This window comes from Chiloscyllium plagiosum, unplaced genomic scaffold, assembly GCF_037043375.1.
Source record: "Chiloscyllium plagiosum isolate Xiang-an unplaced genomic scaffold, Cpla_swu_hap1 HiC_scaffold_50, whole genome shotgun sequence".
Taxonomy (NCBI): Eukaryota; Metazoa; Chordata; class Chondrichthyes; order Orectolobiformes; family Hemiscylliidae; genus Chiloscyllium; species Chiloscyllium plagiosum.
In genome coordinates this window covers 27967579-28544294 of record NW_028270188.1, presented here as the reverse complement: position 1 = coordinate 28544294, position 576716 = coordinate 27967579, and the positions used below count along the sequence as shown (strand labels likewise).

The 576716-nt window shown below is 46.0% G+C and overlaps 1 pseudogene; it reads left to right on the top strand.

Annotated features, from left to right (window-relative positions):
- The first annotated feature begins 481487 nt into the window (after positions 1-481487).
- LOC148135261 (uncharacterized) lies at positions 481488-493669 on the top strand (annotated as a pseudogene).
- The last annotated feature ends 83047 nt before the right edge of the window (positions 493670-576716 follow it).

The window sequence follows — 576716 nt, the reverse complement described above, 5'->3', positions numbered from 1 at the left end:
GACAATGCTGCAACCCCCCCGTACTGAATCTCTGACAATGCTGCACTCCCTCCACACTGAACCTCTGTCAATGCTGCACTCCCTCGATACTGATCTTCTGAAATAGCTGCAGTCCCTCCATACTGATCCTCTGACAATGCTGCACTCCCTCCACACGTGACCCTCTGACAATGCTGCCCTCCATCCACATTGACCCTCTCACAATGCTGCACTCACTCCACACTGACACTCTGACAATGCGGCACACCGACCACACTGACCCTCCGACAATACTGCACTCCCTTCATACTGATCCTCTGACAATTCTGCACTCCCTCCACACTGATGCACTGACAATGCTTCACTCCCTCCACACCGGCCGTCTGACAATGCTGCACTCCCTCAATACTGATCCTCTGACAATGCTGCACTCCCTCCACACTGATCCTCTGATAATGCTGCACTCCCTCCACACTGCCACTCTGACAATGCTGCACTCCCTCCATATTGAACTTCTGACATTGCTGCACTACCTCCACACTGACCCTCTGACAATGCTGCAATCCCCCCGTCCTGACTATCTGACAATGCTGCACTCCCTCCACACAGATCCTCTGACAATGCTGCACTCCCTCCACACGTGACCCACTGACAATGTTGCACACCCTTCACACTCATCCTCTGACAATGCTGCACTCTCTCCACTCTGACCCTCTGACAATGCTGCACTCCCTCCACACTGATCTTCTGACAATGCTGCACTCCCTCCACACTAATCCTGTGACAATGCTGCACTCCCTCCAAACTGACCCTCTGACAATGCTGCAATCCCCCCGTCTTGACTCTCTGACAATGCTGCACTCCCTTCACACTGGGCGTCTGACAATGCTGCACACCCTCCAGACTGAACCTCTGATTATGCTGCAATCCCTCCACACTGACCCTCTGACAATGCTGCATCCCCTTCACACTGACACACTGACAATGCTGCACTCCCTCCACACTGACCCTCTGACAATGCTGCACTCCCTACACACTGACCCTCTGACAATGCTGCACTTTCTGCATACTGACAATGAGACAATGCTGCACTCCCTACACACGGATCCTCTGACAATGCTGCACTCCCTCCAAACTGACCCTCTGATAATGCTGCATTCCACCCGTTCTGACTCTCTGACAATGCTGCACTTCCTTCACACTGGGCGTCTGACAATGCTGCACACCCTCCATACTGAACCTCTGACAATGCTGCAATCCCTCCACACTGACCCTCTGACAATGCTGCATCCCCTCACACTGATACACTGACAATGCTGCACTCCCTCCACAATGACTCTCTGACAATGCTGATATCCCTCCACACTGTTCCTCTGACAATGCTGCACTCCCTCCACACTGACCCTCTGACAATGCTGCACTCCCTCCACACTGATCCTCTGACAATGCTGCACACCCTGCGCACTGACCCTCTTACAATGCAGCACTCCCTCCATACTGAGCCTGTGACAATGCTGCTCTTCCTACATACTGACCCTCTGACAATGCTGCAATCCCCCCATCCTGACTCTCTGACAATGCAGCACTCCATCCACACTGACCCTCTGACAATGCTGCACTCCCTACATACTGACCCTCTGACAATGCCTCAATCCCCCCATCTTGATTCTCTGACAATGCTGCACTCCCTCCACACTGACTCTCTGACAATGCTGCACTCCCTCCACACTGGTCGTCTGATAGTTATAGACTCCCTCTGTACTGACTCTCTGACAGTGTGGAAATGGCCGTATACTGACCCTTCTGCAGTGTGGCCCAATCTCAGGACAAAACCTGACAGTACAGCACTCCATCATAACTGACACTCTGACAGTACAGCACTGACTCAGTAATGACTCATTGACAGTGTAGCACTCCCTCAGTACTGACCCATTGACAGTAAATCACGCCCTCAGTGCTGACCCTCTGTCTCCTCCTGCACCTCTGAAAGTCCAGCAGTGCCTCCGAATTGTCTATCTGACAGTGTAGCACTCTCTCTGTACTAACCCTCTGACAGTGCAGCACTCCCTCAGTACTGACCCTCTGACATTGCAGCACTCCCTCAGTACTGAACCTCTGACAGTGCAGCACTCCCTCTGTACTGACCCTCTGACAGTGCAGCACTCCCTCAGTACTGACCATCTGACAGTGCAACACTCTCTCATTACTGACCCCCTGACAGTGCAGCACTCCCTCAGTGTTGACCCTCTGACAGTGCAGCACTCCCTCAGTGTTGATCCTCCGACAGTGCAGCACTCCGTCAGTACTGACCATCTGACAGTGCAGCACTCCCTCAATGTTGACCCTCTGACAGTGCAGTACTCCCTCAGTGTTGACCCTCTGACATTGCAGCACTCCCTCAGTGTTGATCCTCCGACAGTGCAGCACTCCCTCAGTACTGACCCTCTGACAGTGCAGCACTCCCTCAGCACTGACCCTCTTTTTTTCTATTTCATAGAGTCTTGTGGAGATTTGGAGATATAGGGTTTGCAGATTCTGAAGAAGCATGAGAGAGACACACAAACCAAACCCTGTCTGAAACTCTCTGCAATAGACTATTTAGAGGCACAGAGTCAGAGCGGTGCACAGCTTCGAAATGGACCCTCCTGTCCAACTCGTCCATACCAACCAGATATTCTCATCTCATTTCGTACCATTTGCTAGCACTTGGCTGATATCCCTCTAAACTCTTCCTATTCACATACTCATCCTGATGCCTTTTAAATGTCGCAATTGTACCAGCCCCCATCACTTCCTTTGGCAACTACCTGCATGCCCTTGAATAAGTGCTCAAGCATTCATACTGTCGATGCAAACTCTAATAAACACTAACCTACGAAAGGCTATCATTGTCATTTTCAACCGACCCTTAGCTTCTTCATTACGCTGATTTCAACACAGGTAAAGAAACAGAGTTATTGACCGTCCACCGTGACCCTGTTATAAAACTTATTTTCAAATGTGGCTTGCATGTAATTCCCACACCCTCTAATAGTTGCCTGGAAGGTGGGGGTGGGGTGTACTCTCCTGCTGCTGTCCTTGGGTGTCCCAAAGTGATGTTAAGGAGGGAGCTCCAGGATTTTGACCTGAACCGTGTAAAGAGCTCTCTTACTGGTGTGCCATTTTAAAGTTGGGAAGTTATTACAGACCAGGAGGACACGAGAGCTGCTGTCTTGTCAGAGAGTGAGGTCTGGTGGGTAACACACCTCAGGTGAGGGGCGAGGTTGAGTAGCTGGGGGCTTCATGGTAATTTCAGACATGATAGAGATTGAACCAACAATGTTGGCATCACGAACCTGTTCGCAGTGGTAACTGACCCCCCTTTGTAGCAGAGGGATTCCATCCCTTGAACAGAGCAAGCTTGAGAATTCAACACTAACATCAATCTGTACGGACCCGCTAGCGACCTGAAACATCAATACAGAGATTGCTGAAGAAGCTAAGCATGTCCGGCAGCATCTCTGAAGGGAGAGGGAGAAAGAGACAGACAGAGTTCACCTTTCAATCCAGTGATTTCTGCGGGAAAGTTCCTTCAGACCAGACCGTTTTGAGGAATGGTCACTTGAAATGTGAATTGTTCCTCTCTCTCTTCACCATTGCTACTGAATATCCCCAGCCATCTGTTTGCTTGAGAATTTGATCTGACCTGATCCAAGCGTCACTGAGTAATTGAGTCTGTGTTCAATGCCCTAGGGCTGCTTCTGCTGAAAGTCAACAAACAGGTTTAAGGCTGTGTAAGGTATTGTATTTGGAGGGTGGGGTACATGGGAGAACAGATACAGAACACAGGCACTTCACAAAGATCCTTATCAATTTAACTTAGTGATGTTTAATCAGAAGGAACAGCTCAGACCTAACATTTCAGTTAATTAGCCAAGGGGAGTATATATGTCATGACAAAGACTTGTTGTAAAGACTGTACAGAACCGAACTTTATTGACTATGTTTGTACATAAAGTTTTTTTGTGAATAAAGTCTCTTTTTGATATTGATATAAATATTTTTTCGAGGGTGACCAAGCATCTTGAGCTTGTGGAGGCATTGCCCTTTTCCCTAATCTTTCTTAAATAAACGCTAGACAAGTTATATACTCACCGGGTATAGACATCAAACGGTCATCAACGGAGAGGAGATGGTGGGATTGTCACGGGGGCTCAGTGTTGCCTCACCCCACCCGGGTTCAATTCCAGCCTCGGGCGACTGTATGTGTGGAGTTGGCACAATCTCCCCGTGTCAGCCTCCGGGTGCTCCAGTTCCCTCCCACTGTCCAAAGATGTGCAGGCTAGGTGGATTAGCCAGAGGAATTGAAGGGATCCACTGATAGAGTCGGGGGGGGGGGGGGTGGTGTGGGCTGCTCTGCCGAAGGTCAGTGTGAAACTGATAGGCCGAATGACTTGCTTCTTCATCTTAGGGATTCTATGATTAATCCAGAAACTCAAATAATGTTCTGGGCCCTGGCCCCCAATCTTGGGGGTGGCTGTGGGTCATCACAGTGAGAACAGGTTTGGGGATGAACACGGTCCAAGGGAGCAACAGATTTGTCTTCTGAGGTGTTGAGGGCATGAATGTTCTGTCGAGGTGCTTTGGGGATAAACATACTGAGGTGATGGTTTCTAAGGTATTGAGGGAGCACTATCTGTCAGTATAGGGTGCAGATGGTCGAAGGGTACAGATACACTTCATAGAATATAGAACAATACAGCAGAGGACAGGCCCTTCAGCCCACGATGTTGTGCCGACCATTGATCCTCATGTGAGGTAAACCGAATGAAAGATGCATCAGATTTCTGTGACCATATGCATGTCCAGCAGTCTCTTAAATATCCCCAATGATCTCGCTTCCACAACTGCTGCTGGCAACGCATTCCATGCTCTCACAACTCTTTGCGTAAAGAACCCGCCTCTGACATCCCCTCAATACTTTCCACCCAACAGCTTCAAACTCAGATCCCTCGTGTTAACAATTTCTGCCCTGGCTATCAACTGTCTCTATGCCTCTCATTATCTTGCACACCTCAATTAGGTCCCCTCTCTTTCTTCTTTTTTCCAATGAAAAAAAGTCCGAGCTCAGTCAACCTCTCTTCGTTAGATGAGCCCTCCAGTCCAGGCGGCCTCCTGGTAAACCTCCTCTGAACCCTCTCCAAAGCATCCACATCTTTCCTATAATAGGGCGAGCAGAACTGGACACAGTATTCCAAGTGCGGTCTAACCAAAATTTTATAGAGCTGCAACAAGATCTCACGACTCGTAAACTCAATCCCCCTGTTAATGAAAGCCAAAACACCATATGCTTTCTTAACAAACCTGTCCACTTGGGTGGCCATTTTAAGGGATCTATGTAACTGCACACCAAGATCCCTCTGTTCCTCCACACTGCCGAGAATCCTGGCTTTAATATTGTACTCAACTTTCAAGTTCGACCTTCCAAAATGCATCACTTCGCATTTATCCAGGGTGAACTCCATCTGCTACCTCTCAGCCCATCTTTGCATCCTGTAAATGTCACGCTGCAGACTACAACATTCCTCTACACTATCAACGACACCTCCAACCTTTATGTCGTCTGCAAACTTGCAAAAACATCCTTCAAACTCATCTTCAAAGTCATTAATGAAAATAACGAAGAGTTGAGACCCAAGGACAGAGCCCTGTGGAACACCACTCACCACTGACTTCCCGGCAGAATACTTTCCTTCCACTAACACTCGCTGTCTTCTGTCGTCCAGCCAATTCTGTATCCATACAGCTAAATTTTCCTGTATCCCATTCTTCCTGACGTTTTGAACGAGCCTACCACGGTGAACCTTATCAAATGACTTACTGAAGTGCAGATACACAACATCCATCGCTCAACCCTTATTAACTTGCCTTGTAACATCCTCAAAGAAATCAATAAGATTGTGCCTATCCCTCATAAACCCGTGCTGACTGCATTTAATCAAGCCATGCTCTTCCACTTGGTCATAAATCCTATCCCTCAGAATCCTTTCTAACACCTTGCAGACGACAGACGTGAGGCTGACTGGTCTGTAATTGCCGGGTATTTCCCTATTTCCTTTCTTGAAGAGAGGAATTACATTTGCCTCCCTCCAGTCCTCAGGTACGACTTCAGTGGAGAGCGAGGATGCATAGATCTTCGCAAGTGGCGAAGCAATCACATTTCTCGCTTCCCAAAGCAGCCGAGGACAAATCTGGTCTGGCCCTGGCGACTTGTCAATATTAATGTCTGTCAAAATGTTCAGCACATAAGCTTCCTCAATCTCTATCGGTTCCAACATGCTTACCTGCTCCTCAATGGTTTCAAGCACTACAAAGTCCTTTTCCTTTGTGAAGACAGAAGGAAAAAACTCATTTAGGGCTTCCCCTACCTCCTCAGACTCTATACACAAGTTCCCTATGCTATCCATGTTCACCCCTACTCTTTCTTTGATCATTCCCTTATTCCTCACATACGTGTAAAATGCCTTTGGATTCTCCCTAATCCTTCCTGCCAAGCCTTTTTCGTGCCCTCTCCTGGCTCGCCTCAGATCATTTTTGAGCTCCTTCCTCACCTGCCTGCAATCCTCTCGAGCTGAGCAAGACCCTTGCTTCCTCCGCCTTACGTAAGCTGCCTTCTTTCTTTTGACGAGAAGCTCTTCCGCTCTCGTCATCCAAGGTTCTTTTATCTTACCCCTTCTTGTCTGTCTCAGAGGGACACATTTATGCATCACTCGCAACAACTGTTCCTTAAACAGTCTCCACATATCTATAGTGCCCTTTCCATGGAAGAATTGCTCCCAGTCCATGCTTCCCAACTCATGTCTGATAGCATCATAGCTTCCTTTACCACAATTAAACATTGTGCCTGCTTCTCCCCTTCTCCATAGCGATGTAGAATGTGAGGCAGTTGTGGTCACTATCACCAAAATGCTCTCCCACCGCAAGATCTGACGCTTGCCCTGGCTCATTGCCGAGCACCAAATCCAAAACGATCTCTCCCCTTGTCGGCCTGTCAACGTACTGATTTAGGAAACCCTCCTCAACACACCTTACGAAAACAGGTCCTTTCAAACCATCTGCTTGAAGGAGGTTCCAATCAATATTTCGAAAGTTAAAGTCACCCATTACCACAACCCTACTGCATTCACACTTTTCCAAAATCTGCTGACCTGTGCTTTCTTCCATCTCCCTGCTGCTATTGGGGTGTCTGTAGTAAACCCCTAATGAGGTGACTGCTCCCTTACTGTTCCTAATTTCCACCCATACTGACTCAGTAGGCAGACACTCCTCGACAATGGTGACTTCTGTAGCTGTGATACCCTCTCAGATTTCCTTTCTCAAATCCTTGTATGTGGTGTCCCTCAAGGGTTGGCCAGCACGGTGGCTCAGTGGTGAGCTCTGCTGCCACACAGCACCAGCTACCTAGGTTCGATTCCAGCCTCGGGCGACTGTCTGTGTGGAGTTTGCACATGCTCCCAGTGTCTGCGTGCGTTTCCTCCGGGTGCTCCGGTTTCTTCCCACAGTCCAAAGATGTGCAGGTTCGGTGAAATGGCCATGCTAAATTGCCCGTAGTGTGAGGTGCATTAATCAAGGGTAAATGTAGGGGAATGGGTCTGGGTGCGTTCATCTTCGGAGGGTCGGAGTGGACTTGTTGTGCCAAAAGACCTGTTTCCACACTGTAGGGAATCTAATGATCTATCCTTGTTCCCTCCTGTATCTCACGTCCATACTGCCAGGAGGTGACATTGTCCAAAGGCACTGTGTTAGGTCTCACATGTACACTGACAATGCCCAGCTATCCCTCCCCATCATCACTCCACTGTTACTCAGTTATAAAACCATGCTCCCACTACTCGATTGGCTGCAATTTCCTCCAACGAAACATTGTAATGTTTAAACCTGTTGCCATCAGTTGCTATTACAAATACCTTTTCCTTACTGCTGAGCCCCTGCCTCCCATGGGGAACTATCTGAGGAAGAACTGCACTCTTCACAATATTGCTGTTATATGTGACCCCAAGGTGACCTTCTGATCAGACATCTACACAATCACAAACACCAGGAATTCCAATGTGTAAAACGTTGCTTGTCTCTCCCTCACCCCAGCTCCATTGCTATTGAAACCCCTTACCCATGTTAATGTTGTCTTAAACTTGACGAATCTGAAATAGAACATTTGGTGCCGTGACTGACCCAGAATCTGCTAGCTTTCTGTGTTTCCTGCACAATTACCTCCTGGTCCCTTTGTGGTGCGGCTTTCTACAGTTTCCACCATTTAAATAGCGCTGATCTTTTATTATCCCCTCCAAAATGACCAACCGCCCATTTTCCCAAATTATACTCCATCTGGCAACTTGTTGCCCCCTTCTCCTGTGCATCTCTCTCTCTCTTCACAATCCTCTTAGAACATTACAGTTATGCCTCTTCTGACAGATTACACCTCCCCCCACCCCCCAATCCTTCTAAATGTTTACTGGGAGTCCTGGGCAGTGGAAAGCATGGACAGTTGCTATCCTTTTAGGGATACTCTATGGGATGACTGGGGGAGTTTGTTGCGCGTTGGTCAGAGTGGAGACAACTTGCCCATCGCGCTGCATGAGCCTTTCACTCCCCATGTCTGATTGATGAGGCACACCTGCAGCACGGATGGAAAGAAAAGGAAGCGAATCCTGTTCTCCACATCTCACTGACACTTGGAGCATTCTGTCCCATGTGTCAAAGATCTGCCCTGTTTAGTCAAATGAAGTCTCAAGGTGGAAACTCCTAGAAACCCACATAGATTTCCCCCTGAACTGACTGCTGACCTCTACAATGGGTAATGTGTACAGTCAGGTAAAAACAATGACTGCAGACGCTGGATACCAGATTCTGGATTAGTGCTGCTAGAAGAGCACAGCAGTTCGGGCAGCATCCAAGGAGCTTCGAAATCGACGTTTCGGACAAAAGCCCTTCATCCTGATGAAGGGCTTTTGCCCGAAACGTCAATTTCGAAGCTCCTTGGATGCTGCCTGAACTGCTGTGCTCTTCCAGCACCACTAATCCAGAATGTGTACAGTCATCCTGGGCCAAGAGGAGGGGATAGTGTGAGTTTCTAACCTGAACTGACAGTGACGGAATTTATAAACTTGTATTACAGGATATTAAGGTGGGCATTCAGATGGTAATCTCAGTAACTGTAACACCAAACTCTGACAGAATTACTCACTTCATCAGGACTTGGATATTCACATTGTGTGTGAGTATTGTGTTCCAGCTCAATCCCATTTGCTGCATAAAAGTTCTCCCTTGAATCACCCCATTCTCTCAATCGCGCTCCCCAAAGCTTCAATGTGTCCTGTAATCCTTGTATAATGAGCTGATGGCTGTAAGGTTTATTATTGTCACGGGTACCGTTTGTTAAACCCCTCTATCATAGCTCGCATCAATTTCCTTTGCTACAAGGAGAACAATCTCAGTTTCTCCAAACCCCTGATTCCCCAATGTCTGTTTGCTGTCTATAAGGTACACATCAGGATTGTGTTGGAACAGTTTCCACTTGCCTGCATCGGTGCAGCCCCCAACAATATTAATGAACGTGAACATCCTCAAGCACAAGGCACTGTGTTGACAGGTGGCCCATCCACCACCTTCAGCACTCCCTCTCTCCACCCCCGAGGCACAGTAGCATCACTGTGTAAAAGGTAAAATCAGCATTGTCCTACAAGACCATAGGACTGCCCTCTCATTAGGGAGAGATGTCTGGTGGTGGCTTAACCTGAGTGTAACCACAGCCCAGGCAAGGGTAGAGGTTGGGAAGGAGAGTCCATCTATTGTAGATCGATATTCTGTATGTATCAGCAACAACTATATTATACCAATGAATAATGTAAAAGAATATCCAAAATACGCTACTAAAATCCCCCATTCCTTGAAACATCCTGGTAAATCTCCTGTGCCCCCCTCTCAGTGATACTGCCATCCTTCCCAATGTGTGGGCGATCTCTGGTTTGCACAAACCAGCTGCTCTGTCTTCCTGTGAGTGATATCGTCATCGAGCAACAGTTGCACTAAACCTCACTCTCTGTGAGGGCGGGAGACACAGAATTCCCAATAGCATTTAAGATATATTTAGGTGCACACTTGCGATGCCAAGACAGATAACGCGATGGACCAAGTATTGGAAAATGGATTCGGATAGTTTAGTGGTAGCTTTCTTTACTGTCACAGACTCAATGGACCTCAGAGCCATTTTTCTGTGCTGTAAACTTCTCGACACTTAATATAAGGATATGACAGGCCACATTTGAAACCAGGTCAGAAAAGGCGATATTAGAATAAATTACACATGCTTTGTGAATGTGTTTGGGAGGAAAGTGAGACGGAGAGGTTAAGGAGGAAACTCTGGAGCTCGGTGCAGTAATCTTAAAGGACCTTCATCAAGTGAGAAATAAAAATGGGGTATTCTGAAGGCTGAAATCAAAGAAAGGCACACATAGCAGAGCTTTGAGAGACTGGATGGGATTAGCATTAGGGAGGGTTCTGAGGCTGGAGAGGAATTATTAGAGAGAAGGAAGAGTTGTGAGGCTGGATAAGGTGACAGTAATGGGGAGAGTTGTGAAGAGTGTGGAATGTAGAGATAGCAAGAATTAGAGTCGTGATGTTATGTAGCAAGGAAACAGACCCTGTGATCCAAACAATCTATGTCAACCATAATTCCAAACTGAGCTAATCTCACCTGCCTCCCCTTGGTATACATTGATCCAAACATTTCCTATTAGATACCTGTCCAAATGACCTTCTCGTAGAATCCCTACAGTGTGGAAACTGGCCATTTGTCCAACAAATCCATCCAGACCCATTCCCCTATGTTTACCCCACACTAATGCACCCAACATACACATCTCTGAACAGTATGGGCAATTTAGCATGGCCAGTTTACTAGTGGGAGGAAACGGACAAGACACGGGGAGAGTGTGCAAAGGTCCACACAGACAGTCGCTGGAGCCTGGAAGTGTGCCCGAATCCCTGGTGCTAAGAGCCACCGTGTTCCCCAGCAGTTGTAATTGTATTCATTTACTACTCCTCTGGAAGGTCATTCAACACATTAACCAACTCAGTGCAATAAAAAATAAAAACCTCTAATGTCTTTTTAAAGCCTTTTCTCCACTCACCTGTAAAATTATGCAGCCCACTCTTGAATTGTACCCCCTCCTGGAAAGGGCACCTGCTATTCACATTACCTGGACGCTTCATGATTTTATCAACCTCTTACAAGGTAACGCCTCAACCTCCTACACTCCAGTGAAAGTAAGTCCCAGCCTCTCCTTATAACTGAAACCATCCATTACCATTACCAACTTGGTAAATCTCTTCTGAACCCGCTCCAATTTAATAATATCCTTCCTATAACAGCACAACCAGAACTGAGCACAGTACTCCAGAAGAGGCCTCCCCAACATCCTGTACAGCCTCAACATAACGTCCCAACTCCGATACTCAAAGGTCTGAGCAATGAAGGCAAATGTGCTAGCACCTTCTTAACCACCCTGTTTACATGTGATACAAATATCAAAGACATGAACCTCTCGGTGTCTTTGTTCTATATCAGTTCTCAAGGCCTGACTTTTAATGAGTGTAAGTCCTGCTCTTGTTTGTTCTATGAAAATGTAATATATTGCATTTATTCAGATAAAACTCCATCTGCCACTCTTCAGCCATTCACCCAATTGATCAAGATCTCTTTGGAATCGTGCATAACCTTTGTTGTTTTCCACTTTAACACCATTTTCCTTGTCACCCACTAATTTACAAACCAAACTTTCCATTTTCTCATCTAAATCATTCATGTGAATGGCAAATAAAAGTGGATCCAGCACTGATCCCTGGGGAACACCGCTGGTCACAGGCCTTCAGTCTGAAAAACAACCCTGCACGATTACTCACTCGCCTACTGTTTCAATGCTGACGATCACTAATCATCCCATATCCCTCCAAATACATGTAAATCCTATCCTTCAGAATCAACTGCAGCAACTTACCCATCACTGAAGTCAGACTCACAGGCCTGTCATTCCCAGACTTCTCCTTCACAGACAAAAGTACAACTTTAGCCACTCTCCAGTCATCAAATACCTCACATGTCATTACTGATTATACAAATATTTCCACAAGGAGCCGACAATTTCGTCCCACTCAAAGTGTTCCCCCGCTATCACTTCAGTTGCTTGCCCTGTCTTATTAACCGAGAAAAAAACAGGTTTTGTTCCTTCTCATAGGAACATTTACATATGGATAAAGAAAATGTTCTTGAATTCATTTAACAAATCCGTCACCAACTAAATCTTTCACACTATAGTCGTCCCCGTCAATGTTCGGAAAATTTGCTTCCTTACTATTACAACCTTCTTATTTTGCCATATACCTGGGATCTCTCTGTACATTGTTTCTCAAGTTCTCTCTGACTATTGCAGCGTCCATAGTGCTATCGAACAAGGTGACCTTTTTGTTTATTTGAAAACCTCTGTCAGCACAACTTTTCAAAAAAAAAGCTGTTCTCCCCGATTTCAGTTTTCCTTGTTTGTATTCATCCAGAGGATGTGGGTATCACTGACTCGGCCAGCATTCATTGCCCATCCTAATTACCCAGAGGGCAGTGAGAGTCAATCACATTGCTATGGGTCTGGAGTCATGTGTAGGCCAGACCAGGTAAGGATGGTAGTTTTCTGGCCTAAAGGACATTAGTGAACCAGATGGGTTTTTCCTAGCAATCGACAATGATTTCATGGCCATCATTAGAGTTTTCATTCCAGATTTTATTGAATTCAATTGCAACCTTTGCCTTGGTGGGATTTAAGTCCAGGTCCCCAGAACATTACCTGGGTCTCCAGATTACTACTGCAGTGACAATACTTCATCGGTGATCACTCCCCTTACAGTGATGTTAAAAAATGAAAGCTTTCCTTCTGTGCTGAAAAGTTGAGGAAATGAACTGAGACATCAAGACTTGTTGAAAATAAACCAGACAAAGATTTATCTTTTAAGAGACTGAAACCCACTGAACTGTTCCCCAGCTGTGAGTCATTCGAGAGTGACTTCTTCAAAAGCCTAGCTGGCAGAAATCTATTTGGGGGAAAGAAATCATGTTTTTGAGAGTTTTTTTAAGACCTCAAAATGAATGAACAACAAATGACTTATATAAAAATTCTTATACCATGGACATGTAATGTCTGAGGCTGGAGCGGGATTACCGAGACAGCTTTGTCCGGAGGCTTACTCAAGATGTTACCTAGTAGGGTGACGACATGTCTGAACATGAACCTTCCAGCTCAGCGAGCAAACCTACATCCAGAACCTCAACTTCAGCTACCAATCTTCTCAAAACTCGCCAGAGAGGTTTGTGAGGCTGAAGGCAAATCCCAGTGAATTACACGGAGCAGTGAACTCTCCCAGCTGACTGGCTGTCAAGTTATAAACCTCCCTGGAAATCGAGCGGGTAGTAAAGAGAAACAAACAGTGACATTTCACAGCTGCCCTTACAGACACCTCACTTTCGAATGTCTCACAGCTGGGGATCAGCTCAGTGGGTTTCAGTCCCTTAAAAGATAAATCGTTGTCTGTTTTATTTTCATAAATCTACAATAGTGAGTAAGGTGAGGGCGTCATGTTAATATGTCTTCCGGTCTCTTTATTAATATTTGAAAATATAAAATTTTGGTATTAAGTTATTCTAGGACAGTATTTTGTAGAGCAGTAAGATTGTACCTTTTTCAGTGTCTATAAAATGTTAAGTTGCAGAGATAGCCATTCTTTGATTAATGTGCCCTTCCTGTCACGTGTGGGACATTAGGAAAGATTTCAATGATCCTGATGATGATGTCTGCACTAAATGTAGTTGCAAATCCTATCGATCGCATAGATGTGTTGGAGCGACAGTTAAAGGCAGTGAGGGATTCACAGGAGCGAGGAAGAGTGATCCGTGGCAGTTTCAGGCAGAAAAACTGCAGATAGAGTCAGCTAGATGGGTTACCTCCAGGAAAGATAGGAGAGGGAGGCAGGTAATGCAGGAGTCTCCTCTGTCTATCCCACTCTCAAACAAGTATACTGCTTTGGAAAATATAGGGGGGTCACAGACACTCAGGGGAATGTAGCAGTTGCAGCCAAGTTACTGTTGCTGAGACTGGCTCTAACGTAATGTGAGGTATATCCAGTTCCACGCGATCAATGGTGATAGGGGACTCTCTCGTCAGGGGCAAAGACTACAGTTTCTGCAGCTGACAGTGAGACATCAGAATGGGGTGAAACCTCCCTGGTGCCAGGGTCAAGGATGTCGCAGAGGGTGAAGAATATTCTGAGAGGGGTTAGAATAACCCTGTGAAGGGACGCCGTTGTACATTGGTACCAATGACATAGAAATAGACAAGGATAAGGTCCTAATGAGAGAATACGGGAAATTAGGCTGGAGGGTAAAAAGTAGGTCCTCGAGGATAGTAATATCTGGATTACTCTCGGTGCCACATGCTAGTGAGAGTAGGAATAGCAGAATAGAGCAGATAAATGCGCGGCGAAGGATCTGATGTAGGGGAGAAGGATTCACCTTTTGAGTCATTAGATCTCTTGTTGGGTAGTATTGATCTACATAAGAAGGATGGATCGTACCTGCACTGGAAGGAAAGATTTGCTAGTGCTACTCGGGAGGCATGAAGCCGGTGAGCGAGTGGGGGGTAAACCCAAAGTGAGTGTGAGAAAAGAGCTAAGTCTGTGGTTGGAACAGTTCAGAAGTCAAACAGTCAAAACAGGCAAGGCACAGAATGAGGTCGGACTGAGCAATTACATTGCATTGACTTCAAGGCAAACGTCCCGACAGGTCAGGCAGATGAGCTCAGGGTATGGTTTCGAACACGGCACTGGGATGTTGTAGCAATTACAGAAGCATTACTCAGGGACGGATACTTTAGCAGCTTAATGTTCCAGGGTATAGATGCTATAACAAGGATAGAAAGGGGGCAACAGAGCAGGGAGATGGTGTTTTTGATTAGGGATAACATTATGGCTGGGCTTCAGGAGGGTATTCCTGGGAGTATATCCAGGGAACTGAGAAATTAGACATTAATGATCAACTTATTAGGATGGTACTATCGACACCCACCCCCACCCCACCACCCCCACCCCCGCCTTCCCCAATAAACAGAGGGGAATTGAGAAGTAGATTTCCTAGGAGATCACTCTTCTCTGTAAGAATAGTATGGTTGACCTTATTTCCTTTGTTCATTCACAAGATGAGGGTGTCACTGGCTGGGCCCAGAGGGCAGGTAACAGTCAACCACATTCCTGTGGGTCTGGAGTCAGGTAAGGATGGCAGATTCCTTCCCTAAAGGGCATTTGTGATCCAGGTGTTTTTTTCCCAACAATTGACAGTGGATTCATTGTCGTCACTAGATTCCTAATTCCAGATTTTTATTGAATTCACATTGCACTATCTGACGTGACTGAATTCAATCCCAGGTCCCCCGATGGTTATCTGGGTCTCTGGATTAGCTGGCTAGTCATAATATCACGAGGCCATCACTGCCTCTTCTCTTGGGAAATGAGGCAGGGTGAGTGACTGAGATATCAGTCGGGCAGCACATCAACACCAAATATCCCACAGTATTGTGGCTCAGTGGTTAGCACTGCTGCCTCAGCTCCAGGGACCTTGGTTTGATTCCAGCCTCAGGCGTCTAGTTGAGGGGAATTTGAACATTCTCCCAGTTGGTTTCCACCCACAATCCAAAGATGTGCAAATTCACTGCCTTACCCAGGTTAATTTGCCCATGGTATACAGATACAGTCGTGAGGTGTTTGGATGTGCAGGAAAATCTCTGTCTGGTTTGAAAAGATCCTTTGGGGCATTGGACAGAGGTGAGGTGGGGAGGTGTGAGTGCATATTTTACATCTCCTCTGGCAGAAAGGGATGGTTGGTTGTTGTGGTGCGTAGACCTAACGAGGGCATCACGGCAGGAAATGGTCTCTGCAAAACACAGATAGGTCTGGGGAGGGAAATATATCCCGGGTGGAGGAGTCTGACTGTCGGAAGTGGAAATGGCAGAGATTCATGTGCTGTATTTTGAGATTAGTGGGCTGGCAGGCGAGGACCTGGGGATTATATTCTTATTGTAGTTGGGAGGGATGATATAAAGGCGGAGGTGCTGGAAGTGGAAGATATGCGTTGGAGGGCATTGTTGATCAAGTGTGAGGGAAATTGCGGTTCTTGAAATAAGAAAATTTTCTGGGATCTCCTGGAGTGCAATTGCATCTCCTGGAAGCAGGTATGGCAGAGGCGGAGGAATTGTGAGTACAGGATCACGTTTGTACAGGAGTATACTCGAGGGAAATCAGGAGAGCAGAAAGGGCACATGAAACAGCTTCAGGAAATGTTTTAAGGAGAATCCAAAAATTTTTTACAAATACATCATGAATAAAAGAATAATTAGACAGAGAATAGGACCCCTTAAAGATCAACAAGGCTGTCTATGGGACAACAGGAGGTGGTAGAGATACTATACTATTCTAGTATTTCATGTCGGTTTTTACTAGAGAAGGATATGGAATCGAGAGAGTTTGGAGAAATAAACAGTGATAACTTGAAAAGTGTCCATGTTACAGCGGAGGTAGTACTAGATGGCTCAAATCGCATCAAGGTGGATAAATCCCTGGCTCCTGATTCGGTGTATTCCAGCAATTTGTGGAAAGCTCGGGAAGTAATCGCAGTGCCCCTCCCTGAGGTATTTATGTCATCGTTTGTGACAGATGAAGTACTGGAAGACGGGTGCCATTATTTAAAAAGGTGGTAAGGAAAGGTCAGGGAACAAGATAACAGTCAGTATGAAGTCAGTGGCAGGCAAGTTGTTGGAAGGAATTCTGAGGGATAGGATACACATGTATTTGGAAAGGCAAAGAATGATTCGGGATAGTCAACATGGCTTTATGCATGGGAAATTTTCTCTCTCTAACTTGGTTGAGTTTTTTGAAGCAGTGATAGGAAGATTGATGAAGACAGACTGTGGACGTTGTGTATATGGGAACTGAACAAGATTCGACAAAGCAGACTGGTTAGCAAAGTTAGTGAACATGGAATGCAGGGAGAGCTAGCCATTTTGATAAGGGGAGGGAAGGGGGATGGAGGAGGGAGGGGGGAGGTTGGGAGGAGACCTCAGTGAGTGGGAGAGAGGCTGCTCGACCTGAATTACAAACTCTTGGTAAATTAAAACCAAAAGAACTTCGGATGCTGTGAATCAGAAACAACAACCGGGAGGCTCGTGAAACAACATCTGTGAAGAGAAATCAGAATTAAAGTTTCAGATCCGGTGACTCTTCCTCAGAACTGATGTTACCGAGAAAAAAAAGTCAGTTTATATGCAGAAGGTAGGGTGGAGGGAGAATGTAAGGAGCTGAAAATGTGTTGCTGGAAAAGCGCAGCAGGTCAGGCAGCATCCAGGGAACAGGAGAAACGATGTTTCGGGCATAAACCCTTCCTGAAGAAGACCTCACTTTCTCCTCGGAGAATGTAAGGAGTAAAGGATGGGTGGGGATAGAGCAAGAAGAACAGTTGGATAAAGGAGTAGATATCTATCTGGCTGGGAGGATGAATAGCTCCAATTCGGACTGTTATTGGCTAATCATAGGTAGTGTGTGAGAAACAGGCTGTGAGAAACAAGTGAGAAACAAGGCTTGGTGTGCGGGCTAGGAGGGCTAGGACATGAGGTTGTTAACCCATGGTAGCCACGAACTGTCTCCATTGTAAGCTGTTCCCCACATACATCACTCCACGATTGGAGCTGCCGAGGACTCAAGCCTCTGGAATATCCTCGCTAACAGTCTGTCGCCTTCTTCAATTTGTATCTTAAAATAGATATGTTTAATCTACCTTTCCATTATTCGTGAAGCACTTTAGGAGATGTTTCAATGTGAAAGGCTCCATACAATGGAGGTAGTTGTTGTTATTGTCTGACATTGGGAGAAGCAGAAATGAACCCTCTTTCTCGTACCTGATGAACAGCAGCAAAAGCAGAGAATGGCTCTCGGCTGATTGATGTCAGCGCAGATCAATAGGGGGCAGAGGGTGGGACGGAGAACCAGGCAATGCCAGGTTGTCCTCCAACCAATCAGAGTGAATGAAGGTATCCTCAAGGCTGGAATTAAGCAGATATTTGAGAAACTGGAGGAGATTAGAAATAGAGAGCATTCTGAGGCTGGAGAGGAATTATAGAGATAAAGAAGAGTTGTGTGGCTGGATGAGGTGACAGTGATTGGGAGAGTTGTGAGGATGGAGGCATTCACAGAGACAGCAATAGTTAGAGTCATCAAGTGATACAGCGAGGAAACAGACCCTGTGGTCTAACCAATCCATATCGACCATAATTCCAAACTAAACTAATCGCACCTGCCTCTGCTTGGCCCACATCCATCCAAGTATTTCGTATTTATGTACTTATCCAAATGTCTTTGAAATATTGTAATTGTATTCACAGCTACCATTTCCTCTGGAAGTTCATTCCACATGGATAAAAATGAAAACATCCGTAATGTCTTTTTTCAAACCTTCCTCATCTCTTCTCAAAATGTACGGACCCGAGTCTTGAATTCCCCTTTCCCACAACCATTCACCTTATCTACACTCTTCATGAATTTATAAACCTCTAATAAGGTCACCCCTCAACCTCCTAAGCTGTTGTGAAAAATTTCCCAGCCTATCCAGCCTCTCCTTATTACACTATCCTTCCATTCCCATCACCATCCTGGTAAATCTCTTCTGATCCTGCTCTAATTTAATGCTATTCTTCCTGTAACAGCACAACCAGAACTTGGGACAGTATTCCAGAAGAGTCCTCCCCAACATCCTGTACAACCTCAACAAAGCATCACCCTCTACTCAAAGGTCTGAACAATGAAGGTAAGCTAACCACCTTCTTAACCATCCTGTCTACATGTGACACAGCCTTCAAAAAACTGAGCCCCTCAGTCTCTTTGTTCCATATCACTACTCGAGGCCCTACCTTTGATTAGAGTAAGTCCTGCCCTCGTTTGCTTTATCATGATGTAATATTTTGCATTTATTCCAATCCAAAAATCCTATAAAGCCTTTGAGAATAAAGGCAGAAGATGTATATTTAATAGGGAAATCAGGAGGGCAAAAGGGGGACAGGAGATAGCTTTGGCAAGTAAGGTTAAGGATAGTCCAAAGGGCTTTCATAAATACATTCAGAACAAAAGGCTATCCAGAGAGATAATAGGGCAACTAAAAGATCGGCAAGGCAGCCTATGTGTGGAGCTGCAGGCGATGGGGGAGATACTAAACGATTATTTTACAACAGTGTTTACTGTGGAGAAGGATATGGGAGATATAGAATTTGGGGATACATGGTGACATCTTGAAAAATGTCGGTATTACAGAAGAGGTGGTGCTGGATGAGTGACGAAGGAGCTGGTGCAGGGGAGAATGATTTAAGTTTTTGTATCATTGTAATCTCCTGTGGGATTGAGTTGACCGGCGTAAGGATGGATTGTCCCTGAATTGGAAGATGTCTAATATCTAGGCAGGGAGATTTGGTAGTGATACTCGGGAGGCATTAAACCAGTGAGGGAGTGGGGGTAAACCCAAGTAGATAGTGAGAGAAGAGGTAAGTCTGACGCTGGTACAGTTCAGAAGTCAAGCAGTCAAGGCAGGCAAGAGCAATGCACAGAAGGAGGTGGGACTGAGCAGTTATACTGCATTTACTTCAATGCAAGAGGCCTGACAGGGATGGCAGATCAGCTCAGAATATGGTTTTGAACATGGCACTGGGAAATCATAGGTATTACAGAAACGTGGCTCAGGTATGGATAGGACTGGCAGCTTAATGTTCCAGGGTATAGATGATGTAGGAAGGATAGAAAGCATGACAAGAGAGGAGGAGGAGTGGAGTTTTTGATTAGGGATAGCATTATGTTTGTGCTTAGGGAGGATATTCCTGGGAGTACACCCAGTGAAGTTATTTTGGGTGGAACGGAGGTACGAGAGGGATGATCACCTAGTTGGGGCTTTCTGCGTGGGGTATGTCCCGGTGCTCTGGTTTCCTCCCATTGTTCAAAGACGTGCAGTTTGGGTGGATTATCCAGGCTGATTTGCCCATAGTGTTCAGGGATGTGCAGGTTGGGTGGATTATCCAGGCTGAATTGTCCATAGTGTTCAGGGATGTGCAGGTTGGGTGGATTATCCAGGCTGAATTGCCCATTGTGTTCAGGGATGTGCAGGTTGGGTGGATTATCCAGGCTGAATTGTCCACAGTGTTCAGGGATGTGCAGTTTGGGTGGATTATCCAGGATGAATTGCCCATAGTCTTCAGGGATGTGCAGGTTGGGTGGATTATCCTAGCTGAATTGTCCATAGTGTTCAGGGATGTGCAGGTTGGGTGGATTATCCAGGCTGAATTGCCCCATAGTGTTCAGGGATGTGCAGGTTGGCTGGATTACCCAGGCTGACTTGCCCACAGTGTTCAGGGATTTGCAGGTTGGGTAGATTGACCATGGGAAATGCAATGTTACATGGGGAGTGTAGGAGGCTCTGAGGGTCAGTGTGGATGTGATGGACCAATTGGATTATCTGATAATTCTACTAGTTTTAAAATAGTTCTAGAAAAGATTAGACCAGATGTAAACGTTGATGTTCTAAATTGGACAAAGGCCAATTTTAATGGCACATGGCAAGAACTTTCACAATTTGTTTGCGAGAGGCTATTTCCAGGTAAAGGGACGGCTGGGAAGTGGAAATGTAAGGAAGAGGAGTAGTCCATCTGGCCCCTCAAGCCTGATCTGCCATTCAATAAGGTCAAGGCTGATCTTTTCATGGCCTCAGCTCCACTTTCCTGCTGTCTCACCATAGCCCTTAAGTCCTTTCCAGTTCACAAATCTACCTTTTTACTTAAAGACATTCAAGATGAAAGCCCAACTGCTTCACTCAGCAAGCAATTCCACAGATTCACAAACCTTTAGCTGAAGAAGCTCCTCCTGAACCCAGCCCTAAATCTGCTCCCCCCTTGTTTTGTTGCTATACTCTCTAGTTTCACCTGTCCCCAGTGGAAATTATCTCCCTGCTTCTATCTTATCTATTCCTTTTATAATCATATTTTTCCTATCCAACCTCACATTCTTCTAAATTACAATGAGTATAGTCCCAGTCTACTCAATCTCTCCACATACGCCAACCCTCTCAACTCCAGTCTCCAACTAGTGACCCTCCTCTGCAACCCCTCCAGTGCCAGTACATCATTGCTAAAGTAAAGAGACCAAACCTGTACACAGTACTCCAGGTATGACCTCATCAGCACCCTGTACAGCTGCAGCATAACCATCCCTCCAGCAATGAAGCACAATATTCCCTTCACTGTCTTATTTACCTTCTGCACCTGCAAACCAACTTCCTGTGATTCATGTACAAGGACAGCCAGCTCCATCTGTAGAGCAGCATGCTGCAAGTTTTAAACGTTTCATCATCTAGTTTGCTGTTAGTCCGGCTAAAACGGATGACCTCACATTTCTCAACATTGTCCTCCATCTGCCAGACCCTTACCCACTCTATTAACCTATCTGTTTCCCTGTGCAGACTCACAGTGGTCTCTGCACACATTGCTCTACCACTCATCTTAGTGTTAAATGTGAACTCTGACACGGTATACTTGGTCCTCAACTTAAAAACATTTGTATGAATTGTAAGCAGTTGTGGTGCTAACATTAATCCAAACACCCATTTATCTCCATTCTTTACTTTTTGTTCATTAACCAATCCTTATTCCATGCTAATATATTACCCATAATGCCGTGCATCTTTACCTTATACAACAGCCGTTTGTATGTTAGCTTGTCGATTAGCTTCTGGAAATCCAGATACACCACATCCACGTATCCAATGTGCTCGTCATGTCCTCAAATAATTCCAGTAAATGTGTTAAACACGACCTGCCTTTCATGAATCTATGCTCAATGGGACAGTTTCTACCTAGATATCTCGCTACTTCGCCCTTGAGAGATTCAAGCATTTTCCCCACGACAGAAGTTAAGCTAACGGGTATATTTTAAAACTATGTTTGCAGCTTTCCAATCTCTCAGAACCATCCCAGAGTCCAGCAGGTTTTAATAAATTACCCCGAGCACGTTTACTATTTCCTCTGGTCATCTCTTCTCGTCCCCTGGGAAACATTCTATCAGGGCCATCTACCTTTCGGCTGTTAGCTTTCCCTCTTTACTGAGAATGATTGATTCTCTGTCCTCATCTACCATTGCCTCCAGAGGCCTGCAACAATGAGCGTACAGAGACCGTATGTTCCTGTTAAGGGTATGGAGTGCTGCATGACCCGAGAAATTGAGTGTATGGTCAAGAAAATTAAGGATGGATATGGCAGATACAGACAGCTGGGTTTGAGTGAATCGTTCTTGGATTGCGAGGGTAGTAGGAGTATACTAGCGGGAAACAAGAAAGGCCAAAAGGGCACATGAGATAGCTTTGGGAAAATTTTTCAAGTGGAATACTGAGATTCTACACATATGCTAAGGACAAAAGAGTAACCAGGCAGACAATAGCGAACCTCAACGTTCAACAAGATGTCTCTGGAACAGCAGGAGGTGAGAGAGATTCTGCAAGTATTTCACATCAGTTTTTACTCGCATTTGCTCGCATTTCCAGTGCGAGCAGCAGCGAATTTCCAGTGCGAGCAGCAGCGAAGGTAAGACCGTTTGGTTTTAAAAGTGCTTACCGGTAGCGGGCAGCGGTGTTTTTTTTTTTCTCTTTCACTCTCTCTTCACAGAAAGAGCGGGAGCACCAGGGGGAAGTGACGACGACCAGAGGGGCAGCCGGGAAGGAAAGCGGTGAGTATTTATACTCACCCTTCGAAGCCGTCGGTCATTTCCAGTGCGAGCAGCAGCGAAGGTAAGACCGTTTGGTTTTAAAAGTGCTTACCGGTAGCGGGCAGCGGTGTTTTTTTTTTCTCTTTCACTCTCTCTTCACAGAAAGAGCGGGAGCACCAGGGGGAAGTGACGACGACCAGAGGGGCAGCCGGGAAGGAAAGCGGTGAGTATTTATACTCACCCTTCGAAGCCGTCGGTCATTTCCAGTGCGAGCAGCAGCGAAGGTAAGACCGTTTGGTTTTAAAAGTGCTTACCGGTAGCGGGCAGCGGTGTTTTTTTTTTCTCTTTCACTCTCTCTTCACAGAAAGAGCGGGAGCACCAGGGGGAAGTGACGACGACCAGAGGGGCAGCCGGGAAGGAAAGCGGTGAGTATTTATACTCACCCTTCGAAGCCGTCGGTCATTTCCAGTGCGAGCAGCAGCGAAGGTAAGACCGTTTGGTTTTAAAAGTGCTTACCGGTAGCGGGCAGCGGTGTTTTTTTTTTCTCTTTCACTCTCTCTTCACAGAAAGAGCGGGAGCACCAGGGGGAAGTGACGACGACCAGAGGGGCAGCCGGGAAGGAAAGCGGTGAGTATTTATACTCACCCTTCGAAGCCGTCGGTCATTTCCAGTGCGAGCAGCAGCGAAGGTAAGACCGTTTGGTTTTAAAAGTGCTTACCGGTAGCGGGCAGCGGTGTTTTTTTTTTCTCTTTCACTCTCTCTTCACAGAAAGAGCGGGAGCACCAGGGGGAAGTGACGACGACCAGAGGGGCAGCCGGGAAGGAAAGCGGTGAGTATTTATACTCACCCTTCGAAGCCGTCGGTCATTTCCAGTGCGAGCAGCAGCGAAGGTAAGACCGTTTGGTTTTAAAAGTGCTTACCGGTAGCGGGCAGCGGTGTTTTTTTTTTCTCTTTCACTCTCTCTTCACAGAAAGAGCGGGAGCACCAGGGGGAAGTGACGACGACCAGAGGGGCAGCCGGGAAGGAAAGCGGTGAGTATTTATACTCACCCTTCGAAGCCGTCGGTCATTTCCAGTGCGAGCAGCAGCGAAGGTAAGACCGTTTGGTTTTAAAAGTGCTTACCGGTAGCGGGCAGCGGTGTTTTTTTTTTCTCTTTCACTCTCTCTTCACAGAAAGAGCGGGAGCACCAGGGGGAAGTGACGACGACCAGAGGGGCAGCCGGGAAGGAAAGCGGTGAGTATTTATACTCACCCTTCGAAGCCGTCGGTCATTTCCAGTGCGAGCAGCAGCGAAGGTAAGACCGTTTGGTTTTAAAAGTGCTTACCGGTAGCGGGCAGCGGTGTTTTTTTTTTCTCTTTCACTCTCTCTTCACAGAAAGAGCGGGAGCACCAGGGGGAAGTGACGACGACCAGAGGGGCAGCCGAGACCCGGAAGCAGTTAGTGTAAGCTTACCTGGGTAGGTTTTTTCCCCCTTTAAAAGCGCGAAGGAGAGGAACCCGAGGCACTACACGGGTAGTGCCTCCCACCCGCCCTCCTCCTCTAACCTAATAATAACACCTGTTGTGGTAAGTAGGTAAGTGCTGAATTTTGCTTTTTGTATTCTTTGGACCCAGTTTTTTTTTTTAAATAAAAGTTAGCTTTAGAGGGATGGCAGTGAAGGCAGTGCAATGTTCCTCCCGCAACATGTATGAGGTGAGGGATGCCATCGACATCCCTGCCGATTACACTTGCAGGAAGTGCACCCATCTCCAGCTCCTCCAAGACCGTGTTAGGGAACTGGAGCTGGAGTTGGATGAACTTCGGATCATTCGGGAGGCAGAGGGGGCCATAGATCAGAGTTATAGGGAAGTAGTAACTCCAAAGATGGCAGATAGATGGGTGACAGTGAGGGGGACTGGGAGGAAGCAGCCAGTGCAGGGACCCCCTGCGGCCGTTCCCCTCAAGAACAAGTATACCATTTTGGATACTTGTGGGGGGGATGACTTACCAGGGGTAAGTAACGGGGCTCAGGTCTCTGGCACGGAGCCTGTCCCCGTTACTCAGAAGGGAAAGGTTAAGAAGAGCAGAGCAGTAGTAATTGGGGACTCGATAGTTAGGGGCACAGATAGGCGGTTTTGTGGGAACGAGAGAGACTCACGTTTGGTATGTTGCCTCCCAGGTGCAAGGGTACGTGATGTCTCTGATCGTGTTTTCCGGGTCCTGGAGGGGGAGGGGGAGCAGCCCGAAGTCGTGGTCCATATTGGCACCAACGACATAGGTAGGAGGAGTGCCGAGGATGTTAGACAGGCTTTCAGGGAGCTAGGTTGGAAGCTCAGAATTAGAACGAACAGAGTTGTTGTCTCTGGTTTGTTACCCGTGCCACGTGACAGAGATTCGAGGAATAGGGAAAGAGAACACTTAAATGCGTGGCTACAGGGATGGTGCAGGAGGGAGGGATTCCGGTTTTTGGATAACTGGGGTTCTTTCTGGGGACGGTGGGACCTCTATAAACAGGATGGTCTACACCTGAACCTGAGGGGCACCAGGATCCTTGGGGGGAGGTTTGCTAGTGCTCTTGGGGGGGGGCGGGTTTAAACTAACTCTGCAGGGGCATGGGAACCCAGATTGTAGCTTCAGGGTGGAGGGCCTGGAGTGTAGGGAGGTTAGGAACATGGCATCAATTTCCAAGGAGGGTGTCTGTAAACAGGAAAGTGGCTTGAAGTGTGTATACTTCAATGCAAGAAGTATACGAAATAAGGTAGGTGAACTTGCAGCGTGGGTTGGTACCTGGGACTTCGATGTTGTGGCTATTACGGAGACATGGCTAGAACAGGGACAGGATTGGCTGTTGCAGGTTCCAGGATTTAAATGTTTTAGTAGGGTCAGAGGTGGGGGTAAAAGAGGGGGAGGTGTGGCATTGCTTGTCAAAGATAGTATTACAGTGGTGGAAAGGACGATGGATGAGGACTTGCCATCTGAGGTAGTTTGGGCTGAGGTTAGGAATAGGAAAGGTGAGGTCACCCTGTTAGGAGTCTTTTACAGGCCTCCTAATAGTCCTAGAATCATTGAAGAAAGGATAGGGAAGGTGATTCAGGAGATGAGTGACAGTAATAGGGTGGTTGTTATGGGGGACTTTAACTTTCCTGATATTGATTGGGAAAGCTATAGCTCAAGTTCGTTAGATGGGTCAGTGTTTGTTCAATGTGTGCAGGAGAGTTTCCTGACACAATATGTAGACAGGCCAACAAGAGGTGAGGCCATACTGGATTTGGTTCTGGGTAACGAACCTGGCCAGGTGTTAGAATTAGAGGTAGGTGAGCACTTTGGGGATAGTGACCATAATTCGGTGATTTTTACTCTCGTGATGGAGAGGGATAAGTGTGTACTACAGGGCAAGAGTTGTAGCTGGGGTCAGGGAAATTATGATGCGGTGAGGCATGACTTAGGATGTGTGGCTTGGAAAAGTAGACTCCAAGGCAAGAGTGTAAATGATATGTGGAGCTTGTTCAAGGAGCAACTATTGAGTGTCCTTGATAATTATGTACCTGTCAGGCAGGGAGGAAAGGGTCGTGCGAGGGAGCCGTGGTTTAATAAGGAATTGGAATCCCTTGTTAAATGGAAGAGGCCGGCCTATCTCAAGATGAGACGTGAAGGTTCAATTGGGGCGATTGAGAGTTATAGGGTAGCCAGGAAGGACCTGAAGAGAGAGCTAAGAGCAGCAAGGAGGGGACATGAAAGGTCCTTAGTCGGTAGGATTAGGGAAAACCCTAAGGCTTTCTATAGGTATGTTAGGAATAAAAGAATGCCTAGGGTAGGAATAGGTCCAGTCAAGGATAGTAGTGGGAAGTTGCGTGTGGAGGCGGAAGAGATTGGGGAGACACTGAATGAATACTTTTCTTCAGTATTTACTCAGGAACAGGGCATTGTCGTCGATGTGAATACTGAGTCACAAATAAGTAGAATGGATGGCTTTGAGGTATGTAGAGAAGAGGTGTTGGAAATCCTGGAAAAGGTGAAAATAGATAAGTCCCCTGGGCCTGATGGCATTTATCCTAGGATTCTCTGGGAAGCAAGGGAGGAGATTGCGGAGCCATTGGCCTTGATTTTTATGTCCTCTTTGTCTACAGGAGTAGTGCCAGAAGACTGGAGGATAGCAAATGTGGTTCCCTTGTTCAAAAAGGGGAGTAGGGATAACCCTAGTAACTATAGGCCGGTGAGTCTCACTTCTGTTGTGGGCAAAGTCTTAGAGAATTGTAAGGGATAGGATTTATGCACATCTGGATAGGAATAATGTGATCAAGGATAGTCAGCATGGTTTTGTGAAGGGCAGGTCGTGCCTCACAAATCTTATTGAATTCTTTGAAAAGGTGACGAAGGAGGTTGATGAGGGGAAAGCGGTAGATGTGGTATATATGGATTTTAGTAAGGCGTTTGATAAGGTTCCCCATGGTAGGCTACTGCAGAAAATACGGAGATATCGCATTGAGGGTGAGTTGGAGGTTTGGATTAGGAATTGGCTGGATGGAAGAAGACAGAGGGTAGTAGTTGATGGCAAAGTTTCTTCATGGAGTGCCGTCACGAGCGGTGTTCCGCAAGGATCTGTTTTGGGACCATTGCTGTTTGTCATTTTTATAAATGACCTGGAAGAGGGGCTAGAAGGTTGGGTGAGCAAGTTTGCGGATGATACGAAAGTCGGAGGAGTTGTTGACAGTGAGGAAGGATGTGGCAGGTTACAGCAGGATATAGAGAAGCTGCAGAGCTGGGCAGAAAGGTGGCAAATGGAATTCAATGTAGCTAAGTGTGAGGTGATTCACTTTGGGAAGAATAACAAAAAGATGGGGTACTGGGCTAATGGTCGGATACTTGGTAGTGTGGATGAGCAGAGGGATCTTGGTGTCCATGTACACAGATCTCTGAAAGTTGCCACCCAGGTAAATAGTGCGGTGAGGAAGGCATATGGCGTATTGGCTTTTATTGGTAGAGGAATTGAGTTCCGGAGTCCTGAGGTCATGATGCAGTTATATAAGACTCTGGTGCGGCCGCATCTGGAATATTGTGTGCAGTTTTGGTCGCCATACTATAGGAAGGATGTGGAGGCACTGGAACGGGTGCAGAGGAGGTTTACCAGGATGTTGCCTGGTATGGAAGGAAGATCGTATGAGGAAAGACTGAGACACTTGGGGCTGTTTTCATTAGAGAAAAGAAGGTTTAGGGGTGACTTGATTGAGGTGTACAAGATGATTAGGGGGTTAGATAGGGTTGACAGTGTGAACCTTTTCCCGCGTATGGAGTCGGGTATTACAAGGGGGCATAGCTTTAAATTAAGGGGGGGTAGATATAGGACTGAAGTTAGGGGTAGGTTCTTCACTCAGCGAGTCGTAAGTTCATGGAATGCCCTGCCAGTAGCAGTGGTGGACTCTCCCTCTTTATGGGCATTTAAGCGGGCATTGGATAGGTATATGGAGGATAGTGGGTTAGTATAGGTTAGGTGGGCTTGGATCGGCGCAACATCGAGGGCCAAAGGGCCTGTACTGCGCTGTATTCTTCTATGTTCTATGTTCTATGTTCTAAAAGAGGATATGGAAGCTAGACACTTTGGAGAAATAAATAGTGATAACGTGACAAGTGTTCATATGACAGAGGAGGGAGTACTGGATGGCTTAAAATGCATAAAGGCGGATAAATCCCTGGAAGCTGATCAGGTGTATACCCAAGACTTTGTGGGTAGCTAGGGAAGTGATTGCTGGTCCCCTCGTTGAGATATTTGTACCATCGATAGCCGCAGGTGAGGTGCTGGAAGATGGGTGCCATTATTTGAGAACGGTGGAAAGGAAAAGCCAGGGAACTATAGACCGGTGAGCCTGAAGTCAGTCGCAGGCAAGTTGTTGGAAGGGATCATAAGGAGCAGAATTTACATGTAATTGGAAAGACAAGAATAATTAGGGATAGTCAGCATGGCTTTGTGCATGGAAATCAATAACTTGGATTTCAGAAAGACGTTCAGCACGGTTCCACATAACAGATTGGTTAGCAAGTTCAACACCAGAGAACCCAAGGAGATCTAGCGATTTGGATACAAAATTTGCTGGACGGCGGGGTGTGTCAGGCTGGACGCGATGTGTGGACGGCAGTGAGGGTCAGGCTGGGGATGGTGTGTCGAGATGGTGAGGGTCAGGCTGGGGGATCGCTCTCTCTCTCTTTCTTTCTCGCCCTTTCTCTCTCTCTCTCTCTCTCTCTCTCTCTCTCTCTCTCTCGCCCCACCCCCCGTCTTGTCCCACCTTTCTCCCGGCCTCCCGCTCTCTCGGTCTCTCACTCTGTCTGTTTCTCTCTATTCTCTATCGCCCCTGTTATCTCTCCTCCCTCTCTCTTTCTCACGTTCTCACTCGTCCCTCCCTCTCTCTTTCATCTCCACTCTCTCGCTGACCTCCATTCCTTCTCTTTCTCTCTCTCGTCACCTCTCCTTCTCTCTGTCTCTCCCTCTCCCACACTCTGTCTCTTCTTTCAAGTCTCACGCCCCCTCTTGTTCTCTCAACACCCGTCTCCTTCTCCATCACCTATCTCTCACCTGCTCTCTCTCTCTCGATCCCTCTCTCTCTTGCTCTTTCTCTCTTTCTTCCTCTTGTCCCTTCTATCTCTCTCTCGCCCCCGCTCTCTCACTCTCATCCCCTCCACCGCTTGCCCCTCCTTGCCGCTCCTTCTCTCTCTTGCTCTCATACTCTTTCTTGCCGTCACGCTTCTGTCACTAGCCCCTCTCTCACTCTTGCCTCCTTTCTCTCACTCCTTCTCTCTCTTGCTCCCATCTCCCTCACACACTCCTCTCACTCTCTCACCTCCCTCTCTCTTGAAAAACTTCTCTGCCTCTCCCCCCTCTCTCTCTTAGCACCGCCCTCTCTCTTGCTCCCTCTCTCTCTCGCCCTTCATCTCTCTCTCTCTCTCTCTTTCTCCCTCTCTCTCGCCACCCCACTTTCTGTCATCCCCCTCTCTCTTGCACCCCCTCTCTTTCTCGACCCTTTCTCTCTCTCCACCCTCTCTCTCTCGCGATACCCTCTCTCCCACTTTCGACCCTCTCTGTTTTATTCCACTCTTGGACTCTCTCTCTTGCCTCCATCTCTCATCCAGTGTCTCCGTCTCATCCCCTCAATCTCTCTCTCTCTCTCCACCCCTATCTCACCCCCCCCCCCTTTATCTCTCTCCTGGCCCCTCTCTCTCTTGGTCTTTCTCTCTCTCGCGCTCGTTCTTGCGTGCTCGCGCTCGCTCCCGCTCTGTCTCATTTCCTCCCTCCATCTCTCTCTCGCCCCTCATCTCCTCCTGTCCCTCTCGCCCTCACCCTATCTCTCCCTTGCTCATCTTTCTCTCCACCTTCACTCACTCTCGGTCCCTTTCCCTCTATGTCTCTCTCTCTCTCCCGCCCCACCACTCTCCGTTTCTCTTTGCCTGAATCCCTCTGCCCCCTCCATCCTTTCTTCTCTGTCTGACACATTCTGTCTCCCTGGTTCTTCCCTTTCCCCCGAGGTGGTGAGAAAGAATGAGTGTGCAGAAAGAGAGAGGGAGAGAAATCAGGAGAAAAAGTAGGGGAGAGGGAATGGGGAGGCCAGGTTGGAGTCGGGGGGCAGAGGGAGTTAAACCCAGTTCCTGAGCTCAGGGCGCGGTGCTCTCCCTTTCCCTGAGTATCAGGACTTGGGGCTGAGTCTGTCTCTCTTCAGCTTGGCTTCTCCAACACAAAGACACACAACAACTCTGCTGCTCGCATGCTTTAATGAACATTTTTATTGTTTACAAATGGAAGTGATGGATGCAATCAGTAGGATGGTGCCTTTTCTCACTGGCCCCTGAGTTGTCAGAAACATTGAAATGTATCCCTGTAACCCCCGGACAAATCCGTGCTACCCTCTGTTACCATAGCGACAGGCTGCTCCATCACTGAAACACTGAATTGAGAGGAGAAAATCCCGGATTGATTGATTAATGAGGGAATTTGATGATGGATGGATTTGGGTGAAGGGATGTTTCAGCACATTCTTCAGCTGCTGCCTGAACTTAGTCTGGATCACAGCATAAATCACGGATGGAGATACACACAGGTATACACAATATACCACATCCGGTTCCATATAGAATAGAGCATGAACGTTGACCATAACAGGATGAAATTGGCCGAGATCACAAACAGTAAAATGATGGATTTTTTTCGGTTCCTCATTTCTGTGTCAGACGGAGCGTCCCCATTGGTGTGAGCGCGAAATCTCCTGCGGGCTCTGCTGGTCACTAAAATGTGTCTGACGGTGAGAACATTGAGCAGCAGAATCAGGAGAAATGGGACACACGGTGTTAGAATGTGGTGGAGGGACTCGACTGTGACCCAGACACTGGAGTAACGAACAGCGTCTGTTACATCACAAAACCAGGGGCGTTCCCCAGCCGATACCGAGCCGTGAGCATAAAACACCAGGAAATGTTCTTTAAACAGCTCAGCACAGTCACTGCTCCCAGAACCACAGCCGCCGTTTTCTCACTGCAATATTTACTTTTCAGCTTCTGGCAACAATTGGCCACAAACCGATCAAAGGTGAAAGTGACGGTGAACCAGACAGAGCAGTCAATGGCTGCATAAAGCAGGACGGCGTGGATATTACATACGGGGACGGAGTATATCAGGAAATAAAACCGTTGCCAATAAACAATGGGAATGTGTCTCAGGATCAGGTCGAGGATAAGGACCAGGAGATCCGCCGCTGCCATGGCCCCCAAGAACGTCTGACACATGAAGACAATCCACAATCTTTATAAAGCAGGACGTAGATTGTCACTACGTTAACTGTGAGGAAGGAAAACAAACCCATTGTCCATCAGCCTGGAACAAAAAGGACCCGTTTGATCGTGGAACCAGTGAGAGGTTCAAATATGTCCCTCTATTCAGGGATCTATTAAAATAATTGGATTTAGAATAACAAATGGGAAGTTCGGAATTACTGATAAAAAAGTGACATAAACCACAAGAAACCCTCCCTCCCCAAACACACAGAGACACATCCATAAGGACAGATGGTTTCTAGAACATTCCCACACACTCGATCACTCGAGAGCAAACACAGGTCACTCCTTCCCAGTTCCTAATATGGAGGGTGGAAACGTTGCTGTCCTGAAGGATTCTCTCCCAGTTTATTGAAGATAAACGGAGTTTGGGAATTTCTGTATTTTGGTGAAAATTGTGGTTGATCCTGTGTCGGGAAGAAATGTAAACGCAGTGAAAACATATTCATCCCTTTTACTGCCTGAGGGGCCTTCGGAGCAGTGTCTCCTTCTCCCTGGAACGGGATCTCTTCCCTCGGGATCTTATCGTTTGTTCAATTCACTGACGTCGGCCGTTCACAAACAATGTCAGGGACATAACGTTGGGGGAATGGCAGTTATAGAATGTTGGGGACAGAACATTCCAGGGAATGTCAGCTATAGAATGTTGGGGACAGAACGTTCCGGGGATGGCAGTTATTGAATGTTGGGGACAGAACATTCCGGGGAATGGCAGTTTAGAATGTTGGGGACAGAACGTTCCGGGGAATGGCAGTTATAGAATGTTGGGGACAGAACATTCCGGGGAATGTCCATTATAGAATGTTGGGGACAGAACGTTCCGGGGAACTCCTTGACTTGTCCATCACCTTTCCGCCCTGTCCACCCCACCATCATAATGTACTGTGCACAGGCTACGTTTCTGTCCAGCACGGGGAGGTGTGCAGATCACAGCAGGTCACGAATGTGTGAACCTGAAACAAATATGAATCCAGCATAGGGAGCTGCACTGACCACATCATTGCATTATCTATAAACCTCAACAAGATAGTCCGACCAGCACAGCAAACTGTGCAGTGATCACCCGTGAATTAATGTGGGCGGCATGGTGGCAAAGTGGTTAGCACTGCTGCCTCACAGCGCCAGAATCCCGTGTTCAATTCCCGCCTCAGGCAACTGACTGTGTGGAGTTTGCACGTTCTCCCCGTGTCTGCGTGGGTTTCCTCCGGGTGCTCCGGTTTCCTCCCAAAGTCCAAAGATGTGCAAGTCAGGTGAATTGGCCATGCTAAATTGCCCGTAGAGTTAGGTAAGGGGTAAATGTAGGGGTATGGATGGGTTGCGATTCGGCGGGTCGGTGTGGACTTGTTGGGCTGAAGGGCCTGTTTCCACACTGTAATGTAATCTAATCTAAAATCTAAAATCTAATCTGTAAACCAGGAGCAGTTAACCTCCCAGCACGTAAGACTGTTGACACCACCCTAGTGCATTGATCTGTAAACCAGGAGCAGTTACCTTCCCACCATGTAGAGCTGTGTACACCAATCCAGTGCATTCATCTGTAAACCAGGCGCAGTTACACCCCTCCCCGCATGTAGGACTGTGTACACCACCCAGTGCATTGATCTGTCAACCAGGAGCAGTTATCCTCCCAGCATGCAGTACTCTGTACACCATCCCAGTGCATTGATCTGTAAACCAGGAGCAGTTACCCTCCCACCATGTAGGGCTGTGTATCCCTCTCCAGTGCATTGATTTGTCAACCAGGAGCAGTTACCCTCCCGGCATGTAGAGCTGTGTAGCCTACCCCCAGTGCATTACTGTATAACACTGCGTTAGATCACTGCCCAGTGTGGGGAAACTTGCAGCCCATGCTGGAAGTGACAGGATGTGCAGCTCCCATTCATTTACAGCTCCATCTCTCCATTGTGCCATGACAAGGGCGTGCTGTTGGCGTGAAACCCACTTCCAGAGAGAGATGGCGGGGGGAATCAGTTTAAATATCACCACATGGGAGGGGTTTGGGGTATAGACAGAGAGAGGGAGACTGGGAGACAGTGTCATGGAAGGATGTGTTCCCAGGATTCTGAATGCTGAAATGTAGACACTTCGATAGCATCCTGTAACATGAGCCAGTCTTCCCAGGAAAGATGGATAAAAGGGATATTGGTGTGAGGTCAGATGAGCATTTGTTCTGCATCTTTGCAACTGGAATTGGCTTCAACAGAATCTATGACTCATTGGGCAGATTCGAACAGTAATTTGTCTCAGTGACGTTTTCATTGAGTGTTTCAGAGGGATTGTCTGTACGAGGCTGAGCTAGTTTCCAGAGGTTATCTTATTGAACTCACCGTATTAACTATCCACCCACCCCATGGTGTCCCTCTCATTCAATGCCAGCCCGATTCTCCCACCCATCATGGCTGGAGGTACTCACAATAGCTCGGATGCCCCTGGATATTCCGTGATCCCTGGCATTGGTGCCATCTTTAAAAGGCCAATGGGCACACGGTTGAACTATCTCAGGTTGGAACTGCCCTGCACAATTTACCCCGAGCATCGCAGACAAGGGGCAATTACACCACGGTTTGTCGAAAGGGGCATGGAGGTCCGGGGGATGGGCTCGTGCAGAGGGGGACCATTCTCTTCCCAGAGGGGGCCACACCACCAGACACACCGAGCATGAACTGAGCTCACCATCCAGTTTAGTGCAGTATCTGCGGTTTGAAGAATTGTCCAACAATACAGGCCAAGCACCAATAACCTTCCCCGCTCTGTCAGGATAAGGGTCACTGTATTCTCTCTGCTCCCTCACATTCACGGTATGTCTTTTATATCACCGACCCCCGAACAAGGCTCATGCTCCATCACTCTCACTGCCACATGCAACACCTTCTCTCTCCACTCTCTCTCTACCTCTCTCTCCCTCTCTCTACCTCCCCCTCCCACCCTCTCCTTCCCTCCGCTGCATCCCCCACACTAATAACGCTGCATGGGTACAACTGTGGACTGATTCCCTCCCCAACTTTCCTCTCTCTCTCTCTCCACCCTCTCTCTGTCTCTCTCTGTCTCTCTCTCTCTGTATCTCTCTCTCTCTCTCTCTCTGTCACCCCGTCAACTTTATCCCTCATATTAATAACACTGCATGGATACAACACTGTCGACAGACTCCCTCTGAAAACCTCACCATTTGCCATTATTCCCACCTAAACCTGCACCAACAGCAGGGCCATCTACTCCCTCCCTCCCTCCCTCCCTCCCTTTCACCCATTCCAAGAGAAACAGCCTAGAATAGCACAGAAAGGGCCACGCCGGGTGGTGGAGTGCCCGATATCCGTTCCTTCGCCCCCATCCCTCCCCCCGCCATGTGGGGAGGACCATGGTACGAGCCGGAGAGGACCGGGACCCCTCGTGTGGAGATTCTGAAACATCCACGTCCCACCGACCGAGTAAGGAGCAATGTTCAGTGAAGGACAATTCTCACTTTAAACCCACTGGCAGTTTCTTTTCCCCCTGGCACAACTTTGAAGCCGTGGCCCTGATGCCATCTCCCTTTTGTGTCGAGCTGGTACAGATGGAATCCCCACGGTCTCGGTGGGCAGGAGGATGGACTCACAACACATCGTCACCACCTCCTCCCAGGAAGGGAGCACGGAGACTCCCTCCTACACCTCCTCCTGTAAACAGCTCAGATACTGAAACTAACCTGTTATCTTTACTGCTCTCCCCACCTGTCTTGATATCTTCAATAATCTGTGCTTATATACACGCAAAGCTCCTTCACCCCCTTTATAACTGTACAGCCTGTTTTATTTTGTGTTTCAATGTCCTTCCTACCAAAATGCATCACCTCACACTGCTCTGCATTGATCCGCCCATCTGCCCAAAAACTGCACCAACGCTTGATTGTCCTGTTAGAGTTCCACACTGTCCTCCATAGATATCACAGTTCTTCCAGGTTTGATGCCATTTACAAACATTGAGATTATCATAGCGTCACAGTCCCCATGAAACAACTGAAATCCTTCCACACGCACAAGTGTGGGCAAGTGAAATACTGATACATTCCCACGGACGGAGTCGAATAATGAAATGTCGTCAACAGACCAACAAAACTCCTGATACACACCAGACACAGTGAATGAAATATTGACAAACCATGAAGCAAGCGAAATCCGGATAGGCTCTGCTTATTTTCATTGACATCATGGTATTAATGTTATGAAGTTGAAAGTGTGTACTGGACCTTTTAAGAGAGACAGAATGCCGTTCTGAAGTGAGAACTTACAAGCACCTGTGATACGAGAGGATTGCAGATCCAGACTGTCAAGGACAACTGAAAATATGTAACATTTGTCTGTGAAATAGATCCCTGAGTTGGTTGCTCTTTGGACAACAATTCGAATTTTACCAATCAGTTTAAACTATGCCCCAGGATACTAAAACCAAATCAAGTTTGAATTTATTGGTTTTCGAAAATTGAATCAATGAGATGATCTGATGTTGTGGATATTAATAATGTAGGCATTTTGAAAATTGCAGACACAGCAAGTGCCATCAACACAGATCCAAGATATTAGGAAACACTCTCTATCAAAGGTACCTTTTCATATGAAACATATCTGCAGTATACAGAAAGAAGATGACCCAGGAAGATCCAAAGCCGGAAGAAGACACAAAAACAACAGCTGCTATGCGGTTTTGAAATTACGTTGATGTGATTTTAATAAGTATCTTATTGAAGGTTTATATCGTTATAGACCTGGAGTCGGGGAATGAGCAGTTAAGACAAAGTGGGGTCTCAGAGTTGTGAATAATTGATGTAAAATGTTCACTTTCAGAGTTATAAAATAACTTCACTCAGGAAGAGGCCTAAGCGGCACCATTTCACGTAGAGGAATGAGCTATCAGAGGAAGTGGTGGAGTCTAGTCCAATTACAACATTTGAAAGGCATCTGGATGCTGTCAGATCTGCTGAGTTTTTGCAGCAATTTCTGCATTTTTTAAAAATTAAGATGCCTTCATTTTAACACAGGTACTCTGAATGCATAAACACTTAAACAGTTTTAAATGATGCAAGCACATATAAATACATTTCAACTTGACTATTTTCTGCTAAGGAAAAAGCAGCAACGTTGTACCTACATGGAGCAAGGAATGTGATGTAGACATAGTTTAGACAATGTTCAAGGAAACTTCATTTGGTCCAGTTTGGGCGAGGATAATATTATTGTGTTACTCAACTCAGAGAGGAAGAACATGTCATCTGCCCGAGAGAGAGTGGCCAATGCTGCACTCTCTCTGCCTCATTGTTTCTCATCACTTCAATGTGTTCAAGCTAAAAAAAAGTGTGCATGAATAGTCTGAATAGTCACAGTCTGTTTCCCAGGATAAGGAGTCCAAAACAAGAGGGCGTAGGTTGAAGGCGAGAGGGGAATAATTTATAAGGAACCTTAGGGGCAAATGTTTCACGCAGAGAGTGATGTGTGTACAGAAGGTGCAGTCAGTGGAAGTAGTGAAGGCGGTACAATTGCACATTTGAAAAGTGTCTTAAAGACGAAGGACACTGGCCACATGCTGGCAAATGGGAGTAGATCAGATTTGGTCATCTGGTCTGAGTGGACACATTGGACTAACGGGTCTGTGTCTGTGTTGCATGACTCTCTTATTCTATAACAGAGATGAGAAGAAATTCTGAAACGATCTTTTAAGTCAGAATTCTCTTCAATGGAAGTTTATCATGCCTTTATGTTCACACTGATTCAAGGCTGAGTTAGTTAAACACTTGACAGGGAATTGTGTAACGGATAATAGAATACAGACAAGAAAGTGGGGCTGAGACCACAACTACAATCTTAGTGCCTAGTGGAGAAGGGTCAAAGTCTCTCATGACCAACTCCTGCTCCTCAGTCCCATGTTCCTATGTTCCATTCAGCCACTCAAACCTGCGAGATAGGAGCAGTTGGAGACGACTTACTGCTGTAAACTGGTGCACAGAAAAAGAGGAAACCATTCAGCCCCTCAGTACTGTCACACACGGTTTGAGGTAATTTGGGAAATGTAATTGGAAAACCCAGGTTGGGTATAAAAGAGGCCCCTCGTCTCTCTTTACACAGATTCCCCTCTCTGTAAACTGTGCATCATTTGTTGGTCATGTTGTTGACCCAGATTTACTGTGAATACAGCCCCCATATCTCACCAAGAGATGGCTCACATCGCTGACTGCAATATTGAATAACCGACCTTCCAAGAGAATAAAACTCATCAACCTTCCAATAACAGAATGTGAGAACATCATAAACAGGGGCAGGACTTCCATCCCCCTCAAGCCTGCCTTGCTCTTCACTAAGATCATGGCTGATCTGCGGTAGTCCTGAAAATCTCTTCAATGTTTAAATCTTCATAGCCCTGAACTCTCTTTCAGGTCAAATCTTCTTTAAAAACTTTGTCATCTAGCTCTCCTAACATAATGGAAAAGCAAATTGATGGCATTCAATAACCTATGTTTGAAATAAGCACTCCCTGCTCCTAAACCATGACCTGTTGCTATGAATATATGATATGAACACAAAAATTTAGATAACAGTGACTGGCCCTGATATCAAGGCAGTGCTTGGCTGAGGATGACGTCAAGGAGCTAAACACAATTGGATTAGTTTGGGAATCAACATTGACTCCAACCAGTGGGGAGTTTATCTCGGGAAAATGGAAGGCGTTTGTGGTGTGGATGTCTCTGTCCCGGGAGATCTCTGTGGGAGATCCTCAGGTTAGCTAACTCTTCACAAACATCTTCAGCTACTTCATCAATGACATTCTCCCAGCATAAGATCAGGAGTGGGAAAGTTTCTTGAAGACTTTTCACTGTTCCCAACAATGTGTACCCCCGTCCGCTCCTGAAGCAGTCTGTGTCCATGTGCATCAAGATCTGGACAACATTCAGGCTTGTGCTGTGAAAGTATATGTAGCAAACATGTAACTGTACTGTGAGATTCTGCTTAATTCCGCAGGGAACAGAGGAACTCATTCAGCATCACAAGCTGACTTCACAGGAATATGAGGAAGCCATTCAGCCCATTGAAAGTACTGAACAAGAAGAGGGATTGCCCATTCAGACCCTCCTGCCAATTGCACAGGAAGCAAGGATTCCAGTGTTAGGGACCAGGTTAGAGCTCCTTAAAATATTTTGACGTGGTATTTTAAATCCAACCATTATGTTATTCTAAACAACTGGTTCAGAAGTAGCGTGATTGGTGAAACTACTCGATGTTAAGCAAAACAGTTTATTTGAGCACTATCATGAAAATATAATCAAAGAAAGAGGAATTTAGAATAACAACACGATTTGAAAACCTTTAGAATAGTAGATACAGTCCTATTACTAAGTAACTGTACCAATATAGGCAGATCCCATAAACACAACCATTTGGCAAAAAAGCAAATTCTCACATACAGTTCTCCGAGAGGGAAAATAAAACAGCATCCAGAGAAAAAAAAAACGGTCAGAGAGAGTAACATCCAGGAGTTAGTCACCGAAGCTTATAACTCTCTGGAGACGCCAATAGTTTCTGATGTTACTGAGAAACCAAAACCCAGAGATCCTCATCTGTGAGAGCTGGCCACACCCATCCAGGCTGCTTTAAAATAAACGCAAGGCCTCCCTAGCTGTTTACTCAGTGGCTTTAACTAACCATCTTGGTAACGATCGTTCAATCTCTCAATTAAAAGAAACCAGGACAAAATAATGTCTTAAAGCTGCAGCATCGTCACACTTGTCAGTACATCGAGCTGTTAATCAGGAACCAGGGGTAACCCAATCAGGCCCTTAGCCCTGTCCAATCCGACCAGGAAGAAGCCATTCAGCCCCTTGAACCACTTACACAGGAACAGGAGGACGCCATTCAACCCCTTGAGTCACTTACACGGGAACAGAAAGAGGCCATTCAGCCCCTTGAGTCACTTACACTGGGACAGGGGTTGGCCATTCAGCCCCTTGAGTCACTTACACTGGGACAGGAGGAGGCCATTCAGCCCCTTGAGTCACTTACACAGGGACAGGGGTTGGCCATTCATCCCCTTGAGTCACTTACACAGGGACAGGAGGAGACCATTCAGCCCCTTGAGTCACTGACACAGGGACAGCAGGAGGAGACCATTCAGCCGTTCAATGCTCTTACACAGAGTCAAAATGAGGTAATCACTGCTGATTCCTGATGAAAAACCTATGCCCAAAACATCAACTCTGCTGCCGCTCGGATGCTGCCTGACCTGCTGTGCTTTTCCAGCACCAAACCCCCGACTCTGATTTCCAGCATCTGCATTCCTTACTGTCTACTAATTGATGCTCTGGCATGATGAACAAGTGGAGCAGAGGCTATACAGACAGACTGCTTCATGTTGTTCTTCATAGCTCTGTTGCTCCTGATACACCCGTGACTTTAACGTGGTTTTCTCGCGGTGAGCAGGGAAGCAAAATGCTTTATGTGAAATCTCAAGGAGACACCTTCCATCTCCGAGAAGACAGTATGATATTCTCTATGGAGTGCAGAAGCTGGTGGGAATGAAAAATAACAATTTTGTTTCTTAACTTTAATAGTGATCACTAACAGCAACTATTCACAAATACAATACCCCTTTTCTTAACTGCTGACTATCTGACTCTAACTCGAAAACAAACACTGTTTTTATAACCCACGTATGAAACATTACATTCAATTAATCTGAAGACCACACAGTCTCTGTCTCCTCCGCTGTCCTCACTCTTCCAGCTGCTGATATCCATGCGTCACCTGCCTTGTTTTTAACTGCGACTAGGCTTTACATGAAAATGTATCTTTGATAGAGAGTGTTTTAGATGGCCAATTACCTCTCCGGCTCTTCAGCAGTCCCTCTCTGTCTAGTGTTCAAAGTGCCAGGTGTATATACTCCCCATTACACAAACACTTTTCATAATTTGATTGGTTTCCACACATCAAAACAATAATCTTCAAATTCCATTATCTTCTGGTATCCTGGGCATTATTTAAACTAACTGTTATCAAAACAGTAACCAAAACTCTAGTATCCATTTACCAGCCAATTGTCACATTTGGAAATACCTTACCATTAGCAAGAAGGAGAAAGTGAGAAATGCAGATGTTGGAGATCAGAGCTGAAAATGTGTTGCTGGAAAAGCGCAGCAGGTCAGGCAGCATCCAAGGAACAGAAGAAGAGCTCATGCCTGAAACGTCGATTCTCCTGGTCCATGGATGCTTCCTGACGTGCTGCGCTTTTCCAGCAACACATTTTCAGCATTAGCTGGCAGCTCTGGCTGTACATTATATTCAGCAAAACTCATTCTGTCTTAAAGTGACCATACATGCTTTGTGCTGCATAACACCTCCACCCCCTCGCCGCAGGAAAAATAAATGATGCATCAGAATGGAAAGATGCCTTCATTTCTTTTCCTGTAATTCTGAATCCCAAAACTAAGAAATGCAAAATTAATTAATCTAACTTACACCTTTCATATTAATTCTGCACACATATGTAACATTTGAATATGTCAAATCTTATCTGCACGTTTTCCTTTAAATCTGCGATAACACATCTGCCTGCACTATTTTACGGCCCACGACATGTATATTTTGGCACTTAAACGATGGTAACATCAGACTCCAATGAAATATTCTCATATTTTAGTCTTTAAATCTTTCAAAAAATGCAAAAGAATTGTAATTTTTATGCATTCATCTCCGACAACACTTTTGACACATAAACAATAAAATATTGTCAGGTCAGTACCAAACTCAATAATCTTTTTTCAATAGTGGAGCACTTTCTTTCCGGTGGGTGATTGGTTTTGTTTACAGGTAACCAATTCCATTCCATTCTCATGTTCCTGCATCAAACATCTCCAACTCCTATATCACGAGCGACAATCGCAATGTTGATGGTTTTCAAAATATTTGGTGTAGCTAAAATTGGTGCGGTAGTTAATACTGCTTTTGAATCCTCAAATGCCTGCGGGAATTGTTCTTTACACCAAAATGCTGTCTCCTTTTTTTAGTGAAGCCATCAAAGGTTCCACCACGCTGCTAAAGTTTAGAACAAACTTCCAATGGAATCTACTCAGTCCCAAAAAATCGAAACTCTTCTTTCATTGAGGACGGTTGTGGAAATATCTCAAAGCCCTTCGACTTTGTGTTCCATGAGGTCAACCTTCCATGTCCATTGTAATTCCCCAAGAACGTCACATCTGCCTTCACAAATTCTTTTTTTTGTTTTTGTTTAATATCACTTTTCCTTCTTGTAATCGTTCAATGAGCTCTGCCAACTGTAACACGTGATCTTTCCATGACTTGCTAAAGATGACTGCATCTAACAGATAACCTGCGCACTTTGTTAATCTGGCCACAACTCGGTTCATGAGTTTTTGGAATGTGGCTGGTGCATTATTCATTCCAAAGAGCATCACTTTGATTTGATGTAGCCCTTTTAATGTTACAAACTTTCTCTGATAAAGTTGCCTGCCAATAACCATGCAGTAAGTCTAACTTTGTGGCTTGTCAAACTTTACGTATGTCGTCTTTGAATCTTGGCATTGGATAGGAGTCTGATTTTGTTTCAGAGTTGACCTTCTGATAGTCCACACAGAACCGCTGAGCCCCATCAGGGTTGGCAACGAACAGAATCGGCATACTCCACTTGCTCTTACTTGGTTCAATGATATCTTCTTTGAGCATCGCATTCACTTCCTTCTGGGCCTCGGTGACTTTGTGAGGTTTAAGCCTGCAGGAGTGTTTTTTTAAAATCAGAACAGCGTTCCCTACTTCCACCCCAAACACAAAAGCGTAAGTCCTCCCATCATGGTTCTGCAAATGTCCTCATACTGCTGCAATGAACAAACAACTTGTTTCATTGCTCCTGTAGGAGATAGCTCGCTATCCTAGCCCACTCTTCAACGACTTCCTTGTTATTTAAAGGATTTTGCGTCACATCAAGCCTCATGACATCTGTATTTGATTCCTCAGTCTGCGGGGCAGTAACTAACACCTGTTTCCCCAGTTCCTTATCTCGATATTAGTAAGATTACAACGTATTCACATGACATACCTGTTACTTTTTTTATATCCAGCATCTTTATCAGATAATTTACCTGACTCTACTTTTTTCTCCATTTTGAAGGGGGCACTAAACCTGGCTTTGAAGGGATTTCCTACCGCTGATGGCATTACCACAGAACAAAAACATCAAATTTCATAGTTTTTACCTGCCACTTGCCTCATTCAATGCTCTGCCCTCTTTAGGTGCTGTTTGGCTAACTCATATACATACTCTATTTAATCTCTCCCTCACCTCAGATACATAATCCAAGTGTGAGATATCCGACTTTGGTCCTGTTAATTTCTTTTGAATTAATTTCAAAAGACCTCTCACTTCATGTCCGAATATTAACTCAAAGGGAGTAAACTGAGTAGATTTATGGGGGCATCTCTAATGGCAAACAATTTAATGGGACACCTTTATCCCAATCATTTGGCCAATCCTGACAGTACACCTTTAACATGGTCTTTAGCGTCTGATGCCCACTTTCCAAGGCTCCCTGCGATTCAGTATGGGACGCACTTGATTTGAAGTGCTGTATGCCTAAGCTATCCATGATTTACTTAAACAACCGAGCGGTAAAATGACTCTCTCGAACTGACGGAAATTCTCTGGGTAGCCTATACTGTGCAAAGAAAGCTACCAACCCCTCCACCACCTTTTTGCCTTAATACTCCATAATGGAATTGCTTCTGGTAATCTGGCAGACACATCCATTATGGTTAGCAAATATTTGTTTCACTTGTAGTTCAGAAAGAGAGCCTACGCAATAAATCATAACCCGCGTGAAAGGTCCATTGAACGCAAGAATTGGCAACAAAGGTTCTGGTTTTAGTCCTGCCTGTGGCTTACCTACCATTCGGCACGGATGACACATAATGCAAAACAAAACCACGTCGCTATGCATTCTGGGCCAGTAGAAATGCTTTTGTACCTTAGCCTGAATCTTCCAGGTGACCTCCTGCAGGTAGTTCATGTGATACCCGTAACACTTCCTGTCTGTATGCGACCGCCAACACAATCTGGGCAACTTTGGCCCATTTCCTCTCTGTACTAACCTGTCATGGTCTCCATTATCATTTCGGATTCTATTTTTAAGTTGCTAACACTTGACAATATATTTTGATTCCTTTTCTGTTTATGCATCAATTTGTGTAAATTTCTATTGTAAGGCCATTAGCCTTTCAGGACTAAACACCTCTGTCTGACACTCTGCTAATTCATGTTTTTTCTGCACTATTACACGAAACAACGGGCCAGCAAATTAAACTTCCGCTCCTTTGTGTTTCTCTTTAATTTTTGCTTCTTGCTGTAACTTATGACAGTGAGATCTTGTTATGACGCAGTCTGGAAAATTTCCTGGGTGTTTCTCTCTTAACTCTTCAATTTCCTGGTCTTCCTTTGACTTCTCCTCCATAAAAGGTGTCACTTCCACCTTGGATCCTGCTAACTGGTTTTCAAGAGTAAAACGTTATTTCTGAAACTGACGGTCTGATACGTTACGTCCCCAATCTTGATTTGGATCTCCAACCTGATTTTACACAGGGGAGCACTAAAGTTCTGTTCCTATTCCACAAATTATCACTCTCTCTCAGGTAACATGTCAAAAGAGTGCAAATACTTTTATCACTTACTTTTAGAGGCTGAGAGAATGTGAGGATTACAGACTCTGGAGATCACAGGTGAAAGGTGTGGCACTGGAAAAGCACAGCAGGTCAGGCAGCAGTCGAGGAGCAGGAGAGTACACATTTTGGCATAACCCCTTCATAAGGAAACTGGGGGATGGGTAGAAAGGGTTCTGAGAGATACATAGGTGGGTGGGAATGGAGCTGGGTAGAGGGAAGTTTGGAAGGCGCTAAGTAGACGCAGGTGTGGGGGGAGATGGTGAAAGGTCAGTGGGCAGGGAGAAGTGGATAGGTGGACGGACAGATGAGACCCTCTAACCACACAGCATCAACATCAACTTCACCAGTTTCCAATTCTTCCCTCTCCCAACCTCATCCCAGATCCAACAGCACCAGAAAAACCGGGCATGATATGAGCTCACCACCAGATCAATGCAGTATCTGCGGTCTGAAGAAATATCCAGCAATACCGGACAAGCATCAATAACCTACCCCGCTCTGTCAGGGTAAGGGTCACTGTATTCTCTCTGCTCCCTCGCAGCCATTGTATATCTGTTATATCACGGATCCACGAACACGACTCATGTTCGACACACTCACTACTGCATGCAGCAACATCCCGCCTTCCCTCCATTTTAACCCACCCAAGATTCCACAATGTTCAAAATGTTTTTCCCCCGTCAGCTCCTGAACCAGCCTGTGTCCATGAGCAGCAAGATTCAGACTCCATTGAGACTTGTCTCAATGTTAAATTGTCCGTAACACTCATGTAACAGTACTGCCTGACACTGCACATTGCCACAGTAAAATAAGAATTCAGTCAGCACCTCACGCTGGTTTCACAGGAATATGAGGAGGTCATTCAGCCCATTGACACTATTGGGGAAGAACAAGGACAGCCTGTTCAGTGCCTCCAGCCTATTACTCAGGAAGAGAGGGAGTCTAGTGTGATGGAACACTCCAGAGGCCCTCGAAAATATTTCAAGGTGGTAGCCTAGACTCTAATGTTTTCTTATTTTAAAGGAAATGTAAAGTGCCTGTTCCAGATGCAATGTGAATGGTCAAGCTACGCGGTGTGAAGCAAAACACCATTGATTTAAACACGGAAGATAAAATGAAACCAAGGAAAGAGAAATTTAGTATAACGTATTTCTATTGGAAAAGTTAACAGAATAATAGATCTAGGAACTGTTACTAATGAACTGTTCCAATATAGGAAACTCCCATAAACACAGCCTTTGGCAAAAAGGAATATTCAGACACAGATTGTCACAAACATTTCTCCAATCCAGGAATTAAAACCAGCATCAAGAGAAAATTCAGAGAGAGTAGCCGCCAGGAGATAGTCACTGAAGCTTCCAACTCTGTGGAGACCCCAATAACTTCTGTTGTTACTGAGAAAGCAAAACCCAGAGATCCTAATCTGTGAGAGCTGGCCACACCCATTCAGACTGCATTAAAATAAACCTAAGGCCTCCATCGCTGTTTACTCAAGTGGTCTTATCTAGCCAGCTTGGTAACGATCATTCAATCTCTTTCTTAAAAGAAACCAGGACAAAATAACTTCTCAGTGCTGCAACATCGTCATACTACTTAGCATACCGAGCTGTTAAACAGGAACCAGGGGTAACTCAATCAAGCCCTTGGCTCTATCCAATCGGACGAGGAAGAAGCCATTCAGTCCCTGAGTCACTTACACCGCAACAGTCGGGGGCCATTCCCCGTCAACATACTAACACAGGGATAGAATGAAGGAATTGATGTTGATTCCTGATGAATGGTATATGCCTGAAACGATGAATCCCCTGCTTCTCGGATGCTGCCTGACCGGCTGTGCCTTTCCAGCACCACACTCCCGACTCTGATCTCAAGCATCGGCCGTCCTCACTGTCTCCTAATTGATGCTCTAATATGATGAACAAATGGAGCAGAGGCTGCACAGACAGACTGTTCCACGTTGTTCCTCGTGGCTCCGTTGCTTATGATACACACGTGTGACTTTAACGTGGTTTTCTAGTGGTGAGGAGGGAAGCCATATGTCTTGTGTGAAATCTCAAGCAGACACCTTCCATCTCTGAGAAGATAGCCTGGTGTTATCTATGTAGGGCGGAAGCTGGTGGGAATGGCTACCTGTTTCAGATGGAAGGTATTGTGGCTGCTGTTGAGGATTGTGAACAACATGACGTTCAGACTGCATTAAAACGATTGCACAATAACGTGGTTAGAATTAATTAAGGCATATAAAGTATTAGAAAAGCCGTATTAGTCTGATGAATGGATTCTCTATGTTCAAATAATGTTGACCTTGTCCATGTTGATCTTGTCTAGTGCAGTGCAATCTGTATGCCTTACTCTGTCCAAGTCTATTTCCACACCTATAATCTGCCTGGCCATGCTTACTATGATTTGCTTCCACTGCTCATTAATAAAGATTTTTCCCTGTACTGAGATGCACGTGACAATAAATCAAACCAATCAATCCTGGTACAGTATGAAACTTCTCACCTTATCAATGTCTTTTTTTTTTGGAAATAAGCCACTCCTCGTGTTTCAGCGTCACCATTTCTACGCCTCTCACAGCTCGACAGATTAAAATCTCAGCTTCTTCACTCTGTCCTCATGATACCATCACCCGTGACTGAGGTAAGGAGATCATTCCTTACAAAGAAGATGAAATCTGTACAGAGTGCCCCAAATACTCTTTCATCAAGGCTCTACAAAAACAGGAAGATGGCTTTACTTATGTACTCGAATCATCTTACAATGAAGCACAGCATACCATTGACTGCACCCATTCCTTACACAGGGTTTGATTCGGAGCAGTCAGCACAGACTTGTGAGTGGGAGATCATGCTTTCCAAATTTGTTAGAGTTCTTTGATGAAGTGATCAGGAAGGTTGTTGAGGGCAGAGCGGTAAACATAGCCTCCATGAATTTCAGTAAGGCCTTTCATAAGGTTCCACATGGTAGGCTGCATTGACGGTTACACCACGTGTAATGCTGGGGGGACTGGCTAATTGGATACACAGCTGGCTTGATGGTAGGAAGCAGAGGGTTTTGTGGAAGGATGCTTGTCAGACTGGAGGCTAGGTGCATAGCTGTTTGTTATCCATGATTTGGTTGAGAATGTACAAGGCATTAGTAAGTTTGCAGATGACAGTAAAATATGTGGTAGCGTGATCAGTGAGGAAGATTATTAGAAATTTCAGTAGTACCTTAATCAGGTGGGCATGTGGGCCGAGAAATGGCAAATGGAATTGAATATGTATGTGTGAGGTCTTGCATTTTGGAATCTCAAATCAAGGTAGGAGTTCCATGGTGAATGGAAGGTCCTTAAGGGGTGTAATGGGCAGAGAGACCTTGGTGTTCAGGTGCACGGTTCCCTGAGAATGGAGTCACAGGTAGGCAGGGCAGTGAAAAAGGCATTTGGGACACTGGCCTTCATCAGGCAGGACATTGAGTGGAGAAGTTGGGAATTAATGTTGTAGTTACACAGGACTTTGTTAAGGCCGCACTTGGAGTATTGTGTTCATTTCTGTCACCTTGGTACAGGGATGGATGTTATGAAATTAGAAAGAGTGCAGAAGAAATTTACAAGGACGTTGCCAGGACCCAATTGTCTGGGTTATAGGTAGAAGTTGGACAAGCTAGGACCTTTTCTTTAGTGTCTACGAGACTGAGGTTGGACCTTATAGAGCTGCATAAGATCATGAGAGGTATGGATAGGGTGATTGCTCTCAGTGTTTTCCAAGGTTTAGAGAATCGAGGACTAGATGGGATTAGTTTAAGGTTAAAGGGGAAGGAATAAAATTGAACCTGAGGGACCATTTCTTTATATAAAGGGCTGGTACGTGGATGAGCTGCCAGCAGATGTGGTTGAGGGGGGTACATTAACAACATTTCAAAAGCATTTGGATAAATATTTGGATAGGAAAGGACTGGGAGGATATGTGGCAACTGCAGGGAAACGTGGTTAGCGTGGATGGACATTTACAAGGTAGAGTCGAACCCCTCTGTTTCTTAAAACGAAACACCTAGAAAAGCTCGCCTCACCTCGTAATCTGTTAAAATATGAGCGACACAGATCTCCTACATTCCACTATTTAAACAAAAACTGACAAATTAGTTTCTTAACTTTAATAGTGAACACTAAACAACAACTAAGATCAAATCTAAGCCCCGCTTGTCTTAGCTACTTACTATCTGACTCCAACTTTGTAAAAATACGTTGTTCCAACAACCCACATATTAAACATTACAATCTCAAGACAACACAGTCTCTATCTTCTCGCTGTGTTCACTCTTCCAGCTGCTGATCTCCCTGGGTCATTTTGTTTTACTGCAAGTAGGTTTTACATGAACGTGTATCTTTCATAGAATGTATTTGAGATGGTCAGTTAGCATTCCTGCTCTACAGCAGTTACTTTGCTGTTGGAGGGCAGTGACTCTCCCTCGAGTGTTCAAAATACTGGGTTTATGTACTCCCCATGATACAATAATTCTCAGAATTTGATGGATTTCCAGGTGTACAAACAATAATATTCAAATTCTATTGGCTTCTGATATCCTGAGCATTATTTAAAGTCTTTGATTGCATTTGAATTGCTGTCAAAACAGCAACCAAAACTCAGATTTCAATTTCCCAGCTAATTGTTACATTTGGAACAGTCTGACCTTTAGCTGGCACCTGTGGCTTTACTTTCTATTCAGCAAAGCCTGTTCTGTCTTAAAGTGAACAGATATGCTTTCGGCTTCATAACACCTCCCCCATTCAGAAATAAAATGAACCATCAGAATGAAAAGATGGCTTCATTTCTTTTCCTCTAATTCTTTATCCCATTATTATGAAATACAAAAGTATTAATCTCAGTTATACCATTCTGTACATATATATAACACTGGAATAAGTCAAATCTTATCTACACTACTTCCTTCAAATCCACAATAACACAACTGCCATCACATTTTTCGGGCCCACGGCATGTACATTTTGTAAGTTTAAAGTCGGTGACATAAGACTCCAATGAAATGGTGTCATATTTAGGTCTTAAATATCCCAAAAAGTCCAACGGGATTGTCGTTGTTTTCCACAACCGTCTCCGACAATTTGTCATACAAACATTAAAATATAGTCAGGCCAGTACGAAACTCAATCATTCTTTTTCAATAATGGAGATTTTGTATTTTCTCTGGTGGATATTACAATTTTGTCGACAAGTAGCCAATTTGCCATTCAATTCCATCGTCATCTTTTTGTATCAATACATTTCCGACCCCTATATCCCTAGCATCAGACACAATTTTCAAGAGATTTCAAAATATTTGCTGCAGTTAAAACTGGTGCGGAGATTAATCCTTCTTTAAAATTCTTAAATGCCTCCTTGCATTGTTCTGTCCACCACAATTCTGTGTTCTTCTTTAATACATCCATCAGTGGTGCCAATACGCTGCTGACATTTTGATCAAACTTATGATAGAATCCACTCAGTTCCAAAAATTAACGGACTTCCTTCTTCGAGGATCGTCGTGGAAATTTCTCAATGTCCTTCGTCTTTGTTTTCCATGGGATCAACCTTCCATGTCCAATGTAATGTCCCAAGAACATCACATCTAACTCCGTGAATTCTGTTTTCTTTAAGTTTTTTTTTTACCAGGTTTGCATCTTGTAAACGTTCAACATGCTGTGCCAACTGTAACATGGGAGATAAATAAGCTGCATAATTTGTTTATCTGGCCACAACTTTGTTCCTGAGTCTAAAATGTGGCTGGAGCATGATTCATTCACATGACATACTCGATAACTGTCTAGATAACGTAGCTGTCTGGATACCGAATTAGCTGGCCAACAGAAGACAGCGAGTGGTAGTAGAAGGAAAATATTCTGCCTGGAAGTCTGTGGTGAGTGGTGTTCCACAGTGCCCTGTCCGTTGGCCTCTACTGTTTTGTAAATTTTATTAATGATTTGGCTGAGGGGACTGAAGGATGGGTCAGCAAGTTTGCAGACGACACAAAGGATGGAGGGATCGTTGACAGTATAAAGGGCTGTTGTAGGCTGCAGTGGGACATTGACAGGATGCAGAGATGGGCTAAGAGGTGGCAGATGGAGTTCAACCTGGATAAATGCGTAGTGATGCATTTTGGAAGGTCGAATTTGAAAGCTGAGTATAGGATTGGGCGGCACGGTGGTACAGTGGTTAGCACTGCTGCCTCGCAGCGTCAGAGACCCGGGTTCAATTCCCGGGTCCACAGGCGACTGACTGTGTGGAGTTTGCACGTTCTCCCCGTGTCTGCGTGGGTTTCCTCCGGGTGCTCCGGTTTCCTCCCACAGTCCAAAGATGTGCAGGTCAGGTGAATTGGCCATGCTAAATTGCCCGTAGTGTTAGGTAAGGGGTAAATGTAGGGGTATGGGTGGGTTGCGCTTCGGCGGGTCGGTGTGGACTTGTTGGGCCGAAGGGCCTGTTTCCACACTGTAAGTAATCTAAAATCTAAAATAGGATTAAGGATAGGATTCTTGGCAGTGTGGAGGAACAGAGGGATCTTGGTATGTAAGTACATGGATCCCTTAGAAATGGCCAGCCAAGTGGACAGGGTTGTTAAGAAAGCATATGGTGTTTTGGCTTTCATTAACAGGGGGATTGAGTTTAAGATTCGTGAGATCTTGCTGCAGGTCTGTAAAACTTTGGTTAGACCGCACTTGGAATACTGCACCCAGTTTGGTCGCCCTATTTTTGGAAAGATGTGGATGCTTTGGAGAAGGTTCAGAGGAGATTTACCAGGATGCAGCCTGGACTGGAGTGCTTATCTTATGAAGGAGTTTGACAGACCTCGGACTTTTTTCATTGTAGAAAAGGAGGGGGAGAGGTGACCTAATTGAGGTATACAAGTTAATGGGTGGCATAGATAGAGTCGATAGCCAGAGACTAGTTCACAGGGCCGAAATGGCTAAAACGAGGGGTCATAGTTTTAAGCTGGTTGGAGGAAAGTATAGAGGGGATGTCAGAGGCGGGTTCTTTACCCAGAGAGTTGTGAGAGCATGGAATGCGTTGCCAGCAATAGTTATCGATACAAGGACATTGGGGACATTTAAGAGACTGCTGGACATGCATACGGTCACAGAAATTTGAGGGGGCATACATGAGGATCAGTGCTCAGCACAATATCGTGGGCTGAAGGGCCTGTTCTGTGCTGTATTGTTCTATGTCCTATGTTCTATGATAATATTTTTATCATATCCGGTGTCTTTACCAGATAGTTTAACTGACTCAATTTTTTTTTAATTTCAAAGGGGCCACTAAACCTGGCTTTGAAGGGATTTCCTACCATTGGTGGCAACATTAATACGACATCCCCACGGGAAATCGTCAACGATTTAGAGTTTTTGTCTGCCACCTGTTTTCTTCTCCAGGTGCTGTTTAGCTCACTCACCTACTCAGTCTGACCTCTCCTTTACATCACGTACATAACCCAAGTGTGAGATCTCCAACTTCGGTCCTGTCAATCTATATTTAATTAATTCAAAGGACCTCACACTTCATGTACGAATATTAACTGAAAGGAAGTTAACTGAGTAGATTTATTTAGGACATCTCCAATGTAAAACAATTTAAAGGGACACCTTTATCCTAATCATTCAGGCAATCTTGACAGTATGCTGTTAACATGGTCTTCGGCGTCTGATGTTAACTTTCCAAGGCTCCCTGGGATTCAAAAAGGGACACACTTGATTTGAAGTGCTGTATGCCGAAGCTATCCATGAATTACTTAAGCATTTGAGCTGTAAAATGAGACCCTTTGTCTGGCTAAATCTCTACGGGCAGCCCACAGCGAGTAAAGAAAGCTACCAACTCTTTCACCTGCCTCTTTGTCTTAACAGTCCGTATTGGAATTGCCTTTAGAAATCTGGTAGACACATCTCTTCTGGTCTGCAAATATTAGTTTCCACGTTTATTTTAGAAAGGGGAGCTACACATTTAACCATAACCCATGTGAAAGGTTCTTTGAATACAGGAATTGGCTATAAAGGGGCTGATTTTATTAATGCCTGTGACTTACCTACCATTTGGCATGTATGATGTACAACAAAAATGAACCATATCCTTGTGCATTCCAGGCCACAACAAATGCTTTTGTACCTTAGCCTGAGTCTACCGTACACCTAGTCGACTGCCTGCAGTTAGTTCATGTGCTACCCGTAACACTGTCTGCTACCAGTAACACAATCTGATGCACTTCGGCCCATTTCCCTTCTGCACTAACCTGTCGTGGTCTCCATTTTAATTTTAGGATTCTGTCTATAAATTAATAACGTTTGACAATATGTTCTGATTCCTTTACTTTGTGTGAATATGATTGTAATTCCATTAGCCTTTCAGGACTAAACACCTCTTCCTGACCCTCTGCCTGTTCAGGTTTTCTTTCCTGAACCGTGACATCAAACAGGATGTCACTTAACTGAACATCCTCTCCTTAGTCTTTTTCTTTCGTTTTTCCTTCCTGCTGTAGCTTATGACAGTGGGATCTTGTTACTACACAGTCTGGAAAAATTGCTCGGTATTTTTCTTTTAACTCCCCAGTTCCCTCGTCTGCCATTGGCTTCTCCACCATAAGGGGTGCCTCTCCCAACTTGAATCCTGCTATATCGTTCCCAAGAACAAACTGTATTCTTGGAACTGACACTCTTGTTACTCACTCTCACTGGTACTTCCCCAATCTTGATTTGGCACTCCAACCTGATGTTACAAAAGGGAATGCTTAATTTCTGTCCCCACTCCACAAATTATCACCCTCTTGATTAGCATGTCAGAAAGAGTGAAAATGCTTCCATCTCTTACTATTCGAGGTTGAGAGAAAGTGGGGACTGCAGATGAAGGAGATCTGAGTTGGAAAGTGTGGGGCTGGAAAAGCACAGCAGGTCAGGCAGTATCCGGGAGGCAGGAGAGCTGACGTTTCAGGCACAAGTCCTTCATCAGGAAAGTGATGGCAAGGGCGAGGAAAGGGGCTAAGAAATAAATAGGAGGGTGGGGGTGGAGCTGGGTGAAAGGTAGCTTGGAAGATGATAGGTAGATGCAGGTGGGGAGGTGATTGTGATAGGTCGGAGAGGAGGGTGAAGTGGATAGGTGGTAGGACAGCTGGAACCCTCAAAATATACAGCATCAACATCGACTTCACCAATTTCCAAATCTCCCCTCCCCCAACTTCATCCCAGATGCAACCTTTCAAATAGGCCCCGCCCTCTTGAAATATCTTAATTGTCCATCTTCCCACCTATCCATTCCATCCTCCACACCGACATATCACAATTACTCCCACCTACAACTTCCCAGTCATCTTCCCGCCAGCCCAGCTCCTACCCTCTTATTTATCTTTCAGCCCCCTTGTCCCCCCACCACATTCCTGACGATGGATTTATGCCTGATATGTCGATTGCCCTGCTCTTCGGATGCTGTGCTTTTGTGCTTTTCCTGCACTTCACTTCTAATCTATTTGTTAATTTTAAAAGTATGGCCTTCCTCTGTCTTTCTAAACTTACTTGGCAAAAGTGGGAATCATCTTCAAACCCCAGAACCTCTTTAGTAATGTTAAAAGTTATTTCTTTTAATTTAACCAACCACAAAGGATCAAAATTAAATGAATTTTCTCACCTGTTTTACTTGAAGATCTAGGTCATTAACTGCCATTTGATGGAATCTGCTCGGACCTTTTGTACCCCAAATCTGTTCAAATCCCATACGACAAACCCTTAAGCTGTTATGATGTCGATGTCGAACCCATCTGTTAATTAAAACCAGACACCGAGAAAAGCTCACCTCGCCTCGTAATCTGTTAAAACATGAGTGACAGAGAAGTCCCAAATTCCATTATTAAAAGAAAAATAACAATTTATAAGTATGTAAGTGAGCTCGCTGAGCTTGAAGGTTTGTTTTCAGATGTTTCAGCACCATTACTAGATAACATCAACAGTTAGAGTCTTTGGTGGCACACTGGTGGTATGTCCCGCCTCTGTATATATAGGTTTTGGTTTCTTAAGTTGGGTGATGTCATTTCCAGTTCTTTTTTCAAGGGAAGGTAGATAGAATTCAAAATAATGTTTTGTTAATGTACTTCTGGTTAGAATGCTATGCCTCTAAGAATTTTCGTGGGTATCTTTATTTCGCCTGTCATAGGATGTGTGTACTCCCAGTCAAAGTGCTGGCCTTCTTTGTATGTATGGAAACTAGTGATAGTAGGTCATGTCTTTTGCTGGCCAGTTGGTGTTAATATATCCTGGTAGTACGATAACAGGGCAGTTTGAAATGGAGGAAAAATGATTTTATATACACTGTTTAACCAGTGTGTGTTCAGATAAGGAAGATTGTTCACATGTGTACAACACAATCTGAATGAACAACGGAGACACAGTTAACGAAAAATGGTGCACATGATGTATAAAATTCAAAAAGCATTAAGACATTATTTGATCCTCATCTCAAGTGATATGTTACCCTTCTCCCAACGATCCCTCTTTTCTGGAATTCCTAACTCTTGTCTCTCATTCTGATCAGAATGTGTGTCATAAATCTTGATTATGGTATCCCAACTCATTTCAGTTTATCTCCTTTCTACAGGGAATTAAATATGTTGGCCTGCTGGATTCTTTCCAAAGTTCGTGTCTGTGATATTATTGGAGACAAAAATTCTGGCATCAGACCCAGAATTTGAACATATTAATCCGGTGTACATGTCCTGTGCATGGACCACAGGACACAGGAATTGCCAAAACATTGAGGGATGTACATCTACTTCTTTCGATAATCTGATTTTCTCATTTTTCTTATGTCCGCATCTATATCCTCTCTCTCGTTCTCTCTTTATATCTAGTTAAGAAATACACCAATTATTCTTCGTGTCCCTTCTCTCAAAACTCCTTCTTTCGGTTTATATATATTGCTCTCTTCTTGATGTAATGTGATTATAATTGAGCAATGTAACAACAAAGACATGTGGGAGGAGCTGGCCAGAGTTAATTGGAAGGGGAGCTGAGCAGGAAAGATCATGGAGCAGCAATGGGAGGAGTCTGGGGATAATTCGGAAGATAATACCAGAAATGCAACTCCAAGAACTTGAAACATACTCATGGGAGGACAAGGCAGCCATGAGTGATAAGGCATCAAACCAAATGAGGAAACATACAATGTGGTGAAGATGATTGGGAATCCAGAGAATTCATTCGCTCAGAAACTGCATAAGACTGGCATCACTGACACTATAGAGCTCTTAATCATGGTCAGGGAGAGAAACAGAGGGATATACATTCACCTCAAACGCAGAAGATGGCATTACTGAAGGAAAACTGCAGATGAATTAAGCAATTGAATTAAAATCAGTTAAATGCTTTTGCGGAATGTGTGAGATTGCAAGCATGACCCGGGGAGAGATCCTCAGAAGAATGAGAATTTAAAATGAAAGTGTTACCACATCAGAAACTAGAGTAGGTCACTGAGTACAGGGCTGATGGATGAATGGTTCTCAATGTGAACGAAGGGACAGACAGCAGAACCGCATTTCAGATATTGCAGCTCGAAGCTGTGTATTCATGCAGTTCTGTAGACCACAGCAGCAGGAGAAGCAGAGCAGCATTCTACCACAACCTGCAGCTTTTTGCCCGGGATAATCTCCTCAGTCTGCCATTACCATCAAAACGATTTATGTTTCAGTAATGACTGTGGGTGAACGTGTCAGGGTCAGAACCATGTGAACCTAAACCTCATGCTAACCCATTAAAGCTACCACACTGGACCAAAAGATCTGTTTGAAACTCCGCAGTTCTGCCACATTCAGTCATAAATGGTGATGGATGATTAAACAAATGATGGAGGTAGGGGATCCACAAACATCCCCATTCTAAATAATGGAACAGACCTGCACATCAGTGTAAAAGACTAGGATGTGGTGTCTGCTCCATCCTCAGCCAGAAGTGTTGAGTCAATGATTCGTTCACCCTTGTCATGATGCCCAAAAAATCACAGATACCAACCTTCAATCAATTTGATTCACTGCACTTGACAGGAAGAAACAGATGAACACAATAGATACGATAAAGGCAGTGGGCCCTGACACCATTCCTGCAATAGGACGGAAGAGTTGTGCTGCACAGCAAGCTGTATCCCTGGGGAAGCTGTTTCGTTCCAGCACCATCTCCCTGGAAATGTGGAAAATTACTCAGCTATGTCCAGTCCCCTAAATGGAGAATAATTACAATCTGACCAATTACCTCCCCCTCAGTCCCATCACGACAGTCAAATTGGTGAGAGTTCTTTTTGACAGAGCTGTCAAGCAGCAAAACAAATACCCTGCGCAGTGTGGTTTCAGATAGGTCCCCATGTAGAGATGGTGCTGCTGTGGAAATGTCATTGGATTACTAATCCAGACCAGGCTAATGCTCTGGCAGCTGGTGTAAGTTAAAAACAATTAATATAATATCGAGATTTAAAATCAGGTACCTGTAATACTTACCCTGAAGCCAATGTCGATTGTAAACAGCTGTTTGCTTCCCCAATGTACTTTCAAGAAGTGAATCTCCAGTGGTTTCCTGGTCTGGACTAAAAGTGACTCCAGACGCACAGACATGTGATAAACTGTTGAATGGTCTCGGAAATGGCTCCAAAATTATCATCCCTGCTTCTAATCTGTCTCGCCCTGTCAGAGTTTTGTATATTTCACTGAGATCTCCACTCATTTTCCTCAAGCCCATGAAATACAGGCCCAGTCGCCCCAAACTCTGCTCCCACAACAAGCCTCTCATCCCAGAGATCCGTCTAGTCATCCTTCGCTGCTCTCCCTCAATGTCAGGTTTGTCCTTTATTAGGTAAGGAGACCAAAACTGCATACAATACAACACAATGTTCGAGATGGGGTCTCACGAAGGCCGTGTGCAGCTGCATTAAGACACCCTTACGCCTGGACTCAAATCCCCCTGAAATGAATGTCAAGACACCATTTATCTTCCTCACTGCTTTCTGTTCCTGCAAAAAGTTACTTTCAGTGACTAGTGTACAGGGATATCGAGATCCTTTTCAATGTTACAGGTGCCTAACTGGTGGGTCTATGTACACTAGGAAGTGTCCCAATGCCATTCCCTGTATTTTCTTCGGGCTTCAGAACTCACTGCCCTGTATGGACGGCGGGGATCGGTGAAGAATGAAACAAAAAGAAGCATAAGTCCCTTTTCGAGTAATATTTTCAACTTTTTCAAATGGTAGGCTGCCGTTCTCTTTTCCCATCAAAGAGCACAACGTCACGTCTACCCACATTGTTCTTCATTGCCCCGTATTTGCACAGACACTCCACTTGCCTCAGTCACCCTGGAGTTTTTTTACATCCTCCTCACCCACTCACAATCCGACATTGGTTAGTGCCATCAGCAGGATTGGAAATATTGCATTTGATTCCCTCTAACAAAAGTTTGGTGTGTATTTGAAATAGCAAGTCCCAAGCACTGAATCCCCGAGTCCTCTGCTATAAAACATTGATTTATTCCTACTCACTGCTTCCTGTTAGCTCTCCCGTTCTAAAACCATGCCCCTCTGTTAGCCCCAGTCCCATACGTATCAAATTTGCATAGTAGGCTTGGGGATTTATCAAAAATCTTTCTGAAAATCTAATCGTATTGCATTGATTGCTTCTCCATAGTTTTGCTGAAAGCTAGTTTCTCAAATATGATTCCCATTTGATAAATCTGTGTTGCCTTTTTCGCAGTCCATTACTCTCAGTTAAAGAACTTTCTCCATAACGTTTATTTGCTAATTTTATTCTATTCCCCTTTTCTCTCTCACCAGATTAAACCTTCCTAGTATTGCGAGGAAGATTGATTTTTTGTTTTGTTTTCTTCTGTGAGAACATTACTTAAATATTTGCTGCATAGTTCTGCCATTTCCCTCTTCTCCCTTTTCCATTCTCTGGATTCAGACTGTAAATAACCTGCACGTTTTTTCCCCTTAATTTTGCCATTGACGTACTTTGTGAAGCTGTTACAAGTTCACTCTTATTACCCTTGAGCGTGTAAAGTGTTCTGACACCCATCGATTCCTGTCTTAAGCTTTTCAACGATTGACCTTGCACAACCATGCACTCACAGAAGCATAGACTCTGCGCCGTCAGAAAAACAGCACGGTCTACATTAGCCCCACGAGCGCCATAGCTGGGAAAGTGATGAAATGTTAAGAGGTCGTCCAAGTACTTTGTAACAGCTGTGAGGTTACCCGTGACAACACCCTCTCCGGTCGTACATTCCAGACCCCAAAACCCTCTCGGTAAAAAACGATCCTCAAGTCCTCTCGAAATCTCAAACACTTCACTTTAAGAATGTGCTCCCACTTGTTCTCTCTCTGACTAAAATGAACAACTGCTGTCTATCCATCCTGTCCATGTACCTCATAATCGTTTCCTTCTGAGTCACATCCTCCTCAGCCTTCTCTGCTCCAAACTAAACAACCCAAGCTTATCCAGCCTCCCTCCATAGCTGATATGCTCCATCCCAGGGAACATCTTGGTGAATCCCATCTGAACCCCCTCCATTGCAATCACATACGTCCTGTAATGTGCCTCCCAGAACTACCCACAATATTCCATCTTGGCCTAAACAAAGTTCCGTATAGTACTTGTAATCTGTGCATCAATGAATAAAGGTTATGCTTACGCTACCCTTTGCTTTCTCAACTTGTGTATTAACCTGTCCAGTCACATTCAGGGATGTGTGGAGAAGCTCCCTCTGAGCTCCCTAGTGTGCTGGCATTCACTGAGCACTCCGCTGTCTGCTTCCTTCTTCAAAAGTGCATCACCTATTATTTATCAGGGTTGCGTTCCATCTGCTATTGATCTGTCCATCTGTATCTCCCTGTAACATAAGACCTGCCTCATCACTGTCAACCACCCGGTCAATCGTTGTATCAAACACAAACTTAGTTATTACACTCTCCCCACCTCTCGTCCATATTCACAGATACACCATTTATTAATGCCACAAATACTAAGATTAAAGATCACACAACACCAGGTTATAGTCCAACAGATTTATTCGGAGGCATTAGCTTTCAAAGCGCTGCTTCTTCATCAGGTAGTTGTGAGGTTTGAAAGCTCGTGCCTCGGAATAAACCTGGTGTTATGTGATTTTTACCTTTGTCCAACCCAGTCCAATACTGGCATCTGGGAATCACAAATAATCAGGGACACAACATTGATCCCTATGGTGCACCATTAGACACCGGCCTCCAGTCACACCAACAGGCTTCTACCACTACCCTCTGACTCCTATCACTAATGTTGATTTAGATGCAACTTGGCAAGTCACTAATGACTCTTATCTATTCCCTGGTTATTCTGTTACACTTGACGCACTTGTTGAATACCTGGGGATTCTCCCTAAACTTGCCTGCCAGCAGATTTCCATGCCACTGTGTTCGTCAGTCCTCTCCGAGTGAAGAATTTACACCTTATTTCAGTCTTAAATGACCTGTCCCTTATCCTGCCATTTTTTGCCTTAAATGTAGAGTAGACAGCCAGAGAAACATCCTGTTTATTTCCACCTTGTCATATGTTTTGTGAATGTTCACGATTTCACTGCGATCACCTCTCATTCTTTGAAACCTTAGAACAGCCGAGTTGCTGCATCAGATAATCTCGCCATCTGAGGGTCGAATCTGTAGAACGACAATTACATAGTCCAGGTACAATCTCACCAATACACTATGAAACTACTTCAACATTTTGTTGCATCAAAAATCTGACTCCTTTAATTGAAGGTGAAAACAACTTTAACTTTCCACTTACATAATTCCGAAGTTATTAAGTATGATTTCCTCTCAAACATGCATACTGATTCTCTCCAATGTTGCTGTTAATTTCTAAATATCTAATATCACATCATGTCTCATAGATTCCAAAAGTGTCTCCACAGATGTCAAGTTAATTGGTCTGCATTTCTTCGCACTATCACTTTTTGACAGTCTAGATGCCTGAATCCATTCCATTCATCTACCTACCATGCTTGGATCACGTTTATAACTTTCCATTTATCTACACTGGCTTTCCATCCTGTTTGGAATGCACATCAAAATAAAACACAGTCATCGACAGTGCAATTAATATTTCTATTGGTGATATATTTCTGACATTTTGATTGGAAGTACATCCGTTTCGTCAGACTTAGCAATGCTCAATCCAGCTACATGTTCAAGTACGATCTTGTTACTGATATGAATTGAATTTATGCCTTGAGCTCCAGGAGGCCGATATGATCACTTGGTATTTCGGGGTGATGTTTTGGCACTTCCTCCATGAAGACAGATGCAAAGTAACTGGTAATTTCTCGGCCATTTCCCTGTTCTCCACAATAAAATCTCATCTCCCGATTACAAATTTCCACATTTGACCATGCTTTTATTTTGTTTCCATTGAAATATACATCGTAGATTAATGCAGTCTTTGTGTTCCTGTTTGTTCCTGCATGTTTGCTGTTTGATTTCCTTATCAGTTTCATGTCCCTCCTTTTCTGGATTGTAAATTTCTGACATTTCTCAGGTTACCACAATGTCTGGATTTCCTCTGAAGTCACTTCTTATGATTAATATAATCTTTAATTTGCTATGTTAACCATCATTAAGTCACTTTCTCACTCTTGGGTGTTTCTACCTTAAATAAATTGACTTTTGTTTCTGACTTTGCAGTATTTGTACAAACCAGATATATCCATGAACATTGTAAGAGGATAGAGAAGAAATTGTGCGGGCCTGACAGATGTTTTTACATCATCGCTGGCCATGGGTGAGGACACAAATAACTGGAGGACAAGGAATGCTGTACCCGTATTCAAGAAGGGTACAAAGAAAAACCTGGGAACTATAGACCAGTAAACCGGGCATCTGTAGTGGATAATGTAGTTCAGAAGATTCTGAGATAAGATAAATATATATTTGGAAAGGCAGGGTGTGATTATAAGCAGTCAGCACGCCTTTGTGTATGGTAGATGATGGCTGACAAATTTATTAGCTTTCTTTGATGAAGTGACCAGCAACATTGACGAAGGCAGGGTGGTACACGTAGTCCAAGTGATTTTAATAAGACCTTCAATAAGGGTTCACGTGGTACGCTGCTCTGGAAGGGTAGATTGCATGGAATGGAGTGGTAACATGGCAAATTAGATAAAAAATGTCTTGATTGTAGAAAACAGAGAGTAATAGTGGAAAGGATTCTTGTCGGACTGGAGGCCTGTCACTAGTGGTGTGCCTCAGTGTTCGGTACTGGGACCATTACTGTTTGTTTTATGTATAATGATTTAGTTTAGAATGTACAAGGCATGATTAGTAAGATTGTAGATGACACTAAATAATATGGTCTCGTGGATATTGAGGAAAGTTATAAGAAATTGCAGCAGGACCTTGATCAGTTGGGACATGCGCCAATAAATGGCAAATTGAGTTGAGTATGTGATAAATGTGAGATCCTGCATTTTGCAAAGTCAATTCAAGGTCGGGGTTTCATGGTGAATGGTTGGGCCTTAAGGGTTGTAGTGGAACAGACGGTCCCTGGAATTCAGGTGCATGGTTTGCTGAAAGTTGATTCAGAGATAGATAGAGCAGTGAAGAAGGCTTTTGTCACACTGTCCTTCATCAGTCTGGGCATTGAATACCGAAGTTGGGGAGCTCTGTTGCAGTTATACAGGATGGTGGTGAGGCCATACTTGTAGCGTTATGTTCAGGTTTGTTCACTTTGCTCTCGCAAGGATGTGATTAAACTGGAAAGAGTGCACAAGAAATTTACACGGATGTTGCCAAGGACTCTATGGTCTGGATTTTAAGGAGAGGTTGGACAAGCTAGAAATCTTTAACTTTAGGGTGTGTGAGACTGATGGGGATCTGATGGAGTGTATAAGAGGCATGAAAAGAGTGAATGGACTCAGTCTTTTTTCCCCAGTATTGGGAAATCCCGGACTAGAGGGCATCAGCTTAAGGTCAGAGGAGAAAGAATAAAAGGGAACCCAAGGAACAATTTTTTTTTACACACGGAGTGGTACGCATATCGAATTAGCTGCCAGTGGAAGTGGTTGAGGTGCGTACATTAACAATATTTAACAGGAATTTGGACAAATACATGGGTAGGAAATGGTTGGAAGGATACCGGGCAATATCAGGGAAATGGGATTAGTGTGAATGAACATTTTGTTCCGAATGGACCACTTTGGGCCGATAGGGATGTCTTTGTGCTGTAGGACTCTATGACTCAAACAATCATTGCTTGTCTCTCACTGAATATGACATTTTACTTTTCCAGTTCACTGGAACTAACTTTACTCTCTAGCCTCCAGGCTTCCTCGTTCTTTGACTATAGCGGCCAAAATTTCTATATTGCGTCACAATTACTCAAAGCTGCTTCAGCGCACGGTTAGTAATCTGAAATAACCTGCTCTGTAGTTTGGTTCACAACATACACTCCAACTACTTGATATACACTTACGAAATTTATTTTTCACAACAGTCACTTAGTTTACGCAGTTTCGATGCAACTTTACACCATCCAGCAGCATCCACGATTATTTATTACTCATTCACAGGATGAGGGGGTCCAATTTATAACCAGCATTTATTGCCCATGGCAGAGGGCAGTTAAGAGTCAACAGTGTTGCTTTGGGTCTGGAGTGAAATGCAGGCCAGACCAGGGAAGGACAGTAGTTTCCTTCCCTAAAGGACATTAGTGAACCAGATGGGTTTTTCCAACAACTGACAATGGATTCCTGGTCATCATAAACCCTTGATTCCAGATACTTTTTGAATTCAAATTGCGTCATCTGCCATGACAGGATTCGAACTCGGGTACTTAGAACATTACCTGGGTCTCTGGGCTAAGATACCAACGATAATATCACTATGTCATTGCTTCCCCTTGCATATACTTGCATATCCAATTTCCAGAGCATATGATGCAAAGTATTTGTGCGACAGTTTTGGCCTCGATAGAAACACACTAATGTTTACTTCGTCTTGATATTTCTAAGATCCACCCAAACTGAATTTGTGGAATCTGAGGGACAGGGTCTGAGAAGTTATTAGTGATAGACTTGGACAAGGCGTTTGGGAGGTTCACCTCGATGCTTAGATGATCTGAAAGATTGGTCAGCAATACAGAACAAGCATCAACATCCTCCCCGCTCTGCCACGATAAGAGTGATCTTATTCCATCTGCTCACTGTATATCTGTTATAACACCTACCCCCGAACAAGGCTCACACTCTATCTCCAAATAAGGCTCAAGCACGACCATTCTCACAATTGCATTCAGCACCTTCCCTCCCCCACTTTTTCTGTCACTGAGACAGTAGCCCCGCATACTAATAACACTGCATGGATACAACACTGTGGTCAGACTCCCTCCGGACACCTCACCATTACCCTCTCCAGCACTAATAGCAGGGTCACCCACTTCCACCATCATTGTTTCCCTCCTCTTCTCCCATTCCAGGAGAAACAGCCTGGAATTGGACAGCAAGTGCCACGCCGGGTGGTGGAGTGCGCGACATCCGTTCCCTCAGCAACCTATCCTGAACATGTGGGGAGCATCCTGGAAAGAGCTAGAGAGGACCAGGAGGCCTTGTGTGGAGATTCTGAAACATCCACGTACCACAAACTGAGTAAAGATCAATATTCAATAAAGAACAATTCTCAATTTAAACCCACTGTCAGTTCCAACCTCATCTCTCTCATTCGCAAAAGAACCTCATCTCTCTCATTCGCACACGATCCGCAGAAATACCATTGCACAGAGATGCAGGCATTGAAATACACAGAAATATTGGTAAACACCACAATATACTAACATGCACAATGCATACAAGGAGATAGGCATGCACACACATAGAGACACACAGAGACATATACAGTCACACACAAATAGACAGAAACACAGATGGAAACACACAGTCTGATACACATACAGGCAGACGTAGTCACAAAAATACACAGACACCAAGCACATGGACACACGCACACACACACACATACATATATATATATATATATATATACGCACACACAAAGACACAGACACTAGTGTCATTAAGGCATAAATAAATACGTTTTTGATTTATGAAGAGATCAAGGATTCTCTGGAGAAGGTAGGGTAGTGATGTTGAGGAACATATAAGAAATGATTGAATGGCATGTCAAAAATGATGGGCCAAATGGCCTAATTCGTGTGGTGTTATGCTATCAGTAATTCTCTTCCTGAGACAGCAGCAGAGGCTGTGTTTGATACATATTTGACTGGAAAGAGTCAGTGGTAATGTGGGACAGAGTGGGAGGGCGGAATGGTTTATGTCTATTCCTAGTTATTGTATCCTTATATACGAAAAGGGGCAGTGAGTTTATATGAGGTTAATACAGTTTTAATATAATTCGTCCCATAATGAAATAAGAATCTCCCTTTCCCTTTAATTTTGTGCTACGTGTGGTGTCTTCATCCTCAGGGAGCAATGAAGACTTGGTTATTGAAGATATTCAAAGCTGAGCTCGACTGATCTTTGCTGGACAAAAGAGTCAATGTTTATTGGGGACAGACAGGAGTCGAACAGTCAGGCACAATCGGATCAGACATAAGCACTCTGAATGGTGCAGCCGAATGGTCATCTGCCACCCCTATTCAATGTGTTGTTCCTTCAATCCAGCCCTCGATGCTGGTACAGAGAGAGACTGTTGTCCCTACCCTAAGTGCTGTTTCCTCAATCCACCACTCGAGTTTGTAACGGGGTAGGGGACCACCCCATTCAGCCACACACGATCGTTACAATGATTTGGGAGGAGACCATTCTGCCCCGCGAAGGAGTTACACAGGAACATAGAAAGAAGCAATTCAGCTCGTTGAGTATATCACGCAGCCCAGGAGGAGGCGATTCAACCCGCCTGAAATGCTGCAGAGGAACAGGGTTGCTGTCGCAGTAGAGATAAATGCATATATTTACAAAACTGTAACTAGTTTGGAATCAGAGATCACTGTGGGCTCATCAATGATCAATAATCTATGTCAAATATCTGGATGAAGGGACTGAATGGATCAAAGCTGAATTACCTTGTACACGAAGACTACCATTCAATATGTCATCAAGTGGAGGTAGTGAACCTGCATTGTTATATAGACAGGGAAAGTTAGTGAGCAAACCTTCACACCCCCGGAACCACTGGCGCACCCCCCCCCCCCTCCATCATAAGATTAGAAGTAGGCTGATCATTGAGGATCACACAATGTTCAGAACATTTTGTCCCTTCTCAGCTCCTGAACCAGTCTCTGTGTCCATGTGCAGCAAGACCTGGACAGCAGTCAGGTTTGTGCTGTTAAAGTGTCGGTAACATTCATGTAACAGCACGGCCCGACACTGCATATTTCCACAGTTAATAGAGGAGATCATTCAGCACTTCAAACTGGTTACATGGCTATATGGATGCCATTCAGCCCATCGAAACGACTGAACAAGAAGAGGTGCTGCCAAGTTCCCATGAAAAGGTGGGCTCTGGTCAGTGCATTGAGCTGTTAAACAGGAACAGACAGAGGCCAATCAGACACTTGATATTGTCCCATGGGAGCAGGAGGAGGCCATTCAGCCCGTCAAGACACTTATACAGAAAGAGGAGGGTGTCATTGATGCTTCAACCTGAAAAACCAATGGAGCCGAGAATGCTCTCATAGACGGCTCTATAAAGTTCCTCGTGGCTCCATTGCCTGTGGGACTCATGACACTTTAACATGTTTCACCAGTAGTGAGGAAGGAAGCCAAATCTTTTGTATGAAGTCTTAAAGAGGCATTCTATCTCTGAAGACAGATCCGTGTTCTCCATGGAGGTCAGAAGCTGATGCGAATTGTTAACTGTTTTAGCATGAAGGTATTGAGCCTCCTGTCGGGAGTATGGATTACATGACGTTCATAATGTGGGGAGAGATTAGTCAAAGACTGACCCTCTCTCACTCAATAGAAAAGGGGAGTGGCGTGGGGTGAGAGGGACGTTCCCAGAGGCTTTTAAACTATCGACAATCATGTAAACCTAGTAATAAACAAGCCACGGAATTTATCATCGTATCACTGTCTGTTTGGAATATAATGAGTGACTGTCCATCCCCTTAAGGTTCCATGCAATCACCACTTATTCCCTCAAAGCGTTACAGATTAATCCTCATGCACTCCCGATGGTACAATCATCCCAACAATTAGTCTGGTGAAACTCCTTTACACTCTTTCTGCAAAGAGGATTATTCCTTATAAAAGAGAGAAAATCTTCCCACAATACCCCAAATACTATCTCAACAACACTCTCAGGGTTGATCACAACAATTCTGTTCCCTTACTTAGCTGTCCCAGCTTGTTTTCTGTGCTGTAAAAAGCCATTACAACTCTCTACACTGCGAATGCTGTGGAATTTAGAAGTTCCTTACATCTGTACGTCAGCATCAATAATGTCACCACCAGAGGTGCCGATGGAGATGAATATCACTCTCGGAGGGAGACTCAATGAGAAAGACTTCACTCGAAACAGGGAATGGTCACCTACCTGAATGGAAATGACTTGCAGGGACATGGAAATCAAGCAGAGGAAGGTGCGATCTTTTCTTATGTTCTGCTCTCACGGGATGTGTGCAGCCCTGGTCAGACTAGTATGTTATGCTGATCGTGAACTGAGGTGCTAGTTCAGCTATTCCACAGGACAGTAGAGAGTAAAACACACCACAGTGGTGTTGCAGTCACACAGAGACCTGACCAGGGAAGGATGACCCATCGACTTCTCTACAAGACATGAGGCAAACAGATAGGCTTTGTTCAAAACAAGTGGTGATGATTTCATTTGTATTCCATCAACTTCCTTCATGAGACACCAAAAGATTATTATTCTGTGCCTCTCAATTATGAGTCAATGACTTGACCACCATGTACTGTCTGTCCATCTGACAGATTCTGTGGAGAGGACAAATTAACCATCTTAAGTACAAATATTGTGTGACGTAAGCATGTTCAGAAGAGACTTGAAACGGTTATATCTGGATTTACCAAAGGCACAAATGATGAATTATTCAGCAGTTGCACTGAGGCTGAGAAGGAGACTGAAATTTCCTGATAGTGGTCTTGGGCAGGATTGGTGAGTGGAGAGAATATGTAGAAATGCAAATCTGAATGGAGTAAAAAGATCATTGAGTTTAAAAACAGTGTGGTTTCTCCTCGCATATTGTTGAGTAAGTTGTGAATGGTAATTTGCTAGTTACAATTTGTAAGGAATAAAAATTTTGACTGTATCCGAAAATAATGACTTCCAAATTCTCAAATTTGAACGTGAACAGCAAATTAGTTCAACTCAGCTTAATGGTCAGATGGAATGACTTACCAGGAACATCAACTGTAGCGAGGATGGGATAACAACCACCTTGAATAATCCACAGGATATCTTCGACCCGTGATGCTAATGATATCCAAGGCTGAGAAAGGTAGTAAAGACCCCAGGATAAACTCCTGTCTGCTATTGTAATATTCCAGTCTAATGTTCTCAGATTCTGATCCATTAATGGAACATCCCAGTCTAATGTTCTCAGATTCTGATCTCTCCTCCCCGTCTCTCGAGCTAATGATCCCTATTAGTCCAGTCATTGATGCTGCCGCCCATACTGGGATAACACATTGAACTGAGTCCTTAATTAATAGAAGAGGCAAACCTTCCAGTGACACATCTCGGATCCACGGAGACTGACATCGATCACAGTCACTGAACAAATAGCTCCAGCCAACGCCTTTCAATTTAATATTGTTTTATTAAATTTTAAAAAATATAAACTTTCGCATTCTGGATGGGATTTGTGTGGGTGACTGACGGAACAAATCTTGAGGCTGGTAGATCAATTGAGTGTAACCATTCAATCTGCGTTGGATGTAGGAGAAATGCCATACGTTTGTAAGTACGTAAACATGCATCTCTGTTTATAAATGGAAACTTACATCCTGGAACTACTGACCAAGCATTATAATTTCAATATACATTGAGGCAATGTTTACAGTTCATGACCTGTGGGGAATGTGTGCCTGAGAAACATGGGGTTATAACAGACAAATGCCATGGATATGTTCACAGAGAATTGAACGTGACAAATGCAATTCAGATTGTTCTTCCAGTTTTGGAGAGAGGCGGATGAAGCCTGTGCTATTGATGTTATCGATGTTAGTGAACTGTGATGAAGTGTCATTTACTGGACTTCAATTACAGTGTGATTATGGCATTGTTGAGGAGACAGAAAACAGAGAGAATTGGGGGACATGGCAGTTCAGACTGGAGGGAGGGACAATAATATTCCCCAGTCATCAGAATTGGAATGTAACCCTTTATAACTCATATGAAGAACAGATTCAAGGATACATTTAAAGTGAGGAATGAGGAGTAAAATCCGTTTATTAAACACAAAATACAGGACAAAATGATTTTCTGTCCATACTAAACTATGGAAAGTACAAGGAGATAAGATACACTCATGATATTGAGCTACATAAATTGAAATGTGTATTACAAAACCACGGAAGTGGATGTACAATCTTTCTCAATCATTATTTCGGCCACAACTGAGATGATGATTTCCCCTCTGTCAGTGATCCACCTCATTGAGATTCTCTGGGGCAGTATCTCAGTATCAAGCAGGATTCTCAGTTCCTGCTGCTGTTCACCCAGTCTGTTTAAATTTAACCACGTTCTCACTGTAAAAAAAAAACTTGGCCTTTCGAACTCTGTTTAACTGTCAGCAACTCAGCTCTGTGATATTATTGAAGATAAATGCTCTGGGACCACAGTCAGTATCTGCACAGTGCTCACAAGGTATGGCACTAAATAAAGGCCTTGCAGACCGTGAGAATTTCTAAATAAAACTTCCATTTTCTGTCTGTGCCTGTCCATCTCCTCTGATGCTGTCTTCTAATCTGTCCAAATCACCCTCGTTTTGCATGCCTCCAATCACTCCCTGTTTCCCAATTGTGCAGTTGTACAGCTTGATGTTCGACTGGGACAAGACAACTATTATAAGACAAGCCAAACAGAGAACAGCCAGTGAATTCCTTGAGGCATGGCACTCATCCACAGATTTTATCAATAAACACATCGACCTGGACCCAAGGTATCGGCCACAGCAACGGACACCTGGAACTGACGACCGGAAGCAGCAGAGACAAACCACTACAAATGCCGGAGGAAACAACACAGACGGGCTTCACAGGAGGCTCACAAGCATCGAGGATGTCACTTGGACAGGGTACGAAACGTCTGCAACACAAATTCCCAGCTCGGCGAACAGAACCACAACAATGATCACCCGAGCAAGAAATATTTTCACAAACGTTGTGGCCACTTTGGAGAAATGGATAGAGCAGGGACAGGACTGATCTTTGGAGGGTCCGGGGTTGAGATGCTTCATTAAGAACAAGGAAGGTACTAAACGTGGCGGGGGGTGGTGTTATTAGACTAGATGGGATTGAGGTTCGTAAGGTGGAGATGTGAGCAAATCTAGAGTTTGTGAAAATAGATAAGTCCCCTTGGCCAGATGGGATGACTCCTAGGATTCTCTGAGAAGTTAGGGAGGAGGTTACACTACAATTGGTTCGAATCTTTACATCGCCATTGTTAACAGGAATAGTGCCAGAAGACTGGACTATAGCAAATGTTGTACCTTTGTGCAAGAAATGGAGAAGAGACAACCTTGGTAATTACATATCAGGCTTACTTTGGTTAAGGGTAAAGTGCTGGAAAGGATTATAAGAGATAGGATTTATTATCATCCAGAAAGAAATCATTTGATTAGGGATAGTCAACAAGTATTTGTGAAGGGTATGTTATGCTTCACAAATCTTACTGAGTTCATTAAGAAGGTGACCAAACAGGTGGATGAGGGTAAGGTGGGGTATAAGGATTTCAGTAAAACAATTGATAAGTCCCCTGTGTTAGGCTATTGCAGAAAATATGGAGAGTATTGTGTTGGAAAAGCAGAACAGATGAGGCAGCGTCCAAGGAGTACGAGAGTCGATGTTTCATTTGAAGCCATTCATCAGGAATCAGTGTTCTGGTCTCCAGCATCTGCAGTCTTCACTTTCTCCCAGCTCCTCGGATGCTGCCTGACCTGCTGTGCTTTTCCAGCACAACACTTTCGACTCTGATCTCAAACATCTGTAGTCCTTAATTTCTCCCAGAAAATACGGAGACGTGGAATTGAGGGCGATTTAGCGGTTTGGATCAGAAATTGGCTAGCTGAAAGAAGACAGAGGGTGGTAGTTGATGGGGAATGTTCATCCTCGAGTTCAGTCGCTAGTGGTATTCTGCGAGGATCTGCTTTGGGGCGACTGTTGTTTGTCCTTTTGAAAATGACCTTAATGAGGGAATGGAAGAATGAGTTAGTAAATTTACAGTTCACAGTAAGGTCGGTGGAAATATGGGTAGTGCTGAAGAATGTTTCAGGTACTGAGCTGTAATGTTCTGTGTTCATGGGCCTACATTGGGCTGAAAAGCTTCCTTCTGTGATGTAACAATTGTGAGGTACTCTGACCCACAATAAAAGTTTTAGGTGCCTGGAGAGACAAGCTGGTCCAGTAAAGGATACACATTGCACTGGCATTCATCATCTCTTCCTGTTCTCTGATACGCAGCGGCCTCAAAATATCTGCCCAAACAAAATAGATTGATTCAATTTCACGCAGTCAAGAGGACGTTCACCCGATTGCCATCAGAGATTTAATGAATAATAAGATTTCAGAATAACACAAATAAAAAAAAATATCACAGCAGCATAACCATTGGCAGCAGAGCAAAACTTACAGTTTTAAAGAATTTCAAGTTCAACATTTTGTCCAATTTTGGTCACCTTGCCATGGGAAGGATGGTCTTAAACTGGAACCTTATAAGGATGTTGCCAGGACTCAAGGGTCTGAGTCATAAGGAGAGGTTGGATAAGCTGGGACATTTCTCTTTAGAGCGCAGGAGACTGAGGGGCGGCATGAAATGCTTCGAGAGGCTAGTCATGGCCTACATCAGTTCCATTCTCCAAGCCTGCCACGATCCCCTACAATTTTCCTACCAGTGGAATGGGTCCAGAATGTGTGCTATATCCCTGGAACATCTGGACAACAAGGATACCTACGTCAGATTCCTGCTCATTGAGAATAGGTTCTCCTTCAACACAATTATTCCTTTCAGACTGATCACCAAACTCCCTGACCTTAGTCTTGGCTCCGCCCGCTGAAGTTGGATCCTCAGCTTTCTGACCCACAGTACACAATCAGTGAAAATAGGTAAGTGTTTCTCTTCCATGATAACATTCAACACTGAAATCCCAAAGGATGTGTCCTCAGCCCCCTATTATACTCCCTGTACACCCACGACTGTATTGCCAAATTTTGAATGAACTACATCTACATGTTCACTGATGACACAATCATAGTAGGACAGATATGTCATGATGACAAGTCAAAATAAAGAATGGAAATAGAGGACTTTGTGTTGTGCTGCACTGAGACCAATTTCTCTTTCAACATCGGCAGAATTAACCAACTGATCAATGACTGCAGAAAGAAAGGAGGAGAACATGCCCCCATCTACATCAATGGAACTGAAGTCGAAATAGTGGACTGCATGAAGTTCCTCGGAGTTACGATAACCGACATCCTGTCCTGGACTTCCCAGTTAGATGTGACAGTCGAGATGGCACAACAACGCCTCTTCGTTCTCCCGCAGCTCAGAACATTTGGCATGCACACAAGGATCCAGACCAATTACTACAAATGCACCCCTGAGAGCAAACCATCTGAGTGCATAATGGCCTGGTGTGGCAACAGCCCAGCCCAGAACACTTGGAGAAATGACAGAAGGTTGTGTGCACAGCCCATGACATGAAGGGAGCCAACCTCCCATCCATTGACTCCATTTACATGGCTCTCTGCCGTGGAAAGACTGGCAACCAAGGACACATCGCACAGGATCACCTACAATCTCTTCCATCAGGCAGACTGTTCAGAAGCTTAAACACACAAACCAGCGGCTCATGAACAGTATCTTCCCAACCATTGGCAAACTGAGGAATGGAATCTCTGACTTCAAATAGTGCTGATCTTAATCACGTTGATCTTGCCGATTGCATGCGATTTGTGGTGTAGCCTGTATACAACAGTCTGTTTTTAGTTTACCCTCTGATCTGTATTTCCTTGCTTATTGTCGGAGCGAGATTCCCCAGCTAGGGACAAAGACTCTGGAGGCAGACAGGGCACAGGCAGGGAGTGGACATTAATTCAAGCAAAAACTGTTTATTGCAGGGAGAGTACCAAAGGATCTTCCACAAATCTGGCTTTGACATGAGAAGGCAATGGTTTCCTTAATCCTCAGCTCAGATCAGAAGAGGGTCGCTGCTCCCAGTTACCTGGAGCTATGGGGTGGTGAGTATCTCCTGGTTTTCAACTGGTGGAAGGCGGTCTTTACCAGTCACCTCAGAGGGTTCGTCGTTTCCTGTTTGGGAGGTTCTGCCCTCCTTTCTCCCGGCAGCGCTCTATCTCTTCTTCTGATGATGACCCTCCCCAGCCCATATTTGATTGTCTTAGATTACTTACAGTGTGGAAACAGGCCCTTCAGCCCAACAAGTCCACAACGACCCGCCGAAGCGCAACCCAACCAGACCCATCCCCCTACATGTTACCCCTTCAACTAACACAACGGGCAATTTAGCATGGCCAATTCACCTAACCTGCAAATTTTTAGATTGTGGGAGGAAACCGGAGCACCCGGAGGAAACCCACGCAGACACGGGGAGAATGTGCAAATTCCACACAGAGAGTCGCTGAGGCGGGAATTGAACACTGGTCGCTGGCGCTGTGAGGCAGCAGTGCATCTCCACTGTGCCATCGTGCTGCCCATCTTCACCATACGAAGAGCTGCCTGTATCCAAACGTGCAGCTACCGTTTACCCCTTTGCTAGGAGGTTTTGGTGGCCTGGCGCGTTTTCCTCCTCCTGTTTTTTTATAGGAATCCGATTCTCTGCCTCCTTGGTTCCCTCCTCCTCCATTGCCTCCGTCTGTCCTATTGGAGCTTGGATCAGCTGCTGTACCTGCCTGATGGCTGCTGTCTGCTCCGCTCCAGCCTGTCCTTCCTTCTGGGTGTCACCAAACACCGTTCCCTTGCTGGTTTTTGGTGCCTTGCTTATCTTTTGCCGTCCATCTCTGGCCATCTATGCATAGGTGGCAGACGCTCTTCTTGGGCAGGGGCCTTGTACACGTGATTTGCCTCTCTACACAAATTACAGTTCTTGGCCACTTTGCATTCCTTGGTAAGCTGACCTTCCTGCTTACAGTTCTGACAGGTAGTGACCTTACAGTCAGCCACAATGTGGCCTGACCTCCCGCAGGTTTGGCAGTTTTGGCTGCACTCCGTATGTCAGGTACCCTCTGCACCCTCCGATTGCAAAGCTGGAGGGTGGGTAGAGGATGTTCCCATGGCATCGACCCTCAGGGTTACCCTGACCTGCCGCATGCTGGTCCAGATTCTGAAAGGGTCCACCACATCAGTGCTTTCTGCCTCAACCTGGATGTATCTACTCAGGAAGGCGAGGACATCAACTGGTGGAACGTGGGGCCTGTATATTTGAATCGCATTAACATGACTGCTCTTTGGAGGACGCACACACAACAGCTGACGAGATGGAGAACAGAGGCTCCCCTTCCTTCACCTTGAAGACCTTCAGGAGCTGCTCGCACTGCTTCACGCTGCTCAAGGTCACATCGAAATAGCCTGCTCCAGGAAAATCCTACATCCAGCACACATTTTTTTTAATTTCAAAAATATACTTTTTTCATAACATAATTTAATGATCTGTACAGTTTGCCATGCCATACATGCGTTAACATTTACATACAGTTATCAGAGATTTATCATTTTTATACACAGGTCTGTACATTTAACAAACATATGTCCATATATTTAGCTGAGGCGTCACCAGAGCCCAAATGACTGTGTGGGCCCCCTGTTGTTCTGAGGCAGGCAAATGTGACACGGTGGTCTTTCCCCACCGCACCTTGGCGGCAGCTGCCCCAAGCTTCAGCGCATCCCTCAACACGTAGTCCTGGACTTTGGAATGTGCCAGTCCGAAACACTCAGTCGGGGTCAACTCCTTCAGCTGGAAGATCAACAGGTTTCGGACCACCCAGAGAGCGTCCTTCACCGAGTTGATGATCCTTCAGGCACAGTTGATGTTTGTCTCGGTGTCCGTCCCGAGGAACAGCCCATAGTGCACAGAGTTCCCGTGTTACGGCGCTGCTCGGGACGAAGCTCGACAAACACCACTGAGACTTCTCAAGACTTTTTCTGCGTAGGTACATTCCAGAAGGTGCGTGACAGTCTCGTTCCCTCCCCCCGCGGCTTCTTCAAACCCACAGCAGAACAAAGTCTTCTTCACAAATGCCATCCGATCGGCATGTGTATGATCCTCCACCTTCTTCACAGTCACCTTGACTGTGTTGCGAATGCCCTGGCCTGGGCTGCGGCCTGCTGCTGAGGCCATAGCTCCTAGCTTGGCTGGTTCCTGAATTGGCGTTAAGCCGAAGCCAGCATGAAGATCCACCAAGAGCAGGACAGCACAACCAAACCTCCACCGTCCAATCACGATCCAGCGATGATCTCGACGAGCTCTGATGACTCGCAACTCGACACCCGTCCTGATCTGAACAGACACTTGATCTTGACCAAAGGGACTCTAATAAAAATCTTTCTGATAATCCAAGTTTAGTTCCTCTATTGCTTTCCCTTATTTAATCTACCAGTCAGTTTCTCTAATATGTTTCGCATTTCATCAATGTGTGTTGAATTTTTTTTATGCTCATATATTTCAGTTCCAATAATTTTCCCAAATTAGTTTATTTACTAATTTCATACTATATACATTTCTCCTCAGTCTCAGGTTTTCTCCTGTGGTTGGGAAGGCTTTGTTTATGCTTTTTTCTGTGAAGACAGAAGTGAAGTAGTTGATTCATGTTTTTCTGTTCTCCATTCACCATTCCCTGGTTTCGGACTGTAAGGAAGCTGACACTTTGGCTGGAAAGAGCAGCTGTTGTCTAATCACCCTGTCCATGTCTCTTGTAATCTTAAACCTGAATTACTTACCCACTCAACATTCTCTGCTCCAAGGGAAACAACTCGAGCTTATCCAGCCCCTCTCCACAGCTCATATGTCCCATCCCAGGTATCATCCCAGTGAATCTCCTCTTCAGCTCATCCATTACAATCACATCTTTCCTGTAATATGGCTACGAGAACTGCACACAGTATTTAATTTGGCCTTACCAAAGTGCTATATACCTCTTATAATCTGTTAGTCAATGAACAAAGGCTATATCGACGGTCCTGCTTAGCTCATCAATGATCATATCCAGTCACGTTTGGGGTCTTCTCACAGCAGAGAGCGGCGCGAGCTGGGTGGAAGTAAGGTTGGAGCGCAGAGCTGGTCGGGAAGGTAAGTGACTGATATATAAAGAACTTACCTCGACGCCAACAGTCTTCTCACAGCAGAGAGCGGCGCGAGCTGGGCGGAAGTGAGGTTGGAGCGCAGAGCTGGTCGGGAAGGTAAGTGACTGATATTTGAGTGGGTGTGTTCTAGATCCCAGGCCCTACATAGTAGGGACTCCCTCCCATCTTCCTCCTCTAACCTAATTTTAAAGTCCACAGGTAAGCTCCTCAGTGTTCTTGTTTTCGGAGACGAGGTGTAGAGTAATGGCAGCGCAGGCAGTGGAATGTTCCTCCTGCAGGATGTTCGAGGTAGGGGTGACCAACGATACTCCTGCCGACTTCATCTGCAGGAAATGCAGTCAGATCCTGCTCCTCACAGAACGGGTTAGGGAACTGGAACTGGAGTTGGATGAACTGAGGATTATTCGAGAGGCTGAGAGGGTGATAGATAGAAGTTACAGGGACAGAGCTACGCCAGAGAACAGAGGTAGCTGGGTAACAGTGAGAGGTGGGAAGGGGCGGAAGCAGGCGGTGCAGGGATCCCCTGTGGTCGTTCCCCTAAACAATAGGTATACCGCTTTGGATACTGTTGGGGTAGCAGGGGTAAGCTGCTGTGACCGGGTCTGTGGCGCGAGGTCTGGCTCTGAGACTCAGAAGGGAAAGGGGAAGAGGAGGAGAGCGCTAGTTATAGGAGACTCTCTAGTTAGAGGGACGGACAGGGGGGTTCTGTGGACATGGGCGAGACTCTCGGATGGTTTGTTGCCTCCCGGGTGCTAGGGTCCGAGACGTCTCGGACCGTGTCTTCAGAATCCTTAAGGGGGAGGGTGTGCAGCCAGAAGTCGTGGTGCACGTTGGCACCAACGACATCGGTAGGAAGAGGTGGGGAGGTCATTCAAGAGCTCAGGGAGTTAGGCTGGAAGCTAAAAGCTAGGACAGACAGAGTCGTCATCTCTGGGTTGTTGCCGGTGCCACGTGACAGTGAGGCAAGGAATAGGGAGAGAGTGCAGTTGAACACGTGGCTGCAAGAATGATGTCGGAGGGAGGGCTTCAGGTATTTGGACAATTGGACTGCATTCTGGGGAAGGTGGGACCTGTACAAGCAGGACGGGTTGCACCTGAACCAGAAGGGCACCAATATCCTGGGGGGTAGGTTTGCTAGCACTCTTCATGGGGGGAATACTTGCGGGCACAGAGATGGGTTCAAGTGCGTATACTTCAACGCAAGGAGTATCAGAAATAAGGTGGGTGAACTTAAGGCGTGGATTGGTACCTGGGACTACGAGATTGTGGTCGTCACAGAAACGTGGATAGAAGAGGGACAGGAATGGTTGTTGGAGGTTCCTGGTTGCAGATGTTTCAGTAAGATTAGGGAGGGTGGTAAAAAAGGAGGAGGGGTGGCATTGCTAATTAGAAATGGTATAACGGCTGCAGAAAGGCAGTTCGAGGGGGATCTGCCTTTGGAGGTAGTATGGGCTGAAGTCAGAAATAGGAAAGGTGCAGTCACCTTGTTGGGTGTTTACTATAGACCCCCCAATAGCAGCAGAGATGTGGAGAAACAGATTGGGAAACAGATTTTGGAAAGGAGCAGAAGCCACAGGGAAGTAGTCATGGGCGATTTCAACTTCCCAAATATTGATTGGAAGCTCTTTAGATCAAGTAGATTGGATGGGGCGGTGTTTGTGCAGTGTGTCCAGGAAGCTTTTCTAACTCAGTATGTCGATTGTCCGACCAGAGGGGAGGCCATATTGGATTTGGCACTCGGTAATGAACAGGGACAAGTGATGGGCTTGTTAGTGGGTGAACATTTTGGTGATGGTGACCACAAATCTGTGACTTTCACCTTGGTTATGGAGAGAGGTAGGTGCGTGCAACAGGGTAGGTTTTACAATTGGGGGATGGGTAATTACGATGCTGTAAGACAGGATCTGAGGAGCATAAGTTGGGAGCATAGGCTGTCGGGGAAGAATGTCCTGGAAACGTGGAACTTTTTCAAGGAACAGATACGACGTGTCCTTGATATGTATGTACCTGTCTGGCAGAAAAGAAATGGACGTGTGAGGGAACCTTGGTTGACGAGGGAGGTTGCATGCCTCATTCCTGAAGAAGGGCCTGTGCCCGAAACGTCGAATCTCCTGTTCCCTGGATGCTGCCTGACCTGCTGTGCTGTTCCAGCAATAAAGTTTCAACTTTGCTCTCCAGCATCTGCAGACCTCACTTTCTCCTCCAGGTTGAATGTCTTGTAAAGATGAAGAAGGAGGCTTAGATAAGGTTGAGGAAACAGGATTCAGACAGAGCTGGGGAGGGATACAGGATAGCCAGAAGGGACCTGAAGAAAGGGATTAGGAGAGTTAACAGAGGGCTTGAAAAATCTTTGGCGGATAGGATTAAGGATAACCCAAAGGTATTTTATGCGTATGTGAGAAACATGAGAATGACGAGAACGAGGGTATGTCCAATCAAGGACAGTAGTGGGAGACTGTGTATTGAGTCGGAAGAGATAGGAGAGGTCTTGAATGAATACTTTTCTTCAGTATTTGCGAACGAGAGGGAATGTATTGTTGAAGAGGAGAGTGTGAAACGGACTGGTAAGCTACAGGAGATACTTGTTAGAAAGGAAGATGTGTTGGACATTCTGAACAACTTGAGGATAGACAAGTCCCCCGGGCCTGACGGGATATATCCTAGGATTATGTGGGAAGCAAGAGAGGAAATTGCAGTACCGTTGGCAATGATTTTTTCGTCTTCACTGTCAAAGGGGGTGGTACCAGGGGACTGGAGAGTGGCGAATGTTGTGCCCCTGTTCAAAAAACGGAATAGGGATAACCCCGGAAATTATAGGCCAGTTAGTCTTACTTCGGTGGTAGGCAAAGTAATGGAAAGGGTACTGAGGGATAGGATTTATGAGTATCTGGAAAGACACTGCTTGATTAGGGACAGCCAGCACGGATTTGTGAAGGGTAGGTCTTGCCTTACAAGTCTTCTTGAATTCTTTGAGGAGGTGACCAAGCATGTGGATGAAGGTAGAGCAGTGGATGTAGTATACATGGATTTTAGTCAGGCATTTGATAAGGTTCCCCATGGTAGGCTTATGCGGAAAGTCAGGAGGCATGGGATAGAAGAAAATTTGGCCAATTGGATAGAAAACCGCCTAACCGGTCGAAGTCAGAGAGTGGTGGTAGATGGCAAATATTCAACCTGGAGCCCAGTTACAAGTGGAGTTCCGCAGGGATCAGTTCTGGGTCCTCTGCTGTTTGTAATTTTTATTAATGACTTGGATGAGGGAGTCGAAGGGTGGGTCAGTAACTTTGCAGATGATACAAAGATTGGTGGAATTGTGGATAGTCAGGAGGGCTGTTGTCGGCTGCAAAGAGACTTAGATATGATGCAGAGCTGGTCTGAGGAGTGGCAAATGGAGTTCAATCCTGCCAAGTGTGAGGTCGTCCATTTTGCAAAGACAATTAAGAATGTAGAATACAGGGTTAACGGTAGGGTTCTTAGTGAGGTGGAGGAGCAGAGGGATCTTGGGGTCTATATTCATAGATCTTTGAAAGTTGCCACTCAGGTGGATAGAGCTTGTAAGAAGGCCTATTGTGTATTAACGTTCATTAGCAGAGGGATTGAATTTAAGAGTCGTGAAGTGATGTAGCAACTGTACAGGACTTTGGTTAGGCCACGAGTACTGTGTTGCAGTTCTGGTCGCCTCACTTTAGGAAAGATGTGGAAGCTTGGGAGAGGGTGCAAAGAAGATTTAACAGGATGTTGCCTGGAATGGAGAATAGGTCGTACGAGGATCGGTTGAGAGTGCTAGGCCTTTTCTCGTTGGAACGGCGAAGGATGAGGGGTGACTTGATAGAGGTTTATAAGATGATCAGAGGAATAGATAGAGTAGACAGTCAGAAACTTTTTCCCCGGGTACAGCAGAGTGTTACAAGGGGACATAAATTTAAGGTGAAGGGTGGAAGGTATAGGGGAGATGTCAGGGGTGGGTTCATTACCCAGAGAGTCGTGGAGGCATGGAATGCGCTGCCTGTGGGAGTGGTCGAGTCAGAATCTTTGGTGACGTTTAAGCGGCAATTGGATAGGTACATGGATGGGTGCTTAAGCTAGGACAAATGTTCGGCACAACATCGTGGGCCCAAGGGCCTGTGCTGTATTGTTCTATGTTCTATCTCTCTGTCCCCCCTCTCTGTCCCCCTCTTTCTCTGTGTCACCCTTCTCTCTGTCGCCCCTCTCTGACCACCTCTCTCTCTGTCCCCCTCCCTTCCCCATCTCACTCCCCATCTCTCTCCCAACTCTCTCTGTTTCCTCTCTAGCTGTCCCTCTCCTTCTGTCCCTTCTCTCTCTCCACCTCTCTCTCCCCACTTTGTCTTTCAACCCTCTCTCTCCCACTCTCTCTCTCACTCTCACTCTCCCTCTCACTGTCCCCTCTCTCTGTCCCACCTCTCTCTGTTCCCACTCTCTCTGTCCCCCGCTCTCTGTCCCCCTCATTCTGTCCCCCTCGCTCTGACCCTCTCTCTGTCCCTAACTCTGTCCCCAACTCTCTGACCTCCTCTCTCTCTGACCCCTCTCTCTCTGTCCCTCTCCCTATGTCCCTACTCGGTCTCCCCTCCCTCTTCCTGTTCCCCTCACTGTGCCACCATCACTGTCCACCCACTCTCTGTCCCCCTTTCTCTGTCGCCTCTCCCTCTGTCCCCCACCCTCTCTGTCCTCCCTCTCTCTGGCCCCCTTCTCAATGTCCCCATCACTCTGTCCCCCTCTCTCTCTTTTTACCCTCTCTCTGTCGCTCCTCTCTGTCTCGCCTCTCTCTGTCCCCTCTCTCTGTCCCCCCGCTCTCTGTCCCCCTATCTCTGTCTGCCCTCTCTCTCACGCCCCACTCTCTCTCCACCTCTCTCTGGCCCCCTCTCTGTCCGCCCTCTCTCTCATGCCCCACTCTCTCTCCCCCTCTCTCTGCCCCCCGTTCTCTCCCCATCTCTCTCCCCCATCTCTCTGTTCATCCCCTCTCTCTGTCCCTTCTCTCTCCCCCTCACTCTCCCCCTCTGTCTTTCAACCCTCTCTCTCCACCCTCTTTCCCCTCTCACTCCACCTCTATCTGTCCTCCTATTCTCTGTCCCCCGCTCTCTGTCCCCCTCGCTTAGTCCCACTCGCTGTGACCCTCTTTCTCTGTTCCCCACTCTCTGTCCCCAATCTCTGACCCCCCTCTGTCCCTCTCTCTCTCTGTCCCTCTCTCTCTGTGCCCCTCTTTGTGTCATTGTCTTTGTTCCCCGACTCTCTGTCCCCCCTCATTCTGACGCCCCGTCTCTGTCTCCCCTCTCTCTGTCCCCATCTCTTTCCCCCTCTCTCTGACCCCCACACTCTCTGTCCTCTCTCTCTCTATCACCCCTCTTTATGTCCCCATCTCTCTGTCCGGCTCTCTCTTCCCCACCCCCCGTCCACCTCTCTCTGCCCACCCTCTCTGCCCCCCTCTCTCTGTCTTCCCTCTCTCTGTCTCCCCTCTCTCTGTCCCTCTCTCTCTTTCCCCCCTCTCTGCCCCCCGCTCTCTGTCCCCCCTCTCTCTGTACTCTGCTCTCTGTTCCCCTCCCTCTGTCACCCACTCTTTGTCCCCCTCACTCTCCCCGTACTCTCTGCACCCCTCTCTCTGTCTCCTCTCTCTGTACCTCTCTCGCTGCCCCCCTCAGTCCCCAATCTGTCCCCAATCTGTCCGCCCTCTCTCCCTTCCCGCTCTCTCTTCCCGCGCTCTCTCTCCGCCTCTCACTGTCCCCCTCTCTCTGTCCCCCTCTCTCTGTCAACCCGCTCTGTCCTCCCCTCTCTGTCGCCCTCTCACTGTCACCTTCTCTCGGTCCACCTCTCTCTGTCCCCCACTATCTGTCCACCCTCTCTGTGTTCCCCCTCTCTGGGCCCCCCTCTCACTGTCCGCCCTATCACTGCTCCCCCCATTTTTTCCATCCACTCTCTGTCCCACACTCTTTGATGCCACTCCCTCGGTTTCCGCTCTCTATGTCTCTCTCTCTCTCTGTCCCCCCTCTCTCTGACCCACGACACTCTGTTCCCCTGCTCTCTGTCCCCCTCTCTCTGTCCCCATCGCCCTGTCCGACTCTCTCTGCCCCCTCTCTGTCCACCTCTCTCTGCCCACCCTCTCTGTCCCCATCTCTCTGTCCGCACTCCCTCTGTCCCCCCTCTCTGTCCCCCTCTCTCTGTGCCCCACTGTCTGTCCGACCTTTCTCGCACCCCCCACTCTCTGGACCCCTCTCTCTCTGTCCCTTCTCTCTCTCTCCCCCTCTGTCTTTCACTTCTCTCTGTCCTCCTCTCCTACCCTTTCACTCCTCCTCTCTCTGGCTCCCCCTCTCTGTCCCTCTCTCTCTGTCCCCCTCTCTCTGTCACCCTCTCTGTGCCCCCGTCTCTGCCCCCACCGGCTCTCTCTCTCTCCCCTCTCTCTGCTCCCCTCTCTCTGTCTCCCTCTCTCTGTCCCCTCTCTCTCTATCACCCCTCTCTATGTCCCCATCTTTCTTTCTGGCTCTCTTTGCTCCACCCCCCTGTCCACCTCTCTCTTCCCACCCTCTCTGTTCCCCTCGCTCTGTCTCCCCTCTGTCCCCAATTCTCTGTTCCCCCCTGTCTGTACCCCTCTCTCTGTCCCCCACCCTCTCTGTCCTCCCTCTCTCTCGCCCCTTCTCTATGTCCCCATCTCTCTGACCACCTCTCTCTGCCCACTCTCCCTGTCCACCTCTATCTGTCCCCCCACCCCCGTCCCTTCTCTCTGTCCCCATCTCTCTGTCCCCCTCTCTGTCCCCTCTCTCTCTCTATCCACGCTCTCTCTGTCGCCCCTCTCTGTCCGTCCTCTCTCTCAACACCACTCTCTGTTCCCCTCTCTCTGTCCCCCTCTCTCTGTCCCCCTCTCTCTGTCCCGCCTCTCTCTGTCCCCTTCTCTCTGTCCTCCTATGTCTGACTCCCTTTCTCTGTCCCTCCTCTCTCTCTGCCCCCTCTATCTCGCCATCTCACTCCCCATCTCTCTCCCCATCTCTGTTACCCACTCTCTGTCCCTCTCTCTCTGTCCCTTCTCGCTCTCCCACTCACTCTCCCCCTCTGTCTTTCACCCCTCTCTCTCCCCCTCTTTCCCCCTCCCTCTGTCCCCCTCCCTCTGTCCCCTTCTCTCTGTCCCCCTCTCTCTCTGTCCCCCTCTCTCTCTGTCCCCCCTTTCTCTGTCCCTCGCTCTCTGTCCCCGTCGCTATGTCCCTCTCGCTGTGACCCTCTCTCTCTGTCACCCACTCTCTGTCCCCAATCTCTGACCACCGCTCTCTCTGTCCATCTCTCTCTCTGACGCCCCTCTCTCTGTGTCCCTGTCTCTGTCCCCCACCCTCTCTGTCCTCTCTCTCTCTATCACCCCTCTTTATGTCCCTCTCTCTCTGTCCGACTGTCTCTGCCCCACCCCCCGTCCACCTCTCTCTGCACACCCTCTTTATCCCCCTCTCTCTGCCCCCCTCTCTCTGTCCCACCACTCTCTGTTCCCCCGCTCTCTGTCCCCCTCTCTCTGGCCCCCATCCTCTCTGTCCTCCCACTCTCTGTCCCCCCTCTCTATGTCCCCATCGCTCTGTCCTGCTCTTTCTGCCCCCCCTCTGTCCACCTCTCTCTGCCCACTCTCTCTGTCCCCCTCTCTCTGTCAGCACTCACTCTGTCGCCCCTCTGTCTGTCCCCCTCTCTCCGTACGCTTTCCTCTGTCCCCCTCTCTCTGTCCCCCCCCCCCCGTCCTCAATTCTCTGTCCCCATCTTTCAGTCCCCATCTCTCTGTCCATTTTCTCTGTCCTCCTCTCTCTCTGTGTCCCCTTCTCTCTGTCGCCCCTCTCTGTCCACCCCTCTCTCTGTGCCCACTCTCTCTGTCCCACTGTTTCTGTCTCCCTTTCTATGTGCCCCACTCTCTGTCCGCCCTCTCTCGCACGCCCAAGTCTCTGGACCCCTCTCTGTCCCCCTCTCTCTGTCCCCCTCTAGCTGTCGGTCCTATCTCTGTCCCCTATCTCTGTTCCCCCTTTCTCTGACTCTATTCTCTCTCTGCCCCCTCTCTCTCCCCATCTCACTCCCCACTTTCTCTGTTTCCCCTCTGTCTGTCCCTTTCCCTCTGTCCCTACTCTCTCTCCCCTCAATCTCCCCACTCTGTCTCTCGCCTCTCTCTCTCCCACTGTCTCTCCCCCCTCACTCTCCCTCTCACTGTCCCCTCTCTCTGTCCCCACTCGCTCTCTGTCTCCGCTCTCTGTCCCACTCTCTCTGTCCCCCGCGCTCTGACCCTCTCTCTGTCCCACGCTCTCTGTCCCCAACTCTCTGACCCCTCTCTCTGTTCCCTCCCTTTCTCGGTTCCGCTCACTATGCTGCCGTCCCTGTCCACCCACTCTCTGTCCCCCCTCTCTCTGCCGCCCCTCTCTCACTGTAGCCCCCTCTCTGTCCCCCTGTCTCTGTTCCCCACCCTCTCTGCCCTCCCTTTCTCTGGCCCCCTTCTATATCTCCCCATCTCTCTGTCCGGCTCTCTCTGCCCCCCTCTCTATCCAACTTGCTCTGCCCCCTCTTTCTGTCCCTCTCTCGTTCCCCCATCTCTCTCTGTCCCCCTTTCTCTGCGCCTCGTCTCTCTGTCCCTATCTCTCTGTCCCCACTCGCTGTCCCCTCCCTCTCTCTGTTCTCCTCACTGTGCCACCGTCACTGTCCACCCACATTCTGTCCGCACTCTCTCTGTACCCCCCTCTCTGTCGGCCTCTCTCTCTCCCCCACCCTCTCTGTCATTCCTCTCTCTGGCCCCGTTCTCTATATCCCCATCTCTCTGTCCGGCTCTCTCTGCCCCCCGAATCCACCTCTCCCTGCCCCCTCTCCCTGCCCCCTCTCTCTGCCCCCCTCTCTCTGCCCCCCTCTCTCTGTCCCCCTCTCTCTGTCCCCCTCTCTCTGTCACCCTCTCTCTGTCACCCTCTCTTTTTCACCCTCTCTTTGTCACCCTCTCTCTGACGACCCTCTCTCTGTACACCCCGTCCACCTCTCACTGTCCCGCCTCGCTCTGTCCCCTTCTCTCTGTCCCCCCATGTCGGATCCACTTTCGCTGTCCCTCCTCTCTCTCTGCCCCCTCTCTCCCCATTTCACTCCAAATCTCTCTCCCCCCTCTCTCTGTTCCCCACTCCCTGTCTCCCTCTCTCTGTCCCTTTCCCTCTCTGTCCTCTCTCCCTCTATCATCCCTCTCTATGTCCCCATCTCTCTTTCTGACTCTCTCTGCCCCACACCCCCCGTCCACCTCTCTCTGCCCACCCTCTCTGTCCCCCTCTCTCTGTCTCCCATTTCTCTTGCCCCCGTCCCCATCTCTCTGTCTCCCTCTCTTTCCCCCTCTCTCTGTCACCCACTCTCTGGCCCCCTCACTGGCCCCCACTCTCTGTACCCCATCTCTCTTGTTTCCTCTCTCTATACACCTCTCACTGCCCCTCTCATTCCACCATCTGTCCCCACAATCTGTCCGCCCCCTCTCTCTTCCCGCGCTCTCTTCCCGTGCTCTCTGTTCGCCTCTCTCTGTCCCCCTCTCTCTGTCCCCCTCTCTCTGTACCCCTCTCTCTCTGTCACCCCTCACTCAGTCCCCCGCTCTCTGTCGCCCTCTATCTGTCCGCCTCCCTGGCACCCCTCTCTGTCCCCCTCTCTCTCTGTCCCCCACTCTGTCCCCCTCTCTCTGTCCCCCGTACTCTGTCCGCCCTCTCTCTGTCCCCCTCTCTCTGTCCCCACTCTCTTTGTCCCCCTCTCACTGTCCCCCACTCTCTGACCCCGATCTCTGTCCCCCTCTCACTGTCCACCTCTCTCTGTCCCCCTTTCAAACTCCCCTGTCTCTCCGCACCCCCCCTCTCTCTGTACCTACTCTCTCTGTTCCCCCCTCTCTGTGTTCTTCACTCTCTATCCCCCTCTCTCTGTCCAACTCTCTCGGTCCCCCACACTCAGACTACCCACTCTCTGTACCCCCCCCCCCTCTGTCCCCCTCACTCTGTCCACTCACTCTTTGGCCCCCACTCTCTGACGCCGCTCTCTCTGTCTCACTCTCTCTTTCCCCCACTCTCTGACCCCCTCTGACTGTCCCACTCTCTCTGTCCCCTTCCCTCTGCCCCTTCTCTCTATCCCCCTCTCTCTGTCTCCCCTGTCTCTGTCCTCCCTCTCTCTCTGTCCCCCCTTTCTCTGTCCCCCACTCTCTGTCCCCCACTCTCTGTCCCGCTCGCTGTGACCCTCTCTCTCCGTCCCCCACTCTCTGTCCCCAACTCTCTGACCCACCTCTCTCTGTCCCTCTCTCTCTGCCCCGCTCTCTCTTGCCCCCTCTCTGTGCCCCCGACTCTGTCCCCCAACTCTCTGTCCCTGCTCTCTCTGTCCCCCCTCTCTCTGTCCCCCCTTCTCTGTCCTCTCTCTCTCGGTGCCCCCTCTCTATGTCCCCATCTCTCTGCCCGACTCTCTCTGCACCCCCTTCTGTCCACATCTCTCTACCCACCATCACTGACCTCCCACTCTCTGTAGCCCCCTCTTTGTCTCCTCTCTCTGTACCCCTCTCACTGTCTTCCCCTTAGCCCCCCCTCAGTCCCCCTTCAGTCCTCCTCTCTCTCTGACCCCGCTCTCTCTGTCCCTTTCTCTCTGTCCTCTTACTCTCTGTCCCCTCTCTCTGACCCCCTCTCTCTGTGCCCCATCTCTCCGTACACCCTCTCTGATCCCCCACTCTCTGTTCCCATCTCTCTGTCTCCCGCTCTCTGTCCCCTCTCTCTGTCCCCCTCTCTCTGACCCCCATCTCTCTGCCTCCCTCTGTCCTCCCCTCTCTGACCCCCTCTCTCTGCCCCTTTCTCTGTCCCCTTTCTCTCTGTCCCCCTCTCTCTGTTCCCCCTCTCTCTGTTTCCCTCCCTCTGTCCCCCTCTGTCTGTCCCCCCTCTCTCTGTCCTCCTCTCATTGTCCGCCACACTCTGTCACGACTCTCTCTCTCCCACACTCTCAGTCCCCCTCTCTCTGTCCAACCTCTCTCTGTCATCCTATCTCTGCCCCCAACACTCTGTCTCCCCTCTCTGTGTCCACCCTCTCACTGTCTGCTCTCTCTCTGTTCCCAATCTCTCTGTCCCCCTCTCTCTGTCACCCCTCTATACTCTTTCTCTCTCTCCCCTCTCTCTGTCCCCCTCTCAATGTCCCACCACTCTCTGTACCCCACTCTCTGTCCACATCTCTCTGTCCGCCGTCTCTCTCTTCCCGCTCTCTCTGTTCCCTCTCTCTGTCCCCTCTCTCTGTCCCCCTCTCTCTGATCTCCCTCTCTGTCCATCTGTCTCTGTCCCCTTTTACTCTGTCCCCTTCTCTCTGTCTCCCATCTACCTGTACCCTCACTCTTTGTCCCCCCTCTGTCCCTTTCTCCTCTCTCTAACCCTCTCTTTGTCCCCCTCTCTCTGTCCCTCTTTCTGTGTGCCCCACTCTCTGTCCCCCGCTCTCTGAGCGTCTTCTCTCTGTCCCCATCTCTCTGACCCCCACTCTCTGAGATCCATCTCTTTACCCCCTCTCTCTGTCCACCTCTGTCTGTCACCCCACTATCTGTCTCCCCTCTCTCTGTGCCCCTCTCTGTCCTCCTCTCTCTGTGTCCCGTGTTTCTATGCGCCTCTCTCCCTGACCCCCTGCTCTGTCCCACCCCTCTCTCTCCCCCTCACTCTGTCCCCCGTCTCTGTCCCCCTCTCTCTCTGTCCACCCCTCTCTGTCCCCTCGCTCTGTTCCTCTCCTCTCTGCCCCCCCGTCCCTCCCGCTCTCTGCACCCCCTCTGTGACCCCGTCTCTGTCCCCCTTTCTTTGTCCCCACTCTCCCTGAAGCCCTTTATTGGCACCCCACGTTCCCCTCTCCCTGTCCCCCCTCTGTTCCCCTCTCACTGTCCACCTCCATCTGTCCCCCTCTCTGTCTGTCCCCTACAATCTGTCCCCTCTCTCTGTCCCCCCATCTGTCCTCCCTCTCTCTGTACCCCGTCTCTCTGTACCCCTCTCTCTGTCCCCTCTCTCTGTCCTCCTCTCACAGTGCTCCCACTCTCTGTCCCCCTTTCTCTGTCCCCTATCTCTATACCTGCTCTCTCTGTCCCCTCTCTCTGTCCTGCTCTCAATGTCCCCCACTCTCTGTCCACCAACACTCTGTGCCCCCTCTCTGTCCCCCCCACTCTGTACTCCTCTCTCTGTCCCCCGTGTCTTTTTATCGCCCTCTTTGTTCCCATCTCTGTTTCCCCCTCTCTCCGTCCCCCTCGACCTGACACCCTCTCTGTTCCCCCGCTCTGTCCACCCTCTGTCCCACCACGGTCCCCCCATCTCTGCATCCTCTCTCTGTCCCCTACTCTTTTGACCCCCCACTCTCTGTCTCCACACTCTTGGTTCCTCTCTCTTTGTCCCTCTTTCTCTGCCCCCTTCTCTTTGTCCCTTCTCTCTGTCCCCCCCCTCTCTGCCCCCTCTCTCTGTCCACCTCTCTCGGTCCCCCACACTCCGACTTCCCACTCTCTGTCCCCTCTCTCTGTCCCCCACTCTCTGAACCCCATCTGTCTATCCTTCTCTCTCTGTCCGCTTTCTCTCTGTCCACTTCTCTCTGCCTCTCCTCTGTCTCTTCCCCCTCTGGCTCTCACACCCCCGCCCCCCGTCTCTCCCCACTCTCCATGTCCCTCTCTCACTGTTCACACTCTCACTGTCTCCGTCTTTCTGTTCACACTCTCTCTGTACCATTCTCTCTACCCCCTTTTCTCTGTCCCCTTCTCTCTGTTCACGCTCTCTCTGTACACTTCTCGCTGCCCCCTCTTCTCTGTCACCCTCTCTCTATTCCCGCTCTCTCTGTACCCCACTCCCTGTCAACCCCGTCTCTCCCCCCTGTCTCTCCCCCTCAGTCTCTCCACCATTTCAGTCCCCCTCTCTCTGTTCACGCTCTCTCTGTTCCCCTCTCTATGTCCACCTCCCTTTGTCCCTCTCTCTCTGAGACCCTCTCTCTCCGTCCCCCATCTCTCAGTACCTTTCACTCTGTGCCCCCCCAATCTCTGTGCCACAATCGCTGTTTCCCCGTCCTTCTTTCTCTGTCCCCTGTGTCTCTGTACCCCCGTCTTTTTCGCCCACCCTGTGACCCCTCTCTTGTCCCCCTCTCTCTGGTCCAATCTCTCCGCCCTCCTCTCTGTCATTCTCTCTCTGTCACCCTCTTTCTGTCCCCCTCTCTCTGTCACCTCTCTCTGTCCCCCTCTCTCTGTCCCCCTCTCTCTGACCTCATCTCTCTGCCCCCTCTCTGTCCTCCTCTCTCTGACCCCCCTCTCTCTGTCCCTCTCTCTCTGTCCTCTTCCTCTCTGTCCCCTCTCTCTGACCCCCCTTCTCTGTGCCCCATCTCTCCGTCCCTCCTCTGATCCCCCACTCTCTGTTACCCTCTCTCTGTCCCCCTCTCTCTGTCCCTCTCTCTCTGTTCTCTTTCTCTCTGTCCCCCTCCCTCTGTTTCCCTGCCTCTGTCCCTCTCTGTCTGTCCCCACTCTCTCTGTCCGCCCTCTCTATCCCTCTCTGTCTGCCCCCTCTCTCTGACCCTCCCTCTCTATCCCGCCACACTCTGTCCCGCCTCTCTCTCTCCCCCTCTCTCTGTCCCCCTCTCTCTGTCCGACCTCTCTCTGTCCCCCTCTCTCTGCCCCCACTCTCTGACCCCCCTCACTGTGGCACCCCTCTCACTGTTTGCTCTCTCTCTGTTCCCAATCTCTCTGTCCCCCTCTCTCTGTCTCCCCTCTATATCCCCTTTACTCTCCGCGCTCTCTGTCCTCCTCTCACTGTCCCCTCACTCTCTGTACCCCGACTCTCTGTCTCCCCACTCTGTCCAACCTCTCTCTCTTCCCGCTCTCTCTGTCCCCCTCTCTCTGTCCCTCTTCTCTCTGTCTCCCCTCTTTCTGTCCCCCCACTCTTTGTCCCCTTCTGTCTCTTCCCCCTCTCTCTCCCTCTCTTTGTCCACCTCTCTCTGTCCCTTTCTCTCTGTGCCCCACCCTCTGTTCCCCTGTCTGAGCGTCCTCTCTCTGTCCCCCATCTCTCTGACCCCTACTCTCTGAAACCCCCTCTCTTTACCCTCTCTCTCTGTCCGCCTCTGCCTGTCCCCCCACGATCTGTCCCCCTCTCTCTGTGCGGCTCTCTGTCCTCCTCTTTCTGTACCCCGAGCTTCTGTAGCCTCCTCTTTGTCCCCACCTCTGTGCACCTCTCTCTCTGTCCCTCTCGCTCTGTCCCACCACTCTCTGTACCTCCTCACTCTGTCTGCCTTCTCTGTCCCCCTCTCTCTCTGACCCCCCTCTTTCTGTCCCGATCGTCTCTGTCCCCCCTCTCTCTATCGCCCCCTCTCTCTGTCCCCTCGCTCTGTTCCCCTCCTCTCTGTTCCCCCTCTCTCTGTCCCTCCCGCTCTCTGCACCCCCATTCTGTGTCCTCCATCTCGGTACACCTCTATCTGGCCGCACTCACTCTGTCCTCCTCTCTCTGTCCCCCCTCTCTGTCCCCCCTCTCTGTCCCCTCTCTCTGTCCCCCTCTCACTGTCCCCCCTCTCTCTCTGCCCCACTACAGTCTGTCCTCTCTCTCTGTCCCCCTATCTGTCCTCCCTCTCTCTGTCCCCCGTCTCTGTACCCCATCTCTCTGTCCTCTCTCTCTGTCCTCCTCTCACTGTGCCCCCACTCTCTGTCCCCCTCTCTCTCTCTGACCCCTTCGCACCGCTCCCCCTCTCTCTCTCCCCCCTCTCTCTACCCCCTCTCTCCCCCCTCTCTGTCCCCTCTCTCTGTTCCTCTCTCCCAGCCCCACACTCTCTGCCCCCCCTCACTGTGTTCCCCTCTCACTGTCGGCTCTCTCTCTGACCTTCCTGTTGTGCCCCATTCTCTCTCCCCTAACTCTCTGTGCCCCCTCTCTGTCCCCCTCACTCTATCCTCCTCTCTCTGTCCCCGTGGCTTTGTACCGCCCCCTTTGTCTCCACCTCTGTATCTCCCTCTGTCCGTCCCCCTCTCTCCGTCCCCCTCTCCCTGACATCCTCTCTGTTTCCCCGCTCTGTCCCCTCTCTGTACCGCACAAGGTGCCCGCATCTCTGCCCCCCTCTCTGTCCCCTATTCTCTGACCCCCCACTCTCTGTCCCCCACACTCTGTTCCTCTCTTTTTTCCCTCTGTCTCTGTCCCCTTCTCTCTGTCCCCCTCTCCCTGTCCCCCTCTCTCTCTGTTCTCCACTCTCTGTCCCTTTCTCTGTCCCCCTCTGTGTCCCCCTTCCTCTGTCCCTCTCTATCTGTCCACCTGTCTCTGTCCCCCACACTCTGACTACCCACTCTCTGTCCTCCATCTCTTTGTTCCCTTTCTCTCTGTCCCCCACTCTCTGAACTACATCTGTCTGTCCTTCTCTCTCTGTTCCCTTTCTCTCTGTCTCCCTTCTCTCTGTCTCTTCCCCCTCTGTCTCTCCCCCCGTCTCTCCCCACTCTCTCTGTCCCCATCTCTCTGTTCTCGCTCTCTCTGTACCATTCTCTCTACCCCCTCTTCTCTGTCCCCCTTTATTTGTTCACGCTCTCTCTGTACACTTCTCTCTGCTCCCTCTTCTCTGTCCCCCTCTCTCTGTTCCCGCTCTCTCTGTACCCCACTCTCTGTCAACCCCGTCTCTCCCCCTCTGTCTCTCTCTCTCTGTCCCCCCACACTCGGACCTGCCTCTCTCTGTCCCCCGCTCTCTGTCCCCCTCTCTCTGTCCCACCTATCTCTGCCCCCCTCTCTCTGCCCCCCTCTCTCTGCCCCCCTCTCTCTGCCCCACACTCTCTGTCCCCCCTCTCTGTGTCCCCCTCTCACGGTCCCCTCTTTCTCTGTTCCCAATCTCTCGGTCCCCCTCTCTCTGTCACCTCTCTCTGTCTCCTTCTCTCTGATCTCCCTCTCTGTCCCTCTCTCTCTGTCCCCTTTCACTCTGCCCCCTTCTCTCTGTCCCCTTTCACTCTGCCCCCTTCTCTCTGTCTCCCCTCCTTCTGTCCCCCCACTCTTTGTCGCCCCTCTGTCTCTTCCCCCTCTGTCTGTCCCCCTCTCTCTGTCCCTCTCTCTCTGTGCCCCACTCTCTGTTCCCCACTCACTGACCCTTCTGTCTCTGTCCCCCATCTCTCTGAACACCGTTTCAAAGTACCCCCTTCTTTGTCGCACACTCAGGGCCCCCTCTCTCTGTCCCCCTCTCTCTGAACCCTCTCTGTCTGTCCCCCATCTCGCTGTCCCCCCTCTCTCTGACCCCACTCTCTCTGTCCCCCTCTCTTTCCCCCCTTTCCGTGACCCTCACTGTGACCCACTCTGTCCCTCGCCGTCTATCCCCTTTCGCTCTGTTCCCTTCTCTCTGACACACTCTGTCTCTTCCCCCTCTCTCTCCCCCTGTGCTTACCTCCTCTCTCTGTCCTCCTCTCACTGTGCCCCCTATCTGTGTCCACCCACTCTCTGTCCCCCCACTCTCTGTCCCCCTCTCTCTGTCCCCCTCTCTCTGTCCCCTCTCTCTGTCCCCCTCTCTCTGTCCCCTCTCTCTGTCCCCCTTTCTCTGATCTCCCTCTCTGTCCCCTTTCACTCTCTGTACCCCGACTCTCTGTCTCCCCTCTTTCTGTCCCCCACTCTTTGTCCCCCTCTATCTCTTCCCTCACTTTCTCCCCTCTCTCCGTCCCCCTCCTCTGTCCCTCTCTCTCTGTGCCCTACTCTCTGTTCTCCACTCTCTGAGCCTCCTCTCTCTGTCCCCATCTCTCTGACCCCCACTCTCTGCCCCCCCCACACTCTGCGCCACCGTCTCTATTCCCCCTGTCCTCCTCTCGCTGCCCCCCGTGTCTCTGTACCACCCTCTTTGTCGCTCACTCAGTATCCCCCTCTGTCTGCCCCCCCTCTCTGTCCCACTCTCTCTGTACCCCTCAATCTGAACGCTCTCTCTCTGTCCCCCATCTCGCTGCCCCCCCGACCCCACTCTCTCAGTCCCCATCTGTCTGGCCCCCATCTCTGTTCACCCTCTCTCTGATCCCCCCCCCCCATCTGTCTCCCTCTGTCTGTGCACCTCACTTTATCCCCCTCTCTCTGTCCCCTTTCTCTCTGTCCCCTTCTCTTTGACCCCCTCTTTCTGTTCCTCACTCTCTGTCCCCCCTTCTCTCCCCATCTCTCTGTCCCCCTCTCTCTGTCCCCCTCTCTCTGTCCCCCTCTCTCTGTCCCCTCTCTCTGTCCCTCTCATTCTATCCCCTTTCTCTCTGTCCCCTTCTGTCTGTCCCACCTCTTTCTGTCCCCCCACTCTCTGTCCTCCCTCTGTCTCTTCCTCCTCTTTCTCTCCCTCTCTCTCTGCCCCCTCTCTCTGTTCACACTCTCTGAGCCCCTCCCTCTCTGTCCCTGTCTCTCTCTGACCCACCTCTCTCTATCCCCCACTCTCTGTCCCCGCTCTCTGACCCCCATCTCTCTGCCACACCTCTCTGTACGCCTTTCTCTGACACCCCTCTCACTGTACCCCCACTCTCAGTACCCCTCTCATGTCCACCATCTCTCTGTCCACTCCTGTCTCAGTTCCCCCTCTCTCTGTCCACTCTCCCCGTCTCACATCTCTCTCTGTCCCCTATCGCTCTCCCCCTCTGTACCCCCTTCTCTGTTCCCCTCTCTCTGTCTCCCCTCTCTTTGCCTCCTCTCTCTGTCTCCCTCTCCTTCCATCCCGCTGTCCCCCTGTTCCTTATCTCTCTGTCCTCCTCTCTCTCTCTGCCCTCTCTCTGTCCCCCTCTCTGTCTGTCACCATCTCTCTGTCGCCCTTCTCTCTCTGTCCCCCCTCTCTCTGTCCCCCTCTCTCTGTCCCCTCTCTCTGTCCCCCTCACTCTGTCGCCCGTCTGTCTGTCGCCCTTCTCTCCCTGTCCCACTCTCTCTGTCCCGCACTCTCTCTGTACCCCTTCTCTCTCTGTACCGTCACTCTCTCTGACCCTCTCTCTATGCCCTCTCTTTCTATACCATCATTCTCTCTCTGTCACCCCCTCTCTACCCACCCTCGCTCTGTCCCCCCTCTCTCTGTACACCCCTCTCTCTGATCCCCTATCTCTGTCCCCCTGCTACCTGTCCCCCTCTCTCTCTCTTCCTCTCTCTCTTCCCCCCTATCCACCCCTCTCTCTGTCCCTCTCTCTCAGTCCCCCTTTTCTCTGTCTCCCCATACCTCTGCCCCCTCTCTCAGTCCCACTCTCTCTCTCCCCCTCTCTCTGTCCACCTCTCTCTGTACCCAACTCTCTGTCCCCCTCTCTCTGTCTCCCTTCTCTCTGTCACCCCCTCTCTCGATCCTCACTCTCTCTGTCCCCGTCTCTCTATCCCACCTCTCTCTCTACCGCTCTCTCTGTGCCCCCACTCTCTGTTCCCTCTCTCTGTCCACCCCCCTCTCTCAGTACCCCTCTCTCAGTACCCCTCTCTCTGTCCCCCGCTCTGTCCCCTTCTCTCTTTCCCCCTACTCTGTCCCTCCACTCTGTCCACCGAATCTCAATCGCCCCACTCTCTGACCCCTTCTATCTCCCCCTCTCTGTTTCCCCCTCTCTCTATCCTTCTCCCTTTCTCCCCACTCAGCCCCTGCTCTCTGTCACCCTCTTTCTGACCCCTGTCTCTGTCCCCCACTCTCTCTGTGCCCCGCTCTCTGTCCACACCTCTCTGTACCCATCTCAGTAGCGCCTCTCTCTCTCTCCCCCTCCCTCTGACCCACTCTCTCTGTTCCCCCCTCTCTCTCCCTCTCTCTCTGTTCAACTATGTCTGTCCTCCTCTCTCTGTCGCCCCATTTCTGTACCCCTCTATTTGGCCCCTCACTCTCTGTCCCCCTCTCAGTCCCCATTCTCTGCTCCCGCTCTCTGCCCCCACTCTTTCCTCCCTCTCTGCCCACTCTCTCTGTCTCTCTCTCTCTGCCCCACTCTCTCTCTCCCCTCTCTCTGATCCCTCTCTCTGTCCCCACTCTCTCCGTCCTCCCTCTGCCCCCTCTGTCTGTACCCCTCTCTCTCTGTGCCCCCGCTCACTGTACCCCTCTCTCTGTGCACAGCCTGTCTTTCCCCCTCTGTCCCCCTCACTCTGTCTCCCCTTTCGCTGTCCCCTCTCTATGTCCCCACCTGTATCTGTTTCCCCTTTCTCTGTACCCCTCTCTCACTGTCCACACACTCTCTGTACCCCTCTCACTGTCCACCGTCTCTCTGTCCACCCCTGTCTCATTTCCCCCCTTTCTCTGTCCACTCTCCCCGTCTCACATCTCTCTCTGTCCCCTATCCCTCTCCTCGCCTCTGCCCAACCATCTCTCTGCACCCCCTCTCTATCCCCCTACTCTCTGTCCCCCCTCTGTTTGCCTCCTCTCTCTGTCTCCCCCTCCTTCCATCCCGCTGTCCTCATGTTCCTTATCTCTCTGTCCCCCTCTCTCTCCCTCTCTTTGACGCCCTCTCTCTCTGTCCCCATCTCACTGTCGCCCTTCTCTACCTCTCCCCCTCTCTCTGCCCCCCTCTCTCTGCCCCTCTCTTTCTGTCACCCCGTCTCTCGGTACCCCTCTCTCTGTCCCCCCTCTCTTTGGCCCACCTCCCTCTGTCCCCCTTTCTCGGTCCTCCCTCTCTCTGTCCCTCTTCACTCTGTCCCTTTTCTCTCTGTCCTCCTCTCTCTTTCACCCTCTCTCTGTACCACTCTCTCTGTCCACCCGCTCATTGTTCCCCCCTCTCGCTCTTTCCTCGCTCTGCCCCACTCTCTCTGTCCACCCCTCTTTCTCTGATCGCCCTCTCTCTGTCCCCTACGCTACCTGTCCCCCTCTCTCTCTGTTCCCCTCTCTCCTCGCCCCCCTCTATCCACCCCTCTCTCTGTCCCCCTCTCTCTCAGACCCCCTTCTCTCTATCTCCGCAAACCTGTGTCCCCCTCTCTCAGTCCCACTCTCTCTCTCCCCCTCTCTCTGTCCACCTCTCTCTCTGTTCCCTTCTCTCTGTCGCCCTCCTCTCTCTATCGCTCTCTCTCTGTCCACCTCTCTCTGTACCCAACTCTCTGCCCCCCTCTCTCTGTCTCCCCTCTCTCTGTCACCCCCTCTCTCGGTCCTCACTCCCACTGTCCCCCCTCTCTCTATCCCACCTCTCTCTCTGTATCCCTCTCTCTCTACCGCTGTCTCTGTCCCCTCACTCTCTGTTCCCTCTCTCTGTCCACCCCCCTCTCTCAGTACCCCTCTCTCTGTACCCCGCTCTGTCCCCTTCTCTCTTTCCCCCTACTCTGTCCCTCCACTCTGTCCACCCAATCTCATTCCCCCTCTCTCTGACCCCTTCTATCTCTCCCTCTCTGTCTCCCCCTCTCTCTATCCTTCTCTCTTTCTCCCCGCTCAGCCCCCCTCGCTGTCCCCCTCTTTCTGACACCTGCCTCTGTCCCCCACTCTCTCTGTGCCCCGCTCTCTGTCCACACTTCTCTGTCCCCTTCTCATTAGCGCCTCTCTCTCTCCCCCTCCCTCTGTCCCCCTCTCTCTGTACCCCTCTCTCTGTGCACCGCCTGTCTTTCCCCCTCTGTCCCCTCTCTCTGTCCCCATCTGTATCTGTCCCCCTTTCTCTCGATCCCAGTCTCTCTGACGGCCCCCTCTGTTCACCGCGCTCTCTGTTCCCCCTTTCTCTGTACCCCTCTCTCACTGTCCCCACACTCTCTGTACCCCTCTCACTGTCCACCGTCTCTCTGTCCACCCCGTCTCATTTTCCCCCTCTCTCTGTCCACTCTCCCCGTCTCACATCTCTCTCTGTCCCCTATCCCTCTCCCCGCCTCTGTCCAACCATCTCTCTGTCCCCCCCTCTGTTTGCCTCCTCTCTCTGTCTGCCCTCCTTCCATCCCGCTGTCCTCCTATTCCTTATCTCTCTGTCCCCCACTCTCTCTCCCCCTCTCTGTGACCCTCTCTCTCTCTGTCCCCATCTCTCTGTCGCCCTTCTCTCCCTGTCCCCCTCTCTCAGTCCCCCTCTCTCAGTCCCCCTCTCTCTGTCCCCCTCTCTCTGTCAGCCCGTCTCTCAGTCCCCCTCTCTCTGTCCCCCCTCTCTTTGGCTCACCTCTCTCTGTCCCACCTCTCTCTGTCCCCCTCTCTCTGTCACCCCGTCTCTCAGTCCCCCTCTCTCTGTCCCCCCTCTCTTTGGCCCACCTCTCTCTGTCCCCCTTTCTCGGTCCTACCTCTCTCTGTCCCTCTTCACTCTGTCCCTTTTCTCTCTGTCCCCATCGCTCTTTCCCCCTCTCTCTGTCCCACTCTCTCTGCCCATTCGCTCATTGTTCCCCCCCTCTCTCTTCCCTCGCTCTGTCCCCCCTCTCTCTGTCCACCCCTCTTTCTCTGATCGCCTCTCTCTGTCCCCCCCGCTTCCTGTCACCCTCTCTCTCTGTCCCCCCTGTGCCCCACGCTCTCTGTACCCCTCTCTCTGGGCACCATCTCTCTCCCCCCCCTCTGTTCCCCTCACTCTGTCTCCCCCCTCTCTCTGTTCCCCGCGCTCTCTGTCCCCCCTTTCTCTGTACCCATCTCTCACTGTCCCCCCACTCTCTGTACCCCTCTCATGTCCACCGTCTCTCTGTCCACTCTCCCCGTCTCACATCTCTCTCTGTCCCCTATCGCTCTCCCCCTCTGTCCCACTCTCTGTTCCCCCCTCTCTATCCTCCACTCTCTGTCTCCCCTCTCTTTGCCTCCTCTCTCTGTCTCCCTCTCCTTCCATCCCGCTGTCCCCCTGTTCCTTATCTATCTGTCTCCCTCTCTCTCCGCGCTCTCTGTCCCCCTCTCTGTCTATCCCCATCTCTCTGTCGCCCTTCTCTCCCTATCCCCCTCTCTCTGTCCCCCTCTCTCTCTGTCCCCCTCTCTCTGTCACCCCGTCTCTCAGTCCCCCTCTCTCTGTCCCCCCTCTCTTTGGCCCAACTCTCTCTGTCCCCCTTTCTCGGTCCTACCTCTCTCTGTCCCTCTTCACTCTGTCCCTTTTCTCTCTGTCCCCATCTCTCTTTCCCCCTCTCTCTGTCCCACTCTCTCTGCCCATTCGCTCATTGTTCCCCCCCTCTCTCTTCCCTCGCTCTGTCCCCCCTCTCTCTGTCCACCCCTCTTTCTCTGTTCGCCTCTCTCTGTCCCCCCCGCTTCCTGTCACCCTCTCTCTCTGTCCCCCCTGTGCCCCACGCTCTCTGTACCCCTCTCTCTGGGCACCATCTCTCTCCCCCCCCTCTGTTCCCCTCACTCTGTCTCCCCCCTCTCTCTGTTCCCCGCGCTCTCTGTCCCCCCTTTCTCTGTACCCATCTCTCACTGTCCCCCCACTCTCTGTACCCCTCTCATGTCCACCGTCTCTCTGTCCACTCTCCCCGTCTCACATCTCTCTCTGTCCCCTATCGCTCTCCCCCTCTGTCCCCCTCTCTGTTCCCCCCTCTCTATCCTCCACTCTCTGTCTCCCCTCTCTTTGCCTCCTCTCTCTGTCTCCCTCTCCTTCCATCCCGCTGTCCCCCTGTTCCTTATCTATCTGTCTCCCTCTCTCTCCGCTCTCTCTGTCCCCCTCTCTGTCTATTCCCATCTCTCTGTCGCCCTTCTCTCCCTATCCCCCTCTCTCTGTCCCCCTCTCTCTCTCTCCCCCTCTCTCTGTCCCCCTCTCTCTGTCGCCCGTTCCTCTGTCGCCCTTCTCTCCCTGCCCCCCTCTCTCTGCCCCCTCTCTCTGTCACCCCGTCTCTTGGTCCCCCTCTCTCAGTCCCCTCTCTCTGTCCCGCACTCTCTGTGCACCCCCTCTCTCTGTACCGTTTCTCTCTCTGTATCGTCACTCACTCTGACCCTCTCTCTTTCCCCCCTCTCTCTATGCCGTCTCTCTCTCTCCCCCCTTTCTGTCCACCCTCGCTCTGTCTCCCCCTCTCTCTGTCCACCCCTCTCTCTCTCTGATCCCCCTCTCTCAGTCCCCCCGCTACCTCTCCCCATCTCTCTCTGTTCCCCTCTCTCTTCCACGCCCACTATCCACCCCTCTCTCTGTCCCTCTCTCTCAGTCCCCCTTCTCTCTGTCCCCCATACCTCTGTCCCCCCCTCTCAGTCCCACTCTCTCTCTCCCTCTCTCTCTGTCCACCTCTCTCTCTGTTCCCCTCTCTCTGTCGCCCTCCTCTCTCTATCGCCATCTCTCTCTCTGTCCACCTCTCTCTCTGTACCCAACTCTCTGCCCCCTCTCTCTGTCTCCCCTCTCTCTGTCACCCCATCTCTCGGTGCTCACTCTCTCTGTCCCCCTCTCTCTGTCCCACCTCTCTCTCTGTACCCCTCTATCTCTACCCCTCTCTCTGTCCCCCCACATTCTGTTCCCTCTCTCTGCCCACCCCCCTCTCTCAGTACCCCTCTCTTTGTCCCACGCTCTGTCCCCTTCTCTCTTCCCCCTACTCTGTCCCTCCACTCTGTCCACCCAATCTCATTCCCCCCACTCTCTGACACCTTCTATCTCCCCCTCTGTTTCCCCCTCTCTCTATCCTCCACTCTTTCTCCCCTCTCTCAGCCCCCCTCGATGTCCCCCTCTTTCTGACCCCTCTCTCTGTCCCCCACTCTCTCTGTACCCCGTTCTCTGTCCACACCTCTCTGTCCCCTTCTCAGTAGCGCCTCTCTCTCTCTCCCTCCCTCTGACCCCCTCACTCTGTACCCCCTCTCTCTCTCCCTCTCTCTGTCCCACTCTGTCTGTCCTCCTCTCTCTGTCGCCCCATTTCTGTACCCCTCTCTCTGCTCCCATACTCTCTGTCCCCCTCTCAGTCCCCATTCTCTGCCCCCCGCTCTCAGTTCCCCCTCTCTCTGTCCACCTCTCTCTGTCCCCCTCTCTCTGTCCCCCTCTCCCTGTCCCCCTCTCCAAGTCCCCCTCTCTCTGTCCCCCTCTCTCTGCCCCACTCTCTCTCTCCCCTCTCTCTGTCTCCCCTCTCTCTGTCCCCACTCTCTCTGCCACCCCTCTGTTTCCCTCTCTCTGTACCCCTCTCTCTCTGTGCCCCCGCTCTCTTCCCCTCTTTTTGTGCACCGCCTGCCTTTCCCCCTCTGTCCCCCTCACTTTGTCTCCCCCCTAGCTGTCCCCTCTCTCTGTCCCCACCTCTATCCGTCCCCCCTTTCTCTCGATCCCACTCTCTCTGACGGCCCCCTCTGTTCACCGCTCTCTCTGTCCCCATTTCTCTGTCCACCGCTCTCTCTGTTCCCCCTTTCTCTGTACCCCTCTCTCACTGTCCCCACACTCTCTGTACCGCACTCACTGTCCACCGTCTCTCTGTCCACCCCTGTCTCATCTCCCCCTCTCTCTGTCCACTCTCCCCGTCTCACATCTCTCTCTGTCCCCCTGCTCTCTGTCCCCCTCTCTCTGTCCCCACTCTCTCTGTCCCCCCTCTGTCCCCCTCTCTCTGTACCCCTCTTTCTCTGTGCCCCCGCTCTCTGTTCCCCTCTTTTTGTGCACCGCCTGCCTTTCCCCCCCTGTCCCCCTCACTTTGTCTCCCCCCTCGCTGTCCCCTCTCTCTGTCCCCACCTCTATCTGTCCCCCCTTTCTCTCGATCCCACTCTCTCTGCCGGCCCCCTCTGTTCACCACTCTCTCTGTCCCCCTTTCTCTGTCCACCGCTCTCTCTGTTCCCCCTTTCTCTGTACCCCTCTCTCACTGTCTCCACATTCTCTGGACCCCTCTCACTGTCCACCGTCTCTCTGTCCACTCCTGTCTCATTTCCCCCCTCTCTCTGTCTACTCTCCCCATCTCACATCTCTCTCTGTCCACTATCCCTCTGCCGCCTCTGTCCAACCATCTCTCTGTCCACCCTCTCTATCCTCCTACTCTCTGTACCCCCCTCTGTTTGCCTCCTCTCTCTGTCTCCCCCTCCTTCCATCCCGCTGTCCCCCTGTTCCTTATCTCTCTGTCCCCCTCTCTCTCTCCCTCTCTCTGCCCCCCTCTCTCTGTCCCACCTATCTCTGCCCCCCTCTCTCTGCCCCCCTCTCTCTGCCCCCCTCTCTCTGCCCCACACTCTCTGTCCCCCCTCTCTGTGTCCCCCTCTCACGGTCCCCTCTTTCTCTGTTCCCAAACTCTCGGTCCCCCTCTCTCTGTCACACCCCTCTATACCCCCTCTCTCTGTCACCTCTCTCTGTCTCCTTCTCTCTGATCTCCCTCTCTGTCCCTCTCTCTCTGTCCCCTTTCACTCTGCCCCCTTCTCTCTGTCCCCTTTCACTCTGCCCCCTTCTCTCTGTCTCCCCTCCTTCTGTCCCCCCACTCTTTGTCGCCCCTCTGTCTCTTCCCCCTCTGTCTGTCCCCCTCTCTCTGTCCCTCTCTCTCTGTGCCCCACTCTCTGTTCCCCACTCACTGACCCTTCTGTCTCTGTCCCCCATCTCTCTGAACACCGTTTCAAAGTACCCCCTTCTTTGTCGCACACTCAGGGCCCCCTCTCTCTGTCCCCATCTCTCTGAACCCTCTCTGTCTGTCCCCCATCTCGCTGTCCCCCCTCTCTCTGACCCCACTCTCTCTGTCCCCCTCTCTTTCCCCCCTTTCCGTGACCCTCACTGTGACCCACTCTGTCCCTCGCCGTCTATCCCCTTTCGCTCTGTTCCCTTCTCTCTGACACACTCTGTCTCTTCCCCCTCTCTCTCCCCCTGTGCTTACCTCCTCTCTCTGTCCTCATCTCACTGTGCCCCCTATCTGTGTCCACCCACTCTCTGTCCCCCCACTCTCTGTCCCCCTCTCTCTGTCCCCCTCTCTCTGTCCCCTCTCTCTGTCCCCCTCTCTCTGTCCCCTCTCTCTGTCCCCCTTTCTCTGATCTCCCTCTCTGTCCCCTTTCACTCTCTGTACCCCGACTCTCTGTCTCCCCTCTTTCTGTCCCCCACTCTTTGTCCCCCTCTATCTCTTCCCTCACTTTCTCCCCTCTCTCCGTCCCCCTCCTCTGTCCCTCTCTCTCTGTGCCCTACTCTCTGTTCTCCACTCTCTGAGCCTCCTCTCTCTGTCCCCATCTCTCTGACCCCCACTCTCTGCCCCCCCACACTCTGCGCCACCGTCTCTATTCCCCCTGTCCTCCTCTCGCTGCCCCCCGTGTCTCTGTACCACCCTCTTTGTCGCTCACTCAGTATCCCCCTCTGTCTGCCCCCCCTCTCTGTCCCACTCTCTCTGTACCCCTCAATCTGAACGCTCTCTCTCTGTCCCCCATCTCGCTGCCCCCCCGACCCCACTCTCTCAGTCCCCATCTGTCTGGCCCCCATCTCTGTTCACCCTCTCTCTGATCCCCCCCCCCATCTGTCTCCCTCTGTCTGTGCACCTCACTTTATCCCCCTCTCTCTGTCCCCTTTCTCTCTGTCCCCTTCTCTTTGACCCCCTCTTTCTGTTCCTCACTCTCTGTCCCCCCTTCTCTCCCCATCTCTCTGTCCCCCTCTCTCTGTCCCCCTCTCTCTGTCCCCCTCTCTCTGTCCCCTCTCTCTGTCCCTCTCATTCTATCCCCTTTCTCTCTGTCCCCTTCTGTCTGTCCCACCTCTTTCTGTCCCCCCACTCTCTGTCCTCCCTCTGTCTCTTCCTCCTCTTTCTCTCCCTCTCTCTCTGCCCCCTCTCTCTGTTCACACTCTCTGAGCCCCTCCCTCTCTGTCCCTGTCTCTCTCTGACCCACCTCTCTCTATCCCCCACTCTCTGTCCCCGCTCTCTGACCCCCATCTCTCTGCCACACCTCTCTGTACGCCTTTCTCTGACACCCCTCTCTCTGTCCCTCTCACTGTACCCCCACTCTCAGTACCCCTCTCATGTCCACCATCTCTCTGTCCACTCCTGTCTCAGTTCCCCCTCTCTCTGTCCACTCTCCCCGTCTCACATCTCTCTCTGTCCCCTATCGCTCTCCCCCTCTGTACCCCCTTCTCTGTTCCCCTCTCTCTGTCTCCCCTCTCTTTGCCTCCTCTCTCTGTCTCCCTCTCCTTCCATCCCGCTGTCCCCCTGTTCCTTATCTCTCTGTCCTCCTCTCTCTCTCTGCCCTCTCTCTGTCCCCCTCTCTGTCTGTCACCATCTCTCTGTCGCCCTTCTCTCTCTGTCCCCCCTCTCTCTGTCCCCCTCTCTCTGTCCCCTCTCTCTGTCCCCCTCACTCTGTCGCCCGTCTGTCTGTCGCCCTTCTCTCCCTGTCCCACTCTCTCTGTCCCGCACTCTCTCTGTACCCCTTCTCTCTCTGTACCGTCACTCTCTCTGACCCTCTCTCTATGCCCTCTCTTTCTATACCATCATTCTCTCTCTGTCACCCCCTCTCTACCCACCCTCGCTCTGTCCCCCCTCTCTCTGTACACCCCTCTCTCTGATCCCCTATCTCTGTCCCCCTGCTACCTGTCCCCCTCTCTCTCTCTTCCCCTCTCTCTTCCCCCCTATCCACCCCTCTCTCTGTCCCTCTCTCTCAGTCCCCCTTTTCTCTGTCTCCCCATACCTCTGCCCCCTCTCTCAGTCCCACTCTCTCTCTCCCCCTCTCTCTGTCCACCTCTCTCTGTACCCAACTCTCTGTCCCCCTCTCTCTGTCTCCCTTCTCTCTGTCACCCCCTCTCTCGATCCTCACTCTCTCTGTCCCCGTCTCTCTATCCCACCTCTCTCTCTACCGCTCTCTCTGTGCCCCCACTCTCTGTTCCCTCTCTCTGTCCACCCCCCTCTCTCAGTACCCCTCTCTCAGTACCCCTCTCTCTGTCCCCCGCTCTGTCCCCTTCTCTCTTTCCCCCTACTCTGTCCCTCCACTCTGTCCACCGAATCTCAATCGCCCCACTCTCTGACCCCTTCTATCTCCCCCTCTCTGTTTCCCCCTCTCTCTATCCTTCTCCCTTTCTCCCCACTCAGCCCCTGCTCTCTGTCACCCTCTTTCTGACCCCTGTCTCTGTCCCCCACTCTCTCTGTGCCCCGCTCTCTGTCCACACCTCTCTGTACCCTTCTCAGTAGCGCCTCTCTCTCTCTCCCCCTCCCTCTGACCCACTCTCTCTGTTCCCCCCTCTCTCTCCCTCTCTCTCTGTTCAACTATGTCTGTCCTCCTCTCTCTGTCGCCCCATTTCTGTACCCCTCTATTTGGCCCCTCACTCTCTGTCCCCCTCTCAGTCCCCATTCTCTGCTCCCGCTCTCTGCCCCCACTCTTTCCTCCCTCTCTGCCCACTCTCTCTGTCTCTCTCTCTCTGCCCCACTCTCTCTCTCCCCTCTCTCTGATCCCTCTCTCTGTCCCCACTCTCTCCGTCCTCCCTCTGCCCCCTCTGTCTGTACCCCTCTCTCTCTGTGCCCCCGCTCTCTGTACCCCTCTCTCTGTGCACAGCCTGTCTTTCCCCCTCTGTCCCCCTCACTCTGTCTCCCCTTTCGCTGTCCCCTCTCTATGTCCCCACCTGTATCTGTTTCCCCTTTCTCTGTACCCCTCTCTCACTGTCCACACACTCTCTGTACCCCTCTCACTGTCCACCGTCTCTCTGTCCACCCCGTCTCATTTCCCCCCTTTCTCTGTCCACTCTCCCCGTCTCACATCTCTCTCTGTCCCCTATCCCTCTCCTCGCCTCTGCCCAACCATCTCTCTGCACCCCCTCTCTATCCCCCTACTCTCTGTCCCCCCTCTGTTTGCCTCCTCTCTCTGTCTCCCCCTCCTTCCATCCCGCTGTCCTCATGTTCCTTATCTCTCTGTCCCCCTCTCTCTCCCTCTCTTTGACGCCCTCTCTCTCTGTCCCCATCTCACTGTCGCCCTTCTCTACCTCTCCCCCTCTCTCTGCCCCCCTCTCTCTGCCCCTCTCTTTCTGTCACCCCGTCTCTCGGTACCCCTCTCTCTGTCCCCCCTCTCTTTGGCCCACCTCCCTCTGTCCCCCTTTCTCGGTCCTCCCTCTCTCTGTCCCTCTTCACTCTGTCCCTTTTCTCTCTGTCCTCCTCTCTCTTTCACCCTCTCTCTGTACCACTCTCTCTGTCCACCCGCTCATTGTTCCCCCCTCTCGCTCTTTCCTCGCTCTGCCCCACTCTCTCTGTCCACCCCTCTTTCTCTGATCGCCCTCTCTCTGTCCCCTACGCTACCTGTCCCCCTCTCTCTCTGTTCCCCTCTCTCCTCGCCCCCCTCTATCCACCCCTCTCTCTGTCCCCCTCTCTCTCAGACCCCCTTCTCTCTATCTCCGCAAACCTGTGTCCCCCTCTCTCAGTCCCACTCTCTCTCTCCCCCTCTCTCTGTCCACCTCTCTCTCTGTTCCCTTCTCTCTGTCGCCCTCCTCTCTCTATCGCTCTCTCTCTGTCCACCTCTCTCTGTACCCAACTCTCTGCCCCCCTCTCTCTGTCTCCCCTCTCTCTGTCACCCCCTCTCTCGGTCCTCACTCCCACTGTCCCCCCTCTCTCTATCCCACCTCTCTGTCTGTATCCCTCTCTCTCTACCGCTGTCTCTGTCCCCTCACTCTCTGTTCCCTCTCTCTGTCCACCCCCCTCTCTCAGTACCCCTCTCTCTGTACCCCGCTCTGTCCCCTTCTCTCTTTCCCCCTACTCTGTCCCTCCACTCTGTCCACCCAATCTCATTCCCCCTCTCTCTGACCCCTTCTATCTCTCCCTCTCTGTCTCCCCCTCTCTCTATCCTTCTCTCTTTCTCCCCGCTCAGCCCCCCTCGCTGTCCCCCTCTTTCTGACACCTGCCTCTGTCCCCCACTCTCTCTGTGCCCCGCTCTCTGTCCACACTTCTCTGTCCCCTTCTCATTAGCGCCTCTCTCTCTCCCCCTCCCTCTGTCCCCCTCTCTCTGTACCCCTCTCTCTGTGCACCGCCTGTCTTTCCCCCTCTGTCCCCTCTCTCTGTCCCCATCTGTATCTGTCCCCCTTTCTCTCGATCCCAGTCTCTCTGACGGCCCCCTCTGTTCACCGCGCTCTCTGTTCCCCCTTTCTCTGTACCCCTCTCTCACTGTCCCCACACTCTCTGTACCCCTCTCACTGTCCACCGTCTCTCTGTCCACCCCGTCTCATTTTCCCCCTCTCTCTGTCCACTCTCCCCGTCTCACATCTCTCTCTGTCCCCTATCCCTCTCCCCGCCTCTGTCCAACCATCTCTCTGTCCCCCCCTCTGTTTGCCTCCTCTCTCTGTCTGCCCTCCTTCCATCCCGCTGTCCTCCTATTCCTTATCTCTCTGTCCCCCACTCTCTCTCCCCCTCTCTGTGACCCTCTCTCTCTCTGTCCCCATCTCTCTGTCGCCCTTCTCTCCCTGTCCCCCTCTCTCAGTCCCCCTCTCTCAGTCCCCCTCTCTCTGTCCCCCTCTCTCTGTCAGCCCGTCTCTCAGTCCCCCTCTCTCTGTCCCCCCTCTCTTTGGCTCACCTCTCTCTGTCCCACCTCTCTCTGTCCCCCTCTCTCTGTCACCCCGTCTCTCAGTCCCCCTCTCTCTGTCCCCCCTCTCTTTGGCCCACCTCTCTCTGTCCCCCTTTCTCGGTCCTACCTCTCTCTGTCCCTCTTCACTCTGTCCCTTTTCTCTCTGTCCCCATCGCTCTTTCCCCCTCTCTCTGTCCCACTCTCTCTGCCCATTCGCTCATTGTTCCCCCCTCTCTCTTCCCTCGCTCTGTCCCCCCTCTCTCTGTCCACCCCTCTTTCTCTGATCGCCTCTCTCTGTCCCCCCCGCTTCCTGTCACCCTCTCTCTCTGTCCCCCCTGTGCCCCACGCTCTCTGTACCCCTCTCTCTGGGCACCATCTCTCTCCACCCCCTCTGTTCCTCTCACTCTGTCTCCCCCCTCTCTCTGTTCCCCGCGCTCTCTGTCACCCCTTTCTCTGTACCCATCTCTCACTGTCCCCCCACTCTCTGTACCCCTCTCATGTCCACCGTCTCTCTGTCCACTCTCCCCGTCTCACATCTCTCTCTGTCCCCTATCGCTCTCCCCCTCTGTCCCCCTCTCTGTTCCCCCCTCTCTATCCTCCACTCTCTGTCTCCCCTCTCTATGCCTCCTCTCTCTGTCGCCCTCTCCTTCCATCCCGCTGTCCCCCTGTTCCTTATCTATCTGTCTCCCTCTCTCTCCGCTCTCTCTGTCCCCCTCTCTGTCTATCCCCATCTCTCTGTCGCCCTTCTCTCCCTATCCCCCTCTCTCTGTCCCCCTCTCTCTCTGTCCCCCTCTCTCTGTCACCCCGTCTCTCAGTCCCCCTCTCTCTGTCCCCCCTCTCTTTGGCCCACCTCTCTCTGTCCCCCTTTCTCGGTCCTACCTCTCTCTGTCCCTCTTCACTCTGTCCCTTTTCTCTCTGTCCCCATCTCTCTTTCCCCCTCTCTCTGTCCCACTCTCTCTGCCCATTCGCTCATTGTTCCCCCCCTCTCTCTTCCCTCGCTCTGTCCCCTCTCTCTCTGTCCACCCCTCTTTCTCTGATCGCCTCTCTCTGTCCCCCCCGCTTCCTGTCACCCTCTCTCTCTGTCCCCCCTGTGCCCCACGCTCTCTGTACCCCTCTCTCTGGGCACCATCTCTCTCCCCCCCCCTCTGTTCCCCTCACTCTGTCTCCCCCCTCTCTCTGTTCCCCGCGCTCTCTGTCCCCCCTTTCTCTGTACCCATCTCTCACTGTCCCCCCACTCTCTGTACCCCTCTCATGTCCACCGTCTCTCTGTCCACTCTCCCCGTCTCACATCTCTCTCTGTCCCCTATCGCTCTCCCCCTCTGTCCCCCTCTCTGTTCCCCCCTCTCTATCCTCCACTCTCTGTCTCCCCTCTCTTTGCCTCCTCTCTCTGTCTCCCTCTCCTTCCATCCCGCTGTCCCCCTGTTCCTTATCTATCTGTCTCCCTCTCTCTCCGCTCTCTCTGTCCCCCTCTCTGTCTATCCCCATCTCTCTGTCGCCCTTCTCTCCCTATCCCCCTCTCTCTGTCCCCCTCTCTCTCTATCCCCCTCTCTCTGTCCCCCTCTCTCTGTCGCCCGTTCCTCTGTCGCCCTTCTCTCCCTGCCCCCCTCTCTCTGCCCCCTCTCTCTGTCACCCCGTCTCTTGGTCCCCCTCTCTCAGTCCCCTCTCTCTGTCCCGCACTCTCTGTGCACCCCCTCTCTCTGTACCGTTTCTCTCTCTGTATCGTCACTCACTCTGACCCTCTCTCTTTCCCCCCTCTCTCTATGCCGTCTCTCTCTCTCCCCCCTTTCTGTCCACCCTCGCTCTGTCTCCCCCTCTCTCTGTCCACCCCTCTCTCTCTCTGATCCCCCTCTCTCAGTCCCCCCGCTACCTCTCCCCATCTCTCTCTGTTCCCCTCTCTCTTCCACGCCCACTATCCACCCCTCTCTCTGTCCCTCTCTCTCAGTCCCCCTTCTCTCTGTCCCCCATACCTCTGTCCCCCCCTCTCAGTCCCACTCTCTCTCTCCCTCTCTCTCTGTCCACCTCTCTCTCTGTTCCCCTCTCTCTGTCGCCCTCCTCTCTCTATCGCCCTCTCTCTCTCTGTCCACCTCTCTCTCTGTACCCAACTCTCTGCCCCCTCTCTCTGTCTCCCCTCTCTCTGTCACCCCATCTCTCGGTGCTCACTCTCTCTGTCCCCCTCTCTCTGTCCCACCTCTCTCTCTGTACCCCTCTATCTCTACCCCTCTCTCTGTCCCCCCACATTCTGTTCCCTCTCTCTGCCCACCCCCCTCTCTCAGTACCCCTCTCTTTGTCCCACGCTCTGTCCCCTTCTCTCTTCCCCCTACTCTGTCCCTCCACTCTGTCCACCCAATCTCATTCCCCCCACTCTCTGACACCTTCTATCTCCCCCTCTGTTTCCCCCTCTCTCTATCCTCCACTCTTTCTCCACTCTCTCAGCCCCCCTCGATGTCCCCCTCTTTCTGACCCCTCTCTCTGTCCCCCACTCTCTCTGTGCCCCGTTCTCTGTCCACACCTCTCTGTCCCCTTCTCAGTAGCGCCTCTCTCTCTCTCCCTCCCTCTGACCCCCTCTCTCTGTACCCCCTCTCTCTCTCCCTCTCTCTGTTCCACTCTGTCTGTCCTCCTCCCTCTGTCGCCCCATTTCTGTACCCCTCTCTCTGCTCCCATACTCTCTGTCCCCCTCTCAGTCCCCATTCTCTGCCCCCCGCTCTCAGTTCCCCCTCTCTCTGTCCACCTCTCTCTGTCCCCCTCTCTCTGTCCCCCTCTCCCTGTCCCCCTCTCCAAGTCCCCCTCTCTCTGTCCCCCTCTCTCTGCCCCACTCTCTCTCTCCCCTCTCTCTGTCTCCCCTCTCGCTGTCCCCACTCTCTCTGCCACCCCTCTGTTTCCCTCTCTCTGTACCCCTCTCTCTCTGTGCCCCCGCTCTCTTCCCCTCTTTTTGTGCACCGCCTGCCTTTCCCCCTCTGTCCCCCTCACTTTGTCTCCCCCCTCGCTGTCCCCTCTCTCTGTCCCCACCTCTATCCTTCCCCCCTTCTCTCGATCCCACTCTCTCTGACGGCCCCCTCTGTTCACCGCTCTCTCTGTCCCCATTTCTCTGTCCACCGCTCTCTCTGTTCCCCCTTTCTCTGTACCCCTCTCTCACTGTCCCCACACTCTCTGTACCGCACTCACTGTCCACCGTCTCTCTGTCCACCCCTGTCTCATCTCCCCCTCTCTCTGTCCACTCTCCCCGTCTCACATCTCTCTCTGTCCCCCTGCTCTCTGTCCCCCTCTCTCTGTCCCCACTCTCTCTGTCCCCCCTCTGTCCCCCTCTCTCTGTACCCCTCTTTCTCTGTGCCCCCGCTCTCTGTTCCCCTCTTTTTGTGCACCGCCTGCCTTTCCCCCCCTGTCCCCCTCACTTTGTCTCCCCCCTCGCTGTCCCCTCTCTCTGTCCCCACCTCTATCTGTCCCCCCTTTCTCTCGATCCCACTCTCTCTGCCGGCCCCCTCTGTTCACCACTCTCTCTGTCCCCCTTTCTCTGTCCACCGCTCTCTCTGTTCCCCCTTTCTCTGTACCCCTCTCTCACTGTCTCCACATTCTCTGGACCCCTCTCACTGTCCACCGTCTCTCTGTCCACTCCTGTCTCATTTCCCCCCTCTCTCTGTCCACTCTCCCCATCTCACATCTCTCTCTGTCCACTATCCCTCTGCCGCCTCTGTCCAACCATCTCTCTGTCCACCCTCTCTATCCTCCTACTCTCTGTACCCCCCTCTGTTTGCCTCCTCTCTCTGTCTCCCCCTCCTTCCATCCCGCTGTCCCCCTGTTCCTTATCTCTCTGTCCCCCTCTCTCTCTCCCTCTCTTTGACGCCCTCTCTCTCTGTCCCCATCTCTCTGTCGCCCTTCTCTACCTCTCCCCCTCTCTCTGCCCCCCTCTCTCTGTCCCCCTCTTTCTGTCACCCTCTCTCTCGGTCCCCCTCTCTCTGTCCCCGCTCTCTTTGGCCCACCTCTCTCTGTCCCCCTTTCTCGGTCCTACCTCTCTCTGTCCCTCTTCACTCTGTCCCTTTTCTCTCTGTCCCCCTCTCTCTTTCCCCCTCTCTCTGTCCCACTTTCTCTGTCCACCCGCTCATTGTTCCCCCCACTCTCTCTTTCCTCGCTCTGCCCCCTCTCTCTGTTCACCCCTCTTTCTCTGATCGCCCTTTCTCTGTCCCCCTCGCTACCTGTCCCCCTCTCTCTCTGTTCCCCTCTCTCTTCGCCCCTCTCTATCCACCCCTCTCTCTGTCCCCCTCTCTCTCAGTCCCCCTTCTCTCTGTCTCCGCATACCTATGTCCCCCTCTCGCAGTCCCACTCTCTCTCTCCCCCTCTCTCTGTCCACCTCTCTCTCTGTTCCACTCTCTCTGTCGCCCTCCTCTCTCTATCGCTCTCTCTCTGTCCACCTCTTTCTGTACCCAACTCTCTGCCCCCCTCTCTCTGTCTCCCCTCTCTCTGTCACCCCCTCTCTCGGTCCTCACTCCCTCTCTCCCCCCTCTCTCTATCCCACCTCTCTCTCAGTATCCCTCTCTCTCTACCGCTCTCTCTGTCCCCCCACTCTCTGTTCCCTCTCTCTGTCCACCCCCCTCTCTCAGTACCCCTCTCTCTGTACCCCGCTCTGTCCCCTTTTCTCTTTCCCCCTACTCTGTCCCTCCACTCTGTCCACCCAATCTCATTCCCCCCACTCTCTGACCCCTTCTATCTCCCCCTCTCTGTCTCCCCCCTCTCTATCCTTCTCTCTTTCTCCCCCCTCAGCCCCCCTCGCTGTCCCCCTGTTTCTGACACCTGTCTCTGTCCCCCACTCTGTCTGTGCCCCGCTCTCTGTCCACACCTCTCTGTCCCTTTCTCTTTAGCGCCTCTCTCTCCCCCTCCCTCTGTCCCCCTCTCTCTGTACCCCTCTCTCTCTGTGCCCCCGCTCTCTATACCCCTCTCTCTGTGCACCGCCTGTCTTTCCCCCTCTGTCCCCCTCACTCTGTCTCCCCCCTCGCTGTCCCCTCTCTCTGTCCCCATCTGTATCTGTCCCCCATTTCTCTCGATCCCACTCTCTCTGACGGCCCCCTCTGTTCACTGCTCTCTCTGTTACCCCTTTCTCTGTACCCCTCTCTCACTGTCCCCACACTCTCTGTACCCCTCTCACTATCCATCGTCTCTCTGTCCACCCCGTCTCATTTTCCCCCTCTCTCTGTCCACTCTCCCCGTCTCACATCTCTCTCTGTCCCATATCCCTCTCCCCGCCTCTGTCCAACCATCTCTCTGACACCCCTCTGTTTGCCTCCTCTCTCTTTCTCCCCTCCTTCCATCCCGCTGTCCTCCAGTTCCTTATCTCTCTGTCCCCCACTCTCACTCCCCCTCTCTCTGACCCCTCTCTCTCTGTCCCCATCTCTCGTCGCCCTGCTCTCCCTGCCCCCCTCTCTCAGTCCCCCTCTCTCTGTCCCGCTCTGTCTTTCCCCCTCTCTCTGTCCCCCTCTCTCTGTTCCCCTCTCTCTGTCACCCCGTCTCTCAGTCCCCCTCTCTCTGTTCCCCCTCTCTTTGGCCCACCTCTCTCTGTCCCTCTTTCTCGGTCCTACCTCTCTCTGTCGCTCTTCACTCTGTCCCTTTTCTCTCTGTCCCCCTCTCTCTTTCCCCCTCTCTCTGTTCCACTCTCTCTGTCCACCCGCTCATTGTTCCCCCCTCTCTTTCTTTCCTCGCTCTGTCCCCCTCTCTCTGTCCACCCCTCTTTCTCTGATCGCCATCTCTCTGTCCCCCCCGCTACCTGTCCCACTCTCTCTCTGTTCCCCTCTCTCTTCGCCCCCCTCTATCCATCCCTCTCTCTGTCCCCCTCTCTCAGTCCCACTCTCTCTCCCCCTCTCTCTGTCCACCTCTCTCTCTGTTCCCCTCTCTCTGTCGCCCTCCTCTCTCTATTTCTCTCTCTCTGTCCACCTCTCTCTGTACCCAACTCTCTGCCCCCCTCTCTCTGTCTCCCCTCTCTCTGTCACCCCCTCTCTCAGTCCTCACTCCCTCTGTCCCCCTCTCTTTATCCCACCTCTCTCTCTGTATCCCTCTCTCTCTACCGCTGTCTCTGTCCGCCCACTCTCTGTTCCCTCTCTCTGTCCACCCCCCTGTCTCAGTACCCCTCTCTCTGTCCACCGTCTCTCTGTCCACCCCGTCTCATTTTCCCCATCTCTCTGTCCACTCTCCCCGTCTCACATCTCTCTCTGTCCCCAATCCCTCTCCCCGCCTCTGTCCAACCATCTCTCTGTCCCCCCCTCTGTTTGCCTCCTCTCTCTGTCTCCCCTCCTTCCATCCCGATGTCCTCCTGTTCCTTATCTCTCTGTCCCCCACTCTCTCTCCCCCTCTCTCTGACCCCTCTCTCTCTGTCCCCATCTCTCTGTCGCCCTTCTCTCCCTGTCTCCCTCTCTCAGTCCCCCTCTCTCTGTCCCCCTCTCTCTGTCCCCCCTCTCTTTGGCCCAACTCTCTCTGTCCCCCTTTCTCGTTCCTCCCTCTCTCTGTCCCTCTTCACTCTGTCCCTTTTCTCTCTGTCCCCCTCTCTCTTTCCCCCTCTCTCTGTCCCACTCTCTCTATCCACCCGCCAATTGTTCCCCCCTCTCTCTCTTCCCTCGCTCTGTCCCCCCTCTCTCTGTCCACCCCTCTTTCTCTGATCGCCCTCTCTCTGTCCCCCCCCGCTTCCTGTCACCCTCTCTCTCTGTCCCCCCTGTGTCCCCCGCTCTCTGTACCCCTCTCTCTGGGCACCATCTCTCTTTCTCCCCCTCTGTTCCCCTCACTCTGTCTCCCCTCTCTCTGTCCCCCGCACTCTCTGTCCCCCCTTTCTCTGTACCCATCTCTCACTGTCCCCACACTCTCTGGACTCCTCTCATGTCCACCGTCTCTCTGTCCACTCTCCCCGTCTCACATCTCTCTCTGTCCCCTATTGCTCTCCCCGCCTCTGTCCAACCATCTCTCTGTCCTCCTCTCTCTATCCCTCACTCTCTGTCTCCCCCTCTGTTTGCTGACTCTCTCTTTCTCCCCCACCTTCCATCCCGCTGTCCCCCTGTTCCTTATCTCGCTGTCCCCCTCTCTCTCTCCCCCTCTCTCTCTCCCCCTCTCTCTCTCCCCCTCTCTTTTTGTCCCCATCTCTCTGTCGCCCTTCTCTCCCTGTCCCCCTCACTCTGTCCCCCTCTCTCTGTCCCACTCTCTCTGTCCCCCCGTCTCTCGGTCCCCCCTCTCTCTGTCCCCGCTCTCTTTGTCCCAACTCTCTCTGTCCCCCTTTCTCGGTCCTCCCTCTCTCTGTCCCTCTTCACTCTGTCCCTTTTCTCTCTGTCCCCCTCTGTCTTTCCCTCTCTCTCTGTCCCCCTCTCTCTGTCCACCCGCTCATTGTTCCCCTCTCTCTCTCCACTCGCTCAGTCCCCCCTCTCTCTTTCCACCCCTCTTTCTCTGATCCCCCTCTCTCTATCCCCCCCAGTACCTGTCCCCCTCCCTCTCTGTTCCGCTCTCTCTTCCGCCCCTCTCTATCCACTCCTCTCTCTGTCACCCTCTCTCTGTGCCCCCGCTCTCTGTCTCCCCATCTCTCTGTCCACCCCTCTCTCTGTCCACCCGTCTCTCTGTGCTCCCGCTATCTGTTCCCCCTCTCTCTGTCCCACTCTCTCTCTCCCCCCTCTCTGTCCCCTCTATCTCTGTTCCCATCTCTCTCTCGCCCTCCTCTCTCTTACGCCACCTCTCTGTCCACCTCTCTCTCTCCCCTCTCTCTGTCCCCTCTCTCTGTCCCCCCTCTCTGTCCCCCCCTCTCTCTCTCTCTCCCACTCTCTCTACCCTCTGTCTGTCCCCCCATTCTCTGTTCCCTCTCTCTGTCCCCCACTCTCTGTTCCCTCTCTCCGTCCACCCTCCTCTCTAAGTACTCATCTCACTGTGTTCCCTCACTCTCTCTGTCCCCTCTCTCTCCATAACTCTCTCTCTCTGCTCCCACTCTCTCTCTCACCCCTCTCTCTACCCCCTTTCTGTCCCCCTTTCTCTATCCCCTCTCTCTGTCGCTCCTTCTCTCTGTCCCTCCCTCTGTTCGGCCCCTCTCTCTGCCCCCTCTCTGTCCCCCCACTCTGTCCCCCATACTTTGCCTCCACTCTTTGTCTCCTTCTATCTTCCCCTCTCTCTCCTCGCCCTTTGTCCTCCGCGCTCTGTCCCCCTCTCTCACCCCCTCTTTGGACCACCCTTCTCTGTCCCATCTCTCTGTCCCGCTCTCTCTGTTCCGCTTCTATTTCCCCCTCTATCCCCCATCCTCTGCCCCCTCTCTGCACCTCAATTTTTTTGTCCCCACTCTCTCTTTCCCCTCCTCTCTGTCCCCCTCTCTCTGTGACACCCCCTCTGCTCCTCCTCTGTCCCCTTCTCTCTGTCCCACTCTCTCTGTCCCCCCTCTCTCTGTCCCCCCTCTCTGCCCCCCTCTCTGTCCCCCTCTCTGGCCCCCTCTCTCTATCCCCCAACTCTCTGTACCCTCTCTCTGCCCCCCTCTCTTTGACCCGTCCCCTCTCTCCCCCTCTCTGTCCCCTCTCTCTTTCCACGTCTCTATGTCCCCCCTCTCTGTGCCCCCCTCTCTCCCCCCTCTCTGTCCCCCCTGTCCCTTCCTTCTCTGTCCGCTGTCTCCCCTCTGAACCCATCTGTCTGGTTTCCCTCTCTCTGTCCCCTCTCTCTCTATCCCCCATCTCTCTGACCCCTCTCTGTACCCCACTTTTTCTGTCCCCACTCTCTCTTTCCCCCCTCTCTGTCCCCCTCTATCTGTGCATCCCTATCTGCTCCCCCTCTGTCCCCATCTCTCTGTCCCCCCTCTCTCTGTCCCCCCTCTCTGGCTCCCTATCTCTGTCCCCCTCTTTGGCCCCCTCGCTCTGTCCCCCATCTCTCTGTCCCCTCTCTTTCTCCCCCCCCTCTCAGCCCCCCTCGCTGTCCCCCTCTTTCTGACCCCTCTCTCTGTCCCCCACTCTCTCTGTGCCCCGCTCTCTGTCCACACCTCTCTGTCCCCTTCTCAGTAGCGCATCTCGCTCACTCCCCCTCCCTCTGACCCCCTCTCTCTGTTCCCCCTCTCTGTCTCCCTCTCTCTGTCCCACTCTGTCTGCCCTCCTCTCTCTGTCGCCCCATTTCCGTACCCCTCTCTCTGCCCCCTCACTCTCTGTCCCCCTCTCAGTCCCCATTCTCTGCCCCCGCTCTCTGTTCGCCCTCTCTTTCCTCCCTCTCTGCCCCACTCTCTCTCCCCTCTCTCTGTCCCCACTCTCTCTGTCCCCCCTCTGTCCCCCTCTCTCTGTACCCCTCTCTCTCTGTGCCCCCGCTCTCTGTACCCCTCTTTCTGTGCACCGCCTGCCTTTCCCCCTCTGTCCCCTTCACTCTGTCTCCCCCCTCGCTGTACCCTCTCTCTGTCCCCATCTCTATCTGTCCCCCCTTTCTCTCGATCCCACTCTCTCTGACGGCCCCCTCTGTTCACCGCTATCTCTGTCCCCCTTTCTCTGTCCACTGCTTTCTCTGTTCCCCCTTTCTCTGTACGCCTCTCTCACTGTCCACCGTCTCTCTGTCCACCCCTGTCTCATTTTCCCCCTCTCTCTGTCCAGTCTCCCCATCTCACATCTCTCTCTGTCCCCTATTCCTCTCCCCGCCTCTGACAACCATCTCTCTGTCCCCCTCTCTCTATCCCCCACTCTCTGTCTCCCCCTCTGTTTGCCGCTTCTCTCTGTCTCCCCCTCCTTCCATCCCGCTGTCCCCCTGTTCCTTATCTCTCTGTCCCCCTCTCTCTCTCCCCCTCTCTCTGTCCCCCTCTCTCTGTCCCCCTCTCTCTCTGTCCCTATTTGTGGGCGGCACGGTGGCACAGTGGCACAGTGGTTAGTACTGCTGCCTCACAGCGCCAGAGACCCGGGTTCAATTCCCGCCTCAGGCGACTGACTGTGTGGAGTTTGCACGTTCTCCCCGTGTCTGCGTGGGTTTCCTCCGGGTGCTCCGGTTTCCTCCCCAGTCCAAAGATGTGCAGGTCAGGTGAACTGACCATGCTAAATTGCATGCAGTGTTAGGTAAAGGGTAAGTGTAGGGGTATGGGTGGGTTACGCTTCGGCGGGTCGGTGTGGAGTTGTTGGCCGAAGGGCCTGTTTCCACACTGTAATGCAATCTAATCTAATCTAATCTCTCTGTCGCCGTTCTCTCCCTGTCCCCCTCTCTCTGTCCCCCCGTCTCTCGGACCCCCTCTCTCTCCCACCTCTCTCTGCCCCCCTTTCTCGGTCCTCCCTCTTCACTCTGTCCCTTTTCTCTCTGTCCCCCTCTCTCTGTCCACCCCTCTTTCTCTGATCCCCCTCTCTCTATCCCCCCAGTACCTGTCCCCCTCTCTCTCTGTCCCCCTCTCTCTGAGCCCCCGCTATCTGTCTCCCCATATCTCTGTCCACCCCTCTCTCTGTGCCCCCGCTATCTGTTCCCACACTCTCTCGTCCCCTCTCTCTCTGTTCGCATCTCTCTCTCGCCCTCCTCTCTCTATCGCCATCTCTCTGTCCACCTCTCTCTGTCACCCCCTCTCTCTGTCCCCCTCTCTTTGTCCCCCCTCTCTCTGTCCCCCTCTCTCCGTCCTCACTCTCTCTGTCCCCTCCTCTCTGTCCCCCTCTCTCTCTGTCTCCCACTCTCTCTACTCTCTGTCTGTCCCCCCACTCTCTGTTCCCTCTCTCTGTCCCCCACTCTCTGTTCCCTCTCTCGGTCCACCCTCCTCTCTCAGTACTCCTCTCTCTGTGTTCCCTTACTCTCTCTGTCCCCTCTCTCTCCATAACTCTCTCTCTCTGCTCCCCCTCTCTCTCTCACCCCTCTCTCTCTACCCCCTTTCTGTCCCCCTCTCTCTATCCCCTCTCTCTGTCGCTCCTTCTCTCTGTCCCTCCCTCAGTTCGACCCCTCTCTCTGCCCCCCTCCCTATCCCCCCACTCTGTCCCCCATACTGTGCCCACACTCTTTGTCCCCTTCTAACTTTCGCCTCTCTCTCCCCCTCCCTTTGTCCTCCGCGCTCTGTCCCCCTCTCTCTCCCCTCTTTGTACCACCCTCTCTCTGTCCCCCTCTCTCCGTCCCGCTCTCTCCTTCCCCCCTCTGACCCCGCTCTCTATCCCCCATCTCTCTGCACCCAACTTTTCTGTACCCAATCTCTCTTTCCCCCTCTCTGCCCCCCTCTTTCTGTGCTCCCTTCTCTGCTCCCCCTCTGTCCCCCATCTCTCTGTCCCACTGACTCTGTCTCCCATATCTCTGTACCCCCTCTCTGGCCCACACTCTCTGTCCCCCCTCTCTCTGAACCCTCTCTCTCTGTCCACGTTTCTCTGTCCCCCCTCTCTGTGCCTCTTCTCCCTCTCCCCCTCTCTGTTCCACCTCTGTCCCTTCCTTCTCTGTTCCCCCGTCCCCCTCTGTCCCCCCTCTCTCTGTTTCCCCTCTCTCTGTCCCTCTCTCTCTGTCTCCCTCTCTCTGTGCCCCCCTCTGTTCCGCCTCTCTCTGTCCCCTCGTTCTGTGTCCTCCCCTCCGTCCCCACCTCTCTCCATCCCCCCACTCTCTGTCCCCCACTCTCAGTCCCTCTCTCTCTGACCCCCAGAATCTCCCACTCTCTCTGTCGCCCTCTCTCCCCCCCCCCCCTGTCACCCTCTCTCGGTCCTCCCTCGCTCTGTCCCCCCTCTCTCTGTCCCGCCTCACTCTGTCATCCCTCTCTCTCTGTCCCCCATTTCTCTCTCCCCTATCTCTGTCCCCCGATCTCTGTCCACACTCTCTATCTATCCCCTCTCTCTCTCTGTTCCCCCCTCTCTCGGACCCCCATTTTTCCCCCTCTCACTCTGTCCCCCCCCCTCTGGATCCCCCCTTCTCTGTCCACCCTCTCTCTGTCCACCATCTCTCTTCACCCCACTCTGTCTGCCCCCCCCTCGGCCCGCCCCTCTCTCGGCACCCTCGCTGCAGTCCCCTCTCTCTCCCCAATCTGTTCCCCACTCTATCCCCCCACTCTTTGTCCCCCCACTCTCTGTCCCCCCACTCTCTGACCCCTTCTAGCTCCCACCTCTCTCTGTCCCCCGCTCTCTGTCCCCTGCTCTCTGTCCCCCTCTCTTTGTACCCCCCTCTCTGTCCGCCCTCTCTCTGCCCCCCTCTCTCTGCCCCCCCCTCTGCCCCCCTCTCTCTGCCCCCTCTCTCTGTTCCCCTCTCTCTCTGTCACGCCTCTCTGTGCCCCGTCTGTCCCCCCTCTCTGTATCCCTCTCTCTCTCTGCCCCCTCTCTGTCCCCTTCTCTCTATCTCCCCCTCTCTGTCCACCCCTCTGTCTGCCCCTATCCCTGACCCTCTCTATCTGTCCCACCTCTCTCTCTGCGTCCTCTCTCTGTCCCCTCACTCTCTGTCTCCTCTCTCTGTCCCCCGCTCTCTGTCTACTCTCTCTTTCCCCCTCGCTTTGTAACCCCCTCTCTCTCTGTCCCCCTCTCTCTGCCCCCTCTCTCTGTCCCTCCTCTCTCTCTGCCCCCTCTCTCTCTGTCATGCTTCTCTGTGACCCCTCTGTCCCCCTCTCTCTGTATCCCTCTCTCTCTGCCCCCTCTCTGTTCCCCTCTCTCTGTCCACAGTCTCTCTGTACCCCTCTCTCTGTTCCCCCCTCTCTCTGCCCCCTATCTGTCCCCCCCTCTGTCTCCCACTCCCTGCCCCCACTCTCTGTCCACCTCTCTCTCTGTCCCCCTCTCTCTGTCCCCCCTCTGTTCCCCCCTCTCTGTCCCCCTCTGTCTGTCCCCCAACTCTCTCTTCCCCCTCTCTCCCCTCCTCTCTGCCGCGTAACACCCCATACACCCCTCTCTCTGTCCCGCTCTCTGTCCCCCTCTCTGTACCCCCTCTCTCTGTCCTCCCTTTCTTTGTCCCACCTCTCTGTGTCCCCGCTCTCTGTCCACCCTCGTTGTCCCCCTCGCTATATACCCCCTCTCTCTGTCCACCGTCTCTCTGTGCCGCTCTCTCTGTTCCCCCCTCTATCTCCCCTCTCTCTGTCCACCTCTCTGTCTGTCACCCCTCCCTGTCACCCTTCTATCTCTCCCATCTCTCTCTCTGTCCCCCCACTCTCTGTTCCCTCTCTCTGTCCCCCACTCTCTGTTCCCTCTCTCGGTCCACCCTCCTCTCTCAGTACTCCTCTCTCTGTGTTCCCTTACTCTCTCTGTCCCCTCTCTCTCCATAACTCTCTCTCTCTGCTCCCCCTCTCTCTCTCACCCCTCTCTCTCTACCCCCTTTCTGTCCCCCTCTCTCTATCCCCTCTCTCTGTCGCTCCTTCTCTCTGTCCCTCCCTCAGTTCGACTCCTCTCTCTGCCCCCCTCCCTATCCACCCCACTCTGTCCCCCATACTGTGCCCACACTCTTTGTCCCCTTCTAACTTTCCCCTCTCTCTCCCCCTCCCTTTGTCCCCCGCGCTCTGTCCCCCTCTCTCTCCCCTCTTTGTACCACCCTCTCTCTGTCCCCCTCTCTCCGTCCCGCTCTCTCCTTCCCCCCTCTGACCCCGCTCTCTATCCCCCATCTCTCTGCACCCAACTTTTCTGTACCCAATCTCTCTTTCCCCCTCTCTGCCCCCCTCTTTCTGTGCTCCCTTCTCTGCTCCCCCTCTGTCCCCCATCTCTCTGTCCCACTGACTCTGTCTCCCATATCTCTGTACCCCCTCTCTGGCCCACACTCTCTGTCCCCCCTCTCTCTGAACCCTCTCTCTCTGTCCACGTTTCTCTGTCCCCCCTCTCTGTGCCTCTTCTCCCTCTCCCCCTCTCTGTTCCCCCTCTGTCCCTTCCTTCTCTGTTGCCCCGTCCCCCTCTGTCCCCCCTCTCTCTGTTTCCCCTCTCTCTGTCCCTCTCTCTCTGTCTCCCTCTCTCTGTGCCCCCCTCTGTCCCGCCTCTCTCTGTCCCCTCGTTCTGTGTCCTCCCCTCCGTCCCCACCTCTCTCCATCCCCCCACTCTCTGTCCCCCACTCTCAGTCCCTCTCTCTCTGACCCCCAGAATCTCCCACTCTCTCTGTCGCCCTCTCTCCCCCCCCCCCCCCCCCCCGTCACCCTCTCTCGGTCCTCCCTCGCTCTGTCCCCCCTCTCTCTGTCCCGCCTCACTCTGTCATCCCTCTCTCTCTGTCCCCCATTTCTCTCTCCCCTATCTCTGTCCCCCGATCTCTGTCCACACTCTCTATCTATCCCCTCTCTCTCTCTGTTCCCCCCTCTCTCGGACCCCCATTTTTCCCCCTCTCACTCTGTTCCCCCCCCCCCCTCTGGATCCCCCCTTCTCTGTCCACCCTCTCTCTGTCCACCATCTCTCTTCACCCCACTCTGTCTGCCCCCCCCTCGGCCCGCCCCTCTCTCGGCACCCTCGCTGCAGTCCCCTCTCTCTCCCCAATCTGTTCCCCACTCTATCCACCCACTCTTTGTCCCCCCACTCTCTGTCCCCCCACTCTCTGACCCCTTCTAGCTCCCACCTCTCTCTGTCCCCCGCTCTCTGTCCCCTGCTCTCTGTCCCCCTCTCTTTGTACCCCCCTCTCTGTCCGCCCTCTCTCTGCCCCCCTCTCTCTGCCCCCCCTCTGCCCCCCTCTCTCTGCCCCCTCTCTCTGTTCCCCTCTCTCTCTGTCACGCCTCTCTGTGCCCCGTCTGTCCCCCCTCTCTGTATCCCTCTCTCTCTCTGCCCCCTCTCTGTCCCCTTCTCTCTATCTCCCCCTCTCTGTCCACCCCTCTGTCTGCCCCTATCCCTGACCCTCTCTATCTGTCCCACCTCTCTCTCTGCGTCCTCTCTCTGTCCCCTCACTCTCTGTCTCCTCTCTCTGTCCCCCGCTCTCTGTCTACTCTCTCTTTCCCCCTCGCTTTGTAACCCCCTCTCTCTCTGTCCCCCTCTCTCTGCCCCCTCTCTCTGTCCCTCCTCTCTCTCTGCCCCCTCTCTCTCTGTCATGCTTCTCTGTTCCCCTCTCTCTGTCCACAGTCTCTCTGTACCCCTCTCTCTGTTCCCCCCTCTCTCTGCCCCCTATCTGTCCCCCCCTCTGTCTCCCACTCCCTGCCCCCACTCTCTGTCCACCTCTCTCTCTGTCCCCCTCTCTCTGTCCCCCCTCTGTTCCCCCCTCTCTGTCCCCCTCTGTCTGTCCCCCAACTCTCTCTTCCCCCTCTCTCCCCTCCTCTCTGCCGCGTAACACCCCATACACCCCTCTCTCTGTCCCGCTCTCTGTCCCCCTCTCTGTACCCCCTCTCTCTGTCCTCCCTTTCTTTGTCCCACCTCTCTGTGTCCCCGCTCTCTGTCCACCCTCGTTGTCCCCCTCGCTATATACCCCTCTCTCTGTCCACCGTCTCTCTGTGCCGCTCTCTCTGTTCCCCGCTCTATCTCCCCTCTCTCTGTCCACCTCTCTGTCTGTCACCCCTCCCTGTCACCCTTCTATCTCTCCCATCTCTCTCTCTGTCCCCCCTCTCTCTGTTCCCTCCTCTCTGTCCCCCGTCTGTCCCCCAACTCTGTTGCCCTTCTGTCTGCTCCCCACTCTCTGTCCACTCCCTTCACTGTCCCTCTCACTCTGACCCTTCTCTCTGCCCCCTTCTCTATGTTCCCCGTCTCTCTGTTCCCTCTGCTCTGCCCCACTCTGCCTGTCCCCCAACTCTCTGTTCACCCTCGCTCTGCCCCCCTCTCTCTGCCCACCCGTCCCGCCCCATCCATCCCCTCTCTCTCCCCCCTCTCTGAACCCCCTCTCTCTGACACCCCTCTCTGTCCACCCCTCTCTATCCCTTCCTTATCTGTATCCCCACTGCCCCCCCATTGTCCCCCTCTCTCAGTTCCCCCCTCTCTGTCCCCCTCTCTCTCTGCCCCGCTCTCTCTGCCCCACCGTCCCGCCTCTACTTCCCTTCCTACTCTGTCACCCCTTTACCCCTCTGACACCCCTCTCCCTTTTTCCCCTCTCTGTCCCCGCACTCTCTCTGCGCCCCATCTCTCTGTCTCTCCTCTCTCTGTCCTCTCCCTCTATGTTACCCCCTCTGTCCCCCACTCTCTCCATACCCCCACAACCTACCGCCCACTCTCTGTTCCACTCTCTCTGTCCCCTTCTCTGGCCCCCTCTTTCTCCCCCTCTCTCTGTCACCCTCTCTCTGTCCCCCTCTCTTGACCACCTTTCTCTGACCACGTCTCTCTGACACCACTGTCTTCCCCACTCTCTGTACCCCTCTGTCTGTCCCCCACTCCCTCTGATCCCTCTGTGACCCCTCTCTCTGCCCCCCTCTCTGACCCCGTCTATCTCCCCCACTCGCTGTCCCCCACTCCATTTTTTATATTAGATTACTTTACAGTGTGGAAACAGGCCCTTCGGCCCAACATGTCCACACCGCCCCACCGAAGCGCAAACCACCCATACCATTACATTTACCCCTTACCGAACACGACGGGCATTTTAGCATGGCCAATTCACCTGACCTGCACATCTTTGGACTGTGGGAGGAAACCGGAGCACCCGGAGGAAACCCACGCAAACACGCTCGTCTCCCTCTCTCTGTCCCCTCTCTCTGCCCCTTCTCTCCAACCCTCTCCCCCTCACTCTGTCCCCCCTCTCATCCCCTCTCTCTGTTCCCCCTCTCTCTGAACCCCTCTCTCCCGTTCACTCTGTCCCTCTCTCTCTATCCCCCTCTCTTTGTCCTCCTCTCTCTACGCCCCCTCTCTCTGTCACCCTCCCTATGTCCACCACTCTCTGGACCCCATGTTCTGTCCTCCTCTTTCTGTCCCCCTCTATCTCTGTCGACCCTCTCCCTGTCCGCCCGCTCTCTATCCCCCTGCTCTCTGTCCCCACTCTCTCTGGCCCCTCTCTTGTCCCCCTCTTTCTGTCCCCCTCTTTCTGTCCCCCTCTTTCTGTCCCCCTCTCTCTGTCCCCCTCTCTCTGTTCCCCTCTCTCTGTTCCCCTCCCTCTGTCCCCCTATCTCTGTCCCCCTCTCTCTGACCCCTCTCTCATTATGTCCTCCCCTGTTTCTCTCTCTCCCTCCCTCACCTTATCTCTGCCTTGCCTCTCTCTCTCTCTCTCACTCTGTCTCTCCCTGCTCCTTTATTCTCTCTCCACCTTCTCTCACTCTCGATCCCCATCCCTCGATCTCTCTCTCTCCCCACCTCTCTCCGTTTCTCTCTGACTGAATCTCTCCCCCTCCTGTCCCTCCCTCTCTCTCTGACGCTCTCTGTCTCCCTGGTCCTTTCCTCTCCCTCTAGCCCAGAGACTGGGGGTTGGTGGTGAGGCTGCGCGTGGGGTTTCGGGGTGGGGGTGGGGTGGGGGGGGGTGGGGATGAGATAATAGAGAGATGTGGGAAGTGGGAGGAGGGGTAAATGGGGTGGAGGCAGAATTGCGTGAGGGAGAAAGAGATGGCAGGAGAGAGAGAGAGTAAGGGTAAGGGGGGGAGGGAAGAGTGGAGGCAGGTGGAGAATCTCGTGTTGGGGGTGTGTGAGAGAGAGGGGGAGGGGGAGGGAGAAAGAATAGTGGGTTGGAGGGTGTCTGAGAGGGGACGAGAGAGTGAAAGGAAGAGGTGGTGAGAAAGAGACAGTGTGCAGAGAAAGAGAGAGAGAGGGAGAGAAGTGATGAGAAAGAGTAGGGGAGAGGAAATGGGGAGTCCAGGTTGGAGTGGGGAGGTCAGAGGGAGTTAAACCCAGCTCTGAGCTCAGGGCGCAGTGCCCTTCCCTTCCCTGAGGACCAGGACTTGGTGCGGAGTCTGTCTCTTTCCAGCTCAGCTTCTCCAACACAAAGACACACAACAACATCGGTCACTCTGCTGCTCGGCACGCTTTAATGAACATTTTTTATTGTTTACAAATGGCAGTGATGGATGCAGTCAGTGGGATGGTGCCTTTTCTCACCGGCCCCTGAGTTGTGAGAAACATTGAAATGTTTCCCTGTAACCCCGCTGTGGGATAAGGATGGATAATCCAGCGCTACCCTCAGTCTGTTACCAAAGCGACAGGCTGCTCCATCGCTGAAACACTGAACTGAAATAAGAAAATCCCGGATGGATTGATTAATGAGGGAATTTGATGGATGGATGAATTTGGGTGAAGGGATATTTCAGCACATTCTTCAGCTGCTGACTGAACTTAGTCTGGGTCACGGCATAAATCGCGGTGTTTGTGCAGCAACTGAGCAGCTGCAGCATGAAGCCCAATTCCCGCAAAAAACAATCGAGATACAGAGGGGTATCCACAATCAACCACATCCGTCTCCATATAGAAAACAGCATTAATATTGACCATAATAGGATGAAATTGGCCGATATTACAAACAGCAAAATGATGGGTTTTTTTTCGGTTTCTCATTTCATTGTCAGAATGAGCGTCCCCATTGGTGTGAGCACGGAGTCTCCTGCGGGCTCTGCTGGTCACTAAAATGTGTCTGACGGTGAGAACATTGAGCAGCAGAATCAGGAGAAATGGGACACACGGGGTTAGAATGTGGTGGAGGGACTCGATTGTGACCCAGACAATGGAGGATAGAACAGCGTCTGGTGCATCACAAAACCAGGGGGTGTTCCACAGCTTATACCGAGCCGTGGACATAAAATACCAGGAAATGTCCTTTAAACAGCTCAGCACAGTCACTGCTCCCAGAACCACAGCCGCCGTTTTCTCACTGCAATATTTACTTTTCAGCTTCTGGCAACAAATGGCCACAAACCGATCAAAGGTGAAAGTGACGGTGAACCAGACAGAGGAGTCAGTGGCTGTATAAAGCAGGACGGCGTGGATATTACACACGGGGACGGAGTCCATCAGGAAATAAAACTGTTCCTCATAAACAATGCGAATGTATCTCAGTATCAGGTCGAGGATAATGACCAGGAGATCCGCCACTGCCACGGTCCCCAGGTAACGTCTGACACATGGAGACAATCCACAATCTTTATAAAGCAGGATGTAGATGGTCACTACGATAACTGTGAGGAAGGAAAACAAACCCATTATCCATCAGCCTGGAGGCAAAGGGACCCGTTTGATCGGGGACCCAGTGAGATTTTCAAATGTGTTCCTGCATTCAGGGATTTATTAAAATAATTGGAGCTGGAATAACAAATGGGAAGGTGGGAATTACTGACAAAAATGTGACATAAAGCACCAGAAACCCTCCCTCCCCAAACAAACAGAGACACATCCAGAAGGACAGATGGTTTCTAGAACATTCCCACACACTCCATCACTTGAGAGCAGACACAGGTCACTCCTTCCCAGTTCCTAATACGGAGGGTGGGAACGTTGCTGTCCTGAAGGATTCTCTCCAAGTTTCCTGAAGACAAATGGAGTTTGGGAATTCCTGTATTTTGGTCTAAATTGTGCTCGATCCTGTGTCGTGGAGAAATGTAAACGCAGGGAAAACGTATTCCCCCCTTTAACAGACCGAGGGCCTTCGGAACAGCGTCTCCTTCGCCGTGGAACGGGATCTCTTCCCTCGGGATCTTAACGTTTGTTCAATTCACTGACGTCTGGCCGTTCACAAACAATGTCAGGGACAGAACGTGCTGGGGAATGGCAGTTATAGAATATCGGGGACAGAACGTTCCGGGGAATGTCAGTTGTAGAATTAGATTAGATTACGTTTAGGTAACATTGCAGTGTAATCTAAAAGTTAACAAGTCCACACTGCCCCACCGAAGCGCAACCCACGCATACCCCTACATTTACACCTTACCTAACAGTACGGGCAATTTAGTATGGCCAATTCACCTGACCTGCACATCTTTGGACTGTGGGAGGAAACCGGAGCACCCGGAGGAAACCCACGCAGACACGGGGAGAATGCGCACATCCACACAGTCAGTCGCCTGAGGCGGGATCTGAACCCCCCTATCCACCCCACCAACATGATGTACTGTGCCTGGAGACACTGTAACATTAATGGGGTGAGAGATGGAGGGCCCAATCACAGGAATGGGAGCTAAAGGCATCGCCAGATCAGCTGAAAGGGTTAGATATACTACATTCTCAATCCACCTCACAGAACTAGCCCAGGCCCCATCAACCCAGAGGTGATATCTGTTCAGCGTGGATCATGGTGTCGACCCGGCCAGTGTACTGCTCAGTACAACCCAGCAATCTGTCCAGAATCACCCACTGCACTGGTCAATACAATGCAGCAAACTGGCCAGAATGGAACACTGCGCAGATCAGATCAGTGCATTGATCTTTAATCCCAGACCTCATATCTGTCCAGCGCGGTGAGAAGTGCAGACCACAGCAGTGCATTGATCCATAACCCCGGACTAGATATCTATCCAGCACGGGGAGCTGTGCAGACCACAACAGTGCATTGATCTATAATCCTGGACAAGATATCTGTCCAGTACCGGGAGAAGTGGAGACCACAGCAGCGCATTGATCTATAACCCCGGACTAGATATCTGTGCAGCACGGGGAGCTGTGCAGAACACAGCAATGCATTGACGTAAAAACACGGACGAGATATCTATCCAGCACGGGGAGCTGTGCAGAACACAGCAATGCATTGATATGTAACCCCGGACGAGATATCTGTCCAGCACAGGGGGCTGTGCAGAATACAGCAGTGCATTGATCTATAACCCCGGATTAGATATCTGTCCAGCACCGGGAGCTGTGCAGACCACAGCAGTGCATTGATCTATAATCCCGCACTAGATATCTGTCCAGCACGGGGAGCTGTGCAGACCACAGCAGTGCATTGATCTGTAAAGCCGGACGAGATGTCTGTACAGCACGGGGAGCTGTGCAGACCACACCCGTGCATGGATCTATAATGCCGGAAAAGATATCTGTCCAGCACGGGGAGCTGTGCAGACCACAGCAGTGCATTGAACCATAATCCCGCACAAGATATATGTCCAGCACGGGGAGCTGTGCAGGCCATGGCAGTGCATTGATCTATAAACTCGGACAATATATCTGTACAGCATGGGGGGCTGTGCAGACCACACCCGTGCATTGATCTACAACCCCGGACTAGATACGTGACCAGCACGCGGAGCTGTGCAGACCACAGCAGTGCATTGATCTGTTAAGCCGGAGTGGTTGTCTGTACAGCACGGGGAGCTGTGCAGACCACACACGTGTATGGATCTACCACCCCGGATTATATACCAGTCCAGCACGGGGAGCCGTGCAGACCACAGTAGTGCATTGATCTACAAATCCTGACTAGATATCTGTCCAGCACGGGGAGCTGTGCAGACCACAGCAGTGCATTGATCTATAATCCCGCACTAGATATCTGTCCAGCACGGGGAGCTGTGCAGGCCATGGCAGTGCATTGATCTATAAACCCGGATTAGATATCTGTCCAGCACGGGGAGCTGTGCAGACCACAGCAGTGCATTGATCTACAAACCCCGGATTTGATATCTGTCCAGCACGGGGAGCAGTGCAGACCACAGCAGTGCATTGATCTATAAACCCGTACAAGATATTTTTGAATTAGATTACGTACAGTGTGGAAACAGGCCCTTCGGCCCAACAAGTCCACACCGACCCGCCGAAGCGCAACCCACCCATACCCCTACATTTACCCCTTGCCTAACACTGCAGGCAATTTAGCATGGCCAATTCACCTGAACTGCACATCTTTGGACTGTGGGAGGAAACCGGAGCACCAGGAGGAAACCCACGCAGACACGGGGAGAACGTGCCAACACCACACAGTCAGTCGCCTGAGGCGGGAATTGAGCCCAGGTCTCAGGCGCTGTGAGGCAACAGTGCTATCCACTGTGCCACCGTGCCGCCAATCTGTCCAGCACCGAGAGCTGTGCAGACCACAGCAGTGCATTGATCTACGAAACCCGGACTAGATATCTGTCCAGCACCGAGAGCTGTGCAGACCACAGCAGTGCATTGATCTACAAACCCCGGACTAGATATCTGTCCAGCACGGGAAGCTGTGCAGACCACAGCAGTGCATTGATCTATAACCCCGGATTAGATATCTGTCCAGCACGGGGAGCTGTGCAGACCACAGCAGTGCATTAATCTACAAACCCGGACTAGATATCTGTCCAGCACGGGTAGCTGTGCAGACCACAGCAGTGCATTGATCTACAAACCCGGACTAGATATCTGTCCAGCACGGGGAGCTGTGCAGACCACAGCAGTGCATTGATCTACCAACCCGGACTAGATATCTGTCCAGCACCGAGTGCTGTGCAGACTACAGCAGTGCATTGATCTGTAAAGCCGGATGAGATGTCTGTACAGCACGGGGAGCTGTGCAGACCACACCCGTGCATGGATCTATAATGCCTGAAAAGATATCTGTCCAGCACGGGGAGCTGTGCAGACCACAGCAGTGCATTGATCTATAATCCCGCAATAGATATATGTCCAGCACGGGGAGCTGTGCAGGCCATGGCAGTGCATTGATCTATAAACTCGAACAACATATCTGTACAGCATGGGGGGCTGTGCAGACCACACCCGTGCATTGATCTATAACCCCGGACTAGATACGTGACCAGCACGCGGAGCTGTGCAGACCACAGCAGTGCATTGATCTGTTAAGTCGGAGTGGTTGTCTGTACAGCACGGGGAGCTGTGCAGACCACACCCGTGCGTGGATCTACCACCCCGGATTATATACCTGTCCAGCACGGGGAGCCGTGCAGACCACAGTAGTGCATTGATCTACAAATCCTGACTAGATATCTGTCCAGCACGGGGAGCTGTGCAGACCACAGCAGTGCATTGATCTATAATCCCTCACTAGATATCTGTCCAGCACGGGGAGCTGTGCAGGCCATGGCAGTGCATTGATCTATAAACACGGATTATATATCTGTCCAGCACGGGGAGCTGTGCAGACCACAGCAGTGCATTGATCTATAAACCCGCACAAGATATTTTTGAATTAGATTACTTACAGTGTGGAAACAGGCCCTTCGGCCCAACAAGTCCACACCGACCCGCCGAAGCGCAACCCACCCATACCCCTACATTTACCCCTTACCTAACACTGCAGGCAATTTAGCATGGCCAATTCACCTGACCTGCACATCTTTGGACTGTGGGAGGAAACCGGAGCACCAGGAGGAAACCCACGCAGACACGGGTAGAACGTGCCAACTCCACACAGTCAGTCGCCTGAGGCGGGAATTGAGCCCAGGTCTCAGGCGCTGTGAGGCAACAGTGCTAACCACTGTGCCACCGTGCCGCCAATCTGTCCAGCACCGAGAGCTGTGCAGACCACAGCAGTGCATTGATCTACAAACCCCGGACTAGATATCTGTCCAGCACCGAGAGCTGTGCAGACCACAGCAGTGCATTGATCTACAAACCCCGGACTAGATATCTGTCCAGCACGGGGAGCTGTGCAGACCACAGCAGTGCATTGATCTACAACCCCGGATTAGATATCTGTCCAGCACGGGGAGCTGTGCAGACCACAGCAGTGCATTAATCTGCAAACCCGGACTAGATATCTCTCCCGCAACGAGTGCTGTGCAGACCACAGCAGTGCATTGATCTACAAACCCCGGACTAGATATCTGTCCAGCACGGGGAGCTGTGCAGACCACAGCAGTGCATTGATCTACAAACCCGGACTAGATATCTGTCCAGGACGGGGAGCTGTGCAGACCACAGCAGTGCATTGATCTATAAACCCGGACTAGATAGCTGTCCAGCACGGGGAGCTGTGCAGACCACAGCAGTGCATTGATCTACCAACCCGGACTAGATATCTGTCCAGCACCGAGTGCTGTGCAGACGACAGCAGTGCATTGATCTACAAACCCCAGACGAGATATCTGTCCAGCCCGGGGAGCTGTGCAGACCACACCCGTGCATTGATCTATAACCCCGGACTAGATTCGTGACCAGCACGCGGAGCTGTGCAGACCACAGCAGTGCATTGATCTGTTAAGCCGAAGTGGTTGTCTGTACAGCACGGGGAGCTGTGCAGACCACACCCGTGCATGGATCTACCACCCCGGATTATATACCTGTCCAGCACGGGGAGCATGCAGACCACAGTAGTGCATTGATCTACAAATGCTGACTAGATATCTGTCCAGCACGGGGAGCTGTGCAGACCACAGCAGTGCATTGATCTATAATCCCTCACTAGATATCTGTCCAGCATGGGGAGCTGTGCAGACCACAGCAGTGCATTGATCTATAAACACGGATTATATATCTGTCCAGCACGGGGAGCTGTGCAGACCACAGCAGTGCATTGATCTATAAACCCGCACAAGATATTTTTGAATTAGATTACTTACAGTGTGGAAACAGGCCCTTCGGCCCAACAAGTCCACACCGACCCGCCGAAGCGCAACCCACCCATACCCCTACATTTATCCCTTACCTAACACTGCAGGCAATTTAGCATGGCCAATTCACCTGACCTGCACATCTTTGGACTGTGGGAGGAAACCGGAGCACCAGGAGGAAACCCACGCAGACACGGGGAGAACGTGCCAACACCACACAGTCAGTCGCCTGAGGCGGGAATTGAGCCCAGGTCTAAGGCGCTGTGAGGCAACAGTGCTAACCACTGTGCCACCGTGCCGCCAATCTGTCCAGCACCGAGAGCTGTGCAGACCACAGCAGTGCATTGATCTACAAACCCCGGACTAGATATCTGTCCAGCACCGAAAGCTGTGCAGATCACAGCAGTGCATTGATCTACAAACCCCGGACTAGATATCTGTCCAGCACGGGGAGCTGTGCAGACCACAGCAGTGCATTGATCTACAAATCCTGACTAGATATCTGTCCAGCACGGGGAGCTGTGCAGACCACAGCAGTGCATTGATCTATAATCCCGCACTAGATATCTGTCCTGCACGGGGAGCTGTGCAGGCCATGGCAGTGCATTGATCTATAAACCCGGATTAGATATCTGTACAGCACGGGGAGCTGTGCAGACCACAGCAGTGCATTGAACTCTCACCCCGGATTTGATATCTGTCCAGCACGGGGAGCAGTGCAGACCACAGCACTGCATTGATCTATAAACCCGTACAAGGTATTTTTGAATTAGATTACTTACAGTGTGGAAACAGGCCCTTCGGACTAACAGGTCCACACTGACCCGCCGAAGCGCAACCCACCAATACCCCTACATTTACCCCTTACCTAACACTGCAATTTAGCATGGCCAATTCACCTGACCTGCACATCTTTGGACTGTGGGAGGAAACCGGAGCACCAGGAGGAAACCCACGCAGACACGGGGAGAACGTGCCAACACCACACAGTCAGTCCCCTAACCACTGTGCCACCGTGCCGCCAATCTGTCCAGCACCGAGAGCTGTGCAGACCACAGCAGTGCATTGATCTACGAACCCCGGACTAGATATCTGTTCAGCACCGAGAGCTGTGCAGACCACAGCAGTGCATTGATCTACAAGACCCCGGACTAGATATCTGTCCAGCACGGGGAGCTGTGCAGACCACAGCAGTGCATTGATCTACTAACCCCAGACTAGATATCTCTCCAGCACCGAGTGCTGTGCAGATTACAGCAGTGCATTGATCTACAAACCCCGGCTAGATATCTGTCCAGGACGGAGAGCTGTGCAGACCACAGTAGTGCATTGATCTATAACCCCGGATTAGATATCTGTCCAGCACGGGGAGCTGTGCAGACCACAGCAGTGCATTAATCTACAAACCCGGACTAGATATCTCTCCAGCAACGAGTGCTGTGCAGGCTACAGCAGTGCATTGATCTACAAACCCCGGACTAGATATCTGTCCAGCACGGGGAGCTGTGCAGACCACAGCAGTGCATTGATCTATAACCCCGGGCTAGATATCTGTCCAGCATGGGGAGCTGTGCAGACCACAGCAGTGCATTGATCTACCAACCCGGACTAGATATGTGTCCAGCACCGAGTGCTGTGCAGACTACAGCAGTGCATTGATCTACAAACCCCAGACTAGATATCTGTCCAGCACGGGGAGCTGTGCAGACCACACCCGTGCATTGATCTATAACCCCGGACTAGATACGTGACCAGCACGCGGAGCTGTGCAGACCACAGCAGTGCATTGATCTGTTAAGCCTGAGTGGTTGTCTGTACAGCACGGGGAGCTATGCAGACCACACCCGTGCATGGATCTACCACCCCGGATTATATACCTGTCCAGCACGGGGAGCTGTGCAGACCACAGCAGTGCATTGATCTATAATCCCGCACTAGATATCTGTCCAGCACGGGGAGCTGTGCAGGCCATGGCAGTGCAATGATCTATAAACCCGGATTAGATATCTGTCCAGCACGGGGAGCTGTGCAGACCACAGCAGTGCATTGATCTCTCACCCCGGATTTGATATCTGTCCAGCACGGCGAGCAGTGCAGACCACAGCAGTGCATTGATCTATAAACCCGTACAAGATATTTTTGAATTAGATTACTTACAGTGTGGAAACAGGCCCTTAGGCCCAACAAGTCCACACCGACCCGCCGAAGCACAACCCACCCATACCCCTACATTTACCCCTTACCTAACACTGCAGGCATTTTAGCATGGCCAATTCACCTGACTGCACATCTTTGGACTGTGGGAGGAAACCGGAGCACCAGGAGGAAACCCACGCAGACACGGGGAGAACGTGCCAACACCACACAGTCAGTCGCCTGAGGCGGGAATTGAGCCCAGGTCTCAGGCGCTGTGAGGCAACAGTGCTAACCACTGTGCCACCGTGCCGCCAATCTGTCCAGCACCGAGAGCTGTGCAGACCACAGCAGTGCATTGATCTACAAACCCCGGACTAGATATCTGTCCTGCACCGAGAGCTGTGCAGACCACAGCAGTGCATTGATCTACAAACCCCGGACTAGATATCTGTCCAGCACGGGGAGCTGTGCAGACCACAGCAGTGCATTGATCTATGACCCCGGACTAGATATCTGTCCAGAACGGGGCGCTGTGCAGACCACAGCAGTGCATTGATCTCCGAACCCCGGACTAGATATCTCTCCAGCACCGAGTGCTATGCAGATTACAGCAGTGCATTGATCTACAAACCCCGGGCTAGATATCTGTCCAGGACGGGTAGCTGTGCAGACCACAGCAGTGCATTGATCTATAACCCCGGACTAGATACGTGACCAGCACGCGGAGCTGTGCAGACCACAGCAGTGCATTGATCTGTTAAGCCGGAGTGGTTGTCTGTACAGCACGGGGAGCTATGCAGACCACACCCGTGCATGGATCTACCACCCCGGATTATATACCTGTCCAGCACGGGGAGCCGTGCAGACCACAGTAGTGCATTGATCTACAAATCCTGACCAGATATCTGTCCAGCACGGGGAGGTGTGCAGACCACAACAGTGCATTGATCTATAATCCCTCACTAGATATCTGTCCAGCACGGGGAGCTGTGCAGGCCATGGCAGTACATTGATCTATAAACACGGATTAGATATCTGTACAGCACGGGGAGCTGTGCAGACCACAGCAGTGCATTGATCTCTCACCCCGGATTTGATATCTGTCCAGCACGGGGAGCAGTGCAGACCACAGCACTGCATTGATCTATAAACCCGTAAAAGATATTTTTGAATTAGATTACTTACAGTGTGGAAACACACCCTTCGGCCCAACAAGTCCACACCGACCCGCCGAAGCACAACCCACCCATACCCCTACATTTACCCCTTACCAAACACTGCAGGCAATTTAGCATGGCCAATTCACCTGACTGCACATCTTTGGACTGTGGGAGGAAACCGGAGCACCAGGAGGTAACCCACGCAGACACGGGGAGAACGTGCCAACACCACACAGTCAGTCGCCTGAGGCGGGAATTGAGCCCAGGTCTCAGGCGCTGTAAGGCAACAGTGCTAACCACTGTGCCACCGTGCCGCCAATCTGTCCAGCACCGAGAGCTGTGCAGACCACAGCAATGCATTGATCTACAAACCCCGGACTAGATATCTGTCCAGCACCGAGAGCTGTGCAGACCACAGCAGTGCATTGATCTACAAACCCCGGACTAGATATCTGTCCAGCACGGGGAGCTGTGCAGACCACAGCAGTGCATTGATCTATAACCCCGGACTAGATATCTGTCCAGCACAGGGAGCTGTGCAGACCAGAGCAGTGCATTGATCTACTAACCCCGCACTAGATATCTCTCCAGCACCGAGTTCTATGCAGATTACAGCAGTGCATTGATCTACAAACCCCGGGCTAGATATCTGTCCAGGACGGGGAGCTGTGCAGACCACAGCAGCGCATTGATCTATAACCCCGGACTAGATATCTGTCCAGCACGGGGAGCTGTGCAGACCACAGCAGTGCATTGATCTACAAACCCGGACTAGATATCTGTCCAGCACGGGGAGCTGTGCAGACCACAGCAGTGCATTGATCTACCAACCCGGACTAGATATCTGTCCAGCACCGAGTGCTGTGCAGACTACAGCAGTGCATTGATCTGTAAAGCCGGACGAGATGTCTGTACAGCACGGGGAGCTGTGCAGACCACACCCGTGCATGGATCTATAATGCCTGAAAAGATATCTGTCCAGCACGGGGAGCTGTGCAGACCACAGCAGTGCATTGATCTATAATCCCGCAATAGATATATGTCCAGCACGGGGAGCTGTGCAGGCCATGGCAGTGCATTGATCTATAAACTCGGACAACATATCTGTACAGCATGGGGGGCTGTGCAGACCACACCCGTGCATTGATCTATAACCCCGGACTAGATACGTGACCAGCACGCGGAGCTGTGCAGACCACAGCAGTGCATTGATCTGTTAAGTCGGAGTGGTTGTCTGTACAGCACGGGGAGCTGTGCAGACCACACCCGTGCGTGGATCTACCACCCCGGATTATATACCTGTCCAGCACGGGGAGCCGTGCAGACCACAGTAGTGCATTGATCTACAAATCCTGACTAGATATCTGTCCAGCACGGGGAGCTGTGCAGACCACAGCAGTGCATTGATCTATAATCCCTCACTAGATATCTGTCCAGCACGGGGAGCTGTGCAGGCCATGGCAGTGCATTGATCTATAAACACGGATTATATATCTGTCCAGCACGGGGAGCTGTGCAGACCACAGCAGTGCATTGATCTATAAACCCGCACAAGATATTTTTGAATTAGATTACTTACAGTGTGGAAACAGGCCCTTCGGCCCAACAAGTCCACACCGACCCGCCGAAGCGCAACCCACCCATACCCCTACATTTACCCCTTACCTAACACTGCAGGCAATTTAGCATGGCCAATTCACCTGACCTGCACATCTTTGGACTGTGGGAGGAAACCGGAGCACCAGGAGGAAACCCACGCAGACACGGGTAGAACGTGCCAACTCCACACAGTCAGTCGCCTGAGGCGGGAATTGAGCCCAGGTCTCAGGCGCTGTGAGGCAACAGTGCTAACCACTGTGCCACCGTGCCGCCAATCTGTCCAGCACCGAGAGCTGTGCAGACCACAGCAGTGCATTGATCTACAAACCCCGGACTAGATATCTGTCCAGCACCGAGAGCTGTGCAGACCACAGCAGTGCATTGATCTACAAACCCCGGACTAGATATCTGTCCAGCACGGGGAGCTGTGCAGACCACAGCAGTGCATTGATCTACAACCCCGGATTAGATATCTGTCCAGCACGGGGAGCTGTGCAGACCACAGCAGTGCATTAATCTGCAAACCCGGACTAGATATCTCTCCCGCAACGAGTGCTGTGCAGACCACAGCAGTGCATTGATCTACAAACCCCGGACTAGATATCTGTCCAGCACGGGGAGCTGTGCAGACCACAGCAGTGCATTGATCTACAAACCCGGACTAGATATCTGTCCAGGACGGGGAGCTGTGCAGACCACAGCAGTGCATTGATCTATAAACCCGGACTAGATAGCTGTCCAGCACGGGGAGCTGTGCAGACCACAGCAGTGCATTGATCTACCAACCCGGACTAGATATCTGTCCAGCACCGAGTGCTGTGCAGACGACAGCAGTGCATTGATCTACAAACCCCAGACGAGATATCTGTCCAGCCCGGGGAGCTGTGCAGACCACACCCGTGCATTGATCTATAACCCCGGACTAGATTCGTGACCAGCACGCGGAGCTGTGCAGACCACAGCAGTGCATTGATCTGTTAAGCCGAAGTGGTTGTCTGTACAGCACGGGGAGCTGTGCAGACCACACCCGTGCATGGATCTACCACCCCGGATTATATACCTGTCCAGCACGGGGAGCATGCAGACCACAGTAGTGCATTGATCTACAAATGCTGACTAGATATCTGTCCAGCACGGGGAGCTGTGCAGACCACAGCAGTGCATTGATCTATAACCCCGGATTAGATATCTGTCCAGCATGGGGAGCTGTGCAGACCACAGCAGTGCATTGATCTATAAACACGGATTATATATCTGTCCAGCACGGGGAGCTGTGCAGACCACAGCAGTGCATTGATCTATAAACCCGCACAAGATATTTTTGAATTAGATTACTTACAGTGTGGAAACAGGCCCTTCGGCCCAACAAGTCCACACCGACCCGCCGAAGCGCAACCCACCCATACCCCTACATTTATCCCTTACCTAACACTGCAGGCAATTTAGCATGGCCAATTCACCTGACCTGCACATCTTTGGACTGTGGGAGGAAACCGGAGCACCAGGAGGAAACCCACGCAGACACGGGGAGAACGTGCCAACACCACACAGTCAGTCGCCTGAGGCGGGAATTGAGCCCAGGTCTAAGGCGCTGTGAGGCAACAGTGCTAACCACTGTGCCACCGTGCCGCCAATCTGTCCAGCACCGAGAGCTGTGCAGACCACAGCAGTGCATTGATCTACAAACCCCGGACTAGATATCTGTCCAGCACCGAAAGCTGTGCAGATCACAGCAGTGCATTGATCTACAAACCCCGGACTAGATATCTGTCCAGCACGGGGAGCTGTGCAGACCACAGCAGTGCATTGATCTACAAATCCTGACTAGATATCTGTCCAGCACGGGGAGCTGTGCAGACCACAGCAGTGCATTGATCTATAATCCCGCACTAGATATCTGTCCTGCACGGGGAGCTGTGCAGGCCATGGCAGTGCATTGATCTATAAACCCGGATTAGATATCTGTACAGCACGGGGAGCTGTGCAGACCACAGCAGCGCATTGAACTCTCACCCCGGATTTGATATCTGTCCAGCACGGGGAGCAGTGCAGACCACAGCACTGCATTGATCTATAAACCCGTACAAGGTATTTTTGAATTAGATTACTTACAGTGTGGAAACAGGCCCTTCGGACTAACAGGTCCACACTGACCCGCCGAAGCGCAACCCACCAATACCCCTACATTTACCCCTTACCTAACACTGCAATTTAGCATGGCCAATTCACCTGACCTGCACATCTTTGGACTGTGGGAGGAAACCGGAGCACCAGGAGGAAACCCACGCAGACACGGGGAGAACGTGCCAACACCACACAGTCAGTCCCCTAACCACTGTGCCACCGTGCCGCCAATCTGTCCAGCACCGAGAGCTGTGCAGACCACAGCAGTGCATTGATCTACGAACCCCGGACTAGATATCTGTTCAGCACCGAGAGCTGTGCAGACCACAGCAGTGCATTGATCTACAAGACCCCGGACTAGATATCTGTCCAGCACGGGGAGCTGTGCAGACCACAGCAGTGCATTGATCTACTAACCCCAGACTAGATATCTCTCCAGCACCGAGTGCTGTGCAGATTACAGCAGTGCATTGATCTACAAACCCCGGCTAGATATCTGTCCAGGACGGAGAGCTGTGCAGACCACAGCAGTGCATTGATCTATAACCCCGGATTAGATATCTGTCCAGCACGGGGAGCTGTGCAGACCACAGCAGTGCATTAATCTACAAACCCGGACTAGATATCTCTCCAGCAACGAGTGCTGTGCAGGCTACAGCAGTGCATTGATCTACAAACCCCGGACTAGATATCTGTCCAGCACGGGGAGCTGTGCAGACCACAGCAGTGCATTGATCTATAACCCCGGGCTAGATATCTGTCCAGCATGGGGAGCTGTGCAGACCACAGCAGTGCATTGATCTACCAACCCGGACTAGATATGTGTCCAGCACCGAGTGCTGTGCAGACTACAGCAGTGCATTGATCTACAAACCCCAGACTAGATATCTGTCCAGCACGGGGAGCTGTGCAGACCACACCCGTGCATTGATCTATAACCCCGGACTAGATACGTGACCAGCACGCGGAGCTGTGCAGACCACAGCAGTGCATTGATCTGTTAAGCCTGAGTGGTTGTCTGTACAGCACGGGGAGCTATGCAGACCACACCCGTGCATGGATCTACCACCCCGGATTATATACCTGTCCAGCACGGGGAGCTGTGCAGACCACAGCAGTGCATTGATCTATAATCCCGCACTAGATATCTGTCCAGCACGGGGAGCTGTGCAGGCCATGGCAGTGCATTGATCTATAAACCCGGATTAGATATCTGTCCAGCACGGGGAGCTGTGCAGACCACAGCAGTGCATTGATCTCTCACCCCGGATTTGATATCTGTCCAGCACGGCGAGCAGTGCAGACCACAGCAGTGCATTGATCTATAAACCCGTACAAGATATTTTTGAATTAGATTACTTACAGTGTGGAAACAGGCCCTTCGGCCCAACAAGTCCACACCGACCCGCCGAAGCACAACCCACCCATACCCCTACATTTACCCCTTACCTAACACTGCAGGCATTTTAGCATGGCCAATTCACCTGACTGCACATCTTTGGACTGTGGGAGGAAACCGGAGCACCAGGAGGAAACCCACGCAGACACGGGGAGAACGTGCCAACACCACACAGTCAGTCGCCTGAGGCGGGAATTGAGCCCAGGTCTCAGGCGCTGTGAGGCAACAGTGCTAACCACTGTGCCACCGTGCCGCCAATCTGTCCAGCACCGAGAGCTGTGCAGACCACAGCAGTGCATTGATCTACAAACCCCGGACTAGATATCTGTCCTGCACCGAGAGCTGTGCAGACCACAGCAGTGCATTGATCTACAAACCCCGGACTAGATATCTGTCCAGCACGGGGAGCTGTGCAGACCACAGCAGTGCATTGATCTATAACCCCGGACTAGATATCTGTCCAGAACGGGGCGCTGTGCAGACCACAGCAGTGCATTGATCTCCGAACCCCGGACTAGATATCTCTCCAGCACCGAGTGCTATGCAGATTACAGCAGTGCATTGATCTACAAACCCCGGGCTAGATATCTGTCCAGGACGGGTAGCTGTGCAGACCACAGCAGTGCATTGATCTATAACCCCGGATTAGATATCTGTCCAGCACGGGGAGCTGTGCAGACCACAGCAGTGCATTAATCTACAAACCCGGACTAGATATCTCTCCAGCAACGAGTGCTGTGCAGGCTACAGCAGTGCATTGATCTACAAACCCCGGACTAGATATCTGTCCAGCACGGGGAGCTGTGAAGACCACAGCAGTTCATTGATCTACAAACTCGGACTAGATATCTGTCCAGGACGGGGAGCTATGCAGACCACAGCAGTGCATTGATCTATAACCCCGGACTAGATATCTGTCCAGCACAGGGAGCTGTGCAGACCACAGCAGTGCATTGATCTACCAACCCGGACTAGATATCTGTCCAGCACCGAGTGCTGTGCAGACTACAGCAGTGCATTGATCTACAAACACCAGACTAGATATCTGTCCAGCACGGGGAGCTGTGCAGACCACAGCAGTGCATTGATCTACAAACCCGGACTAGATATCTCTCCAGCACCGAGTGCTGTGCAGACTACAGCAGTGCATTGATCTACAAACCCCGGACTAGATATCTGTCCAGCACGCGGAGCTGTGCAGACCACAGCAGTGCATTGATCTGTAAAGCTGGACTGGATGTCTGTACAGCACGGGGAGCTGTGCAGACAACACCCGTGCATGGATCTACAACCCCGGATTATATACCTGTCCAGTACGGGGAGCCGTGCAGACCACAGTAGTGCATTGATCTACAAATCCTGACTAGATATCTGTCCCGCACGGGGAGCTGTGCAGACCACAGCAGTGCATTGATCCACAAACCCGGACTAGACATCTCTCCAGCACCGAGTGCTGTGCAGATTACAGCAGTGCATTGATCTACAAGCCCCGGTCTAGATATCTGTCCAGCACGGGGAGCTGTGCAGACCACAGCAGTGCATTGATCTATAACCCCGGACTAGATACCTGTCCAGTACGGGGAGCTGTGCAGTGCATTGATCTATAAATCCGGATTAGATATCTGTCCAGCACGGGGAGCTGTGCAGACCACAGCAGTGCATTGATCTCTCACCCCGGATTTGATATCTGACCATGTACGGGGAGCGGTGCAGACCACAGAAGTGCATTGATCTACAAACCCCGGATTAGATATCTGTCCAGAACGGGGAACTATGCAGACCACGGCAGTGCATTGATCTATAACCCCCGACTAGATATCTGTCCAGCACGGGGAGTTGTGCAGACCACAGCAGTGCATTGATCTACCAACCCGGACTAGATATGTGTTGCACCGAGTGATGTGCAGACTACAGCAGTGCATTGATCTACAAACCCCAGACTAGATATCTGTCCAGCACGGGGAGCTGTGCAGACCACACCCGTGCATTGATCTATAACCCCGGACTAGATACGTGACCAGCACGCGGAGCTGTGCAGACCACAGCAGTGCATTGATCTGTTAAGCCGGAGTGGTTGTCTGTACAGCACGGGGAGCTATGCAGACCACACCCGTGCATGGATCTACCACCCCGGATTATATACCTGTCCAGCACGGGGAGCCGTGCAGACCACAGTAGTGCATTGATCTACAAATCCTGACCAGATATCTGTCCAGCACGGGGAGGTGTGCAGACCACAACAGTGCATTGATCTATAATCCCTCACTAGATATCTGTCCAGCACGGGGAGCTGTGCAGGCCATGGCAGTACATTGATCTATAAACACGGATTAGATATCTGTACAGCACGGGGAGCTGTGCAGACCACAGCAGTGCATTGATCTCTCACCCCGGATTTGATATCTGTCCAGCACGGGGAGCAGTGCAGACCACAGCACTGCATTGATCTATAAACCCGTAAAAGATATTTTTGAATTAGATTACTTACAGTGTGGAAACACACCCTTCGGCCCAACAAGTCCACACCGACCCGCCGAAGCACAACCCACCCATACCCCTACATTTACCCCTTACCAAACACTGCAGGCAATTTAGCATGGCCAATTCACCTGACTGCACATCTTTGGACTGTGGGAGGAAACCGGAGCACCAGGAGGTAACCCACGCAGACACGGGGAGAACGTGCCAACACCACACAGTCAGTCGCCTGAGGCGGGAATTGAGCCCAGGTCTCAGGCGCTGTAAGGCAACAGTGCTAACCACTGTGCCACCGTGCCGCCAATCTGTCCAGCACCGAGAGCTGTGCAGACCACAGCAATGCATTGATCTACAAACCCCGGACTAGATATCTGTCCAGCACCGAGAGCTGTGCAGACCACAGCAGTGCATTGATCTACAAACCCCGGACTAGATATCTGTCCAGCACGGGGAGCTGTGCAGACCACAGCAGTGCATTGATCTATAACCCCGGACTAGATATCTGTCCAGCACAGGGAGCTGTGCAGACCAGAGCAGTGCATTGATCTACTAACCCCGCACTAGATATCTCTCCAGCACCGAGTTCTATGCAGATTACAGCAGTGCATTGATCTACAAACCCCGGGCTAGATATCTGTCCAGGACGGGGAGCTGTGCAGACCACAGCAGTGCATTGATCTATAACCCCGGACTAGATATCTGTCCAGCACGGGGAGCTGTGCAGACCACAGCAGTGCATTGATCTACAAACCCGGACTAGATATCTGTCCAGCACGGGGAGCTGTGCAGACCACAGCAGTGCATTGATCTACCAACCCGGACTAGATATCTGTCCAGCACCGAGTGCTGTGCAGACTACAGCAGTGCATTGATCTGTAAAGCCGGACGAGATGTCTGTACAGCACGGGGAGCTGTGCAGACCACACCCGTGCATGGATCTATAATGCCTGAAAAGATATCTGTCCAGCACGGGGAGCTGTGCAGACCATAGCAGTGCATTGATCTATAATCCCGCAATAGATATATGTCCAGCACGGGGAGCTGTGCAGGCCATGGCAGTGCATTGATCTATAAACTCGGACAACATATCTGTACAGCATGGGGGGCTGTGCAGACCACACCCGTGCATTGATCTATAACCCCGGACTAGATACGTGACCAGCACGCGGAGCTGTGCAGACCACAGCAGTGCATTGATCTGTTAAGTCGGAGTGGTTGTCTGTACAGCACGGGGAGCTGTGCAGACCACACCCGTGCGTGGATCTACCACCCCGGATTATATACCTGTCCAGCACGGGGAGCCGTGCAGACCACAGTAGTGCATTGATCTACAAATCCTGACTAGATATCTGTCCAGCACGGGGAGCTGTGCAGACCACAGCAGTGCATTGATCTATAATCCCTCACTAGATATCTGTCCAGCACGGGGAGCTGTGCAGGCCATGGCAGTGCATTGATCTATAAACACGGATTCTATATCTGTCCAGCACGGGGAGCTGTGCAGACCACAGCAGTGCATTGATCTATAAACCCGCACAAGATATTTTTGAATTAGATTACTTACAGTGTGGAAACAGGCCCTTCGGCCCAACAAGTCCACACCGACCCGCCGAAGCGCAACCCACCCATACCCCTACATTTACCCCTTACCTAACACTGCAGGCAATTTAGCATGGCCAATTCACCTGACCTGCACATCTTTGGACTGTGGGAGGAAACCGGAGCACCAGGAGGAAACCCACGCAGACACGGGTAGAACGTGCCAACTCCACACAGTCAGTCGCCTGAGGCGGGAATTGAGCCCAGGTCTCAGGCGCTGTGAGGCAACAGTGCTAACCACTGTGCCACCGTGCCGCCAATCTGTCCAGCACCGAGAGCTGTGCAGACCACAGCAGTGCATTGATCTACAAACCCCGGACTAGATATCTGTCCAGCACCGAGAGCTGTGCAGACCACAGCAGTGCATTGATCTACAAACCCCGGACTAGATATCTGTCCAGCACGGGGAGCTGTGCAGACCACAGCAGTGCATTGATCTACAACCCCGGATTAGATATCTGTCCAGCACGGGGAGCTGTGCAGACCACAGCAGTGCATTAATCTGCAAACCCGGACTAGATATCTCTCCCGCAACGAGTGCTGTGCAGACCACAGCAGTGCATTGATCTACAAACCCCGGACTAGATATCTGTCCAGCACGGGGAGCTGTGCAGACCACAGCAGTGCATTGATCTACAAACCCGGACTAGATATCTGTCCAGGACGGGGAGCTGTGCAGACCACAGCAGTGCATTGATCTATAAACCCGGACTAGATAGCTGTCCAGCACGGGGAGCTGTGCAGACCACAGCAGTGCATTGATCTACCAACCCGGACTAGATATCTGTCCAGCACCGAGTGCTGTGCAGACGACAGCAGTGCATTGATCTACAAACCCCAGACGAGATATCTGTCCAGCCCGGGGAGCTGTGCAGACCACACCCGTGCATTGATCTATAACCCCGGACTAGATTCGTGACCAGCACGCGGAGCTGTGCAGACCACAGCAGTGCATTGATCTGTTAAGCCGAAGTGGTTGTCTGTACAGCACGGGGAGCTGTGCAGACCACACCCGTGCATGGATCTACCACCCCGGATTATATACCTGTCCAGCACGGGGAGCATGCAGACCACAGTAGTGCATTGATCTACAAATCCTGACTAGATATCTGTCCAGCACGGGGAGCTGTGCAGACCACAGCAGTGCATTGATCTATAACCCCGGATTAGATATCTGTCCAGCACGGGGAGCTGTGCAGACCACAGCAGTGCATTGATCTACAAACCCGGACTAGATATCTGTCCAGGACGGGAAGCTGTGCAGACCACAGCAGTGCATTGATCTATAACCCCGGACTAGATATCTGTCCAGCACGGGGAGCTCTGCAGACCACAGCAGTGCATTGATCTACCAACCCGGACTAGATATCTGTCCAGCACCGAGTGCTGTGCAGACTACAGCAGTGCATCGATCTATAACCCCGGACTATATACGTGACCAGCACGCGGAGCTGTGCAGACCACAGCAGTGCATTGATCTACAAACCCGGACTAGATATCTCTCCAGCACCGAGTGCTGTGCAGACTACAGCAGTGCATTGATCTACAAACCCCGGACTAGATATCTGTCCAGCACGCGGAGCTGTGCAGACCACAGCAGTGCATTGATCTGTAAAGCTGGACTGGATGTCTGTACAGCACGGGGAGCTGTGCAGACCACACCCGTGCATGGATCTACCACCCCGGATTATATACCTCTCCAGTACGGGGAGCCGTGCAGACCACAGTAGTGCATTGATCTACAAATCCTGACTAGACATCTGTCCAGCACGGGGAGCTGTGCAGACCACAGCAGTGCATTGATCTACAAACCCCGGACTAGATATCTGTCCAGCACGGGGAGCTGTGAAGACCACAGCAGTGCATTGATCTACAGACCCCAGATTAGATATCTGTCCAGCACCAAGTGCTGTGCAGACCACAGCAGTGAATTGATCTATAACCCCGGACTAGATACCTGTCCAGTACGGGGAGCGGTGCAGACCACAGAAGTGCATTGATCTACAAATCCCGGATTAGATATCTGTCCAGAACGGGGAACTATGCAGACCACAGCAGTGCATTGATCGACAGACCCCAGATGAGATATCTGTCCAGCACCGAGAGCTGTGCAGACCACAGCAGTGCATTGATCTATAACCCCGGACTAGATATCTGTCCATCACGGGGAGATGTGCAGACCACAGCAGTGCATTGATCTATAACCACGGACTAGATATCTGTCCATCACGGGGAGATGTGCAGACCACAGCAATGAATTGATCTATAAACCCGGACGATATATCTGTCCAGCACGGGGAGCTGTGCAGACCACAGCAGTGCATTGATCTACAAACCCGGATTTGATATCTGTCCAGCACGGGGAGCTGTGCAGACCACAGCAGTGCATTAATCTAAAAAACCCGGACTAGATATCTGTCCGGCACCGAGAGCTGTGCAGACCACAGCAGTGCATTGATCTATAACCCCGGATTAGATATCTGTCCAGCACAGCGGGCTGTGCAGCTCACAGCAGTGCATTGATCAATAATCCGGCATTAGATATCTGTCCAGCACGGGGAGCCGTGCAGACCACAGCAGTGCATTGATCTATTAACCTCAACCACATAGTCTGTCCAGCACAGCGACCTGTGCAGTGATCTCCCGTGAATTAATCTGCAAACCAGGAGCAGTTACCCTCCAAACATGTAGGAATGTGTACACCACAGCAGTGCATTGATCTGTAAAACCGGACTAGATATCTGTCCATCACGGGGAGAAGTGCAGACCACAGCAGTGAATTGATCAATAAACCCGGACGAGATATCTGTCCAGCACGGGGAGCTGTGCAGACCACAGCAGTGCATTGATCTACAAACCCGGACTAGATATCTCTCCAGCACCGAGTGCTGTGCAGATTAGAGCAGTGCATTGATCTACAAGCCCCGGTCTAGATATCTGTCCAGGACGGGGAGCTGGGCAGACCACAGCAGTGCATTGATCTATAACCCCGGACTAGATATCTGTCCAGCACGGGGAGCTGTGCAGACAACAGCAGTGCATTGATCTACCAACCCCGGACTAGATATCTGGCCAGCACGGGGAGCTGTGCAGACCACAGCAGTGCATCGATCTACAGACCCCGGATTACATATCTGTGCAGCACCAAGTGCTGTGCAGACCACAGCAGTGCATTGATCTATAACCCCGGACTAGATACCTGTCCAGTACGGGGAGCCGTGCAGACCACAGCAGTGCATTGATCTACAAACCCCGGATGAGATATCTGTCCAGAACGGGGAGCTGTGCAGACCACAGCAGTGCATTGATCGACAGACCCCAGATGAGATATCTGTCCAGCACCGAGAGCTGTGCAGACCACAGCAGTGCATTGATCTATAACCCCGGATTGTATAACTGTCCAGCACGGGTAGCTGTGCAGACCACAGCAGTGCATTGATGTACAAACCCGGACTAGATATCTGTCCAGGACGGGGAGCTGTGCAGACCACAGCAGTGCATTGATCTATAACCCCGGACTAGATATCTGTCCAGCACGGGGAGCTGTGCAGACCACAGCAGTGCATTGATCTACCAACCCGGACTAGATATGTGTCCAGCACCGAGTGCTGTGCAGACTACAGCAGTGCATTGATCTACAAACCCCAGACTAGATATCTGTCCAGCACGGGGAGCTGTGCAGACCACACCCGTGCGTTGATCTATAACCCCGGACTAGATACGTGACCAGCACGCAGAGCTGTGCAGACCACAGCAGTGCATTGATCTGTTAAACCGGAGTGGTTGTCTGTACAGCACGGGGAGCTGTGCAGACCACACCCGTGTATGGATCTACCACCCCGGATTATATACCTGTCCAGCACGGGGAGCCGTGCAGACCACAGTAGTGCATTGATCTACAAATCCTGACTAGATATCTGTCCAGCACGGGGAGCTGTGCAGACCACAGCAGTGCATTGATCTATAATCCCGCACTAGATATCTGTCCAACACGGGGAGCTGTGCAGGCCAAGGCAGTGCATTGATCTATAAACCCGGATTAGATATCTGTCCAGCACGGGGAGCTGTGCAGACCACAGCAGTGCATTGATCTATAAACCCGTACAAGATATTTTTGAATTAGATTACTTACAGTGTGGAAACAGGCCCTTCGGCCCAACAAATTCACACCGACCCGCCGAAGCGCAACCCACCCATACCCCTACATTTACCCCTTACCTAACAATGCAAGCAATTTAGCATGGCCAATTCACCTGACCTGCACATCTTTGGACTGTGGGAGAAAACCGGAGCACCAGGAGGAAACCCACGCAGACACGGGGAGAACGTGCCAACACCACACAGTCAGTCGCCTGAGGCGGGAATTGAGCCCAGGTCTCAGGCGCTGTGAGGCAACAGTGCTAACCACTGTGCCACCGTGCCGCCAATCTGTCCAGCACCGAGAGCTGTGCAGACCACAGCAGTGCATTGATCTACAAACCCCGGACTAGATATCTGTCCAGCACCGAGAGCTGTGCAGACCACAGCAGTGCATTGATCTACAAACCCCGGACGAGATATCTGTCCAGCACGGGCAGCTGTGCAGACCACAGCAGTGCATTGATCTATAACCCCGGACTAGATATTGTCCAGCACGGGGAGCTGTGCAGACCACAGCAGTGCATTGATCTACTAACCCCGGACTAGATATCTCTCCAGCACCGAGTGCTGTGCAGATTACAGCAGTGCATTGATCTATAAACCCCGGGCTAGATATCTGTCCAGTACGGGGAGCCGTGCAGACCACAGCAGTGCATTGATCTACAAACCCCGGATTAGATATCTGTCCAGAACGGGGAGCTATGCAGACCACAGCAGTGCATTGATCGACAGACCCCAGATGAGATATCTGTCCAGCACCGAGAGCTGTGCAGACCACAGCAGTGCATTGATCTATAACCCCGGATTGTATAACTGTCCAGCACGGGGAGCTGTGCAGACCACAGCAGTGCATTGATCTAAAAACCCGGACTAGATATCTGTCCAGGACGGGGAGCTGTGCAGACCACAGCAGTGCATTGATCTATAACCCCGGACTAGATATCTGTCCAGCACGGGGAGCTGTGCAGACCACAGCAGTGCATTGATCTACCAACCCGGACTAGATATGTGTCCAGCACCGAGTGCTGTGCAGACTACAGCAGTGCATTGATCTACAAACCCCAGACTAGATATCTGTCCAGCAGTGGGAGCTGTGCAGACCACACCCGTGCATTGATCTATAACCCCGGACTAGATACGTGACCAGCACGCAGAGCTGTGCAGACCACAGCAGTGCATTGATCTGTTAAGCCGGAGTGGTTGTCTGTACAGCACGGGGAGCTGTGCAGACCACACCCGTGCATGGATCTACCACCCCGGACTAGATATCTGTGCAGCACGGGGAGCCGTGCAGACCACAGTAGTGCATTGATCTCCAAATCCTGACTAGATATCTGTCCAGCACGGGGAGCTGTGCAGACCACAGCAGTGCATTGATCTCTCACCCCGGATTTGATATCTGTCCAGCACGGGGAGCAGTGCAGACCACAGCAGTGCATTGATCTATAAACCCGCACAAGATATTTTTGAATTAGATTACTGACAGTGTGGAAACAGGCCCTTCGGCCCAACAAGTCCACACCGACCCGCCGAAGCGCAACCCACCCATACCCCTACATTTACCCCTTACCTAACACTGCAGGCAATTTAGCATGGCCAATTCACCTGACCTGCACATCTTTGGACTGTGGGAGGAAACCGGAGCACCAGGAGGAAACCCACGCAGACACGGGGAGAACGTGCCAACACCACACAGTCAGTCGCCTGAGGCGGGAATTGAGCCCAGGTCTCAGGCGCTGTGAGGCAACAGTGCTAACCACTGTGCCACCGTGCCGCCAATCTGTCCAGCACCGAGAGCTGTGCAGACCACAACAGTGCATTGATCTACAAACCCCGGACTAGATATCTGTCCAGCACCGAGAGCTGTGCAGACCACAGCAGTGCATTGATCTACAAACCCCGGACTAGATATCTGCTCAGCACGGGGAGCTGTGCAGACCACAGCAGTGCATTGATCTATAACCCCGGACTAGATATCTGTCCAGCACGGGGAGCTGTGCAGACCACAGCAGTGCATTGATCTACTAACAACGGACTAGATATCTCTCTAGCACCGAGTGCTGTGCAGATTACAGCAGTGCATTGATCTACAAACCCCGGGCTAGATATCTGTCCAGGACGGGGAGCTGTGCAGACCACAGCAGTGCATTGATCTATAACCCCGGACGAGATACCTGTCCATCACGGGGAGATGTGCAGACCACAGCAGTGAATTGATCTATAAACCCGGACGGGATATCTGTCCAGCACGGGGAGCTGTGCAGACCACAGCAGTGCATTAATCTACAAACCCGGACTAGATATCTGTCCGGCACCGAGAGCTGTGCAGATCACAGCAGTGCATTGATCTATAACCCCGGATTAGATATCTGTCCAGCACAGCGGGCTGTGCAGCTCACAGCAGTGCATTGATCTATAATCCGGGATTAGATATCTGTCCAGCAGGGGGAACTGTGCAGACCACAACAGAACATTATTTTTTAAACCTCAACCACATAGTCTGATCAGCACAGCGACCTGTGCAGTGATCTCCCGTGAATTACTCTGCAAACCAGGAGCAGTAACCCTCCAAACATGTAGGACTGTGTACACTATAGCAGTGCATTGATCTGTAAAGCCGGACGAGATACCTGTCCAGTACGGAGAGCCGTGCAGACCACAGCAGTGCATTGATCTATAAACCCCGGATTAGATAGCTGTCCACAACGGGGAGCTATGCAGACCACAGTAGTGCATTGATCTACAAATCATGACTAGATATCTCTCCAGCACCGAGTGCTGTGCAGATTACAGCAGTGCATTGATCTACAAACCCCGGTCTAGATATCTGTCCAGGACGACGAGCTGGGCAGACCACAGCAGTGCATTGCTCTATAACCCCGGACTAGATATCTGTCCAACACGGGGAGCTGTGCAGACCACAGCAGTGCATTGATCTACAAACCCCGGACTAGATATCTGTCCAGCACGGGGAGCTGTGAAGACCACAGCAGTGCATTGATCTACAGACCACGGATTAGATATCTGTGCAGCACCAAGTGCTGTGCAGACCACAGCAGTGAATTGATCTATAACCACGGACGAGATACCTGTCCAGTACGGGGAGCCGTGCAGACCACAGCAGTACATTGATCTACAAACCCCGGATTAGATATCTGTCCAGAACGGGGGTCTATGCAGATCACAGCAGTGCATTGATCGACAGACACCAGATGAGATATCTGTCCAGCACCGAGAGCTGTGCAGATCGCAGCAGTGCATTGATCAATAACCCCGGATTGTATAACTGTCCAGCACGGGGAGCCGTGCCGACCACAGCAGTGCATTGATCTATAACCCCGGACTAGATATCTGTCCATCACGGGGAGATGTGCAGACCACAGCAGTGAATTGATCTATAAACCCGGACGAGATATCTGTCCAGCACGGGGAGCTGTGCTGACCACAGCAGTGCATTGATCTACAACCCCGGATTTGATATCTGTCCAGCACGGGGAGCTGTGCAGACCACAGCAGTGCATTAATCTACAAATCCGGACTAGATATCTGTCCGGCACCGAGTGCTGTGCAGATCACAGCAGTGCATTGATCTATAACCCCGGATTAGATATCTGTCCAGCACAGCGGGCTGTGCAGCTCACAGCAGTGCATTGATCTATAATCCGGGATTAGATATCTGTCCAGCAGGCGGAGCCGTGCAGACCACAGCAGTGCGTGGATCTCTAAACCCGGATTAGATATCTGTCCAGCACGGGGAGCAGTGCAGACCACAGCACTGCATTGATCTATAAACCCGTAAAAGATATTTTTGAATTAGATTACTTACAGTGTGGAAACACACCCTTCGGCCCAACAAGTCCACACCGACCCGCCGAAGCACAACCCACCCATACCCCTACATTTACCCCTTACCAAACACTGCAGGCAATTTAGCATGGCCAATTCACCTGACTGCACATCTTTGGACTGTGGGAGGAAACCGGAGCACCAGGAGGTAACCCACGCAGACACGGGGAGAACGTGCCAACACCACACAGTCAGTCGCCTGAGGCGGGAATTGAGCCCAGGTCTCAGGCGCTGTAAGGCAACAGTGCTAACCACTGTGCCACCGTGCCGCCAATCTGTCCAGCACCGAGAGCTGTGCAGACCACAGCAATGCATTGATCTACAAACCCCGGACTAGATATCTGTCCAGCACCGAGAGCTGTGCAGACCACAGCAGTGCATTGATCTACAAACCCCGGACTAGATATCTGTCCAGCACGGGGAGCTGTGCAGACCACAGCAGTGCATTGATCTATAACCCCGGACTAGATATCTGTCCAGCACAGGGAGCTGTGCAGACCAGAGCAGTGCATTGATCTACTAACCCCGCACTAGATATCTCTCCAGCACCGAGTTCTATGCAGATTACAGCAGTGCATTGATCTACAAACCCCGGGCTAGATATCTGTCCAGGACGGGGAGCTGTGCAGACCACAGCAGTGCATTGATCTATAACCCCGGATTAGATATCTGTCCAGCACGGGGAGCTGTGCAGACCACAGCAGTGCATTGATCTACAAACCCGGACTAGATATCTGTCCAGGACGGGGAGCTGTGCAGACCACAGCAGTGCATTGATCTATAACCCCGGACTAGATATCTGTCCAGCACGTGGAGCTCTGCAGACCACAGCAGTGCATTGATCTACCAACCCGGACTAGATATCTGTCCAGCACCGAGTGCTATGCAGACTACAGCAGTGCATCGATCTATAACCCCGGACTATATACGTGACCAGCACGCGGAGCTGTGCAGACCACAGCAGTGCATTGATCTACAAACCCGGACTAGATATCTCTCCAGCACCGAGTGCTGTGCAGACAACAGCAGTGCATTGATCTACAAACCCCGGACTAGATATCTGTCCAGCACGCGGAGCTGTGCAGACCACAGCAGTGCATTGATCTGTAAAGCTGGACTGGATGTCTGTACAGCACGGGGAGCTGTGCAGACCACACCCGTGCATGGATCTACAACCCCGGATTATATACCTCTCCAGTACGGGGAGCCGTGCAGACCACAGTAGTGCATTGATCTACAAATCCTGACTAGACATCTGTCCAGCACGGGGAGCTGTGCAGACCACAGCAGTGCATTGATCTACAAACCCCGGACTAGATATCTGTCCAGCACGGGGAGCTGTGAAGACCACAGCAGTGCATTGATCTACAGACCCCAGATTAGATATCTGTCCAGCACCAAGTGCTGTGCAGACCACAGCAGTGAATTGATCTATAACCCCGGACTAGATACCTGTCCAGTACGGGGAGCGGTGCAGACCACAGAAGTGCATTGATCTACAAATCCCGGATTAGATATCTGTCCAGAACGGGGAACTATGCAGACCACAGCAGTGCATTGATCGACAGACCCCAGATGAGATATCTGTCCAGCACCGAGAGCTGTGCAGACCACAGCAGTGCATTGATCTATAACCCCGGACTAGATATCTGTCCATCACGGGGAGATGTGCAGACCACAGCAGTGCATTGATCTATAACCACGGACTAGATATCTGTCCATCACGGGGAGATGTGCAGACCACAGCAATGAATTGATCTATAAACCCGGACGATATATCTTTCCAGCACGGGGAGCTGTGCAGACCACAGCAGTGCATTGATCTACAAACCCGGATTTGATATCTGTCCAGCACGGGGAGCTGTGCAGACCACAGCAGTGCATTAATCTAAAAAACCCGGACTAGATATCTGTCCGGCACCGAGAGCTGTGCAGACCACAGCAGTGCATTGATCTATAACCCCGGATTAGATATCTGTCCAGCACAGCGGGCTGTGCAGCTCACAGCAGTGCATTGATCAATAATCCGGCATTAGATATCTGTCCAGCACGGGGAGCCGTGCAGACCACAGCAGTGTATTGATCTATTAACCTCAACCACATAGTCTGTCCAGCACAGCGACCTGTGCAGTGATCTCCCGTGAATTAATCTGCAAACCAGGAGCAGTTACCCTCCAAACATGTAGGAATGTGTACACCACAGCAGTGCATTGATCTGTAAAACCGGACTAGATATCTGTCCATCACGGGGAGAAGTGCAGACCACAGCAGTGAATTGATCAATAAACCCGGACGAGATATCTGTCCAGCACGGGGAGCTGTGCAGACCACAGCAGTGCATTGATCTACAAACCCGGACTAGATATCTCTCCAGCACCGAGTGCTGTGCAGATTACAGCAGTGCATTGATCTACAAGCCCCGGTCTAGATATCTGTCCAGGACGGGGAGCTGGGCAGACCACAGCAGTGCATTGATCTATAACCCCGGACTAGATATCTGTCCAGCACGGGGAGCTGTGCAGACAACAGCAGTGCATTGATCTACCAACCCCGGACTAGATATCTGGCCAGCACGGGGAGCTGTGCAGACCACAGCAGTGCATCGATCTACAGACCCCGGATTACATATCTGTGCAGCACCAAGTGCTGTGCAGACCACAGCAGTGCATTGATCTATAACCCCGGACTAGATACCTGTCCAGTACGGGGAGCCGTGCAGACCACAGCAGTGCATTGATCTACAAACCCCGGATGAGATATCTGTCCAGAACGGGGAGCTGTGCAGACCACAGCAGTGCATTGATCGACAGACCCCAGATGAGATATCTGTCCAGCACCGAGAGCTGTGCAGACCACAGCAGTGCATTGATCTATAACCCCGGATTGTATAACTGTCCAGCACGGGTAGCTGTGCAGACCACAGCAGTGCATTGATGTACAAACCCGGACTAGATATCTGTCCAGGACGGGGAGCTGTGCAGACTACAGCAGTGCATTGATCTACAAACCCCAGACTAGATATCTGTCCAGCACGGGGAGCTGTGCAGACCACACCCGTGCGTTGATCTATAACCCCGAACTAGATACGTGACCAGCACGCAGAGCTGTGCAGACCACAGCAGTGCATTGATCTGTTAAACCGGAGTGGTTGTCTGTACAGCACGGGGAGCTGTGCAGACCACACCCGTGTATGGATCTACCACCCCGGATTATATACCTGTCCAGCACGGGGAGCCGTGCAGACCACAGTAGTGCATTGATCTACAAATCCTGACTAGATATCTGTCCAGCACGGGGAGCTGTGCAGACCACAGCAGTGCATTGATCTATAAACCCGTACAAGATATTTTTGAATTAGATTACTTACAGTGTGGAAACAGGCCCTTCGGCCCAACAAGTCCACACCGACCCGCCGAAGCGCAACCCACCCATACCCCTACATTTACCCCTTACCTAACAATGCAAGCAATTTAGCATGGCCAATTCACCTGACCTGCACATCTTTGGACTGTGGGAGAAAACCGGAGCACCAGGAGGAAACCCACGCAGACACGGGGAGAACGTGCCAACACCACACAGTCAGTCGCCTGAGGCGGGAATTGAGCCCAGGTCTCAGGCGCTGTGAGGCAACAGTGCTAACCACTGTGCCACCGTGCCGCCAATCTGTCCAGCACCGAGAGCTGTGCAGACCACAGCAGTGCATTGATCTACAAACCCCGGACTAGATATCTGTCCAGCACCGAGAGCTGTGCAGACCACAGCAGTGCATTGATCTACAAACCCCGGACGAGATATCTGTCCAGCACGGGCAGCTGTGCAGACCACAGCAGTGCATTGATCTATAACCCCGGACTAGATATTGTCCAGCACGGGGAGCTGTGCAGACCACAGCAGTGCATTGATCTACTAACCCCGGACTAGATATCTCTCCAGCACCGAGTGCTGTGCAGATTACAGCAGTGCATTGATCTATAAACCCCGGGCTAGATATCTGTCCAGTACGGGGAGCCGTGCAGACCACAGCAGTGCATTGATCTACAAACCCCGGATTAGATATCTGTCCAGAACGGGGAGCTATGCAGACCACAGCAGTGCATTGATCGACAGACCCCAGATGAGATATCTGTCCAGCACCGAGAGCTGTGCAGACCACAGCAGTGCATTGATCTATAACCCCGGATTGTATAACTGTCCAGCACGGGGAGCTGTGCAGACCACAGCAGTGCATTGATCTAAAAACCCGGACTAGATATCTGTCCAGGACGGGGAGCTGTGCAGACCACAGCAGTGCATTGATCTATAACCCCGGACTAGATATCTGTCCAGCACGGGGAGCTGTGCAGACCACAGCAGTGCATTGATCTACCAACCCGGACTAGATATGTGTCCAGCACCGAGTGCTGTGCAGACTACAGCAGTGCATTGATCTACAAACCCCAGACTAGATATCTGTCCAGCAGTGGGAGCTGTGCAGACCACACCCGTGCATTGATCTATAACCCCGGACTAGATACGTGACCAGCACGCAGAGCTGTGCAGACCACAGCAGTGCATTGATCTGTTAAGCCGGAGTGGTTGTCTGTACAGCACGGGGAGCTGTGCAGACCACACCCGTGCATGGATCTACCACCCCGGACTAGATATCTGTGCAGCACGGGGAGCCGTGCAGACCACAGTAGTGCATTGATCTCCAAATCCTGACTAGATATCTGTCCAGCACGGGGAGCTGTGCAGACCACAGCAGTGCATTGATCTATAAACCCGCACAAGATATTTTTGAATTAGATTACTGACAGTGTGGAAACAGGCCCTTCGGCCCAACAAGTCCACACCGACCCGCCGAAGCGCAACCCACCCATACCCCTACATTTACCCCTTACCTAACAATGCAAGCAATTTAGCATGGCCAATTCACCTGACCTGCACATCTTTGGACTGTGGGAGAAAACCGGAGCACCAGGAGGAAACCCACGCAGACACGGGGAGAACGTGCCAACACCACACAGTCAGTCGCCTGAGGCGGGAATTGAGCCCAGGTCTCAGGCGCTGTGAGGCAACAGTGCTAACCACTGTGCCACCGTGCCGCCAATCTGTCCAGCACCGAGAGCTGTGCAGACCACAGCAGTGCATTGATCTACAAACCCCGGACTAGATATCTGTCCAGCACCGAGAGCTGTGCAGACCACAGCAGTGCATTGATCTACAAACCCCGGACGAGATATCTGTCCAGCACGGGCAGCTGTGCAGACCACAGCAGTGCATTGATCTATAACCCCGGACTAGATATTGTCCAGCACGGGGAGCTGTGCAGACCACAGCAGTGCATTGATCTACTAACCCCGGACTAGATATCTCTCCAGCACCGAGTGCTGTGCAGATTACAGCAGTGCATTGATCTATAAACCCCGGGCTAGATATCTGTCCAGTACGGGGAGCCGTGCAGACCACAGCAGTGCATTGATCTACAAACCCCGGATTAGATATCTGTCCAGAACGGGGAGCTATGCAGACCACAGCAGTGCATTGATCGACAGACCCCAGATGAGATATCTGTCCAGCACCGAGAGCTGTGCAGACCACAGCAGTGCATTGATCTATAACCCCGGATTGTATAACTGTCCAGCACGGGGAGCTGTGCAGACCACAGCAGTGCATTGATCTAAAAACCCGGACTAGATATCTGTCCAGGACGGGGAGCTGTGCAGACCACAGCAGTGCATTGATCTATAACCCCGGACTAGATATCTGTCCAGCACGGGGAGCTGTGCAGACCACAGCAGTGCATTGATCTACCAACCCGGACTAGATATGTGTCCAGCACCGAGTGCTGTGCAGACTACAGCAGTGCATTGATCTACAAACCCCAGACTAGATATCTGTCCAGCAGTGGGAGCTGTGCAGACCACACCCGTGCATTGATCTATAACCCCGGACTAGATATGTGACCAGCACGCAGAGCTGTGCAGACCACAGCAGTGCATTGATCTGTTAAGCCGGAGTGGTTGTCTGTACAGCACGGGGAGCTGTGCAGACCACACCCGTGCATGGATCTACCACCCCGGACTAGATATCTGTGCAGCACGGGGAGCCGTGCAGACCACAGTAGTGCATTGATCTCCAAATCCTGACTAGATATCTGTCCAGCACGGGGAGCTGTGCAGACCACAGCAGTGCATTGATCTCTCACCCCGGATTTGATATCTGTCCAGCACGGGGAGCAGTGCAGACCACAGCAGTGCATTGATCTATAAACCCGCACAAGATATTTTTGAATTAGATTACTGACAGTGTGGAAACAGGCCCTTCGGCCCAACAAGTCCACACCGACCCGCCGAAGCGCAACCCACCCATACCCCTACATGTACCCCTTACCTAACACTGCAGGCAATTTAGCATGGCCAATTCACCTGACCTGCACATCTTTGGACTGTGGGAGGAAACCGGAGCACCAGGAGGAAACCCACGCAGACACGGGGAGAACGTGCCAACACCACACAGTCAGTCGCCTGAGGCGGGAATTGAGCCCAGGTCTCAGGCGCTGTGAGGCAACAGTGCTAACCACTGTGCCACCGTGCCGCCAATCTGTCCAGCACCGAGAGCTGTGCAGACCACAACAGTGCATTGATCTACAAACCCCGGACTAGATATCTGTCCAGCACCGAGAGCTGTGCAGACCACAGCAGTGCATTGATCTACAAACCCCGGACTAGATATCTGCTCAGCACGGGGAGCTGTGCAGACCACAGCAGTGCATTGATCTATAACCCCGGACTAGATATCTGTCCAGCACGGGGAGCTGTGCAGACCACAGCAGTGCATTGATCTACTAACAACGGACTAGATATCTCTCCAGCACCGAGTGCTGTGCAGATTACAGCAGTGCATTGATCTACAAACCCCGGGCTAGATATCGGTCCAGGACGGGGAGCTGTGCAGACCACAGCAGTGCATTGATCTATAACCCCGGACTAGATATCTGTCCATCACGGGGAGATGTGCAGACCACAGCAGTGAATTGATCTATAAACCCGGACGGGATATCTGTCCAGCACGGGGAGCTGTGCAGACCACAGCAGTGCATTAATCTACAAACCCGGACTAGATATCTGTCCGGCACCGAGAGCTGTGCAGATCACAGCAGTGCATTGATCTATAACCCCGGATTAGATATCTGTCCAGCACAGCGGGCTGTGCAGCTCACAGCAGTGCATTGATCTATAATCCGGGATTAGATATCTGTCCAGCAGGGGGAACTGTGCAGACCACAACAGAACATTATTTTTTAAACCTCAACCACATAGTCTGATCAGCACAGCGACCTGTGCAGTGATCTCCCGTGAATTACTCTGCAAACCAGGAGCAGTAACCCTCCAAACATGTAGGACTGTGTACACTATAGCAGTGCATTGATCTGTAAAGCCGGACGAGATACCTGTCCAGTACGGGGAGCCGTGCAGACCACAGCAGTGCATTGATCTATAAACCCCGGATTAGATAGCTGTCCACAACGGGGAGCTATGCAGACCACAGTAGTGCATTGATCTACAAATCATGACTAGATATCTCTCCAGCACCGAGTGCTGTGCAGATTACAGCAGTGCATTGATCTACAAACCCCGGTCTAGATATCTGTCCAGGACGACGAGCTGGGCAGACCACAGCAGTGCATTGCTCTATAACCCCGGACTAGATATCTGTCCAGCACGGGGAGCTGTGCAGACCACAGCAGTGCATTGATCTACAAACCCCGGACTAGATATCTGTCCAGCACGGGGAGCTGTGAAGACCACAGCAGTGCATTGATCTACAGACCACGGATTAGATATCTGTGCAGCACCAAGTGCTGTGCAGACCACAGCAGTGAATTGATCTATAACCACGGACGAGATACCTGTCCAGTACGGGGAGCCGTGCAGACCACAGCAGTACATTGATCTACAAACCCCGGATTAGATATCTGTCCAGAACGGGGGTCTATGCAGATCACAGCAGTGCATTGATCGACAGACACCAGATGAGATATCTGTCCAGCACCGAGAGCTGTGCAGATCGCAGCAGTGCATTGATCAATAACCCCGGATTGTATAACTGTCCAGCACGGGGAGCCGTGCCGACCACAGCAGTGCATTGATCTATAACCCCGGACTAGATATCTGTCCATCACGGGGAGATGTGCAGACCACAGCAGTGAATTGATCTATAAACCCGGACGAGATATCTGTCCAGCACGGGGAGCTGTGCTGACCACAGCAGTGCATTGATCTACAACCCCGGATTTGATATCTGTCCAGCACGGGGAGCTGTGCAGACCACAGCAGTGCATTAATCTACAAATCCGGACTAGATATCTGTCCGGCACCGAGTGCTGTGCAGATCACAGCAGTGCATTGATCTATAACCCCGGATTAGATATCTGTCCAGCACAGCGGGCTGTGCAGCTCACAGCAGTGCATTGATCTATAATCCGGGATTAGATATCTGTCCAGCACGCGGAGCCGTGCAGACCACAGCAGTGCGTGGATCTCTAAACCCGGATTAGATATCTGTCCAGCAGGGGGAACTGTGCAGACCACAACAGAACATTATTTTTTAAACCTCAACCACATAGTCTGATCAGAACAGCGACATGTGCAGTGATCTCCCGTGAATTATTCTGCAAACCAGGAGCAGTTACCCTCCAAACATGTAGGACTGTGTACACTATAGCAGTACATTGATCTGTAAAGCCGGAGTAGATATCTGTCCATCACAGGGAGAAGTGCAGACCACAGCAGTGAATTGATCTATAAACCCGGACGAGATATCTGTCCAGCACGGGGAGCTGTGCAGACCACAGCAGTGCATTGATCTACAAACCCGGACTAGATATCTCTCCAGCACCGAGTGCTGTGCAGACAACAGCAGTGCATTGATCTACAGACCCCGGTCTAGATATCTGTCCAGGACGGGGAGCTGGGCAGACCACAGCAGTGTATTGATCTATAACCCCGGACTAGATATCTGTCCAGCACGCGGAGCTGTGCAGACAACAGCAGTGCATTGATCTACCAACCCCGGACTAGATATCTGTCCAGCACGGGGAGCTGTGCAGACCACAGCAGTGCATTGATCTACAGACCCCGGATTAGATATCTGTGCAGCACCAAGTGCTGTGCAGAACACAGCAGTGCATTGATCTATAACCCCGGACGAGATACCTGTCCAGTACTGGGAGCCGTGCAGACCACAGCAGTGCATTGATCTACAAACCCCGGATTAGATAGCTGTCCACAACGGGGAGCTATGCAGACCACAGTAGTGCATTGATCTACAAATCATGACTAGATATCTGTCCAGCACGGGGAGCTGTGCAGACCACAGCAGTGCATTGATCTACAAACCCGGACTAGATATCTCTCCAGCACCGAGTGCAGTGCAGATTACAGCAGTGCATTGGTCTACAAACCCCGGTCGAGATATCTGTCCAGGACGGCGAGCTGGCCAGACCACAGCAGTGCATTGCTCTATAACCCCGGACTCGATATCTGTCCAGCACGGGGAGCTGTGCAGACAACAGCAGTGCATTGATCTACCAACCCCGGACTAGATATCTGTCCAGCACGGGGAGCTGTGAAGACCACAGCAGTGCATTGATCTGCAGACCCCGGATAAGATATCTGTCCAGCACCAAGTACTGTGCAGACCACAGCAGTGAATTGATCTATAACCCCGGACGAGATACCTGTCCAGTACGGGGAGCCGTGCAGACCAAAGCAGTACATTGATCTACAAACCCCGGATTAGATATCTGTCCAGAACGGGGAGCTATGCAGACCACAGCAGTGCATTGATCGACAGACCCCAGATGAGATATCTGTCCAGCACCGAGAGCTGTGCAGACCACAGCAGTGCATTGATCAATAACCCCGGATTGTATAACTGTCCAGCACGGGGAGCCGTGCCGACCACAGCAGTGCATTGATCTCTAAACCCGGACTAGATATCTGTCCATAACGGGGAGATGTGCAGACCACAGCAGTGAATTGATCTATAAACCCGGACGAGATATCTGTCCAGCACCGAGAGCTGTGCAGACCACAGCAGTGCATTGATCTATAACCCCGGATTGTATAACTGTCCAGCACGGGGAGCCGTGCCGACCACAGCAGTGCATTGATCTATAACCCCGGACTAGATATCTGTCCATCACGGGGAGATGTGCAGACCACAGCAGTGAATTGATCTATAAACCCGGACGAGATATCTTTCCAGCACGGGGAGCTGTGCTGGCTACAGCAGTGCATTGATCTACAACCCCGGATTTGATATCTGTCCAGCACGGGGAGCTGTGCAGACCACAGCAGTGCATTAATCTACAAACCCGGACTAGATATATGTCCGGCACCGAGTGCTGTGCAGATCACAGCAGTGCATTGATCTATAACCCCGGATTAGATATCTGTCCAGCACAGCGGGCTGTGCAGCTCACAGCAGTGCATTGATCTATAATCCGGGATTAGATATCTGTCCAGCACGGGCAGCCGTGCAGACCACAGCAGTGCATTGATCTATAAACCCGGTTTAGATATCTGTCCAGCAGGGGGACTGTGCAGACCACAACAGAACATTATTTTTTAAACCTCAACCACATAGTCTGATCAGCACAGCGACATGTGCAGTGATCTCCCGTGAATTATTCTGCAAACCAGGAGCAGTTTCCCTCCAAACATGTAGGACTGTGTACACTATAGCAGTGCATTGATCTGTAAAGCCGGACTAGATATCTGTCCATCACGGGGAGAAGTGCAGACCACAGCAGTGAATTGATCAATAAACCCGGACGAGATATCTGTCCAGCACGGGGAGCTGTGCAGACCACAGCAGTGCATTGATCTACAAACCCGGACTAGATATCTCTCCAGCACCGAGCGCTGTGCAGATTACAGCAGTGCATTGATCTATAACCCCGGTCTAGATATCTGTCCAGCACGGGGAGCTGTGCACACAACAGCAGTGCATTGATCTACCAACCCCGGACTAGATATCTGTCCAGCACGGGGAGCTGTGCAGACCACAGCAGTGCATTGATCTACAGACCCCGGATTAGATATCTGTGCAGCACCAAGTGCTGTGCAGAACACAGCAGTGCATTGATCTATAACCCCGGACTAGATACCTGTCCAGTACGGGGAGCCGTGCAGACCACAGCAGTGCATTGATCTAAAATCCCCGGATTAGATATCTGTCCAGAACGGGGAGCTATGCAGACCACAGTAGTGCATTGATCTACAAATCATGACTAGATATCTGTCCAGCACGGGGAGCTGTGCAGACCACAGCAGTGCATTGATCTACAAACCCGGACTAGATATCTCTCCAGCACCGAGTGCTGTGCAGATTACAGCAGTGCATTGATCTACAAACCCCGGTCTAGATATCTGTCCAGGACGGTGAGCTGGGCAGACCACAGCAGTGCATTGATCTATAACCCCGGACTAGATACCTGTCCACCACGGGGAGATGTGCAGACCACAGCAGTGAATTGATCAATTACCCCGGATGGTATAACTGTCCAGCACGGGGAGCCGTGCCGACCACAGCAGTGCATTGATCTATAACCCCGGACTAGATACCTGTCCATCACGGGGAGATGTGCAGACCACAGCAGTGAATTGATCTATAAACCCGGACGAGATATCTGTCCAGCACGGGGAGCTGTGCAGACCACAGCAGTGCATTGATCTACAACCCCGGATTTGATATCTGTCCAGCACGGGGAGCTGTGCAGATCACAGCACTGCATTAATCTACAAATTCGGACTAGATATCTGTCCGGCACCGAGAGCTGTGCAGACCACAGCAGTGCATTGATCTATAACCCCGGATTAGATATCTGTCCAGCACAGCGGGCTGTGCAGCTCACAGCAGTGCATTGATCTGTAATCCGGGGTTAGATATCTGTCCAGCACGGGGAGCCGTGCAGACCACAGCGGTGCATTGGTCTATAACCCCGGATTAGATATCTGTCCAGCAGGGGGAACTGTGCAGACCACAACAGAACATTATCTAATTACCTCAACCACATAGTCTGATCAGCACAGCGACCTGTGCAGTGATCTCCCGTGATTTCATCTGCAAACCAGGAGCAGTTACGCTCCAAACGTGTAGGACTGTGTACACTATCGCAGTGCATTGATCTGTAAAGCCGGACTAGACATCTGTCCAGCACGGGGAGCTGTGCAGACCACAGCAGTGCATTGATCTACAAACCCGGACTAGATATCTCTCCAGCACCGAATGCTGTGCAGATTACCGCAGTGCATTGATCTACAAACCCCGGTCTAGATATCTGTCCAGGACGGGGAGTTGGGCAGACCACAGCAGTGCATTGATCTATAACCCCGGACTAGATATCTGTCCAGCACGGGGAGCTGTGCAGACAACAGCAGTGCATTGATCTACCAACCCCGGACTAGATATTTGTCCAGCACGGGGAGCTGTGCAGACCACAGCAGTGCATTGATCTACAGACCACGGATTAGATATCTGTGCAGCACCAAGTGCTGTTCAGAACACAGCAGTGCATTGATCTATAACACCGGACTAGATACCTGTCCAGTACGGGAAGCCGTGCAGACCACAGCAGTGCATTGATCGATAAACCCCGGATTAGATATCTGTCCAGCACCGAGAGCTGTGCAGACCACAGCAGTGCATTGATCTATAACCCCGGATTGTATAACTGTCCAGCACGGGGAGCCGTGCCGACCACCACAGTGCATTGATCTTTTACCCCGGACTAGATATCTGTCCATCACGGGGAGATGTGCAGACCACAGCAGTGAATTGATCTATAAACCCGGACGAGATATCTGTCCAGCACGGGGAGCTGTGCAGACCACAGCAGTGCATTGATCTACAACCCCGGATTTGATATCTGTCCAGCACGGGGAGCTGTGCAGACCACAGCAGTGCATTAATCCACAAACCCGGACTAGATATCTGTCCGGAACCGAGAGCTGTGCAGATCACAGCAGTGCATTGATCTATAACCCCAGATTAGATATCTGTCCAGCACAGCGTGCTGTGCAGCTCACAGCAGTGCATTGATTTATAATCCGGGATTAGATATCTGTCCAGCACGGGGAGCCGTGCAGACCACAGCAGTGCATTGATCTATAAACCCGGATTAGATATCTGTCCAGCACGGGGAACTGTGCAGACCACAACAGAACATTATCTATAAACCTCAACCACATAGTCTGATCAGCACAGCGACCTGTGCAGTGATCTCCCGTGAATTAATCTGCAAACCAGGAGCAGTTACCCTCCAAACATGTAGGACTGTGTACACCACTGCAGTGCATTGATCTGTAAAGCCGGACTAGATATCTGTCCATCACGGGAGGAAGTGCAGACCACAGCAGTGAATTGATCTATAAACCCGGACGAGATATCTGTCCAGCACGGGGAGCTTTGCAGACCACAGCAGTGCATTGATCTACAAACCCGGACTAGATATCTCTCCAGCACCGAGAACTGTGCAGATTACAGCAGTGCATTGATCGACAAACCCCGCTCTAGATATCTGTCCAGGACGGGGAGCTGGGCAGACCACAGCAGTGCATTGATCTATAACACCTGACTAGATATCTGTCCAGAACGGGGAGCTGTGCAGACAACAGCAGTGCATTGATCTACAAACCCCGGACTAGATATCTGTCCAGCACGGGGAGCTGTGCAGACCACAGCATTGCATTGATCTACAGACCCCGGATTAGATATCTGTCCAGCACCAAGTGCTGTGCAGACCGCAGCAGTGCATTGATCTATAACCCCGGACTAGATACCTGTCCAGTACGGGGAGCCGTGCAGACCACAGCAGTGCATTGATCTAAAAACCCCGGATTAGATATCTGTCCAGAACGGGGAGCTATGCAGACCACAGTAGTGCATTGATCTACAAATCATGACTAGATATCTGTCCAGCACGGGGAGCTGTGCAGACCACAGCAGTGCATTGATCTACAAACCCGGACTAGATATCTCTCCAGCACCGAGTGCTGTGCAGATTACAGCAGTGCATTGATCTACAAACCCCGGTCTAGATATCTGTCCGGGACGGTGAGCTGGGCAGACCACAGCAGTGCATTGATCTATAAACCCGGACGAGATATCTGTCCAGCACGGGGAGCTGTGCAGACCACAGCAGTGCATTGATCTACAAACCCCGGACTAGATATCTGTCCAGCACGGGGAGCTGTGCAGACCACAGCAGTGAATTAATCTATAACCCCGGACTAGATACCTGTCCAGTACGGGGAGCCGTGCAGACCACAGCAGTACATTTATCTGCAAACCCCGGATTAGATATCTGTCCAGAACGGGGAGCTATGCAGACCACAGCAGTGCATTGATCGACAGACCACAGATGAGATATCTGTCCAGCACCGAGAGCTGCGCAGACCACAGCAGTGCATTGATCAATTACCCCGGATTGTATAACTGTCCAGCACGGGGAGCCGTGCCGACCACAGCAGTGCATTGATCTATAAACCCGGACGAGATATCTGTCCAGCACGGGGAGCTGTGCAGACCACAGAAGTGCATTGATCTACAAACCCGGATTTGATATCTGTCCAGCACGGGGAGCTGTGCAGATCACAGCACTGCATTAATCTACAAATCCGGACTAGATATCTGTCCGGCACCGAGAGCTGTGCAGACCACAGCAGTGCATTGATCTATAACCCCGGATTAGATATCTGTCCAGCACAGCGGGCTGTGCAGCTCACAGCAGTGCATTGATCTATAATCCGGGGTTAGATATCTGTCCAGCACGGGGAGCCGTGCAGACCACAGCAGTGCATTGATCTATAACCCCGGATTAGATATCTGTCCAGCAGGGGGAACTGTGCAGACCACAACAGAACATCATCTATAAACCTCAACCACATCGTCTGATCAGCACAGCGACCTGTGCAGTGATCTCCCGTGATTTCATCTGCAAACCTGGAGCAGTTACCCTCCAAACATGTCGGACTGTGTACACTATCGCAGTGCATTGATCTGTAAAGCCGGACTAGACATCTGTCCAGCACGGGGAGCTGTGCAGACCACAGCAGTGCATTGATCTACAAACCCGGACTAGATATCTCTCCAGCACCGAATGCTGTGCAGATTACAGCAGTGCATTGATCTCCAAACCCCGGTCTAGATATCTGTCCAGGACGGGGAGCTGGGCAGACCACAGCAGTGCATTGATCTATAACCCCGGACTAGATATCTGTCCAGCACGGGGAGCTGTGCAGACAACAGCAGTGCATTGATCTACCAACCCCGAACTAGATATCTGTCCAGCACGGGGAGCTGTGCAGACCACAGCAGTGCATTGATCTACAGACCACGGATTAGATATCTGTGCAGCACCAAGTGCTGTGCAGAACACAGCAGTGCATTGATCTATAACACCGGACTAGATACCTGTCCAGTACGGGGAGCCATGCAGACCACAGCAGTGCATTGATCTATAAACCCCGGATTAGATATCTGTCCAGAACGGGGAGCTATGCAGACCACAGCAGTGCATTGATAGACAGACCCCAGATGAGATATCTGTCCAGCACAGAGAGCTGTGCAGACCACAGCAGTGCATTGATCTATAACCCCGGATTGTATAACTGTCCAGCACGGGGAGCCGTGCCGACCACAGCAGTGCATTGATCTATAACCCCGGACTAGATATCTGTCCATCACGGGGAGATGTGCAGACCACAGCAGTGAATTGATCTATAAACCCGGACGAGATATCTGTCCAGCACGGGGAGCTGTGCAGACCACAGCAGTGCATTGATCTACAACCCCGGATTTGATATCTGTCCAGCACGGGGAGCTGTGCAGACCACAGCAGTGCATTAATCTACAAACCCGGACTAGATATCTGTCGGGCACCGAGAGCTGTGCAGACCACAGCAGTGCATTGATCTACAAACCCGGACTAGATATCTCTCCAGCACCAAGTGCTGTGCAGACCGCAGCAGTGCATTGATCTATAACCCCGGACGAGATACCTGTCCAGTACGGGGAGCCGTGCAGACCACAGCAGTGCATTGATCTATAAACCCCGGATTAGATATCTGTCCAGAACGGGGAGCTTTGCAGACCACAGCAGTGCATTGATCGACAGACCCCAGATTAGATATCTGTCCAGCACCGAGAGCTGTGCAGACCACAGCAGTGCATTGATCTATAACCCAGGATTGTATAACTGTCCAGCACGGGGAGCCGTGCCGACCTCAGCAGTGCATTGATCTATAACCCCGGACTAGATATCTGTCCATCACGGGGAGATGTGAAGACCACAGCAGTGAATTGATCTATAAACGCGGACGAGATATCTGTTCAGCACGGGGAGCTGTGCAGACCACAGCAGTGCATTGATCTACAAACCCGGATTTGATATCTGTCCAGCACGGGGAGCTGTGCAGACCACAGCAGTGCATTAATCTACAAACCCGGACTAGATATCTGTCCGGCACCGAGAGCTGAGCAGATCACAGCAGTGCATTGATCTACAAACCCGGACTAGATATCTCTCCAGCACCGAGTACTGTGCAGATTACAGCAGTGCATTGATCTACAAACCCCGGTCTAGATATCTGTCCAGGACGGGGAGCTGTGCAGACCACAGCAGTGCATTGATCTATAACACCGGACTAGATATCTGTCCAGAACGGGGAGCTGTGCAGACAACAGCAGTGCATTGATCTACAAACCCCGGACTAGATATCTGTCCAGCACGGGGAGCTGTGCAGACCACAGCATTGCATTGATCTACAGACCCCGGATTAGATATCTGTCCAGCACCAAGTGCTGTGCAGACCGCAGCAGTGCATTGATCTATAACCCCGGACGAGATACCTGTCCAGTACGGGGAGCCGTGCAGACCACAGCAGTGCATTGATCTATAAACCCCGGATTAGATATCTGTCCAGAACGGGGAGCTTTGCAGACCACAGCAGTGCATTGATCGACAGACCCCAGATTAGATATCTGTCCAGCACCGAGAGCTGTGCAGACCACAGCAGTGCATTGATCTATAACCCAGGATTGTATAACTGTCCAGCACGGGGAGCCGTGCCGACCTCTGCAGTGCATTGATCTATAACCCCGGACTAGATATCTGTCCATCACGGGGAGATGTGAAGACCACAGCAGTGAATTGATCTATAAACCCGGACGAGATATCTGTTCAGCACGGGGAGCTGTGCAGACCACAGCAGTGCATTGATCTACAACCCCGGATTTGATATCTGTCCAGCACGGGGAGCTGTGCAGACCACAGCAGTGCATTAATCTACAAACCCGGACTAGATATCTGTCCGGCACCGAGAGCTGAGCAGATCACAGCAGTGCATTGATCTACAATCCGGACGAGATATCTCTCCAGCACCGAGAGCTGTGCAGACTACAGCAATGCATTGATCTACAAACCCGGATTTGATATCTGTCCAGCACGGGGAGCTGTGCAGACCACAGCACTGCATTAATCTACAAACCCGGACTAGATATCTGTCGGGCACCGAGAGCTGTGCAGACCACAGCAGTGCATTGATCTCTAACCGCGGATTAGATATCTGTCCAGCACTGCGGGCTGTGCAGCTCACAGCAGTGCATTGATCTATAATCCGGGATTAGATATCTGTCCAGCACGGGGAGCCGTGCAGACCACAGCAGTGCATTGATCTATGAACCCGGATTAGATATCTGTCCAGCACGGGGAACTGTGCAGACCACAACAGAACATTATCTATAAACCTCAACCACATCGTCTGATCAGCACAGCGACCTGTGCAGTGATCTCCCGTGAATTAATCTGCAAACCAGGAGCAGTTACCCTCCAAACATGCAGGACTGTGTACACCATAGCTGTGCATTGATCTGTAAAGCCGGACTAGATATCTGTCCATCACGGGGAGAAGTGCAGACCACAGCATTGAATTGATCTATAAACCCGGACGAGATATCTGTCCAGCACGGGGAGCTGTGCAGACCACAGCAGTGCATTGATCTACAAACCCGGACGAGATATCTCTCCAGCACCGAGTGCTGTGCAGATTACAGCATTGCATTGATCTACAAACCCCGGTCTAGATATCTGTCCAGGACGGGGAGCTGGGCAGACCACAGCAGTGCATTGATCTATAACCCCGGACTAGATATCTGTACAGCACGGGGAGCTGTGCAGACCACAGCAGTGCATTGATCTATAACCCCGGACTAGATATCTGTCCAGCACGGGGAGCTGTGCAGACCACAGCAGTGCATTGATCTACAACCCCGGATTTGATATCTGTCCAGCACGGGGAGCTGTGCAGACCACAGCAGTGCATTAATCTACAAACCCGGACTAGATATCTGTCCGGCACCGAGAGCTGTGCAGATCACAGCAGTGCATTGATCTACAACCCGGACGAGATTTCTCTCCAGCACCGAGAGCTGTGCAGACTACAGCAATGCATTGATCTACAAACCCGGATTTGATATCTGTCCAGCACGGGGAACTGTGCAGACCACAGCACTGCATTAATCTACAAACCCGGACTAGATATCTGTCCGGCACCGAGAGCTGTGCAGACCACAGCAGTGCATTGATCTATAACCCCGGATTAGATATCTGTCCAGCACAGCGGGCTGTGCAGCTCACAGCAGTGTATTGATCTATAATCCGGGATTAGATATCTGTCCAGCACGAAGAGCCGTGCAGACCACAGCAGTGCATTGATCTATAAACCCGGATTAGATATCTGTCCAGCAGGGGGAACTGTGCAGACCACAACAGAACATTACCTATAAACCTCAACCACATAGTCTGATCAGCACAGCGACCTGTGCAGTGATCTCCCGTGAATTAATCTGCAAACCAGGTGCAGATACCTTCCAAACATGTAGAACTGTGTACACCATAGCAGTGCATTGATCTGTAAAGCCGGACTAGATATCTGTCCATCACGGGGAGAAGTGCAGACCACAGCAGTGAATTGATCTATAAACCCGGACGAGATATCTGTCCAGCACGGGGAGCTGTGCAGACCACAGCAGTGCATTGATCTACAAACCCGGACTAGATATCTCTCCAGCACCGAGTGCTGTGCAGAATACAGCAGTGCATTGATCTACAAACCCCGGACTAGATATATGTCCAGCCCGGGGAGCTGTGCAGACAACAGCAGTGCATTGATCTTCCAACCCCGGACTAGATATCTGTCCAGCACGGGGAGCTGTGCAGACCACAGCAGTGCATTGATCTATAGACCCCGGATTATATATCTGTGCAGCACCAAGTGCTGTTCAGAACACAGCAGTGCATTGATCTATAACCCCGGACTAGATACCTGTCCAGTACGGGGAGCCGTGCAGACCACAGCAGTGCATTGATCTATAAACCCCGGATTAGATATCTGTCCAGAACGGGGAGCTATGCAGACCACAGCAGTGCATTGATCGACAGACCCCAGATGAGATATCTGTCCAGCACCGAGAGCTGTGCAGACCACAGCAGTGCATTGATCTATAACCCCGGATTGTATAACTGTCCAGCACGGGGAGCCGTGCCGACCACAGCAGTGCATTGATCTATAAGCCCGGACTAGATATCTATCCAGCACCGAGAGCTGTGCAGACCACAGCAGTGCATTGATCTATAACCCCGGATTGTATAACTGTCCAGCACGGGGAGTCGTGCCGACCACAGCAGTGCATTGATCCATAACCCCGGACTAGATATCTGTCCATCACGGGGAGAAGTGCAGAACGCAGCAGTGAATTGATCTATTAACCCGGACGAGATATCTGTCCAGCATGGGGAGCTGTGCATACCACAGCAGTGCATTGATCTACAAACCCGGATTTGATATCTGTCCAGCACGGGGAGCTGTGCGGACCACAACAGGGCATTATCTATAAAAGTCAACCACATAGTCTGACCAGCACAGCGACCTGTGCAGTGATCTCCCGTGAATTAATCTGTAAAACAGGAGCAGTTACACTCCAAGCAGTTAGGGCTGTGTACACCTCCCCAGTGCATTGATCTGCAACCCAGGAGCAGTTACTCTCCCAGCATGTAGAACTGTGTACACCACCTCAGTGCATTGATCTGTAACCCAGGAGCAGTTACCTTCCTAGCATGTAGGACTGAGTACACCACCCCAGTGCATTTATCTGTAACCCTGGAGCATTTACCCTGCCGGCATGTTGGCCTGTGTACACCACCTCAGTGCATTGATCTGTAACACAGGAGCAGTTACCCTCCCAGCATGTAGGACTGAGTACACCACCCCAGTGCATTGATCTGTAACCCAGGAGCAGTTACCCTCCCAGCATGTAGGACTATGTACACCACCCCAGTGCATTGATCTGTAACCCAGGAGCAGTTACCCTCCCAGCATGTCGGACTATGTACACCACCCCAGTGTATTGATCTGTAACCCAGGAGCAGTTACCCTCCCAGCATGTAGGACTGTGTACACCACCCCAGTGCATTGATCTGTAACCAGGAGCAGTTACCCTCCCAGCATGTAGGACTCTGTATACCACCCCAGTGCATTGATCTGTAACCCGGAGCAGTTACCCTCCCAGCATTAGGACTGTGTACACCACCCCAGTGCATTTATCTGTAACCCAGGAGCAGTTACCCTCCCAGCATGTAGGACTGTGTACACCACCCCAGTGCATTGATCTGTAACCAGGAGCAGTTACCCTCCCAGCATGTAGGACTCTGTACACCACTCCAGTGCATTGATCTGTAACCCGGAGCAGTTACCCTCCCAGCATTAGGACTGTGTACACCTCCCAGTGCATTTATCTGTAACCCAGGAGCAGTTACCCTCCCAGCATGTAGGACTGTGTACACCACCCCAGTGCATTGATCTGTAACCAGGGGCAGTTACCCTCCCAGCATGTAGGACTCTGTACACCACTCCAGTGCATTTATCTGTTACCCAGGAACAGTTACTCTCCCAGTTTGTTGGACTGTGTACACCACCCCAGTGCATTGATCTGTAACCCAGGAGCAGTTACCCTCCCAGCATGTAGAGCTGTGCATACCACCCAAGTGCATTGATCTGTAACCCAGGAGCAGCTACTCTCCCCGCATGTAGAGCTGTGTACACCAGCCCACTGCATTGATCTGTAACCCAGGAGCAGTTACCCTGCCAGCATGTAGGACTGTGTACATCACCCCAGTGCATTGATCTGTAACCTAGGAGCAGTTACCCTCCCAGCATATCGGACTGTGTACCCCTCCCCAGTGCATTGCTCAGTAACACTGTGTTAGATCACTCCCCAGTGAGGGGAACCTTGCAGTCCATGCTGGAAGTGACAGGATGTGCAGCTCACACCCATTTACAGCTCCATATCTCCCTTGTGCACTTACAAGGGGATGCTGTGGGTGTGAACATCACTGCCAGAGAGAGATAGCGGGGGAATCAGTTTAAACAATAACAAATGGGAGGGTTATGGGAAATAGACAGAGAGGGAGAGACTGAGAGACAGTGTTATGAAAGGATGTGTTCCCAGGTTTCAGAATGCAGAAATGAAAACATTTCAACAGCATCCTGTAACTTAAGCCAGTGTTTCCAGGAATGGTAGGTGAACATGATATTGGTGTGTGGTCAGATGATGCACAGTTTTGGATGAGTATTTGTTCTGCAGCTTTGTATCTGGGTGTAGGGTCAGCAGAGTCTTTGACCCATTGAGCTAAATCGAACAATAATTTGTCTCAGTGCCATTTCCATTGACTGTGAGAGAGGGATCATCTACACAAGGCCGAGCTCGTTTCCTGGTGCTATCTTATTGAACTCACCTCATTAACTACCCACCCTACCCCAAGGTGTAACACACATTCAATACCAGCCCGATTCTCCCACCCATCATGACTGGAGGTACTCACCATCGCCCGGATACCCCTGGGTATTCCATGATCCATGACACTGGCGCCATCTTTAAAAGTCCAATGGGCACACGGTTGAGCTTTCTCTGATAGGAGCTGCCCTGCACAGTTTACCCCGAGTATGGCAGATCAGGGGTAATTACACCACGGTTTGTCGACAGGGGCACGGAGGGCCTGGTGAATGGGCTAGTACAGAGGGGGACCATTCTCTTCCCTGAGGGGCGACACCACCAGACCCACCGAGCATGGTCTGAGCTCACCACCCAGCTCAGTGCAGTATCTGCGGTCTGAAGAAATGTCCAGCAAAACAGGACAAGCATCAATAACCTTCCCCGCTCTGTCAGGATAAGGGTCACCGTATTCTCTCTGCTCCCTCACACTCACTGTATATCTGTTATTGCACTGACACCCAACCAAGGCTCATGCTCCACCACTCTCACTGCTGCATGCGGCATCTTCTCTCTCTCTCTCTCTCTTCACTTTACCACCCCCCCCCCCCACATTAGTAACACTGCATGGATACAACACTGTGGACTGACTCCCTCCAGACACCTCACCATGACCCCCTCTCCACCTACACCAGCACTAACAGCAGCGCCACCCACTCCCACCGTCACTCTCTCCCTCACTTTCTCCCATTCCAGGAGAAACAGCCTGGAATAGGACAGAAAAGGTCAAGCCGGGTGGTGGAGTGCCCGATATCCGTTCCCGCACCCCTCCCCCCGCCATGTGGGGAGGACCCTGGTGGGAGCCGGAGAAGACGGGAAAGCCTCGTGTGGAGATTCTGAAACATCCACGTCCCACCGACCGAGTAGGAGCAATGTTCAGTGAAGGGCAATTCTCACTTTAATCCCACTGGCAGCTCCGTTTCATCCCCGGCACAACTTAGAAGCCATGGCCCTGATGACATCTCCCTTTTGTGTCGAGCTGGTACAAATGGAATCCCCACGGTCTCGGTGGGCAGGAGGGTGGGCTCACAACACATCGTCACCACCACCTCCCAGGAAGGGAGCATGGAGACTCCCTCCTACACCTCCTCCTGTAAACAGCTCAGAGACTGAAACTAATCTGTGATAGTAAATGTTATCCCCACCTGTCCTGATATCTTCAACAATGTTTATCGTTAATTTCGATGGCACAGCACGTACCCTCAATTTCCTACAGTTGAGACAAACATCTTGCATTTGTTTAATAATACAAAGTGTTGTTTGCAATTCAGTAATGGTAACCTGATTATAATAAATCCACACCAAGCTGAAAGTGGGCACTAAAATATGACCCAAAATCTGGGTATGGTAGTGTGGTGGGTAGTGTCCCTGTCTCTGAGCCAGAACTCTGGATTTGATTCCAATTCCTGAACTTGTGCTATAGTGTACCTAGCTCTCGACTAGAAGGCCTGGATTCAAGTCCTGCCTGTTGCAGAGGTATATCCCAGCATGTCAGGACAGACTGATGAACAAACACACAGGAGAATAATGTTACAGCTTTATGGGTATTGCTGAGTGATGCTAGTATCCCTACCTCCGGGCACAAAGGTCCAGGCGTAAAGCCCACAGAAGTGTCTCAGGAAACATCTGAACAAACTGATTAAAATGGATTTAGAATTGTGACTTGTTGGAGAAGGAAGAGGTGTCAATATTGCATTTCAGAATTTAGGCCCAGGATGACTGAAAGTCCAGCCATTCGTGTTGATTGGGGTCACATTTTGCAGCAGGAAAGGTTTATAAAATCAAAATGGCCATGGATAGGGTGAGTAGTCAGGGTTTTTTTCCCTAGGTTAGGGGCGTCCACAACTAGAGGGCATTGGTGGAAAGTGAGAGGGGCAAGATTTTGAGGAGGTCTAAAGGGCACCATTTCACACAGAGGGTGGTGTGTGTATGGAATGAGCTGCCATAGGAAGTGGTGGAGGCTGGTTCATATACAGCATCTGGGTACTGAGAGACCTGGCGAGCTTTTCCAGCAATTTCTGTATTTCTTTAAAAAATGCATTCAGTTTAACACAGGCATTCTGAATAAATTGAACATTTTTATTTTTTAATGACGCAGGGACATATAAACATATCTTCAAATTGACCGAGATAATTTTCTGTGAAGGGTATGGCTCTGTGTATGACATCAGCAATGATGCACCTACATGGAACAGGGAATGTGATGGAGACATAGTTTGGACAATGTACAAGGAGACCTCACATGGTCCAGTTTGGGAGAAGATGACATTACTGTGTGATTCACTCAGAGAGGGAGAAAATGTAATCTGCCTGAGAAGGAATGGCCTATTGCACTCTCTCTCCTTCATTGTTCCTCATCACAGCAATGTGTGCGAGCTTAAAAAAAAACTCTACAGTCATCGTTACCCTTCTTATTTTTATGGAATCCCTGCAGTGTGGAAACAGGCCCTTCGACCCAACAAGTCCATACCAACCTTCCCAACCCATTTCCCTATATTTACCCCTGACTATTGCACATAACCTAGAAATCCTTGAATACTACAGACAATTTAGCATGACCAATCCACCGAACCTACACAGTTTGTGGTAGGAAACTGGATCACCCATTAGAAGCTCACACAGACAAGGGGAAAATGTGCAAACTCCACACAGACAGTCACCCAAGGCTGGAATCGACCCTAAGTCCCTGGTGCTGTGAGGCAGCAGTGCTAACCACCGTGCTACCCTTTGGGTGATCCCTAACCAGAATTCACTGGAATCTACTCACTGCCTAAAGCAAAGGGAATTCAGCCAAATCCAAACTCTCCCAGGATGAAATCCCATTGCTAGCAGCTGTGTGAGTACAATATTTCAGAAGCAGAACAACGTTTTGGACAATCTCGCATTTTTTCCTTTGTCATGAGTTCCAATAATATTTGGACCAAGTTCTTTCAAGTAAAATTGCAGAGGTTTTGTGTGTGTGTGTGTGTCAGCATTTTTAGAAAGGGAAATATTGATTATATAATTGCAATACCCAAACAGTTTGCCATTCATCTTTCCATCATAGTTTGAGTAACATTGCTCTGGATCATAAACGTGTTGTTTTAGCAGATTAAAGAAACTACCCTGACCTGTTCCTAAAACTTACCCTGACCCAGTCTGAGACCAATATGATCGGCCATATCACCAACCTGGTCACATTTAACATTTGTTGTGAGCAGTGGAGGAGTGGGACTAGAAAAGCAAACAGTGATCCAAAAAGCCGGGTAACTATAGACCGGTGAGCCTGATGTCAGTGGTGGGTAAGTTGTTGGAGGAGATCCTGAGGGATAGCATTTACATACATTTGGGAAGGCAAGGGCTGATCGTGGTAGACAACGTGTCTTTCTGCATGGGAAATCACGTCTCATTAATTTGCTTGAGTTTTTTGAAGAGGTGACAAAGAAGATTGATGAAGACTTTGTCTATATGGACTTCAGCAAGGTGTTCTTTTAAAGAACAAAGAGCAAAGAAAATTCACAGCCCAGGAACAGGCCCTTCACCCTCCAAGCCTGAACCGATCCAAATACTATCTAAATCTGTCTTTCAATTCCTAAGCATCTGTCTTCCTCTGCTCTCCACCTACTCATGCATCTGTCCAGAAGCATCTTAAATGAATCGACCATGCCTGCCTCTACCACCTCTGCTAGCAACGCGTTCCAAATGCCCACCACCCTCTTTGAAGTGCTTACCGCGTGTATCCCCCTGAAACTTTCCACCTCTCACTTTGAAAGCACGACCTCTCGTTATTGAATCTTTCAACCTGTGAAAAAAGCCCCTCTCTATCCACCCTGTCTATACCCTTCATGATTTTGCAAACCATATTCAGGTCCCCCCTCAATCTCCTTTTTTTCTAGTGAAAATAAACCTAACCTACTCAGCCTGTCTTCATAGCTTGTATTTCATTCTGATTGGTAGACAGATTAGTAAGTTTCAGTCACATGGGATACAGAAGAAGCTACTCACAAATGGCTTGAAGGAAGAGGGGTATTTTTCAGACTGGAGGTTTGTGAGCAGCAGTGTGCTGCAAGAATCAGTACTGAGTTCACTGCATTTTATCATTTATGTGAAGGATTTAGATGTGAATATTGGGGCCATAGTTAGTATGTATACAGATGACATCAGAAAGGTGGTGTAGTAGATTATCGCAGAGTACAACGAGACCACAATTAGATGGGACAAAGAGGCAAGGAGTGACAGATAAAGTTTAATTTAGATAAATATGAAACTTTGCATTTTGGGAAGGCAAATCGGGGCAGACATTATATACTTCATGGTCAGGTCCTGGGGCATGTTGTGAAACAAAGGGACATAGGGCTGCAGGTGCATTGTTCCTTGAAAGTGGAGTCGCAGGTAGGCAGAGTGGTGCAGAACACATTTGGCACATTTGCCTTAATCAGTCAGAGCATTGAGTATAGGGGTTGTGGTCGCATGTTGCATCTGTACAGGATGTTGGTGAGGCCACTTTAAGAATACTGCGTACAACTCGGTTTTCTGCAGAAACGACTTACACGGATATTCCAGGTCTGGAAGTTTGAGTTTTAGGGAGAGGTTGATTAGGTTGAGGTATTTCTCCCTGGAGTGTCAGAGGCTGAAGGGTGACATTATAGAGATTTATAAAACCATCAGGGGCATGGATATTCTGAACAGCTACGTTCTGCTCCCCAGGATCGGGGAGTCCAGAACAAGACAGCATAGGTTGGAGGCGAGGGGGATTGATTCAGAAGGGACCTGAAGATAAATGTTTCACACAGAGAGTGGTATGTGTACAGAAAGTGCTGTCAGAGGAAGTGGTGAAGGCGGTTACAATCGCACATTTAAAAAGTATCTGAAAGAGGAGGTATATTTACCAAATGCTGGCAAATGGAACTGGATCAAATTTGATATCTGATCGGAGTGAACAGGTTGGACTAACGGGTCTGCTTTCGTTCTGCATGACTCTCTGGTTCTATAAGAGGAATGATGAAAAATTCTGGAATGTCCTTTCAAGTAGTACTTCTCTTCTCTGGAAGTTTATCGTGCCTCTATGTTTACATTGATTGAAAGCTGCATTAGTTAAATATTTGACAAAGAAGTGAGTCACGGATAATGGGATACAGACAGGAAAGTGGGGCTGAGACCACAACCTGATCAGCCACAATCTTACTGCCTGATGGAGAAGGCTCAAAGTATCTAATGACCCACTCCTACTCCTCAGTCCCGTGTTCCTGTGTTCCATTCAGCCCCTCATACCTGCTAGACAGGAACAGTTGGAGGCCACTTACTCCTATAAACTGGTGCACAGAAACAGAGGAGACCATTCAGTCCCTCAAGACTGTCACACAGGCTTGGAGGTGATTTGGGAAATGTAATTGGAAAATCCAGGCTGGGTATGAAAGAGGCCCCTCATCTCTCTTCAGAAAGCTTCCCCTATCTGCAGCTTGTGCTCCATTTGTTGGTCATGTTGTAGACCCAGATTCACTGTGAATACAGCCCACATACCTCACCCAGAGATGGCTCACAAAATCATCTGGTCTCCCTGACTGCAATATGCAATGCCAGAACATTCATAAAAATAACACCCACTTATTTTCCAATAACAGCATGTGAGAACATCAGAAACAGGGGCATCTGGTTCACTCCCCAAACCTGCTTTGCCCTTCAGTAAGATCATGGCTGATCTGCTCCCGGCCTCAAATCCTCTTTCAAACCCAATTCTTCATAGCCCTCAACTCTCTGACAGGTCAATATCCATCTATTTCATCCTCAAATACTTTCAGTCATCTCGCTCCCCGAACACTCTTGAGAAGAGAAATCCTGACATTCAATACCACCTGTTTGGAGAATACACGTGCTGCTCCTATATCATGGCTTATTGATGCGAACAAAAGTGGTTGAGACAGGGTTTCAGATAAAAATGACAGGCCCAGATATCAAGGTAATGGTTGACTTCTGTTGACATCAAGGAGCTGGACTTAATGGGAATCAGACTAAACTGTCCAGTGTTTGGTATCAAACATAGCACAAAGGAAGATGTTCATCACCTCAGTCCTGGGTCACCTCTGTGGGAGATCCTCAGGGTAGCTTCCTCTTCACAAACATCTTGAGCTGCTTCATCAATGTCTCCCCACTCTCACCTCCCCACCATAAGATCAGAAGTGGGGATGGTCACCGAAGATTCCACAATGTTCAGAACATTTTGTCCCCCGTCAGCTCCTGAACTGGTCTGTGTCCATGTGCAGCAAGACCCGGGCTCCATTCAGGCTTGTGCTGTTAAAGTATCAAAAACATTCATGTGACAGCACTGCCTGACACTGCGCATTGCCACAGTGAAATAAGAGTTCATTCAGCACCTAACGCTGGTTTCACAGGAATATGAGGAAGCCATTCAGCCCATTGACACTATTGGAGATGAACAGGGACAGCCCATTCAGTGCCTCCAGCCTATTACTCAGGAAGAGAAGGAGTCTAGTGTGATGGACCACACCAGAGCCCCTCGCAAATATTTGAAGGCGGTAGCCGAGATTCTAATGTTTTCTTATTTTAAAGGAAATGTAGTGTCTGTTGCAGATGCAATGTGACTGGTAAAACTACTCGGTGTGAAGTAAACACCATTTATTTAAACATGAAAGATGAAATTAAACCAAAGAAAGAGTAATTTAGAATAACGTAATTCTATTGGGTAACTTAACAGAATAATAGATCTAGGAGACGACAAGCAACATGAATTCGACTGGGACAACACTACCATTATAGGGCAAGCCAAACAAAGAACAGTCAGGGAATTCCTAGAAGCATGGCACTCACCCACAAACTCCATCAACAAACATATCGACCTGGACCCAATATGCCGGCCACTACAGCGGACAGCTGAAACTGACAACCGGAAGCGCAGGGACAGGCCACTATAAATGCCGGAGGAAACACCACAGAAGCGCTTCACAGGAGGCTCCCAGGCACTGAGGATGTCACCGAGACAGGGGACGAAACGTTTGCAACAAAAACTTCCAGCTCGGCGAACAGAACCACAACAACGAGCATCCGAGCTACAAATCTTCGCACAAACTTTGAATAAATGCTATTCTTACGCTACCCTTTGCTTTTTCAACTTGTGTATTAACCTGTCCCGTCACATTGAGGGATGTGTGGAGAAGCTCCCTCTGAGCTCCCTAGTGCGCTGCCATTCACTGAGTATTCCTTTGTCTGCTTCCTTTTTCCAAAGTGCATCACCTCATATTTATCAGGGTTGCATTCTATCTGCTACTGATCTGTCCATCTGCATCTTCCTGGAACATCAGACCTTCCTCCACACTGACAACCACCCGGTCAATCGTTGTATCAAACACAAAATTAGTTATCACACTCTCCCCACCCCTCGTCCATATTCACAGATACACCATTTATGGATATGACAAATAATAAGGTTATAGATCACACAACACCAGGTTATAGCCCAACAGGTTTATTCTGAGGCACTAGCTTTCGAAGCGCTGCTTCTTCACCAGGTAGTTGTGCGCTTTGAAAGCTCGTGCCTCGGAATAAACCTGGTATTGTGTGATGTTTAACTTTGTCCACTCCAGTCCAACACTGGCATTTCCGAATCACAAATGATAAGGGACACAACATTGATCCCTATGGTGCACCATTAGACACCGGCCTCCAGTCACACCAACAGGCTTGTACCACCACCCTCTTACTCCCACCACTGAAGTTGATTTAGATGCAACTTGGCAAGTCACTAATGACTCCTACCTATTCAATGGTTATTCTGTTCCACTTGGCACACTTGTTAAATGCCTAGGGATTCTCCCTAACCTTGCCGTGCCAGTAGATTTCCATGCCGCTGTATTAGTCAGTCCTCTCCGATTGAAGAATTTCTTCCTTATTGCAGTCTTAAATGGCCTGTCCCTTATCCTGCCATTTTTGTGCCTTAAATGTCGAGTAGACAGCTAGAAAAACATCCTGTTTATTTCCACCTTGTCATATGTTTCGTAAATTTTCAAAATTTCACTGCGATCACCTCTCATTCTTTGAAAACGAAGAGTACACAGAGCATCAGACAATCTCGCCATCTGAGGGACGAACCTGGAGAATGTCCATTGCACTTCCTCTGTGGTCAGTATATTCTTTCTCAGATTAGGTCACCAAAACTGTACACAATATTCCAGGTACAGGTTCATCAACCCTGTACACAATACTCCAGGTACAGTCTCACCAACCCTGTACACAATAATCTAGGTACAGTCTCACCAAGCCTGTACACAATACTCCAGGTACAGTCTCACCAATACACTATGAAACTAGTTCAACATTTTGTTGCATCGATATTCTGACTGCTTTAATTGAAGGTGAACCCACCTTCAACTTTCCACTTACATAATTCCGAAGCTATTAAGTATGATTTCCTTTCAAAAATGTTTACTGATTCTCTCCAATGTTGCTGTTAATTTCTAAATATCAAATATCGCATTCTGTCTCATAGATTCCAAAAGAGTCTCTACAGATGTCAAGTTAATTGGTCTGCATTTCTTCACACTATCACTTTTTCCCTTTCTAGATGTCTGGATCCATTCCATTCATCTACCTACCATGCTTGGATCACGTTTATTACCTTCCATTTATTTACAATGGCTTTCCAGCCTCTTTGGAATGTACAGGAAATTAGAACACAGTCATCGACAGTGCAATTAATATTTCTATTGCTGATTTATTTCTGACATTTTGATAGGAAGTACATCTGTTTTGTCAGACTTAGCAATACCCAATCCAGCTCCTTGTTCAAGTACGACCTTGTTACTGATATGAATTGACTTTATGCCTTTAGCTCCTGAAGGCCGATATGATCACTTGGTATTTCTGGGTGATTTTCTGGCTCTTCCCCCATGAAGACAGATGCAATGTAACTGGTTATTTTTCGACCATTTCCCTGTTCTCCATAATAATATCTCATCTCGCGATTATAAATTCCACATTTGACCTTACTTTTATTTTGTTTCCTTTGAAATATAGATCGTAGATTGATGCAGTCTTTGAATTCCTGTTTGTTAGCAGGCATGTTTGCTTTTTGATTTCCTTATCAGTTTCATGTCCCTCCTTTTCTGGATTGTAAATTTCTGACATTTCCCAGGTTTCCACAATGTCTGGACTTCCTCTGAAGTCACTTCTTATGATTAATATAATCTTTAATTTGTTATGTTAACTCATTAAGTCACTTTCTCACTCTTGGGTGTTTGTACCTTAAAGAAATTGACTTTTGTTTCAGATTTTGCAGTATTTCTATAAACCAGATATATCCAAGAACTTTGTAAGAGGATAGAGAAGGAATTGTGGGGGCCTGGCAGATATGTTTACATCATCGCAGGCCATGGGTGAGGTCCCAAATGACTGGAGGACAGGGAATGCTGTGCCCTTATTCATGAAGGGCTACAAAGAAAAACCTGGGAACTATAGACCAGTAAACAGGACATCTGTGGTGGGCAAGGTACTTGAGAAGATTCGGAGAGATAAGATAAACAAATATTTGGAAAGGCAGGATGTGATTAGAAGCAGTCAGCACGGCTTTGTGGGAGATCATGGCTAACAAATTTATTAGCGTTCTTTGATGAAGTGGCCAGTAATGTTGACGAAGGCAGGGTGGTACACGTAGTCCAATTGATTTTAGTAAGGCCTTCAATAAGGGTTCACGTGGTACGCTGCTCTGGAAGGCTAGATTGCATGGAATGGAGTGGGAACATAGCAAATTAGACTCAAAATTGTCTTGATGGTAGGGAGCAGAAAGTAATAGTGGAAAGGGTTCTTGTCAGACTGGAGGCCTGTCAGTAGTGGTGTGACCCAGCAGTCGGTGCTGGGACCATTACTGCTTGTTATATGTATAATGATTTAGTTTAGAATGTACAAGGCATGATTAGTAAGATTATAGATGACACGAAATAATGTGGTCTCGTGGATAGTGAGGAAGGTTATCAGAAATTGCAGCAGGACCTTGATCAGTTGGGAATTGCGCCAACAAACGGCAAATTGAATTGAATATGTATAAATGTGAGATCTTGCATTTTGAAAAGTCAATTCAAGGTCGGAGTTTCATGGTGAATGGTTGGGCCTTAAGGGTTGTAGTGGAACAGACTGTCCCTGGAATTCAGGTGCACGGTTTGCTGAAAGTTGATTCAGAGATAGATAGAGCAGTGAAGAAGGCTTTTGGCACACTGACCTTCATCAGTCTGGGCATTGAATATCAAAGTTGGGGAGTTATATTTTGGTTATACAGGATATTGGTGAGGGCGTACTTGTAGTGTTATGTTTAGTTTTGTTCACTTTGCTCTAGGAAGGATGTTATTAAACTGGAAAGAGTGCACAAGAAATTTACACAAATGTTGCCAAGGACTTTATGGATTGGAGTTTAAGTAGAGGTTGGACAAGCTAGAAATTTTTAACTTTAAGGTTTATGAGATGGATGGGGGTCTGATAGAGTGTATAAGATCATGGGCGGCATGAACAGACAGAATGCACTCGGTCTTTTTTCCCCAGGGTTGTGCAATCCCGGACTAGAGGGCGTCAGCTTAAGGTCAAAGGAGAAAGAATAAAAGGGAACCTGAGGAGCATTTTTTTTACACACAGGGTAGTACGCATATGGAATGAGCTGCCAGTGAAAGTGGTTGAGGTGCGTACATTAACAACATTTAACAGGCATTTGGACAAATACTTGGTTAGGAAAGGATTGGAAGGATACCGGACAATATCATGGAAATGGGATTAGTGTGAATAAACATTTTGTTCGGAATGGACAACTTTGGGCAAAAGGGAATACTTTTATGCTATAGGACTCTATGACTCAAACAACCATTGCTTGTCTCTCACTGAATGTTAGATTTTACCTTTCCAATTCACTGGAACTAACTTGAACCTCTAGCCTCCAGGCTTCTTCGATGTTTGACTATAATGTTCAAAATTTCTATATTGCGTCACAATTCCTCAAAGCTGCTTCAGTGCACGGTTAGTAATTAGTTCTCCTGACCACACAACATCAAATCCGAAATAACCTGCTCTATAGTTTGGTTCACAACATACTCTCCAACTACCTGATATACACTTATGGAATTTATTTTTCACAACATGAGAAGTCACTTAGTTAACGCAGTTTCGATGCAACTTGACACCATCCAGTATTACTGCAGCACCCACGATTATTTGTTACTCATTTACAGGATGAAGGTGTCCCATTTATAACCAGCATTTATTGCCCATGGCAGAGGGCAGTTAAGAGTCAACAGCGTTGCCTTGGGTCTGGAGTCACATGAAGGCCAGACTAGGGAAGGACAGCAGTTTCCTTCCCTAAAGGACATTAGTGAACCAGATCAGTTTTTCCAACAATCGACAATGGATTCCTGATCATCATAAACCCTTGATTCCAGATACTTATTGAATTCACATTCCACCATCTGCCATGGCAGGATTCAAACTCGGGTACTCAGAACATTACCTGGGTCTCTGGGCTAAGATACCAACGATAATATCACTATGTCATTGCTTCGCCTTGCACATACTTGCATATCCAATTTCCAGAGCATATGATGCAAAGTATTTGCGCAACAGTTTTGGTCTCGATATATAACACACTACTGTTTACTTTGCCTTGATATTTGTAAGATCCACCCAAACTGATTCTGTGGAATCTGAGGGACAGAGTCTGAGAAGTTATTTGTGATAGACTTGGACAAGACGTTTGGGGAGGCTCACCTCGATACTTAGATGTTCTGAAGAATTGGTCAGCAATACAGGACAAGCAATAATATCCTCCCCGCTCTGCCAGGATAAGAGTCATCATATTCTCTCTGCTCCCTCACACTCACTGTATATCTGCAATAGCACCTACCCTCGAACAAGGCTCACACTCTATCTCCAAATAAGGCTCAGGCACGACCACTCTCACTATTGCATTCAGCACCTTCCCTCCCCCACTTTTTCTGTCACTGACACAATGGCCCCGCACACTAATAACACTGCATGGATACAACACTGTGGTCAGACTCCCTCCGGACACCTCACCCTTACCCTCCAGCACTAAGAGCAGGGACACCCACTCCCACCCTCATTGCTTCCATCCTCTTCTCCCATTCCCGGAGAAACAGCCTGGAATTGGACAGCAAGGACCAAGCCGAGTGGTGGAGTACCTGATATCTGTTCCCTCAGCCCCCTTCTCCAACATGTGGGGAGGATCCTGGAAAGCCAGAGAGGACCAGGAGGCCTTGTGTGGAGATTCTGAAACATCCACGTCCCACCAACCGAGTAAGGAGCAATATTCAGTAAAGAGCAATTCTCAATTTAAATCCACTGTCAGTTCCAACCTCATCTCTCTCACTCGCAAAAGAACAAATATCCCATTGCACAGAGATGCAGGCATTGAAATACACAGAAGTATTGGTAAACACCACAATATACTAACGTGCACAATGCATACAAGGAGATAGGCATACACACACAATGAATCACACAGAGACATATACAGTCACACACAAATAGGCAGAAACACAGATAGAAACACACAGGCTGATACACAGACAGACAGACGTAGCCACAGAAATACACAGATAACAAGCACACATACACAAACACACACACACACACAAAGACAGACACTGGTGTCCTTAAGACACAAATAAATAAGTTTTTGATTCATGAGGAGATCAAGGATTCTAGGGGGAAGGTAGGGCAGTGATGTTGAGGAACTTATAAGAAATGATCGAATGGCATGTCAGACTTGATGGGCCAAATGGCCTAATTCTGTTTCTTTCTTTAATGCTCGTGTGGTGTAATGCTATCAGGTATTCTCTTCCTGAGACAGCAGCAGAGGCTGGATTTGATACATATCTGATTGGAAAGAGTCAGTGGTAATGTGGGACAGAGTTGAAGGGCGGAATGGTTTCTGTCTATTCCTAGTTATTGCATCCTTATATCCGAAAAGGGGCAGTGAGTTGATGTGAGGTCAACACAGTTTTAAAATAATTGGTCCCACAATGAAATAAGGATATCCCTTTCCCTTTAGTATTGTGCTACCTGTGGTGTTCTCATGCTCAGGGAGCAGTGAAGACTCGGTTATTGAAGATATTCAAGGCTGAGCTCGACTGATCTTTGCTGGACAAAAGAGTCAAAGTTTATTGGGAACAGACAGGCGATGGATGGTCAGACACAATCGGATCAGACATAAGCACTCTGAATGGTGCAGCCGAATGGTCATCTGCCACCCCTATTCAATGTGTTGTTCCTTCAATCCAGCCCTCGACGCTGTTACAGAGATATACTGTGCCCCTACCCTATGTGCTGTTTCCTCAATCCACCCCCCGAGTCTGTTACAGGGCAGGGGCCCACCCCATTCAGCCACACAGGATCGTTACAATGAGATGGGAGGAGACCATTCTGCCCCTCAAAGGAGTTACACAGGAATATAGAAAGAAGCAATTCAGCTCGTTAAGTACATTACGCAGCCCAGTAGGAGGCCATTCAACCCGCCTGAACTGCTGCAAAGGAACAGGGATGCTGTCGCAGTAGAGATAAATGCATATTTTTACAAAACTGTAACTAGTTTTGCCTCCGAGATCTCTGTGGGGTCATCAATGATCAATAATCTATGTCAAACATCTGGATGAAGGGGCTGAATGGATGAAAGCTGAATTACCTTGTACACCAAGATGATCATTCAACATATCTTCAAATGGAGGTAGTGAATCTGCATTGTGATATAGACACGGAATGTTCGTGAGCAAACCTTCAGCAGAAATAATATAACGTGAGTTATCTATTGTGGGAGGAAGGATAGAACAACAGGAAACAATTTAAATGAAGAGAGATCGCAGAACGCTGTGATGCAGATGTTTTTCATATTCCTGTCACATGAATCATATGAAGCCTGTCGCAGATGTAGCAAGTGATTTGGAAGGTAAGTGGAATGATGCTGTTTGTGGCAACGGGTATTGGGTTTAATCAGGAATTGTTTACTGCATCTGTGCAGGGCATTGCTGAGACCACATCAGATACACTGGGTGCAGTTTTGATCCTCTAAACTAAAAAAAAAGATGTAATTCCTTTCGAAGGTTTTCAAAGATGCTTCCCTTTACTCATTCCTGAAATGAAGGCCTTTTGTTATCCGGGATTTTCCGCTAAGGTCTTAGATGAGAAATCTTATTGAAGCACGATTTTCGGAAAAGTGTTTCAGCTGGATACATATTTTCTCTTGTTATGGAGACTAAAGATAGAGAATTTTTAATGAATGTGATTTGTTGATATAAACATAAATATTATGAAGATATCAACCCATTTATAAAAATTACGCAGACACATATAAAGACGTCATCAAATTATAAAACGGGCACTTTGTTTTTGCTAATGAAAGGCATTGTGCACAACAACAGCAATGATGCTGCATACAGCATACAGCCTATTATCATCTATTCCAGAGAATGTTCATGCAGATCGCGCATGATCCAGTTTGGTGTTCAGTTGACATTATAGCATTTTTTTTCACACAGAAAGAGAGAAAACTATTACCTGCCTCAGAAGCAGCAGCCAATTGGTCTCTCTCTCTCTCTCTTTTATTTTTTTCTGCCTGAAAACAAGGTGTAAGAGCAGAAAATCCCTGAGTCATCTTTACGACTCGTGGAGGATTCCTGATGAGGATTCATAGGAATCTGTCCACTGTCCGAAGGAAAGGGAATTCAGCCAAATCCAACTGTTCCGGGACGAAATCCGCATTCCCAGACATTTATGTGAGCAGAAGAACTTCAAAGGAGAGAAACATTTGGGACACTCGATCATTTTACGATTTATTCAGAGTTCAACTTTCTGTGTATCACATTTTTCTAGAAAATTACCCAGTCTGATACCTATTTCATTGGCTGTAGCACTCAACTGGTTGCATTTAAAATTTGCTTTCACCAGTACAGGCGTGGGATAAGACATTAGTAACCCTCGAACATTGGTCAGAATACGATCAAGAGATTCTCAAAGGGCTGTTAAAGTTTGTGATGACTGGATATTTCCATTTATTCAAAATTGTGTGTGTTAAACATTTGACAGATAAATGAGAGTAGGAAAATGGTACACATACAGAAAAGTGCTGCTCAGATCATAATCAAATCATAGTGCGTGGTGGAGCAGTGACACAGTGTCTGATGACCCACTCTTGCTCCACAGTCCCATGTTACTATGTTGCATTCAGCCCCTCACAGCTCCTGCACAGGAGCAGATTCAGGACACTTCCTCCAAATACTTGGTCCAGAGTAACACACGATCTCATTCAATCCCTCCAGACTGTCACACACCGTCTGGTGAGTGTTGTAAAATGTTATTTGGAAATCTAGTCTGGGTTCGAAAGACGCCTCTGGTCTCTTCACAAAGTGCCTCCTCTCTGCAACTTGTGCTTCATTTGTTGGTAATTGTCTAGACCAAGATTCGTTATGAATAAAGCCCCCTAACCTCACCCAGAGATGACTCAAAGTGCTACGCCCTTTCTGATTGCAACATTCAATAATAGAGAGTCTAGGAACATTACAACTATGAACTTTGTAATTCCAGAAAATATGAACATAAGGAACAGGATCAGCCAATTCGGACGGTCAAGCCTTTGTGTACAATCATGGCTGATCTACTGTTAGCATTATCTCCTCCTTAATGCCCAATCCATCACACCCGCCAGCTCTCTGACCGGTCAAAAATACATCTACCTCCTCTTTAACTACTTTCATGATTAAGCTCCCTTAACTCTCTAAGCCCAGATAATTTCAGACATTAATATCCCTCTGTGAGAGGAAAGGACTCCCCACACAAACACTGTCATCTATTGATATGAACAAGAGGTGAACACAGGGGCTCAGGACAGAGTGAATGGCGTTGATATCGAGGCAGTATTTTAATGAGGGTGTCAACGGGACCATCTACTTATTTGAGTTTAATGGGAACCAGGTGTACCCTCGCAATTGGTTGCGGTCTTTCAGAGCACAAAGGAAGATGTTTGTGGGCGGTTGGCTGACAATCCTCTCAGTCCCTGGTCATCTGTTCAGGAGATCCTCAAGTTAACTTCCTCAGCACAAACATCTTCGGCTCCTTCGTCAAAGTCTACGCGCCCACACCCCTGGCACCAATACCCTGCCCCCCATCCATCATAAGATCAGAAGCGGGGTGATCACTGAAGATCACACAATGTTCAGAACATTTTGTCCCTCCTCAGCTCCTGAATCAATCTCTGAGTCCATGTGCAGCAAGACCTGGACAGCAGTAGGGTTTGTGCTGTTAAAGTGTCGGTAACATTCATGTAACAGCACGGCCAGACAGTGCACATTTCCACAGTTAAAAGAGGAGCTCATTCAGCACCTCAAGCTGGGTACACGGATATGTGGAAGCCATTCTGCCCATCTAAACGACTGAACAAGAAGAGGGACATCCCATTCAATCGTGCTGCCTGTTCCGCAGGAAGAGGAGGGCTCTGGTCAGTACAATGAACTGTTAAACAGGAACAGGCAGAGCCTAATCAGACCCTTGATACTGTTCCATTGGAGCAGGAGGAGGCCATCCAGCCCCTTAAGACATTTATACAGGAAGAGGAGGTTGTCATTGATGCTTCAACCTGAAAAACCAATGGAGCAGGGACTGCACTCATAGACGGCTCCACAATGTTCCTCGTGGCTCCATTGCCTGTGGAACACATGATACTTTAACATGTTCTGCCAGCAGTGAGGAAGGAAGCCAAATGTTTTGTACCAAGTCTCAAAGAGGCATATTCTATCTCTGAAGACAGATTCGTCTTCTCCATGGAGGTCAGAAGCTGATGCGAATTGTTAACTGTTTTAGCATGAAGGAATTGAGCCTCCTGTCGGTATTATGAACTACATGACGTTCATAATGTGGGGAGAGGTTACTCAAAGACTGACCCTCTCTCTCTCTCTCTCTCTCTCTCAATCGAAATAAGGAGTGGCGTGGGTGAGAGGAACGTTCCCAGATGCTTTTAAATTATCGACGTTCATTTAAACCTAGTAATAAACAAGCCATGGAATTTATCACCGTGTCACTGTCTGTTTGGAATATAATGAGTGACTATCCATCCCCTTAAGGTTCAATGCAATCACCTCTTATTCCCTCAAAGCGCTACAGAGTAATCCTCATGCACTCCCGATGGTACAATCATCCCAACAATTAGTCTGGTGAAACTCCTTTACACTCTTTCTGCAAAGAGAATTATTCCTTATAAAAGAGAGAAAATCTGCCCACAATACCTCAAATACTATCTCAACAACACTCTCAGGGTTGATCGCAATAATTCTGTTCCCTTACTTAGCTGTCTCAGCTTGTTTCCTGTGCTGTAAAAAGCCACTACTTCTAACTACACTGCGAATGCTGTGGAATTTAGAAGTTCCTTACATCTGTACGTCAGCATCAATAAAGTCATCACCAGAGGTGCCGATGGAGATGAATATCACTCTCGGAGGGAGACTCAATGAGAAAGAGTTTACTCGAAACAGCGAATGGTCACCTACCTGAATAGAAATAACTTGCAGGGACATGGGAATCAGGCAGAGGAAGGAAGTGATCTTTTCTTATGTTCTGCTCTCACGGGATGTGTGCAGCCCTGGTCAGACCAGTATGTTATGCTGATCCTGAACTGAGTGGCTGGTTCAGCTATTCCACAGGACAATACAGAGTAAAACAAACCGCAATGGGTTTGCAGTCACACAGAGAACTGACCAGGGAAGGATGACCCATGAATTTCTCTACAGGACATGAGGCAAACAGATAGGCTTTGTTAAAACAAGTGGTGATGAATTCATTTGCATTCCATCAACTTTCTTCATGAGACATCAAAAGATTATTATTCTGTGCCACTTGATTATGCGTCAATGACTTGACTACCATGCACTGTCTATCCATCTGACAGATTCTGTGGAGAGGACAAATTAACCATATCAAGTGCAAATATTTTGTGACATAAGTTTATTTAGAAGAGACTTGAAACGGTTACATCTGGATTTACCAAAGGCACAAATGAATTATTCAGCAGTTGCACTGAGGCTGATAAGGAGACTGAAATATCCTGATAGTGGTCTTGGGCAGGAAGGTGAGTGGGGAGAATATGTAGAAATGTAAATCTGAATGGAGAAAAAAGATCATTGAGTTTAAGGACAGTCTGGTTTCTCCTTGCATATTGTTGAGTAAGATGTGAATAGTAATTTGCTCATTATAATTTGTAAGGAATAACATTTTTGACTGTATCTGAAAACGATGACTTCCAAATTCTCAAATTTTAATGTGAGCAGCAATTCAGTTCAACTCAGTTTAATGGTCAGATGGAATGACTTACCAAGAACACCAACTATAGCGAGGATGGGATAATAACCACCTTGAATAATCCAAAGGATACTTTTGATCCGTAATGCTAATGATATCCAAGGCTGAGAAAGGTAGTAAAGACCCAAGGATAAACTCCTGTCTGTTATTGTAATATTCCAGTCGAATGTTCTCAGATTCTGATCCATTACTGGAACATTCCAGTCTAATGTTCTCAGATTCTGATCCATTATTGGAACATTCCAGTCTAATGTTCTCATATTCTGATCTCTCCTCCCACTGTCTCTCGAGCTGCTGATCCCTGTTAGTCCAGTCGATGATGCTCCTGCCCATATTGGGATAACACATTGAACCAAGTTCTTAATTAATAGAAGAGGCAAACCCTCCAGTGACACATTTACGATCCACGGGGACTGACATCCATCACAGTCACTGAACAAATAGCTCCGGCCAACGCCTTTCAATTCAATATTGTTTTATTAAACTTCAAAACAATGATTCAAACTTTCGCGTTCTGGATGGGATTTGTGTGGGTGATTGATGGAACAAATCTTGAGGCTGGTAGATCAATTGAGTGAAACAATCAATCTGCCTTGGATGCAGGAGAAATGCCATAAGTTTATAAGAACGTAAACATGCTTCTCTGTTTATAAATGGAAACATACATCCTGGAACTACTGACCAAGCATTATAATTTCAATAAATCATTGAGACAATTTTTATAGTTCATGATCTGAGGGGAATCTGTGTCTGAGAAACATGGGGTTATAACAGACAAATGGCATGGATATGTTAACAGAGAATTGAACGTGACAAATGCAATTCAGATTGTTATTCCAATTTCAGAGAGAGGCAGATGAGGCCTGTGCTATTGATGTTATCGATGTTAGTGAACTGTGATGAAATGTCATTTACTGACTTCAATTAGATGTGATTATGGCATTGTGGAGGAGACTGAAAACAGAGAGAATTGTGAGACATGGCAGTTCAGACTGGAGGGAGGGACAATAATATTCCACAATCATCAGTATTGGAATGTTACTCTTTATAACTCATATGAAGAACAGATTCAATTATACATTTAAAGTGAGGAATGAGGAGTACAATCTGATTATTGAACACAAAATACAGGACAAAATGATTTTCTGTCCATACTAAACTATGGAAAGTACAAAGAGATAAGATACACTGATGATATTGAGCTACATAAATTGAAATGTGTATTACAAAACCACGGGAGTGTTGTGCAATTTTTCTCGATCATTATTTGGCCCACAGCTGAGATGCTGATTTCCCCTCCGTCAGTGAACCACCTCATTGAGATTCTCTTTGGCAGTATCTCAGTATTGAGGGGGTTCTCAGTTCCTGCTGCTGTTCACCCTGTCTATTTAAATTACATCACCTTCTCACTGTAAAACATCCCTTGGCCTTTTGGACTCTATTTAACTGTCAGCAACTCAGCTCTGTGATATTATCGAAGATAAATGCACTGGGAGCTCAGCTAGTATCCGCACAGTGCTCACAGGGTATGGCACGAGATAAAGGCCTTGCCGTCCGTGAGAAAATCTAAATAAAACTACAATTTTCTGTCTGTTCCTGTCTATCTCCCCTCATGATGTCTTCTGATCTATCCAACTCATCCTCGTTTAACATCCCTCCAATCACTTCCTGTTTCCAAATGGTGCAGTTGTACAGCTTGATGTTCAACTGGGACAACGCAACTATTATAGGACAAGCCAAACAGAGAACAGCCAGGGAATTCCTAGTGGCAAGGCACTCATCCACAGATTCTATCAACAAATACATCGACCTGGACCCAATATACCGGCCACTGCACCAGACAGCTGGAACTGACATTCGGAGGTGCCAGAGACAAACCACGACAATTGCGGGAGTAAACATCACAAAAGCGCTTCACAGGAAGCTCCCGAGCACTGAGGGTGTCACCTAGACAGGGGAGGAAATGTCTGCAACACAAATTCCCAGCTCATCGAACTGAACCACAACAACGAGCAAGCTTTTCACAATTGTTTTGACTGATCGTTTTGGGTCCGGGGTTTAGATGCTTCATTAAGAACAAGGAAGGTACTAAAAGTGGCGAGGGCCGGGGGGGTGGGGGTGGGTGACATTGTTAATCAAAGACAATATTACGTTGGCAGAAAGGATGTTTGATAAGGACTCGTCCACTGAGTTAGTATGGGAAGAGGTTAGAAACAAAAACAGAGAGTCCCCCCATTATCAGTTCTTTATAGCCCTCTGAAAAGTTCCAGAGATGTAGAGTAAGGGTTACAAAGATGATACTGGATAGGAGCGAAAATGACAGTAGTTGTTCTGAAGGACTTAACTTTCCAAATATTGACTGGAAACGCTGCAGCTCAATTACTTTATATGGGCCAGTTTTTGTCCAATGTGTGCAGAATGGTTTCCTGACACAGTATGTGCATAGGCCAACAAGGTACAAGGCCAAATTGGATTTGGTATTGAGTAATGAACCAGACCAGGTATTAGATTTGGAGGTAGGTGAACACGTGGCTGATAATGACCAGAATTCAGTTATGTTTACCTTAGCGATGGAAAGGGACAGTTGTATACCGCAGGGCAAGTGTTATAGCTGGGGGAAAGGCAATTATGAGGCGATTAGGAAAGGTTTTAGGATACATAGGATGGGGAAGAAAACTGCAGGGGATGGGCACAATTTAGATGTGGAGCTTTTTCAAACAACAGCTACTGTGTGTCTTTGATCAGTTAATGCATGCCAGGAAAGAAGGACGTGGTCGAGTGAGGGTGCTGTGGTTTACTGAAGAAGTTGAATCTCTTGTCAAGAGGAAGAAGGAGGCTTATGTAAAGATGAAACGTGAAGGCTCAGTTCGGATGCTTGAGAGTTACAACTTATCCTGGAAGGACTTAAAGAAAGAGATAAGAATAGCCAAGAGAGAGCATGAGAGATCTTTGGCAAGTAGGATCCAGGAAAACCCTCAAGCTTTGTGTCAGTATTTCACAAATAAAAGAATGAACAAATTAAGATTAGGGACAATCAAGGACAGTAGTGTGAAATTGTGGGTGTAGTCCAAGGAGATAGGACAGGCACTAAATAAATATTTGAATCAGTATTCACAATGGGAAGACAATGCTGTCGAGGCCTATATGGAGTAAAGACTATTAGATTAGATGGGATTGAGGTTCATAAAGTGGAGATGTTAGCAATTCTAGAGAGTGCGAAAATACATAAACCCCCTTGGCCAGATGGGATTAATCCTAGGATTCTCTGAGAAGGTAGGGAGGAGTTTACACAACCAATGGTTCTAATCTTGACATCGCCATTGTCTACAGGAATAGTGCCAGAAGACTAGACGATAGAAAATGTTGTTCCTTTGTTCAAGAAATGGAGAGGAGACATCCCTGGTAATTATATACCAGGCTTACTTTGGTTATGGGCAAAGTGTTGGAAAGGATAATAAGAGATAGGATTTATTAACATCTAGAAAAGAATGATTTTATTAGGGAAAGTCAACAAGGTTTTGTGAAGGGTATGTTAAGCCTCACAAACTCACAAATCTTACTGAGTTCATTAAGAAAGTGAACAAACAGGTGGATGACGGTAAAGTGGGATATATGGATTTCAGTACAACGTTTGATAAGTCCCCCATGTTAGGGTATTGCAGAAAATATGGAGAGTGTGGTGTTGGAAAAGCAGAACAGATGAAGCAGCGTCCTAGGAGTAGGGGAGTCGATGTTCATTTGTCAGCCCTTCATCAGGAATCAGTGTTCTGGTCTCCAGCATCTGCAGTATTCACTTTCTCCTAGCTCCTCGGATGCTGCCTGACCTTCTGCGCATTTCCAGCACCACACTTTCGACTCTGATCTCAAACATCTGTAGTCCTTACTTTCTCCCAGAAAATACGGAGACGTGGAATTGAGGGTGATTTAGCGGTTTAGATACGAAATTGACGAGCTGAAAGAAGACAGAGGGTGGTAATTAATGGGGAATGTTCATCCTCGAGTTCCGTTGCTAGTGGTATACTGTAAAAATCTGTTTGGGGGCGACTGTAAATGACCTTAATGGGGGAATGGAAGGATGAGTTAGTAAATTTACCGTTCGCAGTAAGGTCAGTGGAGCTGTGGGTAGTGCTGAAGGATGTTGTAGGTACTGAGCTGTAATGTTCTATGTTCATGAACCTACAATGAGCTGAAAAGCTTCCTTCTGTGATACAACAATTCTGAGGTACTCTGACCCACAGTAAAAGCATTAGGTGCCTGGAGAGACAAGCTGGTCCAGTAAAGGATACACACTGCACAATCATCCATCATCTCTTCCTGTTCTCTGATATGCAGCGGCCTTAAAATATCTGCCCAAACAAAATAGTTTGATTCAAATTCAAGCAGTCAGGAGGACGTTCATCTGAGGGGATTGCCATCAGTGGATTTAATGAATAATAACATTTCAGAATAACACAAATAATAAAATAATATCACAGCAGCATAATAATTGGCAGCAGAGTAAAACTTACAGTTGCAAATAGTTCCAAGTTCAACATTGTTTCAGTTTTGGTCACCTTGCTATGGGAATGATGGTATTCAACTGGAACCTTACAAGGATGTTACCAGGACTCAAGGGTCTGAGTCATAGGGAGAGGTTGGATAAGCTGGGACATCTCTCTTTAGAGCGCAGGAGACTGAGGGGGGCATGAAGTGCTTCGAGAGGCTAGTCATGGCCCACATCAGCGCCAGTCTCCTAGCCTGCCTCGATCCCCTACAATTTTCCTACCAGTGGAATGGGTCCATAGCGGTGCCATATCTCTGGAACATCTGGACAACAAGACGTCAGATTCCTGCTCATTCACTATAGGTTCACCTTAAACATCATTATTCCCTTCAAACTAATCACAAAGCTCCCTGACCTTAGTCCTGGCTCCGCCCTTTGAAATTGTATCCTCAGCTTTCTGACCTACAGTGCACAATCAGTGAAAATAGGTAAGTGTGTCTCTTCCATGATAACATTCAACACTGAAATCCCAAAGGATGTGTCCTCCGCCCTCTACTATACTCCCTGTACACCCACGATTGTATTGCCAAATTTTGAACGAAGGCCATCTACATGCTCACTGATGACACCATCATAGTAGGACAGATATGTAATGATGGCAAGTCAAAATACAGAATGGAAATAGATGACTTGGTGATGTGCTGCACTGGGACCAACCTCTCTTACAACGTCGGCAGAACGAACCCACTGATCAATGACTTCACAAAGAAGGGAGGCGAACATGTCCTATCTGCATCAATGGAACTGAAGTTGAAAGTGTGGAAAGCATTAAGTTGCTTGGAGTGACGATACCCGACTTCCCATGTAGATGTGACAGTCGAGATGGCGCAACAACGCCTCTTCTTTCTCTGGCAGCTCAGGACATTTGACATGTCCACAAGGGCCCTCACCAATGTCAACAAGGCACCACTGACAGCAAACTATCTGTGTGCATAATGACCTGGTGTAGCCACAGCCCTGTCCAGGACAGTAAGAGAAATGACAGATGGTTGTGTGCACAGTCCTTGCCATCACGGAAATCAACGTCCCATCCATTGCCTCCATTTACACAGCTCACTGCCACGGAAAGGTTGACAACATGATCAAAGACCCATCGCACCCTGGATCTCCCGCAATCTCTTCCATCATGCAGACAATACAGAAGCTTGAACACACAAACCAGCGGCTCATGAACAGCATCTTCCCAGCCATTATTAAACTGAGGAATGGACTCTCTAACTTCAAATTGTTCTGATCTTGCTCCCATTGATGTTGCCTATTGCATGCCCTTTCTGGTGTAGCCTGTGTGCCTCAGTCTAAGGTTTTCCTTTACCCTATGATCTGTCTGTCCTTGCTTATTGTAGGATCGAGATTCCCCAGCGAGGGACAAAGACTCTGGAGGCAGACAGGGCACTGGCACGGAATGGACTTTAATTCAAGCAAACCGTGGTTATTGCTGGGAGAATACCAAAGGATCTTCCTCGAAACTGGCTTTGACATTAGAAGACAATCATTTCCTTAATCTTTAACTCAGATCAGAAGGCAAATCAATGACCCACTTCGATTTTCCAGTAAAAAGACAGTATTTTTATATGTTCTGTGTTGCAATGATCATACACAGCCTTGTCAGTGTCCCCTCCACTCCCTTTCTGCAGAACCAATCTTGTACAACAACTGATCAATGATGGACATTCGCATGGACAGCCCGAACTTCTTATTTGTTTCGGATGTTTAACGATTGTTGTTATCTCTAGGCCTTGGGATCTTTCTATAATGCATTCCAAAGTTCGGGGCTGTGCTCTTTTTAGTCATATCCGTCATTGTTTATCTTGAAGGATTGCATTAATTCTAGTCTCCAATGGGCAGGCTATCTCTTATCAAATTCCGTTATCACATTTTACATTAAAAAGTTGATTCTGTTACGAAATTCGTAATATTATTATTATTTCTACTGTTAACCTTTTTCTTAGCGAACTAGGCAAGACATGCCAAGCATCTTTTTAAGGTTTTATAATTACGTCGAAATCTGTGCCCATGATTATTTACCAAATACTTAAGTAGAACTTATTACTATTGTAAATAGTTTCAAAGGCGCAGGTAGCTTCTGAAAGATAACTTGAGTTGCTGTTTTTGTGGATGAAAAGAATCCTTACTGAGATCAGAGTAAGTTACTTTTTGTAGTGATTCTTCAAGGTTTTTGGGCTACAATTTCATTATTTCATCTGTGTTCTGTTACCTTCTTTATCACTATGTTGGCATGTTTCAGAATCTTGCGAATCAGATTATCCTTTCTTTGGCCTTAGAATTATATCCTTCTCAAAGGCCCTTTTTTCACTAATGCTGAAGCAATCTATTTTAATTTCTAGCTATTTTGTGGCTCTTCAAAAACAGACAGCTGAAGTAGACTTTTAAATTTCGGCCACTCCATGTACCTAAAAAAAGGCAGCTCCAACTCTCACTATGATCTGCCAGAACTGTGTATAAACAAAGAGTTTCACTCTACTTTGATACATACGACAATGATTCCTGTCAAATCAAATGAAACCAAATCATTTGATCGAGAGAGAAATTGTCACAAGGTCAATACACCAAGGTGAAACCTTTGCAGCCTTCCACATCCAGCCAAAAATCGTGATGGACGATTAAACAATTAACTGGCGGAGAGGGCTCCAAAATTGTTCCCAGTCTATCAATGGATCAGCTCTGCACATCAGTGTAAAAAACAAGGAAACAGTATCTGTACCATCCTAGCCAGGGGTGTTGAGTCGATGATTGAACTCACCCTCATCATGATGCCCACGGAATCACAGAGGCCAGTCTTCAACCAATTCGATTCGCTGCACGTGACATGAAGAAACAGCTGAACACAGTAGAGACGACGAAGGCAACAGGCCCTGACTCCATTCCTGCAATAGGACTGAAGACTTGTGCTGCACAACAAGGCGTGTCGCTAGGGAAGCTGTTTCATTGCAGCTCCAACTCTGACATCTCCCTGGCAATGTGGAAAATTACTCAGCTATGTCCAGTTCCTAAACGGGGAATAATTACAATCTGACCAATTACAATTCCCCAGTCTCATCACGATAGTCAAATTGGGAGTTCTTTTTGATAGAGCTGTCAAGCAGCACAGAAATATCCTGCTCAGTGCGGTTTCCGATAGGTCCCCATGTGGAGATGGTGCTGATTTGGAAAAGTCACTGGATTAATAATCCAGACCAGGCTAATGCTCTGGCAGCTGGTGGAAGTTAAAACAATTATTAAAATATCGAGATCTCAAATCTGGTGTCAGTAACAGTGACCTTGAAGTCAATGTCGATTGTAAACACCAATTTGCTTTTCCAATGTACTTTCAGGAAGTGAGTCTCCCCTGCTTTCCTGGTCTGGCCTAAACGTGACTCCAGACACACAGCCATGTGATAAACTCTTCAATGGTCTCTGAAAAAGCCAAGCAAGACACTCTGTTGTATCAAACTGCTCCGATGTCTTAAAGGATAAAACCGGACAGAACACGCATCCCCAGCCTCAGTATTGAAAAGGGAATGGGAAACACAGTCCTGTTCACCCTGCAGAGACCTCTTTCCTAACATCTGCGAACTTGTGACAACATTTACAGAGCTTTCCCACAGACCGCACAGAAATATCGGGAATGGAATAGGCCATACAGCACATTGAGCCTGCCCCATTCTAGATAATGTCTGAACATCTCCTCAATGCACTTTCCGCACACACAATGTGATTAACCTTGTGAAGCTATAAAATAGGAACTGCGGTAGTCCCTTTGGTCTGTCGAGTTTGCTATCCAATTCAATATAGTGATGGCTGACCCTTTATTTCTACACCACACTCCTGCTCTCTCTCCCATCCTTTCGGTGTCTAGACATCTTTATTAGTCTTTAGTGCCTTGTCTTCCACAGCCTTATGTGAGAGAGAATTCCCAGGTTCACCAGTCTCTGAGTGCAGACATTTATTCTTATCCTTCCTGTACCTAATACTGTGGCCCCTTGGTTTAGACGTCCCAGCCAGGGGAATTATCATTACTGCTTCCAATCTATCTAACCCTGTCAGTGTTTTATATATCTCACTGAGATCTCCAAACATTCTCCTAAACCCCATGGAATATAGGCTCAGTCGCCCCAAACTCTGCTCCACAAAAAGTCTGTCATCCCAGACATGAGTCTGGTCATCCTTCGCTGCACTCTCTCAATGTCAGGTTTGTCCTTTATTAGGTATGGTGACCAAAACTGCACACATTACTGCACAATGTTCGAGTTGAGGTCTCATCAAGGGCCTGTACAGCTGCACTGAGACACCCTTACTCCTGGACTCAAGCCCCCTTGAAATAAGGGTCATTTCTCCCTTTATCTTCCTGACTGCTTTCTGCTCCTGCTATCTTGCTTTCGGTGACTGGTGTCCAGGGAGATCCCAGATCCTTTTCAAGTTACAGCTCCCCACATGGTGGGTCTGTGTAAACTGGTCTGTGTGCCAATGTATTCCCAGTATTGGCTTCTGTCTTCAGAACTCACTGCCCTGCAGGGAACTCAGATGTCTGTCCAAACAATAACAGAATAAAAGTGCAGGTCCCTTCATAGATCGACATTTCTCAACCACTCCCTTTTCCAATGGTTGGCTGGTATTTTAATGTTTCCCAAACAAGTAGACAACAAAACAGCTATCCACACTGCTCTTCATCTGTCACATATTTACTCATTCACTCCATTTGTTTCAATCTCCTTGAAGTTTTTTTCACATCCTCCTCACTTTTCAAAACCCTGGTTCCGTCAGCAGACTTAGAAACTTTGCATTTGATTGTCTCAACGAGATGTTTGAGATGTGTTGTGAATATCTGGCGCCCCAGCACCAATCATTGCGATACCTCATGAGCCTTCCAAACTGAAAACCATCCATTTATTCCAACGCATTGTTTCCTGTCAACACTCCCATTTTAACACCATGTTCATATATTACCCCCTATCCCATGTGCTTTTACTTTGCACACTAGGCTTGGGACTCCATTAAGAAAATTGCTGAAAATCCAAATTCAGTGCCTCTATTGTTTTTTTTCTGTAGTTAATCTACCAGTCAGTTTCTCAAATATGTTTCCCATTTCATCAATGTGTGTTGATTTTTTTCTATGCCCATTATTTTCAGGTCCAATAATTTCTCCAAATTAGTTTATTTACTACTTTCATTCTGCATCATTTTCTCACCAGACTCAGATTTTCTCCTATTGCTGGGAAGGCTTTGTTTATGTATTTTTCTGTGAAGACAGAAGTGACGTTGTTGTGTCATGTTTCTCTGCTCTCCATTCTCCATTCCCTGGTTTCAGACTGTAAGGAAGCTGAAACTTTGACTAAAAAGAACAGCTGTTGTCTATTCACCCTGTCAATGCCCCTTGTAATCTTAAACCTGAATTACTTATCCACTCAACTTCCTCTGCTCCAAAATAAATAACTCGAGCTTACCCAGTCCCTCTCCACAGCTCATATGTTCCATCCCAGGGAACATCCTGGTGAATCTCGTCTGCACCTCATCCAGTGCAATCACATCCTTCCTGTAATGTGACTCCCAGAACTGCACACAATATTTCATTTGGCCTTACCAAAGTGCTATATAAAACTCATATAATATTTGTGTCAATGAATAAAGGCTTTATCTACAGTCATGCTGAACTCATCAATTATCATATCCAGTCACATTCAGGGGTGTGTGGAGAAGCACGCTCTGAGCTTCCTAGTGTGGTGCCATTCTTTGAGTACTCCCCTGTCTGGTTCCTTCTTCCAAAGTGTATCACCTCATATTTATCAGGATTACATTCCATCTGCCATTGATCTGACCATCTGACCATTCCATCTGTATCTTCCTGTAACATAAGACCTTCCTCCTCACTGCCAACCACCCGGCCAATCATTGTGTCAAAAACAAACTTACTTATCACACTCCCCCTACCCACTTCATATTCACATCACTTATGAATCCTACAAATAATAAGGGACACAGCACTGATCTCTGCGGTACACCAGGGGAAATTGGGTCCAGTCGCACAAACACCCTTCTACCATGAATTGGGTTGGGATGCAACTTGGCAAGTCGCTAATAGGCCCTACATGTTCCCTGGTTGTTCCCTCCACTTGATATACGTGAAGAATATCTGGGGATTCTCCTTAATCTTGCCCTGCCAAAAGGCTTCCATGCCCCTGTGTTAGTCAGTCCCCTCCGAGGGAAGAATTTCCTTCTTATTACGGTCTTAAATGGAATATCCCTTATCCTCTCATTATTTGCCTTAAATATAGAGTAGGCAGCTAGAAAAACATCCTATTTATTTCCATCTCATCACATGTATCATAGATTGTTGAAATTTCACTGCGATCACCTCTCATGCTTTGAAACTGGAGAATTCGCAAGACAAATCTCCCCATCAGAAAATCTTGTCATCTCAGGAATTAATCTGGAGAATGTCCATTGCACGTCCTCTGTGATCAGTGTAATCTTTCTTAGATTAGGTCACCAATACTGCACTCAATACCTCAGGTACATTCTCACCAACACTCAATGCAACTGCTTCATGAGGTCTTTACCTCTATATTCCGATTCCCTTAAACAAACTCCAACCTAAGTTTAACTTTCTAATTGCACATATTCCTCCAAATACCATTCACACTCATTGCAGTTACGAACTCACTGTGTGACTTATAGAGGCATAGAGATGTACAGCATGGAAATAGACCCTTCAGTCCAATCCGTCCATGTCTGGCAAATATCCCAACCCAATCTAGCCCCACCTGCTCGCACCCAGCCCATATCCCTCCAAACTCTTCCTATTCATATAACCATCCAAATGCCTATTAAATGCCACAATTGTACCAGCCTTCACCACATCCTCTGGCAGCTCATTCTATACACGTACCACCGTCTGTGTGAAAAAGTTGCCTCTTAGGTCTCTTTTACGTTTAGATTTCTTAATGTGTGGAAACAAGTCCACACCGACCCGCCACCCACCCAGACCCATCCCCCTACATTTACCCCTTAACCTAACATTACAGACAATTTAGCATAGCCAATTCACCGAGCCTGCACATTTTTCGATTGTGGGAGGAAACCCACGCAGACATAGGGAGAATGTGCAAACTCCATACAGAGACCACACAGCCTGAGGCGGGTATTGAACCCGTGTCTCTGGTGTTGTGAGGTAGCATTGCTAACCATTGTGCCACTGTGCCACCCAGCATCTTTCTCCTCTCACCCTAAAACTATGTCCTTTATTTCTGGACTCCCCAGGGAAAAGACTTTATACATTTATCCTCTCCATGCCCTTCATAATTTTGTACATCTCTGGAAGGTCACCCCTCAGCGTCCAACGCTCAAGGGAAAACAGCCCTAGACTGTACAGCCTCTTCCTATACCTCAAATCCTCCAACCCTGTCAACATCCTTGTAAATCTTTCCTCAACCATTTCAATTTTCACAACATATTTCCGATAGGAAGGAGACCAGAATTCCACGCAATATTCCAACAGTGGCCTAACCAGTGTTCCGTACAGCCGCAACGTGACCTCCAAACTCCACTACTCAATACTCTTAACAATAAAGGAAAGCATACCAAACGCCGCCTTAACTATCCTATCTACCTGCGACTTCACTTTCAAGGAGCCATGAACCTGCACTTCAAGGTCTCTTTGTTCAGCAACACTCCCCAGGACCTTGCCATTAAGTGTATAAGTCCTGCTAAAATTTGCTTTCCCAAAATGCAACACCTCGCATTTATCAGAATTAAACTCCATCTGCCACTTCTCAGCCTATTGGCTCATCTGATTAAGATCCTGTTATACTCTGAGGTAACCTTCTTCGCTGTCCACTACACCTCCAATTTTGTTGTCATCTGCAAACTTACTAACGATACCTCTTACGCTCGCATCCACATCATTTATGTAAATGACAAAAATAGAGAACCCAGAACTGATCCTTGTGGTACTCCACTGGTCACAGGCCTCCAGTCTGAAAAACAACCCTCCACCTCCACCCTCTGTCTTCAACCTTTGAGCCAGTTCTGTATCCAAATGGCTAGTTGTCCCTGTATTCTGTGAGATCTAAACTTGTTAACCAGTCTCCCATGGAGAATCTTATCGAACGCGTTATTGAAGTCCATATAGATCACATCTACCGCTCTGCCCTCTTCGTTACTTCTTCAAAAAACTCAATCAAGATTGTGAGATACGATTGCCCATGTACAAAGCCATGTTGACTATCCCTAATCAGTCCCGGTCTTTCCAAATGCATGTACATCCTGTTCTTCAGGATTACCTTCAACAACTTGCTCACCACCGACGTCAGGCTCACTGGCCTATAGTTCCCTGGCTTATCCGTACCACCCTTCTTAAACAGTGGCACCAGGTTTGCCAAGCTCCAGTCTTCTAGCACCTCTCCTGTGACTATCAACGGTACAAATGTCTCAGCAAGAAGCCCAGCGATCACTTCTCTAGCTTCCCACAGTTTTCTATGGTACACCTGTTCAGGTCCTGGGGATTGATCCACCTTTACCCGTTTAAAGACATCCAGCACTTCCTCCTCTGCAGTATGGGCATCTTCAACGTGTAACCATCCATTTCCTGACATTCTGTATCTTCCATATCCGTTTCCACAGTTAATAATGATGCAAAATAATCGTTTAGTATCTCCGCCATTTCCTGCAGCTCCACATAAGGGTTGCCTTGCTGATCTCTCCCTAGTTATGATTTTGTCCTAAATGTATTTGTAAAAACCCTTTGGATTCTCCTTAATTCTACTTGCTAAAGCTATCTCATGTCCCCTTTTTGCCCTCCTGATTTCCCTCTTAACTATACTCTTACTACCTTTATACTCTTCTAAGGATTCGCTCGATCTATCCTATCTATACCTGACATATGCTTCCTTCTTTTATTAATCAAATCCTTTAGTTAGCCAGCAATCCCTATACCTACCAGCCTTTCCTTTCATCCTAACAGGAATATACTTTCTCTGGATTCTTGTTATCTCATTTCTGAAGTCTTCCCATTTTCCAGTCGTCCGTTTACCTGTGAAAATCTGCCCCCAATCAGGTTTTGAAAGTTCTTGCCAAATACTGTTAAAGTTGGCCTTTCTCCAACTTAGAACTTCAACTTTTAGATCTGGTCTATCCTTTTCCATAATTATTTTAAATCTAATAGAATTATGGTAGCTGGCCCCAAAGTGCACCTCCACTGACACCTCAGTCACCTGCCCTGCCTTATTTGCTCAGAGTGGGTCAGGTTTTGCAACTTCTCTAGTAGGTTCATCCACATACTGAATCAAAAAATTTTCTTGAACACACTTAATAAATTCCTCTCCATTTAGACCCTTAACGCTATGGCAGTCCCAGTCTATGTTTGGAAAGTTAAAATCTCCTACCATAATCACCCTACTTTCTTACAGATAGCTGAGATCTCCTTACAAATTTGTTTCTCAATTTCCCTCTGACTATTAGGGAGTCTATAATACAATCCCAAAAAGGTGATCATCCCGTTCTTATTTCTCAGTTCTACCCAAAAAACTTCCCAGGATGTATTTCCAGGAATATCCTCCCTCAGTACAGCTGTAATGCCATCCCTAATCAAAAACGCCACTCCCCATCCTCTCCTGCCTCCCTTTCTATCTTTCCTGTAGCATTTGTTCCTGGAACATTTAGCTGCCAGTCCTGCCCATCCCTGAGCCATGTTTCTGTAATTGCTATGATATCCCAGTCCCATGTTCCTAACCATGCCCTGAGTTCATCTGCCTTCCCTGTTAGGCCCCTTTGCATTGAAATAAATGCAGTTACTTTATTAGTCCTACCTTGTCCTTGCCTGCCCTGACTGTTTGACTCGTTTCTGTTTTCAATTGTACCAATCTCAGATTTATCTATTTCCTCACTATCTCCCTGCCCCCAGCCCCACCCCCCCGCCTCCCCCGTTTACTAGTTTAAATCCTCCAGATTAGCTCTAGCAAATCTCCATGCCAGTATATTCGTCCCCTTCCAATTTAGTTGCAATCCGTCCTTCTGGTACAGGTTCCTTCTACCCCAAAAGAGATTCCAGTGATCCAAAAATATGAATACTTCTCCCATACACCCGTTCCACAGCCATGCATTCATCTACTCTATCCATCTATTCCTGCCTTCACTAGCTCGTAGCGCCGGGAGTAATCCAGATATTACTACTCTCAAGAACCTCCTTTTTAAATTTCTGCCTATCACCCTGCAATCTCCGTCCATAATCTCAAACTTTTGCCTTCTTATGTCGTTGGTTCCAATTTGGACAATGACCTCTTGCTGGCCCCTCTCCCACGTAAGAACATTCTGCAACCTTTCTGAGACATCCTTGATCCTGGCACTGGGAAGCAACACACCATTCTGCTTATTTCTCTGCTGGCCATAGAACCGTCTGTCTGTACCTCAGAATAGCGAGTCCCCTAACACATTGACCTCGTGGAATCTGACGTATCCCTTGTTGAATTAGAGCCAGTCTCCATACCAGAAACTTGCCTGTTCGTGCTACGTTCCCCTGTGAATCCATCACCCCGCTACATTTTCCAAACCAGCATATTTGTTTGAAATGGGGACAGCCTCAGAAGACTCCTGCACTAGCTGCTTAACTCTCTTGCCTTTCTTGGAGTTAACCCATCTATGTAACTGTATCTGAGACTTCCCCCCTTCTTACAACCGACATCAATCACATACGGTTGCTGTTACCAATTCTTCATTGTCTTAAACTGTCTCTCCAACCGATCCATTCGATCTGATGGGATTCACAAGCAGAAGCATTTATTGCAGATATAATCCGCAGTAACCCTTAAATCCTCCTTAAACTCCCACATCTGACAAAAAGCGCATATGATTCTACTAAGGCCATGTGTGCTCCTTCGCAATCTACAGACCCAGAAAAAGAAAACTGTCTCATTCCTCTACAAAACACTGTCCAAGGTTATATTAATATTTCTGGCTTATATTTTAAGATAAATCAAGAGACATATCTCAAAAACATATAATTAAGGAAGAGCCCACTCTACTGACTTCTTCAGACTTTCTGTAGAAAACAGTTAAAACAATTCACTTATGTGGCAGGGAACTTTGCCCAAACAGTTCCTCCAAACCAGTTGTAAATTTCACTGTTTGTTAATTCTCCTAGATGCACTCTGATATCCAGCAATACATGAATTCAAATACAAAAGGCAGTAAATGAGCAGGTACTCTGTCCTGTCAGTTTCTTTCCCTCACCATGTGCTTCCTTTGTGTGTTTTTTTCCCTCTTAAAACTGCTTGTACTTTGACTTTTTTTCCCAAAGTTCCAAAACAGTGCAATAGTATACAAAACAGTAATTGCTGCTTCTGGAATTCGAGGAAATCACCTCCAACACCTAAAATACCTCAAAAAAGGGAGCAACTATTACAGCCAGAAACTTTCCCCGCCCAGACTTCTGAAAATTCAAACACACTACTTCCACTGGTGCTCCATGGTCTATCCTGCAAGAAACAACTTCAAATAATTCCGAAGTTTGTCAGGCAAGATTTCTCTGTCAGAAATGCATTGTGATTCTCTGCAATTTTGCAATTCATTTCTAAATACACAATATCACATCTTATATCACATGCAACTGTTTCCATACATATGTCAAATTAATTGCTCTGCAGTCCTCCACATTATCTCTTCTTCCCTGTGTACATAGATGGATCATGTTTAATACCTTTCAGTTATCTACAATGGCTATGGCCTTTGCAGGATCTGCAAGAAAATAAAACGCAGTCACCGACAGTTCAATTAATATGCTGTTTTATTTCTGACATTTTGATATGAAGAATATCTGTCTCATCAGACTTAGCATTGATCAATCTAGCTCAATTTTCAAGTACTACCTTGTTGCTGATATGAATTGACTTTATGTCTTTAGTTCCACAAGTCCCATGTGATCACTTGCTTTTACACGGAGATTTCCTGGTGCTTTCTCCATGAAGACAGATGCAAAGTAGCTTGTTATTTTCTATGCCATTTCCTTGTTCCCCACAATAAATTCTCGTATACCTTACAAATTTCCACATTTGGCCTTACTTTTGTTTTCGTTGGTATATGGATCGTAGATTTGAGCAGTCTTTGTGTTTCCTGTTTGTTTGTATTAATGTTCATTTTGATTTCCTTAACACTTTCTTCGTTCTTATTTTCAGAAAAGTAAATCTCTCAGAATGTTCAGGTTTGCACAATATCTGGAATTCTTCTGAAGCTGCTTCCTTAGATTTAATGCAATCTTTGCTTTCTTACGTTAACCATCATTGATTCACCTTCCCTTTCTTTGGTGTTTGTAACTTTGTGATATGTACGTATTTTCAGACTTTACAGTATTTCTATCACTAACAACCAGTGTTTGTCTCACACTAAATGTCATATTGTATTTTTCCAATTCACTTGACCCTCTAGCCTTCGGGTTTCCATGATATTTGAGTGTAATGTTCAAACATTCTATATTGCTTGCAGGTGCCGTGTAAAATGCAACATATTAATGTCACAATTGCCCAATAGCTTCCTCAGAGCACGGTAAATAATTAGTCCTTCTGACCACGCAAAATCACGCCCGAAATAACTTGCTCTCTACAACATACTCTTCAGCCTACCTCATATACACTTGTGAAATGTATTTTTCACAGCATTAGCAATCATTTAATTAACGCAGTTAAGATGCAATTTTAGATCATCCAGTATTACTGCAGCACCCACGATATTTGCGTATCTAATTTCCAGAGAATCGGATGCACAACAGTTTTGATTTAGATATGTAAGCCACCAATGTTTGTTCCTCCTTGTTGTTTGCAAGATCCACGCAAACATATTCTGAAGAAACTGAGGGATGTGCTCTGTGGTGTTATTAGTGATAGACGTAGACAAGGCATTGGGGAGGCTCACCCCGATGGTGAGATGATCTGAAGAAATGCCCATCAATACAGGACAAGCATCAATAACCTTCCCCGCTCGGCCAGGACAAACGTCTCCCTATTCTCTCTACTCGCTCACACTCTCTGTATATCTGTTACAGCACCTGCTCCACCAGTCACACTGTTGCATGCAACACTCTCTTTCCTTCACTCTCTCTGTCACTGAAAGCAAATCGAGATTGAATTTATTGTTTTGCCAACATTGAACCAGTGAGACAATTTGATGCTGGGGACATAAAAATGCGAACATTTTGAAAATTGGGGAGGCAGCAGATGCCATCGAGACGGAAGAAGCCTGGGGATCAACCATCTTGCTCTGCAAGAAATTAGGAAATACTCACTATCAAAGATATTTTTTCATATGAAACATATTCACAGTAATGAGAAATAAGACGATCCAGGGAATTCAGCAGCCAGGAGAGTAACATCACAGAGGACGGCAGTGGCTGTGTGGTTGTGAAATTAAGTTGATGTCATCTTCATAAGTGTCTAATTGAAACAGCATATTGTTATAGAGTTGGGGGCAGTTGTGTGGTGGGGGGTTGGATAAAGTTGTAAATAGTTGTGGCATAATGTTCACTTTTACAGTTAAAAATAAATTGGCGTTATTTTCTTTAAATAGTGGAATTTGGGAGTTCACTGTCATTCATATTCTAACAGATTTCGAGGTGAGTTGAGCTTTCCTGGGTGTTTGGTTTAATTAATAGAGGCATTCACTACCATGTCGTAACATTTATAAAGACCAACAGAGAGCAAAAAAAAACAGAAGTAAGGAGTGAGAAGATTAAATATAAAGAAAGACTGTAAGAACTTCTTTCGATATGGAAATGGCAAACGAGAGGCAAAAATGGGCATCTGATCGCTAGAAATTGACACAGGAGACATAGGAATGTGGAACAAGGAAATGGCTGAGGAGCTGACAAATTACTTTGTGTCACTCTTCACGGTTGAAAACACGAGTAATATCCCAAACATTGAAAAAACTTAATGGACAGACCTGAGTAAGGTGCCAATCACCTAGGAGAAGGTGCTGGAAAAACTGAATGGCCTGAAGGTAAGTAAATCACCAGGACCAGATGGACTCCACTCCAGATTTCTAAGGCAGATAGTTGATGATACAGTGGAGGCGTTGGCGGAGATCTTTCAGGAATCTCTCGAATCAGGGAGATTCCCAGTGGACTGGAAAATCGCTAACGTGATACCCCTGTTTAAAAAGGGAGTAAAGTAAATGACGGAAAATCACAGACTGTCTAATCAAAACTTGGCTCTGGGTACGATCCTGGAATGCACTGTGAAGGATGAGATTTCTGAATAGTTGGATGTGGATGGTAAAGTAGGACATAGGTAACATGTTTCATCGTGCCTGGAGAATCTACTAGAAAACCTTGAGGACGTAACGAGCAGCTTCGAACAAGGAGAGCCAATGATGTCATCCACCTGAACTTCCAGAAGGTCTTTGACAATGGCTACTGAGTAAGGCAAGGGCCCATGGTATTAGAGGCAAGGTGCTTGCATGGATAGAAATTTGGCTGTCTGGCAGGAAGCAGAGAGCGTCAATAATAGTGTCCTTCTCAGAATGACAAGTGGTGTTCCATAAGGCTCAGTGTCGGGACCACAACGTTTCATTTTATACATTAACCATCCAGATGAAGGAACTGAAGGCATTCTGGTTAAGTTTGAAGATGATACAAAGATAGGTATAGGGTCAGGAAACGTCGAAGAGGCAGGGAGCAGGGAGGCTCAAGAAGGATGTGGGTAGGTTAGGATAATGGGCAAAGAAGTGGCAGATGGAGTACAAACTGGGAAATGTTGGGAACATGCACTTTGGTAGAAAGAATAAAAACATGCACTACCGAGAAAATTCAGATGTCTGAAGTGCAAAGGGACTTTGGAGTTCTACTCCAGGCTTCTCTCAATGTAAACTTGCAGGTTGAGTCAATAGTTAGGAAGGCAAATGCAGTGATGGAATTTATTTTGAAAGGATTTGAATGTAAAAGCAGGGATGTACTTCTAAGTCTCTATAAGGCTCTGGTCAGACCACATGTGGAGTATTATGCGCTGTTTTGAGCCCCATGTCTCAGGAAGGATGTGCTGACCTTGGAATGGGTACACAGCAGGTACACGAGAATGGTCCCAGGAATGAAAAGCTTAACATATGAGAACGTTTGAAGACTCTGGGTCTGTTCTTGATGGAGTTCAGAGGGATGTGAGTGGATCTAATTGAAACATACAGAATACTGAATGGCCTGCACAGTGTGGATGTTGAGAAGACTTTCATTGGTAGGAGATTCTAGGACCCAAGGATACAACCTTAGAGTAAAGGGAAATCCTTTTAGAACGGAGGTAAGGGGAAATGTCTTCAGCCAGAGAGTGGAGAACCTATGGAATTCATTTTCACAGAAGGCATTGTAGGTCAGATCATTGAGTATATTAAAGATATAGATAGTTTGCTTCTGGAGTATCAAAGGGATCAAGGGTTACAGGGAGAAAGCAGGAGAATGGGGTTGAGAAACTTGTCAGCATAATTGAATGGCGGATCAGACTTGATGGGCTCAATGGCCTCATTTCTGCTCCTTTGTTCGATGATCATATGGTCGTAAGCTGCAGTCTGATGCTCCCGTTCTCTTACTTTGTCCCTCCTGACAACAAAGAGTGAGATTAAAAAAGTCCCTGAGTCATCTTTAACAAATGTGGAGGATTCCTATTGAGGATTCATGGGAATCGCTCCACTGTTTGAAGGAAAGGAAATTCTGCCAAATCCAACTGTTCCAGGAAGAAGTCTCATGCCAGCAGCTTGTTTGAGTAGAATAATGTCGGAGACAGAATAGCAGTTGGGACACATTATCTCTTTTCCATTTGATATAAGTAAAAATACTATGAAACTCTGGAAACCATTCCTTATTCTTTATCGTCTTCAGACATGTGCGTTGGTGTATGTGTCTGTATGTGTGTGACTCTATGTCTCACATTTTTCGATTAAATGACCTAGGTTACACTTCAAACCTGTTGTAACCAGTGGAGAATTGGGGCTGGAAAAGGACACAGTGACCATCCAACATTGGTCAGAGCAGGAATGAGAAATTCTCACGGGGCTGTTCAAATGGGAATTCTCTTCCCTAGAAGTTTATTCCCAAGATGGCAGCTCAATACCACTACTTCCAGCGTAATTAAATATGGCCCATAAATGTTGGCCTATCAACAACACCCACATTCCATGAATAAATAAAAAATGATGAACAGCAGCAGAATTAATTGGATGGGAACAAGACTGTTAGACAAAAGCCTGGTGCCTTCCAGAATTGTGCTGCCTGTGTACTTTGACTTTGTGCAGTTCCCTAGTATTGTGCCTGGGTGCTTGCATTTATTCAAAGTGGGGTTTGTTCAACATTTGACAGACATGTGAATGGAGGAACATTGTGGACAGACAGAAAAGTGCTGCGGAGACCACACTCAGATCATCCATGATCTTACTGTCTGGCCGAGCAATGACAACGTGTCTAATGACCCACTCCTGCTCCTCAGTCCTATTTCCTATGTTCCATTCAGTCCTTACAACCACCTGAACAAGAGCAGCTAGAGACCACTTGCTCCAAATACCTGATCCACAGTCTTACAGGATATCATTGAGTCCCTCAACACTGGGTGATTTGGTGTGGGTTGGAAAATGTGATGGGAAATCCAGGCTGGATACAAAAGAGGCCTCTCACCTCTTTACAGAGTGTCTCCTCACTGCAACTGGTGTTTCATTTGTTGGTCATGTTGTAGACCCAGATTCACTGTGAATATCGGGCCCACATCTCGCCTAGAGATGGCTCACCAGATACTTTTCTCTCACTGTCCTCAACATTCAATAACAGCACTTCAGAGAAGTGGGTAAATTACAACCATTCACTTTCCAATGACAGAATATGAGAGCATAAGAAACAGGAGTACATAATTCCGATGCTCACGCCATTGTATGCGATCATGTCTGACCTACTGTTGGTATTAACTCATCTTTAATGCCCAATTCTTCCCTCCCCTCAGCTCTCTGACAGGTTAAAAATCCACCTACCTCCTCTTTAAACTTGCAGTGATCTAGCTCCCCTAAGTTTCTATACCTGAGAATTCCTGACATTCACTACCCTCTATGAGAAGAAAACGCTCTCCACACATTCGCCATCACGTATTAACATTAACAAAAAGGGTTAACTGACCTGCTCAGGTAAGAGGGATTGACCCCGATATCAAGACAGGATTTGACTGAAGGTTTTATCCTCAGAGGCACTTAAACATCCAGAATCATGCATCCCGAATAAAATAAAAAGTACAAGCCATGGAATTTATCACCTTCTCAGCGTCTGTGTAGAACATAACGGGTGATTGCCCATCACCATCACGGTTCAATGCAATGACCTCTTATTCTCTGACAGTGCTACAGATTAACCTTCACTCACTCCTCTTTTACCATCAGCTCAGGGATTATTTTGGTGAAACTCCTTGACACTGTCTCTATAGCAATGAGATCATTCGTTCTAAGGATAAAAAATCTGTCCATAATACCCCAAATGCTGTCTCAACCACACTCTCAGTGATGATCACAATAATTCCTTTCCCACACTTACGGTCTCTGTTTTTTTATTATGACAGAAAAACCCATTCCGTCTCTATGTACTGCCATCGATTTGGAATTTAAAAGTTCCTTACATCTGTATGTCAGCATCAGTAAATCCAGCACCAAAGGTGCCTGTGGAGATGAACATCACTCTTGGGGAGAAACTCAGTCAGAAAGATTGCACTTGAAATAGGGAATGGTCATCTACCTGAATGGAAATGTAGTGTAGGAATAAGGGAAACAGGCAGAGGAAGAGAACTAACTTTACTTTAGTACTTCCCTCACGGTGTACAACCTTGACAAGGCCAGCATATCATGCTGATCTTGAACTGAGTGCCTGGTTCAGCTGCTCCACAGGACTGTGGGTTTGCACAGACATGACTGGGGAAGAATAACCCATTGACTTCTCTGAAGGACATGAAGCAAGCAGATGGGCCTTTTTTTATCACAAATGATGATGGTTTCACTTCAATTACATCAATTCCCTTCTTGGGTTATCAACAGATTATTATTCTGTGCCTCTAGATTATGTGTCAATGATTTAAGCAGCATGCAGTATTGCCTGTCTGACAGGTTCTGTGCAGTGAATAAGGTAAACATACTCAAGAGCAATTATTCTGCAACTGACATGTGGTCACAAGGGACTTGATAAGTTGTATACAGATTGAACAAAGGCACAATTGATGGTTTATTCAGAAGATGCATTGAGGCTGGGGAGGAGTCGGGGATATCATGATGGCGATATTGGACAGAACTAGTGAGTGGGGAGGATATAGAAATGTAGATCTGTGCAGGGCTAGAAGGATTATGGAGTGTGAGAACAGTCTGGTTCCTCCTCGAATATTGGTGAGTAATTTGTCATGAATAATTTGCTCGTTATAATTTGTGAGGAATGGAATATTTCATTGGAATTGAAAATATTGACGTTCACCTTTCTAAATTTTAAATAATATGAGCAGCAATTCAGTCTAACCTGGCTTAATGAACATATAGAATGACTTACTAGGAACACCAACTACAATGAGGATGGGATAGTAACCATTTTGAATAACCATCAGTACACCATAGAACCACAATGTTAATGAGATCCAAGGTTGAGAAAGCAACTCAGATCTTTGAGTTTAGAAGCTGAGCAGGCATGCTGAGATTGTGCAGGACATTGATAAAGCCTCTTCTGTAGTTCTGTGTGCAGTTCTGTTATAGGAAGGAGATTGTTAAGCTGAAGAAGTTTCAGAAGAGATGTACCAGGATGTAACCAGTAACACATCATCTTCTGCCTCGGGAGCCAACAAACACGCGGCATGATTGGAGTCACATTTACACTTTCTAGAGGTTTATAAAATTATGAAGGGCATGGATAGGGTGAGTGGTCAAGGTTCCTTCCCCCCAGGGTAGGAGAGTCTAAAACTAGAAGGCATAGGTTTAAGGTGGGAAGAGAAATATTTGAAAGACAATGAAGAACGACGTTTTTTTTCCTGCAGAGGGTGGTGCTTCTATGGAATAAGCTGCCAGAGAAACTGGTGGATGCTGGAACAATTACAGCATTTAAAAGGCAACTGGATGGATTTATGATTAATGGGACATGGGCCAAATGCTGGCAAATGGGAGTGGATTAATTTAGAATAATCGGATGGCATGAACAAGTTGAAGGGTCTGTTTCCCTGTTGTACATCTCTATGAATCATTGATTTAATTAATGAAGATCTCTTTGTAATCTTCAGCTGTTCACCATTATACAAACACTGTCCACTGTACACTAAAACTTGATGTCATCCGCAAATTTGCGAAATATACCTTCTGTAACTCTCATCTAAATCATTTATATAAATGACAAAGAAAAGTGGACCCAACAATTTTGCCTCTGGATCATCGCTGCCCACAGGCTTCCATTTCAAAAAAACAACCATCCACCACCAGCCTGTCTCCTGCCATTCAACAGATATACACAGAGACGCACACGCAATCACACACACATACAGAGACACTGACACAACCATGTCTTTATGACAAAGGTTAGATTAAAACAACGATCGAGAGTTACAGTGAGAAGGTGGGAATGATGTGTTGAGAAACACATCCGACAGGATCAAATAGCAAAGTAGACTTGATGGGCCAAATGGCATAATTCCAATTTCTTATGCTCTGTGGCCTTAAGGTGTCAGGATTATTTTCCAAGGGTGCAGTAGAAGCGAAGTTTGATAAATACTTGACTGAACAGTCAATGGGACTGTGGGATACGTTTGAGGGGCTGAATGGTATATGTTTGTTCCAACTTGCTGTGCCCTTGTTTCTAAAAAGAGTAGGTGACTTGCTGTGAGGTTAACACGCTTTAATATAAAAGAGGTCTCCCATTTCCATTTGAGATAACGTTGCTCCTTTCTCCTTTGGATTATGCGATCTGTGGCGTTCTCATCCCCCGAGAACAGTGAAGTCTGGGTTAGAGGATATTCAAGGTTGACCTTGACTGACCGTTGATGGACAGGAGGGTCAATGTTTATTGGGAACTGACAGGAAAGGGGTATTCAGTTACAATCAGACCAACCATGATGTTTCTAAATTGGGCAGCAAGTTGGAGGGGACGAATGACCAACTGCTGCACAGACCTCATCCGTTGTTCTGTCAAGTCACCACCAAGGCTGTTACAGAGGGAGAGAAAGATCCCATTCAGCCAGTCAGCATCGTGGGAATACAGAAGAGGCAGGCCATAATGCACCTCTATGGGTTTAGACAGGAATAGAATGAAGTATTCAAATCATTTCAGTAAATTACACAGCACAGGAGGACGCCATATAACCATCCCAGGCTGTTACGCAGGAGCAGGGGCGCCTTGGGCAGCCTCAGGAAATACAGAGAAGAGATCATTACTCATTTTGTTTTTGGCAAGCTGTAAAAGTGGAATTCTTCAGGGATCTGTGTGAGGTCATCAATAAATTACAATCCACACCAATGAATTGGATGAAGGGGATGGAGGTCAGTTTGGTCATACATCAGGTTAGTCAATCAATAAGATGTCAAATGGAGACAGAGCGTCTGCAATGGGATACAGACAGGGGAAGGTATAGCATCTACAGTGGAATACAGACAGGGGGAGGGCAGACCGTCTACAATATGATACTGACAGGGGAAGGGCAGAGCGTCTGCAGTGGGATATAGACGGGGAGGGCAGAGCGTCTGCAATGGGATACAGACAGGGGGAGGTCGGATCATCTGCAATGGGATTCAGACGGGGAGGGGCAGAGCATCAAGCAATGGAATACAGACAGAGGACAGTTTTGAGCAAACCTTAAGCAGAAAAAAAAGTACAGCATTTCTGTGATGGGAATTTTCTCTTTTGGGGAAAAGACAAAACAGCAGAAAATTATTTAAATGCAAGGAGAATGCAGAAGTGAGTGGTACAGATGGATCTGTGTGTCTTAGTACATGAATCACATCAAATTACTCTGGAGATGCAGCTGGTGATTTGGAAGTAAATGGAGTTATTCTATTTCATGTAAGGGGTGTTGTGTTTGATCTTAGCGATGATTTTTGCATCAGTACAGGGCATTGCTGAGATCTCATCTGATGTACTATGTGTCGTTTTAATTGCCTTAACTGATAAAAACAATATTGCTTTCGAAACGTTTCAAAGATTTTTCTCTTTACTCATTCTTGGGAGGAAGGCATTATGTTACGAAGAAGTAACAGTTCGACCTGAGAATGAGAGATGTTTTATTGACCGTATAACATCTTGAGAAGAGTGTAGTTGGTGAATACCTGATGGATATTTCTTCTTGTGTGGGAGAATAAAATTGGAGAAATAATTTAAGAATAAGTCAGGTTCAAAGGAAAAGTCATTGGACTGAAAAATTGAACTCTGATTTCTGTTCATATCTGATGCCAGATAGGCTGAGCTTTTCCAGGAATTTCTTTATTTGTTTAAGAATAAAACATATTCATCTTAACACAGATATTGTGAAGTCATCAAACGCTTATGTTTACATTATGCAGGCACATATTAACACATCTTCAAAACGAGTAGGGCCATTTATTGTTAATGAATTGATTCAGTGTATGGCAACAGCAATAATGCACTGACCTGGAGTCGAGAATATGATGGAGTCATATAGTTCGGACAATATTAAAGGAGAGCTCAGATGGTCCCGTTTGGGACCTGATAACATAACTGATTTAAGTTACAGATAGAAAAATGTAGCCTACCTGTGAAGGAACAGCCTATTGCTCCTTTTCTGTTTCCCTGCCGCTCAACACAGCACTGTGTGGGAGTGAAAAAAAAGCCTAGTCGTCTTTTCCACTTATGGAGGATTCCTGATGATGATTCATTGGAATCTCCCCACTGCCTGAAGCAAAGCAATTCAGCCAAATCCAACTGTTTCAGGAAGAAATCCCATTGTCAGAAGTATTATGCGAGACGAATAACTTCAGAAGTAATTATTCAGACTCGATATGTGAGGGGATCAGACAAGAGATTCTGTGGCTGCATACGGGAATCCAAGATGATGTATAGCCTCCTACGTGCCAGGGTTCAGGATGTCTCAGAGCAGCTGCAGAACGTTCTCACCGGGGTGGGGGGAGCAGCCAGAAGTCATTGTGCACATTGGTACAAATGACACAGGTAGAAGTAGTGATGAGGTCCTGCAGAGTGATTATAGAGAGCGAGGAAATAGAGTAAAAGAAAGGGCCACGACAGTGGTAATACCCGGTTTACTTCCAGTGTTCCGTGTTAGTGAGGGTAAGAACAGGCGGACATGGTACAGGAATGCGTGGCTAAATAATTGGTACAGGAGGTAGGGATTCAGAGTTTTAGATCACTCGGATATTTTGTGGGGCAGAGGTGACGTGTTCAGGAAGGACAGGTTGTACCTGAATTGGACGGGGACTAATATCCTGGCAGGCAGTTTTGCTAGTGCAACAAGGGAGTGTTTCAACTAGATTGGCTGGCGTGGGGGACGGCGTGGGATCCTCACCAGCAGGGTTGCAAGTGCGAGGCTGGAAGGAGATACCGTAATCACAAACAGTAAAGTGCAGAGATAGGTTAGGCAGAAACACGACAGGGAACAAGGAATGCTTGTTGGATTAAATTGCATCTGTTTCAATGTAAGATGGCTGACAGGTGAGGCCGGTGAACTCAGTGCATGGATAGGTGCGTGGGACTGCGATATTATAGCCATTACAGAAACATGGCTAAGGGAGGGACAGGACTGGCAGCTTAATGTACCAAGGTACAGATGCTTTTTGCGAGACAGAGATGGTGGAAAGAGGTGTGGGGGTTTCATTTTTGATTAAGGCGAGTACCACAGCAGTAATCAGGGATAAAATAACAGTTGGATCATCCAGTGAGGATTTGTGGGGGAATCTAAGCAATAAAAAGGGAATGATGATATTATATCGGTAGTACTATAAGCCCCCAAATAGTAAACGGGGAATTAGAATAATTAAAATATGTAGAGAGATTGTGGAGACTTGCAGGGCCAATAGGATTGCCATATCGAGTATTTTAATTTTCCTAACATTGACTGAGAATTACATAGAATTAAGGACTGAGATGGAGTGTATCTATTAAGTGGGTTCAGAAACGTTTCCTCAAGCATTATGGAGAGGGTGCAATTCGGGAACGGGTAAAACTTGACCTACTCTAAGAAATATGGCAGGACAGGTGACTGAGGTGACAGTCGGGGAGCACGCTGGGACAGGGACCATAGTTCTGTTAGTTTTAAAATACTTATGGATAAGGACAAAACTGGCCCGCATGTTCAAGTTTTAAATTGGGGCAAGGCGAATTTTGATGGAATTAGATAGGAGCTTGTAGGGGTTGGTTGGAGGAGTTTGTTTGCAGGAGAAGGGACCTCGGGCAAGTGGGAGGACTTTAAAAGTGAAATGGCTGGAGTTCAAGGAAATCAGAAGTGTGAAAAGGGCGCACACGATAGCCTTGTCTGAGAAGATTAGGGTGAATCCAAAGAGGTTCTTTAAGTATATTAAAGTTAAAAGAATAACTACATGAGAATATGACCACTCGAGGTCCTATGCATGTCTAGAACCATAGGAGATGTGTGAGATTCTCAACAAATATTTCACCTCTCTCTTTACCGTGGAGAAGTACAAGAAGACTTGGGAGGTTAACAAAGGTCGTGGTGATATCTTGGGATTAGTTAATATCACAGGAGAGGACGTGTTGGATGCATTAGAATGTATGAAGGTGGATAAATCTCCTGGTCCTAAACAGATGCATCCAAACATACTGCAAGAGGCTACAGAAGAAACTACGGGGACCTGGGTGATATTCTTGCATCATCGTTAGCCGCAGGATAGGTTCCAGAATATTGAAGTGTAGCAAACGTTGTGCCATTATTCAGGAAGGGAAGCAAAGAAAAATCTGGGAACTATAGACCGGGAAGCCTAAACATCTGTGGTAGGTAGGTTACTTGAGAAGATTCTGAGGGATAAGATATGAACATGTTTGGAAAGACAAGGTTTGATTTGAAATAGTTTATTTTTTTCAGTTTCCTACAGTATGGAAACAGGCCATTTCGCCCAACAAGGCCACACCGATCCTCTGAATGGCAACCCACTCAGTCCCATGCCCCTATCCTATATTTACCCCTGACTAATGCACATGAGACTGTGGCCAATTCACCTGACCTGAACATCTTTGGATTGTGTAAGGAAAATGAAGCTCCCAGAGGATACCCACGAAAACGCAGGGAGAATGTGCAAACTCCACAAGAGAGTCAACCGAGGCTGAAATCAAACCCGGATCTGTGGCACTATGAGGCAGCAGTGCTGACCACTGAGCCACCATGCCACCCTTGCTTTTTGTCAACGCAGGTCAATGACGCAGGGACAAAATCTATTCTGCCCTTCACCAATGATGCACGTTCCAATGCCACATACCATGGATAATTTATTCACCGCTGAAAATGTCATCTTATTATTATTTATTATTGTTTGTTGTTAGTTATTTTAATAATTATTATTAATAGTTGTTTTTAGACTAGAACGATTGCATGACTTTGTGAGTGGGAGATCATGCCTCACAAATTTGCTTGAGTTTTTTGATGAAGTGACCAGGTATGTTGATGAGGGCAGCGCGGCAGACATAGTCTGTATGGTTTTCAGTAAGGCCTCTGACAAGATTGCTCTTGATAAGCTGGTCTGGAAGGTTAGAATCACATGGAATCCAGAGGGAGCTGACAAATTGGATACACAATTGGCTTGATGGTAGTAAACAGAGGGTTATAGTGGAAGGATACTCTCCGACTGGAGGCCTGTGACACACGAAATGCCTCAGGGGTCAGTGCTGGACCCATTGTTGTTTATTATCTCTTTCAATGATATTCTTCAGAATGTATAAGGCATGATTAGTAAATTTGAAGGTGACACTAAAATTGGTGGTATTGTGGACAGTGAGGAAGGTTATCAGAAATTGCAGCAGGATCTTGATCAACTGGAGAACTGGGCTGAGGAATATTTTTTTGCAAACTTAGATCAATGTAGGAGTTTCATGGTGAATGGTAAGGCCTTAAGCAGTGTCGTTGAGCAGAGGGAACCATGAAGTTCAGGTCCACCGTTCTCTGAAATTGAAGTCACAGGTAGACATGGGCAGTGAAGAAGGCTTTTGGCTCACTGGCAGTCAACGGTCAGAACATGGAGGAGAGAAGTTGATAAGCTATGTTGCAGTTATACAGGATGTCGGTGAGACTGCACTGGTAGTGTTGTGTTCAATTTTGGTCACGTTGCGATCAGAAGGATGTTTTTAAATTGAAATGTGTGCAGACGGAATTTACAAAGATGTTGCCAGGACTCAATCGTTTGAATTATAGGAAGAGGTTGGACAAGTGAGAACTTTTTTTCTTTAAAGCGTAGGAGACTGAGAGGGATCTGATAGAAGTGTACAAGATTATGAGATGCATGGATAGGGTGAATGGACTAAGCCTTTTTTCCCAGAATTGGGGAATTGAGGACTTGAGAGCATCAATTTAAGGTGAGATGGGAAAGAATAAAAGGGAAACAGATGGAAACGTTTTACACAGAGAGTGGTAGACAAAGTGAATGAGCTGCCAGCGAAAGTCGTTGAAGCATTTATATTAACTATATTTAAACGGCATTTGGACAATGACATGGACGTGAAAGGACGACAAGTGACATGTGCTGGGAAAAGAGGTTAATGTGGATGGATATTTGCGTCAGCATGGACCAGTTTGGGCCAAAGGTCCTCTCTCCATGCTGTAGGACTTGATGACTCCATAAGTAGAATAGCATTTGGGTCAAACTCTCCTTTGGTCATGAGTTCTAATAATACTTGGACAACGTTCTTTCAAGATAACTTTGCAGAGATTTTCCTTTTCAGTTTGATATCAAACAGACGTACGTGTGTGTGTGTATGTGTGTGTGTATGTATGTGTGTATGTATGTGTGTGTGTATGTGTGTATGTATGTGTGTGTGTGTGTGTGTATGTGTGTGTGTGTGTATGTATGTGTGTATGTATGTGTGTGTGTTTGTGTGTGTGTGTGTGTATGTGTGTGTGTGTGTGTATTCTGCAGTATTTTTCAAAGGGAAATATCAATGTACGTATTTGCAATATCCACTCGTCATTCTTCTTTCCATCATAGTTTGAGCAACATTGCTTTTGTCATATACATGTTGTTTTAACAGATTAAAGAAATCTGTCTGACTTGTTCCTTACACTGACCCTGACACACTCTGAGGACTATATCATTGGCCATATCACCAATCTAGGTATAATTTTTTTTTGTGCCTAGTGGACGGGTGGGACTAGAAAAGGGAACAGCGATCCAAAAACACAGGAAATTATCGACTCAGTCAGCCTAATTAATGCCAGTGTAGAGGAGATTTTTGGAGGGGATCTGAGGGATAGGATTTACATGCATTTAGAAAGACGATGACTTATTAGGAATAGTCAACATGGCTTTGTACGATGGAAATCATGTCTCATTAATGTGATTGGTATTTTGAAAAAGTGATGAAAAAGATTGAGGAAGGCACTGTTGTATACATTGTTCACACAGACTTCAACAAGGCATTTAATAAGGTTCCTCATCGTACACAGAATACTAAGGTTAGGTCATATGGAATTCAGGAAAGGCTAACCAATTGTATACAACATTGGATTGAAGGTAACACGTTGTTTTCCAGACTGTAGGCCTATGGGCCGGGGTGTGCTGAACGAATCAGTGCTGAGCTCAGTGCTTTTTATCATGTATATAAACAACTTGTATGTGATTATCGGAGGCATGGTTAGCAGGTTTACAGGTAAAATAAAAAAAAGTGGGGCAGTGGAGAGTGATGATTATTTCAGAGTACAAAGGCACCCTTGACAAAAAAAGGATCAAGGACTGGCAGATAGAATTTAATGCAGACATTTGTGAGGTTTTGCAGTTTGGTTAGTTAAAGCAGTGTAGTACCCTGGGGAATGTTGCTGAACAAAGAGACCTACGGATGCAGGTTCATAGTTACTTGAAAGTGGAGTAGCAGGTAGGCAGAGTATTAATGTTCAGTCAGAACATTGAGTATAGGAGATGGGGTAGCATATTACGTTTCTACAGGACGTTGGTGAGGCCACGTTAAGAATACTGCGTACAATTCAGTTGGCACTGCTAAAGGATGTATGTTGCTAAGCTTGAGAGGGTGCAGAAAAAAAAAATACAAGGATTTTCTGGAACCTGAGGGATTGAGCTGCAGGTGAGAATGAACAGGTTGAGGCTTTTCCCCCTGGACTGAAAAGAGGCTGAATAGTGACATGACAGAGGCTTATAAAATCCTGAGGGCCATTTATAGTCTCAATCGCCAACATCTTTTTTCCCAGTGTAGGGACCTCCAGAACTGGACGGCATAGGTTGAAGAGGACAGGGGAAAGATTTAGACGGAACCTGAGGGGAAAAGTTTTCAAGCAGAGACTGGTGGGTGCACGGAAAGTGCTGTCAGAGGAAGTAGTGAAAGCGGGTACAATTACATGTTTAACATATATCTGGATAGATACATAAATAGAAATGGTTCAGAGGGATGTGGACCAACTGCTGGCATTGACTAGGTCAGGTTAGGATGCCTGATCAGCATGGAGAATTTGGACAAAGGATGTGTTTCCATGCTGTATGACTCTCCTATTCTATCACAAGGATGAGGAGAAATGCTAATAGGGCTTTTGAATGGGAATTCTCTTCCCCAGAAGTTTGTGGTGCCACTCTGATTGCAAGTATTCACAGTTGAGTTAGTTAAAGATTTCACAGAGACTGCATCATAGCTGATGGGATACAGACAAGAAAGTGGGGCTGAAACCAAACCTGATCAGCCACAATCTTAGTGCCTGGTGGAGAAGGCTCAAAGTATCTCAGGACCCACTCCTACTCGTCAGCCCCCTGTTTCTATGTTCCATTCAGACCCTCAATCCTGCTGGATCTGAGCAGTTGGAGGCCACTTACTGCTATCACCTGGTGCACAGAAACAGAGGAGAACATTCACTCCCTCAGTACTGTCACACTCGGTTTGGGAGATTTGGAAAATGTAATTGGAAAACCCAGGCTGGATATGAAAGCAGTCCGTCATTTCTCTTTACTGAGTTTCCCCTCTCTGCAACTTGTGCTCCATTTGTTAGTAGACCCAGATTTACTGTGAATACAGCCCCCATACCTCACCCAGAGATGGCTCACAAAGTCCTCTGGGCTCCTTGACTGCAACATTCCTTAACAGACCTTTCAGGTACCTTCCTGGAAGTAATCTAATCTAATCTAATCTAACCTAATCCAATCTATTCTAATCTAATCAAATTTACTGAAAGTTTATGGGGGGAATTCAGGAAGCAATGCTGAAAGTCATGCCCAGCATCTGCTTATGGTCCCTGAAATAAACATCCTAAATCAGGCCTTATACTAATGCTCATCATAGTATCCTTGCAACCATGGGTGGTACATTTTCTTATCGAGTCCTTCTTTTTGAACAGAAACAATAATTTCTGAGCGTTATTGGATATCTGCTTGAATTTCTGCCCAGGCATACCTACTGACCTTCCTCTGGGTCTACTTCCACTTCCCGCGTCAGATCAGATGCGAGACAGAAAGCCTCAATTTAGATGTCTGTTTCTTTCAATCATTCGGGGGGACTTCTACATGTAGCTGAACACATGATCAGCGGAGGGTGACTCCATTCTCCCAGTTTCTCCGTCCCTGTAGTTTCTGTTTGATGACACCACATTCCAGTGAACTGCCTGTGACGTGACTTCCTTTTTCTTCAAATTAGAAATCCGCTAATTACGGTGGACAGGGCCTTCAGCTGTGACTATCCCATCTCCCGCGCTTCTGCCCTCACTCCGTCCTCTCCTTCCCAGAACAATGATAGATCTCCCCTCGTCCTCACTTCTACTGTACTTGAATCCACATTCATAGAATCATCTTCCGCCACTTCCACCATCTCCAATGGGACAGCACCATCACACACAGCTTTCCCTCACGACCACTGACAGCATTTCATAGGGACCATTACTTCTGTGATACCCTCCATCATCCCGAAAACTTCCCAAATCCCCCATGACACTTTCCCATGCAATTACAGAAGCTTCAACACTTGCCCATTCACCTTTCCCTCCTCACTGTCCAAGACCCCAAACATACATTCCTGGTGAAGTAGCATTTCACTTTTACTCTTTCAATCCGGTCTCCTGTCATTGCTGCTCACAATGCTGTCTCCTTTACACTGGGGAGACCAAACAGAGACTGGTTCGAGGACCACTTTCACTCTGTCTGTAGGAATAACCCTGAGCCTCTCATTGCTTCTCATTTCAATAACCGACCTTGCGTTCATCCTAACATTTCGGTCCTGAGCTGCTGCAATGTTCCAGTGAAACATTACCCAAGCTCGAGTAACACCGAACTTTACACTTTGATGTGTCACAGCCTGCAGGAGTTAATACACAATTCCATATTCACAGCCTGACTCCATTATGGCTGCTCTCCATTTTTCATATATTCTACTTCTTGGCCTCCCAATGATCTCGTCTGTGTCTTTTTTTTTCCTGCACTCAATAGAGGCAACCCATTTCTGCCATCCACACTTTTATTTACACCAATTTTATATCTGTTTCTCTTTCACCACAATCAAAAGCCCATCCCTCTGTGCCATTGTGTCTCCTCATGCTCTGTTTCCTATCATCCCTCGTCCACTTTTGCCAAGGCATTAAGCAGCCCTTTTCTGTTCTGAACAAGTGCCATGCTGGACTTGAAACAGTTTCTCTGTCTCCACCGTTGCTGACAGACCTGCTGAGTTTCTCCAGAAATTTCTGGTTTTGAACATGTTCAAAGGTATATGTCAAAGCTGCTCAAATGTTCTGACCCACTTGGATTGTCGTACACTGGGAAGTGAAAAATAACAAAAGATGCACAAATATCTTGGTTCTGAAACTGCATAAGACTGGAATCATTGACACTACAGAGTTATTATTATAAGCCATGGAGAGAACTGAGTGAAGCACATTCAATTTAAACACCGAAAATGGCATAACTGCAAGGGAAAACGTTCAGATGAATGTTAAAATTAGAATCGCTACAGTGTTGAAACAGGCCCTTCAGCTCAACAAGTCCACACCGATCATCTGAAGAGTAAACCAAGCACATCCATTTTCTTATGCTATATTTACCCCTGAATAATGCACATAACCTGGAAATTTTTCGGTTGTGGGAGGGAACCAAAGCACTCAGAAGAATCCCACAGGGAGAATGTGCAAGTTCCACAAAGACGGTCTCTGAAGGATGGAATCAAACCTGGGTCCATAGCACTGTGAGGCAGCAGCACTAAACACTGAGCCATGGTGCTACCTCATGGAATATGTTTTGGAGTTTTTAAAAACATGACAAGTAAGAGGTGTGACACAATAAACAAACGCTCAAAGGAATGAGAATATGAAAATGGAAATGCTACCACATCAGAAACCAGAGTAGCTCACGGGGTACGGGTCAATGGGTCTCGGTATGAATTGGGCGACAGACATCAGAATTGCATTGCAGAAACTGAAGCTCAAACCCGGGAATTCATGTAATAGTGTAGATCACAGTTGGACAGAAGGAGAATTGTACTGAGTCTCAATCTGTAACTTTTTGTCCAGGATAATTCCTCAGTCCATTATTCCCATTAAGCTGAATGATGTTTCAGTCACGAGTGTAGGTGAAAATACCAGGGTCAGAGTCGTGTGTACCTAAAACTGATGACAACCCATTTAAAGCTACCAAACTTGACTACTCACTTACATTGCAAACAGCAGGACTAACATCTGATAGAGAGGACGAAATGATTACAAAGCAAACAGATCAGATCGAAGCTCTGCAGTCCTGCCACAGCCAGTTAGAAATGGAGTTGAACTATGAAACAACTGACGAAAGAAGAGGACTCCACAAATATTTTTTTTAAAAATATGTTCAATGGGATTAGTATGTCGCTGGGCAGGTCATCATTTATTGACAGGAGGGTAGTTAAGAGTCAAACACATTGCTGTGGGTCTGGACGTACAAGGAGGCCAGAGCAGGAATGAATGGCAGTTTCCTTCCCGTATGGGCATCTGCGAACAAGATGGGGTTCCCACACAATCAGCAACTGTTTCATGATCATCATTAGACTCTTAATTCCAAACATTTATTGGATTTGAATTCCACCATTTGCTGTGGCAGTATTAGAACTCAGGTCACATGAGCATTGCCTGGGTCGCTAGACTAACAGCTAAAATACCACTAGGTTATTACTTTGCCATTCCCCGAAAGAATGGAACTTTGCTGCACATCAGTGTAAAAGACAGTATGCAATGTCTGCACCATCCTCAGCCAGAAGTGTTCCTTAGATGATGCCCACAGAATCACAGATGCCAGTCTCCAACCAATTCGATTCGCTGCACCTGACATGAAGAAACAGCTGAACACAGTAGGTACGAAAAAGGCAATGGGCCCTGACACCATTCCTGTAATAGGACTGAAGACTTGTGCTGCATAACAAGCCGTGTCCCTGGGGAAACTGCTCCATTCCAGCTCCAACTCTGACATCTCCCTGGCAACGTGGAAAATTCCTCAACTATGTCCAGTCCCTTAAGAGAAGAATAATTACAGTCTGACCATTTACCACCCCCTCAGTCCCATCACGATAGACAAAATGGTGTGAGTTATTTTTGACAGTTCTGTCAAGCAGCACAGAAATTATCTGCTCAGTGTGGTTTCCGATTGGTCCCCATGTGGAGATGGTGCTGTTGTGGAAATGTCACTGGATTACTAATCCCGACCAGGCCAATGCTCTGGCAGCTGGTGGAAGTTAACATCAACTAATAAGATATCGAAATCTAAACTTTGCTGTCAGTAACAGTGACCTTGAAGCCAATGTCGATTGTAAACACAAATTGCCTTCCCAATGTACTTTCCGGCAGTGATTCTCCCCTGCTCTCCTGTTCTGGCCGAAAAGTTCCTCCAAACGAGAGGCATGTGGCAAACTCTTCAACAGTCTCTAAAATGCCAAGCAATACATTCTATTGTATAAACTGTTCCGAGCCCATAATGGATAAAATTGGACAGAACACTCACCACCAGTCTCGGTATCAGAAAAGGGAATGGGAAACACAGTCTTGTTGATCCAACAGATGCCTCCTTCCCAACAGCTGAGAGCTTGTGACACATTTCCAGAGTTTCCCCACAGACTGCACAGAAACATCGGGAAAGAGTAGGTCATACAACACATTGAGCCTCCCTCATTCTATTCTTTGGTCTAACTTCTCTTCAATTTTTTTCACAAACACTGCATACTGTATATCCTTTGAAGTGATTAATTATTGGAACAGTATGAATTAGGAACTTCGGTCCATCAATTTTGCTTTCCCATTGAATATAACGATGGTTGATCATTTCTCCCCATACCAAACTTCTGCTGCAACTTTGTCCCTTTTGTGTCAAAAAATACTGAACGAAATTCAGTGCCTTGGCTTCCACAGGCTTGGTTAGCATAGAATGCCCAGATTCACCAGTCTGTGAGTTCAGACATTTATTCTCATCTCAATGCAGAGTGCCCTGACCGTACCTAATACTGTGGCTGCTTGTTTTCGACGTCCCAGCCGGGTGAATTATCATCCCTGCTTCCAATATATCTCGCCCTGTCAGAGTATTATATATCTCACTCAGATCTCCACTCATTTTCCTAAACCACATGGAATACAGACTCAGTCGCCCCAAACTCTGCTCCCACGACAAATTTATCATCCTAGAGATCAGTCTGGTCATTCTCTGCTGCTCTCCCTCAATGTCAGGTTTGTCCTTTATTAGGTAAGGAGACCAAAACTACGCACCATACTGCACAATGTTCGAGATGGGGTCTCACCAAGGTCATGTACAGCTGTAATAAGATACCCTTATTCCTGGACTCACATTCCCCGGAAATGAAGGTCAACACATCATTTACCTTCCTTACTGCTTTCAGTTGCTTCAATAATGCTTTCAGTGACTGGTGTACAGGGAGATCCAGATCCTTTACAATGTTACATATACACAATTGGTGGGTCTATGTACACTGAGCAGCGTGCCACTGCCAATCCCAGTATTGACGTCTGGCTTCAGAGTTCACCGCCGTGAATGGACCTCAGAGTTCGGCGAAGAAGTCAACAAAAGGATGCACGTTAGTATCTTCACAGATCAACATTTTCACATCAATTCCTTTTGAAATGCTAGCCTGATATTATATTTTTCCTTCCAAAATGTTCAGTGTTACGTCCATCCACATTGCTGTTCATCTGCCACTTATTTGCCCATTCCCTCCACATGTCTCAATTACCTTGAACTTCTTTACATCCGCCTCACCCAATCAATTCTCAGTTTGGTGCCATCAGCTGATTTTGAAACATTACATTTAGTACCCTCGAGCAGATGTTTAATCTGCTTCCTGAATAGATGGGTGCAAACATCAATTCCGAGATCATCCTGCTCGTAATTGCTTTCCACTCCAAAAAAAGGAACTGCTTATTCTGACTCACTTTTTCTTTCAGCTCTCTACCATTCTCAACCCATGCCAGTATATTAGATATTACTGTTGCACACTGTTATGGGCCAGGACAGACCACCTCAAGTCATTTCAAGGAAGTAGTGCAGACTCAAACTTTGCTTGTTGCCTTAAGCAGGTGTAAGGCAGATATTCCAGGAGTGACGCAGCTGGTAAAGCCACTTAGTTTTAAATAAAACAGAATTTATTTTCAAGGTTACGGAATGAAACACAAACAGAAGAGAATAGCATGCAGAATGACAACCTATCCGAAAACCCAACAGATTATCCTAACTTAATGATGTTAGCAAATTAAATTCATAAGGAGTGGGTACATGGGAAGACCAAGAACTGACTTTCAATCCAGCCTACAAAAATGTAGGGCATTACTGTGTAACATGATTAGGAATGACAATACAAAGAGACAGCCAATTAGAAGCCATATCCACGCTACTAGTTCCACAGTAAGTAGAACTAAAGTGACTATTCCCAGCTTTTGTCATTTTAAAGTTTTATAAATAAATATTAAAAAATATTAAAAGTTGGCTACTCAACTAATCTTCCAGGTGAAGCTTTCTGGTCTTCAATAGCACTCCACTTCTCAACTGAGAATCTGAAAATGGTCGAAAGCCATTGGGTGGTACCGTGGCACAGTGGTTGGCACTGCTGCCGCACAGCGCCAGGGACCCGGGTTCAATTCCCGGCTCAGGCAACGGTTTGTGTGGAGTTTGCACATTCTCCCCGTGTCTGTGTGGGTTTCCTCCAGGTGCTCCGGTTTCCTCGCACAGTCCAAAAATGCGCCGGTTAGCTGAATTGGCCATGCAAAATTGCGCGTATTGTTAGGTGAAGGGGTAAATGTAGGCAAATGCATCTGGGTGGGTTGCTCTTTGGGGGGTCGGTGTGGACTTGTTGGGCCAAAGGGCCTGTTTCCTCACTGTAAATCATCTGTATCTAAATAATCTGAGGTGTTGTTCGAAGTACTTGAAACAATCCCCATAAAAACCCCATGGAACATTCGAAAGGAAAAATCAAACCCAGGTTCTTCCAGGAGAGATGGCAGAGAGAGAGGGGGGATCGCATGGACCTTCTTCTTTAGCCTGAATGCTTCACAACTGGCTGCCTGCTTTCAGTAAACAGCCAGTCTGTGAGAAATCAGTCCAAACAAATCAAAGCAGAGGGTCTGCGCTGGGAGAATTGGCCACTCCCCTTTCATAAGAACAGAAGGACTAGGAGCTGGAGTAGGCCATATGGTCCTTCTAACCTGCTCAGCCATTCTGTAACATCAAGGCTGATCTACTCGTGGACTCATATCCACTTACCCGCGCTCTCACTGTATCCGTAATTTACTTCATTGTTCAAAACGTATCTATCTCAGCTCGAAAAACATTTACTGAAGTAGCGTCAACTAATTCACTGGGCAGGACATTCCATACAATTACAAGCCTCAATTCAATCCTAAATCTGCTCCCTCTAATATTGAGGTTATTCCATCTTGTCCGAGCTTCACCTGCCAGTGGAACCATCCTTTCTACTTTTCTTACGTCATCCCTTCATAATATTTTTTATGTTTCTATAAGATCCACCCCTCATTCTTCTTAATTCCAATGAATATAATGCTGATCTACTCTGTCTCTCCTCATAAGACAACCCCCTCAACTCCAGATTCACCAGAGTATATCTCCTCTGCACCTCCACTACCAGTACATCGCTTTGCAAGTAAGGAGGCCAAAACTGCTCACAATACTCCAGGTATGATCTCACCAGCTCCCTGTACAGCTGCAACATAACCTCCCTGCTTTTAAATTCAACACCTTTCGCAATGAAGAACAAAATACCATTTACCTTCCGAATTATTTGATGTACCTGTCGATCAACCTTCTGTGATTCATGCACAAGGACACCCAGGTCCCTCTGCACAATTCAAATAATAATCCTTTTTACTGGTACTCCTAACAAAATAGATTACTTCATATTTATTATCATTGTATTCCATCTGCCAGACCTTTACCCATTCATGCAATGTAACTATTTTCCTCTGCAAAGTTTCACAGTACTCTGCACACTTTGCTCTGCCGCTCATCTTCGTGCCATCTGAAAACTTTGACAAACTACGCATGCTCCCAACTCCACATCATCTATATAAATTGTGAATAATTGCAACCCCAACACTGATCCCTGAGGCACACGACTCAGCACTGTTTGCCAGCCAGGATAGCACTCATTTATACCAACTCTTTGCTTCCCGTTAGTCAATCAATCTTTTTTCCATGCTAATACTTCAGCCGTAACGACATCCATCTTTATCTTCTGCAGCAGCCTACTATGTGGCACCCTGTCAAAGCCTTTGTGAAACCTAGATACACCACATACACTGCGGCCTCGTTGTCTATCTTGCTCGTAATGTCTTCGTAGATTTCCAAAAGACTTGTCAAGCATGATCTGCCCTTCATGCATCCTTGCTGCATCTGTGCAATGGACCGTTTTCTATCAAAATGCCTTGCTATTTCTTCCTTGATAATACAGTCAAGGCATCTTCCCCACTACTCAGATTAAGTTAACTGGTTTATAATTCCCCAACTTTTATCTACATGCCTTTTTAAACAATGGCGTCCCATTTGCTGTTTTTCAATCTGCTGGGACTGCCCCAGAGTTCAGCAAATTTTAGAAAATTACCACAAATGCACTTGTTATTTCTCCTGCTATCTTTTTAGTACCCTGGGATACATTACATCAGGGCCAGGGGATTCGTCTAGCCTTAGCTCTATTAGCTTTCCCAATGCTACCTCCTTTGTAATAATGATTGTTCATAAGTCCTCACCTACCTTCATCTCTTTGGTAAAAACAAGGACTGCAGATGCTGGAAACCAGATTCTACAGTGGTGCTGGTAAAGCACAACAGTCCAGAGCATTTCTGATGAAAGGCTTTTGCTCGAAACGTCGATTTTTCTGCTCCTCAGATGCTGCCTGAACTGCTGTGCTTTACCAACACCACTCTAATCTAGAATCTTCATCTCTTCGTCGATCACTGGCATGTTATTAGTGTCGTTCACTATGAAGACTGATACAAAATACCTGTTCAATGCCACAGCCATTTCATCATATCCTGTAACTAAATGCTCCTTCTTATCTTCTCCAGGACCAACATTTAAGTTAGCCACTAATTTTCATTTTATATATTTAGGGAATCATCTGCTATCTGTCTTCATATACTGTGCGATTTTTTTTCTCTCGTGTTCTATCCTACTTTTCTTTATAGCTCTTTTCGTGGCTTTCTGTTGACCTTTAATCTTTTCCCAATCTTCTAGTTTCCTGCTGTTCTTAGCCACTTTGCATTCCATCTCTGTCAATTTGATAACCTTTCGTATTTGCTTAGACATCCACGGCAGACTTTCCCTTTTCTTAGAGTCTTTCCTTTTCACTGAATATACTTTTCGCTTAGGACTTTGAAAAAATCCTTTGAAAATCCCCCACTGCTCGTCAACTTTCAATATAAAGTATTTATTTCCAGTCGACTTTTGCCAAGTCCTCCCTCCATTCTGTTGTAGTCTCCTTCGTTTAAGCACAGGACCCTGGTATTGAATTTTATCTTCACTCTCCATCTGTGTTTTAAATTCAACCATACTGTGATCATTCCTTCCAAGTTGATTCCCAACTATGAGGTCATTAATTATTCCTGTCTCATTACACAGGACCGGATCTAGCATAGTTCACTTCTCATTGTACGTGTTTTAATTTTAGACTTTAAAGCATTTCCAAATTGTCAAACCTAGACTCTTTGGATTCGGTGCTTTTAAGACCGCTATGAAAGAAAAACAAGGACAGCGTAACCTTGTTAAAGGAGTAGCATTGTCACAACACTATACTTGCGACGTCATCAAAAATGTTTCTGAAAATCCAAATTCACTGCATATATTGCTTCGCCATAATTTATTTCGCAATCGGATTCTTAAATATGATTCGCCATTAATAATTTAATATTGACTTGATCCATGTTCATTACTTTCAAATTAACATAATGCTCAAAGTTCCCTGGCAAAGCATTCTTTCTAATAGTCTCTTGTATTGTCCTGACTGCTTCTTTGGTGCTAAGCAGACTGTAATTCCCTGCTGTCTCCCTGCCTCCTTTAGAAATATTGGGGTTACATTTGCTGCTCTCAAATCTGTCAATTCAATCATCAGGAATTTGGAAGACGGCAAGCAAAGTATCCATTATTCCCATGGCCACCTCCTTTCGGAATCAGAGATATAGATTATCATTCCATGGGGATTTATCAGATTTCAGTACAAATAATTTCTCCAAAACTGCTTATTTAGTAATTTGGTTGTATTTCCTTTCTTTCTCGGTTGACCTAGAATTGTTTGGAAGCTTTATTGTTAAGAAAAAACCCGATCATGAAGGCAGAACTGAAATAGATGCTTCATAGTCTGCCATTTCCCTGTTCTCCATTCATTGGTTTTGGACTGTGAGGAAGCTACAATTATCTTCTCCAACATTTCACCTTGGTATATTGTACATTGAGAAGATTTTACATTTCACGCTTGTTAATGTACTCTTCCAAAACCCATTTCTTCCTGTCTTAAGCTGTTCAATGATTGACCTTCCACAGCCATAAAATCACAGAAGCATAGACTCTGTACCATCACAAATACAGCACGATCTATATTATTCCAAATTTCCTACATCACTCCCGTAGCCATGAATGGTATGACACTTCAATTGCTCGTCCAAATAATTTTTAATGGCTGTGAGGTGACCCGTGATAACTGCCCCCTTAGGAAGTGCATTCCAGATCCCTTGGGTGAAAAATAATCACTGAATCATCTCTAAACCTCAAATCCTTCCTTTCAAAAGTGTGCTCCCCTGTTCTTGGCCATTTGACTAAAAGGAACAGCTCCTGTCTATCTCTCCAGTCCATATCCCTCATAATCTTATACTTCTGAATCACGTCCCCCTCAGCCTTCTCTCATTCAAACTAAACAACCCGAGCTTATCCAGCCTCTCTCCATAACCGATATGCTCCATCATTGGAAACATCCAGGTGAATCTCTACACCCCCTCCAGAATAATCACATACTTCCTGTAATGTGGCTCCCAGAACTCCACACAGTATTCCATGTTGGGCAACACCAAAGTGCTACATAGATCTTGTAATCTATGCCTCGATGAGTAAATGTTATGCCTACTGCTTCAATTGACTTCTCATGTAACCTTTTATTCTCCCACGTCACATTCAAGAATGTGTGGAAAAGCTCCCTATGAGCTTTTTGTGTGCTACAATTCATTGCGTATTCCACATTTAGTTCCTTCTTCCAAAGTGCATCACCTCAGTTATCAGAGTTACATTCCATCTGCCATTGATCCACCCATCTGACCATTCCATCTGTATCTTACTGTGACATAAGACTTTCCTCCTCACTGCCAACCACCCGGTCAATCTTTGCATCAAACACAGACTTGTTCTCAGACCAAGTCTCCTCAGCAGATCATCGTGCCATCTGAGGGATTAATCTGGAGGAAGCCCATTTAGTATATGCGATCAGTGTATTTTACTTAGATCATGACATCAAAATTGTACAGGTACAGTCCAGGTTCAGTCTCCCCAACTCTCTGTGTTACTAGTGCAGAATGTCTTTACTTCCAGTAGGAGCAAATCACTGCAGAAGCTGAATCTGTACTGTAACCAACACTTGCTAAAGATCACAGTTAGTCAGACAGCATTCGTAAAGAGAGAGAAATCTAACACTTTGAGTCTAGTTGATTCTTCATCGTCTGTATTCGGATTCCCTTTAAATGACGGCTTTTAAAGGGACACAGCACTGAAACCTGTGGCAAACCAGCGTACACCGGTCTTCAGTTACACAAGCAACCGTCTACCACCACCTATGTTCTCCAATAGTTTCTCAAATGCTTAACTTCCCCAGTTTGCATATGCTCCTACCAATACACTTTGCTTTAATGTTTTCTGCTAACTTACTATGTGCTGATTAAAACTCGTCCTGAATATCTGACTGTACCACATGCACTGATTCCCCATTGTTTACAAATACAAGAGATATCTTCCAGAAAAAATTATAACTTCCCTTTCATAAATGCAGAATAATTCACTTGAAATTTGCTATAACTTTCTCAGTGTCCAAAAAGATCTTCGTTACAATACGTTGCAACAGATTCCCTACTGTGGATGACAACTAACTGGCCTGTAGTCCTCCACTCTCCCACTTGTTCCCTTAGTAACTCATTTGAATTCATTTATAACCTTCCAAAGTGAATACAGAGAAATACAGTAGTCCCTATTGCAATCAATATGTATATTGCCGTTTTCTCAGAAATTTCAGTTTGAATTATATCTTGTCTGTCAGACTTATCAATCCTCATCCCAGTTCTGTTTCCAAATATCACCTCGTAACTGTATATGAATTATTTTAGTCTTTAGTTACAAAGGTCCCGTGGTGACTTCGTATTTCTCGGAGATTTTCTGGACCTTTCTCTTTGAAGACAGATGCAATGTCACTGTTTCGTCTCCTTGTCTCCTTTCGTTCTCTGCAATAAATTATCATATCCACACATTCGTTGTGCCCCACTTGATCTTGATTTTATTTTCCTTTCAATATCAACAGAAGCTTTTCGCCAGTATTTACAATTAAAAAAGAAAATCACAGCAAAGGAACAGGCCCTTCAGCCCTCCAAGCCTGTGCCAATCCAGATCCTCTATCTAAATCTGTCGCCTATTTTCTAATGGTTTGTATCCCTCTGCTTCCTCATTTTAAATGACGCTATCATCCCCTCCTCTACTACCTCCGCTGGCAACTCATTCCAGCCAGCCACCACCCTCTGCGCAAAGAACTTGTCGAGCATATCTCCAATAAACTTTTCCCCTTTCATCTTGAGTTCTTGACCCCTAGTAACTGAGTCCTCACTCTGGGAATAAGCTTCTTGCTATCCACCCTGTTTACATCTCTCATGATTTTGTAGACCTCAATCAAGTCCTCCCTCAACCTCCGTCTTTCTAATGAAAATAATCCTAATCTACCAAACCTCTCTTTATATTTCGTTCTCTCCATACTAGGCAACATTCTGGTTAAACTCCTCTGCCCTCTTTCCAAAGCATCTAGATCATTTCAGTAATGTGGCAATCAGAACTGTCCGCAGTATTCTGAATGAGGCCGAACCAAAGTACTATACAACTGTGATATGGCCTGCCTACCCTTGTACGCAATAGGTTCCAACAGATTCCCTCCTGTGGGTGACGAGTTAACTGGTCTGTGGTTCTCCACTTCATAAATTGTTAGAATGCAGGAAGGAAAGTATGCTGTATGCCTTCTTGATCATTCTATCGACCTGCCACTTTTGGCGAACAATGGACCTGAACACCCAGATCTCTCTGTACATCAATTTTCCCCAGGGCTTTTTCCAGTTACTGTATAATACGTTCTCGAATTGGATCTTCCAAAATGCATCACCTCACATCTGCCCTTTCTCCACCCAACTCTCCAATCTATCTACATTCAGCTATGTTTTCTGACAGTCCCCACAACTTTCTGCTACTCTACAATCATAGTGTCATCTGCAAACTTGCTAATCAGACCACCTATAGCTTCCATCAGATCATGTAAGTACATCGCAACAAACAGTGGTCCCAGCAGGGATCCCTGTGAAACACCACACAGAACAGTTGTCCATTATGAGAAACTCCATTCCATTACTACTCTCTGTCTTCTGTTGCCCAGCCAGTTCTCTAATCCATCTAGCTAGTACACCATGGACGCCTTGCGACTTCACCTTTTCCATCATTCTATCTCATCAAACGCCTTACTAGCGTCCAGGTATATGACATCTTCAGCCCTTTCTCCACGATCAACTTTGTCATTCTTCAAAGAATTCTATTATGTTTGCTAAGATGTGACCTTCCCTGCACAAATCATGGAAGGTCTTGTGTGGAACATACAACATGGAACATAGAAGAATACAGCGCAGTACAGGCACTTTGGCCCTCGATGTTGCGCCGATCCAAGCCCACCTAACCTACACTAGCCCACTACCCTCCATATGCCTATCCAATGCCCGCTTAAATGCCCATAATGAGGGAGAGTCCACCACTGCTACTGGCAGGGCATTCCACGAACTCACGACTCACTGAGTAAAGAACCTACCCCTAACATCTGTCCTATACCTACCACCCCTTAATTTAAAGCTATGCCCCCTTGTAATAGCTGACTCCATACGTGGAAAAAGATTCTCACTGTCGACCCTATCTAAACCCCTAATCATCTTGTACACCTCTATCAAGTCATCCCTAAACCTTCTTTTCTCCAATGAAAACAGCCCCAAGTGCCTCAGCCTTTCCTCATACGATCTTCCTACCATACCAGGCAACATCCTGGTAAACCTCCTCTGCACCCGTTCCAGTGCCTCCACATCTTTCCTATAGTATGGCGACCAAAACTGCACACAATACTCCAGATGCGGCCGCACCAGAGTTTTATACAACTGCAACATGACCTCAGTACTCCGGAACTCAATTCCTCTACCAATAAAAGCCAGTACGCCATATGCCTTCTTCACCGCACTACTTACCTGGTGGCAACTTTCAAACATCTGTGTACATGGACACCAAGATCCCTCTGCTCATCCACACTACCAAGTATCCGACCATTAGCCCAGTACCCCATCTTTCTGTTACTCTTACCAAAGTGAAACACCTCACACTTAGCTGCATTGAACTCCATTTGCCACCTTTCTGCCCAGTTCTGCAGCTTATCTATATTCCGCTGTAACCTGCCACGTCCTTCCTCACTGTCAACAACTCCTCCGACTTTCGTACTTGTTTTACCCTGGATTCATCCTGGTTTTATTTCCAAAACAGGACTTTATAAAATGCCACAATGATTGGCTGAGTACAAATTGAATGTTGTTTTGAAGGAAATACATCTTTCCACAAATATAAATCTGCAAACGCAAATTAGGTCCCCAGATTTATATGTGTGACTGTGCGAGAGATGCGGAGTGTGTGTGTGTGTGTGGGGGGGGGGGGGGGGGCGGAGGTGGGGGTGTGGGTGTGTATGTTTGTGTCCGTCTGTGAGAGAAAGAGGGTGGGTGTGTGTATGTTTAAGGATGAGAGCGAAAGCCTGTGCTCACGTTAAGACACAGACAGATTTGGCAGATCCCTTTCCCCACACACACCCAGTCCCTGGATTCAGAGCTTCCATGCTCTGCAGCCTCTGCTCCATTTGTTGTTCATGTTACAGACCCTGATGCTGTAACTACAGTCCCCATGCTCCATCCAGAGTTGGGTCACCAAATCCTCTTGTGTCCCCGAATGTCTGAGGCAGCTCACAGGACAACCTCCAGCAAACCATCCCCAGCCCCTCCACTAAATTTTCAATAATAGGGACAATCAGACTTCCCTCCACTAAAAGTGAGATATCTACTCCATTATAATTATACTTCAGGGTCCTCCTTGTATTTCTGACCACGTGATCAGCTCAAAGGGACAAACACAGGCGTTCAGTGGACAGGCACAGACCAAGTTTTAAAGACATGAGTCAAAGATGCTGAAACTCCCTGTTCAACATGGAGCACGACGTGGGACACACCGAGAAGTGAACAACTGCCCTGCACACACACACACACACACACACACCTCTTCATGAAGCACCTCAAGGGACACACCAGGAAGTGAACAACAGCCCAACACACACTCCCCGTCCATGGAGTAACACATGGGACTCAGCGGGAAGTGAACAATAGCCTGACACACACCATTACATTATTTCTGAACTTTATAATGCCAGTATTCGATACAATGCATAACCAAAAACCAAGGCGAGGGAAAGATGCAGATGGACAGAGACATTCATGTTAGCGATAGAAACGGACAATTCAGACAGAAAACAGAGCATGTTGTTGAAATATGAGGAACAAACAAGGGAGTGGGTCTAACTGGAGCAGTGAGACCTTGGCGGGTCAGGTCACAAGAATGAGAACATTGAATAAAGGCATTGCCAGAGCAGCTGACCAAATTTGTTCTACTAAATTCTGAATCTGCCTCACTGAACAAACGCAGAAACTATTGAACTGCGACAAGTAGACAAGGCAGCATGGAGAGCAGCGCAGCTTATGACAGTGCATTGCTCAGTAAGGTGGACTATCTGCCCAGCATGGAGAGCTGTGCAGACTATCCCAGTTCATTGCTCAGTAAGGTGGACTATCTGGCCAGCATGTTGAACTATGCAGACCATGCTAGTGTATTGCTCGGTAAGGTGGACTATCTGGCCAGCATGGGGAGCTGTGCAGACTATGCTAGTGTATTGCTCAGTAAGCTGGACCAGCTGTCCAGCATAGCAGTATTGTAAAGCTTTGCCAGTATATTGCTGCCACATTTGCACTACACAACTGACTAACACGGGACAATTTACCGCCTATACTGCGAATGACAGTAAATAGGCTCCCTCAAAATAATGTCTCTGTATCTTCATGCATCAGTTCAAGGCAAGGGGTTTTATGTGTGCGTGTGTGTGGTTCTGGGGCAGTGTTAGATGTGAAAATCATTGTCTAAGAGAGTGCACACATGGAAATCAGTTCAAATGTGAACAACTGTTAGGGCTTGGTATAATGGACAGAGAGAGATAGTTCATGGGCAGCTGTTAATGACGTGCTTGAGAATATTAAAGTAAAGGCATTGCCGGACGCAATAGCATTATAGATCAGTACGCACAGGAATGATGGATGAATGGGGAGTTCTGTGTGATATCAGATATGAGCTGTGGAGTATTGACGCAGATTTGTTTCTGCGGGTTTGCAGCTGTGAGTGTCAGCAACCGACGAATGCCATCTTTAAGACTGTATTTCACAGCTCATGATTCAAATAGCAGATGGGATGAGCCAGTGAAGCATATGCTGGACTTATCAGCAGTTATAATTAGGAATGGTCAGGATGTAGTGTCAGGAATTGGTTCATGGCCAAAGGGATCACCACTTTTGTCATTTGTCTATTTCAGCTTCAGATATTGGCCAGGGATGAGACGGAGACAGAGGAAGGAAATGCAGTTTGTAACCAGAACAGAAGATAGTGACCTCAATGTTTTCAATATTTAGATAGCAAGTTCAGTGATACAACGAATCATGGTTCACAGCTGAAACAGTGCAGGTTAACATGGCAACCCATGAGTAACACTGCCAGAAGCAAGTAGGGAGAGAGCGATTTAACAATTTAGTAGTGGTTTGTCAAATGAATATGTGGATTTAGAGTCCTAGCAGGAACAATAACAGTGGTAAGAATGATATTGTCAAACATGATTTATAGAATTCATGACTGAACATTGAGACTTACTAGGTACGCTAACAAAAGCCAGGATTGGATAATAAAAATATTGCATAATGTAAAGTGAATATTTGATCCGCCACGATAATGACCCTCGATCATAATACGTAGAAAGAAAACAAACATCCCAGTTTAAACTCCTGTCCATTCTTGGGACATTCCAGTCTAATGTTCTCAGATTGTGATCCATTGCTGTAACATTCCAGTCTAATGTTCTCAGATTCTGATTGATTGTTGAAACATTCCAGACTCTTGTGCTCAGACTCTGATCTCTCCCCCCCCCCTGTCTCTCTGGAGCTGCTGATCCCTGTGAACACTGTTGGTGATGCGTCCACCATACTGTGGGATAACACATTGAACGGAACCCACTTATCATTAAAAGATGGAAACCGTCCACTGGGGTAATTGCAACCCATGGAGACTAACATTAATCACAGTCACAGAACAAACAGGTCCAGTTAACCCCTTCCTGACATCACTTTTCATATCCCAATAAAAGTGAACATTTCCTCGGAGTGGGTGGAATGGATGGGCATTGCTTAGGGATGGACCATAAATCTTTAAAGATTCTCATTGCTTCTTTTGTATGTGGGAGTAGTGCCAAAACACTGCAGGACTGTGTATATTAAATACTGTTTATAAATGGCGACAGTGAAAAAGTAACAGACCCGCTGCATAAGGTGACTGGTGGGGTAATTTCCAGAGCCAATAAACCAGGATATATATTTATTGTCCATTTACTTTGTGTAATGTTGCTTCTGGTTTTATGTGCACTGTTGTCAATTTCTTCCATAACCTTGGGACATCATTCAGAGCATCGGGACTGCTGAGCAGGAACAGGAGGAAGTAATTCTGTCCACACGCCCCTGTTACAAAGGGATAGGGGAGGCCATTCAGCCTCTCAAGTCTGTTACAGAGGCACAGGAGGAGGTCATTCTGTTTCTTGAGTCTGTTATGCAGTAACTATCAGTTGTAAAATACTTATGGAGAAGAATACTCCTAATATAAATTTTAAAGTTTTAAGTTGAGTCAGGCCAACTTTGAACGTTTTAAACTTTGAAAAGCTGCTTTGGTGAAGCTATTGGCGGGAAAGTAGGAGGCCTTCACGAATGATTTACAGAGTCTAGCGACAGCATGTTACTGTCCATGAGCGGGGTAAGGTTGATAGGTGTAGGGAATGCTGAATGGCGAGCAGAATTGAGGCTCTGTTCAAGAAAAGGCGGAAGCATATGATAGGTACAGACAGTAGGAATCGAGTGAATCCATTATGGAGTACCAGGGATGTAGGCTAATACCCAAGAGGGAAGTCAGGAGGGCAAAATGGGGACATAAGATATCTTTCGAAAATAGGGTAAGGGATATTCCAAAGTGATTCTACAAATACATTAAGGTCAAAAGAGTAACTGGAGAGAGAACAGGACCCCTTAAAGTTCAGCAAAGTGACCTATGTGTGGAACTACACGAGATCGGTGAGATAATAAATATTTTGCATCAGTATTTACTGTGGAGTCGGATATGGAAGGTAGAGAACTTGGGGAAATGAAAAGTGATATCTTGAAATTTGTCCATATTACAGAAGACGGGGAGCTGGATATTTTAAAATACATTAAGGTGGATAATCCCCTCTGTCCTTTTCTGTGACTCTTGGTTAGGCACATGGATTTTAGTACAATGAAGGGCATGAAGGTTAATCTGACCTTTGAGTAGGATAAACTGCCGACACAACATCAGCAGCTCAAGGGCCCGTACTGTGCTGCACTGTTCTATGATCCATGAACTAATCAGATGTACCCCAGATCTGGTGGGAAGCTAGGGAAGTAATTGTTCGGTCTCTGGCTGAGATATTTGTATCATGGACAGTCGCAGGTAAGGTTGTGCCATTGTTTAAGAACAGTTGGTAAGGAAAAGCCAGGAAACTGTAGACAAGTGGGACTGATGTCTTTGGTGGGTAAGTTGTTGGAGGGCATTCTGAGGGACAGCATTTACTTTTCTTTAGAAATGCAAATTCCAATTAGCGATAGTCAACATGAGTTTGTGTGTGGGAAATCGTGTCCCACTAATTTAATTTAGTGTTTTGAAGAAGTGACGAATAAGATTGACGAAGGCACAGAAATAGAACTGTGGAATAGAATACAGACTTTAGTAAAGCATTCAAAAAGGTTCCGCATGGTAAACTGGTTAGCATGGTGAGATCACATGGAATACAGGGAGAGTTGGAGGTAATTGGCTCGAAGGTAATAGACGAAGTAAATGTTTATGAACTGTTGTTTTTTTTTGGACTGGAGGCCTGTGACCAGCAGTGTACCACAAGAATCGAATGCATTTTGTCATTTTATATAAATGATTTGGATGTGAATACAATAGGAATGGTTAGTGAGTTTGCAGATAACAACAAAATTGGTGAGGTAGTGGACAGTGAAGATGGTTTACTCAGAGTAAAACGGGACGCTGATCAGATAGGCTAAAGGGCCGAGGAGTGGCTGATGGAATTTATGTTAGACAAACGGAAGGTGTAAAATTTTGTTGAGGCAAATTGTGTTAGCACTTATAGGTAGGATCCTGGGAAGAGTTTTCAAACACAGACAGCTACATAGAAATTATAGAAGCCCTGTAGTGTGGAACCAGGCCATTTGGCCCACCGAGTCCACACTGACCCTCGAGATAACATCCCGACCAAAAGACCCAAACGTTACCCCGGTAACTCTACATTTCCCATAGACAATCCAACGAACCTGCACATCCCTGGATACTGCGGAACAATTTAGTGAGGTCACTGAACCTAACCTGGACATTTTTGGCTGTGAGAGGAAAACCAAACACCCAGAGGAAACTCACGCACACACAAGGAGAGCGTGCAAACACCGCACAGAATGTCACCAAAGGGTGGAATCGAACACAGGTAATTGATGCTGTAAGGCAGTATTGCTAGCCAGTGTGACACTCAATGACCAGCTGCGCGAGAATCTGCATCCTCCCACTTTCTCCGGATCTGTCACATCTGTTCAAATAATGCCGAATTCCAGTGTGCTTCCAACAAGCCTTCCTTTACCTCCACAGGTCCTTCAGCTGTGACTGACACATTGCCTGCTCTTCGCCCTCACCCCTTCCCCTCTTCCCAGATCAAGTTGCCCATTAATACTGCAGCATGCAAGATATTTGCTGATCTAAAATAAAACAAAGAGCTGCATATACTGGAGATCAAAAACAAAAGCTGTTCTGATGAAGAATTCCCAAATTAAAAATGTTGACTCACTCTCTTCCTTCAGAGGATTAGGAAAAAAATGAATTCTGAAGTGAATTCCTGATGAAGGGCTTACGACCGAAAAATAGACTTTCCTGCTCCTTGGATGCACCCTAACCTGCTGTGCTATTCGAGGGCCAAACTTTCGACTTTCTTCCTTCAAATGGTACCAGACCCCTCGGGGTTTGTCTGCAAACGCTTGTATATCTAATTTCCTGCTTAGAACGTACACATTTTCCCTGCAGTCTTGACTTCCACACACATCTCCCATCAGTGTTTGCTTGTACTTCTCGTTTATAAACTCCAGTCAAATTGTTTCTGTGTAATCTGATTGCTAGGGTGAGATAAATGGTAGATTCAGCGAGATCTTTCCTGAGGCCTTCCTTGACGTCACAAAACCTCGTTGCACTTTGTTCGAACAATATATGAATTGGAAAGGCAGAGAAGGATATGGGCCAAGTGCAGGGAATTGGGGTTAATGTGGACGGACATTTTGGTTGGTATGGACCAGTTTTGGTTGAAGGGCCTGTCCCTGTGCATGACTGCAAATGAAAGTGGTTTTGGGTATAGACAGAGCGGGTGAGATTGAGCAACAATATCATGGAAGGATGTGCTCACAGGTTTCAGAATGCTGAGATATAGACATTTCGATAGCATCAGGCAAAATAAGTCAGTGTTACCAGGAATGATGGTGAATAGAATATAGGTGTGAGTTCTGATGATGGAGAGTTGTAGATGAGGATTTGTTCTGCAGCTCTGTAACTGTGAATGGGCTCAGTAGAGTCTTCAACTTATCCGTCTGATTCTAACAATAATTTATCTTTGAGTGATTTTCATTGAGTGTGACAGAGGGATTCTCTGCACGAGGCCGAGCTAGTTTCCTGGTGCTATCTTATCGAACTCACCTCATTAACTACCCACCCTAACCCATGGTGTCACTCCCATTCAATGTTAACCCGATTCTCCCACCCACTTTGGCTGGAGGTACCCACCATTGCCCAGATGCCGCTGGATATTCCATTATCCCTGGCACTGGTGCCATCTATAAAAGGACAATGGGCACTCGATTGATCTTTCCTCAGTTTGGAGCTGCCATGTACGTCATAGCAGCATAGCAGATAAGGGTCAATTACACCACGATTTGTCAACAGGGTCACAGATATCTTGGCGGATTTGTTAAAACATCTCTTCCCAGAGTGGATCACACCACCAGTCCCACCGAGCATGATCTGAGCTCACCGCCCAGCTCAGTGCAGTATCTGCGATCTGTAGCAATGTCCAACAATACAGGACAATCATCGATAACATTCCCAACTCTGTGAGGATAAGGGTCATCTTATGCTGTCTGGTCCCTCACACTCAATGTATGTCTGTTCCAGAACCGATACCCGAACAATGCTCATGCTCCACCACTCTCACTCTTGCCTCTTGCATGCAGCACGCCCCCCCCACCCCCCACCCCACTCTCTCTGTCTCTCTTTCCTTTGCAATATCTCCACAGATTGTAGAATGCTCCGGAGAATGTTGATTCTGGAATGTTCCAGATAATATTCCAAATAATTCCCAGTTTCAGGAAAATGACAGTGCCCCAGTGTGTAAAACATTAGGTGAAGGAACAGAGTGTTTTTTTTTTAAATCATATCCAATTAAAATCCATAATGAGTCCATTCAGCCCTTCAAATGTGCTGTACCATTTAATAAGATCGGTGGTGATCTGACTGTCTCCTGAGCTTCACGTTGCAGGAACTTTCAATCATTCAGCCCCCTGGTTTCCTGTCACAAACCAGACGACTCTCACGCACTTTCTACCCTGGGTTTCTTCAAGCATGTGTTTGGCAGGCATTTCCCATGGGGACCAACCCTCCAAAAAATATGTTCCATCAGCTTTTTACTTTCATACAATGGTTAGCATGCTTCACACAGACCAATCAAAAATGTACTCATATTTTATAGTTATCGATATCTAATCACAATTAGTAATTCTGCTTATTTTGCTTGGGTCAACTTATTCAACCAAAGTCAGCATCCAGTCAACTCTCTCGTTATAAAGTACAATTTCCAGCGGAGATTTTTTTTCCTCAGCCATTATCTTGACCGTTATCTGAATTGAACCTTTCTTTTTCCTTCTTATCAAAGTTTATATTTCACTTTGACTTTGGCTATTTCTGTCTATAACAGTTACACAGTCTCGTAATCTGTTGGCTGGATGGTTGGCTTTTGATGCAGAGTAAAGCCAAGGGCGAATGTTCAATTCCCCACACAGACGGAGGTTGCCACGAAGGGCACACCCTCTCAACATCATCCTGTCACCCGAGGTGTGATGACCCTTAAAATAAACCATAATTTGTGGTCTCACTAATGAGAAAGTGGTCCTTTGGGACTCTATTCTATCCATGTTAACATTTTAATTTTTTCAAAAATATTCTTATTCAGAGAAAATCTTTTTAATGCTTCAATGAACCAATAAGTACCCAACTCACATAACAATGCAAATTGAACACAATTACACCCATGTGGCATGTACATAAGAAAAGGTAAATCAACGGACCGAAGAGAAATAAAAAAAATTAGAAAACGAATAGTAGAACTCAGTGTAACAAAACTATAGCTCTCAAACTTCAAGAGCATTAACTAATACATGTTCATTTGTTTGCAATTCTTCCTTCTGAACATTAGATTCATTAGTCAAGTTCATCATAGCTATATAAAAGTCCTTATTAGAGTGGCAAATCAGGCTGTACCTTGGTAATTCAAAGAGGGCCGCCATGTCTTATAAAAATCCTCTATTTTATGGTGCAACATACCTTTAAAAAGTCCAAAGGGCTATGCTCCATGACGAGGTTACGACAACTCAACAGACCCAGGGGGTTTTCAGACACCCAACACAACAGAACCTTTTTTTTCTGAACTCAGAGAGTGAGGATATTGAAGTATTTTTTTCCTGTGCACATCTGAGTAAAGTAGACCGGGCAGGCCCAGGAAAAGGGAAACCTGACCCATGTCCAATTCTGTCTGCAAGATCTTCTCCATCCCAGCGAACACACCGCTCCTATAGCGCCGGTGGAAGGTCAACAAGCAATGGGTAAAAGTGTCCATAGTCATTTTGTATTTAAGACATACTCCCACCTTGAAGTTTGAGAGAGTATCTGGGGCCAGATAGACTCTATGAAGAATCTTCAACTTCAGGGTAAGAGTCTTCTTACAGATCGAAATACTTCTTGCAAGAGAAGAGACCTGAACCCCCAAAACTCTTTGCAGACATCAGAAAGGCACAAAGTCTCGTCTAAGGGGGCACTCTCCAACAAATGATAAAGGGTACTGTCAGAGAGTGTGTTCTTAGCAATAAGCATCCTCTTCTCTGTATCGGATATGTACGGGTCCGTTAAAAGCGTGGTTCTTTTCTGAATAACATCTCTGATCTGATAAAAAGAAAACAGAAGAGATCTCTACTCGGTAGTCTATAGTTACGACTTACTTGGTCAAAGAACAGCCTTGTTTCTCCCTCAGATAAACCATCAAAGCAAGATACACCCACGAGTTGTCCATAGTTTAAACATGGAATCCAGTACCCCCGGTCGGAAACATGGTACACCACGTTTTGCGGTAAGAAATGAGGTTTGGCTATATTGCCCTAGATCGGACTCATTGCCCTCCCTACTTTAAAATTATTGATATGTATTGGGAAATGGTAATACTTCATAACTGTCCTCATTTTGTCTATGAGTAGCAGCCTAATAAGGGAGCACTTTGCCTGAGAAGCTTCAATATCTAACCATATTAACGCCGAAGCCTCACTAACACCGGGTAAAGAAGATCTTAATTGATAACTTTTAATATCCGGGAGATCGACTCCCCACAAACTGTGGGGTCGTTGTAATTTGGTTAACTTGGTAAGGGGCCGCTTATGGTGACAAATCAGGGCAACATCATCCATTTAGTCTCCTAAATGTCTGTCTGGGAAACATCAAAGAAAATATTCACACGGGGTATAGCAAACAAGGGAGGGAATTCATGTTAATAAGAGCTATCTGACCCAGTCAGGATATTGGAACTGCCTCCCGTCTTAGAAGGTCTTGTTTAATTTTGTAAAACAAATGGACAAATCCCACGTTAAATATAAATTCAAAGATAAGATTAATGAATATACCTAAATAGGAAACATCCCCATTACCCCCGGGACCATTGAAAAGGAAATCAGGATTCTCCCACGGCATCAGTTATTTCCCTGAGTTCGCCCAGAGGCATGGCCTCCGACTTTGTAAAATCAATGGGTATAGCCGGAAAAGGCACCAAACGAACTGATGCATTGCATGAGGTGAGGTAACAAAACTGTGGGATTTAACAAAAATTTAAGACCATCATCTGCAGACAATTTAATCTTACGTGACTTCTATCCAACTTCTGGGGCAGATATGTGGGGATCCCTGCAGATGGCCTTCCCCAGTGGCTCAATCACCATCGTAAACAACACTGGCGTCAACAACCTTGTCTATTGCCTCTAGAAATATTAGTTTTACAGGATCGTACAGAGTGGGTCACTTTCAAGGACACTCACCCACTTGATAAAAACTTTGCCGAGACCAAACCATTCTCATGTATAGGAGAGATACAGCTACTCAACCCAAGCAATTGCCTTCTCTACATCTAAAGATATCATTAATACCTGTATAATTTGCTATTGGCACACTTGGATCATATTGAGTAATCTCCAAACATTGTTGGAATATCTGCAGCCTTTTAGAAGCCGGTTTGTTATACTTCGACAATGGAAGGATAAATAGTTTCCATCCTTAATGTAAGGGACTCAGACAGAATTTTGAAATCAACATTTAGAAGTGAGATGGACCTATAGGAAGCACAATCTTTTGGTGTCTTCCTTTTCTTAAAAATAAGAGAGATATGAACCTCTTTTAAGGATGGTGGGACGCAGTCGTGACTGTGTGAGTGACGAACATAGTAAGCATCGGCTCTAACAGGTTTATAAATTCCTCATAAAACTCACGTGGACATCCGTCAGGACTGGGCGCCTTTCCGCCTGGAAGCTGTTTTACACCCTCCAGCACTGGCAATGGTGCATTAAGGCAAGACGTTTATTTGGGGGTTACCTCTGGAATGTCCAAGTTCTTGAAGAAAGATTCCATCTTAATCCATCTATCCACATAATGCTCAGTCTGATATAATTCAGAGTAAAATCTCCGAAATGCTGCTTTAATCTTTATGGGATCGCAGAAAAGGGTCCCAGTACCTTCCCTAATTGAGGTAATGGCTTTGGGGTCTCTTTTTCATTGCAAGATAGGCTATATACTGCAGACCGAAGCGTTGTGATCCTCTGCAGCCTAGCCACCGAGGGTCTACCACAGTATGCCCTCTCGGCTGCCTTCAACCATATCTGGAGCAAGTGTTCCTGCTCCAGCTTCTGCCGCATCCTAAGGAATTATTCCTTTGGCATAAGCCTCAGCAATTTTCCATAGAATGGATGTGTTACTGGTTGAATCTGAATTAATGGCTAAGAAAGATCTGAATTCATTACAGAAATACTCAATGTACTTACTATCCTTAAGAATAAAGGGATTCGCCACTGTCTCGAACCTACTATATAGCCCTTAATCTTAACCAGTAAGTATGCTGCTGCATGGTCAGAATTGGTAATATTCCTAATTGTACAGAAACCACTGAATCGAAGATTGCTGCAAGGTGAGGAAGAGATCAACACAAGTGTTGTATTTCTGCGGTTTAAAGAAGAAAGTAAAATCCCTATTTATGAGGTAGATCTGCCTCCATACATCCACCAGCCCCAGTTCCACACAAAAATCCACGAATTGCTTAGATTGGAAAGATGGTGCTGGGAGCCTTTGAGCATGCTGTCCACCGTGAGTGCAAAAGACATTTGAAATCTCCTCCTACAATAAAGTGCTACGAATAAAGATTACTTAATTTGGGAAATGCATCTATAAGGAATTTAAGGCAGTGAGCTGGGGGCAATGAACATTCAAACTACTGCTTTCTTCCCCATATATCTTTAAGGGTGATGATCCTCCCGTGGATGTCTAATACAATCTACTAATTTAAATGAAAGATTCTTCCTCACCAGTATGGTTTCTCTCCTATTCCTAGTATTAAAAGACGAGAAATAAACCCGATCAAACCCACCTTGCTTTAATGTCAAATGTTCCTTGTCATCAAAGTGCATCTCTACAATACGACAATATCCACCCTCTCCTTTTTCTTAACTGGCGAATGGTTCCCCTTAATGTTCCAGATACACCATTTAAGCACGACATTAGCCATTACAGACTGAAACAATATTTGAAATCCAGAGAGGAAGAACTCGAATTACAAATCACTGAGCACCAATGAAAAAAGAATCGTAGAGCTTAAAAAACATGCAAACTAAAGCTACTACAACTAACAAGCTCTCAAAACGTTCCAAAACTAAATACATACAAAAACTTAAAAAAGATACAAAGTGCCAATGGCACTCAGGAGGGGCATTTACCCCCGTCGACTGTTGTGGTGTAAAATTCCAAGCAGTGGAATGTGGTGAAACGGTTAAAAATTATGTCCCAATACATGTGTGAATCTAACCGGAATGGAGGTGTTGCTTAGTCCCGTGTGAATCTTCTTATCTGTATGTAACCAGAATGGAATGTGTTTTTTAGCCTTGCTCTGCTGTTATTATCTGTATGTAACCAGAATGGAATGTGTTTTTCTGCTGTTCACATGAATGTTTATATCTGGAAAAGAGTATATCAGCCGGAAAAGTCTCCAGTTCGGTGAGTCTGCTCCGGGGTTACGTTTAACCGCCGAGCGTGGGTTGTTGGCAACCGCTCTACGAGAACTGACGGCTCCCAGTTTTTGTAACATGTAGAGTGAGTATAAGCCAGACCCGTTGTGCGACGCTGCGGGGAATAAAATGCCCATATTCCAGCAGTCTCGCCTCTTGGTCGTTTGTTCTGTGTCAGACTACTCTCCTACGAACCTGACCTTGAGAATTTTTTAAAACATTTGGCGTAGTCGAGCAGGGTCAATCGCAATTGAGGAGAGATTTTGATACAGAACAATGTTTTGGAAAACGACTAAGAAACCAGAAGAACAAACTGTGGAGGTCCCGACCGTCCCGGGATGGCATGGATGTGGGCATGTACGTGGCAGTTTGTTTGAGAAAGGATCCCAGTTCTGCCGAAGAACCCCTTGCCTGGGGTACAGCGGAGGATGTGGGCATGTCCAAAAGGCTGAAGCGGAGTTAACAGAATTGAATGGGATTGAACTGAACTGAACTGAGTGGAACTGAAGTGAATCAAATTGAACGGAACAAAATGGAACTGAGCTAAATTGAATTGAAATGGACGGAACTGAATTGAACACAATTGAATTGAACTGAACAGACCTGAACTGAGCTGAATTGAATTACACTGAATTGACTGAACTGAAATTAACTGAAACGAATTGAACTGAATTAAGCATAATGTAACACATGTATTGGGCCAAGCAGTGGAATGTGGTGTAAAATTATGTCCCAATACATGTGTGAATCATAATGTAACACATGTATTGGGCCAAGCAGTGGAATGTGGTGTAAAATTCCAAGCAGTGGAATGTGGTGAAACGGTTAAAAATTATGTCCCAATACATGTGTGAATCTAACCGGAATGGAGGTGTTGCTTAGTCCCGTGTGAATCTTCTTATCTGTATGTAACCAGAATGGAATGTGTTTTTTAGCCTTGCTCTGCTGTTATTATCTGTATGTAACCAGAATGGAATGTGTTTTTCTGCTGTTCACATGAATGTTTATATCTGGAAAAGAGTATATCAGCCGGAAAAGTCTCCAGTTCGGTGAGTCTGCTCCGGGGTTACGTTTAACCGCCGAGCGTGGGTTGTTGGCAACCGCTCTACGAGAACTGACGGCTCCCAGTTTTTGTAACATGTAGAGTGAGTATAAGCCAGACCCGTTGTGCGACGCTGCAGGGAATAAAATGCCCATATTCCAGCAGTCTCGCCTCTTGGTCGTTTGTTCTGTGTCAGACTACTCTCCTACGAACCTGACCTTGAGAATTTTTTATAACAACTGTGGGCATTTGCACGTCACTAATCTCTATCTTCTGCCCCATTATCAATACTGCATCCAGGACAATTAATCACAAACATCGGGACTGAACTGTCCTTAGGTAGGCATTCAGTCATCACGATCACCTTCGTAACTCCCTCAAGCTTTAGCCGAACCCGACACACAAACTAAGCAGGAGAAAAACGAGTAGTGATACTAATGAAGAAGTTAAAAGTATGTACTCTACCCATTCCCGACTATAATTTAACACTGCTTAATACCAGAAAGGTTCAACAAACTTTCTTTTAAAAAAGAGAAACAAGGTTATCGCTTTCCATTAACGCATCCAGCCTACTTTAAAGTGTCCACAAAGTTTTCACATTCTCTGGAGAGTCAGTGGATCTATTGAAAGCTCCACTAGTGCATACGGAGCACCGCTGAGTTCATTAAGTAATGTTGAATCCCAAGTTCCCTTAATCTTCTCTTGATATCATCAAAAGATTTTCTTTTCTGAATCACTGCCGCTGAAAAGACCTGGAAGAACATAATCATGGAGCCCTCTTCGGGTCTCTTCCCTGTGTTCTGGAAGCTTCCCTAAGTCTTTGTTTGTCCCTGCAACAATGTAATCGCACAAGGACAGGGTGAGGGCGTTGGTCTGAGCTTGACCTGCGCACCGTAACCCGATGAACTGTCTCACTCTTCACTCTTCAGTTTAAAGTGAAGGAATCTCTGCTGTCAGTTCTCGCAAAAAGACTCACTGACTGATCACCTTATGTCTGGTCCAGCAGACCGATGATATGAACATTCTTCATCCTGCCCCTGTTCTCGAGGTCGTCAACTTGTTCAGTTAAGGTACGGATCTGTTTTTCAAGGGTGAGGATCCGCTCCTTACAGGAATCGATCACAGTCTCTGCCCCTGCAGTTTGGCTCTCGACCTCATCCGTTCTGTTTCCAAGGCTTTCAAGTTGTTGTTCATGTTTTTGGAGCACGGCTGAGAGTGGTTCTATCTTCCTGCTGATTTTTTCTTCAATCATGGTTTCAATCATTTCCATAACTTGGTGAACTCGGTGCCCAAGGCCTGGTGAGTAACTCGGTCCATTGAACGAGCAGAGGTTGTTACAGGTGCGGCCCCAGGCATACTGACAGCTTCTGACGGGTGCGCTGCGTGTTGGGACTTACTCGATCCTTTCCCATGTTTTGTCATTTCCACTTGACAAAATGGCATTAGTAAGGATTCTATCGCTCTTTTAGTGTTCAATTGTAAGTAAATGACTGTGGTGGGGTGCGATAGAGCATTATTGTGATGCAGAGATCAGCAAAGCTGACCTTTCAGATCGTTATCATTTTGTTTCCCCTTTAAAACTTTATCGATGTTATTATTTTGTTTAATTCCTGGATATTCTGGAGCCGTGTCATTCAGTACCACTGTCTAGAGTTTCCCCAACACTGCACATTGCTGCCCACTCCTCGATAATCCTTGACTCATCTGTGATTCGTGAACCTTGCCTCAAAAATATTCAATATCTCTGCCTCGAATGGTCTGCCGGGAAGTGTTCCAAAGACTCACTACACCCTGAGAAAACAAAACTAAACAGACTCATCGGTGTGTGAGATGAATTTTATTTTTGCATTCTTATCTGAGGAAGGATATAGTAACACTGGAAGCAATTCAGAGGTGTTTCATTTAATTTATTCCATGCATGAAGGGCTGATATTATGGGGAATTTAACAGGTTACCCTTGGAGTGAGAGCTGATCGTATTGAAATATACAAAGCCTTGAGGCGAGTGAACCAGATATATACTGACTGGGGGTTTGTAGAGCCCAAACTTGATGCTGTTGTCATTGAACCCCTACAGTGTGGAAGCAGGACATTCGACCAATCGAGTCCATACCAACCTACCGAACAGTATCCCACCAGACCTGTCCCCCTACCCTATCAATTTAACCCTGCATTTCTCATGACTAACCCACTTAACCTTCACATCCCTGGTCACTCTGGGTAATTTAGCATGGCCAATCAAACTAAGCACATGTTTGAACTGTGGGAGGAAACTGGAGTACTGAGAAGAAACCCACACAGACACGGGAAGAATGTTCAAACTCCACATAGAGTGTCAGACGAGGTTGGAATTGAGCTCAGCTCCTTGCTGACATGAGGTAGCAGTGCTAACCAAAAATCTACCATGCTGCTCCATTAGCCCTATTAGTTACCTGCGGCTGACGAAAGAAATCTGCCTGACTTGTTCCTATCACTGAACCTGAACCCGTCTGAGACCTTTATCATCAGTCATACCACCAACCCGGTTACATTTAAAATTTGTTCTGAGTAGTGAAGGAGTGGGACTAGAAAGGGAAACAGTGACACCCTCCAACCTCAGTCAGAACCGGAGTGAGGAAAAATTCACAAAGTCGGATTTCACTCAAGTGGGAATTCCCTTCCCCAGAAGTTTGGGATGGCTGAATCTTTATATTATATAGAGGCTGGCTTTGTCTGATTTTCCATAGACAGGTGAATCAGGGATAATGCTGCATGGAGAGAAAAGTGCAGCTGGGGCCACAATGAGATGAGCCATGACCTTATTTACTGGTGGGGTAGTGTCAAAGGGCCGTTGAGCCCTATGTTCTGATGTTCCATTCAGCCCTTTGGACCTGCTACAAACAGGCAGATCGAAGCCACGGCGATGGTTAGGTGTAGTTTCGGAAATGCACTTGGAAATTCCAGGCTCGGTCAGCAAGTGACCCCCAGCCGCTATCCCTTATTCCATGCTTCCCCACTCTCTAACTTCTGCTCTGGAATTGCTTTGAATGCAGCTCCCATATCCCATCCAGTGTTAACTCAGGCAAAGTTTCTCCTCTCCCGAATGCAACATTGTACAACACGACTTCCAGGAAAATAACCAATTACTTTCCAAAAGCAAGACATAAAAAACTAAAAAGTAGGAACATGAGACGGCTATTCGGCCCCTCAAGACTGAAATTTTATTCAATAAGAACTTGGCTGATATACTTCCAGGCTCAACTCCACTTTCCTACCCAATTTCCTACATCTCTCCACAACTCTCTGGGTTAGGGAATTCCAGAAATTCACTACCTTCTGAGAGAATGCATCATTTTTCACCTCAGATTGAAATCGATGTTCCTTATTCGGTATCTATCACCTCGAGTTCGAGACTCAGGGAAAACACCTTCTCAGAATTTACCTTGTCAAGCCCCCTCTGTATCTTGTACATTTCAGTAATATCACCCTCATTCATTTCAACCACAATGAATAATCTCCTCACTATTTTAAATGTATTCAATAATTTTACCCTTCCATCCCAGGAAGCCGACTCATGAACCAACCTAGTTACTTGCTGCATCAGCATGCTGACGTTACGTTTCATACTCAGGAACACTCCAATCCCTTTGTACTACTCCTTTTTTGGGAGTCCTCTTCACTAAATAGCAGCCTGCATTTTGGTTCTCAAAGTCATCCACAAACTCCGATGTATATTGCACTCAGCTCCTGCCGTCAGACGATCAGTATAGATTGTAAATAACTGATGCCATCGGCCTGATATTTGTGGTAATCCAGTCGATACACCTTTATCATAAAGATCCATTAATCCTGACTCTCCGATTTCTATGTGTTAAGCAACCATTATCCCATGCAAATATATTATTCATCATACTACAAGCCTCTATCACGTTTATTTTGTGATACCTTGTGAAAACTTTCTGGAAAGCCTCATGTTGACCAGTTCCCTTTATCAAATCTGCTTGTCACTTTCTCAGGGATTACATCATGTCTTTTCGTACATCTTCCTCAATTTCTACATTCATACAGTCATATCGTGCACAACCAGACCCTTTGGTCCAACTTGTCCATGCTGACCAGGTTTTCTAAATTAAACTAATCCTATCTGCTTGCACTTGGCCCATATGCCTCTAGACGTTTCCCATTCATATGTTGGTCCAAATGTCTTTGAAATATTGTACCTGTACTTGCATCTCCCACTGTTCCTCTGGCAGCTCATTCCATACATACATCACACACTGTGCAAACAATGTTGCCCCTTCGTCCGTTTCAAGTTTTCCCCCTTTCACCTTAAAGCTATGCATCTGTGTTTGAACTCCCCGATCCTGCAGAAAAGATCTTCTCTATTTACTCTATCCATGCCTCCTATGATATTATAAACTTCTAGAATGCCACCCCTCAACCTCGAACACTCCATCTGATACTAACTTCAAGATCAAACGTTTAACGATAAGCACTGCAAGTTTGAAAGAATATTAAAAATGACAGGTGTAGAAAACAGCCCAAACTTCATACTGTTAGTTTTGCAATATGTTACAAAACTAAGGCAGCATGAAACTCTTACAAGTGCCAATAAGAGGTCAAGCACCTGAATTCCATAATGTGAAGGCAGTGATGATGTATACTGTGAAAACGAATAGATCTAGATCTATAAAATACCACATTGTCAACATTCTCTCTCCTGTTCTCCCTATGGCCCTGTGTGGTTTTGTCTTCTTTATCTTTTGACTCAGTTAGAGAGAACCCCTTTCCTCCATTCACACCTTAATTTAAAGCCATTTTGCATCATCTTCTCGTTGACAAGTGCCAATAGCCCGTTTATCTTTTGCCACACCCTCTTTTCCAAGTCACCCATCCCCCATCTCCGGCAAGTGATTAAAAAGCCCAGTGTCCAACCCGTTTCAGTTCAGAACAAGTCACATTGGACTTGTTACGCTAGCTCTGTTTCTCTGTCTCTGCAGATTCTGCCAGACCTGCTGAGGCTCTTCAGAAACGAATACGCACAGTACAAATCTTCAATGAAACAAATAACTATGGATAAAGGAAATAAATACAAAATAAATACAAAAATTGCTGAAGAAACTGCGGGCTTTGTAGAGGGCCACTGGACTCGAAGGATTAACTCTACATTCACTACAGAAGATGCCGCCAGAACTGCTTTATTTCTTCAGCAATTTCTGTTTTTGAACAAGTTCCAATGACGTGTTTGAAAGCTGCTCAAATGCCCTGTACAATACGGAGCGTCCTACACTGGGAACTGAAGTGCACACATTCATTCGCTCAGAAACTGCAAAAGGCTGGCATCACTGACACTACAGAGCTCTTAATCATGGTCTGGGAGAAAACCAGAGGGAAACACATTCAATTCAAAGGCAGATGGCACGACGAGCAAGGAAAAGATTCGGATTAATATGTTAAAGGGTTTGAGTAACGTAACAAATTGGAAGCATGACACCAAGGAGAGCCCTCAGCAGAATGAGAATATGAAAATGGACGTATCACGGCATCAGAAACCAGGTGAGATCACTGAGTACACGGCTGATCGGTGACTGGGTCTCGATGTGAACTGGGGACAGTCAGAAGAATTGAATTGCAGATATTGCAGCTCAAACTGGGCGTTCACGTGATGCTGTAGACAACAGCAGCAACAGAAGCAGGATTGTATTCAAACATAATCTGTAACATTTTCTCCAGGATATTCCATCAGTCTACCATTACCATCAAGCCGAGTGATGGCTCAGTGAGGAGTGTGGGTGAACATGCCAAGGTCAGAACCATGAGTACCTAAAGCTGATGACAAACCGTTACAGCTACGGCGCTTGAGTGGATTCATTCCAAACAGCAGAACTAACATCTGAAAGAGAGGACGAAATGATCCAAAGACCAACAGATCAGATCTAAGCTCTGCAGTCCTGTCACATCCAGACATAAATGTCGGTGTACTATTAAATGTCTTACTGGAGGAGAGGCCACCAGAAATATCCCCATCCTAAATAACGGAACAGCCCTGTACATCAGTGTAAAAGACAAGGATGTAGCATCTGCACCATCCTCAGCCAGAGGTGTTGAATGGATGATCCACCTCACCCTCGCCATGATATCCACAGAATCACAGATGGCAGTGTTAAACCAATTCGCTGCATGTGACATGAAGAAACCGCTGAACACAGTAGATACGACAAAGACAATGGACCCTGACACCATTCCTGCAATAGGACTGAAGTCTTATGCTGCACAACAAGCCGTGTCCCTGGAAGCTGTTTCATTCCAGCTCCAACTCTGACAACTCTCTGGGAATGTGGAAAATTACTCAACTATGTCCAGTCCTCTAATAGGTGAATAATTACATTCTGACCATTTAACACCGCCTCAGTCCCTTCACGATAATCAAATTGGTGGGAGTTCTTTTTGACAGAGCTCTCAAGCAGTCCAGAAATAACCCGCTCAGTGTGGTTACCAGTAGGTTCCTATGTGGAGATGGTGCTGTTGTGGAAATATCACTGGATTACTAATCCAATGCAGGATAATGCTCTGGTAGCTGGTGGAAGTTAAAAACAATTAATAAGATATCAAGATCTAGAATCTGGTGATGGTAACAGTGACCTTGCATTCAATGTTGATTGTAAACTTCAATCTCCTTCCCCAACGTACTTTCAGTAAGTGAATCTCCCGTGCTTTCCTGGTCTGGCCTAAAAGTGACTCCAGACACACAGACATGTGATAAACTCTTCAATGATCTCTGAACCGGCCAAGGAAGACACTCAATTGTATCACACTGCTCCAAGGTCTTCAAGGAAAAAAACAGACAGAATACCCGGCACCAGCCTCGATATCAGAAAAGGGAATGGGAATCACAGTCCTGTTGATCCTGCAGAGACCTCCTTCCTAACATCTGACAGCTTGTGACAACATTTACAGAGCTTTCCCACAGACTGCACAGAAGCATCGCGAAAGGAGTAGGCCATTCAACACATTGAGACTTCCCCATTCTAGTTCATGGAGAAAATCTCCTCAATGCAGTTTTCCCGACACAGTGTTCATATCCATTGATATGTTTAAACATTGTGAAATATAAAATAAGAACTGTTGTAGTCCCTTCAGTCCATCAATCTTGCTCCTCGATTCAATATACAGGCAGTTCTCTGATAACGCGTGTTTATCAAACGTTATTTGACTGCAATGCGATTCGTGAATTGCGCACCTTTTTTCTATAAAGTGAACTCCCGCTCACTGTGACGCGATTCCTTGCCAGGCACCAGCTGAACAACAAAACCCAGCTTCAGGATCCTCTGTCTGCAAAATGCACCCTCTGAGTGTTCAGCTAAAATAGGAATGCAATCCGCTCTGCAAGCATTGAACCTGGGCCTGAAACGGGGATTTGTTCTCTCCAATTAGAAGAAACTTTATTTCAGACCGGGGGAGAATCTTCAGGAGAACTGGAATTCCATTTTGGCATCACGTGGTTAGTCAGCCCTGCGCGCTTTCTGGTGAAGAGCTTGGTGAAAGGTACGGGGATGTAATCAGTGACTGCATTGTCATTATGAGCACTATTTCATGACAATATATGATTTAAATATTTAATTAGACTGTGCTAGTGTGTGTTAGACTAACTTTATTTTTTGTTTTTTTACTGATATTTTGCGGTTCGCCCATTATCCTCTTTTCCCCATAGAGCACATCATTAATATTGCATGATTTTCTGCAACACAGTGTTGCACAGGAAGACAGCTATCACGTTATTGGAGAACATTCAGTAATGATATCTGATCCTCTATCTTTATACCATACCCTGCCTCTCCCTATCCCTTTAGTTTCCAGAAATCCTTATTTATATTCAGTGCCTTGGTTTCCACAGCCTGATCTGGGAGAAAATACCCTAGGTTCACCAGTCTCTGAGTGCAGACATTTATTCTCATCTCAATTCAGAGTGGCCTGTCTGTACCTAATACTGTGGCCCCTTGTTTTGATGTCCCAGCCAGGGGAATTGTCACCCCTGCTTCCAATCTGTCCTGCCCTAGCAGAGTTTTATATATTTCACTGAGATCTCCACTCATTTTCCTAAAGCCCATGGAATACAGGCATAGCCGCCCCAAACGCTGCTTCCACAACAAGCCCGTCATCCCAGAGATCAGTCTGGTTATCCTTTACCGCTATCCCTCAATGTCAGGTTTCTCCTTTATTAGGTAAGGAGACCAAAACTGCACAAAATACTGCACAATGTTCGAGATGAGATCTCACCAAGGCCCTGCTCAGCTGCAGTAAAACACCCTTACTCCTGGATTCAAATCCCCTGAAATGAAGATGAATACACGATTTATCTGCTTTTCTGTTTTCTGCTCCTGCAAAATTGCTTTCAGTGACTGGTGCAGAGGGAGATCCAGATCCTTTTCAATGTTACAGCTCCCCACTTGTTGGGTCTGTGTACACTGGTCAGCGTCCCAATGCCATTCCCAGTATTGACTTTTGTATTCAGATCTGACTGCACTACACTGAACTCGGAGGGCTGCACAGAAGGAAACAAAATGCAGCTTAAGTTCATTTATAGATCAACATTTTTCAAAAAATTCCCTTTTCAAATGATAGGCTCCCGTTCTTTTTTCCCATCAAAGGTCACAATATCACATATCCCACACCTCCCCTCCCCGTTGCTCTCCATCTGCCACGCATTTTCCCAGACACTCCACTTGTCTCAATCACCTTGGAGCTTTTGACATCCTGCTCACCCACAATCCGATATTGTTCAGTGCCATCAGCAAACTTGGAAATATTGAATTTGATCCACTCAATCAAATGTATGATGTGTATTGGGAATAGCTGGAGCCCAAACCCTGATCCTTGCTATATCCTCCAAGCCTTCCTTTCAAAAAAACATATTGTTTTATTCCTACTCACTGCTTCCAGCCAGCTGTCCCGTTCTAAAACCATATTAGTCCCAGTCCCAGAGGATTTGAATTTGCATAATAGTGTTGGGGCTTTGTCAAAAATCTTTCTGAAAATGCATTCATTTTGCATTGATTGCTTCTCCATAATTATGCTAAACGTCACTTTCTTAATTATGATTCCCATTTGATCAATCTCTGTTGAAATTGTCTGTGCCCATTACTTTCAGTTCCAATACGTCCTCTAAAACTGTTTGGTTGAAAATTTCATTCTATTCCCTTTTTCTCAACAGACTAATGTTCACTAGTATTGTTGGGAAGTTTTCTTTTTTGTTTTGTTTTCTTCTGTGAAGACATAACTAAAGTATTTGCTCCATAGTTCTGCCTTTTTCCCTGTCCTCAATTCTCTGGTATCAGACTGTAAGAAAGCTGCACCTTTTTTCCCCTTAATTTGCCATTGACATATTTTCAGAAGATATTACAAGTTCAATCTTAAAACCCTTGTTAATATACTCTTCAGAAACCCATTAATTCCTATCTTCAGCTACTCAATGATTGACCTTCCACAGCCATACAAACACAGAAACACAGACTTTGTACCATCAACAATACAGCACGGTCTACATTAGTCCCGCTTTCCAACACAAGGCCCATAGCCGTGAATCTTATGGCATTTCAAGTGCACAGACGTGTATTTTCTAATGGTTGTGAAGTTACCATGACAGCTCCTCTTTCAGGAAGGGCATTCCTGACCCCAACACCTTCTGGGTGAAAAAGAAACCTCAATTCCCTCCAAATGTCAAACCCTTCACTTTAAAATGTGCTGCATTGTTCTTGGCCCTTTGACTAAAAAGAACAGCTGTTGTCTATCTACCCTGTCCATGTACCTCGGAATCCTATCCATCTGAATCACGGCCCCCTCAGCCTTCCCTGCTCCAAACTAAACAACCAGAGCTTATTCAGCCTCTCTCCATAACTGATATGCTCCATCCCTGGTAACATCCTGGTGAATCTCCTCTGAGCCCCCTCCACTACAATCAGATATTTCCTGTAATGTGGTTCCCAGAACTACACACAGTATTCCATCTTGGCCAAACCAAAGTTCCGCATAGCTCTTATAATCTATGCCTTGATGAATAAAGATTATGTTTACGGTCCCTTATGCTTTCTCAAAATTGTGCATTCACGTGTTGAGTCACATTCAGGGAAGTGTGGAGAAACACCCTCTGAGCTTCCTCGTGTGCTGCCATTCATTGAGTACTCCCTGTCCAGTTCCTTCATCCAAAGTGAATCACATCATATTTATCAAGGTTACATTACATCTGCCATTGCTCTGCCCATCTGACCACTTCATCTGTATCTTCCTGTAACATAAGACCTTCCTCCTCACTGCCAACCACCCGGCAAATCTTTGTATCAAACACAAACTTAGTTGTCACACTCCCACCACTCCCGTCTATATTCATAGCTGCATCATTTATGAATACCACAAATAATAAGGTTAACGATCACACAACACCAGGTTACAGTCCAACCGGTTTATTCGGAGGCACTAACTTCGAAACACTGCTTCTTCATTAGGTGGTTGCGCGCTTTGAAAGCTCGTGCCTCTGAATAAACCTGCTGGACTATAATTTGGTGTTATGTGATTTTTAGGTTTGTTCACCCCAGTTCAACACCAGCACCTCCGAATCACAGAACTGATCCCTGTGATACACCATTGGACATCGGTCTCGAGTCACACTAACAGCCTTCAACCACTACCCTCTGTCTCCTAACACTAAGTTGATTTGGATGCATTTGGCAAGTTATTAATGACTCGTACCTGTTCCCTTGTTATACATTTCTGCTTGACACACTTGCAGAATATCTGGAGATTTTCCTTAATCTTACCCTGCCAGCAGGTTTCTATGACCCTGTTTTAGGCAGTTCTCACCGAGTGATGAATTTCCTCAAAATTACGGTCTTAAGTGGCCAATCCCTTATTTTGCCATTATTTGCCTTGAGTTTGGATTGGGCAGCCAGGGAAACATCCTGATAATTTCCAATTTGTCATATGTTTTGTGAATTTTGTAAATTTCACTGTGACCCACCTCTCATTCGTTGAAACGCTAGAGAACATAGGCCGAGTTTCCTCATCAGACATTCTCGCCATCTGTGGGATTAATTTGGAGAACGTCCATTGCAGTTTTGTTATGGTCAGTATATTCTTTCTCAGATTGGGTCAACAACACTGGACACAATGGATGCAGGTTTGCTCGCTAAGCAGGCAGGTTCATTTCCCGACGTTTCCTTACCATAGTAGGTAACATCTTCAGTGGACCTCTGGCGAAGTGATGCTACACATTCCTGCTTTCTTTTAAAGGGTTTCTTTGGGTTGTTGATGTCATTTCCTGTGGCCAAGTCTCTTTCTGTTCCTTTACTCAGGTGGTGGTAGATGGGGTCTAACAACTAATAGCACATCGAGTTAAACATCTGCCAGAAATACATGTGGATTCTCTCCATTGATCCTATTAATTTCTAAATATCCAATATCACATGCTGCATAATAGATTCAAACAGTTTCCCTGCAGATGTCAATTTAATTGGTCGGCAGTTCTCCAAACTATGTCTTTTTCTCTTTATAGATGTTTGGATCCCTTGCATTAATCTATAGTGCTTGGACCACGTTTACTAACTTCCATTTATCCGGAATGGCTTCCGGCCTCTTCAGAATGCACAGGAAAATAAAACGCAGTCATCGACAGTGCAATTAATACTTCTGTTGCTGATTTATGTCTCACATTTTAATATGAAGTACGTCAGGTTTGTCAGACTCAGCAATGCTCAATCCAGTTACACTTTCAAATACTACCTTGTTACTGATATAAATTGACTTTTTGTCTTCAGTTGCACAAGCGCTACATGATCACTTGGTATTACTGGCTGATTTTATGGATCTTCCGCCTTGAAGACAGATACAAAACAAATGATTATTTTCTTGGCCATTTCCTTGTTCTTCACGATAAACTCTCTCCTCTCCCAATTACCAATTTCCATATTTGAACTTGCTTTTACTTTGTTTCCTTTGAAATACACATTGTAGATTAATGCAGTGTTTTTGTTCCTGTTTGTTAGCATTCATGTTCTATTTTTGATTTCCTTGTCAGTTTCATGTCCCTTGTTTCTGGGTCGTGAATTTCTGAGAGTTCTCAGGTTTCCACAATTACTGAAATTCTTCTGAAGTCATTTCCTATGATTATTACATTTTCGAATTTGTTATGTTAAACATCATTGTGTCACTTTCCCATTCTTTGGTGCTTGTATCTGAAATAAAAATACTTTGCAACATTTCTATAAATTTCCTGGTCCTGACCAGATATATTCAGGAACACTGCAGGACGACAAAGAACGAATTGCCGGAGCCCTGGCTGATATTTTTGCATCATCGCTGGCCAACGGGCGAAGTCACGAAGGACTGGAGGACAGCGAATGCTGTGTCCTTACTCAAGAAGGGTTACAAAGAAAAACGTGGGAACTATAGACCACGAAACGTAAAATCTGTTGTAGGTAACTTACTTGAATAGGTTCTGAGAGATAAGATATACATGCATTTTGAAAGACAGGGTGTGATTAGGAGCAAGATTAGAGTGGTGCTAGAAAAGCACAGCAGGTCAAGCAGCATCCGAGGAACAGGAAGATCAACGTTTTGGGGAAAAGCCCACCATCAAACCCAGCACGGCTTTGTGCATGGGAGATCATGGCTCACAAATTTGTTCGAATTCTTTGATTAAGTGACTGGCAACTTTGAGGAGGGCAGGATGGTGTATGTCGTCTTTATGGATTCCAGTAAGACCTTCAATAAGGTTCCACATGGTACGCTGCTCTGGAAGGTTACATCGCATAAAACTGAGGAGGAGCTGCCAAATTAGAGGCAAAATTGTCTTGATGGTGGGAAGCAGAGTGTAATAGTGGAAGGATGCTTGTCAGCCTGGAAGCCTGTGATTAATGGAAAGCCTCATGGGTTAGTGCTGGGTCCACTACATATTACATATATCTATGGTTTAGATGAGAATGTACAGGCATGATTTGTAAGTTTGAAGACAGCAGTAAAATAGGCAGCAACATGGAGAGTGAGGAAGATTATCAGAAATTTCAGAAAATACAGCAGTAGCTTGATCACCTGGCTGAGAAATGGCAAATGGATTTTAATATAGATCAGTGTAAGTTCTTGCATTTTAGGAAGTCAAATCAAGGTTGGAGTTTCATGGTGAATGGTTGGGTCCGAAGGAGTGTAGTGGAACAGACGGGCCTTGGAATTCATATGCATAGTTCTCTGAAAATTGATTCAGAGGTAGACAGGGCAGTGAAGAAAGCTTTTGGCACGCTGGCTTTCATCAGTGTATATCACTAAGTATGTAAATTAGGGAGTTACGTTACAATTATAAAGGATGCTGGTGAGGCCATACTGGGAGCGTTATGGTCTGCTGTGTTCACTTTGCTATGGGAAGGATGGTATTAAACTGGAAAGAGTGCAGAAGAAATTTACAAGAATGTTGCAAAGGACTCAATGGTCTGAGTTATAGGGAGAGGTTGGACAAGATACAACTTTTTACTTTAGATGTATGAGGCTGAGGGGGAATCTGAGAGAAGTGTATAAGATCATGGAAAGGACGGACAGAGTGAATGCACTCTGTTTTTTTTTCCAGGGTTAGGCAATCACGGACAAGAGGGCATCAGTTTAAGGTCAGAGGGGAAACAATAAAAGGGAACCTGAGGACCAACTGCTTTTCACACAGGGGTGATATGTATATGGAATGATGTGCCAGCGGAAGAGGTTGAGGCGGGAACATTCACAACATTTAAAAGGCATTTGTACAAATACATGGACAGGAAAGGATTAGAAAGATACAGGACAACGGCAGGGAAATGGGGTTAGCGTGGATGGACATTTTGGTCGGAATGGACGTGTTTGGGCCGAAGGGCCTGTCTCCGTGTTGTCTGACTCTATGACTCCAACAAATATTGCTTGGCTCCCACTATATGTTATATTGTACTTTCCCAATTCACTGGAGTGAACTTGACCCTCTAGCCTCCAGGCGACCATGATGTCTAACCAGAACGTTCAAGCATTCTATATTCATGCAGACACCGTGTAAAATGCACCTTATTAACGTCTCTAATCTTTCAAAGCTGATTCAGAGCAAGGTTATTAATTCTTCCTTCTGATCACACAACACCAAACCCAAAATAACCTGCTCTATAGTTTGCTTCACAACATACTCTTCAACCCACCTCACATATCCGTGCAGAATTTATTTTGCACAGCATAAACAGACACTGAGTTAATACAGTTTAGATGCAACTTGAGAACATCCAATAAAACTGCAGTATCCATATTACTTGCATATCTAATTTCCAGAGCATATGATGCTCAGATTTTCTGCAACCGAGAAAGAACACACCAATATTTGCTGCGCCTTGCTATTTGTAAGTTCTACATAAACTGATTCTGTGGAATCTGAGGGACAGGTCTGTGTCATTATTAGTGATAGACTTGGACAGGACATTCGGGGAGGTTCATATCGACGCTGAGATGATCTGACGATATCTCCATCAGTACAGGACAAGCATCAATATCCTCCCCACTCTGTCAGGATAATGGTCACCGAATTCTCTCTGCTCCGTCACCTTCTCTGTATATCTGTTATAGCACCTACCCCCAGAAAATTCTCATGCTCTATCTCCAAATAAGGCTCAGGCACTACCACTCTCACTATTGAATTCAGCAACTTCCTTCCCACACTTTCTCTGTCACCTACTCAATACGCCCACACATTAATAATACAATATGGATTCAAAACTGTCGACTGCCTCATTCCGGACGCCTCACAATTACTCCCAGATCCACCTCCACCAGCACTAACAGCAAGGCCATCCACTCCTGCCCTCACCCCTTCCATCCCTTTCTTCTATTCCAAGAGAAACAGCCTGGAATAGGACGGAAATGGCCAAGCCGGGTGGTGGAGTACCCAATATCCATTCCCTCACCCCTCCCCCACATCCGCCATGTCGGGAGGAACCTAATACAAGATGAAGCGGACTGGGATGCCTCGCGTGAAATTTCTGAAACATCCATGTCCCACTGACCGATTAAGGAGCAGTGCTCAGTGAAAGGCAATTCTCACGACAGTCCTTTAACTCCCACCACCCCCCCCCCCACCCCAAATACAGTTACCTCACTGCACAGAGATGGAGACACAGAAATACACCGAATTATTGGTATCACCCCAATATACGAACAACACAATACATACAAGGGAATAGGCATACACACACGTAAGAACACACGCAGACATATAGAGTCACACACAAATAGACACAAACATCGATGGAAACACACAGGCTGATACACAGAAAGACAAACGTAGATGCACAAATACACAGATGACAAGCAGATGGACAAACATACACACATGTAGACACAGATACAAATTGATAAGTTTTTTTGTTTTATAACGGGATCAAGGATACTTGGGGAAGGCAGGAGAATGAGGTTGAGGAACATATAAGAATTTATTGAAAGGCATATCAGAGTCGATGGGCCGAATGACCTAATTCTGCTCCTTTTATCATGTGGTGCTATGCTAACAGGTATTCTCTTCCTGAGACAGCAGCAGAGGCTGGGTTTGATACATATTCAATTGGAAAGGTTCAGTGGGAATGTGGGACATGTTTGGAGCCCTGAATGGTTTATGTTTATTCATAATTATTCTGTCCTTATATCTGCAAAGAGGTGGTGATTTGAAGTTCAGTTAACAAAGTTTTCAAATAACAGGTCCCACCAAGAAGTAAGGACGTAACTTTCACTTTAGTGTTGTGCTATCTGTGGTGTCCTCATCCTCAGGGAGCAGTTAAGACTCGTATATAGAGTCATAGAGATGTACAGCATGGAAACAGACCTTTCAGTCCAACCCGTCCATGCCGACCAGATATCTCAACCCCCCTGCCGGCAACTGGCCCATACACCTCCTAACCCTTCCAATTCATATACCCATCCCAAATGCCTCTCAAATGTTGCAATTGTACCAGCCTCCACCACTTACTCTGGCAGCTCATTCCATACAAGTACACCCTCTGGGTGAAAAATGTTGCCCCTTGGGTCTCTTTTGTATCTTTCGCCTGTCATCCTAAACCTATGCCCTCTAGTTCTGGACTCCCGGACACCAGGGAAAAGACTTTGCCTATTTACACTATCCATGCCCCTCATAATTTTGTAAACCTCGATAAAGTCACCCCTCAGCCTCCGATGCTCCAGTTAAAAGAGCCCCAGCCTGTTCACCTCTCCCTGTAGCTCAAATCCTCTAACCCTGGTAAAATCTTTGTGAATCTTTTCTGAACTCATTCAAGTTTCACAACATCTTTCCAATAGGAGCGAGACCAGAATTGCACGCAATATTCCAACAATGGCCTCAACAATGTCCTGTACAGCAGCAACACGACCTCCCAACTCCTGTACTCAATACTCTGACCAATAAAAGAAAGCATATCAAACGTCTTCTTCACTATACTATCTACCTGCGACTCCACTTTCAAAGAGCTATGAGCCTACACTCCAAGGTTTCTTTGTTTAGCTACACTCCCTAGGACCTTGCCATTAAGTGCATAAGTCTGCGCTTGACTGATCTTTGTTGGACAGGAGAGTCAATGTTTATTGGGAACAGAAAGGAGACGGATGGACAGACACACTCGGATCAGCCATGAGCATTCTGAATGGTGCAGCCAAATGACCAACTGTTGCCCCTACCCCATGTGTTGTTCCCTCAATCCACCCTCGAGGCTATTACATGGTAGGGGTCCACCCCATTCAATCAGACAGGATCGATACAATGAGACAGGAGGAGACCATTCTGTCACTCTAAGGAATTGCACAGCAATATAGACTGAAGTAATTCAGCCCGTTGAGTACATTACACAGCCCAGCAGGAGGCCATCAACCCGTTGAACGGCTACCCAGGAGCAGGGAACATTGACTCTCCTGTCCAGCAAAGATCAGTCGCTAACAGGAAATCGAGAGTAGAGACAAATGTTTATTTTCAGGCTGCAAAGCTGTAACTGATGGAGTCCCTCAGAGGTCACTGTGGGGTCATCAATGATCAACAATTTGTTTCAAAGAACTGAAAGAAAGAGAGGGAATTGTTTGGAGCTCAATTAGCTCGTACACCAAGATGGTTATTTCATGTGTCATCAAATGAAGAAACAAACAGGGAATGTTAGTGAGCAAACCTTCAGCAGAAATAACACAAGGTATGTTGTCTATTTTAGCATGAAGAATAAAACAATTGTAAACAATGTAAATGCAGAGAGATTGCAGAACTCTGTGATTCAGGCAGTTTCCATGTTCCTGGGACATGAATCATATGAAGTCAGTCTGCAGATGCAGCAAGTGATTTGGAAGGTAAGTGGAATGATGCTGTTTTTGGCAAAAGGTATTAGATTTAATCGCAGGAATGTTTAACTGCATCTGTACAGGGCATTGCTGAGACCACATTTGATGCACTGTGTGCTGTTTTGATCGCCGAAACTAAAATGAAAGGATGTAATTCTTCTCGAAGATTTTCAAAGAGGTTTCCCTTTACTCATTCCTGGAATGCTGGCCTTTTATTATGGGGGATTATCAGTTTCGATCTTAGCTGAGAAATAGTATTGAATCATCCATGACTTTCTGAAGAGTGTATCAACTGAATGCATATTATTTCTTGTCAGGGAGACTAACGCTAGAGAATAAACTTTAAGAAAAAGATGCATTGATATTAACACACATACTATAAAGACACCTACCAATATTTACAACTTACACAGACACATCTAAGCATGTCATCAAATTATAAAGTGGGGACTTTTTTTGCGATTGAAACGAATGCACTTGCATATAATCTATTCTCGGGTTTTCCAGAGAATGTTCCAGAAGAGCACATATGGTCCAGTTTGGTGTTGTGTTGACATTATCGTATGTTTCAACACAGAAAGGGAGAAAAAGTCCCCTGCCTGAGAAGCAGCAGCCTATTGATTTCTCTCTCTTGTGTTGTTCCATCCAATAGCAAAGTGTGAGACCATAAAATCCCTGAGTTAACTTTACCACTTGTGAAGGATTTCTGGTGAGAATTCACTGGAATCACTCCACTGACTGAAACAAATGGAATTTCAGCCAAATTCAACTGTTCCAGAGTGAAATCCCACTACCAGCAGCTTGTGTGAGCAGAATAACTTCAAAGGCAGAATAACTTTTGGGGCACTCTATCATTTTACCATTTGTTATGAGTTCAACTTTCTGTGTCTCACACTTTTTTAGAAAATGGCATACTCTGAGACCTACATCATTGGTCACATCACAAAACTGGTTGCATTTAAGATTGGTGTAACCAGTGGAGGAGAGGGACTGGAAAAGGACGTCGTGACCTTCCAACATTGGTTGAAACACAAATGAGAAATTTTCAAAGGGCTGTTCAAGTGGAAATTCCCTTCCCCAGAAGTTTGTGGTGCCTGGATCCTTGCATTTATTCAAGGTTATATTTGGTGACATTTGACAGACATGTGAATGTCGGAAAATGGTGTACAGACAGAAAAATGCTGCTGAGACCACATTCACATCACCCATGGATTTTATGAGTGGTGGAGTGGTGACAAAGTGTCTAATAGCCCACTCCTGCTGCTCAGTCCTATGTCCTTATGTTCTATTCAGCTCCTCACAGCTCCTGATATTAGCAGATGGAGGTCACCTGCTCCAAATACCTGGTCCACCATAACACAGGATATCATTCAATGATGGATATGGGAGTCATGACAAATGATTTCCAGAGCATAAACAAGTTTCTCCGTTTATAAATGGAAACATACAGTCTGTAACTACTGATCAGTGATTATAATGTCAGTAAACTATGGAGAGAACTTTTCTAGTCTGGAATCTAACAGGAAAATGTGCCTACGATAACACGAGTGATAACGGACAACTAACATGGATATGTTAACAGATAACATGACGTGACACACAATTCAGATGGTTATTCGAGAATCAGAGAGGGCAGGTGAGCGTCATGCTGTTAATGCTATCGATGTCAATCAACTGTGATTAAGTACCATTGGATTTCAATTGCAGTGTGATTAAGATATTGGGGACATGGCTGCTGAGACTGGAGTGAGGGAACATGATATTTCCCAGTCATCAGTAGTGAAACGTTACTCTTTGTAAATCATTTGAAGATCAAATTCCAGTGTACAACTCCAATGAGGAATGAGGAGACCCAATATTAACCATACAACCAGAAGACATTGGAGCGGCAATTTGGCCATTAGGCCCATTGAGCCTGCCCCGCTATTCAATGATGGCTGTTAAGCTTCTCAACTCCATTCTCCCGCTTTCTACCTGTAACCCTTGATCCACTTTACAGTCAATAACCTATCTGTCTCACTCTTCAATGTACTCAATGATCTGGGCTCGACAGCCCTCTGTGGCAGTGAATTCCATAGATTCACTGCTCTCTGGCTGGAGATGTTTCTCTTTATCTCTGTTTGAAAAGGTCTTCTCTTTACTCTGTTCCTTCTGGTACTAGTCTCTCCTACCATTGGATATATTTTACCAAAATCCACTCTGTCCCAGGATATGTATTATTCTGTAAGTTTCAATTAGACCTCCTAACATCTTTCTGAACTCTATCAAATACAGACCCAGAGCCCTCAAATATTCTTCATATGTTAAGCTTTTCATTCCTGGCACCATTCTCGTGAATCTCGTCTGAAAACGCTCCAAGACCAGTACATCCTTCCTGAGATATGGGACCCAAAACTGCGTACAATAATCCAAATGTAGCATGACCAAAGCTTTGTAGAGCCTTAGAAGTACATCCCTGCTTTTATATTTAAGCCTTCTTGAAATAAATTCTATCATTGTATTTGCCTTCCTAACTACTGACAACTTGCAACTTTACCTTTCAAGACTCCTGGACGAGAACGCCTTAGTCTTTGTGCACTTCAGATTTCTGAACTTGCTTGCTATTTATAAAATAGTCTATGCCTCTATTCATCCTGGCAAAATGTTTTTCCAAACTTTTCCACATTGTACTACATCTGCCACTTCTTTGCTCACTCTCCAAACCTGTAAAAATCCTTCAACAGGTGAAAGTGAGGACCGCAGATGCTGGAGATCAGAGTCAAAACGTGTGGTCATAGAAAAGTACAGCCTGTCAGGCAGCATCCGAGGAGCAGGAGATTCGACGTTTCAGGCATAAAGCCTTCGTCAGGAATGTGGGGTGGGCGGAAGGGGCCAGAGAGATAAATGAGAGGGGCTGGTGCTGGGAGGAAGGTAGCTTGGAAGGTGACAGCTAGATGAAGGTGGGTGGTGATATTGTTAGGTCAGAGTGGAAGGTGGAGTGGATAGACGGGAAGGAAGATGGACAGGTAGGACAGTTCAAGACGGCGGTTCTGAGTTGGAAGGTTTGATCTGGGATAAGATGGAGGGAGGGGAGATGAGGAAACTGGTAAAATTGTCCTTGATACCGTGTGTTTGAAGGGTCCAAACGCAGAAGATGATGCGATCTTCCTACAGACGTAGGTGGCTAGAATGTGACAGTCGATGAGGCCACAATCCTGCAAAGCCTTGGCGGAGTCGGAGGGGGAGTTGAAGTATTCAGCCACAGGGCAGTGGGGGTGTCGGGTGTGTGTGTCCGAGAGTGTTCCCTGAACCGTTCTGCAAGTTGACATCCTGTCTCGCCAATGTAGTGGAGACCAGGAGCAATGGACAGACTAGAAGCGGTGTTTGGATGCACAGGATGTTATCTGTCTGATGTGTAAGGATCCTTTGGGGCCTTGAGTGGAGGTGAGGAGGGGAATGTTAGCACAGGTTTCATACCTGTTGTCGTGGCAAGGGAAAGTGCCGGGAGTGGAAGGTGGCTTTTTGGGGTTGCGTGGACCTGATGAGGGAGCTGTGAGGGAATGGTCTCAGCAATATGATGATAGGGGTAGGGAGGGAAGTATATCTCTGGTGGTGGGGTCTGACTGTTAGTGGCAGAAATGGCGTACGATGATGCGTTGTATCCTGAGGTTGGTGGGATGGAAGGCAAGCACCAGAGAGGATCTAACTTGTTGCAGTTGGAAGGGTGAAGTTCAAGGGCGGAGTTTTGGGCAGTTGAGGAGATGCGCTAGAGCACCCTCCTGCAGCCGAACCACCTCTTCAATGCTACCTGTCCCTCTATCTATCTTTGCACTGTTTGAAAGCTTGGCCAGAATGCCGTCATTTCCTTCATATCAATAATGAATGCACAAAGTGAAAAGTTGTGGTCCCAAAACTCAGTCTTGTGGAACATCACTTGTCACTGGCTGCCATCCTGAGAAGGACACTTTAATCCACACTCTCTGCTTTCTGTCAGACAGCCAAGCTTCAACGTCCACCTTGCCTCTAACACCATGGAACCATATCTTTCTCAATAGCCTCATGCATGGCACCTTGTCGAAGGATTCTTGAGGTGCAGATGGATAACATCTATCGGTTCTCCTTGATCAAATCTGCACATTACTCCCACAAAGTATTCTCGCTGGTTTGTCAGGCATGACCTCCCTTGATGAAACCATGCTGACTTTGTCCTATTTTACCAAAGACCTCCAAGTATTCAGAAATCCCATTCTTCACGATGGATTCTATGATGTTACGCACAACCAAGGTTAGGCTAATCAGTGTGCAGTTTTCCATCTTCTGCCTAACTCCCTTATTAAACAGGGTGTCATGTTAGCAATCATACAGCCTCTTGGCCCTTTCTTGATTTTAGTCATTCCTGAAAGATTACCACTTACACTTGCACTAACTCTTCAGCGATCTCCCTTACAAGGCTGGGGTGTAGTCCATCTTGTCCAGGTGAGTTATCCACATTCAGGCCATTCGGTTTTCTAACATGTTCTTCTTGGTGATGGCCACTGTATTTAGGACTGCCCTCTCACTCTCTTCAATTCTTGGGAAATTACTCGTGAAGACTGATGCAAAATTCCTCAGCCATTTCTTTGCTTCCCACTACTGTCTTTCCAGCATCATTTCCCAGTGGTCCGTATTCACATTTACCTCTCTTTTTCACTTTATATATCGAAAGAATTTCTGACAGTTTCCTTTATATTACTGGTTAGCTTGCCCCCATACTTAATCTTCTCCATCATTATTTATTTTTTCTTGCCTTCTGTTGGTCTCAATTCTCCAGTTTCCCACTGCCCTTCACTCTGCTTGCTCTTTTGCATATATACAATCCCTGACTTCCCTTGTCAGCCCTGGTTGCCTCATCCTCCCTGTACCATGCCTCTAATACACAGCATGAATTTCTGCAGTGTCGTTTAAATTATCGTGGAATCTCCAGCCATTGCTGTTACCCTGTCTTTCCTGCTAGACGCCTGTCCCGGTCAATTCTACCCAGCTTCTCCCTTATGTCTCTCCAGTTGCCTTTATTCAGCTGAAATACTGTTAACTCTGATTCTATGTTCTCTCTCAAATTGCAGAATAGATTCAACTATGCTCTGATCACTGCTTCTGAAGTTTTCCTTCACCTTAAGTTCCCTTGTCCATCCTGCGTCATTAAATCCACTGTCATCTGTTCCCGAGTGGGCTCCACCACATGATGCTCCAAAAAGCGATCCCGTAGACATTATTCAAATTCCTTTTCTTGCGATTCACTACCAACCTGGTTTCCCATTACAGTTGCATATTGAAATTCCCCGTGATCACTGTAACTTTGCCTTTCCTACAGATCTTTTCTATCTCTTGGTGTATCTTGTGCCCCAGCTCCTGACTACTCTTTGGAGGCTTGTGCAAGTCTCCAACTGTGATTGTCTTACCTTTGTGGTTCCTCAATTCTACCCACGCAGATTCTACACCATCTGACCTTATTTCCTTTCTTATTGTTGATTTAATTTCATTTCTTGTTAATAAAGTAAACCCACTCCCTCTACAATTTCCATAGGGTATATATCCTTGAATATCCTGATCCCCTTGCAGCCACTTCTCTGTGATGCCCATCACGTCATACCTACCAATTGCAATCTATGCCACAAGCTCTTTTACCCTATTCCTTATACTGCACGCATTCAAATATAACCCTTCAATCTTGTATTAACGGTCCCTCTTCTATTGCCATTTATTTGTCCTGTGTGCTTGAAGTTTGATTGGTTACACTTTCCATACACTCTGTCCTATTTGTGTCTATGCTGGAGATTTTAATAACCTCTCCTGAGCTCTGTACTCTTACCTACTCTTTTCTAATTAAACCCTATAACGGAACTCCCACCCCGCGCACACACACACTCCTAATCAGTTTAAAACTCTGTCTACATCATTGGTTAGGATTCACACGGACTCTGGTCCAAGCACAATTCAGACGAAGACTGTCCCATCGGAACACGTCCTTTCTTCCTCAGTCATAAAACGTGTTTAAAGTTTGTGAGAAGATTTGTAGCTCGGGTGCTCGTTGTTGTGGTTCTGTTCGCCGAGCTGGGAATTTGTGTTGCAGACGTTTCGTCCCCTGTCGAGGTGACATCCTCAGTGCTTGGGAGCCTCCTGTGAAGCGCTTCTGTGATGTTTGCTCCGGCATAGTGGTTGGAATCTGTCGCTTCCAGTTGTCAGTTCCAGCTGTCCGTTGCAGTGGCCCGTGTATTGGGTCCAGGTCGATGTGCTTATTGATTGAATCTGTGGATGAGTGCTATGCCTCTAGGAATTCCCTGGCTATTCTCTGTTTGGCTTGTCCTATAATAGTAGTGTTGTCCCAGTCGATTTCATGTTGCTTGTCATCTGTGTGTGTGCCTACTAAGGATAGCTGGTCTTGTCGTTTCGTGGATAGTTGGTGTTCATGGATGCGGATCGTTAGCTGTCTTCCTGTTTGTCCTATGTAGTGTTTTGTGTAGTCCTTGCATGGGATTTTGTACACTACATTGGTTTTGCTCATGCTGGGTATCTTATCCTTGATTCTGGTGAGTTGTTGTCTGAGAGTGGCTGTTGGTTTGTGTGCTGTTATGAGTCCTAGTGGTCGCAGTAGTCTGGCTGTCAGTTCGGAAATGGTCTTGATGTATGGTAGTGTGGCTCGTCCTTTAGGTTGTGGCATGTCCTCGTTCCATTGTCTTTCCCTTAGGCATTTGTTGATGAAATTGCGCGGGTATCCGTTTTTGGCGAATACATTGTATAAGTGTTCCTCTTCATCTTGTTGCAGTTCTGGTGTACTGCAGCGTGTTGAGGCCCTTTTGAATAGTGTCTCGATGCAACTTCTTTTGTGTGTGTTAGGGTGGTTGCTTTCGTAGTTCAGGACTTGGTCTGTATGTGTGGGCCTTTCCTGTATACCTTTGTGGTGAATTCTCCGTTAGGTGTTCTCTGTACCATCACGCCTAGAAATGGGAGTTGGTTGTCCTTTTCTTCCTCTCTAGTGAATCGGATTCCTGTGAGTGTGGAGTTGATGATCCGGTGTGTGTTCTCTATTTCTGTGTTTTTAATGATGACAAAGGTGTCATTCACATATCTGACCCAGAGTTTGGGTTGAATTTGCGGTAAAACTGTTTATTCTAATCTTTGCATTACCGCTTCTGCTATGAGTCCAGAGATGGGTGAGCCCATCTGTTCCTCAATCCCTCTGTGGCTGTTGGAGGGATTATAGTAACGCAGTGCTTGCAGCCATCTTATTTTTGAGCTTTACCCATATTGCTGCAGTGGATGGTCCCTCCTGTATGTCCTCTTCAAGTACAGATGTAGCATTCTCCCTGATTAGTAAAACACCTCGTCCACCTCTGTTACCTTCCTCTCCATCTCGCATAAAACAATGAAACCCTGGAATGTTGAACGGCCAGTCCTTTCCCTCTCTCAATCAAGTCTCTGTAAAGCTGCAACCTCATAGTCCCATGCACGGATTCAGGCTGTCAGTTCATCGGTCTTAACCATAATAATTCTTCCATTGAAATAAATGCACTTCAGCCCAACTCCATCAGATCCTGACCTGATATTTGGTTTGAGTTTCCCTGATGTAAATTCTCCTCGTCTATTCTCTGGTAATAGGAGATTAGAAAAGACTGTCAGTAAAGCAGAAAATATTGTAATACATACAATTTCAGTTTTCTCCCTTGTCCCTTCAATCTGTACATTGCATCACACACTGTCCAATTCTAATAAACTGCTGGATAATTATTATGCTTCAAACAACAGTCTCCAGCCTCTCACTGCACATTCTTCAACTCTCTCTGGACCCATTGGATTGACTGTTTTCTGATCCCTCTCTCAACCAAATCTCTGTAATATTTATATCATAGTTATATATACTCATTCAAACTCCAAGCTCCAAGCTCATCTGTCTTGCCTGTCATACTGCTCACATTAAAATCAGCACACTTCAGACTGCCAGTCCGATTGTGTTCACTCCACACTGCCAGTTTGTTGTTGGTCTTAGCTCTACTGGGATTAGTCTCCAACTACTCTTCAGTCACCGTGCTTGTAGATGTACTGCTCTGGCTCTCCCCCTCCTTCCCCCCACCGCCACACTAGTTGAAACCCTCCATAGTGACAATAGCAAACCTGACTGTCAGGAGATTGCTGCCAGTACACGTCCATCCCGTCCTTCTTGTGAATTTCATACCGACCCAGGAATCCCAATGACCCACATATCGGAGATTGCTGCCAGTTCCGATGCATCCCGTACTTCTTGTGTATATCCTACTGACCCGGGAATCCCAATGATCCACATATTGGAAGTGCAGCCTACCCTACCAGCTCTTTGGCCATGTTTGTAACTATGCTGCCTTCCTATTCCTAACCTCACTGGCACGTGGCATAATCTAGTCTCTCCAACATTCAAAAATCCTTTCTGCACAACTCCGGCAAGATCTTTACTTTGGAATGTATAGACTTGACAATAAAAACTTAGTGTGATCTCATTAACCAGAAAAGTGGAGACCAATGAATCAGTCGCAATGACCATAGGATCTGAAATCTATCACCTTCACCAAACCTGTGTGACAAGGTATCCGTATGGAATTAGTCCAAAAGACCAGAAAATGTCAGAACAGATGGCTGCCATTCAGCCTGTTTACTCTGCTTTGCTGTTCAATTGGATTTTAGCTATTCTGTTCCTTTTAATGCTGAGACTTTGCCTCGCATCCCTAGCGGTTCAGAAAGTGCCCAGTGTCTTTGTGCGCTCCTTGCGTCGGGAGCATCCAGTACCAGGCGATGTGGTGTGGGGAATCCTGGGGTGGCTTGATGAAAGGCTGCATGCAGTGACGGATGGACTCAGGGATTGAGAGAGAGAGAGCAGATAATCAGAGACATGCATTCCCATAAGTAGCTGGGCAAGATTCCCATGTCCTCGGGAAGCCCGAGCACCAGTGCCATTTTTACAATACACCCGTCATATTTGCAGCAATTCTCCATCAAATACAAGTAATAAAACTGCAGGTGCAGAAACCTGAAACAAACATAGAAACATACTGTAGAGAGAGAAAATAGTTAATTCTCCCAATGCAGACACGGGAAGATTGTAAAAAAACTCCACGAAGACAGGGTCCAGAGATTGGAATTTTTCTTATTTGAATGAAAATAGTCTTATCAATGATAGGCAACATGGTTTTGTGCAGAGAAGGTCTTTTCTTACCAAATCAATGGAATTCTTTGAGGAAGTGACAAAGTTGATTGATGAGGGAGGGTCTGTAGATGTCTTGTACGTGGACTTCAGGAAGGTCTTTGGTATGTTTCCCTATGGTCGGGGTATGTTGAAAGTGAAGTCACATGGTGCGCGAGCTAGTGGGTAAAGAACTGGCTGGGCGACAGGAGGCAGAGAATAGTCGGGGGAGGGAGTTTCTCAAAATGGAGAACTGTGACCAGTGGTTTAGTTTAAGATGTTTCTGGAAAGATACATGAATGGCAGGGAACAAAGAGATACAGATCCTTAGAAAATTGGCGACAGGCTTAGATAGAGGATTTGGATCGGCGCATGCTTGGACCACCGAATGGCCTGTTTCTGTACTGCAATGTTCTTTGTTATAACATTATCAATGACCCATCAGACCCCAGTAATGTTCTCCTATGACCTCTTCCATCAGGCTAAAAGGTGCAGAAGCTTGAAAACATTGAACAGCTGGTTCAGGAACAGCTTCTTCCTGACTGTTATTAGACTGATGAGTGTACTCCCTAATCTCAGATAATGCTGATCTTGTTCCTGTTGATCTCGCATCGCCCACGCCCTGTGCAGCGTAACCTGCATGACTCTCAAACATACTTTATAGCCATTGTTCTGTACATCATTGTTTACTATGCTTTGCCTGTATATCTTGGTACAGGTCAAAGTAAATCCTCACCTCCCTTGCCCCAGTTCCTACTGTGTTCACTACCAGCTGTCTCTGGTCATCACCCCAGAACCTCCCATTCCCCACCCCCAGCACACTGTGACCCCATCCCCAGCTCCCTGTGTGCTTTGTATCTCACTATTTCTCTCACACTGTCTGTTTCCCTGTGTTTTCCTTTTCTCTGTCTTCTGTTTATTTCCCAGAACTTACTATCTCCCCTTCTCCATGTCCATGTGATTGTTTGTTTCTTGTTTTGCTTCCTTTCTCGGTTTTACTGACTGTCCTTCTGTTTGCCTCGCTGTGTTTTCTCTCTCTCTTTATACGTGTCCGTCTCTTTCTCTCTCATTGTGATGGTGATGGCTTCTCTATCCTTTTCAAGCATGTGATGGCTCTTTGGTTGGATGTTGGCAATACAATAAACTCAATTATGTTTTGGTATCTTAGACATAATTTAAATTTACCTTCCATCCATTCATGCTTCTCATTGTCAGTGAAAGGCTGGCAACATCAAATATCTCTCCCAAACTAGTAATGATCTCCGACAACCTCTTCCAAAAGGGAGGAGATACAGAGACTTGAAAACATGGACCAGTATGCTCAGGAACACCTTCTTCCCTACCGTAATTAGACTGACGAATTGACATCTCTAACTTTTAAAATAATATTAATCTTGCTAACGTCGATCTTGCTTTGCACAGCTCCTGTGCAGCTGTCCCCTTGTGTGCCTCACTCTGTCTTAGTGCCCTGTGAGGCTCAAGGTCTTCTCAAGGGCAATCAAAAAAGTGAACTAATGCTGGCCCAGCCAGCGATACCTATATCCCATTGTGAGAAACAAAAGCTCACTCACTTTAATAATTTCAGTCCGAGACAAATATCTGAATCAACCATTTATTTGTACACCTATATGTGGGTGCTTTGTCTAATTGCTAGGTAAGGCAATGACAAAATGCACAGTATATCCCAAAAAACCCTTGCAATTTATACTGTTTTTTCCCATATGTTTTCCTTATTCCATTGTCTGTTCCCTGCGTCGCTTACGTCACTCATTTCCTTAAGACTTATCCCACAACCTCTGTTTATCCTGTCTTGTCCGTGACAAACTCTTATCTCTGACTCCCATAAGGGTGTTTGACGTCAGTCTATTGTAGATTATTGATTAGGCATATCTTTTCTTCTATCAGCATCTATTTCCATCCAGAGGCCACTTTGACCTCTTTGATTAGGGTTTGTTCCTTTGTCTCCGTGTAAGGGGGAAACAGATGCTTTCCTGTTTGCCCATATATCCACCATTGTTCTGTATTCACGTCTCATGCTAACATATCCTTTCTTTTTGCTGAATATGCATTTTCTCATTCCTGTTCTGTATCAGAATTCATACTTGCAGAAATAACATTAATTCATTTATATCCCACAAGTTCCCCTTTTTCTTTTCATTACTATCTGTTAACTTCTGCATTTTTGTCTCTTTTTTTAAACATTGTTCCCAAAATTCGCAAGCATCATTTCAGAGATTTCATCCATCTTAGTCTCACTCATCTCCTTGTTATTTAGTTGATAAAGTTCCTCTGTCTGATTCCCCTCAGGGACATTCGTTTCACGAAGGCTGTTTCAATCAGCCTCTGGGTGAGCCCTCGTATACAGGGTATGACACAACAGCCAATGGCCACCAATACCCCGACTCCTACTATCAGGGAAGTAAGGATAAAAACCACCACCCCCTTTGTCTGCTAAAATCATATCAAGGGCTATTCTGTTTTCCCATGCCATCCTACTTGTCGCATCAAGCTGTTCTGATATTCCTTTAACGGCCTCTCTTGTATAATTTATAAATCGCTTTTGATTATTAAAAAAATGTAATTTATCCAATCTACATTTTTATTAATTGTTGCCTACCAAAAGAGAGCTGACTCAAAGCCTGCTGCAATCTCGTTACGAGCCTTGAATTCATCAGGTCCTCCCCTAGCGACTCCTACCGAATCAAGATAAATCCTGTCATCAAAAGAAGTATCTAATAGTAATCTCTTACCCCTTCCCTTTTTCCCTACTATCTTTTCCTTCTCAAATGCCCAGGTAAATGGAATTGCCAATTGTACAATTGCGCATATCCCTTTCCAATCCGGAGGTAGGGTGGGTCTCAATATTTTTTCTCCACAGTACCACCACAGATCCGCTCGGGGAACCTTTAATGCTGAGTAACTCCCTCCCTTCTCCGTTTCGGTAACTTTCTTAATCTCTGTACATAATTTCAGCTCCCCCAAATGTCTCGACCGACTCGTACTTCGCCTGTGCACACATGACGTGTGATTTCCAACTGCGGCGGAAAATGTGGGGGGAACTTTTGCATCTTTCTCCTCCAAGGGAGGGAACATTAGAGATAGGGAGGTACAATTCCTATCATTCCATGCAGTCTCATCCTGGTACAGGGCTATCATACATTTCATGCCCTTCCTGTCTCGCTTCCACCCGAGCGGAAAGGGAACCACCTGGGCCACTGGCCTACCGAAGGCACATGCATAGCAATTGCTTTTGTTCAGACTTTTTACAGTATACTTTACCAATTCAACCCAGGCATTTGCATCCCCGTACCCAGTCTCTATCTCGATGGTCTGTTTCAAATCCTTTATCTCTATAATTTTTACTACTTAAGGAGCTTCGGGAGGGGTGAAAGGTTGTATCTCATTACCCAGTAATTCTACCCGTTTTCCCTGTCCGACGCTAATTCGAAAACAACAGCCCACAAACTCCTTCCCATTTGCTTTCATTTCAATCCCAAATGTTTCATTTAATTGTACCTCATAAGTGCCACCTCCCAAAACTGCTTCGTGCCATGTGGTTTTCCTTATCGTTAAATATATGGGGTTACACTTTTTATCGGGACAATCGGTGCTGGTCGAAAGTGTGCCCGGTGCATTGTGACAAGACCATTATACCAGGTACCATCCCCGAGGCCATCCCCATAGGACTTAAGATGTATCTCTGAGTTGCGGTATTGTCTCTGATTAGCTACATTCCCACAATTTAGATTAGATTAGATTAGATTACTTACAGTGTGGAAACAGGCCCTTCGGTCCAACAAGTCCACACCGACCCGTCGAAGCACAACCCACCCAGACCCATTCCCCTACATTTACCCCTTACCTAACACTACGGGCAATTTAGCATGGCCAATTCACCTGACCTGCACATTTTTGGACTGTGGGAGGAAACCGGAGCACCCGGAGGAAACCCACGCAGACACGGGGAGAACGTGCAAACTCCACACAGTCAGTCGCCTGAGTCGGGAATTGAACCCGGGTCTCTGGCGCTGTGAGGCAGCAGTGCTAACCACTGTGCCACCGTGCCGCCGTGCTACAATTTACTAAGCTACATACATCAGTGTCTATTACTTGTGGATTATCAGACTCAGGAACCATTAATAATACATATGAAAATGATATGTGACAAAATCCCAATACCAAGACGGCTAGCATCATAACTCTAAGCATTCCCAGTATTCTGATCATTATGCTAAAACACAAAAAGTCTTAATATACAATCTTACAGAAATAATCCAGTAAATAGTATATTCAAAATAGACATTAATTCAGCCCAGGTATACAGACTGGGCCCCAAAAAGTGATCAATTTGTTCAGACAACCCCACCGGATCCTCAACCAGGACCTTCGTTTACTTTTTAAATGTTCTGACTTCCCCACTGGTGAGGGGGGCACTTATAAACTCAATCTCTTTGTCCCCTATGGGTACCTCCCGAAGGGGATAAGTCGTTACGTTTTTCCCCTTTCTCTTTTTTTTAAAGAAATATTGCAATATTTCTAGCTCCCCATAACTTCAAACACCAATTCATCAATTCATGCTTGACTAACCTTTAAAGCCTGTTCCTAAGTTATAAATATATTTACGTTCATTTCTTCAGTATTTAATAATTAAAATGCAAAATGCACACAGTTCCCAATTTTGCAATTCAATGCAATTACCCAGTTTTAGTCCTTTAATTTAGATCCAAAATTAGTTTTCTTAAATAGTCCGGACCAATCATAAAATAATCAGAGCTTGCCTTAAAAGAACTTGTCTACTCAAGGTTTTTTTTAAAAAAACTTCTAATGCATGAACAATGGCTGAATCCAAGGTCACAGATATTAACCATAGAATTTTGCTTTGACTACAATCTAATGTTGAACTGAAACTTCAACTGTCCTCCATAAATCGCTGTTATGTAAAGATAAAAGAGATTAGTTAGAAACTGATAGTAAGGCAGTCATGATCTGTAAAAAGAACAGGAGTTATCATTCCTTTTTTTTTCTTCATAATCTCAATAGAATCCTTAACCTTAAGAAATCATGTTAAGTTTCCATAACAAAAAATCAGATTCAAAACTGTCCTGGAACTCAAGCTCCAGGGAATAAAACACAAACATTCAATCAGCAACAAACAAATGTTCACTCAAACCAAATCACAAAGGGTTAAACTTCCTACCAGCTGTACAGCTCTTTACATTCTCTCTCTCTCTCTCTCTCTCTCTCTCTCTCTCTTACACACACACACATTTACATATGAACTCAGATATTCACAAACCCAGTCTCCCAGTCTTCGTCCGATCTGTACTTTGGCCAGAAGACAGCGGGAGGAAGAATGGAGACCTTAGTCCATACAAAGCAACAATATTTAATAATCTTTCTCCCTTGTACAAGTATTATTGTGCCAATTTCCACAACATTCCGCCCAAAGGACTTTCCGGAGGAATGTTGTAAGGGACCCCGCCTCCATTTCCATTGCCGTTTCCTTACTTTGTTTCCCCGGAGGCGTTTCCCTTACCCACAGCGCAAGCCATAGTGAGTTCCTTCGTTAGTCCCTTATTAACTACTAAAACTCAATCCCGGCCACCAAGGCAATACTTAAAAGTCAATTTTCTTACCTTGGTCTGTGCACAGAATTGCCTGGCCCCTTTTATCACCGTATCTTCTATCGAGCTCCTATCACTGTCTGATTCAGATGTCTCTCTTCTCGGATTCACATCAGTCACCCAAGGGAGCAGACCAAACCGGGACACGAGACCGCTCCTCAATGGGGAACGGGACGAGTCTTCCCAGTGTCCAAGGCCAGCCACTCCCCCCGGTGATGGAAGAAAATCCCGGACACGAGCCCCCAATTGTGAGAAACAAAAGCTCACTCACTTTAATAATTTCAGTCCGAGACAAATATCTGAATCAGCCGTTTATTTGTACACCTATAGGTGGGTGCTTTGTCTAATTACCAGGTAAGGCAATGACAAAATGCACAGTATATCCCAAAAAACTCTTGCAATTTATACTGTTTTTTCCCATATGTTTTCCTTATTCCATTGTCTGTTCCCTGCGTCGCTTACGTCACTCATTTACTTAAGACTTATCCCACAACTTCTGTTTATCCTGTCTTGTCCGTGACAAACTCTTATCTCTGACTCCCATAAGGGTGTTTGACGTCAGTCTATTGTAGATTATTGATTAGGCATATCTTTTCTTCTATCAGCATCTATTTCCATCCAGAGGCCACTTTGACCTCTTTGATTAGGGTTTGTTCCTTTGTCTCCGTGTAAGGGGGAAACAGATGCTTTCCTGTTTGCCCATATATCCACCATTGTTCAGTATTCACGTCTCCTGCTAACATATCCTTTCTTTTTGCTGAATATGTATTTTCTCATTCCTGTTCTGTATCAGAATTCATACTTGCAGAAATAACATTAATTCATTTATATCCCACACCATTAATAAATATAAGAACATGACTACACTCAGGGAACACAGACAGGTGGGATCAAATCGCTTTAAACATGATCTTAGATAGATAGAGATTTCCCTCGGTATCTGAAAGTAGAGTGTTCCTACAAAGCCTTTCATAAGCTGATACGGCATAAAGTAAAGTAGCATTAATTTATGTGCGAAAAATGTACTTTTCTTGTTAAAAGTGAACATCCTCTTCGGATTTCTTTTGATTAGTGAAAACAGGATGTAATGGAGGATTTTAGGATAGGGAAGTGGCAAAAAGCGAATTTTTCAAAAGCGGGGGATACATGATATTCAGGAAGATGGGAAAAGTTAAACATAAATGAGGAGGATCTCACATTTTATTTCCATCCCAGCTGATCATCATTCCCTTTGTTTGCTCTTTTTTCTTCTCACTCTCTCTTTCTCTATCGATTCAACTCACTCCGCCTGCCCTTCAAAGCAGACTTCCCTGCCACCAGCATTGTTCACACTATTGTCCAACTGCTTTCAGTTCAGAAAAGCTTCCCAGCACTTTCTGATCTTTTCTTTGCATTATTTATGCAATTTCAGATCTCCAGTATCTTTCTTTATTTGGTTTAACCTTCAAATGTGTTATTCCATGGGAAGTCGGCATATCTGCCAGGGCAGCATTTGTTAATCATCACTAATTGCCCTGACTCTGACGCCATTCCACAAGCCATTATAAAGTCAAGCACATTGACATGGGTCTGAAGTCACACTTAACCCAGACCGGGTATAGCATTAGATTTCTTTAACGAAGGTCATCAGTGAAACAGGAAGGTTTTCAGACAAAATGTGGGTTTTATGGTTCTTTTTCGTGAAATTCACTTTTATTCCAATTCTTAGCATTTTTATTTAAGTTCTGCCATCAGCTGTGGTAGGCCTTGAAACAAATCGCTTGAAAAAATGTCTTTCATTTAATAAGCTTTGCTCCTGAATTACATCCAGCGACATTCCTACTCTGATACATTGTCCTAATCATGGAGCAACGTCGAGACAAGAACAATTTTGTGATTGAAATACTTGTAACTGGAAAAGTGGCCAGAAGAGAGCTTGAAACATAAAGTCTGAATTTTACCAACGTGCAGACAATGGTTTGTTGAGCCACAGCACTGACGCAGAGATGGAGACTGGGGATATTGTGAGCTGGTAGTGGACAGGGTTCGTGACAGAGAGAACAGGAGACATAAATCAGTTCAGGGCAAAAAAGGGATCTCGAGGTTGTGCACAGTTTTGTTCTCAGATGTTTGTAAGGGTGTGGTCTGCAATTCAGATGAATGGAAACTGCAATTGAAATTGAAGATAAAAGTTTCTTTCAATGGAAAACATAGATAACAGAAATTGTAACGAAGTTCAAAATTGTTTATGGAATTAATGAATGGACAGAAGTAGAGAACACCAACAATAGCGAGAATAGGTTATGATTTGGAGATGTCGGTGTTGGACCGGGGTGTACAAAGTTAAAAATCACACAACACCAGGTTATAGTCCAACAGGTTTAATTGGAAGCACACTAGCTTTCGGAGCGTTGCTCCTCCACCATAGGTTAGTAACACACTCTCCACCCCGCCCAAAATAATAATCAGCACCACTAATATCCGATAAGGTAGAAATTTCCAACAGAGGAAAATGTTGAAAAGACCCAAGGAAAGCCTCCTCTCCATTTGTGTAATTATCCAGTCCATTATTCGCAGATTCAGATCTGTCCTCTCCACGTCTGTGCAGTTGCTGATCTCTGTTACTGTTGGAGCTGATGCATCTGCTCCTAGGCTGGGATGCCGCACTGAGTGAAACCCCTCACCAATAGGACACAGTTACAATGCATGGCGACTGACATCAATTGCAGTCACTGAGCAAACAGCTCTAGCTTTCAATACAGCACATTCAGTTCACAATATATCTGGACTGGACTGGACTTGATGCTGACATCGCTGGGAATTCCTCTAGTGAAGTCAGTTGTGAGGGAGAATGATGGACGTTTTCTTTTCGCAGGCTAGATGACTCTGCCCTGTTGTACGCTTGCAATGCTGTCACCATCTTACCCCGAATCTCCGCCCCTCCACACAAAAAAAGAAACACAATCAGGATGTTGTTAATGTGCTGATCTCTCCTCCACGGGAACAAACCCCAGCCAACAGACTGTCACTGGGCACAATTGCCCTGAATATAGACAGGAAGCGTGGATTTCTCTGAATGGTCCTCTCACTGCTCTAATAAAGAAACATTGGACCTTCCATATGGAATATGCTTCAGTAATTAATTTATACAAATTGACAAACATTTTAATGCAGTTTTATTTGCTGTAAAGCAGTAATTTTTAACCTTTTTTGCCCTCAGTCCAAAACCAAAAGTGAACTTATTCATTAAGACTTATGAATTAATAAGTCAGGTTTAGCTAGTAGATAGCGGGGAAGGGGGGTAGTGGCTGTGGAGACTGCATGGGGAGTACAATGATATTCCCCAGTCATCATCACTCTTAACGTCAGATAGAATTGAATGTAGTTCACAACAAGGAACGAGCCAACGTTTGGGAGATGCAATGCTCAATGACAATGTGAACTGAACAGGATCACTTTGAATGTGATAAAGTGAACTATATTTTATATACATACCATTTAATAATTGTGAATACAGATTGAGTAGGGTCACTGCACCTGAAACATTAACTTTGATGTCTCTTCACAGATACTGCCAGACCTGCTGAGCTTTCCCTCCAACGTCTGTTTTTGTTTGAGTTTGATCATGTTGTTCATATCTTGCAGGATGCTTACAATTAAAAGCAGATGCTAATAACAAAATGTACAGGGCTATGGGGACAATACAGGAGAATAATAGTAGAAATATCGCTCATTCCAAACTGGAAGAGACAATGGGCTTAGTTTTCACCACCTTTGCTGTAATAATTCTATGTTATGCTTTGAAAGCTTTTGGAGATTGGGGAGACAAGCTAGTTCAATGAAGGACACGGAGTGTTCCATCATCAAAAATTTATCCCTATTGTTTCATGAAGTTCAGCTGCCTCTAAAATGTATTTTCAAACAAAATAGATATTCTGAGATTTACAAGATGTTCAGATTAGTTTTTACTTTCTATCATAAAGAAGAAACAGATTTCGGCTGTAATTCAGGTGTGAAAATGTGTTTCTGGAAAAGCGCAGCAGGTCAGGCAGCATCCAAGGAACAGGAGAATCGATGTTTCGGGCATAAGCCCTTCTTCAGGAACGGTTTATGCCCGAAACGTCGATTCTCCTGTTCCTTGGATGCTGCCTGATCTGCTGCGCTTTTCCAGCAACATATTTTCAGCTCTGATCTCCAGCATCTGCAGCCCTCACTTTCTCCTGTAATTCAGGTGTCACAGACACACCAACTGTAATAGAAACATGAAAGTACCACATTGTCCAAATATTACCAAGGTCACCATGTAGACCTGTCAAGAAACATGAAATATAGAGATAATGGAAACATGAAATGCAAACAGAAAATGCTGGAGAAACGAAAAAGGTGAGGAAGTGTCTGCAGAGAGCAACAGAATTAACATCTGTCATATGATGTGACACTGTTCTGAAAAGTCCGATTAGAATCAAAGGGGGTTTTTTGCATCTCAGCTCAGATGTTGCCAGATCTGCTGAGTTTCGCTCCAGCTCTTTTGATTTCTTTCTTCTTTCTGAACTGTGACAAAGTGTCTGATCTGAATGAAAGCAGCAAAGTTGTTATCTCAGATGAATCTCGAGTAATTTGTTATGGACATTAAACGAGAAATTACAAAGTTCCTATCTTTGACAGGGCTCTAAATATCGATGAGGTATTGCATTGTGAGACCTTGCGATGACAATGTTGAAACAAACCAGAAGTTGCTGTAATCGCTCAGCAGGTCTGTCAGCATCTGTGTAAAGAAATCAGTGGTAACGTTTCCGGTCCAGTGCCCCTTCCTCAGAACTGATAGTAACACGGAAAATTTTGGTTTATATGCAGAAGAGACTGGATAGCTCTTAATGGAGACTGTTAGTAGCTATCAATAGGGTTTGAGTAATGTAAGGCTATGTGACAACTCGGCCTGGTGTATGGGTAGGGGGCTAGGACATTGGGGAGTTCAGCCCGAAAATTATTGAACTTGATTTTGAGTCTAAAGGGCTGCAGAGTCTGCACATGGAAAAGGAGGTGTAGTTCTTTCAGCTTGCGCTGAATTTGCCTGGAACACTGCAGCAAGCCTGACACAGAGATATTGGTCAAGGAATAGGATGGGCTGTTAAACTGGCAGGAGGTTGAGTCGAGGAAGGGGAGGGAGGTATCTGAGACTGTCCAGGTGAATTTGAGGTCGGGGTGGAAGGTGCTGGTGAAGTCGATGAACTGTTCAACCTCCTCGTGGGAGCACAAGGTGGCGCCGATGCAGTCATCGATGTAGCGGAGGAAAAGGTGGGGGGTGGGGCCAGTGTAGTTGCCAGTGTAGTCCCTTCCCCCCACCTTGTCTCAGTCAAATCCATCGAATTCAGCACTGCCTTCCTAACCTGCAATCTTTTTCCTGACCTCTCCGCCCCCACCCCAGTCTGACCTATCACCCTCACCTTGACCTCTTTCCACCTATCACATTTCCGACGCCCCTCCCCAAGTCCCTCCTCCCTACCTTTTATCTTAACCTGCTGGACAAACTTTCCTCATTCCTGAAGAAGAGCTTATGCCCGAAACGTCGATTCTCCTGTTCCCTGTATGCTGCCTGACCTGCTGCGCTTTTCCAGCAACACATTTTCAGCTCTGTTAAACTGGCAGGCAACTGAAAGCTCAGAGTCATTTGCAGGGGTCCAACTTGGATGTTCTGTGAAGCGGTCACCCAGTCTACCCTTCATTTCCCCGATGTAGAGGAGACTACATTGTGAGCAACGCATGTAGTAGACCGGATTGTGGGAATTGTTGGTAAAGTGCTGCTTCACCTCGAAGGTATAGTTGGGCCCTTTGATACTGATGAGGAGGGAGGTAAATGGGAATATGTCACACCTCCGGCACGGGAAAGTGAAGTGGACCTGTGGTGGGAGTAAATAAAGAGTAGACCAGTGTGTCCTGGAGGGAATGATCCCTCTCGAAGATGGACAATGGAGGCGAGGTGAATATGTGCAGGTGGGGACATCACGCTGGAGGTGGGGAAAATATGGGCTGATGATCCTTTGCATGTGAATGCTGCTGGGATAGTAGGCAAGGACAATGGAAACTCTGTTGCTAGAGGGAAGGGGAGGGGTAGTCTAGAAGTGCAGATGGGTCAGACTCGGTTGAGGACCCTATTGACAACAATGATGGGAAATCCCTTGATTGAGGAACAAGGTGGACATTTCAAAGGCTTCCTTGTTGTATTTAGTATCATCAGAAGCAATGCGATGGAGATGGAGGAACTGGGGGAATGGAATTGAGTCTATGCAGGAAACCAGGTGTGAGGATCTATACTCCACGAAGCTGTGGGAGTCGGTGGGTTAATACTGGATATCAGCGGCTTGTCTATCCCCAGAAATGGAAGCAGAAATGTTGAGGAAAGGAAGTAAGGAGCCACAGATCGGCCAGGTGAAAGTGATGGAGAATTTCAAATTCCAAGCGAAATCGGTGAACTTTATAAATTCCGGACAAGAAAGAGATGCAGCAGCGATGATATGATCTATGTACCAGACAAAGATTTGCGGATGGGTGCTGGAGTAGAACTGGAACAGGGAATGGTCGACGTCCCCCAAGAAGAAACAGGCATAACTGGGGCCCAAGTGTGTATCCATGCACTTCCTCTGTGTGGCAGGAGCAGGCTGAAGCAATGGGTCTGCCCGGGCAGTTCTGTTTGTGAATTTTTGAGACTAGATAGAAGCGAGCTCTGCTATCAGAGGACCATCAGCTCGAGGGCAGTTAGGGGGGTGGGACGAGTGGGGAAGAAATCTCCAGTTGAAATGTGGTCAGTTGTTGTAGTTGATACAATGGCCTGATGTGCCATGGTAGGGTCATGGTCCAGGGGGAGATTAGAGGAGGTACCTGAGAGTGGGCGTTCAACCTCTGCAATGTCGAATAGAGTCCACCAGACTATAGCAGCATCACCCTTGTCGGCACAGGCTGAATAACACAGTCAGGGTTGGACCTAAGCACATGGAGTGTAGGCTGTTTGGACATTGATAGTATGGATTTGGTGAGGGGAGTGCAGAGAAATTAAGACAACCAATGTCATGTTGAGATTTCCCAATGAACCGATTTATTTCAGGTAAAGGCCAGAGGGAGGGATCCAGGTGGAGGGAGAGTGTTGCAGCTGGGTAAAGGGTATATGGGACAAGGAGAGGAACCTTGCCGAAAGAAATGGGCACTGAGGCGAAGACAGCGGAAGAGCTCAACTAATTATCATGCCTAAAATTCATTAAAGTGGGGGCACAGAGAGGTGAAGTTCAGACATTTGATTAGTACAGAACATTCAGCATCAGAGAGTGGAAGTTAAGGAGGGATGGTGAATAAACGACAGGAGGTGGCGTTGGGGGAGGGCCTGGAGTCAGTGGGGAGGTATGGGAGGGGAGGATGGTTTCAGAGGGTCAAGGGCATCTCTACCTTGCTGCAATTTGTGTGCCCAGTGCATCTGTTTAGCACAACGAATGAGCCCGTGAATAAATTAGAATTGTGGAGTGGTGCAGCCTTGAGACAATATAATGCGATTCTGCTGGACAGAGAAAACGTTGATCTCAGTGGTACGGATATCGCACGATCAGACCTCAGAAAGTTGCTGATTGAAAATAATTGGGAAGGTAATCTTATTGTAACGTCCTGATTTCACTGGAGTGACACTCAAGCAGCAAGTTTTATTTTTTAGAGACTTTAGACCAAAGTGTGAAAATATAATATGTCTTGAAATAAATTTACCAAGAAAAATTTATCTATGGTTTTGGAAGGCACTAGCAAGGGCAGAGTTTATTTGTCATTCACAATAGCTCTGGGGAAAGGGTCATTGTTCAGTGAGGAAATTACCAGCGCAGAATTTCCTGTGATTTCCATTGACCACAGTTTACTCAGGATCTCTGATGTCACATGAGTCAAATACTACTTTAATGCAACACAAGTTACTCTGATCTCACCTCAACTGACATTGGAAGATCAGTTAAATGAATAAAGAACAAAAGGCCAGTACACAGCCTGTTTGAACAATGTGCTCACTCTACTCACAATGTTTAAGGTAAAACTGATGCATGGATTTCTGACTGTGAGGAGAGGTTTGTCCTATTTGTGATGAGGCTCTTTAGTTAAGCGCTGTGACAGAGAGACAGAAACACACTCCACTCTGTACCATGGGGAACAAAACCAGCCTGCTCACGGTGCATCAGACAGTGACAGAAACACACTATTGTCTGTTCCTATTGGACATTGATCATCTCAATCTCATCATTCACTGATGACCAATAGCAGCACAGTAGCCAGCGGTTCCCATCATCCGAGTTGGAAAGCAAAAAGGGGAAGGACTGGCCAGAGAAAGTGGGAGTAACTGGGAATTGGTGTAACTTACAGTGGGAGTGGCAAAAGAAGAGTGTGAAGGGGGATCATCAGTGGAAGAGTATGTAGCAGCATGGGGGTAGTGCAAGGGAAGTAGGAGTGTAAGAAAAGTGTAGGACGGACGAGGAAGAAAGGCAGATGAAGTTTTAGTGACAGGGAAAAGCTTGCTTTTGAGAAAGTGAGATTGGATGAGAAAACATCACTGTACAAGAAAATCGGGATCTGGATTCCATTCAAAATTAAGAAAGGATTTCTTGTACTTTCTCTTCTATCACTTGATTCTTGTTCAGGTTGGGCATGTACTATATATTTCTATATCTCCATCAAGTGCAGACGACATGTTTCTTTCTCTCCTATGGCGGTGTTTCAATATTTTTGATTTTTTACAGTATATATTTGCTTCCAATTCAAGGTGGATATGAGAATATGATTTGATCTTCTGCAGTTTGCCCATAATATAGAATTTATTTGAATATTTATCCTCATCACACTCGCTGATTAAAACAAACAATGAATGCGTGCATGTCCATCCTGCAGATGAAAACTTTCTTCAGCTCTGGCTGTTGCAGGGAATGTTACAAAGAACAGTGCCACGCAAAATGCTAATGTTCCACCGCAAGATGCCAAACCCTAGTTTACCCTAAATTATTTACAATGTTTATAAACAAAACATTAGGGGGGGGAAGTGTAAAAGGTGAATTCAACTCTGTGTCGAAAATGCTATTTGTGGATCCCTCATAAAATGTGTCAACTACATCACTCATAAATTCACCAAAATAGGAAAAGCAAGAGAGTGGAATTGTCCAATCATCCTCTGAATAACATCTGGAGAACAGGAAGGAAATCACGGTTTATTTGTGATATCCAGAAATGACGATTGTGAGAATGTGGAATGTGGGTAGCAGTGGAATGATGACCAATGTTATGGATGACACAAAGATGAGCTGGGTGGATCACAGTCAGGAGGAAAGTGTTAGACTATAGGAGGATAGAAACAGATTATTCAGATAGCCAGATAAATGGCCTGATGAAATTTAACACCGATAAATTGGGAAGATGCAAGTCAGAAGTATCAAGACAAGAGAGGACACAAAAGTGAGTACGAAAGAGGAGGGCTACATGTCCTCGTTTTTTTCTTTGCAGCAGGGAAGGTTGAGGAGGGAATATGGTACAGGTGTACAAGAGCAAATGGGGTATGGAGAGGATGAACAGACAGCAGCTATTTTTCTTAGTCAAAGGATCAAAAACAAAGGGACACACTTTTAAAGTGAACGTCAGGGGATTGAGAGAGGATTTGTGGAATGTGTTTAGAACTGAGATGAGGGTATGAATCTGGAATGCGTCGTCAGGATGGGTGGTTGAGGCAGGTAACCTCACAGACGTTTAAAATGTCTTTGGATTTGCACTTGCTTGCACAGACGTGATAGGCCTGTTTTTCATTGCATGATTCTTTGCAGTGGCAGCCATGAACACTCTGGTATATTCTGAAACAATTAACAATGGAAGTTCCTTTGACGTACTCAGTAAGTGGCTGTATTACAAACCAGCATCATCTCATGCAACTTCAGCAATCACTTAACCAAAGGCAGCCCAGCCATCTCTGGGATCATCCAGTGTAATTCGTATGCTCAGTGCACGCATTGTCCAACAACACTGACACTATTCTAGCTGTATGCAACCATTATTAAAGCTACAGCCATAATATGAAGACATCTTTTTCTCCATTATAATACAGACCTCTAGCAATAAGGGTGTTATTTATCTGAAGCACAATAAATTCTTTCCCAGGTATTCACTTTGACAAGCAGCAAGTTTTCCCGTCTTTTGCTGCCAGTTGTTTATCACGGAATTCCCCACCCCAACCTCTTTCCCGTTTTCTTGTGCACTGTCTCCCTGATCTTACACCTCACTCCCTCACATCCCCCACACTCTCCATCCTTACTTGTTAATCTCTGAAAAACCTACGCCTCATCTCTATAATTTATTCCAACTCCCAACTCACTGTTTTGATTCCTTCTCTCGGCATGGTCATTAGACTGGCCGTTCCTGATGTCCTATTCACCTCTACCTTCTGCTCAGTTCCTGATCTTCTGCTTTGGTTCCCACTCTCCTGGTTTATTCAAATCCATCTGACTTGCACTATAAAACCTCCTCACAAGGATGTTGGTGCTTGTACAGTTAAGATACAACCTGTCTTTTTTGTACAGGGCCCCACCTGTCCTGGAAGAGATCCCAATGATACAACAATCTGGAACTCTCACCCCTGAACTAGATTTTTAACATGTTAAGCTCTACTGTCTTCCTCATTCTTCCCTCTTTTCCACATGGCACGGGGACTAATCCAGAGATTACAGAGGATTATTCTTTCTCTCTCTCTCTCGCTCTCTCTCTCTCACACACACACACACACACATACACAGACACAAATTCAAACACACACAGAAAGATACTATGTTACATTGCAGAAGAATACAAATAACCTTAAAATAATCGGAATGACAAGTGGAATGAAGTGTTGAGTTAACGGGAGGATGAGACAAATTGTGCTTCTTCTGGAAGTCAGTTTGCTCGCTGAGTTGGAGAGTTTAGTTTCAGATGGTTCATCACTATACTAGGGAGCATTATCAGTGAGCCTCTGGTGAAGTGCTGGTGTTATGTCATGGTTGCTATTTACGTGTTTAGGTTTCTATGAGTCAGTGATGTAATTTCAAGTATTGGTGATTTTATGTCCGGTTCTTTTTGTCAGAGAGTGTTCGATGGAATCGAAATCGATATGTTTGTTTAGGATAGAGTCCAGGTTGGAATGCTATTTTTCTAGGAATTCTCGTGCGTGTCTCTGTTTGGCTTGTCCTAGATGGATATGCAGACCCAGTCTAAATCGTGTTCTTCCTTATCTGTATGTAAGGATACTAGTGATAGTGGGTCATGTCTTTTTTTCTGGCCAGTTGTTGTTCATGTATCCAGATGGCTAGTTTTCTGCCTGTTTTTCCGATGTAGTGCTTGTAACAGTTCTTGCAAGGCTTATTCTTCCTTGAGCAGAACAGACAAATATGTGAACTAATTGCGGTGCTCAAACGTATGAAAAAAAAAGTTGGAGAGTATAACAGGAATACTCTGTTTCCGTTAGTTGGCATTGCATCATCATGGAGTCCTAATTTCAAGCTTGTCAGCAAAAGAGCAAGGAATGAGATAAGGAAAAACCTCTTTATTGAGAGAGTTGTTAGGATTTGGAATGGAACTGCCTGGGAGAGTTGTGGATGAACATTAAAAAAAAACTGGATATGTATTTGGAAATATGAATTTAACAGGCTGCAAGAGATAGGGCTGGCAAATGGGAGGGACTTGGGAGACATTCCTGGAGCTGATGCACACACAGTGGTCAATGTCTCCTCCTGTATGGGTGGCACGGTGGCACAGTGGTTAGCACTGCTGCCTCACAGCGCCTGAGACCCGGGTTCAATTCCCGCCTCAGGCGACTGACTGTGTGGAGTTTGCACGTTCTCCCCGTGTCTGCGTGGGTTTCCTCCGGGTGCTCCGGTTTCCTCCCACAGTCCAAAAGATGTGCAGGGTCAGGTGAATTGGCCATGCTAAATTGCCCGTAGTGTTAGGTAAGGGGTAAATGTAGGGGTATGGGTGGGTTTCGCTTCGGCGGGTCGGTGTGGACTTGTTGGGCCGAAGAGCCTGTTTTTACACTGTAATGTAATCTAATCTAATGTACTTTAAAGTTTTGCACTCTATCATGTGTCTGATACGAATAAAAGTCAGGATCCGATTATTTCCCATTCTAAATGTTCATGAATATCTGATTGTTTAGTGCAGCATAAGCACTTAAAATGTAACTATTGCAAGGCCAGCTTCACTATATAGTCTAATTATTGCTCAGAATATGAATATTTTAAATGTTGTATTCCAATTACTCAAACAAATCTGTAATTGCTTTGGCACAAATCTCTTTGAAAAGGTTTGATTTTTCACTCACACGATAATATGTTCATCGTTTTGTTCACTGTCTGCATTTCAAATTAAATAACATTCTTTCTAAAAGTTAAACGTTTTCAAATTATTGTTCACTAAAATTTGATAGCACAAATCATTTATTTAGGTTAATATTCACAGAGCATGTTGAACTATAGCCATTTCTAATTCGCTGGCAAATAGCTGAAGCTTGTCCATTTCAGTGAGAAATTAAACTGATTGGTTATGTGTAAATGTATAAGAACGCTAATTATATTTGATTGTTCAATCGTTTGCTCGCCCTGAACATTTGATCATTCAGAAGCCAACCACTTTCAAAATGTTGGAGTGACAATGCATTGTTTTGAATCCTGACATTGTGTGTGTAATTCTGATCGCCAAAAGAGTTATATCCATGTTGTTTGTTCCACAGAAAGTAAAATGTGCATTCTTTATTTCTGTGTTAGAAAATCTTGACAGGAGTTTATATTATAGTTCCATAAATATAGAATCGACCTAATAGTTTTCAGAGATTATAGCTCAGTTGAATAATCATAGTTGATGTCTTATTTTTTACCCAATTCATGCAACTTAGCAAACATCTAATCAATATATGGGTCACCCAACAGATTGTACCTGAAGAAAACAGCAGCAAATGACAAGTCAAGAACCACGTTAATAACTGAACTTGGAGGAGCCTGCCTGGTGTAGGACACTACATATACTGGAATGGCATTCAGATGAATGTAACAATGAACAACATAACTGGAAGATCTGGGCTAACGACGCTCCCTAGCTTCCTGATTTCACATACATCACTCCCTCACATTCAGCAACTGATAAGAATCCACAGGCTGCGTGAAACATAAAACACAGAACAGTACAGCACATTGCAGACCCTTCGACCCTTGACTTCCTGCCCAACTTTTATCCTACTTGAAGATCAGACTAACTGGCATACCCTTCATTGTACTATCATTCATGCGCTTATCCATTGGTCACTTAAATATCCCTAATGCAGCTAACTCTACTACCGCTGGCAGTGCATTCCAAGCACCCACCACTCTCTGAGTAAATAACCTACCTCTGACATCTCCCCAAACCTTCTTCCAATCACCTTAAAATTATGCCCGCTCGAGATAGCCATTTCCACCCTGCGAGAAAGTCTCTGACTACCCATTCTATCTATGCCTCTCATCATCTTGTACACCTCTATCAAGTCACGTCCCATTCTTCATTGTTCCAAGGAGAAAAGCCCGAGCTCTCTCAACTTTACTTTGTAAGACATTCCTCTAGTTTAGGCAGCATCTTGGTAAATCTCCTCGGCTCCCCCTTCGAAGCCTCAACGTCTTTCTAGTAATGAGGCGATTAGAACAGAACACAATATTCTAAGTGTAGTCCCACCAGAGTTTTTTGGCGCTGCAGCATAACCTTGCGGCTCTTAAATTCAATCTCAGGCTAATGAAAACACCATACATCTTAATAACCTTATCAACTTGGGTGACAACTTTGAGCGTCCTATGACATGGATCACACGGCCCCTATGGTCCTCCACACTGCCAATAATCCTCACTTTAACCCTGCATTCAAATTCGACCTTCCAAAATGAATCACTTCACACGTATCCAGGTTGAACTCCATCTGTCATGTAACAACCCAGTCGTGCATCCTGTCAATGTCCAATTGCAACTTACAACAGCCCTCCACACCACGTATAAATCCAATAATCTTTGTTACATTGTATAACTTACGAAAGCACCCTTTCACTTTACCATCCAAGTCATTTAAAAATCACAAAGAACAGCAGTCCCAGAACCGATTCCTGCAGAATGCCACAGGTCACCGAGCTCCAGGCTGAATACTTTCCATGTTCTACCACCATCAGTCTTCTACGGGCCAGACAATTCTGTATCCACACAGACAGATTTCCCTGTTTCCCTACATCCCACGCCGCCTTATTTTCTGAATGAGCCGATCTTAGGGTAACTCATCAACCACCTTGCTAAAATCCATATACATCACATCCACTGCTCTACCTTCATCAATGTGTTTGATCCCATCCTGAAAGAATTCAATAAGATGTGTGTGGCATGACTTGCCCCTCAAAACCCATGCTGACTATCTCTAATCAAACTATGATTTTCCAAGTAATCATAAATTCTGTCTCTCAGCATCCTTTCCAATACTTTGCCCAAGACAGAAGTAAGACTGACTGGCCTGTATTTCGCAGGATTATCCCTATTGCCTTTCCTGAACAAGGGAATAACTTTTGCAACCCTGCAATCATCAGGCAATAATTCAGTGGACAGAAGGGATGCAAAGATCATCGGCAAAGGCGCAGCAGTCGCTTTCCTCACTTCCTCTGGTAACCTCGGGTGCTTCCAGTCTGGTCCAGGGGACTTATGTATCCTTATGTTTGTACTTTAATCAGTCTGTACTTCACTTAACTTTGTCTACTCCCTGTGCAAACAACTGATTGACTGTTTTCCATTTCCGGGCTATATACACTGCTGCCTTTTTGAGCAAACACAGTTTCAAATACCCTGTGAATCATGGAATGGAAAACAAATGTGACCACACCAATGTCTTCCTGATGAAGGGCTTATGTTCAAAGCTTTCAATCTCCCACTCCTCGGATGCCGCCTGACCCGTTGTGACCTACCAGCACCACAGTTTTCGACTCTGATCTCCAGCATCTGTCGTCCTCACTTTCTCCATTACTGAGGGCTGACTCCTCTGCATACTGAGCAGGGAATTATTCAGCAGAAGTTCATTGCATGTGGAGCTAACTGTTCAATTATGGAACGTTGAATTTGATTAATTAAAAAGAAATTACAAATCAACAATTATTCATTCAGTCCCAGAGTTGCAGTTCTCGTTCATGGAAATTCAGCTTGATAACAAACAGTAAATGGCAGAACAACTCTGGGGTACAGAGTATTCCAGTGCTATATTCCAGACTGGAAGTCATTTACCGAGGTGCAGGGAATATTATCGGACCGACTGATGTGAAAATGGTGACATAGAGAAGTGGACATTTTTGCCATCACATAGATGTGTTTGAGGGAGGTCAGGGCTGACAACTCAATATTCTGTGGTACAAGAACAATAGGCAGCACGGGAGAGGGGTAAAAGAGAAGGTGGTGTTGCATTGTTAGTTATGGAGTCAATGAGTGCAGTAAGGACGGATGATGTCTTGGAAGGGTATTCAAATAACGCCTTCTGGGTTGAGGTTAGGATCAAAACAGTGGCAGACACACTGCTGCGGAGATATTATAGACCCCCAGATAAAAGAAAATACAGGAGCAGATATATAACCAATTCATTGAAGTGTGTAAATATAATAAAAGGATCATTGTATTCAGGCATTTCAATTCCAAACATTCATTCGGGCAGTGTTAATTTTTAAAGAGGGGGCAGATGTCTTGATCTTTATTCCAGAGAGCCTCTAATATCAACATGTAGCAGATACAACAATTGGCGGGGCTGTGCCGGGTCTGACTGTGGGGAACAAAGCCAGTCAGGTGTAGCAGGCAGAATTAGGAGAACATTGTCGGATCAGTGACCGTGACTCATGTACTTTAGCTTCTTAAAGAAAAGACCAAAAGGAAAATGTTTGAAAAATAAGAATAATTTCGAAAAATGAGGCCGATTTTATCAAAATTAGACAGGATCTGGCCACAAGACAGTTACTTCTGGGTGAAACTGTAGCAAAACAGCGTGGGGGTGGGGGTGGGGTTGGGGTGTCACATGCTCAAAATGGAATTGATGAGAATGTCACGGCAACATGTTACACCGAAGGTGAAATCTCGGAAAACCAGCCCAGTGAAGCTTGGATGTCTACAAATATTCAGAACGGAATTAACAATGAAAGAGAAGCTTAAAGGAGAAATAAAGTGAGCAGGTAAATGGTGGTCCCAGAAGAGTAGTTGACCATGTAGGGCAAAACTCAAGAAAGTAAGTAGAAGAGCAGAAAGCGGGGAGGGGGCTTGATAAAAGCATTAGTGGGCGATATTTTCAAGAATCCAAAGACGTTTTATCGGTTTATTAAGGGTAAGAAGGTAACATGAGAAAGAATAGACAGTATTAGGGATCGAGGATGCAACCTGTGCATAGAGCCAGATAATATGTCAAACGCGTACTATATATTGGTCTTCAATTTGGAGAAGCAGTTCCTGGATTCGCTGTCTGTTCTGCCAGAGTGAACTGAAGCAAATTGACACAGAAGCTGAGGAAGGATTGAAGGTTGATGCAGGATAAAAAGTGGGCAAATCCCTCGATCTGGATGAACTGTATGTGGAAAATGAGGGAGGAGATTACAGGCACTTAAGCTTAGTATTGTTTATTGTTTTGTCTCTGGCCAAAGAGGTGGTGTGATCGAACCGGAATCGAACATCTAATGCAGGTTCAACTTCCACACAGAGTGCGAGAAAAAAAAACCCATGGGATTAAAGACCACCAAGTCTCACATCAGTGGGAGGGAACAATTGGAGAAAATTGTGAAGGTTTTTGAGGTTGGATCACTAAATATCTTTAAGGCTGAGATGGACAGATTTTTAAACAATAGTTATGTGGAAAACGCAGGAAAATGGAATGGAAGGTTATCAGAATATATATACGCGAACTGAAAGGAAAAGCAGACTCAGCGAGCAGATGGGTATGCTATCGCCAATCTGTCTAATGGCAAACTTTTTGTAATAGCTTGTGTTCACTGGACAATCAACCTCTCTCCCTCCGGAGTGAGACACAGTTTGGAATGCAATCGATAGATTCAAGGAATTCATAAATGCAGTACTAATAGACAGAAAAGCCCAAAGGACTGCGACAACGTGGATTAGCTGTCGGGGCGAATATTTGCATCAGCACAGTCACCACTACTGGAAGGAAGACCTCAGCAAAACACCCCCCAAGTCCAAGTACGGGCCTGATGTCAAAGAGTGCATAAGGCCCAAATGTTACATCAGTCTAGTGTCTCCCTCCTTCTCTCACCCAAACTGAACGTGGACTGGTCTATTGACGTTCTGTTAGTAGCTGAGTATGTAGTAATGTTTTGGTCCGATAGGGTTCTTTACAAAAGAGAAAGTGCTAGAAAAGCTAAAAGGTCTTAAAATTGATAAATCTCCTGGCCCCGATGGGCTACATCCCAGAGTTCTGAGGGAGGTGGCTGATGGAATAGTGGAGGCGTTGGTTGAGATCTTTCAAAAGTCACTGGAGTCAGGGAAAGTCCCGGATGATTGGAAGATCGCTGTTGTAAGGCCCTTGTTCAAGAAAGGATCAAGACAAAAGATGGAAAATTATAGGCCAATTAGCCTAATCTCGGTTGTTGGTAAAATTCTAGAATCCATCATTAAGGATGAGGTTTCTAAATTCTTGGAAGAGCAGGGTCACATTAGAACAAGTCAACATGGATTTAGTAAGGGGAGTTCGTGCCTGACAAACCTGTTGGAGTTCTTTGAAAATGTGACAAGTAAGTTAGACCAGAGAGACCCAGTTGATGTGGTCGACCAAGACTTCCAAAAGGCCTTTGATAAGGGGCCACACGGGAGGCTGCTGAGCAAGGTGAGGGCCCATGGTGTTCGGGGTGAGCTACTGGTATGGATTGAGGATTGGCTGTCTGACAGAAGGAAGAGAGTTGGGATAAAATGTTCTTTTTTGGAATGGCAGCCGGTGACAAGCGGTGTCCCGCAGGGTTAAGTGTTGGGGTCGCAGCTGTTCACGTTATATATTAATGATCTGGATGAAGGGACTGGGAGCATTCTAGGGAGGTTTGCCGATAATACGTAGTTAGGTGGACAGGCAGGGTAGTACTGAGGAAGTGGGAAGGCTGCAGAAGGATCTAGAGAGTTTGGAAGAGTGGTCCAGGAAATGGCTGATGGAATTCAATGTGAGCAAATGCGAGGTCTTGCACTTTGGAAAAAAGAATACAAGCACGGACTACTTTCTAAACGGTGAGATAATTCGTAAAGCCAAAGTACAAAGGTATCTGGGAGTGCTAGTTGAGGATTCTCTAAAGGTAAACATGCAGGTTAAGTCCGTGATTAAGAAAGCGAATGCAATGTTGTCAATTATCTCAAGAGTGTTGGAATATAAAAGCACCGTTGTGCTACTGAGACTTTATAAAGCTCTGGTTAGGAGTACTATGTCCAGTTTTGGTCCCCACACCTCAGGAAGAACATACTGGCACTGGAGCGTGTCCAGCGGAGATTCACAAGGATGATCCCCGGTATGGTAGGTGTGACATTGAGGAATGGCTGAGGATCCTGGGATTGTATTCATTGGAGTTTAGAAGATTAAGGGGAGATCTAATAGAAACTTACAAGATAACACATGGCTTGTAGAGGGTGGACGCTAGGAAATTGTTTCTGTTAGGCGAGGAGACTAGGACCCGTGCACACAGCCTTAGAATTAGAGGGGGCAAATTCAGAACAGAAATGCGGAGACATTTCTTCAGCCAGAGAGTGGTGGGCCTGTGGAATTCATTGCCACAGAGTGCAGTGGAGGCTGGGACGCTAAAAGTCTTCAAAGCAGAAACTGATAAATTCTTGATGTCACAATGATTTAAGGGCTACGGGGAGAATGCGGGTAAGTGGAGTTGAAATGCCCATCAGCCATGATTGAATGGCAGAGGAGACTCGATGGGCCGAATGGCCTTACTTCCGCTCCTATGTCTTATGGTCTTATGGTCTTATGGTTCAGTGAGCAGCAACTCACCACAAAGTACAGGTAAGCTCAGGTAAAGTCCTTTTAACGCTAGTCTGGCAACAGTTGAGCTGGCTGTTAGGGCAGTTGCACATTCCTCCTGCAGGATGTGGAAGCTCAGGGAGATTTCCACCGTCCCTGATGACGACACGTATGGACAGTACAACCAGCTGGAGCTCCTGGGGGACCATGTTCGGGACCTGTACCTGGCTGCTTTCCGGATCACCCAGGTACAGAGCACTTCATAGATAAGAGCTTTAGCGAGGTGGCCACACCTAAGTCCCTTCCTTAGCCAAGTTTCTGTTAAGACTATAATATCCCAGTCCCATGTAAAGCTCCAGGCGCTGAGTTCATCAGCCTTACCTGTCAGCCCCGTTTCATTTAAATAAACGTAATTTAATCCAACAGGCGTTCCTTGCTTCCTGTTGTGTTCCAGGCCGAGAGTAGCTGGGCGAACACCAGGAATGGTGAAGGGAGTAGGCAGGGAGTGCAAGAATCCCCTGTGGCCATTCCTCTCGAAAACAAGTATATCATTTTGGATACTGATTTTGTTTGTGTTGTGAGATGGGGATGGGTGTCAGGAAATGACCGTTCAGGGGAAAGCAGCAGTAGCCAGGTTGGTTGCACTATGATTGGCTCTGGGGAGCAGCAGGAAACGAGAAAGGTAAACATGGTCTGAGGTATGGGTGATTCGATTGTTAGGGGGACAGATCGGAGATTGTGTGTCCTCCAACGGGAAACCAGGATGGTATGTTGCCTCTCAGGTGTAATGCTCCAGGATGTCTCCAATCGGCTGCAGAATATTCTCGAAGGGGAGGGTGATCAGCCAGAAGTCATTGTGCACGTTGGCACAAATGACACAGGCAGATATAGGAATGAGGTCCTACAGAGTGATTACAGAGAGCTTGGAGAAAAGTTAAAAACCAGGACCTTGACAGTGGTAATCTCCAGATTATTTCCAGTGTCTTGAACTAGTGAAGGTAAGAATAGGAGGAAATGGCAGATAAATATGTGACTAACGAATCGATGCAGTGAGGAGGCATTCAGATTTTTAGATTATTGCGATCTTTTCTGGGAAAGAGTCGACCTGTTCAAGAGGGACAGGTAGCACATGCAATGGATGGGGGACCAACAACTTGGCAGACAGTTTTAACTATGCAACACGGGAAAGTGCAAACTAGATTGGCGAGGTGGGGTGGGGTGGTGAGTTATCCTCAAGATCATGGAGGAAAATGCAAGGCTGGAAGGATACAGTAATCAGAAACAGTAAGCTGGAGAGACAGTTCAGGATGGAACACGATAGGGAGCAAGGAACGCCTGCTGGATTAAATTACATTTATTTCAATACAAAAGAGCTGACCGGTTAGGCCAGTGAACTCATGCATGGATAGGTACGTGTGGCTGGGATATTTTAGCCATTACAGAAACATGGCTAAAGGACGGACAGGACTAACAGCTTAATGTACCAGGGTAACGTGCGTTCGGAGGGACAGAGGTGGTGGAAGGAGTGGAGTGGGCGTTGCATTTTGGATTAAGGCGAGTATCACAGCAGTGATCAGAGGTGATATATATAAAGGATCTACCAGTGAGGGTTTGTGGACGGAGCTAAGAAATAGGTAGGGGATGGTGACATTATTGGGTTTGTACTATCAGTCCCCAAATCGTCAATGGTAATTAGAGGAACAAATATGCAGGGAGGGAGGGGAGACTTGCAGGAACAATAGTGTTGTCATAATAGGGGTTTTAATAGGGCAGACTGGGACTGCCAGAGCATTAAGTGATTTGATGGAATGAAATCCATTAAGTGTGTCAGGAAAGTTTCTTCAAGCATTATATAGAGGGTCCTGTTCGACAAGTGGCAAAATTTGACCTACTCTTAAGAAATAGGGCAGGACAGGTGACGGAGGTGACAGTGGGTGAGCATTTTGCGACAAATAACCATAGTTCTATTAATTTTCAAATGGTTATGGAGAGTGAAGATGAAACTGCTCCACACGTTCAAGTTCTAAATTGTGGCAAAATTAATTTTGATGGATTTATACAGGAGCCTGTAGGGTTGGTTGGAGTAGTTTGTTTGCAGGCAAAGGAAACTCTGGCAAATAGGAGACAGCTAGAGTTCAAAATCTACAGTATATGTTCCTGTGAGCGTGAAAGGAAAGTTGTCAGGAATGGGAAAACCTGAATGATAAGAATTATTGAGGCTTTGACCTGAAAAAATGTGGAGGTGTGGCTCAAGTCCAGGCAGATGCGATCAATGGAACTCCTGGAGGATTATAAGTGATACAGGACTTTAATGAAGACGGAAATCAGGACAGCAATAAAGGGCTATGAGATAGCCTTGGCTGAGAAGATCAGGGTGAATTCAAAGAGGTACTTTAAGTATATTTAAGGAAAAGCATTAACTATTGAGAGAATAGGACAACTCAAAGACCAAAGTGAACACGTATGTGTGTAACCATAAGAGATGTGCGATGTCCTTAACAAATATTTCTTCTCTGTGTTTAACGTGGAGAAAGACATGAATACTTGGGAATTTGAGGAAGTTGAATATGATATCTTACGGACAGTCCATTTCACAGTAGAGTAGATACAGAATGCACTGGAATGTTGAAGTTGCATAAATCTCATCGTCCTTACGGGATATATTCAAGAAAACTGCAAGGGGCTAGAGAAGAATTTGCGGTGGCCCAGGCTGATAATTTTGATCATCATTTACCAAAAGTGAGATCCCAGACGACTGGGGGATTGCAAATGTTGTACCCTTACTCAAGACGGACTGACAAATAAAGCCAGGGAACTATAGACCAGTAAGTTTAACATCTGTGGAAGGTAAATTACTTGAGAAGATTCTGAGGGATAAAATGCATTTGGAAAACAGGGCTTGATTAGGAATAGTAAGCATGAGTGGAAGCTCACGCCTGATGAATATGTTAAAGTTCTTTGATGACATGATCAGGAATTTTGACTCGGGCGGGCCGGTAGACGTCGAAACGTGTGGTGCTGGAAAAGCACAGCAGGTCAGGCAGCATCGGAGGAGCAGGAGAATCGACGTTTTGGGCATAAAGCCATCATCAGTAATGTCCAAAACATCGATTCTCCTGCTTATCGGATGCTGCCTGATCTGCCATTCTTTTCCAGTGTCCCACCTTTCGACTCTGATCTCCAGCATCTGCAGTGCTCACTTTCTCCAATGGTGGTAGAGTTGTATTATATGGATTTCAGTTACACCAGAACAAGATGAACCTTTTCAGCCCATGGAGCCTGATATACAGTAAGAGAAGAAGACTTATCAGTCCCTCAAGTCGATAGAACTAGATCCAGTTGAGATCATGCAGCGACAGTATCAGTCTATTCAGCTACTTCAAGTCAGTAACATAGGAAATGGAAGGGGCCACAAAATGACTGGAATAACACCAGACCACATAGCCCCTCAGGCCTGCCCTTCAATTCAGTAAGGTCATGGCTGATATGTTCTTGGCCGGAATTTCTCTTTTATGCCCAATTCTTTGTAACCCTCAACTCCCTGACGTGTCAACATCCATTAACACCATCCCGCGACCTCAAACGTTTCAGTGGTGTAGCTGTCTGGAATAGAGAGGACCCAAATGTCACTACCCTCTGAGAGAAGGAAACACTCCCCACACATGTACCTTGGCCTATTTACATGAACAAAAGTTATGAACACAACGTCAGAGTGACTGACCCTGATATCACGGCAGGATTTGACGGTGCAAGGTGTCAAGGAGTCTGAACAAAATTGACATCCCCACTGTTTGGGTCATTCAGAACACAATATGGCTGGTGGAGATCAATCCTCTCAGTCCCTGGATATCTCTGTAGGCGATCCTCAGGGAAACTTTCTCGGCATAAACAACTTCAGTTGATTCATCAATGTCTTTCCCTCTATCATACGATCAGAATTGAGGATGTTCAGTGAAGATCACACAATGTTCAGAACATTGTGTCTCCTCCTCAGCTGCTAAAGAATCAATGACAGAAAACATTCAAACTTGTGCTGTTAAAGTGCTGGCAACATTCATGTAACTGTGCGATCAGGCTCTGCACATTTCCGTGGTTAAAAGAAAGAAGCTCATGCAGCATCTCAAACTGGTTTTACAGGAATGTGAGAAAGCCACTCAACCCATCAAAACTATTGGATAAGAAGAGACACAGCCCATTCACTTTCTCTGGCAGACTACACAGGAAGAGATTATGAAAAAAAAAATCCGCAAACGTTGGAATCCAAAGTAGACATGCAGGAGGCTGAAGATTACAACAAGCCAGGCAGCATTAGCAGGTGGAGAAGACAACGCCTTGGGTATAATCCTTCTTCAGGGCTGCGGGTACAGTAAAGGGGCTAAAGATAAAGGGCCGGGGCAAGAGACGAGGAGGCAGGGTGGTGAGGTGGGGATAGGTGAACATAGGTAAAGGGATACCACTGGGTTGGACGATGGGAGGACTGAATCTGGGTGGTAGCTGGAAAAAAGGTTGATCACAGGAATGGAAGGGGAGAGGGAGGGTGCTGGGAAGGGAATTGGATTAGAAGAAAGATTACCTGAAATTGGAGAACTCAGTGTTGTATGGCTTGCTATGTTCTTTCAGGCCCCTGCCTGTCTGCTATTAGAGAGGAAGATAAGGAGTCTGGTCAGTACATCAAACTGGTAAGCGGGAAGCAAGGGTCGCGCAGTAATGTCCATGAACCTTTTCCCTGGGACCAAGAGGAGGACATTCAGCCCCTCAAAACACTAATTCATGAAGAGAAGAGGCCATTCATCCCCTTCAGTTTGTAACACAAAGGAGGATGTCACTGACGCTCCAACATGACAAATCAATGAAGCATAGACTGCGCAGACAGACTGCTCCATAGTGTTCTTCCTAGCTCCATTGCAAATGGTACAAACGTGTTACATTTACAATACCATGGTTTGCTGACAGTGAGGAGGGACAGCGGATGGTTTGTGCCAAGTCTCAAGGAGGCATCTCCCATCGCTGAGAAGACAGGCTAGTGTTCTACATGGAGGTCAGAAGCTATAGTAATGGCGAACTCAATCAGAGTGTGGATGCTTACAGATTTGTGAACAACATGACGTCAGCACAGGATCACACACCAGCTGCACATTGAGGCAGTAAGAGTTCATTCAGAACCCGGAGCTCTCGCTTCACGAATATGAGGTCCCACTCACGTAAATATAGTATCATAGAGTCCACAGAGTGGAGACAGGCTATTCAGCCCAAACTGGTCCATGTTGGCCAAATTTTCCATCCATGCGAACCCCATTTCCCTATACCTTTCCCGTATCCATCAAATCGTTTCCTTTCTATATATTTGCCAAATTGTGAAAACATGTATTATGAAAAAAACACATCTTTTAGATAACGCTATCAGTGTTTTGAAAATAAAGAGTGTTGATCCATAACCCTCAAATTTTAATATAATCACCTTTTTTTTGTAGTGGGGCAGATTATTTCCTTCCCAGTCTCCTCATGATACCATCACGACACGGATTAGTCCAGTGAAACTCCTTTACACAGACTGTCTGTGGCAAAGTGATCATTCATTATAAAGGAGAGATAATCTGCACACAGTGCCCAAAGTACTTTCTGAACAACACTCTTCGATGGCAGGAATGTGCCTTCACCCCTATACTTGAATCATTTTGCAATGAAGGACAGTATGCAATTTACTGTGATGATTACTTGCTGCCTGGCGTGAATTCTGTTCGTGACTCATGATCAAAGACACACAGCTCATTTTCGCCAAGGGCTCCTCCGATCCTCTAATCTTCTAATAAATGCAACATTAAGAAGGCTGGCATGTTTTGCAAAATCATCCCTTAGCCTCGAGAACAGCTGTGCTTCAATCACAGCCACACCAACAGCAACATCACTATTGCCAGTGGCGATGGTTGGAGATGTAAGGAAAGTGATGTCTTTGTTGTATTATTTCCTGTTTATTAATCCAGGAACCTAGATGCTGATCCCCACCCTGGAATCGAATCCCACCACGGCAAATGGTGGAATTTGAATTCAATAAAGTCACATGAAGCTATGAAACCATTGTCAATTGTCAGAAAATCCCACCTAGCACTCTAATGTCCTTCATTCCAGCTGATCATCCACAATCCCTTTGTTTGAACATAGAACATAGAATATTATAGTGCAGTACAGGCCCTTCGGTCCTCGATGTTGCGCCGACCTGTCATACCAATCTGAAGCCCATCTAACCTACACTATTCCATGCGCGTCCATATGCTTGTCTAATGACGACTTAAATGTACTTAAAGTTGGCGAATCTACTACCATTGTGGTCAAAGCATTCCATACCCTTACTACTCTCTGAGTAAAGAAACTACCTCTGACATCTGTCCTACTATCTTTCAGTCCTCAATTAAAAGCTATGCCCCCTCGTGCTCGCCGTCACCATTCTTGGAAAAAAGGTCTCCCTGTCCACCCTATCTAACCCTCTGATTACCTTATATGTTTCTATTAAGTCATTTCTCCACCTTCTCCTCCCTAACGAAAACAGCCTCAATTACCACAGCCTTTCCTCGTCAGTCCTTCCCTCAATTCCACGCAGCATCCTAGTAAATCCCCTCTGCGCCCTTTCCGAAGCTTCCACTTCCTTCTTAAAATGCAGAACTGTACTCTATACTCCAAGTGCGGCCGCACCAGATTTCTTTTACAGCTGTAGCATAACTTTGTGGTTCCGGAACTCGATCCCTGTATTAATAAAAGATAAAACACTGTGTGCCTTCTTAAGAACCCTGTCAACCTGGGTGGTAGCTTTCGGGAATCGGTGTACCTGGACACCTAGATCTCTCTGCTCATCTACACTAGCAAGAATCTTACCATTAGCTCAGTACTTTGCATTCTGGTTGCTCCGACCAAAGTGAATCACCTCACACTTGTCTGCATTTAACTCCATTTGCCACCTCTCAGCCCAGCTCTGCAGATTAGCTATGTCTCTCTGTGACCTACCACATATTTCGTCACTCTCCACAACTCCACTGACCTTAGTGTCGTCTGCAAATTTACTAACCCACCCTTCTACGCCTTCATTCTGGTCGTTTATAAAAATGACGAACAGCAGTGGACCCAATTCCGACCCTTCCGGTACACCATTGGGAACTGGACTCCAGGATAAACATTTCCCATCAACCACCACCCTCTGTCTTCTTTCAGCAAGCCAATTACTGATCCAATCTGCTATACCTCCCACAATCCCATTCCTCTGTGTTTTGTCCCCCGCCTACTGTGGGGAACCTTATCGAGCACCTTGCTGAAATCCATATACACCACATCAACTGGTTTACTCTCATCTACCTGTTTGGTCACCTTCTCAAAGAAGGTTTGCTTCTTGTTCTCTCTCCCTCTCTTTATCGATTCAACTCACTCCGTCTCCCCTATGCAACAAATGTTCTTTTATCTCTCTCTTTCTCTATCTATTCAAATTTCTCCTTCTCCCATTCATAATAGACATCACTGTCACCAACGTCAATCAAAATACTTTCAAGCTGTGTTCAGTTATGATGTATGGGCATCATTTTTTCCCTCGACTCAAGGGTGCAAAGTCTGCTCAGTTTCTGTGGCAGTTTTTCGACTTTGTTTTGTTTCTGACCTCTTGCATCATTCTTTATTTTATTTAAATTTCCATATTGTTATAACATGCGATGTCTGCATCGCTGGTAAGGACGTCACTAAAAGCTCTTTACTGTGAGGTCATTCCTTCAGGCAGTAAAGAGCCAAGCGCATTGTTGTGGGTCTGACATCAGTCTGAAGCCAAACTAGGTAATAATGTTAGATTTCTTTACCAAAGAACATCAGTGAAATAGACAAACAGTTGTGCTATTATTGTTGTTATTAATGAAATTAGCTTTAACTTCCAATTCTTGTCATTTGAATTTAAGTTCTGACATCATCTGAGGTAGGATTTGAAACAGTGTATTTCGTGTAGTAACCTGGGCCTCTGAGTTACATGTCCAGCGACATTGCTTCTCTGACACACTGTCCCTGTCATGAACTTACTTTAGAGACAAGAACAAGGCTCTAATGGACATATTTGTAACAAACAAAGTGCTGAGAAGAGAACTGGAAACATAAAATCTGAATTTTATTAAGGCATAGATAATGGTGTATTTAGGACCCGCACTGACGTCAAGGTGGGGACTGTGAATATTATGGAGCTGGTAGTGGGGATGTTTGATCAGGGATAGTCAGCATGAACTTGTCAGAGGGTGGTCACGCCGAACGAATTTTATTGATTTTTTTCAAGGAGGTTGTTTATATGTTTTTATTTTCAGCAACGCCTTTGACAAATTCTCACATGCAAAACTGATAAAGAAAGTACAATTTCATGGTATCAGGGGTAACTTGGTAAATGACATTCAAATTTTCTTCTGGGCAGGAGACAGAGGGTGATGGGAGAAGGTTCTTTGTGTGACTGGAGATCTGTGACCCCTGGTGTACCCCAGTGCTGTATCCCTTATTGTTTGTGGTATTCATAAATGATGTACATGTGAATGTGTAGGGGGGAGGTAAAGTGTGATAAATAAGTGTATGTTCGACACAAAGATTGACCAGGTGATTGGCAGTGAGAAGAAAGGCCTTATCTTACAGGAAGATAGAGATGGATTGGTCAGATGGGCAGATCAATAGCAGATAGAATGCAACTCTGATAAATATGAGGTGATGCATTTTGGAAGAAGGAACCAGTCAGGGGAAGACTCAATGAATGGCAGCACACCTAGAAACTGAGATGGTGCTTCTCTACACATCCCTGGATGTGACTGGCCAGGGTAATATTGGAGTTAAGAAGGCATTGTGAATAGTAAATAGCCTTGACTCATCGGGACATAGATTATACGATTTATACAGGACTTTGGTTCGGCCAAGATGGAATATTTTGTGGCGTTCTGGGAGCCACATGACAGGAAGGATGTGGTTCCACTGGAGGGGGTGCAGAGGAGATTCAGCGGGCTGTTCCTGGGAATTGAGCTTATCAGCCATGAAGAGAGGCTGGATAAGCTCAGATTGTTTACATTGGAGCAGAGAAGGCTGAGGGGAATGTGATTCAGAAAGATAAGATTACGAGGGGCTTGGACAGGATGGATAGATAGCAGCTGTTCCATTTAGTCAAAGAGGCAAGAACAGGGGAGCACACTTTTAAAGTGAAGGGTTTGAGGATTAGAGAGAATTTGGGGAATGTTATTCACTCAGAGGGTGTTGGGATCTGCAATGTACTTCCTGAGGTGGAGTTGTCCTGGTAACCTCATAATTTCTAAATAGGACTTGGACAAGGTCTGGAAGTGTCATAACATTCACAGCTATGGGCTTCATGTCGGAGAGTGGGACTACTGTAGAGCATGTTATATTTCTGACGGTACAAGGACTATGCTCCAGTGATTGTATGGTGTTGACACGAATTGATGGGTTTCTGAAGAGAACCTTATAAGAATTATAAGAGTGAAATGTCAATGGAAAAGTTAGAGAAAACACGTGCAGACTTCGTTACAGTCTGAACTCAGAGGAAGGAGAATAGAGAACAGGGCAATAGCAGAACTATGAAGCAAATACTTCAGTTCAGTCTTTACAGACGAAAACAAACCAAACAAATCAAATCTTCCCAGCAAGACTGGAAAGCCTAAGTCACAAGAGAAAAAGAATGAAATTCGTAAATAAGTGTTTTGGGAGATATTAGTGGGACTGAATGTATGGTTGAATTTAGAGTACAGGTGGAGGGTGAGAAGATAAAGTTCAATGCCAGGGTCCTGTGCTGAAACAAAGGAGACTACAATAGGATGAGGGAGGAGTTGGCTAAGGTGGCTGGAAGCAAAGACTTTAAGGTGGAACCATTGATGAACAGTGGCAGGCTTTCAAAGCAGTTTTTCCACATGGTCAGCACCAGCATATAACAGTGAAATGGAAGGATTTTCGGAAAAGGGTAAGCTGTCATGGATGTCTCATGAAATAAGGGAGGCTATCAAAATGAAATAAATGGCATAAATAATGGCAAAGAACAATGGGAAACTAGAAGATGGGAAAAACTATAAATGTTAAAAGAAAGCAACAAAAAACTATCTTGAAACATCAGATAGATAGATTATGAGAGTAAATTACCTCAGATTATTAAAAAAAAAAAGACAGCAAAAGATTCTAAAAATATATGAAATAAAAAGAATGGATAAGTTAACCATTGGTCCTTTATAGGGTGAGAAGGGGGATTCAGTGAGGAAATGGCCGAGGAATTGAACACATAATTATTCGGTTTTTACAGTGAAGGACACCAATAACGTGCCAGAATTGTCAAAGAGAAGAAGGTATTTGAAGACCTGGAAACTGCCATTCCCACGAGAGAGATAGTGTTGGGCAAGCTAATGGATCTAAAGGTAGATAAGTCTCCCAGCCCTGATGGAATGCATCCAAGGGCAATAGCAGAGGTGGTGGAAGAAATAGCAAATGCATTTGTGGATTTTTTCTAAATTCACTGGACTCTGGTGCAGTTCCAGCAGATTAGAAAACAGGAAATCAGACGCCATTATATAAAAAGGGTAGAAAAATAAGTGGGGAATTATAGACTGGTTAGCCTAACATGTGTAGTGGGGAAAATACTTCAATCTGTAATCAAGGAAAAAATAGCAATGCATCGAGTTAGAAATTGTTCCTTTGGACAGCCAGAGCATCAGTTCATGAAAGGCAGGTCATGATTAACAAATGTAATGAAAATCTATGAAGACATTATGACCAGGGTGATCCCAGAACATGTGGTGTACCGACATTCACAAAAGGCATTCGATACAGTGCCGCCAAAGAAAAAAAAAGCTGCTGCATAAGGGAAAGATGCGTGGCGTTATGGATAATGCATTCACATTGGTAGAGGATTGGTTAACTAACAGGAAACATAGAGTGGGATTAAATGAGTGTTTTTCTGGTTGCTGATCAGTGACTAGTGGTGTGCCTCTGGGATCAGTGCTGGGACCGCAATTATTCACAGCTTACATCGACGATTTAGAGTTGGGGACAACGTGTAATGTCTCAAAGATTGCGGATGATATGGAAATGAGTGGCAGAGCAAATGTGCAGAGGACTGATAAACTTTAAAAAACAACATAATTAGTTTAAGTGAGTGGGCAAAGGTCTGGCAGATGGAGTACAATTATAATAAATGTGACGTCATCCATTTTTGTCGGAATAACGGTAAAAAAGACAGCGTCTGTGCAGAGGGACCTGAGTGTCTTTGTGCATGAATCGCAGAAGTTGGTCTGCAGGTGCATTATCACGTCAAATGGAATGTTGTATTTCTTTGAGAAAGGGATTGAGTTTAAACACAGGGCGATTATGTTGCTGCTGTACAGGGTGCTAGGGAGGTCACATCTGCAACACTGTGTGCAGTTTTGGTGTCCCGACTTGAGAAAGTATATCCTGACACTATAGGGGATGCAGAGGAGGTTCGCTAGGTTGGTTCCAGAGTTGAGGCATTTGGTGTATGAGGAAAGCATGATTAGACTGGAATTATATATTGGTTGCAATTTGAAAGAATCAGGGAGGATCGGATATAAACAGATATAATTTGGAAGGGAATAGATAAGATGGAAATAAAGATGATGATTCCAGTAGCAGGTGAAAGTAGGACAAGAGTACAAATCTCAAAATTAGGTGGAGCAGATTTAGGATTGAACTGAGAAGGAACCTCTTGACCAAGAAGGTTGTAAATCTGTGGAATTCCCTGCCCAGTAAAATAGTAGAGGCTTTATCATTGAATGTTTTTAAAGCTCAGATAGATAATTTTTTGAACAGAAAGGAACAAAAGGTTATGGTGAGTGGGCGGGTAAGTGGAGCTGAGGCCATGATCTTATTGATGCTCCTAGTTCTTATGTAATGGGTCAATACGAAATGAGAATCATATTTGAGAAACGGACTGGTCGATACATCCGGAGAATCAATGGATGAAATGCTTTTGAATTTTCAGAAAGATAATGGTGCAGACTCTGGCTTATTGTGCAAAGTCAAATGTTACAGGATTGGGGCTAAAATACGGACATGGTTTTAGAATAGGAGAGCTGACAGGAAACAGTGAACAGGAATAAAGCCATATGTTTTGAAGTAAACGAACATGGCGTGTCATAGGGATTGGTGCTTGGGCTCTTACTATTCCAATGCATGCCAAAGATTTAGTTGAGGGAATCAAATGCAATATTTCCCAGTCTGTTGACAGCACTAACTGAGGTCGGATTGTGAGTGGGTGAGGAGTATGCAAAAAAAGCTCCAAGGTGATTGAGACAAGTGGAGTGACTGGACAAATACATGGCAGATGGAGAGCAATGGGGATGGATGTGACGGTGTGTACTTTGGTGGGGGATCAAAAGAACGGCATCTTATCATTTGAAAAAAGGATTAGTTGAAACATGTTGATCTTTAAAGGTATTTATGCTCTTTTTTTGTGTCTTCTGTGCAGACCTCCGAGGATCTCTGCAGTGTCAACAGGACTGTGTTTCCCATTCCCTTTTCTGACACAGAGTTTTCTGTCGGTTTTATCCTTCCAAACCTCGGGGTACTTTGATACATTGAAGTGTCTTGCTTGACTGTTTTTGAGACCATTGAAGAGTTTATCACACGTCTGTGTGTCTGGAGTCACTTTTAGGCCAGACCAAGGAAGTGCAGGAGATTCACTTCCTGAAAGTACACTCGGGAAGGAAACTGGTGTTTACAATAACATTGGCTTCAAGGTCACTATTAATGAAACCAGATTTTAAATCTCGATATGTTATTAATTGTTTTTAACTTGCACCAGCTGCCAGAGCATTAGCCTGGTTTGGATTAGTAATCCAGTGACATTTTCACAACAGCGCCATCTCCACATGGTGACCTATCGGAAACCACAATGAGCACGTTATTTCTGTGCTGCTTGACAGCTCTGTCAGAAAAACAACCACTAATGTGACATTATGGCACTGAGTGTATGGAAATTGGTCAGATTGTAACTGTTCTTCTCTTTGGGAATTGGACGTAGCTAAGTAATTATCGGCTTTGTGAGGGAGATGTCAGAGATTTCATCTTGGTGGTAATGGTAGACTGAGGGATTATCCCAGTCAAAAAGTTACGGATTGTGCTTGAATATAATACTGCTTCTGCTATGGTCTACAGCACCACATCAATGTCAGGAATTCTGTATTTAAGAACGTTCACATAGTTATATCATTGAAGGTATTTACAGAGAGGTTTTGACTTGAAAATGAATTGAGTGCAACGAGGAATTAGTGCTGAAAGAGGAGTTTGCAAGTCATAGACTCTTAGTCATACAGTGTGCAAGCAGACCCTTCGGCCCACCTCATCCATGCTCACCAGGTTTCCTAAACCGAACAAGTTCTATTTTTCTGCTGTTGGAACATACCCCTCCAAACCTTTTCTATTCATGTACACATCAAATTGTCTTTCAATTGTTGTAATTGCACTCACCAATGCCAGTTCCTCTGACATCTCGCTACATGTCTCTGTAGCGCTTTCTGTGAGAAACAGCTGCCCTTAGATCTCTTTTAAATCTCTTCCCTTTCACGTTAACACTATCCTGCCTGGATTTTGACACGCTCACCCTGGGAAAAAAGACCTTTGCTATTCATCCTCTCCATGCCACTCACGATTTTATCAACCTCTGTAAGGTCACCCTCAGTCTCCTATGCAAAAGGAACAAAATCCCATCCTCTCCATATATCTCAAAACCTCCCATCTCTGTCACATCATTTTAAATACTTTTATCCCCTTTCCAGGTTATAACATCCTTCCTATAACATGGCGACAAGAATTGTACACAGTACTCCAAATGTGGCTTTAACATTCTCTTGAACAGCCACAAAATGATGTCCCAATTTCTGTACTCAATGCTCTGACTGATGAAGGTAAGCGTGCCTAATGCCTTCTTCACTGCACTGTCTACCTGCGACTCCACTTTCAAGGAACTATGCACCTGCACCCTGAGTCTCTCTGTTTGATTACACTCCCCGATGCCTTACCGTTAACGGTATTAATCCTGCCCTAGTTTGTCTAACAAAATGCAACATCTCACATTTATTTGCATTAAGCTCTATCTGCCAATCCTCAGCCCATTTTCCCAGTTGCTCAAGATCTCATTGGATATTCCTCAAGTTAAGTTGGACAATAAGGAAGTAGTCTAAAATTGAGATAAATTATTGTGTTACCTTCCTGAGAAAAATCGAAATAAAAGAGTTATTACTATCACATGGGGAGATATGTGGAATTAACTGGGAAGTACTTACCTAATTGTGTATAGATGTAGGAGATGCTGTTACGATTAAGAAACATCCTTATAGGCATAACCCTCTAAAGTTGGCACAGGTTCAGAAGGAGTTTGAACAAATGCTCCAAGATGGCGGAATTGAAGTGAGTTACAGTGACTGGAACTCACCCTGAGCCATGGTGCCAAAGCCAGAAAACGTCCAACGGTTATGTGTGGGCTATCGCAAAGTCAATGCAGTTACAAAATTGGCTTGACAGTAGGAGGTAGATGGTGTTGGGATGAATCCTTTGAATTGGTTCTTCCTTCTTTGTTGTTATCATTAACACCTTCTCCTCTTGCTTTCCTTCTCTGTCAAAATACCTTTTGAGCATATTCACATAACATACTCTGTGAGATTTCTTTCTGTCTGGAGTTTCTATCAAATTACCCTCACTCAATTTCCTTTGCATTTGATAAGGTCCACTAAACCTTGCATTTCAAGGTTCACCTATTACTGGAAGTAACACTAATACATTATCCCCAATAACAAATTTGCAAATGTTTCATTTCCTATCCGCTTCCTGTTTCATTGCATGCTGCAATACTTTTAAATTCTGACGAGTCAACTCCCCAGCGCTATTATTCGTTCCCTAAAATTCGAGACCTATTCCAAATGTGTGCCCTTTGAATTCTGATTTACTAATTTCTCCTTAACCAATTTTAACAGTCCTCTCACTTGATTCCCAAAAACTCATTCCAATGGACTAAATTTGGTGCATTTGTTTGATGCATCTCTGATCGCAAAAAGTACAAAGAGAATTCCCTTACCCGAATCATCAGGATAATCCTGACCATAAGCCCTCAACATGGTCTTCAATGTTTGATGTCACCTTTCTAGTGCTCCCTGCGATTTTGCATGGGACGCAGTAGATTTGATTTCCTTTATTCCTATGCGGCCCTTATCTTCTTGGAATAGTTTGGATGTGAAGTTTGAACTTTGATCTCACTGTATCTCTATTGGTAGACCGTATCTCTTTTTAAAAGAGTAATTCCTCTACAGTCCTTTCAGCTGTGATATTGCATCCGGGAATGGCCTCTGGAAATCTAGTCGATACATCCATTATTATTCAGAAGTATTGATTCCCACTTTATTGTTTGAGGTTGGCGACCTTACCAGTCAATTCAGACTCCTGTAAAAGGTTCCTCAAATGCAGGAATAATTATTAAAGGTGCAGGTTTTATTACCGCCTGTGATTTTCCAATTACATGACATCTATGCCACACGTGGCACACTTCAACGACATCTGGTGCAGTCCAGGTGTGCAAAAATGTCTTTGTATTTCAGCCTGAGTTTTCCTCACTCATAAATGACCTCTAGGTCGTCGCTCATGCGCCACTCACAAAACCACCATTCTATACTGCATTAGCAATACACTTTGATGTCTTAATGCCCATTTCTCCTCCTCTTGATTATGTGATAGTCTCCATTTCCTCATTAGAACATAAATTGTAAGGTAACAACAAACAGTGATATATTCAGAATACCTAATGTACAAACTTTTTTGTTATAACAGCTTTAAATATTCATCTTTCTGCTGGAACTTAATTGGTTTAGCTGAGCTAAAAAATATTGCATGAGACTCTGTTTGCCCCTGTTTTGTCTCAACTAACTGATGGAATAAAGTGTCTGCTAATGCCACTTCAGCTTCCTTATCTTTACATTTTTGATTCAACATTTTTACATTTGTTTCAACTGGTGACATTGAGACCTTGTTACCCCACAATCAGGAAAGATTACGGGATAAGACTCCTGAATTGCTTCAGTTGCCTGTGTCTCTGCTGAGTTTTCAGTCACAGTAGGTAGTATTTCTACAGGTAAATCAGCTATATACTTTGCAAAGGCAATTTGTATTCCTGGAGCTGACAGTGTGTCCAACACTCTTACCACAATTTATCCACACTCTTCTTGACATTGTGCACTTGCTTGATGTAATTTTGTGCTTTCAGTCTCACCATGAGTTTCCTTTAGCAGGACCTTTTCTGGAAATAATCCTTCCGGAGTACATATCTCCTCATCTTTCAGCATCACAGACTGAGAGGATCCTGTGTCCCTTAATATCGCATTTTCTTTACCTGTTACTCCTGGACTATGTGAATAAACTTGGTCGGTACATTTTATAAGCAGATCTGGCACTTCCTCATTAACCAAACTCCAATAAGCTTAACATTCTGATGCAGCTTTCTAGCTTCCACTGTGCTTTCTGTTGCCGCTCCAACAAAACTCCCAGGCTTATCCTGTTTTCCTACATCTGTTTTATTTTCCCTAGCTAACCAACCGAGTGATTTCATGTGACCTAACTTGTTGCAATAAAAACATCGGAGGTTTTCTAACTTCATTGTGCTCTTCACGGGTTTCCTTTTTATCCTATAGTAAGTTGTTCTTATGATCTTCACTGTGATCTTCCTTTCCCTTTCCACGTGAGGATTTATCATTGGCCAGATTTCTATCCCTCATGGGCTGAAATTGATTCTGGAAGCCAAACCGCGTTGTATGGGTCAATTCATAATCATCAACCACTTCAGCTGCTAACCTTGCTGTTTCAACTCTCCGCTCTTCCAAATGAATTTGCACTATATCAGGCAAGCATTTTTGGACCCTCCAAACTAATTGTCTCTCGCCGAGCATCGTAGATTTGCTTGATTTTTAAAGCTCTTATCAATCTATCAAAATGACTTTGTTTGATCCTTTCAAACTCAAAATAGTCTTGACCAGGATACCTGCTTAGATTCCTGAAACATTGTCTAAAGGCTTCTGGCTTACAGGATATGAAGTCAGAAGGGCAGAAGGAGGGGAGAGCATTCAATTTCAACAGTGACCCTCACTCAACTAATAGGAGAAAGTGAGGACTTCAGATGCTGGAGATCAGAGCTGAAAATGTGTTGCCGGAAAAGCGCAGCAGTCCAGGCAGCATCCACGGAGCAGCAGAATCGATGTTTCGGGCATGAACCCTTCTTTAGGATTCCTGAAGAAGGGCTCATGCTCGAAACGTCGATTTTCCTGTTCCTTGGATGCTGCCTGACCTGCTGCTCTTTTCCAGCAGCACATTTTTAGCTCACTCAACTAATCCCAGATTGAACCGACCTGTCCAACTAGAGAGTTGGTCATGTCTTCTTTATGAAACAAACTTCTTTTTAAAGACGTAAAAGTTGTCTGCCTACGGCATTATTGTTATGTATAAACAAAAGGACGCCAATAAACCTTTTAGAATTCAGACATATTGGTCATTTAGAACCTCTTTAAAAAGTCTCACGAAAAACATATCCTTGTAAAGGGACCAGCTTTGTGCCAACATGCCATATTTCACTATGGACTGAATTCAATAAATGTAAGTCTTACTGTTTTGAATCCAATAAAGTGTATTAAGGTGTAGTGCATTGTGCGTTGAAGATACGAATTTGCCTTATGAGAGCAATTAGAAGAATGCCCAGGCAAATCCACACTTCCTGCCCATTGCCAATCTATTCCTTGGGGCCTGTTCTAGTGGAGGGGAGCACGCTAACCCCAACATCGAGATTGTGTTTTTGGAGGTGATGGTGGGAGGTTCAGGTGGTTACAGCATTGCAAATGAACAACACACCAGAATCATCTAACCTGCGATAAGAAAATATCCATCATTCGCCCTCCTAACTAACTTCACCTAAGCAATTGGTGATGGGAGATGTGACCAATATCCTGCAATGCCAGCATTCAATCCAGTCCAGTTCTTATTGTGATCTGAATGTACCACACTGAAAGGAGCTAACTGATCTGTTTGTTCAGTGACTGTGATTGATGACAGTCTCCATGGATTCCAATTGTGTCACTGGATAGTTTCCCTCTTCTATTAGTAAGGGGCTTCTTGCAATGCTTTGTCCCATTGTAGCAGCAGATGCATCACCTCCAAAACTAATGGGGATCAGCAGCTGCAGAGACGGGAAGAGGAGTGATAAACATCTGTGAATATTGTGGATTGTTACACTAATGGATCAGAATCTGAGAACATTAGACTGGAATGCTGCAACAATGGACAGGAGGTTATCCTTGGATCTTTTCTATCTTTCGTCGTATTGGTCAACATTACAAGATCGGATAGAAGCCGTACTGTTGATTATTCAGGCGTTTTACTATCCCATGCTCGCTATTGTTGGTGTTCCTGGTAAGTCTCTCCATCTCTATCCATTTATTAATCCCATAAACTATGCTGAACTTCATTGCTATTTCTGTTACCTATATTTGACAAAGACAGAAACTACTGTCTTCAGTTTTCAAGACAAATTCCATCTTTACCATAAACTTCCGAACCACCCAACACCCCAGTCCTCACAAACATCTGAGAACTAGACTTGATTTTGAGATGCCGGTGTTGGACTGGGGTGTACAAAGTTAAAAATCACAAACACCAGGTTATAGTCCAACAGGTTTAATTGGAAGCACACTAGCTTTCGGAGCCACGCTCCTTCATCAAGTGATAGTGACTATCACCTGATGAAGGAGTGTCGCTCTGAAAGATAATGTGCTTCCAATTAAACCTGTTGGACTATAACTTGGTGTTGTGTGATTTGTAACTGAGAACTAGACTGTTCACCATCTTGAATTCATTTATTTCCCGGTATTCTCTCCATCACCAAACATTCCCTGGTTATTCTGTTCTGCGTGATGCCCTTCTGGAATGCCTTAGGATTCTCGGTACTCTTGCTCTCACTTGTGAATGCCCCTGTGTTCATCACTTCCCTCTGCGTGAGTTTTTTTAAAAATGTTTCATTTCGATCACCTCTCATTCTCTGAAACTCTCTGGAACACCGGCGGAGTTTCCTCATCAGACAATCTTTCTACCTGAGGAATTAATCTCGAGAACGTCCTTACAGACCTCACAATGTTTGTATAAATAACAGCCATTGTCTGTCTTTCATTAAATCATTTTAATATACTTTTCAAATTCACTGAAGCCAACTTTTTATTCGTATCTTAATGGCGTGCATGACTCAGTATACACCAGTAATATAAGGAAAAATAACTGCTTTGTATTCAAATGTCATTTAAATTCAAAATATTAAGCTTACTATTCCCAAAAGCTCCTTTACAGCAAAGTCTTTAATTACCTCTTCTGATCACACATCAGCAATTCCAAAACAGCCTGATATCTAGCTCGGTGGTCGACATATTGTCAAAACAACCCATCTCATACATGGTTATGAAATCCATTTTCCCAGCATTAACATTCACTTGGGTTTACTTGTTCAGAAGTAACGTAAAGCTGTCCATTATTACTGCAGTACCCACAAACTTGTATATCTAATTTCCTGTTTTATAACATACCCAACATTTGTATCACAATTTTGATTTTGATATATAACTCTCATCAATGTTTGCTGTTTCAAAGCTCCACCTTACCAGCTTCCGTGGAATATGAGTGACGTGGGCTCTGGGGAGGTTAACGGTAGATTCAGGCGAGATGTGTGGCAAGGCATATCTCAACATTGATATCATCTCAACACACATGACATGTTCTTCTCAAATGTCATTGTGACATTATCACCAGATCTCCCGTTATGCTGGTGGAGTTAAGAAGGACAAAGATCTTTCAGCAATGCTGTGTATTCCCAGAGAGCTGAGACTGCTCTAACCTGGGTGGGAACCTTACAGTAGGCTGGCAAAATGCTGCTGCTGCTGTATAGGGTCTCAGTGAGATCACATCTCGAGTAGTGTGAACAGAGTTAATTTCCTCACTGAGGAAAGGATATTAGAATTAACTCGAGGATTGTTCCCTCATTTGATTTCTGCAAGAATCTCTGCAGTGTGGAAGCAGTCCATTTGACCCATCGACAACACACTGATCCTCCGAAGACCATCCCATCCAAACCCCACCACCCACCCCACCCAATCTTTATAACTTGGCATTTTCCATGACTGATGCACCTAGCCTCCACATCCCCGGACATTATTGGTAATTTAGCGTGGCTAATCCACCTTACCTACATATCTTGGGACTGTGGGAGGAAATTGGAGACTGTATTTGAACATGAATCTCTGGTGCAGTGAGGCAGCAGTGTTAACCACTGAGCTACCCAATGTGAGCAACACAATTTGCCTGCATATTTCAGCTCTTGAAAAGTGACAGTTGAGTAGGGAGATTCCATAAGTCCCCAAAACTGTCATTGAGCGAAAGGAGGACGGCATTGAGATCTTGAACGGCTTGGTCAGGAACAGGAGCAGGTCATGCCAGCCATCGCGACTATAATATAGTGATAGCAGGAGTACATTCAGCCCAGTAAGTGTGTAAAGCAGGAACAGAATGAGTCCAATCAGCCACTCATGCCTTTTACACAGCAATTGGAGCAGATCTTTTACAGTCTTGTGCTTGTTATATGGGAATTGTGAAAGGAAACATAGAGTTTATAGAAAGCAAAGAACTTAGAATAACCAACTTCTCTAGGGAATGAAAAGTAATGAGAAATTTATTGGTAATGAAGGCAAATTGTTAGAATCCGTTAGGAAGCAATTAATAGCAAGATATTTTCAAAGGCAAGACACAATCCAGCACAGACAACATAGCTTTAAAAGGATAAATCATGTTTGAATGATTTGACTAACTTTCTTAAAAATTGACAAACAGGGTGGATAATGGGGATCATATAGATGTATTATACCTGGATTTCCAGACAGCAGTGTGAAACGTGCTTCATAAAAGATCAATATGCGCGAGAAGATCACATGGGGAAAGGAAAGATTTATTTGCTAAGAGAGATGATTGGCTAAGCAATAAAAAGCTATGATATGGAGCCGCTGGGACTGGGTCAGACAAGGTCAAATTCACACGACAGTAGGTTTTAGTGCAACGCGTTTATTTGAAAACACAAGCTTCCACAGCGCTTCTGCTGCTTCATTAAGTGTTAGAGAGAGGACTACCTTAAAAAAAGAAGTTATAAGGATTGTACAACTCATGCGCATGAAAGATACGCACCTAGGATGGCTCTTAAATCATTAATCACTTAGAATGGAGGTTCATGTCTTGATTGTTTAAATGCAAATCGCAGAATTTATTTCAAGCCACTGCCTGGAGATACCTTCAGGCATTATTAATGTAAAAGAGGTGACCCTCCAGTCAGACAATATATTTCTGGCGAGAGGTCTTGTTGGGAGTCTGTCTGTGACTTCGCCTGGAGTCAGATTGGGCTTGTTCCCAAAGTACGAGTTCATAAAATACAGCATTGACTGACTGCCTCCAAATTGTATGTTTTTGGAACAAAATAAAGTGTATCTGCAAATGCAAACGTGCATATGCAATTTCACCCCACAAATTTATACGTGCATGCATATGTGTGTGAAGGAGGGTGTCTGTGTGAAGGGCAGAGAGACAATGTGTGTAAGTGAGAGAGACTAAGGGGTTATGTGTGTGTGAGGACAGGAGGGAAACAGAGTGGATGTGGGCATGGGTGTGACAGAGCAGAGTGTGCGTGTGCACATGTGAGACAGGAGGATTATGAATGTGCGTGTGTGTGTGGAGCGGAGGGAGAGTGTGCATCAGTGTATGTAAAGGCGAGAGTGAGAACGTGTGCTTGCCCAGACTAAGACACAGACAAATTTGGCAGATCCATTTCCCCACACACTCACTCCGTGGTTTCAGAGCTTTCCTTCTCTGCAGCCTCTGCTCCATTGTTATTCATGTTGCAGACCCAGATGCTGTAACTACAGTCCTCATGCTCCATCGAGAGTTGGGTCACCAAATCATCAGGTCTCCCTGAATGTCTGAGGTCGCTCACAGCACAATCTCCAGCAAACCATCCCCAGCAGCTCCACTAATCTCTCAATAACAGGAGAAAGTCAAAAGCCCCTGAGCTACAGGTTCTATGCCTGCTCCTTTACAATAATATTCGAGGGGCTTCCTAGTGTAACTGACCGCACGATCAGCTGAGAGGGACAAACACAGGTGTTCAGTGGACAGGCACAGACCAAGTTTCAAAGGCATGAGTCAAAGCTACTGGAATCCCCCTGCCCTACATGGAACACCACATGGGACACAGCGGGAAGTGAACAACAGCCCGACACATACCATTTCAATGTTTTTGAGCTTCATAATTCCAGCACACGATACAGGAAGTAGCCAAAAATCAAAGTCAGGGAAAGATACAGAAAAAAACCCAAATAATTAATAAACTGATAATTTCGAGAAAATATGATTAAGGAGGCATGGGAATAGATGTAACTGGAGAAGGGAGAATATGATGGGACAACTCACAAGAATGCAAACATTGAATAAAGACATTGCCAGAGCAGCTGGAATTTCCATTTCCTCAAAGTCTGAATCTGCCGCACAGAACCAACCCTGACACCATATACTGGGACAAGGTAACAGCCAGGATGGAGAGCTGTGCAGACTGTGCTCAGAGAATACTCCCGGAACTGGACTATCTGCCCAGCATTGCAAACCTTTGCCAGTATATTACAACCCTCCGCCACTACCGTCTGTCTCCTACCTTTGAACAAAATTTATATCCGTATGTCTAGTTCTCCATATATTCATATGAACCAACAGTGTTAACCAGATGCCCATGCACAACATTATTAAACACCTTACCAAAGTCTATATTGACAATGTACACCTTTCTGCCGAAATTAATCATCTTAGTTGCTTCTTCAAAAAAACTCAGACAAATTAGTGAGACACAATATCGCTTGCACAAAGGCATGTTGAAGATCCCTAATCAGTTGTTGCCATTCAAAATACGTGCAGATCCAATGCCTCATAATCCCCACCAACAAATTACCCACTACTGACATCAGGCTCACTGGCTTTTCCCTATCACCCTTAAATCTTAAATCATTTAAGTAGTGGCATCTATTAGGCAACCTCTAGTGTGGGATATAGTGTTACTTCTGAAATTATAATTACTTATGCAAGGTAAGTGAACTCACACCAGTGTGTAATTGTTTCAACTAAGAGCTGAGTCAACAAGAATGGAAACTATGTGAAGGAAATACGTAATTGTTTTTGTATTAGCTGAAATGTGCCTGTAAAGAATGCTAGATGTTACAGACAAATAGATACGGTGCTGTGAGGGGAGGGAGTTAAGCCAGATATGCTTGCACAAGGAGTAGGTATTAGCATCTGTTGCCCACTTTTACTGAAACACAGGAACAAACCCCAATTAAAAGGTCATAAGGATCAGTATGGTTGGGGAAAGCACAGATGGAGGGAGTAGATAATGGTTAAAAAGGATATACCTAACAATGGATCACTGTGCGATGCAGTCCAACGGCCTTGTGAGGCCAGAAAAAAAGCATTTTGGTACAGACAAGGCCGGATAAGGCAAGAGATAATCAGGGGCAATGGGTGCCGGTCTTAGAGAAGTGGAAGATGTAAACAGGGTGGAACAATGGGATAAAAAAAGGAACCAAATTACATACATATCGTGTATTAGTTGAATTCGGTGTCTGTGTGTGTGTGTCCCTTGCCTTGTACACAGTAGACATCACACCCTCTTGCAAGAGTAAAATAAAGGACACTACTGATGCAGATTTTGTCTCAGACTGAAATTATTGAAGTCAGTGAGCTTTGTTTCTCACAACTGGGGACTGTCCGGGATGTTTTTCCATCGCCGGGGGGAGTGGCTGGCCCTGGACACTGGAAAGATGCGTCCCGTTCCCAATTAAGGAGCGGTCTCGTTTCCCGGTTTGCTCCGCTCCCTTGGGCGACTGGTATGAATCCCACAAGAGAGACATCGGAATCAGACAGTGACACGAGGTCGATAGAAAATACGGTGAAAAGGGGCCAGGCAACTCTGTGCACAGACCAAGGTAAGAAAACCGGTTTTTAAGTATTGCCTTGGTGGCCGGGAAAAGGGGTATTTAATCGCTGAGGGACTGGCGAAGGCCCGGGAAATGGGGGGTAGGCAGAGTAACTGTCACGGAGGAAAGGAAGAAAAAGTAACATTCCTCCAGAAAGTCCGTTGGGGAGGATGTTGTGGGAATGGACAAGTAACACTTGTACAAGGGCAAAAGATAAAAAGAAAATGCTAAAATATTGTTGTTTATTATGGACCAAAGAACCAATCCTTTGTCCGGCTGTCTTCTGGCCAAAGTATGGTTCGGACGAGGATTGGGTCCGTCAGTATTTAGATTTGTATGTGAATAAAAAATAACCTTTTAGTCAAGAGGAGGCGGACTATGCGTCCTGTTGGAAGGGCAGTTTGGGAATGATGGTAGTATGGTAGTAAAGATAAGGGATTCCCCCTCTGCCCCACACCGACCCTGGGATCCTCTTGTCTGCTCCCTCCCCACCCCCCGCCCCCCCCCCCCCCCCCCACCACCACCACACCATAAAATCAGATTAGGTGAAAATGGGGGAGGAGGAGAGACAGACAGACAGGGACAGGGAACGGATGACTTACAAGAGGAGGAGGAAGGGGCGGTGGACCGGGATGTTGTTGTTCCTACCCTCAATCCTCAACAAAAGAAAGCAAAGATAAAGTAGAGGTAGAGGAGGCCTCCGGAGGATCTAAACCAAAGCCGAAGGGGGAAAACAAAAACAGGAAAAAAATGGGAAAAACGTAACGAATGATCCCCTTCGGGAGGTATCAATAGGGGACAAAGAGATTGGGTTTGTAAGTGCCACCCTCACCAGTGGGGAGGTCAGAACATTCAAAAAGGAGATGAAAGTCCTGGTTGAGGATCCAGTCGGGTTGTCTGAACAAATCGATCAATTTGTGGGGCCCAATCTGTATACGTGGGCTGAGTTAATATGTACTTTGTATATACCATTTACTGGGGAAGAAATAGGACTTATACGAGGAGCAGCCATTAAAATATGGGACAGGGAACACGCCATTGGAGATGGGGATGCTGGACAGGGAGAGATGAAGTTTCCCTTCAGAGACCCCCAGAAGGAAAATCAAAACCCGGAGCACGAGAAGAAATGAGGGAATTGAAAGAACTGATTCTAAAAGGAATACGAGAGGCAGTTCCGAAGTCACAGAATTTGACTAAAGCCTTTGAAGTTAGACAGGAGAAAGAGGACACTCCCTCAGCTTTCTTGCAAAGATTAATAGACTCAAAGCGGAAATACTCGAGAATGAACCCTGAGGACCTAGTGGCACAGGGTCTTTTGAAAGTACATTTTGTGACAAAGGCATGGCCAGACATACAGAGAAAGATGCAGAAGATAGAAGAGTGGAGCGAAAAACTATAAGATGAATTGTTAAGAGTGGCACAGAAAATGTTTGTAAAGAGAGAGGATGAGAGACAAAAACAGAAGGTAAAAATGGTGGTAGCTACGGTTGATGAGGTAGTTAAGAAAAGAATGGAACCAATAGTGAGCAACCTGAGCGGTGGGTGGCAGCATGTAGGACAGAGAGGAAGACGGAGAGGGAGAGGACAAGGGGGAGCATTTGATAGAGGGTTCGGGCGACAGGGGAAGAGATGGAAGTCTCCACAGGCAGGATGCTATTATTGTAGAAACTCGGGCATTTTAAGCGGGAGTGTCCTGATCTACACAAGAAAGAAAGGGCAATTCCGCTTATGAATTTTGATGAAGAATAGGGGTGTCAGGGGTTCCTGTCCCCGGGGAGCCACCAGGAAATCTTGATAAACTTGAAGGTGGGACCCTGTAGTGAAGAGGTCGACTTCCGAGTAGACACGTTGGAAGCACGGTCATTGCTGAATTTTAAACCAAAGGAGGTAGGAATGTCAACACGGTCAATTGCTGTTTCCGGAGTAAAAGTGGATGGATTTACTGTTCCAGTATTTGAACCTATGATGATAGAAGGTCCTAAGGATAGGGTCACAGGGGAACTGTTGTATATCCCTGATATAGGAAGTAACTTACTAGGGAGAGATTTAATTATCCTCTTCGGACTGGAGATTTGAATTCAGGAAAAAGAATTAGTAGTACAAATGGCAATGTTGACAGAAGATGTGGAGAGAGAGGTAGACCCTATTATATGGGCTAGAGAAGGGAATCGTGGAAAAGTACAGATCCGTCCCCTAGAAATAAGTTTAAAAAGGAAAGGGGTCGTTGTTTATGCGGAACAATATCCCATTTCCATAGAAGGTAAACGAGGACTGCAGCCAGTGATTGAGGGGCTAGAGATGGACTGTTGGAGCCATGTATGTCTCGTTATAATATCCTAATTCTACCAGTGCGGAAATCTGATGGAATGTATCGATTGGTGCAGGATTTGAGAACATTGAATCGAATAGAACAGGTCAGGCACCCAGTGGTGCCAAACCCCTATACGTTATTAAGTAAGATCCCTTATGACCACAATGGTTTAGTGTGATAGATTTAAAGGATGCCTTTGGGCTTGTCCCTTGGCGGAGGTAAGTAGGATTTTTTTTGCCTTTGGATGGGAAGATCCCAAGACAGGACGGAAACAGCAATACCAGTGGACCGTGCTCCCCAGGGGTTTACGCAATCCCCGAATTTATTTGGACAGATGTTAGAACAAATAGTGGAGAAATTTAACAGCCCCAAGGGAACTGTTGCAGTATGTAGACGACCTCCTAGCAAAACAGGAAAGAGAAGAGAAAGAGTAGTTGAAGCAACTAAAAAAAATGAATTTCCTGGGTCAGCAGGGATGCGAGTATCTAAAAACAAAATACAATATGTGGAGCGAGAAGTGAAATACTTGGGACATTTAGTGAGGAAAAGCGAAAGATAAGCCCGGAACGGTTAGAGGGAACAGTGGGAATTCCGCTGCCCAGAACTAAACGGGAATTACGTACTTTTTTGGGGTTTAACGGGATATTGATTGTGGATTGATTCTTATGCTCAACAGACTAAGAAATTATATCTCAAACTATTAGAGGAGGAAACAAAGTGTCTGAGTTGTGAAGAAGAGGAAAAAGAACTATTTAAGAATTCAAAAGAGATCTGAATCATGCCCCATGTTAGCCTTACCTTCTCTAGATAAACCTTTCCAGCTCTTTGCTACCGTAGATAAGCGACCGGCTTTGGGAGTATTAACCCAGAGGTTAATACTCCCAAACTCGTGGGCGGCACGGTGGCACAGTGGTTAGCACTGCTGCCTCACAGCGCCAGAGACCCGGGTTCAATTCCCGCCTCAGGCGACCGACTGTGTGGAGTTTGCACATTCTCCCCGTGTCTGCGTGGGTTTCCTCCGGGTGCTCCGGTTTCCTCCCACACTCCAAAAATGTGCAGGTTAGGTGAATTGGCCACGCTAAATTGCCTGTAGTGTTAGGTGCAGGGGTAAATGTAGGGGAATGGGTCTGGGTGGGTGCGCTTCGGCGGGTCGGTGTGGACTTGTTGGGCCGAAGGGCCTGTTTCCACACTGTAAGTAATCTAATCTAATCTAATAAGGTGGGGAGGAATGAAACAGCCAGTAGCATATCTTTCGAAGCTATTGGATCCAGTATCCCGGGGATGGCCTGAGTGTGTGCAGGCCGTGGCTGCCAATGCACTGTTGGTGGAGGAAAGCGGAAAGCTTACATTTAGGGGAGCCCTAATAGTAAGCAACTCACACCAAGTGAGAACGATCTTAAACCAAAAAGCTGGGCGATGGTTGACAGACTCGCGGGTTCTGAAATATGAGGCAATATTAATAGAAAAGAATTATCTAGTGTTGGTCACGGACAATTGTTTAAATCCAGCTGCCTTTCTTTGGAAAGGATAAGGAGAATCTCCTCAGAATCCAGAGCACAACTGCCTTGACGTTATAGAATACCAAACTAAGGTCTGTATGGACCTGAGAGATGTTCCATTTCATGCAGGGGCCTGACTTTTTATAGGCGGATCATCCCGGGTGACTGAAGGGAAAAGACATAATGAGTATGCAGTTATAGACGGGACGAAAGGTAGGGTGGTAGAGGCAGAAAGGTTGCCAAATGGGTGGTCAGCTCAGACCTGCGACCTCTACGCATTGGAAAGAGCCTTTAGGGCGTTTGAAAATAAAGAGAGAGCAGCATACAGTGAGTCTAAATATGCATTTGTTGTTGTGCACGCTTTTGGAAAGATATGGCAGGAAAGAGTACTGATCAATAGGCGGGGGAAGGAATTAGCACACGAGGAGTTGATTAAACGGGTCTTGGAGTCCCTATTACTCCCCCGAGAAATAGTGGTAGTGCATGTAAATGGTCATCAGAAAGGAAATGAACCAGAAGTTAGGGGGAATAGATTAGCCGATGAAGTGGCTAAGGAAACAGGCCTGGACCCAGAAGGAGTGCTGATTCACTCCCGAATACCTGCTGTCCCTGATCCCCGGAAGCTCCTACATTTACTGAAAGAGAAGAAAAAGAATTAAAAATTTTAGGGCCTGCAAAAAAACAGTAGACGGGCAATGGATGTTACCTGATGGAAGGGAAATGTTAAACAAAATGATGATATGAGAAATTATGGCTGTCCTACACCAAGGCAGCCATTGGGGAGGACAAGCAATGTGCGATTTAGTTCTTAGGGAATATGGATGTAAAGGAATACATACAAATGCTAAACAAATATGTGAGGGCTGTATAATATGCACAAAGGTAAATAAGAAAGACTTGAGAAAACAGACCCCGGGAGGAAGAGACCCGGGCTTGAGACCCTTCCAGAGTATACAAGTAGATTATACTGAGTAGGAAGACTAAAATATATGCTGGTCATAGTAGATCATCTATCTGTTTGTGTTCAGGCATACCCCCTAGCTACTGCCACTGCGAGTGGGGTGTCTAAAACAATCTTAGAGCGCATAATTCCTCGATATGGGCTAGTGAACCGTATAGATTCCGACCAAAGAACTAATTTTGCCCCTAAATTGTTACAGGAGATAACGAAAGGGTTGGGAATTTCCTGGGAGTACCATGCTCCATGGCACCCACCATCATCAGAAAGGTTTGAGAGAATGAACCAAACACTCAAATGACAGCTCTCTAAATTGATCATAGAAACCAGACTCCTTTGGACCAAATGTTTACCTATAGCTATCTTGCGAGTACAAACAGCCCCAAGGAAAGATTTGGGACTATCCCCCTATGAAATCTTATTTGGATTACCTTACATGGGAACGAACGGTGAATTGACAATTCCCGAAACTAAAACTTGTTCTAAAGAAGTATGTACTCGGCTTGTCCGCCTCTTTGTCTCTCCTCAGGAAACAGAGTTAATTGGCACAGACTCCGCCCCTTGAATTCACCGTTCATCCCATCTGGCCAGGAGATTGGGGCTTAGTAAAATCATGGACAGAGACTAAATTGCAGCCGGACTGCGAAGGGCCGTATCAGGATCCTTTGATTACCGAAACGGCGATAAGGACAGCGGAGAAAGGCTGGACTCACTACACTCGGATCAAAAGGCCAGTGAAATCTCCATTTGTGGAAGAAGTCTGGACAGCCGAATCAACTCAAGACCCGCTGAAACTCAGGGTGAAGAGACTTAGACTAACTGATTATACAGTGGCGACGCAAGCGCGGGATTATTTCTGTAGGATTGTGTAATAAGTTTTTTTGTGCTTCAGCACAATTTTTAGAATGCTGGGGATGCTTAGAGTTGTGATGCTAGCTCTCTTTGTATTGGGATTTTGTCAAATATAATTTTCATATGTGTTACTAACGGTCCCTGAGTCCGATAATCTGCAAGTAATAGACCTGATGCATGTAATTTAGTAAATTGTGGGGATGTAAATAATCAGAGACAGTACCGCAGCTCAGAGATACATCTTAAGTCCTTTGGGGATGGCACTTGGTATAATGGTCTTGTCACAATACACCGGGCCACCTTCCGATCACTTCTCAATTGTCCAGATAAAGAGCGTAGCCTAATATACCGAATGATAAATAAAACCACATGGTACAAAGCAATTCTCGGGGTGGGGGGGACCTATGAGATACAATTAGATGAAACATTTGGGATAGAAATGTAAGCAAACGGGAAGGATTTCTCGGGCTGTTGTTTTCAAATTAGCGTAGGACAGCGAAAACGGGCAGAACTATTGGATAATAAGGTAGAACCTTTCACCCCTCCTGATGACCCTAAAGTAGTAAAAATTATAGAGATAAAGGACTTGAAACAGACCATCGAAATAGAAACTGGGTATGGGGATGCAAATGCCTGGTTTGAATGGGTAAAGTATACTGTAAAAAGTCTGAACAAGAGCAATTGCTATGCATGTGCCTCCAGTAGACCAGTGGCCCAGGTGGCTCCCTTTCCACTTGGGTGGAAGCGCGACAGGAAGGGCATGAAATGTATGATAGCCCTGTAACAGGATAAGACTGCATGGAATGATAGGAATTGTACCTCCCTATCTCTGATGTTCGCTCCCTTGGAGAAGCGAGATTCAAATGCACCCCCCCCCCCGCCCCACCACCCCCACTGCGTTTTCAGCCGGAGTCGGAAATCACACGACGTGTGTGCATAGACAAGGTACAAATCGGTCTAGAGATTTGGGGGAGCTGAAAGTATGTACAGAGAATAAGAATGTCACTGAAACGGACAAGGGAGGGAACTACTCAGCACCAAAGGCTCCCCGAGCGGATCTGTGGTGGTACTGTGGAGGCAAAATATTGAGACCCACCCTACCACCAGATTGGAGTGGGATGTGTGCAATTGTACAATTGGCAATTCCATTTACCCTGGCATTTGAGAAGGAAAAGATAGTGGGGAAAAAGGGGAGAAGTAAGAGATCACTGTTAGGCACTTCTTTCGATGACAGGATTTATCTCGATTCTGTAGGAGTCCCTAGGGGAGTACCTGATTAATTCAAGGCTCATAATCAGATTGCAGCACCCTTTGAGTCAGGTCTCTTTTGGTGGGTAACAATTAATAAAAACGTAGATTGGATAAATTACATTTTCTATAATCAACAGCGATTTATAAATTATATAAGAGATGCGGTTAAAGGAATATCAGAACAGCTTGATGCGACAAGTAGGATGGCATGGGAAAACAGGATGGCCCTTGATATGATTTTAGCGGAAAAAAAGTCTGTGTGTGTGTGATGTTAGGAGGAAAATCTTGCACCTTTATTCCTAATAACACTGCACCTGATGGTTCAATTACTCGGGCGTTTAGGGGATTGACTACTTTAGCAGAGGAACTGGCTGAGAGTTCAGGAGTAGACACATCTCTCACGGGATGGCTTGAATCATGGTTTGGAAAATAGAAGGGGGTGGTGGTTTCCATCCTTACTTCCCTGATAGTAGTAGCCGGGATATTGGTAGACATTGGCTGTTGTATCATGCCCTGTATATGAGGACTCACCCAAAGACTGATTGAGGCAGCCTTAATAAAACAGATGCCCCGAAAAGGCAATCAGGCAGAGGAACTTCGTGGATTAAATAATGAGGGGATGAGTGAGACCAAGATGGATGAAATCTCCGGAATGATGCTTGTGAATTTTGGGGGCAATGCTTAAATGAAAAATGCAGAAGATAGCAAATGGTAACTAAAGAAAATGGGGGAAATTGTGGGATATAGGTAAAGTATTGTTACTTCTGGGATCATAATTATTTATGCATTGTAAGTGCACTCACACCAGCGTATAATTGTTTCAACCAAGAGCTGAGTCAACAAGAATGAGAAGGAAATATATAATGTGAAGGAAATATATAATTGTTTTTGCATTAGCTAACATGTGCATAACAAGAATGAAACGTGCCTGCAAACAATGGTAGATGTTTCAGACAACGAGTTAAGGTACTGTGAGGATGTAGGTTAAGCCAGATATGCTTGTACAAGCAGTAGTTATAAGCATCTGTTTCCCACTTTTGCAAAAACACAAAAACAAACTCCAATTAAAAGGTCATAAGGATCAATATATTTGGGGAAAGGGAGGAAATGTCACAAGTGGGGGAATTTAGATAGTAGTGAAGGAGGATATACCTAACAATGGGCCACAGCAGGATGTGGTGAAACGGCCAAGTAAAACTCTACTTTGTTATGCACAAGGCCGGAGAAGGCAAGAGAGAAACAATAGTAATGGGCACCGGGTTTGGAGTAGTGAGTCCTATATAAGGTATGTATTTGCTAAACTCTATGTGCCTTATTCAGTCACCACGCTTGCAAGCGTCTAATAAACATACTGTTTGCTTCAGATTTTGTCTTGGACTGAAATTATTGAAGTGAGTGAGCTTTGTTTCTCACACTCGGTATTTTAAATTTACGGTGCTTTCTATTCACTCAAGTTCTCATATTAATTGCTCCTCGTTTTCTTCTTAACTTTGAGACAAATCTCAAAATTCCAGGCACAATAACCGCGATATGAATTATAAATTAGTATCTGGACAAGAGAACCAATGAACAGCTGCATAGACCTCTTGAACATCCGAGATATTAGAATGAAAAAGCAATGCCTTCCAAAAAAATCTCTGTACGTCTGTCTCCTTGTTCAATTCAATAATCCTGCAAATAGCTTATGATTGTTAGTTGATCTCTCTTAATGAGTATCTAATCAATGTCATTGTAAACCACTGAAAAAATTGAAACTTTTATTTGTTAAAATGCAACGATTCATTCTCAATTTATTATTAAAACAACAAGTGAACCATATTTTACATGTGCACTAAGGTCAAGTGACCTGTCGCCCATAATTCAACATTCTAAATATTCCTACAGCTGGAGAAATCGGAACTAAAAAGACCAAACTAAAGCAAACATTCGACAAAATAATCAGCTCCAGAAAACTGTGGAAAGCCCGGTCAAAGAGATCACAAAGCTTCGAGAGATCCAGTCACAACCAGCCCGAGAGTTGTGCTTTGGAGAGTTTTAAGCAGACTTCCTGGCACCTTGACTTGCAGCCAGTGCCTGCGCGTTATCCACCTTGCTTGAGAAGGACGACAAGTGAAGGGTGTTTGCACGAAACCCATTGAACGCTTAGAATCCAGAATTTTGGTAAAATGTTGTGAAACATTTCCCAGATCATGGAAATTAGCTCAACATTATTGAAATCAAAGTACTCGTAATGGTCTTCAAGACAACCTAATTACTGTTCAGCGAAAAACACTTTGTACATGCCTTATTGTTCTCAGGATGAATAATCACAGCAAACATCACAGTCTCACCAGATCCAAAGATATGTAAGAGAACCTTATTATAATTTACACACTACATCTTTCCCAGACCAATGATGACACCTTATTTCTTATTCCTGAGGATACTACACGTAACATGTATCGAGATGAAGCAAGTCCTGAATATAGGAATTTTTTCTGATAGGTTTCCAATCTAAACATTATGATAAAAATATAATTGTGGCTCATTACATTGTCAACAGATCCCCATTAAAGTATTTATCCGTTTATTCAGAGACAATATTGAAACCAATACGTTGATAAATGCTGTTCATTATATGTTTCTGTGAAAATAAATCTTCCATATTGACTTATTTTCTTTATAATTCTGACTCAAATGTCTAAATATTGATGATATGAAAAATTGCATGAATTAAATACAATGCAGAATTTGTTCTTATTATATGTTATATTTCTCCAGAAGAAAAGTAGAGAAACCAAGTACAGAAATCTTGAAGATCTGAGAATTGTGAATGACAAACCATTTCTGAAAAAGGTTCACTGAATATCTAATGTCTTTCCATATTATCATGTCAGAGTGTGCATTCTCAGCTGACAGATTAAGAAATATCTAGTCAACATCAGAGCAAATCCATTTGGAAATATTGAATCATTTACTTTGCCAAAGTTCTAAATATAATTATCAATTCATTGTCATTCCAAAAATCACACAGCAATTCAGTTTAGGTTTTGTAACAAACATCGTCAAATTCACATTTTAATTTAATCCAGTATTTCTTAGTGTCAATATTAAAAAAAACAATAATAGTTCTCTTATTCCAGGATAACACAAATTAATTAACGATTCCTTATCCAACACTCACAGATGATATCTGGTCCCTTCTCATTTGAATCTTCACAGAAATCATTGGATTAATATTCGGCCTTACGTATTAAGAGACGTCTGATTATTTTACACTCCAATAAATGCTGTTCATTTTTACACATGATGGGCAGCTATATGAGATTTCTAATCATTTTTAAGTTTGCTATGAAATGTTTTTAAGATTAATTGTTGCTTATATCTAATATTTAAGAATTGATCAAATCCAGTACATCTGGCTTTAAGTGTAAAATGAATGCTGAGTAACGTAAACGTATTGCATTGTACAGATACCAATGGTAGTGAATTGTGATTTTTATTTTAATACTTGAATCTTAGTTGATTTGCTGTTGTGGGCATGGCCTGCCCCCTTCTGGAATAGAATGGTCCATATTGGCTCATGCAAAATGCCTGACATTCAAAAACAGGCAGCTACCTTAGAACTAAAATACAAGGTGTCAGGGGGTGATAAACTAGACTAATATTCTTTTCCAGCCATTAATTAAAAGAAAGCACACTATCAATGGATCTACTCCAACGCCAGGACTATAGCATTCCAGACATTTCTTGATAAGAGCATGCCGACATACAGACAAATGACCAATCCTGATCTTCATAAATGAAAGGATAATTGTCCCAGTAAATGAATAAACAGCAGCTGCAGGATGCAGCCCACTTAACTCACTAAGCAGCTATCATGATAACTGAAGAGTTCGTTTGTCAGAAATAATTATTATTTTAAAGTTGCTCAGAATATTAAAAAAAGGTTCTAATTACAGATTCTTGAGTATAATACGGGTAATTTGCAACATAAGTTTGATACATGCACCAATACCTACTAAAAACATTATAGAAAAGCATTTAGACTTAGATGTGAAGTTAGCTAGTTTTAGGAATTAGCTTCAAGGTATGATGTTCACTGCCCATTAATTATAAAGTCCTTACAGTACGACTGGCTGTATAATTTTACACAATATAACGAACTTTATAACACAAGTCATATTATGAATCTTATAGCAAGTAAGTTAAAACTAAATGCCTTTTGTACATATATAATTAGGACAGTGAGGAGTATGAGGAGTAATTGACTTTGATAAAATAAAATATAATAAATAGCAGAATTCAAGATGTCCCAACTGATAAGGCATCCTGAGAGGTCCGAGGGAGTGCAGGAACAACTTTGGAATCTAACTTAATAAGATGCGTGGAAAGATCGCAAAGCCTGAAGATTATAGTACGTGTTAAACAACATGAGATTATAGGAATCTGGGAATGTCCATTAGAATGCCCATCTGCGATTATGTATTTCAATTGGGTGGCTGGATGAGGATGGAAGGGCTGTAACCACATTGCATGTGGCTATTGTGATGCAGGAAGTCCATAAAAATGCTGATTTTTATTGTACGTTACAGTGTGTCATGGACCTCCCTTCCGAGATTGGCCTCGGGGGACGATCCCTTCAATAACTGATTGCTGCATGAGGAAACATCTTCCACATGCCTGAGCTCTGCCTGCCTCCTGAGTCTTCATTCCCTGTCCGGGGAAAACACTTCTACAACTATGATGACATTTCGATTCAATACAAACATTTATTATGTGTGAAATGATTACATTCAGACAATATAATTTTCATGATAAAATTGCTTTACATTTACTTTATTTGGTGTTCAAGAAAACATATCGATTATATCAATTTGTTCTTTTGTTTAACCAACACTAAGTTTTAAATTATTGTGAAGACTCCAATGGGGGAAAACGGAACGAGTCTTCAGCTAAAATGTCATATGAAATGACTGTTTCCTTTTTTCAAACAAATTGCCCTCCAAAATGATTTTTATTTTCATTTCATTATAAGAAAAAAATTGCTTGGAAATGTTGACAATTCTCCTTTTCCTCCTATATTAGATGTCAGTAAACAAAATCACACAATTATGAGAATTCCTTTCCGTATCAAATGTCAGTGACTCTATATTTTGTTCACAATAATAGTCACTTTCATGGCCTAATTCTTTTCCTCCTAATTCTGAAATAAATATCGAAACATTTATTATGGTAAAAATTACATCAACAAAGTTGACATGACTCTTCAAGAAAACTATTGGAAGCATATAAATCTTGCATTGCCTGTATTATTAAACAAAATATTTTTTTTCAATTGCTGCTGAATGATTTTTTTCACATCATACAGCTAAGTTTTATGCTTTAATTTTCAGTTTCTTAATCTTAATGAATATCCAATCAACATCGGAGCAAAGTGTTTTCAAAATATTAAGTCAATTTATCTGTCAGGATTCTTAAAACAATTATCAATTACAATAATTGCACAGCAATTTAATGTAGACTTTGTAAAAATGCAGTGTTTTTTTAAAAAAAACATTCATTATTTCTTATTGTCAATGCTACTATATTAATACCTATTTGTTCAGGCCCATGCACATAAAAAACGACCAATAATATCCCTTGCAAAATTCTTTGTGAATGTCTGATTTTTGCTCAGGTGAAATATAACAATTATCTCAGCCTTTGCAATTCAGAGAGCTCCAAGTCCTTTTCCCTGCGATATTACTCTTCATTTCTCCATATTACTCAGTCTAATATCAAGATGAGATATCTCATTATTCTCAAATTCACGAATATATATATTTTTAAAATCCATTTGTTGCTAATATATCTTATATCTAAGTAAGGGCTACAAATGTGGAATTATGCTTCTGTACAATAAATACTGCAAGGACATTGCAATGTGCAATCTCTCAATCATTGTGAATATTGTATTTACTTTAAACTTGGAAACATTTTTGAATTGATTTGATTATAATTTACTTCGATGCTGACACTTACTGTATATCCAATCACAATATCAGTAGATTATTTGGAGGTATCATCGTCCATTCCAATAATCACAGTATCTGCTATATACTTTCTTGTGGTCACTCATAGCAAAATGTATCTAATTCCACTCAATCAATATTCCTCAGAAAATATTTGAGAATGTTTCAGTCATAAAGCTGAAATATACAAAGTCATGACAGTCATTAATTTTCTCTTGTTCTGTAGATCTTAGTTAAAACAACACAGAATGTTATGCTCCAGTGTTATAAATATGAGAAAAGATCAATTACTTCTCAGTAAAATAAACAAATGTCACTTGCTATTATTTATCAATTTTTAATTATTGGTCCGTTTATGAATTGTGTGAGATTTGTTTTTAGCTTTCCAGTTATCTATTTATATTGAATGTGATATTAAAATGGTGTGAAAATATCAGGGTGTGTTCATTTGAAAGTTCAATTTGCATATCTCTCACTTATCCCGTTGATTACATGATGGTTTAAGAACGATTCACTCAGCAATCCTCAAAAAAAATCAAAAACTTTCTGATTTTAAATCAGATCATTCGCACCCAAATATCACTCTGTTCCTAATTCATGCAAATATCTCAATTTTATCGAACCCAATGTTCTCACTAAACATTACACATAAAGCAACACAAAGACTTCCATCACCATCTGATTATTGTTCAGTAGAATAACCTGGGTAAGTACCTTATTGCTCCTGAAACCAATGACAACAGTAAGCATTTGTTTACTATTCCATGCAACAAGTGCAATTGATATCTTCTATTTCAGTTCAGTAGCTAAAGATGATTTATGTTGCTTAAAACAATGCTTCTACTTTATCACGGATATTGACTGTAATACAATCATGCAAACAATAAACGTTTTGTCATTCTAAAAATCATTAAGTTTACTTATTTTAAATTTGTGTGTAAGAGATATTTCAAATTACAACCATTTTTGTTGTGTAATTCAGCAAACCTAAATTTTGAATTTGGAAAAGTCTCAATTTTTGCAAAATGGAAGTCGGTTTCAGTTTATAAACACATTAAATGACTGTTTTTTTTCCAAATCACGCGCTCTGCAAAATGATTATTGCTTTCATTTAATTGTAAGAAAAGAACTGTTTTGAACATGTTAATTCTTTTTGTCTTTTCTATTCCAACATTATTCATCACTGCACAATAATGACAATTATTATAATTCCTTTATGTACCAAATGTCATTGACTGCATCATTTGTTCACTTTCATGCTCACTTTCATTATCTATTAACTTTCTTCCAAATTCTGACACAAATGTCTGAACTCTGATCATAATATTAATCATCTAAAGTAAAATAATATGACTCTATGAGGAAACCATTTGATAGAAATTCATATTTCTTGTGTTACCTTCATTTTTTAGTAAAGGAAGAAAAAGTTTTTCTATAATCACTGAATGGCTCATTTTTTCTTCAATTCATAATGCTAGTTACTATATTTAATTCCACAATTTACCAATTTTAATAAATATCCAATCAACATAACAGCAAAGTATTTTTGAAATATTGAATCATTTTAATTGCTCATATAACAATATTATCAAGTCATTGCCATGATAATAATTGCGCAATTATTTAAGAAAGTGTTTTGAACAAGTGAGATTCACATTTAATTTAACCATTTGTTTCTGAGTACCAACACTGCAATATGAAACTTTATTTTCAGGTAAAGTTTCCCACAATGGATCCAAGGACTTCCCATCCAATATGAATTATGAATGTCTAATGTTTGCTTATTTGAATGATCTCCGTAACCACAGACTTTAAATTCACAGACCTGCAATTACTTTTCATTTCAATAATTCATGTTTGTTTGCACATATTCCTCAGTCACATAGCAAAACGAGATTTCTCATTATTTCTAAATTCATTCATCGAATTTTATAATTCAGTTGTTGCTCATACCGAATAATTATTCAATCCAGTACGTGCTGTAAATGTGGAATTACGGCTCTTCACACGAATAACTATTATAGTGTGCAATATCTCAATCACTGTTCATATTCATTCTTATTTTACCCGCGGAAACATAGTTGAATTCATTTAAATATATTTCATTTTGATGCAAACACTTACTGTATTTCTAATCATAACAAGATTTAAGTATTTTTCATGACACAAAATCATGTAAAATTCCTGCGTTTTGTTAAGTCAAATGAAAAAGAATTAACATTTCTGTATTGTCTCATTAAACAATAACAATGCATTTTGAATTTTTCGAAGTTGAGCATTTTTGGAAAGAAGGGACGTTGTCTTCAGCTGACTAATCGCATTAAATGCCTAAATCACAGAATCTGCTGTTATTCTCTTCGAGTTCCCAAGCAACCAAATTAACTAATTCTGCTGGTTCTAAATTCCTGGAAAGTACTTGATATTGTTGCAGTCTTAAAGATGGAGAAATCAATGTGATTGTACTGATTTTTTTTTTGCATTGGAAAGAGCTTAATTCAAAAATTGCAGGCACATAAATTGCTATTCTGCAGTGTTACAAAGATGAAAAGCAAGTCAATGTCTTCATCAGTGAAGTAAACAAATGTCACTTCCCGTTATTCATTAGTTAGCTAATTCCCAAATTTGTAATTAAACAATGCAATTCACCTGAATGTTGTTGTGCCCTTTGATCATATTAATTTTCTAATTATTGTTCATTCATGATTTGTCAGGGATTTCTATTTTTTTGTTTTCCATTCACCTATTCATATTGAATGTAAGATTAATACGCTTTGTCAACATCAGAGAATGTTTATTTGAAATTTGACTTTGCGCATTTCTCACTTATCTTACTTCTTGCATGGGGTTGGGCATTGAGAACAGAGGATCAGTGGCTAGCACTCGTGTCTGACAATGTTATTCATTTGGGTTTGATTCCATCCTCGGCCATGTTTTTGTGTGGAGTTTGTATGTTCTGGTTTTCTCCCACAATCCAAAGATGTGCAGATTAGGTAAATTGGCCATGCTAAGCAGCACGTTCTGTTCAGGGATGTGTAGGTTATGTGCATTAGTCAGGGGTATAAATGTCCAGTAATCTGAGAGCAGAATGGTGCTGAGTGGATTATTCTTTGGAACGTCAGTATAGACTTATTGGGCCAAATGGCCTGTTTCCACGCAGTCGGGATTCCATAACCTTAGAATTGTGTTTCGCTAAACAAAACTGACTATTTTTTTTAAATGTTGCATTTAAAACTTATCTTTAACAGTCAATTGTCAATCTTGTAAAATATCGCCATGTTACTGAAATCAATGATCAAACAAAACACTGCACATAAAGCCACACAAAGATCTTCATGACCATCTAATTACTGTTCAGTGGGATAATCACAGTAAATATCTTATTGTTCCTGAGATCAATCACCACTATCACAGTAAGGATCTGGTTATCAGTCCCTTCAATAAATGCAATCGTTGTCCTCTGGTATTTCAGTTCAGCAGTTATACACCACACTGGTTGTTCAAAGCATAGTTATTCTTTAGTATGAATGGCCAAGGGTTCTAACGGCAAGAGATGTTGTTCGATCGTATTTGTTGCATGTTCGCAAACAGGTTTTCACTATAAATATGGCAAAAAGATGTGTCAATTTGGTCTTGTTCAACTGCTGATGCTAACATTTTCAGTTCATGTTCATTAAACGTATTTGGAGAAAGTGAGGAAAGCTGTAGCATTGGAAAAGAGCAGGCATATTCAAAGAGCAGGAGTATCGATCTGTCGGGCATTAGGCCATCTTCAGAAATGATGCCTGATGAAGCTCTCATTCCCAAAACGTCGATTCTGTTTTTCCTCGAATGCTGCCTGACCTGCTGTGCTTTTCCGACACCACGCTCTTTTGACATTAGAAATATTTGACTGAATATTCAGAGTTAATACTAAATGTTGCCTCTGTCAATTTAATTTACTGTGCTTTCTATTCACCGAAGTTTTCATGTTAATTGCTCCTCTTTTTCTTCTTAAATCTGATACAAATTTCAAAATACAGAACACATTAAAATTCACATGAATTATAAATTTGATTTCTCGACAAGAAAACCAGTGGAAGGCGATATAGAATTCTTGAACAGCCTACACATTTGAATGAAAAAGCAATTCCTTCCAAAAAATGTTTGGACGTCTGCATCTTTCTTTCAATTCAATAATGCTGCAAATAGTTTATAATTGTGAGTTGATCTCTCTGAATGAGTGCCTAATCAATGTCAATGTAAACAGCTGAAACATTAACAACAGATTGATAACTGGGTGTTAAGGATCTTATTTGAAGTGAACATATGTTTGGAATTTACTTGAATTCCACCAGGAAACATTCTTGAATCATAATACAAGAAATGAGATATGTGAGAGATATGCAAACCTTATTTTTAGACGAACAAACTCCAATATTTTCAAAGCATTTCAATCGTACGGTCAAAATTAACAGGTGAATGGAAAAATAAAAACAAGTTTCTGACAATTCATAAAATGAACAACAATTACAAATTCACTTTGATCAAAGGACAGAGTAATATTTAGATGAATCACAACATTTAGTTATAAAGTAGGCAATCAGCTGACTGACAAGTAATAAGTGGTAGCATTTGTTAGTTTACTGAAGAAGCTATCAACTTTATTTCCAATTTATAACACGAGATAATAATGTTTAATGTGTTTCAATTGTTTGGACTTGCCCCTTTGCAACAAAAGAAAATCAATCTAATTACTTACTTCAGCTGAATATTCAGCTGAAGACAATTTCCCTTCCTTTCAACAATGTACAACTTCCACAAATTCAAAGTGAACACGCATTGAAAAAGGAAGGAACAAGCAGATGGTAATTCTATTTTCTGTGCATAAACGTGCGATGAATTTTAAGTATGATTTATATATGTAAAAATGAAACTCTTATTGTGGTTCGAAATACAATAAACGTTAGCATGAAGTGAAATATAATCAAATCAATTCAACTGTGTTTTCTCAGTTAAAATACTGTTCAATATTCAAAGTAATTGAGTGATTGTACACTGCAATATCTTTACATAAATTCAGTGCTGAGGCGTAATTCCACATTTATACCCCTTATTGTGAAGCAAGCTTGTGCCTGGAGTCAGACGGGGTAGGGGAGGTCCTTAATGAGTAATTTGCTTCAGTATTCACGAGTGAGTGGGACATTGTTGTTTGTAAGGACAGCGTGAAACAGGCTGATATGGTCGAAACGGTCGATGTTAAGTCTGAGAATGTGCTGAAAATATTGAAAATTCATGGAGACAGATAAGTCCCCTGGGCCAGAAAGGATATAACTTAGGTTGTTTTGGAAAGGGAGACAAGATATTACTGTATTTTGGCAATGATCTTTGCCACCTCACTGTCCACTGGAGTCAAACCAGATTATTGGAGGGTGGCAAAAATTATTCCCTTATTCAAGAAAGGCAATTGGGATAATCCTGGGAATCATCGATGAATCATCAGTCTTACATCAGTTTTGGGCAAATTATTGGAGAGGATTCTGAGAGAGAGTATTGATGATTATTTGCAAAAGTATAGATTGATTAGAGATGATCAGTATGGCTTTGTGAGCGGCAGATTATGCCTCACAAGCCTTATTGAATTATTTGAGGATGTGACAAGCACATTGGTGAGGACAGAATAGTGGATGTGGTATATATGGATTTTAGCAAGGTTATTGATAAGGTTCCCCATGATAGGCTCATTTAGAAAGTAATGGGGCTTGGGATAAAGGGAAACCTGCCTGGTTAGACAATAAATTTGCTGGCCCATAGAAGACAGGGTGAGATTACATAGATAGTTTTCTGCTTGGAGCACGGTGACCAATGGTGTTCTGAAGGGATTAGTTCTGGGACCTCTGTTCTTTGTGATTTTTACAAATGACTTGGATGATGAAGTGGAAGGGTGAGTTAGGAGGTTTGCCAATGATACGAGGGTTAGTGGAGTTGTGGATAGTGTGGAGGGCTTTTGTAGGTTGCTAGAGGACATTGACAGGATGCAGAGCTGGGCTGAGAAGTGACAGATGGAGTGCAACCTGGGAAAATGTGAAGTTATTCATTTTTGAATTTCAAATTTGAATGCATATTTTCAGATTAAATGCAGGATTCTTGACAATGTGGAGGAACAGTAGGATCGTGGGGTCCACGACCATAGATCCCTCATAACTGACATCCAAGGTGATAGGGCTATTAAGACGGTGCATGGTGTGTTGGCTTTCATTAGCGGGCAGATTGAGTTTAAGAGCCACGAGGTTATGCTGCACCTCTATGGATCCCTGGTGAGACTGCACTTGGAATATTATGTTCGGTTCTGATCACCTCATTACACATTGGATGTGGAAGCTTTAGAGAAGGTGTAGATGAGATTCATCAAGATATTGCCTAGACTGGAAGGCATGTCTTATGAAGAAAGGTTGAGGGAGCTGGGGCTTTGATCATTGCAATGAAAGAGGATGAGAGTCTACTTGATAGCTTTGTGATAGATGATGAGAGGCAGAGATAGAGTGGATAATGAATGACTTTTCCCCACAAAATGGCATAATGTTAAGGTGAATGGGGCAAGTTGTGAGGAGATGTCAGAGATAGTTTCTTTATAGGTAGTGGTGGGTGCGTGGGAGTAGATTCAGATCCATCAGGGACATCTAAGTGATTCTTGGATAGGCACATGGATGATAGCAAATGAAGGGCATGTTGGTTAGTTTGATCTTAGAGTAGGATAAAAGGTCGAAACGACATCGTGGCCAAAGGGCCTGTACTGTGCTGTACTTTTCTATATTCTATGGACGGAAATGAACATTTATATATTAGCAACATATAGAATTTCAAAATTGTATTAGCATACTTACGAATAATGATAAATTTCATCTTGCTATTTGACTGTGCTATCTGCAAAAATGACCAGGAATTGTTGCAGGGAAAAGTAATTAGGTTTTTCTAAATTTATAAGGCTGGGATTACACAGATCATTCAAATGAGCAAAAGTCATATTTTTAACAGTGCGTGTTCCATCAGAAATAATGGATTCTTTTGTAGGTGTGTTGATTGGAAATAAAATGGATTTTTATATTCCTGTATAGGTACTAGGGAAGATTGGATTAAATTCAAATATAAACTTCACTGTCGTTGTTAGCAAGATAAACTAAACCATATAATAATTATTGTCATGCAAATTCTTTAATCATTACTGTTAGAATCCTTAAAAAAAGATATACTGTACCATTCTTCAAACAGTCAATAAATTAAATTGTGAACCTCAGTATACTTTTTACCCAGACCAATTATTATGCAATTATTGTAATGGTAATGACTTAATAACTAATGCTAAAACCTAAACAGGTAAATTGGTTCAATAATTTGTAAGCATGTTGCTCTGAAATTGATTGGATATTTATTAAGATCGGTAAACTGAGGGACAAAATATAATAGCTCGCTTGATAGAATTGAAGGAAAAAATGAGAGTGTTTATTGAACAGGATTGTTTTTGCTTAAAAATGCAGTTGATGCAAGAATAATATATTTTCCTCCAATGGTTTTCTTGTCGAGACATGTTCTTTAAAAAGAAAATGTCATGATTCAATGTTGAGACACTTGTGTCAGAGTCTGCAAAGGTGAGAGTGAGAGAGAATGAAATTCTAAAAATGCAGAAAGGAAAGGAACTGGCGAGCAGAAGAGCTCGAACTGTAGTGTGTCACCCTGCCAACATCTTATTGGGTGAGCTGGAACGCAGACTAGTCAAGCAACAAGCTGACACAGTCATACGCACAGAATCATAGCTTACAATGTCCTAGACACCATCGTCACCATCCCTGTATGTCCTGTCCCACCGGCAGGGGACATGGATGTAACTGAAATACTGGAACATGCAGGGTAATGGACTAAGATCTGCAGAATGTGATCAATATGATTTATTTGACACTGCTCCAGAATATTAAACTCCAGTAAAATTTGAACAGTTACTAGCGTCATCAGACTTCAACTACAAATGTCAGAAAAACAATTATCAGATAGTTACAGCACAGAGCGAGGCCACTTGGTCAATCCTGGGTATGTGTTGGCTGTAATAGAACTCCCCAGGCTTTACAGCTTTTTGTACTCACCATTGAGAGCAACAATTTTAGACTGTCCTCTGCCCTCGATGCTTCTATCATCTGTTTTTAACATATTTCTTTGTCAGCTGCACACTTTGTTTCCTTGTTTCTTTCCCAGCCCTCACTCCATTCCCCGTGGCCTTGAGGGACTACCATTTCTGCTATTTAATCTCTCGTGCCTTCCCCCGTGTGACAGACTGTCTTTTTGTCCTTGTCTCATCCCCATCTTGTTCACAACCTGTTACATTTCTGATGGTTCCCAGACCTCTATAACTTTCACTGCACCCCCTGGGTCAACGGCGCAAGTTTTGAATTCTCTTCCTCCTGAGATTATCAGAAATCTTTCCGGTTGAAGTTTCCCCCGGATTTTATTTTTAGAAGCAGAGCATATGTATCAGAGTCAAGTTTTGTGAGCCTTCATCCACAAGTCTGAGCATTTGAATGTAATTTGTGACCCTCCCACAGATGTGTAACGTTATTGGCTTGGCCATGCTAACATGGCCGCACTGTACAATTTAGGTGGGTTGGGCTAGCCATGGTTAATGTGGGGTTATGGGGGTAGGGTGGGTGAGGTCATTTCAGACTCGGTGGGCCGAATAGACTCTTTCTGCACCCACTAGATTCTGGGATTCTAACTAGTTGTGAATGTTGTCACTTTTTCCTAATTCAATACACGGAGTGACATCGAACAATTCTTCCGCCGCCTTCGCCTCCGTGCCTTCTTCTTCAATCAAGACTCTCGCCCACCCTCTGACGACGCCTTCTCCCACCTCCAACACACCCCGTCCACCTGGACACCCCGTGCTGGCCTCCTACCTGCCCTCGACCTCTTCATAGCAAACTGCCGCCGCGATATTAACCGCTACCTGAACTCCCACACCCCTCCCACCCACTCCAACCTCTCACCCTCGGAACGCGCAGCCCTCCACTCGCTCCGTTCCAACCCCAACCTCACCATCAAACCAGCTGACAAGGGAGGCGCAGTAGTAGTTTGGCGCATTGACCTTTACACCGCTGAGGCCAAACGCCAGCTCGCAGATACCTCCTCCTACCGTCCCCTTGACCATGACCCCACCCCCCACCACCAAACCATCATCTCCCAGACCATCCATAACCTCATCACCTCAGGGGACCTCCCATCCACCGCCTCCAACCTCATAGTCCCACAACCCCGCACCGCCCGTTTCTACCTCCTGCCCAAAATCCACAAACCTGACTGCCCCGGACGACCCATCGTCTCAGCCTGCTCCTGCCCAACCGAACTCATCTCGGCATACCTGGAAACGGTCCTGTCCCCATTAGTCCAAGAACTCCCCACCTACGTTCGTGACACCACCCACGCCCTCCACCTCCTCCAGGATTTCCGCTTCCCCGGTCCCCAACGCCTCATCTTCACCATGGACATCCAGTCCCTGTACACCTCCATCCCCCATCACGAAGGACTCAAAGCACTCCGCTTCTTCCTTTCCCGCCGTACCACCCAGTACCCTTCCACCGACACCCTCCTTCGACTGACCGAACTGGTCCTCACCCTGAACAACTTTTCTTTCCAATCCTCCCACTTTCTCCAAACAAAAGGAGTAGCCATGGGCACCCGCATGGGCCCCAGCTATGCCTGCCTCTTAGTAGGGTATGTGGAAAAATCCATCTTCCGCAACTACACTGGCCCCACCCCCCATCTTTTCCTTCGCTACATTGATGACTGTATCGGCGCTACCTCGTGCTCCCACGAAGAGGTTGAACAGTTCATCCACTACACTAACACCTTCCACCCCGACCTCAAATTCACCTGGACAGTCTCGGACTCCTCCCTCCCCTTCCTAGACCTTTCTGTTTCTATCTCAGGCGACCGAATCAACACGGACATCTACTACAAACCAACCGATTCCCACAGCTACCTGGACTACACCTTCTCCCATCCTGCCCCCTGTAAAAACGCCATCCCATTCTCCCAATTCCTTCGTCTCCGCCGCATCTGCTCCCAGGAGGACCAGTTCAAAATACGTACAACACAGATGGCCTCCTTCTTCAAGGACCGCAATTTCCCCCCCGACGTGGTCGACGGTGCCCTCCACCGCATCTCCTCCACTTCCCGCTCCTCCGCCCTTGAGCCCCGCCCCTCCAACCGCCACCAGGACAGAACCCCACTGGTCCTCACCTACCACCCCACCAATCTCCATGTACAGCGCATCATCCGCCGTCACTTCCGCCACCTCCAAACAGACCCCAGCACCAAGGATATATTTCCCTCCCCTCCCCTATCAGCTTTCCGTAGAGACCACTCCCTCCGCGACTCCCTTGTCAGATCCACACCCCCCACCGACCCAACCTCCACTCCCGGCACCTTCCCTTGCAACCGCAGGAGGTGCAACACTTGCGCCCACACCTCCCCCCTCACTTCTCTCCAAGGCCCCAAAGGAAACTTCCATATCCGCCACAGATTCACCTGCACCTCCACCCACATCATCTACTACATCCGCTGCAGCCGGTGTGGCCTCCTCTATATTGGGGAGACAGGCCGCCTACTTGCGGAGCGATTCAGAGAGCACCTCTGGGCCACCCGGACGAACCAACCCAACCACCCTGTAGCACAGCATTTCAACTCCCCCTCCCACTCCACCGAGGATATGCAGGTCATTGGACTCATCCACCGCCAAACCACAACAACGCGACGGTCGGAGGAGGAGCGTCTTATCTTCCAACTGGGAACCCTCCAACCACAGGGGATGAACTTGGACTTCACCAGTTTCTTCATCCCCCCTCCCCCCACCTTGTCTCAGCCAAATCCCTCCAGCCCGGCACCGCCTTCCTGACCTGCAGTGTTCTTCTTGACCTCTCTGCCTCCATCCTACTCCGACCTATCACCCTCACCTTGACCTCTTTCCACCTATCACATTTCCAACGCCCCTCCTCCAAGTCCCTCGTCCCTACCTTTTATCTTCTCCTGCTGAACACTCTCTGCTCATTCCTGAAGAAGGGCCTGTGACCGAAACGTCGAATCTCCTGTTCCCTGGATGCTGCCTAACCTGCTGTGCTGTTCCAGCAATAAAGTTTCAACATTTTCCTAATGCCACGTTCATTCAACTCAGATACATATGATTGTGTGGGTGCTCACTCACTCCTTCCCTTCAGTTTTACATCAATTTCACACTGTATGTGAGGGTGGGAATGGATTTGTAAATATATATACTCTAACCAAAACCCCTCACAGGTCAGGAACTGTTTCTGCTACTTTCATCACTCACAAGGAACAGGAAAATCGAGGTTCAGTCACAAATCTTACCGGAACATAGCAGTTATAATCACCAGGAAAGGCTGAACAGCTCAAAACGCTTTTCTCAAGAAAAGAGGAGGCTCAGAGACAGCCTGGTGCAAGTAGAAAGCTTTGTGTCTGTATTTTCAGAGATTTGTGGTTGAAATCATTGGGTTGGAAGCATGTTTCATTGCACGAGATCATCAAAGGTGCTATCTAAATGTGCATCTTTCTTTCGTCTATCTGTCTGAGTTTACAATCAGATGGACAGGTCAATGTTTGAGTGTCTTACCAAATCCTTGATTGAATCTGTCTCCCCCACAAACTCAGGTGCCTCACCATTCACTGGGTCACAGAGAAACTCTGCCGTTACAATGAGAACTCTCTTTGCTGTCACCTCTCCTCTTACTCCGCCTAATTCCCATTTCCCTTCATTAAATCCCAGCTGCCTCTAGTCCACCCACATGGGCACGTTGAAGAGCATGACAGGAGAATGGATTGAAACCGAGAGTTCAATCGCCAGACTGAGAGAGGAAATAAACGGTGATTGTGGATCCCAGAGGATATAGACTCCAGGATTAGTCCTTGTGGGCATTACCGCAGTAATACGAGACAGCAATCCATGATGAGAGTTAAACCCGGGTGGAAGGAAAGGGAGCCACTGGACATTAGTAGGTTTAGCTCAAACACAGGAGGTTTGTTCAGTCAGTAACAGTGTATTCGACATGGAGGTTAAGTGAGCAGTGAGGGGAAATGTTACCACAAGTTGCCGATGGATGACTTTCATTGGAACAGGAGGAGGCCATTCAGCCTCTCGACTTTGCTCTGCCATTCATGATGATCACAGCTGATGTGTGACTTAACGTACAATTTTCAAAACCCTCAAATTCATCAATAAACTCCTTTGCAACAGACAAGATGAGTATTAGAAAACTAAACATCTGCAAATGCTGGGAAATCAGAAATAAAAACAGAAATTGCTGGAAAAAATCAGCAGAACTAGCAGCAGCTGTGCAGAGTGAACCTTTCAGGACCAGTGACTGGTCAGGTGACCAGCTGAAGCTGACCATTCTGCCTGTTCTGCAACACTCTCTGGAACAGGTTCTGGTCTGAGATTGTCAATAATAACTGAGAGAAACAGGAGGACGGGCTCATTCAGAATAAGGAATTCACTTACACCTCCCAGTGGGACACTCACCGACACAGTCACACTGCGGAGAGGCCAGTTACCTGCCCCACGTATGGGAAGGGATTTACTCGATCTTACAATCTGCTGAGGCACCAGAGATAGCACAGTGGATTTAGACCCTTCACCTGCTCCATGTGTGAGAAAGGATTCATTCAAATCTCTCACCTGCGGAGACATTAGTGCTTTCCCACCGGGGAGAGGCCATTCACCTGCTCAGTGTGTGGGAAAGCATTCACTCAGTCCTCTGACTTGCTTAAACACTAGCGAGCCCACTCTGGGAAAAGGACATTCACTTGTTCCCAGTGTGGGGGAAGATTCACTCAAATGCAGCACCTGCGGAGTTCCCAGTGAGCCCACACAGGGGGAGAGGCCATTCAGATGGTCAGTGTGGGAGAAGGAATTCAGTGATTCATCCTGTCCCTGAGCCCCCAGCATGTTTACACTGGGTAGGAGCTGTTCACCTCTCTGTGTGACAAGGGATGTGCTGCGTCTTTAACACGATTGCGAGCCCAGTGAGTCCTCACAGGGAAGTGGTCATCCACCTGCTCCGTGTGGACTGCAGGACTCTGATTCTGACGTTACTGTTCATCAGAGTCAGGAGTGGATCTTGTACATAATGACACTGCTGGAGTATTGATGTTGTGGTTGTTAATCACATTAATTGAGCTGGAGTTGACTGAACTTACACTGCCATTTTCTGAACCTCAGGGTGTCTCTTTGGGCAGTAAGTCTCCACAAACAGCAATGTGACAATAAACAGGGATCATCTGTTTTGATTTAAATTGTGATTGTAGCACTGCTGCTTCACAGCACCAGGTACAAGGTTGGAGTCCAGCCTTGGCCAACGGCTTGTGTGGGGCTCCTACATTCTCCCCATGATAGTGTGGGTCCCCTCCAGATGCTCTGATTTCCTCCCACCGTCCAAAGATGTGCAGGTTAGGTGGATCAGTTGTGCTAAATTGTCCACAGTATCCAGGATTGTGCAGACTAGGTGGATCAGCATTGGGAAATGCAGTGTTATAGTGATAGAGTGCTCTGGGCGTGATGTTCTTCGGATGGTCGGTGGGGTGTGATGGGCCAATGCTCTCCTTCCACAGTGTAGGGATTTGAATCTATGATTGAGGATAAAGGCTACACAGCAGGGTGTCCCCTGAGAAAGAGCATGTAGTGTGTATCAATGCTCTCGATGCCTTCAGATCGAGGTGGGCATCTCAGGGGATACAGTGCTTTAACTCCACCACTGTCCCCCTCCCAACAACTCTACTTTGATTTAGTCCCTTCTCACTTGGACACTTGTAATGGTTTGCTTGGCCCGTAATGGGCTTTGTTTGGAAATATTCAATTGGTTACACAAATGGTTTACTGCTGGTGATTATATGTCTAGATTAGAGTGGTGCTGGAAAAGCACAGCAGATCAGGCAGGATCCGAGGAGCCGGAAAATCAACGTTTTGGCAAAAGCCCTTTTCCAGCACCCCTCTAATCTCGGCTCTGGTTTCCAGCATCTGCGGTCCTCACTTTTGCACTGCTGGTGATTACATGTTAACCAAAAGCAAACTGGCGTAATGATGATTTTGATGGTGGGAAGGTTTCTGTGATCACAGTTCTGGGTCGGAGAAATGGGGAAAAGAACGCTTCACAGCTCACAGAACGAGAACTGAAAAGCAGTTAAATCAAACCAAAGGTTCAGACAGGGAGGGAATATTTCCCTGGAGTTTGAGTAGCTGGAAAGTGATGGTGTCCGGGAATAGACAGGATTTTGTTTTACAGGAGGTTGAAAGCTTTAAAACTGTTATATTCAGACAGTTTACGTTATTTTCTTTAATTTTATTTACTGTGCAAAAAGCTTTTACAACATTTTAAAACCAAAATTTCCAAACCTTTTCCAAGATAAATGTTAAATAAAATCCATCAAACCATCCCTCACTGAAAACTGTTGTGGAAGTGCAATCTCCTGGAGAATCCCTGCCCACTTCTTCCTACCTGGGCTCCATGGCTATATACATACCTGGGATATAGCAGCAGGAGGAGACCATTCGGCCTTTCAATCCTGCTCCACCATTCAATGGGAAACAGCTGACCATCCAGCTCAGTCTCCTGTGCCTGCTGTGCTCCACTCCCCTTTCATGACTTTACCTCGAAGAACTATATCTAAGCCCTCCTTTGGTTTCACTGCCTTTTGTTCCAGTGACATTGCTGTGTTACTGTGTGGGTATAGGCATGGGTAATGTGATGGTGCTGCCCCCTGGAGGATGCACTCAGCATCGCTCATCATACTGCAGTAACAGCAACTGGGTTTCAGCAACTTGAGATAGAAACCATTTCCAGGATATGGGCATCACTGTCTCAGCCAGCATTTATTCCCCATCTCTAGTTACCCTTGAGAAGATGGTAGTGAGCTGCAGTCTTGAACCATTTACTATAAACCGACCGACTCCCACAGCTACCTAGACTACACCTCCTCCCACACTGCCCCCTGTAAAAACGCCATCCCATATTCCCAATTCCTTCGTCTCCGCCGCATCTGCTCCCAGGAGGACCACTTAACTGTTATCATAGAGATAATCCTGATCAAGTTAAAACTCACAGCACACTCCTAAAGCCTGTACTTCCAAATAAACCCGTTGGACTATAACCTGGTGATGTGTGGTTTTTAACTTTGCCTACCCCAGTCCAACACCAGTACTTCCACATCAGAATCCTGACAGACAGCCCCACTGAAACTGAAGTGCCTGTCAGATACCTGAGCCACAGGGGTGTGGGGAAGGAGTATGTGGTTTAACCACAAAGTGTTGAGCTGAACTGTACTTTTTAACTACCGTTGCCATGGAGATAATACTGAGAGACAGCGTCAATTCAAAGTCCCAAACCACAAAGGTATAAGAATGGGAGTGGCACATCAGACAGGCGGGGAGTTACCTGATGCTGCCTGGAGGTGTTCTGCATGTACACTATCCAGGTAACTGCCATGTCTCATCAATAAAAGACTCAAAGAAGACCTCTCAGAGTTCTGTGCCCAGTTATTCCTATTCAGCAGGGTTCAGGAATATGAGTGCACAGCAGTCAGACTTCACAGTGGAGGATACGGAGAACATGCCAGTAATTGACAAGGAGACTGAGGAAGGTGAGGACCTAGAAATAACTGTTATCACGAGAGAGTTAGAGCTGGGCAAGCTAATGGAGCTAAAGGTGGACAAGTCTCTTTGTCCTGATGGAATACATCCCAGGGTACTACCAGAGATAGCGGGAGAAATAGTAAATATACTTGGAGTCAGAGTCCTACAGCAGAGACAGGCCCTTTGGCCCAAACTGGCCCATACTGACCAGAATGTCCATCCACGCTAACCCCATTTACCTGCACTTGGCCCATCTGCTTCTGACCCTTTGCTATCCATGTATTTGTCCAAATGTCTTTTACATGTTGTTAATGTACCCACCTCAACCACTTCCACTGGCACCTCATTCCATATACATACCACCCTCTGTGTAAAACAGGTGCCCCTCAGGTTCCCTTTCATAAATTCTCGTCTAACCTTAAACTGATGCCCTCCACTCCTTGATTCCCTGGGAAATAAGACTGAGTGCATTCACCTTACCCAGGCCTCTCATGGTCTTATACACTTCCAGAAAACATCCCCCTCTGTTTCCTCTGGTATAAACAAAAAAAAATTCCTCGCTTGTCCAACCTCTCCCTCTAACTCAGACCCCTGAGACCTGGCATCATCCTTGTAGATTTCTTTTGCACTTTTTACAGTTTAATAACTTAAACCTACATTACATTCATCACATTTCCAGTGTTTCCCCACGGCATAGGAACTGACGTGACAACGCCAATGGATTACAAACCATGATCGAGAATTAACTCCTTTTCAACAATCCCGTTTTCATAGCATTTTCCATACTGCATGTATCCTTGTGTCTTTCTGGTTGCATGATTAATTTAAAACTTGTCCTCATACAAAACAAATCTGTAGCTTAATTGTTCCTGGGAAATGTGACATGTTTTTTCAGACTTTTAAAAGCAAATGAACTCTCTCTCCACAGTCACCACGCTAACATGGACTTGGCTGCGTCTCAGTACTTTTTCCAGTCACACTGACATTTGAAATATTCGCCCACGGACAGAATACACACCTTTCCTTCCACATGAAAAGGCCAATGATATTCAGATCGGCACGAATCAAGTAAACATCAAAACTGAACAGGAAGTTCAATTTGAAATTCTCATCCACAAATCCGCCCTTTCAGAACCCTATAATAGAGAAAACAGGTCACCACCGTTAACACAGGATGGAAATTCATAAGACAGTGAGAGTATTAAATTGTAGTTTCTTTGTTTCCCCCAAAGCTTTAAATCTCAGTCTCACAATTTCTCTCTTCTGTGAACTGAAATCCAAACCAATCTCCTCACTCCTTCCCTCCACACCCAGTTCTAACACTCTCTCCTCTCTTTGAATTCAGTTTCCTCGCTCCTGACTGCAGACTAAGAACCAAAAAAAAGGGGCGGCACGATGGCGCAGTAGTTAGCACTGCTGCCTCACAGCACTGGGGTCCCAGATTCGATTCCAGCCTCCGGTTCATTCTCTCCGTGTCTGCGTGGGTTTCCTCCGGGTGCTCCAGTTTCCACCCACATTCCAAAGACTGAAAGTGCAGGTCAGGTGAATTGGCCATGCTAAATTGCCCATAGTGTGAGGTACTTTAGTCAGAGGGAAATGAGTCTGGGTGGGTTGCTCTTCGGAGGGTCGGTGTGGACTGGTTGGGCCGAAGGGCCTGTTCCCACACTGTAGGATATCTAATCTAATCAATGAGTCTGACTCGGAGCCTCCGGGGTGTTGATGAATCCTTTCGCCACCTCCCAAGCTTTCCTTCCTGGTCAGACCGACATTGTTTTTTTCCCCAATTTGGAAGCTCTTATTTATTTCCCCCACTCCGATCTCTGATGAGAACCATCCTGCACACACTGGCCAAATCATATCTGGTTGAACTAAAATGAAACAGATTAGAACTCTAATTACAGGCCCACCCCTGTCCCTCTCCATAACATTCCTGAATCTTCACAAGAGTTCTGATACCTTTCTTCAAAATGCTTCCCCATTGATACTTTGACCACTCGTCAGGATACCAGGGGAGGGGCCATTCCCCTGGGTCCTGCTTTCAGAGGGATGAACTGCCAATGACAGATTAATCCCACACACCCACAGCCTCCCTGGCACTGACCCATTTTCCACATACGCCAACAATTGCCCAGCACTGCGCCCGTGCACTAGTCTCTTCTCCTTTTGTACATGCTCCAGATCACACAGAAGCTTGGGTGATTGACAGCAGTTGCAGCCCAATAGGGTGGAAGGGGTGTGGCTGGAGGACTGGGACAATGGGATTGTAAACGATGAATGAATGTGGAGGACACTGGGGGATGGACAGGTCAGTGAGGGACAGGATCAGTGCAGCAGCAGGAGGGGATCCTGGACAAACTGAGCAATGGGAGAGGCTGACAGGAGAGAAACTACAGGAAGGTTCTGTTGAGACTCAGGCAGGGACAGCTGGGAGACAGTATGGCCTGGTGGCTTGGGCATGTTTTCTAATCAGCCTCTTCAAAGATGGTGTTACTCAACTCTGAACCCGATCCTCCTGGTCCAGAGGTAAGGACACTGCCACCATTTCTTGGTGGGCTTGTGGAAAGAAGGGATGATGTTCTCAATCTCACTCACATGGAAACACCATGAGCTCCTCCCACTTACCGTCTACGGTGGGGATGGAGGAGACAGAGCAAGTGGGAGGGGGTTAGGGATATAGGGCCTGCCATTCAGAAGGAACTCACCTGTGTTGGCGATATTAACAAGACTCAATACACAGTCTCTAACATAAAGCTGGTGTATGTGAACTTTATCCAGATTATTAACATCTATAACTGGGCGACGCAGAGTTACTGAGTTAAATCCTGGATATTATTAACAGCTTTGTGTGTGAGACATCACATCTCATGAACTTGAGTTAGTTTTTTTGAAGAAGTAACAACAAGGATTGATGAGGGCAGAGCAGTGGTCATGATCTGCATGGCCTTCAGTCAGGCGTTTGACAAGGTTCCCCATGGGAGACTGTTTAGCAAGGTTAGATCTCATGGAATACAGTGAGAACGAGCCATTTGGATACAGAACTGGCTCAAAGGTCGAAGACAGAGGGTGGTGGTTGAGGGGTGCTTTTCAGGCTGGAGGCCTGTGACCAGTGGACTTTCACAAGGATCGGTGCTGCATCGACTACTTTTCGTCATTTATATCATTGACTTGGATGTGAACATAAGAGGTATTGTGAGTAAGTTTGCAGATGGCACCAAAATTGGAGTTGGAGTGGACAGTGAAAAAGATTACCTCAGAGTACAAGGCATTTGGATCACATGGGCAAATGGAACGAGGAGTTCAGTTTAGAAAAATGTGAGGTGCTTCATTTTGGAAAAGCAAACCTTAGCAGGACGTATACAGTTAATAGTAAATTCCTGGTGAGTGCTGCTGAACAGAGACCTTGGAGTGCATGGTTCATAGTTCCTTGAAAGTAAAGTCGCAGGTAGATAGGACAGTGAAGGCAGCAATGGTCTGCTTGTCTTTATTGGTCAGTGTGTTTAGTATAGGGGTTGGGAGGTCATATTGTGGCTGTACAGGACATTGATTAGGGAACCTTTGGAATATTCCATGAAATTCTGGTCTCCTTCCGATCAGAAGGATGTTCTCAAACTTGAAAGAAGTCAGAAAAGAATTAGAAGGATGTTGCCAGGGTTGGATAGGCTGTTTTTCCGAGAGTGTCGGAGGCTGAGGGGTGACCTCATTGAGATTTATAAAATCAGGCCGGACATGGATAGGTTAAACAGACGAGGTCTTTTCCCTGTGGTGAGGGAGTACAGACCTAGGGAATAGGGAGATGAGGGTAGGCAGGGATGGGGTGGCAGAGGGTGGGGAGACAGAGAGGCTGGCAGGATAGAGAGGGGTGGCACAGAGACGGGTGCGGACAGAGAAGGGGGAAAAAGAGAAATGGGGAACAGACAGTGGAGATAGAGGAAGCGAAGGGGACAGGTGCGGGGGCACAGACAGACAGATGGGGGATAGATAGAGAGGGGGAGACGGGGGAACAAACAGACAGGGGAGACAGACAGAGGGGGAAGATGGAGAGAATTTTTACAGATCAAAATTCAACCCTGTTGCTGTTTTCTCTCCATTCCCTTCAATCCCTCTGAAGGGCTCAGAACAACTGCATAGTTCATGCAAAGTAGAGTTTCAGGGAGATCATTTGTTGACGTTTGGTATGGTGACCATTATTGGTTAGGGCACTGATTAATAAATGGACTTGTTTCAATTCCACTGTCTGTATGGTGTTTGCACGTTCTCCCAGTGTGTGTCTGCGTGGGCTTCCTCTGGGTGCTCTGGTTTCCTCCCTCAATCCAAAGACTTGCAGGTAAGGTGGATTCGCTGTGGGAAATGAGAGGTTACATGGGTAGGGTGGGATGCTATTCCGTTGATTGGTATGGTCTCATGGGCCGAATGGCCTGTTTTCACGCTGTAGGGATTCTGTCACTGAGTATATGAGTTATGAGGTCACGTTGTGGCTGTATAGGGCATTGGTGAGGCCGGTTTTAGAATACTACATTCAATTCTAGTCTACCTGATTTCAGAAAGATGATACCACAATAGGACTCAACCTCAATGACAAGTTCCTGGGAAGTGTGCACGAACAAACAGACCGTGCAGTGTGGGTTGATAGTTCCTTGAAAGTGGGGTTGAAGGTAGACAGGTCAGTGAAGGTGGTGTTTGGTATGCTAGCTATTATTGGGCAGTGCATTGAGGATAGGAATTGGGAGATCATGTTTCGGTTGTACAGTTTATTGGCTCGGCCACTTTTGGAATTTCCATACTGCTTTCAATTCCAGTCTCCTTGCTATAGGATGGATGTTGGGAGACTTGAAATAGTTCAGAAAAGATTTACAATGGTGTTGCCAGTATTGGAACATTTGAACCATAGGGAGAGGCTGAATAGGCTGAGGCTATTTTCTCTGGAGCACTGGACGCTTGAGGTGGCATTGTAGAACTTTATAAAATTATGAGGAGCAACGATAGGGTGACTAGTCATGGTTTCTTTTTTTCCCCAGGTAGGGGAGACTAAGAGTAGAAAGCATATGTTTAACATGAGAGGGGAAAGACTTCAAGGAGATTTGGAGGTTTTGGAGAGGGTGAAAACAGGTTTACCAGGATGAATATTGGATTGGGAGAGGTTGGAAAAACATAGATTTTTGTCTTTGGCAAGTCAGTAGCTACGGGGTAACCCGAGGGGCAGAGAGTGAATAATGTGAATCTTTTTTCCAAGGTGGAAGTGACAAATTCTAGAGCCACACATTTAAGAGGAGAGGGGGCAGTTTAAAGGAAATGAAAACCAAAACAACCGCAGATGCTGTAAACCAGAAAGAGAAACAGAGGTTCCTGAAAAAGTTCAGCAAGTCCAGCAGCATCTGTGAAGAGAAATTAGAGTTAACGTTTCTGAGGAAGGGTGACCGGTCCCGAAACATTAACTGATTTTTCTTCACAGATGCTGCATGACCTGCTGGGCATTTCCAACAATATCTGTGCAAGTTTAAAGGGAGATATGTCAGGCAGGTTTCTTAAGCAGAAGTTGGTAGTTGATTAGAATGTACTCTCCTGGGAGATGGTCAAAGCAGAAACAATCACAACGTTTTTGAGGCATTTGGGCAGACACATAAGCAGGCATGAGTTGGCAGGGATATGGATCATGTACAGGCAGATGGAATTAGTTTGGAATGGCATCATGATCCGCACAGACATGGTGGGCCGATTATTCTGGTGCTAACTGTTAGGCTTTCCAAAGGGAATAATGCCTTTTGAAGAAGTAACAAAGGATTGATGAGGGCAGAGCGGTGGACATGATCTACGTGGATTCAGTAAGGTGTTCCGCAAGGCTCTTCAAGGGAGACTGGTTAGCAAGGTTAGATCTCATGGAATACAGAGGAAACCAGCCATTTGGATACAGAACTGACTCAAAGGTAGAAGACAGAGTGGTGGAGGGCTGTTTTGCAGACTTGAGGCCTGTGACCAGTGGAGTGTCACAACGATCGCTGCTTGATCCACTACTTTTCATCATTTATATAAATGAATGGAATGCGAACATAGGAGGTATGGTTAGTAAGTTTGCAGATCACACCAACATTGGAGGTGTAGTGGACAGTGAAAAAGATTACCTCAGAGTAAAATGGGAACTTGATCAGATGAGCGAATGGGCTGAGGAGTGGCAGATGGAGTTTAATTTAGAAAAATGTGAGGTACTGCAGTTGGGACTTATACACTTAATGATAAGGTCCTCGGGAGCATTGCTGAACAAATACACCTCAGAATGCAGATTCATAGCTTCTTGAAAGTGGAGTCGCAGGTAGATAGAGTATTGAAGGCGGCGTTTGGTATGCTTTCCCTTATTGGTCAGAGCATTGAGTTCAAGTGTTAAGAGATCATATTGCGGCTGCACGGGATATTGCTTAGGCCACTGTTGGAATAATCCATACAATTCCGGTTTCCTTCCTATCAAAACAATATTGTGAAAAACTTGAAAGGGGTCAGAAAAGAATTTCAAGGATGTTGCCAGGACTGGAGGATTTGAGCTACCGGGGAAGTTGAATAGGCTGTGTTCCCTGGAGCGTCAGAGGCTGATGGGTGACCTTGTAGAGGTTTATAAAATCATGAAGGGCATGATAGTGGAAATACACAAGTTCAGATAGTTGGCATAGTCTCATGGGCCGAATGGTCTGCTTCCACACTGTAAGGATTTGGTCAATGAGTAAAGGGGTTAGTTACAGTTGTGGCTGTACTGGGCATTGTTGAGGCCAGTTTTAGAATATTACATTTAATTCTATTCTCCCTGATTTCGGAAAGAATATTACCACAATAGGACTCAACCTCATAATGACAAGTTCCTGGGAAGTGTGCACGAACAAATATACTGTGCAGTGTGGGTTGATAATTCCTTGAAAGTGGGGTTGAAGATAGACAGGTCGGTGAAGGTGGTGTTTGGTATGCTAGCAGTTATTGGGCAGTGCATTGAGTATAGGAGTTGGGAGATCATGGTTCGGTTGTACAGTTTATTAGCTCGGCCACTTTTGGAATCCCCAGACTGCTTTCAATTCTGGTCTCCCTGCTACAGGAAAGATGTTAGGAAACCTGAAAAAGTTCAGCAAAGATTTACAAGGGTGTTGCCAGTATTGGAACATTTGAAACATAGGGAGGGGCGGAGGCTATTTTCCCTGTAGCAGGAGATGCTGTGGGATGGCATTATACAACTTTACAAAGTTGTGAGGAGCAACAACAGGTTGACTAGTCAGTTTCTTTTTTCCCAGGATAGGGGAATCCAAAAGCAGAGGGCATAGGTTTAACGTGAGAGAGGAAAGACTTCAAGGGGACCCTAGGAACAACTTGCTTGCTAAATGTATAAATGAGCTGGTTGGCATGGACGATTAGGACAGAGGGTCTGTTTCCATTATGTACATCTCTATGACTCTGTTTTACAAAACTTGAGCAGGGTTTCAGAAAATATCTGCAAGGCTATTGTTAGGACTGTAGAGTTAAAGGGAAAGGCTGAATAAGCTGGGACTTTTTCCCAAGAGCGTCAGAGACTGAGGGGTTACCTTACGGAGAAGCACTGACAGGGTGAATAGCCAAGGTCTTTGTTTCCACCCAGTGTCGGGGAGTTCAAAACTACAGGGCATTGGGTTTTAGGTGAGAGGGGAAAGGTTTCAAATGGACCTGAGGGCCAAACGGTTCACTCAGAGGTTGGTGAGCGTATGGAATGAGATGCTATAGGAATGATGAACGCAGGTCAAATTAAATTTAAAAGGCGTCTGGAGGGGTACATGAATAGAAAGTGTTCAGAGTGATATAGGCCAACTCTCCCAAATGGAGCTGGATCAGTTTAGGTTATCTGGTCGACATGGAGAGTTGGACTGAAGGGTCTATTTCCGTGCTGGATGACTCTCTGACTCTAAGTGCCTCAGCAAAATGGTGGAAATCCACAATAAAAACAAAAAGCGCTGGAGATCCTCAGCAGGTCTGGCAGCACCGGAAATGGTGACAGATGCAGGAAACATTGCAGCCTTGAAGAAGTGTTTAGATGATCACACCAAGCACTACAATATCGATTACACGCTGAGTGCCAGAACGTGGGACGAGAATAAATAGGTGCTTGATGACCAGCATGAATACGATGGGGCTGGAAAGCTGACTTTCTGGGTCAGGACTATTTATCAGGACTGACAAAGGGTCCTGATCTAAAACATCAACTTCCCTGCTCCTCTGATACTGCCTGACCTGCTGCACCTCCCCAGGTCCACATAGTATAGATTCTGACTTCCAGCAATGCCCCAACTTATCCATACTGGTCATTGTGTTCAGGTCAGGCAGCATCAGTCGTGCTTGGTCTGACCATCTAAACACTTCTTCAAGTGCACTATCTACCAGCGCCTCTACTTTCGAGGAATTATGAATCTGCACTGCAAGGTCTCTTTGTTCAGCAACACTCGCCAGGACCTGACCATTATGTGTATCAGTCCTGCTAAGCTTTGCTTTTCGAAAATGCAGCACCTTACATTTATCTAAATTAAACTCCATCTGCCACTCCTCAGCCTATTTGCCCATCAAGATCCCAATGTAATCCGAGGTAACATTCTCCATTGTCCGCTACAACTTCAATTTTGGTTTAATCTGCCAACTTACTAACTATACCTCCTATGTTCACATCCAAATCATTTATAGAAATCATAAAAAGCAGAGGTCACAGCACCGATCCTTGTGGCACTCCAGTGATCACAGGCCTCCAGTCGAAAAAACAATCTTACACCACCACCCTCTGTCTTCTAACTTTGAGCCAGTTCTGTATATAAATGGCTAGTTCTCCCTGTATTCTGAGAGATCTAACCTTGCTAATCAGTCTCCCATGGGGAACCTTGTCGAACGCCTTACTGAAGTCCACACAGATGACACTTACCGCTCTGCCCTCATCAATCCTCTTTGTTACTTATTCAAAAACAGCTCAATCAAGTACGTGACACATGAATTCCCACGCACAAAGCCATGCGGACTATCCATAATCATACAACATAGTCAAGTACAGCACAGAACAGGCCCTTATGTCCACGATGCTGTACCGAGATTTAATCCTAAGGTAAAACATAGTAACTTAACCTACGCACCCCTCAACTCACTGCTATCCATGCGCATGTCCTACAGTTGCATGAATGTCCCCAATGGCTTCGCTTCCACCACCACCACTGGTAACGCATTCCATGCATTCACGACTCTGTGTAACAAACCTACCTCAGACGCGTCCTTTATACCTTCCTCCTGATATCTTCATAGTATGACTTCTCATACAAGTCAATCCTGCCCTGGGGAAAAGTCTCTGGCTATTGACTATATCTATTCCTGTCATTATTTTGTACACCTCTATCAGGTCTCCTCTCTTCCTCTTTCTCTCCAGAGAGAAATGTCCGAGCTTATTAAAACTTTCTTCATACAGGAAGCCATCCAGTCCAGGAAGTATGCTAGTAAGCCTTGTTTGCACCCTTTCCAAAGCCTCTGTACATTTCCTATAGTATTGAGACCAGGACTGGACACAAAATTCCAAGTGTGGTCTCACCTGGGACTTGTAGAGCTGTAGAAAAACCTCACGGCTCTTAAATTCTATACCCATGTTAATCAAACCCAAACAACCACTTGCTTTGTTAACACCCCTATCTACTTGGTTGGCAACTTTGAGGGATTTATGTACTTGGACACCCAGATCCCTCTGTTCCTCCACACTGCCAAGAATCCTGTCTTTAATTCTATATTCAGCATTCAAGTTCGCATTTATTCAGGTTGAACTCCATCTGCCATTTCTCAGCCCAGCTCTCCATCCTGTCTATGTCGCGCTGCAGCCTGGAGTAGCCCTGTATATTATCGGCAACACTTCCAATCTTTGTGTCATCGGCAAATTTCTAACCTAGCCATAAACCTCCTCATCCAAGTCATTTATAAAAACTACAGAGGCCCAAGAACAGAGCTCTGCGGGACCCCACTCAAAACTGTCCTCCAGGCTTTCATCTACAACCACTGTCTGCCTTCTGTCAGCCAGCCAATTCTGAATCCAGATAGCCAAATCTCCCTGTATCCCATACTTCCTGACTTTATGAATGAGCCTACCATGGGGAACCCTAACAAATGCATTGATGAAATCCATCTATACCACATCCACTGCTCTACATTCGTCGACCTATCTTGATACCTCCTCAAAGAACTCAATAATCACACTATGATTTGACAAATTGTCATAAATCCTATCCCTCAGAATTATTTCCACAACTTTGTTGACAACAGATGTAAGACTAAGTGGTCTGTAATTGCCACCAATTTCCCTATTTCCCTTCTTGAAAAGCGGAACGTTTGCCTCCTTCTAATTCTCCGGTATGACTCCTGTAGAGATTGAAGAGGCAAATATCCTTGCCAGCGGCTTAGCAACCTCTTTTCTCGCTTCCTGGAGCAGCCTAGGATAAATCTGGTCTGGCCATGGGGACTTTTCAATCTTAATGTTTTCCAAAATTTCCAGCACATCAATTTCATCAATCTTGATCTGTCCTTGCTTTTCCAAATACATGTAAATCCTGTCCCTCAGAGTTCCCTCCAACAACCTGTCTAGCACCGACGTCAGGGTCACGCATCTGTAGTTCCCGGGCTTGTCCAAATCGCCTTCCTTAAACAGTAGCACCATATTAACCAACTCCCAGTCTTCTGGCACCTCAGCTGTGACTATCAATAACACAAAAATCTCAGCAAAGGCCCCAGCAATCACTTCCTTAGCTTCCTACAGAATTTTAGGGTACACCTAACAGATCCTGGGGATTTATCCACCTTTATACGTTTCAAGACATCCAGTACCACCTTCTGTGTAATATGGACATTTTTCAAGATGTCACCATCTATTTCCCGACATTTTATAACTCCCATGTCCTTCTCCACAGTAAACACTGATGCCAAATACTCGTTTAGTCTCTCGCCCTACAACACCCCCATCGCCTGCAACTCCACACATAGGCCGCCTTGCTGATCTTTGTGGAGCCCTATTCTCTTTCTAGTAACCCTTTTGTTCTTAATGTATTTATAAAAAATCCTTTGGATTATCCTTAACCCTATTCGCCAAAGCTGCGACCTGTGCCCTTTTTGCCCTCCTGATTTCCCTCTTCAGTATTCTCCTACTGCTTTTATACTCGAAGGATGTTTTGGATTGGAATAAATGCAAAATATTACATCTTGATAAAAAAGGCAGGATTTAGACTCATTAAAAGTCAGGCCATGAGAAGTGATATGGAACAAAGAGACCTCGGTGTTCAGATTTTTGAAGTATGTGTCACATGTAGACAGGGTGGTTAAAAAGGTGTTTAGCACATTTATCCTCATTGCTCAGACCTCAGAGGATAGGAGTTGGGACGTTATGTTGAGGTTGTACAGGATGTTGGGGAGGCCTCTTCTGGAATACTGTGCCCAGTTCTGGTTGTGCTATCATGGGAATGATATTATGAAGCTGGAGCGGGTTCAGAAGAGTTTTACCAGGAGGTTGATGGGAATGGATGGTTTGAATTTTAAGCAGAATCTGGATAGGCTGGGTCTTCTTTCACTGGAGCGTAGGAGGCTGAGGGGTGACCTTATTCGAGATTTATAACGTCCTGAAGACTATCAGTCATGTGAACAGCAGGTGCCCTTTCCAGTAGGGGTCGCGATTCAAGAGTGGGTACATATTTTAAAGTGAGAGAAGGAAGGTTTTAAAACGAAGTTTGGGATTTTATTTTTTGTTTTTGCATAGAGAGTGGTTCACGTGTGGAAACTTGCAGAGGAAGTGGTAGCTGTGAATGCAATTACAATTTCAGGGTGGCACAGTGGCTCAATGGCTAGCAGGGCTGCCGCACAGCACCAAGGACACAGGTTCAATTCCTGTATTGGGTGGTTGTCCATGCGGAGTTTGGATATTCCTCCCCATGAAAACGTGTGTTCCTCCAGGTGCTCCCGTTTCTTCCCACAAACCACATATATACAGGGGAGGTAAACTGGCCGTGCTAAATTGCCCATAGTGTTCAGGGATGATAAGGATTAATGAAATAGTCAGGGGTAAATGTAGAGTAAAAGGGTAGGGGAATGGGATTCTAAAGAGGAAAAAACATTTGGACACATATATCAATAGGGAATGCTAGGATGGATTTGGACCAAGTGGAGGCAGATGCGATTAGTTCAGTTCAAAATTATGGTCAACATGGAGTGGTTGGACCACATGGTCTGTGTCAATGCTGTATAACTTTATGACTCTAACGCTCGCTACCTCCTTAAATTCCTCTATGCTCGGAACTAACCCTGTCAATGCCACCTCATCCAGCCTTACAACTCTTCCATATCTCAATAATTCCTCTCCAGCCTCAAAACCCAAAAATCTCTATTACAAATATCTATCTCTGTAACATCCTCCATCCTCACAATCCTTTCCAACTTTCATGTCCTCCAGCTTCATTATCTTCCCTATTTCTAATCCCCTCCCCTCTCTCAAAACTTTTCTATATGTGCCTTTCTTTATTTCCTGCCTTCAGGACGCCCAAATTTTATTTCTCACTTGATGGCCCTTTCTGATTCCTGAGCTGAGCTTCTGAATGTCCTCTTAAAACTCGCCGTCTCATTTTCCTCTCAGAAACAATCGACCAACCAAGTGTCATCTATTCTAGTATCACCTTTTCTGACCTGATGTCCAATGGAGCCTGTCATATTCCTATAATAAACATCTCAGCGGTATACAGAACAGAAAAAGACTCTGGTGATCCATCTGTGAGAAAAAAAAACTACCACCGAACTATCCTGATCTATTTTCCAGTGCTTGTGGAAAAGTGCCATCTATCATGGCATCGCAAGTGCACACTAAATACATCTTAAATACTACCGGGATTTCTGTGTCTCCCACCAGAACAGACAGTGAGGTTTAGTGCAACTGTTGCTCTATGACGACATCACCCACAGGAACACAGAGCAGCTGTGCAAACCAGAGGTCGCCCACACATTGGGAAGGATGGCAGGGTCCCTGAGAGGGGGCACAGGAGATTTACTAGGATGGTACAAGGAATGGGGGAATATAGTTGCAGGGACATGGGTGTTAATGGTACATATCAAGAATATCCATCTACAATAGATGGACTCTCCTTTCCAACCTCTCCCCTTGCCTGGGCTGGGTAACCTTCAGGTTAAACCCACCACCAGTCATTTCTCCCTCATGAGAGAGCAGCCCTAAGGTCTGGTAGGACAATGCTGACTTTACCTTTTACACAGTGATGCCACTGTGCCTCAGGAGTGGAGAGAGGGAATGCTGAAGGTGGTGGATGGGACACCACTCAGGCACAATGCCTTGTGCTGGAGGATGTTCACTTTCTTTAATAGTGTTGGGGGCTGCACCGATGCATGCAAGTGGAGAATGTTCCAACACAATCCTGATGTGTACCTTATAGAGAGCAAACAGAATCAGGCGTTTGGAGAAACTGAGATTGTTCTCCTTGTAGCAGAGGAATTTGTGGGTGCACTGTGACAGAGGGGTTTACAGAAATTATACATTCGAATAATCAACCTTACACTCATCAGCTCATCATAAACTGTTGACAAGACATATATGGAAGACTTGGGGGATATCTATTGACAGGATGGTTTGATTCAAAGGAGAACTTTTATGCATCAAATAGGAATGTGCTGGAACACAATACTCACAACTAAACGCAAATATCCAGGTTCCGATGAATTGAGTAATTCTCAGAGAGTTTGATGCTACAAATACTGAGTAAACCATCTGAATGTCCACCTGTAATATAAGTTTATCAAGTCCGCCACTGTCAGATCAGGTTAGAAACTCACACCATCCCCTCCACTTGCCCCAGGATGACTGTACACATTACCCCTTGTGGAGACCAGCAGTCAATTCAGAGGGAAATCTATCTGGGTTTCTATGAGTTTCCACCTTGGGACTTCATGTGACTAAACAGGGTAGATCTTTGACACGTGGGACAGAACTTTCCAAGTGTTAGTGAGATTTGGAGAGCAGGATTTGCTTCGTCTTCTTTCCTTCCGTGCTGCCGCTGTGCCTCATCAGTAAGACATGGAGCGTGAAAGGCTCATGCAGCTTGATGGGCAAGTTGTCACCATTCTGACCAAATGGGCAGTAAGCTCCTCCCAGTCATTCCATAGAGTATCCCGTAAAAGACAGCAACTCTGCATGCTTCCCACTGCCCAGTGTTCCCAGGAAAATTTTAGAAGAATGATGGGGGAAATCTCCTAGAAAAGGCAGAACAGTCGAGTTCCAGAAGGATTATAAACAGTTTACGGAGAGGGATTCATTGGAGAAGTGGACAACAAGTTGGCAAATGAAGTATAACTTGGGATAATGTGACGTTGTTCATTTTGGAGGAAATAATAAAAGAACAGAGTACTATTTAATTGGTGGAAACTGTAGAAAGCTGCACCATAAAGGGACCAAGAGGTAAATGTGCAGGAAACAAAGCAGGCTCGCACAAAGTTACAACAGGTCATCAGGAAGGGAAATGGAATATTGTTCCTGATTTCAAAGGATTTGCAATATAAGAGTTTGAAGTATATACCTGAGAACAACTTTATATAGTGCGAGTGAGACCACATCTGGAGTAATGAGAGAAGTTTTGGTCCCTTTATTTAAGGTAATACATCACTTCAATGGAAGCATTCAGAGAAGATTGACTGGGATGATCCCTGGTTTGAAGGGATTCTCTTTTAAGAAAAGGCTGAAGAAGTCAGGACTCTACTCATACGATTTGGGAAGAATGGGAAGTGAACTCTTTCAAACATATAGGCTTCCTAAGGGGTTTGACAAGGTAAATACCGAGAGGATGTGTCCCATCATGAGGAAACCTAGAACTAGAATCTGTGTCAGTCACGGTATCAAGGGTTCTGTTTTAGTTTTGTCAACTTTAATGCAACACTGAGATGGCAAGGGGTTTCAGTAGCAATGGAGCTGGGGCGAGGGGGAGGCAAGCAACATTTTACAGATTGGAATTCCTGGTGTTTGTGATTGTGTAGATGTCTGATCAGAAGGTCACCTTGGGGTCAGAATATTAGAGCAATATTGTGAAGTGTGTAGTTCTGCCTCAGTTCCCAGCGAGAGGGAGGGGCTCAGCAGTAAGGGAAAATAATTTGTAACAGCAACTGAAGGCAATGGGTTTAACCATTGCAATGTTTCATTGGAGGAAATTGCAGCTAATCGAGTAGTGGGAGTGTGGTAAGCAGTTTGATAACAGAATAACAGTGGAGAAATGGAGAGGAATGATGGGGAGGGAGAGCTGAACATTGTCAGTGTTCATGTGAAACCTAACACGGTGCTTTTGGACAATGTCACCTCCTGGCAGTATGTAGGTGAGATACAGGAGGGGCCAAAGATAGATCCTTGAGGGACACCAAATACAAGAAATTCAGAAAGGAAATGGAGAGTGAAGATGGAGCAGGATTTTCCAACAACCTTGAAGTCAAATATTAGTTAGTAGCAGTATGGGTGAGCTGGACATAACCAGAAAAGACAGACACAACAAGGAACAATATCTGTGAATTGGTGAGGGGGATTGATGATGATGATGATGATGATGAGGAGGAGGAGGATCCTGACTCCAAAACTGCTATTTCTACATCAGTGACATCACCCAACCTCACCCTAGTCTCAGCTCATTTACTGAAATTCTTGTCCATCCCTGTGTTATCTCCAGACTTCATGATCCAAACACACTCCTGGCCAGCATCCTACATTCATGTAATCTCACGAATATCTAAAACTCTACTGCCCAAGTGCTCACTTGTTCTAAAAGTTGATCCATCAAAAAGCTCCCATTTACAAGCAACTTAAAATTCTCACTCTTGATGTAATTCCTGGCGATGAACATCCCTGTCTCCCTGCACCACACAACCTATGTGACCTCGACAATTCATTTGCTTTCAGACTCCCAACGATCCATTTATTCATTGCTTCACCGGACTGGCAGTTTCTACTGTTGCCAAGGTAACAAGGTCTGGAATTCCTATCCTAACCTTTTCATATCTGATTTCCTCCTTTAAGGTATTCCGGAAAACCTGCTTATTTGGCAATTCTTTTGATCACCTGACCTAATATCCCCATCTGTTGCTTAATGTCAGAAATTATCAATAGTATTTCTGTGAAATTATAAAAATGAAAAAATACAAACTGTTGTTGATTTGCACACATATTGTCAACTTTTCACTGTCGCTGAGTGAATAATCTGTAACATCTCTTACCCAACCACATTTTGGGAGCACCTTGACCACACAAACTGCAGCTGTACAAGGAAGTCAAACATCACCCTCTCCACAGGTAATGGGCTTTGGCACTGATCACTGGTATCTGTGGAGGGAGAAACACAGTTGATATTTCAGGAAGTGCAAAATGCATTACAGGGAATGAAAATGATGGTCAGAATTTGATGGTCAAAAATGGAAGGAAAATGCACTCTTTTGTTGTAAAAAGGAATTATTCACTGAAAAAGTGATTGTGGAAAATTCAGTCCGTTTAGAGAGCAGCACATTGTCAGGGGTTGGGTAGCAGAGGAAAATTAACTTATAAAAGATCTGTGAAATTAACAGTAAAACACTGAACAAGCCAAACACCCTGTGTCCAAAGACTTTAACTCCCCTTCCCGCTCCTCCAAGGACATGCAGGTCCTGGAGCACCTCCACCGCCACATCCCAGACATCTGATGCCTGGAGGAAGAACGCTTCATCTTCTGTGTTCGGATCCTCCAACCACATGTGATCAATGTGAATTTCACCAGTTTCCTCATTTCCACTCTCCCCACCTTATCCCAGATCCAGCCTTCCAACTCAGCACCGCCCTCTTGACCTGTCCTACATGTACATCTTCCTTCCCACCGATCGGCTGCTGCCTGACCTGCTTTGCTTTTCCAGCATCACACTCTGACATTGAAAACACCCTGACTCTGACACTATGTAAATCCTACCCTATCACTCCCTGCCAAGGAAGGCTGCGCATGCGTCCCCCTGCAGCTTGCCCCTCACAAAGTTGGCGGCCACACACATGTCCCATGAATCACTGTCCCTAATAAAGGTGGCAGCGCTCACTCGGAACATTCACCATTTGAAGCATTTCGCATTTGCCACAAACACGGACCTGGGATTTTCAAATTTGTGTTTTCCGAAGTGCATGTGTAAACCGGCTCAGCCCATTCCATTATATTTTCCTTCTCTTCCTGGTCAATATGCCTTTCCTTAACCGTGCCCTGCATATTCACATATTTCCAATGCCTTGGTCACAACACACACTGTGCTGCCAGTGAAGCTTATCACGTGGTTGAGTATAGCCACGCCCCTCATTCACTCAGACTGGTTGGAGGACCAACCGGCACTGCCTGGTCTTCCATCCCCATCCCCATCGTCTTATTGGTCCTGCGCTGAGATCAATCACCAGAGGCCCATTGTGGGCTGGAGCATGCTCAGTGTTTCCTGATTTTGCTGCTGTTCATCAGATAAAAGAGACAGGGTTCATTCAAGTTTCTCCTAATGTCAGATATTAACAACAACTACCTGCATTGTATGGAGCCTTTCACATGACAATTCTCCTAAAGTGCTTCACGAATGCTGGAAAAATTGACTAAAGAGAACAAATTTAAGATACATCTTTGAGGAATAAAGAGGGGGTTAGGAACGATATTCAAGAGGTTTTTTTAGATTAGATTCCTTAGACAAACCGTCTAAAGAGCAACCCACTCAAACCCATTCCCCTACATCTAACACTATGGGCAATTTAGTATGGCCAATTCATCTAACCAACACATTTTTGGATTGTGGGAGGAAACCTGAGCAAACCCATGCAGATACGGGGAGAATGCGCAAACTCCACACAGACAGTTGCCTGAGGCAGGAATGGTAGCCGGGTCTCTGGCGCTGAGGCAGCAGTGCTAAGCACTGTGCCACCATGCCGTTCATCTGCAGCTCTGTCCTCTGCAGCTCTAATCATAGAGTGATGTCTGTGGGGAACAGCTTACAACGGAGACAGTTAGTGACTCACCATAGTTTAGCAATCCCATGTCCTAGTCCCCGACCCCACACACCAGGCCTTGCTCTCACAGCCTGTCATTACACACTACCTAAGGTTAGCCACTAACAGTCTCCATTAACAGCTAGTCACCGTCCCCCAGCCAGATCGTTATCGACTCCTTTATCCAACCCTTCTTCTCGCTCTATCCCACTTATCCTTTACTCCTTACATCCTCCCCTAAACCTACCTTCGGAATATAAACCAACAATTTCTTCTCTCAGGATCTGTTCTGAGGAAGGGACACCGGATCTGAAACTTTAACTCTGATTTCTCTTCACAGATGCTGCCAGACCTGCTGAGCTTTTCCAGAACATCCTGGTTGTTGTTTCTGATTTACACCTTCCGCAGTTCTTTTGGTTTTAATTTACCGGGAGTTTGTAATTCAGGTCCAACAGCCCCTGTCCCAGTCTCTGCTGTCTCTCCCACCCCCAACCAGTGACACTGCACCTGCACAGCTCATGGACATGTGTTGTCTTGCTGGCCACACCCCTAATTCGCTTCCAATGGCTGCAGGACCACACAGACTCTCCTCACATTGGTCTGGAGCTGCCGTCAACAACAGCAATGAAAGAAATTACACTCTCAGAGGAACCGTTGGACTTGTGCTTTCATAGCGTTGCTAATATTAAGGTGCGCCCCGAGATCTAAGTCATGTTGGAACTGAAACGGAGGAACCGACAGAGTGGCTACAGAATGAAATCGCATCCATTTTGTTTTCTTTAAATCACTGATGAGCAGGAAACTGTAAGCGGGGAAGGCGAGTGAGGACGCTTCACATCGAGAACAAAAAGCACTCAAGTGCAGTTAGCACCTCTTCCAGAGTGGGGGTGGGGTGAGGTAATTACCTTTTGACTTCTGTTACTATGTTCAGAAACTGCCTTTTTAGATTCACCTGAATAGAAACTGCATTTCTAATAAGCACCATGGAATTTTGCGAAATGTATTGAGTCGTTTCTCGTCGATTCCCACACAGGTTTCCAATTGAGTTTGTATCCATATGGCTCATGTCCAGGAGTGAACATGTCTGCAGCAAATTCCATGGTTAAGTTAAAAGGCAAGGAAAGTGGCATCTCGAACTGGCTCCGAGGTCAGAGCATCCTCACAATGTGATCTGTCGTTCTCGGATTGTAATGCTACCTCCGGTTTTAGGGTGGAGAACATTCTTTGGGACTCTTATTCTGCAAAACAGACACAGTGACTGAAACTATGCTGCACGGTATGATGTGGAACACGGCCTGCTCAGCTTTGTGCATTTTCCCTGTAGTCCAGAGTGTTTTGTGTTCCGTGTAAACGTGAAAGTCGACCTGTTTCGAGCAATAGGTGAAATCATTTAGCAAAGCAAGAATCGAAATTGCAGTAATGTCAAGCAATTCATGGTTATTCCACCAAATCATAAGCGAACATGTATTCTCACGCACTCACAGATACATTTGTAGCTGAAAAGAGTCTGAGAAGATAGACTCAGCTTACCATTGGTTTTTGTCTGGATTGAAGGGCTATCATTATCTGCTGCGAAATTGACATTGTAGCCGGGCACATCCCAGCAGCTGTGCGAGTCGGAGAGGGATCATGGAACCCTTTTCATGTGACTTTGTATCTGTTGTTATGCAGGAGCACAATTGGAATTGCAAGGAAATGGCGGCTGCTACTGGCTGGTGGTGTGGCCGAGTGGTCTAAGGCGCTGGATCCAGGTTCCATTCTCGAAAGGGGCGTGGGTTCGAATCCCACCACTGCCATTTCTGTTGATCAACGCCAACACTGCGGCTTGCTAAAATGCTGTTTCGGTCCCCACTGCATTGATGTTGAAAACAAAAGGCATATCGGTTTGCTTCCCGGGGAATAAACTGTGTTGTGGGATAGTGCCAAATATTTCAAAGTGTCTCTGCTGGCATGACCGTGTTCGCCTCCCCCCCGGAAAATCGCAAGCAGCTCTAACTGTTCCAGGCCAGTTGCGCTTTAACTGGAACCGAATGGAGACTGTTATTTCATCGCTGTTGTGAAACAAAGTCGAGCGGTGACTCGACTCGCCGTTATTTGGTTTTCTGGCGAATGGGAAATTCGTTCCAATGAATTTCGATGTCATATGTTATTGAATTTCTCCCATTTCCTTCATTTCCGTCCTGGAGACATCGGAAGGGAAAGGTAATCTAATCCAGACTGTGATTGATGAAATTCACTTTTTATGGCCCATTCTTATTATGTTCTTTCTTTCTCTCTTTTCAGCATTGTCTGGCAAGTGGTGGTGCACTCAGGCTCCAGTATGTTTGAAAGAGTAGTTTGGAATTGCCCTGTTGTTAGTTGTGAGATTACTTTACGGCTCATGTCCTCGGATTGTCTCACATTTAGCATTCATGCTTCGCTGTGTCTGAAAATGCATTAGGTATGCCAGTTTTGTTTATGTTGCGTGTTAAATACTTTCTGTTTTGCGATTCCCTCAATACATTTCGAGTTAACAGGGTATCTGAGGTAACTTCCAGCAGCAAAAATCCTCAACTGAGGATCTGGGAAAATTTCACGGAGTATGGTCAGTCGGAGCAAAAGTAAGGAAGTCATTCGTTTCTGCAGTGTTTCACAATACTACCTTTCCCGTGAGCAGTCGAACAGACTAAATGATTGTGCCACAGACTGCGACGTCAAGCTCCGCTAAAAAGTAATCCTTTAAAGCCGGTGTAAGCAACACAATGCTATTGGGGTACACCGCGTGGAAACAGATACTTCGGTGTATCTCGTCCATGCTCACCACATCGCCGAAATTAAACAAGTCCCGTTCCCCAGCATTTGGCCCCAATCCCTCTAAACCCATCCTATCCAGAAATCGTCCAATTATCTTTGCAATTTTCTGAGTGAAATAGCCTCCTCCACTTCCTCTGGTAACTCATTCCATACACTCACAACCTTCTGTGTGGGAAATGTGCCTCAGGTCCTTTGTCAATTTTAGCCCACTCACCTTAAACCTATGCTCTCGAGTTTTCAACTCACCCCAACTTGGGTAAAACACATAAATACTCAGTTTACAACCCTTCCTTAAGATCATGTCGCAGCAGTTACGCTGCAGGGAAAGTCGGCCCAGCCTATTCCACCTCGCCCTACGGTCCAAACATTGACGACATCCTTGTCCATATTTTGTCAACAATTTCACGTGTCTTTTTTTTACGTTTTCAAGATGTCAATTACGCTGGACAACAACGAGGTATTGGAAACCGAAAGGTGAAACGTAGAATGGCTTCAGCTTTCAGTGCTGGATGCCACTGAGCCGCAGCGTGGCCGGTTGAGGCTTGTTTCTGTAGTGTAGTGGGCATTTCATTCGCCTAACACGCGCAAGGTCGCCAGTTCGAAACTGGGCAGAAACTGCTTTGTTCTTCAACTGCAGCCTTTTACATGGACAAGAACGGAGCTTTCTTGCTTACTTTCCCATCTGCAAACCTACCTTCGAATTTGCTTGAACAAATCTGCTCTCGTAGTGAAATGTAATGCCATTCCATTTAATTGCTATGCAAAGCATTGCAAAGTTTTTCTCCAACCTGGTTCTGATCATATGCCATTCTGTTTGAGAGTGTAGTTACGGCGTTTTGATCCTTCCACGAAAAGCAGTACCGCATTTGCATTCCTTGCGCAGGCGGCTCGGTTCAATGACAGGGAAGAAGCTGATGCGCTGGTGTCACAGCGCACCAGGAATTCCTGAACTTGTCTGTCTGTCAAATGTACCCTAAAGTCGTCTCTGAAAGGCCTCGTTTGGAAGCTGTCTGTCGTTATTCAACGTGCGAGAATTGGCACCAGAGGTCCTGAGTCATGTTTTGGGGCAGTTCGCACGTTAGTGGCTCATTCAATCAGCAACAGCAATGAAAGAAATTACACTCTCAGAGGAACCTTTGAACTTGTGCTTTCATAGCGTCGCTAGTATTAAGGTGCGCCCCGAGATCTAAGTCATGTTGGAACTGAAACGGAGGAATCGACAGAGAGGCTACAGAATGACATCGCATCCATTTGGTTTTCTTTAAATCGCTGACGAGCAGGAAAATGTAAACGGGGAGGGCGAGTGGGGAAGTGAGGCAGTTGCAGCTCTGGTGAAACTCCTTATTTGTGATTCACTCAGCAACCAGAGACGTGAAGGTGACTCAGGCATGAGAGCGCTTCACATCGAGAACAAAAAGCACTCAAGCGCAGTTAGCACCTCTTCCAGAGTGGGGGTGGGGTGAGGTAATTACCTTTTGACTTCTGTTACTATGTTCAGAAACTGCCTTTTAGATTGACGTGAACAGAAACTGCATTTCTAATAAGCACCGTGGAATTTTGCAAAATTTATTGAGTCGCTTCTCGTCGATTCCCACACAGGTTTCCAATTCAGTTGGTATCCATATAGCTCATGTCTCGGAGTGAACATCACTGCAGCAAATTGCACGGTTAAGGTAAAAGGCAAGGAAAGTGGCATCTCGAACTGGCCCCGAGGTCAGAGCATCCTCACAATGTTATCTGTCGTTCTCAGATTGTAATGCTACCTCCGGTTTTAGGGTGGAGAACATTCTTTGGGACTCTTATTCTGCAAAACAGACACAGTGACTGAAACTATGCTGCACGGTATGATGTGGAACGAGGCCTCCTCAGCTTTGTGCATTTTCCCTGTAGTCCGGAGTATTTCGTGTTCCGTGTAAACGTGAAAGTCGACCTGTTTCGAGCAATGGGTGAAATCATTTAGCAAAGCAAGAATCGAAATTGCAGTAATGTCAAGCAGTTCATGGTTATTCCACCAAATCATAAGCGAACATGTATTCTCACGCACTCACAGATACATTTGTAGCTGAAAAGAGTCTGAGAAGATAGACTCAGCTTACCATTGGTTTTTGTCTGGATTGAAGGGCTATGATTATCTGCTGCGAAATTGATATTGTAGCCGGGCACATCCCAGCAGCTGTGCGAGTCGGAGAGGGATCATGGAACCCTTTTCATGTGACTTTGTATCTGTTGTTATGCAGGAGCATAATTGGAATTGCAAGGAAATATAGGCGGCCATCGGCTAGTGGCGTGGCCGATATGTCTAAGGTGCTGAATGCCGGTTCCATTCTTGAAAGGGGCGTGGGTTCAAATCCCGCCCCTGCCATTTCTGTTGATCGACTCTGCATCTTGTTAATATGCTGTTTCGGTCCCCACTGGACTGATGTTCAAAAGAAAAGTGGGAATTAACTGTGGTGTGGAATAGTGCCTAATATTTCAAAGTGTCATGATCGTGTTCGCCTCCAGCGCGGAAAATCGCAAGCAGCTCTGCTGTTCCAGGCCAGTTGAGGCTTTACTGGAACCGAATGGTGACTGTTATTTCATCGCTGTTGTGATACAAAGTCCTGCGGTGACTCGACTCATCGTTATTTGGTTTTCTGGCGAATGGGAAAATCGTTCCAATGAATTTCGATGTCATATGTTATTGAATCTTTCCCATTTCCTTCATTTCCGTCCTGGAGACATCGGAAGGGAAAGGTAATCTAATCGAGACTGTGATTGGTGAAATTCACTTTTTATGGCCCATTCTTATTATGTTCTTTCTTTCTCTTTTTTCAGCATTGTCTGGAAAGTGGTGGTGCACTAAGGCTCCAGTATGTTTGAAAGAATAGTTTGGAATTGCCTTTTTGTTAGTTGTGAAGCAGGCGTTTGGGATGGTTATCCTTCATTGGGCAGAGCATTGAGAGTAGGAGTATGGATGTAATGGTATATCTGTACAGGACATTAGTGAGGCCTCTGTATAAGCATTGTTGATTATCTGGAGAAAATCAACTTGTTCACGTATGCCCATTAGAGAAGGACATTCTTACCTGGTCTGGCTCACATGTGACTCCTGTCCCACACCTATATTGCTAGCTCTGAGCTGTCTCTCGGCAATTTGCAGTAGGGCAATGTATGCTGGCCCTTTCGCTCACTGCCTCAGGCCATGAATGAATCAATGAAAATACAGATGTCCACCCTTACCTCTGCAAACCTCTCTAGTTGCAGCAATCCGTCCTGGCTGTGTTACATTGTTCAGGCCTTTGCCCTGCTCTGTAACACCCTCATCACCTCCAGCACCTGAGCTCTTCCTGTTCTGATCATCTGATTAAACGCTGGCAACGTTTCCTCTTCCTATTGCACTCCTCCTACTAGGAGAATCCCTGGCGATCTCTTTAACAAATGCGTCCACATTTCTAAATGTTGGCTTCTTCAGAATTGATAGTTTTTTTTTTAATCTCTGAATCAAATCTGGTAAGTCCTGGGCCAAGAACGACCGAAGTGGGAGGAGGAGCATTGGGAAGTTGTTGAGTACCTCGACACTTTCTGTGAGGAAAATGGGAATCCAGGAGAAAACAGCACAAGGAGCGCTTGACCACACCAATGCCCCACCCACACCGTTCCCATATCCACCTTCTGCCCCAAGTGTAACAGAGTCTGTGGAAGTGTGGAAGGCCACATTGTTCTGCACAGCCAACTCCAGACCGCGCCCCTCCCCCCCGCCCCCCGAGAGAGTCAGCCTCGTCTGAGACCCACCGCCAATGAGATGATGAGATAGGAAATTTGAATCCCCTCACAATTATCCGAGTGCCTTTGTATCAAATTCCAATAATTCCCTGTTAATGCAGTGTCTCATAATTTGGCATCACTCAGTATCTCTCCATGTGGTATCCCTCGGTGTGTCAGTCTATTTGCTGCCTCTGTCAGTGTTTCTCCATCTTAGATCCTGAGTCAACAGAATTGTCCACTCCAGAGAGACGCAGCAGCACAGGCAAGGGATGGAGACTGGGATTTTCAAGATCTCTGCTGGACTCAGTGCCACTCCGCATGAGTTATCCTCATTGCATCAGTCTAATTTCCCAATCTGTCTATTTCTTTCCCATGCAGGTAATCAGGATGATCCTAACTCGTGTCTCATCCATCACCTAATTGAATCTGGTTGGTCAGCCAGAGAGAGATGGAGAGGAAGATCTGGAGCCTTCAGTAAATCCTGCAGCCGGTAAGATCACTCACAATAAACAGCACAGGGTGGAGGTAGTGGACTTCTATGTTCAGACCTGGAAGACAGGACATAGATACAGAGCTGGGCAAGGAACGGCAACATTCTAAGCTTCACTCCAACCATCTTGTGAGGGACAGCACAGAGGATCGCAGGCATCAATCCAGACCCATGATGTATTCGTGATCTCTGTAATATCCTCCAGTCCCGATAATTCTTCCTCTGTTTAAAATCTCCTCTCGTCCACAGTAACCTCTGTTTTTGTCTCTGTCAGGTTCTCCAATCCCTAACGCACTAATTCCTAACCTTCTCCAGTAGATGCTAAATTCCTTCATCCCTGTAAACCCTGACAGTCCTGTCTATCCCTGTAAGCTCCTCCCACCAATACCACCTCCATGTCAATGTATTTGTCTTTAACCTCTCCACCGGTCCCTACCTATGTAATCTTCTCCAGCTCCTACAGCCCTTCCTTAGCTGTGAAAAAATTGTAATCTCCTTATCCTTCTCCAATTCTTTGATCTTTATCTTGTTAAATTTCATCCTCATTCCCGACACCTCGCGATCACAGGAACCTCTTTCAGTTTGTGCAACCCTCCCCATTTGTGTAACTGTCTCCAACCCAGAAACCTGGCATTCTCCATGGCCTGACTATCAGTGCTGTAACGGATAGAATCCTGGATTGAATGTGAGATGGTTTTCTATAACGTCATATCATATTTGTAGATCAAATGCTGTGTACTAATAAATATCCAATAATCCCATTATAAAGGCGTTTTGTGAGCAGACACCCTTAATATTATGCAGGACATATTCAGTTTGTGTTTAGACTATGAGATGTAGGAGAATGAGGCCATTTGGCTCATTGAGTATGCTCTGTCCTTCAGTAAGATCGTGCCTGATCTGATACTGTTCAACTGTATTTTCCTGCCTTTTCCTCAAAACCTTTGTTTCCCTGATTCATTAAATTCTGCAGGAGGTTACAGAACAGTTGGAAAGATAGACAGAAATGGCAAATTGAGTTTAATCTGGAGAGGTGTGAGATGATGTCAAATTCAAGTAGAAAGTTAGCATACTGAGGGATATTAATATACTGAAGGATCTTGGTGCAAGTCAGTAACTCCCAGAAAATGGTAACAGACGTGTTTCAGATGGGGAAGGAAGCAAATGGAACACTGGACTTCATCGGTCACAAGGTTAAGTATAGTGATTTGCATCTGATGTTGTAATTGTATAAAATGCTTGTTTGGTCACATGTGGAGTACTGTGTGCAGTTCTCATTTCCACACAATAGGAAGGAGGTCGAGGCTTTGGACAGGGTGCAAAAGGGGTTTATCAGCATGTTGCCTGTGTTGGGGATTTTTAAGGGTGTGTTAGGTGTAAGAGGAAGTTTAACAAAGTTGGATTGTTTTGTGAGAGTATCAGAGGCTGACAGGTGACCAGGTACAGGAATATAACATTTGGAACAGGGATAGATAATGTGGATAGTCAGAATCTCTTTCTAATGTGTAAGTTTCAAATACGGGAGCGCATAGCTTTAAGGTGAGAAAGAGGATGTTTAAACGAGATGTGTGAAGCAAGTTTTTTTTTAACGTGAGTGGATGTTACCGAGGGAAGTCATAAAAGCAGAAATGTGAGTAAAGTTTTGAAGTGGTATTTAGACAGAAACATGAACAGGCAGAGAATAGAGGGATATGGACCCATGTGCAGGCAGATGGTATGAGTTAGAATAGTATATTAGACAACATAGAGGTGGTGGGCCGAAGGGCCTGTTGCTTTGCTCGACTGTTCTATTTACTAACTTCCCAGCATCTGTCCGTTCAGACCCCATCAGAATCTTGGATGGTTCATTCCATTTCTCTCTCATTATCTAAACTTCAATGGGTTCAACCACAACCTACTCCACCTCTTCTCATTAGAAAATCCCTCCATTCCCAGGAACAGCCGAGTGAACCTTCTCTGGACTGCCTCCAATTCGAAAATATCTTTCTTTCGGGCACTCACACTGTTCATAATATTTTAGGTGTGGTCTGACTTGTACCTTGTATAGTTTTAGCTCGACCTTCATGTTTTTAGACTCCATTCCCTCTGTAATAAATGCCAGCATTTGATTTGCCTTCTTTATAACCTGCTGACCCTGGGAACTACCTTTTTCAGATTGATAAACAAGAATTCCCTCAACCCTTTCAACTGCCAGTCTGAAACCAAACAGTGTTAGCCTGACAGTAAGTCGGGAGCATACTGGAATTGTTAGAAAGGATATATCAAGATACAATAACTGGCCACTTAGAAACAGATTTGATAAACGAGAATTTGTTTTTGAGCCTGTTAGATTTAATTTCTTGGTGTGAACATAAATCGCAGAATTGTAAGGGTACAGGAGGGGTGTAATGGTACGGGGGATATGGTTTATTTGAATTACCAGAAGCCTTTACGCAAGTTTCAATAAGGGCTAAAGAGTAACTTGGTAGAGAATAGGGCATCTTAAAGATCAATAACGTCACCCATGTGTGGAACCAAAGGAGATGGGTGAGATGTGAAACAGAATAGTCTTGTTAGTATTTACTGTGGCGAAAGACATGGAAGCTTGGGAACATGGGGAATTAAATAGTGATGTCTTGGAAAGAAGACTGACCATAGAATAGAAACTGCTGGAATCTTAAAACAAATAAAGATAGATCAATCTTCAGTAGCTCATTAAGTTGATCCTAGAATATTGAGGGAAGCTAGGGAAGAGATAGCAGTGTCCCTCACAGAAATACAGTGAGATGTTGGAAGACTGGAGGTTTGCCAGTGCTGTTCCATCGCTGAAGGGCTGCAGGAAAAAGCCAGGAAATTACAACCCCAGTTAGACCAGTCTTGTGGAAATTGTTGGAGGAAATTCTAAGAGAAAGGAGCTCCTCACATTTACAAAGGCAAGGGCGGATTCGAGATGGTCAGCATGGCTTTGTGAGTGGATAACCATGTTTCTCAATCTGGATTGACTCTTCGAGGAAGGCCAAACTTAAATGAAGGCAGAGCAGTCAACGTTGTCCACATTGACTTTAGCATCTAGTCAAGACGAAGAAGGAAGCTTACTTAAGGTTGAGGAAGAAAGGATCAGACAGGGCTCCAGAGACTTGCATTGGGTGGCACGGTGTCTCAGTGGTTAGCACTGCTACCTTATAGCACCACGGACTCCATTTCGATTACAGCCTCAGGCGACTGTCTGTGTGGAGTTTGCACATTCTCCCTGTGGGTTTCCTCCAGGTGTTCCGGTTTCCCGCCACAGCCCAAAGATGTGCCACTTTGGTGACTCAGCCATGCTAAATTACCCATATTGTTCAGGGATGTGTAGGTTTGGTGCATTGGTCAGGACAAATGGGGAGTAATAGGGTGGGGGAATGGGGCTGGGTTGGATACTGTTTGGAGGGTTGACATGGAGGTGCTGGGTCAAATAGCCCGTTTCCACACTGGAGGGATTCTCTGAAGGTACCAGGAAGGAACTGAGGAATGGAATTAGGGCAACAAGAAGGGGGCATGAAAATGCTTTGTTGGGAAGGATTAAGGAAAACCGCGAGACATTCTCCACTTATGCGAGGAACAAGAGCATGGTGAGAGTGAGGATAAGGCCATTCTGGGATAGTGGAAGGAACTTGTGCCTGGAGTCACAGGAGGTAGGGAGGTCCTTAATAAATACTATGCCTCAGTATTCCCTGCTGAGAAGGGTCTTGTCGTTTGTGAGGACAGCGTGAATCAAGCTGATGTACGTGAACAGGCTGATGTTAAGAAGGAGGATGTGCTGATAAGTTTGTAAAAGATAAGGATAGATAAGTCGCTGAACCAGACTGGATGCGTCCGAAGTTACTACACGAAGTGAGGGAATGGATTGCTGCGCACCTGGTGATGACCTTTACACCCTCATTGTCCACAGGAGTCGGACCAGATGATTGGAGGCAGGAAAATATTATTCCCTTGTTCAGAAAAGCGAATAGGAATAATCCTGGGAATTGCACACCTGTCAGTCTTACGTCTGTGGTGTGCAGATTATTGGAGAGGACTCTGGGAGACAGGATTTATTATTCCTTGGGAAACCATAGTATGATTAGAGATAGTGAGCATGGTTTTGTAAGGGGCAGGTCATGCCTTAGAAGTCTTATTGAATCTATTGAGAATGTGACAAAACGGAGGTATGGGGTACAGGGAAACCTGTCTGTCTGGATACTGGATTACTGGCCCACAGAAGACAGAGTGTGATGATAGATGGCAAGCATTCATCCTGGAGCTTAGTGACCAGTTGTTTTCTGCAGGGAGTGGTTACAGGACCTCTGTTCTTTCTGAGTTTATGAATGATTTGGATGTGTGAGTGGGAGAGTGGGTTACTAAGTTTCCCAATGATACGAAGTTGGTGGAGTGCTGGATGGCGTGGGGGGCTGTTGTAGGCTGCAACAGGATATTGAGAGGATGCAGAGCTGAGCTGAGAAGTGGCAGATGGAGTTCAATCTGGAAAAGCGCGAAGTCATTCATTTTGAAAGATAGAATGCAGAATGCAGGGTTAAAGGCAGGATCCTTTGCAGTGTGGAGGAACAGAGGGATCTTGAGTTCCAAGTCCCTAGATCCCTCAAAGTTGCCACCCGAGCTGATCGGCTTGTTAAGAAGAAATATATTGTGTGGGATTTCATTAGTTTGTGGAATGAGTTTTAAATCTGTGAGGTTATGCTTCAGCTCTATAGAGACCTGGTTAGACCCCACTTGGAATATTGTGTTCAGTTTGGATCCCCTCATTACAGGAAGGATTTGGTAGCCTTGGAGAGGGTAAAGAGGAGATTTACCAGGATGCTGTCTATAATGGAGGGCATGTATTATGAAGAAAGGTTGAGGGAGCTAAGGCTTTTCTCATTGGAATGAAGAAGGGTGAGGGGTGACTTGGCAGAGGTGAACAAGGTGAGGGGAAGCATAGTTAGAGTGAATAGAGAGAGTTTTTTTTTACCCTGACATAAATAGCTATTACAAGGGGGTATAATTTTCAGGTGATTAGCGGATGGTTAAGGGGAGATATCAGAGGTAGGTTCGTTACATACAGATTGGTGGCTGAGTGGAGTGCACTGCCAGCAGTGGCAGTAAAATTAGATGCATTAGGGACACTTAATATACTTCTGGATAGGCACCTGGATGATAATAAAATGAAGGGTATGGAAGTTAGAGTCATAGAGATGTACAACATGGAAACAGACACTTCAGTCCAACCCGTCCATGCCGACCAGATATCCCAACCCAATCTAGTCCCACCTGCCAGTACCCGGTCCATATTACTCCAAACCCTATCCTATTCATATACCCATCCAAATACTTCTTAAATGTTGCAATTGTACCAGCCTCCACCACTTCCTCTGGCAGCTCATTCCAGACATGTACTATCCTCTGCATGAAACAGTTGCCCCTTAGGTCTCTTTTATATCTTTCCCCTCTCATCCTAAACCTATGCCCTCGAGTTCTGGACTTCCCAACCCCAGGGAAAAGACTTTATCTATTTACCCTATCCATACCACTCATAATTTTGGAAACCTCTATAAGGTCACCCCTCAGCCTCCAACGCTGCAGGGAAAACAGCCCCAGCCTGTTCAGCCTCTCCATGTGGCTCAGATCCTCCAAACCTGGCAACATCCTTGTAAATCTCTTCTGAACCCCTTCAAGTTTCCCAACATCTTTCTGATAGTAAGGAGACCAAAATTGCATGCAATATTACAACAGTGGCCTACCAATGTGTTGTACAGTCGCAACATGACCTCCCAACTCCTGTACTCAATACTCTGACCAAAAAAGCGAACGCATACCAAACGCCTTCCTCACTATCCTATCTACCTCCACTTTCAAGGTGCTATGAACCTGCACTCCAAGGTCTCTTTGTTCAGCAACACTTCCTAGGACCTTACCATTAACTGTATAAGTCCTGCTAAGATTTGCTTTCCCAAAATGCAGCACCTAGCATTTATCTGAATTAAACTCTATCTGCCACTTTTTTTATCTTACCGTCAGATAAAAGATTGGCATATCATCATGGCCGAAGGGTCTTGTTCTGTACTGTTCTGTGTTCTATGTGTCATATGGTGAACTGGGTAATAAGCTCAGATCAGTGTAAAAAGGTTATGGCGTTCAGGAGGAGTTAGTCTACTGGACAGAAAATTGGGCTTGATGGTAGGAGACAGAGGGTGATGGTAGACATATTGCTTTTCTGACTGGAGGTATGTGATCAGTGGTGGAGTGGGTCCCCTGATGTTTGTCATTTGGATAAATAGTTTGGATGGGAATATTGTTAAGTAAGTTGTTTGGGTGACACTGAAATTGGTGGTAACCTGGACAGTGATGAAAGTTCGAGGAGCAAGTGAGGACTGCAGATGCTGGAGATCAGAGCTGAAAATGTGTTGCTGGAAAAGCACAGCAGGTCAGGCAGCATCCAAGGAACAGGAGAATCGACGTTTCGGGCAGAAGTCGAAGAAGGGCTTATGCCCGAAACGTCGATTCTCCTGTTCCTTGGATGCTGCCTGACCTGCTGTGCTTTTCCAGCAACACATTTTCAGTGATGAAGGTTATCTGTGATACAACAAGATGAACAGTACTGCTGGGATAGTGGGCTGAAGAATAGCAGATGGAGTTTAATTAGATAAACGTGAAGTGTTCCTTTTTGATGAAACAAACCAGGGCGGGACTTGTACAGTTAATGTTCGGGTCCTGGGTAGTGTTGTTCGTCAGTGACCCAGTGATGCAGGTACACAGTTCTTTGAAAGTGGTTTCACACGCAGACAGGCTGGTGAAGAAGGCATTTGGGATGTTTACCTTCATTGGGCAGAGCATTGAGAGTAGGAGTTGGCATGTCATGTCATGGTGGACATTGGTGAGGCCACCATAAAAGCATTGTTGATCAGTGGGAAGAACTCATCTGGTTTACTGACCTCCTTTTGTGTAGAACATCTGACATTCTAACCTGGCCTGGCTAACATGTGACTCCAGACCCACTGCAACATGTCTGATTCTGAGCTGTCCTCTGTGTAATTAGCAATGACACCCACATCCCATGAATGAATAAATAAAAATACATATGTCCCTCCTTACCTCTGCAAACACCTCCAGCTGCAGCAATTCAGAATGGCTTTGTAACACCGTTCAGGTCCTGACCACTTTATGTAACACTCTCACCACCTCCAGCACCTTCACCTCTCCCTGTTCCTTTTGTGACATTAAACCCTTACACTGATTCCTCTTCCCACTGCCCAACTCCTGCGAGCAGACCCTTTGCAATACCTTTAAAACTTACTCCTAAAACACTCTCTCACTACAGGATTTTAAGTATTTTTTGGTGATCCTCCAATCCTCCTAATCTAATATGATCCATTTTGTCCTGAGAGAGGGGCCGGTGGGAATTTCTTGCTGAGGTTTTGTCTGTTTCAATGGAATGTCCTTTTGTTGAGTGTTTTACACCGTTCCTTCAAATGTTTTTCACTGTTCATTTACAGGCACATATTTCAGTCTGTTTCGCCTCTTTACCTTGGTCAGTTCTCCTCTCAAACCCATGTAATTGGCTGTTTTTGTTTCTAGTTGTAACTTGTCCTTTCTGTGATTCACTTTAAAACTTCATATTTCTTTAAACTGAACTTTATCACAATTTCCCTGAGGATCTCTTCAGGTGACATTACTCATTCACTAAGTTTCATCACACAACGATCGCTCTGAGATAGTTATGTCCCTAGCCAGTTGCACAATTTGTTATTAAAAGAAACACTGAAAAAAAAATTCTCTGACCTCCTCTTCCAATATCACTGTTGTCAGTGTGACTGTCCCAGATCATGTGAATATTGAAGTTTCCCAAAATTATCACAATAAAAAAATCCAATGAGTTCCTGTTTAATGCAGTGATGAGCAATGAAATGTTGTTCGGTGGCGAAAACTGTTCCGCTGCTTGTGTCCTTTGTAAATAGTAGCCAGAATTTACATTCAGGCTGACTCTACTTAATGATCTGAGGCCAAATGCTTTCTTTGTAATACCTTTATTATCCACTATTGTTTGCGTTACCCATTTTACCTGAGTTTCCTCAACGTGTTGAACCATTGAATATTTATGTTCCACCTTTTGTTCGCCCTGTAACCACGTCACCCTGGTGTCTAAATCTCTTTTATCTCTGTGTCACAAATCAATCTATCTTATTGATGAGACATTATCCATTCCAAAAAAAACATAATTTACTCTTTCCCACAATTTCCTGTCACAAACCGATTCCCTGATGCACAGTCTTAGTTAAACTCTGTCCCTTCCTGTTCCTTTCTGCTTGTCTTCAGCCACATTCCCATCCTGCTCCCATACTTCACCTTTTCAGTTTTGATTTGGAAAGCTCCTTTCACCTGAACCCTGTCCCTGCATCCTCTCTGTCAGTTGAAAGCCCAGTCCATAAACCTACCGACATGATTGGCCAGGACACTGGTCCCAGCACAGTTCCAGTGGGACCATCCTAATGGATTATTTTTAAAAATCAGGTATGGGATGTGGGTGTCTCTGGCTGACCAGCCTTTCTTGCCCAGCTCTAACTGCCTTCGAGCTGAGTAACTTGCTCGGCCATTTCAGAGGGAAATTGAGAGGCAAGCATTTTGCTGTGGGGACGTCGTGCAGATCATGTGTGGATGAGCAGATGTCCTTATCAGAAGGACAAGTGTTTGTTTTTTTTTGTACATCAGCAATGGTTTCATATTTATTTATGGATTGTTAATTACTATTTTTAAAATTATTGATTTCAAATTCCACCATTTCTGATGGTGGGATTCAAACCCACTTCCCCTGAATATTAGCTGAGGTTTTGGATACATGCTCTAGCAATAATAACACTCAGCTATCACTTCGCTTGTTCACTAGTTGCTCAGCCCTGAGCACTGATACCAGGGCATCGTGAAGTTCAACCCATTCTTCCAACATGACTGTGTGATCCTGAGATCTTCCAGCACTCAAGTGATATCACTCAGTCTCTCTCCATGTGGTATCCCTCACTGTGTGGATCTTATTGCCGCCTCTGTCAGCGCCTCCTGCTCTTGCAGTAACTCTAGATCCTGAGCCAACAGAATTCTCCACTCCAGAGAGATGCAACAGCACAGTCCAGGGATGGAGTGGGATTTTACAGATCTCTGTGGTGCTCATTCCCATTCTCCATGTATAACCCTCACTGCATCAGTCTAATTTTCCATTCTGTCCATTTCTCTGTCTCCTGTAGGTACTTAGGAAGTTCCTGACTCAGTAGACTTCCAAAATGCTAGGTGTGTCGTCCAACACCTCATTGAGGATGATTGGTCAGCCAGAGAGACAAAAGGCAGGGAGTCGGGGAGCCTTCAATAAATCCTGCAGTGAGGTAAGATCACTCAGTGCACAGAGCAGGGAGCAATGACAGGCCTCCTAATATTGCTAACGAGACATGATATAGATTCAGTGCTGGAGGGGGAGCACAGTACAGTACAGACACACCCCTGGCTCAAACACCACGTTTACATTAACTTACGTTGCACTGGGACAGCATGGGGAATTCATAGTTATCAAACCAGGCCTGTGCTGTCTTAGTGAACATCAGGACAACAGAGGGGAAGGCAGGCCTCCGATGAGAGGTTGGGAATGCTGCCTGGGATCTTTTTGTTCTGTGTTCTCCCTCCATCACTGTACTAAGACTCATTACTCTGCAACTCTGAACCTATGCCATGGCTTGTGCACCAGTGTCTTCAGTCATTTTAACTCCTATAACAATTCCTGTCCCTGTAACCTCCTCCCTTCCCGATAGTCCCTCCACATATTTGAAACGTACTGCATTCCAGACTACCATCCCCATCGCTGTTACTTGCTTCAGTGTCTACAACATGCTTTATTTTGGTACTGTAATCCTCTTTAGCTGGATACAGAGTGATGCAGCGCAGAAACAGAATCTGTGTCCAACTCATCAATGCTGCCCATGTTTCATATACTGAATGAGTCTCATTTGCCTGCATTTGGCCCTTAGCTCTTCAAATCTTCTCCCCTCCATGGACATGCCCAAATATGTTTTCCATGTTGTCATTGTTCTTGTTTCTCCATGTGCCTCTGGCAGTCCGTTCTATCTGTGCACCATCCTCTGTGGATAATTTTACCCCTCAGCTCCCTCTTTAAATATTTGCTCCCTAACCGCCCGTTTGTACCCTCGAGTTTTGGACTCCCTTACCTTGGCTATTCACCATTCTTAGGCCCAATCCTTGTGGCACTCCACTGGTCACAGGTCTCCAGTCTGATAAGCAACCCTCCACCACCACCCTCTGTCTTCTACCTTTTGAGCCAGTTCTGTATCCAAATAGTTAATTCTTCCTGTATTCCGTGAGATCAAACTTGGCAAGTCAGTCTCCCATGGGGAAACTTGTCTAACGCCTTACTGAAGTCCATATAGTTCACATCTACCCTCATCAGACCTCATCAGTCCTCTAGGTTACTTCTTCAAAAAACTCAATCAAGTTTGTGAGATATGATTTCCCACTCACAAAGCAATGTTGACTATCCCTAATAAGTTCTTGCCTTTCCAAATACATGTACATCCTGTCCTTCAGGATACCCTCCAACAACTTGCCCACCACCGACGTCAGGCTCACTGGCCTATAATTCCCTGGCTTGTCTTTACCGCCCTTCTTAAATAGTGGCACCACGTTAGCCAATCTCCAGTCTTCCGGCACCTCACCTATCGATGATACAAATATCTCAACAAAACGCCCAGTAATCACTTCTTGAGCTTCCCACAGAGTTCAAGGGTACACCTAATCAGGTTCTGGGAATGTACCCCCTTTTATGCATTTCAAGACATCCAACACTTGCTCCTCTGTCATCTGGACATTTTGCAAGGTGTCACCAATCTATTTCCCTACATTCTATAAGTTCCATATCCTTTTCCACAGTAAAAACTGATGCAAAATGCTCGTTTAGTATCTCTGTCTTTTAAACATTGTAATTGTACCCACATCCACCCCTTCCTCAGGAAGTTCATTCCACAATCAAAATACTCTCTGGGTAACAATTTGCCCCCGTGTCCTTTTTTTTTGAACATCTCTCTCTTCTAACCGTAAAAATGTGGTCCTTCCTCTTGAGACTCCCCCATCCTGCGGAAAAGGCAACCACCACTAAATCGATCTATAGACCTCATTTTTAAAAATAACCTTTTATAACATCACGTCTCAACCTCCAGGCTCCAGTGAAAAAAAACTTGCCTATCAAGCCATTTTCCAGAACTCAAGCCTTCCATGTCCAGCAACGTCCAGGTAAATCTCTTCTGAACCCCTGATGCTTAATAATATCCTCCCTATAACTCGGCGACCAGAACTGGATGGAGTATTGCAAAACAGGCCTCACAAATGTCTGTGCAATCTCAGCATGGCGTCCCAAATCCTCCACTCAATGGACTGAGCAATAGTCAGGCATGCCAGGCACTGCCTTATCCATCCTGTGATGCAAGCTTCAAGAATTATGTACCTGAACCCGAGGTCGCTCTGCTCTAAAACACTAACCGAGGCCAGAACATTAATTGTATAACCTTGTGTGTTTTCTCAAGTGCATTACCTTGCATTTGTTCAGATTGAATTCCATCTACAGTTTTTCAGTCCATTCACTCATCAAGATCACTTTGTAATCTCAAAAAACCTCCTTCACTGTCCACTATGCCACATTGCTGTCAATGGTACAAATACCTTTGCTCGGGGCTCCACAATTTCTTCCCGAGCATCGCACAATGTCCTGTGATACACTTAATCAGGTCCTGGGGCTTTCCATACCTTTGTGTCTTAAAACCTCAAGCACCACCTCTTCTGTAACATACACTCTATTCAAGTCATAGAGATGTACAGCATGGAAACAGATCCTTCGTTTCAACTCGTCCATGCTGACCAGAAGACGTAAATAAATCCAACCCATTTACCAGCATTTGGCCCATGTATCTCTAAACCCTTATTATTCATATACCCGTCCATATATCTCTTAAATATTGTCATAGTATCAGTATCTGTTACTTTCTCTCTCAGCTCATTCCATACACACATCACCGTGTGCTTAAAAAGCTGTCCCTTCAGTCCCTTTTAAACCTTTCCCCTTTAACCTTAAACCTGTGCACTCTAGTTTTGGACTCTCCAACCCCGAGAAAAGACCTTGAATGTTTACACAATCTATACCCCTCATGTTTATATAAATCTCTGTCATGTCACCACTCAGTCTCCGGTCCTCCAGGGAAAATAATCCCAGCTTATTCAGCAACAATCCTGGCAACATCTTGTAAAGCTTTTCTGAGCACTTTCAAATTTCACAACATCCTTCCTATAGCGGGGATACTGGAATGCAGAAAACTCCAAATGTGGTCTAACATATTACTCTTGTTCCCCAGTCGTTCCCCAGTCGTTGCCCACAGTAAGTTCTGGAGTAAAAAAAAGTGTTTAAGGTCTTAGCCATATCCTATGGTTCCACACATCAATGGTCTCATTGATCTTGAAGCGACGCTACTTTGTCTCGAGTTACTCTTTTACTCAATATATTTATACAATCACTTTTGGATTCTCCTTATCATTCTCTGCCAAGGCTATTTCATGTACCCTTTCTGCAATCCTGATTTCCTCACAAATTGTATTCCTACAGCCCCTGTGATCCTCAGGGATTCCCTTGATCTAGCTGGCTTTACCTGACACATGTCCTCTTTTCCTTGATCAGACCCTCAGTAGACAGCCAGTGTTTCCGAATGCTGTCAGCATTGACCTACACACAAACAGGAACATGCTGGCGCTGATCGCTCAATTCATCTCACTTTTAAAATATTCTCACTTGCCAGACTTCATTTTCCCTGCGACTAGACTCCCCAGTCACGTTTTGAAAGTTCCTGCCCATTACGATCAAGATTGGTCTGGCCCGTTTTATAACTTGAACTTGTGGACCAGGCCTGTCCTTTTCCATCGCTGTTTTCAAACTAATAGAACTGTGGTCACTTTGGCAAAATGCTTTCCCACTTATACCTCAGTCCCTTTTCCTACCTTGTTTCCAAAGGGGAGGTCAGGTTTTGCCCCTTTCTCTTTTCTGGCCATTTACATATTGATTGGGAGTTTCTGGAACACAATTACCAAATTCCTCCCTTGCAAACACTGAACACTGGCAGTCCCAGTCTCAGTTTGGAAAGTTTAAAAACTCCAACCATAACAGCCCTATTATTATGATTGATATTTGAGATCTCCCGACATATTTGTTCCGCAGTCTGCCACGGATTATTCGGGGTTAGTGGGACAATCATGTCAGAGTGATGACCCATTCTTATTTCTCATTTCCATTAACATCGCTTCACTGGGTGATCCCACAGGAATATCCACTCTAAGTACTTCTGGGATTATTCACGCAATCAAAACCCACGACCATGCGTCCTCTCTTTCCTCCCCTTCGATGCTTCCTGTAGCATCTCTACCTTGAAACATTGAGTAGCCAGTCCTGCCCCTCCCTCAGCTGTGTTTCTGTCATAACTATAATATCCCAGTCCCATGTTCCAATCCATGCCCCGAGTTCATCTCTCGGGCCTCTTTCATTGAAATAAATGCAGTTTAAACATCAGTTTTTCCACATTCTCTGCGATGTTCTTGCCTGCCTTGGCTGTTGAATGTTCTCTCCTTAACTTGTGCACTGGCCTCAATCTTCTTTCTGGCCTTATGGCTGTTTAAGGTCCAACACCATTTCAGGTTATATCGTCTCAAGCAATTCACCCAACCAGGGTATGGGACCCTTCCCGCTCCCAGTTCAGGTGCCTTTCCTACCCTGTCTCCCTGTGTTGGCACCTTCAGGAATCTAGGCACCTGTCCACTAAGGTCCCTGTGTTCCTCAGTACTTCAAAAGGATCGTGCATTCATTATGTCTGCCCTTTGCTCATCATACCTCCCACAGGGTATGACCTTACATTCATCAGAACTAAACTCTGGTCAGATTATCATCTGATCGTCATCAAACTGTAGCTAGAGACCATCCCCCTCACTGTGAACAACACCCTCACCTTCCATGTCATCTGCAAACCGACTAATGATATCTTCTGCTTTCACATCAGAGCTATTATTCCACAGAATAACCAGCACTGGTCCCTGCACATACCCCTGTGGTACACCCGCTGGTGAAAGAATTTCAAACACGAAGAAGTTTATACCCCAATTTTGTACCCAAATTACCAACATGCCTTGAATCCCATGGGCTGTTCCCTTTTGGATCAGCCTTCCACTTGGGACCTTGTCAAAGGCCTTATTCAGGTGCATGTAAACCACATAATCTGCACTGCCCTCCTCAATATTTTGAGAGGCCAATTCAAAAAACACAACTGAATTCTGTGGCGGTATCTTCCTCTACCAAATCCGTGATGACGCAGCCAAGTTGACCTTTGCCTTTGCAAGTGTTGATCCATCCTCAGAATATTTTCCAATAATGTCCCTCCCCCTGCTGTCAGACTATCTGCTGTGTAATTACCTGGCCTATCCCTGCTGCCCTTCCTGAACAAAGGAAACAGATTACCTATCCTCCAGTCATTCGGCACTTCACCTGTGACCAGCAAAGTACCCACCAGGGCCTCAGCAATCTCCTCCCTTACTTCCCATAGCAGCCCAGGATATATTTCATTGGGTACTGGGGGTTTATTCACCTTTATGCTTGTGAAAGCGTTTAATACCTCCTCCTTTTTGGTTGTCACATGTTTGAGAACCTCACCATCCTCGACTGAAATCCCTGGCTACAATGCCTTTCTCCTGTGTGAATAAGGACGGGAGGCATTTATTGATGACCTTACCTACTTCCTCTGGCTCCATGTACAGATTGTTCCTTTGGTTTGTAACAGGCGCAACCATCGAACTATACTGATAAATACCTCGTGGCCTTTCCTTAACAGTATCTGCCAAGGATATTTCATGTCCATTCTTTGACCCTCAATTTGATGGGCCGCATTGCATGTTCTATACATTTGAAGGGCTTCGCCTGTTTTCATCGCAGTGTACTTTCTTTATCAGGATCACGACATCGCTTGATCAGTATTCGCTGGAGTTACTGCCTTTGACATTCACTCATCAGGGACCATACCGGACCTGAATTCTCGCCGTATCACTTTAACATACTTCTTTTTTTCCAAATATGAGCCCAACTGCAGATAGTTCCTCCTAGTCTGTGTTTGCCAGGTGCTGTATCATGATCGTGATAATGCCCAGTGACAGTGACATTCTAACGATTAGGGGGCTTCCCCAAATTTGGAATCTTCACTTCTGCACTATCCTTATCTCTTTCCAAAATGACTCTGACACTTAGTGTTATGTCCACTATCCCCAAAGCGCTACAAAAATCATTGTGTGTCATCTTGCCCACAATGTATGTAACTTCCAGCCCTTCCCGAGGGCTCCAAACATCGGCTAACAAGACATGATATAGATACAGTGTTGGAGGGGGAGCTCAGTACAGACACGCCCAAGGCTAAATCACCACTCCCACTGTAAGTTCTATTGTACTAAGACTCACTACTCAGCAACACTGTATCTGCGGCATGTCTTGTGGACTAGTATCTTCAATAGTTTGTAACTACTATAACAGTTCCATTCCCTATAACCTCCTCCCTTCCCGATAGTCCCTACACATATTTGAAAAGTACTGCATTCCAGACTATTATCCCTATCGTTGTAATTTGCTTCAGTGTCTATAACATGCCTTATCTCGTTAAAAATCACACAACACCAGTTTATAGTCCAACAGGTTTAATTGGAAGCACACTAGCTTTCGGAGCGACGCTCCTTCATCAGGTGACTATCACCTGATGAAGGACCGTCGCTGCGAAAGCTAGTGTGTTTCCAATTAAACCTGTTGGACTATAACCTGGTGTTGTGTGATTTTTAACTTTGTACACCCCAGTCCAACACCGGCATTTGCGAATCATGCCTTATCTCGGTAGTCTCCTCCTCCATTAACAGGAGACAGGGTCATGCAGCACAGAAACGGTTCCTTCAATCCAACTCGTCCATGCTGAACAGAGTCCCTGAATGAGTCATGTTTCCCTGCATTTGACGCAAATCCCTTCAAACCTTCTCCTCTCTCCATACCTGCCCAAATGTCTTTTACATGTTGTTGTTGTTGTTGTTTTACATTTCTCTACCACTTCCGCCAGAAGCTCATTGCATACCTGCACCATCCTCTGTTTGAAAAATCTTCTCCTCCGATCCCTTTTTCAGTTTTTTTCTCTCCCATCTCACACTTATGCCTTCTCGAAGACATAACACAAAACATGGAAGCCCGGTACAGGTCCTTCTGCTCTCGATGTTGCGCCAACCTGTGGAACCAATGTGAAGTCCATCTAACCTTCCCTATTCCAATCTCATCCAGATGCCTGTCCAATGACCGTTGAAATGCCCTTAAAGTTGCCGAGTCTACTACTATTGCAGGCAATGCATTCCATGGCTCTACTGTTCTGAGTAAAGAACCTACCTCTGGCATCTATCCCATATCTATTAATTAATATTAATATTAATTTTACCTTAATTTCAAGCTGTCTTACTTCGTGCTAGGTATCGCCATCCGAGGGAAAAGTCTCTCACTGTCTAACCTATCTAACCCTCTGACTATCTTATATGTCTCAATTAATTGGTCTCAAATGTCTTCTCTCGAACAAAAACAGATTCAAGTCCCTCAGCCTTCCTCATAAGACCTTCCCTCCAGACTTGGTAAAATCCTAGTAAATCACCTCTGAACCCTTTCCAAATCTTCCACATCCGTCCTCTAATACGGTGACCTGAGCCATAGGCAACACTCCAAATGTGGACGCACCAGCATTTTGTACAGCTGTAGCATTATCTCATGGTTCCGAAACTTAATGATTGTACCAATAAAAGCTCATGCGCCGAATGCCTTCTTAACAACCCTATCAACCTGCGTGGCAACTTTCAAGGATCTATGTACATGGACAGAGAGATGTCTCTGTTCACCTACACTACCAAGAATCTTAGCATATCCCAGTGTGTTTCTGTTACTTCTTCCAATGTGAATCACCTCACATTCTCAGTCCAGTTTCTGCAGCTTATCTATGCTTCTCTATAACCTACAACATTCTTCGTCACCATCCACAACTCTCCCGACCTGAGTGTTATCCGCAAATTTGCTAACATATCCTTCAATGCCTTTACGCAAGTCATTTATATAAATGACAAACAATAGTGGTTCCGAAACAGATCGTGGCAGTTCCAACTAGCAAGTGAACTCTCGCATGAGTATTTCCCTTCAACCACGACCCTCTGTCTTCGTTCAGCGAGCCAATTATCCAATCCTAACAGCGAAATCACCCTCAATCCCATGCCTTTGTATTGTCGGCAATAGCCTACCGTGGGGAACCTAAACAAACACCTGACTGTAATCCATATACGCACCAACTGCTTTACCCTCATCCACCTCTTTGGTCACCATCTCAAAGAACTCAATATGGTTTGTGAGGCATGTCCTACTCGTCAGAAAACTGTGCTGACTGTCCCTAATCAACTTATTCATCTCCTGCTGATTATAAATGCTAGCTTTAACAAGCCTTTCCAACACTTTCCCCAGAATCGTAGTTAGGCTCACAGCTCTACAATTACCAGGGTTGTCTCTATTCCCCTTCTTGGACAATGGGACAACATCTGCTGTCCTCCAGGCTTCTGGCACTATTCGTGTACACAATGATGTCTGAAAGATCAAAGCCAAAGGCTTGGCAATCTCCTACCTGGCTTTCCAGAGTCTAAGGATAAATCCCATCTGGCCCAAGGAACTTTTTTTTTACACTTTCCAGAATTGCTAACACCTTCTCCTTCTGCAGTTCAATCCCATCAATTTATGGATCCCACTACCCTGGGGTAAAGACGTTGGCTAATCACCCTACCTGTACCCCTCAGGGTTTTCTAAACCTTTATAAGGTCACCCCTCAGCCACCGACGCCCAGTGGAAATGCAAAAGACAAGAATAAAACTTTTTCTGCTCATATCCCTGCCACTACTTTGTCACAATGTTCTAGGATACGCTTGTTTCGGATCTCGCACTTTCTGTACCTTTGTGTTCTAAGACCTCTACTGTTTACAAGTCATCTCTGTTTATTCCCTTTGTGTCCTCGTCTTTGTCCACAGTACGTTCTGACATGAAATGCTCGTTTCGGGTCTCGCCCATCTCCTGTGGTTCGACACATGGATGGTCACATGAATCCATGTTCTACCACTAGTTGATCTTCTGTTGTTAATATACTGGTAGACTGTCTTTGGAGTTTCCTCAGCCTGATCTGCCAAAGCTTTCTATGGTCCCCTTTGGTCCTTCCTGATTTCCATCTTAAGTGAATTACTCCACCCACAATGTTTATGACACGTGCCCCAATTTTCTTGACCAGAGACTTAATAACCCCAGTCATCCAGTGGTTTCTATTTGTGATCGGCATTGTCCTTCACACTAACAGGAATATGTTGGCCCTGAACTCTCATTTAATCTCCCTTTTGAATGCTTCCCACCTGCCTGACGTCATTTACCTGTGAATACCCTCAACAATCAATTGTTAAAACCTCTTGACAGGAGGGAGATTTGCCAGTGTTATGCAGGGAGGATTTAAACTATTTTGACAGGGGGTTGGACTCTGAATAAGAGAGGTACCATCGATCAGTCAAGGGAAAAATGCATCAGCCATCAAGAGCAAGTTTCCTATCCAGGATATCCTGGGGCACAGTCAAGGGAGGGAAAAAAATTCTGGTTTAAAGGGCATTCATTTCAACGCACGAGGCCTGACTGGTAAGGCAGACAAGCTCAGAGCATGGATTATAGCCGTAACAAAAACATAGCTGAGAGATGGGCAGGACTGGCAGCTCGGTGTTCCACGATACAGAAGCTACAGGCGTGACAGAAGGACAAGTAAGTGATGAGAGGGAGCTGCCCTTTTGAAAAGGAAGGACAGAACAACAGTGCTTAGGATACTCTTTCGACGTGATCAAATGAGGTCATATGGTGAGAGGTTAGAAACAGAAAGGGGATGGTTAGTCTGCTGGGATGGTGTTCTCGACCCCAAATAACCAGCGGGTTCTACAGGGGCAGATGTGTAGAGAGATTGCAGATACCTATAGAAATGGTAGCATAGTATTGGTTTGAGATTTTAACTTCCCGTCTATTGCCTTGGCCACCCAGAGTGTAAAATACCCGTATGGAGTGGAATTTGTCAAATGTGTCCAAGAAATTTTCCTAAACCAATATGTAGAGGGCCCCACTCGACTCAGGCGGGTGCAACACTGGACCTCCCCTCAGAAAACGAGGTCAGGCAAGTGACTGAAGTGTCAGTCGGAGAGCTCATTGGGTCCAGTGAATACTACTGTGTTAGTTTTAACATAGTTATGGAAAAAGATCAGACAGTTCCACAGATTAATGTCTTTAACTGGAGCAGGGACAGTTTTGGGGCCATGAGGCAGGATCGAGCAGAGGTCGATTGGGTGAATTAAAAATCACACAACACTAGGTTATAGTCCAATAGCTTTATTTCAAAGCACTCGCTTTCAAAGCGCAGGTGATCAGCCTTAAAGATAAAACTTCCACTAAATGTGTTTGTTATTATATTCCATGACACTGCCATCCTGTTGCTATAAATTCTGTGCCTTATGATTGTGCTCCACAACCACTTGATGAAGGAGAAGCGCTATGAAACCTAGTGCCTTCAAGTAAACCTGTTGGACTGTAAGCTGGTGTTGTGTGATTTTTAACTTTGCCCACCCCCCCACCCCGTCCAACATAGACTCCTCCACATTATGTGCCCATCAACTGGGTGAGTCTGTTTGAAGGAAATGGAATGACGGACAAATGGGAGGCTTTTAAAAGTGTGATCTCAAGAATCCAGGGCCAATGTGTCCCTGTTTGAGTGAAGGGAAAAGCTGGCAGGTTTAGCGATCCCTGGCTCATGAGAGATATTGACGCTCTGTTCAAGAAAATGAAAATAGTATACATTGCCTTCAATTTTTCCGTATCTATGTACCCTATTCAAGTCCTAAAGAAAAGATCACTCGCTGGAGACTCGACAATCCTTTCAGGTGCCTGCAGCATTCCCGGTCTGCAGAACCCACTGAAAGCCTGTAATTCTCCCGATCCAGTTCCGACAAGACTCACTATATGTGTGAAATCCTCCTGTCGCCAGCACCCACCCTATCAATGTAAGTTCCTCCTGTATTGCCATGCATTTACACATCTCCATAACCTTCTCCAGCTCTTACACCCCTATCTGTGGAAATGTCATGCTCCCCTATAATCCTTCCCACTTTGACCAAACTGGATTAGGTTACAAATGCTCTCTTATCTTTGAAACTGGTTCCAACCAAAATTACTGTACTTCTGGAAAATCTGTCAGACTCCACAACCTCCATGTCTAAATAATCTGCAGAAGTAAACCTTCCTTTATCTATAAACATCTTCAGTCACGACTACCCTCCATCTCTGTTTGGTCCTCCAGTCTATACAACCCACTTTATCTCTGCAATCTGTTCCATTCACCACACTCTGGGGGAAAAAGCTTCTTGCTATCCACCCTGTCTGTACATCCCGTGATTTTGTAGATCTCAATCAGATCCCCAGTCAACCTTTGTCTTTCTAATGAAAATAATCCGAATCTATTCAAACGTTCTTCAAAGCCAGCCCCTTCCGTACCAGACAAGATCCCGGTGAACCTCCCCTGCACCCGCTCCAATGCATCCACATCCTTTTATTGATGTGGTGAACAGAAATGTACCTAATATTCCAACTATGGTCGAATCAAAGTCCAATACAACTGTAACATGACCTGCCAACTCTTTTACTCATTATCCCCTCCAGTGGAATAAAGCATGTCGTATGCCGCCTTAACCACTTTACTGATCTGCGCTGTCACCTTCAAGGAACAACGGACCTGAATATCCAGATCTCTCTGTACGTCAGATTTCCCCCGGACTTTTCCATTTACTTTGCTCTTGAATTGGATCTTCTGAAATTTGCCCGGATTGAACTCCCCATCTGCCATTTCTCTGCCCATCTCTTCAATCTATACACTGCTGTATTCTCTAACAGTCCCCTTCACTGTCTGCTACTCTGCCAATCTTAGTGTCATCTGCAAACTTGCTAATCAGGCAACCGATATCTTCCTCCAAATCATTTATGTATATCACAAACAACAGTGGACCCAGCACGGATTCTCGTGGAACACCACAGGGCACAGGTCTCCATTTTGAGAAATTCATTTTACTCTCATCCATATGCATATCTAAAAGTTAATTAAATATCCCTAATGTCTTTACCACCAACACTGTCAGTGCATTCCACAAACCCACCACTCTCTGTGTAACGTACCTACCTCTGACACCTCCCATAAACCTTCCTCCAATTACCTTAAACATATGCCCCAAGGTTATAGCCATTTTCACAATGGGAACATTCTCGGGCTATCCACTCTGTCTGCCTCTCATCAGCTTGTACACCTCTATCAAGTCAGCTCTCATTCCTTTTCATTCCAATGAGAAAAGCCCTGGATTCCCCAACATTTCCCCATTAGATCTGCCCTCCAATCCAGAAATCATCCTGATGAATCTCTTATGCACCCTCTTCAAATCTTCCACATCTTTCCTATAATGAGGCGACCAGAACATAACACAATATTCCAAGTGTGGACTAACCAGGGCTGTATGGAGCTGCAGTATAACCTCACAGGTCTTAAACTCCATCACCCTGCTAATGAAAGCTAACACATCACACGCCTTCTTACCACCCCTATCAACATGGCTGGCATTTTTTAAGGATCTATGGACGTGGATCCCATGAAACTTCTGTTGGTCCACACTACCAAGACTCCTGCATTTAACCCAGTAGAGGTTTTCTGCAGAATCCTTCAATCTTTAACCCTCCCTGTTTTGGTACCTTGCTCCAGTCCCCACAAAACTCATAAACTGTGAAGCGTCTTCCGGTCTCTATAATCCTCCTTAGCTCTGTAACCTTCTTTATTGATGTGAACGCTCAAAACTACCAAAGCCAATTTTAGCCACTTCAATATTACTAATAACATCAAACTCCTCCAGTCCTGATATTCCTCCAGTACCCTTCTGGGGGACATTGCAGGGGAAGGAAGAGTTGTAGAGTCCGTGTCATGTTACAGAGGTAGGAAGGGCAGCAGAACCTGGAGGATGGTACAAATGTAGGAAGGGACGGGGATCCTTCAGGAGATTAGAGGTAGTGGGATTCATATAACCTGCAGGATGGGACCGAGACTGCGTTGTGGAACCTGAAGGATATTTTAGTCTGAATGATTCATTTTTTTTTTTATTAGACCATTGGGCCGATCTTGATGACCTAATTTTGCTGATGTTTACCAGAATTGGCTGTGCACAGCTTCAGATTCCCAGGCTGGGAAATGTGAGTTCAGATGTGAATCTATTTGCCCATTCTGTCTGTGTGCCTGACACTGATCTGCTGCTGCTCCAATAGAAAGTATTCTCCGTGTATCTGGTAACCTCCAGATCGACAGGACTTACCAGAGCTCACCTCATCAAAGTCTTCGTTTAGAATGTTCTTTTTTATTATTATTTTCAAGTGACAGTTTCATGAGATGCAGGAATTGGGGTGATTCCATTTTAAGAGAATGAAACCTTTATCATTGGAGATTGGGAAGCCTTCAAAAATGAGATAACGGCTTTCCAGAGACAGTACATAGTATTCCTGTTAGAGTGGAAGGAAATGCTGGTGGGTGTAGGGTATGCTGGATGACGAGAGAATGAAGATTTTGGTTAAGAAAAAGAAGGAAAAAATTGTCAGGTATAGACATGAGAAATCAAGTGAATTCTAAGAATATAAAGGCAGAAGGAGTATACTTAAGAGGGAAATCAGAAGGGTAAAAAGGGGACATGAGATAGCTTTGACAAATCGTGTTAAGGAGAATCCAAAGGGTTTTTATAAATACATAAACGACAAGAGGGTAACCAAGGCGAAAATAGGGCCCCTCAAAGATCAGCAAGGCAGCCTTTGTGTGCAGCCGGAGAAGATGGTGGTGATACTATATAAGTATTTTGCATCAGTGTTTACTGCGGCGAAGGAAATGGAGGATACAGAATGTGGGGAAGTAGATGGTGATGTCTTGAAAAGCGTCCATATCGAAGAGGAGGAGGTGCTGGATGTCATGAAATGCATAAAAGCGCATGAATCCCCATGCTCTGATCAGGTGTACCTTGGAATCTGTGGGAAGCTAGGGAAGTGATTGATGGGCCCTTTGCTGAGAAATTTGTATTATTGATTATGACAGGTGAGGTGCTTGAAGACTGGAGGTTGGCTAACGTGGTGCCACCATTTAAGAAAGGTGGTAAGGGAAAGCTAGGGAAGTACAGGCTAGTGAGCCTGACATCAGTAGTGGGTAAATTGTTGAAGGGAATTCTGCGAGATAGGATTTACATGTATTTAGAAAGGCAAGGAATGACTAGGGATAGTCAGCATGGCTTTGTGTGTGGGAAATCATGTCTCAAAAAATTGATTGCGTTTTTTGAAGAAGTAACAAAAAGGATTGATGAGGGCCAATCATTTGATGTGATTTCTATGGACTTCAGTGAGGTGCTTGAAATAGTTCCTCATGGGAGATTGGTTAGGTCTCATGGAATGCAGGGAGAACTGGCTTAGAATCTTAGAATCTTAGAATCTTAGAAGAATACAGCGCAGTACAGGCCCTTTGGCCCTCGATGTTGCGCCGATCCAAGCCCACCTAACCTATACTAACCCACTATCCTCCATATACCTATCCAATGCCCGCTTAAATGCCCATAAAGAGGGAGAGTCCACCACTGCTGCTGGCAGGGCATTCCATGAACTTACGACTCGCTGAGTGAAGAACCTACCCCTAACTTCAGTCCTATATCTACCCCCCCTTAATTTAAAGCTATGCCCCCTTGTAATACCCGACTCCATACGCGGGAAAAGGTTCACACTGTCAACCCTATCTAACCCCCTAATCATCTTGTACACCTCAATCAAGTCACCCCTAAACCTTCTTTTCTCTAATGAAAACAGCCCCAAGTGTCTCAGTCTATCCTCATACGATCTTCCTTCCATACCAGGCAACATCCTGGTAAACCTCCTCTGCACCCGTTCCAGTGCCTCCACATCCTTCCTATAGTATGGCGACCAAAACTGCACACAATATTCCAGATGCGGCTGCACCAGAGTTTTATACAACTGCATCATGACCTCAGGACTCCGGAACTCAATTCCTCTACCAATAAAAGACAGTACGCCATATGCCTTCCTCACCGCACTATTTACCTGGGTGGCAACTTTCAGAGATCTGTGTACATGGACACCAAGATCCCTCTGCTCATCCACACTACCAAGTTTCGATACAGAACTGGCTCGAAGGTAGAAGACAGAGGGTGGTGGTGGAGGGTTGCGTTTGAGGGCGGCACGGTGGCACAGTGGTTAGCACTGCTGTCTCACAGCGCCAGAGACCCGGGTTCAATTCCCGCCTCAGGCGACTGACTGTGTGGAGTTTGCACGTTCTCCCCGTTTCGGCGTGGGTTTCCCCCTGGTGCTCCGGTTTCCTCCCACCGTCACAAAGATGTGCAGGTCAGGTGAATTGGCCGTGCTAAATTGCCCGTAGTGTAAAGTAAGGGGTAAATGTAGGGGCATGGGTGGGTTGCGCTTCGGCGGGTCGGTGTGGACATGTTGGGCCGAAGGACCTGTTTCCACACTGTAATGTAATCGAATCTAATCACACTGGAGGTGTGCCACAAAGATTGGTGCTGGTGTCACTATGTTTCGTCATTATATTAATGATTTTGACATGAACATAGGAGGTATAGTTAACAAGTTTGCAGATGACGCCAAAATTTGTGAAGAAGGTTACCTCAGATTACAACGGGATCTGGATCAGATGTGCAAATGGGCTGAGGAGTGACAGATGGAGTTTAATTTCGATAAATGTGAGGTGCTGCATTTTGGGAAAGCACATCTGAGCAGGACTTGTACACTTAATGTGAAGGACCTCGGGAATGTTGCTGAATAAAGAGATCTTGGAGTTCATAACTCCTTGAAAGTAGAGTCGCAGGTAAGCGGATAGTGAAGACGGTGTTTAGTATGCTTTCCTCTATTGGCCATTGCATTGATTATAGGAGATTGGGGGTCATATTACAGCTGTACAGCACACTGGTTAGGACACTTTTGGAATATTGCATGCATTTTTGTTCTTTTTCCTATTGGAAGGATGTTGTGAAACTTGAAAGTGTTTAGAAAGGTTTTACAAGGATGTTGCCAGGGTTGGAGGATTTGAGCTATCGGGAGAGGCTGAAATGACTGGGACTGTTTTCCCTGGAGGATCAGCGGCTAAGGGGTGACATTCCTGAGGTTTATAAAATCATGAGGGGCGTGGATAGAATAAACAGACAAGGTCTTTTCCCTGGGGTGGTGGAGACCAGAGCTGGAGGGCATAGGTTTAGGGTGAGAGATGAAAGATTTAAAAGGGACCTCAGGGGCAACCTTTTCACGCAGAGTGTGGTTATGTATGGAATGTACTGCCAGAGGAAGTGATGGAGGCTGGTACAATTGCAGCATTCAAAAGGCATCTGAATTGGTATATGAATAAAAAAGGGTTTAGTGGGATATGGGCCAAAATGGGACGAGATTACGATAAGATATCTAGGTGTCGTGGACAAATTGGACCGAATGGTCCATTTATGTGCTGTACATCTCTAGGACTTTCTGGGTCTAAATGTTTTCCACGGTTCATTTACAGACTGACATTTCAGTCTGTTTCCCCTGTTTACCTTGGTCAGTTCTCTCTCAAAATCATGTAATTGGCTTTGTTACTGATGCACGGGTGTGCTTTGTGGTCACTTTAAAGTGTCATAATCTCTTTGAATTCCGGTATAATTTCTTGGAGGATCTCGGTGTGATATTATTCATTCACTCAGCTTCATCACCCAACGTTCGATCTGAGATAGTTACATCCTAGCTATTTGCACAATGTATTAATCAAAGAAACACTGACAAAAACATTCAAGGAGGATCTCGGATAATATCACCCTTGCCAATGTGTCTGTCCCAGATTATACAAAGATTGAAGTCTCCAAAAATTATCTCACCACCTTTGCTACAAATTCTAATGAATTCATGTTTAATGCAGGGCTGAGCAATGAAATACTGCTAGGCAGCATAAAAACTGTTCTCCTGCTTGTGTTTTTGACACACATTCAGGCTGATTCAGCTTCATAATCTGAGGCCAAAGGCTTTCTCTGTAATCCCTTTGTTATCCATTCGTGTCAGGGTTCCCATCTTGTTTTTCCATTCTGCCTGAGATCCTGTCAGGTTGTTTACTGTTGAATATTTATGTTCCACCTTTTGTTCAACCTGTAACCACGTCTGTCTGGTGACTAAGTCTCATTTTTCTCTGTGTCACAAGTCTATTACCTTATTGTAGGTACTTTGCCCATTCCAAAAAAAATGATAGTTTCCTCTTTCCCACAATGTCCTGTCACAAACTGATTCATTGATGTACAGTTTTCGTTAAACTCTGTCCCTTCCTGTTCCTTTCTGCTTGTCTTCAGCCACATTCCCATGCTGTTCCGAGGCTTCACATTTTCCCTTTGGATTTGGAAAGCTCCTTTCACCTGTACCCTGTCCCTGCACCCTCCATGTCAGATTAAAGCCCTGTCCATAAACCTACCGACATGACTGGCCAGGACACCGGTCCCAGCAGTGTTAGTTTTAATTCAATCGTGAGATATTGCTGTCTCTGTCTGGCCAGCATCACATGCCCACCCTGACCAGCCTCAGAGCTGAGTGACTTGCCAGACCATTACAGTGGGCATTTGAGAGTCAATCCGATTGCTCTGGGTCTGGATTCATATATAGTCTAGACTGGCAGCCTATAACAGATTTCCTTACTTAAAGGGTATTAAGTAGTCAGATGGGTATCCCTACTACCGGCATTAAATTCTGTATGAACAGTCTAGTGAGAGTAACACGAGGCCATTGCCTGGCCCACTGATAGCTCGCTCATCCCTGAGTACTGATCCCAGTGCACCTTCTTCCTGACCGTGATTTGATCTTGATAACTTCCTGCACTCTGGTGATATCACACAGTCTCTCTCCATGTGATATGTGTCACTGTGAGGGTTTAATTGATGCCGGTGACTGCACCTTTTGCAGCTACTCCAGATCCTGAACTAACAGAATTCTCCATTCCAGGGAGACGCAGCAGCACAGACCAGGGATGGAGACTGGGATTTTCCAGGTCTCTGTGGGACTCGGTGCCATTCTCCATGTTTAACCATCACTGCATCAGTCTGATTTCCCATTCTGTTCATTTCTCTTCTCCTGTAGGTACTCAGGATGCTCCTGACTCAGCAAAATTCCCAATTCCTGTTTCGTCCACCACCACACTGAAGACAGTTAGTCAGCCAGAGAGATGGAGAGTGAGATCTGGAGCCTTCAGTAAATCCTGCAGTGAGGTAAGATCACTCACAGTGAACAAAGCAGAGTGTATTTAATACATCGAACTTTGGTCCAGAAGACATGACACAGATTCAGTGTTGAAACACGAACACAGAGCATGATGGTCCCAGGCTCAATCCCCACCCTCTTGTTTACTTTCATCTCTGCTGTACTGAGCCTTCCTGTGTCAATATAGGAAGTTGACAGTAATCAATCCAGGCCTGTGCTGTCTTAGTGAGGATCAGTACAACAGAGGGGAAAGCAGGTCTCCCTCAAGGAAATGGTATTGAACCCTGGGATATTTCTATTCTATATTCACACATTGTTTGTTGTCGTGTGATAGAGTCATACAGGAAGGAAACATGCCCTTCGGTCCAATTCATTTGTGCCAGTGTCTGGAATACTTGTAATTCCCAGAAAATTTCCTGTTTCTATAACCTCCACCCCTCTCATATTCCCGCTGTATATTTCAAACCTACTCCAATGCTGACGACTCTCCCTATGTGTAAATTGCTCCAGTGTCGATAACATGCCCAATCTCAATAATCTCATCCTTCACTCAGTACAATAATTCCTATTTCTGTAGTCTTGCACAATACTTACGTGCCCCCGTTTCTGTGCATTCCTCCAGCCTGGACCAAAATACCCTCCTGTGTACCTTCCTCAAGCCCCAAGAGAACATAATATCACTGTAACTTCTGCAGGCCCTATAACACTCCTGCCTACTGGCCTATAGCACCACACGACCTCAGTAACCTGCTCCCAACCTTACTGAGTACCTTATCTGCATAAACACCTCCAGACACTTTTCAAGCCACAACAACACTCCACATCTCTTTTTGCTCCTCCACTCCCTATAGTCCTCCCAGCAACTCAAACATTGTCTCTGCAATTTGGGACAGCACGGTGGCTCAGTGGTGAGCAATGCTGCCTCACAGCGCCAGGGACCCAGGTTCGATTCCAGCGTTGAGTGACTGTCTGCGTGGAGTTTGCACATTGTCCCCGTGTCTGTGTGGGTTTCCCCCGACACTCCAAAGATGAATTGGCCATTCTAAGTTGCTCAAAGTGTTAGGTGCATTGTCAGAGAAAGTGGATCTGGGTGGGTTACTCTTTGGTGGAACGGTGTGGACTTGTTGGGCCGAAGTACCTGTTCCCATGCTGTGGGGTTTCTAATCTAAACTCTCCCTCTGCGTTCCATATTATTGTCCCTAAATATATCCCTCTATCCATAAACAGCCTCAAACCCTTCAAACCTCCAAGTCTGTGTGAACTCCCACAGCTCCAACATCCCTCCTTCACTGTGTCACCTTTTTCAGTCCTGAAACACTCTGAAAATGTGGACATCCTACAATCCTCCCTATCTGCATAATCCTCTCAGGTCCCTGCAACACCCTCGATCTGTGGAAACAACTCCAATGCTTGTGACTCTCCCGATCAGTTTCTACAAGACTTATGTAACAAACTCCCGTCGCTCTCACCAGCCCTGTCAATGTAAGCTCCTCCAGTCTCCCCATCAATCTAATCATCTCCATAATTTTCTCCAGCTCTTACACCCCTATCTGTGTAAACGTTACACTCCCCTACAACCATCCCTAAAGCAGAAACCTCCTCCAGTGTCTGCAATACTCCTTATCTATGTTAGTATCTCCAGGCTCTATTGCTGTTCCTGTCTCTGTAGGCTCTGACAGATTGCCCAGCTTTCCAGTCCATATAACTTCCAGAACCTCAGCATCCGACATCAACAAATGAATTCATTAACTACAGCCTTCCATCTCTCTGTTCATCCCTCAATTTCATACAACTTCATGGTCTCTGTAAATAGCACCATTCCATAAAATACTCCCTGTCTGCGTAAGCTACCCCAATCCTATACTGAGAAGCTTCACTGTCCTTTTGCTCACCTGTGGTCCCTTCAGATCTCCCTGTATCTTCCCTGACTCCAATGAATACAGGTCATCTCATGTTATAACTCCTCTACCTCATATGTTACTCCCCATCTCTGTGATATTCTCTAGTTACTGCAATTCTAATTCTTTATCTCCAGAGATTCCAATCCTCCTGATCGCTGGTTATTACAGCATGTTTAACACCTGTGGCGGCCTCCAACTCCTCAATGCATCCTGTTGCTGTAACCTTCTCAAATGCTACAGCTCACTGTCTTCGTAATATCTTCCAGTATCTGCAACCCTGTTGATTTTTGTAACCTCCTGCAGAACAGCACTCCACATCTCTGTGCAACTGATGAGAATGCTGTAAACCAGCCTTCACAGTCCTCAGTATCTTTCTGAACTCCTGCAGCCCTACAACCCTCAGTATATCTGGTTCCTCCAATCCCTACAATTTTCCCGTGGCTGTGTGAACTGATCCAGCCCCTTCAACCCTCCCTATCTCACTCACTCCTGCAGCTACAACTACTGTCCATTTCAGTGTAATTACCAGCACCAACAATCCTCCCGGTCTCTATAAACTCCTGCAGCTCCAACTACCACCCCAATCTGTGTAATCTCTAGTCCGTCCAAACCTCCCTTTCTGTAGCTCCATATATCACCCAATCTGTCTAATCTCCAGTGCCTACAACCGTCCCTTTCTCTAAAATCTTCTTTTGTTCCAACTACCACCAATATCTGTGTAATCTTCAGTCCCGACAACCCTCCCAGTCTCTGTATCTCCTGAAGCTCCAACGATCACCCCTATCTGAGTAATCTCTAGTCCCTATATTCCTCCTGATCTTTGTAACTCCTTCAGGACTGATAACCCTGTAACTCTCCTTGACATCTTTCAGCCCGACAACCGATCTGAACTCTAATCACCAACAGCGATCTCAAACCACCCGAACTCTGTAACATTCTCCAGTCTCTACAACCCAGCTTTTCTCTGTTAGTTTCTTTGGTAACTGTATTCCCTTTTATCTCCAGTTACAGATCCTTGCTCAGGGAAACAATGTGTCAGTACTGAATCTGTAAGAACAGACGAATCTTCGTTGTATCAATAAATTTGCCTCATTTTCTAAAATTTAATGACTGCAAGTTCAACCTTCTCCACCTCTTCTTATCAATATCCCTCTATTTTGAAGATCAGCCTGGTGAACCTTCTCTGGGCTGCCTCCAATGCAAGGACATTTTCCCTCCAGATAGGGGACCAAATCTGTTCACTGTATTCTCAGTGCGGGCTGACAGGAGTCCTCTATAGTTGTTACAAGCCTTCCCTATTTTTATTCTCCATTCCCTTTGGAAGCAATGCCAGCATTCCATTTGCCTTCTCTATGTCCTGCTTGCCCTGTATACCACCTTTCTGAGATTTATACACAAAGATTCCCAAGTGACTCTGTGATGTAGCTTTCTGCAGTTGATCTGAAACCAACAAGTGACAGCAATAATCAGGAAGGTGCTGGAATGTATGGTAAACGATATGCCACAAATGCGAACTGCACAGTTAGAAACCTATGGAAAAAGCGCAGTCCATACGACCATCACTAATAGGAGTAGAATTACGCCATTCGGTCCATCGGGTCTATTTCACTATTTGATTATGGTTGAATTGTTTCTCACTCACTCCCTGTAACCCTTGATCTCCTTACTCATCAAGACCCTAGCTATCTCTGAATCACTTAGCACCCACAGCCCCATGAGGTAGTGAGTTCCACAGATCCATCACCCTCTGGCTGATTAAATTCCTCCATATCTCTATTCGAAAGGGTCGTCCCTTCACTCTGAAAGCTGTGCCCTTGGCCCCTAGTCTCTCCTGCTCATGGAAACATCTTGCCCACGTCCACACCATCCAGGCCCCTCAGTATTCTGTAAGTTTGAATGAGATTCTGCCGCTGCCTATGAAACTTCATCAAGTGCAGACCCAGAGACTTCACCTGTTCCGCATATGACACAAATTTCATCCCTGGGATTGTTCTTGGAAACCCATTTCTCGTGCCCATTCACTTCCTTTGTCCAGACTCTTAATGTATAACGCGTGGAGTGTAGTCCCAACACTGACCCCTGCGGAGCTCCCCTCATCACCAGTTCCCATCGTGAAAAAGACCCCGTTCTTCACACTCTCTGCCTTGTGCCAATCTAACAAATCCTCTATCCATGCTAAGCATGTTGTTCTGAAATGGAAATTTCATTTCACACCCACTGCAGGATTTATTTTTCAGTCTGGCTTGAAACAGCAGAGTTTCACCATTACCTTCCCATCTGTAATTCCCTGGAGAAGGTGGTGCTGAGCTGCCTTCCTGACCCATTGCAGTCCTTTGGTTGTAGGGACAGACACAGTGCTGGGAGGATGGTGCGTGTCTTGGAGGGCACCTTGGAAATGCTGGTGTTCCCGTGTACCTGGAGCTCCTGTCCTTCCAGGGTATAGTGGTTCCAGGTTTATGAACGGCTGTTGAAAGACCCTGCCTGAGTGACCTCAGTGCTACTTGTAGATCTTTTATTCCTTCATTCATTAATGAACACGAGCTTTGTTGGCTGACCCAGCATTTATTGTTGAGTTTGAGTTTTCCCTGAGAAGGTGGTGATGAGATGCCTTCCTGAGCCACTGCTGTTGTTATCTGTGTACCCTCCAGCAGGCACTACAACACTCCTCATGTCCGTAACTGCATACAGATAATGCAGCTCTCCCTTTCATATCTGACATCCTCCCCACCATATAAATCTGACGGTTACTTACAATATCTCACCTCCTCCATTCTCATCTGTGCTAGAGATCACTAAAATTTCTTTATTCTTGTTTAAACTTCTGATCACCAAAAATCTCTCCCTTTTTAAAATTGTAACTCCTTCAGTTTCTGTTACTCTCCATATAATTGTAATCAATGACAGCACAGGTTCCTTTCCAAAATGTCTAAAATTATAATGGTTGTACGTGTTATATTGGCGCTTTCTTCCTCCTTATACATCTCAGGACTTCCAGCCCCTACAATCACACTATTTGGAATGCTCCCATTCTCTGTACCTCCTCATGTTCTGAGGGTACTTGAATACCACCAGTGCCCCAAAGGTTTATGTTCCCCCCAGTTACTGCAAGTCTTCTCACTCTGTCACATTCAAGTCTGTCACATCCAAGTCTCCATCCAAGTCTCCAGGACCAGACAACATTTGCTGGATGTCAATTTCCTTTTATTGAAGTCTACACATCACCGTAACCAGTTCAGGAAAAGCCCTTTAGACTGTACAAAGCTCCGTCATGAACAAGCCACCATCTCTCTATTTGTTTTGCCTTCTTCAGTGTCTGAAACTTTCACAGTATCTTCTAGTAAGCTTCTGTAGTTGCTGCAGGTCTGCCTAGCTCCCCAGATAACCTGTTCCATCCCATATAGCTCGCTCAATCACTGTAAAACCCTCTGCTCTGTGTAATCCTCCTCTTTCCCACTGTCTTCCAGGCACAACAGCGATCCTGTAAGAGAGCAGAGCAGAATGGGATGTTATAAATCTCAGCTGTGGCTTGAGGCCTACCATTACCTGGGAGTCACAAAGGGAGAGAAACTGAGAGAGATCAGCACAGAGTGGGTGAATATAAATCAGCAGCGAGAATCGAGGCCGGCTGGGACTTGGAGTTAGAGAAGCAGCAGAGCAGGATGCTCGAAATCAGCACCGAGTCACATGTGAGGGAGCAACTTGAAGCAGTAGCATGAGGCTAACACCTGGGAGTTACAGAGGCAGCCACGTGGGAGGATATAAATCAGCACTGAGGATCAAGGCCTTATCGTGCCTAGGAGTCACAGAGACGGTGACCTTGTGAGGGAGCAGAGTGGAGTTGGAGCTGGAGGAGGACATGTACCTGGGAGTCACAGAAATGGTGAAACTGTGAGGGAGCAGAGTGGAGTGGGAGCTGGAGGATTACACGTACCTGGGAGTCGCCGAGATGGTGACCCTGTGAGGGAGCAGAGTGGAGTGGGAGCTGGAGAATTACACACACCTGGGAGTCACAAGAGATAACTTTCTGCTGCTGGGACCTACCTGCACTGAGTTTGAAAGAAATGCAAGAGCCATCACAGAAAAGGCTGTAAAGTCACTGGCTGATAAATACACTGTTATTAGTGACTGTCAGTTAATTGTTGTAAGTCAGCAAATTTATTTTTTCAACTTCTGAAATAAGGGTTGAACACAGAAATAAGAGGGACAAGTGAAATTGTGAGCCAATATAGTAAATTACTCTCAGTAAGCCACAGTTGAATAAGGGACTTAACCATATTGCTATTTCCCGAATGTTAACTTCATTCTAAGTAATTAATTAAGTTACTCCAGACATGTTGTATTTTAAGACATGGTAAGACATACTTGTCAGATGGAAAATGTGTTCTGTTACATTGGGAAGTCATAGCCCCCTGCTTGTGTCCTAGATGGACACTGGGTCATGGAGCTCAGACAGTGACTAGAGACCCTATGGAAGATCTGTGATGCTGAGAGTTAGGTGGATAACACACACGCAGAGCAGATCACTCTGCAGACACGACGGCCTGGAAGAAGGAAGTGTCTGGGGAACTAAGCAATTGGAGAGAAACAGTCAGGGAATACAAGAATATCCTGGTGTCTCCCTCCCAATTCAGATTCCCAGTTTGGAAGCTGATGAAGGTATTGGCTACTCAGAGGAGTGAAGTAACAGCCATGTCTGTGGCCCCACAAGCAGCCTGACTGTACAGGAGTGGAGGGAGATGGAAGGATGAGCAATAGGCACAGGGGAGTCAGGAAAGTGAAGAAGGTGTCAGTGTTTCTGTAATTCCAGGATAGTGGGGTTAAGAATGTCACGGTGGCTGCAGGACATTTGTCTGGGGGACAATGAGCAGTCAAAGGTCATATCCCTGTTGGTAGGAATGACCTGGGTAGGAAGGGTGAAGTGGTCTGGGAGTCAGAATTTAGGGAGCTAGGTGGATGGTTATCAAGCCAGTCCGCAAATGTAGCAATCCCTGGAATACTCCCATTGCCGTGTCCAAGTGAGAACAGGACTCGGAGTTTTAGGTAGATGAGAGTGTGACTGGAACGATCGTGCTGCAGGAAGGGCTTCAGATTCCTGGGACTGGTTCTGGAGAAGGCAGCAACTGTACAAGCTGGATGGGCTAGCGTGACAGAGCTGGGACTCAATTCCATACGGGGTGTGTGGGAGGGATTGAAAATAACTTGGTGTGTGCTTAGGATCCAAAAAGGAATAGTAGAGGAGACTACCAGGATTCTCAAAATAATGGGAGATGCTGTTGGTACTAATTTACAACAACAAGTTTATCAGTGGAAGATGGAGTAAGAACGAAAGCCTTAATCTGAGGTACTCTGCATGGACGTGAATACTCGGAATGTGCAGAGTTCCAGATGCAGATTGTGGAAATCTGATGGACGGATCACCGAGAGCTGGCTCAAGGAATGGCAGGACTGGGTGTTAAATATTGCTGGGTATAAGGGATTCTGAAATGATAGAAGGGAAGGGAAAGGATGAAGGTAGAAGTATTGGTTTAGATAAGCGTTAGTTAAGGAGTCCAAGAGAAAGAGGATCCGTCCACGAACAGAATGAATTTGGCTGGAGCTACAGAACTACAAGTGTACAATTACACTGTGAGGTACAGTCTTCAGCCAGCAACCATCGGAAAGGATGGAGAGAATAAATAGGCAGGTTCATTTGAGAGCGATGACAATACTACAAATCGGTTATACTGCGAAACTTAATGTTTCCAGATATAGACAGGGATACTGGTGGTGAAAGGTCACGAGGGGCAAGTGTTCCTGGGTTACATGGAGGAGGGCTGACTGCAGGAGTATGTTTCCAGCCCAAGAGGGCATGTACTGTTGGACCTGGTCCTTGGGAAAGAGGTGGGGCAAGTGGATCCAGTGTCAGTAGGGGAACGTTTTGGGGCGCAGCGATCATTTTATTGTAAAGATCAGGGTGATGGTAGAGAATGAAGTGCAATAATTGAGAGTGAGAAACATTAGTTGACGAGAGCAGCCTTCAATGGGGCAAGAATGAAGCTGGGAATCTTTCAACAAGGCCAGTGAATTTGCAGCTTTCAATAGAGTGAACCAGGTCAGATTGAGCTGGGATTATGGAAATGTTGCTGCAGTGTGACCATGACTGAGATCTGAATAAACAAACGTTTTCCCCATTTTTACAGATAGGTTAAATAGGCCAACACAGTGAAGTAGCATTGTGTATAAAGAATAGGATCATTATTATCGTGATTCTAATCAATTTACACACTGCTCCTCCCTGCCCTCACCGCTCATCCTTGCGTATTGATTATGTCAAACATTGGTAACCTTTGAAAAATTCAGAAAATAGCACAGTATAGAGGAGATCACTCTGTCCACTGTCTGTGTTGGTAAAGATGTGACGTTGTTTTTTAAAGCCCTAGTTCTGTCTCCCCGGACAATGTAGGACTTCAAGTGCAGATCCAGGCACGTTATTAAAATGGTTTGAGAGTTTCTGACTCTACTCCGCTTCCATGTGTGACCCCCAGATCCCAACCATACTCTGGGTGAAGTAACAACTTTCGTCACCACTTCTCAAATATTTCAACAAATTACATTAAATATTCACCGCTCGTAACTGAGCTCTTCAACAGGAACAAGGTGTTCTCTCCCTTTCTAACCAGGCTCCTGACAACATGTGCACCCCAATCAAATATCCTGTCAGCATCCACCATTTCAATTTTTCCTCATAACTGCACTTCCACTGTCACAGGATAACGAATCTCCTCTGTACCCTGTCCAGTCCAATTCCATCCTTCCATGTGATGGGGTGACCAGAACTGTACACAGTGCCCAAGCTGTGACTGAACTCATTATTTATACAGTTCCTGCATAAGCTTGCTGCTTTGAAGTTCCGTATTTTTCTGATAGAGGAAATAATGCCATTTGCTATATTAACAAGATTATTAATGTTTCTTGCTTCCTTCTGCCCACACTGACTATACTGTCATTTATTGTACATATCTCTCTATTGTTGATGTCCCCAAATGCCTTGCCTTGCACTTCTCTGGGTTGTTTGCTCCATTCATCTGGATCCTATAGTTTCTGTTTTTAAACTGTCTGCCATGGAATCTCTCGTCAAATCCAAGTAAGTCACATGCAGTTACAGGTTACTGCCTCAGACCGACACAGTTAAATTAATTACACACGATCTTCCTTGAACAAATCCAGACTGACCGTCCTGGAGTCCCAGGGACTTCTTCAGTGACCGTTTATCCACTGTCTCAGAATTCCAGCCGCGACGTATTCAGTCATTCCCTCGCTCCGCATTGAACAAAGCTGCGGTGTTAGCCATTCTCCAGTCCTCAGGCACCATCCCTGCATCCAGTGAGGATTGGATAATGTGGGTAACTATAAGGCAGGGGATTTTCCCCGGCCCGTTTGAACAGTCTCAAACATTGTGTTACCCCTATTTTAAGGATTTAAATCTCCTGTAAATTTCTCTGCTCCAAGTTTGTTGCTCCCAATATTTCACACTGCATCCCTATTTTTGTTCAGACAGATAGAGGCCGAAGCCATCTAATGATTTGGTCAAGTCTCATTTTAGACGGGTTTCATGAAGGGTTTCTCTCCACAAGGTGAAGTGCATTTTCTCATGATACCATCCCCAATCTGTCTCATTAACTACCTTCCCTGCCCACATGGTCTTCCTCTCATCTGACACTAAGCAGATTTTTTTTCCCTTTGTCATAACAACTGCCCACTGCCTGGATATCCCAGAATGCACCAGCCCTCCTGTTACAGGTGTCATCTTTAAAAAGTCATTATACTCTTGGATTGTCAATCCGAAACTGGCCTGGACATGGCAGAGGGGGTAAAACTGTGGTTTCACTTTGAGACCAAGCCGCTGAGGTTTTGGTGGATGGCACGGTGCAAGAGAGGGACATTATCTTCCTCCAGGACTGGCAAGGGAGGCCATGACACTACACCCTGCCAGCTTGGTTGGAGGTTGATCCCTGTGTCAGTGAGGTGCCAGCCTTCTTAGTGAATGCCAAGCAGTGTCGGAAGGAGGTCAGTGACCAACTCCACGTCACCATGGTAAGTGCCACCATCTGCACTTTGTGACTTCGCCCTCACTGTCTCTCTGTTACTGCACCCACCTCCCACAAAGGCTCATGTTCTCCCACTGTCACTGTATGCAGCACCTTCTCTCGGTCTGTACCAACTGTTACAAGCAATTCCACCTCCCTGGAAGGAACCACCCCACACGAGAGCAGAAAGAGCCAAGAGGAATAGGGGTTTCCACAACATTAAGCTCCTCACCCCATCACAAGGGAAGGATCCTGACCCTAACAACCATGAAAGGCTGACTGACCGTGTCCAAGCTCCCGGACTGAGATCTGATACACCTCTTGTCTCACTGCACTGGGCACCGTGACTGACTGTGGACAATGATATCAAGCTTCCTGGGTTTGTGTCTGTGCTTAACACCAAAACAATGCAGCAGGCGGGTGAGCCTGGTAGCTCTGGCTAAGGGGAAACACTGCTGAGGGCAGGGGAAGGCAAGGCAATAATTCTGTGAGTATTCAAGTCAATTCAAAGTGAGTGTGTACAAACACCGAGTGAGCAGCCCAGAGGGACAGTCCATGAGCTGGATGGGTGTCAATGAGCACAGTGTCCTTGCAGCAGCATTGAGTGTGTACAAACACGGAGTGAGCATCCCAGAGGGACAGTCCATGAGCTGGGTGTGTGTCCCTGAGCACAATGTCCTTGCAGCAGCATTGAGTGTGCACAAACACGGAGTGAGCAGGCCCAGACGGACAGTCACTGAGCTGGATGTGTGACCCTGAGCACAGTGTCCTTGCAGGAGTATTGCAAGGAGAGTTGTCACTGCACCCTGAGCTGCAGCATTGAAGTACAGAAGCATACTGTCAGTGTGTCGGAAATGTGTTGGGATGGCATGGTGAGGCTGGCATGCGTCAGATGCCTGCATTGGTGGGTGTGGAGTACATGCAGCTTCTGTCTGTGCAGTGTCCGCCGAGATGTTGGTGTCCAAGATAGAAGGCCGTCGGAGCGAGGGGCGAGATGAAGTCACCAGTTACCAGCTCGGACTTTCACGTCCAATTCTCCATATTGATTTTCCCTGATGTGGGTGGGAGGGTATGAAGCTGCAAGTTGTTGAGAGATCCATTGAATGTGGTTGTTGATCATCAGTCATCATTCAGTCAACATCTTGCCATTCCTGCACAAATGTTGTTTTAAGGAACAGTCCAGCGCAGGAACAGGCCCTTCATCCCAGCAAGCTCGCACTGACACATGATGCCATTCTAAAGTTAAAATAAAAGTTTTTGCTCTGATACCTTCTATGTCATTCTATTCCCTACTCAGTAATACTTGTGCCAACATGCCTCTTAAACCTTGCTATATTGGCTTCTTCCCCTCTATCAGTGCATTCCAGGCGCTTTCACATTCTGTCTGGAACAGCGAAAAAAAACCTTACCTATCACATCTCCTGAACTTTCTCACTTTTACCTAAAACCTAACTGTCCTTCTATCTATGCCTCTGATAATTTTGTAAATATCTATCAGGTAGCCCCATAGCCAATGATGCCCAGCTGCGCACAAACCATGTTTGTTCAATATCTCCTTCTGGCGAATACCCTCCAGACCAGACAAGATCCTGGTAAAACCTTTCCATACCATCTCCAACACTTCCATATCGTTCTACTGGTGTGGCAACCAGTACTGAACACAATATTCTAAATGTACCTCGAACTAAGTTTCCCTACAACTGCAATATGACCTGCTAATGTTCATACTGCATGCTGCGGTGTATGTCTGCAAGTTTGCCGTCAGTCTTCTTGATCACCCTATCCATCCATGTTGCCACTTTCAGGGAACTGAGGAGCTGTACACCTAGATCACTTCGGATGTTGATGCGGCCAGTAATTTTTCCATCCAATTTATACTTCTCTCCTGCATGAAACCTTCTAAAACGCATCACGTCGCAACTGCCCAGATAAAATTACATCCGTGTTTTCACTGTCCAAGTCTGCAGCTGACCTAAATCCTGCTGTATTCTCTGGCAATCATCCTCATAATTTGCAAATCCACCAATCTATTTATACATCTCCAGTCACAAAAACACAGTTCCATCACTACTCTGTCTTCTCTGACCAAGCAGTTCTCTATCCATCTTACTAACTGACCGCTGATCCCATTTCACTTCATCTTTTGTATGAGCTTGCCATAAGGAACCATATCAAAGGCCTTGCTAAGGTCCAAACGGCCAACATCGAGCCCCATGCCCTCATCAATCAATTTTGTCATTTCCTCAAAATAATTCATTACGTTTGTGAGACAGGATATTCCCCACACAACTGTGTTGCTTGTTGCTCGAAAGTACACACTAGAGTACTGTTGGAGTTGCGCTCATTCAGACAAGTGACTATTCCATCATATTCCTGACTTGAACATTGGAGTTTAGATTAGATTCCCTACATTGTGGAAACAGGTCCATCAGCCCAACCAATCCACACAAATCATCAGAAGAGCAATCCAACCAGATCCATTCGCCTGCCCTACATTTAACCCTGACTAATTGCCCTAACACTGTGGACAATTTAGTATGGCGAATTCGGCTGACCTGCACATCTTTAGACGGTGGGAGAAAACCGGAGCATCTGGAGCAAACGCTGGGGTAATGTGCAAACTCCACACAGACACCCAAGGCCGGAGTTGAACCTAGGACTTTGGTGCTGTGAGGTAGCAGTACGAAGCACTGAGCTCTTGATGGTTACTGAAGAGTGGGAGGTATGTCGGGCCATGATGGTTACTGCACAGTGGGAGGTATGTTGGGCCGTGACGGTTACTGCACAGTGGGAGGTATGTCGGGCCGTGATGGTTACTGTACAGTGGGAGGTATGTTGGGCCGTGACGGTAACAGTACAGTGGGAGGTATGTTGGGCCGTGAGGGTTACAATACAGTGGGAGGTATGTTGGGCCGTGACGGTTACTGTACAGTGGGAGGTATGTCGGGCTGTGATGGTTACTGTACAGTGGGAGGTATGTCGAGCCATGACAGTGACGGTACAGTGGGAGGTATGCTGGGCCGTGTGACAGTGACTGTACAGTGGGAGGTATATCGGGCAGTCATGGTTTGTGTACAGTGGGAGGATGTCAGGCCATAATGGTTACTGTACAGTGGGAGGTATGTCAGGCGGTGATGGTTACGGTAGAGTGGGAGGTATGTCGGGCCGTGATGGTTATTGTACACTGGGAGGCATGTCAGGCGGTGATGGTTACTGTACAGTGGGAGATATGTCGAGCCATGACAGTGACTGTACAGTGGGAGGTATGTCGGGCCGTGATGGTTACTGTATAGTGGGAGGTATGTCGAGCCATGATGGTTACTGTACAGTGGGAAGTATGTTGGGTCGTGAGGGTTACAATACAGTGGGAGGTATGTCAGGACGGTTTGGTTCCTGTACAGTGGGGGGTATGTCATACCATAATGGTTACTGTACAGTGGGAGGTATGTTGGGCCGTGATGGTTACTGTAGAGTGGGGGGTATGTCGGGCCGTGATGGTTATTGTACAGTGGGAGGTATGTCAGGCCATGACAGTGACTGTACAGTGGGAGGTATGTTGGGCCGTGATGGTTACTGTAGAGTGGGGGGTATGTCGGCCGTGATGGCTACTGTACAGTGGGAGGTATGTCAGGCCGTGATGGTTACTGTACAGTGGGAGGTATGTCGTGCCGTGATGGTTGCTGTACAGTAGGAGGTATGTCAGGCCATAATGGTTACTGTACAGTGGGAGGTATGTCTGGCCGTGATGGTTACCGTACAGTGGGAGGTATGTCTGGACGTGATGGTTACTGTACAGTAGGATGTATGTTGGGGCATGATGGTTACTGTACAGTGGGAGGTATGTCGAGCTGTGACTGTTACTTTACAGTGGGATGTATGTCAGGCCGTGATGGTTACTGTACAGTGGGAGGTATGTCAGGCCTTAATGGTTACTGTACAGTGGTTGGTATGTCAGGCCGTGACGGTTTCTGTACAGTGGGTGGTATGTCGAGCTGTGACTGTTACTGTACAGTGGGAGGTATGTTGGGTCGTGATGGTTACTGTACAGTGGGAGATATGTCGGGCCTTGACAGTGACTGTACAGTGGGAGGTATGTTGGCCCGTGTGACAGTGACTGTACAGTCGGAGGAATGTCGAGCTGTAATGGTTAATCTACAGTGGGAGGTATGTCGGACCGTGATGGTTACTGTACAGTGGGAGGTATGTCAGGCCATAATGTTTACTGTACAGTGGGAGGAATATCAGGCCGTGATGGTTACTGTACTCTGGGAGGTATGTCGGGCTGTGATGGTTACTGTACTGTGGGAGGTATGTTGGGCCGTGAGGGTTACAATACAGTGGGAGGTATGTCGGGCCGTGAAGGGTATTGTACAGTGGGAGGTATGTCAGGCCACGACAGTGACTGTACAGTGGGAGGTATGTTGGGCCATGATGGTTACTGTACAGGGGCGGGTATGTCGGGCCGTGATGGTTACTCGACAGTGGGAGGTATGTCAGGCCGTCACAGTTACTGTACAGTGGGATATATGTCAGACCGTGATGGTTACTGTACAGTGGGTGGTATGTTGGGCTGTGATGGTTACTGTACAGTGGGTGGTATGTCGGGTCGTGTTAGTTACTGTACAGTGGGGGGTATGTCGGGCCGTGATGGTTACTGTACAGTGGGATGTATGTTGGGCTGTGATGGTTGCTGTACAGTGGGGGGTATGTCGGGTCGTGAAAGTTACTGTACAGTGGGGGGTATGTCGAGACGTGATGGTTTCTGCACAGTGGGGAGTATGTCGAGCCATGATGGTTACTGTATAGTGGGGGGTATGTTGGGCCGTGATGGTCACTGTACAGTGGGGGGTATGTTGGGCCGTGATGGTTACTGTACAGTGGGGGGTATGTTGGGCTGTGATGGTTACTGTACAGTGGGGGGTATGTCGGGCCGTGATGGTTACTGTACAGTGGGGGGTATGTTGGGCTGTGATGGTTACTGTACAGTGGGAGGTATGTCGGGCCGTGATGGTTACTGTACAGTGGGTAGTGTGTCGGGCCCTAATGGTTACTGCACAGTGGCAGGTATGTCTCTCCCTGACGGTTACTGTACAGTTTGTGGTATGTCGGGCCGTGATGGTTACTGTACAGTGCGAGGTATGTTTGGGCGTGATGGTTACTGTGAAGTGGGATGTATGTCGGGGTCTGATCGTTAATTTACAGTGGGAGGTATGTCGAGCCGTGATGGTTATTGTATAGTGGGAGGTATATCTGGCTGTGATGGTTACTGTACAGTGGGAGGCATGTCGGGCCGTGATGGATACTGTAAGTGGGAGGTATGTCTGGCCGTGATGGTTACTGTACAGTGGGCGGCATGTTGGGTCGTGATGGTTACTGTACAGTGGGAGGTAAGTCGGGCCGTGATGGTTACTGTACAGTGGGAGGTATTTCAGACCGTGAAGGTTACTGTACAGTGGGAGGTATGTCGGGCCGTGCCGGTTACTGTACAGTCGGGGGTATGTCGTGCCATGATGGTTACTGTAAACTGGGAGGTATGTCGGGCCGTGACGGTTACAGTACAGTGGGAGGTATGTCAGACCGTAATGCTTACTGTAGTGGGAGGCACATCGAGCCGTGATGGTTACTGTACAGTGGGAGGTATGTCGGCCCGTGATGGTTGCTGTACAGTGGGAGGAAAGTCGGGCCGTGATGGTTACTGTACAGTGGGAGGTATGTCGGGCCGTGATGGTTGCTGTACTGTGAGAGGTATGTCGGGCCGTGATGGTTACTGTACTGTGAGAGGTATGTCGGGCCGTGATGGTTGCTGTACTGTGGGAGGAAAGTCGGGCCGTGATGGTTACTGTACAGTGGGAGGTATGTCGGGCCGTGATGGTTATTGTACAGTCGGAGGTATGTCGGGCCATGACAGTTACTGTACAGTGGGATGTAAGTCGGTCCGTGATGGTTACTGTACACTGGGAGGTATGTTAGACCGTGATGTGTGATGTACAGTGGGAGGTATGACAGACCGTGATGGTTACTGTACAGTGGGAAGTATGTCGGGCCGTGATGGTTACTGTACAGATCGAGGTATGTGGGGCTGTGATGGTTACTGTACAGTGGGAGATATGTCTCTCCGTGATGGCTACTGTACAGTTTGAGGTATGTCGGGCCGTGATGGTTACTGTACAGTGGGAGGTATGTCGGGGTGTGATGGTTACTGTACAGAGGGAGGTACGTCGGGATGTGATGGTTACTGTACATTGGGAGCTATGTCGGTCCGTGATGGTTACTGTACAGTGGGAGTTATGTCGGGCTGTGATGGTTACTGTACAGTGGGTTGTATGTCGGGCCGTGATGGCTACTGTACAGTGGGAGGTATGTCTCTCCGAGATGGTTACTGTATAGTTAGAGGTATGTCGGGGTGTGATGGTTACTGTACAGTGGGAGGTATGTCGGGCCGTGACGGTTACTGTACAGTGGCAGGTATGTCGGACCGTGACGGTTACAGCACAGTCGGGGGTATGTCGGTTCATGATGGTTACTGCACAGTGGGAGGTATGTCGGGGTGTGATGGTGACTGTACAGAGGGAGGTACGTCGATCCGTGATGGTTACTGTACAGTGGGAGTTATGTCGGGCCGTGATGGTTACTGAACAGTGGGGTTTATGTCGGGCTGTGATGGTTACTGTTCAGTGGGAGATATGTATCTCCGAGATGGTTACTGTACAGTTCGAGGTATGTCGGGGTGTGATGGTTACTGTACAGTGGGAGGTATGTCGGGCCGTGACGGTTACTGTACAGTGGGAGGCATGTCGGGCCGTGATCGTTACTGTACAGTGGGTGTATGTCGGGCCGTGATGGTTACAGTACAGTGGGATGTATGTTGGGCCGTGATGGTTCCTGTACAGTGGGATGTATGTTGGGCCGTGATGGTTACTGTATAGTGGGAGGTATGTTGGGCCGGGATGGTTACAGCACAGTCGGGGGTATGTCGGTTCATGATGGTTACTGTATAGTGGGAGGTATGTCGGGCCGTGACAGTTACAGTACAGTGGGAGGTATGTCGGGGCGTGACGGTTACAGTACAGTGGGATGTATGTTGGGCCGTGATGGTTACAGTACAGTGGGAGGTATGTCGGGGTGTGATGGTTACTGTACAGTGGGCGGTATGTCGGGCCGTAATGGTTACTGTACAGTGAGAGGCATGTCGGGTCGTGATGGTTACTATACAGTGGGAGGTATGTCAGGCCGTGATTCTTACTCTACAGTGGGGTTATGTCGGGCCGTGATGGTTACTGTACAGTGGGGTGTATGTCGGTCCGTGATGGTTACTGTACAGTGGGAGGTATGTCTCTCCGAGATGTTTACTGTACAGTTAGAGGTATGTTGGGGTGTGATGGTTACTGTACAGTGGGAGGTACGTCGGGCCGTTACGGTTACTCTACAGTGGGAGGTATGTCGGGCCGTGACAGTTACTGTACAGTGGGAGGTATGTCGGGCCGTGACGTTTACAGTACAGAGGGATGTATGTTGGGCCGTGATCGTTCCTGTACAGTGGGAGGTATGTCGGGCCGTGATGGTTACTGTACAATGTGTGGAATGTCGGGCCGTGACGGTTACAGTACAGTCGGGGGTATGTCGGCTCATGATGGTTATTGTATAGTGGGGGGGGTGTCGAGCTGTGATGGTTACTGTACAGTGGGGTGTATGTTGGGTTGTGATGGTTACTGTACAGTGGGAGGTATGTCGGGCCGTGATGGTTACTGTACAGTGGGCAGTATGTCGGGCCGTGATGGTTGCTGTACTGTGGGAGGAAAGTCGGGCCGTGATGGTTACTGCACAGTGGGAGGTATGTCGAGCCGTGACAGTTACTGTACAGTGGGAGGTATGTCGGGCCGTGATGGTTACTGTTCAGTGGGAGGTATGTCTCTCCGAGATGGTTACTGTAGTTTGAGGTATGTCGGGACGTGATGGTTACTGTACAGTGGGAGCTATGTCTGGCTGTGACTGTTACTGTACAGTGGGAGGTATGTCAGACCGTGATGGGTGATGTACAGTGGGAGGTATGTCAGACCGTGATGGTTACTATACAGTGAGAGGTATGTCGGGCCGTGACGGTAACTGTACAGTGGGAGGTATGTCGGGCCGTGATGGTTACTGTGCAGTGCGAGGTATGTCGGGATGTGATGGTTACTGTACAGAGGGAGGTACGTCGGGATGTGATGGTTACTGTGCTCTGGGAGTTATGTCGGTATGTGATGGTTACTGTACAGTGGGAATTATGTCAGGCCGTGATGGTTACTGTACAGTGAGTGGTATGTTAGGCCGTGACGGTAACTGTACAGTGGGCGGTATGCCTGGCTGTGATGGTTGCTGTACAGTGGGCGGTATGTCGGGTCGTGATGGTTACTGTACAGTGGGAGGTATGTCGGGCCGTGATCGTTACTTTACAGTGCGAGGTATGTAGGGGTATGATGGTTACTGTACAGAGGGAGGTATGTCGGGATGTGATGGCTACGGTGCAGTGGGAGCTATGTCGGTCCGTGATGGTTACTGTACAGTGGTAGTTATGTCGTGACGTGATGGTTACTGTACAGTTAGAGGTATGTCGGGCCGTGACGGTAACTGTACAGTGGGAGGTATGCCTGGCTGTGATGGTTACTGTACAGTGGGCGGTATGTCGGGCCGTGATTCTTACTCTACAGTGGGGTGTATGTCGGGCCGTGATGGTTACTGTACAGTGGGGTGTATGTCGGGCCGTGATGGTTACAGTACAGTGGGAGGTATGTCTCTCCGTGATGGTTACTGTACAGTTAGAGGTATGTCGGGCCGTCACGGTTACTGTACAGTGGGAGGTATGTCGGGCCGTAATCGTTACTGTACAGTGGGGTGTATGTCGGGCCGTGATGGTTACTGTATATTGGGAGGTATGTCGGGGTGTGACGGTTACTGTACAGTGGGAGGTATGTCGGGCCGTGACGGGTACTCTACAGTTGGAGGTATGTCGGGCCGTGATGGTTACAGTACAGTGGGATGTATGTTGGCCCGTGATGGTTACAGTACAGTGGGAGGTATGTCGGGCCAGGATGGTTACTGTACAATGTGTGGTATGTCGGGCCGTGATGGTTACAGCACAGTCGGGGGTATGTCGGATCATGATGGTTACTGTATAGTGGGAGGAATGTTGGGCCGTGACAGTTACTGTACAGTTGGAGGTATGTCGAGCCGTGACGGTTACAGTACAGTGGGATGTATGTTGGGCCGTGATGGTTCCTGTACAGTGGGAGGTATGTCGGGCCGGGATGGTTACTGTACAATCTGTGGTATGTCGGGCCGTGACAGTTTCAGCACTGTCGGGGGTATGTCGGGTCATGATGGTTATTGTATAGTGGGCGGTATGTCGGGCCGTGACGGTTACAGTACATTGGGAGGTATGTCAGACCGTGATGGTTACTGTACGGTGGGAGGTATGTGAGGCCGTGATGGTTACTGTACTGTAAGAGGTATGTCGGGCCGTGATGGTTGCTGTACTGTGGGAGGAAAGTCGGGCCGTAATGGTTACTGTACAGTGGGAGGTATGTCGGGCCGTGATGGTTATTGTACAGTCGGAGGTATGTCGTGCCATGACAGTTACTGTACAGTGGGATGTAAGTCGGTCCGTGATGGTTACTGTACAGTGGGAGGTATGTTAGACCGTGATGTGTGATGTACAGTGGGAGGTATGACAGACCATGATGGTTACTGTACAGTGGGAAGTATGTCGGGGTGTGATGGTTACTGTACAGAGGGAGGTACGTCGGGATGTGATGGTTACTGTACATTGGGAGCTATGTCGGTCCGTGATGGTTACTGCACAGTGGGAGCTATGTCTGGCTGTGACTGTTACTGTACAGTGGGAGCTATGTCTGGCTGTGACTGTTACTGTACAGTGGGAGGTATGTCAGACCGTGATGGGTGACGTACAGTGGGAGGTATGTCAGACCGTGATGGTCACTGTACAGTGAGAGGTATGTCGGGCCGTGACGGTAACTGTACAGTGGGAGGTCTGTCGGGCCGTGATGGCTACTGTACAGTGGGAGGTTTGTTTCTCCGAGATTGTTACTGTACAGTTAGAGGTATGTCGGGGTGTGATGGTTACTGTACAGTGGGAGGTATGTCGGGCCGTGACGGTTACTGTACAGTGGGAGGCATGTCGGGCCGTGATCGTTACTGTACAGTGGGTATATGTCGGGCCGTGATGGTTACTGTATAGTGGGAGGTATGTTGGGCCGGGATGGTTACAGCACAGTCGGGAGTATGTCGGTTCATGATGGTTACTGTATAGTGGGAGGTTTGTCGGGACGTGACAGTTACTGTACAGTTGGAGGTATGTCGGGCCGTGACGTTTACAGTACAGTGGGATGTATGTTGGGCCGTGATGGTTCCTGTACAGTGGGAGGTATGTCGGGCCGGGATGGTTACTGTACATTGTGCGGTATGTCGGGCCGTGATGGTTACAGCACAGGCGGGGGTATGTCGGGTCATGATGGTTACTGTATAGTGGGAGGTATGTCGGGCCGTGACAGTTACTGTACAGTGGGAGGTATGTCGGGCCGTGACGGTTACAGTACAGTGGGATGTATGTCGGGCCGTGATGGTTACTGTACAGAGGGAGGTACGTCGGGATGTGATGGTTACTGTGCAGTGGGAGCTGTGTCGGTCCGTGATGGTTACTGTACAGTGGGATGTATGTTGGGCCGTGATGGTTCCTGTACAGTGGGCGGTATGTCGGGCCGTAATGGTTACTGTACAGTGAGAGGCATGTCGGGTCGTGATGGTTACGATACAGTGGGAGGTATGTCAGGCCGTGATTCTTAGTCTACAGTGGGGTGTATGTCGGGCCGTGATGGTTACTGTACAGTGGGGTGTATGTCGGTCCGTGATGGTTACTGTACAGTGGGAGGTATGTCTCTCCGAGATGTTTACTGTACAGTTAGAGGTATGTTGGGGTGTGATGGTTACTGTACAGTGGGAGGTACGTCGGGCCGTTACGGTTACTGTACAATGGGAGGTATGCCGAGCTGTGACAGTTACTGTACAGTGGGAGGTATACTGGGCCGTGATGTTTACTCTACCGTGGGAGGTATGTCGGGCCGTGATGGATACTGTACAGTGGGGGGTATGTCGGGCCGTGATGGTTACTGTACAGTTTGAGGTATGTCGGGCCCTGACGGTTACTCTACAGTGGGAGGTATGTCGGGACATGATGGCTACTGTGTAGTGGGGGGAATGTCTGGCTGCGATGGTTACTGTACAGTGGGATGTATGTCTCTCCGAAATGGTTCCTGTTCAGTTTGAGGTATGTCGAGCTGTGATGGTTGCTGTACAGTGGGAGGCAAGTCGGGCCGTGACGATTACTGTATAGTGAGCGGTATGTCGAGCTGTGAGGGCTACTGTACAGTGGGAGGTATGTCAGACCGTGACAGTTACTGTACAGTTGGAGGTATGTCGGGCCGTGATAGTTATTATACAGTGGGAGGTATGTCGGGCCGTGATGCTTAATGTACAGTGGGAGGTATGTCGGGCTGTGCTGGTTACTGTACAGTTTGAGGTATGTCGGTGTGTGATGGTTTCTGTACAGTGGGAGGTATGTCGGGCCGTGACGGTTACTGTATAGTGGGTGGTATGGCGGGCCATGATGGTTACTGTATAGTGGGTGGTATGTCCGGCCGTGATGGTTACTGTACAGTGGGAGCTATGTCTGGCTGTGTTGGTTACTGTAGAGTGGGCGGTATGTCGGGTCGTGACAGTTACTGTACATTAGGAGGTATGTCGGGCCGTGACGGTTACAGTACAGTGGGAGGTATGTCGGGCCGGGATGGTTACTGTACAGTGGGAGGTGTGTCGGGCCGGGATGGTTACTGTACAATGTGTGGTATGTCGGGCTGTGACGGTTACAGTACAGTCGGGGGTATGTCGGGTCATGATGGTTACTGGATAGTGGGGGGTATGACGGGCCGTGATGGTTACTGTACAGTGGGGGGTATGTTGGGCTGTGATGGTTACTGTACAGTGGGAGGTATGTCGGGCCGTGATGGTTACTGTACAGTGGGAGGTATGTCAGGCTGTGATGGTTACTGTACAGTGGGGGGGGGTATGTTGGGCTGTTATGGTTACTGTACAGTGGGAGGTATGTCGGTGTGTGATGGTTACTGTGCAGTGGGCGGTATGTCGAGCTGTGATTGTTACTGTACAGTGGGAGGTATGTCGGGCTGTGACGGTTGCAGTACAGTGGGAGGTATGTCAGACCGTGATGGTTACTGTACAATCTGTGGTATGTCCGGCCGTGACGGTAACAGTACAGTGGGAGGTATGTCAGACCGTGACAGTTACTGTACAGTTGGAGGTATGTCGGGCCGTGATGGTTACTGTATAGTGGGAGGTATGTCGGGCCGTGATGCGTTCTCTACAGTGAGAGGTATGTCACGCCGTGATGGTTACTGAACAGTGGGAGGTATGTCGGGCCGTGATGGTTACTGTACAGTGGGAGGTATGTCGGGCCATGACAGTTACTGTCCAGTGGGAGGTATGTCGGGCCGTGATGGTTACTGTACAATGTGAGGAATGTCGGGCCGTGACGGTTACAGTACAGTCGGGGGTATGTCGGCTCATGATGGTTATTGTATAGTGGGGGTGTGTCGAGCTGTGATGGTTACTGTACAGTGGGGTGTATGTTGGGTTGTGATGGTTACTGTACAGTGGGAGGTATGTCGGGCCGTGATGGTTACTGTACAGTGGGCAGTATGTCGGGCCTTGATGGTTACTGTACAGTGGGAGGCATGTCGGGCCGTGACGGTTACTGGACAGTGGGAGGTATGTCGGGCCGTGATGGTTACTGTACAGTGGGAGGTATGTCGGGCCGTGATGGATACTGTAAAGTGGGAGGTATGTCTCTCCGAGATGGTTACTGCAGAGTGGGAGCTATGTCTGGCTGTGACTGTTACTGTACAGTGGGAGGTGTGTCGGGCCGGGATGTTCACTGTACAATGTGTGGTATGTCGGGCCGTGACGGTTACTGTATAGTGGGAGGTATGTCGGGCCGTGACGGTTGCAGTACATTGGGAGGTATGTCAGACCGTGATGGTTACTGTACGGTGGGAGGTATGTGAGGCCGTGATGGTTACTGTACAGTGGGAGGTATGTCGGGCCGGGATGGTTACTGTACAATGTGTGGTATGTCGGGCCGTGACGGTTAAAGTACAGTCGGGGGTATGTCGGGTCATGATGGCTATTGTATAGTGGGGGGGGGGGGTGTCGGGCTGTGATGGTTACTGTACAGCGGGGGGTATGTTGGGCTGTGATGGTTACTGTACAGTGGGAGGTAAGTCGGGCCGTGATGGTTACTGCACAGTGGGCAGTATGTCGGGCCTTGATGGTTACTGTACAGTTGGAGGCATGTCGGGCCGTGACGGTTACTGTACAGTGGGAGGTATGTCGAGCTGTGACAGTTACTGTACAGTGGCAGATATGTCGGGCCGTGATGGTTACTGTTCAGTGGGAGGTATGTCTCTCCGAGATGGTTACTGTACAGTGGGAGGTATGTCAGACCGTGATGTGTGATGTACAATGGGAGGTATGACAGACCGTGATGTTTACTGTACAGTGGGAGGTGTGTGAGGCCGTGATGGTTACTGTACAGTGGGAGGTATGTCGGGCCGGGATGGTTACAGCACAGTCGGGGGTATGTCGGTTCATGATGGTTACTGTATAGTGGGAGGTATGTCGGGCCGTGACAGTTACAGTACAGTGGGAGGTATGTCGGGGCGTGACGGTTACAGTACAGTGGGATGTATGTTGGGCCGTGATGGTTACAGTACAGTGGGAGGTATGTCGGGGTGTGATGGTTACTGTACAGAGGGAGGTACGTCGGGATGTGATGGTTACTGTACAGTGGGCGGTATGTCGGGCCGTAATGGTTACTGTACAGTGAGAGGCATGTCGGGTCGTGATGGTTACTATACAGTGGGAGGTATGTCAGGCCGTGATTCTTACTCTACAGTGGGGTTATGTCGGGCCGTGATGGTTACTGTACAGTGGGGTGTATGTCGGTCCGTGATGGTTACTGTACAGTGGGAGGTATGTCTCTCCGAGATGTTTACTGTACAGTTAGAGGTATGTTGGGGTGTGATGGTTACTGTACAGTGGGAGGTACGTCGGGCCGTTACGGTTACTCTACAGTGGGAGGTATGTCGGGCCGTGACAGTTACTGTACAGTGGGAGGTATGTCGGGCCGTGACGTTTACAGTACAGAGGGATGTATGTTGGGCCGTGATCGTTCCTGTACAGTGGGAGGTATGTCGGGCCGTGATGGTTACTGTACAATGTGTGGAATGTCGGGCCGTGACGGTTACAGTACAGTCGGGGGTATGTCGGCTCATGATGGTTATTGTATAGTGGGGGGGTGTCGAGCTGTGATGGTTACTGTACAGTGGGGTGTATGTTGGGTTGTGATGGTTACTGTACAGTGGGAGGTATGTCGGGCCGTGATGGTTACTGTACTGTGAGAGGTATGTCGGGCCGTAATGGTTGCTGTACTGTGGGAGGAAAGTCGGGCCGTGATGGTTACTGCACAGTGGGAGGTATGTCGAGCCGTGACAGTTACTGTACAGTGGGAGGTATGTCGGGCCGTGATGGTTACTGTTCAGTGGGAGGTATGTCTCTCCGAGATGGTTACTGTAGTTTGAGGTATGTCGGGACGTGATGGTTACTGTACAGTGGGAGCTATGTCTGGCTGTGACTGTTACTGTACAGTGGGAGGTATGTCAGACCGTGATGGGTGATGTACAGTGGGAGGTATGTCAGACCGTGATGGTTACTATACAGTGAGAGGTATGTCGGGCCGTGACGGTAACTGTACAGTGGGAGGTATGTCGGGCCGTGATGGTTACTGTGCAGTGCGAGGTATGTCGGGATGTGATGGTTACTGTACAGAGGGAGGTACGTCGGGATGTGATGGTTACTGTGCTCTGGGAGTTATGTCGGTATGTGATGGTTACTGTACAGTGGGAATTATGTCAGGCCGTGATGGTTACTGTACAGTGAGTGGTATGTCAGGCCGTGACGGTAACTGGACAGTGGGCGGTATGCCTGGCTGTGATGGTTGCTGTACAGTGGGCGGTATGTCGGGTCGTGATGGTTACTGTACAGTGGGAGGTATGTCGGGCCGTGATCGTTACTTTACAGTGCGAGGTATGTAGGGGTATGATGGTTACTGTACAGAGGGAGGTATGTCGGGATGTGATGGCTACGGTGCAGTGGGAGCTATGTCGGTCCGTGATGGTTACTGTACAGTGGAAGTTATGTCGTGACGTGATGGTTACTGTACAGTTAGAGGTATGTCGGGCCGTGACGGTAAATGTACAGTGGGAGGTATGCCTGGCTGTGATGGTTACTGTACAGTGGGCGGTATGTCGGGCCGTGATTCTTACTCTACAGTGGGGTGTATGTCGGGCCGTGATGGTTACTGTACAGTGGGGTGTATGTCGGGCCGTGATGGTTACAGTACAGTGGGAGGTATGTCTCTCCGTGATGGTTACTGTACAGTTAGAGGTATGTCGGGGTGTGATGGTTACTGTACAGTGGGAGGTACGTCGGGCCGTCACGGTTACTGTACTGTGGGAGGTATGTCGGGCCGTAATCGTTACTGTACAGTGGGGTGTATGTCGGGCCGTGATGGTTACTGTATATTGGGAGGTATGTCGGGGTGTGACGGTTACTGTACAGTGGGAGGTATGTCGGGCCGTGACGGTTACTCTACAGTTGGAGGTATGTCGGGCCGTGACGGTTACAGTACAGTGGGATGTATGTTGGGCCGTGATGGTTACAGTACAGTGGGAGGTATGTCGGGCCAGGATGGTTACTGTACAATGTGTGGTATGTCGGGCCGTGATGGTTACAGCACAGTCGGGGGTATGTCGGATCATGATGGTTACTGTATAGTGGGAGGAATGTTGGGCCGTGACAGTTACTGTACAGTTGGAGGTATGTCGGGCCGTGACGGTTACAGTACAGTGGGATGTATGTTGGGCCGTGATGGTTCCTGTACAGTGGGAGGTATGTCGGGCCGGGATGGTTACTGTACAATCTGTGGTATGTCGGGCCGTGATGGTTGCAGCACAGTCGGGGGTATGTCGGTTCATGATGGTTACTGTATAGTGGGAGTTATGTCGGGCCGTGACAGTTACTGTACAGTGGGAGGTATGTCGGGCCGTGACGGTTACAGTACAGTGGAATGTATGTTGGGCCGTGATGGTCCTGTACAGTGGGAGGTATGTCGGGCCGGGATGGTTACTGTACAATGTGTGGTATGTCGGGCCGTGACAGTTTCAGCACTGTCGGGGGTATGTCGGGTCATGATGGTTATTGTATAGTGGGAGGTATGTCGGGCCGTGACGGTTACAGTACATTGGGAGGTATGTCAGACCGTGATGGTTACTGTACGGTGGGAGGTATGTGAGGCCGTGATGGTTACTGTACTGTAAGAGGTATGTCGGGCCGTGATGGTTGCTGTACTGTGGGAGGAAAGTCGGGCCGTAATGGTTACTGTACAGTGGGAGGTATGTCGGGCCGTGATGGTTATTGTACAGTCGGAGGTATGTCGTGCCATGACAGTTACTGTACAGTGGGATGTAAGTCGGTCCGTGATGGTTACTGTACAGTGGGAGGTATGTTAGACCGTGATGTGTGATGTACAGTGGGAGGTATGACAGACCATGATGGTTACTGTACAGTGGGAAGTATGTCGGGGTGTGATGGTTACTGTACAGAGGGAGGTACGTCGGGATGTGATGGTTACTGTACATTGGGAGCTATGTCGGTCCGTGATGGTTACTGCACAGTGGGAGCTATGTCTGGCTGTGACTGTTACTGTACAGTGGGAGCTATGTCTGGCTGTGACTGTTACTGTACAGTGGGAGGTATGTCAGACCGTGATGGGTGATGTACAGTGGGAGGTATGTCAGACCGTGATGGTTACTGTACAGTGAGAGGTATGTCGGGCCGTGACGGTAACTGTACAGTGGGAGGTCTGTCGGGCCGTGATGGCTACTGTACAGTGGGAGGTTTGTTTCTCCGAGATTGTTACTGTACAGTTAGAGGTATGTCGGGGTGTGATGGTTACTGTACAGTGGGAGGTATGTCGGGCCGTGACGGTTACTGTACAGTGGGAGGCATGTCGGGCCGTGATCGTTACTGTACAGTGGGTATATGTCGGGCCGTGATGGTTACTGTATAGTGGGAGGTATGTTGGGCCGGGATGGTTACAGCACAGTCGGGAGTATGTCGGTTCATGATGGTTACTGTATAGTGGGAGGTTTGTCGGGACGTGACAGTTACTGTACAGTTGGAGGTATGTCGGGCCGTGACGTTTACAGTACAGTGGGATGTATGTTGGGCCGTGATGGTTCCTGTACAGTGGGAGGTATGTCGGGCCGGGATGGTTACTGTACATTGTGCGGTATGTCGGGCCGTGATGGTTACAGCACAGGCGGGGGTATGTCGGGTCATGATGGTTACTGTATAGTGGGAGGTATGTCGGGCCGTGACAGTTACTGTACAGTGGGAGGTATGTCGGGCCGTGACGGTTACAGTACAGTGGGATGTATGTCGGGCCGTGATGGTTACTGTACAGAGGGAGGTACGTCGGGATGTGATGGTTACTGTGCAGTGGGAGCTGTGTCGGTCCGTGATGGTTACTGTACAGTGGGATGTATGTTGGGCCGTGATGGTTCCTGTACAGTGGGCGGTATGTCGGGCCGTAATGGTTACTGTACAGTGAGAGGCATGTCGGGTCGTGATGGTTACGATACAGTGGGAGGTATGTCAGGCCGTGATTCTTACTCTACAGTGGGGTGTATGTCGGGCCGTGATGGTTACTGTACAGTGGGGTGTATGTCGGTCCGTGATGCTTACTGTACAGTGGGAGGTATGTCTCTCCGAGATGTTTACTGTACAGTTAGAGGTATGTTGGGGTGTGATGGTTACTGTACAGTAGGAGGTACGTCGGGCCGTTACGGTTACTGTACAATGGGAGGTATGCCGAGCTGTGACAGTTACTGTACAGTGGGAGGTATACTGGGCCGTGATGTTTACTCTACCGTGGGAGGTATGTCGGGCCGTGATGGATACTGTACAGTGGGGGGTATGTCGGGCCGTGATGGTTACTGTACAGTTTGAGGTATGTCGGGCCCTGACGGTTACTCTACAGTGGGAGGTATGTCGGGACATGATGGCTACTGTGTAGTGGGGGGAATGTCTGGCTGCGATGGTTACTGTACAGTGGGATGTATGTCTCTCCGAAATGGTTCCTGTTCAGTTTGAGGTATGTCGAGCTGTGATGGTTGCTGTACAGTGGGAGGCAAGTCGGGCCGTGACGATTACTGTATAGTGAGCGGTATGTCGAGCTGTGAGGGCTACTGTACAGTGGGAGGTATGTCAGACCGTGACAGTTACTGTACAGTTGGAGGTATGTCGGGCCGTGATAGTTATTATACAGTGGGAGGTATGTCGGGCCGTGATGCTTAATGTACAGTGGGAGGTATGTCGGGCTGTGCTGGTTACTGTCCAGTGGGGGGTATGTCGGGCCGTGATGGTTACTGTACAGTTTGAGGTATGTCGGTGTGTGATGGTTTCTGTACAGTGGGAGGTATGTCGGGCCGTGACGGTTACTGTATAGTGGGTGGTATGGCGGGCCATGATGGTTACTGTATAGTGGGTGGTATGTCCGGCCGTGATGGTTACTGTACAGTGGGAGCTATGTCTGGCTGTGTTGGTTACTGTAGAGTGGGCGGTATGTCGGGCCGTGATGGTTACTGTACAGTGGGAGGCATGTGGGCCGTGACGGTTACTGTACAGTGAGAGGTATGTGGAGCTGTGATGGTTACTGTACAGTGGGAGTTATGTCGGGTCGTGACAGTTACTGTACATTAGGAGGTATGTCGGGCCGTGACGGTTACAGTACAGTGGGAGGTATGTCGGGCCGGGATGGTTACTGTACAGTGGGAGGTGTGTCGGGCCGGGATGGTTACTGTACAATGTGTGGTATGTCGGGCTGTGACGGTTACAGTACAGTCGGGGGTATGTCGGGTCATGATGGTTACTGGATAGTGGGGGGTATGACGGGCCGTGATGGTTACTGTACAGTGGGGGGTATGTTGGGCTGTGATGGTTACTGTACAGTGGGAGGTATGTCGGGCCGTGATGGTTACTGTACAGTGGGAGGTATGTCAGGCTGTGATGGTTACTGTACAGTGGGGGGGTATGTTGGGCTGTTATGGTTACTGTACAGTGGGAGGTATGTCGGTGTGTGATGGTTACTGTGCAGTGGGCGGTATGTCGAGCTGTGATTGTTACTGTACAGTGGGAGGTATGTCGGGCTGTGACGGTTGCAGTACAGTGGGAGGTATGTCAGACCGTGATGGTTACTGTACAATCTGTGGTATGTCCGGCCGTGACGGTAACAGTACAGTGGGAGGTATGTCAGACCGTGACAGTTACTGTACAGTTGGAGGTATGTCGGGCCGTGATGGTTACTGTATAGTGGGAGGTATGTCGGGCCGTGATGCGTTCTCTACAGTGAGAGGTCTGTCACGCCGTGATGGTTACTGTACAGTGGGAGGTATGTCGGGCCGTGATGGTTACTGTACAGTGGGAGGTATGTCGGGCCGTGACAGTTACTGTCCAGTGGGAGGTATGTCGGGCCGTGATGGTTACTGTACAATGTGAGGAATGTCGGGCCGTGACGGTTACAGTACAGTCGGGGGTATGTCGGCTCATGATGGTTATTGTATAGTGGGGGGGTGTCGAGCTGTGATGGTTACTGTACAGTGGGGTGTATGTTGGGTTGTGATGGTTACTGTACAGTGGGAGGTATGTCGGGCCGTGATGGTTACTGTACAGTGGGAGGCATGTCGGGCCGTGACGGTTACTGGACAGTGGGAGGTATGTCGGGCCGTGATGGTTACTGTACAGTGGGAGGTATGTCGGGCCGTGATGGATACTGTACAGTGGGAGGTATGTCTCTCCGAGATGGTTACTGCAGAGTGGGAGCTATGTCTGGCTGTGACTGTTACTGTACAGTGGGAGGTGTGTCGGGCCGGGATGTTCACTGTACAATGTGTGGTATGTCGGGCCGTGACGGTTACTGTATAGTGGGAGGTATGTCGGGCCGTGACGGTTGCAGTACATTGGGAGGTATGTCAGACCGTGATGGTTACTGTACGGTAGGAGGTATGTGAGGCCGTGATGGTTACTGTACAGTGGGAGGTATGTCGGGCCGGGATGGTTACTGTACAATGAGTGGTATGTCGGGCCGTGACGGTTAAAGTACAGTCGGGGGTATGTCGGGTCATGATGGCTATTGTATAGTGGGGGGGGGGTGTCGGGCTGTGATGGTTACTGTACAGCGGGGGGTATGTTGGGCTGTGATGGTTACTGTACAGTGGGAGGTAAGTCGGGCCGTGATGGTTACTGCACAGTGGGCAGTATGTCGGGCCTTGATGGTTACTGTACAGTTGGAGGCATGTCGGGCCGTGACGGTTACTGTACAGTGGGAGGTATGTCGAGCTGTGACAGTTACTGTACAGTGGCAGGTATGTCGGGCCGTGATGGTTACTGTTCAGTGGGAGGTATGTCTCTCCGAGATGGTTACTGTACAGTTTGAGGTATGTCGGGACGTGATGGTTACTGTACAGTGGGAGGTATGTCAGACCGTGATGTGTGATGTACAATGGGAGGTATGACAGACCGTGATGTTTACTGTACAGTGGGAGGTGTGTGAGGCCGTGATGGTTACTGTACAGTGGGAGGTATGTCGGGCCGGGATGGTTACAGCACAGTCGGGGGTATGTCGGTTCATGATGGTTACTGTATAGTGGGAGGTATGTCGGGCCGTGATGGTTACGATACAGTGGGAGGTATGTCAGGCCGTGATTCTTACTCTACAGTGGGGTGTATGTCGGGCCGTGATGGTTACTGTACAGTGGGGTGTATGTCGGTCCGTGATGCTTACTGTACAGTGGGAGGTATGTCTCTCCGAGATGTTTACTGTACAGTTAGAGGTATGTTGGGGTGTGATGGCTACTGTACAGTAGGAGGTACGTCGGGCCGTTACGGTTACTGTACAATGGGAGGTATGCCGAGCTGTGACAGTTACTGTACAGTGGGAGGTATACTGGGCCGTGATGTTTACTCTACCGTGGGAGGTATGTCGGGCCGTGATGGATACTGTACAGTGGGGGGTATGTCGGGCCGTGATGGTTACTGTACAGTTTGAGGTATGTCGGGCCCTGACGGTTACTCTACAGTGGGAGGTATGTCGGGACATGATGGCTACTGTGTAGTGGGGGGAATGTCTGGCTGCGATGGTTACTGTACAGTGGGATGTATGTCTCTCCGAAATGGTTCCTGTTCAGTTTGAGGTATGTCGAGCTGTGATGGTTGCTGTACAGTGGGAGGCAAGTCGGGCCGTGACGATTACTGTATAGTGAGCGGTATGTCGAGCTGTGAGGGCTACTGTACAGTGGGAGGTATGTCAGACCGTGACAGTTACTGTACAGTTGGAGGTATGTCGGGCCGTGATAGTTATTATACAGTGGGAGGTATGTCGGGCCGTGATGCTTAATGTACAGTGGGAGGTATGTCGGGCTGTGCTGGTTACTGTCCAGTGGGGGGTATGTCGGGCCGTGATGGTTACTGTACAGTTTGAGGTATGTCGGTGTGTGATGGTTTCTGTACAGTGGGAGGTATGTCGGGCCGTGACGGTTACTGTATAGTGGGTGGTATGGCGGGCCATGATGGTTACTGTATAGTGGGTGGTATGTCCGGCCGTGATGGTTACTGTACAGTGGGAGCTATGTCTGGCTGTGTTGGTTACTGTAGAGTGGGCGGTATGTCGGGCCGTGATGGTTACTGTACAGTGGGAGGCATGTGGGCCGTGACGGTTACTGTACAGTGAGAGGTATGTGGAGCTGTGATGGTTACTGTACAGTGGGAGTTATGTCGGGTCGTGACAGTTACTGTACATTAGGAGGTATGTCGGGCCGTGACGGTTACAGTACAGTGGGAGGTATGTCGGGCCGGGATGGTTACTATACAGTGGGAGGTGTGTCGGGCCGGGATGGTTACTGTACAATGTGTGGTATGTCGGGCTGTGACGGTTACAGTACAGTCGGGGGTATGTCGGGTCATGATGGTTACTGGATAGTGGGGGGTATGACGGGCCGTGATGGTTACTGTACAGTGGGGGGTATGTTGGGCTGTGATGGTTACTGTACAGTGGGAGGTATGTCGGGCCGTGATGGTTACTGTACAGTGGGAGGTATGTCAGGCTGTGATGGTTACTGTACAGTGGGGGGGGTATGTTGGGCTGTTATGGTTACTGTACAGTGGGAGGTATGTCGGTGTGTGATGGTTACTGTGCAGTGGGCGGTATGTCGAGCTGTGATTGTTACTGTACAGTGGGAGGTATGTCGGGCTGTGACGGTTGCAGTACAGTGGGAGGTATGTCAGACCGTGATGGTTACTGTACAGTTGGAGGTATGTCTGGCCGTGATGGTTACTGTATAGTGGGAGGTATGTCGGGCCGTGATGGTTACTGTACAGTGGGAGGTATGTCGGGCAGTGATGGTTACTGTACGGTGGGGGGTATGTCGGGCCGTGATGGTTACTGCACAGTGGGAGGTATGTCTCTCCGAGATGGTTACTGTACAGTTTGAGGTATGTCGGGCCGTGATGCGTTCTCTACAGTGAGAGGTATGTCACGCCGTGATAGTTACTGTACAGTGGGAGGTATGTCGGGCCGTGATGGTTACTGTACAGTGGGAGGTATGTCGGGCAGTGATGGTTACTGTACGGTGGGGGGTATGTCGGGCCGTGATGGTTACTGCACAGTGGGAGGTATGTCTCTCCGAGATGGTTACTGTACAGTTTGAGGTATGTCGGGCCGTGATGGTTATTGTGCAGTGGGAGGTATGTCGGGCTGTGATGGTTACTGTGCAGCGGGTGGTATGTCTGGCTGTGATGGTTACTGTACAGTGGGCGGTATGTCGGGCCGTGATGGTTACTGTACAGTGGGAGGCATGTCGGTCCGTGATGGTTACTGTACAGAGGGAGGTATGTCGGGCCGTGATGGTTACTGTACAGTGGGAGGTATGTCGTCCGAGATGGTTACCGTACAGTTTGAAGTATGTCGGGCCGTGATGGTTACGGTTCAGTGGGAGGTATGTCGGGCCGTGATGGTTACTGTACAGTGGGAGAGTTGTCGGGTCGTGGTGGTTACTGTATAGTGGGATTTATGTCTGTCCAAGAAGTTGTATGAGTTGTACAGAATATGACTGTGCTGCTGCCGTTGGGCAATTATACCTCATGGATGCATCGTCACTGGTTGCTTCATCTGTTTAAAGTCTGTACCATTCAGTAGATATCACGGTGTGGAGGGTCTGCAAAATATGAAGTTAGCCCTTGTTCCCCATTAGGACTGTGCAGTGACCATTCTTACCGATATATGAAATGGAGGAGTGTATCTGCTGCAGGCAGATCGGTGATGATGTCGTCAATTTTTGGTTTCCCTTTTATTGGTTCCCCAAAACCTGCTGCAGTCAGTCCAGCCGCCACAGGATCCAACATCAATGCTGAGCACTATGGTTATTTTAGATTTCCTACACTGTGGAAACAGACCCTTTGTCCCAACCATTCCAAGCCAACCCCCTCCAAAGGGCAACCCACTACCATGGCCAATTCACCTGATCTGCATTTCTTTGGACTGTGAGAGGAAAGCCATGCAGACACGGGGAGAATGTGCAAACTCCACACTGGCAGTGGCCCAAGGCTGGAATCAAACCTGGGTCTCTGGTGCTATGATACTGCTGAAATACTAACCATTGAGCCACCATGCCTCCCCATATTGACTATATGTCAAGGAGCTGTCCGTCTCTGTCTGGCTGTGTCCTGTCAGTGGGACAGAACCTACCACAAAGAATGGTGATGTTGCCTGGGACATAGTCCTGTTCACATAATCTTGCTTTCCAGACAATATCTGATTGTTGCTTGATTAGTCGGTGGGAAATATACAGCAGGTCACTTTTACATTCTGTATTATGATGAATTAATATCACTTTATTTCTTACATATTTTAAAATAAACCAAACATCATTGTTTTTCAGTTGAAAGCAATTGAAGTGAACAATAATTGATTTACCAGAGCGCACACCTAAGTATTACAGTTCAGTGACGATAGTAAACAGCCAATTCATGTCCAGTTCAGTGAACACACCATCTTGCAGGCAGAAAAGCTGTTGGAAGTGACATTGAGAAAAAAACCTACATTCAGGCACAGTTTTACTGTCCCTCACCATGACCTCCAAAAACACTGGCCATCTCCAAAATCTGTTCAGTGAGCTTCCTAACTTGAGCTGGACAGTTAGTCACACAATCCCTCACAATAGACTGGTTCGAGACATTCCTGTACAACAGGGAGATGTGTGTGGGGCAGACTGGTCAATGGACTAGCACATGGCGCTGGTCCAGATGCAGTTCAACATTTGTAACAATGACCAGTAAACAACCATGTCTTGCAAGTATATCCCTTCTGTAATTTTGTACCTTGGACCCAATCCTTATGAATGTGTTATAAAGATGAAGGGTTCCTGCAGCAGATGGCATCTTACATTGAATCCCTCATAAACCATATCCAGTGTATGTTATTTCCATAATGTCAGTATCCAAACAGAATTGTGCAGCTCCATTGATGGCGAGTATTATCCCAGCCCAACATCTTTGTGTGTGCCTTGAGCTGGAAATCTCTGTGTAAATGTTTGCACCATTGTTCTAAACATTAACAGCAAAATCTTTTTACTGAAGGTCCGACATCCTTTCGTAATACCAACTTTTTGATTGTCCAATAAACACAAAATCCCTCCTTTATTCAGTTCATCTTTCTAACAATATGGTGAAAACAGTGCATAACTCAGTATGGAGCATTGAAATGATGGGCCTCAGTTCCACACCCAAGACCAAGTTATTATTAAGTGCAAGTACTTTGAAAATGGAACATAGAACAGTACAGCACAGAACAGGCCCTTCAGCCCACGATGTTGTGCTGACCATTGATCCTCATGTATGCACCCTCAAATTTCTGAGACCATATGCATGTCCAGCAGTCTCTTAAATGTCCCCAAGAACCTTGCTTTCACAACTCCTGCTGGCAACGCATTCCATGCTCTCGCAACTCTCTGTGTAAAGAACCCGCCTCTGACATCCCCTCTATACTTTCCTCCAACCAGCTTAAAACTATGACACCTCGTTTTAGCCATTTCTGGCTGGGAAATAGTCTCTGGGTTTCGACTCTATCTATGCTTGTCATTATCTTGTATACCTCAATTAGGTCCCCTCTTCTCCTCCCTTTCTCCAATGTAAAAGGTCAGTGCTCAGTCAACCTCTCTTCATAAGATAAGCTTTCCATTCCAGGCAGCATGCTGGTAAACCTCCTCTGAATCCTCTCCAAAGCATCCACATATTTCCTATAATAGGGCGACCAGAACTGGACGCAGTATTCCAAGTGCGGTCTAACAAAAGTTTTATAGAGCTGCAAGAAGATCTCACAACTCTTAAACACAATCCCCCTGTTAATGAAAGCCAAAACACCATATGCTTTCTTAACAATCCTGTCCACTTGGGTTGCCATTTTAAGGGATCCATGTACCTGCCTACCAAGATCTCTCCATTCCTCCATATTGCCAAGAATCCTATCCGAAATCCAGTACTCAGCTTTCAAATTCGACCTTCCAAAATGAATCACCTTGCATTTATCCAGGCTGAACTCCATCTGCCACCTCTCAGCCCATCTCTGCATCCTGTCAATGTCCCCTTGAAGCCTACAACAGCCCTCTATACTGTCAACGACACATCCAACCTTTGTGTCGTCTGCAAACTTGCTGAACCATCCTTCAATCCCCTCATCCAAGTCATTAATTAAAATGACAAACAATGGAGACCCAAGGACGGAGCCCTGTGGAACACTACTCACCACTGACTTCCAGGCAGAATATTTTCCTTCTACTACCACTCGCTGTCTTCTGTAGGACAGCCAATTCTGTATCCAGACAGCTAAGTTCCCCTGTATCCCATTCCTCCTGACCTTCTGAATGAGCCTACCATGGGGAACCTTATCAAATAACTTGCTGAAGTCCGTATACACCACATCCACAGCTCGACCCTCATCATGACCTGCTCCTCACAAAGCCGTGTTGACTACATTTAATCAAGCCATGCATTTCCAGATGGTCATAAATTCTATCCCTCAGAATCCTTTCTCACACCTTGCAGACAACAGACGTGAGACTTACTGGAAAGTAATTGCACGGGAATTCCCTATTTCCTTTCCTGAAGAGAGGAATTACATTTGCCTCTCTCCAGTCCTCAGGAACGACTCCAGTGGAGATCAAGGATGCAAATATCTTCGCAAGTGATGAAGCAATCACATTTCTCATTTTACAAAGCAGCCGAGGACAAATCTGATCCGGGCCTGGCGACTTGTCAATTTTAATGTTGCTCTTCGGAGGGTCTGTGCGGACATGTTGGTCAGAAGGGCCTGTTTACACACTGTAAGCTAAAGTGTGCTTAAAAAAGCAGTGTGTGTGTCAACGTTTTGATTCAAATCTCGACCCTCTAAGCCTCATTTGAAGACCCTTCCAAGATATTGTCCATCCTTTCACCAGTAACTGACTTGTTATTTAATAAAGCAACACCACCTCATCTTTAACACCCTGCCCTGTCCTGTCTATAGTTCCAGTACAATAGAGTATTGAGTTGTTAGCCCTGGCCTCCTTCAAATGCGCCTCTGTGATGGTAAAAATGTCACACCTCCACATGTCAACTCATTCCCTAATCACATCTGTCCGCCTGTCTGAAAATACTCTCAGCTTAATGTAAGCTGCAATATAATACCTGGAGTACCCTGTACCTCAGAGTTCTTCAGTCATTCCCTTTTTGATATCAAGCTGCTGAAACCATGAACCACATTTCTAACTCTGGCACTGAATGAATATCTGCGGAATTGTAATTTCTTTTTTAAAAAAATGTATTCATCAAGTGCAACTTTTGAGAACTGAGCAGTCAGCTCCACATACAATGAGTTTCTGATGGCTAATTGCCCACTCAGTGTGCAGAGGGGACAGCCCTCAGTCATGGAGAAAGTGAGGACTGCAGTTGATGGAGATCAGAATCAAAAAGTGTGGTGCTAGAAAAGTACAGCAGGTCAGGCAGCATCCGAGGGGTAGGAGAGTCGATGTTTCGGTCGTAAACCCTTCATCAGGAAAGCATTGGTGCATTCCTTTATTTTTTTCATTCCATGATTCACAGAATGTTGTAAACTGTACTTACTCAGGAAGGCAGCACTGTATATTGCACTGAAATGGAAAACAGTCAATCAGTTGGTTGGTCAGGGTGTAGTAAAGTTGAAGGGAAGTATCCACTGATTTAATGAATTACAAACATAAGAATAGATAAATCCGCTAGACAACATGGGGTTACCCTCGGTTAATCCAGGAAGTGACGGGAGAGATTGGCGTGCCTTTGGCGATGGTCTTTGCGTCCTCACTGTCCACTGGAGCAGTGCCAGCCAGATGGTTGGAGGGTGACAAATGTTATTCCCTTGTTCGGGAAAGGCAATAGGGATAACTCTGAGAATGACCGAACAGTCAGTCTCACATCAGTGGTGGGCAAAGTATTGCACACGTTTCTGAGAGACAGTATTTACAATTACTTAGTAAACAATAGTTTGATTACAGATAGTCAGCATGGCTTTGTGAGGAGCAGGTCATCCGTCAGAAACCTTATTGACTTCTTTGAAGATGTAAAAAACACATTGATAAAGGTAGACCAGTAGATGTGGTCAACAAGAACTTTAGCAAGAAATTCCTCATTGTAGGCTCATTCAGAAGGTACGGAAGCATGGGGCGCAGAGAAATTTGGCTCTGTGGATACAGGTGTGGCTGGCCCATAGAAGTCAGAAGATGGTAGCAGATGGAAAGTATTCAGCATGGAGCTCAGTTGACCAGTGGTGTTCCACAGGGATCGGCTCTGGGACTTGTGCTCTTATTGATTTTTATAAATTACTTTGATGAGGAAATGGACAAGTAGGTTAGTACGTTTGCCGATGACACGAACGTTGGTCGGGTTGTGGATAGTGTGGAGGGCTATTGTAAGTTGCAACAGGATATTGACAGGATGCAGAGCTGGGCTGATAAGTGGCACCTAGAGTTCAACCTTAAAAAGTGTGAAGCAATTTATTTTGGGAGGTTGCATTTGCATAAAGAATACAGGGTTAAAGGCAGAACTCTTGACAGTGTGGAGTGACAGAGGGAACTTGGGGTCATTGTCCATAGATCTCTCAAAGTTGCCACCCAAATTGATTTGGTTGTTCAGAAGGAATACGGTGTGATGTTTTTCATTATGAGGGGGATTGAGTTTAAGAGCAACGACGTTATTTCTTCGCTCTATAAAGCTGTGGTTCAACCATACTTGGAATATTATGTTCAGTTCTGGTTGCCTCATTATAGAAAACACGTGGACGCCTCAGAGAGTGCGCAGAGGAGACTTAACAGGGTGCTGCCTGAATTGGAGGGCATGTCTTACAATGAAAGTTTGAGCAGCTAGGGCTTTCCTCCAACGGTGGTAGTAGAGTCCGATACAATAGAGATATTTAAGAAGATTCCTGGATTGGCACATGAACGTTAGTGCATTGAAGGTTGTGGAGGTTAGTCTGATTTTAGAGTAGGATAAAAGGCTGCCAAAACATTGAGAGCTGAAGTGCCTGCACTGTGCTGTACCGTTCTATGTTCCAAGTTTTACTCAGCTTGTGGATTCTCATCAGTTGGTGAATGTGTGAGGGAATGAGGTGCGTGAGGTCAGGAAGGTGGGGAGGGTCGTTAGACCAAGAGGTCCAGTTTTGATGTGCATGGTTACATTCACCTGAGTGTCAGCACAATATGTGTGGTAACCACGACCAGACAAAATCCACCAAGTTGTGTTATTAAAACGATTTTTGGCTTCCCGTTTGTTCCTGCTTTCTTCAGATGCATTCTGCTGGGTGACCTATGATTTAGTATCTGAGTATCCACAAGCATGTATAATTTTATTTTGATACTGTTGAATGTGAAGGTACATTTATTGGATATAGTTTCAGAGGGATCACTGTGAGAAACATAATGCTGCAATAAACTGTCAATTGTGAATGTTTTCACCCAGTGTCTGGTCCAGGGTGCAGACGTATGGATTCTGGGGCACATACCAGATGTCATCACCATAAGTAACTTGTGCGATATGATTTTAACACTCCATGTCCAGACATCTGCTCCCTGGGCCAGGCTCTGACTAAGGTTGAATTTAAAAGGCATGGTTCCTGGTCAGTCATTGGTATCTAATTTAGACAGCATTTATACCTACACTGAGAGCAGAGATCGCCTCTTGGCTAGTTTCCTCCTGCTCAAGGTGGATTCCAAATGATTCTCTGTGAGGGAATGTTTGAATGACTGCTCTGACCCAGGTTGGAAACTCTCTTCACAGATTCAGGGCCAGGCCAGTGTCTCTCTGAGTGCTACATGCAGCTGTGAGGTCCAGTAACACTGTACACGAATTCACCCTTTTGGAATCCACATTTAATGTCGGTCATGATGCAAAGTGATGGGTTTACTTACCTGCACAATTATCAGGAGTTTGCCATGTTTGTGAATTGTGCAATAATAAGGTATGAAATACAATTATTCAACTGAACAATATCTGCATCATCTCTGAAAACAATAAAATTGATTCTATGTTGATGGAATTAAAATATAAACACCGAATGTCCTTTAATTATCCAAAAGTAAAGAATGCACATTTTGTTTGTATCGAAAAAGAACATGTGGTCTGACTATGCTGGTGATCACAATTATACATTGAATCTCGGTATTCAAATGCTTATATTGTCGCTCTATCATTTGCAAAATAGTTGACATCTGACAGATTGAATACTCAGAGTGAGCATTTGATTGAACAATCAAATAGAATTATAACATTGAAATATAATCAATCGATTTAATTTCTCACCTGAAATGTGTCAGCTTCAGTTATTTGCCAACAATTCTATTAGTTTTAAAACAATGATGGAAAAGGATAGACGAGATCTAAAAGTTGAAGTTCTAAATTGGAGGAAGGTCAATTTTGACGGTATTAGGCAAAATCTTTCAAAAGCTGTTGGCGGCAAATGATCGCAGGTAAGCAGACGGCTAGAAAATGGGAAGCCTTCAGAAATTAGATAGCCGGAGTCCAGAGACAGTATATTCTTGTTAGCGTAAAAGGAAAGGCTGGTAGGTATAGAGAGTGCTGAATGACTAAAGACATTGAGGAGCTGGTTAAGAATAAGATGAATATGACAGGTACAAACAGGATAGATCGGGTGAATCCTTCGAAGAGTATAAAGGCAGGAGGAGTATTCTAAAGAGGGAAATCAGGAAGGGAAAAAAGGGACATGAGATATCTTTGGCAAATAGAGTTAAAGAGAATCCAAAGGATTTTACAAATACATTGAGAACACAAGGGTAAACAGGGAGAGAAAAAAAGCCCTCAAAGATCAGCCAGGCGGCCTTTGTGTGGAGCCGCAGGAGATGGGAGAGATACTAAACGAACATTTTGTATCAGTATATACTCAGGAAAAGGAGATGGGAGATGTAGATACACGGATAAATAGATGGTGATATCATGAAAAATGTCCATATTACAGAGGAAGAAGTGCTCGATGTCTTGAAAAACATGAGGATGCAAAAATCCCCAGGACCTGATCGATCAGGTGAAACTTGAAAGGGTTCAGAAAAGTTTTACGTGCACGTTGCCAAGGTTGGAGGGTTTGAGCTATAGCTAGAGGTTGAACAGGCTGGGGCTGTTTTCCCTGGAACGCTGGAGATTGAGGGGTGACCTTATAGAGGTTTAAATAATCATGAGAGACATGGATAGGGTAAATAGACAAGGTCTTTTCCCTGGGGTGGGGGAGTCCAGAACGAGAGGGCATCGGTTTCGATTAGGAAGGGAAAAATGTAAAAGAGATGTAAGGGGCATTTTTTTCACTCAGAGGGTTGTACGTGCGTGGAGTGAACTGCCAGAGGAAGTGGTGGTGGTTAGTCCAATTGCAACATTCAGATGGCGTCTGGATGGGTATATGAATAGAAAGTGTTGAGAGGGATATGGGCTGAGTGCTAGCAGGTGTGACTAGATTGGGTTGGGATATCTGATCGGAATGGACAAGTTGGACCGAAGGGTCTGTTTCCATGCTGTATATCGCTTTGACCCTGTGACTGTAATTTAGAAATGACAATAATTTGACATGCACTATCAAATAAATAAATCGTTTACATTATTAAATTGTAGCATACAATAAGTTGAAAACATGCTATTTTTAGAATGAATGATAAAGAACAAAGAACATTTCAACACAGGAACAGATCCTTCGGCCCTCCTAGCCTGTGCTGATCCAGATCCTGCTATTTTCTAAACCTGCCAACTATTTTCTAAGGGTCTGTATCCCTCTGCTCCCTGCCCAGTCATGTTTCTGTCTAAGTACATCTTATATAACGCTATCGTTCCTGCCCCTACCACCTCCGCTGGCCACAAATTCCAGGCTGCACCGCCCTATGTGTAAAGAACATCCCACATTTATCTGCTCTAAACCTTTTCCCTCTTACTTTGAACTCATGACCCCGAGTAATTGAGTTCCACAATCTGGGGAAAAAGCTTCTTGCTATTCACCCTGTGTATATCTGTCTTGTTTTGTAGACCTCAACCTTCGACTTTGTAATGAAAATAGTCCTAATCTACTCAATCTTTCTTCATAACCAGCACCGTCCAACCCAGGCAGCATCCTGGTGAACCTACTCTGTACCCTATTCAAAGCATCCACATCCTTTTGTTAATGTGTTGACCCGAACTATATGCAGTATTCCAAATGTGGCCAAACCAAAGTCCAATGCAACTGTAACATGACCTGCCAGCGCATATGCTGCTTTGACCCTTTACTGACCTGTGTTGACAGGTCAGGAAACAATGGACCCAAACACTCAGATCTCGCTCTAAGTCAATTTTCCCCAGGACTTTTCTGTTTACTATGTTGTTCACTCTTGAACTGGTTCTTTCAAAATGCATCACCTCGCATTTGCACAGATTGAACTCCATTTGCCACTTCTGTGCCCATCTCTCCAATCTATCTATGTTCTGCTGTATTCGCTGACAGTCCCCTTCACTATCTGCTACTCCAACAATCTTAGTGTCATCTGCAAACGTGCTCATCAGGCAACTGATACCTTCTTCCAAATCATTGATATATATATCATAAACAACAGTGGTCCCAGCACAGATCGCTGTTGCACACCACTGGGCATAGGTCCCCATTTTGAGAAATCCCCTTCCACTATTACTCTCTGCCTCCTGTGGCCCAGCCAGTTCTCTATCCATCTGGATAGAACACCCTGGACCCCATGTGACTTCACCTTCGCCATCAGCGGACCATGGGGAACCTAATAAAACACCTTCCTCAAGTCCCTCAGAATCTTCTCCAGCAGCTTCCCTACCACTGATCTCAGGTTCGCCGGTCTACAATTACCTGGATTATCCCCGCTATCCTTCTTAAACTAAGGGACAATATTAGCAATTCTTCAGTTCTCCGGGACCTCACCCATGTTCAATCATCTTGCAAAGATATATGTTAAAGCCCCAGTTATTTCCACACTCACATCCCTCAGTATATGTGGTTGATCCCAACCGGACTTGGGGTTTGCCTACCTTAATAACTTTTAGAGTATTCAAAACTTCCTCCCTCTTTATGTCGACTTGAACCAGAGTACTCAGAGATCTATCCCTAACCTCAACATCCGTCACATCCCTCTCCTTGGTGAATACAGATTCAAAGTACTCGCTAAAAATCTCACCCATTGTCCCTGACTCCATGTATAACTTTCTTCCTTTGTCCTTGTGTGGGCCAAACATTTCTCTAGTTACCCTCTTGCTCCTTATACATAAAAATAATTCTTTGGGATTTTCCTAAACCCTGTTTGCTATCAATATCTCATGACTACTTTTAGCCCTCTTAAATCGTCGATATTTACTGTGAAATGTAACTAGTGAAAAGAAAATAAATATTTATTCGTGCGAGTGGGAACCCTGACCTTTGCAAAGTGTTTTGTGCCAAAAAAATTGAAATCCGTCTCAGTTCAAATAAAAAGCAAGAGAAGAAACCGCTTGAAAAGAGTAATTTTCAGCCACTGTCCCCCCAAAGTATTTGTGAGGTAGAAAAGAGGGCTTGTACCCAGGGCACAATAGTATCTATGGGTGGTTTGAACATGCAAATTGGCTCAACTAATAAACTTGACAGTGATATCCTTGAATAAATATCCATAGAATGTATGAGAGATTATTTCTGAGAGCAGGATGTCGTGAAAACAACCAGAGAATGGGGCGGTACGGTGGTTCGGTGGTTAGCACAACAACAGCGCCCCAGGTTCGATTCCAGCCTCGGGGGACTGTCTACGGGTAGTTTGCACATTGTCCCTCTGTCTGCGTGGGTTTCCTCCCACAGTCCAAAGATGTGCAGGTCAGGTGAATTGGCCATGCTAAATTGCCCATAGAGTTAGGTACATTACTCAGAGTGAAATGGGACTGGGTGGGTTACTCTTCGGAGGGTCGGTGTGGAGTTGTTGGGCCGAAGGGCCTGTTTACATACTGTAGGGCATCTAATCTAATATACATTTGATATTATGTAACAAGGAAGGATTGGTGGATGAGCTTTGCCTTGGAAGGAGTGACCACAACATGCTGGAGTTTCACATTCAGATTGAAAGAGTGAAGACTGAGTCATACATGAGAGTTTTAGTGTTAGGCAATGCTAATTATACTGGCCTAAGGAAGGATTTGGCTGTGGTGGTCTGGGGGGAGAAAAGAATAGTCAAAGGCAGGACAGCTGAAGAAATTTGGCTACGGACCGAAGAGGAATTGCATTACGGAGAAAAATCATCCATATCTTGATAAGGAAGTCAAGGATAACATTTAGGCAAATCCCAGCGCATATCATACTGCACACGTTAGTCACACTGTGGAGGACTTTAGCAAGTCAGTGGCCTCTTGGTGTTATCACTGATAATGTTCTGGTGATCTGGGTTCAAATCCTGCCACAGCAAGTCGCGGAGCTTGAATTCAAATCTGGAATTAAGAGACTGATGATGGTTATGAATCGATTGCCTAGAAAGACTCACCTGGTTCACTGATGTCCGTTAGGGAAGGAAACTGCCATTCTACCACATATTCACAACTCTCAGGCTGAAGACGTTTCTCCTTATCTCCGTTCTAAAGATTTTCTCTTGACTCTCAGGCTATGTCCTTGAGTCCTTTCTCTCCTGACAGTGGAAGCATCTTCCCAACATCTACTCTGACCAGGCAACCAGGATTCAATATGCTTCTAGTAGAGCCCCGTTCACCCTTATAAACTCCAGCGCGTATCGACCCAGAGACTTCATATGTTGAGCTTTTCATTCCTAGGACCATTCGTATGAAGTTCCTCTGAACACGCTCCGGGGTGGTACATCCTTCCTGAGTTATGGGGCCCAAAGCGGTACACAATACACCAAATGTGGTCTGACCAGAGTCTTATAGAGCCGCGAAAATCGATCCCTGCTGTAATATTCAAGTCAACTCAAAAGAAATGTCATCATTGTATTTGCCTTTCTGACCAGACAGGCCAACTGAAAGAATAATCTTACGATGGACAATAATAAATTTACCATGGAGTTACAAAAATGGACAATGATTAAATCATTCTGGGAAGTAGAACCCAGCCTTGACCAAAGTCCCTGTGCTCATCCACATGCTGCAGAATCCAGACAGGCTGCAGCTACCCAGAGATGGTTTGCAAACAAACCTGACAGCTACTGACCCTATAATACACACCTGAAGTTGGACCTGAATGGGGCAATGGAATGTCGCCTTTGGGCCATCAATGTGACAACCCCAGGTTGGATCTGATTGATCAGGGTAAATGAACCTGATCATTCCATTGGCACATTCTCCACACCATCCCAAAAGGCGTGAAGACTTGGGAGGATAAGAATCACCGTAAAACTGCTTAGAGAGTGGTAACTCGAGAATAACCACTGAAAGAGAATACACCTACAAGACCATCAGAAGAACAAGAAGACTTCACCACGTAGAATCCGGTCAATCTCTAGTCGGGTGGTATGTGATCATCCAAAGTTAAGTTAAACCATAAGATAGATTGTAGTGTTTTTCATTACATTGTAATACGTTTTATTGTTCTAATATTAATTATGTTCAATAAACAAATACCATTGTTTATAAGAGTTGTCTCAGTTCTTTTGCTGAATATAAGATTTCAAACACACTGTGTGGCAGATACAGCTACTGACACAACCTGCACATTTACCTTGAGATAATCCTGACTGGAACTCGCAACACTCTGCACTTCAGACTTCTGAATTTTCTCCCCAGCTATAAAATAGTCCATGCCTCTCTTCATCCTACTAACGTGCATCACCTCGCACTTTTCCAAGTGTACTCCATCAGCCACATCTTTGCCCACTCTCCTACCCTGTCTAAATCCTGCTGCAGCCTCCCAGCCATCTCAATGATCCCTGTCCCTCTATCTACCTCTGAATCATCTAAAAACCTCGCTGGATTGCCCTCAGTTCCTTCATCTAGATTGTTAATGTACAAAGTATAAAGTTGTGATTCCCTTGCGGAACACCAGTTGTCATTGGCTGCTATCCTGAGAAGAACCCTTTTATTCCCACTCTTTACCTTCTGCCAGACAGTCAAGCTGCTGTACACACTAGTACATTATCTCTGATACCATGGGCCCTTATCTTACTCAGCAGCCTCCGGTGAAGCACATGCCAACATCCTTCTTGAAGTCCAGACTCATAGTATACATTAGCTCTCCTTGGTCTAACCTGCTTGTTACATCCTCAAAGTGTTCTGACAGATTCATTAGCATGACCTCCCCTTGATTAAACCACACTGACTTCGCCCGACTTTACCATGCACTGGCAATTATTCAGAAATCTCATCCTTCACAATGGATTCCAGGAACGTACCCACGGCCGGGGTTTGGCTGATCAGTTTGTAATTTTCCGTCTTTTGCCTTATTCCCAATTTAAACAGGGTGTCAGCGAGATCCAAGATGGCGGCGTCCCAGTAGGTCTGAGTCTGCAGGGCTCTGCCCAAGTCTCAGGCAGTGGGGTACCCACCCTCACTTCACCTGTTAAATTGCTAAAAGAGTTTTTGCCCAGCAGCCTTGGCCATTCTATATCAAACTTTAGCATTCTGATGCTTTTTAAAACGAACAAAGGTAAAGGCTCTCGCAGTTCACAACAGACAGGGACTTCTCTCCCACTACCCCTTAGCAACAGAGACATCTGTGGCCGCACCGGGGGCCTGACCTGCAGGGGAGAGCCTAATCTCGGAGTTTCTTCACCTCTGAGAGAAGATTGATGAGTCCTTTGAAGAGACGCTGTCCAGGTGGGAGTGAATTTCAGTCATGTTGCAGAAACATGACGGAGAGATCGAGAAACTTGGGCAGCGTGTCGGAATGGGGCAGAGCAACGTGCCGCGGCCTCCGAGACCACTGCTGAGTCATCCATGGGTCAGGTCTGGGCTCTGGAACATCGAGTCCGGACCTTAGATGAACATATTGATGACCTCGAAAATCGAGCTCATTGGGAAAATATTTGGTTGCTGGGCCTTCCCGAACGCTAGGAGGAAAGGCAGCTTGTTGATTTCCTGGAGCAATGTCTCCCACAGCGGCTGAAACTGGAGTCAGAGCTGGGCCGGGTGCCGATTGAGCGGGCCCATCGTGTTGCTCTGCGCCGGCTCAGGTCGGACCAGCGTCCGCGCCAGGTCCTCGTTCAAATTCAACATTAGAGGGAAAGACAGATGCTGCTGGAGTCCACTACAGTGTTGGGGAAGGATGCCCATGCCATGATATACAAGGGCTCCAGGACAATGTTTTTCTCTGGCTGTGGTCCGCAGGAGAAAGGCTGAGGCGAAGAATCGTCTGAGGGAATGCTAGTTCCTTATCCTTTCTATGGACTCTTATCTATAGTTCGTGCGGCTTATTTGATTATTGGGGGACGTTTCTGAGATTTTTTAAATTTAGTTGCTTATTACTTGCTGGGATTGTAATTTTGTAATTTTATATATTTTAATCTTGTGTTGTTTTGCTAAGTGGATCGAGCTGTTTGTGTGGGGTGTCGCCCACCTTTAATTTCTTTGTATAGTATTTACTCTACTTTGGAATGGCTGGGCCGAGGGCATGCCTCTGGCTGGGAGATGTTATGGTGGGATTATTGGAAGGTAGTAGTGCCTCCTCTGAACAAGGGGGATAGTCTCCTTTCAAATAAGTTTTATGTTATTTGTTTTTAGGAGTAGCTCTTGGTTGTTTTGATTTAGCTGTATTAATATGTGTGAGTCATTTTTGGTTTTATCCAAAGTCTTTTAAGTGGGGATCTCCCTTCTGGGGGGTCTCGGGCTTGCTTGGACTATCATGGCTAGTCATTCGTTTAGATGGTGCACCTGGTATGTCAATGGGAGCCACTCATTAATCAAAAGGATAAAGATATTATCAAGTCTTACTTGGAAGAATATTCCTTTCCAAATGCCAAGCCAGATAAAAGATGAGTCTGGATGATATATATTAGTTAAAGCCTTAATATATGGAGAGTAATATGGGATTTTGAATCTCTATTGCACCCCCCCACCACCCCCACCACCCCACCACCCCCCACCCCCCCACCTCCCGGCGCACCCTTTTAAATTTGCGATGGAAGCATTCTCCAAGTTTATGGCTCTCGGGGTGAACCACACAATTATAGGGGGAGATTGTAATTGTATCATCGACCCAAGGGTGTACAGAAAGCCTAAGAGCTCACTGGACATATCTTTGAGATTTAGTCAGTTGGCGGATCTGAGTAGGGAGTTGGGGCAGGTATATATGTGGAGGTGTCTTCACCCAGACGCTAGAGACTTTACTTTTTATTCTAACCCACACATGTGCCATACCGAAATCGATATGTTTCTGTCCCCTCGTCCCTTTCGAACTCAATATTGTTTTGTAAAGTAGGTAATATAACTATTTCCGACCTTGCCGCAATACATATGGAGGTTAAGAATCGTGATGATGAGATAGGTTCCCGACATTGGCGTATGGACCCTTTCCTATTGAAGGATAGTAAGTTCATAAAATATTTATCGCAGGAATTTAAAACCTTCTAGGTTATCAACTCGAACATGGCCAGTAACCCATCGGTGATGTGGGAGACTGCTAAGGCATATGTGCGAGGCTTGATTATCTCATATTCTGTGACCCCGAAAAGACAAAAGGAGAACAAAAGCGTCCGCTCGAGACTCGCCTGAAGGCGGGTGAGACAGCGTATGTTGATAGACCCTCCATTACTAAACTACAGCGGATCACAGCCCTTAGGGTAACTTTGAATACCACACTTACTCAAAAGGCAAAGAGGGAGCTATTACTTGTGAAGCAGAGATTATTTGAATACAGTGATAAGCCTCCCAGGTATCTAACATACCTTGCCAGAAAGAAAAAGGCTTCCCATTCCATAACGTCTTTAGAAAGAGTGCTGGTACCAGACTTGTGATCGTAAAAAGATCAATGCAGCATTTAGAAAGTTCCATTTCGAATTGTATAGGTCACAGGGCTGTGAGGATAGTACAAGGAAGATAGAGTCTTTTTTTAAAAATCTGGCCATCCCAGGCCTAACCTCGGAACAGGTGTTTTTGTTTAATGCCCCCCGGCAACCCAGGATGTACAGGAGGAGGTGAGGCATCTCCAGAGTGGCAAAGCGCCCAGACCAGATGGATTCCAGGCTGAGTTCTACAAAGAATTGATTGGGAATTGGTCGGGCCACTTATAAATATGTTTAATTATTCACATAGTCAGGGCTGCCTCCCGCCTTCTCTGAGAGAAGCAAATGTTTCTCTCGTTCTTAAGAAGAGAAATTCCCAGATGACTGCTCTTCATATAGACCTATATCCTTGTTGAATGTGGATTTTAAAATTCTCTCAAAAATGTTGGCATTAAGACTGGAGAGGGTTTTACCATTTTATTAAAGAAGACCAGCTGGGTTTTAAAAAAGGTCGCAGATCAACTAATAACATTAGAAGAGTCTTAAATATGGTGCAAGCCAGCAGGGAGCGATACCGGGATTAGTTGTCTCCCTCGAGGCAGAGAAGGCATTCAATTGGGTAGAATGGCCATATCTCTTTTATACGCTGGAACAGTTTGATGTTGGAGAGGACTTTACTAAATGGGTTACAGAATTATATAATGATCCCCAAAGCAGCGGTGATCACCAACAGTTTAAGTTCAGATAGCTTTCACGTTGGCAGAGGTTGTCGTCAGGAATGCCCTCTCTCACCACTATTATTTACACTAGTGATTGAGCCGTTGGCGGAAGCTATACGAGCTGACCCTAATATAATGGCTCCGGATGTTGTATCGGGTCAGCACAAAATTATTCTCTCTGTGGATGATGTCCTCCTTTTCTTAAATGATCCATTGACATCTGTGTCCCGTTTAATTCAAGCGGTTAAATTATTCGGCATGTTCTCAGGTTATAAAATCAATTTTATGAAATCGGAGGCCATGCTGCTGGGAGGTCTTGCCAGCATATCCAATTTTGCTGATGTATCCCGTTTCCCCTTTCGGTGGTCACTGGGAGGTTTTCTTTACTTAGATATTTTTAATACTCTGACATTCGGTCAGCTACATAAAGCCGAACATACACATTTATTGGAGAAAATAAGATAGGACCTTCAACGATGGGAAGATGTCCCGAAATTCTAGATAGGTAGAATAGCTTTGTCCAACATGAATCTCCTACCTCGCCTGTTATACGCTATGAGAATGCTCCCCTTCAAGCTGCCGAGACAGGCGCTATGTAACCTTTATAGTTGGCTTGGCTCCTTTACTTGGAGTCATAAACGGCCCCTTATTAAATTAGAAAAGATGCAGCTTTCACAAGTAATGGATGGGCTGGATTTTCCGGGTTTCAGGAGGTGCCAATTGAGCTCTCTATTATCCTACGTCGCTGATTGGGTCTCTTGTGACCCACAATCAATCTGGTTAGATACTGAGGCCTACCAAGCAAAATATCTCCATATCAATCGACTATTTATGGACAAGATGACAGTTGTTACGATCGTTGTAAAACTCATATTTTATTAATTAGTTCTTTGAGGATGTGACTCAAAAGTTGATGAGAGTCGAGCTGCGGATGTGGTGTATATAGACTTCAGCAAGACATTTGATAAGGTTCCCCATGGTAGGTTCATTCAGAATGTCAGGAGGAATGGGATACAGGGGAACGTAGCTGTCTGGATACAGAATTGGCTGGCCAACAGAAGGCAGCGAGTGGTTGTAGAAAGAAAATATTCTGCCTGGAGGTCTGTGGTGAGTGGTGTTCCACAGGGCTCTGTCCTTGGGCCTCTACTGTATGTAATTTTTATTAATGATTTGGATGAGGGCATTGAAGGATGGGTTTGCAAGTTTGCAGACGACACAAAGGTTGGTGGTATCGTTGACAGTATTTAGGGCTGTTTCAGGCTGCAGCGGGACATTGACAGGATGCAGAGATGGGCTGAGAGGTGGCAGATGGAGTTCAACCTTGATAAATGCGAGGTGATGCATTTTGGAAGGTCGAATTTGAAAGCTGAGTACAGGATTAAGGATAGGATTCTTGGCAGTGTGGAGGAACAGAGGGATCTTGGTGTGCAGGTACATAGATCCCTTAAAATGGCCACCCAAGTGGACAGTGTTGTTAAGAAAGCAGATGGTGTTTTGGCTTTCATTAATAGGGGGATTGAGTTTAAGAGTCGTGAGATCTTGTTGCAGCTCTATAAAACTTTGGTTTGACCGCACTTGGAATACTGTGTCCAGTTTTGGTCGCCCCATTACAGGAAAGATGTGGATGCTTTGGAGAGGGTTCAGAGGAGGTTTACCAGGATGCTGCCTGGACTGGAGGGCTTATCTTATGAGGAGAGGTTGACTGAGCTCGGACTTTTTTCATTGGAGAAAAGGAAGAGGAGAGGGAACCTAATTGAGGTAAACCAGATAATGAGAGGCATAGATAGAATCGATATCCAGAGACTATTTCCCAGAGCAGAAATGACGAAGACGAGGTGTCATAGTTTTAAGCTGGTTGGAGGAAAGTATAGAGGGAATGCCATAGGCGGGTTCTTTACACAGAGACTTGTGAGAGCATGGAATGCGTTGCCAGCAGCAGTTGTGGAAGTAAGGTCATTGGGGACATTTAAGAGACTACTGGACATGCATATGGTCACAGAAATTTGAGGGTGCATCCATGAGGATCAGTGGTCCGCACAACATCATGGGCTGAAGGGCCTGTTCTGTGCTGTACTTTTCTATGTTCTATGTTCTATTATATATAATCAAAGCCTGGAGGATAATGCGACAGGATGAGGGCAACCTACAGAAATCCTCCCCCTATTGTGGGAACATTGGGTTTCCAGCCAGGACCGACTGATGCTGTATTCAGAACTTGGGAGTCCAGAGGTATCTCCTGTTTGGGAGAACTGCTCGATGGAGAGGCCATGATGTTCTTCAAACAGTTGCGTCGGAAATTTGTGCTGCCTAGTAAAGATCTTTTTAAATATTTTCAATTACGAGACATTATACAAAAGAAGACCACATCGATAATTAATCCATATAAATCAGATAGGGGAAGGAGGGTGCTTCGGCCGATGGGTCCGCCTGCGGTCAGTACTCTCAACCACATACTATTTAGATTTTTTAGATTCCCTCGATTCCCTACAGTGTGGAAACAGGTCCTTCGGCCCAACAAGTCCACACCGACCCTCCGAAGAGCAACCCACCGAGACCCGAAACAACTAAAGATGCTGGAGTTCTGATCCAAAAGGAAACAGAGTGCTGGGGAAACGGAGTAGGTTTGACAGCCTCTGTCGAGAGAAAAACAGAGTTAGCATTTTGAGTCCACTCACCATGCATCAGACATGAAAGCAGCTAGGAAATAGTGTAATATGTGTTGGCGGATTGTGTTGAATATGGAGAAATAGATACATAGAAAAAATAAACAAAGGAACTGTGGATGATCAGCTGGTATGGAAATAAATTGGGAGATCGTTTTCACTTGTTTTTCACCTTTTCCCATATTCCTGAGTATCATTCCCATGCAGATATATATCCAAGTCCCAGTTTCAAGGGAGTTCTCTCCCCTCTATCTCTCCATCCTGAGTGTGGTCATCTTCTTTTCTTCATTGATGGGACATGGGTGTTGGTGGCTGGGCCAGTATTTATTTCTCTTTCCGAGTTGATTTTATAAAGAGCTGGGGAACTGCATCTCTGAACCTCTGCACGTCGACGTGCTGTAGACTGGCAGTGCTCAGGTCTGTCTGGTTTCACTTCATTGAGACCTTGTAGTGTATAACTGAATATCAGACTTGGCCATTGCAAAGAGCATTTGAGAGTCTACCACTGCTGACGTCTGGAATCACATGTAGGCCAGACAAGTGAAATTCCCTTTTCCTGAAGGACACTAGTAAGCCAGATGTTCTTAGTTTTGACAACCATCAATATTTCATTAGATTGTTAATTCCAAATATTTTATTGAATTCAAATTCCACCATCTGCTGTGGCGAGATTGAAGTCGGGGTTTGGGTCATCACCTGGGAAAGGTATAGCATTGGGAAATAATTGTGGAGATCTCAGAATTTATAGTCTAGAGAAAACACCGCTTGCCCATCACCTCCCCAGCATCTCCACCATCAATAGTGGTGTTGCTGTTATCGTGACTGAGGTATAAAACATTGTGCAGTTACATTGTCAACTATTTCCATGGAGAGCAGAACTATTCATATTTCAGGGACGGCACAGAAATGTAACAGTTTATCAGCCAGGAATTGAAACAGAGGAGAAATAGGCATTTTCAACACTGAGTGGGTGTACCATATATGTAAGTATTGACTTGCTCCTGTCATTGGAAAGTCAGTTTAGGTTCTCTGGATGATTTTCTTGGATTTGTGTTGTCAGCTGCTGCATTCATCCAGTGAAACTAGAGGGCCCGGTGTGCCTACTCTGTGCAAGGTATGGGGATATATTTTATAGCTGCGGAGACTGCGTCGGGAGGAGCAGGGCACTGCTCTGTCCTTTCTGAGATTTCCACAAATGTTTCCCAATGGTATACCTTTCCCAGGTGCAAAGAGCGAAGCAAGTTTATTTCAACAATGAGGAGGTCACAGAGCTGTGCAGTCTCACACCAGGGAGAGGACTGCACTTAAAATGCCCATCAACAATTTTGATCCTGGAACTTGCCAGGCAGGAATGGGTGGCAGAGTCCCATCCTCTCACGTATTCACGAGGTGACAAAGGCCAACTCTGTCTGGTGAGGTAAACGGATATCCTCGAAATTTCATCAACAGATGCGGAAGGGAAAGACAACAGAACGAGGACATGCCGCAACCCAAAGGACGAGCCACACTACCATACATCAAAAACATCTCTGAAATGACAGCCAGGCGACTGCGACCACTAGGACTTATAACAGCACACAAACCAACAGCCACTCTCAGACAACAACGCACCAGAACGAAGGACCCGATACCCAGCATGAGCAAAACTAATGGAGTGTACAAAATCCCATGCAAGGACTGCACAAAACACTATATAGGACAAACAGGGAGACAGCTAACGATCCGCATCCACGAACATCAACTAGCCACGAAACGACACGACCAGCTATCCCTAGTGGCCACACAAGCAGACGACAAGCAACATGAATTTGACTGGGACAACACTACCATTATCGGGCAAGCGAAACAAAGAACAGCCAGGGAATTCCTAGAAACTTGGCACTCATCCACAAACTCCATCAACAAACACATCGACCTTTACCCAATATACCGGGCACTACAGCGGACAGCTGAAACTAACAACCGGAAGCGGCAGGGACCGGCCACTATAAATGCCGGAGGAAATACCACAAAAGCGCTTCGCAGGAGGCCCCCAAGCACTGAGGATGTCACCTAGACAGGGGACGAAATGTTTGCAACAAAAACTTCCAGCTCAGCGAACAGAACCACAGCAATGAGCACCCGAGCTACACATCTTCTCACAAACTTTACAGTCCTATGTAATTCCATCTAAATTCGTCTTGTCTCAATTTAGAACTTGAAGCTGTGAACCAGTTTAGTCCCTCTCCATAACTACGTGAAAATTAATAGAACTACGGTCACTGGTTCCAAAGTGCTCCCCCACTGTCACCTCCGTCACCTGTTCTGTACTATTTCCTACGAGTAGGTCGAATTTTGCCCTTTATGAGTAGACCCTCTATATTCTGCTTGAGGAAACTTTCCTGGCACAATTAATGGATTCGACCCGACCAAATCCCTTAACGCTCTGGCAGTCGCAGCCTATGTTATAAAAATTAAAATATCCAATTATGACAATCCTTTTGCTCCTGAATGTCTCACCTCTCTTCAAGTATATTTGTAACTCTAATTCCTGTTGACTATTTGGGGGCCTATAGCATCACGTATAGCACAACCCCTATAACATCACCATTCCCCTTACTTTTTTATTAGCTCTATCTGCAAATTCTTGCTGTTTGTTCCTTCAATTATTTCATCTGTCATTACTGCTGTGATACTTCCCTTCATCAGAAATGCAACTCCCCCTCCCCTCCTTTCATCATCGCTGTCCTGCCTAAAGCCGCTATGCCCTGTCACATTTAGCTGCCAGTCCTGTCCCTCCCTTAACCATGTTTCTGTAATGACTATAATATCCCACTCCCGCGTACCTATTCATGCCCTGAGTTCATTGCCCTTACCTGTCAGCCCTCTTGCATTGAAAGAAATCCAAAAGGCATTCCTTGCTCCCTATCGTATTCCAGTCTGACCCGTCTCTTCACATTATTGTTTCTGATTATTGTATCTCCTTCCAGCCTCACACTTGCCTCTCTGCTCTTGAAGATCCCACACCCTGCCAAACTGGTTTAACCCCTCCCTTGGAACACCAGCAAATCTGGTCGCCAGATATTGTTCCGCCCTCCATTGTATGTGCCACCTTTCCCTCTTGAAAACGTCGACTCTGTTACAGAAAAGACCCTAATGATATAAAAATCTGAGTCACTCCCCTGCACTAATTCTATGATTATGCATGTATCTGTCATATCCTTCTATTCTTACTTTCATGAGCTCATAAAACAGGAAGTAATCAGGAGATTACCACTTCGAGGTCTGGTTTTTAACTTTTGTCCTCACTCTCTGTAATCACTCTGGAGGACCTCATTCCTATATCTACGTGTATCATTTGTGATGCCAACGTGCAGAATGACTTCTGGCTACTCACCCTCCCCCTTGAAAAGCTTCTGCAACTGCTCGGAGACTTCCTGCAACCTGGAACCTGGGACGTAACACAACTTGCTGGATTCCAGTTTACGGCCCCAGAATCTTCAATCTGTCCCTCCAACAATCGACTCTCCTATCTCGAAGAACCTGTTTCAATTTACCATTTCCCGCTGTACCCCAGAGCCAGTGGTAGTCCCACCAACCTGGCTACTGCTGCTTTCCCTTGAATGGTCGTTCCCTCCAACACTATCTGAAATAGTATACTTGTGTTCGAGTGGAATGGCCACAGGGGAGAGCTGCACTCTCTGCCTACTCCCTTTCCCATCCCAAATCTACTCTCTGCCTGAAACACGATAAAGAGCAAGGACTGGCTGTTGGATTAAATTGTGTTTGTTTAAATGCAATAGGGCTGACAGGTAAGACTGATGATCTCAGGGAATGCATCTTTATGTGGGACTGTGCCAATATAGTCATTACGGAAACATAGCCAGGCGTGAGTCTTGGGCGAGACCACCGCACTAAAGCATCTTTGACTTCCATATAAATTGGAAGATGGGTCGGCTGACGGCAGCATCAAAGGTTCTGGGAAGTCGGCCTAACCTGTGCCACATATAACAGCAATGATAATGCCTCACACCTGATGACCAGGTTTTTTCCCGCGATGGAGAACGACCGTAGCTTCCATCTGCCCAGTTTCTGCCTCACTTTGCTGATATGCTTCTCCCAAGACTTCGCGCACGGCCCAGCACTCCCGAACCAAATATCCGGCACCTTCAGGTTGTCGGTCCTGACGGTGAAGGGGATTGAGGATTGGTCAGCCCAGTTCTCGAAGAGCATGGCCTCACTCTTGCCTTGGTTAACCTTGGCCCCCGAGGCCCATTCGAACTGGTCGCATGTGCACATGAGCCTGCGCATGGATAGTGGATCCGAGCAGAAAATGGCGACATCATCCATGTACATTGAGGCCTTAACCTGCAGGCCCCCGCTGCCAGGAATACTCACCCCTCTCAGGCTCGCATTCTTCCCTATGGACTCTGCAAATGGCTCTATGCAACACACAAACAAGGCAGGAGAGAGATGGCAGCCCTGCCTGACTCCAGATCTGCATGGGCAGCTGTCTTATTCCCACCCAATGATTGAGACTGCACTGGCAATGTTGGTGTATAGCAGTCTGATTCAATTGCAGATTCCCTTCCCATAGCCCATTTTGGAGAGAACATCTCTCATATACGTGTACGATATCCGGTCAAAGGCTTTTTCCTGGTCCAGGCTGATCAGGTAGGTGTCCAACCCTCTGTCCTGCACGTAGGCAATCGTATCCCTGAGGAGTGCGAGATTCTGAGCGATCTTCCTGCCCGGTACAGCACAGGTTTGGTCAGGGGAAGTGAGGACGACAGATGCTGGACATCAGAGTTTAAACATGTGGCACTAAAACGAACAGCCAGTCAAGCAACATCTGAGGAGCAAGAGAATCAAAGATTTGGGCATCACCCCTTCATTAGGAGCGCATTCATGCCTTCCCATATTTTTAATTCCATGGTTCACAGGAGATTGGGAACCATACATGTTAAGTGTAGCAGCACGGTATATCGCCTTAAAATGGAAAGCAGTCAATCAGTTGGTTGGACAGGGAGTAGACAATTTCAGGTGATGTACAGACTAATTGAAGTACCAAACATAAGAAGAGATAAATCCCCTGGGCCAGAGGGGAAACACCCTAGAATGCTACAGGAAGAGAGGGAAGAGATTCCTGCGCCTTTGGCGATGGTCTTTGCGTCTTCACCCGCCATTGGAGGAGTGCCAGATGACTGAGGGTGGCAAATGTTACACCCTTGTTCAGGAAAGGGAATTGGGATAATCCTGAGAATTAAAGTCCAGATAGTCTTACATCAGTATTGGGCAAAGTAGTGGAGAGGATTCTGAGAGACAGACTTTATGATTACTTGCAAAATCATAGCTTGATTCAAAATAGTCAGCATGGCTTTGTGAGGGGCAAGTAATGCCTCACAAACCTTATGGAATTCTTTGAGGATGAGATCAAACACATTGAAGAAGGTAGAGCAGTGGATGGGGTGTGCATGGATTTTAACAAGGCGTTTGACCACATTCCCCATGGTAGATTCATTCAGAAAGTAAGGAGTCTTGGGATAGGGGGAAACCTGTCTGTCCTGCTACTGGCCCATAGAGGCACTATGTGATAGTGAACGGGAAGTATTCAGTCTGCGGCCCGCTGAAAAGTGGTGTTCTGTAGGATTTGGTTCTGGGAACTCTGCTGTTTGTGTTTTTTATAAATGATTTCGATGAGGAAGTGGAAGGGTGGGCTATTATATTTGTCAATGGAACAAAGGTCGGTAGACTTGTGGATAGTGTGGAGGGCTGTTGTAGTTTGCACTGGGACATTCACAGGATGAAGAACGGAGCTGATAAGTGGCAGATGTTTTTCAACCTTGAAAAGTGTGAAGCGATTCATTCTGGAAAACCAAATTTGAATGCAGTAAACTGGATAAAAGATAGGTAGTGCTCGTCAGGTCCCCAACAATTCACCCTCCTGTCTAGGCACCTTTCCCTACCACCACAGGAATGCAAGACCTGTGCCCACACTTACCCCTCCCCCACCCCCAAGGCCGTAAAGATCGTTCCACATCCATCATACTTTCACCTGCAGTTACACACATATCAGCTACTGTATCCATTGTTCCAAATGCGATCTTCTATACGGTGGGGAGATAGGAAATCTACTCTCACAGCACTTCAGAGAACATCTCTGGGACACCTGCACCAAGCAGCCCTACTGCCCCGTAGCCGAACGCTTCAATTCCCCATCCAACTCAGCTGAGGACATGCAGGTCCAGGGCTTCATCCATCGTTACTCTCTTAGCACCTCATCTTCGACCTCGGCATCAATGTGGATTTCACCAGTTTCCACATTTCCCTTCCTCCCATCTTATCACAGTTCCAAACTTCCAGCTTAGTCCCGCCCTCGTGACCCGTCCCATCTCTTTATTCAAAGTAGGAATGGATTTTTTTTTAGATTTCCTACAGAGTGGAAGTAGGCCCTTTGGCCCAAGAAGTCCGGACGAATCCTCCGAAAAGTAAGCCATTTCTCTCTGACTAATGCACCTATAACTATGGGCAATTTAACATGGCCAATTTACCTGGCTTGGACATCTTTGGACTGTGGGACAAAACCGGAACACCCGAAGGAAACCCATGCAGATATGTGGGAGAATGTGCAAACTCCGTACAGAGAGTCGCCTGAGGCTGGAATCGAAACTGGTCCCTGGCACTGTGATTCTGGATTAGTGGTGCTGGAAGAGCACAGCAATTCAGGCAGCATCCGAGGAGCAGTAAAATCGACGTTTCAGGCAGAAGCCCTTCAACAGGAATACAAGCAAAGAGCCTGAAGTGCGGAGAGATAAGTGGGAGGAGGGTGGGGTGGGAAGAAAGTAGCATAGAGTACAATAGGTGAGTAGGGGGAGGGGATGAAGGTGATAGGTCGGGGGGAGGGTGGAAAGGATAGGTGGAAACGAAGGTAGGCAGGTAGGACAAGTCAGGACAAGTCATGGGGACAGTGCTGAGCTGGAAGTTTGGAACTGGGATGAGGTGGGGGAAGGGAAAATGAGGAAACTGTTGAAGTTCACATTGATGCCCTGGGGTTGAACTGTTCCGAGGTGGAAGATGAGGTGTTCTTCCTCCAGGCGTCTGGTGGTGAGGGAACAGTGGTGAAGGAGGCCCAGGACCTCGATGTCTTTGGTAGAGTGGGAGGGGGAGTTGAAATGTTGGGCCACAGTCGGGTGTGGTTGATTGGTGTGGGTGTTCTGGAGATGTTCCCTAAAGCGCTCTGCTAGGAGGCGTCCAGTCTCCACAATGTAGAGGAGACTGTATCAGGAGCAACGCATACAATAAATGATATTGGTGGATGTACAGGTAAACCTTTGATGGATGTGGAAGGCTCCTTTAGGGCCTTGGATGGTGGTGAGGGGAGAGGTGTGGTCACAGGTTTTGCAATTCCTGCGGTGGCAGGGGAAGGTGCCAGGATGAGAGGGTGTGTTGAAGGGGGGCGTGGGCCTGACCAGGTGGTCATGGAGGGAACGGCCTTTGCGGAAGGCAGAAAGGGGTGGGGAGGGAAATATATCCCTGGTGGTGGGGTCTGTTTGAAGGTGGCGGAAATGTCGGCGGATTATTTGGTTAATGCGAAGGTTTGTAGGGTGGAAGGTGAACACCAGTGACGTTTAGTCCTTGTTACGGTTGCAAGGGTGGTGTCTGAGGGCGGAGGTGCGGGATGTGGATGAGATGCGTTGGAGGGCATCTTTAATCACATGGGAAGGGAAATTGCGATCTCTAAAGAAGGAGGCCATCTGGTGTGTTCTGTGGTGGAACTGGTCCGCCTGGGAGCAGATATGGTGGAGGCGGAGGAATTGGGAATACGAGATGGCATTTTTGCAGGAGGTAGGGTGGGAAGAGGTGTAATCCAGGTAGCTGTGGGAGTCGATAAAATATGTTGGTGAGGCAGCAGCGCTAACCACTGACCCACCGTACCGACCTGTCCATCTTCCTTCTCACCTATCCGCTCCACTCTCCCCTCCAATGTATCACCATTACCAACACCTCGTCCAACTATCGCATTCTCAGTTATCTTGCCCCAGCCCCAACCCCTCCCATTTATGACTCCACCCTCATGGATCCCATTCTTATTGCTGATGCATGAAACGTCGATTTTCCTGCTCTTTGGATGCTGCCTGAGCTGCTGTACTTTTCCAGCTCCAGCCTCACGACTCTAACTTGCAGCATCGCTTTCGCTTTGTTCACGGCTCCACTCAGTGCCTGTCCAGGTTGCAGATGTATGGAGTCTGGGAGGTAGGCCAGATTTCATCACCGTCAGTAATTTGTGTGGTGTGCTTGTGACACTCCATGTCCACACATCTGCTCTCTGGGCCAGGGTCTGACTGGAAATGCATTTGTAAAGCTTGGTTGCTAGGGAGTCAATGATGTCTAATTTGGACAGCATTCGTACTTACATAGATACCAATGATAGCCTGGTGGCTAGTTTCCACCCGGCCCAAGGTGGATTCCAAATGATTTGTTGTGAAATAATTCTTGGATGACTGCCCTGAATCACCTGGTCGTGCTCTGGGTACATTTAGGTGCAGGCCAGGATCTCACTAAGTGCGACAGGCAGCTATGAGGTTCAGTAACAATCTGTCTGAATTCAAATCCTTTTAAATCTATTTTCACCGAAGCTTATGATTGCAAGGTGATGAGTTTCTGAATTGAAAAATAATCAGATATTTACTATGTTTCATGAATTGCGCAAAAATAAGATGTGAAGTATTATTATTCAACCAAACAATAATTGTATAATCTCTGAAAACAATGAGGTTGATGTTATAATAATGGAACAAAAATACAAACTCCTGTCAACATTTAATGATTCAAAAATAAAGATGGACATTTTATTTCGAACAAAGAATATGCTATCCGACTTTCAACGTGATTACAATTACATACTCATTGTCGGTATTCAAATAAATGCATTGTCACACCAACATTTGGAAAGTGCTTGGCGTCTGACCGATTGCATATTCAGATTGAGAAAATAATTGAACAATCATAAAGAAAAAGCATTCTTATAATTTTAAATAACAATCAGTTTGATTTCTAACTTAAATGTACGAGCTTCAGCTATTTACCAACAAGTGAGAAATGACAATAATTCTACATGCACTGTGAATATTAACTTAAATAAATGATTTGTGATATTACGTTGAAGAGAACAATAATTTGAAATCTTGCATTCTTTAAAAGAATGAATGGCATTTAATGCGAAATTAGGTTAATAATAAAAAAAGATGAACATATTTCCGTATGAGAGAAAAGTCCAAACATATACGAAGTGTTTTGTGCGAAAGCAAAGAAATATTTGTTTTAGTAATTGGGATACAAGATTTAAAATATTTATATGCTGAGTAATAATTAGACTTCATCATCAGCTGACATTGCAATACTTCCATTTTAAATAGTTATGCTGCAGCAAATCTGATCAGATATTTGCCAGCATTTACAACAGGAAATAATCAGATACTGATGTTCACTTGCATCTGTACATGATAGAGTGCAAAACTTTAATGAACAGAATGAGGTTATTGGGCCACTGTGTATGCATCAGCTCCAGAAATGTCTCCCAAACTCCTCCCATTTGCCACCCGGTCTCTGCAGCCCTTTATATTCGTAACTTACAAAATATATCTCCAGTTCCCTTTTGAATCTTCATTCGCAACTCTCCCAGGAAGAGCATTCTAAATTCTAACAAATCTCTCAATAAAGTGGTTTTTCCTTATCTCACTCCTAGCTCTTGTGCTGACAATCTTGAAACTAAGACTCCTAGACACTGTAATGCCAACGAACAGAAACAGAGTATTCGTATTTTAAGCTGTCATTTTTTCCATAATTTTGAGTCCTGCAATAATTTCACAGCTTTGTCCGTTCTGCTTAATGAAGAGTAACCCGAATTGTTCGCATCCTACCTTTAACAAGTTCGTTCATTCTAGTTGTCATTCTGATTATCTATAAGGTTACTGGATATACTTCTACAAAGTAATGCGGTGTGTGTTTGTCTGTGTGTCTGTGTGTGTGTTCATGTGTGCATTTGTGTGCATACGTCTGTTTGTGTGTGCATGTGTGCATGCGTGTGTGCGTGTGTGTGTATGCGAGAGAGAGAGAGAGAGAGAGAGAGAGAGAGAGAGAGAGAAAGAGAACAATCCACTGGAATGTCTGAATTACTCCCGGTGCCACATAGAAAAGAGGTAATGAATAGGCAGGTGGTTTAGTTTAACATGTGGTTAAAGAACGAGTACAGGGGCGAGGGTTTCAATTTTTGGATCATTAGGTTATCTTTCAGGGCAAGCGAGAGCTTTCAAAAGTGGACAGGTTGCATCTTAACTGGAGGTGCACCAACATCCTTATGTGAAGGTTTGCTAGTGGAAATCGGGTGGATTTAAACGAATAAACCAGGAGGCTAGGAACCAAAGCAGCTAGTCAGAAGCTGAGCAGAAGGTAAAGGTGAATAGGACAGCAGGCATGGCCAGTCTCATGACCATGATGAAGGATGGAACATGTCAATTCAAAATGTGAGTTGGAGATTGGAATAAATCATAGAGATGAGGCGCATAATTATCAGGGATTAACAATTAAAATTGGACAGTGTTGGGGATGTGAGGGAGCGAAGTGTGTGAGATCAGGAAGCTAAAGTATGAGAAGCGAAAGACAAACCAATAAAACATATTTAAGTACTTTGTACCTAAAAAGCACAACGTTGTTGGAAAAATACTGATGAGCTGACAATGGGTACAGAGACAAATGTGCATGACCTGGTACAGATTGCTGAAACATGGTTACAGGGAGATCAAGACAGGGCAGTGACATGTCCGAGGGCACTCACTTTTCCGGAAGGTTAGACAAGGAGGAGCAAGAGGTGGAATTGATGTATTGGTTAAGTATTATATCAAGGCTGCACGAGGAAATGATATTGGCAGGAGGGAACGGCATGTAAATCAGTCCAGGCGTAAATAAAAAGCAAGAGAAGAAATCTCTTGGTAAGAATAATGTTCTTAAACTGTCCCCCCGAAGTATTTCTGAGGTCAGAAATAATGAAGGCTGGTGACAAGGGCACAACAGTGGGATGAGCATGCATATTGACTCAATTAATCAACGTGGCAAAGGTAGCCTCGAAGAACAATTCATAGACTGTATGAAGGCTTGTTTTTGAGAGCAACATGTCATGGATTCAACCAGAGAACGGGTTACTTCAGGTTTGATATTATGTGACAAGGAAGGATTAATAAATGATCTTTCAGTTAAGGATACTGTTGGAAGCAGTGACCGCAACATGCTGTAGTTTCAAACTCAGATTGAATGTAAAAGGCAAGAATCACATATGACGGTTTTAGTGTTGAGCAATGATAATTATATTGGGCTAAGGAAGGAGTTGGCTTGGCTGGAATGGCCCGGAAACAAAAAAAAAACAAAACTATCAAGGGCAGGACAGATAAAAAAAGACACAAGGAGATACTAAATAACCTCTCAATTGAAGTATATTGGTGAGAGGCAGATGAATTGCGTAATGGAGAAAAATCATCCATGATTTGACACGGAAATCAAGAACAGCTTGAGGGAAAAGTCTCGGGCAAATCATATTACACAAGTTACTCACACTCTGGAGGACTGGACAAGGCAGTGGCTTGGTGGTGGTATCGCTGAACTGTGAAGCAAGAGACCCAGCTAATGTTCTGATGACCTGGATTTGAACTCTGCTATAGTAGATGGTGGAGATGGAATTCAAATGTGGAATTAAGAGACTGATAGTGATCATGAACCGATTGTAAGGGAAAACTCATCTGGTTCACTAATGTCCTTTAAGGAAGGAAACTTCCATCGTTATCATAGATTCACCACTCTCTGACTGAAGACGTTTCTCCTCATTTCTGGTATAAAAGGTCCTCCCTGAACTATGAGACTATGCCTTTGGGTCCTTTCCCTCCTAACAATGGAGGCATCTTTCTGACATTTACTCTGGCCAGGCATTTAGTATTTTGTATGATTCAATTAGATCCCCTCATCCTTCTCAACTTCAGCGAGCTTAATCCCAGAGATCTCATATGTTAGGCTTTTCATTCCTGAGGCCATTCCTGTGAACTGCTGCTGAACACGCTCCAAGGGCAGTGTATCATTTCTGAGACATGGGGCCCAAAACATCATACAATAATACACATGTAGTCTGATTAGAGCCTTATAGAGTCTCAGAAGTACATCCATGCTTTTATATTCAAGTGCTCTCAAAATCAATGTCATCATTATATTTACCTTTGTGCCATCTGAAATAATGAACTTATGATGGACAATAACAAATTTGCATGGAGTTACAAAAATGAACAATGGTTAATGCATGCTGGGAAATGGGTTACAGCCTTGAGTCAACTCTGTGCTAATCCATATGCTGCAGAATCCAGACAGGCTGCAGCTACGCACAGACGGTTTGTAAACAAACTTGACAACTACAGACCACGGAATACAATCCTGGAGTTGAACTTTAATGGGACAATGGAATGCCGCCCTTAGGCCATAAATGCGCCAACCTTTGGTTGAGTCTGATTGATCAGCGTTATCCAACATGGTCATTCTGTTGACAGATCATTGCATATCCTCTCAAAATGAGGCGAAGTCTCTGAAGAATGAGAATCACTGCAAAACCCCACTTAGCGCAGTAAATCGAGAATAACCACCAAAGCAGGCGATACCTCCAAGTCCATCGGAAGAAGGAGAAATCAGCATGTGGAGCCCGGCAATATTCTGTTGGAGTGGTATATGATCATACAGAGTTAGGTTAAAGCATATGGTAGTTGGTAGTGTGTTTCGTTACGTTATAGTACAATTTATTGTACTAATATTAATTGAGTTCAATAAACAGATGTTGTTGTTTATGAGTCGACTCACAGTTCTTTTGGTGAATATAAGATTTTAAAACACACTGTGTCGTGATATAAAAGTTTCCTAACAATTGGTTCACCTGCAGGTTTACCTTGAGACAACCTTGGTCGAGAACTCCCAAGTCTCTTTGCACTTCAGACTGAAGAATTTTCCCGTATTTAGAAAATCGTCCATTCCTGTATTCTTCTTACCAAAGTGCATGACCTCACACTTACCCCCATTGTACTCCATCTGCCACTCCTTGCCCACTCTCCTAACGTGGCTAAACTCTTCTGTAGCCTCTCCACTTCCGCAATGCTACCTGTCTCTCCACCCATCTTTATATCATCTGAAAAGTTAACCAGAATGCCCTTAGAGCATTCATCTAGATCATTAATTTACAAAGTAAAAAGTCGTGGTCCCAACACTGAGCCTTGTGGAATATCGTATGTCACTAGCTCCCATTCTGTCATGACCATTTTTATCCTCACTCACTGTTTTCTGCCTTTTTAACCTTAGTTGTTTCTCAATTCCACCCACACAGATTCTACATCATCTGTCCATGTTTCAGTGCTGGGAACTGAGTGATGGGACTGCAAAACACTTTAGCATTGTCGCTAATTTATAGCTTGGATATGGACTAAATATATGACATTGTCGATTCTAATGAATTGTGGCGTCAACCTATGTCTTTGACGAAATATTCTGTTTGCATTATGAAAGAATATAAATATGTGAACCTGCTTGAGAGGACACAGACAACTTCAAATGTTTCTATTCTTCCATAATACAGACAGAATATTTGGTCAAAGACATTGGCTGTCGCCACATTCCAATGGAATTGACAATGTCATTTTTTTTTGTTTTGTTTTTATTTGTATATGAAGAATACACGAATTAATAAAGAGATACAAGTAGGTCAAATGCACAAATATTGCTGTATGGAGATAGAATGGAACATGTGTCTGTTCAAACATGTTGAAAGTTTAGTGGAAACGCACGAATTATTTAAATGATGAGATTGGATTGAGGCACAGAGGAATCAGGCACCTGGATCACACAAAAAAGGTCGGGTATATCAAGGTTTTAGAGAGGCCAGACAAATGTTGAAACGTTTTTGAAACAGAATTCATTCAGAAGTAGGAAGAATTGTTTACAGTTTTACAGGGTACTAGTGAGACCACAACAAAAGAACTATCGCCATAATGACATGCAAAGCAGTCCAGAGAAGATTCACTCAACTGACTCCTGTGAAGAATTGTACTTCAGGAGGAAATATTGACCAGACTGGCCCTGGATCTCCTGGAGTTTAGCTGGACAATATGTGATCTTGTTAACCTCAGAATATTCCGAATAGTCTTTTTAAGTTGAATTCTGAAATAATACTTCAGTTTGTATGAGAGATTTCAATAAGTGGATGGAAATTAAAACTGAAGAAAATCTCATTTCATAAGATGTGGGTTGTTTCAGCCCTCTGAAAGTGTTGGGTATTTGTGAAACTATCCTCCCAGAGAGCGATGAAGGCTAGGACATTTAATATTCCTAAGGCAGAGGCAGGCAGATTCTTGACTAAGAATGACACACTAACGTTGTATAGGCAAGGAAGGAACACTTACGCCTGATGATAGCTTCCACTTTTTTGTTGTCTTCAGCTTCCGAAAACTTAGGAGATCATTCTCATCAACATGAAGACTTTTCCTTTCAGATTGATGGGCACAACTTTTCAAATGTGTTTTTTTAAACAAGGGAAAAACTCCTTTGAAACTGCTTTAGAAATTATATAATGTCGTATAGATGTGTTAATAGTGCAGCTTCCTTTCAATTGTTGTTGTGAGATGAGTTTCCTTAGCAAAGCCACCGGTCCGTTGCCTATGTTTAATTTCCACTCATAATGTGTTAGTGAACCACAGTGGTCCTCGTGGTGCATGGACACTAACATTTTTGTTTCAGAGAGAGTTACAGAATTCTCAACAAATGACAGTCAAGGGACAATGGTTTCTATTCAAGTCAGGATGCAACGTGACCTTGGAGATTATATTCTTCACCAATTGATGCTCACAAGCTATTGAAATGGTGAGACTTTTTTCTGTTTTCAAGAATTAAAGTGATAGAGTCTTATGGCACCCAAATAGGCCATTCAGCGCAACATGTCTACACCAGCCAGAAAACACCAATCTGCATTAATGAAAGTTACCTCAAGGCGCATGGCCGACTCTGCTCTGGCATTTTGTGCGCATTCAGTTGCTGATTAAATGCTGCATTAACTTGTGGTTATTCGTGATTTGGGCTGTCAGTTGGCCTTTTATTTCAATGTATTCACGAAATGGTGTCTGCAAATGCATCACACTACTTCAATGTCCGCAACAAGCTCATCAGATGAATAAGTTGAAACTTTATTGCTGGAACAGCACAGCAGGTCAGGCAGCATCCAGGGAACAGGAGATTCGACGTTTCGGGCACAGGCCCTTCTTCTTTCCTGAAGAAGGGCCTGTGCCCGAAACGTCGAATCTCCTGTTCCCTGGATGCTGCCTGACCTGCTGTGCTGTTCCAGCAATAAAGTTTCAATTTTGATCTCCAGCATCTGCAGACCTCACTTTCTCCTCCATCAGATGAATAAGCATGGTTACATTGTTCAATTATTATTAGTAAATAGGATTTTTCAAAAAATCATCAGGGATTTTAATGGAGCTAGTCCAACATTAATTGCCGTTGAGAAGTTCCAGTCCAGTTGGTGTTGGTCCACCCAAAGTGGCTGTTGGGAGGGACTGCCAGCTGTGCATCTCGTGCCAGTTTAGCTGAGAGTAAGTATTACTGGTGGTGGAGGTGTGTTAAACAAGCTGCTGTACTGTGATGAACAGCTGGTAGAGGGTGGTGCTTCACAATATATCATGGAATCGTATAATAAAGAAGATGCCTATCAAATCGGGCACCATCAGGTTTTGATACAGGTGCTGTGCCAAGTTTGTCCGGGTCCTTCCTCAACCACCATCACAGGCAATGCATTCCAGAAGCATATCACCCTCTGGGTTCAAAACAGATTACACAAATCATCACTCAATCTCTTATGTTTCACTTTAAACGTGTATCTCCTTGTATTTAACCGTTTGACGAAGGGCAACAGCTGCTGTCTGTTCCCTCTGGCTATATCTCTCATGCTGTTATACACCTCGATCAGGTTCACCCCATAACCTTCTCTGCTCCAAAATAAAGCAAAAGCAAATCTAGCCTATCTCCATGGTTTGAGTACTCTCTTGTTTTGTTATTTCTTTCAAAGTGCAGCATCTCACATATTGCAGTGCTAAGTTTTTCGGTCATTGATGTGGCCATTTGAACAATCCTTTTGTACCCTCCTATAACCTAACACTTTCGTTCTCACTGTGAGCCACAAGACAGATGTCGAAGGTCGTTTCTTTACTCAGAGAGCAGCAGGAGTGTGGATAGCACTGCCTGCAACAGTAGTAGACTCGCCAACTTTAAAACCATTTAAGTGATCATTGGATAGGCACATGGATGGAAAATGGAGTAGTGTAGTTTAGATGGGCTTCAGATTGGTTTCATAGGCGCAACATTGAGTGCAGAATGGTCTGTACTGCGCTGTAATGTTCTATGTTCTCTATGTGCACAACCCTGTCAAACTGTATATCCAATAATTGAAATACTTATATAGCATACTATTCTTTCCATTTGAAATAGCCCTGTTCACATGCATCGAATGCATGTAGTGTGGAAACAGGTCCTTGGAAAAGTAACCTGACAAGACCCATTCGTCTACCCCTCCCCACCCGCCCCGGATATTGAGCCATCACTATTGTGCCTAACCTACACATCGGTGAACACAATGAGAAGATTAGCTTGGCCAATTCATCTAATCTGCTCGTCTTTGAACTGTGGTATGAAATACATTAAGACCTGGGGAACATATGCAAACCCACACAAAGATTCGCCTGAGGTTGGAATCGATCCAGGCCCTAGCACTGTGAATGTGAAGTGCTAATCCCTGACCCACAGAGCCACATCAGCAATCAGCATTCTATCACATTTTGGTTGCTTTGCTTTGCATTTAATTCTGTCTGCCAGAAAGCGTGATGGTGTCTGGGGGAATATCATTGTCTTCCCCTCAAATCTCCACAACCACTGCCCCCATTCCTTTCTGTCTCCGAAATAATGTTATTTTCATTCTGTCCCTGGCACATTAATCCAGGGGTTTTAATGAAGCAGTTCTTTATACATTCCGGTTTGTTGCTTTGGACTGAAGTCTAAAAATGTAAATCTCAGTTTTAAAGCGAATAAAACAGCAATAAAGTGTTTGTCGATTAAAAAAAAACTGAAGCGCATTGTGTGTTGACATTGCAGTGTTGCCTTCAGATAGCAGTCAGAGTCATGTCCAGACCTATCCAAACTTTCTTTGTACGTCAATAGCAACTATGCGCAGGGACAATCTTTTGGTTGGCAGTTGTGCTAGTGGAGGACAGAAGGGAACAACTTGATTGTGTGAGGTTTGGGGCTGCAAGCCATTACAACATTGTACATTATCAGCACGGCAGAATCATCTAACCTGCAAAAAGAAAACATCCATCACTCCCATCCCGTCCTCACCTCGCCACTGACTTTGTAAGAGCAATTAGTGTCTGGAGATGTGACCAACAACTCGAGATTTCGACATCCAATCCAGTCCAGTTGTTAATGTGAGCTGCAAGTGCAGTAGTGAAAGGGTTAAGTGGAACTGTTTGTTCAGTAACTGTGATTGATGTCAGCCTCCATGGATTCAACTGTGCCAACAGAAGCTTTCCCTTTCCTATTAGTAAGGGACTTCTTTCGGTGCCTTATCCCTTGGTAGCAGCAGGTACACCACCTCCAACACTAACGGAGTCAGCAGCTGCAGAGACAGGGAGAGCAGAGATCAGAATCTGAGAACAACAGACTGGAAAGTTCCAGTAATGGATCATAACCTGAGAATATTAGACTGGAATGTTACAACAATGGATCAGAATGTAAGAATGTTAGACTGGAATGTTCCAATAATCGACCAGAATCTGAGAACAATGGACTGGAATCTTACAACAATGTACAGGAGTATATCCGGTGGTCTTTTCTGGTTTTTCTGGCCTCAGTCAACATTAGCATTACAAATATATGGTGTACTGTTGATTATTCAGGCAGGTTATTATCCCATCCTCGGTATTGTTGGTGTTCCTGGTAAGTTTTTCCAATTCTATCGATTTATTAATTACATAAACCATGTTCAACTTCTTTTTTTTTTGTTATATATATCTGGTAAAAACAGAAAATACTGTATTTCGTTTCATTAAAAATTTCATTCATTATCCACAAATTTCAGACAGCTTCCTTACAAACATCTGAAACAAAACTGAGAGGACCCTTTTTGAGTTGAACTGTTGTATGTCTTGGTATTGTATCCATCACCAAACCTGCACACTAAATGCTTCATAATACCCTGAGTCTTCACCATTGTGTCAGTGCTGTTGCTGAATAAACCAATATCTGTGCTTTGGTAAAGATCAGATTTTACAGACGCAGTTCTCGTCTCACCAATGCGCCAGTTACGAATAGATCGATTACAAACTTGTAATGTCTCTAAAGTAAGTTCATTCAGGGACACTGTGTCAGAGTAGTAATGTCGCTGGATGAGTAATTCAGAGGCACAGGTTTGAATACTAAAAATATTTCAAAGTTTTGGAGAAGATTTGTCGCTCGGGTGCTCGTTGTTGTGGTTCTGTTCGCCGAGCTGGAAATTTTTGTTGCAAACGTTTCGTCCCCTGCCCAGGTGACATCCTCAGTGCTTGGGAGCCTCCTGTGAAGCGCTTCTGTGGTGTTTCCTCCCGCATTTATAGTGGCCTGTCCCTGCCGCTTCCGGTTGTCAGTTTCAGCTGTCCACTGTAGTGGCCGGTATATTGGGTTCCGGTCGATGTGTTTGTTGATGGAGTTTGTGGATGAGTGTCATGCTTCTAGGAATTTCCTGGCTGTTCTTTGTTTCGCTTGCCCTATAATGGTAGTGTTGTCCCAGTCGAATTCATGTTGCTTGTCGTCTGCGTGTGTAGCTACTAAGGAGAGCTGGTCATGTCGTTTTGTGGCTAATTGATGTTCATGGATGCGGATCGTTAGCTGTCTTCCTGTTTATCCTATATAGTGTTTAGTGCAGTCGTTGCATGGGATTTTGTACACCACATTAGTTTTGCTCATGCTGGGTATCGGGTCCTTCGTTCTGGTGAGTTGTTGTCTGAGGGTGGCTGTTGGTTTGTGTGCTGTTATAAGTCCTAGTGGTCGCAGTAGTCTGGCTGTCAGTTCTGAAATGCTCCTGATGTATGGTAGTGTGGCTCGTCCTTTGGGTTGCGGCATGTCCTCATTCCGTTGTCTTTCTCTTAGGCATCTGTTGATTTAAATTGCGCGGGTATCCGTTTTTGGCGAATACCTTGTACAGGTATTCCTCTTCCTCTTTTTGCAGTTCTGGTGTGCTGCAGTGTGTTGTGGCCCTTTTGAATAGTGTCTTGATGCAACTTGGATTGTGAGTGTTGGGGTGGTTGCATTCATAGTTCAGGACTTGGTCTGTGTGTGTGGATTTCCTGTACACCTTGGTGGTGAATTCTCCGTTCGGTGTTCTCTGTACCATCACGTCTTGGAATGGGAGTTGGTTATCCTTTTCTTCTTCTCTCGTGAATCGGATTCCTGTGAGTGTGGCGTTGATGATCCGGTGTGTTTTCTCTATTTCTGTGTTTTTAATGATTACAAAGGTGTCATCAACATATCTGACCCAGAGTTTGGGTTGAATTTGTGGTAAGACTGTTTGTTCTAACCTTTGCATTACTGCTTCTGCTATGAGTCCAGAGATTGGTGAGCCCATGGGTGTTCCGTTAATTTGTTCGTACATCTGGTTGTTGAATGTGAAGTGTGTTGTGAGGCACAAGTCCAGTAGTTTAAGTATGCCGTCTTTGTTGATAGGTTCAACGTCCTGTTGTCTGTTCTGTATGTCCAGCAGGTTGGCTATTGTTTCTCTGGCTAGGGTTTTGTCAATAGAGGTGAACAGTGCCGTTACGTCGAATGAGACCATAGTTTCTTCCTTGTCTATGTGTATATTTCTGATGATGTCCAAGAATTCTTGTGTTGATTGTATCGATTGTCTGGATCCGCTGATCAGGTGTTTCAGTTTCTGTTGTAGTTCTTTCGCCAGTTTGCGTGATGGTGTCCCTGGTAGTGATACTATGGGTCTGAGTGGGATGTCTGGTTTTTGCACTTTAGGTAGTCCATAGAATCTGGGATGTTGTTGCTTTCAGGTTTCATTCTTTGTAGGTCCGACCTGGTTATCTGACCGTTTTTTTGTGAATTCCTCAGTGTGTTATTTATCCTATTGGTGAGCTGTGGGGTGGCGTCAAACTCCCTCTTTTGGCAGGTGTAGGTATCTGCAAGTCGTTGTTGTGCTTTTTGGGTGTACTCTGCTTTGTCCAGGATGACCGTCATTCTGCCTTTGTCTGCTAGTAGTATGGTTATGTTCTTATCGTTTCTTAGTGATTTTAGTGCTTCACTGTCCTTGGTGTTGAGGTTATGTGTTTGCCTTTTCCTTGTTATCAGGAGTACGATACTTTGCCTCACTGTTTGTTGTGCCTCTTCTCTCAGTCCATTGTTCCTGAGTGTGCATTCTCGTGCTGCTAAGAAGTCTGCTGTCTTGGCGTCCCAGTGGTTGTAGTTGAGTCCCTTGGCCAGTATTGTTCTTTCCGTGTCTGTGAGCTGTCTGTGGGAGAGGTTTTTAACCCAGGTGTGTGTTGTGGTGTCCTCTTTCTTGTGTGTTAGTTTGACCATTTTTTCTTTTCGTGCCGTTTTTTTTGCGGTGTGTGGTCCTGTTCTGTCCTATGGTGACAGCCCGTTCTATGTTCTGGGTCCATTCCTGATGAGTAGTTTTTGAAATTAACGACTTTTGGCGCGCAATTTCTTGTCTGTATTTGTGAAGTCTGTTGTGCGCGTCTGTAATCATTACCTGGATCATCCTGAGTCCGTTCTGTCTGGTTGTGTCCCTGGCTTGTGGACCTTTAACTGGTGGTCTGTATCAGACACATGGTGGAAGGATTCGATTCTTTCGGCATTCATGCAGGAACCGAAGTTGTTCGTATATGGCGATTAGGTGGTTAGCGCAGGATTCGCATTTCCTGGCTTGTCTTAGCGTCTCTTGCCCGAAGGCGTTCAACGTCTGGGAGAAGATTTGTAGCTGGGGTGCTGGTTGTTGTGGTTCTGTTCGCCGAACTGGAAATCTTTGTTGCAAACGTTTCGTCCCCTGTCTAGGTGACATCCTCTGTGCTTGGGAGCCTCCTGTGCAGCGCTTCTGTGGTGTCTCCTGCGGCATTTATAGTGGCCTGTCCCTGCCACTTCCGGTTGTCAGTTTCAGCTGTCCGCGGTAGTGGCCGGTATAATGGGTCCAGGTCAATGTGTTAGTTGATGGAGTTTATGGATGAGTGCCATGCTTCTAGGAATTCCCTGGCTGTTCTTTGTTTGGCTTGCCCTATAATGGTAGTGTTGTCCCAGTCGAACTCATGTTGCTTGTTGTCTGCGTGTGTGGCTACTAAGGATAGCTGGTCGTATGGTTTTGTGGCTAATTGATGTTCATGGATGCGGATCGTTAGCTGTCTTCATGTTTGTCCTATATAGTGTTTAGTGCAGTCCTTGCATGGGATTTTGTACACTACTTTAGTTTTGCTCATGCTGAGTATCAGGTCCTTCGTTCTGATTAGTTGTTGTCTGAGAGTGGCTGTTGGTTTGTGTGCTGTTTTAAGTCCTACTGGTCGCAGTAGTCTGGCTGTCGGTTCTGAAATGCTCCTGATGTATGGTAGTGTGGCTAGTCCTTTGGGATGTGGCATGTCCTCTTTCCGTTGTCTTTTACTTAGGCATCTGTTGATGGAATTGCGCGAGTATCCGTTTTTGGCGAATACCTTGTACAGGTATTCCTCTTCCTCTATTTGCATTTCTGGTGTGCTGCAGTGCGTTGTGGCCCTTTTGAATAGTGTCTTGATGCACTACATACGAACAACTCCGGTTCCTGTATGAATGCCGAAAAAATCGAATCCTTCCACAACAGACTTCACAAATACAGACAAGAAATTGCGCGCCAAAAGTCGTTAATTTCAAAAACCACTAATCAGGAATGGACCCAGACCATAGAACGGTCTGTCACCGTAGGACAGAACAGGACCTCACACCGCAAAAAAAAGGCACTAAAAGAAAAAATGGCCAAACTAACACACAACAAAGAGGACACCACAACACACACCTGCGTTAAAAACTTTTCCCACAGACAGCTCACAGAAACGGAAAGAACAATACAGGCCAAGGGACTCAACTACAACCACTGGGACGCCAAGACAGCAGATTTCCTCGCGGCACTAGAATGCACACTCAGGAACAATGGACTGACAGAAGAGACACATCAATCAATGAGGGAAAGTATCGTAACCCGGATAACAAGGAAAAGGCATATACATAACCTCAACACCAAGGAGAGAGAAGCACTGAAATCACTAAGAAACGATAAGAACATAATCATACTACCAGCAGACAAAGGCAGGATGGCGGTCATCCTGTACAAAGCAGAGTACACCCAAAAAGCACAACAACTACTTGCAGATACCAACACCTGCCAAAAGAGGGAGTTTGACGCCACCCCACAGCTCACCAATAGGATAAATAACACACTGAGAAATCTATAAAAGAACGGACAGATAACGAGGTCGGACCTACAAAGAATGAAACCTGAAAGCAACAACATCCCCAGATTCTATGAACTACTTAAAGTGCACAAACCAGACATCCCACTCAGACCCATAGTATCACTACCAGGGACACCATCACGCAAACTGGCTAAAAAACTACAACAGAAACTGAAACACCTGATCAGCGGATCCAGACAATCGATACAATCAACACAAGAATTCTTGGACATCATCAGAAATATACACATGGACAAGGAAGAAACTATGGTCTTATTCGACGTAACGGCACTGTTCACCTCTATTGACAAAACCCTAGCCAGAGAAACAATAGCCAACCTGCTGGACATACAGAACAGACAACAGGACGTTGAACCTATCAACAAAGACGGCATACTTAAACTACTGGACTTGTGCCTAACAACACACTTCACATTCAACAACCAGATATACGAACAAATCAATGGAACACCCATGGGCTCACCAATCACTGGACTCATAGCAGAAGCAGTAATGCAAAGGTTAGAACAAACAGTCTTACCACAAATTCAACCCAAACTCTGGGTCAGATATGTTGATGACACCTTTGTAATCATTAAAAACACAGAAATAGAGAAAACACACCAGATCATCAACGCCACACTCACAGGAATCCGATTCACGAGAGAAGAAGAAAAGGATAACCAACTCCCATTCCTAGACGTGATGGTACAGAGAACACCAAACGGAGAATTCACCACCAAGGGAAACAGGAAATCCACACACACAGACCAAGTCCTGAACTATGAGAGCAACCACCCCAACACTCACAAACGAAGTTGCATCAAGGCACTGTTCAAAAGGGCCACAACACACTGCAGCACACCAGAACTGCAAAAAGAGGAAGAGGAATACCTGTACAAGGTATTCGCCAAAAACGGATAGCCGCGCAATTTCAACAACAGATGCCTCAGAGAAAGACAACGGAACGAGGACATGCCGCAACCCAAAGGACGAGCCACACTACCATACATCAGGAGCATTTCAGGACTGACAGCCAGACTACTGCGACCAGTAGAACTTATAACAGCACACAAACCAACAGCCACCCTCAGACAACAACTCACCAGAACGAAGGACCCGATACCCAGCATGAGCAAAACTAATGTGGTGTACAAAATCCCATGCAAGGACTGCACAAAAAATTATATGTGACAAACAGGAAGACAGCTAACGATCCGCATCCATGAACATCAATTAGCCACAAAACCACACGACCAGCTATCCTTTGTAGCTACACACGCAGACGACAAGCAACATGAATTCGACTGGGCCAACACTACCATTATAGGGCAAGCGAAACAAAGAACAGCCAGGAAATTCCTCGAAGCATGGCACTCATCCACAAACTCCATCAACAAACACATTGACCTGAACCCAATATACCGGCCACTACAGCGGACAGCTGAAACTGACAACCGGACGCGGCAGGGACAGGCCACTATAAATGCCGGAGGAAACACCACAGAAGCGCTTCACAGGAGGCTCCCAAGCACTGAGGATGTCACCTTGACAGGGGACGAAACGTTTGCAACAAAAATTTCCAGCTCGGCGAACAGAACCACAAGAACTAAAAATACTGTTTCAAATCCTACCACAGCTGATCGCAGAACTTAAATTCAAAGGATAAGAACCTAAATAAAAACAAAAGCACAAACTGTAACTATAAAACAAGGAGCATTTTTTCTAAAAATCTACCTGTTTCACTGATGTACTTTACTAAAGAAATCTAACATCGTTACTGTGTCTCGATTGAGAGTGAGTTCAGACCAACAACAATGTGCTTGGTCCTGTACTGCCTTGTGGAATGGTCTCAATTAAGGGCAATAAGTGATGCTCATCAAATGCTGCCCTTGGCAGTGATGATGATATCCATGAAATACCAAAAATAAACATTAAATCAAACAAAGAAAGCTACTGAAGATCTGAAACAAAAAGACCCAAAGTGCTGGGGAAACGGAACGGGTTTGGCAGTTTCTGTTGAGACAAAAACAGTGTTAACATTTGGGGTCCACTCACCATGCATCAGATCTGAAAGCAGCTGGGAAAAAGTTAAATTCTGTTGGTCGAGTGAGGTGAATATATGGAGAAATAGAGAGATGGAGAAAAATAATCATAGAAAGGAATTGTTGATAATCAGCTGGGATGGAAATAAAATGTGATATTAATCTCGTTGTTTTTTTAATCTTTCCATATTCCTGAGTATCATGCCTTTGTAGATATATATTCAAGTCCTTGCTTAAAACGAGGTATGTTCCCTCTCTCTCTCTTCCCTGAGTGTGGTCATCTTCTTTTATTCAATAATGGAACATGGTTGTTACCGGCTGGGCCAGTATATATTTCACTTTCCGGGTTGCCCATGAGAAGGTGTTGGTGAGCTGCCTGCTTGAACCAATGCAGTCCAAATGCTGTTGGCTGCCAGTGCTTAGATCTACCTGCATTCATTTCTTTGAGATCTTGTAGTGATATAACTGAATGGCTGGCTTGGCCATTTCAAAGGGCAATTGAGAGTCAATCACATTGTTTTGGGTCTGATGTCACATGTAGACCTGACCACGTGAAGATAACGGATTTCCTTCCACGAAGGAAACAAGTGGGCCACGTATTTGTTTTTATTTGACAATTGACAATCTTCATTAGATTGTTAACCCAAATACTACATTGAATTCAAATTCCACAATCTGAGGAGGCAGATTCAAGTCCATGTCAGAGTCATTCGCTGGGCCCCTTGGTTAATAGTCTGGAGATAATAGTACTGTACCATCGGATCCCCAGCATCTACACTGGTAATGGTAGTGTTGCTGTTAGTGTGACTGAGGTACAGAAAATTGTTCAGTTACATTGTCAACTATTTCCATGGAGAACAGAAGCAGTAATATTTCAGCTCACAGTGACTGTGCAGAGCTGCAATGGTTTGTCAGCCAGGAATAGAAACTGAGGAGAAAATGTCATTTCTTTACTCTGAGTGGGTGTGACATGTATCCAGAGATTTGACTTGTACCCGTCACTGGAAAGTGAGTGGAGGTTCTCTGGATTGTTTCCTTGGGATTGTGTTATCAGTTACTGCAATGATTTAGGGAAACCTGAGGGTCTGGTGGCCCCACTCTGGACAAGGTTTGGGCACTGAATTTTGGAGAGAGTCTGGGTCTGCAGAAACTGCATAGGAAGGAGCAGGACACTGCACTATCCTTTCTGAGATTTCCACAAATATTTCACAATGTTATACCTTTCCCATTTGCAAAGTGTGAAGCCAGTTAATTTCAGCAATGAGGTCACAGAGCTGTGAAACCTCCATCCGCACAAACTGTAGTCTCACACCAGGGAGAGGACAGTACTCAAAATGCCCATCAACTGTCTTGATTCTGAAACTATCCAGACAGGAGTGGGTGAAGCATCCATTTTGCCAGAGTGCGATCCTCTCATGTACTCACAAGGTGACAGAGGCCATCTCCGTCCGGTGTGGTGAATATGTTGGTTCTGTCTCCACAGAGGAAGGAATAGAAAATCTTCCCGAAATGTTCGGGTGACTGGCGAAAATGTGGAACTGCAAGAAGTTAGAATTATCAAAGAGAAAGTACTGGGAAAAAAAAAAACAAAGCTCATTGTATTGAATATTGGTAAGTAACTGGACTAAATGAGTTATGAATTTCGAGGGTTCCAGAGTTAGGGCTGGAGAGTTGTGTTTGCCGGGTAGTTCTTTCGGGAGCAGGTACAGACACGATGGGTCTGTGGCTTAGATCTTTACTGTCAATTCATTAACTCTATGAGGGAGGACAAAGTATGTCAAAGCTTTCTATATCATGGAAAGGATCCTGCAGACTTAGAAGTAACTACTGTGGCCACAAATATTTAAAACAGGAGAGAGAGGGAAAACAGAATACCAATTGATGAATACATCGATCTCAGATGTGAGGGAAAATATTAGATTTTTTTTAGTAATTCATAATAACTACATCTTTGGAGAATAATGATATGATTTGCGGAGTCAGCCTAGATTTTAGACAGGGAAATCGTTTTTGATAAATCACTTGGTGTTTGTGGAGGATGTTGATTGTGACATCGACAAATGACAACCAATGGGAACAGTGTATTTGGATTTTTAGGAGGCTTTTGACGGGTAAGGAAGAACGTTAGAGTCCTTGTGTAAGAGGTGAATATACTAAATGGATTGAGAATTGGATAATTGGGAGAATACTGAGAGTAAGGTCCTGCCCTGGACTAAAGGCCATTGCTGATATGGATTACATGTATCAGTGCTTGGAGCACAGCCTCTCACAAGGCAAAAAAATGATTTGAATGTGAGCAACAAATACAGTCCTTTTCGGTTTGAATTCAATAGAAGATGAGAGATTAGGAACTGCAGTTATCACTTACACAATTCACACAAGCCAGCAAATAATCAGGACAGTAAATGGTATGTTGTCCTTCATTACAAAATGATTCAAGTGTTGAAGTAAATTCATCTTCCTGCAGTTGTCGAGTGTTGCTTGATCAGTATTTAAGCCAGAGTACAGATTCTTTCTCCTTTATAAGGAATGATTTCGTTGCAACTGAAATAGTGCAAAGTAGTTTCACCAGACTTATTACTGGGATGATGGTACCGTGAGGAAAGTGTGAGGAAAATGTGTGTTTAATCCGTGACGCTGAGAGCGAATGACAGTCTGTAACATTTAAACTTGAAGATTGGGAACTAACACTCATATTGTCAAGACAAAGACAGTGATCATGTGAAACATTAAATTTTTCCATATTTGATTCCCAATACCTGCACGGAGCCCCAGTGTTGGTTGAGAGGCAGCTCCAGGCTCTGAATGAACTCTGACAGTGTCAATATGCAATTGGTGTGCGAACCTGCACTGTTTACAAATCTGTCAGCAGCCACAATACCTTACTCCTGAAAGAGGTAGCCATTCCCACCAGTTTCTATTCTCAATCAAAACATCAGTCTGTCTTCTCGGAGACAGAAGCTATTTAGTTGAGACTTGGCATGAACCATCCACCTTCTTTTCTCACCTTCAGTAAACCAAGTTAAAGTTACACGTGCCCCATTGATAATGGATCCAGGAGGAACAACATAGAGCAGTTTATTTGTGTAGTCTCTGCTTCACTGTCTCTCATGTTGGGGCATCAATGACATCTTCCTATTTCTGTATAATTGACTTGACAGGCTGAATAGCCTCTTCCTGTTCACATGGAAGAGACTCAAAGACCTGATTTGGCAACTCCTGTCTCCTGTTTAGCACCTCGATGTTCTGTCTCGACTCCTTCCCTCCTTGTGTAATCGGCAGGAGGGACTGAATGGGCTACCCCTGTTCTTGTCCAATAGTTTCAGTGGGTTGAATACATTTCGTTGCAACCAGCTTGAGGTGCTGATTGAGCTCCTCTTATTTAACTGTGGGACAAGTTGGACTGCGACATGAATGTTACCTTCACTTTAGCAACACAGGCCTTGCTGCACATGGACATGGACTGTTTCAGCAGTGGACAGATGGCAAATTATTCTTAAAAATCCTCAGTGTACATCTCCCACTTCTGACCGTATGATGTGGGAAAGACGTTGAAGCAGCTGAAGGAAGCTACCTTGAGGATGCGCCCTGAGATGTCCTGTGACAGAAATGATTGATCCTCACCAACGTCAAATATCTTCCCTTGTCCTCTGAATGCATCTAACCAGTGGGGAGTTTACAATTCATTCCCATTGCATTCAGTTCTGTTCGGGTTCCTTGATACCATCCACAGTTAAATCCGGCCTTGATATCAGGGCCAGTCACTCTTATCGCGTGTTCATATCTATTATTCATGTGAATAGGTCACAGTGAGTTTGTGAGGGGCGTTTCCTTCTCACAGAGGGTCGTGACTGTCAGGACTTCTGTATTCCAGAGAGATAGGGAAGGTAGATCACTATGATGTTTGGAAGGGGGCACAATGGATATGTGAGGCATCAGAATATTGAGGGCTGCAGGGATTGAGCATAAAAGAACAGTTAAGGATTTTGCAGATTAGCTATGATCATATTGACGGGAATAAAAAGACAAGAAGGGCTGAATGACCTATTCGTGTATCTGACGTTCTGTCATTCTGTTATTGGGAAGTTATTTTCCTGGCAATTCTGTTATTGGATGTTGCAATCAGGGAGTGAGATGTTTCACTCCGTCACCTACCCTTTCTTTTCCCAAGAATATTTTCCAACGCCATGTCAAAATGTGTGTGACAGTCTTCATCGGCTGAATGGTTTCCGCTGTTTCTGTGCACCAGGTTATTGGTGTAAATGGCCTCCGACTGTTCCTGTCCTACAGGTTTGAGAGTTTCAGTGGAACATAGGAACATGGGACAGAGGAGAAGGATTGGTCATTAGACACTTTGAGCCTTCTCCACCAGGCACTAAGATTGTGGCTGATCGGGTTGTGGCTTCAGCCTCATTTTCCTGTCTGTAGTTCATTGTCCTTTACTATCCGAAATCGTAGTAGCATGGCTTTGAATAATTGCAAACACACAAGCACCACAAACTTCTGGGGAAGACCATTCCCACTCAAACAGACCTTTGTGAATTTCACCTCATCCCTGTTCAGACTGGGCATGGAGATGTCTCTGTTTTATTTTCTACTTCAGCTCCTCCATTGGTCATGACACATGTTAAATAGGACTAGGTTGGTGATATGACCAATGATGTAGTCCTCAGACTAGGTCAGGTTCTTTGTTATGGACAAGTCAGGTAGATAGCTTAAATTTGGAAAGGTAATTTACCAAAGTAAACTTACTCAACCTATGTTGAAAAGGTACATGAAAAGCAGTGTGGACAAATATGTACTTTAATATTTATCTTTCAATGTATACTGAGACGCAGTTTGTATACACAGAAACGTGCACATACACATACACTGCCACACTCACAGTGTCACATACACAGGTGTACACAGTCACACACATACACATGCATGAACACAAACAGAAAAACAACTCTGCAGAATATCAGTTTGAAAGAGCTTTTCGTAGCAAAAGTTAAATTCAAGACAAAAGGAAATATTAAATTGTATTCTGCATCTGAGGTCATTCTGTTCCCACAAGCTGCTGTCAATCGGATTCCTTCCTGGAACATTTGGATTTAGCTGAATTCCCTTTGCGACTGGCAGTGTGGAGATTCCAATGAAGCCTCAACAAGAATCCTTCACGAGTGCTAAAGATGAGTTTTCCCCTCTCATACGTTGCTGTGAGAAGGAACAAGGAAACAAAGGAAACAATAAGCCATGACTTCTCTAGCAGGTTGCATCGTCTCCACTTTTTATATGAAATATGCATTAATGTTATCTGAACACCTAATTGGACCATGTGAAGCCTCGTTGAACATGCTTGGGACTGTACAAATTCGTCCTTGTTCCCTGCTCCATGTAGGAGCAATTTATAAGCTGTTATTTGAAGATGCGTTTGTATGTGTCCTCATAATTTTGTCCAATAAATTCATGCCTTTGGACCATCTGTGTTAAAATGAATACATTGTTCTCTTAAATTTGAACCCTTAGTTCTAGTTTCCCACACCAGAGGAAATGTCCATCAGCCAAGCACCTGATGCACTCTCCTCAAGATCTTATATGGTTCAGTACGCAAATATCTCATTCTCAAACCTGAAGTGCTCTAGCCTTGTAGAGATTTATAAAATCATGAGGGGCATGGAAATGGTGAATAGCCAAGGAGATTTTCTGAGGTTTAGGGAGTCCAAAACGAGAGCACATAGTTTGAAGGTAAAGGGGGAAAGATTTAAAAGAAATAAAAGTGGTAATATTTTCTCGGAGTATATGGAATGAGCTGCCAAAGGAAGTATTGGTGGCTGGGAAAACTACAACATTTAAAAACCATTTGAATGGATGCTTGAATAGGAAGGGTTATGGGCCAAGTGCTGGCAAATGGGACGAGATTAATTGAGGACACCAGGTCGTCATGGTCAAGGTGAACTGAAAGGTCTGTTTCTGAACTGTAAGACAGAATAAGGCCTTCTTGACAAAGCTTCAGAATCAATTGAGTATATTTATTTTTCAGTTTAGTGAATCATCACTACACGCAATACATCAGATGTGGCCTCAGAAAGCCCCTGTACAGATGCAGTAAAATATCCTGATAGCCTTTGCATGGAATAGAATCATTCCATATACTTTCCTAACCACTTACCACATCTGCATAATAACTTTGTGTGATGCATGTACCAAGATGCACAAATCCCTTTGTACCACTGAGTTTTGTGATCTCTCTCCTTTTAAGTTGTTTACTGTTGTTTTACCCTTTTGTCACAGCATATACTTCATGAGCCCAGGTTATACTGTTTCTGTTGTAGGTTTACACAGTAACCTCCCCTGTCTCTACCCCATTACAGACTCTCTACCTCCACTTGACATTTTATTGAAAGAATACCTTGGTGGCTAAGCTAATTGAGCTCCAATCCAATCAGTCCCCACATCCAAATCATTGACAGGTTCGAAATAGTTGTTGATCTTGCACTCATCTCTAAGGAACTCCACCACGGTAAAGATGTTTGAAAACAAACATCAATCACTACTGTCTATTTCCTGATAGATACTCAGGGTTCCCTGTTCATGAGTAGCAGCTCAGAAAGGTTGGATGGCCTCCTCATGTGTTTTGTAATGTACTCAAATGGCTGAATGACTTTATCAATTCCTTTGTAAATCCTTAAAGGGCAAAACGTTCTCCTCGTCTCTCATTGCTGACGGGCTGAATTGGATCTTCCTCTCCCTCTGTAACAGAATCGAGAGTTTGAGAGAGAGAACAAGACCTGGGTTAGGAACAGCAGGTGGCCATTCAGCCCTTCGCGCCTGCTACTCTATTTAGAATGTGCATTGTTGATGTGATTGTAACGAAACATCCCTTTCCTGTCTTTTCCCAATAAACGTGGATTCTTTTGTTCATTAATGATCTATGAAACTCAATTTTGAATGTTTTTAGAAACCCAGTCTTCACTGCTGCTTGGGCGTGGGAACATGACAGATCACACAACCCTAAAGAGAAAGGAACATCCCTGTCTCAGTCAGAAATAGGAATGCCCTTATTCTTAAAATGTATCCCCCTCTAGCCAATCACCAATCTTTTGACACAGGGACACAACAATTAGAAACAGATATGGGCCATTCAAAACTCAAACCTGTCCACATTTTGTTTAACAACTGACAATCAAATGAGGTTAGATGAACTCCAGATACCATAAGCTCACAAGATTGTAGGAAATTGGAACATAGAACAGTGCAGCACAGCACAGCCCTTAAGAATGCGATGTTGTGCCAATCTTTTATCCTCGTCTAAGACTAAACTAAACTTCATACCCTTCATTTTAATATCACTCATGTGTCTATCCAAGCGTTGCTTGAATGTCCCTAATGTATCTGATTCTACTACCACCGCTGGCTGTGCATTCCACTCACCTACCACTATCTGTAGAAAAAAAAACTGTCTCTGAGATCTCCTCCATCCTTCCTCCAATCACTTTAAAATTATGTTTCCTGCATGATAGCCATTTCCACCCCGCTAAAAAGTCTCCAGTTGTCCACTCTATCTATGCCTCATCATCTTGCACACCTATATTATGTAGCTCTCATCCTTCTTCGCTCCAATGATAAAAGCCTAGCTCCCTTGGAAATTCTCCATAAGACATGCCCTCCTGCACAGACAACAGCCTAGTAAATCATGTCTGCACCCTCTGGAAAGCTTCCAATTTCTTTCCGTAATGGGGCGACCAGAACTCAACACAATACGTCATGTGTGGTCTAACCAGGGTTTTATAGAGCTACAGCATAATCATGCGGCTCTTAAACACAATCTCCCTGTTAACGAAAACCAACTCACCATACTCATCTTAACACCCCTATCAACTTGAATGGCAACTTGGAGGTACCTCCGGACCTGAACCCTATGATCCGTCTCTTCCTCCACACGGCCAAGAATGCTACCTTTGACCCTGTAATCTGCATTTGAATTCGATCTTCCAAAATGAATCATTTCAGAAAATAGGAATATGGAGCAGAATTAAGCCATTTAGCCAATCGGATCTGCTGTGCCGTTTGATCAGGGGTGATATGTTTCTCAGCCGCATTCTTTTGCCTTCGCCAACTGATCAAATGATTCCCTTATTAATGAAAAACGTATTTATCTCTTATCGTAAGTAAACTACATTTTCTGTGCGCAGGAGTGCACGTGTTCGTGTGTAAGTGTTCATACCTGTATCTATATGTGTTTTGTATTCAATGTATCTATGTATGTTTGTGTGTATCTCTATCTGCATCTCTGTTCAACGTGGTCTTTGTAGTTTTTGGGATAAATCCACTGAAATTAACACCAACACCCTCCCCCTTCCTCCATCTCTACTGTCTGTCAATGTTAAGTGTAGATCCATACAATGCCACCCTCTGCTGGCCTCCCCTGCACAATGTCAGATTTTTTTCTCTCTCAGTGGACATCAAATTCTGTGAACCTCTCAGATTGCACGGCTGCTTGGGTTTTCAAATAACCCCTTTTTAAGCACAGAACAGTTTCGGCTGATGCCTAGTGATATTATTCGAGAGATATTACCAACATCACCGGGTCAGTTTCAGAACTTTTCAATCCTTTCTCACTTATAATTTGTAAGAGTGCATTACAAAAGATTTCAAGTTAAAGAACGTGCAATAAACGCATTACATCACCTTACAAATGTTTCAGTCGACCTTGATTGGATGCAGTTGCAGTGGAAATACTATTTATTGTGTACAATCTGTGAATAATCTTCAAAGACAAATCACTTCCAGGTTGTAGTGGGAGCGCAGACATTACTCTACATGAGCATTCTCCACTCTGAGGGTCCTCAGTACAATTACGATCCTCCCTATACCTGCATATATGTGTGTGCGCGTGTGTGTGGTGACGGTGCTGTCAGTTTGGATGGTGCTGTGAGCTGTCTCCCTCCCAGACTGAAACTCTGATGTGAGAAAGTTACGTCTGCAGATGCTGGAGATCAGAGTCCAGAGTGTGGTGCTGGAAAAGCACCCAGGTCAGGCAGCTTCCGAGGAGCAGGAAAATCAATGTTTTGGGCCGGAGCACTTCACCAGGAATGCCGTCGACGTAGTAGAGTGTGAAGGCTAACCGAGTGGGCATTGCTTCATTTTAAACACCACAGAGGCTGACATATCCGCTATGCACACGGATACAAACAGAGACACGCAGGTACACACAGTGACGAATAAAGACACGGAAAGACACACAGTAATGACTATAGATACACAGACACACACACACACAGAAATTGATGCAGTCACACAGATACTAATACAGACATACAGAGATACATACTGATACACTGATGCATATGCACACACAGATACACTATAATCAATACATACATACTATACACACACTGACACACTGATGTTTATACAGATATGGAGAATCTGCCAGTATTTACTTCTTTCTTGAGGTGACATTCTCAATATTTCACTTGCTCTGTGTGCTGTGTGTCAATATTTCTATTTCACTGCAGGAACTCCTCTGCACCCTCTCTATAGCTTCCACTCATTTTCTATGACAAAGCGACCAGAACTAAACACAATGTTCCACGTGTAGTATTACATCATGGCGATGAACCCTTCCGCGAATTAAACCAAACAGCCAGAAACGCTCAAGTGGCCTCGTAAGCTGTTAAAGTACGAGTGACAAATCCCAAATTTCACTCTTTAAGGATAAATAATATCAGTTTATTCCTTAACTCTAAAAGTGAACATTGAACAACTATTCACAACTCTAAGCCCCTCTTTCTCTGAACTGATTGGTATCTGCCTCCAACTTTATAACAACATCATGTTCCAACAAGGAAAGCCCATATTAATATTGCATCTACTTAATTTCAAATCCACACAGCATCTGTCATCTCCAGTGTTCTCCTTCTTTCAACTGAAGATCTTCCTGAGTTGTCTTCTGAATTTTAGTGCAAGGATGTTTCATACAAAAACAGTATCTTTGATAGAGAGAGTTTTGCATGGCAGTTTCTCACTAGATGGCAGTTACTCTCAGCCTAACTCGCGAACTGCCTGTTTCTATTATGCCCCTCAATATTAGATCATCTCTTTGGTTGGATGTTGGCAAAACAATAAATTCAAAATCGATGGACTTTAGTATCCTGGGGCATAATTTAAACTGATTGGCTAAATTCGAATTGTTGTCAAACAGCAGCCACAACTCAAGGTATCTGTTTCACCGTCAAACGTTGCATATTTTATCTTTTCCAGTATACTCTGGGACTGCTAGCTGGTCACATGCAGCAGGTGCTTGCAAGCTCTCAGAGGAAAGCAACATTCACTGTCTCTTAAAAGGTACTACACACACCTTCAACTTAAAAAAAAGTGGTTTAATCCGTGCTTTATAGAGTTGTAGCATAACCTCACAACTCTGAAACTCAGTTCCCTAGCTTGTGAAAGCCAACACATTATATACTTTCTTAACAACCACATCAACCTGGGTCCAGATTAGGGTGGAGTTGGAGAAGCACGGCAGGTCAGGCAGCATCCGAAGAGTGGGAAAATTGATGTTTCGGGCAGGAGCTCTTCATCAGATGATGAAGAGCTCCTGCTTGAAATGTCGATTTTTCTGCAGCATCTGCAGTCCTCGCTTTTGCCGATTTGCCATCAAACTGGGTAACAAATGTGAGGGATATCTGGACATGGAGCCCAAGATCCCTCTGTTCCTCCGCACTGCCAAGAATACTGCCTTTCGCCCAATATTCTACATTCTATTTCGAGTTTCCAAAGTGAATGACTTCACACTTTTCCAGGTTTAACTTGATCAGTTCTGAATCCTGTCAATGTTCCATTGCAACCTACAACATACCTCAACATTATCCGGAACTCCACCAACCTTTGTGTTTTTGGCAAACGTACTAACCTATACTTCCACTTCTTCATCCAAACCATTAATAAAAATCGCAAAAAGCAGAGGTCCTAAAACTGATACTGCTGCACACCGTTGATCACAGAGCTCCAAACAGAATGCTTCGATCTACTTCCACCCTCTGTCCTCTATGGGCCAGGAATTGTGTATCCAGACAACCAGATTTCCCTGCACCCCATGCCTCCTTACTTACTGAATGGGACTACTGTGGATAAATGTATAAAAAAATCTTGCGAAAATCCATATACACCACATCCATTGAACTACTTTCATAAATGTGTTTTGTCACATCCTCAAATAGTTCAAAAAGATTCGTGAGGCATGACCTGCCCCTCACAAATTCATACTGACTATCTCAATCAAACGATTTTTTTTCCACGTATTCATAAATCATGTCTCTCAGAATCCTCTCCAATTCATTGCCCACCACTGTCGTAAGACTGATTGGTCTATAATTCCCAAGATTATCCCTATTCCATTGCTTGAACAAGGGAGTAACATTTGCTCTTTTCATCTGGCCTGACTCCAGTGGACAGTGAGGATGCAAAGATCATTGCCAAATGCGCAGCAATCTCTTCTCTCGTTTCCTGTAGCATCCTTGCTTACATTCTGTTTGGCCAAGGAGAATTATCTATCCTTATGTTTCTCGAATTTTTCATCACATCCTCCTGTTCTATTATAGCAGCCTGTTTCACGCTCTCCCCATAAACTTCAATACCCATCTCAGTAGTGAATGCTAAAGCAAAGCATTCATTAAGGGCATTCCCTACCTCTTCCATTTCCCTCCACAATCTGTGATAAAGCCTACTCTCACTCTGGCCGTCCTCTTGTTGCTGACATACGTGTAGAACTTCTTCGCTTTTACCTTAATCCTACCCACCAAGGGTTTTTCATGCCTACTTCTTGCTTTCCTGAGTTCATTCTTCTGTTACTTCCCGTCTAACTTGTAACCCTCTAGAGTCCTGTCTGATCCTTGCCTCCTCAACCTTAAGTAAACTTCCTCCTTCCTTTTGACTAGTTGTTCTACTTGATTCAATAGAAATATGAAGCTGTAAATGGATGGGAGCTGCATATCCTGTCACTTCCAGCATGGGCTGCAAGTTTCCCCACGCTGGGAAGTGATCTAACACAATGTTACTGAACAATGTACTAGGGTGATGGACACAGCTCTACATGCTGGGAGGGTAACTGCTCCAGGTTTACAGATCAATGCACTGGGGTGATGTACACAACTCTACATGCTGGGAGGGTACCTGTTCTAGATTTACAGAGCAATTCACTGTTATACACTGCACAGCGCCCCATGGACTGGTGTGGTCTGCACTGTCTGTGCAGAGTAGTGGGTTGTATTGAGCAGTACACTAGCCTGGTCTGCACTGTGCTCCATGCTAAACAGATATCTCATCTGGATTATGGTGCTTGATCCTGTGCGCCGGATTAGACATCTCATATAACTGACCATTTGAACTTATCGCTCAGCATATTTATTTTATGTTCTCATTCTTGTTACTGGACCCCGCCCCCAAAGTCTGATATCTCCAACTAGTCCTATTTCTCTGAGAAGAGCCACGCTTATTCGATTTGTCAGTGAAGTAATCATCCAATTATAACATGAATATCCGTCCTTCTGCACCTTAACCTAGCAGTTGGTGCTCATATCCCTGGATTCCTAAGGACATCATTATCAGGCTCAGAAACAATGTGCAAGACATATGGCTTGAGCTGTCCTGCATGTTCCGTCTGTGGGTCCCACTTGGCTCCTTAGTGTATCGAGAGTTGGCATTGTGAAGCCGTGTTTGTTGAGAATATTTCCTCCCATGAGGCATCTAGGACACCAGACACAATGCGTATGGTTACAAAAAGGCCCTGAACAAAATAGCCAATAAGTCCCCGCCTACATGGTTCAAAAAGGGCCGCCACGTCCTATCAAAAAGTTCAATTTTCTGATGCAAGATAATTGCAAGGAAATCCAGGGAGATGTACTCAATAACTAACCTACACCACCCCGAGAATCCTGGGGAATTTTCCGGCACCCACCTCATCAGAATGTTCTTCCTCGCACAAAATGAAAGGATACTAAACGATCTCTTCACAAAGATTCGGCGAACCCAAGAGGCGGGACATCAGATCAATCTTGACCTCGTTTCCCAAGACCTCTTCCAAAACATTCGCTATAGCTCCCCAAAATCTACGATTTTTGTGGCGTGGCCAAAGCAATGGGTAAAAGTACCAACATCTGTTTTACATTTGGGCACATTGGGGACGTTCTTAAATTTGGGAAGCCACTCCGATGCCAAATAAACCCTGTGGAGTACCTTCAGTTGCATAGCTTGCGTCCTATTGCAAATCGAAATCTTCTAGACATTCTTCCAAATATTTGCCCACTCCTCTGGTGAAGATATCCACCCCCAGTTTCTGAACGCAAAATCCACACAGCTGCTCGATGTCCTTTGAGACACTACCTCCTATTAAATGCCTGAGAGTACTGACCGAGAGAGAGACCGTGGACTGAAGGACTCTCACCTCGATATTCGACTTATGGGGACTAACCATTAATGTAGTCCTTTCCTGTATAAAAATCCCTAATCTTCTAGATAGCTCATATTTCTGGCTCAGCTGCTCGAAAGACGTTATGCCCTCCCCATCAAATAAGTCTCCCCAACAAGAAACTCCTCCAGACTCCCAAAGCCAGAAGTCAGAATCCAACAATCCTACAATGGGAGTAAAAGGGTAAGTTTTTTTTTGTAGATTGCCCTCACATTGTTGCATCATTCTCCATGTTTTATCTGTGTTAAGGACAGTGGATTTCTGCAATGGTCCATAACAGTCTTCATCTTGTCCATGAACAACAGATTAATGTGGGGACATTTTGCCTGGGAGACGTCGATGTCCAAGCACATTAGCCGCGGGTCTTGGCAAGCCCAATCAGCCACATAGGCTAGGAGGGACCTCAATTGATATTTCTTAAAGTGTGTAAAATCCCCATCCCTCAGACCCGCGGAAGCTGAAATAGGGTGAGCTCCATAAGAGGCCGCCTGTGATGCCAAATAAAAGATCAAATCCGACTGTAAACCTCCGTATAGGCTACCTGGGCAGCATCAAAAGGTGCATTTGCATGGGATATAATGAACGAGGAAGTACATTCATTTCGACCAGAGCAATTCTACCCAACTATGGTATCGGAAGATCCTCCCAGGAAGTTAGCCTTATCTAATTGATTGAGGCCGGGGTGATAAAAATGCCTAAATACAGGAAACCTCCCTCTGACCATCTGAAAGGGAATCGGATTCAACTTCCAAGATCAGATACTCTAATATGATCCGAGACAGGCATGGCCTCTGATTTCATAAAATTGATTTTATACTCTGAAAAAAATCCAAATAAATTAATCACTTATATTAAATGGGGCATAGATATCATCGAGGAGAAAGTAAGGTCTGCAGATGCTGGAGATCAAAGTTGAAACTTTATTGCTGGAACAGCACAGCAGGTCAGGCAGCATCCAGGGAACAGGAGATTCGACGTTTCGGGCACAGGCCTGAAGAAGGGCCTGTGCCTGAAACGTCGAATCTCCTGTTCCCTGGATGCTGCCTGACCTGCTGTGCTGTTCCAGCAATAAAGTTTCAACATAGATATCATCGAACTAGTTAGAAAGAGAAGAGCATCATCTGTGTAAAGGGTGATCTTTTGCCATCCTGATCCTGCCTCCAGGGCAATTATATTGTGGTCACTCCGGACTGCCTCTGCCAATGGGTCAATCTCCATTGTAAATAGTAACAGTGAAACGGGACACCGTTGACGGCTGCCTCAGCCATTGGTAAAATTCTCAGACTTTACACCATAAGTGAAATCCGCTGATTTAGGGTCCCTATATAACACAGCCACCTACCTGACAAAGACCCCTCCAATGCCAAACCTTTCCAGGACATAAAAGAAGTACGGCCACTCCACTCAGTCAACTGCTTTCTCTGCATCCACTACCAAGCCTGGAATCGACCCTTGCTGGCACACCTGAACCAAGTTAGCACTCTCCTAATATTATTATACGACCTGTGACCCCTAATAAAAATTGTCTGGTGTTATTTCACAATGAAGAGCAAGAACTTCTCCAGCTTCAACGTCAGCATTTTCACCAAAATATTATAGTCCACGTTTAATAGTGATATAGGCCTACATGAAGTGCAATCTTCTGGAGAGTAAGATAAATATTTATTTCTCTCAGAGAGGATGGGAGGCAGTCCTGACTGTATTGTACATATCCAACATTGGGCCAGCCAGCAAATCTATGAACTCCTTTTAAATCTAACTCTAAAATCCATCTGGGCCTGATCCAGGGTCCAAACAAAGAGCTCCATCATCGCCAATCTGTCCTCACAGCACTCTGACTGGAACAACACAGAAAATAACTTCCTGAATGTTGAATTAATCTTTCTGGAATCGCAGGTCATATTAACAGAACAGTCACGAATGAATGTGATAGACTGGGGACACTTCTTTCTGGCCAAGTATGCCAGATATCTACCCGGATTATCACCATAATCAAATAACCTCTGTTTCGCAAATGAAATCACTCTCTTTGCTGTCCGGATGAAGGCAGCGTTCAGAGCAGCCCGGAGCATTTTATTCTGCTGCAATTTAGTTACAGACGGTCTTCAAAATATGCGGTCTCAGCTGCACTATTCTACCACTTCCGAGTCGCCGAGTAAGAAATAATCAAACCCCTTGCACATGCCTTGGCAATCTCCCAGAGCACGTTCGGATTTCTGGCTGTCCAAATTAATGTACAAAAAAAAAATCCCATGAAAAATATTCAATAATCTAGCTATCCTTCAGGAGGAAAGTATCCATGCACCAGTGCTGCGAGTCTGTCCTGTCGCCACCATCCTTAACCTTCATGTAAACTGGCACATGATCAGAAATGGCTATGTTCCCAATTCTACAAAACAGCACTGAATTCAAAAGGCCAATCAGGCAAAAACATGTCAATCCTAGTTTGGCAGTTGTGTGGCTTAGGTAAAAAGGTGAAGTACCGACCCTTAGAGAGAACCATCTCCACACATCCACCAGGCACAAATCCCTGTTTAGCTGCCTGGATTGCAGGGAAATATCCTCGAGAACCTGAAACATGCTATCTACCTTGGGATCCAGATGTCGGGTTAGAGTCTCCCCCTATAATTGTATGACGCACCCCCAAGGGACATCAACCTGGAGAGCGTATCTGTTACAAATTTGAGGGATGTACCAGGGGCAGGAAACATTTCTGGCTGTAAGAGCTCCACCTTTTTTGAGGTGTTTTATGTGGTGGAGATTATTTCCTCGAATTCCAGGAGCAGCAATTGCTGTTTTATGCTGTTGCATTGTTTTGGAACTTTGGATAAAAAAGTCAAAATAACAGCAGTTTAAAAAGGGAGAAGAATAGACAAAGGAAGCAGATGGTGCCGGCAGTGGAGGGGAGACAGAGAGAGCGAGAGAGAGAGACAGAGAGAGAGAGAGAGAGAGAGAGAGAGAGAGAGAGAGAGAGAGAGAGAGAGAGAGAAAGAGAACCTACACAGTTATTCCCTTTGCTGTTTTTGAATTCATATATCGCTGGACATCGGAGTGCATCTGGGAAAATTAACAAACATTGAATTTCACGACTTATCTTGGAGAAGCCTGTTTGGGTGAAGTTCACAACACAGAATCCGATAGGTTAATCGTTGTTTTAACGTTGTCCAGTAGAAAGGCTGCAGTAGTGAGTGCAGTGGGTTCTTTCTTGATTATATCTTTTTAGAGATAAAATATAAGCCATAACTATTAATTTAACCCGGTGCAGTGTTTTGCAGAGGAATAAGGCGGTTTTATTTTCTGGGTCTCTAGACTGTGAAGGACCAAAAATGGCCTTTGCAGTGTTATGTACTTCTTGTCAGATGTGGGAGTTTGAAGAGAGTTTAAGGGTTACTGCGGATTATATCTGCCATAAATGCTGTTGGATGCGAATCTTACCAGATCGAGTGGATCGGTTGGAGAGACAGATAGAAGCGATGAGGAATTTGCAACAGCAAATATAAGCCATAACTATTAATTTTACCCGTTGCAGTGTTTTGCAGAGGAATAAGGCGGTGTTATTTTCTGGTTCTCTAGACTGTGAAGGACCAAAAATGGCCTTTGCAGTGTTATGTACTTCTTGTCAGATGTGGGAGGTTGAAGAGAGTTTAAGGGTTACTGCGGATTATATCTGCCATAAATGCTGTTGGATGCGAATCTTACCAGATCGAGTGGATCGGTTAGAGAGACAGATAGAAGCGATGAGGAATTTGCAACAGCAACAGTATGTGATGGATGGCAGTTATAGGAAGGGGGGGGGGGAAGTCTCAGATACAGTCACATAGTTAACTCCAGGATGTGTAAGAGAGGTAGGCACCGAAGGCAGGAGTCGATTGTAGATATACCCAGTTCAAACAGACATGCTCTTTTGGAAAATGTAGGGGGTGATGGATTCTAAGGGGAACGTAGCCCGAACAGCCAAGTTTCCGGTATTGAGATTGGCTCTAATGCAACAAGGGATACGACGACTTCCAAGAGATCAATTGTGTTAAGGGATTCTGTAGTCCGAGGTGCAGACTGACGTTTCTCTGGCCAGCGGAGAAAAAGCAGAATGGAGTGTTGTTTCCCTGGTGCCAGAGTCAAGTATGTCTCAGAGAGGGTGCAGAATGTTCTCAGGGGGGAGAGCGGCCAGCAAGAGGTCATTGTCCACATTGGAACCAACGATATAGGAAGGGAAAAGGTTGCGATTATGAAGGGAGATTACAGAGAGTTAGGCATAAATTTAAAGAGGAGGTCCTCAAGGGTAGTAATATCTGGATTACTCCCAGTACTACGAACAAGTGAGGGTAGGTATAGGAGGGTAGAGCAGATGAATGCATGGCTGAGGAGCTGGTGTAAGGGAGAAGGATTCATATTTTTGGATCATTGGAATCTCTTTTGGGTAGCGGTAACCTGTACAAGAAGGACGGACTGCACTTAAATTGGAAGGGGACTAATATACTGGCAGGGAAATGTGTAGGCACTGCTCGAGAGGATTTAAACTAATAAGGTGGGTAGTGGAGGGGGGGGGGGGGGGAATCCAGGGAGATAGTGATGAAAAAGATCAATCTGACACTGGTACAGTTGAGAACAGAAGTGAGTCAAATAATCAGGGCATGCAGGGACAATATAGGATTAATAAATTAAACTGCATTTATTCAATGCAAGGGGCCTAACAGGGAATGCAGATGAACTCAGGGAATGGTTAGGAACATGGGGCTGGGATATAATTGCAATTACAGAAACATGGCTCAGTGATGGATAGGACTAGCAGCTTAATGTTTCAGGATACAAATGCTACAGGAAGGATAGAAAGGGAGGCAAGAGAGGAGGGGGAGTGGCATTTTTGATAAGGGATTGCATTACAACTGTGCTGAGGGAGGATATTCCCAGAAATACATCCAGGGAAGTTATTTGGATCAAACTGAGAAATAAGGAAGAGATGATCACCTTATTGGGATTGTATTATAGACCCCCCCAATAGGCAAAGGGTAGTTAAGAGACAAACTCGTAAGGAGATCTCTGCTACCTGTAAGAATAATAGGGTTGTTACGGTAGGGGATTTTTAACTTTCCAAACATCGACTGGGACTGCCATAGTGTTAAAGGTTTAGATGGAAAGGAATTTCTTAAGTGCGTACAAGACAATTTTCAGATTTAATATATGAATGCACCTACCACAGAAGGTGCAAAACTTGACCTACTCTTGGGAAATAAGGCAGGTGACTGAGGTGTCACTGGGGGAGCACTTTGGGGCCAGCGACCATAATTATATTCGTTTTAAAATCCTGATAGAAAAGAATAGACGAGATCTAAAAGTTGAAGCTCTAAATTTGGAGAAAGACCAATTATGACGGTATTAGGCAAGAATCTTCGAAAGCTAGGGTCGGGCAGATATTCGCAGGTAAAGAGACGGCTGGAACATAGGAAGACTTCGGAAATGAGATAACAAGAATCCAGAAAAACTATATTACTGACAGGGTGAAAAGAACGGTTGGTAGGTATACAGAATGCTGGGTGACTAAAGAAATTGAGGATTTGGTTAAGAAAAAGAAGGAAGCGTATGTCAGGTATAGATAGGATAGATCAAGTGAATCCTTAGAAGAGTATAAAGGAAGTAGGAGTACACTTAAGAGGGAAATTAGGAGGGCAAAACGGGACATGAGATAGCTTTAGCAAATAGTATTAAGGATAATTTTTACAAATGATATTTTTTACAAATATTTTAAGGACAAAAGGGTAACTAGGGAAAGAATAGGACCCCTCAAAGATCAGCCAGGAGCTGAAGAAAATGGGGGAGATACTAAATGAATATTTTGCATCAGTATTTACTGCGGAAAATGATATGGAAGATATAGGGAAATAGATGGTGACATCTTGCAAAATGTCCAGATTACAGAGGAGGAAGTGCTGGATGTCTTGAAACGGGTAAAGGGAATAAATTCCCAGCACCTGATCAGGTGTACCCGAGAACTCTGTGGGAAGCTAGAGAAGTGATTGCTGGGGCTCTTGCTGAGGTATTTGCATCATCGATAGTCACAGGTGAGGTGGCGGAAGACTGGAGTTGGCAAATGTGGTGCCACTGTTTAAGAAGGGCGGTAAGGACAAACCAGGGAACTATAGACCGGTGAGCCAGATGTCGGTGGTGGACAAGATGTTGAAGAGAATCCTGAGGGACAGGATGTCCATGTATTTAGAAAGGCAAGGACTGATTCGGGATAGTCAACATGGCTTTGTGCGTGGGAAATTAAGTCTCATAAACTTGATTGAGTTTTCTTGAAAAAGTAACAAAGAGAATTGATGAGGGCAAAGCTGTGGATGTGATCTATGTGGACTTCAATAAGGCGTTCGACAAGGTTCCCCATGGGAGACTGATTAGCAAGGTTAAATCTCATGGAATACAGGGGGAACTAGCCATTTGGATACAGAACTGGCTGAAAGGAAGAAGACAGTGGGTGGTGGTGGAGGGTTGTCTTTCAGACTGGAGACCCGTTACCAATGGAGTACCACAAGGATCGGTGCTGGGTCCCCTACTTTTTGACATTTGCATAAATGATTTGGATGCGAACATATGAGGTACAGTTAGTAAGTTTGCAGATGACACCAAAATTGCAGGTGTAGTGGACAGCGAAGAGGGTTTCCTCAGATTACAAAAGGATCTTGACCAGATGGGCCAATGGGCTGAGAAGTGGCAGATGGAGTTTTATTCAGATAAATGCGAGGTGCTGCATTTTGGGAAAGCAAATCTTAGCAGGACTTCTACATTTAATAGTAAGGTCCTAGAGAGTGTTGTTGAACAAAGAGACGTGGGGGTGCAGGTTCACAGCTCCTTGAAAGTGGAGTCGCAGGTAGATAGGATAGTGAAGAAGGCATTTGGTATGCTTTCCTTTATTGGTCAGTGTATTGAGTGCAGGAGTTGGGAGGTCATGTTGCAGCTGTGCAAGACATTGGATAGGCCACGATTGGAATATTGGGTACAATTCTGGTCTCCTTCCTAACGGAAAGATGTTGTGAAACTTGAAAGGGTTCAGAAAATATTTACAAGGATGCTGCCAGGGTTGGAAGATTTGAGCGGTAGGGAGAGGCTGAAAAGGCTGGGACTGTTTTCTCTGGAGCATTGGAGGTTGAGGGGTGACCTTATAGAGGTTTACAAAATTATGAGGGTCATGGATAGGGTAAATCGGCAAAGTCTTATTGATGGGGTCAGGGAGTCACGAACTCGAGGGCATAGATTTAGGGTGAGAGGGGAAAGATATAAAAGAGACCTGAGGGGTAATTATTCACGCAGAGGGTGGTACGTGTATGGAATGAGCTGCCTGATGAAGTGGTGGAGGCTGGTACAATTGCAACATTTAGGAGGCATTTGGATGGATATATGAATAGGAAGGGTATGGAGGGATATTATGGAAACATCAAAGGTTAATGGGAGGGGAGGAAGTAATGAGAAAAGAGAGAAAGAGAAATGAATGGGTCCCCCATATATTAAAAAAAACAGGCAAATGAGGCAAATGACAGAAGAAACAAAGAGAACATGATTGCCCATTTTATGTGATCCAGCCAATCTATTTAAAGGTGTCCTGGAAGTCCTTTGCATTTTCTAGTGAGTGAAAATTAAAAACGGACCCTCCGTGGTTGAAACTAATATTGTCGGGTATCTAACAGTATACCGAATATTCAATTCCCTCAGCCCGCTTTTTACGCTATCAAAGGCCTGCCTCTTGTAGACCATGGCCATAGAAAGATCCTGGAAAAACGTAATTCGTGATCCTTTGTATCTTTGAGCCTGTGGATTCTTCCCCAGTGCTGAAGACACATTGGTTTCTCTCCATAGTGCTGGATTGTACAAGGACGGGGCGGGGGTGCTGGTTTGACCCGGGCTTGCACACTGCGACCTGGTGGGCCTGCTCGACCTGCACCCGGCCCGCTTCGAATTCCAGCTTCAAAAATTACCGGAGCCATTGCTCCAAAAACTGACGGCTGACCTTCTTCTTCCCGTTCCTCCATCCCGAACAGGCAGATAATCTTATGATGGCCTCGATTTTCAAAGTCAACCTGCTCCTCCAAGGCCCGTACCCGCCATCCCAAGGCCTGGATCCGACTACATGACTACTGCAGTTTTAGAGGACACTGTCCGCTGCTCCACCTCCATGGCATGAGTCTGAGACGCTGGATCTACTAGTCATGTTTCTGCAGCATGGCCGAGATCGGTTCCAGCCTGGTCTGGGTCTCCTCAATCTCTGAATCAATCTTCTATCGGAGTTTTACGTACTCCATAACCAAGCTCTGCTCTAATGGTAAGTCCCCTGGCGGGTTCGCAGAGGCGGACGCCACGGCCGCGGGTGTTTCCATGGCTGCAGGGCAGTGCCTACTAGTTACGATCCACATGGTCCTTTACAGTTAGTAATTTTCCTTACTCACTTCAACTGACATACAGCAATACAGGGGGTCAGTATTTTTACACAATGTGTCAGAAAGAAAACGTTGAATGCACCACTTTGTCTGGGTTCTGGTGTATTGCTGAGCAGGGCAAACCTACTGGGTCGCCAATATCTTGGATCTCCCCCGAAAAGAAATCACCTTTAATGACTTTATTTAAAAAATGTTTGAAGGTGTTTCTTGTAGACAGAGACAATGGAAAACCAGTAGATGTGATGTAGTCAGATATTCAGGTTTAAGAGCTCAGACAGTAAGTAGGAACTAATATTAAACCAAAGTGGTTCAGGAGGGACATTTGGAAATGGAAAGGTAAAAGTGAAGTTGGCCTTCATTTAAAGGGAACGGGAACATAGAGTTAAAGACATTCTGCACAGGCTGCATGGAGTGCGGATGAGATTATACCTGTGTTCTGTACTGTTTCAAAGAATACGACGTTATTTCAGGGAAATTTAGAAAATTCACACACAGGAGACTGACTAACACATGCGCTTGTAGAAGTGCAGCAGGCAAGGTTAGGGAAAATCCCAAGATATTCGACCAAAAATAATCAAGTAGAACAGAATAACCAGGGAACAATTAAAGCCAATTAGAAATGAAGGGGTCAATCAGCATGTGAAGCTGGAGAACAATGATGGATTATTTCATGAGAGCTTCGTATCTGTATTACCTGGGAGACGGAGGATGCAGGTACAGAATTCGAGAAGACGCATTGTGAGCTCTCAAATAAGATGCAATTTGGGATGAAGTAAAGTCAAGACGAGTTGTATCACAGGATAATGTTTCAGCCAAGGGAGGAAATGACCTGGCCCAAATATTCAAGACACATCTGACCACAAGGGAGGTTCCAGAGGACTGGAGAGCAGCTAATGTGGTCCCACATTGCAAAAAATGTGGTGGAGATAGACCAGTGTCTTTTGGGAGTAGTGCCGTGTATCTTTTTTTTTGTGTTATTCATAAATGACGTATATGTGAATGTGGAGGGGCAGTGAGAGGGGAGAATTGGGTAGTGTGATCGGTAAGTTTGTGTTTGACACAAAGGTTCGCTAGTTGGTTGATAGTTAGGAGGAAAGCCTTATTTTACAGGAAGATACAGATGGAATGGTCAGATGTGAAGATCGATGGCAGATGGAATATAACCCTGATAAATATGAGGTGATGCACTTTAGAAGAAGGAACCAGACAGGGGAATACTCAATGAATGGCAGCACACTAGGAAGCTCAGAGGGTTAGTCTTCACAGATCTCTGAATGCAATTGGACAGGGTAATAAGCTAGTTAAGAAAGCACATGGGACTGTAGGCATTTTGTTTATTCATCGAGGCGTATGTAATATGATCTAAACACACCATTGGTTAGGCCATAGATAGAATGCTGTGTACAGTTCTGGGAGCTACATTACTGGAAGAATGTGATTGCACTGGAGGGGGTACAGAGGAGATTCACCAGGATGTTCCCTGGGATGGAGCTTATCAGGGATGAAGAGACATTGGATAAGCTCGTGTTGTTTACTTTGGAGCAGATTGGGCTGAGTGGGACGTGATTCAGAAGGATAAGATTACAAAGGTCATGGACATGGTGGACAGACAGCAGCTGTTTGTTTTAGTCAAAGGGCCAAGAACAAGGGATAAGACATTTAAACTGAAGACTTTGAGGCTTAGAGAGGATTGAAAAAATGTTTTTCACCCAGAGTGTGTTGTGGTCTGGAATGTACTCTCTGAGAGGGGAGTTGTCGTGGGTCACCTCACAACCGTAAAGAAGTACATGGACCAGCATCAAACTCTCATAACATTCCCGGCTACAGGCTGCATATAGGAAAGTGGGAATAGTGTAGATCGTGATGCATTTCTGATCGTGTAGAATATCTCCTCCTCTGATTGTATGATGGTGGAAAGGTCGTTATTGAGCAGCCTAAGGCAGAAATTGCAGGGTTTCTGAAAACATGTATTAATAAAGATTATGCGACTCAACTGCAATAGCTTCCAAAAGTATGCTATTGTGGAAGAAAATGAAAAATAGCAGCTTATTACAATCTGAAACCAGAGAATGGAGAATGGAAAACAGGGAAATGGCAGAACTGTGAAGCAAATACTTCAATCTGTCTTCACAGAACAAAACATCAACAAAACAAAAAAAAAAACACTTCCCAGCACGACCAGGAAACCCAAGTCAGGTGAAAAAAAGGAATAGAATGAAATTAGTAAACTCATGGTTTTGAAGAAAATATTGGGACTGAAAGTGAAGAACATAGACAACGTCAGCATAAATTTTTAAAATGGGAATCATATTTGAGATACTGGCTGGTAGATGAATTATGGTGAAGCAATGGATGTAATCTATTTGAATTTTTGGAATGTTTTTCCGTAAAGTCCCAAAACTAGTGTGTAGCATCACATCTTATGGAACTAGGGCTAACATATGGACATGGCCTTAGCACGGCATAGCTGGAATGAAACAATGAGTGGAATATTTTGATATAGATTTTGAGTTTACTCTCAAGTGTAGTTTACAGCATAAATACAAGAAATTTTTGCCTCAAACTGGCAAAGTTATAAATTATTTGAATATTGCATCTTGAAAAAGAAAGGGTGTAGCTGGAAGAAAGTCCATGGGTCCTGAGTCAGCTCCTTACTATCGGTGAGACCTGCATCCCCCATCACTGGACACCAGCTTCATCACCATCGACACCAGAGGCCACCAACATCGAAGTTGCTGATCCTCAGGTGCCATCTTTTCTGCTGGGCCAATACTTTTCCATAACCGCTTAGTCGCCCTCAATGCCAGACCCACCAATGTCAGAGACATGTGTCTTACTGTTGTGCCCATCTCATCGATGATTCTATGATGCTTTTCCACCGTCTACTTCAGCAGCACCAGCGCAGCACCCAACCAACAACGAATTCCCGATCCTGCGGCATCACCTTTTGCCATTGGACCTCCCTCGCACACATTGCCTCTGCTGATGTAGAAGTCGCCAATTCAAGGTCCTGTGCTTGCTCCGGAAAAGTAAGCAGGGACACACTCTCCTCTGCACTGGGTCCAGCTCAAGGTTCTGACATTGCTCCGCTTGAGACCTCTCGAGGTCCATGCCCCGAGTCCACTCAAAGTCTGCATGTTTGGGCTGTCATTGCTGCTGATGCTGTCCAAGCTACAAGGTCAGTAAGTTACAGAAATAAAAGAGAGGGGGAGAAAATAAGGGAAAGAAACAAGTTAGAGTGTACAAGCTCCAGCAAAGGAGCCCTTGAACCAGAAACACTGGAATAAAAGGACCCTTTTATTGGAGACGAAGGCTCATGGTGTATCACAGGGATCGGGGATTGGGTCCCAGCTATTCCAAACACACATCCAACATTTGGTTGAGGGAACCAAATGCAATATGTCCAAGCCTGCTGACGGCACTAAGCCATGTTGGATTGTCAGTGGGTAAGGAGGATGTAGAAAAGCTCTAAATTGATTGAGACAAGTGGAGTGAATGGGTAAGTATTTGGCAGATGCAGATCACTATGGGTAGATGTGATGTTGTGCACTTCGTTGAATATATAGAACAGCAGCCGGCCATTTGAAAAGGAATTGGTTCTAAAATGTTGATCTATAAAGGGACTTATGCTCCTTTATTTGTTTCCTTCTGCACAGCCCTCCGAGGTCCATGCAGGGCAGTGAGTTCTGAACCCAGAAGTCAATACTGGGAATGGCATTGGCACGCTGACCAGGGTATATGGACCGAGTAAGTGGGGAGCTGAAACATTGAAAAGGATCTGGATCTCCCTTAAGATAAATAATGTGCTGGCCTTCATTTCAGGGGGATTTGAGTCCAGGAGCAAGGGTGTTTACCTGCAGCTGTCGGGAACCTTCGTTAGACCCCATCTCAAATATTGTGGAGTATTGTGTGATGTGTTGGTCTCCTTACCTAATAAAGGACAAACCTAACATTGAGGGAGAGCAGTGAAGGATGATCAGACTGATCTCTGAGATGGCAGGCTTGCTGTGGGAGCAGAATTTGATGCGACTGGGCCTGTATTCCATTGTGTTAAGGAATGTAAGCGGAGATCTCAGTGAAATATATAAAACTCTGACAGGGTGAGACAGATTGGAAGCACAGATGATAATTACCCTGGCTGGGACGTCTAAAACCACAGGCCACAGTGTTAGGTGCAGACTGGCCATTCTGCATTGAGATGAGAATAAATGTCTGCACTCAGAAACTGGCGAACCTAGGGACCCAGTTCAGGCTGTGGAAACCAAGGCATAAAAGGGTGACGATAACAGACTTATGGTGTGGAGATAAAGGACCAGCTGTCATTGTAATGAATGGGGTAGAAAACTCTACGACTGCAGTTCCTATTTTGTATTTTTCCTATGGTTAATCACATTACGGGATATGTATATTGTATGGGAATACTGAATTGAAGCGATTTCCTTCATGAGCTAGAATGGGGGAAATGCTCAGTGTGATGAATGGCCTATTCCTTTCCCGATGTTTCTGTGCAGTTTCTGGGAAAGCTCGGTAAATGTTGTCAGAAGCTCTCAGATGTTAGTAAGGAGGCTTCTGCAGGGTCATCAAGACTGTGTGTCCCATTCCCTTTTCTGATACTGACGTTGGTGCCGGGTGTTGTGGCCAGCTTTATCCTTTCAGTCCGGGGAGCAGTTTGATGCTATTGAGCATCTTCCTTGGCCAATTTAGGGACCATTGAATAGTGTATCACATATCTGTGTGTCTGGAGTTACTTTCAGGCAAGACCAGGAAAGCAGGGGAGATTCACTTCCTCAAAGTACATTGGGGAAGGAAATTGGTGTTTACAAATTGTCTTCAAGGTCACTACTACTGACCAGATTTTACAACACGATGTTATATTAATTGTCTTTAACTTCCACCAGCTGCCAGAGCATTGGCCTGGTCTGGATTAGTAATCCAATGACATTTCCACAACCGCACCATCTCCACATGGGTACCTATCAGAAACCACATTAAGCAGAGTATGTCTGTTCTACTTGATAGCTTTGTCGGAAATGACTCCTACTCGTATCGTAATGGGACAGTTGGGGTGGTAATTGGTCATATTGTAATTAAAACCGTTTTAGGGGACTGGACATACCTGAGTAATTTTATGCATTGCCAGGGAAATGTCAGAATTGGAGCTGGAATGAAACAGCTTCCCCGGGGACATGGCTTGTTGTGCAGCACAAGTCTTCAGTTCTATTGTCCGAATGAGGTCAGGGACCATTGCCTTTGTCGTAACTTCTGTTTTCAGCTGTTTCTTCATGTCACGGGAAGCGAATCGAATTGCTTGAAGACTGTCATCTGAGATTCTGAGGGCATCCTGGTGAGGATGAGGTGGATCATCAACTCCACACTTCTGGCTGCGGACGGTGTAGATACTACATCCTTGTTTTTTTGCACGATGTACCGGGCTCTTCCGTTATTTAGGATAGAGATATTTCAGGAGTCCTCTCCGCCAGTAAGTTGTTTAATGTTCCATCGACCTTTATCCCTAGATGTTGCAGTAATGCAGATTTTAGATATGATCTGTTTGAATTGGGATCAATTTTCCCTCTCTATCAGATGTGAGTTCTGTTGTTTGGAGTGTAACCAATCAAGTACGGTAGCTTTAACGAGGTATCGTCAAGCTTAGGTACACATAGTTCTGACTCTGGCATGTTCACATACACTCGTCACTTAACCATGGATTGTCTTGATGGTAATGGTAGACTGAGGGATTATCCTTGGGAAAAGGTTTCAGACTATGATTGAGTAAAATTCTGCTTCTTCTGCTGCTGTTGTTTACAGCATCACCTGATAACCCAACTATATCTGCAATATCTGTGATTTAATTCGCACAGTCTGTCCAGCAATGTTTGCATTTTTAGGTCCAGTATCCATAATTATTTGTTTAATTGAACATTTGTGCTGTTCCTATTCATTTCTGGAGACATTCTGCAGGTTTGGCAGCATCTGCAGAGACATGAAAACAGAGTTAGAGTTTCAAGTCTGATATGATGCTTCTTCCGAACTGAAAATGATTGGAAAATGGGCTTGTAATCCCTTGCCAGAGGTGGGGGATGGATGACAGGAAAAGAGGATGTGGCAACAGATAAACGGATGTTTAGCAGTGGTGAACGAGAAGATGATGTAAAACGGGTTTAAACTAAGATATGAATGGGGGAAAGGTGTTCCTTCTCTTGAGTGCAAGAGAAGGAGACATAACCAGACAAGGTCATAGGGTGGTCAGGAGGGAGAATGTTAACTATGTGCTATTATGTAGATCTGGCCAGAAGTAAGGTCATCACCCTCTTCGCAAAAATGAATTCAGGTGTTTGACTACATATTGACACTAGTAAAAGTTTCATGCTGCCTCAGTATTGTAACATAGAGAAAAGCAAATCACAATATGAAGTTTGGACTGTGTGTTGTTTACCAGTCACTTTTAGTATTTTTTTCAAATTTGCGATGTTTATTTTTAAATACTTGATCTTGAAGTTAGTATCAGATGGAGTGAAGGAGGTTGCTGGGTGACATTATAGAAATCAGAAGATCATGGGAGGCATGGATAGGATGAATAGCCAAGGTCTTTTCCACAGGTTGGGGGAGTTCAATCATAGAAAGCATAAGTTTAAGGTGAAAGGGGGAAGATTTAAAAGGGATGAAGGAACAATACTTTTAAACAGAGGGTGGTGTAGGTATGGAATGAGCTGCCAGAGGAAGAGTGGTAGATGCATGTACAACCGTAACATTTAAAAGACATTTGGACAAACATATGTATGGGAAACATTTAGAGGCATATGGGCCAAATGCAAGCAGATGGGACTAATTTATTTTGGAAAAGCTGGCCAGAATGGACATTTAGAAAAGCTTCAATCAGATTCAGTGTCGTTTTGTGAACGGGAAATTATATTTTGCCCTTTCAAATCATGTAATGTATTTCTGGAAAAACCCTGAGAACGTAACAAGCGGACTTGATAAAGAGGAACTGGCGGACACGATGCTTTCCAGAGATTTTCCACAAGGTATCACAAAATAAAGATTCTCACACAAGACAGAAGATCATAGTTTGACGGATAATGTATGAGCATGGGATGACGATTGGTTAACACATAGAAATCGGAGAATCAGGATTATAATAAAAGTGTATCTGCTGGAGTACCACAGATATCAGTCCGATGGCATCAGTTATTTACAATCTGTACTAATAGTTGAAATAAAGGGATGCTGGAAAACACAGCAGGCCAGGCAACATCCGAGGAACAGGAGAATCGACGTTTCGGGCATAAGTCCTTCTTCAGGCTTATGCCCGAAACGTCAATTCTCCTGCTCCTCGGATGCTGCCTGGCCTGCTGTGTTTTTCCAGCATCACACTTTTCAACTCTGGCACTCCAGCATCTGCAGTCCTGACTTTCTCCTAGTTAATCTATACTGATAGCATGAAGAAGAGGGCTGAGTGCAATGTACATCCGAGATGGAGGATGACGCTGAGAATCAAAAGGCAGGCTGCAATTCAATGGAGAGGACTTCCAGTAAAGGAACAGTACAAAGGGATTGGAGTGTTCCTGTGTATGAAACATAACGTCAGCATGCTGATACAGCAAGTAACTAGTTTGGTACTTTAGGTGGGTTGTTGGGATGAAAGGGTTGTGTTATTGAGAACATCTAAAATGGGGAGGCAATTACTCAATGTGGTTGAAATGAATGAGGAGTAATACTGCTGAAAAATACAAGATACCGAGGGGACATGACAAGTTAGATGTTGAGAACGTGTTTCCACTGCTGGGTGTGGTATTGAACTCAGGGATGTAGATACCGAATATGGAAGATCGATTTCAAACTGAGATGCAGAGTAATGTCTTCACTCAGAAGGTGGTGAATGTCTGGAATTCTCAAACCCAGAGAGTTGTGCAGGGGTACAAGGTGTCGGCAAGAAAGCGGAGTTGAGCCCTGGAGTAGGTCATCTATGTTCATATTAAATGACAGGGCAAGCGTGCGGGGCTGAATGGCCTGCTCCTGTTCCTATTTCTTATGTTCTCATGTTATTCTTTTGGAAAGTAACTGGATATTTTGATGGAAGTCATGCAGTACAATTGCATTCAGGAGGAGAAGAGGACTTGTTTGAGTTAACCCTGGGTGAGGTAGGAGGCTTTATTCACAGTGAATCTGGTTCTATAACATGACCCACATCTGCAGCAGACGTTACAGAGAGGGGAAGCCTGTGGGCGGGGTGTCACTTCCTGACCAATCCTGGATTTTCCAAGTACATTTCTGAAACTACACCTAACCATCGGAGTGGCCTCGATATGCTCCTGTGTAGCTGGTCTCATGGGCTGAATGGAACATCGGAACATGGGGCTGAGGGACACGAATGAGCCATTCGGCCCTTTGACTCTACTACACCAGTAAATAAGATCTTGGCGCATCTTATTGTGGTCCCAACTGCACTTTTCCCTCCAAGCACCATTTTTCCTGATTCACCTGTATATGGACAATCAGACAAAGCCAACTTCGATATAATATAATTTTTCAGCCATCCCAAACTTCTGGGAAAGAGAATTACCACTGGAATGAAATCCCATTTTGTGAATTTTTCCTCATTCATGTTCTGACTGAGTTTGGAGGGTGTCACTGTTTGCTTTCCTATTTCCACTCCTCCACTGCTCACAAAAAAATTTAAATGTAACCAGGCTGGTGATATAGCCAATGATAAAGGTCTCAGACTGGGTCAGGTTCAGTGATAGGAACAAGTCAGACTGATTTCTTCAGTGAGCCACAAGTAACTAATAGAATTAACGGAGTAGCATGTTGAATCTGTGATTACCATTGCTGCCTCACATCACCACAGAGCTGAGTTCAATTCCAACCTCGGGCGACCCCCTATGTGTAGTTTGAACATTCTCTACATGTCTCTGTTGCTTTTCTGCCAGAGCTCCAGTTTCACTCAAAGTCCTACGATGTGCTGCTGAGAGTAGGTTGGACATGCTCGATTGCCTATAGTGCCCATAGATGTGTGGGTTTGTTTTGGGGAACGCAGGGTTACATGCATAGGGTTGGGGACAGGGCTATGTGTAATGCTGTTTGGTGGGTCAGTGTGGACTCGATGTGCAGAATGTCCTTCTTCCACTCTGGAGAGTTTCTCTGACAATGACAGCAAGTTTGGATTATACAAACACCCAGTGTTTGTATAATACCTGATCTTGTATGTTTCAATAAGAACACCTCTTATTACACGAGTAATCTGTTAAAGTCTCCACAATATAAGCCTTTCATCCCTGGAATACATGAAGTAAAACATCTTTGAACTGTTTCCAATGGAATTATATCTTTTCTCAGGTAAGGAGCCAAAAATACTTCACAATCCTGATGAGAGTAATTTTCGTTTTCTCGAACTGTCTTTGGAACTCTCTTCTCCGCAGAGCATTAGAGGCAGAAAAATTGAAATATTGAATGCTTTTGAAGCACAGACAGAAGGTTCGTAAATAACAACAGAGTCAAGGATTATCGTGAAATGGGCAGGAATGTGCAGTGTGGTGGAAATGCTGACATCGGTACAAATGAAATGGCAGCAGAACATCTAGGAATATATGCAAAACGAAATTATAACATAGATGACATTTTAAAATGTTAACAGTGATAGAATACAGTTCCAGATGTCCATGGGGTTGCTCTGTCATGAGAAAGAGACCGCTCGTGGTGATTTGCCCTAAGGGTTACCACACCTCGGGTGATGGTTTGAGGGTGAGAGAGCGTCCCCTTCATGGTAAACTCTGTCGGGGGGGACTTGAACCTGGGCTGTTGGCTTCCCTCTGCATCACAAGCCAGACGTCCAGCCAACTGAGTGGAAGACTGTGTCACTGCTACAGACAGAAACAGTCACTGACAACGGGTAAGAGAAACTTTCATAACAAGGAAAGAAGATGCAATTCAGATATCAGTCTAGATAACAGCTGAGGACAAAAATGTTGTCTGCTAGAAATTGCATTTTATAAGGAGACAAATGATTTAAAACTGTCTTTGGCTGAATATACTGAGGTGAGAGAAGTGAAGTAACCAGAGTGATTGGATATCAACAATAATTAAATAAGAACATATTTTTGATGGGTATATATAAAATGTGCTTGCCATTATGGAGAAGTATAGAGCTGATGGAATACATTGTTATGAGAGTCTGTTCCCGTGGGAAAGGCCTTCGAACAGGCACTTGAAGAAAACCGGGGTAGAAGTGCCTGAGTGTCGTCTGGTTAGTGACAGGAACCCAGAGGGTTGAATGGCTGAACGTTCCTGTAGCATGGAGCTGAGAAAACCATCAAATCAGCGACGATCTTATTACATGCTAGAGCATGTTTGAAGTGCTGAATAGTCTCATGATGGATTTGAATTATATGCGATTTGAACAACGCACATTTCTAATCCTTCGCTTTATGCATCACATACGGGAACATCGACATTTTTTTCTGAAAATGGGAATTGATTGGAACATTATCTGAACATTCTATAATCGGCATGATCCAGAATATTCTACCACCTTGTGGGGGTATTGCAAAGATGAGAGAGAGAGAGAGAGACAGATAGAGAGAGACAGACAGAGAGACAGAAAAGTCAGAGAAGAAGGGAAGGTGCTGCATGCAGTAGTGAGAGTGATAGGTGCAGTAACAGTGAGTGTGAGGGAACAAGAGAATACGATGATCCTTATCCTGACAGAGTGGACAAGTTTATTAATGCTTTTCCTGTATTGCTGCACATTTCTTCACACTGCAGATACTGTGCTGATCTGGATTGGTGAACTCAGACCGTGCTTGTGGATCTGGTGGTGTACCCCAATCTGGGAAGAGAATGATCCCTGTCTGTAGTAGCCAATCCATCTGCCCCTGTCGACAAAACATGGTGCAATTGCCCCTTATCTGCTAAGCAGTACAGATCCAAACTGAGAAAGCTCAAACATGAGCTTGTTGGTCTTTAAAGATGGCAGCCGTGCAAGGACCACAGAATATCCAGGGACATCCATGCGATGGTGAATACCTCCAGCCATGGTGGGTGGGAGAATCGGGATGTTATTGAATGATACGGACATCATGGAGTGGAGTGGGCAGTTAATGAAGTGAGTTCGATAAGATATCACCAGGAAACTAGCTCAGCCTCGTGCACACAATCCCTCTGTCACACTCAAAGAAAATGTCACTGAGGCAAATTATTGCCAGATTCAACCCAATAAGTCGAAGGCTCTCCTGAGGCCACTCCCAGTTATAAAGCTGCAAACCAAATGCTCATCAAAATCTCCAACACCAGAACCCACACTGATATTGCGTTCACCCATCATTCCTGAGCATATTGGCTCATATTGCAGGATGTTGCCGAAATATCTTTATTTCAGCATTCTGAAACCTCTGATTTTCCATGAATTTGTCTCCCCCACCTCCTTTTCTCTTTTTCCCAAAATCCTTTTGCTTATTGGTATTTAAATTTGTCTCCCCACAGCCCTCCCCCATACCATCTCTCTGTGGCAGTGATGTTTATACCCACAGCACCGGTTGTCATGGCACAATGGAGACATGGAGCCGGAAATGGATGGGAGCTGCACATGTTGTCACTTCCAGCATGGGCTGTAAGATTCCTCACGCTGGGCAGTGATCTAACACAACGTTATGGAGCAATGCACTGGGGTGGTGTACACAGCCCGACATGCTGGGCAGTAACTGCTCCGAGTTTACAGATCAATTCACTGCTATCCACTGTACAGCTGTAATACTGAGCAGGTACCTTGTCCGCATTTGTAGAACAAGACACTGGTGTGGGCTGCATACTGCATGTTCATGCTGGATAGACCATTTCATCCGGGTTTCTGAATCAGTGCCCCAGTGTGGTCTGCTCCTCGTATTGTAGGGATAGCTTGTAGACTGGTGAAACTTGCACAGTATTCCATCCTGGACAGTTTGCTGGTTTGTACAGATCCTGTTCTGTACAATGTTCCATACTGGGCTTATACGTGTCTGGGCTAAGTCTGTGAGGTGGATTAAGTATCCGGTCCATTTCCTCGTAGAGCTATCAATCCTCCTGCAAGGCACATGTTGCTGTCAAACCCCATATTTCTGCAACATGTTGTCCATTATGTAATTACCCAAGTAAAACGTAAATATCTATCCCTCTTATTATTGACCCGAGCAGATCCTCTCAATGCACATGGAAAAGGTCGTCTCGACCCGAACACATTCTTATTTTAAAGGTAAATGCGAGGTGATTTATTTCAGATACAATTCAGATACAATTTCAGATGCAATATATTCAACTTTGAGCAAAACACAATCTATTCAAACACAGTCGACAAAATACAGCAACAACAAGAGGAACCTGGAATAACTATTGGAAAACTTAACAGAATAACAGTTTATTTAAGTGCTAAACAGTTACTGTTCCAATATGGTAACATCCCATAAACACACACTTGTCAAAAGCACATTCAGGAAACAGATTGTCTCACAAGCAGTTCTCCAATAAAGGAGGAAAGCACATCAAAAGACAATTCTGAGAGAAATCTCAGAGAGAGTGTGTAGCATCCTGCAGCGATTTATTACCTTCCAACCCTGCTGAGACCCCAGCAATAACTGGCGAAAGGTAAAACTTAGATCCTGGCTCTGTGAGAGTTTGACCATCGCTCCATCGGACTCGGCCGCTGCTGCAAGGACCACAAGGAATAGACTGTATCTACACTGTCTATGGCACTGTAGGAGCCTCTTAAAAATGCCTAACCCTGCCTAAGCCATTAAGTGATGGCCAGATAAATGTCGAAGTAAAACATAAATAAATGAAACGAAAGGATGCAGCAGTCCTCGTGATCAGACACAGACGGCCTCTGCAGCCCAGCAATTCCAACTCTGCCAAAACACAGTGGAACCATCGAGCTTGTGAAGAGAAAGCATCAACTCTCTGCCTCACCCCTAACTTTGCAACTGGATATGTGCCATTCACCCAATAGTCAGCGATGTCAACATCCCACCCAGACCAAGTATTATTGTGGCATATGAGGGTTATAGTGAATGGAGGTTAACTGGAGCTGTTTGTTCAGTGCCTGTGATTGATGTCAGTCTCCATGGAACCTAATTGCGTCACTGGAGGGTTTCCTCTTCTATTAATGCGGGGCGTCCTTCAACCTGTTATCCCACTGTATAAGCAATAGCGTCATCCTCAAGATGATTTGGATCTGCAGGACAGAAAGAGGGAGAGAAAGAGAATCTTACAACAATAGACTGGAATGTTCCAACGGTGGATCAGAATCTGAGAACATTAGACTGGAATGTTCTGATAATGGACAGGAGTTTATCCTTGTGTCTTTACTATCTTGTTCGAGTTTGGCCATGGTTAGAGTTGCTGATAGAAGCCGTACTGATGATTATTCAGGTAGGTTACTACCCCATCCTTACTGTTGTTGGTGATCCTGGTGAGCCAAGACCTGTCAATTCTATAAGCAATGGTGAAAGTTATTGCTATTTCAATTATTTATATTTAACAAATACATAAACTGTTATCCTTAGTTTCAGTCACAAACACCATTCCATTAATTTCAGACTCCTCATTCATAAACATCTAAGAAGGAACAAGGCTATTCAGACACTTAAATCTTCTTTACCTCTGAACTGTTATGTGTCTCTGTATTTTCTCAGCCTCAGTGCTGTTGCTGAATTAGCAGTCACCTGTCCCCTTGTTAACTTCGAATTTTATGGCTTCAGTTCTTTTCTGATCAGTCTTCCAGATACAAATATCTTGACAACAAGCTTGTTCTTGTCTCTCCAGTTATTTCATAATAGGGACCCGATATCAGAGTAATAATGTCACCGGATGGGTAATTCAGAGGCACAGGTTCTGGCTTTAAATACATTGTTTCAAATCCTACCAGAGCCAATGATAGAACTTAAATTCGTATGGCAAACATTGGAATTAAACCTCATTTTACTTACATCAACAATAAGACATCAGTATTTCTAAAATTATTTTACTGATAGCCTTTAGTAAAGAATCTAAGTGTGACTGCAGACATACAACAATATGGTTGGCTCTATATTGTCTTGACAAATAGCCTCACAGTCAAGAGCAATTATTGGTGGACAACAAATGCTACCCTTGTCAGTGATGCTTCATAAATAATGATCTCTATGTCACCGAGATGGTGCAAATGATTTTCACCAGATTAAACCCTGGCATGATAGTACAATCAGGAGGTAGTGCAGTAACTATGTGTTTAACCCGTAGCACTGTGAGAGAATAAGAAGTTGAAACTTAATGGGTATGGACAGACACTCATTACAATGTTTCAAACAGCCATTGATAAAGTGAGAAATTCCAGATTTCCCACAGGATGCTCGATTCCCAATAGTTTACACGCCAGTGAAGAACCCTCATTTCGGTTGACAGAGATGTACGGGCTCTGAATGCACTTTAATGCGCAGTTACTGTGTGAGCCTCCACTCAACGTTACATTGTCCACAATCCTGTCAGAAGTTATAATACATTCAGTCTGAAACAGTTCGCCATTCCTCACCCACTTGACTTTCAGAAAGAACATCACTCAGCTGTGGAAGATGCTTTTGAGATAGGTTTAAAAATGGCTTCATTCCCCCTGCCAAACAAACCACGATAACACAACACGGATGTATTTTGGGTAATGACGGGGAATAACATTGAACAGTCTCTCTGTGCAGTTCCTGCTCTATGTATTTATGTATTGACACCTTCCTGTTCCTGTGTTAGTGACTTGAGAAGCTGAGTGACCTCTTCCTGTTCCTTTCTAAGTGACTCCAGGTGTAAAATGGTCACGTTCAGATCCCGTGTAAATGACGTGTGGGGCTGAGCAGAGTCCTTGTCTTTCTGTGTAACCGCCGGGAGGGACTGAAAGGACTGACCATCTTCTTGCCCAGTTTTGATGGGCTGAATGGCTTTCCCTCATTCTTGTGAAGCCAGAATTAGGCTCATATCCTCTAAATCCTTCCTATTAATATGCACATCCAGATGCTTCTTAAATGTTGAAATTGTACCAGCCTCCATCACGTTCTCTGACAGCTCATTCCATACACACACCACAATCTGCATGAAAATTTTGTCCATTTACGATCTCTCTCCTTTCACCTTAAGCTTTTATCCTATAGTTTTGGACTCCCGGATACTGGGAAAAAGACCTTGCTATTCAGATTGTCCATGTCACTCACGATTTTATAAACATCTGTAATGTCACACCTCGGCCTCCGTTGCTCCAGAGTAAACAAACCCTAGTCTGCCCACCCTTTCCCTGTAGCTCATTCCCTCCATGCTCGGCAATATCGTTGTAAAACGTATCTGCAACCTCTCGAGTTTAAAGGCATCCTTCCTACAGCAGACAGAACTGAATTAAACAGAGTATTCTAAATCTGGCCTCACCAATATCCTGCCCTGTCGAAATATGATCTCCCAACTCGTATACCCAATGCACTGACCAGTAAATGCAAGCATCCCAAACCCCTCCTTCCCCACCCGGTCTACCTGCGACTGAATCTCCAAAGATCTATGAGCCTGCACCATTTTGTTCGACAACACTCCCCATGGCTCCACCATTAATTATGTAAATCCTGCCCTGTTTTATCTTATTAAAAATGCAACACTACACATTTGTCTAAATTTAACTCCATTTGTCACTCCTTGGCCCATCTGATCGACATTCCATTAAACTCAGAGGTAAATCTTGCTGGCCACTGCACCTCCAATTTTGATGTCATCTATAAACATAATAAAACGGCAAATATTCATACCCAAATCATTTATATAAATAACAAATGCAGTGGACTCAGCACCTTGTGTTAAAGCATTGGTCACAGTGCTCCAATCTGAAAAGCTGTCCTCTACCACCCTCTGTCTCCTACCTTCACTCTAATTTTGTAGTCGATTGGTTAGCTCATCTTGGATCCATTTGTCATCTAACCTTACTAATTTGTCTGCCATGTGGAATCCTGTTGAACACCTTGCTGAGGACTGTATGGATAGGATCTACTAGACTGCCTTCATTTTTCTCTTCCCACCTCTTCAAAAAACGCAATCAACATTGTTAGACAAGATTTCCCATGCACAAAGCCATGTTGACTATCCTTCATCAGTAGTTGCATCCGAAAATGCATGTAAATCCTATCCCTCACAATCCTCTCCAACAACGTGCCCACGGCAGGCTCACTAATCAATAGTTTAGGTCACTATTCCCTTTCCTCGTCCCATGCTTCCACTGATCACTGTAATTGTTAATATAAATAAGTTGGTGATATGACCAACAATATAAGTCTCAGATTGAGTCAGAATTAGGAACAAATCGGTAGAATTCATTAATCTTCTACAATTAACAAGTTTATGACCGAAACAAAGTTACTCAAACTACGATGGAAAGATGAATGACAAACATTTTGGATAGTGCAAATCTGAGTACCGATGTTTCCCTCTCTAAAATTACTGACAGATGCACACGTTTGATGACAAACTGAAAAATGAAATCTCTGCAGAGAGTTAGCTTGAAAGAACTTTGACCAAATATTAATTGAAGTCATGATGACAGGAAACATGAGTGATTGTTCCAAATACCATTCAGCTTATGGAGCTATTCTGCTCTTACAAGCTACTGGTAATGGGATAACTTCCTGGAACAGGTGGATTTAGCTGAATTCCCTTTACTTCAGGTAGTGGGGTGATTCCAGTGATTCCTCGAAAGGAATCCTCCTTGAGTGGTAAAGATGACTGAAAAGTTTTCAGCTCACACACATTGCTGGGAAAAGGAAGATGAAGATAGAGGGAACAACAGGCTGTTCCTTCTCAGGAAGGCTACATTTCCCCACTCGCTGAGTTGAATTACATATTAACGTTATCCAGATGCAAACTGGACCAGATGAGGTCTCTTTGAACAGTGTCGGAACTGTACGACTCCATCACGTTCCCTGCTCCATGTAGGTACATCTTTGCTGCCGTCGGACACACAGCCATTTCTTTCATAACAAATCGCACCATTAGATTTGAAGATGTGTTTCTATGTTCCCGTACACTTTTATAATACTACTTTTAATATCTTCACAATATCCGGACTTAAATGAAGGCATTTTATTCTTAAATTACTTTCCCAGTCTTATTCTCCCATAGAAGATAAAATATTCATCAGGTATTCACTCGCACAAAATCGTACATGGTCAATAAGAACATTTCTCATTGTCAGGCCTAAACTTCTGATTGTTCAAAACATAATGCCTTCATCTCAAGAACGAGTAAAGGGAAACAATGTGAAAAGTTTCAAAAGCAATTTGTTTTTTACTTCAGTGGAATTACAACCCACACACAGTACATCAGATGCCGTCTCAGCAATGGCCTGTCCAAATGCAGTAAAAATAAAACTTTCAAATCATACCCGAAACCCTTTGTAAGAAAAAGTATCATTCCATTTAATTTCCAAATCACGTGCTGCATCTATAGATGAACTTGTTGCGATGTATGTCCCAGGACACACGAATCCCTTTGTCCCACCGAATTCTGCATTCTGCCTCCAGTTATACAATTTACTGCTGTTTTATGCTTCCTCCAAAACAAACTTCCCATCACCGACATTGTACACTTTTGTTGTGCGTAAGGTTGCAGACTCTCTGCCACCACTTCACATCTTATTGAATGTTTATCCTGGTGTATGAGCAAACTGAGCTCCAATACATTCAGCCCCTCCATCCAAATCCTTAACCTAGATTGTAAACTGTTCAGAAACTCACACTGATCCCTCAGGAGTTCCACTAGTTACAGCTTTCCAACCTGAAAACAAGTAATTTTCTCTACTCCATATTTCCTGGTTCTAACCAGGGCTCCCTTAGAAACTTTACATGGCCTCCTGCTATAATGTGCAGTTGGTTGTCGAGTTGTTCCTGAGCTAAGCGGTCGTCCATTCGGGCCATTTGTTGTCATATGATCAGGTGAAGTTCGTACCATCAATGATCCAGGCCCCTGACAGTTTAAAAGATGAGCACTGAATATAGACTAACGTTTGACGAGATTGCTGTCAGGTCAAAAATGCTTTCTTTTAGATGCAGTAATAGAACCATTCCGCAAGATCAGTCGTGCTCAAATTTCACCAGACAGACACTGAGGAGGAGGGGAGGTTTCTTATTAGCTTGATTAACATTCGTCCATTTAACAACACAAACAATAATGTTCATCATTAATTTCATTTTTGGCTGTTTGTGCTTCGTTGAAAAATTGCTGCTGTAAAATTAAAATAACCTATTGTCTTTGAGAGGGGACCTTATAGAGGTTTATAAAATCTTGAGTGGCATGGATAGGGTAAATAGGCAAAGTCTTTTCCCTGGGGTAAGGGAGTCCAGACCTAAAGGTTTAAGGTGAGAGGGGAATGATATAAAAGGGAACTAAGGGGCAATTTGATCATACAGACTATTATGTGTGTATGGAATGAGCTGCCAGAGGAAGTGAAGGAGGCTGGTGTGATTACAACATCTAAAAATAATCCAGATGGATATATTGAAAGGAGTGATTCAGGGGGATATGGGCGAAATGGTGGCAAATGATACTAAATTACTTTAGGACATCTGATTGTCAAGGATGAGTTGGACTAGAGAGTCTTTTTTCCATATGTATCTCTATTACACTATGTCCAACTCCTTCACTCTATTCCTATGTATCTCATAAGAGGGGCAGAATGATCTCCTCCTGCCTCATTGCAGTAATACTGACTGGCTTAATGGGGTCTCCCTCCTCCATTCTGATAGCCTCAATGGGTGCAGTGAGAAAACATGGGATAGGCGCTCCAGCCGGCTGCTCAGTTTATAAAGATCCTGGCTGGTCTGTTTGCGAGTGAAAAGCCCTTTCCTGTCTATTGTTAACAAACACTGACTTCCCTGTCGAACAAAGGGCAGTCAAGGTCAGACTTGAATATCTTCAATGACCGAGTCTTCACCGTTCCCGGGGGATGAGAATACCACAGAAAATACAATCACAAGGAGATAGGAACATCCGTTTCTCAATTTTAAACGGTGGAACCTCTAAATTTAAAGGTGTATGAATCTCAGAGCAAGTTAACTTATCTTTTATTTTAGAAATGAGGGTACAACCAATTGGAAAGATGTAGATCATCCAGCCTCTCAAACCTATCCCACGTTCCCATTGACTCTGTTCATTAAAGTATTTATCAAACTCAACCTCCATTGTTCTCTTGGGTCAATATTTCCGATTGTGTAAACCATGAACTGGACTGTTTGGACCGTCGAGTCTGATCAGCTGTTCGGTCATCACTGATATGTTTCTCAACAAAATGTTTCTACCTTCTCATTGTAACCCTTGATCCCCTTATCAATCAACACGGATGTACCTCTGACTGAAAAAAAAACAGAACTGTGTCTGTGTCTCTGCACGTCTGTATGCATGCGAATGTTTCTGCTTATTGACAGTAGACAGATGTTAGTGGAGGAGGGTTGTGTTTTGGCTTGGAGGCCTGTGACCAGCGGTGTTCCACAGGGTATAGTGCTGGATTCACTTTTGGTTTTCATTTATATCAATGATATAGATGAGTATTATAGAAGGCATGGTTAGCATGTTTACGGATTACACCAAATTTAGTTATATAGTGGAAGGTGAAGAAGGTTGCAAGCACATCATAATTAATTAGATCAATGAATCTTTGAGACGTGCAGCGCGGAAACAGAACCTTTAGTTGAACTCATTCGTGCCAACCAGATCTTGTAAATTAACTTAGTTTTATTTTCCAGCATTTCTTCCATATCAATCTAAACGCTTCCAATTCATGTCCCCACCCAGATCCCTTGTAAATGTTGTAATTGTACCAGCCTCCACCACTTTTTCTGGCAGTTTATTGCATATATGCACCAGTCTCTGAAAATTGACGCCTCAGGTCCCATTTAAACTTGTCCATCTCACCTTAATTCTATGTCATCTAGTTGTGGACTTCCCTACCCTGGAGTAAAGACCCTGATTATTCACCCTATCCAAGGTCTTCATGATGTTATAAACCTCCAGAAGGTGCAAATGTGACTCAAACGAACACGAATGGCTGTGTTTTCAGTCATCCCAGGCCTAAATTCTGAAATTCAATTCTGACATCTCTTCCTTCTCCACCACATCTCAATTCTAAAATCATTTTAATCAACTTGTTCAGTCACATTACAAAACACCTCTATGGGATTTGAATCTAGACTTTTGGGCTTACACTATCACCACTTGGCAACAATCCCTAAAGCTGCAATATTATTCTCCTGAGTGTTTGTCCATCAAATTTTGAAATTCTGTGACATAGCTCCGTGACCGGCAGGACTTGAATCCAAACCTTCTGTTCCAGAGTGAGAGGCATTACCACGCAAGTTCAGGTATTGGAATCTAACCCAGAGCTCTGGCTCAGCTGCATGGGCATTGCACAATACACAAGTCTTAAACCATTCCCAGATTTTGGGTCACATTTTAAATGTCAGCTTTCAACTCTGTGTGGATTCATTAAAATTTGTTTCACTTTTACTGAATTACACAGTTAAAAGAATTACATTGTTTAACAGATGATAGGTACTCACCTCAAATATAGGATGTTGTGTTTATGTGCTCTGCCTTCGAGAAAAACTATGAAGATCTTTAATTGTTTAACTATGATTTCCACCTTAAGTGGCTATGATCTGACATCTGCAATATGAGGGAAAGACATCCTGCAGACACACTCTGCACTATAAAGGATCTGGAACAGATACTTATCACTGAACACCAGGGATGAAGAAAGAGCATTCTTTCTGGATCAAAAACACCCATCACTCTTTTCCACCTGTAACGTGTGACTGCCCTCTTCTTAAAACCACGAAATGATCCAAGGCAGCGGACTACATTCAAACCTTTCTACCCCAGTACTATCACTCACTGGGCTGAGGAGTGGCAGATGGAGTTTAATTTCGATAAATACAAGTTATCAGAATTTGGTAAAACAAGCAACTAGAGGGCATATACAATTCAATGTCAGGCCATTGGTAGTGTTGTAGAACAGAGAGATCTAGGGGTTCTTTGAAGTTTGCATCATGTGTAGGCAGGGTGGGTATGAAAGCGTTTGATTTGCTGGCCTTCATTGCTCAGACCTTTGAGTACAGGAGGTGGAACATTATCTTCAGGTTGTGCTGGACATTCGTGACTTCTCTCCTGAAGTACTGTGTCCAGTTCTGCCCACCCAGTCACATTGAGGGTATTATTAAACTGGAGATAGTTGCGAAAAGATTTACCAGCATGTTGCTGGGAATGTAGTGTTTAATGGCAGGTGTCCTTTCCTTAGCGTGGTGGATTTCAATACAAGGGTATGATTTTAAGATGAGAAGAGTAGGTTTTACAGAAGACATAGTGTCATAGAGATGCCCAGCATGGAAACCGACCTTTCTATCCAACTCGTCCCTACTGACCAGATGTCCTACAGTAACGTAGTTCCATTTGCTAGCATTTGACCAATATCCTCGTAAACGCTTCCTATTCATGTTCCCATCCAGATGCCTTTTGAATGTTGTAATTGTCCCAGCCTCCACAACTTCCTCTGGCAGCTCGTCACATACACAGCACTCTCTCTTTGAAAACGTTGCCCCTTAGATAGCTTTTAGTTAGTTCTCCTCTCACCTTCAACCTCTGCCCTTTAGCTTTGGAACGTGCTACCCTGCAGAAAAAAAGATCTTAGCTATTCACACTATTCATTCCATATATGACTTTATAATCCTCTAACATCACCTCTCCACCGCTGATGTTCCGAGAAAATAACACTGGCCTATTCAGCCTCTCCATAAATCGCAAAGCCTCCAACCCTTGCAACGTCTTTGTAAGTCTGTTCTGAACCCTTTCAGTTTTCACATATCCTTCCTCTATGAGCAAGACGGTAATTGCATGAAGTATTCAAAATGTCCTAACCAATGTCTCGTATAGCCGCAATATGATCTTCCAAATCCTATATTCAATGCACTGACGAACAAACGCCAGCATAACAAATATCTTCTTCACTATCTTATATACCTGCGACTCCACTTTCAAAGTATTATGAACCTGCACTCCAAGGTCTCTTTGTTTCGCAACACTTCCTGGGGATTTAACATTAAATGTATAAGTCAAACCTTGATTTTCCTATCCGAAATGCAGCATTCTCACATTTACATAAAGTCCATCTGTCACTCCTCAGGTAATTGGCCCATCTGATCAAGATCCTGTTTTAATCCGAGGTGACTTTCCTCTTTGTCCACTGCACCTCCAATTTTGGTGTCATCTGTGAACGTACTAACCATTCCACCTATTTTCACATCCTATTTATTTATATAAACACCGAACAGCAGTGAACCTAGCACCAATCTTTGTGGCACTCCACTGGTCACAAGTCTCCAGTATGTAAACAAATCCTCCACCATCACCCTCTGCCTTCTTCCTTCGAGCCAGTTCTGTATCCAAATGGCTAGTTCTCCCTTCATTCCGTGAGATCTAACCTGCTAACCAGTTTCCCATGGGGAACCTTTTCGGATGCCTTACGGAAATCCAAATAGATCACGTCTCCCACTCTGCGCACATCAATCCTCTTTGTTAGTTCAACAAAACAAAAAACACGTTTGTGAGACATGATTTCCCACGCACAACACTATGTTGTCTATTCCTAATCAGTCCTTGCCTTTCCAAATGCATGTACATCCTGTCCCTCAGGATTCCCTCCAACAACTTGCCCACCTTCGATGTCAGGCTCACTGGTCTATTGTTCCCTGTCTTTTCCTTCCCAGTTTGTTTAATAATATCACCACGTTGGTCATCTCGTATCTTCCAGCACCTTACCTGTGGCTATTGATGATAAGAACATGTCATCAAGATTCCCAGCAATTACTTCCCGAGCTTCCCACAGAGTTCTTGTATATACCTGATCACGATCCATGAAGTGCATTTTTATTACACATCACTTGGTACGTAAATGGAGTGAACGACCTGAGAAATGATGGATGTGGGTAAAGTCACAACATTTAGAAGACTTTTTAAAGTAAAAGAATACGAGAAGTTTTGGAAATATAACGTCCAAGCCCAGAAACGTGGGAAAAGTCGAGTTTCAGGTTAGCATTGAGTTTATGGGCAGATAGTTCTGTTTCCAAACCCCCTGTATAACTCTATGACACCATGTGTGTTTGTGTGCCCAAGCTTCTATCTGCATATTTCTGTCTGCGCTTGTACATTTGTGTGTGTCTATATGTGTCTCCGTGTGTCTGTATTTCTATGTGCATGTTATCTGTGCTCCTGCATTAATGTGTGTATATATGTTTGTAACTCTTTCTCTGCATCTCTGAGCAATAGGAACTCTTTTGTTTTGGGGGTGAATCATTGAAATGGGGTTCAAATCCTCTCTCCCTCCCTCCCTCTCCCTCTGACTGTCCCACCTTTGTTTAAAGTGATACAATGCCAGACTCTGCTGGTCTGCTTTCGGACTTTTCAATCCTTTCGCATGCATAAGATTATATGGAAGAGTAAGTTACTAAACATTGCATTTTACAGGAAGTGTCTGTGCGCGTGTGTCAATGTATGTCTGCATCTATGTGTGCCTGTCTGTGTGTTTGTGTTTGCGTGTGTCGGTGTGTACATGTGTCTGTGTATCTCTGTGTGTCTGTGTGATAATATCTGTGTTTGTTTTCTGTGTGTGTGTGCGAGTGCCTGTGTGTCTGTGTGTATCTGTGATTCTGCATGTGTGTGAGGACTGTGGGTGTCTGTGTGCAGGGGGTTTGTAAGGGTGTTTTCTATGTGTCAATGTGTGTATGCCTCTGTCTGTGTGCGTGTGCATGTGCATATCAGTGTGTATCTGTGTGCCTGTGTGTGTGTTTTTGCTTGTGTCTGTGTGTGTTTCATTGTGCATATATGTACGTAAATGTGCTTTTTGCGTGTCTGCATGTGTGTTAGTTGTGTGTCTGGCTGAGTGCGTCTGTCCGTGTATGAGCATACGTGAGGAGCATACGTGCATTTGTGAGGAGTGTGGGTGTCTGTGTGTGTTAGTGTGCATGTTTGTTTGAGTGTGTATGTCTGTCTATCTATGCGTGTGTCTGTGTGTGAGTGTATGCGTGTGCATGTGGGAATATGTGTGTCTCTGTGTGTGTTAAAATGTGTTCATGTTTGATTGAGTATACCTGGCTGTATGTGTCTGTGTGTGAGTGTATGCGTGTGTGTGTGGGTAGTGTGGGTGTCTCTGTGTGGGGAGAGTGGATATTTTCGTGTGTGGATAGCATGGCTGTCTTTGTGTTTGTATGTGTGTGTGTCTGTGTGTGTTTCTGTGTCTGTGTGTGCGTATGTGTCTGTGTCAAAGAGTGTGGTGCTGGAAAAGCACAGAATTTCAGAGAGCATCCAAGGAGCAGGAAAGTTGTAATTTCGAGCATAATCCCATCATTAGTAATAAGGCTTGTGGACCAAGTGGGCTCAACGATAAATGGGCGGGGGTGTTGCTTGGGTAAGGTAGCTGGGAAGACGACAATTAAATTAAGGTGGGGTGAAGGTAATAGGTCGGAGCAGAGGGTGAAGTGGATAGTTGGAATGAAGATGGACAGTAGTAGGGTTTTAAAGGGACGTGCCGAGTTGGAAGTTTGGATATGGGATAAGTTGGGGTGGGGGGGGAATGAAGAAATGGGTGAAATCTGTGGTTGTGTGTGTTTTGCGGGTGTGTGTGTGTGTCTGCGTGAGTACATGCGTATGTGTGCGTGAAGGTATATATGTCTGCATGAGTGTAAGCATGTGTGTGTGTGTTTGTGTGTGTCATGGGCGTGTGTATGTCTCTTTGTGTCTGTGTGGCTCTCTGCGTCTGGGTGTGTGTGTCGGGTGTGTCTGTATGTAAGCTTGTGTGTTGGGTGGCTATGTGTATGTGTATCTGTGTGTGAGTGTCTGCGTGCAGCTGCATATGTCTTGTATACGTGTCTGTGCGAGCGCACGTTTGTAGTGTGTGTGTAAGTGTGTGTGGGGGGGTGGCTATGAGTATTGTGTATCTGTGCGTGATTGTCTATGTGCAGCTCTATGTGTGTACATGTCTGTGTGCGTGCGTGTTTGTAGTGCGTGTTTGTGCGTATATGTGTGTTGACGGTGCTCTCAGTTTGGATGGTGCTGTGAGCTGATACACTCCCTCTGAGCTTCCTAAACTAACTCCCTATGATTTTCGCCCTACATTACCAGCTGTACAGAGGTGTGGGGAGATCAGCAGAGACTGACAGCAACAGAAAGCTCAGCAAACCTGGCAGCATCTGTGGATAGAAATGAAAGTTAATGTTTTGGGTTGAGTACCCCTTCCTCAGAAACTCATGTCAGGGGGATAGTTCATCACATTAACACCACAGAAACTGCCAGACTCGCCCCACACTGATGCACACAGATAAACACACACGAACACAGAGACATAGAGACACTCACTCATACACTGACACTAATACAAACATGGAGTGTCTCAGTATTTCTATTGCTCCGGTAACTTTGTCAATATATCACTTGCTCTCTGGTGTGTGTCAGTTTTTTCAGTCTGTTCTTGGGGAGTGTGTTCGCATTGTGCTTGTTCACACTTGTGAGTGAGTCAGTATTTATGTGTGGAGTGTGATTGTAGGACAATTTCAATGCTTGCAGAAACCAAACCTGGAAGAATTGTAAAGTGTGTGGAGGACAGTGTGGAACTCCAAAAGGGCAGTGACAAATTGGTGTAGTGTTCAGTATTATGGCAGATGAGCATCAATGCAGAGCAGTGTGAGATGATGCACTTTGGTAGGAATAACATGGACAGACAATATAAAACATCTGTACTGTTTTAAAAGGGCTGCAGGAGCACAGGATGCTGGATGCATATGAGGACGGATTTTTGTTAATGGCAGGGCAAATTAGGGGAGCAGTAAATGTCTCAGATTATTTTCAGTATCTGAGCTTTTTACAGGAGGAGGTATGGGAGGGAGCCTCCGTGCTCCCATCCTGGGAGGTAGTGATGACGATGTGATGTAAGCCCACCCTCCTGCCCACCGAGACGTTGGGGTTTCCATTTGTACCAGCTCGACACAAAAGAAAGATGGCATCAGGACCACGGCTTCTAAGTTGTGCTGGGGGGAAACGGAACTGCCAGTGGGTTTAAAGTGAGAATTGCCCTTCACTGAACATTGCTCCTTACTCGGTTGGTGGGACATGGATGTTTCAGAATCTCCACACTGGGCATTCCAGTCCTCTCCGACTCGTACCAGGGGCATCCCCATGTGGCGGGGGTGCGGGGGGATGAGGGAGCGGATATCTGGCACTCCACCGCCTGGCTTGACCCTTTCTGTCCTATTCCAGGCTGTTTCTCCCGAAATGGGAAAAAAGGGAGGGAGGGAGGGAAGGTTGCAGTGGGTGGCCCTGCTCTTAGTGCCAGTGTAGGTGTGGTAGGGGAAATGGTGAGGTGTCAGGAGGGAGTCAGTCCATAGTGGTATGTCCATGCTGTGTTATTAGTGTGGGTGGTATAGTGAAGGGAAATTGGGAGAGAGAGGAAGAGAAAGTGCAATAGTGAGAGTGGTGGAGCATGAGCCTAGTTCGGTGGTTGGTGCTATAACAAATATACAGTGAGTTTGAGGGAGCAGAGAGAATACAGTGACCCTTATTCTGACAGAGCAGTGAAGGTTATTGATGCTTGTCCTGTATTGCTGGACATTTCCTCAGACCGAAAATACTGCACTGATCTGGGTGGTAAACTCGGACCGTGCTCAGTGGGTCTGGTGGTGGTTTTCCCTCTGGGAAGAGAATGGTTCACCTCTGCACTTGCCCATCCACCAGGACTTCCAAACCCCTGTCAAAAACCGTGGTATAATTGCCCCTTATCTGCCATGCTCAGGGTAAACTGTGCAGGGCAACTTCTAACTAAGAAAGCTCAACCGCGTGCCCTTTGGCCTTTTGAAGATGGCACCAGTGCCAGAGATCACGGAATTTCTTGGGGCATCCGAGGGATGGTGTGTACCTCTAGCCATGATGAATGGGAGAATCGGGCTGGTATTGAATAAGAGGCACACCATGGGATGGGGGGTGGGGGTAGTTAATGAGGTGAGTTTGATAAGATAGCACCAGGAAACTTGCTCAGCCTCGTACAGACGATCCCTCTGTCGCACTCAATGAAAATGTCACTGAGACAAATTATTGTTAGATTCAGCCCAGTGAGTCATAGATTCTGTTGAAACCACTAACAGTCACAAAGCTGCAGCTGCTTGTCCCATGCTCTCCATCACAGAGAAGGACATAAACTTGACCTACACTTGGGAAATAAGGTAGGGCAGGAGATTGCGTTATCAGTGGGGAAACACTTTGGAACAAGTAATTATAATTCTATTAGTTTTAAAACAGAGATGGAAACGGATGAACTGGGTCTAAAAGATAATGTTTTAATTTGGACGAATGCGAACTTGATGATATTTGGCAAGAACTTGGATAGGGTAAATGGATAAAGTCTTTTCCCTGGGGTCCGAGAGTCCAGAACAAGAGGGTATAGGTTTAGGGTGAGAGTGGAAAGATATAAAAGTGACCTAAGGGACAATATTTTCACACAGAGGGTGATACGTCTATGGAATGAGCTACCAGAGCAAGTGGTGGAAGCTGGTACAATTGCAACATTTAAGAGGCACTTGGATGGGTACATGAATCGGAAGTTTTTGGAGCGATATAGGCCGGATGCTAGTAGGTGGGATTAGATTAGTTTGGGGTATCTAGGCGGCATGGACGAGTTGGACAGAACGGTCTGTTTCCATGATGAACATTTCTATGACTCTGTGATTCTAACTTTCAAACTGGTTTGGAATAGATATTCACAGATAAGAGGTCAGCTGAGAAGAGGGAAGCCTTCAAAAATGAGATGTCAGGAGCCCGGAGACAGTATGCCTCTGTTAGGGTGAACGGTAAGGCTGGTATGTGTAAGGAATGCTGGAGGACTGGAGAAATTGATGGCCTTGTCACGGATAAGAGGGAAGCATATGTCATGTAGAGGTATCAGGAGTCGATGTTTTTACTGTATTCATTCACGGGATGAGAGTGTAACTGGTTTAGCCTGCATTTATTACCCATCACTAATTGTCCAGAGGGCAGTTAACAGTTAACCATATTGATGTGGGCCTGGAGTCACATGTAACCGAGACCAGGAAAGGATGACTGTTTGCTTCCTTCAAGGGCATCAGCGAACTAGTTGGGTTTTTCAAACAATAAAAACTAGATATATCATCGTCATCAGCCTCTGAATTCCAGATTTAAAATGACTGTCGAGAAGATTCTATCGCCAGTAGGAGTACACTTAAAAGGGAAATCCGGAGGCCATAAATGGGGTATGAGATAGCTTTGACAAATAGCGTTAAGGAGAATTCAAAGGGACTGTACAAATACATTAAGGACGAAAGAGTAACTCGGGAGAGTTTTGGACCACTTTCAAATCACCAAGATGCCAATGTGCAGAACCCCAGGAGATGGAGGCGATATTAAACAAGAACCTTGCATCAGTATTTATTGTGCAGAAGGATATGGAAGCTAAAGAACTTCGGAAGTAAACAGTGACATCTTGAAAAGTGTCTGAAATTCAGAGGAAGAGATGCTGGAGTTCGTAAAGCCTGCAAAGATGGTAAAATCCCCAAGACCTGATCAGGTGTACCCTAGAACTCTGTGGGAAGCTAGGGAAGGTTTTTCTGGGCCGCATGCTGAGATATTTGTGTCATTGATTGTCACAGGTGAGGTGCCAGAACATAGTAGGTTTGATAAAGTGATGCCATTACTTTAAAAAGTTTAAGAAGGATGGTAAGGAAAAGCCGGTGAGCCTGACGTCAGTGATGGGCAAGTTGTTGGTGAATTATGAGTCACAAGGTTTTCATGTATTTTGAATGGCAAGGACTGATACGGGATGGTCAACGTAGCTTTAAGCATAGGAAATGGTGTCTCACTAAATTAACTGCAATTTTTTGAAGAACTGACGAAGAGGATTCATTGAGGTAGAGGTGCACATTGCCGATATAGACTTCAGTAAAGCATTTGACAACTTTCTGCACAGTAGACTGGTTAACAAGGTTCGTTCACATGGAATGCAGGGAAATCTAGCCACGTGGATACAAAATTGGCTCGAAGGTAGGAGATAGAGGGTGGTGATGGAGGATTGCTTTTCGAACTGGAGGGTTTTAACCAGTGGTGTGCGACAAGTATCAGTGCTGTTTTTCATGATTTATATAGGTCATTTGGATGTGAACACAGCAGCGATAGTTGGTTAGTTTGCAAATGACACCAAAACTGATGTTGTAGTGGACAGCGCAGAAGGTTTACGTCAGAGTACAATGAAATCTTGATCAGGTGGGCTGATCGGCTGAGGAGCAGCGAATGGTGTTTAGTCTAGATAAATGTGAGGCACTGCATTTTGGAAATGCAAATCAGGGCATGATGTATACACTTAATGGGAAGTGTTGCTGAATAAAAAAGTCTTGGAGTGTTGGTTCAAAATTCCTTGAAGGTTGTGTTACATTCTACAGAATACTGTTAAAACCATTTGGTATGCTTGCCTTTATTTGTCAGTGCTTTGACTATTTGAATTGGGAGGCCATGTTGCTGCTGTACAGCACATTACTTCGGTTCTTGTGGAGTATTGTATTCAATTCTGGACTCCCTCCTATCAGAAAGATATTGTGAAACTTGAAGGGAGTCAGAAAAGATTTACAAGGATGTTGCCAGGATTTGAGCTTTTGGGAGAGGGTGAGTAGGTTTGGGTGATTTTCCTTGGAGTATGAGACGCATATATAGGGTGAATAGCCAGGATCTTTTTCCAAAACGAGAGGGCATGGAGATCAGGTGAGACTCAAGGACCAAACTTTTCGAACACAGAATGGTGCATGTGTGGAATGAGCTGCGTTTGGAGGTGGTGGAGGCTGTTATGATTAAAACATTTGGATGAGTACATGAAGATGAAGGGTTTACATTATTATTGGCCAAATGCTGGCAAATGGGACTAGATTAATTTGTGATATCCCATCGGCATGGACGAGTTAGACTGAAGGGTCTGTTTCTGCGCTGTATATCTCCGAGAGTCTATGATTCTGTCTGACCTTACACCAATATCCCATGAATTCACCATTGTCGGAAATACTAGCCTTTGTTCTTGATGCTATCGAAATGTCTTCACTTCAGCATTTTGAAACCTGCAAACACATCCTTCCACAACACTGACTCTGAGTCTCTCTCCGTCTGTCTATTTCCCAAATCCCTCCCATTTGTTGCTATTTAAACTGTTGATATTTAAACTGAGCATCAGCTTCCAACATTAAGCAGCTTAGAAACAATGTTCAAAAATCACAGCGTGTGTTTTATTTGACTTCTCGGTATCCTGCCCTGTGCTCCATGCTGAATAGTGGAGTTTCAGCAGTTTTGATGCAGACTTTCTAACTTGCTCTGCGCCTATCAATTGAATGCCTGTATTAATCACTCTCTCCTGATCATGTGCTCAGTAACACAAGGAATCCTTTCCACTGTTAGTGATCCAGACCAGGCTTCTCACTACCACATGAGTGACATTTGACTTAATTCTAGTTTTGGAACGTTAGTGGAAAAGATGGGGAAGGTTTCCTGGAGTCTGTGCTTTAAGCTGCTGTGGAAATTGAGGAAGACCAGATGCTTTGGTGACCCATTCTGGATGAGTCATGGTGACTGTAGTGACAGCATCTGGATCTGCAACATGACCATCAAAAGAAGCAGATATTGCAGAGAGGGGAATCTCTTCAAAATGGAATGAGAGAATCACAATCAGATCAGAGAATAACTGCCTCCTATCTCTGTGTCCCAATGTCGAGCAGTTGAGTGACGGCCTCCTGCTCCTGTGTCCCAATCTAGAGCAGTTGAATGACTGCCTCCAGTTCCTGTGTTCCAGTCTCCACCTGCAGCTCCTGACTAACAGGCTCCAATAGCAGTGTGCTCTCCTCCTGCTGCAACTGAGAGACAGGCTCCAATACCTGTGTGCCCTCCTCCTGCTGCTCCTGAATAACCGGCTTCAATAGCTGCGTGCCCTCCTCCTGATGCTCCTGTGTAACAGGCTCCAATACCTGTGTGCTCTCCACCTGCTGACCCGAGTAACCGGCTCCAATAGCTGTGTGCCCTCCTCCTGCTGCTCCTGAGTAACCGTTTTCAATAGCTGCGTGCTCTCCTCCTGCTGCTCCTTTTTAACAGGCACCAATAGCTGTTTGCTGTCCTCCTGCTGGTCCTGAGTAACAGGCTCCAATAGCTGTGTGCCCTCCTCCTGCTGCTCCTGAATAACAGGCTCCAATAGCTGTGTGCCCGCCACCTGCTGCCGCTGAGTAACATTCTCCATTAGCTGTGTGCTCTCCACCTGCTGCCCCTGAGTACAGGCTCCAATACCTGTGTGCTCTCCACCAGATGCCCCTGAGTGACAGGCTCCAATAGCTGTATGCTCACCACCTGCTGCTCCTGAGTAACAGGCACCAATAGCTGTGTGCTCTCCTCCTGCTGCTCTGCAGTAACAGGCTTCAATAGCTGTGCCTCTCTCCTGCTGCTCCTGAGTAACAAGCTTCAATAGCTGTGTGCTCTTCACCTGCTGATCCTGAGTAAGAGGCTCCAATAGCTGTGCCGTCTACTGCTGCCTCTGTGTAACAGTCTCCAATAGCTGTGTGCCCTCCTCGTGCTGCTCCTGAGTAACAGGCTCCAATACCTGTGTACTCTCTACCGGCTGCGTCTGAATAACAGGCTCCAATAGCTGTGTGCTCTCCACCTGCTGCCCCTGAGTAACAGTCTCCAATAGCTATGTGCTCTCGACCTGCTGCTCCTGAGTACCAGGCTCCAATAGTGGGCGGCACGGTGGCACAGTGGTTAGCACTGCTGCCTCACAGTGCCTGAGACCCGGGTTCGATTCCCGCCTCAGGCGACTGACTGTGTGGAGTTTGCACATTCTCCCCGTGTCTGCGTGGGTTTCCTCCGGGTGCTCCGGTTTCCTCCCACACTCCAAAGATGTGCAGGTCAGGTGAATTGGCCATGCTAAATTGCCCATAGTGTTAGGTAAGGGGTACATGTAGGGGTATGGGTGGGTTGCGCTTCGGCGGGGCGGTGTGGACTTGTTGGCCCGAAGGGCCTGTTTCCACACTGTAAGTAATCTAATCTAATCTAATCTAATCTAATAGCTGTGTGCTCTCCACCTGCTGCTCCTGAGTAACAGTCTCCAATAGCTATGTGCTCTCCACCTGCTGCTCCTGGGTAACAGGCTGCAATAGCAGTGCGCTCTCCAACTGCTGCCGCTGAGTAACAGGCTCCAATAGCTGTGCGCTCCCCTCCTGCTGCCCCTGAGTAACAGTCTCCAATAGCTATGTGCTCTCCACCTGCTGCTCCTGAGTAACAGGCTCCAATAGGTGTGCGCGCTCCAACTGCTGCCGCTGAGTAACAGACTCCAATAGCTGTGTGCCCTCCTCCTGCTGCTCCTGAGTAACAGGCTCCAATAGCAGTGTGCTCTCCAACTGCTGCCGCTGAGTAACAGGCTCCAATAGGTGTGTGCTCTCCACCTGCTGCTCTACAGTAACAGGCTTCAATAGCTGTGCCTCTCTCCTGCTGCTCCTGAGTAACAAGCTTCAATAGCTGTGTGCTCTTCACCTGCTGATCCTGAGTAAGAGGCTCCAATAGCTGTGCCGTCTACTGCTGCCTCTGGGTAACAGTCTCCAATAGCTGTGTGCCCTCCTCGTGCTGCTCCTGAGTAACAGGCTCCAATACCTGTGTACTCTCTACCGGCTGCGTCTGAGTAACAGGCTCCAATAGCTGTGTTCTCTCCACCTGCTGCCCCTGAGTAACAGTCTCCAATAGCTATGTGCTCTCCACCTGCTGCTCCTGAGTACCAGGCTCCAATAGTGGGCGGCACGGTGGCACAGTGGTTAGCACTGCTGCCTCACAGCGCCTGAGACCCGGGTTCGATTCCCGCCTCAGGCGACTGACTGTGTGGAGTTTGCACATTCTCCCCGTGTCTGCGTGGGTTTCCTCCGGGTGCTCCGGTTTCCTCCCACACTCCAAAGATGTGCAGGTCAGGTGAATTGGCCATGCTAAATTGCCCATAGTGTTAGGTAAGGGGTACATGTAGGGGTATGGGTGGGTTGCGCTTCGGCGGGGCGGTGTGGACTTGTTGGCCCGAAGGGCCTGTTTCCACACTGTAAGTAATCTAATCTAATAGCTGTGTGCTCTCCACCTGCTGCTCCTGAGTAACAGTCTCCAATAGCTATGTGCTCTCCACCTGCTGATCCTGAGTAATAGGCTCCAATACCTGTGTACTCTCTACTGGCTGCGTCTGAGTAACAGGCTCCAATAGCTGTGTGCTCTCCACCTGCTGCCCCTGAGTAACAGTCTCCAATAGCTATGTGCTCTCCACCTGCTGCTCCTGAGTACCAGGCTCCAATAGTGGGCGGCACGGTGGCACAGTGGTTAGCACTGCTGCCTCACAGCGCCTGAGACCCGGGTTCGATTCCCGCCTCAGGCGACTGACTGTGTGGAGTTTTCACATTCTCCCCGTGTCTGCGTGGGCTTCCTCCGGGTGCTCCGGTTTCCTCCCACACTCCAAAGATGTGCAGGTCAGGTGAATTGGCCATGCTAAATTGCCCATAGTGTTAGGTAAGGGGTACATGTAGGGGTATGGGTGGGTTGCGCTTCGGCGGGGCGGTGTGGACTTGTTGGCCCGAAGGGCCTGTTTCCACACTGTAAGTAATCTAATCTAATCTAATCTAATAGCTGTGTGCTCTCCACCTGCTGCTCCTGAGTAACAGTCTCCAATAGAACATAGAACATAGAACATAGAAGAATACAGCGCAGTACAGGCCCTTGGGCCCTCGATGTTGCGCCGATCCAAGCCCACCTAAACTACACTAACCCACTATCCTCCATATACCTATCCAATGCCCTCTTAAATGCCCATAAAGAGGGAGAGTCCACCACTGTCACTGGCAGGGCATTCCATGAACTAACGACTCGCTGAGTGAAGAACCTACCCCTAACATCAGTCCTATATCTACCCCCCCTTAATTTAAAGCTATGCCCCCTTGTAATACCCGACTCAATACGCGGGAAAAGGTTCATACTGTCGACCCTATCTAACCCCCTAATCATCTTGTACACCTCAATCAAGTCACCCCTAAACCTTCTTTTCTCCAGAGAAAACAGCCCCAAGTGCCTCAGTCTTTCCTCATACGATTTTCCTTCCATACCAGGCAACATCCTGGTAAACCTCCTCTGCACCCGTTCCAATGCCTCCACATCCTTCCTATAGTATGGCGACCAAAACTGCACACAATATTCCAGATGCGGCCGCACCAGTCTTATACAACTGCATCATGACCTCAGGACTCCGGAACTCAATTCCTCTACCAATAAAAGCCAGTACGCCATATGCCTTCCTCACCGCACTATTTACCTGGGTTGGAACTTTCAGAGATCTGTGTACATGGACACCAAGATCCCTCTGCTCATCCACACTACCAAGTATCCGACCATTAGCCCAGTACCCCATCTTTTTATTATTCTTCCCAAAGTGAATCACCTCGCACTTAGCTACATTGAATTCCATCTGCCACCTTTCTGCCCAGCTCTGCAGCTTCTCTATATCCTGCTGTAACCTGCCACATGCTTCCTCACTGTCAACAACTCCTCCGACTTTCGTATCATCCGCAAACTTGCTCACCCAACCTTCTAACCCCTCTTCCAGGTCATTTATAAAAATGACAAACAGCAATGGTCCCAAAACAGATCCTTGCGGAACACCGCTAGTGACGGCACTCCATGAAGAAACTTTGCCATCAACTACTACCCTCTGTCTTCTTCCATCCAGCCAATTCCTAATCCAAACCCCCAACTCACCCTCAATGCCATATCTCCGTATTTTCTGCAGTAGCCTACCATGGGGAACCTTATCAAACGCCTTACTAAAATCCATATATACCACATCTACCGCTTTCCCCTCATCAACCTCCTTCGTCACCTTTTCAAAGAATTCAATAAGGTTTGTGAGGCACGACCTGCCCTTCACAAAACCATGCTGACTATCCTTGATCACATTATTCCTATCCAGATGTGCATAAATCCTATCCCTTACAATTCTCTCTAAGACTTTGCCCACAACAGAAGTGAGACTCACCGGCCTATAGTTACTAGGGCTATCCCTACTCCCCTTTTTGAACAAGGGAACCACATTTGCTATCCTCCAGTCTTCTGGGACTACTCCTGTAGACAAAGAGGACACAAAAATCAAGGCCAATGGCTCTGCAATCTCCTCCCTTGCTTCCCAGAGAATCCTAGGATAAATGCCATCAGGCCCAGGGGACTTATCTATTTTCACCTTTTCCAGGATTTCCAACACCTCTTCTCTACATACCTCAAAGCCATCCATTCTACTTATTTGTGCCTCAGTATTCTCATCGACAACAATGCCCTGTTCCTGAGTGAATACTGAAGAAAAGTATTCATTCAGTGTCTCCCCAATCTCTTCCGCCTCCACACGCAACTTCCCCCTACTATCCTTGACTGGACCTATTCCTACCCTAGTCATTCTTTTATTCCTAACATACCTATAGAAAGCCTTAGGGTTTTCCCTAATCCTATCTACTAAGGACCTTTCATGTCCCCTCCTTGCTGCTTTTAGCTCTCTCTTCAGGTCCTTCCTGGCTACCCTATAACTCTCAATCGCCCCAATTGAACCTTCACGTCTCATCTTGAGATAGACCGCCCTCTTCCATTTAACAAGGGATTCCAATTCCTTATTAAACCACGGCTCCCTCGCACGACCCTTTCCTTCCTGCCTGACAGGTACATAATTATCAAGGACACTCAATAGTTGCCCCTTGAACAAGTTCCACATATCATTTACACTCTTGCCTTGGAGTCTACTTTTCCAAGCCACACATCCTAAGTCATGCCTCACCGCATCATAATTTCCCTTACCCCAGCTATAATTCTTGCCCTGTAGTACACACTTATCCCTCTCCATCACGAGTGTAAAAATCACCGAATTATGGTCACTATCCCCAAAGTGCTCACCTACCTCTAATTCTAACACCTGGCCTGGTTCGTTACCCAGAACCAAATCCAGTATGGCCTCACCTCACCAAATCCAGTATGGCCTCACCAATAGCTATGTGCTCTCCACCTGCTGCTCCTGGGTAACAGGCTGCAATAGCAGTGCGCTCTCCAACTGCTGCCGCTGAGTAACAGGCTCCAATAGCTGTGCGCTCCCCTCCTGCTGCCCCTGAGTAACAGTCTCCAATAGCTATGTGCTCTCCACCTGCTGCTCCTGAGTAACAGGCTCCAATAGATGTGCGCGCTCCAACTGCTGCCGCTGAGTAACAGACTCCAATAGCTGTGTGCCCTCCTCCTGCTGCTCCTGAGTAACAGGCTCCAACAGCAGTGTGCTCTCCAACTGCTGCCGCTGAGTAACAGGCTCCAATAGGTGTGTGCTCTCCACCTGCAGCTCCTCTGTAACCGGCTCCAATGCATGGGTGTGCATGGGTGTGCTCTCCTGCTGCTCTTGTGTAATGTGACTGAATGGCCTTTTCACATTCCATTTAGTTCGTATTGACTGAAAACCTTTCTGCTGTTTCTGTAAAATAAAATCAAAATCAGAATGTTGCATTTATATTATATTTCTCAGTAATTGAGCAATCATGCTGATGACTCTACTTTTGTTATAAAGGTCTGAGAAGGTGAACAAGTAACAGTTTCGAGAGGCTGATCAGTTCCTCCTGTCCAGGCCGAAAGGCCTATGTCTTCCTATGTCTCTGTAGGAAGCACGTGGGGACGGAATTGTTTCTCCCTGTTCCTGAGCAGCAATTTCAATGCGCTGACTGGTGCCTCGAGGTTATGAATTATTTTGATGCCAGGGCATTTCAAACTATGAGCAGCATTACTCAAGGTATCTAGAAATTTCCCTACCAGGCATTTGATGCATCTGATCTGTTATTCTATCCCTGTCTCCTTTTATAAACAGGGTGGAACATATATAACTGGGTGGAATACATTGCTGCAATGTTCCAGCAATACTCCTACGTACAAGGAAGAAAGATTAAACAGATTGAAAGATTTATGATCTATCCCTCGGCCACCATCATCCACTCAATCCAGACTGAGTAAATGTTCCCTTTTATTGGGAGGTGTAAAATGATGTAAGGAACTGGTTAACTGGACCTGTTTGTTTGGTGACTGTGATTAATGTCAGTCTCCATAGATTGGACTTATCCCAGTGGAGGGTTTCCATATTTTGATGATAAAATGGGCACCGTTCAATGTGTTATCCCGACAGCACTAACAGGGATAAGCAGCTACAGAGAGAGGGGAATGGGATATCTGAATCTGAGAACATTAGATGGGAATGTAACAACAAATTAGATGGGAATTCCTGAAGAAGGGCTTATGCCCGAAACGTCGATTCTCCTTTCCCTGGATGCTGCCTGACCTGCTGCGCTTTTCCAGCAACACATTTCCAGCTCCTGTTTTGAAACCTTCGTGAATGGGCTGGGGATGGTTTGCTGCAGGTCGTGCTGTGAGCTGCCTCTCACATTCAGAGAGACCTGATGATTTGGTGACCCAAATCTGGATGGAGCATAGGGACTGGAGTTACAGCATCTGGGTCTGTAACATGAACAACAAAAAATGAGCAGAGATTCAGAGACGGGAAGCTCTGAAACCACGGAGTGAGTGTGTGGGGAATGGGATCTGTCAAATCTGTCTGTGTCTTAACATAGATACACACGCCCTCTCACATGTGTTATGAAAGAATCATAACAATTTAAAAATATGGGTAGAAAGTTGGAGTAATTGATAGGCTCATTGTTATTGGGGATCAATAAATAAGGATGGAGCCTGTGCACAAAAGTATTAAAAAATAAAGACATATCAATGGAATTAATGTAACAAAACTTTTAACTAAAAGCTTGCAGTATTTGGAATAAAATTAATGAGCTGACAGCTCAAACAGAGATAAATAGATATGGCATGGTGGGGATTACACGAAGGTCAGGACTGGGGTGTTAAATGTCCAGGGGTACAGAGTATTCAGACAAGGAGGAACAGTCGATGGAGTGTCTGTATTGGTCAAGGGTAATGTCAAGGCTGTATTAAGAAATGATATTAACACATGGGACAAAAATGATGAATCAGTCCGGTTCGAAATAGAACACATTGAAAGAAACCCATTGGGAGGAGCATTTCCAGCCTACAAACCCCCATCCCGGCAAAGTAGGAAATAGCATGAACCAGGGAATAATGATGGCTTGAGACAAGGGCACACGAGTGATTCTGGGTAATTTGAACATACATATTGACTGGATTAATCAATTTTAAGGGGAGACACAAAGAAAGACTCGTCGAATCTATGAGGGATTACTTCTTCGATTAACATGTCATGGAACCAACCAGAAAACCTGCTTTGTTATTACGTTATGAGGAAGGAGTGATAAATCATATTGTCGTAAGGATCATCTTAGAAAGAGTGGCACAGCATGCTGGAGGTTCACATTCAGATTGAAACAGTGAAGATAGTCACATACAAGAGGTTTAGTGTTGGGCAATGTCAACTTGACTGGCCTGAGGAAGCGATTTGCCCAAGTGGACTTGGTAAAACCAATAAAGGGCAGAGCAGTTGAAGAACAGTGGCAACTACTTCGCAAGATAATCAAAACCCCTCAATTGAAGTGTAATCCTTAGTGGAAAAGGAATTGCAAAAAGATGAAAAGTGATCCACAAGGAAGTCAACAATAACATGAAATCAATGGCCTGGTGGTATTATCGCCGACTGCTCATCCAGATAATGTTCTGGGGACTCGGGTTCAAATGCTGTCACGGTAGATGGCGGCATTTAAATTCAATATGAACCTGAAATTAAGAGTCTATTGATGATCATGAAAGCATTGCTCATTGTTGGAAACAGCCATATGTTTCACGAGTGTCCTTTAGGGACGGAAAACATTCTTATCTGGTCTCACCTATGTATGATTTCAAACCCACACAAATTTGTTTAATTCTTAACTGCCCTCTAGGAATGGACAATGAGTGCTGTTTAACCCAGCGACGCCCTCATCCTATGAATGAATTAAAGAAAAACGCTTTAAATGCCAGAAAACGGTTCCTAAAAACAACATCAAAATGGCTATGAAGCAAAATGAGTAGAAAGCATAAGAATTGATAAATAACATTTCTCCCAGAAGATATAAGGTAAAAGAATGTTAAAATTAAATATTGGCGTCTTAGAGGATGAAAACAGCGAGATAATAATGGAAACTCAGAGATGGCAAAACCAACACATCCTGTTTTCACATGTTTTTAAAGGTTTCTTTTTTAACGCTGTGAAAGTTTGTTTTTGTTTCGAAAAAGTATTATTTTTTTAAATAAGTTGTTGTGCTTTCTTCCGGAGAGTCCTGTCTGTTTTCACCTCAGGAGAAGGCTTTTCTTCTAGGAGTATATTGAAGATGAATATTTATATTGCATTAATTAGCTAAAGGGATGATTTTATTTAATTTTTATATGTTTGATATGTATATGTTTTTTTCTACCATTTTAACATTATTATCTATAGGTAATGAAAGATAACATATATAGAAGGTGTCGTGAAAAATCCTGCTTTTAGGCCACAGAGAGGATGACTAGAGATTTAGAAAAAATGGTACTACCCAGCAAAGCAGTCAGATAAATGGTGACTGTCAGGAAAGATAAGAAGGTAGTTCAAACGTCTCCGGTGACTATTCCCATCCTTTGCCTTGCATTTCATTCCATTTGTCAGAAAGAGTAATGGTTAAATACTCAGGATTGGGAGATATTACTGTTCTCCCCTCGGATCTCCTCAGTTGCTGGCTCCAATCCTTTCTGAGTCATAGCCAATATCATATTCATTCCTTCCCTTACTCGTTAATTCAAGACTTATGATGAACAAGATTATTGTACATTTTTATGGACCATGCCCGACTCTTCAAAACATTTTACGCAGGTCACCCAGACCGTAGATTTGCGAATTGTTGAAGGTTAGTGTATAGTGGATATCCCTAGAGTGAAATAGCTGGTCAGACTGCCGAGTTTTAAACAAACAGAATTTATTTAAAACTTTAAGCAATGAAACAAAACGACCGAAGATAGAATACCTGAATAACCCATCGGATCCGAACCTGACAGGTCTTCCCGACTTAATGATGCTGTTCCAAATTGCTTTTATCATTCACAATAAACAAACCCCTTGGCACAAAAAGTAAAAATTACACAAGCTGACAGGTTACGAATTCGGAGGACAGAAGAACGGGAAGAGCGTCCAGTTTCAACAGTGAACCTGATTTAAATAACCTTCGAACTGACTGAACTGCGCAGATAGAGAGCTGTCCACCTCCCCTTGATTATATCAGTTTTTTGTTAAGACTTGACAATCTTCTTCTTGAGGCATTACCAGTTTGGTATAAACCAAAGGACCCCAATGAGCCGTTCAAAATTGAGACATGTTGGAACCTTGGGTCGGTTAGAACCTCTCTGAAAAAAAAAATCAGTCACAACATAACCTTGTGAAGGGACCATATAAATCTGAATCATTAATATCCAAAGATGTCGTCAGTTCTCAAAATCACCATAAATAGTGGTTAATACCCTAAAACACACATGTGCATTCAGATAGTATAAAAATGCAAACTTGCAGAGCTACATCCAAATTCAGTGTGTGATACACCTACCACTGAGTGTGTCGTTCTGTCATTCAAGTTTCGACAATGCTTTGGCAATCATGTTTTCAAGATCTGCCGCTTGCACAATTTTCAATTACAGGATCGAGCTAAACAGACTCACACTTTTGTCCTTAAATTTCTCCAAAAGCTTCAATGGATTATGATCAGTACTTACAATTGTCTCAGATGCGTTGCGGATAATATAAAAACTGAAACGTTGTCGTGCCAACACGAAGCTCAAAGTCTCTTTCTCAACTGTTGAATATTTCTACCAATAAACGTTTAACTTTCTGGATAAATACCAATGAGTCTTTCTATCTTCTCGTCGTCTTCCAGCAGGTGTGCAGCACCGACACCGATATCACTCGCATTTATAGCCACCTTGAAAGACTTTGCTTAATCAGATGTAGCTGATATTGGGGCAGTGGTTAACACATTTTGCGTGCTGTCAAATGCCTTTTCACAGATCGTTGCCCACGAAGTTTCTTGCTTTTCTTGAGCAATTCAGTGAGAGGAGCAGCCATACTGCTAAAATTAGGCACAAACTTTCGATAAATTCCACTCAATCCCAGGAGCCGTAGAAAAGCTCCTTTTGTCGACTGTGTGGGAAATTCCCCTATTTCCTTCACTTTTACATCTCATGGCACCATTGACTTGGGCTTTGCCAAATTGACTTTTCGCTCGGTTTACCACCAAGCCTGCCTTCCAAAATTGATTAAACAAGTCTGATAAATCCTTCCATGAGTGACTAAAAATCACCAGGTCATCAATGTACAGAACATGTTGGATAATTCAGCAACGTATTGGTTAGACTCTGGAACGTGAGTGGCACGTTTTCATACCAAATGTCAGATGCTTGTTCCACCTTCCCACTCAAGCCTTCCAACTGTGGAATTGGATGTGCATATTTTTTTTTAACTGCATTGACTTTGCGATAGTTCACACATAATCGTTGGGTACCATCTAGCTTCAGTACCATGACTTTGGCTTAGTTTCAGTCACTGTAACTCAGGTCGATTATTTCATCTTGGAGCATGTGTTCAATCCCCTTCTGAACCTGTGCCAACTTTAGAGGATTATGCCTATACGGATGCTGCTTTATCGGAGCAGTATGTCCTTTCTCTACATTATGCACAATTAGGTAGTATTTCCCATTTAATTTCGTCATATCACCCCATATAATACTAACAACTCTTTCAGGTCATTTGATTTGCTTTTCCTCAGTAAGGTTACTCAATACTTTATCCAAATTTTAGACAACTTCTTCATTGTCCACTTTAATTTGAGGAATGTCCAATTCAGAATCCTCTGAACTTTGTTCTTCCTTCTGTACTGTAATCATTAACACCTTCTCCTGTTGCTCTCCTTCTCTGTCGAAATACATTTTGAGCATATTCACGCGACATACTGTGTGAGATTTCTTTCTGTCTGGAGTCCCTAACAAATAGTCACCCTCACTCAATATTCTTTCGATTTGATAAGGTTCACTAATCCTTGCTTTTCAAGATCCCCCCCATCACTGGAAGTAACAAGCATATCTTATCCCCGATAGCAAAACTGCACTTTTTTGAGTTCTTGTCCATTTCCTGTTTAGGTGCATTCTGCAATACTTTTAAATGCCATCTAGCCAACTCCCCAGCGCTTTTCAATCCTTCCGTAAAATTTGAGACATAGTCCAATAGTGTGGTCTTTTAATTCTAATTTACTAATTACTCCGTAATCAATTTAAACGGTCCTACATCTTAATAACCTAATTAAAATGGACCGAATCAGGTCGATTCATTTTGTGCATCTCTGATCACAAAAAGCACAAATGGAATTCCCTTACCCCAATCAGCTGGATAATCCTTACCATAAACATTCAACATGGTCTTTAATGTTTGATGTTACCTTTCTCGTGCTCTCTGCGATTTTGGATGGTTCACAGTAGATTTGAATTGGTTTATGACAGAACTGCTCTTAACGTCCTTGAATAGTTTGGATGTGAAGTTTGAACTTTGATTGCACTGTATCTCTATTGATAGTCCGTATATACTTAAAAAAGAGTATTCCCTCTACAATCCTTTTCGCTGTGATGTTGCTTAATGCAATGACCTCCAGAAATTTCGTGCATACATCCATTATTGTTATCAATTACTGATTCACTTTCTGTTTTGTTTGATATAGGGGACCTAGCCAATCAATTAAAACTCTTGCAAAGTGTTCCTCGACTGCAGGAATAGTTATTAAAGTGTCAGGTTTTATTACCACCTGTGGTTTTCTAATTACCTGACATATATTATACGTATGGCAAAATTCAACGACATGCTGGTGCAGTGCAGGCCAGTAAAAATGCCTTCTATCTTATACTGTGTTTTTCTCACTCCTAAATGACCTCCACGTAGTAATTCATGCTTCACTTGCAGCACCTCCTTTCTGTACCCCATTGGAAATGCAATTTGATGAATTTCTGCCCATTTCTCATCTCCTTGAATATGTTCCCAATTCCTCATGCAGACACCATTTTAAAAGTAATAACACTCAGGGATACATTCTGAATCCCTAATGTATATGCCCTTTTGATACAACTACTTAAAAAATTCATCTTTCTTCTGTAACTCAATTAGTTTAGCTGAAGTAAACACGTTTGAATGATCACCTATTTACTCCTGTTTTGTCTCAACTGTCTGATGGAACGAAGTCTCTCTTAATGCCACTTAAGCTTACTTATCTTTACATTTTTGATATCTCCTGTTTCAGCTGGTGACATTGGGACCTTGTTGCCCCACAATCAGGAAAGATTCCAGGATAAGGTTCCTGCATTGCTCCAGTTGCCTGTGACTCCACTGGCTTTTAAACCAGAGCAGGAAGCACTCCTACTGGTGAATCAGCTACATACTTTACAAGGGCAAATTGTATTCCTGGAGCTGACAGTTTGTCCAGTAATCCTATCACAATTTCTCCACACTTCACTGGACACTCTATCCTCGCTTAACATAAATGTGCTTTTTCTTGCCTCACAATTAATTCCCTTTAATAGTACCTTTTCTGGAAATAATCCCTCCGGTGTATATATCTCCTCATCTTTCAGCATCACAGACAGAGAGAATTCTCTGTCCCTTAATATTGCATCCTCTGTACCTGCTACGTCTGGCCTCTGTGAATAAATTTTCCCTTTGCAGGTATATTGTGTAAGCAGATTCGTCACTTCCTCCTTGACCAATCTCCGATCAGCTTGTCGACTGTGATGCAGCTTTCTCGCATCCACTGTGCTTTCCGTTACTGCTTCAACAAAACTCCCATGCTTATCCAGCTTTCCTTCCTCTGTCTTTTTTTCTAGCACACCAACAGAGTGATTTCCTGTGACCTAATTTATTGCCATGAAAACAGCGGAGTTTATTAACTTCTTTGCCCTCTTCTCGGGTTTCCTTTTTACCCTGTGGTAAGTTTTCCTTCTGATCTTCACTGAGATCTACATATCCCTTTCCACGTGAGTATTTCTCTTTGCCCCAGTTTACTTCCCTCATGGACTGAAATAGATTCTGAAAGCCAAACCGTGTTGTATGGACTAATTCATAATCTTCAGCTAATTCAGCTGCTAACCTTGCTGTTTACACTCCCTGCTCTTCTACATGAGTTTGCACTACTTCAGGCAGCGAATTTTTGAATTCCTCAAAAATAGTTACTCTCTAAGTGCATCATAGGTTTGCTTGATTTTTGAAGTTCTTATCTATCTAACGAAATTATTTGGTTTGTTCCTTTAAATCTCAATATAGATTTGACCCGGGCCACTCCTTAGATTCCTGAAATGTTGTATATATGCTTCTGGAACAAGTTCATGTGCACTTTCTTTACATCCTCACACTCCCCAGATCCCTACGTTTACCTTCAGCCTTCACTTACATCCTTTTCAGCTGACTTTCCATTCTAAATGTCCACATCTGAAACTCAAACGCTCTCTCTTTTTATTTTTATCCTGCTAAACAATATTTTTTTTTTCTTTTTGTCTTTCCTGGATTAAACCTATTCGTCCTCTTTCTCTCTCTTCTAATTTTAGTCGCAACGCAAACAGCTTCATTTCTGCTTCCAAGACAAGCGGCTCTAGTTGGGATGGAAGTTTAGTCATCTGTACATATCCTGATGGAGTTTCTAGCAAGTGTGAATGCAGAGCTACTGCTGCAATCATCACATCTTTCCACACATTAGGAGGCAGCTTCAACTGCAGCTTGTCTACTAATTCCTGCAGCTTGAACTTATGTGCATTTTGTAAAATCCCCAAGGTCGATTCTTCCACCTCCAAAACATTCTTGGTTCCTGCAAGAGCCATTGCTATTTGAAGCTCTGTTTACCAAGCCAAATCAACACACAAAATAAGAGACACTAATACCTGCCACTCGCTGCCTAAATCCTGCAAAGGGACCCCAATCTGTTATGGACCAGATCCGACCCCTCAAAAAAAATGTAAGCAAGGAGCCCAGACCGTAACTTTATTATTTGTTAAAGGTAAGTGTATAGTGGATATTCTCAGAGTGAATTAGCTGGTCAGACTGTAGTATTTTAAACAAACAGTACTTATTTTCCAAATTACAGAATGAAGCGCATGAACTGAAGGGAGAATACCCGAATAACTTATCCTATCCAACCGTCAGGCTATCCTGACTGAAGGATGCTGCACAAAAATACTTGCAACAATCGTAATAAACAAACCCCTTAGCACAAACAGTAAATCTGACACAAAATGCTTGCAGGTTATGAGGTCAGAAGTGCAGAAGGAGGGGGAGAGCATCCAATTTCAACAGTGACCCTGACTCAACTAGACCCCAAACTGAACAGCTCTGCCCAGCTACAGAGCTGGCCACGTACTCTTGCTTGTACAGGTTATTTTAAAGACTTGAAAGCGTTCTGCCTGAGGCGTTATCTGTTACGTATAAACAAAAGGATGCCAATAAAGCTTTTAAAAAAACAGACACATTGGAATCTTGGGTCATTTAGAACATCTCTGAAAAAAAAATCAAAAACAACAAAACCCTGTAAAGGGACCAACATTGTAACAACATGCCACATTTGGCTTTGGACTGAATTCAAAAAATGACATCGTTTGTGGTTTTATTTAAAACATGCTGAAGCGCATTGTGTATTGCAGATACAATATTGTCTTATTAGAGCAATGAGAGGAATGTCCATACAGATTCACACTTCCTTTGTATGGTCAGAGCACATATACCCACTGTAAATCTATTGGCTGGCGCCTGTTCAAGTGGAGGAGACATCAGTATGGCAACTACATCTAGATTGTGCATTTTGAGGCGGTGGTGATGGGAGGTTCAGGTGGTTATAGCATTGCAAACGGACAACACAGCAACATCGTCTAACCTGTGATAGGAAAAGATCCCCACTGTCCCTCACAACTAACGTCACGATAGCAATTGGCGATGGGAGAGGTGGCCAATAGCCAGTAATGTTAACATTCAATCCAGTCCAGTTCGTATTGTGAATGGAAGGTACCATACTGAAAGGAGTTAACTGGATCTGTTTGTTCAGTGACTGTGATTGACGTCAGTCTCCATGGATCCTTAACTGTGGCACTGGATGGCTTCCCTCTTCTATTAGTAAGGGGCTTCTTGCAATGCTTTATCCCATTGTAGCAGCAGATGCATCACCTCCAACACTAACAGGGATCAGCAGCTGCAGAGACAGGAAGAGGAGAGATAAACATCTGAGAATAGTCTGGAATGTTCCACTAATGGATCAGATTTTGAGAACTTTAGACTGGAATGCTGCAAGAATGGACAGGAGTTTATCCTGGGGTTTTTCCTATTTTCCTGATCTGGGTTCACATTATCAGATTGGGTATATGAGTACACTGATAATTATTCAGGCGTGCTATTATCCTATGCTCGCTATTGTTGGAGTTCCTGGTAAGTCTCTTCATCTCTATCCATTTATTAATCACATAAGCCATGGCGAACGTCATTGCTATTTTCTTTAATCTATATTTGGCAAAGACAGAATCTATTGTCTTCAGTTTCAAATGCAAATTCCATTCATTACCACAAACGTCTGAACCGCCCAACAAGCCTGTCCTCACAAACATCTGAGAACAAGACTTTTCACAATCCAGAAGTACCTTTTGGCCCCGAATTGATTTATTTCTCGGTATTCTCTCCATCACCAAACCTACCCACTACCAGCTCCATAATATCAGCAGTCCCCAGCTTGACATCAGTGCGGGTGCTAGATAAACCATTATCTATGCCTTGATAAAATTCAGAATTTGTAGTTCAAGTTCTTTTACAAGCACTATTTCCATTACAAATATATCCGTCAAAACCTTGTTCTTGTCTCTAAAGTAAATTCATGATAGGGATAGTGTGCCAGAAAAGTGATGTCGGTGGATACGTAATTCAGAGGCCCAGGTTACTGCACAAAATTCGCTGTTTTAAGTCCTACCTCAGATATGTCGGAACTAAAATTCAAATGACAGGAATTGGAAATACAAGATAATTTCACTAACATCGACAATAACCCAACCAGCATTTTGTCAATACCTTTATCTGTAGCACTGATTTCCTTTGGTAAAGAAATCTAGCATTATTACCGGACTGTCTTAAGACTGATGTCAGACCGACAACAATGTGCTTGGCACTATTCTGTCTGAAAGAATGACCTCACAGTAAAGGGCATTTAGTGAAGTCAATAAATGTTGCCCTTACCAGCGATGCAGACATCCCATGTCATAACAATATTGAAGTTTAAATATAACAAAGAATGATGCAAAAGATCAGAAACAAAAACAAAGAACAAGAAGCTGACACAGCAACTGATCAGATTTGGCACCCTTGGGTCGAGGGCAAAATAGAATTGACATTTCGAGTCCGCTGACCTACCATCGTAACTGAACACAGCTTGAAAATATTGTGATTGATGTTGGTGACAGGGATGTCTATTATGAAGGGGACAAGGGATGAGTTGAATAGACAGAGAAAGAAAGAGATAAAAGAATAAAGCAAGCAAAGGGATTGAAGATGATCAGCTGGAATGGAAATAAAAAAAAACGAGATTAATCTCATTTATTTTTTCTCCTGATCCCATATTATTGAAAATCATGTCCATGTAGGGTATACATTAAAGTCCCTGTTTAAAGTGAGTTATGTCGCTTTGTCTGTCTTCCCTGAATGTGATCATCCTCCTTTGTTTATTAATGGGATGCTGGGCCAGTATGTTCCTCATTGTCCTTGAGAAAGTGTTGGTGAGCTGCCTTCCTGACCCACTGCTGTCTGTGGGGTGTAAGTCGTCAGTGCTGAGGTCCGACCGGTGTCATTTCTTTGATGTTTGTAGAGAGTAATATAACTGAGCGACTGGTTTGGCTATTTCAAAGGGCAATTCAAAGTCAAATGCATTGCGGGATTCACATGTGAGCCCAACCAGCTGAATGTGGTAAATTTCATTCCCTGAATAACATGAGAGTGTCAGGTAGGAATTTCTGATAATCGACAATGGTTTCATCGCTTCGTTTGATTTTATTGAATTGAATGCCACCATTTGTTACGGTGGGACTCGAATCCTGGGTGGGGATCAGCATCCGGATCCCTGGATTAAAAAGTTGGAGATAATACTGAGAGGACATCGCCTTCCCGGTATCTCCAACCATCTCAATAGTGGTGTTGCTGTTTGTGTGGCTGTGCTTGAGGCATACTTGGTCGCAAGGCGAAGGAATCGTTTGGCAAAACGTACCATCCTTCGTAATTTTTGAACTTATTAGAACGTTAGAGGATCAGAAGGGCCTTTGGCGAAAATGAGCTGGGTTCCTTAGTTAGGAGTCACAATCAGAATTCATACCAGACAGCAAGTAATTAACACAGTAAATTGTATACTGTCCTTCATTGCAAACTGATTCAAGAATAGGAGTAAAACACCTTCCTGCAGTACAAGAGTGTTGTTCAGAAGGTACCTGGGGCACCGTTTACAGATTATCTCTCCTTTGTAAGGAATTATCACCTTGCCACACAGAGCCAGTGTAAACGAGTTTCGCTAGACTAATCTGTGTGGTGATGGTATCATGAAGAGACTGTGAAGGAAATAATCTGTATCACTACAAAAGAAAAAATGTGATTGCATTAAAACCTGAGAGTTATGGACCAACACTCATTATTTTCAGAACAAAACATTGACAGTGTTAACTAAAACATGTGTTTTTGCATGATACATGTTTTCACATGGGCAAATATACAGGGAGAAAACGATTAGAAGGATGTGAGAGAAGTGTAGGGAAAAGGGGTGAGCATGGATGGACATCTTGGTCAGCATGGACGAGTTTGGGCTGAATGGCCTATCTCCGTTCAGTCAGATTCTGCGATACTATGCCATTTTACTTACCTGAGTGGCACCTCATGTTGGCAAGCGAGAGCTCCAGGCTCTAAATGAACTGTCACTGCCTCAATGTACAGTTGGTGTGTGATCCTGCACTGAACTGCACAAACCTGTCAGCAGCCACATTCTGATAGAGTTCGCCATTCCCACCAACGTCTGACCTCCATACAGAACACTAGTCTGCCTTCTGGGAGATGCCTCCTTGAGACATGGCACAAACCTTCCGCTGTCCCTCCTCACTGATAGCAAACCATGGTATCGTTAACATAACATGTGTGCACCATTAGCAATGGAGCCAGGAGGAACAACATTGTCCAGTCTGTCTGTGCAGTCTGTGCTTCATTGGTTTGTCATGTTGGAGCATCAGTGACATCCTACTTTGTGTTACAGTCTGGAGGGGCTGAATAGCTTCTTCTCTTCATTCGTTAGTGTTTCAAGTGGTTGAAAGTCCTCTTCTGGTCCCAGGGAAAAGGTTCACGGACATTATTGGGCGACCCTTGGTTCCTGCTTACCAGCGTAATGTACTGACTGAGCTCATTATCTTCCTGTGTAATAGCAGGCAGGCAGTGGCATGGAAGAACACAGTAAGTCAGGACACATTGAGTTCTCCAATTTCAAATAACCTGCCTTCCCATCCCCCAACTCCTTTCCCACCCCCTTCTCTTCCCTTCCATTCTCGCTTCCCTACTTTCAGATTCAACTGGATTCCGTCCTCCCATCAGAACGGACGGAACCCAGTGGTACCCCCTTACCTGTGTTAATCTATCCCCACTTTACCACCCTGACTCCTCCTCTCTCGTCTTGCCTCTTTATCTGTGGCTCCATTCCCCCACCCCAGTCCTGAAGAATATTTATCCGCAAGTAGTTGACTTCTCCACCTCCTGATGCTGCCTTGCTTACTGCGTTCTGCCAGTCTTCTGCCTGTCTACCTTTCACCCTCACAGGTACATATAGATCTTGAACTCGAGCTGTCTCACTTTTAAAGGCTTCTCAATTGCCAGAGGTCCCTTTGCCTGCAAACAAACTACTGCAATCAATCCCGGCAAACTCCTAATTCTGTCAAAATTCACCTTGCCCCAATTTAGAACTTGAATCTTTGGACCAGTTTTTTTCCCTTCTACATAACTATTTTAAAATTTATAGAACTATGGTCACAGATTCCAAACTGCGCATCCACTGTTACCTCACTCACCTCTTCTGCCATATTTCCTAAGGATAGGTCAGATTTTGCCTCTTTCTGGATCAGTGGTGCTGGAAGAGCACAGCAATTCAGGCAGCATCCGAGGACAGGCAAAATCGACGTTTCGGGCAAAAGCCCTTCATCAGGAATAAAGGCAGTGAGCCTGAAGCGTGGAGAGATAAGCTAGAGGAGGGTGGGGGTGGGGAGAGAGTGGCATAGAGTACAATAGGTCAGTGGGAAAGGAGATGAAGGTGATAGGTCAGGGAGGAGAGGGTGGAGTGGATAGGTGGAAAAGGAGCTGGGCAGGTCGGACAAGTCCGGACAGGTCAGGGGATCGAGTTTCTGGAGGTTAGAAGCTAGGATGAGGTGGGGGAAGGGGAAATGAGGAAACTGTTGAAATCCACATTGATGCCCTGGGGTTGAAGTGTTCCGAGGCGGAAGATGAGGCGTTCTTCCTCCAGGCGTCTGGTGGTGACGGAGCGTCGGTGGAGGAGGCCCAGCACCTCCATATCCTCGGCAGAGTGGGAGGGGGAGTTGAAATGTTGAGCCACTGGGCGATGTGGTTGATTGGTGCGGGTGTCTCGGAGATGTTCCCGAAAGCGCTCTGCTAGGAGGCGTCCAGTCTCCCCAATGTAGAGGAGACCGCATCGGGAGCAACGGATACAATAGATGATATTAGTGGATGTGCAGGTAAAACTTTGATGGATGTGGAAAGCTCCTTTGAGGCCTTGGATAGAGGTGAGGAAGGAGGTGTGGGCGCAGGTTTTACAGTTCCTGCGGTGGCAGGGGAAAGTGCCAGGATGGGAGGGTGGGTCGTAGGTGGGCGTGGACCTGACCAGGTAGTCACGGAGGGAACGGTCTTTGCGGAAGGCGGAGAGGGGTGGGGAGGGAAATATATCCCTGGTGGTGGGGTCTGTTTGGAGGTGGCGGAAATGTCGGCGGATGATTTGGTTTATGCGAAAGTTGGTAGGGTGGAAGGTGAGCACCAGGGGCGTTCTGTCCTTGTTGCGGTTGGAGGGGTTGGGTCTGAGGGCGGAGGTGCGGGATGTGGATGAGATGCGTTGGAGGGCATCTTTAACCACGTGGGAAGGGAAATTGCGGTCTCTAAAGAAGGAGGCCATCTGGTGTGTTCTATGGTGGAACCGCTCCTCCTGGGAGCAGATACGGCGGAGGCGGAGGAATTGGGAATACGGGATGGCATTTTTGCAAGAGGTAGGGTGGGAAGAGGTGTAATCCAGGTAGCTGTGGGAGTCGGTGGGTTTGTAGAAGATGTCAGTGTCAAGTCGGTCGTCACTGATGGAGATGGAGAGGTCCAGGAAGGGGAGGGAGGTGTCAGAGATGGTCCAGGTAAATTTAAGATCAGAGTGGAATGTGTTGGTGAAGTTGATGAATTGCTCAACCTCCTCGCGGGAGCACGAGGTGGTGCCAATGCAGTCAACAATGTAGCGGAGGAAGAGGTGGGGAGTGGTGCCGGTGTAATTACGGAAGATCAACTGCTCTACGTAGCCAACAAAGAGACAGGCATAGCTGGGGCCCATACGTGTGCCCATGGCTACCCCTTTGGTCTGGAGGAAGTGGGAGGATTCAAAGGAGAAATTGTTAAGGGTGAGGACCAGTTCGGCCAAACGAATGAGAGTGTCGGTGGAGGGGTACTGTTGGGAACGTCTGGAGAGGAAAAAACGGAGGGCTTGGAGGCCCTGGTCATGGCGGATGGAGGTGTAGAGGGATTGGATATCCATGGTGAAGATGAGGTGTTGGGGGCCGGGGAAACGGAAGTCTTGGAGGAAGTGGAGGGCGTGGGTGGTGTCTCGAACGTATGTAGGGAGTTCCTGGACTAGGGGGGATAGGACAGTGTCGAGGTAGGTAGAGATGAGTTCAGTGGGGCAGGAGCATGCTGAGACAATGGGTCGGCCAGGGTGGTCAGGCTTGTGGATCTTGGGAAGGAGGTAGAACCGGGCAGTGCGGGGTTCCCGGACTATGAGGTTGGAAGCTGTGGGTGGGAGACCTCCTGAGGTGATGAGGGTCTGTATGGTCTGGGAGATGATGGTTTGGTGATGGGGTTGGGGTCATGGTCAAGGGGGCGGTAGGAAGAGGTGTCCTCGAGTTGGCGTTTGGCTTCAGCGATGTAGAGGTCAGTGCGCCAGACTACCACTGCGCCCCCTTTGTCCGCTTATTTTGCCTCTTCCCGATTAGGACCATCTACATACTGTTTGAGGAAACTTTCTTGACGCACTTAATGAATTCCATCTCATCAAATCCCTTAACGTTCTTGCAGTCCCAATCTGGGTTATAAAAAGTAAAACTCCTGTTCCTGAAGTCTCCCCTATCTCCCTACATATTTTTGCTCCTATAATTACTATTGAATATTTGGGGGCCCATAGAACAACCCCAATAATGCCACCATCCCCTTCTTATTTCTAAGTTACACCCACAAAGCCACACTGATTGATCCTTTAGTCATTTCATGTCTGATGTTTTGTGATACTCCCGTTAATCAGAAATGCAAATTCCCCTCCCCTCTTTCCATTTCTGTCCTTCCTAATGCACTTTACGCTGGTACATTAAGCTGTCAATCCTATCCGACCCTTAGTCATATTTCCGTAATAGCTACACTATCCCATCCCACGTACCTATCCACACCCGGAGTTCATCGATCTTACCTATCACCCCTTTTGCATTGAAATAAATGCAATTTAATCCAACAGGCATTCCTTGTTCCGCGTTTTGTTCCAGCCTGACCTGTCTTTTCACATTACAAATCCTGATTCCTCTATCTCTTTCCAGCCTCCCTGCTCTTGAGGATACCACACCCCCTGCCAATCTCCTTTCAACTCTTTCTTGCAGCACTAGCAAAACTGGCTGCGAAGATATTGGTGCCCTCTCCAGTGCATGTGCAACCTGTCCCTCTTAAACGGGTCACCTTTTTTCACAGTAAAGATCCCAATGATTTAAAAATTTGAATCCCTCCCCCGCACCAATTCTTTAGTCACATATTTATTTGCCATATTCTACTATTTTTAACTTAACTGGCTCATGACACTGGAAGTAATTAAGAGATTACCACGGTCGAGGTCCTGGTTATTAACTTTCCTCCTCGTTCTCTGTAATCACTCTGTAGGACCTCATTCTTATATCTACCTCTGTCATTTGTGCCAACGTGCACAATGACTTCTGGCTCCTCAGCCTCCCCCTTGAGAACGTTCTGCAGCCGCTCGGAGACATCCTGGCCTCTGACACCTGAGAGGCAACACACCATCCTGGATTCCCGTTTGAGGCCACAGAATTTCCGATCTGTCTCCCTAACAATTGACTCTCCTACCTCTAAGACCCTGTTTATCTTTACCCTTTCCCGCTGTGCCCCAGAGCCAGTTGTACTGCAACCAACCTGGCTACTGTTGCTTTCCCTTGCACGGTCATTTCCCGACACCCACCCACTCCCTCACCCCCACAATCAGTATCCAGAATGGTATATTTGTTTTCAAGGGGAATAGCCACAGGGGATTCCTACACTCTCTGCCTACTCCCTTTGCCATTCCAAGTTGTCGCCCAGCTACTCTCTGCCTGGACATGACAGGAAGCAAGGAACGCCTGTTGGATTAAATAGCGTTTATGTAAAGGCAACACGGCTGACAAGTAAGGCAAATGAACTCAGGGTATGGATCTTTACATGGGACTGGGATATGAGAGTCATTGCAGAAACAGGCTAAGGGAGGGACTTGGGTGTGACCACCTCTCTAAAGCTCTTAGTTATGAAGTTCTCTGTATCTCGGATGACGCTGAGAGCAGCCAGCTCCAGCTCCCGAACACTTCCCATGCACGTGTAGTCATCAGGGACAGTGGAAGTCTCCCTGAGCTCCCACATCCCGCAGGAAGAACATGTGACTGCCCTAACTGCCATCTCGACTGCTGTCAGACGAGCATTAAAGGGACTTTATCTGAGCTTACCTGCACATTTTGCTGAGCTGCTGCTTAGTGAAGCTTCTCGAACCAAAGCATTACTACCTACTCTGCCAATTACAGCATGTCAATCAATATAGTTTTGGTTCGGGAAGGAGGGAAACACTTTTTTTTATTTCAAAAATATACTTTATTCATAAAATATTTTGATGATCTATACAATTGATGATGCAATACATTTGTGCACATTGCATTTCTTTTGATACAGAGATTAGAATTAATCCGTCGCATATACAATTCTGTGCGTTTACCATCCATACATTTAGCTGAGTTGTCAGCGGAGCCCACTTACAGCGTGGGCCCACTGTTCTCCTTTGGTGGACAGACATTACCGCGCCTTAGCGGCAGCTGCCCCAAGATTCAGCGTGTCCCTCAACATGTAGTCCTGGACATTGGAATGTGCCAGTCTGCAACACTCAGTCGGGGTCAACTCCTTCAGCTGGAAGATCAACAGGTTTCAGACAGACCAAAGAGCTTTGACCGAGTTGATGATCCTCCAGGCACAGTTGATGTTCGTCTCGGTGTGCGTCCCGGGGAACAGACCATAGACCATGGAGTCCTGCGTCACGGATCTGCTCGGAACGAAGTTCAACAACGCCACTGCATTCTTCTCCAGAGTTCCTTTTCATAGGCACATTCCAGAAGGAGGTGTGTAACAGTCTCGTCCCCTCCACAACCGCTTCGAGGGCTGCATGCAGTGCGGCAGAGAGTCAGGGCGTGCATAAATGATCTCACAGGCAGACCCCTTCTCAAGAAGAGACAAGCCATACCTTGGTGCTTGTTGGAAAGTTCTGGCAATGAGGCATTCTGCCAAATGGCTTTGACAGCCTTCCCAGGGAGCCGCTCAACAGGATCCGCCCTCTCCTTTTCCCGAAGGGTCTCAAGGACACTATGTGCTGACCACTTCCTGATGGACTTGTGGTCAAAGGTGTTATTCTTCAGAAATTTCTCCACGAAGGACAGGTGATAGGGAACGATCCAACAACTTGGAGCATTCCATTGCTGCGAGGCCAGGCCCATCCTTTGCAACACAGGGGACAGGTAGAATCTCAGTACGTAGTGACCCTTGGTGTTTGCGTACCGGGGATCCACGCACAGCCGCACGCAAAGATTGCCATCAGGGTGAGGGTGGCATTGGGAGTGTTTTCTCCCCCGTTGCCCAGATCTTTACACATCGAGTCCATCTTTGATCTCCATATAAAATGGAAGACGACCGGGGTGACTGCAATGGCACAGGTTCTGGGAATAGGCCAGACCTGTGCCACATCTCACAGCAATGACAGTGCCTCACACCTGATGACCAGGTTTTTCCCGCAATGGAGAGCGACCGTTGCTTCCATCTGCCCAGTTTCTGCCTCAGTTTCCTGATACGCTCCTCCTAAGATTGGCACACGCTCCAGCCCCGCCGAAACAAATACCCAGCACCTTCAGTTCGTCAGTCCTGATGGTGATGGGGATGGAGGGTTGGTCGGCCCAGTTCCTGAAGAGCATGGCCTCACTCTTGCCTTGGTTTACCTTGGCCCCCAAGGCCCCTTTGAACTGGTCACATATGCACATGAATCTATGCACGGACAGCGGATCCGAACAGAAAACTGTGACGTCATTCATGTAGGGGGAGGCCTTATCCTGTCGGCCCCCCACTGCCAGGAATAGTCACCCCTCTCAGGCCCGTATCCTTCCTGATGGACTCCGCAAACGGCTCTATGCAGCACACAAACAAGGCAGGAGAGGGAGGGCAGGCCTGTCTGACTCCAGATCTTACTGGGAAGCTAATTGATTCCCACATATTGATTGAGACTGCACTGACAATGTTGGTGTAGAGCAGTCTGATCCAATTGCAGGTTCCATCCTCAAAGCCCATTTTGGAGAGAATATCTCTGATATACGTATGTGATATCCTGTCAAAGGCTTTCTTCTGGTCTAGTCTGATGAGGCAGGTGTCCAACCTCCTGTCCTGCACATAAGCGATCGTATCCCTGAGGACTGCGAGACTCTCAGTGATCTTCCTGCCTGGTACAGCACAGGTTTGGTCAGAAAGAATCACTGATCCCAGAGCAGACATGACCCGGTTGGCGATCAACTTTGACAAGATTTTGTAATCCCTATTCAATAGTGAGATCGGTGTCTAATTTCTGATTTCCTTCCTTTCCCCCTTCCGCTTGTAAATGAGGGTGATGATGCATTTCCTCATGGATTCACTTATAGTACCTGCCAGAAGCATACTGACATTCACCTTCAGCAGGTCCTGGCCAATCAAGTCCCATAGAACAGAATAGAGCTCAACCGGTAAGCCGTCACTTCTGGGAATTTTATGTTTTTCAAAGGACTCGAGTTCCTTGGTCAGCTCGTTCACAAATAACGGCTGGTCCAGCCTCTCCCGTGTTCTGTCATCTAAGACCTCCGTGATAGAGGACAGGAACGACTGGGAGGCCGTGCTGTTGGTTTGCTTCGAGTCATACAGACTGGTATAGAAGGATTTGCTGATCGTCATGGAGTCAGCCTGAGATGACGTGAGTGAGCCATCTTCTTCCTTCTTTGTGCAACTTCTGGAAAAAGAAATTTGATCACGTCCTGACCTGCTCCACGTAGTGAACCTTGGACCGGAAGATTATCTTGGAGGCCTCCGTGGTAAAGAGCGAGTCTTGCTGGCCCTTCACCTCCTGGAGATCCTCCATGACATTGACCACCATCGTCTGCAGCAGGAGCAGGTTCTGCATACTTTCCTGGAGTTGGGACAGTTTTGCCCGCCTCTCTCTCGCCTCCTAAACACCTTTGAGGATGAAGAACCTCTTGATATTCCCTATTACTGTTTCCCACCAGTTTGCTGGAGACTCAAAGAGAGGCTTCATGTTTCTCCAACGTGCGTAGTTCCTCTTGAGTTCCTCAATGTTTCCAGGGGTCAACAGATTTGAGTTCAGCTTTCACGTTCCCTGACCAGCCTGCTTCTCGTCTTGTAGGTGACAGTCGGCCAGCAGGAGGCAGTGGTAAGAAAAGAACACCGGCTTGACGTCGGTGGATCTGACGGAGAATGTTTGGGATACAAACAAGTAATCTATCTTTGAGCGCATAGACCCGTCTGCCCGTGACAAGTGTATCTACACTGTGCTCAGTCTGCAGGGGTGCTGAAGACGTAGCGCAGCTTGGCATCCTTTACCGATTCCATCAGGGCTCTGGAGGTGGCGTCCAGTTTTCTGCCATCATCCCCCCCCCCCACCCCTCCCCCCACCCCGGCCGCCGGATCGTCCATCTGTGTCAATGATACAGTTCAAGTCTCCGGTCAGAATGACCAGCCTGGACGTATCCAGCAACAGTGGAAGCTGTTGCAGGACGGCCAACCGTTCACTCTTACCCACTGGGGCATACACATTGATCAGTCTCAGGGGAGCATTCCTGTACATGACGTCGGTGACGAGGAGGCGCCCGCCCACCATCCCCTTAATCTCGGAGATGGTGAAATTGCCTCCTTGCAGCAGGATAACCAGGCCGGAGGCGCGGTTATCGTTTCCCCCCGACCAAACCGACGTCCCATGTGCCCACAAGCTCTACAATCTCCTGTAGCTAGTGAGGTGCGGTTTCCCACACTCCTGCAGAAACAGGACACCGGCTTTAACGTTGGCCAAAGAGGCCAACGTGGAAACGCATTGCATAGCAGATTTAATGCTATGCACATTAATGCTGGCAATTTTATACCCATTTTAACAGTTTATGAGGTTACCAGTGTACATTGCTGTTGGTCCTGCCTCTCTGGGGTAGCTGTCTGCATCCCTGTGGTGTAAGCGAACTGATGGACCCTTGCAGGGCTGAGGAAGCTGTCCGACTCCACGCTGTGGACATTTCCCTGTCTGCTGTCATCAGGCTGGGACCAAGGTCCGCACAGTCCAGCTCTCTGTCTGACCGCAGGGCTGTCAGAGGATCGCTGCTCCCAGTTACCTGGAGCTGTGCGGCGGTGTGCACCAACTAATTCTCAGTGGGTGGGGGGTTGCCTTTACCAGTCCCTTCAGAGGGTTTGTCTTTTCCTGTTTCTCCACACGGCGCTTTGTCTCTTCTTCTGGTGACGACCCTCCTTTCACCCGTCCTCACCATGTGAAGAGCTGCCCATGTCCTCCTCCTGCAGGTGTCGTTTCTCCCTTTACTGGGTGTTTTCGGGGAAATAGAGGGTTTCCAACTTCCTGTTTTTTACAGGAATCCACTCCTCGCCCCCCTCAGTTCCCTCCTCTTCCATTACCTCTGTCTGACCTGTAGGAGCTTGGATTGGCTGCAGCACCTCCCCGCTGGCTGCGGCCTGCTAACGCTCCAGCGTTTCTTTCCTTCTGGGTTACACCAGACACAGTTCCCTTGCCGGTTTATGGTGCCTTGCTGATCTTTTGCCGTACACCTCCGGCCATCTGTGCGTAGGTGGCGGCCGCTCATCTTGGGCAGGCCTTGTACATGTGTTCTGCCTCTTGGCACAATTACAGTTCTTGTCCTCGTTGCATTCCTTGGTTCTGTGACCTTCCTGCTTGCAGTTTCGACAGATAGTCACCTTACAGTCCGCTACCATGTTTCCTGCATAAGCAAGTTTGGCACAATTTCTGCTGCCCTGCAAACTCATGTAACTTCAGCTCCCTCTGATTGCAAAGCTGGAGGGTGGGTGGAGGATGTTCCCACTGGCATCGACCCTCAGGGTTACCCGGACCTGCCGCTTTCTGGTCAAGATTCCGAAAGGGTCGACCACATCAGTGCTTTCTCCCTCGACTTGGATATATCTTCTCAGGAAGGTCAGGACATCAGCTGCTGTGACGTGGGGGTTGTCCATATGAATTGTAACAACCCTACTCCTCTGTGCAGGAAGCACATACAACTTGACCGCCGACCACATGGAGAACAGAGACCCCCTTCCCTTCTCTTTGAACACCTTCAGGAGCTGCTCGAACTGCTTCACGCTCCCGAAGGTCACATCGGAATAGCCTGCCCCAGGGAAATCCTGCAGGCAGTACACGTTTGCTGCGTCAAACCCGCAGCACTCGAGCAGAATAGTCTTGAGGGACACAGTCCGATCGACTGGTGTACATTCCTCCACCTTCTTTACAGTAACCCTGACTGTATTGCAAATGCCCTGGCCTGGGCTGTGAACGGATGCTGAGGCCATAGCTCCTAGGTTGTCAGGTCCCTGATATGGCGTTAGGCTGAAACCACCATAAGGACCTACCAAGAGCAGGTCAGCACAACCAAACGGTCGTCCACTCACAATCTCAACCAGCTCTGACGATTCGCAACTCGACACCTATTCTAATAAGAACAGACACTTGATCCTAGACTCGTCTTGGGAAGAGCCAACTTATTGATCATGTCATCTCCCCTGCCCGAGAAGGAGGGAAACACTACCGTGATGGAATATTTCGGCTTTAAGCACTCCTTGACACCAGGTTCATGCGTGTTCATGGAGAATGTGTTGATGAGGTCTTACTTCTGTTAGTGTCGACTGCGCTGATGCAAATCTTCACCCTGACAGCCAATCGGCATTGTCACAGTCCTCTGCTCTTTGCTGTCGTTCTAATAAGAACAGACGTCACCCTTGTTTAAAAATCTGTCCATCTCAGCCTTGAAGATATTTAGTGCTCCAGCCGCAACAGCCTTCACAATTTTCTACAATGGTTTCCCTCCCATTGATGTGAGACTTGGTGATCTTTAGACCCCATGGCTTTTTTCTAGCACTCTGCATGGAAGTTGAACTTTCATGAGATTTTGTCCTGTTCAATAACACCTCCTCTGTGGCCAGGGGCAAAACAAAAAAAAACACAAAGTTTAAGAGCCTGTAACCTGCTCCCTCATCTTCCACATCAGTCTAATTTGCAGTTCATCCGGATCTAGGGATTAGCCCACTTTTAGTCCTGCATCAACTTCCAATTCTTCCTCAGCATCTGTGTAAATTTGCTCAAAGACACACTGTCAGGAGCTGACAGTGAATCCAGGAACTGCTTCTCCTCTGTGCACAGGCTGTTCCTCGGTCCCTAATACTCCCCATTCTTTGTCTTGTTACCTTCTTACCCTTAATACACTGATAAAATGTCGTTGAATTCTTGAAAATATTGCCAGCTAATGATTTATCATTCCGCTGTTTGCTCTTCTACTTATTTTCTCGAGTTTATCCCTATGCGTTCACTACTCTTCTGAGACCTCCATTGACCTACTCACTTTACACTTGTTTTAAGCATCTCTATCATATTTAATTCCATACTGAATATTTGTTGACATCCAAGGAACTCCTGTCTTGTTTTCCTAAATTTCATTTTCAGTGTAACATGTTGTGGTGACACTGGCATCGATTCCACTTTGCGAATGTGACCCCCACCCCCACGTTCTTCTGCTACAGTTTCACCCAGAAATAACTGTACTATGGCCAGATCATGACTTATTTTTAATACATCTGCCTCAGCAGTCCAAAAATCAGTCTAGTTCTAGTTGCTTCATTATTGGAAAGACGATGCTTTGGAGAGAGTGCTGAGGAAATTGACCAAGATGCTGTCTGAACAGGAGGTCATGTCTCACAAAGAAAAGTTGAGTGAGCTAGAGCTTTTCTCATTGGAGCAAAGAAGAATGGGAGGTAACATAATAGATGTGTTCAAGATGATGCGAGCCATAGATAGAGTGGATAGCCAGAGAATTTTCCTATGGTGGACATGGCTATCTCGAGGGGGCATAATCTTAAGATGAATGGAGGAAGGTTTAGGTAAGATGTCAGAGGTAGGTTATTTATACAGAGAGTGGTGGATGCGTGGAATACACTGCCAGCAGCAGCAGTAGAGCCAGCTGCATTAGGGATATTTAAGCGACGGTTGGACCGGCACATGAATGATAGTACAATGAAGGATATGCAAGTTAGTCTGATCTTCGAGGAGGATAAAAGGTTGGCAGGACGTCGAGGGCCGAAGGGCCTGTACTGTGCTGCAATGTTCCATGTTTCTTGTTTCTCCCATCTTGTCGATTCTCATCAATTGTTTCCGTGTGCGGGAGTGATGTATATGAGATCAGGAAGCTGGGTGGGGCATTAGCCCAAAACATTCAGTTATGGAGTGTACTATCACCTGAGTGCCAGTACAATATGTGTTTGTGATGACATACACCGGACAGAATCCGCCAAGTTCAGTTATTAACGTGATTCTTGACTTGCTATTTGCTCGTGTTTCCTTCAGATACAATCTGTTGGGTGACCCATGTATTAATCAGATGTTTGCTATGTTTCGTAAATTGGTCAAAAATAAGATGTGAGCTATGATTATTCAACTGAACTATAATCCCTGAAAACAATTAAGTTGATTCTATGTTTATGGAACTAAAATATGTACCCCTGTCATGATTTTCTAACACAGAAATAAAGAACGTACATTTTATTTTATATCGGAAAAAAACAACATGGTATCTAACTATATTGGTGACCAGAATTACATATTGAATGTCAGGATTCAAAACAATGCAATTTCACTCCAATTGTTTGAAACTGGTTGGCTTCTGAATGATTACGTGTTCAGCATGAGCAAACGATTGAACAAAATAATGCAATTAGCGTTCTTATACATTTACATATAATCAATCAGTTTAATTTCTCACTGAAATATACAAGCTTCAGCTAATTGCCAGCAGTTTAGAAATTGTATTAATTCACCTTGCACTGTGAAAATTAAACTAAATAAGTGATCTGTGTTATCAAACTTTAGCGAGCAATACGTTGAAAGCTTCCAATTTTTAGTAAGAATGAAATTTAATAATAAATGTGGACAGTGAATAAAACGATGAACGTATTATCATGTGAGTGAAAAGTCAGACATTTTCAAACAGATTTGTGCAAAAATTATGGCATATTTGGTTTAGCAATTGGAATCCCACATTTAAAGTATTCATGTTCTGAGTAATAATTAGATTTTATAATGAAGCTGACCTTGCAATATTTGCATTTTAAATGCTTATGTTGAACCAAATAATCAAATATTTGCGAACATGTACAATGGGAAATAATCTGATACTGACTTTTATTCGCATCTGACACATGACAGAGTACAAAAGTTTAAAGTACGGGAGGAGACCATTTGCAACTGTGTGTGCATCAGCTTCAGAAATGTCTCCCGAGTCCCTCCCATTTGCCAGCCCTATCTCTGTAGCCCGTTAAATTCATAATTTCCAAATATATCCAGTTCTCCATTGCACCTTTATCGACAACTCTCCCAGGCAATGCATGCCAAATCCAAACAACTCTCTCAATAAATAAGGTTTTTTAACTTATTTCACTCCTAGCTCCATTGCTGACAATTTTGAAATTAGAACTCATTGATGCTGTAATGCCAGCTATTGGAAACAGAGTATTCTTGTTTTACTCCGCAACTTTTTCTTTTCTTAATTTTGAGCACCGCAAAAAGTTCACATCTTTATCTGTTCTGCTCCAGGAAGAATAAGCCCAATGCCTTGCAAGAACTGTAACAAACACTACATCGGAAAAACAAGCAGGAAACTAGCCACCCAGATACACAAACATCAACTCGCCACAAAAAAGACATGGTAAAAACAATGACTGCAGATGCTGGAAACCAGATTCTGGATTACTGGTGCCAGAAGAGCACAGCAGTTCAGGCAGCATCCGAGGAGCAGTAAAATCAACGTTTCGGGCAAAAGCCCTTCATCAGGAATACAGGCAGAGAGCCTGAAGCGTGGAGAGATAAGTGAGAGTAGGGTGGGGGAGGGGATGAAGTTGATAGGACAAAGGGGGAGGGGGTGGAGTGGATATATGGAAAAGAAGATAGGCATGTAGGACATGTCATGGGGACAGTGCTGAGCTGGAAGTTTGGAACTGCAGTGAGGTTGGGGAAGGCGAAATGAGGAAAACGTTGAAGACTGCATTGATGTCCTGGGGTTGGTGTGTTCCGAGGCAGAAGATGAGGCTTTCTTCCTCCAGGCGTCTGGTGGTGAGGGATCATTTCATTTCAACATTTCAACTCTCCCTCGCACTCTGCCAAGGACATGGAAGTCCAGGGCCTCCTTCACCGTCGCTCCCTCATGAAGCTACATGAGATGATGCTGGTTTGTAATATAGCCACTTATTGAGGACAGTTAAAGGAACAAACTGGCAATTGTCATTGATTATTGCTTCAGAATATATCAGAGTGTTCATGGCTGCCACCACATAGAATCATGCAACGAAAAACAGGCCTATCACTTCTGCGCCAGAAAGTGCAAATCTAAAGTCTTTTTAAACGTCTGTGAGGTTACCTGCGTCAACCACCCTCCTCGGCAATGCATTCCAGACACATACCACCCTCAGTTCGAAATAGACTCCACAAATCCTCTCTCAATCCCCTGCCTTTCGGTTTAACAGTATGTACCTTTGTTTTCGATTCTTCAAGTAAGGCAAATAGCTGGTGACTGTTCATCCTCTCCATTCCCTTTATGCTTTTCTAAACCTGTACCAGTTCTCTCCTCAACCTTCCCTGCTGCAAAGAAAACACGAGCAAATTTAGCCTTCCCCACTCATAGTTTGAGTACTCACTTGTCTTATTACGTGCATCATCCCACTTTTATCAAATTTCATTCTTACTAAACATTGAAAGCTTTCAACTTATTGCTCGCTAAAATTTGACAACATGGATCATTTATTTAGTTTAATTTTCACAGTGCAATGTGAATTAATACCATTTCTAAACTGCTGGCAAATAGCTGAAGCTTGTATATTTCAATGAGAAATATACAAGTTACACCAGTAAGTTACACCAGTTACTCCAACTTCTTCTGGCCATCCCTTTCCCTTTTTGCCTTCCAACTGGGATAATGGGAGCTGCTGGCGTCTGTGTTGCTATTGGTCATCAGTGAATAATGGGATTGAGATGATCAATGTCCAATACGAACAGACAATAGTGTGTGTCTGTCACTGTCTGATGCATCGTAAACAGGGTTGTTTTGTTCCCCATAGTACAGAGTGTAGTGTCACAGGGCACAAACAAACAGCCTCATCACAAATAAGACAAACCTTTCCTCAGAATCCGAAGTCCATGTATCAGTTTTCCTTTAAACATTTTGAGGAGAGTGAATACATTGTTCAAACAAGCCGTGTTCGATCCTTTTGCTCTTTATTATTTTAACTGATTTTCCAATGTCATTTGAGTGAGATCAGAGTAACTTCCCTTTCATCAAAGAAGTATTTGGCTCATGTGGCATCAGGGACACTCAGTAAACTGTGGTCAATGTGAACCGAAGGAAATTCTGTGTTGTTAATTTCCTCACTGAACAATGACACCTTCCCCAGTGCTATTGGGAATGACAAATAAACTCTGTCCTTGCTAGTACCTTCCAAAACCATGGATAAATTTGTCCTGTTAATAACATCAAGACATATTATGTTCTTACAGTTTTGTCAAAACTGTCAGAAAGATTAGAGCTTGCAGGTTGAGTGCCACCCCAAAAAAATCAGTACGTTTCAATAAGATTATGTTCCCGATTATTTTCAACTGGTTACTTTCTGAGGACTGATCGTGCAATGTTAGTGCCACTGAGAGCAACATTTTCTCTGTCCAACAACATCGTATCACATTGGGTCAAGGCTACAGAACTCCACAATTCTAATTTATTCCCCAGCTCATTAGCCATGCCCACCAGATGTCGTCGGCTCCCGAATTTGCAACAATGTAGAGATACCATGATACTCTGGAAGCCTCCTGTCCTCCCATACCCTACCCTCTGACTCCATGCCCTCCCCCAACTCGACCTCCTGTCGTATATTCACCATCCCTCCTGAACTTCCACTCTCTGATACTGAATGTTCTGAACTCAGCAAATATCTGAACTTTGCCTCTGCGTGCCACCACCTTAATGAATTTTGGGCTCGACATGATGTTGAACTGTTCTTCTGCTGTCTTCGCCTCAGTGCCCATTGTTTTGGACAAGACTCTTCTCCCTATTCAATATACCCCGTCACCCAGCTCCAACACTCTCTCTGCACATGGACCCCACCCTCTACACTTTTATCTGAACTCAATCTGTTCATTAAGAACTCTCGATGTAACATTGGTTGTCTTCATTTTCTTCTCCCCCTCACCGAATCCAACCTATCACCCTCTGAACTAACTGCATTCCATGTGCTTATATTCAACCCTGACTGTGTTATTCAGCCTGTGCTGATAAGGGTGGTGCTGCTGTGGTCTGGTGCACTAACATCTACATTGCAGAGACTGAGCACCCGCTCTCAGATATCTCCTCCTATCTTCCCCTGGACCATGAATCCAACATGGCATATCAGGCCATTGTCTCAACTACGAAAATTGACAACATTCAATCTGGAGATTTCCACCCCACTTGACCCCTCCCCCCTTAACGGCTTCAAGCTGATGGCTGCCTGATAGCAGAGCTTGCTTCCATCTATTCCTGAAAATCCACAAACAGAACTGCCTGTGCAGACCCATTGCTTCAGCCTGCTCGTGCCACACAGAGGGGGTGCATAGATACACACGTGGCCCCGTTCTACCTGTTTCTTCATGGGGTACATAGACCACTCCTTGTTCCAGTTCTATTCCAGCCCCATCCACCGCTCTTTCTCCGATACAAATATGTTATCATCGCTGCTGCTTCTCTCACTTGTCCAGAATTAGAAACGTTCATTCATTTCACTTTCAAATTTCACCCCTCCCTCACTTTCACCTGATCCACCTGTGACTCCGCCTTCCTTTCCTCGACATCATTGCTTCCAATTCTGGGGATAGACCAACCACTGATATTCATTATTAACCCACCGACTCCTAAAGCTATCTGAGGTGTACATCCTCACACCCTGTTTCCTGAAAATACTCCAATTCATTCTCTCAGTTCATCCATCTCCACCGCATTTCTTCTGATGATGCCAAATTCAACATGGACGCCTTTTAAATGCCCACAATGTTCCTCAAACAAAGATTCCCCAGTACTGTTGTCAAGAGGGTCCTCAACTGGGTCTGACTCATTTCCTGCACGCCCAGCCTCCCCCTCCACTTCCCTGCTGCTGCAGACTTACCCTTGTCTTAGCCTAGCATCCCACCAGCATTCACATGCAGAGGACCATCAGCCGCATACTCTCCCCCCCCCCCCCCACTCAAGTGAGATGCCACCATCAGACACATATTTGCCTCCCCTCCCTTGTCCGCCTTCTGCAGCGACCAATCCCTCCAGGACACATCTGTCCGCTCTTTATTCACTCCCAACACCTCCCTGCAACCCCCACCGCATATCCACTTCACCTTCCCCTGCTGAAGGTGCAACACTTCTCCATTTACTGCCCACTCCTCATTATCCAAGGGCCCAACCTTACCTCCCAGGTGAAACAGCACCAAACCAACATTTTCCACAATCTAGCCCACTACATTCGCTGCTCAAAATGTGGTCGCCTTCTACATTGGGGAAGTGAAGAGTAGGCTAGTTGGCTACTTGGCAGAACATCTATTTTGAACGTCTGCAAAAGACCCTGCGATTCCAGTTGTTTGCCTGTTTAATACCCTATCCTGTTTACTGGCCATTATCTCTGTGTCAGGCTTGCTGTAATGTACCAGAAAAGCTCTACGCAAACTGGATGAACAACACATCATTTTCCGCATATGGTCCCTGCAGCCCTTCAGACTGAAAATCAAGTTCAATAATTTTAGGGCCTGAACTCCCCAATATCCTTGCCCCCTACCCATACAACAGGCCTAGTTCTCACATAACCTTCCATGACTCATCCTCTATTGTTAGCTACTAATCGTAACCATTAACACCTATCCAGCCTCTTCTGCATATCAACAACATTTTACTAGCTACCATCAGTTCTGAGGAAGTGTCACTGGACCCGAAACGTTAATTCTGATTGCTCTGTACCTAAGCTGCCAGACCTGCTGAGCTTTTGCAGCAACTTCTACTTTTGTTTCAACATTTTCATGGCAAGTTCTCACAATGCATTACGTCAGCGATATTTAGAGCCCTGTCAAACGTCAGAACTTTGTAATTTCTCATTTAATGCCCATAACAAATTATTTGAGATTCAATTAAGATAACGATTTTGCTGTTATCATTCAGATCAGACACTTTGTCACAGTTCAGAAAGAAAAAGAAATCGAAAGAACTGAAGCAAAACTTCGCAGCTCTGATAATATCTGAGCAGAGATGCACAGACATAACCTTTCATTCCAATATGACTTTTCAGAACAGTGTCTCATCATATTCGATATGTTAACTCTCTTTCTGTCTGCAGATACTTCCTCATCTGTTGCATTTCTCCACCATTTGCAGTTTTTATTTCAAATTTCCATATCATTATATTTCATGTTTCGTGACAGGTCTACATGTTGAACTTGGTTATATTTGGACAATTTGGTCCTTTCCTACTCCTATTATATTTGGTGCGACGGTGACACTTGTATTACAGCTGAAGTCTGTTTCTTTTTGAAGTTTCAAATGAAAAAAAAAATCTTTTTAAGAATATCCTGCAAATCTCAGGAAAGACACTTCGTTTGAAAAGACATTTTAGAGGCAGCTGAACTTCATGAACTAATAGGAATAGATTATTGATGATGGAACATTCTGCGCCCTTCATTGAACAAGCGTATCTCCCCACTCTTCAAAACCTTTCAATATATATCACCTAATTGTTACAGCAAAGGTGATGGAAACTCAGTCCATCGTGTCTTCCAGCTTGGAATGAGCTGTATCTCTACTGCTGTTCTCCTGTATTGTCCCCATTGCCCTTCACGTTTTGTTATCAGTGTCTGTTTTTAATACAAGTATCCTGTCCAGATGTAAGCAATAATATCAATCTCAACAAAACAAAAACAGAAATTGGATGGTAAGTGAAGCAGGTTAGGTGTATTTGTGAAGCGAAATCGAAATTAATGTTTTAGTTCCGGTGACCATTCCTCAAGCTGTATTCCCATTGATTAAACAATGTGTATAAAAATATAGTTCATTTTATCACATTTAAAATTATCCTGTTCAGTTTACATTGTCATTCAGGATTGCATCTCCCAAACGTTGGCTGTTTCCTTGTGCATTATGGTTAATTCTATCTGTCAGAAAGAGTGATCATTATTGGGGAATATCATTGTACTCCCCATGCAGTCTCCCCAGGATTTTCAGTTGCCAGTATACAGAGCACTGGGAGACAGGCAATTCCAAAATAGTTCGCGAGAGAAACAGGAGGACAGTCAGTCAAATAGAGAGAAAGGAAAGCCACTGCATCCATTTCATCCCATCTTCCAGCCAATGTCATATTCATTTCAACCTGACACATTAATGCATAGGTTTTAATGAATAAGTTCATTGTACTTATCTCTTTTGGTTTTGGACTGAGGCCGAAAAGCGTAAAAATTACTGCTTCACAACAAATAAAACTGCATTAAAATGTTTGTCAATTTATATAAATAAATTACTGAAGCAAATTCAGTATGGAAGTTCCAAAGTTGCCTTATTAGAGCAGTATTAGGAACATTCAGCAAAGTCCACGTTTCCCAATCCCATATACAGTAGTATGTTTTGTTTTGTGAGTAGTGGAGGCACGTGGTTTAACAAACAAGAAAATAGAGATTAAAAATGTGTTGCTGGAACAGCGCAGCAGATCAGGCAGCATCCAAGGAGCAGGAGAATCGGCATTTTGGGCATAAGCCCTTCTTCAGGAATGAGGAGGGTGTGCCAGGAAGGCTAAGATAAAAGGTAGGGAGGAGGGACTTGGGGAAGAGGCGTTGGGAATGCGATAGGTGGAAGGAGGTTAAGGTGAGGGTGATAGGCCGGAGAGGGGTTGGAGTCGGAGAGGTCGGGATGAAGATTTCAGGTGAAGAAGGCAGTGCTGAGTCTGAGGGTTAAACACCTCTGGGACACCCGCACAAACCAACCCAACTGCCCCGTAGCTGAACACTTTAACTCCTCCTCCCACTCCGCCAAAGACATACAGGTCCTTGGTCTCCTCCATCGCCAGACCATGGCAACACGACGCCTGGAGGAGGAGCGCCTCATCTTCCGCCTAGGAACCCTCCAACCACAAGGGATGAATGCAGATTTCTCCAGCTTCTTCATTTCCCCTGCTCCCACCTTTTCGCAGTCCCAACCCTCGGACTCAGCACCGCCTTCTCGACGTGCAATCTTCTTCCCGACCTCTCCACCCCCATCCTCTCTCTGGCCTATCACCCTCACCTTAACCTCCTTCCACCTATCGCATTCCCAACGCACCTCCCCCAAGTCCCTCCTCCCTACCTTTTTTCTTAGCCTGCCTGGCACACCCTTCCTCATTCCTGAATAAGCGCTTATGCCCGAAATTCCGATTCTCCTGCTCCTTGACCTGCTGCGCTTTTCCAGCAACACATTTTTAAGCTCTGATCTCCAGCATCTGCAGTCCTCACTTTCTCCAAGAAAACAGAGATCACAGGGTATTTAGACAGAGTGAGGCACACAAGGATCCATCACACAGGTGGCGTGCAGAGCAAGATCGACGTTAGCACGTTTAATATTATTTGATGTTAGAGAGGTTAATTCATCAGTATAATGCAGGAGTTTGCAGGAGATAATTATCTGGGTGGGAGAGATCTTTGATGTTGCCAGACTTTCTGCGACAATGAGAAGTATAAATGGTGTCCATGGATGGGGTGTTGGCTTCTGTGATGGTGTGGGCTGTGCACACAACTTTCCGTAGGTTTTCATGGTCCTGGGCAGGACAGTTACCATATCAGACAATTATGCACTCGAATAGAATGGTTTCAGTTGCCAGTATACAGAACACTGGGAGACACGCAGTTCCAAAATAGTTCACGAGAGAAACAGGAGGACAGTCAGTCAAAGAAAGAAAGGAAACAAACAGTCACATGGACAGGGAGAAGGGGAGAGAGTAAACTCAGGGGGACAAACAGAAAACGGAGAAAAGGAAAGCACAGGGAAACGAAGTGAGAGAAACAGTGAGGGACAAAGGATATGGGGAGCTGGGGTTGGGGATCGGGAGAAGCTGGAAGTGAGGACCGGAGGGAGCTCGGAGTGAGGATCAGAGAGAGCTGGTGAGAGGAAGGTGACGATTTATTGTCACCTGTACCAAGATGTCCAGGCAAATGATAGTAAGAAAGGATATACAGAACAATGGCTGTAAAACATGTCTGAGAGGCATTAGGTTACGTTGCACAGGGCGTGCGCGAGGCGAGATCAACATGAACAAGATCAGCATAATCTGAGATTAGAGAGTCCATTCATCAGTTTGACAACAGTTGGGAAGAAGCTGTTCCTGAACCTGCTGTTGCGTGTGTTCAAGCTTCTGTATCATCGAGCCTGATGGACGAGGTTGTAGGAGATCATTACTGGGGTGTGATGAGACTTTGATAACGTTAGAACAAAGAACAAAAAAAATTACAGAACAGGAACAGGCCCTTTGGCCCTCCAAGACTGTGCCGATCCAGATCTTCTGTCTAAACCTGTCGCCAATTTTCTGAGGGTCTGTACCCCTTTGCTCCCTGCCCATTCACGTAACTGTCCAGAAAAATATCTTAAATAGCGCTATCATACCCACCTCTACCACCACCGCTAGCAACGCATTCCAGGCACCCACCACCCTCTGTGTAAAGAACCTGACATGCAAGTCACCAATAAACTTTACCCCTCTCAATTTGAACTCGTGAGCCCTGGTAATTGAATTCCCTACTCTGGGGAAAAGCTTCTTAATATCCACCCTGTCTAC